Source organism: Falco cherrug, chromosome 4, assembly GCF_023634085.1.
Source record: "Falco cherrug isolate bFalChe1 chromosome 4, bFalChe1.pri, whole genome shotgun sequence".
Taxonomy (NCBI): domain Eukaryota; kingdom Metazoa; phylum Chordata; class Aves; order Falconiformes; family Falconidae; genus Falco; species Falco cherrug.
Window position 1 is genome coordinate 77,420,299 of NC_073700.1, and position 576,716 is coordinate 77,997,014.

The 576,716-nt window shown below is 41.2% G+C and overlaps 6 protein-coding genes and 2 long non-coding RNA genes across 27 annotated transcripts; 5 read left to right on the plus strand and 3 right to left on the minus strand.

Moving 5' to 3' along the window:
• The first annotated feature begins 200 nt into the window (after window positions 1-200).
• PPP1R9A (protein phosphatase 1 regulatory subunit 9A) lies at window positions 201-146,905 on the plus strand. Of its 7 annotated transcripts, none has more exons than XM_055706711.1 (20): window positions 201-354; window positions 2,012-3,699; window positions 80,450-80,582; window positions 81,076-81,196; window positions 85,964-86,068; window positions 101,356-101,491; window positions 108,729-108,884; window positions 114,286-114,339; window positions 116,712-116,941; window positions 118,381-118,477; window positions 118,601-118,772; window positions 125,903-126,060; window positions 126,625-126,925; window positions 131,103-131,190; window positions 131,289-131,366; window positions 134,011-134,206; window positions 136,801-136,920; window positions 138,797-138,820; window positions 140,003-140,185; window positions 141,159-146,905. In XM_055706711.1, exons 2-20 carry the CDS (start codon window positions 2,236-2,238, stop codon window positions 141,369-141,371), a joined length of 4,029 nt encoding a protein of 1,342 aa, XP_055562686.1. In that variant the 5' UTR covers window positions 201-354; window positions 2,012-2,235; the 3' UTR covers window positions 141,372-146,905. The 7 variants fall into 7 exon arrangements, with proteins under 7 accessions (XP_055562686.1, XP_055562685.1, XP_055562688.1 ...); XM_055706710.1 differs by lacking the exon at window positions 201-354 and adding an exon at window positions 481-746; XM_055706712.1 differs by lacking the exon at window positions 201-354 and adding an exon at window positions 957-979.
• On the minus strand, window positions 146,876-165,943 carry LOC102055053 (serum paraoxonase/arylesterase 2). 4 transcript variants are annotated; one of them, XM_055706718.1, is made up of 10 exons: window positions 165,802-165,943; window positions 161,737-161,807; window positions 157,098-157,153; window positions 156,003-156,168; window positions 154,757-154,883; window positions 153,758-153,958; window positions 153,303-153,384; window positions 152,653-152,781; window positions 151,541-151,709; window positions 146,876-147,143 (listed from the first exon to the last, which is right to left on the minus strand). In XM_055706718.1, the coding sequence occupies exons 1-9, from the start codon at window positions 165,873-165,875 to the stop codon at window positions 151,551-151,553; spliced, it is 1,065 nt and encodes a 354-aa protein (XP_055562693.1). In that variant the 5' UTR covers window positions 165,876-165,943; the 3' UTR covers window positions 146,876-147,143; window positions 151,541-151,550. The 4 variants fall into 4 exon arrangements, with proteins under 4 accessions (XP_055562693.1, XP_055562694.1, XP_055562696.1 ...); XM_055706719.1 differs by lacking the exon at window positions 146,876-147,143 and adding an exon at window positions 147,370-147,580; XM_055706721.1 differs by lacking the exon at window positions 146,876-147,143 and adding an exon at window positions 148,320-148,430.
• Window positions 165,944-183,191: 17,248 nt separating this feature from the next.
• On the plus strand, window positions 183,192-194,106 carry ASB4 (ankyrin repeat and SOCS box containing 4). Its single transcript, XM_055709749.1, has 5 exons — window positions 183,192-183,405; window positions 187,007-187,306; window positions 190,030-190,520; window positions 192,172-192,285; window positions 193,918-194,106. The coding sequence occupies exons 1-5, from the start codon at window positions 183,192-183,194 to the stop codon at window positions 194,104-194,106; spliced, it is 1,308 nt and encodes a 435-aa protein (XP_055565724.1).
• An 11,019-nt stretch (window positions 194,107-205,125) lies between these two features.
• On the plus strand, window positions 205,126-207,663 carry LOC114014839 (uncharacterized). Of its 2 annotated transcripts, none has more exons than XR_003558513.2 (3): window positions 205,126-205,950; window positions 206,588-206,678; window positions 206,803-207,663. It is a non-coding gene; the product is annotated as an uncharacterized LOC114014839 (long non-coding RNA). The 2 variants fall into 2 exon arrangements; XR_003558512.2 differs by having other exon boundaries at window positions 205,130-205,363; window positions 206,803-207,662.
• A 952-nt stretch (window positions 207,664-208,615) lies between these two features.
• On the minus strand, window positions 208,616-219,147 carry PDK4 (pyruvate dehydrogenase kinase 4). Its single transcript, XM_055708875.1, has 11 exons — window positions 218,723-219,147; window positions 217,802-217,943; window positions 216,767-216,838; window positions 216,003-216,187; window positions 215,493-215,582; window positions 214,903-214,980; window positions 214,172-214,248; window positions 213,367-213,465; window positions 212,982-213,092; window positions 212,176-212,289; window positions 208,616-211,181 (listed from the first exon to the last, which is right to left on the minus strand). The coding sequence occupies exons 1-11, from the start codon at window positions 218,874-218,876 to the stop codon at window positions 211,038-211,040; spliced, it is 1,266 nt and encodes a 421-aa protein (XP_055564850.1). The 5' UTR covers window positions 218,877-219,147; the 3' UTR covers window positions 208,616-211,037.
• A 4,371-nt stretch (window positions 219,148-223,518) lies between these two features.
• On the plus strand, window positions 223,519-241,170 carry LOC129735963 (uncharacterized). Its single transcript, XR_008731991.1, has 2 exons — window positions 223,519-226,219; window positions 239,191-241,170. It is a non-coding gene; the product is annotated as an uncharacterized LOC129735963 (long non-coding RNA).
• A 12,073-nt stretch (window positions 241,171-253,243) lies between these two features.
• DYNC1I1 (dynein cytoplasmic 1 intermediate chain 1) lies at window positions 253,244-447,138 on the plus strand. Of its 9 annotated transcripts, XM_055709572.1 has the most exons (18): window positions 253,244-253,437; window positions 253,951-254,047; window positions 269,329-269,446; window positions 271,919-272,033; window positions 275,141-275,282; window positions 293,000-293,059; window positions 297,094-297,209; window positions 358,871-358,960; window positions 367,814-367,976; window positions 369,145-369,244; window positions 374,206-374,331; window positions 396,110-396,256; window positions 400,433-400,546; window positions 403,373-403,506; window positions 406,152-406,296; window positions 421,457-421,597; window positions 427,888-428,013; window positions 446,148-447,138. In XM_055709572.1, the coding sequence occupies exons 3-18, from the start codon at window positions 269,339-269,341 to the stop codon at window positions 446,256-446,258; spliced, it is 1,938 nt and encodes a 645-aa protein (XP_055565547.1). In that variant the 5' UTR covers window positions 253,244-253,437; window positions 253,951-254,047; window positions 269,329-269,338; the 3' UTR covers window positions 446,259-447,138. The 9 variants fall into 9 exon arrangements, with proteins under 9 accessions (XP_055565547.1, XP_055565544.1, XP_055565549.1 ...); XM_055709569.1 differs by lacking the exon at window positions 253,951-254,047 and having other exon boundaries at window positions 253,245-253,437; XM_055709574.1 differs by lacking the exon at window positions 253,951-254,047 and having other exon boundaries at window positions 253,245-253,437; window positions 275,192-275,282.
• A 7,308-nt stretch (window positions 447,139-454,446) lies between these two features.
• Window positions 454,447-555,948, minus strand: SLC25A13 (solute carrier family 25 member 13). 2 transcript variants are annotated; one of them, XM_055708099.1, is made up of 19 exons: window positions 555,864-555,907; window positions 553,600-553,614; window positions 531,913-531,966; window positions 527,769-527,911; window positions 521,096-521,211; window positions 505,328-505,467; window positions 498,567-498,713; window positions 496,843-496,981; window positions 495,895-495,988; window positions 495,639-495,723; window positions 493,373-493,457; window positions 492,759-492,917; window positions 486,056-486,108; window positions 484,932-485,012; window positions 472,540-472,680; window positions 460,639-460,777; window positions 456,732-456,890; window positions 456,561-456,651; window positions 454,447-455,663 (listed from the first exon to the last, which is right to left on the minus strand). In XM_055708099.1, exons 1-19 carry the CDS (start codon window positions 555,873-555,875, stop codon window positions 455,474-455,476), a joined length of 2,043 nt encoding a protein of 680 aa, XP_055564074.1. In that variant the 5' UTR covers window positions 555,876-555,907; the 3' UTR covers window positions 454,447-455,473. The 2 variants fall into 2 exon arrangements, with proteins under 2 accessions (XP_055564074.1, XP_055564075.1); XM_055708100.1 differs by lacking the exon at window positions 553,600-553,614 and having other exon boundaries at window positions 555,864-555,948.
• Between the last annotated feature and the right edge of the window lie 20,768 nt (window positions 555,949-576,716).

Here is a 576,716-nt window from a genome sequence, read left to right on the forward strand (position 1 = left end):
GGGTTGCCCGCGGCGGGGAGAAGCGGGGCTGCCGGCGGCGGGCCCGGCCCCCTCCCGCGCGGGGGCGGGCGTGCTGCCCTCCTCGGAAACGGGCCGGCGCCGAACCGGCCCGGTCCTCGGGGGCCAGGCTGGCAACGAGCGTTCCCGCGGGGAGGGGCGTGAGGGAGGGGGCGGCCGGCGGGGCGCGGCGGCGGAACCGGCGCGGGCAGCCCGGGCGCGGAGGCGGCGTGGTCGCGGCTGGCCCCGGCCTCCGCCGCTCGGCGGTAACCGCCCGCGGCCGGACTGCAGCGGGAGCGCGGCACGCCGCTTCCCCCGCCCCTCCGGCGGAGCGAACCACTGCGGCTCGCCGAGGAGGTGAGGCACCTGTCACCCGCCGGTGGCGGCGGCGGGCGGCCCCGCAGCGGGTGGTGGCGGCGGCTGGGGGCGCGTCCCGCGGCGGGGGCGCGGCGGCCGCGCCGTGGCGGAGGGGCGGGCGGCGGGCGGGAGCACGGATGCGGCGGGGCGCGGCGGTTCTCCTCCCCCGCGCTGCCGCCGCGGGTGTGCGCGCGGAGCCGTGTCGGTGCCCCAGCCGCCGCCGCCGCCGCCTGCAATGGCGTTGAGGCGCCGCGGCGGTTGCTGCCTCCTGTCAGGCGGGCGGCGGCAGCGGCCGTTCTCCACAGAGGCGCCGAGCCGCCGCGGGCCGGAGGAGGAGCGCGGGCAGCGCTGAGGCGGGAGGCCGGGGGAAGCCCGCCGCGGCTCTCGGCTGGGTAAGGCGGCGTGCGCGCTCGGTGGGAGAGGCGCCGGGCTCCGCGGGGGAGCAGCAGCCCTGTCACCGGGCTTTTGTTTCCCGGGCCCGGCCGCGCGGGGGCGGCGGGCGCCTGCCCGGGCTTTGCCCCGCCGCAAGGTGCCGCCGCCCGGGGCCCCGCTTCTTCAGCCCGCCGGCGCTCGCGCGGCCGCCCGAGGAGCAGCCGCCGCAGGGGCTCCGGCGCTGCCCGTGCGGGTGAAGTTTATCGCCTTCTGCGGGAGCGGCGGGTCTCCCCGGGAGCCGCTGCCGCTGTGGCCTTTTCGGTGGCCCGTGGCGCTCGGCGCCCCCTGCGCGGGGGGGGGGGGCGGGCGGGCGGGCGGGCTTCCCCGCGCTGCTGCGGGCACCGCGTGTGGCGGCGGCCCCGGCGCGGCGGGGCGCGGGCTGGCGGAGCGGGGACGGGCGGGAAGGGAGGGGGCTCTGGCCCTCGGTGGACCCCGTGCTGCCCGCCGGGAGCGGCCGGGGGGCTCCGCCGCTCCGGCACGGCGGCCCCTGCGAGCCCCGCGGGCCGGGCGTGGGAGCGGATCCAGCTCCCGGCTCCGTTTCTGCAGCTCCTCCTTAGCACCTGGGAGAGCCTGGAGGTGTCTAAAACCGCTGCCCATGGCAAGGGGCAACTTTCTCTGTCTGGGTTTCACTTTCTTCACCGTGTCAGCTGAGGATGTTAACTTCGGGTGCAGTTCTTCTGATTCCCTCGAGCTGCTTTTTAATTTGGCTTTCTGAGTGCATTATGTTTGATGGTATTTCTGCCATTATGCCTCTCTGAGAGAGCAGGGGTTGGCTTGCAATGCTTCAGGGAAGCAGAACCATCATGTTTGTTTGCATGGGTTACTTTGTAGTTAGATGTAAGTAACTCGGAGGTTTGATTTTGGGGATTTTTTTTAAAATTATATTTTTTAGAAAAGCTCAATAGCGCAGAAGTAGTGTTATTTTTCATGTCCCATTGCCTTTCCTTTGCCTGCATGTTTGTGGCATGATACAGTACTTTGTGAGCAGTAAGATGCAATAATCCTTTCTTTCACGATGGAATGATATTAAAGATCTCAAATTATGCAATGATTGATTTGAAAAAGTTTGTAATGAAGCATTTGTATGTGTCTGTGCAATGTTAAGTTGTGGGTTTTAGGCTGTTTTTTGTTAACATATCAAATAATGGTAAATGCAAATTGTGGCTTAGATTTAAAGAACTACAAGTGCCTGACATGATTCAGAAAACCCTCCTTTCTATTGCAGGTTAAATCAGCCGTTGTTCTTGTGAGTCCTCGTTTGTGCTGCTTTGTCAGAATTGACCGCATGTGTCGAGGTATTTGCCTCCAGATCTTCTGTCAGGTATGGGCCTGCTGAAGGGCAGTGCCCCCTGAGAAAAACACTCCTCACGCAGAATCTCAGCTGTGACAGACTGCTGAGATCGGTACTGCAGAAACTATGTAAGCTGGTTTTGCGCTCCTGGAGTAAACATGATGAAAACGGAGTCTTCAGGTGAAAGATCAACCCTCCGAAGTGCCTCTCCTCACAGGAATGCTTACAGAACTGAGTTCCAGGCACTGAAAAGCACCTTTGACAAACCGAAATCAGATGGAGACCAAAAAGCAAAAGAGGAAGGAGAGGCCTCGCAGAGCAGGGGAAGGAAATATGGCTCAAATGTCAATAGGATTAAGAATTTATTTATGCAGATGGGCATGGAGCCCACTGAAAGTGCTGGAGTTACCCCTAAAACCAGGGGGAAGGGTGGCCCTCCATCACCTCAAAGACGTATCAGGCCCAAAGAATTTGTAGAAAAAGCAGATGGTTCAATTGTAAAACTGGAATCGTCAGTCTCAGAAAGGATTAGTAGATTTGATACTATTCATGATGGTCCTTCCTATTCCAAGTTTTCTGAAACTCGGAAGATGTTTGAGCGAAATGCTCATGAAACTGGATATTCCAATCGCTATTCCCCAAAGAAAGAGAAAGTCATTTCCAATGAGCTTCCGGATGAGTGGTGCAGCTCTAAGTCTCACAGAGGCAGTACCGATTCACTGGACAGTCTTAGCCCCAGGACAGAGACTGTCTCTCCAACTGTGAGTCAGCTCAGTGCAGTTTTTGAAAACACTGACTCACACAATGTAATTGTCGCAGAAAAGTCAGAAAACGCTGAAGAGTACTCTGTAACTGGTCACTATCCACTAAACCTCTCGTCTACTGTTGCAAATATCTCCTCCCCAGCTGCAAACCTTGAGGGTTTCAGTCCTTTAAAAGAGGCCAGCACCTGGTCTCCCCCGGCCAAACAGAGTACAGGCGTGATGTCTGTTGAGAACTCTCAGCAGAATAGCACGTCTTCAACACCAAGACACAAGGTGTCCACAGGCACTTCGGCAGGTTCAAAAACAACTGAAGAAAAGAAGAGTACAGAGGCGAGTGCTGATTCTCTTGAGGGCTCTGCAGCAAGTCAACAGGATTTGGTCAACGTGCTTGACAGTGAAAGATCTGTGGACAGCTGTGCTAGGAGTAAGTCAAAAACAGAGACAGAAGTTTTGTTGCAACAAAAGGAACAGTCGGAACATGCAGAGTGTATCTTTGATAGACCCGAAGCTGCAGAATTACCAAGAAATGTAGCTTCGGGTGGTGATTTTGCCACAGATGCTGTTTCAGATGCTACTGAGTCCCACTATGATGAGGCAGGTGAAAAAGAAGTGCATGAAGATGTGAATAGTTTTCAGAGTTCCCATGTGTACATGCAGTCTGACTACAATGTGTATCGTGTACGATCAAGATATAATTCTGACTGGGGAGAGACAGGTACAGAACAGGATGATCAGGATGACAGTGATGAAAATAACTGTTATGAACCTGATATGGAATATTCTGAAATTAATGGATTGCCAGATGAAGATGAAATCCCAGCCAACAGAAAAATACAGTTTAGCCGTGCTCCAATTAAGGTAAAGTTTCCTACATTCTTTTCCTGCAGTTTGGTTCATTTTCAAATACAACTTCATATTTGAAGTTGATTTTGACAGCTGATCTCAGCTCTGAAAAGATTGCAGAGGATCTTTGGATACACATTTTTATTACAGTCAACCGGTGAGTGTAATCTTAAACGAAGTAAGGAAGCTGAGCTCTGATGAGCTTGTGTCATTTTCTAGACTACTTGATGACTGACTAAACCAGCATAAATTGAGGATGACAGCTGGGTTTGTGAAATCTGAGAATTTTAATATACATATTTTGATATATATGACTGAACTGTAATCACACAGTGAAATGTGGAAGTGGGTATTTGGTGGCCTTGGTGCTGCTTGTTCTGGTGGGTTTTTTTCATTTGAAATCACAGCTTCTTTAGATTGAGTGGCTTTTCAGCTCTCATCAGATGTTCTTTAAAGTCCTTGTCTTTAAACACTGTGTCATGAAGTACAATGTGATTCTGTCTCACTAGTAGAGGACTGTTAATATTCTGCATCTGAATTACTATCATCTTTTCTGGTAACATTGTCACTTTTAAAAAACTTGAATACGTTAATATATGTATATCTAGTGTACCTCAGTGCTATGGAAAGGCAGAAGTTAGTTGATTGAAATATCTAATGAGGAGTGGGTTTCTTGCAGAATTTTTTTTGCTTTGTTTCTAAGTACCTTGAAATTACAACTAAGAATGTTGTTTCAAGTATTTTCAGTTCAGGAAGGAATAACTAGTTGTGTTTTGTTGTACCGGCTTTTCTCTGCTGAGTCTCAGGGTTAAATATATATGTATCTTACTTCCAAGTTGTTTTTAGTGCACGTGGTCGCAAATGGACAATTCAAAAACATCATCATTTTTCCAGAAATGGCTCTGGAAACAGCCATCTATCATGGAATACTTGAAATCTAAACATTTTAAAATTAAAAATATGTAATTGAAATAGACTGTATTTTCATTATGTGAGTTTAGCAATGAAAATTACTAAAACAACAGAAGTTTTACTATCAAATTTGAAGTCATGTGTTAGTCTGCATTTACACCACCTATGGTTCAAGTTAGGTTAAGATGTATACTTGTATTAGGTATTTTTCATATGAATGTAGTCGTCAGGTTTTCACATCTGTTTTGGGGGGTGGAGGGAGGAGAACAGCCTTGTGGTGTTTATGCTTTGAAAATACCATTTCTTTACGCTGAAACAAAATACTCCAAGCCAAGGTAATAGATTTCTTTGTTTTGTTTTGTTAGTATTTTATTCAGGCTTGCATCATGGACCAAAAATTCTAACAGTGTTTGTACTCCCTCTAAATTAGTCCTGTAATTAAACTCACTGGTTTTCTTCAATTTTTTTTGGAGATAAAGCAGAGAAAACTTTTATTACAAAGGTTTATGAAAGTTGTTTCCCCCACCACCTTCCTCCTCATGCTATACCAACAGGCAAGATGATGTTTTGTCTTCTGAAATATCTACCAATTACATGCAGGTTTGTTTTATCATATTTGCTATGGTCCCAACAGATAAGAATCCGGAAAGTAACTCCACTGATTTTATTCTTGAGATGGCTTGATTTTTCTGTTCTTTCTGTTTTGAAAGAGCGAACAGTGACATTCTTACTTCAGCATACTGCTGTTGTCTGATTCATGCTGTAATGCCAAGTGTATAAGAGTATTTTTTCAATTATTTAGTTTAAAAAAATTCTTTTCTTCTCAAGCTTTTCATGCTATGTTCATTTCAGATTACATACTATCAAGTAATAATAACAGTCCATCAGGAAAATGCTCTAAAAGTCATTTGTGTAAATAATAGAGTACATTTGTCATGGCTTTAAGCGTAAAGCACTCTTAACAAGCTTATCCAAAATAAAAGAACCTTTGCTTTAATTATTTTAGCATCTTTATTGTAGATAGGAAGAATACAGTAAAAGCTGCATTGTGAGAGAACAATGTAGGAGGGATTGGGAGGTTTGGGAGATCCCCTGATTATTGTCCCGGGTGCCTCCAGTGCATACAATCTCTTAGTCATGTGGGGAAACAGAAGTGAGACCACGTGGAAGGCTTCCACTAGGATGAAGAAGTGCAGCGAAAGTTGTGGAAAATTAAAAGCTGCTTCTCGAGCCTTCTTCCCTTTTCTCCGCAGTGCTCTGTAATTCCCCTCAGCAGTGTTAAGCAGCATAAGCCCGGGCAGGCTGCCAGTGGCATCAGGTCACTGCCCGGCCATGCTGCCACGGGCAGGAACCTGGGAGGAGCGGCTGGAGAATCCCCTGTGGGTCCTCAGTGGCTCGCGAATCTGGGCTCCTGCGCTGCCTCTCTGACAGTGCTGCCAATTCAGCATGCTGCTAGGAGGTTGTGAGCTGGCTCTGGCAAGTGGTTTCTGCCCAGCAGATAGGTATCCAGGAGCAGTGCAGAGGGCAAGGGGGACTTGGGTTCTGTCCCCTCACACAGTGCTAGCAGATGAACTTTGCTGATTGTTCCCTGTACCCGTCCATTACGTGGGAATGATGCTTGCTAGCTGAATGAACGACAACTATTTTAAGAATTTTTCTGTTCTGGGCGATCTTGTATGTTAGTGGGCATAACTGATTTCATTAATACTTTCCTGAATGTCATCTCATGCATAATGTCGCTGAGAGAGAGGAATATATAAAGCAATGTAGGTGTATTTTCTGAACCATTGGAAACTGATTTGTCTATTAAAATGAAGTAATTTGTACTTAACTATTCTGTTAGATAGTAGTGTGAAAAGTCCAACCCAAACTCCAGATGTTTATTGCTGATTTCACAGTACCATACCTCCACTCTCCTCTACAGGTGAGCTCTGAAATAATTACCAAAATTGGCATTTGAAAGTGTAACCTGTGAAATGGATGGGTAGTTACTGCCATGAAGTTGTTACTTGAAGGTCTCAACAGGTTTAGGTAAACATCTTGGAACTATTTTTCCAAGAGCTTTTTTCAGGTAGATGTGTAAGAAGTAAATGAGTGCAGAGACTGAATAACAAAGGTTATTTCACTTACCACCAAGGGGAATCCTTTCTGTCTCTTTAGGGGAAATGCAGTGGAGGATGTGAAGTAATGAAATATAGGCAGAAGGATGAATAAATAAAACTGTATTCATCAAACTGATAAAGATTGAATTCTGCTCATCTCCCAAGCAGGAAGAAGACCCAGTTAGTGAGAAACTTCCTATAAAGGGAAAGACCCAAGTCAATGGGTGCAGGAAATTCCACTCTGTTACAGTCTGTAATTTCGCTATCACAAATCCCATGTTCCATGGGCCATTTACTCTGCTCTAGGATTATGGGATATGTTTGCTGATCTCGTCTCTGTTGGAAGTCTTTTCAGGAATAGGTGACTGCCCAGGGGCCATTGCAGGCTTGGAGTGTTTCTAGGTATTTGGAGGGTGGCATCGCTGGCGTGAGCAGTTATGCATGTCTGTGGGAGCTTAAGTTAGCTTGGCATCATTCAATAAAAAATAGCCTAAAAGAGCCCGAGAGCTGGTGCAGTTAGTGACAGTGGGCACGGGTGCATTGCTAAATAAGGGATGTGCATGTTGATATAGCAGTTGATAGGAGTGTTTATATAGCGATACACAGGCCTTTATCAGCAACACGGGCCTGTTCTTGTGTTGAGTTATTGTGTTTCTGCTCGGGGATAGAACTGAAACTCTCCAAGGCAAGCATAAGAGGTGAAAATATTAAGTAAATATGATGAGGAAAAAAAATACCCTGGTTTTTCTAGGGGTACTTTTCTATTGAAAAAGCAGAAAATCTGTGATTTATTGGCTTTTTGTTGAGTTTTGCAGGTTTTTGTCAGAGTTGGGTTATATGCTGCTTTCTAAACGCTGTGGCCTAATTGGACAAAGTTAGCAGCAACTGGTGTCTCCTGGTGTGCTCAGCCTTCTGCTCCGCCGACTTGGCCCTAACTGGTGAAGGAGTTAGAGAAGGTTGGGTAGTAAGTGATCAGACTGTATGGTAGACAGCACATAACTTGTGGTGCAGTGAGGGGTGTTAGCCTAAGCTCCTGCTGCAGCTTTCAGGGTTCCATAAAGCTTCCGGGGATGCAGTGGTGGTAAAGGGATCTCTCTGTAGACCTTTCTGAGTTTTGGTGTGGGTGGGAGAAAGGGTAAGAAGAATGGAAGGGATATAGCAAATGGCCCTTCTATGCTTTAGCTAATTCCATATGAAGGGATTATGATCACTAGTGCCTGCGCCTCATATGTTCTTCCTCTCTTTTCATTGTGCAGCACAACTGAATCTTAGACCCACAATACTGCAGTTTCCCAGTTATTTTTCGTTCAAATGGTGTTCAGGAATTGGAATTTGTGCTTCTCCGCCCCGCCCCCCCCCCCCTTTTTTTAAAGTGAGCCTTTGAAGAGGTTTTACAAGTGCTGTGACTGTAGTTTTATGTAAAATATAAATACTGTTTGTATTTAATGGTTGTTTTGAGATTTCTTAGGAACTGTATGGTGATTTTTCTTACTAAAAATCAGTTCAAGGAGCAAATCTTTATTTTAGTTCAGTCACTAAAATGTTTTTGGGAATGTAAATAGTGAAGAGAGAATCTGAAACTGTCTGACACTAATTACTGTGGAAATTTCTACTCTAAAATATTATTCTTTGGTAAGCATCAAAATAAAGTATTTTGTAACTATAGTTTATAAAAATATGTAAGTTAATAAAGTATGCTGGAAACATTTTCAAGTTTTAGTGTTGAAAAAGGAACTTTTTCTTTGCCTGAATCAACATTTAGTAGGCATTTACCTGTTGTTGTTAAAATGTTGATGAACTATTTTGGATCATAGAAGTCATAAGTGAAGGTTTCCCATCCAGAAGCACTCTACAGTCCCTGGCTCCAGAATTGCCACCACTGCTATTCACGTTTTAGTTCAGAGAACACAGAGTTGGATTTAGATGACCTCCAGATCTCCCTTCCAACCTCATTGAGACTATGATTCTGTAAATAAAGTAGTCCCAGTGGGTGTTAGGATACTTGTTGAAGGTAGATGTGGAAGACAGGACTTGCAGAAAAATCCTCAGGCTATATTAGATTTAAAATGATTATAGAATCTGAGAAATTCATCTACTTTTGAATGGATTGATTAAGAAACCTTACAGGTAAAGAAAGATGTATAGCTTCCTTCTGAAATCACGGAAAAAATGTTTTCCTTTCCTTAAATTTGGTACTCTACTCTAGCTCCTGTGTCTGTGCTTTTTTTTTACAAAAGCTTAGTGGTTTTGACTAAAGCATGAAACTAGGTATTAAGTAGGCTTAGGCTTTGTCTTCTGCAGTGTAGAATAAATCACTGAAATTTTATGCTGGTGTTTGAATTCTGTAAAATGGGAAGCAAGTTGATAATTAATTCCATTAATCTTGACTTGTGAAGTATATACCAAGCTATAGCTTGGGTAGCTTGAAATGTGTGTATTCTGCTGCATAAAATGACCTTATACTTTTTTCCAGTATTGTGAAGTATGGGAAATTCTGCAGACTTAAGTAGTAATTAAATGTGTTGTACTACAAGGATTATGATGCTAACTTCGATTATTTGTGAAAGTTAATGATGTAAAACCAGTTCTTTGTTCTGCTGGTACGCTTCTGGGACCTGGTCTTTTATTTCAGTTACACTTGTTATTAAAGATCTTGTTATGAAAGACAGAACCTTTTATATACATTTGTCAGGGAAAGGAGTGAAAAGTAAATGTTAGGGATTCAAAGACTGGATACTCTCAGATAAAGAAAAATAGTGAAGGAATAAAGCATTCCATAACAAGTTGCTGTCTTGATAATTAAAAGGTCAGACTGTTCTACGTCGTTATCTTGTACCTGAAATGTATTACTGAGTTGGACTTGTATACTTTCATTTGATGAGTCTTTCATACACAGTAATTTTGGGTGCAGAAGGGTTTTCTTGTGTTAAGTTTACATGAAATTATTGGAATACAGTAAATGGAATAAAGTTATTTGCCTGCCACACTATGCTGTGGAGACTTAACTCTTGTATAGGTCATAATTTCACTACTAATTCTAGGGGCCAGTTATTCCTGGATGCAATGCTCACACACAATTATTGAACTGAGAAGAAATAATGTTGCTTTAAACTGGGTTCTGTAAGCACTGAGGACATTCTAGAAGAGCTAGTTGTGGAAACTGAGTTTGGATTTAATAATTGGCATCAGAGGTTTACGCAGTTTAAATTGAAAGAGGTTTCCAGTTAAAATTTTTGAATTTCAAAAATGCAGACTGAGAAACTGTAGGGAAATGGTTTGATATTAGTTGAACCAAAGAGCAAAGGAAGTTAACGGTGGGGTTCTTGGAACCTCTTTGATTCAGAATTACAAAAAATTGTGTAGGACTCGCGTCCCAGGAAGAAGCAGAATACACAAGTAGAATAATTGCTAATCAGAAGAAAAGCCAGCTGAAGAGAGTATCAGAAGCTAGCCAGGAACTTACAAGGAGTGGCAAAAGCGGTTGTTCAAAAAACAAAGACTGTCATAGAGTTCAGAAGTTTTAAGCATGAATAAGATGTTGCCAGAAGTCATGCTGAGTTTGACCTTGAAAAGGAAAATAATCCAAGTAGTAAAAAGCTGTTTAGCCGTTAAAAATGAAACAAGAAAGGAAGCTGGGCGTTATGCAGTGAGCATGGGATGATAGCTCTGCTCGTAACCTCCAGTTTAGATTAATATTTTTGCCTTCATTTTTGGTGCGGTTGGTCATGTTGAACATGGAATTAGGCTTTAGAATGAAATAAATGTATGTGGGTGGAAGCTCTTACAGTGGAATTTCTTACAGTGAAATGAAGATGAAACCTAGAAGATTCTAGTGGTCAGGTGAAAGAAGTTGTATTTTAGAAAGTCCTGTAGCAAACCTTTCAAAACAAACAGAACACTATCAAAATAGAGATGGTCTTTAACTGCAGAAGAGCAAATGCAGTAGCTGTTGTTCAGAAAGTAGAGAAGAGGTGATTCTGGCAGCTTGGAAATTATTAATATCTTTTTTTTTTTTTTCCTGTAGCAAAGCAATACAAAAAGACTTCAAAAAAGAATCAAAGGCAGAGAGACAAATGGAAAAGTGGAATACATGTAAATGGATTTATGAGAGGTAGCATATGTCAGATTAAATTAGTGTCTGCCTTTGATAAGATAGAAGACCTTGTTAAAAATTTCACAAGTTCTGCCTCAGAAAGTCAGAGCATGCTAGTTACACTTGCTTTTGATGGAAAGTGGAGAAGCCTTATCATTGCATAGGATTACAGTAAAATACAGTTGTCTGGGAGGACTTGCGTAGTGGGAATAGGTTTATGAGCTAAGAAGTTTCATGGTATACTAGTCACTTATTTGTAGGGGACACCAGCAACAGAGAGCGCCACTCTGACTTGCTCGTACAGAATGACAGCAGTAACACGTGGTGCAATGCAGCTGTGAGGAAGGGAAGTGGCATTCTAGATACACGAAGGAAAATATTTTGGTAGCAGTAGGGAATTGTGTGTGTCATTTTATAACTCTCTTAAGGAGACTTCATCTGGAACATGTCTGGTGCATTCTGCATTCTGCAGGAAGAGCTGCAGCAGCTTGCCACTGCTGTCGTTTTCTTGGTTAATTCTATCATAAAACAGGGGGCTGAAGAAATTTATCTTGCTCAGTGAGGGACAACAAAGCCCGAAAAAACATATTTGCATCTCAGGTATATTCATAAAGAAAAACCACCTGAAGGCTAAGGAGCAGTGTTTCACTTTTAAGGTGGAATTGAGCATTTTCCAACTAAGATAAAAGAAATCTAACAGCAGGCACTCTTTTCTTGTGTTCCTAGTAGACTGCTGTATTGTCTATCAATGTCTATTAATTCTGTTCAGGGTTGGAATTTCCTTCAGCACTGTTGAACTTGCAGGCCACAAATAAAATATTAAATAGTACCTGACATTTCTGTAATTAAGTGGTACAAAGCAATAGCCGTTATTCTGTGATGTCCTTTTTTATACAGAGAGTATACTGATGAGAGCAGAAGCTAATTTTACTCACTAGAGTTGGTTCAAGAGACCTGTCAGATCACTCAGATATTTCCATATGATAAACTCAGTGGAAGGTGTGAATGCAGAATTTATCTCTGAGACTCGTTTGCCTTGCATTATTACACATGCAGCTGCACTTCTTAGTCTATGCACATCTGTAACTTTTTATGTTCCTCTCTGCAGTTTCCATCTGCCTTAGTATTCAGTGTAATCTCAAGGGCATAAAATGCTGGTTCGTGTTGAAGGGGTGTCTTTTAATATTCAGACTACGCTGCATTTAGACCTAAGACCTTTTATTTGATAAAATACCCGTATTTCAAATTTACTATTCACATCATTTCTTTAAAAGAAATAAACTATAAAGGCTTTTAAAAGTCATGCTATCAACTGCTAATTCATCTACGTCATGGCCTTTATGATAAAAAAAATCTAAGGGTTTATCTAGCTTGTAATTGTCTTTACAACTTTCTAGAGCTTGCAGTCATCTTTAAGATGGACTCTGACATATTTAGATTCTGTAGATTTGTAGGCTCTGACATATTTAAATATTTACCTGTTAGCTCTGCCTTCTTAGAAGCCCAAAGATACCTGTTCATTAATGTCAGCTTGTGCGGTTGTCCAGTAGATTTTTATTGTGCCTGATCTGCTTGAACAGAATACTCAAAATATTTTAATACTGTAGTTTTTCACAAGGGCTAGTCACAGAGTACTCATGAATGTAGACATTTAGAGCTCTTTTACAAAGCTGGTAATTTAGAAGTGTGGCAAAGTGCACTAATGTAAATGAGACTGTTTCACTATGGTGTTTGGGAGCATGACACTACTGGCCCATGTCGGTCTTTATTCCTCTTTGCCCAGCCTCCTCCTTTGAAGTAGTTGGTCAGTTTTATCTCCCCTCTATGGATCTGATAGGCTGACTAAAAACTGTCACCCTGGTGTTTTGCACACTTTTTTTGTGTTGATACTTGGGATGGTGTGGTGGTGGTGGTGGTGTGGTGGTGTCTTTCCTTCCCTCTTTCCCCCCTTCTCTCTGTTTGGCCAGTAAAGCAATTTTAAACCTTAACAGCTGTCGATCCAGAATAACTGCTAAGACTTACTGTGGTTTACTACGAGTGCATGACATGGTCATTACCAGTAAGCTTTGACAATAAATAGGGGAAGTTATGCTTGACCAACCCCTTAACCTTCCACAGTGAAATGACTGGCTTGATATATGAGGGGAGACAATGGGTCTTGTCTACATTCACTTCAGTAAGGCTTTTGAAATTTTCATAGAGAAACTGATGAAATTGGGGCTGGATGAGCAGAGAGGGAGGTGGATTGAAAACTGGCTGAACAGACAAGTGAGCAGACAGGAATGTTGTGAAATTCAACATGAAGTGCAGAGTCCTGCACCTGGGGAGGAAAAGCCCTGTGCACCAGTATATGCTGGGAAGCAGCTTTGCAGAAGAGTACCCGGGGTCCTGAAGAACACCAAGCAGAACATGAGCCAGTGATGTGCCCTTGTAGCAAGGAATGCTAATGGTATCCTGGCCTGCATTAGGAGGCAGGAGTGTTGCCAAGCCGGTTGAGGGAGGTGATTCTTCTGCTCTGCTCAGTGCTGATGAGGGCCGCCCCTGGAGTTCTGGCTTCTGTTCTGGGCTCTCCAGTATAAGAGACTGGAGGGAGTCCAGTGAAGGCCCCTGAGGGTGATGACAGGTCTGCAGCATCTCTCCTATGAGGAAAGGCTGAGGGAGCTGGGACTGTTTAGTCTAGAGAAGAGAAGGCTCAGGCGTGATCTTGTTAATGTATAGAAATACCTGAAGGGAAGGTGCAAAGAAAATGGAGCCAGGCTCTCTCTGGTGGTGCCCAGTGACAGAACCAGAGTCAACGGGCACCAACTGAAATACAGGAGGTTCCCTCTGAACGTCAGGAAGCACTTTTTCCGTGTGAGAGTGACGGGGCAGGGGCATAGGTTGCCCAGAGGGATTTTGGAGACTGCATCCAAGGAGATATGCAAACGCCATCTGGACAAGGTCCTGAGCAACAAGTTCTACGTGGCCCTGCTTGAGCAGGGGTGTTAGACCAGATGACCTCTGGAGGTCCCTTCCCACCTCAGGCATCCTGTGGTTCTGTGGCTTCATTTAAATCAGAAAAAAAAAATATTTCCTGATAGTGAACATTGGCAAAGGAAGCAGCTAAATTGCATCCAAGGCAAATTATTTTAATTTTATTAATTTGTAAAATATACTAAGTGACCTCTCATTTATCACATTACAAGAGTGCATGGTTTTGCAAATTCAGAGGTGGTGCAGCAGCTCCAGTAGGTTCTCCCTGATTGTAATAGTTAATGTTGTTTAAATATATATGAGTATCTTAACAAGAGCTCATTGAATGCAGGTTGAATTTTTACCTGTAATTACAGATAGTTTAGTTTAAGGATTGATAGTAGCCTTCTAATCTTTCCTGTTAATGGGAACCTAAACCCACCACTGTCAATCAAAGTAGCTATCTAAGGATTTTAAGGGTTTTTCTGGACATAGTTTGTTGCATTATAGCATGAGCAGATTGACTTAATCATAAAGTAACACTAACAACGCAAAAAAATGTTTTGGGAAATATTAATAGTTAATTTCTCCTCTTAATCATAAATATTTAAAACCAGCCTGTAAAACAACAACAGAAAACAACTCTTGAGGAGTGGTGTTCATTTGCAGCAGAGGCAAAGCCCACTAACATTTTGCATAGTAGTAGCAGAAATTTGTATGAATCTTTGTGGTTGTTGCTATTTGGCAGCTGGGTAAGTCTTGGTCGGAATGAACGTGAGCTGAGCACTTGGTTGAGGCCGAATACTTTACAAAGTTATGGTCATACTAGTAAATAATTCCACACTGTGCTGTACACCTTCAATGCAATCTTAAAATTATTCCTTTTGTAAAAGGCACCAAGCTGCTAACATTGGCCAGTTTATCTATGAAATCCTTCTGATAATAATGGAGAGAGGCATTTTGCTGTTTTCATAAAGCTCAAGAACTCCCAGAAGACAGGGCAACGTATGGCTGAAAATGACCAACAGCGATTTATAAAACATGAGAGAGATTAGTGGGAAGTTTTCTTGAGTAGCACTTTGAATAAAGAGATTAAAACTGAAAGATAGTGAGTAGTATAAAGGAAATCATTCTCTCCTTCATCTTAGAAGTGGATCTGTTAAAGCAAGCCTCTTGTGTCCATATATGATTTACGTTACTTATTTTATTGTTCCTAGTCCAGAGGGTCACTAGTGTCTCTAAGGCCTGGAGAACCGCTGTAGTTAATCCACGCCATTAAGAACTGCACATTTGTGAGCTCCAGAATAGCTGCATTTAGCTTCCAGCAGCACAGCAATGAGAACCATGAGGGCTTGGCTGGGGTGGTCGCGCGGTGGGTGTCTCCTACCCCAGCTGGGTGATGAGGTGGGTGCACAGGCTGAGTTGGAGCCTCATCAGCACCCAGCACCCTGCCCAGACTGGATCCTGCCCCAGTTTTTGTAAGCCAATGCAGCTGGTAGACAGTAGCGCTGCACTTCCAGCATTTCGGACTCAGAGAAGCTGTAGGGCACGTTTGTGGCCTTCTATTTTTAAGCTAACTACTTACCACAGCATCAGTAGTCATGCAGTATAACATTATCCAACATATGCACTTGAACCCTTTCTTCACCATCTTGCCTTAATTGACTTCCTGATGTTATGTGAACATTGTAGTTCGCCTCATAGATTTTTAATGTAAAAAAAACCCCGTGGTTTGGGGTTGTTGTCTTCCCCCTCACCTCCCCCCCCACCCCCCAGTTGATTCTGGACACTTCCCAGGCTGCAGTTAGTTTTGTTGACGTCCTTGGACATAATTTCCTTTTATATGCTCAGTTTTCTTGTTTGCTAGGGCTACATAATTGACATTCTGCATTACCTTAAAAGAAAAGCTTCTCTTTTAATTGTCAGTTTATGAATTTTTGTCAGTTTCACATGGAGCATATTTATGACTCAAAGACTGAAGAATTTACTGTGATGCTTTTTTTCCCGCTGAGTTTATTTTGTTACACCATTATATGTGGATTTTGTTTATTGTGATTTATCATTTGTAGTAAGTAAATAATATGTGAAATGCAGAGCTTCATATCCACAGAGGCTCTGTAAATGCTGTTCATTCCCTGGTGGCTGTTGTTCTTGCCACAGGTCTTTCTATCTGTTACCACTCTTTGCTTTTGAGAGCTTGCTGCTTCATTGTGTGCAACAACAAAATTGATGTGTGCTGTGTGTTCCATCACAGTTTTCCTTAAAACTGTGGCTGATACCTCAGAGGAGAGGAAGCATCTTCTCTGAGCCATGTTGCATGGGGTATCTGCTTCACCTGGCAAATTTACAGGCAGATCTGCTGCCACCCTTTTTTAGAAGATACACTTGTACATGTAGAGAAGTAAGAATTGAAAGAACAAGCTAATTTGTTTATGCAGCTACTTGGCTAATAAAATATTGTAGTGGTAATTCATGAAAAGGCTTTGAAAGAGAAATTTTTGTCTTAAAACCTCTGTAATTTATTCTTATTTGGTAACGTAAAGCTCACAAGGGTGTGGGGCTTGCTTTAGCCGCAAGAATTTCTGCAGTGCAAGGTAAACCTGCCAGGAGGGTGTAGCAGAAATATCTGTTAAGGGTAAGAATGGCATGGCTTCTCTCTGGTATAAGGTTATTTTTTGTTCCTTTTAAACAAGAGTGGTACTATAGTCATGAAATACTAGATCAAATTCTTTGTCTTTTATTAGCACTGGAATTCCAAGATACAACATCATTTGGTGCCTTGCTGAATAATAGTTGTCTTTTAATGACCGGTTTGTATTACTTTGAAAATGAAGGTCAAAATTGTATCTTTTGTCTCACTACCTGAAAAAAAAACCACCAGCAGTAGAAGAAAAGGAGGACTGTCCCTCCACCCCCTTTTCAGACCTCAGATTTGGTTACGTTCCTACAGTGGAAAAAAAAAAGTAATTGTAGAATGAATTACATTTTAAATATCTCAGTTTGAATCAACTGCTTCTGCTAATATACTTATCCATATATTTTGTGCAGACATCACTGTTACCATCAGAAATAATGTATTTTTGGGACTCCCTGACATAGTGTGGCTCTTTGTCATGCTATTGTCATGAACTTGATCAGTAAATTAGCTTAGTAGTACTGATAGCAGATTTCCAGGAGTTGCATGACCGGCTCTGATGCAGTTCACTGAGCTTGCATGCAAGAATTCCTGATAGCACATGATGAGGTATCAAACTGAACTATACTCTAGTATAGTATGCAAACTATACTGTGCAAGATTGGCAGATGACAGTGCTGGAAACCGTCATTACAGCACCACTGAGTCACACGTCAGCTTCTGCACCATTTGGTTAGCACATAGGGAACAGAAAATAAGGTATCAGCATGCACTGATAATAGGGCAGCTGGACAGAAACGATGGTGGCAATGACCTGAAGAAGCACACAGATATTAATTTTTCTGCTCTTACGCCACATTTGGCAGTACTGAATAGAGTGGGCATCAGGAGAGCTGCAAAACTGACAGGCAGCACTTCCTTTTCTCATGGATGTGTGGCAGCAAGTAAACTCAAAAGAAACAAATGTGAATGGAGAATTTTGGAACATACAAAACTTGAGAGTGGTGTAATACAGCAAAATAAGGTGGCACTAAATGTTAACAATCTTGTCAAATTGAGATGACTTAGGGGAATTTTTCTTAAAGAAGCATAATTATGACCGTTAAAAGCTGAGGGGGAGCCTCTACTTGAATTGCCAGTACGCTCGCCACCTGTGCTAAAAGCCTAGCTGTGAGATTGTAGGGTATTTTTTAGCTATGATCATAACGATATCCATGTCATGGAATAGAGTGCTTTCAGCTGGGTTTTTCTTGGTATTACCGCAGCTCTGTTGAAGTTTAATGTGCGTCTGTCTGCGGAACTGCTTCAGTGACTTAACAGTGTTTTACCTATTTTACAGTCTCACCTTACTGATGCAGTAATTTGTACTGCAAAGACACTTAGTTTCACGTCATAGTTAAGGAAAAACATATAGCTTCGTCTACAGTCTGCTGTAAGGGAAAGGTTCAACAACTAATCAGCTAAAGACAGCAAAACAAACAAACAAACAAAAGGGACACTACAGCAAACTATCCCTGATGAAAAAACAAAATCTGAAAATTGTGGGGAGGACTGGCCTTTACTTTTCGCTCTGTTTTCCCAAAGCAACCAGCCCTGGGAATTGCAATCTGTTGTGCAAGGAGCGTAAAACAGCATGCTGAACATGTAGTCCGCTGTCTAATTATAGTAAGTACTGGTGGGATGTTCCCTTCATCCAGTTACAAGCATTTTGTCAGATAATGTCTACTTCAGGTAGATCTTGTAATGAAACCATGAACTGATGCTTTGCTGGAAACAGTTTCAATATCTGGTAGTATTCAAAGAAATGCAAAGCTACTTTGATAAGAAAGCAAAGTGCCTAGTATAACTAAAAAAAATTATATATCCTGCATTTTTGGGTGACTTGATAACAAATGGCATCAGTTTCATGAAAGGTAGTATAGTGCCTTCAGTTGAAAGCAGTTCTTGAGTTTAATTACTAGTTGATGAGTCTCCTTTGTGTGATCCCATCACAACTCTGTAAGCTAATCAAGGAGATGCTCAGAAAACCTTTGCTACTGCTTAATGGGATTTCTTACTTACTGATCTTTGAGTGCATGTACATCATCTTATGAAGGCTGGCAGCTTTTTCAAGTGTGTTGTGAATCTGCAATCAAATTTTATAAAAAAACGTTGCCTTGTCCATGCAGTTAATAAAAGCTTGGAGAAAGGATAACCGTCTTTGGAACAGGTGCTTAGGAAGGGGGCTTGGAACTCCGGTCATTTTCTAGGAGAGCATCTACTTAACATTACGCTGTAGCTTACAGTGTGTGTTCTTTCACTCTTTCTGTTGAAATGGGACCAAAAGAATGGTCTATACGGAAAGAATTTGCAAGTCCTAGCACTGGAAAGAACACCAGGGCAAATATGATTGTGTAGCTTAATATTTAGACCGTTCCCCTTCGGTACAGAGGGCGGCTTTGGGATCTGAGATGTGCTGAAAAACTCATTAAAATGAAATAGATAAGGAGCTATTAGAATTAAAAAGAGGTTCTTTGACTTAAAGGGAATTGAATGTTAACTCCCACATAGTGGGCAAGTGTTATAACCACTTGGCCTTTTATATCCAGTGCACTACTGTCATCTCATCCTCTCCTGGACAGGCCTTCATGAAGAGAGTTAAATTTTTGCTGGTTTTTTTGATCAAATGTGACAGTCCCTGCCTTCAGGAGGCAGTTGTAAACTTTGATCCCTGAGTAAAGGGAGGCATCTGTTTGCACCTCTTACTAGGGTTGTAGGCTGGAAGAAGTAGTCAGATAGACTGCAGTACTTAATAGATCAATTCTTGACTCTAGACAGGGCCTTGGTCGATGATTGTGCTTGCTTTGTGGAGTACTACCCAAAACACAGCTTCATTTCCCTTTGGGTTTTGTGGGAGTACTCAGCTCCAGACTTTTAATTTAGTCAGCACATAAATGTTGTGTTTTTCTTTGACTAACCAATTAGACCATAAATACTTTACTGGATTGTAGTCCCCAGTTAGTGATAATAAATGGTATTTGTTTCTCAAACTAGACTCCTCTTCTGGATGCTTTTTGATCCTGTTTTCTTCAGTCACATTATCAGTTAAAACCTGAATTTGTTTTTAGGTTCTCTCTCCCATTACGCTATTTGAAAGTGATGGCTGGGAGGTGACAAAGCCTAACATTTGGCTTCACTACTCTGAAGTAATTTGAATGTGGATCATTCCCCAAGGGGGAAAAAAAAGATAAATAAAACATCTATGAATAAAGAAGCTAGAATAATTTTAAAACCAGGGTATGCTTTCTTATGTCTTGAAGCTGCCCTGGTTTTGATACACAGTCAGGGCCTTATCGAGGTATTCACTTAGTGGCTAGAATGTCTCTTTGTCTGCATAATGAATATAAAAAAGCCCAACAGATAATGTAGTAGGGAGAGAAACAGATGATGAAATAATGCTCAGTTATGCAGCTGGGATTAGTGGAAGAGAGAGGAGTAGAACTGAGACCTTCAAATTTTAATAGAAAATAAAAATTGTAAAATTTTAATAACTGCTTTTGGGGTATCTTGTGATAATGATGAATCGGTGTCATAATATTACAGTTCAGAAGGAAAACATTTGTTGTTTATGATGTGTGCTCACTGACCTACAGGTAAATAATGAACAGGTGAAATCTGGGGAAAGAGCCAGGAGCTGCAGTGTTGGAGTGCTTGTCTCTTGCCTGCACTGCTACTCAAATTTTGGTTTGAGAGAACTTCTGCACTGTCTTCAACATCTCCAAAACATACCTCATGCATTGTCATAGCTCTTTACTAACTGTGAAACCAGTTCTCAGAAATTATAAAAAGATGGGTAATGTACTGTGGACAGAATCGTACCTCATATGGAACTCTGGCTGACAAGAGTGGGTTGGTTGTCAATGGTATCTTCAGCAGAACTGAAACTGAAATTAATATAGAGGAAGTAAAAGAAATGGCTTCAGCCAGTGCTTTGAGTTCCTAGTGTTTTTATGATAGTCCTGACTTTCTTCTCTGTAACAGTCCAATGTGACTTGATACTTGTTTGAAAATATTATCTGTCATGGATGTAATTATATGCTTGGCCAATAGAAGTTGGTAACAATTTACAATTCCCAGAATCTGTACTCCTTTCCTTTGTATAATGGTATACAATGGCTATGTTTAGGAACCAAAAGAGATTTACTGGGGGGACGGGACATGGGACTGTCATGGGGAATATGTGTATATATTGCTGCAGGCAGCAATATAAATTAGGTGTACCTGAATTTAGATTAAACAAGATGGGTTGGTACAAAAAGCAGTCTACTTGTAGCTGTTTCATTCTCAATAAAAGACTAATTTACTTTGCAGTATAGTCATATACTTTGTCTTATTTTATGTGTTAGATGAAATAAGCCAAGCAAGTTCTCCTTACTGAGCCTGCCTGTCCAAACACTAATAGCTGATGGATGGATATTGAATTTTCTAACAATTATATGGTCCTCCCAGCATGACTGTGAACTCATTTGATGCTTTCACAGAATTCTATTTATGGTAAGTCAAGGATGTAGTTTAGAAAGCTTCCAATTAGAAGACAAAATTCCTTTCATGATCGAATTGAGTATCTAGGATCCTGTAGGCAACTAAATAAACGTCTGTTCTCCATGTACCAGAAGATGCAGGCGCAGACTTCTGGTAAGCTTTTTTTCAGGACACAGCATTTGAAGAATGAGAGGTTTTTCTTTTGTAGTTGAAGGGGATGGCTGATTCATCTTTATGTCATTCCTAAGAGGCAGCTGTAGGTTGTTTTATGTCTTTTACAGATGTGGCCTTTTTTTCTTTTTCCTGTGGTGGTTTAAAACATGTTTACACAGCAAGTACAGTGACTTTTCCTGTGTCAACCTGCGGCTGAAAAGTGCTGGGAAGCTTGATGCAGAGATGTTAAGCTAGCAAAACTATTGCAGCCCATGGAACTGCTCTCTAGACTCCCAATTTTTTAAGTACCTTACAGGGTAATAAGACCTAGGGGGGAGGTTGTGCTACAATGCCACAGACTTTGATTTGGGGTTTTTGTTTCTATTTTGCTAAATTGTGGGCAGATGTAGAAGGACAGTACAGCTTCCTGTTGTGAGACACCTCCCCCCAGTGCAATAAATTCTCCTTAGCCAAGCTAAAAGTTTGTGGTTTCGTGGTGGTTGGCGGTTGTTTTTTTTTCTCTCTGTGGATATCTTAAGGAAATATATTCCTTATTGTGTTCTTTGAGTAATTTTTGGAGTCATTATATAACGTGGAGGACTTTGTGTTTAAATCTGCACAAGATATTTTTGCCGTTATGTGGGGTTATCTTGCTGCTGTATCAAACTTTTCTCTGGTACTGCAAATTAAGAAATTAGTACATAAGAAGCATGCAACAGCATATGAGAATTTTGTGTGATTTAGGACTATTTGCATGGAGCGCAAAGCTGTGTAAAGGTATTTCAGTTTATATTCTTACAGAAGTTCCCTGAATTTTTGCAGTAGGTGATGGTGTTTCTAGTCGAGAAGCAGCTTACAGGATTGAGCTCTGAGAAGTATTTCAGATATTAAGAGCTGGTCTTTTCAAAAGCTTTCAGAAATGCTATTTGGAGCACTGAAAAAGAGAACTAACATAGTTTCCCACAGTATAGAGTAACAAAAGCGAATCCATTGCATATAATATGCCATGGTGATGTACTTAAAATAAATAAAATGAGCTACCCAATTTAGGCCCTGGTACAAAGACAGACTTTGACCCTCACGTGCCCGCAGTGTTGTGGCCCTGGGCCCTGGTTGCATGTCAGAGGTTCTGCCCCATCTGGGAAGCAGCAGATGCTTGGCCACAACTCATCACATTTTCCAGAATCCCCTCTCCCAGCACCGTGGAAGAATAGTCTCTCCTCCCTCCGCTACCAGTGGCAGCAGACTGGGAGGAACTTTCCTGTTTTGCATACAAAACCATCTTTTTTTTCAGACTGCCTGTGTGTGTGTCTTCAGTTAAAAACCTAATCAACAAACTTACATTGTGTTTTGCCGTGATTTCAAATTGTAGTCTGGATTGATATTGCAAATTGATATATATTGTGCAATTTGTGCAGGAGGAAAAAGCAAACAACACCTAGAAGGCACTGTCTAAGGGCCAGCTATTTTTATTTCTCTGTTAAGTTTTAATTTGCTCTAAATGGTGGGTTTTCTTTGTGGCTTGAGCACTCGCACCTTCTATTTCGCACAATTTATTTGCTGAATCATGGCATCCAAATAAAAAATTGCAAATGTCAAGTACTGTATTTAGTGGTACTTAAGTCTGCACATATGAATTATATATGAATAAGCAGAATGTTTTGATGGATTGTTATCTAACTGTATTTCTAGAGATTGCGCCACTTAAAGCTCTAAAACCTGGACAAAACCTCATCAGGCTTCAGAAGTTCAGTTTTGTTGAGCTCACCTATTTTCAGCAGCATTTGTAGTGGAACTTAACTGGAGACCTGTGAAGGCCTAAAACTCGTACTTCAGCCTCTTCAATCTGTTGTTTCAAACACTTTTCTGATTTCCTGTTGCTGCCAGGATCTGTGTCCCTATTTACTGGACCCGATAGCCATGCAGCAGTAACTTGCGGGAGGTAGTTTGGGTTGTGTGAGCGCTGAAGGGCTTGGTCTCCTGCCGGTGCTTGTGGTGTTCGGTAAGAAGTACCATCTCTGGCTCCACGTCAGGTTTTCAGGCACCGTTCACGAATTTGCAGTTTAAACACTAGAAACACTGTTCTAAATAATCCTATTATACTTTGTGTAAAAAAAGTAAATCTTTGGCTTATCTGAACAGCTACAGTTCAGCAACTTATCTTGTATTTCCGCATAGTACCTTCTAAATTTTTTGTTACTTATCACCCTGATGACTTCCCCATGGTTAGTCCAGTTACCTTGGAAACCAGTTTACCCACACATACAATCTCTGAATTGGTGAGATAATATATACTGCTTGAAAATCAATTTGAAGAAAGCCTTTTCCTGTCTTAATTGAAGAATGTTAATCTCTTTGGTCCAGAAGTATCAGAATTTCGGAGGGTTTTTTTTTTTAGGTGCAAGTAAAATGTTGTGCTCATTTTTCATTTTATTCTTTGAAAGCACGGCAAAGAGGATTAACCTTATCATATATTTTTGAAAAAAATCTAAATATCCCTTACAACCAACTGGTTGCAAATAAAAAATATGGAGAAGCACAAAGCTGTTTACTAATGGTTGAGGCTGCCTTATGCAATTGTTGAATAAGTGTAGCAGCAGAATTTAACCGACTAATGATAGTTCAGAAATGTCTGCTTGTACAGTTGGGGCACAGCTGCTGCACAGAGTTTGCACACTGCTGCGAATGGGAGTTTGGTTCTGCCCCAACGCTGGTGAGGAGCCCTGCCTGTCACTCTTGCTTTGATAGCCACATCAGATCAGGCTGCCTTGGAACAGCCTATCTTGAGAGTGGTATTTTTCTTGTCTACAGTGAGAAAGGAAACAAAACCAACAAAAAGATACTACTTTTTTTTTCCCTTTAGCTTTTCCTTTAGTTTTCACTCTATACTTACTGGTCTTGTGTTCATCTCCACACTATTACGATTTCATTTTTTAACTTGCATAACAAACGAACACTGGAAGTTGTCTCCAGTTTTGTGGGCACAACATAGAAACATGGATGTTTCTCACTATCTTGTGGCAGTTTATTTTAATGATATCAAGATCTATTAGACTATTTTTTCAGATTTTATCTGAGACATGGAAGTTGAATAACATTATTCTGAAAATCAGAATAATATTTTATTTTCAATGTAAACTTATTTGTCTGTTATTTCTGGGGGCCTTTAGTGAAAATTAAACTATTGGTAGGAGGAAGCTCTGTCTCCCACCAGACTTCATTTTGGTGTCAGGCTTTCTAAATAGAACTATCTATGCTTTTATCTTCCAGTGTATTTGAAATGATGCTTTTTGACAGCTTATGTGTGTGGAAAAATCATACATTGTGTGACACGAATTGTTTTTTAAAAGTAATTAGCCAATTTTAAGCATATGCTGAATTGTGGTAAAAACTATCTTATTTGCAGTGGTACAACAAATAGTTGATCTGCTGTTTTCTCATTCATGTTTTTTTCAGTATGGTCATCTGCTTCTCACTCTTTTTGACACATTCAGGTCATCAAAGCATTTCCTGAGGGTGATCAGGACTTTCATACATTGTTAGATATGTTTATTCCAGAATTCAAGTAACTAAGTTTCATGATGAAAATTTATCTAGAATCAGAGTTTCGAGAATATTTAATAGGATTTTTTTTTCCCCATAAGCTTTATCAAGTTTACAAACTGCTTAATTGGGAGGAAAAACATCCTTATAAAAAGGATTTATACACTTAGCTGGAAAGAAATGTGGTTTTTCTTGTTTGATTAGTCTACTTATGGTTACCCTCTAAGATTCTAATAATTAGAGACCAAAGATTTGGGGATAGGATTTAAGAGAGAATTTTGTTATGGTTCACAGAAAATCTCTTGAAAAATTAAAATGTTGATGGAAAGCGTGTGTAGAATCTCTTGTGAGGAATCACTTCTTATTTTTTCCCTATTTCTGTGGGAGAAAATGTGTGTGAATTGCATGATTTGTACTACTTTGTTACTTGGAAAAAACCCAGGATGCCTGAAATCAGGAGGAAACATGCTATAGACTGAAATGATAGATTCTCAGTTGGTGCAAATTTACGCTAAGGCAGATTAAACTGTGTTAATTTTTATCTGCTAAAGTCCTGATTACAGATGTGATACTTTCCAGTGTTTTAAAAGGATTTAAAATAAACATGAAGGTCGTCAGGAGTGGTCAGCATGGATTCACCAGGGGGAAGTCATGCTTTACCAACCTGATACCACCTATGATTAAATGACTGGCCTGGTGCATGAGGGGAGAGCAGTCTATCTTGTCTCCCTTTATTTCATTAAGGTTTTCGAGTGATATAAACTGGCTTCTATAGTATCTTTACAGAGAAGCGGATGAGGTGTAGGCTGGATGAGCAGAGAGTGGGCTGAAAATTGGCTGAACGGCTGAGCTCAGAGGCATGCAGTCTAATTGGAAGATGGTAACTAGCGTTGTACCCCAGGGGTCAATACTGGCCCCAGTCCCATTAGATCCTATCCAGATTTATTAATGATCTGGATGATGGGACAGAGTGTACTCTCAAGCAAGTTTGCTGATGGCACAAATCTGGGAGGAGTGGCTGATCTGCCAGAGTGTTGTGCTGACATCCAGAGGGACCTCTACAGTGGAAATGGGTGGGCAGGAACCTCAGGAAACTCAACAAGAAGTGCAGAGTCCTGCACCCAGAGATGAACAGCCCTGTAAAGCAGTATGTGCTGGGGGCTGCTTGGCTGGAAAGCAGCTTTGCAGAAGAGGACCTGTGGGTCTGGGAGAACACCAAGTTGAATGTGAACCAGCAATGTGCCATTTGTCTGTATATAAGTAGAACCTGTTTTACCGTGGGGGTCACTGAGCACTGGTACAGGTTGCCCAGAGAGACTGTGAAATCTTTGTCCTCGGAGATACTCAAAAGCCATCAGGACATGGTCCTGGGCAACTGGCTCAAAGTGGCCCTTCTTGAAAGCAGGGGGCCAGAGGTCCCTCCAAACATCAGCCATTCTGTGAGTCTGTGACGCTTGTTTGGAATATTTCTGTAACTTCAGTGTAAATAGCAGCAGTTTTTATCCTGCCCACGCTGTAGAATTTTAAGTTAGATAGCAAATTGGGCAAACAGGTCACGTCAGTGAGTAGGTTGAAAGCAGAGCAGTCATGCCAGTGAGAAATTACTAGATACACACTCTTAAGAGTTGAAGGATGTTTTCATTAGTGATGCTGAACAATAAAGCAACTGTGGAGATAGATTGTGTAAAATTTGGAGATGTAAACAATATAGAAAAAGAAGAACCAGTTGGCCTTGAATATGGGTGTAACAGATGTGAGATTGCAGTCAGAAGGGCAATGAAGTCATGCACTTTTTGTATTTATGACAGGTTTATGAATGACACGTCCTGGAAATTCAGGAGAAAGGAGGAAATACCTGGATTTGCTGTTGATCATAGGACTAGTACGATTAGTCTATTGAGGCTATGTACCATGTACAAAGCAAGTGTATGTTTAGAGAGATACAGTGGGATATTTCTAGCGCAGGTAGTGAAGCACTGGGAAAACCTACCCTGAGTAATTGTTTGTGGTTCCAATGCCTTGCATTTAAGAAACCTGACTTTACAGTGGAATGAATGGCTGGACAGACCTGACAATTACAGGATCCAAGACAGCCATGAGTGAATTTAGATGGAAAGCATAGGACAGTTGTTAATACCAGACCAGCTTACCTTGAATCCTCATATTGGGGTAGAAGGCATAGAAATGGTGAATTTCAGTAAATTTATGAAAGGGATTGTAAAGCACCCCACAGGAGCAGGGTTTGGTCTAAGAATTAGAAGGGACCTCCTGGTTTCTGTTTATGATAGTGTCTGAAATGAAGTGTCCTGTATGTTGGACCAAGCCAGTAACAGAACAAATTAATGCTTGCAGAAGCATGCTTCATTTTGGCAAGTTTATCACACAAGAGCTATGGATTTTTCTAACGTGTTAGAACTGACAAACTTGTCAGCTGTAAATGCCACTGATATCGAGTATAGTTTTGTTTGCTTAGCGAAGCTCATTCTCTATGAAAAAAAAATAGAGCTATCTTGCTTTCTGTCAGAGGAATTAATTGAATCGAACTGAGAAACCTGGAACCTGAGGTTTCTGACGTGATTGCAACAGTGAATGCTGCCTCAAAGTACAAAGCTAAATACTTCACTGGACAGCTGGGCACCTTGCCTTCTTTTGCTGCATTCTTCCCCGTATGCGTTTCTGGGTAAATATATCATGAGCCAGCTTTCCATTGTGAACAGCTGGATTCACAGTGTCTCCAGGTCACAGGCAAGCCTGAATAATGACAAAAAGAAACCCTGTTAGTAAAGAAGGAAGGAAATATTTCTTTTCCATTGATATTTCAGTTTTCATATGTTTATGGGTAGAGATCAGTAAAGCATCTGTGAAGTTTACCTTCATTTTTGATTGAGATGGTTCTAAGCCACCTAGTTTTGTACTCTGGATTGAAGTACAGAAAAAAACCCTGTAGATTAAGCAGTCTATATGAGTGTTACTTCATTAAGAGCAGATATAGTAGAAAAGTAGATAAAAGCTGATGTGAGGTAGTCACCTTAAGGTTTATGGTTGATGACAATCTAGTCAGTCTCGTCTGAATACTGAAAATTAAAGAAACTGAACTGCAATGTGACAGGCCACCTGAAATAGACTCTTCCATTACTTGACAGTTCGTACTATTTGGTAAGCCAAACTTCAGATGCATTAGGACTCTGGTTTTAATAGCATTTATAACTAAAATAAAATTGCAGACTGTAGAAACACCTTCTTTCTCCAGATTATTATTATATTAGATACTTACTAGACTCAGTATCTGAATACCTAAGAACTCAAAATTAGCATGGATTTTTTCACATTATGTAATTAACAACTCCGAGCCTTGATTTTGGGTCCTATATAACAGTTGTGTTGAAAAGATAGTTTATCTTTTCTCATTCTTGGACCCTATCTATTAAATTCCTAGGTTCTTGTTGGAAAAGTATTTTTTAGTATATAACCATCTCATTAATTATCTCAGATACACACAAAGAAATGGAAGTCATGTTCTACTGGACTTTTCTAAATGCTGACTGCTTGTCAGAGCAATCACAACAGTGGGATTATTACTGATAGTATTTGATGGTGTATTTTGGCACAACTTCAGAACTTCGGGGTAATTGGAACCATTAATTATTTTTATTTCAATAAACACCAGAGTAGTTGAACAGGTAGTAAATAGATGTACATTCTAAAAATTAGAAGCAGCATTTGAGAATATGTAACACAAAAAAACCCCTCTAGTCTTAGATTAGTGCTAATAATTTGGGAGGAGTTTTCTCTCAAGTATTTCACAAGACACTTAAGTCTTCAGTAAGTTAAAATGATTGTAGTGTGCTTCTAGAGTGGGAGAGTGGTTTTTTTTTCTCTTATTAGTATGGTCTATTACATTACCACATACTTAAATTTACTTAACTTCTCTTGCAAAGTGCTGTATGTCTGAATAAATTCTGTACTGAATTATCATAGAATCAATTCCAGGTTGGAAGGGACCTGAAGGATCATTTGCTCCAACCTTTCTTGGCAAAAGCATGGTCTAGACATGATGTCCCAACACCCTGTCCAGCCTCATTGTAGAACTGTTCAATGTTGGGGAATCTACCTCTTCCCTGGGGAGGTTATTTCAATGGCTGATTGTTCTCATTGTGAAAAATTTGCCTCTTGTGTCCAATTGGAATCTCCCCAGGAGTAACATGAACTTCATCTTTTCCATGGGACTCTTTGGAAAAAGGGAGTTTTCATCTTCTTTGTACCCACTCTTTAAATACTGGAACATGGTGGTAAGGTCTCCCCTGTCCTTCTTTTCTCAAGGCTGAACAAACCCAGTTCTCTCAGCCTTTCCTCAAATGGCAGGCTTCCCAGGCCTTTGATCGTATTTGTGGCCCTTCTCTGGGCCCTCTTCAGCCTGTCCCCGTCTTTTTTGTATAATGGGAACCAAAATAGAACACAGTATTCCAGGTGTGGCCTAGTGAGGACTGAGAAGAGTAGGATAATGACTTCTTTAATTATAGGTGGCTCTGAGGTCAAGCACAGGTAGCACAGGCCTTGGAGGAAAATGGAAAAATAAGATACAGAAAAATACAAAGCAGATTCAATATAAATCCTTTTCATGCGTGCGTGTGTGTGTGCTCCAACAGCTACAAATTCTGAATATTGAACAGTAAGAGCTGTAACGCTTCCTGTGGTGTTGTGGTTTAACCCTAGCCAGCAACCAAGCACTGTGCAGCCACTTGCTCACTCCCCCTCACCCAGAGGGATGGGGAGGAGAATCGGAAAGGAATGTAGAACTCGAGGGTTGAGATAAGAACAATTCAACAGGTAAAGCAAAAGCTGTCCACGCAAGCAAAGCAAAACAGGGAATTCATTCCCCACTTCCCATGGGCAGGCAGGGGTTCAGCCATCCCCAGGAAAGCCGGGCTCCATCATGCGTAACGGTGACTCGAGAAGACAAATGCCATAATGCCAGATGTCCCCCTTTCCTCCTTCTTCCCCCAGTTTATATACTCAGTGTGACGTCATATGGTATGGAATACCTCTTTGGCTAGTTTGGGTCACCTGTCCTGGCTGTGTCCCCTCCCAGTTTGCCGTGCCCCTCCAGCCCTCTGGCTGGCAGGACCCGAGGAACTGAAAAGTCCTTGATTTGGTGTAAATGTTACCCAGCAACAACCAAACCCATCAGTGTGCTGTCAACATTGTTCTCACACCAAATCCAGAACACAGCACTGCACCAGCTGCTAAGAAGAAAACTAACTCTGTCCTGTCTGAAACCAGGATACGTGGTAGACTGTTCACGCCAGCTAATAATATGATCAGTCTAGAGGCAGTCTGGAAGAGTCTGTAAATTGCTGGTAAAGTGTCCAGATTGTGTTTCTTCAACCATATATTCTGGTGGATGACAGATTTCTTCTGACAGTTTACCTTTGCTTATTTACAGCCTTAATCAGTGCTAGTTTTAAAATGATGGAGCATTAATCTTAGAAGGGTGTAACATTTTGGAGGCTCATTTTTTGAAGTATGCTAATCTACTTTTAGATGGAGATAAACAAAACTATTTATTGTGTGTCAAAGAATTCATAGTTTTGCATTGTGAACTGGGACTGATTGTATTTTTTAATAAAATGATCAATTTTTTGGCCAATAGTATTTCCTTTCTTTGGAAAATGGAAACTACTTCTCCCCCACAAAAAAGAATCTGCAGTTACTTAGTTTTGGTGAAAGCAGTGTGTAGCTGCAAAGAACTGTCCAGGAGACACTGAAACATTGTCTTGATTTAAAATATTAGAATGTTGTATTAGTTCCAGTCAAAAATGTTTTGAATCAGTTTGGCATTAAATCAGCCTTTTTACTGTCCCAGGGGAGCTGCAGTTAGATGCTACATATATTCCTCTTCCCTTATGGCTTAGGCTACGCAGCTGGACTATATGGGTAATAATTCACCACTGTCTCAAGTGATGTCTAGTCTGTTTGTGGCCAGTCAGGAAGTGGGAAGACCAAGTGTCGTAGGAGATCTGCCAAGGGACATTAAATTGCACATTTATTTTTTTGAATTTTTCATTTGAATTATTAAATGTAGGTGAAAATCAATAGTTTTGAGCTAGGTTTTGCATAATATTCACTAAGGAAATTTTGATATACATTCTTTTTCCCAATGCTCAAAATCCAAACACTGTCTTAACAGTTTAAAATGTTGTTGTTGATCTCTGTTGCTGTATTAGGGTTAATCTGAGCTTACACTGGACATGCTACTTTGATTTTAGGAATGGAGAGTGGGAAGTCAAAATGTCTAGCACAAACGTAGATCTTCTGGGAGACCTTCTCAGCGGTGCATCCTTGACTGTAGTTTTGAATGTAACTTCTGAAACTCTTGCCTTGCAGCATACATGAACATGCCCTATATTGGTGTTTGGTGCCACTAATGCCTTTCAATTTAAGGAGGTCTTCCTCAGATCACCTTCTTGACTCCTGCTCTTCTGTCTTCAGCATGTCTATGGATGAAGAGATTAGTGTCTCCCACCATCTAGATTTCTTTCCTGTTCTAGTGCCTGTTTTGTAAGGTTCAAGAGTTTTTAAAACATTAGTTTAGGTTGTATTCTTTCTTTATTTTGGCAGGTACTGTACATTGCACTGGTGACATAAAGGGATCAACAGAGCTGGCAGAAATGACCCAGCTCTAGAAACTGAGTGTATCATGTTCTTGCTGATGTAACTGTAGTTGCAGCAACTCAAATATAAACTTTTCATTTTGATAAGTGAGGGGTTTTTTCAGTCTCTGGGGTCTTTAGCAGTGGACCCAAGTCTCAAATTCAGGTGCAGTCCCCCGTTCATCTAGTTAATACTGTCTGTCTGAGCTGAACATAACCTGGGTTTTTCCCACTTTAGCTTTAGTTCATTCTTCATTCAGGCATTTCACAGTAATTTTTCCTAACAAATTTTCTCATTAACTTCAGTAAATAAGACCTGTTCCACTTGGCTGCATTCACCATTGGTTGCATGAAATAACTAATTAGATGCACAAGCCATTTAATAATAATAAAAAAAAGTACGCTCTCCCAATTCCATAACCCGCACAATCTGACAGTTTCTGTAGCAGCAGTGAAGTGAAAGTAGCTTGAATCACCAAGAAGACAGTATATTTGCTATACAGTAGGTTCTTTTGGCTTTGTCAGTAAAATATTTTGAAGCAAGGAATTCATCATTGTGATGTCTGCGTATCATTTTACGTCCTTGCAGTTATTTGAAAGGCATGCTTTCCTTTTCAGTGAATGAAAATTCTAGCTTCAACATTTGAATTGTCATTTTGCTTGTTTAAGCTTTTGTTTGGATCCTGTTCCTCATGGATTAAGCGAGCAGCTGCTCTTTGATTGTAGCATCTGTGCCCCTTATTTTGACTTGAAGTTTCAAAATGTGTAGTTCATGAAAGGTCTAAGCAAATGGATTTCTTTGTCTTGTTCAAAAGAAAGCAGTTTGAAGACTATTAAGGGTATTACTGTGCTATTGTTAATGCTGTTATAGTCTAGGATGTATTGCTGTTTTCCCCTATCAGTACACAGATGCAGGGTTCTTGGGAAATGACAGGTATTACTACCTGAGAGAAATCATGCTTTAGTTGTCCGTTAATGAAAGGACTTTTGGAGTAATTTTGCTAACTGAAATGCCAGTATAAATTGGTCTGATAGTTAGCTGAGAGTAAAAGAAAATACAGATGGATTGTGAACATGCCATTGTTTTAACACTGCCAGAAGAAACAGAAGAAAAATAGCAGCCATGTACACACCATCAAGTCCAGAGGGTACTGAAAATGAAGACTTTGTAGGCCAACTGTTATAACTGTGTATGCCATTGCTTCTTTTATGTTTTATTTGTTGTTCTAGACTTGTGTCCTACATGGATACAGTTTGTGTACAGTTTAATTCACATTAAATTGTACCCCAAAAAAGCAGACACAAGCAAATTCAGTTGCTTATACGCAATTCACTAGCTTTTAGAATAAATATAGTTCTAACTGCGTGCTGATATCTAGGGGTTTAAATTTGCAAACTCCTGGATTTGGTTATATTTGCTATTATTGCCAAAAGATTGCAAAAGATGCTGAACATTGGAGCCCTCCCCTCTCTCCTAAAACTCTCAGTACCTCTTAAGTGCTCACACCACAGGGGTAAATAAAGATAGATTAATTATTCCTAGTCCATCCAGCAATGACTGAACGCTGCTCATCTTGAAATCAGCATGAAGAGGGTGCTGTCAGTGATCTCTTCATCCTTTGTTTCCCCAGGTCTGAAGGAAGTGGCAGTTAGATGTTTTTATTCCTTTTGCATACTTATGTTGCTTCATAATTCACTGTGTAGTATTCATTAAATAGGTATTTTCATCAACAAGTAGAAATTTCTTTACATGTTTTTTTTCTTTTCATCTGTCAAGAGATAATCCAGGAAGCATGGTGAGAAGGGGAAGGAAGCACAGCTAACGATCCACAAAACAGGGCATTTACTTTCACAATGAAGATTCACGTTCACCCTCTCCATTTCTAACCTCAATGCCAGTTCAAGTCAAATCAAGCCTGTGTTTATTGACTTGCCAGTTTACTGACGGAAAACATTACTCTTGGCAAATTGCAAAATGGCTAGGAGTATCAGACAAAATAACTGACGCTTCACTGCAGTAATACCAATGACCTAAATACCCAGTTCTAGCGGAGTCTTTTGGTGTGTTAAAATAGATGTTTTGTAGAGGACAAATTGCACACAATGTAGAAATGTCAACATAACAAAATATCTAATAATCTTTTAAGGACCTCTGTTAATCGAAAATGTTCTCAAATATACATAAAGCCGTTGTAATTCCTATTTTGTTGATGGGTAGTAGCATGTCGTCTGTGTGACCCCTTTGGGGGAATGTTATCTTTCATCTTCTCAACATGCTGGCACATCCCCAAGGCTATGAAAAGTCGAGAGTCTGGGGATGCATTTCCAAATGCTGCTTTTTCCCCCTAAATTTTCTTTTGAGTTAATTTATCTTTTTTTTTTTAATTCCACATCTTTTTTTTTTTTTTTTACATGGTTTCTAAAATTGGATAGCACATCCTAATTGTAAGTGATTCTTAACATTTTTCCTTTGCAAAAGCACTGCTGTGGCTTGCTGAGATGTTGAGCACCCACCTCACTTGCTAATTTCCGCAGGAGCTGAAAATGTTCAGCTTTCATGGAAATAGAATTTAAGATGTCTCAAGCAGAGGACTTAAAAGCTGTTGCTCCAAAATTGGCAGGCTGCTTTTGAAAATACGTTATTTGTCCTATATTTTAAGTGGTTTTTTTCTGCATTAATTTCCTCCATTTTAGTTTGATTCTGAATCAGTTTCACTGAGAGAATTGGAGTTGGGATGGGGGTTTGGTTCCAGGCGCACATGCACCAAGGGGAACACGGAGGATGGGGGGAAGATGAAAGCCCAGGGCCAGCACCAGGGGCCACTGTTTGCTTTGATGTCCCCCCACCGTGACTGTGTGCTGTCACAGTGCTCTGGGGCTGTGGGTGCTCAGACTGATTCAGCACAGAGGGGCTTTAACATTGGTCTTACATCCAGCAGAGATGAGTATAAAGAATCTCTGTTTAAAATGCCATATTTAATATGGTGATGTGTAGAGGGGAGAGAAGTGCAAACTGGAGGCAGCCCTGGATTTGTTGGTGTATTGTACTGATCAGAGGCCCTGTGTATATTAGCACTCTTTGAACCAGGTAACTGCGTAAGAGCAATTACAGGGATGGGCTCCTTGGGCAGATTGACCCTGTCAATGCAAAGCAATGTTTATTGAGCACTGCAGTATGGTAACGTGCAAGGGAATGGCACTGCTTTAAAATCCCGTCTGCTGCTGTTGTAGCATGCCTGAGTGAGATGGCCTTTCAAGGTAGGTAGTTGAGTTATCAAAAGGAGAGCTATGGTAATAGAGGCAGGGCTGCGCCTGTCTCTAGGGAAGGTAGGTAAGCAGCTCACACCCAGGTTGTTTTGCTTTTACTTACTACATTTTTCAATAATTGTACAGAAGAGCTACTGAGCAAGAGCATAGGTCTGCAAGTGTTGTTACTTTGGTACTTAAAGAATACATTTCAATGTCATTTGAAATAAAAAAAAATAATGAAGTGCTGAAAAGAGAAGGAACAAAAGGAGAATACTGAACGTAGAATTGAGAAACATGAGGTTAGGGGTCAAGCTGGTGCCAGGACAGTTGGTCCAACATAGTAGCCTACCTTCCTGCTTTATGGTACAGTGGAAAGGAGGTAATATGACTAGCAGAGCATCACCCTCAGAGCACTTCTAAGTCATAGACTGAAGTGCTAAACATCTGTCTGTTTTGAAATAGTGGGACAAGAATTTTTGCCAGAAAGTTTTCACATGGATATCTTTTTTCAGTCTTACTTCAAATTTCAGGGTTTTTTTTAATTCAAATTTTCTATTCTGTTTCTAGGATTAATGTATACCGTTTAATTCACAATTTTAACCTCTCTTGATGCTTGTTTAGCCATACATCTTCTGGAAATCCCTATATCTCATTACTTGTATGGAGTTGTATGTATGCCACTGTAATGGGATTTTAAATTCGTGTTTACTCCTGCTCTGCTCAGCCAACCATAATCCAATGCAGAAATGTTCTGAGGGCAGGAATAAAATTTATGGAAATAAAATTGGTATCTGAGATCTGTTCTTGAAGGTTGTCTGTGTTTACTACAGTGATGGGGATGCGTATGCATGAGAAGGAGGGTGAACTGCGATAGCATCCTTTTCTGGTGAATATTGTTTAACAGCCTGTGACTGACCATTTTGAAGGCCTGCTGAGCTGCATTACTGAAACTACAGGTCGCAACTAACAATTGTGCAAGTTGATTACTCTTTCCTCAGTTGTGAAAGGCTTATATAAGGGTTTCTTTTTAAAACATGTATAATTGCCTTGAAGAAAAAACTGCTAGCATTATCTGCAGGAGAACATATTGTGTAAATAGAAGTAAAAGCAAGCATCTACCCTGAAGCTTGCTCTCACAGAGGTGGTTTAGCCCACATTGCCTAAAAATAAAGTCCTGAGGAGCAGGTTCATGTGTACCTTGAACTCACCTGCATGACTAGGAATTTGTGCATTTTGAAACGTGCATTTTATTTCAGGGACCTATGGTATTTGATGTAAAACAACAACAAAAAGAGTTCTTTAGAGATCTGTAAGCACTAATCTTCAACCAAAAATAATATTACATTTGTAGATCAGTTTGGAGTATTCAGAATCCAGAGTAACTGGGAAAATTCAAAACCTGGCTGCTGTGAAACATCTATTTTAATATAGCACAAATAGTTTAACATACAGTTGTTTCCGGGTTCGGTTTTGGAAATGTAAAGTGGTTAAAAAAAAAGCCACTAAATTTGGTACAAAAGCAGTAATTACATTCTCTCTGGAGCCAATCTGGTGTGTAACACCGCTCCTTTTGACTTTTACTATCTGTGGGTTTTAGTGTAGGTGGAAAACTTGCCACAAAATAATAATCGGATAGTACTCGACATTTCTCAAAAAATGTTTTTTTTCTCCACCAGATTTGCAGCCTACACAGTGAAGTTATGCACTTGTATCATGAGAAAATGTAATTTAGGAAAGCAGGAATTCACTGACTGTAAAGTCTCAAATGGCAGAGGGGAATTAGGTTTCAGTATTAGGCTTTCGTAGAAGGAAAAATGTTAGTAATGTCTTGCCCATGCAGTTACGTCTTGAATATTTACACAATCATATAAAACAGAATATACTTGCAGATGTATTTCTCAGTACAAAGGAGTAGGTACCAGACTCGTAAGATGAAGCAGAATAGAAGTAAAAGCTTTTCTGATCTACATCAAGAAAAGTCCTTTTTATGACCATTGGTAATAAATGGGATGCAAAATAGGCAGCAGTATAAAATTGGCATACTACCACTGGCATGAAGGAAAGGGTTTTCACTTCCCTCCCTTTAACTGTAATGACTGCAGCGCTAAAGATAGTTTTTAATCTAAAACAAAAGAGAAGAATACAATTTAGAAAAATCCATGTGTATTTAAATGTAAGGTCTTAAAATAGAACAGAATTTTGAGGCAGTTTTTTTTTAACAAACAGCATTATTTTAGAAAGTGTCTTATAAAGACTTCTTATTTTGGCATATTCATCTGGTTTTAGTTTGGTTTGGCAGGTTTTTTAGATCACACTCTGTTCTTCACTGTATATGTCAAAACTGTAATTGTTTTATTAAACTTTAGACTGGCTCTTCTGTTGATAGGGAGATGCGGATAACCTTAGGCTTGTGCAAAATACATGCATCTACTGTGGTCATTATAACCATTTTATTAGGCATTATAGATTAGGAGTGTGTGATGATAGTTGCTGAACCTGTGTGCTTCTACAGACCTAGTTTAATGGTACCTTTGTCTCATTAGGCCAGCGTGCTTGCAAGCTGTCTCCATAGAATAACACAATTTTTGAATTAGGAGTATACAGAAATAAAAGAATGGCTCTAAAATGTATTGTGATTTGCTTGTTTCAAGGAATTCAAAACAACTGCTCTGTTACAGTGACTTTGAGGAGTGGAGTATGTAACTGCAGCTTGTGCTGTCTCAGCTGTATCTCAAGGGAAAAATGGAGCAAAAGTTCATTAAATTCATGATTGCTATAAAAGAACTGAAGTTTAATTCACGTCTTGCTGGAGGACATACTATAAGAAGCAACTATATAGCCTCAGGTTGTGTGTGCCTACAATTGTTTAGTGTCTATCATATACCATGTGAAATGCCTGCTGTAATAGCTCCAGAGTGCAGTGGCAGCAGCATTTTTTTCCAGTCACGGGACAGGTAGCATGGATTATGTTAGCAGAAAGTGGCTGCATCTTCCACTACTGTCAGTGGTGTATTCTGGCCAAGTTGCATGAATTCAGCTCCCAGATATTGCCAGAAAGAGCAGAATAGAAGTAAACTTCTACAGTGTTCTTGAGTTTGTTTTGAGAACTTAATTTAAAATGTTTCATTAAGACTCCTGTTAACATACCTGTTTTGATATCTTCAGCTTTATTTGCAGTTCAGAGCCATTCCAATAGAATGAGTCCATTTGACAGTAATGTTTCTGTTCTATTGGGGATGTTTTGTTCTTTCTGGACATTTTTCTAATTGGAATATTTTTAAAAAATATTATCTTAGAATGCTTTGCTTTTTGCTTTATATTTGAACTGCCATGTATGCCTAGCAGCTTTTTCAATTCTTTTGATTTATTTGGGACTGCGCTGTTACCAGAATCTTGATAAAAGTTGCATGCAGAAGCTGCAAGGCCATGTTTTCTGTCTTGAACTCCACACACCCACCCACACACCCCATGCCCCCATTTGAGATATGACAGGTTGGTGACAACCCTTGATGTTAACAGTATAGCTGTCATTTGCAAGAAATAATGGTAGATGAGCTACTTGTGCTTGCTCTTTTGCTCCTAGAGGTGTTAAAGCAAGCAGGCCTCCAAGAGAGAACTTCCTGGAAAAAGTGGAAAGAGTAACTAAAGAAGTATATCCAGTATGTCCAGCTCCAAAGTTACTGTCTCTTTCTTGCAGTTTAGTGGGGGCAAGTAACTGGCGGTGCTAAAACCAGCTCAGCATCCTAAACTGCAGTAGATCAGGACCTTCAAAGAGAACTGGCTGCTTGTCAAGCACTGTAATATATCCCCTTGTAAAGTACTGTAATTTATCCCTTTGTAAAGTCGTACTTCTTTCTGAATTGTTGATACCTGATCACACAATTGTATAGTTGCCAGTTTGAATGCAGAGGAAACAGTGAGAAATACACCTCTATGGGAGAAAGAATGGAATCCCCTTGGCAGCAACCTGCAAGTTTCAGCAGATCTTCATCAAGGTTGTCTGGAAGCATCACGCAAGCGTCACCTTCATTCATGGGCAGAAGGAATTTGGGACGTTGTTGCATTTTTTTGTGTCTGTGGAATGTGCCCTAAGTTCTGAAGAGAGATTATATCTAACAGAGTAGATAATTTTGGAGAGATGGCAGAATTTGCTGTTAGAAGTTCCCCATGGAGTTTATTGAAAAGAAATAGCAAAAACACAACAAAGTTTTATTACATTTTTTTCTCTTCAATACTGCGTTCTACTATCTGTAGAGATATTAATGTATATGGTTTTTAAAGAAAGAAGGTGGCTGTAAATCAAACTTTCAATTAAAAAAAAAAGGCACTTGCAAACTGTGACCAGAAAATTTTGGCTAGCTTGATGTCACCATGGCTTTCTGGAGATGAAAAAAAGACGACAAATGCTATGTAGAATTCAAAACTAATCTCAAAGAGTGCAGCTATTCATCATTTTTTAGGTTTTACAGTTGCTTTTGTAAGTGATACTTCAGAAAATTACATGAGGTCTGCAGTGTTCTTTAACCATTTGGGAAATGTGTCCTTTTCTTTTAGAATATTTCTTCTTCCGATATTTGAAAGAGTAAAACCAGATCTGGCTACCTATTTTTGTCCAAAGTAGCTCTTTTATTTAAAAATGAAATGTTGACATCTTTTGCTTTTTCTCTGGGAAAATTTTGGGTGAATTATTCAAAATGTATATCAAAAGAAGGAAAAACCCTGAACTTTTAAATTTCCTGAGAAGTACACCCAGCCTATTTAGATTACTAGAGTGACTCTTGATACGAATCAGATGTATTTCCCTGGGTTTTGCTATTTGACTTGTTCTTAATAGCTTCTGGTAGACACTCTAATGGCGTACTATTATCTTGATCTTGATATCTTAATTGTTTTAAAAGGAAAAATACTTTGAATGCTGTGGATGGCACAGCGGGAGGCAGAAGAAACTCCTGCACTGACATTTTTCCAAATAAGGACTATCATAGTACCAGTTATTCTGCATACTCTGTTGAAAAGTATGCAACGCTCTTCTGAACCTTCTGGGAGATCTTCTGTGTCGTGAGGCAGCGGTGGGCCCCCTCAGCACCCGTGGGTGCGCTGAGAGCTGGGGGGAGGCTGATGGGCAGCGTGCTCCTGGCCAGCCTGGCAAGCAGTGCCAGGGTGGGCCGGCATCTGAGAGCCGTGGCCATGCTCTCCAGTGACCTGGGTGGCTGTGCTCAGCCGGTGAGGTGCTGGGATCAGGCAAGTGTACATGTGAAATATTCTCTCCAAGAAGATTTTAGATTTTTTCTATTCCCTGATAGATATTATTTGAAGATGGAGAAATGAACACAAAGAACCCTGTATTAGAGAAGCTAGTATCAAAGGAAAGTAATAATGCAGTCCTTGAAACGTGAGGTAAGAGAAGTTTTTTGCTGGAAAACTTCCAGGAATTTGGGAGAATAGTAAATGTCAAGAAATAGTTATTATGTGTTTAGAAAAGTAAGCTAAATAACTCTTTGAGACCATTTGAAATAATATTGCATGAGACAACGGAAGTTTTCCTGTTTAATGCTGGAAGACCTTAACTGGAACACTAAGAGTTGCATTGAGAAGTTAAGCATCGGAAGTATGTACATGCTCATGAACACACAGAGTTGTGTATTATACATAAATACTTGGAAAGCACTGTAGAATAAGTGTATATACATAAACTTCTGAAGCATTAGGTGCAATTTAAATAACAGTTTCTGATGGCATCCTTTGGACAAATATACCTGCAATTAGAGAAATATATGCAGCTTATGCTTTAAAACAGGTGGAAAAAATGGTAATGGAACCTTTCTAGGATCTCTGTATAGCTCTTGTGGGATTCTCTGCATTAGACTCAAGCCTGAATATTTACTGCTTTTTACGGTATTCAACCATGATGAATACCATATAAAAAGCTCTTGACTATTCTGTCCTTAATGACTTTGCCTGGGAGTGCGTGGAGAGAAAATGTCTTCGGGCAAGCCCAACAGCTATTAATACTTAAATAATGTGACCTTGCTTAAATTAAATGTTTTCTGTATACTACACAGAAATAATTATATTTACCATAAGGTAATTCTTTCATCACTTTTTTTTTGGGGGGGAGGATGAGCAGGGATGTTGTTCCTTTTCCATCTTTCTCTACTAATTTTCATATTGTTTAGTACAGGAGAAAAGCTGATCATATGTAGGAAAATACTGTACATTGTTATTTAAGATATTTGTTTTTTGAAATGTAAATCTCATGTTTTGCATTGCAAAAAACTTGTCTTTGTCAATGAAGACAAAAAAAGCTGTAAGAAACAATGTGCTTTCTCTGTCTCATTTGTAATTCCAAGCACATTTGCTTTTAAAAGTATCAGAAGCATATTACTGGTGGTAAAAGGAATGATGATGACAGTATAAGAACTGCTTTCATATGATGATAACTGTCTAAAATTAGCACATGCAGACCAAACATTTGGAAATCACTGGACGTTTAGAATATGGTCAAACCACTCATGGGCAAAATCCTTGCTGAAAGACTCAGATGCTGTTAGAACTTAACCTTGATATTTATGCTGTAGTTCATGTCAATTTTTTCCATTTTAAGCTCTGTCCAGGAGCTATTAATTCAGCTGTAAGAACTTGCTTCAAGCTGCAATTTTTAATGCAGTATGTCAAGGTGGAAAACCAACAGAAATTGGTTCAGCAGGTTTTGAGTTCCAGGAATCTTAAAAAAGCTGCTGAGATCAGGAGATCTATAAAAACCTGGTTGAAACTCAGTAGAATCAGACATTTAAATGGATTTCAGTTCAGACCTGTTATAAATGAACAGATGAAAATTATCTTTAACTAAAGATAGGTAATATATTTTTCTCAAGATTTCAGCTAATTTTTTTGGAACAAATGCCACGCTACAAAAAAAAATTATTCTAAGGTCAAAGTGTGAGGTGCCTCACTGCTTGCTCAGCATGTTCTGACAGGGAGCAAGTAGGAAAGAGTAATTGGGTTTCAATTAGTAGTCCGAGTCCAGGTAAACTCTTCTAGTATGCTTTGACAATGGTTTAGAAGGGTCTCTGTGGCTTGTTATGGGCTTGGCTGAGTATGAGCTCTTCTTTCCTACGATTGCTTTAGAATTAAGACTTTGAAGCAGCTTTTTAACTTGTTCTAAGTAAATTTCTGACAGATCACTTACCATGCAGACTGGTGCATCTTAGAGAAGCATATGTGTTGATCAGGACCTTTTTTTCTCCTAAAAAAAGAATGCTTTGTTTGAACTCATATTCTATGTCTATGTCTTTCATTCTGAGCAGAAAATTCCTATTCTTTAGCTATGCTTGTAAGCAGTGATGCTTTATCCTGCCTTGAATTATTGACTGAGTAGTTGTATTTCATCCTCGTGCTTTGTGGGAGGACTAGGAACATGTTCAACACACAGTGTCTGTGTCGGCCTGGAAATCCCACACCTTGGTTGCAACTCTTGCCTGCAGTCCAGCTGCCTGCAGTCCTGTACAGCCCTTGCCCCCTGCTAGTCCCACAGCTCTCCTGTGCTGTTGCATCAGGATGATTTTCGCCTGTAAACTTCAGTGTACCTGGTGGAGAACTGGAATAATATTCTCCCCGTGTTAATCCGTATACAGTTCTCATGCTGTAAGGAAAGCAAGCGCTTGTTCAGCCAGCCCCTACTTCTGGGCAGTAGGGGAGGTGGTGAGATGGTTGAGTAAGTCTTTTGTTTGAAGGGTTATATGGTAGTTAATAAAATTTATGTTTTGACAGTAGTTCCCTTTTTAGGTTTTATTTGTTCAAGAAGATTTAAATAGTGCTCAAAGAGTAGGCTTGGGATGTGGGAGTTGCCTGCCTGCCTTCGGGTATCAGAAAGCGGGCTCGTCTGCCTGCCGGGCTGGGGCTGCGTGACAGCCTCCTCTGGGGCGTGGGTTTCCACTGCTGCTCCTGATGAGGTTTCTCTTCTCAACTGTGGGGTGGAGATGCTACAGCCATTGTTTAAATAGGAAAGCTAGCTTCCTAACCTGAAAGTATGTGTGAACGCTTTTCCCCTCTAATGTCGTATAAGGGGAACAGAAAAACGTAGGGCAAAAGAGACGAGGTGTGAGAACATCAATGGGGTGACTGGTGGCGGATTGCAGGGTCAGTACAAGTAATGCAGATGAAAGCAAATGAGGGATGATGGTAGCAGAAGGGAAGGAAAGTTTTCACAAAGATCTCTTTCTGGTTCTGCCACAATAACATCCAAAAACATCTCAGCAATCTTAGGTGCAACTTCATCTGTCAAAAATCATCCGTTGTAACACTGGTTCACAACTGGGATTTTTGAAGGACCAGCTGAGTTGGATACTCAGTTCTTTTTAAACACCATGCTTAACAGCCAAATAAATGAATACCTTCCAAAGGGAGGTATTTTGACTGAAGGTGAAGGAATAACCTATGTGTGAACTCAGTGATTTGGATGGTGTTTATTGTATCAAGTTACATAAGTCGATTTAACATTGTTCCTCTAAATCCTGTTTACGCAAAGCTTTGGATAAATCCATCATCTCCTCCACATTATCGTTGTCACTATTTTTCAGAAATCGGGCACTGTGTTGACTCGTGAATGTAGTCCCTGACACAGGATGGCCTCTAAGGTTTAGTCTGTGCTGTAAAAGCATTTTTCCATGGTTCTCCAAGTATGCTGTGGCACACTCTGCTACAGTCTCAAAAGCAGATAACACAAATGATAGTGTTGTGTAAGACTTTGGTAAGTATTCCAGAAATAGCAATCCTTTTAATGCAAATAGTTCTTCCCAGTGGGAGCCCAGAGCTCTGGAGGGACTGCTTGGGTTCCTCCTGTGGATGATGTGCAGCTGATGTGGTAAGAAAGAACGTCTCCTTACTCTCCCTTCACTCTGGCAGGTGCTTCAGTCCACTTTTGTTGGGCTGCAGTGTGTGCTGTTACCTCCCAGCATGGACCTGAGCCACAGGACTAATTGGATAAAGAGTAACCTAGCAAAAAAAGGAGTTAGTTATTGCAGACACTTAGAAATTGCTTTACCTGGCACAAAGAAGCAAATTCCTGATCTTTCAGGCCTTTGGATGGTTCTTAACATCCAGAGCACGACTGCAGAAATCAGGTGGTGTTTCTGCTCTATCTGCCGGAAACATACAGGATCAGATGCTGCCGATATTAAAATCACAGTCCCTTTTCAGGAAATCTGACTCTGTGTCTTTCCAAACCACCAAATGCTATTTAAAGCACAAGCAGGCAGGAAAGAAAAAAACCCAAAATACTACAGAGATGAACAAAAATATCCTGAGTTAAAAGCAAAGCGAGCAAGCTTCAAGCTTGTTCCCATGAAAGTAAAACTGATTTTGAGAGCTGTGCTAGAACTCATTCTCTACGATGTTTCTGTGGATTTCTTTCTGTAGATGCTTTCTTCCTAATAAGATATTTCTGCAGCTTTACATTTTTGTGTTAAGTCCTCAAAAGGTAGAAGAGATTTTACTGTAACTGAAGATGTTAAGGTAATTCCTCTGTAGAATTTCCTTCTAACCAAGCCCCTTCTGTCTCGGGAGATAGATGTGGCTTTAATTGTTGTCTTTATAGCCTTTCCTATGGAATCTATATGGAGAGTCCTGTTTTTGTTTTCCTTTTCTGCAGTGGCTTCCACTTTTCTCAAACATCAGAGCAGAAGCCAAATACAAGATGTACAGGAAGCATTAAAAAAATAGTTTCTTTTTGCTAGAGATGTGGTTGCCATTAGTAAATTGCCACAAGAAATTTTCCTAGTTGCTTTTGCAGTGAAGCTTGACTTATCAGTAAGACACTTAAGCTTCAGAATGTGAAATTTCAATGTATTGTATGACAATTAGCTTGTAAAAAATGCCTTTCAAGAGCAGCAGCAGAGGTCATGGCACATTCCTCTTCTGTGTGTGTTAAGGAAGAACAATCAAGTATGTGTGAAATTAATCTTTTCAAATTAGGAAAAAAGAACCCTGTCTCCTTGGGAGAATACAGAGCTCATGCGCATAGCCAAAGCCAGATATTGTAAGATCTTGAAGGTACACTGTATGGGAAGTAAACTCCCCAAAATGGTTAAACCTGTTTTATACTGGAAATTGATTTTCTAAATTGGCTTTCAAGTGTGCCATTGTTTTTTTGTTGATACGATGAGTGGTGTGAGATTTGCCTGCAACTGAAGTACACATAGCTCAGAATTGTAATTAATTTAGGAATGGACTTAAACAGCACCCAAAACTGGTATGTTAATTAAAACATTTGGAAAATAAAGACCATTTTGGTGGCTGTTTTTGTAGTTCTGCTTCTGAGTATCTACAGTGCTAATGTGATTGCTATAATCTAGCGACAGCTGTCACAAAGAATTAATTATTATTTGTCTTTGTTCAGTATTTCTAGTGTGTAAGTTGCTTGTTAGTATAATTACTCTTGTTTATAGATTCCACTTGCCTCCCTGCCAAAGATTTAGTGGCATATTTTGTTTCAGCAATAATATCTCAGTCTTTCACTTTCAGCATCTAATGTTATACCTGATGGCTTTGTTGTCATAGCGTCTCCTTAAATAAAAGTATAGTTCATTGTTAAAGATTTTGAGGTGTCTTTGCTGCTTTGCTTCCTTCAGTTGTGTGTTATACTTCCTTGTTCTTTTTTTATCTACCCTAAAAGACCAGTTACATCCCTTATCCTTCTCTGGCATGTATTTCTGGTTTTGTGATATTTTTAATGGCTGACAATAGAAGGAAAGAAAATGTGGGGCGTGTAGCCTCAGCCAGCTGACCCTTCAGCAGTTTTGCAGCACTTATAGTAATACAAACGTGGGCTGCTTCTAGACATGTCTGTCAGCCTAGTTAGTGGGATGTTTGCTGCGTGACTATACTGGCTTTAAACAAAAAGATTTTGGAAGAGGGGTAGATAGGGGAAATGGTGACTGGAGCTTGGGCTTTTCTCAGCTACTTGAGGTTTATTATGTGCATGTTATCTGACTTTAATAAACTGGAACACTCTGCTGAGATACTGAACTGCTGATGGAAGATTAGAGCCAGTAAAGCAACTTTGATGGAAAAAAATAGCCCTTTTCCTGAATTAAGGTATTACTGATTGTGGAAAGCCCTTTGTGGCCGCATCCCTGGCTTGCTGGAGTGTAGAGGGTGGTCAGGGTTACCACCTTGGTGTACAGGCTTTTGTAAGACAGAGACCTACAAAATCTTTTTGTTTCAACCTGATACTTGGTTGCTGCTGCTAAGATCGAACAACACATTTATGCAGACCTCTGATTTAAAACCGATTGCTACCCGTTGGAATATGGGTAAGTCTGGCCAGTATTTGAGAAACTGTAGCGCAGGTCCATCCCTAGGATGGCAGTTGGCAGCATGGCATCCAGGTGGGCTCTCCAGCAGCAGCTGTGTGGGGGAGCCGCTCTCCCTGGTCATCTTACGTTGCACCAAGTGTCATTATTAGAGGTTTGCTAAAAACCAGCAATTAGTCTGTTGATTCAGGGTGGAGAAGAGTGTTAAAAGAGAAGAAGGGGTGATGAGAAACCAGACTCTGGGAAAGGCATGAGGAGAGGATGGAGCGTAAGGTGAGAGAACGGGAAAACTGCAGTTGTCTTGCTAAAATTGTTGTTATTCTAACTGTGGTCCTTCTTAACTATGCCGAGAGACTGACAGGATCTCCCAGTCTGTGACATGATTTCTAGTTTGTTGGATACCACTTCAGTTCTTTTTATATTAAGTGAAATTCTCAATGAAGTGCAGTTAATGTATATGGCAAGAAAATACCGTTTGAAGGGTTTAGTGGGTCAATACATAAGAGAGGATTCCTTTTATCTGTATTTTTTTTAATAGCAGACTGGCTTTCATTGGATCTCTGAGATGTAGTGTCTATTACTAGACTTGAAGAATCAATGGACTTCCTTCTCCATGCTCAAGGGAGAAAAACATTCTAAAGTTGGGATCTAATTTAGTATAAACAGATTAAAAACAAAAAGCAGAAATTAAGCAACCTTTCCGTTACTGGGAAGTCTCCTGTTGACTTGGAACGGAAGCTGAATTTGAATTCTTTGGGGGGTGGGGAGGATGGGAGGAATGTACTTTACAGGTGTGTTGTCTGTCTTCCCAAATTCTCTTTCAAAAGGAGTTTTTCTGCCTCCTGTGGCCAGCAGCCCGTCTCCTTCCACAGTCTCCCTGTCCAGGAGCGGTCCTACATGAAAGGACCAGTAACACATACAGGAAATCTTCAGTAAAGTTTTGCTGTCATTTTATGTACGTGTATGAAGTAAAAGCCATGCCCTGATTTTTGTTGCTCCTTGCTCTAATTCTGGAAGTCATAACTGGCTATTGTCCTGGATGTGATTGTGATGTGATTTGGCCGCTTAAAATACCTTGACTGCTGTTTACTTCCGGACTTTGAGTGTTAATTCCTATGTGCAGAGCTCGCTATTGTCCCTTCAGAAGAGGAAATGAGACCATGCAGGCTCTTCTTTGCATTCCAGATGTTCAAATGATCATAGAAGAGCTTGCGGTCAGCCTGACACTGCAGCACAGCACCTCAAACTCTCTCCCTTTGCTCGGACAGGAAGGATCCTTGCATTTGGACAAAACATCTTAGAAGTCTGTATTAATTTTTTTCCACTTTTTCTTGCAAATGCCAACTACTTTTTCCTTGTTTGGCACAAACTGTGTAACTGGGTCTAGCAAGATTATCACAGAGATGATGAAGAAATACAGACCTCTAATACAAGTTTTACCATGTTAGGCTTGCAGTTTTGCGTTCACAATCATTTACATATTCGTTGGCGCTGTGATAGCTGGTTTTATTTTGTCATATATGGTTCAGTTGCAAATCAGCTAGCTGTTTTATTTCTGTCCATAGTTAACTATTGACTGCATTCATTTTAGATGAATTCATCATTTAGATGGTAGCTCCTGTTGTAAGTATTGAGCCAAGTCTTTAGTGTGGTTGTGTTTATGTCAGCCAGTGATGTTCTGCCAGGGTGATGTACATGGTATCAGTTTCATTGTCTTTAATGGGAACGATAGGAAAGATTAATTGAATAAACCCCCAGATGGCATTCCCAGATGGCATTCGATTAAATTGGAAGCCACCCGTTTTCAATAATGGGTATTTTTGGTGGTGTTACCTTTTGATCTTTCAAGACTGGAAACTGTGCTGTTTAATTTAAAATGAGTCCCAGGCTTCCCTAAACGTTATTTCTTGCAGAATCAGAGTAACAATACCACAGATACAGGAAGGAGGGGAAAAATTAATCCTGCAGTGAGCTACCATTTTCAGTTCTTAAAGCACCCCTGGGAAAATACGGCCTTAGGATGACATTTTTCATGCTTGTTCTAATAGTAGTGATATTTATTTGGGTTTGAAGTCAGAATAAATGAATTTAACAGCTTAAGAACATTAAGGAAATTCCAAATACTGTCATTTTCTTGAATTAATTTAATATGCATATAACAATTCAGATTTCAAAGAGTGTAGGCACTTTAGTCTGCTTGTGATGAGAGATAGTTATTTACAGCCTCTACATTCTGTTTCAAACTCTTTTTTTCATAACAATACGGACATAAAAATGCATATAAAATTATATACTGGAATAAATGAAAATTTATTATATTTGGTTCTTCCAGTAGGTTTTAAATGTGATTTTAAAATGCCATTTAAGAAGATTTGCAAATAAAACATTTATAAACATGAAGTATAAAACCAACAAAGCATTTCTGTGTTATTTTTAATAATAGCTATCTCACATCTATACAAGGTACCTCCATTTAACAACCCTTTCCAAAAAGCAATATGATGAACAAGTGTCAATACAGTACAAGTAGGCACGTGCTTGCTTTCTTGCAGATAACCTTTGGTTAGTTTATATTCATGTAATGCAACAAGATATTTATGTACTTTTCTGTGGCAGAGACTTCTGTAATGTTTTTCTCATGTTACCTAAGAATTTGCTAAATGTAGACTTGAGAACCAGAATGATCTGATTCTGAAGTGGGGGAAATGCAGAAGGCATAAGATCATCATCAGATTCTTCTTGTAGTATTACTGGGAATTTGTTTTTATATTTTGTCTACTTTAATAATTAAGGGCATCATGTTAGCTTGAGAATTTATTTTCAGTTACGATTCCCAGTAAAATTTTTCGTGTAAGCTTGCTTTTATTCTCACAGACAAGTTTCTGAAGCCCTTCTCCACTGTCCTCCAGTCAGCACTGGACTGGCACTCAGCACGGACTTCTGTGAAGGAGAGTGAATTCAGAGAACAGCTATTAATCTGTCTAATGAATAAAATCCTTTGTAAGCGCCATAACATTTTGAAAGAGAGTGAGTTCCTGCATACTCAACAGATCTGATTACCATGTGACAATTACAGTAGACTATTGTAGAGGGTGAAAAGGCCTTTAGAGACATCGAAGCATATAATAATGTACTGGAAGTCAGCTTTAGTTTATTGGTAATATTCAGTTCAAGGTTAGGTTTTATGGCACCTCTTCTTTTGTATGTGTTCAGCTCTTGTTTTATCTTATAGAGCTAGCTTTTATGAAAGTTAATCATATTTGATTTGACTTTGTTTCACACCCATCTCTTTTTATCAAGTCTTGAGTAGACTTCTGGTGTTCCTTTTTTCCTTTAAATGACTATAGCCTATTTGATGTGTGCAGGAACATTTCCCTGCAGAGCTGTATCTACCCTATGAAACCGAGCAGTGCTGGCACGTAGGTGGGAGCAGTGGCATGCAGTCATCCATACGTTAAAACTGCTAGATTAGTTATATACAAATACAGATAGAGCTTGAAATCTCAGCCCTTTTGTGCGTACCAGCTCTTGCATGAGTGTAGCAACCAACAGTGGCATCTCAGGTCAGTGGTTTTGGAGAGCTGAGAGGTGGGGAAAGGTGAATGGCCTCTGTGTGCCTGGCCCAGAAAGGGGTATGATAGAGAAGGATACAAAGAAAGCGTTTTGGGAGTTGTCTTAAGGAAGGGGAGTTGATCTATCGTTAGGTGAAAATGAACTGATGCTGTTCTTTACCCAAAGGTTCTTTGTCCTGTCACTGGGTGTCTCCATTCTTTCCTGGCAGTCTTGGTTTAGGTAGGAAAGGGGCCTCACAAATCTCTTCCCTGCTCCATCTTCCACCTCCCAGCCTTGCCTTGAGCTGGTGGTGTAGGAACACAGCACTGGCCATGCTGGCTGCAACTTCAGCATTGCTTTAAACAGCAGACCTGCGCTACGCTGCAAGTCAGGTAGGCATGAATACATCCAGATTTTGGAGTAGCCAGGAATTTGTGAAAACAGAGGTAGTCTGATGTACTGCTTTCTGACCCTTTTGTTAGAGGGTGGAGTGCTGAGGTGGTTCTTCAGGATTTGGCACTTGCAGTCAGCATTCGAACTGTCAGGGTGCCTATTGATGACACCACTCATAACCATGGTGCAGTGAGAAGCTTACTACGGTGTTGTAAATCTGCTTCTATTCTTCTGTTGCTTCTTCGACAAGAAGAGAATATCATCATAAGTATAGAGAATTTTGAATAAAATATGAAACTTCCACTAACTGCATTCTGGTTTAGTGATGTGTCTGGCGCGGGTGGTCACAAGCTCCAGAGCAGCAGCTGTGATTAACTGCAATCTAGGTTATTTATGTTGCTTAGTATCTGCATAGGATGGTAGATACTTCTTTCCAAAATGAAAGAGGTTCAGTTTATTGTTCTGAAATTAACTTCAGGCAGACCATAAACTTTGACTTGCTCCTTCTTTAAACGAGTATTTATTTGAAATAGATGCTTTTTATAGCTTCGCAAAAATAACTAGGCACACTGTAAAATGGGGGAATTGACAGCTACAGTGTGTAGACCTGGGTTTTTTTGAGAGCCTAATGCTTTGTGCTCTCCCCATGCATCTCAAGAGGAATCACTTCTGCGTAAGAGGAGGTTTTTCTCTGAGAAGTAGCAGGTGAAAAAGCTGTAATGATGCAAGGAGCGGAAACACCATGCCAAGGGGAAGGTGTGTAAGCCCTTAACTAGAGTGTGTGCTGCAAAGAGTGTTTTATGCTGAAATATTTGCAAATGTTGGAAAGTTTGGAAAAGCTGCCTTTGCTCTTTTCTGGATTTTTAAACAGGAAGCTCTGTCTGTAAGATAAAGTATCTTTCTGGGGCAATCTTCACATTACCAATACAAGATTTAAGTATTCTTCAGCTATTTTAAAAAATGCTGTACAGTTTTTATTCTGTCTCTTGATCCAATGTCCAAATTTTTTTTTTTATAGTTTTCACTTCCCTTTCTACTTCCCCTCACTGTTTATCCCACTATGCTCTGTGAATATCTTACCCACTCTGGGTAGGTTTATTGCTAACAGTTTGCTTTGCTTCTGAACCATTTCCTGAATAAACCAGTGAAACAGATTAAAGTTTACATTTTTCTTCTGTGGTTTTTGGAGAAAGTGCATCAATGATGGTGCAAAATAAATGCTTTTGGAAGCAGCTTGAAATTTTATGACATTTGCCCCCCCTGTGTCTGACATCAAGCTGGGATGGTAGTAGCCAGCCATGATGACATTTGAAAAGGCACATTGTTTCTGTGAGCAGCGATAATGTAAAATGCAGATTAGGAGACTGCAGAAGGGTAAGAAAGAATACTGCCATCACCCACAACCTCACATAGCCTCCCTGCCATTCCAAACAGGCAAGGGGAAGAGAGGATTGAGGGAATGCTTGCACTGGGTAATTAACCATAAGTGTCCTTTTTCTGTGTGTATAAAGACCAAAGAACAAATGCAAGAAACTCCTTCTTTCCATTTGTGAGCAAAACTTGATCTATAGCTTGGATAACTTCTTACTTGAAATCATCATGAGGAAATAACGCTAATTAATTATATGCAATGTAATACTGCCCTGTGTTTAAGAAAGGAAGGCAAAACAGACAATACCTTTAGTTACTTGCTGTCATTGAGCTTTTGATCTTAATGTTCTTGCAATCTAGTCATCTGCTAACGTTTAGTAGAGTAACTTCCAAAGAGATTATCCACTTTCTGTTTATAGCTGGATTACAGATAATTAGCAATCTTCAGATTCCTGTGTTTAAGGAAGTGCAATAAGAACTGCACACAGACATGTTATTTAATGCTGCACTTGTGGGAAAAACTAAGTTGCTAAGCCACTTAGGTACTCAACAGGTCGGGGGAGACTAGGTTAAGCCTTTCCTGATATATCGTAGCCTTTCACTGAACACATAGGGTTCACTTTGGACTAAACATCAGCTTCTGTTTATTATGTGTCTGATTAGATCACAGTAACTTACGGGACACAAATACAAATTTTTCTAGTGCTAACCTAGTCAGTCTTCTGATTTGAACAATATGCTGTCTGTAATGTTGAATGCTCTTTGCATGAAGCCCTGATGTTCTTTAAAATACAAGATTCTCCCCCACCCCCCCCCCGTGATTGTAATTTTTAGGTGAATTTAAATAATTATACCGCTCTCTAAAATTAGTATATTTTCATTCCAGCAATATCTATGCAAAAATTAAAAATGTAGTTCAAATACTGCTTTCTTAAATAGAATTTCCAGCAAAAAAAGAACAATATGAAAGCAAAGTCTATGGAAGATTGTCTTTTTGTCAGCAGCCCTATTTCTGTAACCTTGAACTTAGAGATCAGGTGCTGGATTTTTATACAAGCTTCAGATGTTTAAGAAATATATCTAAGATATTTTCTAAGACAGAGTTCAGGTTTCCTGATGCATGATGTTGAAGAGTTGTGCTTGACTTGTGTTTCAGGAACTACTTGTATCTTACAGAATGCTATTTAAAAACAGCTAAGGTATAGCATTTCTGCGATTAGGAATCCCTCATTATATTACATTAAAAATACAGTATCACAATAAAGGATTGTCTGAGAGAGTTCACAGGTGGAAAAGTGGGTTGAACAGGAAAACCGTACACTAGTTGATGAGTTCTGCTCATGACAGCTTTAAATGCTGTGGATAGATATGCATTTCTAATGGCTTTAGGACATACCTTTTACTGTTGAATATAACGCAAGAACTATGTATGATGGTTGGTGCAGCGCAATGGGAAGAGAAAATAACATACATAAGTAAGTGTGAAGTTTCTTAAATGAGAAGTAATAATGACATTTATGAGAAGTTGTCAGAGAGGATTATGCTGTACTATGCAGAGAATGCCACTTTTCCCTTCCTTGTAGTCTTTCACAAATACTTAAACTTTCAACTTAAAAAGGACTTCCAGTGCTGAAGGTACAAAATGTTTTTTCCAGTTGCAGCGGTGTCATATGTACAGCCTGGTTGCCTCATTCCCCTCACAGTCAAGGTACTTGTATATCTGGTTGCTAGCAAGTCTGTAAGAGAGAAGGCCAGCATTAGGGGTTTAGAAATAACCAAGTTCAGGAGAAACCACCGTTGCAGAGCAGGGGCCAAAATGCGCATGTGTTTTGAGGAAGCAGGGCAGAGAGTTGAGCTCTGTCAGCCTGATTTCAGAAGCGGGAAGGAAGTTGTAGGGACAGCGCTGCGGAGAGACATTACAAGAGGTAGTGACTAGGTAATGAAAAATTCCAAAATATGGCACTTTACTCTTAGGAAACACTCAGAACAAGGTTTTAAAAGTCTCATTTGGGGATTTATCTCAGTCTTGACCAGCAGTGTGCGACTAAATGCTGATTACCTGGTGCATTGATTCAGGGTTTTCCTGTGCCCATCCACATAAGTACTGAGTAGAATCACAGCAGTTGAGTTTTGAGGACATCCTCTTATCCAGCCCCCAGCTCAGAGCAAGTGGAGGTAGGCTCGTTTGCTCAGGGCTCTGCCCATTCTCTCCAAAGCCAGCGAGACACCAGCCTTCCTGGACACCCTCTTGCCATGTTTAAGCATCCTCATGGGGAGAAATCTTTCCTTACTTCTAACAAAAATGTCCCACTCCCACATGCAGGCTTGTGTCTGTGGCCTCTCATCCTTTCTCTTGGGAGCTCTGATCCCTCTTTAATCCCTTCTGTATGGCAACTGAAGATGATGGTGAGGTCTGCCCTTGCCTACTGCCAGCTATCATGCGGTTCAGATGTAATCCCACGTGTAGGAGGGACAGGGCACTGGGTGACACCAGCCAAGGTCATTTTAGCATGGCTGTTGGTCTCTGACCTGCTGGGAGTGCACCTTGCTGGTGAGGGGAGATAATTCTTTTCCATCCTGTAATCTCTATGGACATTCTGGGAAGCTCTTCAGATGATCACTAAGTAAAAAAAACACCACAAACCAACGCCAAACCAAAAGGAAAATCCACAGAGGAGGAGTATAGCATCTTTTAATTTAGATACATTACTTATGTATTAGTGCTTTGTCCAAATTTTCCTTCACTTTGAAAGTTAGTTGTATTTTATATATGACATAATTAAATATTTATTAACAGAACACCTATTATATTAATAGTAAATGTTAATATACAAATGTTAAATAATTATACATAATACATAAATATATAAAATTAAATAAAAGCACAAAAAATAAACATACATATAAAATACTGAACTATTCTAGAGATCAATAACGTAAACCTATATTACATTTATATAGACTTTGTATGGATTTTATTACAAAATTTCATTTATAATGAAATGAGGGGGAAGTTTTTTTAAAAAAATAACATGTTGAATGTAATTTTCCTTCTTCCACTTAGTAAATACGCTATCTCATGGATTATAATGTAGGAGAGCTAACTGCTGAACATAAAATCACAGCCAAAAATTAGTTAATGCCATGAACTAGTTACACAGTTTACCATAGGATCCTCCCTGGTAGGTAAAGGTGATCTGGCATTTTTAACATACCAAAGAAGTTGATCAGTGCATTAGGAAATAATAGGATTAGCTAATGTCCAAGGCCTTAGAAAAGGATACAGGCAGTGCAACTTCAACTTGATCCTGTAGCCCTCTTTTCTTCAATGAAAATATGTTGGGGGAGGTTTATCCAATGTGTTACTCCAAAGAAGCATGTTGAGGGATGGGTGCTAGAGCTCTCAATTGTATTCCCACATGAAGGCTAAATAAATCTCCTATCCATAACAGGAAATGATGAGGTTATTTTTCTAAAATGTATAAATGTGTAATGATGTCTGGAAAAAATGTTTCCCTTAAAAGTTAGCAGAGAAAAAAGTGGAGTGGTATGATACTGGAGATAGATCTTAAAGAATGCTTGGGAGATCACCTCAGTGTTCAGTTTGCTGTGCAGATACATGATGCTTTTTAACTAAAGGATTGCCTCACCCACTAGATTTTTCTAGAAGTTCTTGAATAAGAAGTGGGAATGCAGGGCTCAGAATATGAGGGCTGTTTGCTGGTCAGCATTTAAGCTTTTGCTGCCTGAGTGACATTTGGGAATTAGTTTCTGCTTACGACTGAGAATATTATTGTTTATTTAGGAAATTAAGTTTGTTTCACCTGTAGTATATAAATATGTATACAATATATATAAAAATACAAGCACAGTGATTTAAATTACGATCTTGCAAAACAGCTTTGCATTTTGTTGTTTTTGAGAACCACCGCTCTTCATACGTAAATTATTCTTTGGTTGGTTTCAAAAGTCTGCATTACAGAATGTAGCCATGCAGGTTTTTTTTACAGCCATGTGCCGTATTCCCACACACCAGAGTAAGTAAAAGCAAAATAACAAAATAGAGGAATATGTGACTAAAATATAAATCCTAATCTCAAGGTGCTGTATGCAGATATTTAATTACTAGTTTATCTGGATAACTGAAGAACAGAAATGGCATCTGTTCTAAATTGCATCAAATTAATATTAACTTGTGCTTCTTTAATGTTGAAGAGGGAAGAGTTAAGAAAAGGAAAAATAGAAGAGGCAAGGAAATGTTTGTGTGTCAGACTGTAGATGAGGAAATCACATGGTTCTTTATAAGAGAGTAACTTTTCCCCTATATTTATTGACAAAGAGAATGAGCAGCAGCTTAGCCTAGCTTAATTGCTCTTTGCTTTAAAAATACAGAAAATAATTCTGAATTAGAAATTGCTGATAGTTTCAGGAGTATGCTGTCTGTCATGGTTCCTTTGCATGTTTGGGTCGGGTAGCAAGACAGAGTGAAAAGTCAAAATCTTTTTACCACTCATGTTTGTGTATCAACTTTCTTGCCTTCTCTGAGTATCAATTGCCTATTACCTTTTCTTTTCATTTTGTGTATTAGCACTTGGGAAGTTCATGAGCCAGCAAAGCCTGATTATGTTTCAGGGGAGCCATTCCCTAAAAAAGAGGTACAGCTGTGCCTTATCTGGGAACCTTTGGGGTAGTTTCGATGTCTTAGAAGGTGATGAACCTTTGGAAGAGCCTCAGAGTTTTCCAATTCAGTGTATACAGGTAATTCCTGAATAGGAACAATTTTTTATGCTAGGGTAGTAGGTGTTTCCAGCTGCTGGATATTGGCCTGATACTGATTGTGTTGAAATGAATTGGAGATGTCTTGTGACTTGTTTGGAAAGCAGATCTGGGTGCCTTTAAACTTGCTGTGGTGTTAATGGGGTTTCAGGGGATTGAGCTTGTTTCAGTGTGCTTGCGTTAGTTCAGGAGTAGTTTGGATGGGGAATAAAGTAATAGTCTGAATCTTACTTTACATTCTCATTACTATATCGGGACTAGGTTCTATATTTTAGTCAGCTATGGAGAGCCCCAAGGGCTGTAAGTAGTGATGAAGCAATATTCAGTCAAATACCTGATTGTCATTTAGATTTCATATGTACAAAGAAGAGGTGGGCCTGAGATTGCCCCAGTCGAAAATCCATATGGACTGAATGGGATTTTATTAAACTAGTTGCTTGGTGGTATCACATCTCCCTCATCTATTGTTTCTTCTCCATTAATTTTTTTTCCTTGTAAGATCTGCTTAGGTTGGCTAGTGAAGCCTCATTCATTTTGTTTCAGTTTTTTGTATACTTTTTGCATGGTAAACAAAATGAATTGAGAAGCAACAGAAAGGCAACAAATGCAGATTTCAGATAGATGAATTGTTGCCTATTTTATCCATTTCTACTAACCTGTGTTTGTCTGTCTCTGTACCAGTCAGGACTCTGATAAGACCTTCTGGAGATTGCTCTGGTCCCCTCCAGCTAAGCCTGGATCACTTTGATCTCTTTGATCACTGCCAGTTTGTCAGCTTTCTGTCAGCAGAGGTATATCAATTTCAGATACCAGTACATTTTTTTAAGTTAAATATGCACAACTGACAATTTGCTTATAGTTTCAATTTGGATTTTGGCTGTTTCTGCTAATGAATTCTTTTACCTTGTATTTCTAATGGTGTCTCCTTCCTGGACATCTCACCTACACCTTGCATTTTCAGGCTGCCTACATTTCTTTAGAGGGATTTGGAGAAATGCACGGAGAAGTATTCACCTTGCAGTCTTTTTTATGTTTGGGAGGGCCCGTAGACTAAAGTGGGGTATTAGGTGACTTGTGTGTGTGCTTGTATGTGTTTAAGCAGTAGTGCAGTTCATGCTGCAACGTAGTGGATGAGTATCTTCTAACCAAGTATCTCAGTGTGCCTTTGTGGCTTCTAAAATCCCTTTTCTCTACAGCCTATTTTTCTTCACTTGTCTTTCTGTTGAAAGAACTCTATAGACAGTTGTAGTTCACACCAAAACTTCTATAGCAGGGGAGTCTGGCACTTTTAATTTTGTTTCTATCAAAGATGAACTTAGATCAACTATATTCTTATATGTATGTATAATGACTATATTACATTCTTTCTAAGGCTTTGTGATGTCAGTTTACCTAATTCAGTACTTACCATCATGAACTTGCAGGGAAAAGGAGATTGCCAAGCTCTTGCTATCTCAAAATGAATAAGGTTTGAAATAATGTTTTTTTCTTTTTTTCTGAAAATAATTTGTTTGTCAAAAGAAAGGAGTCTTTTACAACAGTGGTGTTTAGTATGCTGAAGATGTATCCTGAGTTTACAGACTCACAGATGTAATTGCTTTTTCTACTAGACTGTGTTTGACCGGCAGTCACATCATAGACTTGAAAAAGTCATGTTCTCATGAAAGAATAGTGGTGTATTTTTCCTTCTTAGGAAAATTCACTAAGACATGTCATCTGCTCTCATTTAAATTCACAGTAGAACTAGCGAGCGGGTATGACAGAGAAAAATCAAGTTGTCTTGATACGCATGTCCACCAGCCTGCCTGCCTGGTTAACTTACTGCACGGCACAGGGGCCATTGAGCCCATCGTGTTCTTCATGGGATGATGGCACGCTTCTCTACAGAAGGGAAAGATATTTGGTATTAACATGTGATACAAACAAGCATCTGAAGTGTCACAGCAAGGTTAGATTCCAGATTTGTTTTGTCACCACAGGGCTGGGAGGAGGAAAGGCTGAGCCTCAGCAGTAGGACTGGTTGGCCAGTGCAGCTCGGTGGAGAGCTTGGTTAGCCAGAGACAGTACTCTCAACAGGTAGGATAGCAGTTGGGTCACTTACTGATGCTTAAAAAAAATTTAAACAAACTGCCCGGTCTACCCGCACAAGTCAGTTTTTAGCAGAATTAAGTAGTCTTAATTAGGAATCGAAGCATCATGTTGGTTTGTTAAGTACTTGTGCGTGGATAGAGCTGGAAGAGTGCCTGTCTGTTCTGCAGCTGTCTGGGCCCTGCCACCAGGCAGCATTGCCCTTCCACCAGAAGCTCTCTCCTCCCCTTGGACAGCAGCAGCCGATACTCAGAGGCACCAGAAATAACCTCCCCCCTTTTTTTTGCATCATAGAAATCCCAAGTAATTACATACTTAAATCTGCCCTACATGACAGGAGCTTGTATGTTTTTTTCCTGAAATTCTACTTTCATTCGCTCCATAGCTTTCAAACTCATAATAGCACAGAACGGTTTGGGTTGGAAGCAACCTAAAAGCTCACCTAGTTTCAGCCCCCTGCCATGGGCAGGGAAACCTTCCACTAGATCAGGTTGCTCAAAGCCCCATCCAGCCTGGCCTTGAACACTGCCAGGGATGGGGCATCCACAGCTTCTCGGGGCAGCCTGCTCCAGTGTGTCCCACCACGCTCACTGTAAAAAGTTTCTTCCTTGTGTCCAGTCTAAATCTACCCTCTTTCAACTTAAAGCCACTGCCCCTTGTCTTTTCATTTACAGGCCCCAGTTAGAAGTCAGTCCTCGTCTTTCTTGTTGGCCCCTTTAGGTACCAGAAGGCTGCAGTAAGGTCTCCCTGGAGCCTTCTCTTCTCCAGGCTTAACAACCCCAAGACCTTACAGGATCAAGAAGATATGCCAATGATGCTTACTGTTTGTTAGGTTGACTGGTGATTTAATTTGGCTCATCCCTTACTGGGTGGAGGAGTAGGGTGAGGAAGCAGTAATAAAAAGAAATATGATGGGACCACCTTTCTTTCAGTAGAAGAAATTTAATGAATATATATTCATGTGTGTATTTTTTCCTTTTTGGAAATGAGAAAAAACAACATGATTGCAATGTTTTTCACAATGTCTGCTTACTGATGATATAATGAGAACATAGACACTAATAACATATGTATAATAATTACTATTACAATAGTAATTAAGTCATAATAATAGAAAAAAACCAATAAACCTCTTTATTAAAAAAAAATCAGTAGAGGTGCACATTGTCAAATACACAGACTTGAAGACTTACTCTGTCATACATTTATACTTGTGTCATTTTACTGCAGTTTTATAGAACTGGTGAGCATCTACTTTTTGAGTTTACTGGCTGTATCAGGATTCAGTGGTGAAAATCCAATGTTTGGTCTGTTTTCAATCGTTTCGCAAATTTGGCTTAAAATATGTCTGTTGAAATGTGAATTTTGGCCACCTAAACTACCTTTTAATATTCTGGTGTTAACAGTAAGTTTAATACATTTGCATTAGGCTGTATCCTTTCTGACAGCCATCGTGTCCCCATATGGAGATGCTTCTAAATACATATCAGCTAAATCGGGCAGAGTTTGAAGAAAAAATGTGTTCTATGGTCAATTTTCTGGTTTTTTAATATTTGGAAGATATTTATGTAATGAGGAGACAATACAGGCATTGCAATAAATTGCTGAATATCTCATGAGATAATTGTAGATGTAGAAAGTGCTGTCTTATATTAGAAAAAAAATTGTGTTTTGGGAAAACAATTTTTTTTAATATGTTCTTTTTAATGGATGGCTAAAGGAAACAATAAGTATGTTAATATAGAATTATTATCATATATAATAGCTATTTGGACAATTATAAATGCTTCTTTTGAAATGCTGCTCCACTAGCATGTTATTGGATACGTTTTCTTATGCATCAGCTGATAGAGAGTATCTACAAAGATGTTTTAAATTAGGTTCATTTGACTTTTCTAGAGGCAAAAAGAAATCAAAATCAGTTCTGACTCATCCATGATATGAACATGTATTGAGATACAGTAAACTTCTGGCTTGTACAGTTTGGTTTGAGACAGAGGACCAGAAGAGGTATGACCAATTTTTCATCTGCATTTCTTTCATCCTGTAGGAAAATAATATATGTAACTTTTAAGTTAGCAATTGTTACTGATCATTTTATTACAGATGCACATGATTATGATGTAAGGTGCAGCTGTTTTAGCACTGAAACTGTTCTTCATAGGTCACGCAGCCAAAAGGATGGTTAAAGTAGGATGAACCCTTATGCCCACCTGCCTTTTGAGATGTAGCTCTCCAAGTAGTCTCATTCACTCACCTGATCTAAGCACAAACAAAATTTGTTTCAGACCTGGTAAGTGTAATGGATTACTTGTATTGCACTGCATGCCAAACATTGCTTCTGAAATACTTTTATTTCACAATGTAAAACTATGACAGTCGTAAAATGGGATAATATTTCAGGTTAACAGAGCTCCTTAGAAAACAGGACACTTTTGACACTTATCTGAAGAAATACAATGGAATTGTTTACCTTCTGTTTAAAGTTGCGGGGAAGCGTAAGGTTGATTTTGTTCCTTAGATGTTAGGGAGGCGATGTGTTCCCTCCTGCTCCTGTGGCGCCGGGGTTTGTCTCCTGCCTGCAGGAGAGGTGGGCAGCCGGTGGCTGAGACAAGCTTTCTGGGCAGCATTGCTTTCCTCTCCCAGCTATTGGCCTGCCAACCCTGGCTGTCAGCAAGGGGTGCTGTGGGTCCTCAGGTGAGAAGAGTGTCCTTGGGCTTTGTATGTACTTGAGCTGTGCCTTCGTTAAACCAGGGCTGTTCCTTGCACCTTCTGTAACCAGTGGATACCTTTTAGTGGGTAAGACAGCATGTAGCACCTTGACTGGATTTTCAAGTAGTGGAGAATATAATTAACAAAATATTTATTTCAGAAATAATATTTATATATTACTTTTCTAAAACTACTTTTATTTGAGCTATACAATTTTGACCTAGAATACAAAATACAGTTGATAACTTTGCAGCTTTGTATCAAGACACTTCTGTACCTTTCAGTCATTTTGCTCTTGGGTAATACTCAGCATTTCCATCTGCCAGATTTATGTACTACTTTTCTCCTAGAAGTATTTAAATCTTACAATAAAAAAAAACCCCAAAACCCACTGCTGGTTTTGAAGTTGTGATTTTGGCTTTTGTATTGTAAGCTTCGTGCTTACAAGTAAATTGAGCTGCTACATCCCCTCTGGCCACAACTTGGCTTTGCGGCTGCGATCTTTACTTTTCTCTGGTACTGAGCAATCATGCAAGGTTACCCTGTAGTCAACCTTCAGTCTTGCTGTTAGCTGGTAATCCAGATGCTTATTTGATAGACATACTGGATCTCTTCTCACTGTAATTTGTGGTGTGGTCAGGCAGAGTTTGGATGGCTTACTGGGTGACTTTCCTAATATTTTAAGTCTTCATCCTCTAAGATGTCCTACTGGAATACTTGAAGCAAATAAGACTCCAGAAAGATATCATTTACATAAGAAAGTTCCATAAAGTGAAGTATATTCTAATAGTTCTCAAATTTGAAAACTTTTGGATTCCATCCATCATTTGCAGATGTAAACAAATATGTATCAAACTTCACCAGAGATACAGACTTTTGTATGGCAAATTTGAACTTCCCATTAGGTTTTGTTTGAGATTTTTTGGGGGGTTGGTTGGTTTGTTTGTTTCTGATGTTTTCTTTTGTTTGCTTTTTGTTGGTTGGGGTTTTTTTTTTTCTTTATCTTTCATGGACCTGTTTCACAAAAGCACATCACTGAACTGTTGTGACACCTTATCCCACCTGAATACCCAAACTGTAGTCAAAAAAGATGTTAAAAATGCAAAGTCACTCTGTAGGTTTTCAGCACTTAGGAGACAATTGCAAGAAAACATTTTGCTCTGGAGCAGATGAAATTTTCTTTCTTTTATAAGTGTAATTTAAGACCTTATTGAAGACAGACGAATGGGAGTGAGTCCACAGAGAATGCTGGTGTTTCTTTTGCTTTACCTGCAAGCTGCCAGATTTAAGGCTTCTATCTCTTTCACCATAACTTGGTGTGTATATTATTTTACCTTTTTATTAGTAATAGATTAGAAGGTAGTGAAAACAACAATTTACTGTAAAACTATTGTTTGCTTTTACTACCTAGTATCACACTGTGTTTTTTTTCATAGCCATTATTTGAGAAGAGCTTTTTCCAGTCTTCCACATTGTTTCTAGCACTTAGGACAGTACACAGTGACTGTCCTGCTTCAGAGGGCTTTGTTAATAGATATGAGCTCTTGGTTTTGTATTGTGGGATCGTCAAGGTTTAATGAACTTCATGGGGGGCTTCAGCGGTAGAAGAGGTGTGGTATTTCCATCTCTCAGTTACAGGTGGTCTGTTTGGCAGCCTGCATTAAGGATCTTACACACTAATGACATGCCATGCAGATAGTAGGCAGAAGATTCATTTTATTATAGCTGGCGGAGGCAAGCTCTTACAGGAGTAGGAAAGCAGATTGAGGTAGCTTCCATGAAGGAGGATTAACCTGGATTCAATTATCTTGCATTGCACACAGAAGGGTTTTCATCTAGGTGATTATCATGTAGCAGTAGCCTCTTGCTGACTAGTTTCTAGTTCCCTACATAAGTTCCTAGTTAATCAGGCATTTTTTGAAAGGCAAAGTGACAGCCTTTGAATTGTTCTTATAACTCAGTGGAAGGATTTTTGTCCTGATCTGTTATGGCATTAATCAGTACAAGCTGTAAGACAGTTAAGTTTTGGTAGAACAAAGAAAAAGCTTGAGTATGAAGAACCACTGTTGTATCTAAAATTAATTTTGTGTACACATGATAGAACCCAATTTGAGCATCTGTTTTTCAAGCCACCTATCCTGGAAGAAGCTCGGAAAAGTCTGCTGTATTAATAAAATATAAGTTCTTTCCTAAACAAGAGACATGATGGCGTTTTCATAAATCTGCCTCTTGTAAACTGGAAGTCATAGCATGAAGACGTAACAATTACAGTTTGTATTTCTGTTGTGCCTTCTTTACTGAGTTATGCTATGACATTTATCAGAAATAAAATTAAGCTGAGAGCATGTGAGACTGTAAATTCACCATTTGAAATCTTGAATTTAAGGCAGATTATGGAAGTCGACCTTTTGGCAAGACAGTCAGGCTTTTAGCGTAAAGGTAGGTCGAGTAAGATTACTTTGATACTGCTTTTATGAGGCCTGCTTGATGAGATAAAATAATTTTTAAAACTTGGGTTGAAGCAATGTCTCATATCTTTCAGGATAAATAGGCAAATACATGTGTGATTTATTCAAGTTGCTTTTAATTCGAAGTACTGTCAGACAGTTTTTAGTTTACTGTCATTGTAAGATTACCAGTTCTCTGCATCATTTTCTGTGACAACCACCTACTGTTGGTGTTCTGTGTGGTACCAAACCCATTTAGCCACTTGGGTTAAAATGTCAATTGGAAAATTAAGTAAAATGATAAATGCCCTACACTGCCGGTGTTGCAGCTGCAATTTAAAACTTTAGACTGCCTTTTTCTTCTCCAGTATTTTGTGCACTGCTCTCCTTTTTTATGGTAACTGTGCTTTTTGCAGTGGGGGTGCTCATGGTTCTGGAGATTTTTGAATTCTAAAGAGACAAGATGTTCCTTTTTCTTTGAAAAAAAGTGGAGGGAATCCATTTTATATTTGCAGGATCCTTCTGTTAAAACTGTACACTCTTTGGTGCAGACCCAGGAGGGGTACCTGTGTGGCCTGTGTGTGGCTCTTCTGCTCAGCTTTCTCACTGGAGGGTGGAGGGACTCCTGTGCTCAAGCAGCAAGAACACGTTCGTGCAGCCGCTTTATAGCTGCAACAGGCTAATCCTGTTGGTCTTGAGTAATAAATATGTTTGGATTAATTTTTACCTTCTGGCATGCACTTTTATTGGGTTTACTCTTGAACAATCTGTGAAAACATTTCTTTCCTTCAAGACTGAAATGGTTGATAGCATTCTGTTAAGCACTGTGGCTCCTGTTCTTACTTTACTGCAGAGAATTGAAAGCTAAAACTTGAGCTGACTTATAGACAGAACGGTGTTTGTGGTTATTCACTTTACTAGTACAATAGAAAAGGCTTTTTAAAATTGTCGTTTCTGTTTTCCAAATATCTGCTTTGCAAGCAAAAGGTGCCCTTTTGTTAATGTTTTTTTTTTTTTTTTAGAAGGTCAGAATATTTAATCAATAACAGTAAAGTTAAAGTTTTGAAGGTTAAAGTTTTACGAGCTTGACTGTTTTGATGTCCAATTACATATTTATTTTCCCACACTACCTGTATCTTAACTGACTTCCTCATTCAAGACAGTGGTTTTATTCACTATTGGCTTTTTTAGGGGTGAAAAGCAGCCAGGAGATACATACATACCAATTGTCTGTCTTGTGGTTTCCCAGTGAAACGTGGTTTTCTTGAGCTAATTAATACTAACTTTTATTAGTAACTAAAGAAGGACTTGCAAAGATTGCTTCAAATTGTTTTCTATTTTTCCTTATGTTTGAACTCTGGGGGGTTGACTAAGAATGATAGTAATACCCCCAAAAAGAAGCCTTAGGATTGCTAGGTATTCTTGAAACCATAACTATAAAATAGTGTTTTAGAACATGTGCTTCTAAAAAACCTGGAGTGTACTTTTTTTTTTTTTTTTTTTTTTTTGCTTAGGGATTCTTAAAAATAGAAATTCTGTATTCTAGCAAAGTTTTAGAAGATTAGTTTGCTGTCTTCCTCTGGCTGTTCATTCACAGCTCTCTGTGAGCTCTTAGGCAAGAGTCACAGACTTGCTGATTTCTTTAGACAATGAACTTAGCTGACTTAAAAATACTTAAATGTTAGGAGTTTTTAGATGTTTGGGCATGTTCTCTTTATTCATTATATTAGGCTGGGGCAACCGTTAAAATCATGCTAAGATTATTGAAAGGCTTACTGTATTGGGTTTATAGCCTGTCATACGCAGATTATACCCATTTTAATTTGTTATCTGGAGTATGTCCAGCTTCCGCTAAATGGCGTCTGTTTTAAAAGAAATGTGCAGCTGTTTGTAACCAGAATACAGTTACTGTGAGTGACAGCGATACCAGCTGTGTGCTACACACTTCAACTGGTGGAATAACTGAACAGCATTCTCATAGATGCCCCTGCTCTGTTCACTACATTGACACAACATATAGAGAGCTTCTTCTGTAGCTTTTACACTTCTGTCTGCTCATGATAAGCAGCACTTTCTCCTCCTCTGCCTGGGCAGTTCTGGACAGAAAACTGTCATATTTTAGTTTCCCCCCAGTGATGGAATATTTGTCTTGAGGTCTAGCTATTTCTGTCTGAAGCAGGTCAAGAAGTTGTGTCTGGAAGACAGAAAGCCCAGAGGACTCAAGTCACCTATAAAGGTCTGGGAGTTTGTTGGCCATACACATGCGCATGCACAAGTGCATCCTCCCCATTTGCCATAGCAGCCAGGCTGAAACCATTTGCTTTCTAGCAGAGAGAGCAAGCAAAAAGGTTGTATTTTCCCACTCTGTATTGATTTCGCTCCTGTAACTTCCCTGAGTTGTATTCCTGCATGTTGAATGACAGGAGCATGACAGGAGTCAGGACTGTCCTCTTCCATCAGGTGTCAGGGGAGAAGGTTCATGTTCTCTCTTCAACATAAGGTGATGGTTTCAATGAGGCCAACAAAGGTCTTCTGCTTTGCTTTTTTGAGGCATGGCAATAACAGCCCTGGAAGCAGCCTGGCTGAGCCTTATCTCAGTGTCTCTGGAACCGTGTGCCACAGGCACAGGAAGCCTGGTAAAGAATGGGGAGTTGTACTGGTATCTGTGGTGCCCACAGCCTGGGCTCCATGGAGCTCCACAAACACCTTCTCAGGAGGGACAGCACTGGGTGCTACACTTTGCATTTGGATCTCTAGAATTTCAAATCCATCACAGATTGGTATGTCGGAAATGTCTCTAAAATCTGAAATTATGCGGTAAATTTGGGCACAAAGAGTAGAACTGTGTAACGACTTAATGCAAGCAAAACTCATTCTAGTTTTTATACTAATTCAGTTTTACCATAAAATACAAGGGTTAGAGTGAAAAAAAAATATAATATAGATCCCCACCTCCTCTCTTGGGAATGATGAAGTTAATTTTCATAGAATCATAGGATCATTTAGGTTGGAAAAGACCTTTAAGGTCATTAAGTCCAACCATTAACTCAAGACTGCCAAGTCCACCACTGAACCATTATGTCCCAAAGTGCCACACCTACACGTCTTTTACACAGCTCCAGGGATGGTGACTCAACCACTTCCCTGGGCAGCCTGTTCCAATGCTTGGCCACCCTTTCAGTGAAGAAATTTTTACTAATATCCAAACTATATCTCCCCTGGTGCAACTTGAGGCCATTTCCTCTCGTCCTGTCACTTGTTATCTGAGAGAAGAGACCCCCACCTGCCTACGGCCTCCTTTCAGGTAGTTGTAGAGAGCAGTAAGGTCCCCCCTGAGCTTCAATGAGCAAAATAAGTTTTGCTATTGATCTCAAGGGAGTAATACCAGACTTTGTGCCTGATGTCACAGCAAACAGTAAAGTTGAAAAATGTCCAAAAATAGTGTTGAATTGAGTCACTTTAAATGTATTTATCTTGAATCCCCACTTTGCAGCATTATTGCTGTAGTTCATCGTGAGCTAGCATTATTCATTAATACCGGCTTATTCCCATGATCCTTCTTTCTCTTTGTCTGTTCGTTTGGATATACTGTGTATACACATTTGTAACCTTCTGTTTCTTGCTCTGTTAATACCATATTTTAAATTGCACTTAGAGCTGGTGCATTTGAACCAGTCATGCAGGCAGACCAGGGAACCCCTGTTCCTGGCTTGTGTTAAAGAGTCTGTTACCCTGCTTACCATATTAGGAGGTATTAAGGAGACTAAATTCTTCTGGAAATACAGACTGTCTGATTTTTGAAGCATTGGCGTGATTAACTGTAATGTAATATACTCGGTATGAATGCTTAATGGATAAACATTCTTTCGCTTACCTTAGGCAGTTTTACATCTTACTAAGATGCAATTCACTGTGCTAAACAGTGCGAATGGGAAACTATCATTAGAAAAAATGCAGTCAGCCAAAATGAATTCTGCCTGCAGGTGCAATTAAGGGATTGGTAAGTCTACAATATGAAGTAATTGGGTAGTGATCTGGCACTGAGAATGCTGCATTGCACTTTCCGTTTGAAAGATGTTTACAAAATACAGCAAACCTTTTGCTGTATTACAGAAGCTTTTCCGTTAATCCTCTTAAGCCTCTGGCTGTTTGTCCATTTTTATATACAAGCAATGACATTAGCAGGCTGAACGGCTGGGTTTTGGTGGGAGTGGATGCAACACTCCTACTGAATTAATGCAACACCCCATTAATTGGTCTCTTTTATATCACTGCATGGTGATGTTATGTGAACCTAACAATAGGCTATCAAAGGCTTTAGATTCCTTAGAATCAGAAGCATTTCAGTCAATGTAGAAAAATACCTGCTTGTACTAGAAACTACCCCATATAACATGTGCCATCTTAAATTGGGGGATTATGTTTACCCTGCACAGAAGGCTGGTTGAAGACCTGTTTAATATCTAGTGTCATATTTAAGCTATGCTTCAACTCATAAGCTGTGTACTTAAGTAATGAATAATCTGTGCGCTGGCACTATACAAAGGAAGAGTTTAACACATCTCTTAGTGGTTCTTAATAGAATATTTCAATAGAATTTCCCACAGTCATCTTAGACCACAGGACTGCCTTTATTTAGTAATGTAATCTCAGTTAAAGAATTCATTAAGGAAGAATTTCTTACTAAAAAAAAAAAATTCAAGCATTTCTTCATTTAAGGTTTTTATATGAACTTAGTTACTGTGAAAAGTGATGGTAGGACAGCTTTAGAGATTCAGAAAGGCTCCTGCTACGGTCTGGCAGGGAAGTGCATTTGCTTATTATGCCTTGGTCTGAGGCCAGGCTCTAAAGTCTTCTGGTTTCTGGCACTGGAGATCCTTCCCCCTGGTTTACTCAGTCTTTGATTCATCTGCAGCAGTATTGGTAAGATTGCCAATTAGTACCAAATGCGGTAGGTGCTAGGAATGAGACAAAGTATATGAGAGAGTCATAAAAAACCTTCAGGGAAGTTGCAACTTTACACCTCAAAAAAGCAGAATAGAAATTGTATTGATGATGTAGTATTGAGAAAACTGGACATCAAGTCAGACTATTTCCACCTCTTTTCTTCCACCTCTGCTTTGTTCTCTGCCTTAAGTAATGGGATAGATAGCAATTTGTACTACTTACAATACAATTTTATATATATATATATATATATAAATATATATATAAGCATTGCATTCACTTTTTTCAGTTTATAAAATATAAGTTCACAATAAAACTAGAGTTGGATGAATTATCTCTGCATAATTTATTCAGCAAATCTATTTAATGCCTGTGATCATTTTTGTGTCCTTTTTTCCCTTTGAATTACTTTCTTAACAGTTCTGACATCTGTAAGTGAATAAAAGGAATTACTTGTGAAATTTTGGTTTTGTAGATTCATTTTTAATGAATATGCAAGTTACATAATTTGTCTCTGCTGACATTTATTTTAACTAGAAATAAGAATGTTTTGTGAAAGGTCCATATTTTGTTTCAGGTTTGCCTCTGAGAACATTTGTGGCATTTTTACTTTGTTTGGACATCTTGGCTTGTAGGCTGAGGGAGAGTGAGATGGCAGGGAGAAGAAACACTGACATGTTGATTCATGGTGACGTAGCTACTGTACGGCAGTCTGTACTAATTGGTACCAGAAGCAGCATTTACTCTTGGATAGCTCATGTGTCACACTCTTGAAGGCAGAAGAAAAATAGCGCCTTCAGTTACGATGTAAATTGGCAGCAATGCAAAGATCTGGAAGAAATACTGCAGCAGATTCAGGAATACATGTCTAGGTGCAGACATTGCAACTTTGCTTTGTTCTCTTGTATGTATTTAAACTTGTTTAGACACCAAAGGTCCAAACTCGAGACTGTACTGTAGTATAATTAATTTGTCAAACTCAGCTTACTATAAACATTGCTATTTGCATGCTTATTTCCATGTTCAAAGATACAATGCGTTCTTGAGCATGCTAGTTTGTTACCTTGGCAATAGAGGGGCTTGCCAAAGGAGTGATAAAATATATCTGCTGTCACGTTGGAAACAAATGTTCTGCTGAAATATTCTTGTTGATATTTTTATAATTTTTTGTATAGCATAGCTATCAATGTGGTCTTTTTGCAGCTGCTTCTTCATTCTGCTGGATAGAGACACTTTCAAGGGTAGGCAAAATGTTTTTGCTTTGCCCTGAAACAGGAGTGCAGTTGCAGTGAGCCAAAGTAATTCAGGTTTAAAGGTCAGTACTGCACTGCTGCAGGCAGTAACGTGTTAAATTGATGTACCTAGATCTCTGATCTGTCTGGGATCTGTGCAAGAAGTCTAGCAGGAGAGACTTTCTGAGGAACCCTGAGTTTTATGGGAATGCAATACAGTGGAGTTTGTCTCGTGGCTCTTTTCCCTGCAATTGTCAAGCTACTGTCATGAAAAATACAAGCGTTTTTTTCCCCCGATTTTTATTCTCAATTTCTCTATTATTCTCTATTTCTATTTATTCTCTATTCCTATTTCAGGGTTACTGACCAAAAGTAGACAGTAAAAGATTTAAACAATTGAGAAGTAAATTTTTGTCACTAACTTTCGGTGATAGAAAACAGAGTTAAAAGGAGGCAAGGTGAGGGCAAAGGAATGAATTACATATGAAGTGTACCCATGAAGTACACAAAACTTAAAAAGTCTCTATGGGATTCATATGTGATCAGTAAGACTCGGGCGAGTCACCACACTAGTCATTTATTTGTCCCATTATACTGTTGCTTCCAAGCTACTGCATTACAAAAGCCAACCCACTGCCCAAGAAGATTTAGACCCAAGTCTGTAAAACTCATCAAACAGAATTCAGTGAAAATCATTTAGTGTGTACCATTAATGTAAGAGAAAAACAGGACAGTGTCAGAATTTCCCACTTGTAATAGTGGTTATGGAAAAAAAATAGTGAAAAGGATGGAAAGACAAAAATGTCATGGAATTGTGATTGGTCATTACCTGCAAAACAGGAATATTCAGATAAGACTATTCAGATATTCCATGTGAGCTGTGTTTTCAATACCAATGAATCTTTTTAAGTCTGACCAGGGTGACCCTTTCGGGATAAACAAGTTGAGTTACTTAGTTTGCCTTCCAGCAAAAGGTATGTCTTATGTTCAGATATATTACAAAGGGTTGCATGCTGAAAGCATGGAAAATGAGTTTAATAAAAAAAGAGCAGAGAAATATTCTCAATTTTTTTGTGTTGAAGTAATTTGATATTTGCCAATGAGTGAACTGTTTGGGGTTTTAGGGTTGCTATGGGACGATGGCTGAAATTTTTCCAGGATTGGTTTAGAGACATATTTGCCTTCAACAACCTAGAGGCTATAATTTGTTGCCTGTGTAGAAAAGAAAGAAATTATTCATGCCATCTGTGTTTCTCATGACACGATGTTCCTGAAGTTTCACATGAGGAGGATTGCTGCTCCAAAGGGCAAGCCAGGTCTGCAGGGACTCATGCCCATGGGAGACAGTTCAGTCTTCACTTTTCATTTTTCACTGGGCACTAGATCAGGATTGTCAACAAGGACACTAGGTGTTGTATAATGACTCAGTGTCTGTGAGACCACCATATTTTTTTTTATAGCTTCTTAAGTATATAAGTTTTAGGTTTTTTTCAGAGGAGCTTATCTTGTACTCAAGACCCTTAAAAAGTGGAAAGAGATGGTGTTGCCACTTGTTTCCAACAGGTTTTGGAACCTAAATCCACCCTAAATGGATGCAGCATGGGAAAATTCACATTCTGCCACTGCAAAATTTATTTTAGTCAAAGTTACAGCCTACAAGAAATTCCCTTTCAGCGGAAGTTTGCTGTACTGAAAGCACTTGGAGTAACTCATTCTTGAACTGCAGGACACCCTCTCTCTCTCCCTGGTTTTGAGCTGCTGTTGGCAGTAGTGGTGGGGCAGGCTGCATCTCGGATGGTTTTGTTTTGTTGAATGCTTTATTGAATTATTATCCCAGCGCTTGTTGCTTTGCAGAGGTCTCATGTTCCAAAGTCTCTGAAAGAGGTGTGTTGCTTGGCAATGGCTTTGAGTGTAATTAGCAGATGACCAGAGATTATCTGTGTTGGGGTAGCCTTAGACTGGATCAGTGATACATGTCGTTTGTGGAGGGAGGAGGCAGGGGCTTTGAAAAATACACTGCATTAAGAAAGCACAGGTAAAGTCAGAGGGGCATCTATTGCTCTCCATGAAGGAGGCAGCAGCTCTCTTGGCTCATTGATGGAGTCAAAATAAGAGCCAGTATCCAAAGAACAAGAGTTTCTCAGAACTCATCTGGTTTTTCTAAAACTTGAACTGCTGATGTATTTTTTTTTTTCCCAGGATTGGACATTGTCACATATATATGTGACAGAGAGAGTCCCTTTATAGAGTGAGGAAAACTCACCCAATGAAAAGAGCACCTTCTGTCTCCTCATCAATCCTTCTTAGAGAAGCACATACAATACAGGGTGTTTTCAGCTAAGAGAATGTTACTTATGACTGTAAACATTTTTACTTATCCTCTACTTAGCTAAGTAAAAAATTAACTTCAAGGAGCAAGGTTTCAGAGAGCACTAATATGAAAACTTAGTATTTTCAGGAGATCTTAATCTCCTTTGTCAAATAGCACTCATCTGTATTGACACAATATTAGCCAAATAATGATCAGGATTTTTTTCTGTGTTCTTAGAAATTACTCTGTAAGAGCACATCTGTATTAGCTTTCATTTTACTCTCCAGCACCAGGGCTTATTTTCACTTGCTAATTACTCTGACCTATCTTAATGAAGAGTAACAGCTTGAAGTTTTCACATGGGGCACACATCTCATTTCCAGCAACAGTGATTTTGTGTTTTTCTGCTATGTAGACAAGTAGTGACATAAATTGTAACAAAACCAGTACATCAGCAATAAAACGAGTACAAACTGAATAAATAATAAATGCATATAAATAATAAACTGTGTTGATTCTAGGAACTACTTAAAACAGGTGTTTTAAAGGAGTCACACCTGAAACTGAGCCAAGTAGCAGAAAGGCAGGGTAACACTTGTGTTTGTCCACAGAATATTTTAGATGTCAGAGAGAAGGAGAAATCTGAAAATTTGGCATTCTCTTTGCTTTAAGATGCCAAGAAGGCCACATTTTCATACCAATATGTCAACTCTGAGCTACACAGAATTTAAAATCCTTTGGTAAGGGATTTGTAGTGGAGGAGCAGTTCAATGCACTCCTCTACTTTCATGCATCCCTCTTGGAAGGACCTGAGCATTTTAGCTGGGTCACTTTCAATCCCTGCAGCCCCTCTGAGCTGAAGGAGTAGGACCTCCTGATTTGACAGTAGTGAACGCAGTGGAGAGGTCAGAGCGAGTGAGCAAGTATGTCATGTCATGGTTGATACCAGGGCATGATCCATCAGTACCACGAAAGCAATTTCAGTTCCGTGTTTGTGCCTGAAACTGCACCGCATAAAATTTAAGATAATAGTTTTGGTGAAATGAGCTTAAAAGTGAAGTCTGCCTTGCTGCTAAACTGCTTGTACTGGGCAGCAAAACCACATTCATGGCACAGACCTAATGACTGCGTGTGGTTAGTCCGTGCATTTTAATGTCTCTCAGGCAGTGAGACTGTGGCACAGTTCGGGGTTAGCATCAGTTGGGTGCTTCTCCCTGTAAACAGGCCAGGTGCAGGACATGCTGTAGGGGATGGAGCTGTGTGGATGCAAGCTGAGATGTGTTGACGCTACTGTGGTACAGTGACACTGTTTTTTCACTAGACATGGTCTTCAATGCTGTTCTAACAGACAGAAGGCTGATAGGTGGGCCAGTTCCCTAAAATGAGAATATCTAGAGATAATGTTTTCCAGCTTGTATCAACAAATTGAACAGTTTGGTTGTGCATGGCAGGAGTTGCTCCTGGCTCTCCATCTTATGTCAGAAGAGGTCTCTCTGGGATGGAGAAGTCTAGGGCCCAGATACTTGCAGGATTTCAGAAACAAAAATCTGCTGAGCAGTTTTTTCGCCAGAGTTTCAGGACACTTAAAACAGATCTTTCTTCTTCAGAGCTTTCTGAGGGAAAACCCCAGGCTTGGTTTTGGTGTTAGACGATCAGCTTCTTTCAATATTGCAACTGTCTACTCCCCATTTGTGTCTTATCCGTGCAGTTGCTTCTTGGGAAGGTTTGTCTCCTTGGTGCTTCTGTGCTGAAGCATTAGTGACAGCTGATGCCCACGCAGGCTTTAGAGGAGCATGAAGCCAGGAAAGCTGGAGAAGCCTGTGGTGGCTTCTCCTTACCAATTCACTCCCTTTGACCGTGACAAAGTGACCACATTGCAAAGACTCTTTAAAAAAGAAGTCACCTGTTTCAGGTGTTGTCAGAGATTCCTCTCCTCCCTGAAGCTATGCTGTAGAGAGACTTTCAAGCAGAAGATAATGCATGATTAAGGTTATCCTCAGTGCTGTGGTTGCCTCCTGCCCTTGTGGGGTGCAGCACAGGAGTAGTTCGCACAACTGTTTGTGCTTCAAGTACAACATGGTAGGTCAGTGTCACATCCATGAACGTCTGTTTTTTCCTGCGGCACTCTTATGACTCTTCCTCACTTCTCAGCCCACAAGAGAATTTTTCATCCTTGGTGGAGGGAGCCCAGCAGTTCAGTTTAGTATATTTGAAACAAGACGTGATTGTAAAACTGCTCTGAAGAAATAGGCAGCTACCCTGCAAATGTACCTGTTCCTCCTCCCAGAAGATAGGGAGCTGCTATTGTGTGCTGTTCTAGACTTAAAGACATCTCTAGACTAGACTAGACTAGACATCTAGAAGGTATCATCCAGAACTTGTGATGTTTTCTGAATGACCTATGCCCAAACAACTTACTTGACCACTATGTTTCCTTATTTGGATTCTTGCTAACAATCTCAACAAAGCTTGTCTGAAATTCCGGCTGTTACTGTAATTAACGATAATGCTTCCGATACAAAATATTTATGATTTCCATCCATGTCTGCATTAAAGACAACCTTTGGGTTTTCATCTTTCCCAAAGTCAACAGGGTGTATGGGGCAGAACCAGCCAAAGGAAATTGTTATTACTGTCTTTATAATTAAGGCTGCCGAAAAATGCATCTGTGGTGTCAGGTTCATTAGTTCCCTTTAGTGTTTGCACATTTCTGTTTTCTCTCAATTTCAGTGCAGGAAAACCAAGTTTATTCACTTGGAGAAGAAAACGGGTGATTGGAAAGATTAGAGTTTGTGCTCCAAGGTCCATGCTCTCCAAATGCAGACACTTGTCTGTGCCAAGTTTTGTTCCCTCCGCATGAGAGAGTTCTCTGTGACTCTCTCTCAGCAAATACACTGCACACCCTGGAGATGAGTCATAAAAGGATAAAACTATAAGGTAGTTCTGTAACTATTCACCTTCCTGCATTGGAAGTAGGCACAGTAATGATATATGGCCAGAAGAATTCCTGATCATTCTCGGGGCTTCTCACCAGAATATACAGAGAGGTGACCCATTTGGTTGCTTCTGCTGTCTGCAAAGGAGGTGTGGAACAAAGATGTTCCAAATTATTAGAGTTTTGAAAATGGCATGCAAGAAGGCTAATAATGCCAATTATCACTCTGGCGGAGCTTGTTGTATGTACTAAAGCAAACATCATGCACTCAAGCAGTGAGCATCGGGTGTTCTTCTGGGAAGCCACATTCAGTCCCTTTACAGTAAATTGTGGATGCTGTTTCTGGAACCATGGCTCCATACCAAGACCCAGGAAACCCAAATTCTGGCCTTGGTCTTGCCTTGAGTTGTGAAAAAAGGAAAGGATTTTGCATCATCCATCCCAAAACTGATAGTATTGCTTTTTATGCCTGCAATTGTGCCTGAAAATCTTGGTTTTCCGTAATGGGTCAGGAGGTGCCTCTGATAGATAGATATCTTTGGTTGTTCTTGCCCAAGGACGGTGATGAAAGGGAAAGGGTTGTGCAGGTTTGAGGAGAGGTTTCAGCAATGTTTAGTGTTCACACAAGCAATCCCAGTCTCTTTTGCTGGCAAGTACTATCCTCTGCTTAGTGACAGTTGACAATCAGCTAGAGAGTACTTCTCAGGATTAACCAACAATGTCAAGCTCAGCTTGTTGGTGGCCACCAGCAGCACGTATAGTATTGGCACCCACTGATCAGGAGCACAGGTTGTAATAACCACTCTGTGGCCTAGCATCACTTCCAGGGTGGCCTCTAGCATACCAGTGTTACAAAACCTTGACCATGAATTTTCAGAAATAAGAAAATGTTGGCGAAAAGTAATAGTTTATTGGTCTTACATGGCATCATTATGGTGAGGTAGTGGCTGTGATGCCTACTCCCCTCCCTGGAGTGGATGCCAGAGACATGACTTGCTGGCAAACGTTCACTGTTGGAAACGTTTGCTTTCTGAACAGAGACATGAGAGGCAGGCATTACGCCAGTGTAGCAATAGCGCGTGGAAAGCATGGTTTTATAATTGGTATTGCTCAGTGATCACCAGCATGCATTGGCTGTGGCCCCTGACATGGAATGGCCCAATATAATCAAGAATTGCACGTAAGTGAGGCTATTTGTGCATGTGTTAAGCTTGAGTAACCGAAGGTGTGGTAGAACAGCCGCAGCCACTGCAACAAAGTGCTGTCCGCCAGTGTGCAGTTCTTGCGCAGTTCTTTCTCTTTGGTGGCCACCAGTCATTGGAGAGGTAAAAAGCGTGGATGGCAAGGCAGTCAGCAGCAGCTGAACCTGAGATCAGATCAGGTCTTGTTCCTTAGCACAGCTTGCAGACAGTATAGGTATATCCAGCGTATACTCAGTATGTTTGGCACTTTCTTAAACACATGAGATGAGACAGTCTTTATGTTGCAGAGTTTATAGCCTGCAAAACTAGTAACATGGTTAATGTAGCACCAGACTGGCTAGCCCACGGGAAGGATAGCCCATGTGATTCTGCATAATTCATCTGCATTCTGAATTCCTTACAGAAGTAAAAAAGAGTTGTCACTACCAACTGCTTCTGCTTACCAGCAAAATTCTGTAAAGATTCATGTTAGTTGAGAGCCATGAAAAAATGCCCCAAACTTATAAAGCTTTTCCTTTTTCTGAGAATAATCAGTTTCCATCTTTCTGGTCCTACTCGTAAAATTAAGTATTAGAACCAAAATGTGGGTTTTTTTCTGAATTAGAGCCTGCAACATATTTTTATAGTTAGTGACATGTCTTTTCTAGCTTGTGCTCTGTCACTGCTCTCTGAAGGAGAAGAAAGTAGTCAAGCATGTGTATGTATGGCTTCCCTGGGGTGCCACCCAGGGTGCCTAACAATACCTGCTTCTTTGATCATACAGTTTGTCATTATTTTGATGCTGGATGAATTGCTGATGACCCTTTGTTCCTTCACTTTAAAGAAGACAGAAGTATGTTCTGTTAACAGCAGCGTTGGAGTGAGCCTGTCAGTTCTTCGGGTTTTGTTTGTTTTGACATACACATTGAGTACTGGTATCCACTGGGTTGTCATCATGCTTGGTGGCTTTTTATTACAAGTGCTGTTGTAAATCCTAGTAAATGTCACAGGAGAGGTAATACTAAATACTTATACTAAATACTTGGAGAGGTACAAGCAGAGATTAAGATGATGTGTTGGATTTTCCTGGAAAAGAGCTTTCTTTAAGTAATGGCTCAGTGGGCTTTGTTGCCGTGGGTACTTGGCTAGTGTGACAGCGAAACCAAATCTGTTAAATCACAGGGAATGGGAGAATTCCCATGACTGAAATCACACACACACATTCCAGGAAGTACAACAGCAACAGATATGGTGAAGTAGATCTACTTAATTTAAGTTGACCATACTTTGAGGAAAAAGTTATAACTGTTTATTTCGGTTTTAGCAAAGTAAAGTCTTGAGTGGCCGTTCTCATGACTGTACTGAACAAGCAGTTCATTATTATGGTGGATAGACTGTTTCACAGAGAAAGAAAATTTCAAAGCACAAATTTTCTTTACTTCATTTTAACACCCAGAGATTAATTTTGTAGAATCAGTCAGCCATGACGTGTTGTGCAAAATGAGGTAAATGACATAAAAGCATATCCTCCTTCTTCCCGTAGTGAAAATATACGTTGAAGGCGTGCACAGGATCATATGACCAGCATACAAAAGATGTGTGTTGATGCCAGGTAGGAAACAGAGCCTGTTTTCCCTTGACGCTGTCAGTGATCCTACAATTTCAGATTGAATGCTTAGGTAAGATACTGGATAAGAGTGCCATGATTTATTTGGAGACATAATGATAACTATTCACCACCAACAGTACCTCTAGTTCCCTTCACATGTGCAAATCTAAGTGTTCTGAAACAGTGAGGGAGATTTCTGTCTAATCTGCTTCAGGAAAAATCATCCCAAACAAGAACTCAATATATGATTTGATGCTTTGAAAGAAAATTATCCTGAAGCATATCCACTGACTTTGCAACAAATTTGGAACCGCCGCCACAATATACTAATGCCAGTCATTGAACGAAAGGAAAAGAATGGGGCTAGTTAACATGATGACAAGGAATCAAAAAATAAATATACTTAATTTGTGACATAATTTTTTCTTATACCTCACCCTCATCTATTCTTTGTCTCCAGCAAGCAATATTTATCTACCTGTCTCACTGTCCTTCAACAGCTAGTGACTGTATCTCCATTTTTCTTGAAAACATCCATCTCTGTTCCACATTTCAAACACAGGTCTCTCTTGTCATGTTGATAAATGAGACAATCTGAGCTGAACTCACATGAACTTGCTTGCATGTTTGCTGCATTTCAGACCTAAAGGTTTGTGGTCAGGCCTTAGCTCAGTAATGTTTTAGTTGGGCCTAGCTCTACTGATTGATATTTATTTTGGTTGATGTTGGCATGAACAAGGTTGGGTTTGGATATGGAACCCTTAGTGGGCATAGTTGCCTTTGAAAGCGGAGCACAGAGGAGGGAGGCTGCCAGGGGAGGTTATCCACCAGCCTGCAGCATGGCTTTTCATTGCTGTTGACTGGGCTCTTCTGGACTGGTTTGACCTATTCTTGTGTCAGGGTAGAGATGACTGCCATGAGTTGTACATCTCAATCAAAAGATAAATGGGATGACCTTCTGTCCCATACCTGCTTCTTTTTCATTACATACAGGCTAGCACCATTAGATCTGCGGGGTTTTTTCAGGCTTCATATGGCTTACATAGAAAAACCATGTTCCTGATTCTTCCTGTCTTCAAGTGTTTTAAGAAGCAGCAGACAGGGGTACGTAACATGAAGAAGTCTTTTATCTTGTGTAAAAGATGTCTGTGAAAGACATGGAGTAACGAAACACTTTTCAGAACTCTTCTATCAGGCTGTTAAGCATGTATGGACACCTTCCATTTTGTTTTCAGTTTTAGCTGGGAGTTCGACCCAATGGTGTTGACAATAGGAGCAGAATTTAATATATTGTTCAAGGCCTCTACAAAACAATAGATGCAGATGCAGTTATTGCATCCACAAACAGAAGCTTAGGGAAGCAGTGGAGGGTTTCTCCATTTTTTTGTTGTGTGGCCAGAACCTGCACATAGATTTTGCAGGTTATTTTAAACCAAGTAAATAATTACATTTCCTTATACTTCTTTTTGCATCAGTGTCTCTTCTCCAATCTTACACATACTAAAGCAGCATAAAATGTTCAGTAGCACTGGGCAGCGTGTGATTGACTTTACTTAGCTTTTGGATATATTTATGAAGACTTCTTAGGAACATGATTTAGTTAAAACAGTCTTTTTCTTGCATCAATATCACTAAAAGTCGATGTGAGATAGGTTTGTGGATTCTTATAAAATATTTATCATATCAGTCTTCTTGGAATAGGCAATTTCTTAAGTGTTTCACATTGATATAAAATACGGGAGTTAAAATTTCCATAGAGTGACTAATGCCTTTTCTGTTTTGACCGCTACTTTATATAAAGCTAGAGGTTTTTTTGCAGTAGCTTTGTGGTAGCCATAACACAGTTGCTATACTTATGACAGTATGTAATAGTATTTTTGTATTGCAACTTTAATGTATTTACTATTTAAAAGAAATTGATGTGCATGAGCAGCTTTTTGGGCGGGTGAAACCTCAGTGGAAATGAGCCCAGCTTCTGGCATTGCACTGGGCAGCAAGCTGGCATGCTTGCTCGAGGGGCAGCCCTTACGGAGCCTCCTAGCAAGGCTGTACGAGAGCGGGCTTCTTGACACCCTCTGAATATACATGTAGCTACATAGCATGGTGCAGTGTTTCATGTTGTAAGAGAAACAGTGATACAGTACAACATGGCTACATAATTGTATCTTCTGTAGGGTGCCTGTAAAAGAGGAAGAGGAGATACGAGAAATTGTTTTATTTGAAGTAATGAATATGACATATGTGTGGAACTGAAGTTCAGTGGAATTATTACCACTAATAATGCATATTCTGTCATTGCTGCCAAATATGGACAGTTAAGTGAATTAAGCTGGCAAACTCTGACATCTAAAATATGAAAATATGCTTTTCCTGACTGTTTAAAGTTCCCAGAGGTCTGAATAATCTCTGATTGAAGGCCATGTTTATGTTGAAAGTATGATAGAAGGTAACGTAAAGAATATGATCAGGTTAATGCAGTCAATGTTAAATTACTGCTTTAGAGCTGAAACAAACCCATAAACCTGGTTAGTTTAAAAAATACCCATGGCTGTGTACATTACTCTCCTGAAAAATTAATACCTAATATGGAGTGTAATGGGTATCTAATGATATCCATAGGAGGCATAAATGCAGATTAGTAATCTTCAAGTCTAGCTTTGGTTAGATGAATGCAAACTGGAACTTTATTAGGAAAACAGAAACCAAGACTATATACTGATCATCATTTCAATGTATTTTGCTTTTTCATGTCTGTGAATCGTTACTAATAGTGCATTCTTAATGAGTTAAGTATTTTAAATATCGACATGTATAGACCATCTTAGTCATTCAAGATCATCTTCTGTATTTATAGTTGCGAACAATAAAAATCAATCATTTATACTCCACTGATTTTTGTAACCATACTTGTGCTTTACTTGAATGAAAAAGCACTAATTCAAAAACTTGAAATATGAATAAACAGGAGAAAGTTGTATTTTAAAAGCCTTTTCAAACTCTGCAACATTACAGGACAAAAGCAGTAGGTATTTTCATAAGTTGGAAGTCTTTTTGGAGTAGGTAGAGTGATTTTTGGTCTGTTTCCACAGGTTTTCAACACATATTCCAATGAAGACTATGACAGGAGAAATGATGAAGTTGACCCAGTGGCAGCATCAGCTGAATATGAACTTGAGAAGCGTGTGGAAAAGCTGGAGCTCTTCCCAGTTGAACTAGAAAAAGGTATGGGGTCTGTGTGCCATTTCCCGTTCCTGTGACACTGATCTACAAGTCTGAGGAAGTCCACACATGCCTACAGAGCCTATCTTGAATTTCCATGAATCTGTTGTAGTCACCTTGGCTTTTTGGATTTCAGGAATTGTTCAATAAGGAATTAAAGAAGCAGCTCACAGACATGCAGTGCTTCCCCAAGAGAATTGTTTTGCGACAGTCCATTAACACATGATTTTACACAGTGTTTGATTCTATATGTTCATTCTGCACTGGGAGAGTAAAAATCCTCATTGTTGTTCTGAGCTCCTTAAAAGGGTGAAGGTGACATTTTTTATGTGTAATTAAAATGGTAGTAGAACAGATTTTTTAAAAGGAAAACAAAAGAGTATTAATGTTATTGACATAGAAAACCTAGAAGAAACAAAGTGTAAATGTTTACCTAACAAATAATGGTACAAATCAAATGTTAAGAAGTTTCTGCTTTCACTTACCTTTTTCACAGATGAAGATGGACTTGGCATAAGCATTATTGGAATGGGAGTTGGAGCAGATGCAGGCCTTGAAAAACTGGGAATATTTGTCAAAACGGTAACAGAAGGTGGAGCAGCAGAAAGAGATGGCAGGTAAACTAGACTCAGTGTTTAGACATTTTCGCAGTGAATAGTAACTATGAATTATGATTTTCATAGGAAGGAGTTGTTTGCTTAATGTATGTCATGATAATTCAAAGCTGTAAAATTCAGAGACTTCATTGGTAAGGTCCAGATACCTGATGCGGTTATGAGAATACACCAGTTTGGTGCACAGAGTTTGAACTGTTTAAGGAGAACAGGTTTGCTGAGGATGTGTTTCTGACCACTGAAAACCCAGGTGCTTTAGCATGAGTAAAGCTGGAGATTCCAAATTGTGTATCACTTTTGAAGGTAGTTTAGATTTTAAAGGTGTTGAGCTCCTACATGTTCTTTGGGCTTCAGTCCAGCTTTAAAAAGTCAATACTTACGAAAAAGAGTTCTGCTCAACATTTGATTAGAAAAATAAATTACCATATCTGAATGCTTAAACTCCTACTAAATGTACCTCCTTTCAAGTTGACTAACACAGGCGGTTACTTGGTATTTCTTACTATGCATAGTCTTCTGTTCCAGAGTTCAGTTTCCACTCCTACAACACTGGAATTACGTTAATCAGTTGGCATAGGAAGCTGTACCATAAATCTCGCCCCCTAAAGAAATGTATTGGTGTTTGTAGTCTTATACAATGCTCACATAAAACCTGGTTGCTTCTATAAGTGAGATATTTATATATATACTTGGTATGTGCAGCTTAAAGAATTCCTTTTGAACATACAATATTTCCTATCATATGGGACGGTTACCTGTGTGTTACACAATTCCTGCCACAATCAGGCCACTGCTTCTCATTAGAAGTTAGAAAAACAGTACTGTGTAATCATTTGATAATGAAAAGTGTTCTTAAACATCTTCCAACCCATATAATTTGTTGTTTTGTCCCAGTGCATACCCTTTGTAAATTTGCATGCGAATAAAATATGACCCGTCTGGTACATTAGCAATTAAGTCTACTTATATGCATTCTCTACTTCTATTTTTAACCATTAGTAATTTGTTGTATTAGTTATAAATAACACCAAACACAAACACAGGCAAATAGAATAAGAATAAACTTGAAAAAGCTGATGCTGTCTTCCAAAAAATGTATTGCAGTAACGTGTTCTTTACTGATGAACACCTGTACCTTTTCAGCCAGGCAAAAGTTTGTTCTGTTGTGGAAACCCCACACAAATTAAGTCAGAAGGCTCTACGTGGTAGGGGATTGCGAAGTTTAATAACATTGCTCTGAAACTATTGAAGTATACTGTCTTCCAGATTGGGCTTGCAAGGTATCTTTACAGATCTTGGCAATAAGTTAGCAGGTTGAAGGCCAAATACTGATTTACCACAGGCTTAAAAATTATGAAGGAAAGCAAAGAAGCTGATACCTCAAGGTATGCTTGAGCTCAGCCAGAAGGCATTAAGCTCACGACTGGCATTCTCTGTGAAATTCTCTGGTTGCTCTATGATGATCTGTAATTTCTGTTCCTCTCATTATCCACATGTTTGAGTGGGCTACAGAAGAAGTTTATGTTCAGTCACAAGTCTCTTCTTTCATTTCCCTAGATGGCATCTGAAAGCAGCTTGTCAGCTGAGAAAATATAGTATCTTTCTTTGACCCTTCTAATATTTGTGTTGGTTTTCAACTGGCTGAATGTTCAGTCAGCTAAGAAATAGCCCTTTGATTTTCTCTTTGAGAGCCTGACTGATCATTCACTTGGGAAAGGGGTATGTAATCCTCTCAGTCAGGAGCAGCCGGTTCTGTAATAAAGTGCATCAACTGTAAAAGATCCTGTTAACTTCATCTTTGTGAAAAGCCTAGTTAGTCATTAACACTGATAGCAAAACAAAGTCTCCTAACAGAAAATAAACCCTATATTTCAGCAGTTGCATCAGATATTCTGAATAACTGCATAGCGATCTTCAATGGGGCTCTTCTGAAACTACAGTTTAAAACATTATAATATCTGTAGGGTAATTCCCATCTTTTATTGAAAGACCCATCGAGTCGTGATACAAAGTACTCACCTCCCATGGAAACCCAAAATCTGTACAAAAGGGTTTCTCAGTGATTGAGCACCACGGGATTGATTCATGGTGCTGCAAACAAACAGGTAGTGTTTAGTTGTCATGTGAAAAGGCGTTGTGTGGCAGTATTTAACCAAGGATGCTTCAAGATGAATCCAAAGGCAAGCATGTTGGTAAGTAGTAAAAGAGATTATTAATAGTGTGTAACATATGAAATCAATCATTAGACCGAATATGAAAAATAAAATCTTTTCCTGCATGAATTCATAGCTGCTTCTTTCAAATTGTTGTGGTGATGAGTCATTCACTTTTTAAAGTATTTTGGTAACGTTGAGAACAACAGTTTTGAAACATTACATAGTTCTTAACTTGAAAAATACTCTAAACATTGTCTCTACATAGGTTAATTTTTTTCTGTTCATCATACAGAGCAGTAATTATACAAGTAATTGGTTCATTTCTGTGGTTGCTACTTCATTGAAGTGCTACTCCACCTAGACAAAGATTTAAGTCTTGCACATTAGAAAATAATTGTCAGAATTACCAATTTCATTAGTGATAAAAGCAGCTAAACGTCTATAATTCAGGCTTTGCCAACCTGAGCCTATATTCTCATTGATGTTTGAAATTAGATTTGAGAGACAGGAAGCCTAGAGCTCCTGATGGCAGGGGCTCTAAAGGGAAGGCTGCCCAGAGAACATGGCTGTCAGAATATTTTGGTATAGATGGTGCTTGGAGTTGGTTTGTCTGGGTGGTTATGGCGAGGCTACAGGTACAGAGCTGCGGTGGGAGTGTTGCTTGAGAGACGATGCCCAAGAAGAGGAAGGTGGTCAGGAGAATATGGCTCTGAGAGGTTTTTAGTCTGGGAAATATAGAGCATACACAGCAACAGACAGCGAACTTCTTTTCTCATTACATGTAATTATATAATTTGAATAACAGTTATGTTAATAGTATGTTGTTTGATATGTATGTATGTTTATATATAATTAAAATATATGTATAGAAAGAGAGGAGGTTTGGAGAAGTGGCCATAAAAATAAGAGTTGGAAATTAATTTAGGAGCTGTACCGACAAGAGAAGATCAGAAATGTGCCTGAAGGACAAATGGAATCAGACTGAGTTGCAGTAGATCAAGATAGAGCCACTTACGAAGTTGCAGGCAACATTTCTCTAACATGACGTTTCATCACCTGAAATACTATAATTACGTATCTGTATGAACACTGCTAGTCCACTGCGTAGTGCAGCATATAAACTGCCATCAAAAAGGAATCTGTTCTTCCGTCATTTAGTTTTCAGCCAGGAGGGTGACAGCTTCCCACTCAGTGGGCACCAACAACTTAAACTTCTTTTCTTGGAAATCCTGCAACCATCTGACTGCACCTCATGTTTGCTAAAGTAAAAAAAAAAGAATTTTTACAGTATCAAAATACAATAAATAACAATGTGATTGGTGTATTTATTAAATGCTTCAGTGAAAAGTGAAATAAAACTCTGAGATTAAAATGCCTGATATGATTTTTAAGGTAACAGTTTATAGGCTGTCGTGAAGACCATTTTTTCAAGATTTCCTATATACAGAAGGGAGATCCTGACCAGATCACAGTGACATTCTGTGGTGTGAGGTTGCCAAAGAATAAATCTTGTATTTCTTACTCATCACTGGGGTTCAAAGAATGAATACATGTAGAATGCAAAGCATTGCCTCAGACTTGACATGGAAATTAGTGCTCCAAGTCAAAATGTTTCACCTCTCTTGAAGCCTCTGTTGTTCTTTGCAAAGAAGTCTTTATCACTAAGATATCCCTAAGATATTAAATATCTTAATTTAGATATTTTCATGTAATTTAAATGGGATTTTTTCATAGCTGTTTCTTGGTTCCTTTGTAAACTGTATCATTTGGATCAGTGGCATCTGTGTAAGTACTTGAAAATTTCTCCTTTTCACTAGTTCTGAATCTACAAAAAATTCATGCATTTCTAGAGGATGTTTTAGTATAGCAGTCCTCCTTCCAAGCATTTGTAATCCAGATGAGTCCAATGCCTGCTCTAGGGATTTCAGAGCAATGCTTACTTCTGATAAAAGCAGCATGGTTTTTATTCCACCTAAATTCTCTTGTATCAAACAGTGTATCGACTGTAAATAGGTGTTTGGTTTCAAAAAGAGAGTCCTCATTAAAGCAGTCCAAGGTCTTCTGATCGTGTGCAGCAAGATCACACACTGGGAATTCATCTTTTTGGAGCATGTTAGATGAAATATTTTAAGAGAGTATGTCACAATTAAGTCTGATACACAAGCTCTTTTCTGCACAGATGAGCAGGTTGTTTTAGTTAAATATCACATTTTTTTTCCATTAGCATGAAATACCAGAGCTATGTCTTATGCTGTTTTTCAAGATTAACTTAGGAAAGAATGATACAAGAACTGTTCAAGTATCTAATTTAATTTAAGTCATATGACAAATTCAAGAGTTTGTGTTACTGTATTTATATACAAGGAAGGTGAATGGATGACTGATGCGATTAATTGTAATGGTAACTTTGAAGCTGGATTTATGAGATGTCTGCATGCAAGGAATGATGCATTTTTCATATTTACCTCAACCACTGAAAAAATCAAAACCATGAGTTTTTGTTTAAAGTCTTTGTTTAAAATCAAACTAAACAGACCTCTCTATGCTAAGTTTTGCTGAAAATTCACCAAGAATTCACACAATTATTTGTATATTTGTGTTTTTTCCCTGAAAGGATCCAAGTGAATGACCAAATTGTGGAAGTTGATGGCATCAGTCTTGTTGGTGTTACGCAAAATTTTGCTGCAACTGTTCTTAGAAACACCAAAGGGAAAGTCAGGTGAGTATTTTAGAAGAAAAAAAATGTCATTGAATATTTAAGATTACCTGGCTTCTTTCACAGGAGTGTCAGTATGCCCAGATGGAATCAGGTTTTTTGGCCTTTTTCTGTCTTCTCTGCTTTTATCCTAAGACGGGGATAGCTATGGTATTACAGTTTTTTGTTTTGGCTTGCATTTTTACAATATGGCCACTGAAATAAACTGAAATTGCACATAAAAGAAAGCTTTTCACTGATCTAGATCTCCATGGTCCTCAAGCTGTTTGTATTAGCTAGAATAACGAAGGTCATGGGTGTTGGTCAGATGGACACTGTGCTGCCACTGATCTTCTTGCTGTTCCTTCCACTGGGGAGACTGGTGACATTATTGCCCCAGGGTTGTAGGGGTAAGGTAGTGAGCACTCTGGTGCTTGCAGATGCCCCATCAGCACAGAGGAGAAGAGAGTACTGGATGCAGTGGTGTTAGCAGCTACCAAATTGAGGAGCGTAACATCCCAGTATTAATTCATTGAGCTACCTGAGTCCCTGCACCATCTCTGGGTTTCTCTCTGTTTGTATGCCATGGTGCATCCCTGTATACATCCATCAAATAATGAATAGGCTAAAAAATGTAACATACACTGGAAATAAAATTCTGAACTAACGTAAATACAAGGTTGTGAAATGTTTGTAATTAATAAGAACAGTGTTTCCCTAGAAATGAACTGTTTTGCCATTTAAAAACCTATGCAGTCATATAGATTTTCTATTTAATAGCATATTAATTTCATTAAAGATTTAACTCTACAAAATAAATAAAAAAATATCTTTGGCATACTGTGGAGTAACAGCCATTCTTTAGTCACCCTTTGGTTCTCTTTCAAAATCCTCTCTAGGGAATACGGCTGAATTCTTTAATTAATGAGTTCAGGGCTGACTTCTTTAGAACCATGACTAAACTATTGGTGGTAATATATGCAGGCCCCCTCAGACGGTGGTGCTATGTGCTGGCGTGCACATTTCCACTATACTTCCATATCTGTTCCTGCACTACATGAAGGAATAATGTTGGGATGTGGAATCTGCAAAGAATCTTGGGGGTGGTTGATCAAGGTTTTATTTGAAGGAGGTTATTTAGGAAAAAGGTATTAGAAATTGTAGTGTAATTACATGCGAACAGATTTTTGTGTAACATTTACAGTTTTAGTTACATCAGTACTATTTTTGCAGACTCACACATGCTGTAAGTATTCCTGCTGAGTTAACTATAAAAATCAGTATGCTTCATATACATTTTCTGTACAGTTGGGACCTTCAAACCTAAAATCCTTATGACAGAGAATAATGTCTTCCGTACACAAAGCAAATGCTATGTATATTTTGTGGCTAGTTGTTTTAGTAAAAAAAAAAAAAAAGAAAAAAAGAAAAAAAGAGCATTCAAGTAAAAGGTATGTATTATATACATGCATAATCGGCTTAGTTCGTTTAATTATTATTGCATAAGATACAGAATAGAATACTTGCTTTCATGGAAAAGTAACGAATATGGAGGAAGGAAGAAAACATGAAACAATTTTCACACAGGGTGTTTCCAGAATCTTCTCTTGGGATATAAATTACAGTCAGACTGGTTGCAATCTTGACCCTTTTGTCACAAAACGGTGGACTGTAAAAAGCATTGCTTCATTGTTGTTGAGCTCACATTGTCAAGTGTACTATGTATCCTGTGCGCTGGGATCATAGGCTTCTGACACGTCTCATTTATCAAGGAGAGATGTGTGAGCTTCTACATTTTTCCTTGTAAGTAAGCTTAAGATACTGAGCTTTCACGGGAAAAATGACCCAGTGCATTAGTGTAACAACTTGATAAAACCCCCTCATAAAATAATAGTAATTTAAAAATAAAATTTAAAATATATTATTATATAAGTTATAATATAAATAAAATTACATTAATATTAAACAGATACATTAGAATTTATATGCATATCAGCATACTGTGCAATTAATAGTGTCTTACTAATGTATATGTCTAATTAGAGGAAAGGAATGGGTAGAATTTGGTGCAACTTCCCCTTCTTAAAACTTCATGGGAAAACACTCAAACTACTCTTTGGCTTCACACAGGCCAGATGAGAAATGCATTTGTGGTGGGCTGGGCGTGAGACTTGATGAGATGCCTTAGCATTGTGTGGCCCAGGCTCCTGGCCTGGCTTCTGGTCAGGTCCTGGACCATTGAGTTGTCTTGATGCTCTGCTGGCACCGATGAACTGTATTGGGTTTAGCCACTCAAAATCAGAAACGGTTCCAGAAAGCTGTTTTTTTGGAGACAGAGATTTCAGGATGCTTCATGTTTTGGCTTTACGGTAGGTTTAAAGTTTGCTTGTAAAGCAAGTGAGAGCTAATATTGATGAATTTACATGGAAAGAAAATCAAATATTTTTATCTCGCTGACTGTTTTTCTTCTGCTGTATAACAAAGGAGCCCTGCCTGCTGCTTGTTTTCTGGAGAGAACAATTGTTTTCTGACAGGTCCTCTTTCCCACTTACATCTGCGTTAGAGCCAGGATGGAGAAATCCGTCGTCTCCACCCTCTTTGGTAAACAGTGCTCACCTCTGCACCTGACCTGCTTCAGAACCTTGGGGACAACATAAGAGGATCTTCTGGGGAAAAATCCCTCACCTGCCCTAGCCATCAGCTCCTGCCTGTTGGCAGTGCAGGGAGCGGCGCTGCTGACCTTTGAGTGCATGGTTCCCGTGGCAGCTGCCATTAATGATCCATGTCACTGCGGGAGCAGGAGTGGTGGAAAAGGTTATTGTGATATAAATATCTCCTGCCATTCCTGCAGTGCGTATCCCAGCTGAACTACAAGTGTGTTGGCAATGTACAGTCACACGCCCTGCCTAATTCAAGGCAAGGTGACTTCATGAATCCTTCTTTCACTGGAGAAAACACATCCGTATTTACTCGCATGTCTGCTATTTAATAGTGTCAGTTTAATGGATTTCATAGGACTGCTTTAATAAGCATAGTTATCCTTGTGATCATAGCATAAACTACGTGTACCTTTCTGCTGCCTGATGTCTTGTACACACAGACATTTGTGTGTTTCACTGGCACTATTTTCATGGTTTTTAACCCACAGCATTACATATACGCAGTTGTTTTGTCCTTCATCTAGTCAAAGTGCATGCTAGTTTTTGTAACAGGGTTTATTATGTGAGATCAGTTGCAAAGAGAGGACATTCATGAACAGAATGACATGAAAGCTACTGCTTAGTTCTTTGCAATACAGTCAATTTCTCTTCAGGGAGCTTGCATAATACCAATACTTAGTGATTTATTTCCCTCCTTTGAGCCTTCTGAACACTTTGAATGATCCTGACAGTGGAAGTCGTTGACCTAGAATAGATTTTTTGCAGTGTTTCTGCCAGAAAAATGTATCCAGAATGTCTGTAGCTGACACAGTAAAGAACTCATGAAATTGAAGACATGGATTTTACCTTTTGAACTGTTGCAGGCGAGAGTGAGAGGAGGGGGAAGAAGAGCAAGTGTAAGTGTCCATGATTATTTTATCCATTGTTTGAAGTCCATTGGACTACTCACCAGAGTTGTTGAATGGAAGATCATTGACCCAACCAATGTGGCTTCTCCAATGATAATGAATTCAATTATTCTTCCCTATAACATTTTATAGAAGGATAATCACCCACCAGATGTACTCTGGTAGCCTATGAGATAAAGGAAAGAGAGGGAATTCTTTCATAATCCCAGCTAGCAATCAGCTTCTGGTTTTATGGATGAGAATTACTGTCCTTGTGACTAATCTGGCAAATACAACTATGAATGCTATTTCAATTGATGTAAATACTGTCATCTTTACAATTTTGCTTAACTATTTAGTTTACTGATATCTCATATTAGTGGATTTCAGAATTTGATTATATCCAAGAGGGATTTTCCTTTGACATGTATGTTTTTTTCAATATTGGTGAGTGTCGCCCCTGCTCTAAGATTAATGGATCGGTCAGAAGGCACCGCCAGACTAATATCACTAATTGTTCTGTGCTTCTTCTGACCCCATTTAGGATGTAATCCATCAGCTTGGTAGTTTGTGAGGGGTGCCTACAATCATAAAAGACAGGATAAGGAGGCAGCTTGACAGTGGGAATCCTATCCTGTCACAAAGCTTCTCCTGTTATTTTGTTTGCAGTCTCCTCATGGACTGTGGTACTGAGCAGCAGACCTGAAGTTCTTTGCAGTTGGATGATGTTGAGCCTCTGTGACCCCACTCTTTCCCTCCTTTCTTTGTCATAACGAAAGGATGCTAGGGGACCCCAATGTCTTCACCAGAGAAAGCTCGCTTGGAGAGTTGTATGCTTCCGGAAAATTTTATTTTTTTCTTGAACAGACCCACAAGAGAGAAAATTAATTATTTTTCAGAGAAAACTTTATCCTTTTACCATACTTTTAACCGTACTTTTTACCATGTCTCCCTCCCTCCTAGGACCAATATGTGGGCTTTCAGTGGGGACTGCACTTCTCTCCCTCACTGGATGCAAAGATTCATGCCCTTGTAGTTCTGGGAAAGGCAGGGCCCCAGGAAAGGAGAACCTGGTCCTGGGAAGACTTACTTCATTGATAAGTAGAAAGGAACTTGCATGAGTGAGAGTCACCGGAAAATCCCAGTCCTTCGTATGGTGCTTGCATGCTTTTGTTATTACTGCTTTCCTCTGAAAGGTTTCTCTTAAGGAGGTTAACCAAATTCAGTGTTTTACTGGAGAGGTGGATTTTATATTCAGTGTCCTCCTACCGGATGCTGCTGTATGAATGTGACTAAGCATTTTCTCAGCTTTCTAACTGTTGCTAGGCACTGAGCGGATGCTCTCATGGGGCTTTCTGAGGCAGTTCTTGAGTTTTCAGGGAGCCACACAGAACCTGTGCAAAATCTGTTTGGTTCCTCATGATTTGCTCCACCTTGAAAGTAATTAATTGTATAAATTCTAACCTACCACTGAGTTTACCAGTGGGTTTTTTAAATTGAATTTGCTCAAATGCATCAAAGTCTTCCCATCTTAATATAGAATCAAAATAATTAGTTAGCAGATTTTGCCATGTTTAATTAATCTTCTAGATCACTGAGGAGTAGGTTCTAACAATAGCAGTGTAACTGTCAAACCCTGGGGCTTTTCACTATTAGCTATTCTCTGTTATAATAAAGAATCATTTGTTACTTTTGGGGTTTTTTTCCTTATCTGGATGGTTCTAATTCAGAGCAGGGTTTTGTCTCAACTCCCACTCCTAGTTCACAGCCTAATTTCTTTATCTCTTACTGTAGTACAAATGAAATCCTTCAGACAAAAGTGAAGTTTTTACTTTTTGTTAGATAGCTCTTACACAAGGAGCAGTTAAAGGGCAAAAAGTGAAAATATTCTCTTCTTAGTTAACATCAACTTGATATGTCATTTATTCCTTCTTCAGCTAATTTCTCATCCCATCTTGAGTTGATTTTTTTCTGGAAAATATACTTTCTCAGAAAATAGTATTTGTATGCCTGCTGTTAGTTTTGTTTAACTTGACAACATCTGGAAAGGTAGTTTACACAGTTATGTCTTTGCAAGCACTAAGGCAGTGTAGAGGACAGCTGAAGTCAAATGCAGGATCTAGCCAGCAGCAGTATGCCCCGGTGGGAATGGTGTTTGCTCAGAGTAACGGTGACCAGCATCGCTTTATTTTTGTGACTCCTTCCCCTAGATAATCATCTTTTCCTCTGGTGTGCATGCCTGTGCAGATTTTCTCCTGCTGCTTCTTACTTTCCCTGCCTGTGCTCTTATCCCATGAAACAGCTGTGTCCTTTAAACATTTGCAGGCATTCTCCATACTGCAGATCCACATTTGGAAGAGGCAGGAGAGATTGTACTGTTTCTCAGTCCTGGGTAATGAGGCAGGACCCAAAAGCAAAAGATAACACACTCCATGCCTGATTAAGAGAGCTGGATTATGTTGTCTTTTTTCTGGCTGGGGGTGATCGTTTTGTTCTTCCTTTCTTTGTCTGTTTCTTTTTCCTTGAATCCAAATGCTGGAGCTGAGGACAGAAGAAGAAGAGGAAAGAAAAGCCCTTTGCTCTGTGATGCTGGTTGCTGAGCTGGGACTTCATGAAGGGCTGCTTAAGAAGCCATGTGTGCTTGCTGCTTCTTTGATAAACCTGAATCATGGACCCAGCAGAAACTAAATCAGTCATGCCATGCACCAAAATAGTGTGAATTTCTCCCGTTTATTCCACTATGGTTATACTGAAGAATCTGTAATATGAGCTGTTTTCTTTCTGGTCTCTGCAAAGAACTCCTGCAAGCACAAGTTCTGTACGACTACCAAGGGTAGCATGCTGAACAGTGTGAAAATTTACTCATGAGTACTGTGACCCCTTAGCACCGGTGAGGTGAGACTGCATTCATCACGACTTTGCTGGTTTATATTCCTTGGCTGTGCCTGTTGTAGTAGATGAACTGTGCCTCGGACTGTTCCTTGGCACCTGAGGCCAGCTGGCACCAGAGTGGTCAGTGCTCGTACCTTAAAACTTTCTTGCCTTTCAGAGCAGGGTGGCTGTATCCAAATTGTCCATTGGAAACATCCAGGCTAACTCTTAGGCTTTGCTAACTCCTGGACTGTGTCTTGAGTATAATTTGTTAGAATTAATATTAGTCAGCTTGGGCCAAACCGTTCCAGAGACTGTTTCCGTGGTTTAGTAGTGTGGATCATCAATTATGAATGGTTGGGAGCATTCCCTGGCACTGTTTAATTTACTGGCATAAACATAGCACCGATGTCCTGAGATCTTGCTAATTTGAATTTTATGGCAAGTTATTTCTCAAAATACTTGCAGATTTGGACAGGAAATTAAATGTTTGAATGTGAATTATATAGAGAAATAATTAAAAGATTTTAATGAATTAATAAGATTCAGCGGGGCTGGATTTCATCAGGAGTGGCTTTTCTTTTCCTTTCCTGGAAAAAGGAAGAACTTGACAGGTTTTGGATCACTTTATCCTCAAGTTGGTTGGATCTAAACATCAAACTCCTACCCTGTGACTGAAATATCTTCATAAATGCTTTTTTAGCTGATTTTTTTACTCTTTCAAAGCCCAAAAGGTTCTGTGTTGTGGAGGCTTCCATCCAGTTTTGGTGCAATGTGATTCATGCAGTGTTGTATCACATAATGTGGGCAGCTGGGCAGAAATACCCACCATTCATCCTTGCAGGATAGCTTGCCAAGCCACAGGGATGGTGCTGTAGGAGCATTTAGCTACCCCTGAACTGTGCTATGAGGGTGGTCCAGCTTCCCTAGAACCTGGATCACCTAGTCATCCAGATTAAGGACATGGCCTTAACTCAGCAGCTTACTTGTGACCCATCTGTATTTTCTTCCTGGATTTGCTTCCCATGGATGCCAGCAAGGATGAGGGTGAGGGAGGGCAAATCTCACCTCAAAATGCAGCCAGGTTTTAGAAGCATTCCAGGGTAGCACTTGTACCTTTTGAACAGAGCTGATGTATGCACTTCACTTGCATTCAGCTATGTTAAAGCACGGGTTTACAAGTGTGTTTCTTTGAGCTGGCCATTCCCATAATAATTGTGTGGTGCTATAGCAAATGCTGATTAAATGTTCGTCATGAATTCAGGGAAACCTTTTATGCAAGTGTTGTGTTTGGATTCAGTTGGGCTGTCTGGAAGAGATGGAAGAGGTTCTCTACCTGTGCTCTCAGAAGAGCAGAGCAGTGTAAGGACAAGAACTTGGAGACTTGCCAAAACATTGAATCCCTTGGCTAATTTTGAAGTACTCTTGAATAAAGGTAATGTGTCAGTGAGGCCCTAGACTAGAATTTATTTCCGTGGGAATAATTAATCTAAGTGCATTAATATTGGTGAGTGGGTTTTTTACATGACTTCCTAATCATCTGACTCGATATCCACTTAGTGTTGATAGTAGTGGAGCTTATCAGAGGCTTGTATCCAGGATGCTGCGGAAAGGCTGCTGAGCCTCTTGTGGTGCTTAAGCTATTACTTTGCTGCTCGTCCACCAGCACCATCGATGCTGCTGTGGAAGACCTTCAGTATGTCTCTGAAGAATAGCCACGAGCAGGTTGAAAGCTTACTGGTAAGAATTAAGAGACCGAGGCAACAAAGGGAACCTTGTGGCTGGTGTCTACTACAGGCTGCTCAATCAAGGGGAACCTATAAATTTTGATTTCCCCTCTGCTCTGGTGAGACCCCACCTGCAATACTGCATCCAGCTCTGGGGCCCTCAGCACAGAAAGACATGGACCTGTTGGAGTGGGTCCAGAGGAGGCTTCAAGTACTTAAAGGGGGCTTATAAGAAAGATGGGGACAAACATTTTGGCAGAGGCAGTTGCAATAGGACAAGGGGTAATGGTTTTAAGCTAAAAGAGGGTAGATTCAGACTAGATAGGAAGAATTTTTTTTATGATGAGGGTGGTGAAACACTGGAACAGGTTGCCCAAAGAGGTGGTAGATGGCCCATTCCTGGAGACTTTTCAAGGTCAGGTTGGACGGGGCTCTGAGCATCCTCATCTAGTTGAAGATGTCCCTGATCATTGCGGGGGGGTTGGACTAGGTGACCTTTAAAGGTCCCTTCTGCCCCAACCTGTTCCATGATTCTGTGATTCTGTGATTTTTATGTCACAGGGCTCTGGGGGCTAGGGTGAAAGGGCATAAGAGGTATTCTTGATCATGCCAGTCACATAGGATTGGATGCAGAACAGTCCCTGGTTGTGCAGCCAATGGTGCAGGAGAGGTACTGCTTTTTATGGGCATTTTTGGAGGAATGAAAAATGCTAGGGAGTGAAAGGATCCACCTGACAAAGTTGGGCAAGAGAATGTTTGCCCACAGGTCCCATAATTTAACCGGGAGGGAGGGTGACCTAGCCCTTGCTTTGGAACAAGTGACAAGTGGGTTCAGAGGTTGTGGTTAGGGACTTACAGAGGACTTAGACTGCTCCAGCATTACTGCAAGGGTGACATGGTTTGGTGCAAGTAATCTAGGAGATTTTTGAAATGTGTAAAAAATAACTTCTTGACACAAGTGTTCAGTGAGCCAACAAAGGGAGGCAGTCTGCTAAATCTGTTACAAACATGTTTATGAGCAGTTTGGAACTGGTCAGTTCTTCAGTGAAGATTGCAGTTTTAGGAGCATTCACCATGAAACAGTGGAGCTTAAGAACTGGAGAGAAATTAACATTAGAATTACACCCTGAACTTCAGGAGAGCAAATTTTGGCTTGTTCAGGGGTCTGCTTAGTATGAGACCACTGCTCTGAAGGATAGAAGAGCCCACGAGAGCCTTGTGAAAGTCAGTTTACGCAACATCTACTGCTCTCCCCTCCTCTATGCAGGCAGGCCTACTACTCAGTGGTGCAGAAGACCCTTGTTGCAAAGTATACAGAAAAATCGGAGATGTTGGTGACTGCTTTGCCTTTTTTTTTCCACACATCAGCTAATGACCTGGGTATTGTTGCAGGGACATCTCCATGTTTCCTGCGGTTTCCAACAATTAGCCTCAGGGCAGCAATGGCACTGGAGGGCGAGGGTTCATGTATGGTTAGTGATACCTTTAGTGTCTGCTGCCTGTGTACCGTATGCCAGACTTCGTCATCGTGTGCTGTCACAGTTCAATCAGTATGAGTATGTCTATGCAAGTAAAAATAGATGAGCCCTTGTTTAATTCAAATACATAGTCATTAAAATAGTTTTTTAAAATAATAATAAATAAAATTAGTAAAAAATTAATACTGACCAAACCACTACTTCAACAACAGCAAGTCATGTAATACACACTATATACACATCTCATTCGTGGCACGTTACTGTTGCATGTTACCTACTTGCTCATGCCGCAGCCACACCAAGGAAGTCATGTTCCTGTGCATCTATCCTGACTGCTGACTGGGCAAAAGGACACCCATGTTGGCTCAAATCACTGACAAGTTGGGGTCCTGCTGTCCGTGGTCAAATTCAGGGTACAACACATAGCTTACTTCATCCTGGGCCTGGGGACAAGGATGGAGGCTACAGAACTTTTGCACATTAGTTCAGCTTACTGGCAGTTGTCTCCAGGGTCTTGGGAGGCTTTTCCTCAAAGTTCGCTTTTCTGTGCTGGCTTTACATAGCCAACATCCTGCACTAGGCATTACATAGGTTACCGTGTCAAATGTTTCTTATGTGGCTTTAGATAACTTCATTCAGTCATTGCCCCTTTCATCCTTCCTAATGTTACTTTGGGTGCTCCAAGCAGAACTCTTTGCTTGTTCGTGTTAGTTTTGGGTCACCACCATCACTAATCTCCAGCCAAACCTTGTTTACTTCCTTCTACCAATCTCCCTCAGTTCCTCTTGGTTACAGCTAACAGCTTTAAAGATTGCTGTGCACACACTTGCTTCTGGTGCAGGGCAGGGCTGTGTGGATTTGCAGACTTAAGACAGAAGGCACCATTAGCAAGTTTGCAGATGAGGTTAGATAGGCTAACAGGCAGGGCTGCTCTTCAGAGGGACCTCAACAGGGGGGAGAAATGAGCTGGCAGAAACCTTATGAAGCAAGGACAAATGTGAGCCCTATATCTGGAGCCACATAGCCCTGTGCGGCATGGTGAGCTAGAGAGCAGCTGTGCAGGCAACATGCTGGGAAGAAGTGGAAAGAACATCTTCAGTCTGAAGAAAAGAACGGGATGGTAGGCATATTGCTGCTGTCTCAGCTACCTTCCAGGAGGCAGAAAGGAAGAACCCAGATTCTTTGTACTCTCTATACAGGAACAAGGTAACGGGCAATGAACAGAATTTGCAGCAAGGGGAATTCTGACTAGGTATTTTCACACATAAAATCTCCCCACATACTATGAGGTTTCTCAAACTTTGGAACAGGTTATATCCCATCATTAGATAAAAAAACTAATCAAAGGCCATGAAAAAGTTGGCCCTCCTTTGAAGTGGGGGGCTTGTGGTGGACCAGAGGTCCCTCCCAACCTAAATTATTCATTGATTCGAAGAGTCTTTATGCCTTCTAAGTTTCAGATCATTTTATCTGAAAAAGTGTAGTGGAAGCTTATAGGTTGTGAATTCCTTATGTCCGGTCAGCGACCTCTGAATTTGGGGCTGCTGTCTTTTAGAAGAGCTTGATCTTGTTCATGGAAACCTGACAAGTTGCAGCTTGTGCTGCTGTAACTAAATAAAACTGCCTTCTTAGAGGGTTCGCACCACTTTTAGCACTTTGGATTAATTATATGGCTATTATCCTAATGGAAGCAGCCAGAGTAGGTAATTGAAGACATCTTGAAATAAATTAGATAAATGGTAGCAGAAGCAGCTTTGTGCTTTAAAGCTCAGAGGAAAACCATTTTAAAAATCCAACTGTAAAACTCCCCCAAATGCAATGAAATTTACTGTACATTTTTATTGATCAAATTATATTTCAGGAAAGGTTAGAAGAAAAAAATATTAATCCTGTTGCAGGAACCTCCCCAGTCTTTATTTCTTAGAATGAGTCTGCTGTATTCTTAATTGCTTTTTGTGGAATTTAAGGAATCCATGCTAAATTATTTTTAGCTGAGTACTTAATGCCTGAAACATTTTCAGGAGAAATCATCAGCTCTTGTCACTAAGAATTTATGCTTTCACATTCTTCTAGTAGAAAAGTTCTTTTCAAAATGGAAATATTTTTTAATTTCATCAGTTCTTATAATAATATTTCTAGATCCTATTGTAAAAAAATATTTTTTGTTACTTGAAGAAGCACAGATATGCAGATTCTCATTTAGTAAAAGCTGGAAATACGCAGAAAGCCATATATCAGGTGTGCTTTCAAATCCTTAAATCATGATTGGATTGCAGGAGATGTGGGAGTTGCTACCAGTTTCAGTAGAATGCTTTTCTTAATCACTGTTGCTGTGGTCTAATTTTCAATTTTTCCAGATACAGTATTATTTTAGATCTTAAATCTGAGATAGAGTCAAATACTAATTATGTTCCTAGTTCTGTCCCTCAACCAAAGAGAATATTTCAGAGCTGTTAATTCAGCTAGATTGGGTGTAACCCTGAATATCAAGGTCAGTTCATGCTCAGCTTTTCTGTGATGTTCTCTCTTCTCTCATTCCTTTTTTTGTGGACATCAGAAATAATCAGTAATGGCCTGAGATTTAGTATGGTGATGGCTTGTAGTGGAGTGTCACAGATTCACTGGGTTTTATTTTGCAGTTGCTTGCTCTGATAATTAAGGGGAATATTACCGTGATGAGGTTTAAAGGCTTTAAACCCCTCATTTGTCTCATATCCAGAAACATAACCAGCTTCTTAAATATATTATTGCTGATAGAGTTTGTAGTTCTTTATTGTAATACTTCTGGCCCTTGAGACTAATTAATCAGGTCTGAAATGCATGTGCTTAATTTAGGTGAGCCAGAATGATGTGAAATACATAATTAGCCACTTCGTTGAAGTGTGCATATTATGGTTCAGTGACTAATTTTCTGGTCAGTGAATCACAACCTTATGTCTCTTTTTTGTATTTAAACACTTGAGATTATGATAGTTCTTGTATTTAAAGCCATTCTAGGCATAAAGATGTAATTCATGCTCAGCATTTTAATAACTACCTCTGCTTTATGGATTTCTGAGAGAGAAATATTTATTCATCTCTCTTTAAATTATAAATTTATAATTTATGGCTTATTTTAGTTACAAGTTAAACATAATTATATGCAGTATGGTATTCCTAAGGTCATGGAATGTACCATGACAAAAGGCTTGGTTTAGTTTGCAAAAACTGTAATTGTTGGCAATGTAGTATTCCATTTTGCAAATTTACAATTCTTTATCTAGAACTGACATGAATCGTGGGTTGAATGCTTCTAAATATTTATTTTCAGACACTTTGGAAATCTCTCACTTTAGAGCAGTTAATTGTAGGAAAATAAAACTTTCCTTGCGTATTTCTATTTAGGAAAACATTTGCTATAAACTTCATCATTGCTTTGAGGCTCTTATTCATGTATCATCTAACAGCTTCAAGTATTATTGAGGAACTTCATTTTGACATATGATTCAAGCCTTGAAAATCCCATCACTATAAACTGTAAGTGACTTTGACGTGAGAAGAAAAGTTCAATTAATGACCTTTTACATTTTTATGTCCTACCTAAACTTGTTTGCCTGTATGAAAATATTACTGCATTACAGTCTAATGTGTCAAAACCAATCCTTGAATAATCGGGAGTTACCAGACTTCAGATGCATTACATATTGTCTTCTTGATGTTTTCAGTGTACAGAAATTATGGCATGAACTATTTAGAGCCTCTGATTTTCCAAGGGAGGTGAACTATCAGGCAGAGGGTAGGTGGGAATGCAATGTTTGCATCTGGTGATGTCCCTCATGTATTTACAAACATGAAGATTTCTCTACTGTGTATATACAGTCATGTATAATGTTGCTTAAAATGTTTGTTTAAAATACAACTTACTTTTTCTGTATTTTCTTTTAATTTGTTTTTGCATTGGAGGAGACAAATATTTAGCAACTGTGTATTGAATGCTTTTTTACTTCATGTGGTAATATCAAAAGTTCATTCTTCCTTCTGATTGAGACTGAAAACATGGCTTGTTTAGTCTTTGTAATACTTGGCTCTAAAATTAAAATCCAGAGGACACAAGATTCGACTGTGAGTCAGTATGCAGAACAGATGAAGTCTAGGGGCCGTGAAGAAACATTCTTTTTCTTTCGGCCCAAGGTCCCTATCATTACTGAGACCCAATGTCATATTTTGTAATAGTAGGATATGAGTGCCAGACTGTGATCTGTTTTGAACAGGATTAAAATGCTGATGTTATTTCCTTGATTTAGTTCTAGTTTCTGCAGTATTTTCTGTAAATGTTTTTAAGCTAAGACACTTTCTTGCAAATTATTTTCAGAGCACATTGTGTCATTATTTCAAATGGAGTCACTCATTCTCACTTTCCTTATCCTTTTGGAATTAATTAATGACTTGGATTTTTTTACGATGTTGAAATAATCTCCAAATTATATTCCTTTCTGTAGTGCCTGTCTTCATGAAGTCTGACAAATTGTTTGGCTTAGGAAATGGGCTCAGGGTCATCCACTCATGGGAAGCTGGCTTACCCATGGATGCCAAATCCCAAATGACTTTAACAGTGATAGGCAGTACTAATGAAAATTATTTTCTTACGTGGGATATAATACACATTTCTAACTCTCATTTCAATAATAAATTATATCCATCATCTGAGCCAAATGTTATGAAAACAAGTAGTTTACCATATGCAGTATCTCAGTGTCACCTGGTAGTGCTTTTCAGCTCTTCATAATATTTTTTTCACATCTAATTACCTAATTGTCTTTCTAGCCTGCTAAGAAAATGTTCCTTCAGCTTGACATCTTTAAATTGTGCTTTTCTTCGGTAGTTTACAGTGTGTTGGTACTATATAATGGGTGTTTATCGTTATTACTATAGATAGCAAAATATCTAATTATGGTTATGCCACTGTGCTGGAAAAAAGTGTTAAAATCTAAGCCAATTCTAAATATCGGTTGCTGAAAGCAAGACTGGGAAGTGGTCTTGTAAGTCTCAACCAAGAAAGAGGCACTTCCTTGCCTTTTGTTAAGCCAAAGAAATGTGCTCCCAGTGTTCAGCAATAGCGAACAGTGGAGAAAAATGCTCCTTAGCAACAGAAGTTCACGAAATAAAAGAGGGATTTAAATACAGCTTAAAATTAGGGAAATGGTGTCTGTCAGATTTAAAAATGTGGAAATAGATTCTTTGTTATAGAAAGGAGGAAGGCAGATACAAAAGCTCAGAAATCTCGTCTAAGTCAAAATGGAGAAAGAAGTTACTCTGCTGCGTGTTCCTTTCACTACAAGCTGCCAGAAGTGTGTCTGTGCTGTTACTGTGCATCTGGTCTTCCGTAGGCTTTCAGGAAATATGTTGCTTTAAAGGTAACGGAAGTGATGATACATTTCTTTAAAATTGCCCACTCTAGGTCTGTGTCTGTAAAGTTCTAACTCAGAGAACCTTTTTAAATGAAATCGGAGGGAAGGCTGTAGCAGTCACTTCTTTTTTCCCACTCCTGTGAATACTGTCGTGGTCAGATCACTCCTCGTCTTGCGCGCAGCGCCCTTCTGGCAAATGTCATCCACAGAACACATTTAAAATGATCACAGCCATGTATCTGTGGAGATAAAGAACTTTGGTAAAACATTAGGAATAATATTTTTTCACTGTTTTGTATAGGTTTGTGATTGGACGAGAGAAACCGGGACAAGTGAGTGAGGTTGCACAGCTGATCAGCCAAACTCTAGAACAAGAACGCCGCCAGAGAGAGCTGCTGGAGCAGCATTATGCACAGTATGATGCAGATGATGATGAGGTAACAGAATGTCTAGTGTCTCACTATGAATTTTTTTTTAACGTTCTGTTTTCTATTCCTAATTCTTCTTTTTAACTGTCACTCAAGAGGTCAGCTTCTGGCCCTCTCCATTACCATGGTTGCTGATTTTTACAGATTTTGAAGATGAATCTTATCTGAAGACCAAAGTTACTGGAAAGCTTTTCAGCATGGATTTGAAATATTTGGGTTGTTCCAGAAGAGCAAATATCAAACTGGTTGATGCTTCTGTCACCGTTGCTTTTCCTCTGAAGGCATTTGCTTTTCTGAAATAAGGGAATAAAGTTGGTATGCTTCTGCACTGAAACATTAGCTTTTTGTGAAAGCTGGTAAAAGTCCCCTACTAACTTGTTACAAGTAGCTTTTATTGGGAACCTGCAGCAATCCTGAATAGGGTTTTTTTGGTTGCCTGACTATGCCATCCAAGTAAACTCACATAATTTGCACCATTCCCAGCCAATTGACAAGATAGAAGCTGTGATATAACACACATTAGACACAGTTCAAAGACATTTTTTGTGACCACAAGCCCTTCTGGCCCATTTACTGTCAAATACAAGCATTACTACTTTGAGCTCACCTTGCTCTGTGAGGGCAAATGTGGCTGGATTTATGTTGCTGTATGCCAGAAACCGCTGCCAGTGTTGCATTCTTCGGCTCTGTTAAGTAGGGCATCCTTTGGGCAAGAAAATCTCAGTTTACACTGTCTGAATGAATATCCACAAATGTACAAAAAAACCCTACCCTTTTGTGGTTGTTTGACCCTGGCTGAATGACAGGTGCCCACCAAAGCTGCTCTATCGCCGCCCTCCTCAGCCAGACAGGGGAGAGAAAATACGGCGAACAGCTCGTGGGTCGAGGTAAGGGCAGGGAGATCACTCAGCAGTGACCGTCACAGGCAAAACAAACTCGACTTGGGGAAAATTAGTTTAATTTATTACCATTCAAATCAGAAAAAACACCTTCCCTCCACCCCTTCCTTCTTCCCAGGCTTAACTTAATTCCCGATTTCTCTCTGTCCTCCCCTGAGTGGCACAGGGGGACGGGGAATGGGGGTTGTGGTCAGTTCATCACACGTTGTCTCTGCTGCTCCTTTCTCCTCACACTCTTCCCCTGCTCCAGTGTGAGTCCCCCACAGGGTCACAAATCCTGCCAGCAAACCTGCTCCAGCCTGGGCTTCCCACAGGTCACAGCCTCCTTGGGGCACCCACCTGCTCCGGTGTGGGGTCCTCCCCGGGCTGCAGGTGGAGATCTGCTCCACCATGGACCTCCCTGGGCTGCAGGGGCACGGCCTGCCTCACTGCGAGGGGCTGCAGGGGCATCTCTGGCCCGGTGCCTTGGGCACCTCCTGCCCCTGCTTCTCCTCTGGCCTAGGTGTCTGCAGTTGTTGCTCTTACACAGTCTCACTCTTCTCTCTCACTGGTGCTGATCCCCACCCCGCCACCCCCCCTTCTTAAACACGCTGTCCCAGAGGTGCAAACACTGTTGCTGATTAGCTCAGCCTCAACCAGCGGTGGGTCCATCTTGGAGCCAGCTGGCATTGGCTCCATTGGGCATGGGGGAAGCTTCTGGCATCTTCTCACAGAAGCCACCCTGTAGATCCCTGCTACCAAAACCTTGCCATGCAGACCCACCACACCTTTTGAGGCCATTTCCTCAAAGTGACAGTGATTGTGACTGCATGAAGTTCAGAAATAATGGGGATTGTCAGTGTAAAGAGGTTTTGGGCTGAGGTGGCACAGAATTATACAGGAGTTGTTCAGTCTCAGAGCTATCAAACTGTCTTCTTCATGTTCATACAGTTCTTAAAATATGGTAACGTGGATCTCCAGCTACAATGCTGCATAAATAAACAAACAAAAAATAAATCTTTATTTAACCTTCCGTTGAGGCTGTCAAATTCTGAGCCTCAGAGACTTTACCACAAAGACAGCAATAACATATCAGGTTTCCGGAGCAGGAAATTGGTGATCTGTGTTTGAGTCCTGGAGTCACTGCACATGACTGTGTTTTGTAGAGCTGGTCAAATCACAGGAAGAGAATGTGTGCCAGGCATGTGCAAGTCCTGCTGGTTTATCTTGCTGTGCCACCAGCTGGCTGGATTTCCTCTGTTTTGAAACTTAGCACAGTCTTCATCACAGCCCAAGCAGCATCTAGCTACTTCAGAAGGATCCAAGTTCTTTAAAATAGCAGCAGCGTTCTTGAGACAATTCTGACTTCTGCCAGCCAGCATGCACTGGGCTGGAGTCAGATGCTAGGTGAGAGATACTTGTTAGCCTGCTGTAGCGTTTCATTCCATTGCCTTGCAGGAATGTTACATGACAGTTATTTCTTGGGGAAGATTCACACTAATACACATAGTGTTTCCAAAAGATACATAATTTAGTATATAAGTAATCCTGAAAGAATCATAATTTACTGTATAAATGCCCTGCGTCCCTGCGGTTCAGAATCTGCTGTTATCATGGGCTGCAGGTTGTCACAGGATTGCAGGTTGCTTTCAGATGCTTCTTAATTTTAAGTCTTAATGAAAACACAAAAACTTTGTGCAGAACTGACAAACACTAAGAGAAAGGAGATGCCCACAGTGGGGTCCACGCAAAGACAAGCAGGATAAACATAAAACAGCTGACAGTCTGTGTTAAGCTCCCACAAGCTGAGCAGAGCCAGTAGTATCAATTATTTCTCAAGTACTACTTATGATAGACAGTGTTGGCATTTCCCAATGAGCCTGTGCTAACTACAGTAAAGCTGGGAGAGTATATTGTTTCGGGTGCTACCTCTTGATAGCCTGCTGCAGAGTTTACTCATCACCAGTTTGTCTAGCTTCCTAGAATCCCACATCCTTTCAGTTTGTTGTATCCTGTCAGAAAACAAAACTCAAAGACTTTGAAGTTGGCACTGTCTTTGTATTTCCTACTTAGTGTGTTAAGTATGACCTGAATCTGTATCTTTGACTGAAACTTTTTGACTTCCCTGTGTTAATAGTGTTCTGTGCACATTTTAGTCAAATTCTGTCATTTCTTAGAGTTTTTGTTTGAACATGGTACTATCTTCTTTATGTTCTACAGGGAATGGTAAAAGTCACATAAAGCAGATGACCTGCTCCCCTGAAGGCTGCATATGGTGATGCAGGATGTGAAATTAATAAAATACTGCAGAATTCTATTCACTCTGTGGCCACAGACAAGTCCTTGTTATGCAAGTGACATTTTAATGTATTTTAATATCACTAATAGTCATTAGAATATTTTTTCACTTAAAATTCTCATTTATCAGAACATTCTGAGAGCAAAGCAACTTCAAAACCATTGAAGAAAATCTAGACACGCACAAAAAGATAAATGTAATGTGCTTGAATGTCTGACACCCAAAGAATATATTTGTTAAACGAATCTTTCAGAGAGTACGTTTTTTCCAACATCATTAATATGGAGCATTCCTGTAAAAGCGGTGATTGATACTATACCATTATATTTTCCTTTGCTCTTTTGAAAGAATTAAGTATAAACCATAAAAAAAAAAATCAAATTAAGAGTTGGACTTGAGTTATTCTTACAGTTCTTCAAATGGTGTTCCCTGATTGTGGGAGACTTTCAGCACAAACAAAAGATTTAGCTTGATGCAGGCTTTCTTATGGTGATTTGGGGAACTTCTGTCTGCATTATCCTGGTGGCGGCTGCTGCTCCTTCTTTCTGCTTGGGAGCCTTAGGCCCATTTCAAGAATTTACAAGGCAGTTAAACAATGTCAGTAACATGTCTTCCCTTTTAAATTAGGAAATTGCAGTTCATGTTTATAAAGACAATTTCATGCTATTAACAGTGATAGCATACAGCAAAATTGAATGGCTAATATTAGAAGCTATTGCTGTGAATGGGATAAGCTGAAGCCCTAGGTGCTACTAAAATGAGAAATGGGTCTTTTGCATGCATTAATTTTGCTCACTAATACAGACTGAAGAATCCGAGTTTCTTCTTGAAAAGCATGTAAATTTTCCTTGACTATTGAGGTAAAAAATATTATTGTTGTTGTCAACTAAGAGTACAAAATGTATTGCAAGGAACCTCAGGCAGCTGCAATAACAACTATTACCTTACAAGGCTTTGCTAATTTGAACTAAAGTAACTTCTGTCTGTGCCTTGCTGCTTCTTGTAAAACACTGAGTTTCCCATTCTAGCTTACTGATTCAGGATCTGAACAACCTTTTAGTAGTTTCATGTGAAACAAAAGTCAGCAGAGGTAATTTTTTCAGGGAAAGTATGTTTCGTGTAGTTTATGACATACATTTCATTTAAGCACACATCGGTTCTTTTGAACCTTTAATTTGTGTTTGATGTGATTGTAAGATTGGATCCCTTTCTTATGAAGACGAAAGCAAAAGTCCTGTTTATTTCTGTGCTCTGTAATGTGTTTGTGTCATCCTGCTGTCTTGTTTAGCAGAGCAACTGCAGTGCTTTGCTTTGATGACTAGTTTTTGCATTAATTGAAGCAAAACTGACTGTGCCTATTGACACTCACAATGTAAGATTTGAAGCAAGATTTTTCGTTTGTGTTTGTTGTCAGCTGGCTGATGTCCCTCTTCAAATATGCAGAATCCTGAGGCCAGCAGAATATTGCCTGATGTTGAAATTTTCCCCAGTATAACTTAGTCCTTCATATGAGTTCGTTTTTCTTTCTGTAAGAAATACTTCTTTTTAGTTTTAAGTCTTTGGAGGAGTCTGTTTTAACTAAACTTATCTGGTTTATTCTTTTACCAAAATTGATAAATATAATTAGGATTGTACCTTAAATTATTTCCTTAAAATGCACATGTAGCTGAGCCAGATCTGTTTTTTTACGCAAACTGGGCATGAGTTAACAATCCTATTTCTGCCTTTGTTTTGCATGCTTCAGAAATTTCCTTGCCACTGCTGATGGACCCGCCAAGATGTTTTTTTCATGTAGAAATTATAATTGTGTATCACCGTATAGATTTTTTAGGGATAATGACTGCAAAATTGACAGTACATGGATTGTGTTAGTATTTTGTCCCCACAATAATTCATTTCATTGAAATCTCTTTGGTATTTTCGAGTTAAGTTGTTTGCTTCTTACCACCCTGATAGTGTGTAGGTGGTACATGCTCCTGGAAAAAGCCAGAAGAGTTAGCAGCCTAGTTGTTTTTTTTTTTAGCCCGTAACTGCACATAGCTGTGGGGAATAAAATAGAAACAGAAGTTACTACAAGTGTAGCGTGGCAGAAGATTATGTGTATGCATATGAGATCTAGACATACAGAATGATAAATTTAATTTTAGGCGTTGTCTTGCTTAGCTGAAATGCTAACATGCCTGAAAACTCCAGTGACATGAATTGTGTGTTCTTTGCTTCTGTTTTAAATATGGAAAAAAAAGAAGCAAAACCAGCTGTTAACTCTTTTTTTTGTTGAAGACTGCTGAGATTCTTAGTGCATATAAAGTATGTAAAATAAATGGTTCATGTTTATTTCATTTGAGAATATGTAACTATTTATAGAGACACAGATAGCTCTCCAAAGAAGTGGCTTGCATTAGCAGTGATGTTGAAAGTATGGATGGGTTATGCATGTTAGTGACTTACTTTCTTTTGAATAGTTCTTTTAACATCAGATTTTACCAAATCGTTCTATGCTTTCTGTGTGTTTTGGCTTGCTTTGTTTTTTAAAACTTTAGTGCTTTTAAAAAAGGACAATATAGATTTTTCATGATCTTTTAAGTTCCCTTCCAACCCAAAGCATTCATGATCATTCTATGTGCTATTTATTCAAGAAACAGTAATGTTTTATTGCAAGTATATCACCCTGTTGGAGACATACATACATCTTTTCTGTCTGTGTGTACTTGTATACCTAGACTTAATGTGCTTTCATGCACTGCTTTTTAGTTCAGAGAGATTCACATAGGCCTAAACAAGAGCAGGGAAATTAAATTAAGGTGGGAAGTTGAGATTCAAACTGTTGTTCAGACATCTGAGTTCTTACCTGTTGTTTTGAAAAGTTCGTTCAAGAAAAAATGACACTAATAGATAATCCTGGCACTACTGGGAATATACTTCTGATAATGATACTATGTGCCTTCATCTCAGGACCTGAAAGCTAATGAACAAAAACTTGAGTAGTTCTGTCAAAATTTTGGTGCTAGTACTGTATAAACATGAGAAGGACTGCACCCCTTCCCCCCACCCTTCCTTTTCCGTGTATTTATTGAGTCCCAAGCTTTATAAATCCAGATGTGGCCCTGAGGGAGCTGTTTGCTTTATAATATGTTTGCATAGCTATTTGCATAGCCAGCAGGCTATTTGTGGTCCGTTTGCAATGTACTCCAGCTTCCAGAGGGAGCCCTGCTGAAGCGACGCAGTACCCAGCCACCTTAGGCATGGGGAGAGATGAGCACAGGTGTATGTGCAAAAGATTGTCTAGACAACTTGGGGTTTAATATTGCTAGCCTTTTCTTTTCAGTATTATTGTTGTATTTTGTTTAATCTTGGGATACTGATTGTAGCTTATGATTTTTAAAAATTCTGTTTTGTCAGCAAATGGCTCACATCTCATGGTTTATCAGCCAAAGAAACACCCACATTTTATGTTTAAAACTAGCTAGAATCAGCTTCTTATTCAGGGTGAAAATTAAGTAAACTCTGACTTCAGTCTCTGAGCTTGTCTCTGACACTCGGTTTCTTTTTCCTGCTGTTGTCTTTCTGTGTGGGTATGACTTTTCTATCGTTAATTTGTTTATAAAGAACAAACCAGTAGATTTTCAAATTCAGCATGGAATATCATTGGAGAATTAACTTCCTCCAGATGGCTTATAAAAGACTAATGGAGGTCCTGTTGGTTCTATTCTTCTTTTAATTCTGTTTGGAAAAGAGTCCTTGTTAAATCTGAGATAAATCTGGAGAGGTCTTCCTACAGAAAAGAGACCTCACTTGGAAAATTATGAAAACCATTGAAATACAGAGCCAGTAATACTTAAGCACTAAATTCTTAGTGCTTAAGACACTGTTTTCTCATCTCTCTTAATGTTCTGAAATACTACTGTGGAGTTCTGTTGTGTAGAAGTCATAAATACTGGGACTATAGCTGAAGAAAAGATAAAACTGTTTTTTGTATGCAGTATGCTGTGTTTGCACAGTAGCTTAATTACTGTTTGAATTCTCTGCCTAATAAGGATAACTGGAGTTTCTTAAATGCTGTAAAATTAAGACAGGGGAATATGCTACAGATGAAGAAGATGAAGACATGGGACCTGTTCTTCCAGGAGGTGACATGGCTATTGAAGTATTCGATCTCCCTGAAAATGATGACATGTTTTCCCCCAGTGATGTGGACACCAGCAAGCTTACTCACAAATTCAAAGAAGTAAGTTACAGATAGAAAATATTCCTGAAATCTCTCACTGGAATTAAATTTCTAGTTACCTCATTGCTCAGTACTTGTCTTTTCTCTTGAAAACTAGAGTTGATGTCTAGCTGTTTGTGTACTTGGTACTTTTGAATGACTCAAAAAGTTCTGATTTAAAGAAGCAGAACTGTTCGGAGTTGTTTCAGCATCAGCTTTCAGGTGACTGTTGCATTGATAGAGGGTAATTTACAATTTTAAGTTTTCAGTACAGAAGTTATTCTGCCTCAGCACTTAGTTTGCATTTTTTGACCAGGAGGACAAGGTGCAAGTTAATTCATTACTTTAATTCATTACTGGCAGACTGCTGCTGCTTTTTGTTATTGTTGTTGTTTGTTAAGATTCTAATCAAAAGTGGTCGGGAGAACAAACAGCAAATGCTAAATTTCAGTGAAAAGGGACATGTGGAGCTCATCATTTCACAGCAACTCATCAATATACAGCAGTATTATATGTTTGGGCATGTGTTTAGAAAGATGCTGTATTGGGGAAGCAGGCATATTTCAGGCTGGTGTTTTACCAAACTCTGTGGTTACAGAGTTTGAGTAGCATCTGCTGGTGCTAACTGGGGCTTGAATCAGTGGTGTTTCTTGTGGTCATTGAATTAATATAACTTAATATACCAAAGAGCTGAGAAACATTTCTTCTGTATTTTAGGCTGTGCTTTTGATGTGGTTTATTGCTGAGCTTTCCTGAATTCTGATGCAAATGAAGACACGAGACAGTTTGGTTTATCTAAGCCCACAGTAATGGGCTGAGTGATGACAATAAAGAACACTTTTTAAATGATTTGGGCAACGGGACCTGTTGCACCCTTTTTGTCCTCCTTCCCCATCCCTTCACTCAAACCAAATATTTTATCTTCTATAAATATGTTGTTAATACTCTCTAGTTAGAGTAACGTATTGGAAGTATTCAGTCAATGAGCAACCACTCCCTTTTCTGCTGATAACCCTTTTCAATTTTTGGATGCCCACTTTTTTTCATAATTTTTTCTTGATAGTTTTTTACTTCACTTAAATGATAATTTTCTCACCGCATATTTCAAGTTCCAGGGTACTATGCAAATTAGCAGGACAGTCTACTTCATTTTCTAATGCTTTGCATCATACATACTGACAACTTTCTCAAAGTGGTGGGAAGATGTTACCATTCGGGTTGTGCCAGTGTACCAAGACTACGGAAACCACAGATGGGCAAGATAGTCACTTTTGAATAAATTACCCGTAAAACTATGTTTGAATACGGTTTCCCTCAGCTCGGGCTATTGCCATACTTGAGTGTGTCCAATGTGATTTGAAGGTATTTGCAAACCTGTCTGGTGCAGTGGCCTCAAAACGCTGGTGTAGGGGAGATCAGATGAAGGGACTGTGGGATCCTCCAGTTTAAGTGCAGATGAGAGCCTGAGCAGAAAGCATTAAATGCTCCTGCTAAGAGTGGACTCTTTTTCACTAACCCACACAGTTACTGCTGTTAGAAGCATGCCACTTTTGTTTCGCTGTTTGCATTTAATAGTACACAGCTGCATTTTGTTGGCTGCTACAGAGTGAGTACATGTATTTTTCTTGGTATTTGCCCTGAATTCTTTCAACACTAGAGGACTTGTTCATGATCACGCTGCACAAGCCCACACAGTGTTTTCTGGAATTGTATTTAAAGAATAACTGTTCTTTCTTGATCTTGCTCCAGAGATTAATGAAAGTATTAAACAAGTGGGTTGGACATAATCTTTAAGCATAATAGTTTGACCTAATTAATTGAGTTCAGGCTTTGCAATGAAAAATGTGATCACATACTCTGAGAGCACTCTTATTTGAAATGCCTTGCTTTTGGAAGGAAGGTCAGAAGAGAGATAGCATTCCTGGGTGAATCACTGTACTTCTGCAAATGTTGTTTTCCTGGATGTAAAACAGGAAAAATGGGAGTGATGTTCCTTAACTGCTTTGAAAGAGCTAGACGGTTTATTTTAACTGTGATGATTGAAGAGAGACAAGATAGGGAGAAGGGACACCTTATGGAAGTATTAGGTATTATATGTCATGTCTTAATGAAATATATGAAAAATTATTATTATATGCAAAAAATACAATTATTATATAAATATTGTCATGGAGATTATTACATTCCATTGGGTACTTTCTTTTCCACTGTACTCTGGATATTTTAACATTTGCTGGCTTTTAATCCCATTCTACCTTTTGTGGTCTTAGATGAATTAGATCCATTTTCTCTGTATATCTTGTTTTTTGTAAAAAGTTGTATTGTCTTGAAGAAGCTTAATTGGCTTTACAAGATATCTTTGAAAAGGAAATGTGCTAAAAAATATGCAAAATGTCTTTGTTAAAAAGAAACTTTCACAGTTTTACATTGACTTAGAAAACATAAAGATACAAAACAGTATCTGCCAAGAATTTTTCTGACATGATATGGGACATAGATAGAATAAGGTATTTCTGCTCCCCTATTAGTAAACTTGCTTAAAATATTTTAAGTATGGAATCCAGATTTGCTTGCCAAACAGTTGACCTTGCCTGTTGTTCAATCTAACTTACAAATGTGTTAGTATTTCACATCTATTCTGCAAGCATAATTAGTTCTTCAAAAAGAAGTAAACAAAGAAAAAGGTAGATGTCCAGCTACCCGTTTCTCTGTTCAGCAGGAAAGTGTCTTTTTTCTTCTGCCTCAGTGGGATCTGCTGTACCATGTACTGATTCAATGATCTGACTGGGTGCTCAGTATTCATTTTTTTAACTTAATAACAGAGGGTATAAAAATAACTGTTAAAACCATCTGTACCTGAGCAGATTGTCATTTATGCAACAATTTGGAGTTTATTTGTATGTAATAATAAGCTGTTTAAGTGCTGCTTTTGGGTTTGTGGGGTTTTAGAAGAGATGGGAATGGACTGTAAGCAGGTAGCCTAAGGCTTTGAGTCTTGGCCATTTGATTTCATTATTAACTCTGCAAAGGGCAAAGTCTAGCTCATCTGTCCTTCCCCTGATTTTATCACAGTCCCAAACAATGAGGTAGCATAAATAAGCAAATGTCTGGGCACTTTATGAACACCATAACATTTTGAGATGTTTTTTTCGTAATTTTTCACTACTAACAGAAATGGAATGATAAGAAAAAACAGTTTTCAGTCTCTGAAAATTGCAAATCAGAGGTTGGATTGCATGAGCTCAAAAATTGCAAGTAACATCTTGCAAATGCTAATTAAAGTATCTCCTTAGTTTTCTCTATATTTATAGTTACAGAAAGGTGAATATCCTTCTTGGCTTCCTGGCCTACTGGGTGGAGTAGCACCACTGGCCACTTCTTGTCGTTAACACCAGCTCCAGGGCTGCCAAGTGCCCTGTTCCTAGCTGCACTGGCATCACTCTGTCCTGGACCAGTACCTCTGCTCTCACGTGGCACTTCCTCAGGAACCCCATGTGGTCCCCGGGTTAGCTGCGTGCTTGGGGCAGCTTTGGTCTGACCCCATGTATGTTCACCTGCCAGTGCCTCCACGTTCTACACGTTTCTGCAGGCTGTTATAGTCAATGACTGGTTTCATATGAAATGAAATCGTACATCTGCTCTTACTGAGCACTTGCAGATTCGTAACACTTTGCAGGGCTAAGTCAGAAAATGAGTGGAAGTAGTAGATGGTCCTGGGGACTAGAAGTGCTTACAGTCTCCTCTAAAGACAGTGACCAAGAAATGAAAGAAGATTCCTAAACTGTTCCTCAGGTGATACTGGTTGCATCAGCGTCTCCTTTATTACTTTCAGCATGAATTCAGTAATTCTCTGCTAGAAATTACTAGCAGTAATTACTAGACTAGTTTATTCACTAGATCAGTTAAGGCTGATTTGCAAATCAAACTGCATCAGAGAGTGTGTATTTCCTATGCCACAAGAACTGCATTCAAGAGGCCCTGAGAAAAGGGAATTTCAAAAGTAGCCTTTCTCAAAGGTACTTGCACCAGTCAACTCTGTGATGGCACTTGTTATTTTGAAAATTACTCCTGTCCTCCAGAAGAGCATGTATTTTCTAACAGCCTGGTCTTCAAGAATATAGCCATTGCTTCACCACAGATTCTGGTTCAGTACTCCATTAGCTTAACCTAAACTGTTCCCAAAGGCTCCTGTTAGTCTTGTAAGAGGAGTAACGCCCATGTAAAACATGCTTTTCTGTAACTATTCCTGGTATTCATAAATAATGGACAAAGCCTTTGCCTCCATGACAGTGCCAGCTCGAGCTGTAATTCAGGTTTTGCTCTTGCCTTCAACTACTTACCCAACACACGCAAGTCACTGATCCAGATTAAATAGTGCTTTAGATTTAAGGTTTTGTGGCCTGTCAGAAGCTTGTCCATGTGGCCTGCTTTAAATCGTAAAGCAGCAGGGATTTGGGTGCAGACCAGTACTGGGTGCATGTGCATGATCATTTCCATTTGGATTAGGGTTATATTGTTGAAACTGTAGTTTGATTCATACTTCAGAGTATTCTTGGAGCTTGTGAATAGCAGACCTTCGGGGTGAAACTAAAGGTGTTTCAGGACATTGACTAATACATTCAAAGAGCTAATGAGTACTCACTCCAGAGGATCAGACTAATGTAGGTTAGTCCAAAGGCAATCCTCCTGAAGAGTGTGCAGGTGGATGCCAGGTCCTCAGCACCGACCCTTTCGCTGTACAGATGCACTGTTATTGTGACATGCTGCTTGGTAACGTAACTACAACCTTTAGTACACCGCCTGGGCTGTTAATCTACTTGCAATCATTTTGTGTGCTTGAATGCCGTTGGCTGTTTTTTAGTTTCTGCGTGTAACTGCTCTCACTTGAAATCACCAGCTTGAACAAAATAACTCCAGCTAATGGTGGAGAAGGATAACATCAGTTTACCTTTTTTCTTGCATGAAATAAATGTGTGGAATCTTCCCTCAAGCTTTTCCTGACTTCTTGAGTTGTTAAATCACTTACTTCCATATTTGCTTTTTTGTAACATGCTTGCTTTAATCAATGCAGTGGGACTTTCTGACAGCACTGGGACGTATTTCACGTTCACATCAGAGAGCAAAGCCCAGCAGGATAACATCATTTTTTGCTTTTTTTTTAAGCATAAGACATTTGGTTTTGCTAAACAGATTGGATGTTCTGATTTGAAATTATGAGTGGTTAGACGGCATCCTATCTTTAATTAGGTTGCACAGACTGAGTCATTTTGCAAGCTAGACATTTTAATTTACAATCTACTGCACTGCAGCACTCTTCAAGGCCTTCTGCTATGTAATAAGGTATTCAACTTGCAGTATAGGCTTTAAAATACTGGAGTACTCTCTGTGACTTCACTTGTTTATTTTATATTTTCAATTTTAGTTGCAAATCAAACATGCAGTTACAGAAGCTGAAATTCAGAAGCTGAAGACAAAGGTAAGAATCAATATATGGTTAATACATGCTGGTTTTTTCCTCTCGTGCAAAATCAGATCTAAAGACATGTATCTTTATGTGGGTGGAGAAGTCAACATCCTTATTAAAGGCTGATTAAGAATCACAGTGGCTCAGCTAAATCTTGTCTTGATGTGTGTTCTCTAGTCAAAGTTTCAAGTAAAATCTTAAGTGCTGCTATTAAGACAAACTGCCAACTTGTGTAGCTTCAATTAAACTTACATTTTAAGGGGTACCTTAATGATTAAATGGCAGATTTCTAGTTCTACAATTCTAATGCATTTTCTCATGTATTTAAATTATATTTTAAAATTATATTGAATAATCAAGTCTAAGTTCATAGCTTTTTTAAAAAATTTACCAGTGCTGTTAAAGTATCCTGTTTATGCTAGTTTCCTTTTTTGACAATTTTAAACCCCCTGTAATTTATTCAAAGGTATTTACTAGAAATTGCTTTTTATATACAGAAGAAAAAGTGCTGTTTCATGTTGTTGCAGTTCTCTTTAAAAGAATGAAATGAAAAAGCATACCAATTTAAGAGAAAACAGTACCTCACAATCAGTAGCTAGTTACTAGATTGCATTTGCTGTAGCAGTAGAAAGGAATTGTATTTTTTTGTACTAGGGTAACCTTTATGGGAAGTCAACTGATCATTCGGTTGTTGAGTAATGTTAGGTTTTATAATGACATCCTTCTACTAGAGTTTGACTACATTATAAAGGAAATAAAAAGAAGAGAAAGAGAAAATTGTACTTAAGAAAAGATTTTAAATTATTATTTCTTTCCAGCAACATTTGCATTCACCGTGTATTTTGCAGTGTCTATCAAACCTGTACAAATTATTGCTAAAACCAAATCCGAAGTGCAACTGTTTTCTGTAAGGGCAATTTCTGTTGTACTGTTTCAGTTCAGAAAGTCAGAAATCTTTTCTTCCTCTGCTTTCCAGTTCCAATCTAGCAATCAGAGCGACAGGGTCAATCCCTTGGGATTGTGCCAGTCCCCATTGACTTGCTGGCAGTGATGCGTGGGTGTAAACATTCATCTGTGCAAATCCATTTGCAAGATCAGGGTTAATGTGCCTTTTTGTGTTGGACCTTTTTACCTAGTGTTTTCAATAGAGCCAAAGAAAATGTGGCTAGTTTAGGTGTATTACTAATAAAACTGCAAACAAGTTATTTTCTTTGTGTGTGTGTCATCCATGATGCTAGCGGAACTGCCTAGAGCAAATTAAAGTCTTGATAAGTAAGCAGGCATGTTAAGGCATTTTTTGTTTTCTGTAAATTCTGGTGGCTAAAATATACAAACTGCTGAACAACCCTACCCTTATTCAGCACCAAACAAACCTGCAGCTAGCTTCTTCAGTTGGGAAGTGAGAAGCCTAACACAAAAAAAATCTTAAGAAAAAAAAACAGCAAAGGAGCTAACATAATAAACTTGGCAGTAAAATTCAGTCATCTTTGAGGTCATGTGGAAAAGGTCATGGGATTCACTGGTGCCAAATAGTGGAACTGCACTGGTCATAGAGTTAAGTGGTCCTGATGTGTTTGGCAGAATTAGCACCTGAAATCTTCCAACAGCGAGGGCATATTTTCCGTTTCATATTAGCTCCTTACAATGCAGTAAGTGAGTTTAAAGAAAACAAGAGTAATATAACAGGTTCTTTTTGTCCTCATAGTAGTTATAGCTTCAGTATTGGATGCCAAACTCTGTGCTGGCTTAAATGAAAAATGATTCTAGGTTACAACCCAGTGTTAAATTTTGAATTATGGTCTAGCTCTTTTGTTTGGCTTTCTAGATTAGAGCAAGATTATGATATGAAAACACACATTGTAAGAATTCAATAGAATTTCTAACGTGGGTAAAAAAAGCAGATAGTTAGATTAGATGCAATTGGCTTTTTTCCTGTTGTTTTCTAAATTGTTCTTAAATCAAATATAGAACCTGGAAATCTGATTTCCCCCCCCCCCCCCCCCCCAAATAAGAAATGTCATCACTTTATGAAAGTGTATGAATGCTTTATAAAACCTGAGCCACGTGCATAGTGCTGACTGATTAACCCTGCACTTTGCCCGAATATTCCACTATTGACATTTTTAAAGTGTGTTAGTATAGCCCAGAGAAGCGTAGAGGCTGTGCTGAAACACATGGAAAAGGCTCTACTTTGTTTTATGAGGAAGTATAATGTATACATGGGCCTGGGTTTTTGTCCTGGAATGCTCTTTTCGCTGCTAGCATATTACTGTTACAGTTACTAATTCACTGATTTTCACTATTCATGTTGCCTGAATCGATCCTAAACTGTTGGGCTGCACTTTGCAGCTTTTTACTGACTGCATCTCCACTCTTTTGTTCAGCTGCAGGCTGCTGAGAATGAGAAGGTGAGGTGGGAATTGGAGAAGAACCAACTCCAGCAGAACATTGAGGAGAATAAAGAAAGGATGATGAAATTAGAGAGTTACTGGATTGAGGCACAAACCCTGTGTCACACAGTGAATGAGCACCTCAAGGAGACACAAAGCCAGTATCAGGCTCTGGAGAAGAAATATAACAAGGCAAAGAAATTAATCAAGGATTTTCAGCAAAAGTAAGCAGCTACACCAGGCTCAGCAAATGACTTAGTGGCCAGATAGGAAACACGTATGAGATATGGTTTACAATATGAAACCCGCTATTAAACTCCTGTAAAACCTCTGTAAAACTCCCGTAATGTAAACATTGTTTTTCAGATTTTTTCCCCTGAAAAACATGGGCTCTTTATTATTGAAAAATGTTAGTAGTGTTCAAGTATTAGTTTAGTATTGCTGAAAAATAGTAATATAACTAAATAAAGACTTAGTCTGTAGTATTCCAGGTTGTCATGTTTCAGAATTACTAGATAATGTGTTTGCAAACAACCAAGAGTAATGATAGTTAAGCATTTCATTATCAAGGTTTGCAGTAATTTGTATTAGTATTGTGTCAGCTGGATTCACTCCTGCTGTGTACTAATGTAACATCAAAAAGAAAATTGTTTTGTTACATTTTACATTTCATTTTTCTTCTTCTCGTAGATGCCAAGAATGTTTGAGCTGAGTTGAGCTAACTGATGGTTACCTGGCCCCCTCTGTTTCATGTGGTCCCCTCTCCCTGATGGCTAGCAAGAATAGTAACATCTTACATTTCCATAACAGCTTCCATTCCCCCAAATATTTTTTTTTTTTTTGCAGAAGCAGCAGCTTTTTCATTTTCTGCTGAAATATACTCATTTAAAGAAGAAAATTCAAAAACATACAGCATGTCAAGTGACAACTGGGATTGCAGAAGTGAATATCCTGTCCCATTAAAAAGGGGGTTAGATAGTCAAAATGTCATTACCCATCTTGGAATTTTGTGATTGTTCCACAGCTAGCTGGCATCTTACGTGCTTTCTATCACAAATGTCTTAGATTTTCAAAGTAAAAAGAAATAGAGAAAATAGCTAGAGTGAGCTTGGATAGCCTTTTTGTTGTTATTCTGCTTTATGTTAGTTAAAGATCTAGTCAGTTGTTTTTAACTGTCTCAGATTCCTAAAATCACCTAACAGATTTCCTTATAGCTTACTAGAAAACTAGATTTGGAAACTTACGGATGTCCTTTCTGTGAAGGAGTGCAGTCATACTCTAATAAAAACAGAGATTTTGTTCCATTTCCTGTAACAGAACACAGGATTAACTAAGCTAACATTTTTGTTGTAAATATGGATTATGAAAAAAAAAAAGTTGAACTGGTTTGATTATAAGTTAGAACAACTGAGATACTATTCTTTCCCAGATAAATTCCTCTTACCATTTTTATATCTTCAGCTAGCATATTCACTTAGACTAAGTAATAGTTTAGGGTTTTGTCCTAATTGCAGTTTCACACTTTTTACTGGGTTAGTAATAAATGACTTGTCAAAGACAGATTTTTGTGATGCATAGCTTAAGATATTTCAGAACATTTTATTTCCTGTTTGAAGCTTATTGCTTTGATGACAGCAAATACATCTTTTTTTTTTCCCCTAAGAGAACTTGACTTCATCAAACGCCAGGAAGCTGAACGAAAGAAAATAGAAGATTTGGAGAAAGCACACCTTGCAGAAGTTCAAGGTTTACAAGCTCGTGTGAGTAGTATTTACTCTCATATTTGAAGAATGAGACAATTCTGTCTTATATGCTGGAAAAAAACCTGCATCTCATAGATATGTGTGTGTGTTACGGGTAACACCGCATTGTATTTCTTTCAGATACGAGACTTGGAAGCAGAAGTTTTCAGACTAATGAAGCAAAATGGGAGCCAGGTTAACAATAACAACAACATTTTTGAAAGGCAGACATCTTTTGGAGAAGTTTCTAGAGGAGACCCACTGGAAAATCTAGATACTAAGCAAATGTCCTGCCTGGATGGCTTAAGTCAAGGTTTGTTTGAACCAAACCATAACTCCTATTAATATGTATGTAAATAGCATGGTTATCATTTAGGATTTAAAAGAAACAGTTAATAATGCAAGGATGTTGTTATTTTTCTGAAATTCAGTATCTAATGGCAGCTGTATCAGAGTTATATCAAATAACGCCAATGTAGAGTCCAGAGTCCCAGAATAGCTGTACAATGCATATTCTTAAAGAAAAGGAAGTGACTAAGTGCTAATAAAGCGAAGATCATTACTGGTTTCTTAAAACTTCCAGTGGGATGCCATAATGTTTAGTTTTAATTTGATGCTTCTGGTACATTAATAAAGTAGGAGAAAATTGTGTTTTCTCCTGTGTTCCTAAATCTGTCATTAATTACCCAACCAATGAAGATCAAACAAGAAAAAAGTTACCAGAATGAAAAAAAATACGTTAAATCTACCATTTTGAATGGATCTCTACAGTTACTGATTTCACCTTGGTGCAGACATTGGAAGGAACCATGTAGGTTGCACTCACCATTTCTCAGGATGGAGCTTTTTGTGAATAAAATGCAGATTTTTCACTAGCACATTAATTACAAATCTTATTCAGCTATAACATGGCCTGATTTACAACATAAGGCTTGTAAGACACTGTTCTGGATTACCAAAGAGCCAAAACAATTTGTGGCAACACTGAGCTCTGGACAGAGATGCTGTCAGCAAGGTGACTGTGACCTTTACTTGTTTTGCTTAGGAAAGATAGTTCCCATTTTTCAGGCTGTGCCAGTGAAAACATACAGGTAACTTCCACAGCTTTGAAGTTCCATAATTGTGAGTGGCTCCTCACTGTTGAAGTATATGCAGAATTAAAGCCAATTTTAGGTCCACAGCCTCGGAACAAAATTGTTTGGCACAGGAGCAGTACTTACTGTGTATTTAGTAACATCTGTGAAATCAGGTATTGGAGGTGATGAGATTCTGACAAGGGAGCACCAGAGTCTATTCCTATATAGGTTTTAATTTTGAATAAACTATAATATTTATTTCTCTGGTGAAAAAAAATGCACTACATTACCAAATAATTTCTAGCAAGCACAGAGGTGTTTTATTAAAATTGATATTTTAGCTGTTATTTCATGTGTGGACCTGAACAATATTGCTCTGCAAACAGATCGATGTGAACTATGCTTTTAACAAACTATGCGTATAAAAAAGAGCTAGTCTTGCTGAAATGGTATCTAGATGTTATGAACACCTTGTGGAATTGGTTTCCACAAGTCTTCACAGAACTGTCTCTTTCCAGCCAGTGTTTGTTGTATTGAAATCTCTGAAGTTCAGAAGAGCACTCAGCTTGACAGGAAAGGCTGTATTTCTGCCGTAGGGACTCAGTAAGTGTTACAGAGTATTTCATACTTGGCAACACTGTTAAGAGAAAACCTTCTAGTAGTTTGCATCAGGAGAGGAGAGTGTGGTTTTTTTACCCAACTCACAAAAACCATGTTTTTACTTGCTGTTGTAACAATGGCAACACACGTCTGTGGCCCAAGAGCTGAAATCCAGGAATTTCCACATGTAAAAAAAAAATCTTTGTAAAATTATTTCTAAGAATTTGAAATACTTTGGATAGCATTAAAACTCTCTGTGTCAGTACTGTCAAATAATATATTTCAATTTATCTATTTGTATGAAATTTTTCATTTTTCAAGAACTGCCAATTTTCATTGCAAAAATGTTCCCCTGGGGAAATGTTACCAGTGTTCAGGACTTCTGAGAGTTAGAATAGATGATCTGTGAACTCAAATGCCCAAGCTTAACCACCTGAATACAAACACAGATTATTTGCTAGGAAAAACAGGCAATCAGCAGTGATTTTCTGAAAGCAGAAGCATAGTTAGACCTTAGATTCCAGTCTGGGTTTGTGTTTTTAACAAGAGAAAAGAAAAGCCCTTTTTTAAAATAAGAGGTCTCTAAACATACTGTAGCACTCTTTGACTTCCATATACCTTTTCCAGTAAATTTTGTATCAGAGTCTCTGAGGTCTGTATCAGATAGCAGTGTAGTGAAACTTGCTCTGCAAAGAGCCTGTGTCTCCATATCACCCTTGGGTAAACCTTTTAAGAAAAGGACTTGCCATTGTCTAGTAATACTAGTCACTAATAATTAGTGTATTTACTAATCAACTCATGGATGTTTGCAGAGGAGCTATAAAGGGCAGGGGAGACATCCATGATGTCTTCGGAGGGCGGGCAGAGTTCCTCCGGGTGCAGCGTGTTGTGCACACCGTCTTTGTGATGTTCACATAAGCGCTCCAGTCTCTTTTCTGGCTTTTGTTTGGCAAGTAGAACACACGCTTCCTTATCAAGCCTCAGTGTTAAGTTTGTGGGGTGGGACTGCATGTGCACAGGCACAACCCATAATTTTTTTTGTGAAGTTTGCAGACCTGTCTTCCCTCTAAAACTCAGGTTATGTAAAAATATGTGTTTTAATGAAAATGATACCAAGTATATTTTTTGCTTCAGTGTGGTCTGAGGTGTTTATTACATTCTTGCATGGTAGTAGATTTGGGAAGAAGTAATGGATGCAACTTGATGGTCACATAGATACGAGCATAGCTGTTCCTGCCACTGCAGGTGCTCCAGACGTGTTAGCATCATGCCAGACAGTATGACTCCTCAGGCTGGATCATAACCTCATACTGGGTTTGAGGGGCTGCCAGTAACTTCAGTGGAAGTTAGAAAATCAAAGCTGTTGTGGCCCACAGAGTTCTTCCTTCGCTTTGCTGAGGAATATTAGAAGCCTGAGGATTATGTTTCTTTTACAAATACATTATTTATTCTGAGAGTCCAGAAAAACAGATAAAGTGCATTGTAGCTTTCTGGTTTAGTGGTCACGAGCCGTGTAGAGAATCGAGCTATTCACTGGAAGGCAGGCAGTGGTTTGAAATCTAAACAGCTCAGTGCCGGTGCCAACTTTGACAGTATTTGCTAGTCTCTGAGCAAATGCCTGTTCAAGCCACATTAATGGCTATATTTTCTGGGTGCCTTGGGATCTCCAGGAGTGCATCAGTTTAAAGAAGGAGATTTTGCAATCTATCAGCTTATATAATGGAAAAACAGTGGGAGGACAGGCGAGCTCTTCCCCACTCTACAGTGGTACCGAAATAATTCACATGGTCAATAATTCACTGGAGTCAAGTGGTTGAACGCCTGCTGAAAGAAAGTCTAATTACATTGTCTCCGAGAGCAAAATAAAACCTGTTGTGACTTTTACATGAGAGATTTATCAGGCTCCCCAGTGCGTTGGGAGGTTCCTAGAGAAACGCGTGGGGTGCGTGTTTGTGCCGAGGAGCAGCAAGGGCCAGCAGCTCTCTGAAGGAGAGGCAGCTGGGACCGAGGACGACAGCACATGTGGCTGGAGCAGAGACCGCCTGACAGAGCCCACTCCCACTGCACCCAAGTGTGTTGAACAGGGAAGGTCCAGTGATGGAACCCAGGGTCAGCTGGGATCCTGGGCAAGTTCGTAGTGGTGAGGCAGGCCTGAGAGCAAGCTGAGAAATCTGTCCCTGGGTTGTGGCTCAGGTCCAGACCCACATGGCCTGAGAAGAAATCCCAGTGTAAATGCAGCTTTGACATAGGATGGAACCCCCTGCCGATGCTGTAAGAGCTCGCTTTTTGCAGCAGGCTGAACTGTGGTAGGTACCTGCAGCGCGAGAGCAACAGTGGGTGTGAGCAGCCCAGCTGTGGGGTGCAGGGAGCAGTAAGCTCCAGGCCCAGGTAGTATTGCTTTAACGAGGCCAATATGAGCACTTCCGTGGTGATCTGTTTGCAGTGCTGTGTTGATAGTTTGCATAATTTCAGCAGTGAAAGGAATGGATGTATGGAAGTATGCACACCTGAAAGAACAAATGTAAGCAGTTCAGGTGATGACAACGTGCAGTTATCCTATCGCGTACTTACGACGGAAACATAATTACAAGTCAGACAATGCTAATGATTCTGTAGTGTCATCTGAATCTGGAATTTAACTCTTACATAAGGAAGAAAAGCAAAACATGGTACCGGAAGTCTTTGCAGTGCTTTAAGACAGCATAAATGTGCAAAAATAAAAACAAGTTTGAATGAGTCTTACCCCTCGGTGTACCTACTGACATACTCACTCGCCTGTGGCTCTGATTTCAGAAGACAGTTTGAGCTAAACTAACAGATCATTACTGTTGAGATGGGAGACCCCACGCCATCCCTGCCTTTCTCCAGCCACCTGGTTCTACCTCTTCCATTGCCCTGTTCCAGCATTTACACACTTGTGTACACACACTGTTTCAATGAAAGAACAGAAAACTGACCAAGAGGGGAAGAGATTGGAATGTCAGACTAAAATTGGATAGTTTCTGCTTTGTCAGTCATTTGAATCAGCAAGCTGCAGTCTGGATCCTGGGGGACTCAGAGCCCAGGGGTTTGTGACAGCAGGAGGAAGAGCCAGAGCTCTCCGTTTTGGAGTGGGGTAAGTCACCGAGTCAATTCCACTTGGTGAAATCACATTCTCCGAGACTGAAAGTCAGGATGCCATGGAAAGCAATGAGAAGAATTTCAGCTTTGTTGAATTCAGTCAATTTCTGCATTGGATTCAGTGAAGCTAAGATGTCTCCGTTTATATTTGTTTAAAGCAAAAATGTCTGTAAGATCAGCTTCTAATTAATTAGTGTGTTACGAATGCAGTACTTAGACAAGTAAATCTAACAGATTGTGGTTTGATTTGTACTATGAGGGTTGCAAAAAAAAAAAAGTTACAACCATAGAGAATTTCCTCATCTGGTGTAATATGTGAAAACACCTTTTAAAATGTGTTTTGTCTTACTGCAGCTTTGTAAAATGTTAAATTTGCTGAAATACTCAGATTTCATTTGGCTGGATGATTGGTAGCCAAGAAAAGTGCAGTCATGTTAGGTCTATTTGTAGAGGCAAGGCATATGTGAAGTGTTTAGTATACTGGGCTCACAAAGCATTCAGGAATAGGGTGACTTTGAACCTAGGCAGATAAGATGGTTTCATTGTTTGATTTTTTTTAAGCGAATATTTCCCCACTTTTCATGTATCGCATTATGGTGTTTGGGCAGTAGATCAAAGGGGTAAGATCTGAAACTGCTTTGCCTTCAATACCAAAGGAATAGGTTTTCATAATTTTTCCAGCAGAAGGTTATATGTACAAAGACAGCAGTGAATATGTCTGAGAGTGACAGTGTCCAGCTTTTTTCTGATGGTTATATAAAAACGCAGCAGTGGGGTTTGGTTTTTTTTTTCCATTTTGTTATTTTAAAGTACATATGGTAAAAGACAATATCTGCACAAACCCTAGACCTTCAGAAAATACAGCGGTTTTGTAGAGTTAAGAAGTGGGAGAGTAGAGTACATCTCCTGGCTTTCACCCGGATCTTCTGGTTGGGTTTTGTTAGGGTAATTACTACTGCCTTACAGCACACCTCTTGGAGAGTTTTTGAGCTGTTAGATCAAGATAACAGAGCCTGTGTCCGGCTCTGCACAATATAACGTTTTTTCCAATCAGGGCGAGCCAGAGTCCCTTAGCTCTTATGCAGACGATGGCCTTCCCATTCCTGCCTTGAACAGCTGTGATTCAGGGCGCCTTTCACGGACCTTCTGCGTAGATTAATTTCATTTTATTTTCACTGTCATGATAAACTTTGTGCGACATCTCTGACAGCTGCTTGCAGTGAAAATTTATTTCAGCAGTCACGGGTTCTTCCTGCAAAGCTGTGACACTGCCTTGCTAATGATTTGCCATAATGTGTTGCTGTTGGAAAGTTGAAACCAGACAACTGCAGTAGACGGTGACAATCGCAGTAATGACTCTGTGCTCCAGACTCCCACCTGGGGAAGGGGGCCTGGGGAGTGGCTTCTGATGTGCTCCAAGTAGAAGTGAGGCAGGGCTGTGTTTCTGTTAGGCCAGTCATATCTATCTGTTCGTATGAGGGACCGAGACTGGTGCTGACAGGGATGTCTTACTTCAGTTTACCAGAGATTATGTAAATTTTAAAGAGTTTGAAGGAATAAAAGAGAGAAGAGTCCGTAAGAGGAGGCAGTGGTTCTGAGGGCGGCACAGCAAGGGAGGAAGTAACAGATGAGACTGCCAGGTGCTAATAAGAAGGTGCTTTTAATTGCAGAAGTATTGGGGTGAACAAGTGGGGCACCTTATTTGAATTGTCACATAGAACTTTGAACAACAGATGACCTTAGAATCCAGAGGAGGATTGGGATTCCTCTCTGCTGTACCCTCCTGAGACAGGGTGATAGACTAAGCAACCTGGTTCACTGTAGCTCCAAAGGAATGAGTTTAACGCTTGGTTCATAATCCCGTAAAAGGCTGCCTATAAAGCAACCCAGTCACCTACTGACTGCAGACATTTTGCACATATTGTACAAGGTTATTTGGGGGGTCATTCAGTACAGGAGAAAACAAGTCATATTCTTTAAATGTGTAAGCCATTCTGATTATGATGAAATGTAGAGCAGCCTGAGGACTGTTCTAGATATTTCCTCTGTAATTTGATAAGCAGCCTGCAAAACTGGTGGAGTTACAAGAGAAATGCTTAGTGGGGCAGCTGTGGGGAAAAATGGCAGTCCAGTCCCTCCTCCTCAAGTTGTTTAAAAGGCTGGGTTTGGAGATAAATGAATTGGTCCCCTGGGTCTAAATTGGCGTATTCATCCAGACACTAGGAACTGTCTGTCAAACAGCAGTGAGATGAGGATTCCTTTGCTTTACACCTTGGTGGAGGAGAAGCCATTGCAGGCCAAGCACATGCAAGTCCATCTGAGGGTGTCCAAGTGGACCTGCTTTCTGGGCTAGTACAGCTGGTTTTGTGTGATCCTTAACGTAACAGTGGGAATAATTTGTTGAATTTTTAAATATTTGCAGTCGATTCTTTGCTATGTACCTACTGGATCTGTATAGATAAATTTGTTAATGGTTTATGCAAATAACCTTTTTTTTTTTTTTTTGCATTCATACTTTAATAGTTATGAAGATACAGGTACAGGTAAAATATGCAAAGTACATGTACTCACAATTGCAGCTCTTGTCTTACAAAAAAGTAATGAAAGATTCTTCTGTTAAATAGTTTCAAATCATGCTTCCATACAGATTTCAGTGAAGCAGTGCCAGAAACTGAGAGACTGGACTCCAAAGCTCTGAAGACTCGAGCTCAGCTTTCAGTGAAGAACAAGCGGCAGAGGCCTTCTAGAACAAGGCTGTATGATAGCATCAGCTCAACTGATGGAGAGGACAGCCTTGAACGAAAGGTGAGAAGGACTCTACCCTCTCTTTCAGGCTTCCTGCGGAGTGCTAGGTTGCCCCTCTAAGTCATTTCATCCTCTGTCTTTGTCCTTTCGTTGTAGCACAGGCAGTATTTATTCCTGTGTGGGCAGTATGCTATGAATGTCCTTGAGTGATGTGCAAGTCCGGTCTCCTCCGAGTCAGCACACTTCTTGGTTTTGTTGCAGATTTTTTTTTAACAGGCATCCTTGGCTTTCTGATTTATGTGTGCTTTATAATGCAGAGTGGGTCCTTTCATTTATGCAGGAGGTGAAAGGAACTTGAATTGTGCATTTCTCTATTTGTTAATTTGTTGACACAATTGATACGATACTCACTCGTTGTTTTGTCCTATTCTGACTTCCATCTGAAAGCAAATACCAATAAACAGCACCCTGTGTGGTATCAAAAGGTAATGGCATGAATTGCTAAAGCGTTTCAGACAAATAGAAGGCTAAATAAAAAATAAAAGAATTGCATGTTCAAAGTAAACCTTGCTCTGATTGGTTACTAAATGGTATAACCTGCTTTATAATCTCTTATACCAACAGCCGTCAAACAGTTACAGTAGTCCCATGCACATTTCAAAATCACCACTGCCCTTATGCATGAGAGCATCCTCACCAGCATCAGATTCTGGTGCTTCCTCCCTCTCCCCCGTGGCTAGCAGTGCAGCAATCTCACTTGACAACCTAACTGAAAACCAAGAAGAAGGACAGCACCACAAAGGAGGTGTCCTTTCCCCGCATGCTCGGGGAGACACTCCACTTTCCTCTCCTTCAAAATCTGGGCACAGCTCTGAAGCATCTCCTTTGCATCACCCAGCTGGCAGGAATATTTTACAGGATAAAGGTATTACTATTTTTTACAATAAATTGATGCATCATTTTGCTCACATCTACTTTATGAACTTCTGTCTGTAGTAGGGCCTTATCAACTAGAAGGCAATCATCTCGTAACTTCTTTTGTCTACATGGAAGTAAAAAAATGACAAATGATCTTGTATGGTAATATAAGAAAAGGACAAAGTTTAAAATGAGATTGGGAACTGCTTCCTTTTTTTTTCTTTCTTTCTTAGAACTCACTGAAAAAGCTATTGGGAAGTTGCCTTTAAGAAAATCTTGTGTTTCGTTTTTAAAAAAACAAAATTATTGGACTTTGGGACATTTCTCTATTAGAAACATGCTTACCACAGTGTACTTAGTCGAATTACATGATTTTGGCACTGCTAGATGATATTTTTGGAGGGTGGGGAAAGGAGTGTAAAGCAAGAATAACAGATTGTAGCTTTTAATTGCTGAGAGGCGGCACAGTCTAGATTAGACAAGAGGTTAGTGCCTGGAGACTCTTCATTTACAGAAAAAAGAAATCAACTAATTTGTTGGGGAGGTTGGCCACATTGTTATTTATTTAATTTAGATTCTTTACATGTAAGCTGGATAAAACATGAAGCAATGATACCTACCTCAGGTATATGTCTCATATACAAGTTTATTAAATGCATCAACAATATGATATGCCACAGAATACTGAACCCTCCTTTTCAGATGCCTTATGAAGTCAAAATTAGCATTTTACACAACTTCAGCATTCTTAGCTATGCAGCTTGCGTTCTCTAACTGTCATATAGGCTAAAATACATGATAAACATTCTAAGTGAATAGGTCTGGGTAGGTTCGTAACAGACTTTTGCTTACTTAGCGGAAAAGAACAACTTGTTGAGGGTTTTTGTTTGTGTGTCTGATAAGATTTGCCACTGATTTGCAACATATATTTTCTTCATCTTCATACTGGGCTTTCACAGAGATTCTTAAAAGACAGATTAATGAAGTTTTGTTGAATTTAGGATAGGTTAATATATGCTAACATTTTTACATGGGTTCTGAAATCGCTAGTCTAACTGCATAGTCTGTAATTGTATAACTGTTAAAGAATCCAAGTTAAATGCAGTATTTGAGTTTTGCAAGTAAAAATAAGGGTGTGAACATAAGAATGTGACTTCTCAAACTCGTACTCCAGCTTGAGTGTATGATTGATTTATCAGTTAAGTTATAAATGCTGCATTTCCAACCGATGTAAGAAAAATATCTCAATAAAAATTTAGTGGAGACTAGCCTTGTAGCATAAGGAATAGTGTATTCCACCCAGTGTCGCTCTTTCCAGTTTAGGTTTGAAAAATAGTCTCTGTCTGAGTATTGGTGTCATGTCTTCCCCAGCGTGACTGTTAAGTAAACCACCAGTGCTTTTGTGCATATCCAGATTTTGATGAAAATTAACCAGAGCAATTTAGTTTCAAATGGAAAATTTGCATTTGATAAGGCCTACAAAAAGAGATATCCTAAAGTGATGTTTGGCAACAAGTGTTGTAGCAATACTTGTTGCCAAACATTGCTTTAGGATATTTCCTAAATCTCAAACTTTAATTCATTTTTAATTTGGCTGTCAGACTCTTACAGGTCAGAGAATAAAAAGGGCTGTTGTATTTGTTCTGTGTGTTCAGGTAGTGTTTTTTTAGGGATGGAAGGAGAGCACATCTGTGGACACATGTGTGTCAATTAATCTCTCATTAGCAAAAGTCCATGTTAGCAAGCTCACACCTGTCTCTTTTCTTATGAGATTCTGCAGTGTTGTGGGAAGAGCTGAAGTGGCATGAGATCAGTTTCATTGCAAAATGATGAGGAGTTTTGCTTGTTCGTCTTTTAAGTGCAACTTTTTCATGTATGTGTATGATTAATTTATTTTCTTCAGTTCTGCCTGTTTTGTGAAACAGCATCCTTTGACAAGGCAGCCAGGTTGACGCCTGCAGGCACTGCTCAGCTGACGTGAGGCAGGCTGCAGCTGTTTTGTGACCTTGGGGAGGAACGTTACTGTTTTGTGACCTTGGGGAGGAACGTTAGGTCTAGTCTCCATTCACATCTGTCAGCCACAGGTTACTTTCACCACCTCCTTGAGGCTGAAAGCAATGGATTAAACAGCTTTGTGTGATTTATTCTGAGGGACTGGCTCTCCCTCACTGAAAAGCTACAAGGAGTCGGGGAAGATGCATCCATCCAGGGTGGTCAGAGTCCCCCCCTGCTCATGCCAGGCACCTGCGGCCCTGGTCATGGCCTGCCATGTGCCAAGCACCGCGTACTTCCAGGGGTGCGAGGCCCTGTAGAGTCAGATCAACTCTGCTGCTGAAGCTGGTTTTGGGACCTGGCCCATCCATCTTCTCTGTGTATCCCATAGCCACCACCAGTGTTTTCCCCAGCCAGTGGTCATTATTCAGAGGGCCTGGACTGGGCCAAGCTGCGTGTGAGCGGGAGCATAGTGGTACAGGAGCCCGAACAGAAATCTGCCGTACCAGGTAGCTGCTGCATGTCCCTGCTGAGCTCTCCAGCTTACTACTTCTACTACAGCAGCTAAACCTCCAGCTACTAAATGCTTTCATTATTTGCCCACCACAAAAGCAGTGCACCTTATAGTTTCATTCACTAATTCAAAATTTTCTCAAAAAAGCCCACTGCCCCCTTGCCCCCAAGCCTCACTTGCCTGTGAGTAGCTAGTGTGAAAATAAACATTACAACTTATTCTTGAAAGTGGCAGTTGTGACAGTGGTTAAATGAGAAATGTGCGTTAAAGGTCAGAGAGGAACCATGAGAGGAGACAGGAGAGGAGTGTGCCCGGTGTAGAGCTGATGCAAAGTGTGCATTGCCTGAAGTTTGCCTTGGCCTCCCTGGGAACAGATTTCTCCTCAGGAGCCTTTGCCTTGCTTTCATCATTCTTCATATTACTTTTTGGGTTGGTTTTTTGGCAGTGAGGTTACTTGTCAGTTGTTCTTGAATGTTGGTTTTTTCACATAAGGATTTGCGTTGGTAGAACTAGTAGGGCTTTTGTAGAGTGTGGGCATCACAAGGATTATTTTCCTGCTTTTCCCAGGATTTATGAACCAGTTGCACACTGAAATTTTTACTTGAATGAAAATTTGGCTAAATAATATCCACAAAGCAATGTGCAACGTTCAGTACACATGGGTGACTGTCCTGTGATAGTGCTGTGGTATTTTTGATTAATTTTGAGGGCTTAATTTGTGTCAGCTACAATAGGAGACATCCACAAACCCAGCAGTGCTTTCAGTTAAAAGTCATTGTACATCTGAGATCACACTGTGAAAGTCACCAGACTGCAAGTGACATGAATGACTGACCTTCATTTGCTTCCTTTAGAGTGTTTGGGGACACTCTCTTTGTTTAAGAATCACAGAAACTGTGCCTGAATTTTTCAGCTGCTGCATGTTTTATTTTAGCTTCCATAAAGATTTCACAGGATGTTTTGCAGACTCAGATTCATTGTTTTGACTTTATAGGTACTGCAGGCTGTTTCCTCTTTAGACTTTACCAGTGTTTGTAAGAGAGATCAAAAATTGGTAGAAGTCTCAGGGCAAATTTATTGACTAAGCTGCTTTTATTTCTTTTTTTTTTTTTTTTTTAATTCAGAATGGTTGGATTTTAAGATGTTTATTTTAACATTTAAATGTTTATTTTAACAAAGATGTTCAAGATAAACAGGTAACTATTACCTAGGGTGTCCATCACAAAATGTACCATTGGCTCCAAATTTCAAGAAAGTGTTTCAGGAGTCACTTTGGAAGTAAAGCATACATACCAAATGAATTCTGTAAAAGGAAACTTAAGCAGCTACTGCTGAGTTTAAACATGGATCCACTGTGATGTTTACTTGTAAATCTTTTGTGTTGTTCAACTTACTACATATTCATTAGAACTCAACCAAAATTAACTTCTCATATTCTTCAATTAAAATAAGATTTCCTGATGTATACTTTAAAATTCTGAATTTATTTATTTTTATTCCTGTTCACACCATGTTCTTAAAAATGAGAATTCACCTAATTAAGTTGTGTACTCACACATGTGTACATGTATGCATATCTAATTATGAAAAGATACACAAACTTTTCTGGATGGAAGGTGGCTATCAGTAGCAATTAAAAATAATAATGTACATTCTTCTGTGTACAAATGTGTCCTAGATGGTGCCACATGTGCTCAGGCAGCAAGAGCAACTAGCCCTACTATAGGGCATACAGAAAAACTAAAGCGAAAACTTGCAGATCTTGGGTAAGCATTTTGTTATTTAAAATACTTATTCTTTTAATTAAAAGGATTGCAAGTAAAATTTTGAAGATGTTTCCTGATGTTTTCTAATATTCTTGTAGGGCTCCCTTGAGAAGGAGTTCAAACAAGGGCAAGAAGAGGAAAGAAAAAGAAGCTGTTAGGGTCACCTATGGCAGTAGGTATGGGTAAAAGATTGAGGATGCAAGAAATGATATGCCAGAAACATTGGAGAAATCTAATTGTCCTAGCAGACAGGAACATTAACAGTCCCACTGACTTCATATATAAAAAGTGTTAAGCTTTGAGATAACCTTCTGAGTTTACACACCTAGATTTCTTAACTAATGAAGGACTAACACATAATCTAAAAGTACTTGGAGACTTATAATATCATGTTGTCACTGCTACTGTTGCATCCACTAATGGGATTTGCAGAAATAGTTTATCAGAGCTGGCCTACAAGACACACACGTAGTCAGTTAATAATACCCATGAACCAGAAATCTTGACACAATTCCACATCTTTTTTTGAAAAAGCTCCCAGAGCAAGCTGTTCACTGCAGCTTCACAGCACCCGTATCAGAAATGCTTTTGGAGGGGTTTGCTTCTGAAGATGTATATCATAAGTTGAATATAGATAGGAAAAATGCTGACTGCATTTGTCACATCATCAACTCTTAGGGAAGGAATTGTGAATTCCTTTTGATATCTGATGTGACCACATCACCAGCATCTGGACTTTGAATAATAAATGAATGTTCAAAATGGCAAGAAGCAATCTTCTCTGCAAAAGCTAGTGTAGATTTTTACTGAAGGTCTCACCTCTTATGCTGATGAGTCTGACAGGATCACAGCTGCAGAGGGTAATGCCTGGTTCCAGGTGTGAAAGAGAAGTTAATGGCAAGAGTGCTCAGCAAACTTAGTATGTTCCAAAAGTCTGGAAAGGACATAGCAAGTCAAAAAATCTCTGCGTATAAAACAATGCAGAAGAAAACCTACATGATAAAAGACCTATGGGAAGAAAGCAAACTTTGAATGCTACTCAGAAAATCATTGTGGTGGAAAACGAGTGTGTAGCCATTTGTGGAGTTTTGCTGACAGTCTAGTATGTGGAGAGCCATTGACAAGTATAGTGTGTAGCTCCCTAAAATCAGAAAAGCAAAAGAAACCTTAGACTTCTGGCTTAATCCCTCAGGCACACTGTACTGAAGTGCAGTGTTCTGTCGCAGCATACATTTGCACATCAGTATCCTGCAGATAGCTGGCAGGATCTTCAGTGATCTTAGGCAGCAGTCGTCGCCTCTGCACTCGTGTTGGAAAACCTGTTCGAGTTGGTTACGCTGCTATGTCTGCTTGCAGTGTGACCTGGAGTTAGTGATGCTCACTGCGGGATTTCCCTAGTGACAGGGAGAGATTTGTTAAAGCAAATTCTCTGCACCTCTGTGCAGCTGTAAGGCAGCTCAGAGGAAATGTGACGATGTTTTGTCTACAGTCCAAAGCTGTATAAGCTCTTTGAAAGAAGGAAGGTGGTGATCAAAAGACAGCATCCTGTTATAATTATGTCCATTACAGCAACTGATGGATGTAGAATTAATCATGCTGTCAGATGGACATTGCATGATTTTGCCATTGTGAAAATACAGCACTCAGGATGTGCCAATGAAATCCTGAATGATTTCCTAAGACTACCACTAATGTTACATACATAAAAACCTCCTCATTTAAGTAAGAAGCATATATTCCCCTGCCTGAAACTAGGTGATGCAGGCAACATAATTTGGGTTTTCTTTCTACTTTCAAGCAAGATAAGAGGATGAAGGGGGAGTACAGGACCGATCAGATACATCTGCCTTTCTTTATGTAGCTAAAGGGAGGGAGGGTTCTTCTGCTTCCAAGGTGGGGGCCCTTTGACAACCTCAGTTTCATCCATACAGAAAAGAGGCTTTACAATACACAAAGCTCTAGTGATTTTCTTAATAATGATTTGAAAGCTGTCCAGAAGATAGAAGTTGCGTAGGAGTGTCATGCTCTGAAACAGTAATATATATGTTGATATAAGTAGTATGAGAATATGGCATATGCATAAGTTCTTTGGGGCAGACACTTTGCATAGTTATTTTTAATTTACATACTGTGCTGTTGATGTATTTAGCCAATAATTCAGGTATTTTATTTTATAACTGTTACCCTTGCCTTGATCACATTATCCACTGCAATCTTTGTTACCACAAAGAGAGAAGCTGGTAGTATCACATGGGTGTTCATTTCATTTTTCTCTATTAGTATTTTTAATATTTAATAACTATAAAATCAAGATAATAATACTCTGTTGGCATTTGGCTGTTAAAACAAAGGTACCTTTCCATACATAGCTACAGACACACCTGATTCATTCTGCCTGTGCTCGAAATCCAAGCCAGACCTTCTCTGGGAACCACAGCCCGCTTGGGTCAGTGCTGAGTCTGGTCATGCTGAGATACCTCTAGGGCTCAGAAACACACGAACACAACATGGGGCTTCTTGACTGGAGCTGGTTCACATCCAAACGGCAGAAGCACAGTTTTTTTCAGCTGGCACCTGTGTCTGCTTGCTGTATGTATGCAGTCTAAGGGAGCTTGAGTTAGAAAAAGAATCAAAAGAGCCCACTTTTTTCTTCTGCTGCTGAAAGACATTTCAGGCATACCCCTACCAGCTGCATGCCACTCAGTTCTTCAGTCACAGTTACAGGGGATGTCACTCTTTTTACAATTAACTGCCTCTGTAGCATTTTGGTTTCTCTTATTTATCATCTAACACATATTCCTGCTCCTTTCTCTTAAACAGGACCGCCAGAGAGATGCTGCAGAAATCAGCAAACACTAAATCTTTAGCAGAGCGATCCTCCTCTCTCCCACACTGTGTACCATTCACATGGTATGGAGAGAGTGGCAAGGGATCCAACTCTAGCAACCTGCCATCGCCTACCAGCTCAACTGAACCTTCCTCTGAAAATATAAGTCCAGCTAAAAAAGGGACAAAGGTAGAAAATAAAAACTACCTTATTCCCACTGTGTTGAGTGGCATAATTGGCTTCATGTTTCTGGAAAAAGAACAGGCCAATATGTGACTACTACAATAAACAGTGCATGGTGTTCATTGTACGGTAAAAGCTCATCCAAACAGAACATCTCTGTCATTGTACCATTCTACATTCTACCTTTTTATGCTGTCTTAATGTACATTAATTCAGTAAACTAACTGTGGTGTGCTGTACCATAACACAAGCAAGTGGTGCCAGTGGAAATTAGCATTTGGATCCACTGAACAAATGCTATATTTGTGTGTTCAATTATAGCTGTTTTCTGCATTCTTCAGGACTGATTGTGGGAATACCTACCCATGTTCAAATGAGGTGTTTGCAAGTGAAGAAATGCTGTATGCTGTCAGTCATCTGCCTTTTTTCCCCAGTAACGAAATCTGTTTGTCATGCATGCTCGATGTTGGATTTAATTATCTGAAGATGCCTGAACTGTAGATAGGAACTATTGCAATTTAATACATCTGTGTGATTCCTTTCTATGTGCATGAATGTTTCAGCATGATAACGCCGTTAATAACCCTTAGTTATAGTAATATACTTAGCTTTTTCATGTTTATTTTTACTTCTGGAAAATAGTTCTCTGCCTGTATCTTCTTATAACTTGTAGCAGTTGAATTTTTATGTTGGTCTGGTAAGAAGAAGCAGATATGGTTCTCAACTTTATGTACAGGAATATGAATCGGGAATCTAATTTCTCTGTCTTCTGCAAACACATGCTGTACAGTTTCCACAGGCATTTCTTACTCTTTTGGTGCCAAAAGCTGGTGATACCTTACTTCTGCTGTGCACCAACCTATGCAGGGTCATAGCTGCACTCATGTTACTTGGTAGGAAGAACAACACAGGGCTGACCAGTCCCAGTCAGAGTGGTAGAGAAGACCACAGGTGAAATGTCTGAAAATTAAAGAGAAACTACTTGGGTACCCTATTTCTTTTGAAAAAGAAAGATGAGGATTAGACATGTAAATCTTGTGCCTTTAAACAAACATTGTATAAAAATCATCTTCAAGTGGGGAAAAAAGCACCCCCTTTTACAGTTAGTATTAGCTTGAGGTTGTGGGTGGGGCATTGTCCTGCTATCATAATTATTAGCAGGCCTTGGCCGTCTTGTGTTTTTCGTATAGAAAATTAAATTTTAAACACTTAAATTCATCGTCAGGCTGAAGGTTGCACAAAATAGAGGTGAAAGAAAAATCAGAGTACTTAAAAAAGAAAAAGACGTTCTTCACACAACAGGAGGTAGAGCTGTTGAACTCCTGGTCTTAAGAACACTGTGGGGGCTAAAACTTTGCATATTAAGGAAGCTGCTCCAATTTTCTTCTCTGTAAAGAGTTGGGAAAAACAGAACAGGAATTCTAAACGTAGGTGTGAGAAAACAGATCACAAAAACATTTTGATGTTCTCTGTAAAGTTTAAAAGCTCTTAAATTAACAGTTCCTATACTGCTAGTTGGGTTTTTAAAGCACAGCATGATACCAATGTTTAGTTGGACTTCCAGAAAAACTAAGTGGACCAACACTTGATATTTTTGGAAGACTTCTTGTTTTCAGGACAGATAGGTCAAATATCTTTGGGGCACATCAAAGGACGACTGTTTCAGTGTTGGTTTTGGTTTTGATATTTGGATCAGGTTTTTTTAATTGAATGTCAAAGGTGAATTGAATTTGATATTCATTTAGATGTTAGAGTAGAGATTAGAGGTCTCCATATCATCAACTGTATATTCAAGTTAAATATAATATCATGGTGTCCTTAGTTTTTTATAGATTTTGTTTTTTATGGTTCTCACTTTAATGTGAAATACTTGTTAATTTTTGTCTTCTTCTGATGGTAATTCCTGTGCTGTATTCCTGGAAAATATGTGCACGCTTTTGCTGTCCTTTGCTGTAAGGTGTGATGTCTCTCATTGCATTGTTAAGAAAAAACAGGGTTTGTTTTATGGTTATTAGTTCAGTCAATAACATTCAATATCCGAAGATCTCTTTTGCTTTCAGTTTCAGTTTTTTCGAAAGGTATAGGCAAAGAGGGAGGATCCCTTCACTTTTCTAGGAGTTTATTTGGGACTCGGAAATGGATTCACAGGATATTCTCTTTGCTCTTTCAATAGCAGTTTTCACTTCTTTCTGCCAATTAATCCTCTGTCCTATTTGTGCTACTGCCTGTGCTACGCTTGTCCTAAATGTTTGTAGGACAAAAACCGCTAGGGATTAACCCATGGAAGCAGTAATTTAGCTCCAAGATGAGAGCCAGCATCTTAAGAGGGAGTCTGGAAATTGCTTTCAGACCCCTTTGCTATTCATTGAGGCATTAAGCTGGCAAAGGTGTCTCTTGAAGTACACAGTGGTAAAAATACTGTGTATTCTATAAATATTAATGAAGCCATAAATTAGGTTCCTCATGTGTATGCTAACTGGTTTGGTAAATGATTGAAATCACTCCTGAACTATGCCAACCTGGAAGAGAGAAAGCAAATTTCCCTTTTAGATGCACGTATGAGATTGATTGTTCATTCTAATTCATCGTTTTCTCCACAGAATTTCACGTTCAATGACGATTTCAGTCCTAGCAGCACAAGTTCAGCTGATTTGAGTGGTTTAGGAGCAGAACCTAAAACCCCAGGTTTCTCGCACTCCTTAGCACTGTCGTCAGATGAGGTATGCTGATGAAATTGTTTAAGGTGGGAAATAGTTGTTTTCTTTCTCCCATGGCATTTTGCTTGATCCTTACTCAAATAGTAAAGGGCTATTTTTTAGCCAATAGAATGGGAAAAGAAAATTAATCTTGGTTTCTAGATAATGCTTTTTCTTGTTCATATAATAACGACTTGAAATGAAGGTCCTATCCTATTATCATAGGAGAGTAGAATGCAGTTGGTTTCCTAAGAGATGCTCTATTCTCACACATTTCAGTACATTTTCCCTGCATTCTAATTAGTACATGTGAACCTATAGGTATGTATATATAATATACATACACTAAACGAGACATAATTAGACAATTTTGAGATAATAAACTTACAGTATTTTTTGGTAGATATAGCTGAGATATAAGGCATCTTCACCTAGACTAATCTTTACCCTTACAGATTAAAATAATAATGATCTGTACATGCAGTAACTGTATTGCTGTAACTAAATGTATGCATATTGATTAGAACATACATGTGTTAATCCACTTTGCATTCTTTGTGCTTGCTTTGCACAGTGGATTTGAATTCAGTTACTTCAAATCAGAGTTTTTTTGAACAATGATAATGTGAAAAAGCATTCCTAACCCCTGTAAATTGCTGACATAATTGAGCTGAATATAATATATTGAAAATACTTTTCTTAAAATACCAGTTTTGTACCTCAATGAAGTGTCACAATTTGACAGTAGCCAACAACATGTTCTGTGGACTCAGGAAACCCAAGCCTTTGTTCTTTTACAAACACTCTGTAAGAACATCAAGTTTTTCATGTAAGGTTTGAGCCAGCGTTTTATTTTAGAGAGTAAGAACTTGAAGTGTCAATGTCTTATTTTTTTTTAATGACAGTTAGATCTGTTCTATTACTGCCTGCATGCTTTGCACGGGTTTAAAGAATGAGAGCTGTTCTGTGCAACCCCATTTGCCAAAAGGCAAGCCTACAACCATTCTTTAGAGGTTACTTACTGCAGGTAATAAAAAGCAAAAATGTATAACAATCATAGGAGGGGGCAGACAGGTCTCTATATTCTATGAACGACTGAAAACAACAAAGTCATCATTTACACTTTATTTAGTATTAATACTATCTTGATAATGCATTTCATTTTCTTACTGTGTTTCATTCTCCTTATATTATGTATTTTATCGTGGCTATGCCCTGTTCCCAGCGGTACTGAATTAAAAGCTTGAAAATGCTTTCATTTTGCTTGTTCAGCTCTTACTTTATCACTTCTAAAATACCAAGCCTGAACAGGCCTATAAAAGTGAATTTTTTCTCCATCCTCTGCTGTGTGCCAAATTGCAGCCTCCAAATCAGGCGGCACGTTCAGCAGGAGCCGCGGTGGAGGCCGCCACAACCGCCATGGCAAGGGATTAGGCTGGTGTTGCCCTTCAGTCGCTGTTGCTGCAAGCACTCCTTTGCTCAGGCTTCTCTGACAGATCCGACGTGATCATTTGAAGGAGATTAAAAAAATGAAGGGGTGGAGAGGGAACCCAGTTCTTGCAGGTTGTTCTCCTCTAATTAAGGAGCTTTTGCTCTTGGAATTGGAGCCATTAGGAAGGTTCCCACCAATTCCAGGGTGTCAAGACCAGGAACTCCAAGGGGGTTTCATTGACACAGTCTCAGGTTTAGCTGCCAAATCATGTGTGTGCTGAGCTTTCAACATAACCTCTCTGCTTCTGGAACTAATTTTTTTTAAAGAAACCTCTTTGGTTTTGAGTAGCCATATCTGTTTGCAAATCTTGGTGCTGCCCTTGCCTGAATTTTTACATGCTGTTACATGTTCTGTATTTTGTTTCTATAATGCTTTTCTTTCCCATTTCTTTGTTGCTCCGTCACTCAGAGCCTGGATATGATTGATGATGAGGTGAGATACTAGTGTGCTGTTGTGGTGAATCGTGTGACCATCGCGTGGCAACGTATTGTCTCATTTGCAGATTCACGTTTCTTGTTTTATGGTGTTGTGTGGCAAACCCCCTTGTTCGAGCAGAATATGCAGATGTCACTGGCTCCTCTCTCCTTGTCTTGAGTTCCCCTCTCCTTTCTGCTGAGAGTGTTCAAGGCCATAACTAATTGCAGTTTTTGCGGTATGCTGGAAGGGGGAGGAGGGTCAGTGTCAGAGCAAATCCACCAGGCCAAGCATCAGCTGCACCGAGCTCCTGCTGGCAGCAGGAGAAGGAAAAGAGAGTGCTTAAACCATCTTTTTCCCAGCCCTGAGAACTGGGCAGTCAGAAGCCGGCAGAGCTCCCCGCATCATCTAACGCACTGTGAAAGCTGCTCTAACAGCAGACAGCTGCTGCAGCCTGTAGCAGCTGCTTTGCTGACCGCGGCTGGGACAGAGGAGCTTTTGTTTCTGGCCCCACCGGCATACCCCTGGGTGGAATAAAGTGGCAGAGCAGGGACACGGGGCTGTGGCAGCAGCTGACGCCCCACCTGCCCCTCCTGGTGCTGCGGTTGTGCTCTCCGCAGCAGCGGTGATGAGAGCAGGGTCAGGGCTGTGGGATCGCTGTGTGTTTCTTACCACTCCTCTGTGTCATCTCATAGTCTTCCATAGATAGTATCAGTCTCACTGGCTGTTTGATGTCATCACTTTGAACTTTAGAGTGGTTTTCTGAGGGTTTTTTTTTCCCCCTGGATTTCTTCTTTTATAGCTTAAGCACATCATAAAGATCTGTGAAGGACCCAGGAAGTGGAATGCAGAATTCATTGCACCCTTTAGAAACGTTCAGATTTGAAGGCTAAAAAATCTTGTGAGGGAATGGGAGCATACCTGTTTGCAATTGCACCACCTGGCCATCTCGGTCCCTGTTTGGGTTAGAAGGAATGTCAGTTCCTTTTTGTTCTTCTATTTTTAGATAGAAGACTTTTGGGGTACCTTGTACCAGTTCTTAGACATCTGGTTAGATACAGATCTAATTTAGCGGTGTGAAATTGCTGTATTGTAGTGTAAGGATAGTACAGATACCTCTGCTCTGATGCTGGCACTTTGTACAGAAAAAAATTGTTTGTGTTGCCCTTTTAATAATAACGCAGCGTATTTTTGTCACAGATCCTTGATGATGGACAGTCTCCTAAGCACAGTCAGTATCAGAGTCGTGCTGTTCAGGAGTGGAGCGTGCAGCAGGTTTCCCACTGGTTAATGAGCCTGAACCTTGAACAGTACGTTTCCGAATTCAGTGCCCAAAACATTAATGGGGAGCATCTCCTTCAGCTGGATGGTAGTAAGCTCAAGGTAATTGACTGACTGGACTTCAAAACTAACTGTAGTATTTGTTGTCACTTTAAGTAGTCTTAAAGGAAGTAAGAACCCAGCCAGAAAGCAGTGAATCCCTGTGTGTCGAGTGGTGATAGGCTAGAATAATAAACACAGAGTATAAAGCTACAGCAACACTGTAAGAAATTCCCATATGCACTTGGATTCAGAAGCTTCAGAAATAGAGAGCATTTGATTTGTGAAGACTCTGGGTATATGTAATATACCCATATTTGCATGCCTAAATCATATAGCAGCATGTATAAGTGGTATTTGCATGCACATATTTCACATCCAGCTCTGTTTTGCGAAAGGGTGATTCAGAGGGTATAGTAAATAGACATACATCAGAAGTAGCAACTGAAAAATGAATTAATGGGATACTGAAGGCATAAGCTCATGCCAGTCGTATTATGTTAGAACTAAATAGTTTAGATGTATAAAGTATTCATTGTTTCTTGTGTGAAAATATGAGCTTACTTTTGTCAAAAATAATTACAGGAAGGAGCTGTGGGAAGCTCAGCAGATCTGCAAGTCCAAGTTTGGTGTTTCCTCTCTGAATTTTTTTGCTGACATTTCACTAACTAGGGGTTTTAGAAGAGAGTAAGTGAACTTTTCACCAAGGCATAGCAATGGGAAGTCTTGTTCTATGTAGACTTAGATGACTTCAGGCAAATAGTTTAATCTTTATTTGCCTCATTTGATCAATGATGTCAACAGTGGTAGTGGCAATGAAATCTAATTCTTCAATATTCTAGAAGTGGAAGGCATGGAAGGTAGCACAGAAGTGTATTAATTACATGTTAGTAGTGTAACTGAGCCTGTCTCAAGTTTGTTTAGTCGTTATAGTCTTCTACCTAAGAAGAATTATTACTAGAATATGAAAAATTTTGTGATAGATCAAACTGTATGAAATTCTTTTTCTTTTAAAATGTTGTTATCTCTACCTCAGGCTCTTGGTATGACATCTTCCCAGGACAGAGCAATCATTAAAAAAAAGCTAAAGGAAATGAAAGCATCCTTGGAGAAAGCTCGCAAAGCTCAAGAGAAAATGGAAAAGCAAAGGGAAAAGCTTCGGAGGAAGGAACAAGAGCAACTGCAGAGGAAATCGAAGAAAACAGAGAAGTCTTCATCAGATGCAACAGAGGGCACTAATGAGCAGTGATAAGCAGAAGTGCTGCTGCGTGAGGAAAGTGGAGGCACTTCAAGGGAAGAGAAACTCATACCCACTCTGGTGCCCCTTCAGCTTTCTTCTATTCGTTACGCAAGAGTGTGTACAGAGAAATGGGGCTATACATAGAATGACTAGGGGAATTTATATTGTGTAGTTTTATTTTCCCTCATACCCAGTTCACGCTCGTTGCTGTTGCCATGTGAAACGACCCAGCCCCTCGGTTTGTTTTGTTGTTGTTGACGGCTAACAGATTTCATATTTTTGTGGCGGTGTTTCCTTTCAAACTACTCTTCTCTATTGAGCGCTGTGTGTTTGGTCACTTCAGTAACCAGCATGATGTTGAGGAGCATGGTCCACTGCTTCACCTCTTCTGAACAGGATGGCCAGTCAAATCGATTGGTGAATGTTTCTTCAGCTGGGTCAAAGGAGTTGTGCTCTGTCTGATAAGGAGTTGACAACTTTCTAACTGGAAGTTCAGCTTGTTTATGGTGTTTGGATACTCAGTTCCATCACTGGAGTAAGTTTCATCTTGCATCAGTACCTTGAAGCGATACTGCTCTGGAAACACAACTGTTCAGTGACTTCTTAGTATACACTGGAGATAAAGACAGGAGAGTCGATATTCCCCCTGGTTAAAAGACAGGAGGTGAAACTCTTTCTGTTAACTGTACAATAGTTAATCCAGGAAGGAGGCAAAGCCTTAAATGATTATGTGGGTTTACACAGAAATCTGAGGATAACATTTATCCTTTAGATATCTGAGCAAGGATGAATTTCTAACTAGAGCACAGCGTATATATCTGTATAAATTTCATTGTGCTCCCAGTGTGTAGGCAACTTTCTTATAGCACACTCTGCTTTCTTTTTCATGTGTTTTGAACAGGAAACTGGGCTTATTTTGTTTGGGTTTATTGTTTGTTGTTTTTTTTTTTCCCCAGGAAAAACACAACTTTTTCAGATTCATTCTCCCATAAGCATTGGGAGAATAAGCTTTGTGCCGTGCTGTTATGAAGCTATTGTTGGAAAAGATTATCAAACTTGAGTCTGCTGAAGATTTTCAGTTTTTACAGAAGTGCACTTTAAGAGAGGAAGACGAGGGATTCTGGTTAAAATTTAATTCAGTACATTGCTGTTAAGATCAATGCTGCCATGGAGGTGACAGTTACTAAGTCCAAAGCTGCCATATATTAACTGGTTTGATTGATGTGTTTAAAGAATATCCTCACATAAACCTGAATTTTTGGGCGTAGGCTGTAGAATGTTTTGATGGCTTAGCAGTGGTCACATTACATCCTTCAGAGATTTGTTTTCTTGGTACATGAGGCCATCAGTGAAGGCTGCTGTGTAGTTTTGACTATGAAGAAAGCAGTGTATAGCTCACACTGCACGGTGTTACTGCCTCTTAAGAGTAATATTAAAATATTCAGTATTTCTTCAAAAGAATGGACAGACAACAAGTGAATATCCACAATGAGAAGCTAGAGGTATTTGCTTACTGCTTTATAGTAAAAGCTAACTACACAGCAGCATTTATATTTGAAAAACATCACTTCCTTTGTGTGCATCCTGGAAGTTGCAGTCTTCATCTAGTCCTGTCAACCCATAAATTGTTTAAGATGTTGATGCGAAGTTAGAATCTTGAACTTGAAAATTTGCCAGCCTAAAAAATGCAAGTATTGAATTCTTTTGAAGAAGATGCTTGGTTTCATTTGTCTCGGCTTCTCTTCTGCTCTGTACTTTATGGCATTCAGATTTGTGTCTGTAAAGTTCTCTGAAGCTCAGATTTGAAACAGTTGGGGTGCAATGTTTATAGTTAAATTTCTTTTGATCCTAATAATTTCTTTGACATGTAAAATGTTCCTGTAAACTGAGAGAGCCTAGGTCATGCAAAATTAATACACAACAGATCTACTTAGCATTAGCTTTCTTTTTCTTTCTAAATCCAATTTCTACAAGGTTTTGATGTATAATTTATTAAAATCTAAAAATGAAATTGCCATGAATGATACATCCTGGTATTTCTAAAGGTTTGTGATATTTTTCTTGAGGTAGACCACTGGCAAAAAAACCCCACCTGCGAACAAGTATTCCACATTGCAGTGAATCTTCCTGTGCTTTTTGTAGGAGAAAAGTTATACAAATGTTTAACAGCCTCGTAAAACTAGCATTCTGTTATTTTAGGAGGTTATCCATTTATATTTGAGTAAGAGAAGTTATCTGGAAGAAACTGGAAATTTAATATTTTAAATACAATGTTGATAAATGCATTTTGTGATCATTTTCTTTTTAAATAATGTTTACATTGTAGTAATGTTTAAATGGTTGTACACAGTAATCTAAGGTGGTGTCCCTGTTTTATGTTGTTTTCTTAGAAACCTGAGCAGACTGCTTGGCATTATACACAGAGTTTTCATTCTTGCTGCTTAGAACAGTGCCTAGTTAATCTCTTTGTAAATCAGATTCTTATTCTGCAGAACAACTAATTCAGCTTGAGTCCTTTAAGTACTCAGAGGGGGTTTATTGCTTTGTGGTAATATTGTTTTGTTATTCTCAGACTTTAAAAAAAAAAAAAAACCAACCCAAAACTTACCTTAAAAAACCCTAGTAGCTTAAATTTACAATAAAACCATAAAATGCATTTTTGATCAACACATAAAAAGTAGGCAAACCAAGCAGTGTCAAGAGTTTTGCTCTTCCTTCTGTGATAAAAGAGATTCTTGTGGATCCTTTTATTAAATATGATAACTCATTGTTGGGACATGCAGAAATGACACTGGATAATAGATGTGAAGCAGTTTGAAACTTTTGGTTTTGTTGTACAGGACCTTTAAAGTTGTGTTGCAATTTTTTTCCTGTTGTATTCTGTAATGACACCGAAGGTAAGAGATAATCTCATCATCTTTGTATCTCAGTGTATGCAAATACTTTTGCGTTTTTTCAACTTCTTAAATTTTTTTGCCTATTGTGCCATGAGCAGTCTGCTGCAGGGATACCGCAGGAATCGAGCTGTTACTAGAATTACTGGGCAGCTTTCCTCTGAAGCTTGCCAGTCCTTAGCTTTCCTTAACATTCAGAAGTGCTTGACACCGAGCATCGGGGTTCCTTGTACTTCATTGCTTCCATCAAAGCCCCCAGTCCTCCTGAGCTGCTCCACCTTCACCTCCTGACTCACGTGCTGGTGATTAAGAGTTGGGCAATGTTGTGTGATTTTTTGAGAAGGAATTGTGTTCCGCTTTCGAGTCAGAGAAAGAAATGCCACTCTTGCAAGTAGTGCAGAATCCAGTTCTACAGTAGGAAGGAAGAGGATCATCGTGTAGCTAGGTACAGCCAAGAAGTACCATTCCAGGTACCAACACAACACTGAAAATCAGAAGGAAAGGTTTGTGCAGATCCAGCTGTAGTTCTTTGCAGCATCTGCGCTGTAATCTGTACTGTTTCTCAGTGCTGAAATTTAGGGGAAGTTTTCAAGAACTGTGTCTTCTGTTGATTTCTTAGCTGTGTGTTTACGGAGAGAAAATACTGTCAAGGCAAAAGAAAACTGATCTTGCTCTTTTTAGGTGTGGCCACATCCCCCACACCATCATCAGACTAAGTGATAGAGGGGCTGGACCCTTTTAATCCCTCATTCCGTGTTCTCCCTCACTTGAAAACCTCAGGAAACCTATGTCGTGGTCCAAAACACTGAAAAAAACAGATCCTTAATAGCAGCACATGTTTAATTAAGTTGTAAGTCTTTAACAGTCCAAATGGGCAGAGTGCACAGAGCAGTTTTGATGATTTTGGTTTAGTTTTGTTAAATGATTGAATGTGATGAAATCAGTCTTTCTAGAAATGTTTCAAGTGATCTGTGGCTTGATTCCCTCTTTAAATAACTATGTATGGCTTTGTGTGTGTACATACATATGGGCATACACAGATAGTCATACAGATTCACGCAGCACTAGTAGCAGTTAGCACGTAGGTAGCGGGTGCTGCAGGGTTGTAGGCACACATGGGGTAGGCAGAGGACCCAGGGCTGTCTGCAAGCTCAGAGGAGCTGCCCCTTGGTCTCGCCAGCAAGCGTGCGTACCCCTGTCTTTGCTGGTAGCTTTACTCATGCTTTTCTTGTGGGGTTTTATGTATTCTGCAGATCAGATTTTAAAAGTTTTGTTAAAACCGTATACAGAATGGTCCTCTGCAGATCCTTCTGCCTTTTGTCCTCAGGTGGTTTTTTGGGGGGTGGGAGACTGGCAGGATTGATTTGTTGGAGTGTTGGTACTCTAGGAAGGGGACCCTTCTTATTATTTTTAACCCTAACTTTGATTTCTATGGGAGCGCTTTTAGCAGCTCGTTTTTGAGCAGGGTGACGAGTGACATCCAAGGGGATGTACCCACTCAGCACAGTGGGGCGTGGGCCACCTGCAGGTGGCACGGTCCCTTTTGTTAGCCTCTCGTGTGGATTTTACTGTACTTTTTCCACCTGTGAAACTGGTTTTTAAAGCTGTGACACCTTAGTCATGACATTGAGCCCTCCAATCCCTCATTATATAATGAGCTTTCTGTTACTAACCGGGGTTACTAAGCGGTACTTTTGCTGTCGGCATTAAGTAATGATGTAAAAAATGTGCGGGAGTTTTGGCAGTGGTGCCTTGAGCTGCATGTTCCTTTGGGAAGTTTGGACTGTGTCAGGAATGAGCCGCAGGGTTTGTGGAACCTGGCCAGCTGAGTGGGGCAGGTTTTTTCCTCCAGAGCAGGGAGAGGGGAGGAGGAATCACAGCTCCCGAGGTCAGGTCCACCCCGGGAGCCTGAGCCGCCTGTCAGGCTTTCTGTGGGAGCTTTGTCACCGACACCGCTGGGAGCAGGAGTGTCTGGAGGGAAGGGGGACCCCAGGGCACCAGACATAAGGAACAGCCAGCCCGTTTGGAAGTGGGGAGTGCACAGTGAACCTTTTCTGACTGTTTGCTCTCCCATACACATTTGCTGTCTGAAAAACGTATTTTCCAGTCACACTGCAACGGTAGCTCACTGGTCACTGACGAGTGTTAGATATTGCTAGAAGACCAGGCAGCTAAAAGACTAAAATGCACTGTGGTCACTGTAAAAATTGGCTTCTTACAGTGTTTCTTTTTATATGGTTGAAGAGGTGGTTGCGCTTCAGATTTTTTCCTTTTTCTTTTCTTTTTTTAAAGAGGTCAAATGTATATGAAGTGCATGTTATCCTGAACTTTTTGTTTGTACATCTTGGTGTCTGATCATCTGCATGAAAGACACAGTAGTGCCATGTCTGAGCTTGTTCTCTTGTGCTTGGTTGGTATGAATTTCTCTAGATTGTTGAGTTTTCCCCAAAATAACTTTGGTTAATATTTAGTTATTGGGAGACATCAAAACAAAACATCATGGTGGCCCTTTGTTTTCTTACAGTTTAAATACAAAAAACAAAGCCTTGTGGTTTAAAGTTAATTTGTTAGTGTAAATAAATTTCTTGCCAATGAGTATTATTGTTGTTAGACAACGAATGCAATAAAATGAGAAATCCTGAATCTTTATTAGAATTTGTATCGAGTCCTCACTTTCCTGTTCATTTCTTGGTCATTCCAGAAGGAATGAATGGGGAGCACGACTGGAGAGCTGCTGCTGCATGGGTCGGACTGGGGGCCGGGGGGACATGGACCTTGCCCTGCTTGTTCTTTCCTTCCTTCTGCTCAGTGCCAAAGATTATTTTAATCCCAGCTCTTGGCTAAATTGGCATGATTCACAGGCCTCTGAGTGGATCTCATTTACAATCTGTAATTATGTAAAAAGAAGTATAAAAAAAAAACAGTAAGGAAGGATAACGGCCATTTCACATGTGGATGAAATGTAGCGTGCGGTCTTTTACTGCAGGTCAGTGTAAAAGTAGGCTGCCTTCACACTGATGCTGGCCAGTGTTTGCCCGTGTAAAAGACCTGGCTGAAGTGTCAGGTAGTTATAATGGGCTTTTTATACATTCAGAGTAGAGCAGTTCTTCTGCTGAACGTGTTTAGTATGTCTTTATTTGTTTGATTTTAGTAAAGCATTAAATTAGGGAAGAGCAGAGGGCACAGACTGTCCAATTTGTGTAGTCGTTTCAGGGGATTTACATCTGGCAGAATCTAGGCCAAATACTCTGCTCTTAAGCTAACTCAGTCTGTGTTCCCAGTGGCTGAATCATCTTTCTTACTTTCTGCTAATATCTCCACCACCTGCAAGAAGATAAAAGAATTCTCAATCCATAAAATGATCTTAATTAAAATAGGTATATTAAGAAGCTGTAAATACACAACTGACATGTAAAAACCCGTCTGCTCAGCAGCTTCTTAAGCCTGGAGCCATCCATACGTATGTCCTTGTTTGTGCAAGTTGTCTCAAGATACCTGCAGTTTGGTTTATGAAACGCTCAGAACTGCTCCAGACTCTACAGCTTGTAAAAGATGATGGGTTATGCTCCCCTCAGGTTGCAAGCCCGGATTTTCCCTGTGCAGGTTACCTCGTAATCGGGAGGCCAGGCTCGAGATGCAGCTTCCTCCGCGGCTGTTTCTGCCACTGAGGCTGCCAGTGAGTTTTATCAGGCGGTGATGCCATGCCGAGGGGTAGGACCTGTACCCCAGCCTTGCTTTTGCTGCAAAACATGCGCTTGCTGTCTCTGTCCTGCCCAGTGCCACTTTAATGCACGCTGGTCCAGCTTCAGTTCTCACCTCCGCGCTGCGAGGCTGGGACGCCCCGAGAGGAGGTTGGCAACAGGCTTCGATCCGCCTTGCCCCAGGTTAAAATTCAAAATGTTACTGTTAGTAATAGCAGGTACTAAGTCCTACCCATGACCTCTCTCCAGCGCTTTAGGAAAAGATAAGGCCTATCACCTGCATGTGCTTCTGTCTGAGGGCAGACCACCGGGAAAGCCTTCAGTACAGGAATAGTTTTTTTAAAAAGGGGAAAAAAGCCAGACACGAGAAAATACATTCTTTATTTTCTGAAAGGCCAAAACCAGCAAAAACATGGAAGGTTGACAAGATCCAACAACATGTAGATTTGCTCATTTGAAGATGTTCTAAGCTACTGGAAAAAATGAAATTAATGTTTTGATGGGTTACTTCTACCACTGCGGGGGGAAATGCTGGCTGTTACGCTTCTAGAACCAGTGGGTAAATCGGGACCAGCAGCGTGACTGGTTGGTGTTTCAGCTGTGTTACTGCCACTGCAGCAAAATGCTGTAACTCTTCAGAAGATGACACTTGAGAACAAATAGTGGCACAAGCCTAAATTAATTATTTTTAAATGCTACTGCAGGATGTTGATGGCTAATCACAAACAGGTTAATAACCCAAACTCTACTTATTGTGAGAACTTCCTTCAGAGCATATTGTTTTCTGCTGGGGCTCTGGGAACAATGTCTGTTCCTAAAGGCTGGACGTGGGTTACAGTAGGAGAGCATGCCACTTCCCAGGGAAGCTGAAAATGCCCTGCAGGGAGCGAAGTTGCTGAGGGAGGTGTGGCGAAGCCAGAGTCACTGTAAATTATGTTCTCCAGTGCTTGGTGCAGTCAGCTGATGCCACAGGCAAGTCAGCAAAGGGACGAGACAAAAGATGCCCTGGTTCAGGGCTGGCTCTGCTCTGTGGAAGGGCTGTCCGCACGCTGTGGTCAGCAGAAGACTTCAAACCATCATCCGAACAGATGAGTCCCTGTCACCAACGCCTGCATAAACTGACGGTAAATCCTGGGCAGTGCTCAAGTCCCCAGATCCACTGTGGGTATTTTGGGGAGGAGCTAGGAACACGGTTTGTGCACAGACCCGCTAATGTAAGGCCAAGGCCGTGCGTGCCCAAGAGGTGAGGTCAGTTAGCTCCATGGCTAACCCTAAAGCTCAGGTCTCCCTCTCTAGCCATCGCTGGACCCCGGCAGCATGTGCTAGCTGTATACAAAACATCACAGATACCAGCAACAGCTATGGCTACATGGGGTGAAAGAATTCTCTGGCATGGCAGCAGTGGGAAGCTGCCAGCATCGGCAGGGCGCAGCGACGGAGCCAACATGTCGCTAGCTCAGTTCTTAAACCTCCCACAACTTCTTGCACCCAGGGATGTGCCTTACACCGCAGCATCTATGCCAGCAAGTGGTGGCAGCACAGGGGCTCGGAGCGGAGCAGACGCTCTCTGGGAACAGGAGGTGATGCGACAAGACCCACAGCCCACGGCAGCTGTGCAGAGGAAGGGGGATGGCACCGTCCCTCCCGTACAGCAACACAGCCCCAGCCATGAGCCCTGGCACCACCTCCTTGCTCCGGTTAGAGCTGTTCCTTTCCCTCAGAGAAGGAGCAGTAACTCCTTTATACCAGTGGATGAAAGCTATTAGGCTTGTCTGTGTTAGAAAGGCCAGGCACAGGAGCCAAGAGGCCAGCACACACATTTGCTGTTCAGGACCACTGCTCGCCCACAGCCGTGCCTCGTCTCAGCCAGGGCAGCAAAACCCAAAGACAAACAAAGGTTTGCACAGTGTTCAGGCGGCTGCAGCGTGGGCTGTCTGCCCTATCTTGTAGGCAGAAGCGCTCCTGTGTTTTCAAAGTACTGGACTTGCCATGTACTCTCCAGATTAGAGGGGGCCGTGGCTGGTGGTGAAGCAGGTTGCAGGAGGGAACAGCAAAGCCAGAAGAGCTTTAGCACCCAGAGAACGGCTCTTTCTCCTCCCGCGCTCGGGCCTCACAAGCAGCCTGCCTTTTTTCTCCACACAACGGCGGAAGAACAGCGAGGAAACACTACCACATCAGCTGAAGGCTGCAGAGGGGTGGTGGCCCTGGGCAGGTCTGCCAGGTGACGCCATTTGGAGGGGCAGCCAACTTGCTGAGATGTGCCAGAGCAAGCAGACACAGGGCACAACGGCAACCCCAGCAGGGGAGCCGCCACTGCTAACGTGGAGCCTTTAGCTGGATGTCAGCATCAATCACAAAACCAGAGTGGTGATCAGAGGTGGAAACTCAGAGGGCAAAAAGAACAGCAGGAGCTGCTCTGTGGGTAAGGACATCTATACTAATGAAAGAAGAGCTCACTCCACAGGCCAGGAACCAAGTGGTGGCTCAAAGAGGGGCTTCAACCACGCTGGCACCTTGCTGTGCACACTGGAAAGCACAAAACTGATTTCTAGCTTCAGAGGACACTCCATTCAGTTTCTTGCAAGTGATTGCTTACTGACACCATTCTAAAACCACCAACTGATGGAAACCTGGATAGGTCTTCCCACAGCGCACGTTATGGCCAACTGCCGCTGGGTAACGTGAAGTCAGTGCCTGCTGCACAGGAGCACAGCAGGAATCGGCTCCACACGGGCTGGGAGTTAAACACAGAACATGCTGATCAACGCTCAGGGGTAGTCATGGTGGCAAAGCGCCCAGAAATCCTCCCTTTGCTGTGACACAACAGTAACTGCTAATGCACTTTTCACTGAAGGTGCTCAGGAGCCATTTCCCACTCTTTAAGAAAAAAAAGCCTTTTTTAAACTCCCTTTGGAAGACTCAGTAAGAAACCACTCCAAAGTGATGCCCTCCTCTTTTCTCAGTAGGATTAAAAGAAATTTATGAAACTGAAGTAACGTTAGGAAATGGCTTAAAGGAGGAAAAGGGAAAAAATGACACTGAAATAACATTTCTTCTCCTTCCAGTTATTTCAGAAGCATGAGGGAAAGCCAACAGGAAGGTTTGGAAGAAGAACCCTCAGCACAGTCCCTGGGAAAGCCGAGGGGTCAGTGACAAGAAAGCACACCACACTGGTAGTTAGTGATTCTCATTTACAAAATCAGTTTTCTCCAGGGAAATTTAAAAAAAAAACAAACAACAACACACACCCAAACCAAAAACAAAACCAAAACCACCACCAACCAGAAATCCAGTCACAATAGACAACAACGTCTGACGGTTTAGTCACTTCTAATCTGAATTTGAACTTCAAGGTTACCCTTTGTTACTGACATGGGATCCTCCCCCTTACACAAATAAACTAATTTCTCACCTTTTATTTCCTTTTACTATTGCATAGAACTCTGAGTGTGGAGAGGAAGGCTAAAATACATTTCCGTGACTCTAGTTAACTTTTATTGGAACAGTCCTGTTGTTAGCGAATCTGGCAGAAACTAAGTGAGTTCCCAAAGCATTTAATCCTTTCCACTGCAGCAGATCTTACCCGCAATGAGCTATAGCTCACAGTAGAGCGCTCTGTGGAAGACTGTGCCGATGAGCAGTTTTCCCTCGTAGACAGATGCCACCGAGCTTCCCTGCAGCACGGAGCCGTTGTCTGTGTAGACACGCGTCACTGTAGGCTCCTCCGAGAGGATGTTCTGGACGCGCAGGACCTGCCGGAGGAGGGGGATACATCTGCTGAAACGCCGTGGGCGAAAATCCTCCAGAGATGGAGGGAACATCAGTATGTTAACTTAAGTTAGGTTGATCAGCTGCTGCTAACTGCAACCAAGTGATCCTGTGATAGGGCCACAAATTCTGCTTCAGTGACGCATAGTCCATGAAGACTCATGATTTTTTTTTAAGTGGTTGTGCAACAGAGGCTCCACCTCAGTAAGGCAGGCGGTCATCCCCAGCACTAGGAACGTGCGGTTTTTTCCAGCCTAAGAGTTACTTAATATCTTCTTATTTTCATGCTTTTTTTCAGACCAAGTGCCAAGTACCATAAATCTACTGCTATTGAACATGATCATTTTGAAAAGTGACTTACAGGGAGCTTCAGACAAGACCAAAAAAATCAAACAGACACCCACCAGCCCCCCGCACTCAAGCTGCTGGCACGCTGGTGCCAGTACCTCATTGATTTCAGAAGGAAAAAAGAATTACAGTGTCACCTACTGATGAACCACACTTGCACAGATAAATGACTCCAGTGCGAACGTTTCTGGTTGGGCTTTGCACTCAGTCAATTATTTTTTGTTTGGCAAAGAGGTGCTGGCTGGGTAATTAACGCAGTTCATCAAAATCTGATTGTGCGGCCACAGCTGCACAGAAAGCAGCCTGATGAGTCCAGCATGACTGAGCTACTGGGTGGAAATTGTTCTGTTGCCTCCTAAGGAACTGAATAGGTGTTTGTTAGCGAGCATACGCTGTTCAGGCTTTCCACTTGAGAGCAGAAGCTAGAAGCTGCAAGTCAGCTCGGTCTTTGCTTTCGTAAAGGCTGGCCAGGCATTTCTCTTACGTAATGCAGAGTTAAGTTATACCAGGGGAATCTGAACAGAGCAACTTTCTGGCACAGACATAGCCAAGAGACCAGTGACATCTCCCAAAAGGCACCTCAGAGGCAGGCAGATTTTCAGGATCACTGTAGAACAGCTTCATCCCATTGGGATGACATCCTATCCAGATGTCACCAGTGTGAGGGTCAATAGACAAGTTATCGACCAGAGTGTCCAACTGCAGCGTCTATTCAACACAGAGGAAAAACAAGAAAGAGAGGAGTTAAAGCTATCAGAAGTCCTGGAAGCACAACGTAACATAACCAATAGACTTGTGCAAAGACTCTCATCTCACATAACTTAGACTGATTTTTTAAGAAATATTTTCTCCACCAGTGCTATTTTTCTTCTTGCGCAGTATGCTTCACCCCTCCTCTATGCCAGGAGATACCTGCTTGCTGCTCCAAGCTTCCCCCATTGGCTCTCTCACACCCACGCCTGCGCTGATTACTGCAGTGCTCTGTGGTCTAACGCACACCGACCAAGGAAGACTTCCACTGCAGCTCTACCGCACGCCCAAGGATCCCTCTCTGGTTGCTGGCGAGACGGTACAAGACATGAAGCTCTGTAACAGGGTGCACAGCACCTCTGCCAACCCATCCAGACCAGAACTTCCCACACGATCAGGCTCAAGTCTCAAGCGTTCATGGGGACTAACCTGTCCAAAATTCACATATGACTCTTCTTTATGGAACAGCAGCACCTTACCTTCACATGGGTTAAATTCCAATTAGCATGTTTTTCCATAACATGGACATTATGATCAAATGCATCTGCAACATAGATGTACCTTCAAAAGAAAGCACCTCTTAGCAATCTGTATGGGTAAGCAGACAGACTTTAAGACTGTGGAGCGCTCCCCACTTGCAGAACTCCTGCCCCATTAACCCTTGCAAGCAATAGACGCAAATTTCTGTATCAGTTGGTTAAAATGCAGCAAACTTTGATCTTACTGCATATAAAGTACCACGCACAGCAGCAAACACTGCCACTAGTTAAAGACCAAGACCATGACTTCAGTTCTACAAACACTCCGCATACAAAACGCCTTGCTTTGTATGAACCAGTTTAGACACTTGACCACAGAGGTACCACGTGTACAAAACAGCATTTCAGGATTCTTTTGTGAGAAAAAACAAAATCTAAGGCAAGGAGAAACTTACCTTCTGTCGGGTGAAATGTTAATTCCATTGGCTGAATAAAACCCAGCTGCTACTTCTTTAACTTCTTTTGGACTGTAGTAAACAACATTTGACCAATTTAAACCCAAGAACATCTCTAAGAACATCAAGATGAAGTCGCAGAAGTAGTGGTCATTGGTAGCATAGAAGCTGTCTGGTCCCATAGCTACTACATCATTCACGCTAGGGGGGAAAAAAAAAAAAAAAGAAAAAAAAAGAGAGGGAGAAAAGTAAATAAAAGAATGAAATGAGAGGTATGAAGGAGTATTGTAGGAGTGTCCAGAATCCAGCCAGGATAGGGTCATCCCATAGACATAAAGGGGTTGCAATTACAGGTGGTACTTCAGATAGACACCAAGTTATTTAGATCCCTTTTAATTCTATTTCCTTTTACATGAGCAAGGACTGTGCAGTGCTGAGATCTGAACAGGACTGTAGGGCACCAGCTAGAGATCTGGCTACCTGTCCATAACTCCACGCAAATTCTTCTCTCTTTTGGTTACATGCAAGTGGAAACCAGAAATCAGGTAGGAGTTGTGACAACTTTATCTATCAGGCTCTGTTTATCTTACAGTCATTTTGCAGTAGGACAGACCATGAAAATTTTGTATGCAACAAAAAAACCTCAGAAAGCTAAAACTGTGTTTATTTTTACAGTGTAGCCAATTCAGAACAGAATATCTGAAGATTCAGATCTGCAATGACCCAAGAGTGGATTACATGAGAGAAGGAGAAATAGATGCCGAACTAATTCACTGGCATCAATCACAGTGGCGCTTAAGACTGATTCAGTGGTACAACTATTAAAAATCTCATTTACAGAAGAGATTTGAGAAACACAGTTTTTGATGACACAGATAATAAGTAATCAATGAGAGAAGCAGGAAAGCTGGTTAATACCCTAAAACTAAAACCATCCAACTTTGGATTTTACCAAAGCAGCCTCTTCTGCTGGGGGAAGACAGTATTTGGCTCCAATACCTTGTCAGAAGGTCATGTCGAATGGTTTTCAGGTGTACAAGAGAATTGTCATCTTCTACGAATTTAAATAATTCTACTGTGCTCTTCTGATGGGGATGGTTCACAACAAAGAGGTACACGTTGTCATCTTAAAAAAAGAAACGGAAACAGCTGAATGTGGCTGAGCACCCCCAGCTCTGACACAGCCTCTAGTACAGTGCAAACATTGGCTTTGGTGCATTTGTCTCATGGCTTTTCAGGGGCAGAACAGCAAGTACCAGAGTAACACAGGATGCCACTGCAACTGGATCCAGCCCTCCAGCTACTCTTCTCCCAGGCTTGCCCTACAGGGCACTGCCGTGTAAATACAGTTTTGCTATTTCTACCAAGGAAGAAAGAAATCACATCTTCATCCTTGTGCCCAAGCCACTGGGTTTTGCAATCCGACACACTATAGTGACTGGTTGCATGAAACAGCCACCGTCAGCTGGGAAGAGCCAGTTTGGGCTCTGGTTTCTTTGCTGCATACTCTGAGAGAGCTGAAGGGGCATCCTTCTCTTGTACTCTGTGTAAGGTTGCAGTCCTTCTGCTCAGCCCTCCTGGTGAGACCCTAAATCAGCCCCCACCAATTTTTCCAACACCTTCCCTTAAAGGGTGATTGCATGGGAAGGCAGGTCAAGCTGTAGCAATGTTCTCTTTTAATATTTGCAGACTTCCAATTGCCTCGATAACATCCACAGTGAAAGGACAGGGAAAAAGAGAGAAAGGAGAGCACAAAGGTTATTTTATTAGTAGTCAGAGCCTGCCATAGAACATGTCTTGGAGAGGGGAACATGGCTTGGCCACAGAGTACCTAAGATTCTGGTAATTTACAGAGTTCTAAAAATTTACTTTGTAGCCACAAAAGGCTCCATTCTGATCACTACTAGTTGGTGAAGCATGTGTCTCTTCAAAAGCCTTGCCCCCAGGGTGGGACAGAGGTAAATTGTGAAATAAACTTTGTGTAATTTTCAACTCCTCAAACTTTTCCCATGTTCTCTTTTCTTCCGATGTATAGGACATCTTTCTGTCTCAGATAGCCTGAGATTTTGTTTGCTTTAGCAGCTGACATTTAGAGAAGAGCCCAGTGAAGGCAGAAAGCCCAAAAACCTTTTTCCCTCCTGGCCAGTGCAGGCTATTGTGGGTGCAATGCAAGGCTGCAAAGGGATCTCTGTTTCTGCTCTTTACGCTGAGATTTGCCACCACCTCAAATTAAAGATTTCTTTACCTTTGTCTACATAGGTGCTGATTCCATGAGGGTTAAACGATGCCAGATCAAACCCTCGGCTGATTCTCAGTTCCACTGCTCTGGGATTGTCTTCATTCAAATCCATCAAAAATATTTCACCTGGCTTGTCTGGTGCAGGGCTTTTTATTCCCGGATATTTCAAGCCCTGTAAAATCAAAACTTAAGAAAATCATTCTTGGATAACAAAAATAAAGTGAAGCAGCACCAGGCTGAAAAGGCTGGAGCCTTGTTCAGGCTGGCAGGGAGACATCAGGATGTCCCTCTGCCTTAGCCTACTGTGACACGATGGAGGCTGAGGGGCTGGCTCTGCTCCCTCTGGCCAGCCCTGAGTCCCAGCGCAGAGGGAGCAAGCTGCGTGGGGCACGAGGAGCCATGCCCAAGGCAGCAGCCATCACCCGGCTGGGTGCTCCCGCTGTGTCAAACCACTCTGCAAGCAGATACGCTGTGGGGACGAACTGGATGTACGGCACCACCGACTGCGTCCAATGTGGTAAAGCCACGGGGAACAGCAGCACTGCAACAGCTTACAATTTCTGGCATGAATTTTGTAATGTTATCATTCCCTATGTGTCCATGTGTGTCCCTGGAGCATGAGATGAAAACATCAGGTTTTGCTTTAGAAATTAATCGCTAGCCATCCTGATTGCAAAGAAAAGCTTGAAAATGTATGTCCTAAAGGCTAAAAAACCAGGAACAACAGAATCACCAAACAAAATTATTTTTTTTTAATAGTAGTGAATTAACACACTTTAACAAGGGAGAGGTTTGACATTTCAACTCTTCAAGCAAGCAGCATGAAAGAAATTCCAGGTTACGTGAGCAGCTAAGCCAGTGCAATAGAATACCTGTGTCAGTGCCACCACCACCACTTCTGTGTCAAGAAGTGCACTTGCGCAAGCGGAAGGAAACACTGGCTAAGCTGACACAGGCCTGGGCTGCTCCTGCGGAGCCAGCCAGCCTTGTAGAAAAAAAAAAAAAAAAAAAAAAAAAAAAAGAGTCCATCCTGCAATTTTCACCTATGGCTCTGTAGGAAGCAGGCAAGCCCCTGCACAGGGAGGGAGTGTGGGCACTTACGGAGCTGATGAAAGCAAGTCCATTGGGAAGTATGTCAATGTCTTCTGAACCAGTTTCTGCAAGACAGAGATAAACAGGGGTTTTCAGACAACATTAAACATTTCCCATCAAAAAAACTCCTTTTTAGTACAATTCCAGCTCTCGTGACTGTCCCTTTCTGATAGGACTGCACAAGCAATGAAGTTCATGTTGCATTAAAAGTAGTAGCAGAAGGCAGCAGTATGCCAGGTTAGGGAATAGCACCGGGGTTCACCTCTTTTGGGGGACTTAAGGGTGTCCCCACAGTGGCTGGACAATCTCCCACCCAGCTCCGTGTGCCCCAGGGTGTCACAACATGAATCATCCGTTTTGACAATAGTGTTCTGCAGCAATTAGCACAGATGCTGAGATTCTCAGGGCAGGACTGTATCCATCATTCAGCCCACACGCTTCCATAAGGCAGCTCTGGGAATTGTGCACACTCACTCTCCTGGCTGAGCTGGGGCACTTCACTAAGATGGATTGCCAAATATTTACCTAAAGCTCTCAAGTGATAGAGAGCCTGCTACAACTTTAAAAGCCAAGGGCTTTAATAGCTAGACCGCACTTCTAACTGTGGGTAATCATTTCCAATATTGGCAGTTACTGTAATATTTTTCCCTGCTAGGAAAATAAAATAAATAAAAGCCATTTAGTAAGAGCACTAGAGCAATTTTAGGCTTTGATCAAGCACTCTCCACAGACCTTTTAGTCCAATGCTGAAGCACATCTGCCATCCCACATTTTCACCGCTCGCCTGTGAAGCCTCCCCTCTTTTCTCCCAATCACCAGCACAAACAGCATGCCCCACAAGCCACTTTCCAGGTGACGGCTGGATTAAACCCACCTGGGAGTGTTTGCTTCAAGGAGGAAATTGTTCTGCCAGTTTTCTTTAACAGAGCCATCAACATAAAGGTTTTCCACTCAGCTTGTCCCATCTCTCCACACCCCCTCCTTCCTGGCCATGGACCACTCACATCCCTTATGTGGGTCACACCATCCCTGGCACCTCCTCCTGAAGAAGGATCTGCAAATTTGAGCTAAGTTTATTGTTTGCTTTTAAGTAACTCCCAGCAAATTTATCCCAGCCCTAATTTCACCTGGCTGTAATTTATCCTGGGGCTGCCCAACAGCCCTTCTGGGGAGGAACCAGATCCCCAGATTACTCACCCAGGTGAGCTCCTTCCCAGCTCAGCCCTGGGGAAACGTGGTGGCACTTCTCCTGGAGGGACAGGGGACAAGAATAGTGCCAGCTTTCCTTCAGCCTCAGCAAGCCCCTGCTCCACACCATTACACTAACGAGCAGAGCATCCCTGCTTTCTGGAAAGCAAAAGATCTGAAGATGCATTTGCGGGGGAGCCAGCACATTATCTCACCTCCTGGGTTTTGGTTCTGAATTTCAGCTGGGCTCAAGCAGGAGGCAGACCTCTGCACTGATGTGCCCAGAGACATTTAGAGCCTGTGTGAAATTTTTTTTTTTTTTTTTTTTTAAGCTCAGGTTTAAACATCAAGCTCCTTTTCTTTGCCCCAGCTCTTGGTCTCTCCAGGTTTGGATTCATTTAAAAGACAGGGTTAGCGGCAATTCCCCACTTCCCAGGATTGCTGCAAAGATAACGAAGACATGCTGAGCAGCTCAATGACCATAGTGATGTGAGCCGGATAGACAGCTTTTACTGACACTAGAGCACACTGATGAGTGAATAAACAGAGATACAATAATTTATCACTACTGAAACAGTGAGGCTGCCAAGTAGAAAGATGAGCGGGCTAATTGGGAGCAGATAATTAAAAAGCACAAGTTTCTGGTGGAAGGCATGTGATGACACCCCTGCACCCAACTAATTTGAAAGAAACTGCCCAGCGAAGCACATTTTGGCCACTTCTCAGCCAGGTCCTGGTATGTGTAGAAGAGAGCGAGTGCCATCAAAAGAGCAGCAAAATGCCGATTCAGCACAATCCTGCTGAGCCAGCACTGCCGAGGCAGCGAGCGGGGATGGAAGCACACCGCTGGCTGCAGGGAAGCTCCCAGGCTCTGTTTTGGGAGGGCTCTGGGCTGCTGTCACAGGCGCTGTACGGGACAGGAGAGCTAGGGGCTGATTTATTAGGTATCAGTTGCCTGCACTGCATTGCTTAATTGTATCACCAAGCCCATAGGATCATGTGAAGATTTTATTGGTTCTTTATTTTATCTTAGTAAGATGTGTTCCCCAGGTGCATCTAACAAAAACCCCACCTGGATTTCATGTCCAAACCCAAGTGACTATTTCGCCTATATCCCACGAATTGTTCCAAGATGCAAGTATTTCCAGCAATCTCTTTAATAGCTCCTTGAACTTTAGGAATTAGTACAGGACATGTGGTTAGTTTATTATAAACCACTAACATGATTAGACAGTAATAAAATTCAGAAGATACTCTTTATTCTACAACTATAGTCTTTCCTACACATTTGTGAATGAGGTTTAGGACAAGCTGCAATTTTTTACGGGTTTGTTCAATATTTACATCCATCCCTACACTGCACAATATTCAAAAAGAAGAATAGATCAAAGTCTTAAAAAAAAGAGACACACAGAAGGGATGAAATCATGCAGAAAGAAAAGGGTCTACTAGAGAGTTTTTCCATTTACTCTGGGTTTGTTTCCATTACTATGGATGCATCGCTTTTAACATAATTACAATAGACTGTACCAGATGCCTGTTCTTCTACATACAGGATGGATTGTTTAAGATTATTTTGTTCGGAGCCGATCATTACCTACGTCCCACTTACAAGTTCAGAAGAACTGTTTCAAACATTAAAATAAAGAGAGATTGTTTATTCAACTTTATCATCAAATTTTAAAGGAAAAATGCCCAGGAGGCCGAGATGTCCATGTAGAAAGATATCCTTGTACAAAGTCACCCACAGGAACAACCTTACAGATCGGAGTACAGCAAGACCCCTGGTCTGAATAGTGCTACCTAGGCAGAACCTAGATGTTAGGCCTCCTCAGACTCCCTGAATAATATAACCCCCTCCAGTCATAGTAAGTCAGTTTTGGAAGACATTTGCACGAACATGCCAACTTTTAAGTTTGCACAAAGCCTTTGTTATTTCTCTTTCTGCCACATTGGACCTGCTGAATTAATTTTTGGCATTTTAATTTTTCTAAGGCCGGCAGACAGAGTGAAGGCAAGGCAACGTGCAGAGCTCCATGTGAAGGGACAGTGTTACAGGAGCACAGCGAGAAGCAGCAACAAAGCTCTGTAAATTGATCCACTGCCACCTCTGAGCAGAGCCAGGTTCTCAGAATTCACTCAATCTCCATGTAAATGTCAGGCACCAAAATGAGATATTGTTTGGAAATTAAACACAACTGTATTTGCGATTTCCAGCTTTCTTTCTTTCCTCAACAGAGCAGTCGTGTTGCAAACAGTCTTTAAAGATTGCAGTGGTGATATGCTTAAAAGAATGACTCAAAAATTATTTTTATATTCATTACCATCAAACCTGAATTATTCAGATTCTTGCATGAGTAAATTACACCTCAATCTAGAAGACCTGGAAAGTTTTTTCAAGTGCAATTTCTTCTGCACATAACCTCAGGCAAAGGAACTCTGCACATGCTCATTCATGGCAGTAATTTGACTTTACGAAGATGTTTGGTGGCTGACACAAGGAAGAAGCAAGATTTATGAAATGAACACAGTGACCCAGCAAGCTCAAAGGCAAGGCTCTTAAAGCTCATCCAGTGACTTTTTGCACGTGCAAAATCCAGACAAATTTCAACAGAATTCAAGACATTTCTGAAAATACTAAAGAGGAGAAAAGCCCCAGGCACTAAGATTGTATTAAGTTTAAAAATCTGGGGGGTGGAGGGAGACACAAAAAAAGTGATCAATTTTTAAAGTATCCATTTTATGCTCTGATTATCCTAAAGGGATAGAAAAAACAAGGCAGAAACATTCCTGTGTGCTAAACACATGACCCGAAGGACAAAGTCAACTTTTTAGCCACTCTGTTAAACCCCTTTGCAAACCAGACTAAGGTGCCAAACACGAACCCTTGCCCTTCGCCCCTGTGCAACCACACAGCCAAATTGCACAACCGCACCGAGCTCCTGCCGGCTGCGTGCATGGTGCAGCACCAGCCCGCTCCTAAATCGCCGCCAAATGAGGTGCTAAGGCAGGAGATCCTGGCTGGCATTTAGCAGCTGCTCCTTTGCCACATGCCTGTGGCCTCCTCTGAAAGCTTCCACCCTTGCAGCACATCCCGTCTTCAAGATGTCACCAGCTGACAGCCACCTGTAGGCGCCTGCCTGAAAAGCCAACACGCCCTCATTTAAAAGCCAAATAATTTCCTAAGTGGCTTAGCAAAGGAGAAGTGCTTGCAAGGCACTCATTTGCAAGAAAAGGAACAGAAACTTTTAATACTGAAGGCAAAAAGTGTTACAGCAACCTAGCTAGTTTTTCAGGAGAATTTTCTTCCTGCAGTTTCTCCCTACCTCAAAGTCCAAGCACCAAGCGAAAGCCAAATTAGCACTTTGTTTTCAGGATCAGTCTTGAGAGTTGGCTTTAAGAAGCAGTTACAAAATAAGGCTGGACAAAAGCAAAGCACTCAGTTATTGTGAGCACGTACCGATCCCTTTAATGAGCCGGCAGTTAGGGAGGGTTACCGGGGCTACTTCCCGCGAAGCATTGAGCCTGTTCCTGCAAGAGGAAAGAGCAGGGTTAACATCACACAGGTAACATTCCTAGCGTCGCTTTAACTAAGTTTTATTTTCTGCCATATTGCAGCAACAAATCATCCATAAACCAGTGAATAAGCAAAACCCAGAACTGACAACAGCAATCGCTCTAAATCACTGCGATGGTTACACGTGTCCAGGGATTAAGTGATTCTCCTAAACTGAATAATTTCAGGAACATTACTTTGCTCCTGAGCTTCAGGAACAAGTGTCCATGACCCACCACAGCTCAAATGATGGACTAACAGACATGCTTTCTTCATGTTTCAGCCACCTAAATACAATAGCACCCCACAGTTAGGACCAGCATTTCAGTGAGGAGAGGGCAACGTTCTACCCCAGCCCACTGGCTATTTCTGGTGACCAAGCCACCAGACGCAGCAATAGCCTTGTTGCAAGGCAGGCTACCCATTTCCTATCAGGTAGAACTTGGTAGTACTATTTTCAGCAGTTACCCCCTCCCTTTCTCTTCCCTCTGGTACCCACCAGAGCATTATCCTTCAGCAGTGCTTATTTTATTCCTTAGTGCCCACCAAACTGGATCTCTGGTTCGTGTTTTACTGGACAAGCAGGCACAGACAGGTAACCACCCACGCATAAGTTCCATCTCCTGCATTCCAAGTTGTCTACAAATCCGTATGAAGGGCACCTCACTACCAGAACTGCTGTGTTTGACCATGCTGGTCTGCAGTGCCATAGAAAATATGTTGTGTTTCTATGCCAAAATGTCAACTAGCGTACCAGAATATGTCTTCCTTTTTTTTTTTTTTTTCCCAAAAGAAAGTATTTAACTAACGTTTCTCCTTTGCATGCCTATCATACACAAGCGTTGAGGCTGTACGTGCTCCAGCCACAGAAAATCCTGAATGTAAAGATTCCATACCAAAACCTAGTCCTGTTTATGTTATAGTTTTAGGCATAAACATAAACAGCAGTATCAGTCTGTGATATGGGAAATATGCGATACAGCTGAGCACCATGCGGTATGTCAGTCCTGCATCTTTTCAACCACTTAATTATGAATTGTAAATTGCTTGAATGCTGTATCATTGACACAGGTTGTTAACATAACACCAGAAAATAAGAAGAAAAAGGTGAAAAGGGCAGAGGACAGCAAGGGAAAGGAGCCAAGTTAAACTCTCCCAAGCCCTCTCCCCCAGCTCAGGAGTCCTGACAGAACTGCACTGGCTCTCAGCCCACAAGCAGCACCCGAGGGCTGCCAGGTCCCCTCTCACCCCCCCACCCCCAGCATCCCGTCACAGCCAAACCCACCAGACCCCGAGGGTGGCTTGGGGCGATCATGCCCCAGATTTGCACTGCTGCCTCCTTAGGGTTTTTCCCTTTCCTATTTGCATCAGCTTTTCCTGGGCAGACTGCAAGCCACCCAGCACCAACGGCACTGCAGGAACTCAGCCAGCAGCCAATGAGGGATGATAATATCCCGACAGCATTCCCAGGGAAACACTTCATGGGCTGGAATGAGAGTAATTCAAAAGGACACTGGTCACAAGCCTGCAGCACATACAGAGGCTTTTCCAAAATGTGTCAGTTTATCTAGCTCAGGCAGCCTTAGCTAGTAAGCCAGATGGCCTAGATAACTAACTGGCCACACTAAAAACACAGCAGACATGCAAACTGTGCAGGATGCAACTTCAAAAAAAGCAGGAATTGTGCTAGTTGGTGCAACCCCAGTGCATGACAATTTTTTTGGCACTTTTTCCCACCCAGTTCCTTTTTGCAGTTTCAGCCCTCCACCCACTATCCCACTTTGGGGACACAAACCACAGGCGTTCCCTTTCCTTCAGCAGTGACCTGCTGCATACTCAAAGGCATCTCTCTCTCCTTCAGTTTTCCTCTTCTCTAGACTAACCAGTCCCAGATCTTTGGGGTTCTTTTTCCTGACAGAACTGAAAATCACCTCTTATTTTTGGTTTTGCCTACAATTCTTTTCAAACTGTCAGCATTTTTCTGGAAGCACGCTGCTGTTTTGAACAGAGTATAAAAGCTGAGAGCCGCATCAGTACAGAGTGTTAGGAAATGATAACATTGTACGTGTATATATAAATACATATATATGAACAACAGTATCAAAGGCATATTGTTCTGAGGAAAACTGTAACATGGTATAATTCACATTCAAGTTTTACAAATTAGCTCAGAACTTTCTTCAGAGAAGAACTGACAATGTGAGTTGGTAACACAACTTCTTCACCTGTTTTCTGCTGCACAAGTCCTACTCAGGTCCGTCTGGTACCTATCAGCAGTGTAATAGATGCATAAACCAACCTGATTAAAGAAGAATTAAGTTTTTAATAATTCTTCAAGCCTTAGCTTTTAAGCATTTCATGGATTCTTGTGTCGTACTATCTAGACACAATACACCAAACTCAGAAGGAACAGCAGTCTCTTTGCTGGACTCCTGCCTTCTTGGGGGGGAACGGATAACGGAAGGGCCTGGGAAGGGTTAACACTACCCACAGTTTCTCCTCTCAAGGCTGTGTTAAATTATTTCAGAGTACTTTGTTATCCAGCATTGTGTGTTTACAAACTCTGCAACTGTCTTCAGACCTCCATTACACTGCAGTTTGTTGAAAACACAGCACACAGGAAAAACCCACCGAAAGCCACAGAGGCAGGGGAATCCTGTTGCTGTTGGGAGATTTTGCTTTATCAGATTCCCATTATTGCATTTGTTTGTTCCATTTGGAGGGGACATGGGGTCCCCTGTGACTCACAGCAGTTTGAAATGGCTCACCCCACTAAAGCCCAGGAGCATTTCCCAGCTCCACCATCCCAACCTGTGCAACTCCAGGGCAGGAGGATCCTGTAACCACTATGGTTATCACTAATGCTTGCAGCGGATTCAGTGCAAGACGCCAACACACCTATGTGGCATAGGCTGGGTCTAGGAAGTATAGTCCTCCTGTAATTAGCTACCCAAAGATCCATTAGTTGGATGTCATTGTTTTGGAGTCAGGGACTGGGAGTCTGTGTGGGCATGAGCAAAATCATAATGAAGCTGCTTTGCAACACTAATTGACCATTGCTTTTCTGGCCTGAAACAATCAGTTACACGTTTAGTAGCTTTCAAGGAGAGAAGGTACTGTAACACCAGTGTTCACATTCACACCTCACGGTATGAGGTATATGATACGGAGCATGCTATGGCTGGGTGTTTTCACTCACAGCAAGTGAGATCCCAACTTATGATCACAGAAGTCCATGCTCCTTCAGAGGAAACCTCATGTACACGGGGGCTGTTGCTACCTGGAGGTCAGCTTCAGCAGAAAATAACTTGAGTTTCTGGCAACCTGATTTGCACTTGCTGTTTGGCCCATCTGCAGGAGATGAGGTAACTTCGCAGATGCTGGTTTTGCCACATCCCTGTTAAGTGCAGCCTCTGCAAAAACAGAGGTACCAGCCGCCCCCCGCCACAGGGCACCCTCTTCCTCTGGCCTCTTTGACCCCAGCATCTTCCTGGGGAGTATCTCACACCCCCCTTACGGCAAAGGGCGCTGCCGCTGGACCAACGCTCCTGGAGTTAGTTTATGGCTGGCGGAGCATGCGGAGGGCACGGCAGAGCAATCCAGCGCCCGCTCTTTCCCGGGGGAAACCGGTTCCCTCGATAGTGGTGATGATAGGGATGATGGTGATGCTGATGATTAGCCCTTCCCCGCCGGCCGCCACCGTGCTCGTGCGGGGGCAGCTCTTCGCCGCAGTCCGGCCCCAGACAAGGAGCTGAAGCGCCCCCCGCCCGGAGCCCGGCGGGGGCACCCACCACCCCCTGTCCGGCTCGGCCCCGCCGCCGCCCCCCTCCCCCAGCACGGTGGGCTCAGCCCCGGCCCGCGGCCGCGGTACCCCTCCCGCTCGGCCTCCCCGCACCCCCGGCTGCCCGCACCCCTGTTATCCCCCGGGGCGCCCCCTCCCCGCACGGCCCGCGGTGCCGGGCGCCTCACCGAAAGGCCAGCAGCCGCTCCGCCGCCAGGGCTGCCGCTATCCCGACGAGAGCCACCGCCAGCAGCTTCCCCATCGCCGCTCCCCGCGCTGCCCGCTCCCGGCTCCCGGCTCCGCCGCGGCCCGCCCCGCCGCGCCGCCCCGGCCCGCCCCCGGGCCCCGCACGGCGCACACGGCCGGCGGCACGGCCCCCGCCCCCGAGCGGAGCCGCCCGCGCCGACGGCGGCAGCGCGTTACCCCGGCAGGCACGGCCCCGCCGGCCCCCGCCGCCGAGCTGCGCGTCCGGGCTCCGGGGGCAGGAGCAGGCAGCGGCGGTGCCGCGCTGCAGGCTCCGCGGTGCAGCACCGTGGCAAAGGCCAGCGGACCGAGTTCCAGATTCTGTCATTAAAAAAACCAAAACCAAGTTATCTAAAACCGCGTGTGTTGTTAGACAAAGATTGCCTGATGCAGGATGTAGAGGTACTCGGGGTACACCCCTATACTGAGACATACAAGCTAATATGTGTGCACTAACACCAAAGTTTCCCTCCCCAGATTTTGCTGGAGAAGCCCTGGTTTCTATGTGACCGTTCTCAGATGCTTCCATGGTTTCTAACACACCAACAACCCTTGTGCCTTTGCTGCTGCATGGCTCTCTGTCCCCTGCCTCCACTGCGATGGCGCACCGAAGGCTCCCACTAGCACACTGTCCCTCAAACATCGGCGGGCCGCCCCCAGGCTTATCTCTAGCAAGCCCAGTTTTATCCCTTTCCCCCTTCAAATCTAGTTTAAGGCTCTTTCAGTGAGCCCTGCTACCTCCAGCGCAAAGATCCTTTTCCCCCCTGAGACAGCCGTGCCCTGCCTGCTGCTGGAGGGCCCCATGTCCTATAGACTGACCCGTGATCAAAAAACCTGAAATTCTGCCGGCTTATGCAAGAGCGATTTCTCATCTCAACTTGCTGCAGCACCGCTTTGCTGGCATAGTATTTTTAATTTATTTATTTACACCACAGTTTAATTTGCAAGAGCACATACTGCTTGGTGTCTGGGTCTCAGTTTTGGACCAAGATGGGTGTAATTCCTCTAATAAAATGTAAATGTCTACAGGGGAGATGGAGACATCAGAGCCGGTGGTAAGACTGCAAGAGTGGCCACACTGTGTCAGACCAAGGGTTCATCTAGCTCAACGGCCAACAGAGGTGGTAGGCAGGGGCTTAGGCAAGAGTAAGGAAATGGGAGGCAAGTTGGATAAATCCCCCAAGCTTCTTTCCCAGCTGCTAGTTATTTTCAGCTCAGTATCATGAGCTTTACCTATTTAGTAACTCTTAGCAGATGTATCTTTTAAGTACTTTCCCGTCTTCCCTTGAAGTGAGTTGTGCTTTTGCCATATTTTTCACTGATGTCAAGCCACCCAGGCACCCTGTACAGTCAGGGCAGGAGAAGTTACTTTGAGGTAGCAATTCATATGAAAGGTGCCTAAAACAGAAATCTTCCCTAAGAAGTAGCAATTTCTCTGCATTCGCTGGAAAGGAGCCTGCAATGACTAATTCAAGTGAAGAAATCTGCCCTGCAGATGTCTGAAGGTAGAGGTAGTGAATCTCCCTTGAAGTCTCTGCTCGTCAAGTCGCCCTCGACTGAAGAAAGAGCCTGGCTTTCTCAGCAGCTTGCCTCCTCAACGCGATCCCAGCCAGCCTGGGGTCTGCCCGTTGGCACTGTCAGCACCTGCTGCCGCTTTGTCCCCCATCACCCCACCGGCTGGCCAAGTGGCTGCAGCAATGTCAGAAAACACAGGGCTGCTCTTCAGTCTATTACAAATTCCCCTGAGCTCTTTGCCTTTGGGGCACTCAGGAGAGAGCTGGGAGTGATGTCCTGCCACACCGTGTAATGAGTAAAAGCAGGTGTGAGTTGTGAGCATGTAATTGGCTGTAGAGGGGTATGTACCAAGCCTGGGAGAGGAGGAAGTGAGCAGGACGGGGAGACGGGATAAGTCTTATTCTAGTGTAGTCACTGAGACAAGGAAAGAAAAGAAGCTCTCTGTAAACAAGTCCAAGGGTGTATTTATTCCATTATAGGAAGCATGGGTGAAGTAGGACGCTTGCTTAGCCTCCTTCCTTCTCCCTCTCTCCTGGCTCATAATAGAGGGAGGTGGGACAACTTGCTGAGAGAATATAAAAGGTAGTATTTAAGTGGCTGAAGGTAATTTTTCTGCTAAAAGCTTTGGAAGCCTAAAATCTTTCACTTGTGAAAGACAGGCCCTTTGCATGTGCTCCTCTATCACATATCATCATCTTTTTTAAGAGATAAGATACAGAAGCATGTACACACAGGTTTGGATTTCACAGCAAACTATTTCAAAATGCGTTATGCTTGAGTCATTAAGGAAACACGTTTCACCAAACTTTCAAAGAGCCAAAGCTCTCTTTTTATCCAGACTTTGCTCTCTTTTATACTGACGTCAATCTGAAGTAAATTTAGCAATATCTGCATTGCCAAAGTATTTACAATGGATTTACACTAAAGATTAAGGGTCAAAACATTATTCTAGAGCACTTCTGTGGGGCTGATCTGACTAAATAGCGAAACCTACAATGCAGACATGAGAGTATCAACTAGAACCTTCAGACTATGGAGGGTATTGAGGGACCTAGACTGTGGAGGGCATTGAGGGCAAACCTGATCGACAGCTCGTGAGGAGTCAGACAGTGCTCATTGACCCAGAGCTGCTTCACAAACACTAAGTCAAAATCAGAAGAGGACATGTGGACATGAAGATGAGGCAGGCACGGGGAAGCAACTAGAGACCAACCTCAATGTTGCTGTAGTTTCACTGTAGAAACAAGCAGAAGATGTCAACGCAGTGTGGAAAGTTTCAAAGAGGTTCTAATGAGATCTTAAACCAAACTCATCAGTTTTTCAGAATGCAGATCTTAGGATTAATTAACCCAATTAGGACAGGGTTAATGAAAAGGGCACATCCACCAAATTGCTGCAGACATGCAGGTGCTGCACCAGCTTCAGGTGGAAATAAAAACTGGTGGGCAAGAAAGCTGCTCACCACAAAACCAGGCAGAAATCACAGGCAGTCTGCGGTTTGCATGCTGGAAGATCAGCGAAAAAGCTTCAGAAGCTGCCAATCATAGAAATTACAAGATTCTTTGCAAAGGCTGTGGCCTAAAACCACTTTAACCCTGGTAGCTGATCAAAGGGAAATTGAAGATGGCTTGCTCAAAGTCCTCAGCAGTTTCTTAAACCCTGTGTTCTTCAGCTCTGCTAGAGTTAAAACCCACTTCTCAGCTCCCCATTCAAAAGCAGGGAGCAGAGATTCCTACAGCTGCTTCGCATATGGCAAGGCGAAGTCCCTGCTCGCACCCTACCACTATACATAAATACAGTGTCACTAACTAGTTAGAAAACTGGAGTTCACCACAATTATCTAATAAAGAGATGGCACTTCAAGGGGTTAAGAATACGGATGCATAGCACCTTTTACAAAGAAAAGGGTAAAAACATTCCTGCAGTGACACCAAGGTACATTGATTTTCTCACCTGCTGAGAAAAATCTGTGTCAAAATTACATCAATGGATTTGTTGGTGAGGGTTTTGAGAAGTCTCTTGCAGAAAGAATCTGGCTTTCAGCCTTGTCCTACTTCAAAGCAAGCAAAGGTCTCTGCCTGGCTTTTGTGGAGCTAGCTAAAGACTCCAGCACTGTCAGCCACAAGCAGCCCAGAGGCATCGGCATAAATTTGGATGTCCAAGTAGGTTTGTGAGCATATTTTAGTTATTTCATGACGGTGTGAGGTAACGCAAAGGTTCTCAGTGATGGCAAGATGTCAGAACATGTCACTGTCAAAAACAGCCCCAAGCAAGGTTATGTCCTCGTCCAGCTCTCGCTTACTGTGTTTTATGCAGCAGTGCTTCTTGCTGCGTTGGGAAGCAGCAGTGAAGGGAGCTGCTTTAATTATTTTATAGGTGGCAGAACTGCTAAACTGGAGAGATGCCAGGCTAAATCGAAGGTCAGAGAGGTCCTCCCAGGCAATCTGCCCTTTGCTACTGACAGTGTGCCGGATGTGCAGAATATTACTGATGGCTTTGATTGTGCTGCCACGGCTCAGCCCTGTCACATGCATAAATACTGCCGTCTTTTTCCAGGCAGAAGCATGCTGATCCAATAGCGGGCCTTGGCAATACAGTGCTTAAGTCTTGCAGGTGAAATTCTGCTGTCTTGGCAGCAAGGTCCCCAAACGTCATGACCAATAATAGTTGTTCAAAGGAGAGTGAGAGCCTTGTGGCTTTTGAAAGATTAAAGCTGCGTATGAAGGAGATTCCTGACTTCAAACACAAATAGAACAGCACCACGTTCCTGTCAGCATCACTCTTCTGTACAGTGGGGCTCTCAGGCAATACACAACTGCTCCGAGTCTCAGCCCAGTCTATGCACACTACTTTCATGCCCTTGCAGATAAAAAAAAAGTCAGGACAACATCCTGAAAGCTGAGATCTGAACCGCTGTCAAATATTAACCACTGCCAAAGATGCCTGCGAGCTTGGCTACGCTGGTGTGAGCGTTGGTGCCTGTATCAGGCAAAGCGTTGCACACAGTTGGGTGGAAGGTGAGGTACAGTCCAGCACAGCCTTACAAGCAGGCACCCAGCACTGATCTTCAATTGCGGCATAAGTTTCCCAACACAAGAGGCTCCCCGCTGGCTGCTGTGGTAGGGATGATATACTGATGCCATTGCAGCCTCTCACCAAATTGGAACAACCCAATGACACAAAAAAGGACTAAGAGGGAAATGCCTAATTAAGCATTACTCAGTGCTACCCCTATTTATTTATTAATTGCAAGTATCAGGGAAATTTCTCAGAAAAAAAAACAACAAAAGCTGAATCGTCAGTATAAAATAAGAGTTAGAAATTCAACGGCTTTCAAAACACTTTAAGGGAGGAAATAGCCTCGACTTACAAATGCAGTGACAAATGAGAAAAGCTATTATACACACTACACTATGATGTTTTGTGCTATAGCAAAATACAAGTGTGATTAAGAGTTTTAATATACAAAGTTTATTCATAAAATGTGGGCTTCTTAAATTGTATTGGCACCATGAAACATAAAGAAAACAAGAGGAAATTGAAGCACAGAACGACCACAGAAGTGCACATTTCTTCGTGAACTGTTTCTTACACTTGGTTTCTCACTTTCTGGACTATCCCACATGTACACCCCAGCCTTCTTTCAGATTTTCATCACTGTAAATCCAACACCACCAAGATTACTTTACCCTTATCACACAGCTCCAAGTCTGGTACTGGTGTTACTGGAGTTGCTTCAAATACAGGAGTGCAGATATTGGCTGTGGAGGCTCTTAAATGACACAAAGATAAGGAGAACTTCAAAGCAGACTGTTCTAGTGGAGTAATCATCAATTCTAATGCTGTGGAAAGGACTTCATACTTCTTCATTGGAGAGATGGTGGCCACAGCCTGAAACTGTGTAAGCGGATTGGCACCATACGCAATGTGTGGCTAGAATATTTTGGGTTTCGGACAACCAGGAGCAGCAGAGAGACAGAAATTAACATCCTCACCTCCAGGTGAGATGATATCAGGGGTTCAGTAGTTCTCTTTGGCCTGATCACCCTGTGTTCACTGAGCGACAGAGCCACACTCTTACCATGTAGGTTGTTTCGTGTTCAGCTGTGGTCATGTAGGAAGCAGCAAGAGATATTGTGAGGGGGCTGAAGGAGGTCAAACTGAGGTCTCTCTCCCTTACCAACTAGGGAGCTGCAGATGCAGAGAGAAGTCACAGCTGCTGTGCTGGGGAAATCATATATACAGATAAAACCACACACATCCACACCATTCATTTTATTACTGGTGTACAGATGTTTACAAATCTGAGAGCAGCCATTTCCTTTAGCATGGGAAGTATCCCTAGCAGGAGAAGTAGTCTGGAGGCCAAGACAGCAGAGTCAGTGCATGAGAAGTAATAGAATCCACTTCACTCATATTTTTTGGCAACTTTGAGACATTGCAGTCTTAAAAGATAGTTGGCAGTTAGACTGGGTTATCACAAACCCAGCCTACAAGCCTGCCTAAGCACAAGCAGGAGGAATGACATATCTTTATCATTGTTTTCACTGGGAAGAACTTTACACGGCTATTGTTTGATTGTTTTGTCTGTTTCTGGATTTGTTTTCCAAATTTTCAAACCCTTCTGGTGAAACTGGTGTGAAAAGTAAATAATCTTTCATAAAGATACAATTTCAAAAACGCTCTTACCTAAGCCTTTGGGTATATGGGGGGGAGAGACAACTAAATAATATAGAGTATGCACCTAAGATCTGCTACCTACACAGAGTATGATTCCCAACCCTCCACTGGAATTAAGATGAAAAATTGTAAAATATTTTAGCTAAAATTTACTTAAGCTCTAAAAGCAAACTGAAAACAATACTATCCCTATAGAAGAGACTGTATAAGTTATACTTGCAGTAAGTCTGAAAAAGCCAAGAGATTCCTGAAGTTATACAGCTAAATAGATAGTTTACCTGTTTGCAGTTCTGTTCTTAACATTTAAAAATACTTTCATTCGGGTACAACAGTACATGGGTATGTATGGATGCACGCTGTTATAACAGTATGTAACCATATAAAAGTATAATTTCACGTGGATTCATAAGCTATTTTACTTTTCTTTTAAGCATAAACGCTGAAGAGGTATTTTGAAAAAGACTCTAGGACCTAATCCAACACTTGCTGAAATCACTGAGAGTTGCTACATCATAGCCTCTCCTCTGCAAACGTGTGCCAAAGAGCTAGGAATGTGGCCTCGGTGCAGCCAGAGCCCTCGCGGTGTCCAAAAACACCCACCCTTTCTGCACTCTGCTCTTGTGGAGGAGTCAGCATGTGAGTGGCAGATAGAGAAGGTACCCATGGGACGCTGTAGAGTACTGCCAGATGTAGACATCCACGTCGCTCTCAACTTAATTCAGCTCAAAAGCAGGCTGTACACAAATCCCATTAGGCTGTGATGGGCCTTCTAGAAAAGAAGCTAGACTTTGTCTTTTCTGCCTAATATCACCACAAGGAAAACACAAAGAGGAGCTAAAAGGTGCACAGAGTGGAGTGTTGGACACCTGACACCCAGAAACACTGATATTTCTCTTTGTCTCCTTGGAGTACCCCGAGTGGCAGGTCCCAGCAGCCCTCCAGCAGGAACACAGCTTGAGCTATGTGGTACCAAAACTATTAGAATTTGGCTGAAAGCAGTTTTTTTGGAGACGTTGCATGATTTTTTTTTTCTGTGGTTCATCTTTTGTTCTAACATGAGTTTAAATCTGAACTCCAAAAGCAAAAGGCAGATTTCTATTTTAGAATAGGAAAGCACAATGATTATATTTTAAACCTTTGATTAGCTTCTTTGAGGGAAGCTTAAACTTTCTGATCACAGTATGGAAGTATGTACAGTGCAAAACCTGTTGTATCCTGAATTTTGACCACATTAGTTTGACATAAATATCAGCACAATGAACAAGAAATTGGTGAATTTACCTTCAACTTTTAGAAATCTTGCATACAGTGATCAGAAGGCTGTAGAGTACTCCAGTATCACCTGATAAAATGTTCTTGTTACGTGCTAGTAAGGTCTTCTCCCAATATGTACATTCCAATTCTTTTAATTCTGCTATCCATATAAGTGGGTTTGGTATTTTTGTCATATTAGTAGCTTCAAAAGTTGTTGATTTAATGTTTTCTTATAACCTGGCGTCACGGGTTTGTAATTCAATAAAATTGCACATGGTTGAAACTTTCAACACTCTTCCTCAAGGCCTGGGTGGGGCTTCAAGGGTTGTGCAATGTGTCTTCACTGATGCAACTAAGTGCTTTACAAAGCTCAAAAGAGAATATGGACAGATGAGCCCACTGGCAGTGGGCTGGCCTGGGGGCTTCTCTGCACAAGGCAGTCAGATGCAACCATGGGCACTTCAGCTGTCCCAGCCAGAGCACAGAAAAGGAGACCTATCACCCCTGGTGGCATCTGGGGTTGGAGACTCACACAACCGGCTCTTGCTTGCTGCTTCCTTGAAGTTTTGTGTTGAGAGTCCAGTTTTGCTCTGAGTCCTAAAGCCCCTTAAAGTCCCATGTGTTTTATGGAGATGGTTCGGGATTTGTCTCAGGAAAAGCACACTGCGTTCCTACCAATCTCCTTCCCCTAGGAGTAAACCAGGCACTTCTAGGTGCAGGTGCCACTAGACTGCCACCACGGTACCACATATGTCCCTCAGGATGCTGGTCTCAGGTAGGCTTTGGGTGCTGGGAGGGAAAGGTTTGGGCAGGGGGTTCACTGCTCTGTGTCAGAAGCCGCCTTCGATCCCTTGTCTGCCCCAGGGATCACCTGCACTCAGCCCCATAGGTGTCAGCGGCCAGACTGGGGCAAAACCACACAGCTGGCCCCTCCATTCCAGTCGAGCTTTTGCTCATTGAACCACCCTGCTGTGGTTACAAACCAGCACTCACAGAACGCACATTATCACAGAAACCTTCCTCAAAATATTTCCTCTGGAATTCATTAGATTGCAAGCACTTTGGCTATTTACCTCCACTTTTTGCAGTACCAACTTTCTCAGAGTTTTTAACGTATGAATAATGAACAGTTGCAAGAAAATAATTCATAATTTTGCAATTAGGGTTTGGGGAAATTTGCCACTTACTGGGTCATTTTAAATAAAATAAAAAATGAATGTCCTTAGAAGGAAAGGCAAGAAATCTTTTTTCAAAAAGGAATTACCTGATTTCTTTTGCAGACATCTCCTCCAGGAACCAGGCATATTTGTATGATGACTAGTTCTTTCAGTACACTTTCCATTGACTCCATAACGACAAGTTATGGATTAAGAAAAAAATGTAATCTGCTGAACAGCACAATAGATTTTGTATCACGAGTTTGATTTGAGTGTTACATAAGTAATAAATGTAAGTGATAAAAGAAAAAAATAATGTTCTATTTCTTCATACTATTAGAAAGTAGTTTCTAATATCACTTATCTTATTTACTAATTAACTTTTGTTTCTGCATAATTTTACTAAACATGTTCTAAAAATCAACTGGTTAAACTAAATATTGATTAAATACTGCCTCTGACAAACATATGTAAGCTACTTTTAAAAGGAGCATCCTACAGAGGGTTATAAGTAACGCAGATTATATTTGGCTTACTTTATATTTAATGAAGGAAAACAAATGTTTCTAGAGTATGCCTAATCTGTTTTTTACTTCCATCTTTGGACAACTAAAATTGTACCCCACAAGTGTCTCCACAGACTTTCCCAGGAGACAATGTGACAAACTCAAGAGCCAGATGTCTGTGCTGTAGGTATTGATGTTTGGAAAAAGGAGAAAAAAAATGTTTTCTTGTCTGATCTGAGCATTGTTGTGCTGCAAGAGTCACATAACCTTCCAAACTATCTCACTCTGGCTTGTGTCTGTCTTTGCATGGTCTTTTTATACTTCTCTATGTCTACCAGGGAAACAAAAGTCTGGTTTTGAGAAAGGTGATGGCAAAAGTGAGTAACAACATCTCCCCTGTCTATTTACCCTTGTTTCAGCAAAGTTCTTGTGCCTCTCCCCATGCAAACATCTTCCACCTGCCTCGGGAGGAGAGGATGCAATGGTGTGCAGGCTTTCTGGCCCGTTCTTCTCTTGAAGAAGATACAGCTTTCAAGCCGGAATAAAAGGACTACCTTAAGTTACCTTTTCTCAGAAGGATGTACATTATTGACAAGATTTGGCCTGCAAGAGGAGTGGTAAGTGGGTTGATTTTTTAAAGGTTCGGTTATAAAGAAGCTTCTTCAAATGTCAAGGCTTTCCTCCAAGTGCTTTTCAGTTTCAGATGCAATTCACCATATCTTCGCTATGACAATTGTATTGATACTAAAAGGTACCAGACTCCCAAGGGTTTTGATACTTCGGGACTCCTTATATTAGGTCTGGGTGACTTGTTGATGCCAAAGAAAGTGCACAGTGTGCGGCATTGTATTTTCCTGTTTCTTACATAATTATTTAAAAGGAAGAGCCCAAGTCATGATCTTTATTTTAAACTCAGTCAGAACGATTAGTGACATTAAGAATATGGTTGGGAAAGGACAGACTATGAAAAGAATAAAAATGAGTTAAATGAGGACTTGGCCCAGAGAATGCAGGAGAAAAAATAAAACAAAGTAAAAATAAAGCCTACATCCAATTCCTAGACAAAGCTACTTGATAAAGTTGTGATCGGTCACTATGGCAACAGATTTTTAAATGGAAATACAATGCTTTTAATGCTGCAAGCACATTTTTCTATACAGATCTAGTAAATGAACTCACCTTATTACAGTGAACATAATTTTACAATAGGTATTCTATATAATGTTAGAAACAGAGAGAATAAAAATATAAATAGTTGTAAGATGTTGATGTTTTTACTGTATTACTGGTTCGGTTGTTCAGAGGCTCAGGAGGTAAATGGTAACATTAGCTATTTTCTTTCCTCAGGGAATCTTTTAATAACTGGTGTAAATCAAGGCAACTCTAAGTTTAAATGAGAAATATTTGCTTCTGTTTTCTTGGCTTTCATACTAACAGAGTTGGGATGGTGAATCAACATATTAAGCTCTATTCTGTGATGTAAGAATTTGTCCATTCAGCTTCCACTCTGATGGAGGCGATTCACTTCTCACCCCTTTTGCTCTGCACCCCTCACAACAGCATCGAGGCCAAGCCAGCCTCGCATCATTCATGCAAATTTTGGATGTCTGTCAATAAGAGCTGACATTTCTGCAGCTGGAGCAAGACTTATCCGGTACCATACCAATGAAACCAACATCCAATACGCACATTCTGATTTGACTAACATAGCTATATTGTCACTTCTGCACCTAAGAACTTGGTCTATCATGTTCAGGGAAGGTAGATGGCAATACTCTGAAGGAGCAAGCTTAACAGCTTATGTTGCTTAGATATGTAACAAACAGCTGCTGTGTATCAGCGGCTGATTTATCAGGAACGGGTGGGGAGCACAGGCAACAGTGGAGATTGAAAACATTCATCAAAACCACTGGCACAACCATACGGGCTCAGGATGATTACGGAGGCATCACAGACCTGCACTGTCCCTGCCTGCCTCACCACCATGCCCAGCCGTGTTAGTGATGTGCTGCTTATTTTGTGGTATCTCCTCTTCCCTCTCCACATGTTCCACCCTTTTGGCAGATTCTTCCGTATGCTTTATCGTGACATTGCTTGAAATTTAGCCCTTCAGAGCAGGCACGGTTTATTCCTAGGCCAGCAAACAGCTGGCTGCTTGGTGGCTGTCCAAAGAATACCGCTACAGCTTCTGCTGAATGTGCTCATATTCCTTCATACGTCAGTATTTTGATCCCAAAAGACTGGCATTTTAGAGCTGTTGCAAAACTGGAGATCCTTTCACACTTTTGGCAGTTTGCCTACTCTAAACCCCCTGACATTTTATTTGATACATATTTAATCCCTAGGAAATAATTGAGTATGTAGGAGCCGTCTCACATACACCATCTCAGCCCTGCACAGATTTCAGTTTGGGAGGCAAGGCAGAAGTTGCTGGGAAGAGCCCGATGCACGTGTCTCATCTTTGGCCAGCCTCTGTGGGAGCGCAGCCCCTGCCAGCCCTGCCGGGGAGCACAGCCAAGCACGGGCATGGAAGGGGGTAGGAGAGACACAGCCACCTGCGGGGCTCTTTCTATGGGCAATGAATTATTTTTGTCTCGCTGCTGTGAAGGAACACTTGTCTTTAAAGAACTGCTTTCCACAGGCTTCATTTAAGCATCTAGTCCATGCCTCACTTCATCAGGAGGAAAGAAGTGGAAGGGACTCACATTTTAAGTTTGGCTGCAAAATCCCAGTTTCAAATGCTGTCAGATACTATGACATCAAGCTGCAAAAAACACAAGGAGAATTTTCCAGTAAGCATAGGTAGGCAAGGTTTGGGTTTTTTCCACACCCTGAAAATACTGTCCACCTGATTTTAATTTCTGTCTGTGTAGGTGCATCCTGTTCACAACACCCATGCTCTTTGGATCAAAGAGAGCCTACAAGCCTTGCGTCTCCGTAAATATGGTATTTATTTTAACTGGTTTGCAGAATAAGTGTATTTTGTGCATAATGTTTATAGGATGACAATAATAACTATCTTAGTAGTAATTTTTGAGGGATCGTTCCTCATTTTAAAACATCCTCAATTCAACAGCTAACACCCTGAGATCAACAGGTAATCTAGCCTGGAGCTTCTGGACCTCCTAATATACACTCTGATAGCAGGAGTTAGAACAACCTGCAGGAATGAAGGAAACATCCCTGGGGCTGAAGATGGAAATAGCAGGCATAAAAGCCAAAACAAAACCCGTGGAAGGATGGGCGAAGGTTTTGCCATGAAGTTCCATGAGAATAAAGTTCCAGATTGTTTGCACCAACCTTTTGTTTTGTAACAAACCCCTTAGAGTTTAAGCACTTCACTTGACCAGTATTTCTAAATAAAGAATACTGACACCAAAAGCAGAAGGCACCAACTCTCACAGACACATAGGTACCCAGTTCCTAGGAATTTGACTTCCAGTGACTTAGGGATTTATGTCTAAATGCCTTTGAGGCTCTGGGACCTTTTTTCCCTAGCAAATGAGAACAAAAGTGAGATAACACAGCAAAGAACAAGAGCAGGATTCCAAACTAATAATACTGAGAAGGTTTCAGGTTAACCAGCCACAGGGGTGAATTTACAGAGAGGACTTTTCTTAAAATATTATTTACAGCTGAGCACCTGGAGAAAATAGTTTGCACCTGGCCCAGCTAAAGAGCTTTTTTCCTAACAAGAAATAAAGGAAGAAGCATGGGGAAGATTTACGTAATCTTCACACTCAGAGTCAGCATCCTGGAAGAAGAAAATTAGATAAAATATAGTGGTGGGTAAAACAGGCAGAAGGATGTACAGCAGTGAAAAAAACAGTCAATATTAATGTTAGCAAAAAGATGTGTGATACGAATAAGTAAGAGGACTGTGCTTAATCCAGCTTGGGAACAGAGAGCTGTCAAGAAGAAACAAGGGATACACTTAGCAACACAAGGAATATACAGGGCAATATTGCCCACAGAGCGGGCAGCGGCGTGGCAGACGGCCTGATGCTGCAGATGCAGTAAGTGCCACAGCAAAGCGAGGGGATGGTGATAACTACTGCAACAGGATTTTTGCAAGCATGCGCCGTTCAGAGGAGATGAAAGTGTGGGATTAACTCAAGGATCTGTTTTTGCTTCAGGCCCACAGATCTGACGTTCAGTATATTTGCCTCCTTAAGCCACGTAAGGCTTCAGAGCAGGACACACTGCTTCACACGGAGCCTGTGTTACTATCGCTGAAGCAACCCGCCGAGGGAGGGGAAGGGCAGATCGAACCCTCGCTAGCCAGGCGTGCCGATACACTGCTGCAGGGCTCTGAGCTGGGGGCTGCAGGCAGTGTTTGAAGGCCCCCTCTGTAAGCTGCAGCGAAGTGACCCTGCATCTATTATTGCTCTCCGTACCCACTCCCAGCGGTGCTGCCTTTGGGACAGGGTTGCTGCAGAATAGGCTGGCTGGCGGGGAGCTGCCAGGCTTTTCTGTATTGCAGCTAGGAACAGCTCCCCTGCCCCAGTTGCATCACCACCATTCTTCTGGAGCATTTCTCCTTTTGCTGGCTTTCTGTCTGACCCAGCATAGAGTTGTGGATGGTGGGTTTCACCTCCAAAATTCTGCTCAAGCTGTTCCCAGCACTGCTCTGAGTTATATAGGTACCAATAGATTTTTGCTCTGCATGAGCAAGTGCCAATGGAGGGGCCTCAGCTCCTCAGGAGACGTACTCTGCACAGCCTGCCAGTACATCTTTTCTCATTTTCCCTTCAAGACTGTCTTTGTCTTCTGTGAGCAGTCAGGAGACTGATTTTCATACATACTCCTGTGCCAACAATCATCCTCTCATAACAGCATCCCGATGGCATTCATGCACTTACCTCCAGGCAGCTTTCCCTGGCTCAGTGCTGCTGCTGGGTGCCCAGCCTGTGAAGGACGCGGCCCTCTGAAATCAGTGGAAATACTTCCCTTGACTTCAGTGGGCTTTGGAAGAAGCCTGCGATAGCCCTGATGGAGAGGGTCCTCAGCAGCCTGTCGGAAGCCCGTGACAACAGTCCCATTGCCTGAAGCGGAAAGCAGCGTGCACCCCACGAGCGCTCTGTGCTCCTCTCTTGCTTGCCATGCCCCTTCACACCTGGTTCTTCTGACCTGCTGTAACCACCTATAAGGGGAAGGTCCAGCCTGTCCCCAAGAGGTTCAGGTGTTTGTGTGCCTCCAGTTTGTCCTCCAACAGGAGGCTATCGTATGGCACTGTGGGAAGCCGAAGGAAAGCCTGGGGGCAGGAGCTGTCTCCCCAGTAAAAATGTGCCTTTGTGCTGGCTGTGTAATTTAGACAACTGATCCTAAACATGGACAGGTTTTCTTAGTGGATATGGTGTGTGAGTGCACAGTGCCCATCACAGTGGCCTCAAGTCTAACCTATAAATACCATAAATACTAGTACTGTTATTTATATTAAACAGGGGATGAGCTATTGTTTCGCAGTGAGATGTTCAGAATATTTGGCAGCCTCGGGGCTTGGATGACATCAGTTTTGACTTTCAAAATCAAACTGCCACCTTGTGGTACGGCGGGGGAGAAGTCTATAGAAATTCCATGGATAGCAAAAATACAGATACATAGTAAAAAACGGTCCCTTTGCCTCACCAATGACCCACAGTATTTCTGTATTCTTAAATATGTCATACTTTAAAAAGTCAGCCTAAATTTTTGTGATTTTTTGTCAATGTAAAACATAAAACCATTTCTTCATTCTTGTATGTAATTGTACTGAAACCACCAGTGCACTCATATGGGTGCAGTTTTCAAGATTAGACCCCAATGCCACTTACAGAGAAACACTAACTGTAAAGGCTATAGGTACCTATAATTGTTTCCTTTCTCTCTTTAAACTCATTAATGTTAAGAAAAATTTCTGTGAGAGTTAGAGCAGGGCCACACAAATTGCTGAAGGTGAGCAAGTTGTAGTGCATCACCTGGTCTGAGGTGCTGTTCCTGTGCATGCTCTTGGACCATGACCGGTGTAAGGTAATTTTAATCAGGTTTATTTTTCACTGTGGGCTAAGCCATCACTAATTACTTCACCTTGCTTCTCAACCAACAGCAAACACGATGGATCAGCAGACGTGCAGTAATCTGTTACAGCAATGTCCTTGTGCATCTCAACCTTCAAGCAGCAGACCAGCATGGAGATGTACTGGCACAATCCTTTCAGCTAGATTGAACGTCCTTGTGTAACCTAATACTATTTATGAAAGATGACAGATGAAAAGCTAGTCTGTTTCAAATCAAAAAAGTGTAGCTGAGGTGAGCAATTGATTGCAGCCACATATCAGTGCTTTGTGCATCCATGACTTTTCAGGAATATAGTGGGTTTTTAAAAAAGGTGCAGGTAAAAAGCAGCCTGTAAGACCTGGAGTTCACATCTTGTCCCTCTGCTCATGCCAGACAAGCATTAATACCTTTTTTTAAGTGAACTGAAGTCACCCACTACTGAAAGTAACAAAGGAAGAAGGCAGTTGTGCCGGAGGAAATGTAAAGGTATGGAGAGCATGATGCTGACCCTTCTCTTAAGTAAGCCTAGAAAGACCCAGATGAGCTGCCTGCAACCTAGAGCACCAGGGCAAGCTATCTTTCTTCCCACTGTGTCTATTACAAAGTGCAGTACCTCCTCAGGGAAGCTTTGTTGGTTTTTTTTTTTTTTTTTGGGGGGGGGGGGGGGGGCGTGTTGGTTGGTTTGTTTGGGGGGGGGGGGGTGTGTGGTGTGTTTTGTTTTGGTTTTCCCCAAAGTATTCTTCACCCAAAAGTGCATAGGTAGAAGGAACTCACAAATTTCAGAAGTTTCCATGAACTGCTGTCCTCTAACACCTTCATGCAGTACTGGCTCTAGGAGAGAGCTGGTGAGCACTCCAGTGGGTGGGGGTCCTGCAGGCCCTTACAGAGCTGCCTGAGGAGCCTGGCCCCTTTTGAGCACAGAGGCTGCTCCAACTCGCAGTATCACCTGGCTCACATTTTCCCATCAGCTCACTTGGCAGCCAAACTCCTAGGAAGAATAAACTTGAAAGTTTCTTCTTAGTGGCTGCTCTGGTGTTGGCTTTGCTGGGTGATTTAAATCAATGGTGGATAATCTCCTTCTAGCTATGGTCTCATCCAGCAGCCCAAGTGGGTGCAGGTGTGAACCATTTGTACGTCATGCATGGCAGTGGCTCGTGCTAGCCATGTGTGGGTTTGCATCTTCACAAACTGCTGTCAACACAGGGACAGGGCTGGCAAAGACAGCAAGAGAAGGGAGGGAGGGGGAAGTGTTCAGTGTGTGGTGGGGTTGTGAGGGAGAAGGTCTGAATTTAGATGAAGAGTGGGCAGGGGAAGGAGAAGCACCTATGGAGCCATGCAGCCTCCTGTGCTTGCACCTGAGTTAATTCACATGTAAACCCTGTGTGGTATGTGAGATCCTCCCCCCCCTGCCCCAGCATGGCTGTACAGCTCTGCAGCCCCCTCATCCCAGCATTTATCCTGGGATGCACTGCTTCCTGGGAGCACTGCTTGTGGCCTCTGAGCAAACTACGAAAATCCTGCTGTCAGGAGACCAGGCTAGATCAACGCAGTGATCTCCTGGGGGCCTTACAGATCAGGGTACCTGAGACCTGCATGGTGGGGGGCTCTTGTGAAGGCTGGCTGATGGCTGGAAGAATGAAACCAGGACCAACATGCCCAATGCTCTCCTGGGGAAGAGTGAGCTACCTCCCACAGGAAGAGTGCCTTGGGGGATGTTATCGGGGTCCCCCCCCCCGCCCCGAGATGCACTAGCTAAAAGGCATCTGCAGGCAGAGCACCACGGTCCTTTGTTTTCAATAGATCAGTTATGGAAACTGTGAAAGAAAATGTTGAGTGATTCTCCAGCTGAGAAACAACACCCAGGACTAGTGTCTTTTAATGTAATTATATGGCAGAACCAGAGGGTAACCGTGTGGTTAATGAAGCTTAATGTGTATAAAGCCCATAGAGATAAATTTTATTTTGGTGTTATTGCTAGCTTGTCTGTCCTTGCTTTCATAAAAAGAGTGTGGTGATATCTAAGAGTGACATTTCAATGCCTGAAATGCCCCTCATATAAATAGAACAAGCGGATCAGCATGACTGAGTGATAAAATTACCTTCTGGTCTTCAGGAACTTCAGCATGCAACCGTGCTATAGGCACCTCAGCGTACACCTCTTCGCAGCACAAACAAATACATTTGGAAATGGATCTGGAGGAGACATACAAAGAGGGAGAGAATACAAAGGGGAAAATTACTCGAGCTGCAGCTGCAAAGATGGTGAAAAAGGCTTTTTTTGAAGCCCTGAAGTCCAATGACTTTGAAACACTGGAAGAGCTCTTGAGCCAAAAGAAAATAGACGTGGACACCGTGTTTGAAGTGGAAGATGAAAACCTGATTCTGGCATCCTACAAACAAGGTAAACGTGGCAGCATTCACCAGCCAGGAAGTAGATGGGTTTGAATGATTTTCAAGATACTGTGGCCTTTTATCTCCTCTGACGCTGCAGAGGAGGCTGATTCATAGGCAGTAACATCTCAGTAGGTTCATACGGCTGTGGTCACGGCAGTAGGGGAGCTTGGTGGAGGGCAGGCCAGAGACCAGCCTGAGCCTCCATACTGCTGAGGAACTACTGCAGCTTCAGGGGTGTCCAGAAAGAAGAGTCTTTTGCCATTTCCTCACAGAGAACTCAGGTGCAAAGCCCAGAATAGACACATGCAGGCTCAGTGTGGTATAAACATTTCTTGCGTGTAACCAGTCACATATACAGGCCATTTAGAAACATAATATACAATGTCTTCCATTTTCAGTTTACGGTAGTAGTAGAGTGAATGCTCCCTAGCTCAGCAGAGCTAAGGAAATCCTGTGGACCTTGGATGTCGCTGGATGGGAGGAGATTTATTTTTCAAACTGACAGAAAGTGAGGATGTGCTAGTGTATCAAAACAGAAAAGTCATCTGGAAAAACACAACCAGAAAAGACATCTATTTTGGAGTGTAGAAAACCAGTTCTCACCCAGACACCGCTTGAGTTTCCCAAAACTTACAATTTAAAGCAATAAACCAAGTTTGCTCCCTGCTAAAATCAGCATACTTCATGACCTACTTGCTAACAGACTCTGTGTGTGTATCTGGAAAACAGTAATGATCAGCCTCTGCCAGAAGTAATCCTACGTGGAGATAAACACCTCCGGTGCCAGCAGCACAGCAAATGCACTTTCTTTTCTGTGGCATAAGGAAGGGACAAAGTCCCACCTCTTCTCCCTCTCTGTGTTTGCTGGTTTAATGATTGGCTCCTGTTCTTCTCATTAGGGTGATGTCCTGATGCAGTCATGACATACTTCCCTTGAGGACAGTGTCTGAACTAAGGCATGCAGTGACGAATGTGTCTTGAAATACCTTTTATTCTGTCCTCAGCAGGTTGAGATGCATTCTGGCTGTGGTTTGAGATTACAGGATTAATGCATAGATTTTTAATTGTAGATCATTTGACTGCAAGAATTAACCTGTCTTTTCTGGAGAAATCTTTTCCTTTCTCCAAAGAGAAGAGAGGTAAATGCACCCTATGGCCTAAGTCACAGCAGTGCATTCACTTTGAAAGGCAGGAGGCACTCTATCAACTCTTGTGCAAATTTTACTTTTATTCTGATTTGGGGTAACTGTGATATGAAAGACGGATATCCTCGAGGAGGGAGAGGGGAGAAAAATGAAGCCCCACCATCCCACCATTCAGACAGCCTGAGCTTTGCCATAGCCCTAAGTGATGAAGGGGAAAAGAGGTGCCATGGGTGACAGCAGCTTTGCTTCCTCTCTGCCAGTGAGGCTGAGAACTCCCAAGGACACTGACCTCGCATGAGCCATGTCTTTTTCATGTTTCTAACTAAAGAAACAGGCAAGCTGAGCAAGGCCTCCCACAGAGCCCATCTGTTCCCTGCTCAGTGCCTGGTCCCCAGCCCTCTGGGCTCAGTGGTGTCTGTGGGTTTGAGCAGAGGGCATCAAGATGTTCCCTCAGGATGTCTGAGTACAGCTTACCTGCAGCAGCACAGGCAAAGGACATAAACGGTGGTCTCCAGCAGGAAAACTGTGGCTATATAAAGTGAAAACTTGGCTTTTATGGATCACTTTCCTGCTGTTACGTATCTTTTATGGCCCACATCTGGCCATAAATGTGAGGCTCAGCTCCATGTGGGATAAGCTAGCAGTGCTCCACAGCTCACCAGTAACAAGGGGGACACTGCATGTGAATTTGGATAGGGAGGTGATTTAAGAAACTTGCTTTGCTGTATGCATAGACTCTGGGATATAGCTCATCTACTTTGTGCTCAGTTTTCATGTAATGAAAAGGTTGTCTTACCAGAGCTGCCAGTGTAACCTGCATAGTCAGGAGGTTGAGAGAGGGTGGAGAGGCTGCAGAGGAGCCTGCGCCCCGCTTGGGCACTCAGGTGCCTCAGGGGTGCCTGCTGTTGCCATTCGCAGCATGAGTTCCTTGGGGACTGGGATTGGTAGTCCCCAAAATTTAGTCCTAGAATGGATGCCATGGTCCTCCGTGGATGGACAGTTTCTCACCCCTGACATCTCACACGCCGGCAATAATAAATGCTTGTACTGGCCAGGAACAAGTCAGTGCAGCTGTGCCAGAACAGGAGGTGCAGCTGCTGTCATGACTGTCCATTTTATATCTGTAACCTTTCAGTGGAAATCTAGCATTTTTCAGACGTTTATGAGAACTTCATTACTGCATCTATCTCAGAATATACTTGCAATTTAACGAGGAGGAAAGAAAAACTTTATTTCAAGTTTCTCCCTTCCACCAGCATTTTGTTTCTATCTACCTCTTTCCTTCCATCTTCTGTCTAATACAACACACTTGGATACTGTAAAAACTTTATCTATGTAACTTTAAGGTTGAAAAAACATATATAACTAGAGATTAAAAAATGAAAGTCTGAATTAATTTGACTTTATTATACACATTTAGTATTTTTTTCTTTGTCTTATACATAATAACAGTATTCAACCAGGCATTTGTCCAAAGAGAAATAGATAAATCAAAACCAGAAAATTTTATAGACATTCTAGCTAAGATGCGGCTGCTGTACCTCAAAAAAAAAAAAAAAGAGAAAAGTTTCAGATTTCTCCTGCCCTTCTTCACGTTATTATTGTGGTTTACTCTTTTTAAACAAATGATTATAGTAATCACTTCTGAGACTGTCTCTGTGCAGTCATTAAGCACGTAGTTCTATTTTGGGAACAAATATTTAAGTGTTACTTGGTCTTACACCTGATGTAAGTTTAAAAAAAAAAGAAAAACATCATTGTGAAATTTTCACAGAAAAATCCAAACATTTTGAAGGCAATTTTCATGCTAATGTCACTGCTTCTGTTTGGCTCTTCAACCTAATTTACATCAGCATCCAAACCACCACCCCATGCTCCTCAAGGGCAGTAGCTGGCAGGTCTGTGATACAGCTGCAGCCACATTGCCAGGGGTCATCTATGTGCAATGCATCACTGGAAGGCTGAATCCAGCTCCCAACATGCAAGATCCTGCCATCTCCCACGCAGAAACAGTAGGATGAGCTATCTTTTGAGTCACTAGCCTAAGTAAATGCTGCCTTCTTATTCCAATGGCACTTTTGTTCGGCTATTGGCAGGCTGAAGGTCCCATTTCCCCCATATTTTTTAGCTAGTGGCATTTCAAATGCTCTAAACTTTTTTTTTTTTTTTTAATTTAGTCTACACAGGTCACAAGAAAAACAAAAGCTGCCTTCAGAGTACATCTACGTGGGAATTATCTCTCCAGAAGGCAGAGTATTCAGCACACACAGTAACAGTGCTGAACGAAAGTGAAGCTGAGAGAACTTTGTGTGCACTAAGCTGTAGCTGGTGAAATTACAGTAAATTAAAGCAAAACTCGAACCTTCCTTCAAAAGCTTCCTTCCCCTTCAATTATTCTCAGTAGGTGGATAGTTCAAAGAAAAGTCTTTGCCAAGGATGGTAACACATTTTCACTTTGTACAGGGTACTGGCTGCCTAGCTACAAATTAAAAATATCCTGGGCAACTGGACTTCATCTTGCTGTTATGTATGGACATCTGGAAAGTCTTTCGGTCCTCCTCAATCACAAAGCTACCATCAACTGCCGGCCAAATGGAAAAGCTGCAATCCACATCGCGTGTGAAATGGCAAATGTTGAATGTCTCAAGATCCTTTGCAACCACGGAGCTAAGTTGAACTGCTTTTCAATGAGTGGGCAGGCACCCTTGCACTTCTGTACGACACGAACCTCTGTGCCTTGCGCCCAGCAGCTGGTTTGGAGAGGTAAGGTAACGCTCTGGAGCATCTCTTGCAGCGTGCCCAGAAATGGTGGGCACAGTCTTTGGTTTCTCTTAGGAGGAAGTTTGTACATATGTACAATAAGTACATGTGTATCTGTCCCCTCCATCCACAGGTGACCCATGTCTTCATGTCAGACTCCTTTTCCCCATCTGTTTGATCAGAGGAAGTTTCTCCCATTCTGATTCCTCATCCCATCTGTTCTTCCCTCTCCCTGGCCACTGGCCCTTACTCTAGAATCCTTTCCTACTTCAGTGCCTCCAGCCCACTGCCCAGTGTGTCCCTCAGCAGAAGAGCTCCTTGGAACCAAGGAGTATCTGTTTCTGTATTTTTTTCTTCTGTCTTCTTCATCTAGATTTACTATTGATATATTTTCACATGATAGTGCACCCTTCTCCTCTTCTTTCTTGTTCAGATTTCCTTGATCTCAGAAAAAATTCTTCCAAACACTTGGTTTTTGAGACCTGGCCTTGAAAAACTGGATGCAGTTTTTCATACTGTCTCTTCATTCGTCAGCAGCCAAACTCCTGCATCTGTGTAGGGATTGGGGTGGGGGGGGTGGGAAATGCTGTTGTATAAGATTTTTGTTTTCCCAAAGTAAAGATACATTATACTGCTGGTCATCTGGAACAAATGAAGCTATGACTAGGCATAATTCCTTGATAAATATACTGGTGCCACACACTATTTCCTTAACACAAGGATGCTGACTCAGGACACGGTAAAAGGTACACAAAGTCAGGCAGCTCAAGTGTTCAGTTACAGACAGAGATATCCCCCTATTTATTACGCCACACTATGGCAAACACAAATGCTTTTGGGTTTTTGTGTGCTACATGGGTTGTTACTGAAGGCTTTTCCTGAGATGCAGAGCCCAAGTATACTTTGTGGGCAAGGCAATCTATGGTCCCAAGTGAATAACGGCCTTGCTTTTCTTCTGCTGGGAAGATACATATTATTTTGTTTGGTAGAAAGGAAAATAAATGCTGCCAGTTCTAGCCTGTCCAAAGCAAACAGTGCTGACAGCAGGAATTGAATTTGCTACCATGGAAAAATCTTAAAATTCAAATGTACTCTTATAACATAGGACAGGATGAATGCAAATGAAAGGGTCTGTTCTTTAGGCTTTCTCCATCCACCATCAGCAACAGAATAACAGTACTTTACAAGCCACCCTTCATCCCAAAGCACTCACTAAACAAAAATCTCCATATGAACTAAAAGTCGAGACTCCAGACAAACTGGGAAAGGTCTGGAGCACAATGTGACAGGTGTGCACATTCAGGTAGCAGCGCCACTCAACAGCTGAAGCCAGGGTTTTGGTTAGTATCTGCACCAAAGCTTCCAGGAGGCATCTCCCACCCTGCCACCTCCAGTCGCTGGTGTCTCACTGGGCCAGTTCAGGTAAATGCAGCGTAACCACTTCTGGTTTGGGCGAGTCGCCAGCCGAGCAAAACCGATCCGGCGTTCTTGTGCCAGCCGCGGGCTCGGGCTGCTGGTGCTCACACGGACATGTAACGCCACTAACGCTCCGCCTGGCTTAACAGCATCAGCGCCCGGTTTCCCAGCCCGCAGGTAAGCTCCCCATCTCCCAACCGCTCCGGCTCGGCCCGGTGTACCTTCGGGGATGTAAGGACTCTCTGGAGCCCGGAGAGGCAAGGGCTGGCGGCACAGTGGGGGCTTGCCCTCGCACCGGTGCGTTACTGACATTTGCTCAGAGCCCAGGTTCAAGGTTCAAGCTGGCAGCTGCCCCCGGCTGCTGCCACCCTGCGCCTCTGCCCCAGCCCCTCTGCCCCCGGCTGCTGCCACCCTGCGCCTCTGCCCCAGCCCCTCTGCCCCCGGCTGCTGCCACCCTGCGCCTCTGCCCCAGCCCCTCTGCCCCCGGCTGCTGCCACCCTGCGCCTCTGCCCCAGCCCCCGGGCCCCAGGCGGCGGCCCCGCGGCGGCTCGCCTTTGCCCTGCGGAGGGGGCTTGCCGGCCTGTCCCCTTCCCTGACGGGCAGCGCTGGGCACTCCCCCCGCAGCCACCGGCGTTTCGGCAGAGCGGTCCGCGGGAGGGCAGCCGGCGGGCCCGGGCCTGGGGACCCCCGAGGCCGGGCGGGTGGCCCAGGCCGCTCGGCAGATGGCGCTGTTGCTTCACCTGCGACGGCGCCGGGCGCTGAGGGAGCCGGCGCGCCGCCCCCGTAACGGCTTGGGAACGGGCTCCAGACCCTCCGCTGGGGACTCCGGCAGGGTTTTTTCTTTTATATCATCTATAGGTATATCAGAAAATGTCCGTTCTCGCAAGCTGGCAGTTAACCAGATGCCGCCAGAAGCCTTCTCACGGCGCCAGAGCTGAGCAGAGCTGTTCTCCCGAGCAGGAGCAAAGCTCCCCTTTTTCCTCCAGTTCTTAATTTATAGGCAAAAGCAATTTGCACGGAGGTTTGGACCCACACGCTGCTCCAAAATAGAGTGTTCAGATAAGGTTCTCTGCCAGCTCAGGGCCACGCTATCGCATCTGAAGCCGGATCCAAGAACCTGAAGTTTCAAAGGGTTTCCTGGAGCCTTAAGAAGTGCAGGGTCCCTGTCCCCAGCTACTTGCATTTCCATGTGTGTCTTCCATGCCAGTTGCTCACCCTCACCTTCTCCCTGGGTAGCAGGGCTCAAGCAGAGGCACGGCCAAACCGGGGTTTCGCTGCCTTCATTTTTTCCCACCATCTTTCTTTGGCAGGAGCGAATGTGAACCTAAAAACAAACAACCAAGATGAGGAGACCCCTCTGCACATCGTTGCGCGTTTGGGTATCCCGGAGCTCGTGGCCTTTTACGTGGAACAAGGGGCACACATCGATGCTCTCAATGCCTACATGGAGACTCCCCTGGCCTGCGCAGTCTATTGGGCTCTTCACTATAAGGATCAGATATATAGCCCGGATCACCACCTCATCTGTCGGATGCTCTTAGACTACAAAGCTGAAGTGAACACTCGTGATGAGGATTTCAAATCCCCACTTCACAAAGCTGCCTGGAACTGTGATCACATCCTGCTGCATATGCTGCTGGAGGCAGGAGCAGAAGCAAACATCATGGATGTCAATGGCTGTGCACCCCTGCAGTATATCATAAAAGTGACATCTGTGCGGCCAGCTGCCCAGCCTGACATCTGCTACCAGCTGCTGCTGAATCATGGAGCAGCTAGGATATATCCTCTGCAATTCCACAAGGTTAAGGATGGCTTTGTACAGTAGGGATGTGGAAAGAGGTGGTGTCTTGAGCAGGAATGGGATGAGAGAGCCAAACTTCGGGGTTTGGTGGTATCTGGATTTGCTGGAGTCCTGTAAACTGTGGGCCCAGAATGCCCAAAATTTTGTAAGCCGAACTGCTGTAAGAGCAGTATCACTTAACTGAAGTGAAATTGCAGTTGCTAATGCCAGAAATCAGGCTCAGATCCCATTTTTGTTCTTAATCAGCCTGAAACCCCAAACTCTGAATGCTGGTTCAAGCCTAACTTTTCAGAGCTGATTCACTTTCTCATTTCAGAAAACCTACATGCCTTTATCAAACCTGGCTCCATACAGGCTTAACTGGGTTATACAAAACGCAGATTTCATGGCCTCTACCAAAGTCTGGAGATCAGACCACTTGATTCAGTTTGTCACTTCTGACCTGTAAAAATCTAATCTATTCAAAATGAAATGGTTCTCAATAAAGCCTCAGCTCATTCCCAGGAAACGTGAGAAATTAAGGGGAAATGATGGACCTGGGCTCATAGTTGATGAAAAAAAAGAAGAAAAATGATTGCAGGATCCCTCCCAAAGAAATTCTAAACTTCTGCAAAGCCCAAAGCACTCACAGAAGTCTCTGACAGTCTTATATCAAACGGCTAAGTAAGGTTGCTGTAGTCAGGACTTATTCTCTCTCATCCAGTGCCTCAAGCAACATTTTGCATCTCGTCCACTCTATATGTAAAGTTTTAACAAGCCAAACAACCAGGAGCCTTTGAAAAAAATGCCAAACCTTTGGTTGTGCCCTCTTGAGCCCAGAGTGAGGTGGCTCTGCCTGCAACAGAAAAACCCTTAGTTTCCTAGAGCATGTCTGAGGTCCAGGTCAGGGGTCTCCTCTTCCTGCCTTTGCCTTTCTCCAGTTGTGTGGAGTGGGTCTCCCTTCCAAATGATCGTTTGCCCAACTGTAAGATATATAGGTGATTTATCCCAGAGGGATGTTCTGCAGTTTTATTTCTGAAAGTCTGGCAACTGTGGGACACAATTGTGCATCATATGGTGTGAATGCAATGTGTTATTCTCTGAGTGTGAGTGACAACAGACTTGGGTTTTTTCCTCCTGCACTAAAGTTACTGCGCAGAGCAGTTGTTTCAGGGGCCTCGGGTGGCTTGGAAGCTTACTTCTGAGCTCTGTTATCTTCCAGCCATCTTTTAAATTTTCCTGTAATGATATATTTTTTATTCATACAAAGGGGATTTTTTCTGTTCCTGTACTGCCCGACCTGGAGCAAAAACTTTGTGCATGGCTTTGCCTGGTGTGGAGTCAATCAACCCAACTATAAACAAGTTATCTCCAGATCTGGGTGATGGAACCCAACCCGTCAGCGAGCTACACTGCTCTGGAGATCTAAGCCAGTACTTCTGTGTGGTGTTAAACTGGGGTTTGCACAGCTCCACTGGTGGCTGGCCTGGGGCTTATTGCTGTACTTGCAGTGAGTAGTGTAGACAAGGCTTGTGTCTTTTGCACCTCCAGCCTTAGCCTGTCGTAATTCTTTGGCTGTGTCTGTCTCAGTATTCCGTTGCATAGTGCCAAGCATCCAGGCTAATCCCAGCTTCCTGGTGGTACTCATGGTCTCTATGCATCCTGCCTGCAGGTGCTACAAGCCTGCCATTCCCACCCCAGAGCTGTCGAAGTTGTCGTCAATACCTACGAACATATCAAATCAACATCTAAGTGGAAAGCAGCCATACCTGATGATGCCTTTGAGGTAAGCTCTTAATGAGTTGTAAGTAAAATCCAAGCTCATTTGCATTCTCCGTATCTGGCCACAGAAAAGTGAGAATGCTTTTGAAAGAGAATACCATCTCAGAGGAGTTGGGACTTCTGCATTTAGTATCACTCACTTGACAAAAGCAGATCAATCACTGTCAAAAGACATATTTTTGAGGAATTTTCATTGCAACATTATCCTTTGGAGCACTCCCTGTCAGGGGCGCTGCAGGAGCTCAGCTGTCCCTGCACTCACCAAGTGCAAGGATTCTGGCTGTGACTAGTGTTTCCTCAGATCTGTCAACGCTTATATATTTATATTTTTTTTAAGTCAGCAAATATTTTGAAAGTACATGTTACATGGGTATGACTGTGAGCAGGACTGGTTAGCTGCAAATACAGGGGAGAATGAAAGTGACAAATGAGACATCAAAGAGGAAAAGATGTTGTCAAAAAGCAAAATTATGGGGCAATCTACATGCTTTCACATAATTATCCCTTTAATTCAAAAATCCTCGTAGTCTAAATATTCCAGTTTAAATCTAGTTTTTTATTAAAGCTGGGCTTTTTCAAAATTTTCAAATCACCATTGAAGTGCACCAATATCTGCTATGCATTATCAGTGATGTTTAGGGAACTCTGTCCATATTATAATGCAGAGTTATATAGCCAGAGGAACTGTGAGACTCCTTTTGTGTCAGATCTGTTCAGAAAAAATTAGAAGAAATCATTCTGGGTGAACACAAAATCAAAAGGTAAAGGTCTATTTCACCTTAACAACAACAACAATAATAATAATAATAATAATAGTTGTTGTTGTTACTATTATTCTTCAAACAAAGCTTTTAATCTGAAATATTGGAACTTCTTATTTGGAAAAGTCTACAGTTGCTCTATTTCTTTGTTGAGATTTTCATTTTTGTTGTCAAAGCTATTTGCTGAATTTGATATTAAAATGAAGAAATTTTTTTGTTGACACAAATCCATACTTTTCCATATATAAAGGGCATCTGAATACATATATAACCAGATCTGTCCAGTAGCAAGATTATAAAATAAGGTCAGCTCACACTAGTTGCGTGTATTTACCATTTGCTTCTTTTATTTCAGAATCATTTGTAAGCATCTGCACTTTTCTTCTTGTGGGGATGCAATTTTATTTATTCTAAAAGGCCACTGGGGAGATGAGTGAGACCAAAGGTAGTTTGCCATTCACAGCCCCAGCTAACTCACCGGTAACGCCAGCGTTACGCTACCTCGCTGTCCCGCAGTGAGGTTTAGAGGATTAACTTGTCCACGTGCTTTGACCCTGAGCTGGCTGCAGTGTCTGTTCAGATCAGGACTAACACCACCACAGAGGAATCTCCACCTCAAACTGATGGATATAAGACATACCAAACCTAAAGATTTCATCATGGTCTTTAACTTAACACTAAATATTTGAGGTTAACATGAGAATTTTGTGCAGGCATTTGGCTAAACCAAGTCCCTGGTGCTTGATGTGCCTCCAAGGGACAGGATGGCTGGCTGTGCTTGTTACCTCGTTCTGCCAAGGGCTGCATGTGGGTAGGGGAAAGGGAGGGAAGGAAAACAGTCTTACTGCCCTAAACTGCACTTGCCTTTTTTGCAGCGGCACCAGGATTTCTATGACTCGTTGTTCACTGTGTGCAGCAATTCACCACGGTCACTCATGCATTTATGCAGATGTGCTATTCGGGCAATACTGTCAGAAAGGTGCCACAGAGGAGTCCCCTTGCTCTCCATCCCCCTGTCCATGAAGAAGTACTTGCTGCTGGAACCAGAAGGAATCATCTACTGAGCCGCAGCAGAGCAGGCACTGGTGCCTCCCCTCCTGGCTACACGTGCCTCTGCAAGGTGCTGGAGATCTGAGCACAACCCTGGCACAGCCCTTTGCTTTTGTACAGTCGCAGGCCAGCCTGAAGCTGGGCTGGGATCTGTCTCTCCCTGCACTGAGGCACCGCAGCTGCAGGCTGCGGGTTGCACCGAGGCAGGCAGCGCTGGAAGGGCCCCTGCTCCAAAGGCACCCAGGGGCACGTATGTCCATGCTTTGTTCAGCCTAGTTTAAATGCTGCTGCGGCTTCCTTTGGTATTTATTCCACTGCCTGCTAGATAGCATTAGATTGAGTCTGAGCAACCTTTGATACTGTTTCACTGTAATTTTCTTCAGCTGTTGCTTTGGGAGTAAAAGAAAGGATATTGTCAAAAAATAGGACATTTATTAAGAGTCACAGAAATACTTTCCCAGAAAGAAATGGGCAAACTGCTTTGAATCGTGACCACAGACAGGATTTCAGTAGTTTCCATGTTTTCCTGTGGATTGACTCTCAATTCAATGTTCGTTCACTGTTCGCTACACCTGTCTGTATCTTATAAAGCTTTCTCATAACAATGTCCGTTTTAATTGTAAGAATTTTTTTCCATTATGAATCACAGTATGTGGACAGGATTGAAATCTGAAGCACTAAAATTTCTGTACACTGATACTCATGCCTGGTAGCTTTTAGCAGATCCTGTCTCTGTTTCCACTCTCACTGTGACCGAGTGTAAAGTCATTGCTTGAACTGAACTGAGCATTTGAAATGCAGGTAGAATGGACTTGCCCTGACAACTTGCACAGCTGTACTTATACCTGTCCATATAGCCCTCAGGATGGTGTTGTGTGGGATCTGGGAAGAATATGAACCCTTTTCTTCATTAACTATAAAAGAAACTTAGGCTGCTAACACGGACTATACACTTCATTTTTCGGCAGCTAAGCGCAGGTGAGAGGAATCCCACCTCAACTGAAAGGTGTTTCCAAGATGAAGGTGTGTTGGCTGTGCTGTTGCAGATCTGCCAGTCCTGCGGATCTGCATGCCCTGTGCTTCTGGACCTGCCAGCGCTGGTTTCCCTGCTCAGCAGGAAACCTTTACTCCTGCCCGAGCTACTGTCTCCGGTCCAGGAGGATGAAATGTGGGGCAGTGGCAGTGCACACACCGAGCATGCTGCAGCAAGGGCAAGTGTGTGATCTGACCTACAGATAAAACCCATTTTTCTTCCCTCTTCTAGTCTGATGCAATCCATCTGGGTGGTTCCACTATTTTTAGACCCTAACAATTCTGGGTTCTGTTAAAAGGGAGGTGAGCCATGCCCACCATTGGCAGCCAGTTTGCATCTCTGACTGTGAAGCTGTTGGTCCTTCTCATTATTATTATTATTATCTCTTTGCAAAAGAGCCCACGGCACGTTAGGCTTTTCCCAGCTGGACAAGAGCAGCCAAGCTGTTCAGTGTGTCTGTGTCTTGCAAAGTGGTAGTAACAGCACTTGAAGAAATGTGCAGGCTATTTAGTGTTATAAATCACTTCTCTTTTTAGCTCAGTTTTCATTAATCAAGGCTTGTACGCTCTATTAGGAGATAATCCAGTTCCTGGGTCTATGTTTAGCTAGACAGCAATGTAGGTTGCGATTTAACAGGTTCCAGTTCTGATGGAGAATTTGACAGACAACACAGACCATGAGAAAATGCTTTCTCATATGAACGAAGTTGTAAAATAGGTCCCTGTACTTTACTAAACTGATGAAAAATTTCTATAGAGTCGTAGAGATCTCTCTGTTAGAGATACTACAGTACTTTGCAGGGGAGAACAATCAGGTTCTAGGGCAGGTTGTCTATAGAAAAATTTGCTTGAGGCAGTTGCAGGTCAATGGCATCCACTGAATTCTCCACTGAGGAAAACCAGTGAATTTGGAAGGAGAAAAGGCGGTAATCTAAACCCACTGCTTTTCTAGGTGAGGTACCTATGTAAGTCAGGTATGAGGAGGAGGATTTGCAAACTGATCAAGGCAAGAAAACATTAGTTGCTTTCTGACTAGTCTGGCAGTGGGGCAAGCTGGGTAGCCCAGAAGAGACAGATGGAGGTAGCTGATTTTATTTGGAACACATCCCTGTGCTGGCTGCTTCTGGAAGTGAAATTCTGCATCTGGAAGAGGGAGGTTTAAGGCAGAACAATAGCAGCGTTTTCTGACCTGTCGTAGTCAGGACTCTCTTGCTGAGAGAAAAGAAAACAGGCTGTCACCAGTGTTCCTAAATTCCCTCTGATCCTCCCCCTCTGCAGTGAACACACTTAATTTTTATTCTGTGGGCACCCAGCCTCACTTCCAAGCTTTGTACCAAGCAGGTGCCAGATTATAGCCATTGTGATATCTGACAGGGAGCACAGTGGGATCAAGCTGATTATAGTCATAGGAATTTGCAAGCTGTTAAAAACACTGGAGAACATCCCTATCACAGAAAAAAGACCTGATTGATGCACTTTAATTGCTTCTCTTGTTGGACTTAGAAAGACCAACAGTAAGTAAAGCTTATTATTTGTTAGCTTTTAGCATTTCTTTTATTCTCTTACTGTACTCTATTCCCACGCACTGGGTAGAGTTGCTCATGTGAAGTATGGGGCTACCTTATAATAAGCTCATCATTCATTAAATTTGTGGGATGCACAGTCATATTATTCTGCCTTAGTGCAGATGCCTTGACATTTCATACTGTCATATAACTCCTGATCGTGCTTTTATATTTTCAAAGCTGCAACAGATTGCATGGCTGCAAGTGGAAATAACTAGATACTGTTTTCACCCCTACACTTCGAGCATGAACCTAGTCATGACCTAAAATGACAGAAAATTGTTTTCAGGTTGTTGGGTGTCTCCTGTGAAATGAGTTGCTTTTTGCCATTTGGCTTCTTAGAGGTGTAGCCATGTTTGAGACATTTCCACCATATTTCGCAGCCTATTAGAATATCTAAAGCACAGATGGACAAAGAATGACTATCCTTCCCCACAGCTCCCCTAATGACTTCTGAATGGATAGCAATGAGATTACATGTTTTGGTCCTTGTGCATTTTAAGAGGTGTATATGAAGACATTTCTTAAGCCACATGCATTGTTGACAGAAGAAGTTATCCCATCTGTGACCATAGGGACATTCTGCATGTATTTCTGGACCAGCACAGAGCCCTAATTCAGCTGTTCATGGAAATTCAGACATCCTCTTTGTAAAGTGCTCTTGCAATAATTTTAAACTTAGCCCCTGATGTCTGATTGAATCCAGCTTGACTCAAAACTCCAGTAATTTATCCATGGAGAGTATGTAGGTGAAACTGAAGTCTAACTGTTCAGGACTGTATTTTCCTACAAAGCCTTTAAACATCTATTCATATTTGGTCAGCCTTTAGACACTAAACAACGAGCTCAAAAGAGCATGGCTGGTTCAGCTCTCCAACACTTCTGCTTGTCCTGTCAGCCTAATGCCAAGAAGAGGAGACAGAGACTGCAAAGCAACAGCTCAGGACCTTGGAAAAGGAAGCAGTATATGTTGATCAGTTCCAGCTCAGCCACCAGCAAATGTTTTTGAAACCTTCACCACTCATCCTTGAGACAGGCTAGTTTCCCAGTGCTGCTGATGGCAGGAAGGGAAGGATATATTCTCATCTGCTTCCCACTTTGCGCAGCAGTATCAAGAGCGTAAGGGTTGCACAAGGCTTGGAGAGGTGATAAACAGGTCTTCCCTCCACAAAGGTGGCCTTAGGTAAGTATCAACAGCTGTCCACATGCAGACTGGTCCTAGAGCATGATAGATGTTTTGTTAATGTGCTCGTTACTGGTACTTTAAGGTCACAACCAACAGTCAATGTCACCCAACTCTGCTCCAAAATCAAGCTCCTTGATGAGAGTCTATTGTTTGGCGGAATAGCTGCAATACTCACCCTTGGGACCTTCAGTGCCAGGGGGTGCTGGTTCCACATCTCCTGATGCTCTCATAATGAACTGTATTAGGATCAGTTTGCATTATGAAGAGGAAAAGGTTCAAAGACCAGACCAAAATACAGGGCCCTGGGGCCACCTGGCGCAGGCAGCCAGGATCTCCATGTCTTTCTGCCCTTAGCATTTGAAAATGCAGCAGAGGAAGGGGATGGGTTGCCTGCACCCCTTTCATGCTGGTACATGGCATTGTCACTAAGGGTGCATGGAGGATGACGAGGCTGGATGATCTTGTAAGGTTTTGGACCAAAACTCCTGACTACAGGAAAGCAGCATGGTGTTGAAATGCCCATTCTGATTCTGGCAGCTCTGTGTGGGTCTGTGTGCACATCGGCATGTGTACGCATCAACACCCATATTCATGTGTGAGGAGACTTGCAGAGACATCCCAGTCAAAATCTTTTATCTGGTTTCAATCAGAGTTTTTCAACCCAAATCAGGGCATCACAGCTGAAACCAATAAATTCCTATAAGTGTTTTGGCATTAACAAAATTTTACTTACTCAAAACCACTTACCATCTTGAAAAACTCTTTCTCTTCTTTCCATGGGGCCAGTATCTTACAGGCTACACACCAGTTTTGACAGAATCAAGTTAACTGCTGTGATCATGAATTTATATAAAACTCTCAGACTGAGCAAGTCTGACAACTATTTTCATAAAATGTCAGGAACACAACTGTTAGGGCGTTGGGGAAAAGGTTTGGTCTGCCATGAAAGGTGGCAGCTTAACTTCTAGCTGCAAGCAGTGTTGGATCAATTAAAATGATCACAGGGGTTTGGCTCATTCATATTTGAGGAATGTTATTTGAAAACATGCTAATGCTTTTGACAGCAGATTTTGCTCATGGGGCAAGTACCTTTAAATTAAACATACAAGAGTTCTTCAGTCTTTAAGATTGGAAGAAAGATTGAAAGGGTCTGGGGTGGCCTATGCTATTATATACCTTTATTAAACTCTGAGAAGCTAAAGAGACACGCCAGCTTTTCAGTGTGCTGGGAGGTTTGCAGGGCTCTTGAAGGGCTGCTTTGCTTTTCTGAAATGCTACAAGACATAGATGGGTCGGACACAGCAATATTTCCATTTGCTTTCAGGATATGGCAGTAGAATTTCCCTGTACTCCCTAGAGTTTGCTCTTCTACTAAATGACAGTGCAGAACATGGTATTAGCAGAGATGCCAAAGCTAGCTAGCATCTGACACCTTAACCTCCCCAAGAATTACATTAAAGCAGTGGAAAGATCTACCACAGCCTCTATTTGTAGAACGGCAGGGACCTCTGGTGCAGCAGACGAGTGGGTCAGAAAAGATTGCTATATACAGCAACTGTCAGACGAAATTGGTTGGCTGTTCAGAAATTTGTTTCTGAGTATTTCTCCAAATGCATCTTAAGCTTCGTAAGACACAAAGTGGAAAGGTGACGATGGATATTATGCATTTCAATGACCTATTTGATTTTAATACACAGTTAACGGTTTCTTAGCACATGGCAGCCGCACGTTGCCCTTTAGCTTGCAAAGGCACCCTATGGAGTACTGCTAAATTACAATCAAGGCATTTGAAACAAGGACCGCAGGGCACGTGATGATTTTTACACCCCTGATGAACCGTTTAGTTCTGTTCTTTCAAGCTGGGGCTGACTAGGGATGCTGCTGTCAGCCTTTTGCCTAGTGCCAGAACCACACCACATTTTACTCTTGTGACTGTGGAACTGATATGGCTGCTTAGGCTATTGGTGCTGCAGTTAGCACTGGGTAAGATTGTGTCAATAGTAACTGTCAGTGAGGAGCTGTACTGGCTCAGTATGGCCATAAGCTTGCTGGCTATATGTGGGAGGAAAAGGGGTTCAGTCCAGACAATTCTGGTCAAGAACAGGGATTTTTACTTAGGCCTGATAACCCTGCAAAATGCACTAGTTGGTCAGGGACTAAGGATAAACAACTGCTGTGGTCTGAGGAAAAAGGTGCAGAAACAAAAGAGCAGCAATACTCACTGAAAGTCTACTTTATAATAACACACTATAAAGGAGGGGACAGAATTTTGTGCCCTATAACTATATGGGCATTTGTTCACGCAGTACGAAAATGCAGGCATTGCTGAAGGGCAGTGCGGTGCCTGCGCTGACTACAAGCACACAGCATGCTGGAAAGCACCGGCAAAGAGACATCACTGAGGTCAGGGCAAAGCCATTTCATGACAAAGAGGAATATAGGTATTTTAACATCCATGCAAAGTAAAATTGACCCTAAAGACCCAGTTGCAGCAAAGTCCGTTGGATTACGTCTACCTCCCAAAGTTGAGCCAACCTTTGGTGAGTCCATCCTGCTGTTTCCAAGTTCACTGCTGGGGAAAAGGTGTGTGGCTGCCCTGAACTCAAGGGCACGCTGTCTGCCTATGTCCGTGGTGGACCCACTTCTTGGTGCCAGCAGCTCTGAACTATACCTTGCTGGAAATCTGCACCCCAGCCAGTCATCTGGGTCCATTTCTCCCCCAGCCCTGCCCTTCCCTCCACTGTAAATCCACAGAATTTCAGTGATTTTTTTTTCTTTTTCCACCTTATAGCAGTTTTTGGTAGCTTTTCTTTGGGATATTTTTTTTTTGATAGTGAACAGAATTTGTTCCTGTAAAAATGCACAGGCACCTGCACACACACAGAACTACAAGACAAGAAGAAAGTCAAACTCTTCTCAACTAAAGGAGCTTCTACCAGCTGGGAAGGATTTATACTTTTTCATATGTATTATTTGTTTTCTATATGTCAATACACTGACAGTGTAATTTGCATCTGTTGGGTAGATGGAGTACAGTATGTACCACAGCATTGCCCCAGTCTTAAAGGTCTCTAATGCAACCAAGCCTGGCATGACCTGCAGAACATGCACCATTCCAGTCTAAAACTGAGACCCAATTGCCTTACTATTTTTGCTGGAGTAATTTAGAAATAATTTGGAGGGTTTAACACAGGAATTTTTAGTTCTTCCCAGTCCTGTTGTTTAGAATCATATTTGCACATTATTTCAATACTTTTCTGGATGTGTGGTCCGGCACTCAGGTGCCCGGCTTGGGAGGGTGGGTGGAATACCCAGCAAAGGTGGCAAGTGCCAGCTGCAGTGTTTGGAGCCGTGCCACGCTGGGTGGCTGGATTATCCTGAGGATACAGATGGGAGAGAACAGTGCATCCCTGGCTGCGTAGCCTCTGGCAGGTGACATGATGCCTGATCCCCACTGCTACTCTGCCACTGCACCCTTTTAGCAAGGGGAGCAGAGCCGCTACCCCTCCCTGCTTTCCTGCAGTTCCACAGGTTTGTGCTGCCCTCCGCCGCGTCTGGATTTCCTAACCCACAGCCAGCCACTGACCCAGCCTGCTGAAACAAAGTCTTCAGTCAAATTCCCCTTGTTCTTATGGCAGGGGGATGAAACCCAAATGCTGGATGGATCCGGGGTGGGGGGGGAAGCAGGCAGTGTGCCTTGCCTTGCTCAGCACCAGCTGAGGCAAGCTGTGCTCACACATTTCAGCTGCCAGTGTGGTGGGAAGTTTCTACCCTGTAATCAGATGCCCACCCCCATCCCAGGCAGACACTGACATTAGCAAACTTGGGATGGAGGCATCTGAGATGTCCTGATGAGGCTGCAGGGAGCTGGATGCCGGAGGCCTCTGTAACCCAGCTCCCCTACCCTTCTTTCCAGCTGGCTGAACCTCCCCCGGCACCTGGCACACTGCACTATGGACGTCATGGTCCCCTCTCACAGGGCACCACATGCAGCACCCATGCACCTCTGTGCTTCAGGGGCATACCTGAGCTAAGCACTCAGTGTCCCCTTAACGTCCTTGTCCCTTTTCCATCCTCTCACAGGCTTTGACGTGGGGTGCCTCCTGCCTGGCAAATATCAAAAAGGAGGGCTCTTTTTTCAGCTGACTGGACACACTATTGCCTGGCCGTGCTGGAGTGTGGGAGGGCTTGCTGTTAAATGGCACCGAGTCATGCCCGGCTGCTGGCAGCCACTCGAGCACAGGGAGACCTGCCCTTTCCGACACAGGGCAGCGAGAGGGGCAGGGGCAGCCCTGGCTCCCCTTCATTTTCAGGTGACCGGGGTGCACTGGTGAGATGGCTCTGGGCAGGCAGGAGCGAACTGCGGGCAGTGCCTGGAACAGACTGGAACGTGGGCTTGAACTTTGGCGCTGCTCCCTCCAGCAGCCTTGAAAAGGAAGGAGAGCAGTGGTGTGATCAGCCCGGGCAGCTCACGCTGACTCGACATAAATGATATAACCATGTTTATAAGCTCCCCATGCAGCCAGCAGGGAACACGCTGTCCCCATGGGTTCCCTGCCCTGGCTCAGGAGGCTGCCACAACAATGCCAGGAGCCACTGGTGCTTCCCACCCCAGCCCCGGCTGTGGGAGGCCAGTGTTCGTCCTTAAAAAAACAGAAAAGAGAGAAAAGAAAAGAAAAAAAAAAGGTGGAAAGCTGTAAGCAGAACAAAAGAGCTAGTAGCTAGCAACTGAACAGCAGTTGCATGTTGTCTGAAGGGTATTTTTAAGGTTTATAAATGTTCACTCCTTATTTACAGCACTGTTTTGTGTCCTTTCATCTAGCACTAGCTGCCAGTCTGCCCTCTGCTTAAACCAAGCTATTCACATCCAAATGTCTGGAGTTCCACTGACTATAGGAGGCAAGCTTCTCTTTCTTAGGCTCCCAGCCCCAAACAGCTGGAATAATCTTCCAGCTGTATTGAAGCAGGCCCTCATGTTGCTCGGGGTTTGGACATTCTTAATCCTTTTTTTTAAAAAGGCCTCAGCCTGTGAAATGTGCACAAGCTGCAGCTGGTCACTGTTGTGTGCTGTTAAAGAGCTCTGTCCTTCTGTCTCTAGGCGTGGGCAAAGCCCCTTTCTCCCAGCTGGGCCCTTGGTGGCTGGGAACACAAGGACAACCTGCCTGCTTTGCTGAACAGGGACATGCTTAACACCTCAGAGGCAACAGCAACTCTGCACGCAGGCTTCCCCAGTGTGGACCTGGGCTTTTGGTCTCACCTGGCTTGAGCAGAAAGGCTGAGAGCTGATCCCCTCTTGTCTCAGGTGTTTGGAGCTCAAGGTTTTCCAGTATAAGGGTTGCACTGTGTTGGATAAGGGGAACGGGGCTGAAGCAAGGGCTGTTGGCCAGTTCAGTACCTTTAAATTTGCCATATGTGCATATATGTGTTTCTGTTCAATATATCTTGAATGTCTAAATGCATGTCACCTAGTCCTCTTCCTCCCCTAGGTGTGTCACTTGATCATAAATTTCTCCAGCACAACAGGTGCTGTCTTGCAGACCGCATGGCAGGCAACACACTGCAGCCAGCCTCCTGTTTGGGCTTGCACTCCGAAGGCGTTACAAATTCGACAGCATGTCTTCTAGAGACCTTCAGGAGTGTGTGTCTCCTCTACCCATCCGCAGCTCAAACCATTTTGGCTTTGTCCACAGTTGGCTGGTGTCAACAGGAAACTTGTCACAGTTTTCAGTGGACATGGTGTGAGGTCTAAATATGAATTATTATTACTCTAATATTTATTGTTTATGCTAGTTAATATATTTATACCACATTATATCACACTTTTTTATTGCTTGAAAAAGAAAATAGTTACCATATGTTAGAAGCACGTTACAGAAAAGAGCAGTGAATTACATCAGCAGTTCTGACATGCTCATAGGCAACCTATTGATCCATTACCTGCATTCTGTATTCCATACCCATACTCTATAAACATGAGAACAATTGAGCAACTGCTTCTGAATCTATTATTTGGGGGGAAAAACCCCAAACTTTCGTAAGTGAAAGCTTAACATAATGTACACCAATATACCGATATTCTGCTAAAAATGTTTACATTTTTAAAAAGGCCAAACCTTCCAGTGTTAATATACTTCAAAGAAATTGTGAAGAGCATTTATTTCGGCCTTTGTCAACAGCTTTGCTGGAATCTTCTTTCTGTTCTTACGAAATGGAACAGCTTCCCTCTGAAAAGTGTGCTGTTGGGGATAGACCCTCTCCCCCAAGACTCTCATTTCCTATAGCAGTGAGTGTGTTCATTCCTGGGAAGAAGTGGGAAGATCTGCAGTTCTCCTCTGCTCTGTTTGACTGTGGTAGTGCAGATTTAAAGTCAAGACACATCCTCTCCCTTAATGTCAATACTCACAGGTGGAGAACATCATTCTGCTGCAGAGCAAAGGAGAAGGCAAGGACAACTCTCTGGAGAAGGATGAAAACCTTTTTTGGTCAGCTCTGAATACTAATCTCTGTAATATCATTTCCAAGGTCTGCCTGCATCAATTTATGGCACTCCAGTGAATAGTTTTGACATTTTTCCAGCTGTTCTGACATGGATGTTGTCATTTGAAAGACAGAAGCTTGGGAACAGGCAGAAGGTGCTATGATTTTTTTTGTTTGTTTAGGTGTTTTGGGTTTTTTTCCCCCTCAAGTGAATTGATTATCCAATGGCCTTAAAAAAATCATCAAAAGCTTTTTGAAGTGTGACATGCCTCCAAAGCACTGTTCCTATCCTTCAGCTACAGAAGATATGCTCAGAGCACGCACAGCCTGGCACCAGCAGCAGGAGTGGGAAGAACAGAGGAACAGGAGGGCAAAGCCACAGAGGCAAAGCACATGGAGGGACTGGGGCCAGCAGAAGGCTTCTGGGCATCTCCACAAGTAACATGAATAATATAAACTTAAGAGTGTCCCTGGTCAGATCTTGAAAATGAAGCTTTCTTCACTGTGGACTTATGTAAAACCTGAGGCAAAGCTGATCAGAAGCCAGGGAAAGTTGTCCAGGGAGTTCAGAGGGTTTTATAACAGGCCCTAACTAAGCACAAACAAGTGCTTCTGTGTCAACACAAATGAAGTTTTACACCTGAGCAAACAGCATCCTGCAGTCTGTGAAGCAACAACACATATCTGTTAATACCTAGAGTGGTAGAAACCATCTGCTCCACCCCTGCGTGAAGGTTGAATTCCTCCAGTAATACCCTTTGTAAGCAGGGAGTGACTCCAGGTCACCAATACCCTTTGAGATGCACGTTGCTAACCCTGCTGCATGCCACAGCGACTGGAGGAACGGACAAATAACCCTGCCAGGTATTCCACCCTATTTCTCAGTTAATTTGTTAAAAATCAACCAGGAGTGTTGTGGATGGTAAAGCTGCTGGGAAGAGAAAACCACTGTAAAGAACAAACACTCAGAAAAGAGCTTTCAATGCATCTGCTTTCTTGGCATGCCTCATGGTATGTAACAAGCGGCATCGGTTACAGTTAGCTCATCATTTTCTGTAGCAGTTCTGCCCAGTGACTGGTATTTGGGTGTCCCAGGCGGAGCAAGCACGGCTCAGAGCTCTCAGGCAGCACAGCCACCGTGAGGGGTGCAGAGCCCCAAGCCAAGAGCCTCGTGCTGTCCCCTGCAGCCATGTGGCACCACGGCCAGCCCAAACCCAGAGAGACCCGCAATGCTGGGGGGTGCAGCCAGTGGTGACAAGCTGTGCAGCAGCAGCTCCAGGCTGACACAGTTTGTGCCAGCAGCCAGCGGCATTCATCTGGAATGATCCCCACTGGCATTTGCTGCAGGATAAATATTGTCTGGGATTTTTCATTATCTTCCCTGGGCAGCAATGACACAGCAGTGACGTTGTTTTGAGCTCTGTATTTCCAGCCTCCCACCACCAGCCAGAACTAGTAAGGGGATTTGAGTCATTTTTCTGAACATAAGCATTTGCTGATACTTGCGAAAGCCAAGAACATCCACACAAGGGATTTGCATGGGACTGGCAGACATGACAAAGGACCTGTGGAAGATCTCTGGTCTTCTGGAGTGCCAGGTGAGAGACAGACAGAGCACTCCAAGGTTCCTCAGATAGCACTGGGTGTCTATTTTGAGGTAACTGAATTAGCTGGGAGCCAGCTCACAGCTGAAGCTATCTAAATGCAGGTGCCTACGTGTGCCCCAGGTGTCTGGGGCCCATGACAGTCGGTTGCACTCTGCCATTGAAGACAGAAGAGCTATTCAGCTGGACAGAAGTAGGTGTCTGCTTCATGAGGAGCTGATAGCTTTCTGGGGGCCTGTGGATATATCAGCTCTGATCACGAAAGAGGGAGCTTAGTTATCCAACCTATACCTTGGCACATACATACAGAGACAGATGTAGTGTCATGATAAGGTGTTGTACTTGGTGTGCCAAATCCTATGCCAAGGCTCTTGGATTTCGGGTCCAGTCCCTTAATGTGACATAGTACAGGAAGCCCAGCATGTGAACAACAGTGAAATTACCTTTTTTTCACTTGATTTTCTTATTTGAGCCTTTCAGACAGGTCATATCTGGATACATCATAGTAGAGCAACTTAAAGTATGGCTGTCCTAAACTAGAAAGTCTCTGTCACCTTCCAGGAGGATGCTCTGCAGCCCCAAATGGTGGGAACGGTGGTTCACTCCTCTTGCTGTGTTTCCCACATTGCAGGTCTGTCCAGGTTTTCGACTGGACATGGCTCCAGCAAGGCAGCATGAGGCTCGTTCCTCGAGGCTGTCCCTCTCACACCGCAGGAAGTCAGGTAGGTCCTTTCCTCTCTTCCCTCTTCCTGCTAGGAACTGCAAAGGAAAGGAGTGACACAGGAAAATCTGTGCTAATTCTATGTGGGACAATTCACTGCACTCTGTTTTGGTTTTCTTTCATAGCTGCAGAAGGAATATTGAGGAGAGCTGATGGAGAGCAGCTCCTGGTACCCCATAGATATTTTTCTACTTCAATATTACTTTACTAAGAGGCCTCAGAATAGTCTGAGGACCAGGGACTGTGTTCCAGCCTTTTGGTGTGCCACCCAAGACTCGAGATTGCAGGGAAGAATTCAGACTGTCCGTGGGGATCTTCTGCCCTTTCCTGCCTACAAAGTGAGTGGAGAGAAGCAAGACCAACTGAGAAACGGACTGGCATGTCCTGCTTTCTCATTGCTGACTGCAAGGAGGAGCAGCATCTGGCCCAGTACTGAGTCAGTCATTCTATCTTGAATGCGCATGCCAGCGTGGACATGCAAAACCACCTTAGGGCCTGTGAGACGGGACTGCGATATAAGCATCTAGAATTACATTGTCAGCTTTGGGGGAATGCAAACCCAATGATGTTAACCCAGCAGTGTGCCCCTTCCTCTTCACTGTTCCCACCCCCGCAAATTTGCTGAGCTAAAGGATCATAAACTGCTGAGTTCTGCCTTCTGTTTGCCAAAACCGCTCAAGAATCGAAGGGCAGACAATTCTTGGGGGTTATGACCTGATCCTGTCATCGTCATCACTACCATAAGGGGGGAAAAAAAAATATCTATTTTTCCAGTCCAGTAGTGTTTCTTATCAAAGGTAGCAAAGCTTGTTTTGTAATAATGCTCTAGGAAGGACATTATTGCACACTAAGGGCAAAGTCTGGTGGATTTGAAAGCTTGGTTAAGTGATAGGAAGAAGATGATAATGAACAACCGCTTATCAAGGTTCCAGGGAGATTAATCTGCACAAGGCACCAGTAACAAAATCAGCGTATGGGTTTTTAGTTAACGATCTGGAAGAGAAAACATAGGGTGCTTTGGTGTGGTTTCTGTTGACATCAGGAACCTGGCTTTGTAAAGGTCCTGACTGGGGGGGGGCAAAGGGGGGGGAAGTGCAACATCTGCTTATCTCCTGTGAAACCAGAATGCCTTTTAGCCATGAGTAAACTTGCTGATTTCAGTGAACCTCTGACGCACTAGGAGCAAGCTAGTCCTGTACCTCAGGAGCTTTGCTGAATCAGGAGCTGGATGCATGGCCTCTGTCACTCACTGGGTTTGTGTGGGGAGAAGGGAAAAAAAGTAATTTCAACTTCTGGCACCTTCTGGACTGCCAGAGCTTGGCTGGAACTGGTGGCCTGTGAGCAGCACGCTGCAGAGAGACCATGCATTGCCTGCCACAGACATGTGCTCAACACAGGCCGCTCAGCAGGGCAGGTACCTCCCTGCCACATCCATGGCACGCCTGGCTCCCACGTGCAGCGTGTACATCTGCCGAGCCTGCTGTGGGCGACAGAATGCATGTCTATGTATTTCATCTTGGAAAAACCCTGTCTCTAGGGACTGCGAGACAGTAAGGGTGGATGGGGAAAAAGAACGGATGTCTTCTTTTATGTAGAACTAAAACTGGTGGTGAATTTTTACATTTTTCACTGCAGAACAAAAAAAAAAAAGAATAGTTGAAAGGGTAGAATGTACATGGTTCTCAATTCTCATCTCTGAAGATGGATGAGTAAAGTGCAAGGAGAGCAAGAGGAAGGTGATGTACTGATTTTAGGTACTATAAACTCAGCATATACAACACTTCAGCATAAGCCAACCCTTGTTGCAGGGTTTCTTTCCCCTGCTACACCTACTTGACACAGTATGAAAGTTGCTTTGCTCAACTCCATTTGACAACACTTACAATAAAAGGCCCTTGCTTGCACTAGACTTCTTAGAAGAAAATAAAGATACCAGACAACCATATAGAAGATTTTATTACAAAATTATTTTAACATCTACATCCAAGTACAAGGCTTAAAACTACAGCTCTACTTTCAGGAATAAAAATTCAGTAAATGCTGAAAAAGATACTGTATTATCTATATCGATAGCCCTTAAGTGATTACTATTACAGATTCCACATGGGTTCCTTAAGTGCTATACATTCCTCTGTCTGCATCATGAATATCTTCTGCAGCTTCTCTCTGCAAGCAGCATTGCAGATGTAGTTTACAGCACCCATGTGCTTCAGCTGCTTCGAGAAGTTACAGCTCCTACCTGAAGTAGCTGCAGCTATGCTACAGATGTACAGTACACCATGAGATCACAACTCATGTTCAAGCATTAGCAGGTGCAGAGGTCTTATTTATGTTTACTTCACAACAATGACTACCTAGGTATGTTTTTGTGACCATGTATTCAACACAAAAAAAATAAATCAACAAATACTGAAATATATTATGGCAGCAAAGACAGCTTTTTCACACCTGTATATTCTAGACAAAGATACTTCATTTTTATTACCCATTTCATTCACTGAGCTGAGCTCAGATACATGATCTCGTGACCTTTGGTGATTGCAGCTTATTCACTGGGATAAAAACAGCCTTGATGTACTACTGAAGTCATTATGCTCAGTAGTTACCACCAACAAATCTAAATTTGGTTTTTGAAGTTCAGTATATCAGAGTACTATTTTTGATTGAGAAATCTGTCCTAATAGGACTTCTAAAACAAAGGTAGGTCCAGATTTCTCTCATTCCTATTAAAACAATATTTAATATGTAGAGTATGGAGTAGCTTTCTGTCCAACAAATACACATCTGTTTTAGAGAACTGTCATATATGACAGAGCAGGATGCTTTAAACACTGTACTTGACTTACTGCAGAGGACCACATCACTTAAAATAATCCTCCAATTAGTAAAAAAAGTAATATTATACAGTCCTGATGAACTTTGACTGGCCAGTTTTGCAGTGTCCGTTAGTTTAATTTCTATTCTGTTCCTTAGTTTTCCTTGCTTACAAGGGGGAAAATGCACAGAGATGATGTGAAAGGAAGCAGCTTATTGAAAATGGAGTATTTTCAGTATTTTCCCAACAGCACTCCCCTACTGGCACTGTTCCTGTGGCACTTCCCCACTATTTTGATATTCCTAAGTTTTCAGCACTGTTCCTATTTTGAAATTTCTCATTTCTTAAGTCCTTTCCATTGCAATGGACAGTTAGAATAAAAATCCTCATTCCAACACCACTCTTCCTGAAAACCTTTCCAAACAGACCTTCAGTGCTCACCACAGCTTTCAGGGTATAGAATGCCCATGTACCATTTTGAGCTAGTGTGGTCCAATGCAGATGTGACAAAGATAGGCAGATTTTGGTTTAGTGTACTGAGCCACTAACCTTCTAACAGCACAACAAAAAGGAAGCATAAGATCATGTTTTAAACATGCCGTTTCTCACATCATGTTTACATAATGCAGATCACCAAAACCTTTCTGTTCAACTTGCATATCTGACTCCAGTTCTTAGAAAATCCTGACTGACTGACCTGGCACATGCTTTCTGGAGCGCAGGGATGTAGGCTTGTTGTGGCCTAACCTTACAGCTGCTATAACCAACTAGCTTTCCATCTCTTTCCAGTAGCTGTCTAAATTATCCCAATTCTACTTAGTTACCTTATGCATAGGAGCCTTACTTGACTAGTTCTCCATGAACAGCATAAGATTAATATAATCTAGCAATGCAACTCAGAGCAAGGCATCACATAAGAATTATTACTGGAATACAGGGTTTTTTTGAAACAGGACTTCCTTACACATGGAAAACACTTCCTCCTTACCTCCTAGGGCTCTCTCTCTTTCGGTCAGGCTGTTATTTGAATGCTGTTTGTATCTTGCTACAAGACTGCCATGTTAAGAGGATCTTTTTCAAATGTTGTAATACTTTAGATAAAGCTTTAAAGTACAGGTGTTATCTATCTACCTGAGAAGTTCTGTAATACAATAAACTGCTGACAACTACTCTAGGAGAAAAATATACAGCAGAATAACTGACATTTATCAGCATTCAGAATTCAAGCATTAAACAGGACTCAAAAATTGCACACCTTTACCACATCAAGTCCTTGATCATAAGGAAAAAAATGGTCATCTGATTTTCCTCTATACACATCTTTTCTTTAAAGACGTATGTGCTCCTATTTTCCTGATACTGAAGTCCACAGCAAGGTTCCACATGCAGTGCATACAGCCTAGGCTGTAACACTCATTGTTTTCTCTTCTGCCAGTCCCAAAATGGAAGAATTTGCTTGTTTGGAGGCAGATGAATACTTCCAAACACTAGCCTTTTTTGATGAGGCAGCTTGATCCCCTTGGGTGTGTGGATACCAACTTCTCTTCAGATTGCTGCATTCTGCTTTGATACGTTCTTGGGGCCTTTACTTGGGACACACCAGTCATCTGCCTCTGAGGTAGCCTGGTAATGCTTGGAAGCAGATTTGTTAAAAACTGGGAGTTTTTCCACAGATTCTGTTGACAGCGCCTAAAAATCAAGGAGGAAAAAAGTTTAACTCTCAATAACGCCACTTTGTAAAAATTCACAATGTATTTCAAGTGTTAAGGCAGTGACACCCCAAAACAGTTATTTACACAAGTGTTTCTATAGTAGATGCAGTAGTTTAAGTCCTTCAGTTTGCTTTGGATAATTTGGCAGGACAAATGCAGTAACAATGAATGATATTATGCATTTATAGGCCTTAAGCATTACCCTGTAACCCCTTTTTTTCAAGGTAGTGCTGGAAGACATGAACTTTCATTTACAAAGTTCCACAGAAACTTTAAAATATGCTCCTTCCCAACTTCCATATTTTGCAGCTTAAATTCACATTCTATCGGGAAATTAAATAAAAATGTAATATGTATATAGCTGAACCATCTCTTCCTTCTGTACTGCTTCTCTGGTTGTGCTTCAGTGTGCTTGGACTATATTGTTGGCTTACTAGTAGAAGTTCAAAGCCAGTTTTTCCCCCCCATGAGTAAGCACAGAAAGTAGAAAAGAACAGGTATTCCTATTTACTTATAAAAGCAGCAGTCTATGTTATAGACCAGGTATTCAAGATTACTGATACCTGAATCCCATATATGACAGATGTTGAATAACAGCAGGTACCAGACTTTTACGGATTAGCTTATACAGACCTTATGGCTGTCAAGAGTAAAGAAACCAGATCTGTTGTTCACACCTATTACCTACTGGTTCATGGAATACAAAGTACTGGGAGCAAGTGAGATAACACATCTTAATACAATCTGAAAACTAACAGGGCTCTCAGTAGTAGTTTTTCAAGTAAACTTGTTAAAGCCAAGTAACCTTTTTAATTCTAGATACCAGTTACAAATCTTCCTAGCCTTTCTTAATAAAGATGAAGGGTTTTCTACCCATGAGCAGAGAATGTTCACCTTACAATGACACTCACTAGGTACCCCATTGCATTAATGCTAGTTTATCTTTTATTTAACCAAATCAAAATACATACCTTCAAGTAGATAATAGCATCTGTTCCATAACCACATATGGAGTAGAGATTTAGATCTCCCTGAAAGTATTTAGCATACAGGCGAGAAATTGGCAAGCCATACCCAAAGCCAGCCTAAAAATAAAAGTACAAAAAAGATTTTAAGTTGCAAGAGCTAATAAAAAAATAAGTAGCTGGAAAGTCTTCAGGGATTTTAAACTGTTTCAAAGTCCTTTGCATACAGAATATTGAAACTGACCATTAAGAAAAAAACCAGAACCACAGGGAAAAAAAAATATCTCAGATCTCCATGGAAGAGGGAAGGCTTTATATACGTGTCCTACTTTTACCATTACATTTCTGTATTTTCCCTCCCTTTTTTCTGCTAGTACAGCTTCATTAGTAAAAGGAGTTTACTACTGGTGAACAACAACAACAAAAAAAAAAATCAATAGTCTAAGCCTACTCCAGCTGTGCTTGCATGCCTCCATAAAGACAGCATAAATCATACTATGTTTGAGGACTGAGTAGGAGTGAAGACCAAGTAAATTACTATCACTGGAGTATAAGAAAAAAAACACCACCAAGATTAGATTCAAGTTGGAGTGTTGTTCTTTGTTTACACCTTTAAAAGCACGTTTTTTTCCACCGAGCTAGATATTAAAAATCTGTTTCAGAAAATGTTAATTCATATTTATGAGGCTCAATAATCTTCACATGCTCCCACAAAGCATAACACAGACAGTGTTTCATTATTTATTAACCTACCAATCTGTCCACCACTTACAGAAACCTTATTAGCAACATGAGTATTGAAAATATCTTACAAGAGGGGCATTTCGTCCATCATCCATCCTCGGCCTTGGTGCTGTGGAATACATGTAGCTAAACAACTGCTCAATTTTCCTTACTGGAACACCACCTCCTCTGTCTGAAACCTGATTTAATAGACAATAAAGTTAACACTCTCAGTATACGATTGTTGTTATTTAAGACACTTATTTGAACAAACCTTTCCAATAGTAATAAATGCAAACATTTGTTTTGCAGCATATCATTTTTCAGTTAGATAATGGAGGCTATCAACAGATTGTTCATGCATAGTATCTGATCTGTTGTCAGAGGCTGGAATTTCCTTTAATAGAATTTGCTGCAGCATATGCAATCATAAAGATTACAGTAAGCCCATATTGTAGTAGCCCAACAAGATACCTTAATTGCCAGGTCTTCTTGTCCCAGAACAACCGTCACTTCAATTGGAGAAAGGGAAGGACTGTTTTCTTGGAATTCAACAGTTGCCCTCATTGAATTCTACAGAAAAAGAAGGTCATCATTATCAGACTGTTAGATCTGTGCACTTAAAATCATACCATGCCCCTGGTTATGCAGAGGCTGAGCACACTACCCTCTGTACCTATCAGTGCCTTGTTACCAAGGGACACACTTGGCAGTTTAGCTTAACAGGCGCAGAGGAGGTCTTGCACCTAGAAGTGACTAAGCATAGCCAAGTCTCTTCTACACGTGAAAGATAATACTATTCTTGCCCGACAGTGTAATTTAAACATTTAACTCCCTTGAAAGTCACCAGGTTTCTCAAGAAGAGCAGAATTCAGCAGTTGCTAAAGGCTGCCAGAATTCTGCATCTCATGTTGACAGCACAGTAGTTCAGCCTCATTCACTAGTTTAGGATGCACCACCCACTCCACAAAAGGCACCAGGGCAAGTCTGCACTGCAGATGTAATCTCTGAAAGCAAGAGACTAGTGGTGGCCACAACCTCATGTCCCACTTGTACACTCCCTCCCTTACCGTGTCCCATTCACTACCACATATAAGCACCCAAATACTCTCCTACAAACTGCAATCATCCCTTTCCCAACTGCCAAAGCTATTTATCAAATAAGAAAAATTTTAGAAACCTCACTGTCCTGCGCAAAACTTTACTTAATTTAGCTAGAGATTTCAAGTATCAGCGCTTCTGCTCATACTAAGGGAAGAAACAGTTTATACTGACGTACCTTGAAGAGCTCAAAAAGCATGTGAAACAGATGAGATGGGACATATACGATATTAATTGGCTTTCCTGGAGACTTTCCTAGAGGAAGGGAAAAATAAAAGCAAGTTTTAGAAAAGGGCAGTGGAATTTCTGTATTGCATCCAAGTTTTACAATAAGCAAGCAGTATGCCAAAACAAACAAGAAAATCAAGTTTCAGTTTTGTCCCCCTGCTCCAAATGAGCCAACAACTTTATGTACTTATACCAGTGTTTAGACTGTAATTGCCACTTGCTTAGTAAGTTTCTTTTCAAATAAACTGAATAAAAGCAAGTATTAATTCCCTTCTATAAAGTAAAGAATTTCAGAGGTTAAGCAAACTGCCCAAGAACAGACACATGCAGGCAGCTTGGACCAGAAGCAGCATTTCAGTCAGAAGTCCCACTTCCTCACCCTAGATACAGAGCTCCCCTCTAGGAACTTCTCATGTTACTTCTAAGTACAGGTTAGTCCTAACTTCTCTCAAACTCTAAATAGTACCTCAGGAAATCTAGCGTTTAAGATACAATGACATCTAGTTCTCACACAGGAGACTAAATGAGCTGCCTAGAACGAACAGAAAGTGAAGAGGAACTAGCCCAAGACAGACCAACTGGTATATACCATTATGGCTATAGAAATGGGAGCCTTTTGATTCAGTGAAAGCAGCAGTTCAGTGACTGATAGGAAGACAGATGTAAAAGCTCTTGTCTTACCATTCACTTGGGTAAGTTTCAGTTCCGGAGCTGTTAAGTAATACTGGTCACACAACATCTTGGAACTTTCAAAAGCATCTGAAATATTTAAATAAAATATGTGAAGCGTAATATCAAACACGGTAGAAATTCTTGCTAACGCATGGCAAAATATGGTTAACTGCATTAGCTGCTAAGGTGTTACCAACCATAAGCCTGCATCTCAAATGAGTAGTAACATTGCCTATTTATTCTCAGTTTTTAATGCACACAGTGGGTGCAATTACAGCAGCATGGGCAAATCCTCTGTAAAACTTGATAATTCTGTAAGACAAACATCTTATCAGGAGGTAAGGCCGATCTCAATACCACAGACAACTTTAATTCCTACCTCATCTGCCACTTTCTAGGTCTTACTACAAAAGATTTTTTACTGTTACTTCATTTTAAATTCTGTCCTATACAAGCTTTTGTTTTGTTATGACTGCTTTACAGCAATTTTAATAAAAGCCAGCCAGCATCATATACATCATATTGGTTACCCAAATTGCTTGCAATCAGATATAAACACTGATCATGAAGAGTTACGTTAAGGATCTGAGAACACATACCATTCACTACTTCAGCAACATCGCAGCAAGGATCAATGCTTCCAATGTGCCTTGGATGCCCCGAGCTGGACTTATCATCAAAAAGAAGGGCTGTTTGAGATGAAAACAATACTGTATTTAATCCCAAATACTGTACTACTAAAAAGCCCTAAATTTAGAGTTACACACTGATCACAACAGATAATCACATAAAATACAGAGTGTTTTAACTCACAAAAGGCATAAACAATGTTATCTACTGCTAAACTATGTTGGGTTTTCTGTAGTTCAACATCTAAAGGCTTTTCAGATGTAAATAATGAGATCCCTACATATTCTGCACAAGACTTACAAAAGTAATGGGAAAACTTGTTTTCTAGACTAGACTAATTACAGAAAGTCATAGATGGAGTTTCTAACCTTTCAGTGTCACAAAGTCATCAGAGACAGATCAAAAGTTTTAAGAAATAGTTACATTAACATGTCTCTCACTAGGTTGAAGTTTTTCCTCAGATAAATATTTCTACTTACTGTGTTGGTTCATTAGCATCCGGGTGGAAATACGGCTCATGTAGAAACGATCCAAAAAATACTGTATGTTTTGATTGGTGACAGGATCTACTTTAAAAGTGTCTTTGTATTCAATTACTCCTTGTGCCATTGTAGGAACCACATCATGATGTCTGTTTCGGACTCTAATTAATGTATCTATAAAGCTGGGTAAAAAAGAACTTTTTAGAACATTATTCTAGGACTACATTGAGGCAAGCTTTGTACAATGTCATTATCTAATCCCACAGCAGCACAGATGAGTGCATAACAACCTTAACATTAAAATACAGCCTATTTTTTCATTCTTGTAAAATTCCTCACTGACCTAAAGCATAAGATTTTGATATTTTTAATACAGAAGGTGCAATCATTAGCCATGTCAGATTCACTGCTGAAGAGAAGGCAAGGAAGGGAAATAGATCCCCAGCTGACATCTTGGAAAGCAGGGATTTGACATCACAGATATTTTGTTGTTATTTCTCTGCCAGGACTGAGGGCAGTATGCCATTGAAACTGAGCTGCAACAGGTCATATTTATCTGCAGTATTTCTAAACATAATGAGAGATTTAAATCAGGTTGCTTTATGCACAACACTTCATGCTATCTATTATCAAATATTGCTATCTATATCAAATATGACTATTATCAAAGTCGGCTTATTACAGCTGTCATTCTAAGTGGACTGTATTGCAAAGGATAGAATGTGAGGGAGAAAGTTCAAAGAAACAAATGACAAGCTTACTCAGATAAGACTTTTTGGTCATCTGGGCTTTTCTCATGGAACTCAACCAGCTCCATCAGGCTTTGGATGTACCTATTACAAAAAGAACACAAGAAATATGCTATTACTTTGATTTTTATTAGCCTAGGAACAGGAAAAATACTTTTGTCTTGTCCAAATCATTACTCTTCACAAGTCAGCTAGAAGACTGAATTATCTTTTAAGTATTCAAGTTCAATCCAAGATGGATACTTCTTGACTGCCTAAACCCCCAGGAAATTTTAAGTCTTTTCTTGTGCCCGCCACCCTGAAAGGAATCTAAACCCTCACTTTAGGTACATCGGATCCCATTACAATTCTTGAGAAGACAGGCATTTCAAAAGAGGATGCAAATGACAATATTGATCAGGAAGCCATCCAAGCATAATTACTCTAAATCGGATCCGCTTTGGCACAAGCTAATTACTTGAGCCTCCTGTGGTAACATCTGACAGCCTTGATGCATATTGCAAAGGCACACCTGTTTGCTAGATTAAGAACAGTTGCTACAGTAACTCTAATACTTTTGCCCTTTATGTCAGACATCCTTGCAAATGCTGCAACTGTGCCAGTAAAGTGAAGTTAAATCAGATTCAACACTGTCAACCACAAGATTTTGTTAACTGAACTCCAAAAGCTTGCTGTGCAGGCCAAGGCAAGATGCTATGGAACAGAAGCTCTGTAGCAATTCCATCAGTGAAAGACCCAAACATATAGCCTGCTTTCCCATTTTTGTGTAGCTGAGGGCTATGTAAAAACATAGTAAAGTCTTTACTTACTTCAAGAGTAAGAAGTGAGATTTGCTCTATCAGTTATTTAAAATAATAATTTAACAGTGTTGGTTTTCCATTTAATTTTTAGAAAAGGCCAGCATTGTAACAGTTTGCAGTCCAGCTTTGATGAAGCAACTGCATTTCTAGTTTATTTTGTTACTGTCTTCTACTGTTCAAAACGTCTACAATGAAGTTGTCAAAGCTATGCTATTTTACAGGCTGAATTCAAGTAGTTCTTACTTACCAGCTTTTTACTAATTGTACTGATGGAGTGCCTAGTAATTTATCAGGAAGAAGATCTATTTCTTTCAGTATGTTTGCAAACCTCACAGGAAGTTCTTGTCGCAAAAATGCAAAAGAGGTTCTCTCACATCCATTAGTTGATCCTATGAATAAATGCAAAATAAAAACTTTGTTTGAGAAGTGTCAAAATACAGCTACAAATCACTGTCTTTCCACAGATTTCAGGACTATTCCTTCGTAACCATCATGCCATTACTGGCCAGTTCTCCTAAGCGTATGTACATGTTTGTGCAGAATATTGTTTACATGACAGCAAGACACAGCATGTTCCTGGGAGGAACAGTTGTACTTTTCCCATTTAGACACGGGATTTATTTGTAATCCTCTCGAAGAAGCACTCCAGCCTTTGTAAACACGGGCTGCGTCGGGGTGACGTCCAGAAGCGTCATGTGAGCACGGGCCTCACAGCCGCCAGCCGGTAATCGGATCTGGGAACAGCCCGTCCGCCCCGGCGGGGCAGGGCTAGCGACTCCCCCCGATAGCGGGCAGCGCCGCGGAAAAACACCGCCGGCTGACCGAGCCCTCGGCCCCCCGTCCCATCGCCACCCCGAGACCGGGCTGTAGCGGATCCTCAGCTGTCATCGAGGCCTCACCATCGCCTGGCACCCGGCCGACGGGTGCCCGAGGCCAAGGGTGGTCGCCCGAGGCGACCTCCCCGCCGCCGGCAGGTCCCCGAGGGGGCTCGCCCCGGCGCAGTCAGATCCCGGAGCCCTGCGGGGGCAGGGTCGCCGCCCCCGCCCCCCCCTCCCGCCGCAGCCCCCGGGCGCGCCCCTCAGCGGGGAAGCGACCCTCGGGGCGACGGCGTCGCGGCCGCCCCCCGCGGCGCCGGGCCCGACCCTCCCCTGCCCGTCCCGCCTCTCACCGAAGTCCAACAACTGCTTGATGGAGAGCGGGGAGGGGGAGAAGCGGGAAAACTCCTCCACTTCCCGCGGCAACTGGCTGCGGCTGCTCTTGGTGCCGCCGCTGGCCCCTGCCAGGGGGGCGGCGGTGCGCAGGGCGATCCGGGCGGCCTTCATCGCTCCCGGGGCGTCGGTCGGTCGGTCTGTCGGGGGGTGTACAGGTGTGCGTATATGTGTGGGTAGCTGGCAGTCGAGCGGGCGGGCGGCAGGTAACCCGGCAGGTCGGTCGGTCTGTCTGTCGGGGGGTATATAGGTGTGTGTATATGTGTGGGTAGGTGGCAGGCGGGCGGGCGGCAGGTAACCCGGCAGGTCGGTCGGTCGGTCGGTCGGTCGGCAGGTGCCGTAAAGACTCGCGCTGTCCCCTCACCTGTGGCAGGCGACGTCCCGCGCCGCCTGTATTTACAGTCCCCGGGGGGCGTGGCTCCGGCGGCCCCGCCCCCCCGCCCCTAACGGAACGTTCCCCGCGCCAAGCGGCTCGTGACAGCCGCTGGCAGGGCTCCCCCCTGCCCCCCCCGTGCCGTCCCCCGTCCCCCGCCCGGGGAGGCCGCGGGGAGCCTCGGGGGGGGGCTGGCCTGGTCCGGCCCTGCACCGCTTCCCGTGACCTTGTTTACCGGGCGGGGGTGGCCAATGTCAGCGGCGGGGCGGCCTTGCCAAGATCCGAGGGCGCCGCGCTCCCGCCCCCCTCCCGCGGCTGCTCGGTGGGCGGCGGCGGGGCCCCCGCGGCTGTGGGGAGCGGGCCCGGCCCTCCCGGCCCGGCCCGCCGCGGGCGGTGGGCGCTGGCAGCCGTGTGGGCCGCCCCGAGGGGTGCGCTGGTGTCTGGGGGATGAACCCGGGGGAAGCGGTCCCTGAGGGAGCGCAGGGCATGCAGCGCTGCGACTGGTGGCAGGCCAGGGTCGGGGTGCGAAGGGAGCAAGCCCGGGTCCGAGCCACAGGGTTCGGGGTGCCTGCCATGTATGTCGTCACTGTGACCTGGATTAATAGCGACTGAAGACGGCTGCCTCGGTGGCACACTGGTCCCAAATTGCCGTGTGACCCTTTATTTACCCTCTCTGGAGCTGACCTAAGAGGTGCTGAGCAGCTCGCACGCAGTCGGCTCATCTTCCAGGGTCACGGATGAGCTGGGAAAAGCCTGCGCACCTTTCCTCCTCCCTGGAGAGGGAACTTTGATCTCGGGTGCTGCCTGGCTGTTCCCCAGGCTGCCCGGTCCCCATCACAACAGGCAGGCTTTGCGTAATGTGTTGAAGAATGGAGCTAATGTCGGCACAGGACTTAGTGATTTCCTAAATCTTCGTCAATAACAGCAGGAGCATGTGGCAATAAAACAATACAAAAAATATAGACTTAATATTTACATATAGTCACTCTAGTCTGGTTTTGATACACATGTTTCTACGCACACACAAATAGGTATACTTTTGTTTTCATAGGAAGGTAGATAGGTTCCTAACAAGAAACTGGTATACTTAGTTTAATAGGCAGAGGAGAACGCTTTAGTTTAGCATTAGATTTTTTTTTTTGTACTTTATCTCATTTTTGTCTTCCTGGTCATTACATGTTACCCCTGCTTGCTGTTCTACTCTCACTCTACTTTCTGTTTTGTTATTTTATTGGGAGAGTTACTCCTTTATTGTTCCATTGGATATGTTATGTTTTACCACAGTGATTGAATGTTGGCCTATGAAATGTGAAATGAAGCAAAATGAAGACATAATAATATATAATTATTATATATTTTATATATATACACAAATAATAAAATAACAAACATAACCATTTTGATTTTTCTTGTCCTTGCCAGAAGTTGAAAATTTGAGAACAGATGTTGGAGTTTGCTTTTGATTGTTTTCACTTTGCTTGCCTGCAAGTTGCAGATGACTCACAGAAGTAAAAATATAATTAAACAGAAAAAAAAATGTTTAAATTATGGAGCATGTGTAGGACAGTTTTTGTTTTCTTTCATGTTCTTCCTGAAGCCGCTAATCAATGGCAAGCAAGAATCTCAAGATTAGCACTTTGCAATGAAATATCAGTCAAGAAAGTCCTCCATACCAGGCAGTTATTCTAGTTTATAATGTCTCTATTTCTGTTCTTGTTGAGACTCTTTCTTTTAATCTGTTGGTGTGCTCACCCTGCTTAATATAAGTAACTTCAATAGTGTTTGTGAGTAGTCATATCACACACTTTGTTCTGAATAGAGGAAAAGTCTACTAGGAATAATTCCTGTTGTTTACATTCCTCTTCTTTACAGCAACTTGTTTTCTTATAGTTTTCCTCGTAGTTATGCAGTAAGAAATGAACAAAAATCTTACGTATTCAGTTCAGCTCTGAACAAACAATACAATTGTAGCTGGAGGAAATACAGGAAGTGTGTTGCCTTCCCCAATTATTTAAAGGACAAGGCTCCTGTAACTGAAAACCTGGATGCTTTTCAAATCAGAACAAACTTCTACAACAATTTTACACATCAGCAGCAGTGCAACAATTAACAGTTTTATTACTCCGCTGAGCTTCTGGAAGAAATGTGTCATCTCCATAATGGCAATTTGCTTCTCACTCTTTGTATTGATGGGTTATATATTACAGTAGTTCTGAACAATATAACTTTCTGTTCCTGTAAATATAAGTGATATGTCTGAGAAATAATTGATAAGGATGTTCTGTATATTGGATAAGACAGCTAAGTGTTCGGCACAAAAGTAACACTGTGTCAGGATTCATGGTACTGCAAGCTGCACCTGAAGAAGACCAGGCTGTGAAAACTGTAACCGCTTCAAGTAACTCCACAATCCTGACTGCAGTACTGTTTGTTCTCACTTTACTTCCTCTCCGAACCACCATTTCCCCCCTCCTCCCAAAGCCCCAGTACACTTGACAGTTACAAGTGCATGCGTCAGAGAACAGCATTTTGATGGTGAAGGACAGTACCGGATTCTGAACTGCAGTATTCATCAGATGGAGCCTCATTTCTGCTGCTCTAGTATTTTAACTTTCCTCTTCTGAACTGCCCTGGGCAAATTTTGAAAGGCAGTAACACCACTTCCAGTTGCTCAGTCACAGTAATGTTTTTCTGACTATCCTTGAGAAAATGGAACTGAGTTAACATTCTGCTTTTTTGCACAACAGCTGGGTCCAGAGGAGTGGAACAAATGAAGCCTGGATTCCTGTCCACTTGTCTCTTAGTTGCTATCCATCTCAATCAGCTGTCTCCCTCCTCAATGTTCCTTATATCCTCCCGACTGCCAGAGACACACTGTGCTGCACTTAGGTCAGAGCCATGTTCCTGGCTAGTCAGAATACATGAAAACTGGCCGTGTTGCTCATGCCTAATAGAAGGGGTCTTGGCTGATTCTGCCCTACCATTTTCTTTGAGGGGACACAAATTTAAGGCTCTTCTTCCTAAACCACAAGTGCTAGAGACACAGTATGCTGTGCTGGGGTCTGTGCCCTCTCCTGATCAGCCAGAATAGGTGTGACAACTGGTGGAGTTGGTCCCCTCTGGTAAAGTGAGTCTTGGCTGAGTTTCCCCTGCCTTTTCCTCAGTGTGGACCAAAATTTGAATCTCTCCTCCCCAAACCATCTGTCAGTTCATGCAGAGTTTGTGGGAAGTTGATATCTATTCCAATTTGCTTGAAATGGTTAGGAGGAATGGTTTGGCAAACAGGTGAACAGGCAAGATTATTGACATTTTTTCCCCTGGGAAACCAGACTAACATTTTCTAATAGGGGCAAAGGCAACTTCTAATTCAACTTCTGTAAGGAAGGGTAAATGGTGACCCAGGAGGAGCAGTAAGTCAGGGTGGAAATGAACAGTAGCACTAGAAAGTTTTCAATGAAAGTGGAAGGAATAGTCTGATGACTGAAGGGCATGACCTGTATTCGCAACCCTTCATGAAATTTCCAGCAGTATTGTGGGCAAAGCACTTGCCCTCTGCCTGTAGATGGGTCTGCATTTATGCAATTGGATTGATACTTTAATATACTAACACATTTGTTTTCTAAATATTTATGCAGCCCTTTGCATGGAAAAAAAAAAGACAGAAATAGCAGTACAAACAAGGGTCACATCTTCCCGTTCTCATCTTTCTATCATCCAACACTGCAGCCGCAGGAGCTGTCGAGCTGCCAAGGGCTACCCGCACGGCCAAAATAGCCAAAGTAGGTGAAAGGTTGTGGAACAGCACATAAACAGGCTGGCGTGCCCAGCCCTGCCTCCAGTTCAGTGAGGGAAAGGTCCTGCAGCTGCTCCAGCACTTGCGCAATCTCCCCCGCCCGCTCACAGGCTGCAAAAGTCAAGAGTACAGTAGCTGGATCGTTTTACTGCCGGAGCGGTGGCCAGTAGCCAGCTTGGAGCTGTAAACACCGGGATGTGCATGGCAACCCAGCAGCACTGACCAGCAGACACCCTTTTTCCTCATTCCCTGTCTTGGTTATCCATGGCTGAGACTGTGTGTTAACTGCTTTAAAATTGGGGAAAAGGACAATGGATCGCTGGTTTCAAAATTGCTTTTCAAAAAACAGCGAGAGGCTTGCATGAGATTAGCTGTGGGTGTTTCAAACTGGGAGTGTAGACATAGCAGTGAGGGAGAAAACTGTTTTGGAGTATGGCTGTACCCTTCAGCAAAGAAGCTTGGACTCAAATGATGATAAAGTATCACTCAAAAATGTTTATCTTGTATTATTGGTTTTATTATTATTTTTTATGGTTTAATTTTTATTTTTTATTTTATTATTTTATTATTGTTTATTTTATTATTAGTGATGCATATTGAATTCAGGAGGCCGCTTACTATGTAGGAAAATAGTAATCTTTGGCCAAGTACACCATTGCAAAGGATGTAGAGGTGAACTCTCAGCATGAGCTGGCACTGATCTGAAGCACACAGCTAGACAAAAAAAAGTTCTTCTCCAGCCTCAGCTGGCTACTGTAGCAGTTCTTGAGGAAGAGCATGTGGCATCTTCTATGAAAGCTGCTAACGCAGAGGGGAAAAGAAAGAGGAAAGGTATCATCAAGGCAGCTGCCACTCATGGCCGTGGCTGCCTTTGCTGTGAGCAGCCCTGCCCTGGAGAAGAGCATCTGGGAAAAGGCAGACAGCTTGGGAGAAGTCAGAAAGAAGTGAATGTTACTAAAAGAATACAACTTCTAAAGCCTAAATGTATTTCAGAAGAACTGGACAACAGATATTCTGTAGGAATATGGGAAGGGAGTTAGTGGAATTAGATGGATCAGTTGAAAAGTTTTAGATTAGACATCTTAAGAAACACCTTACCCTGAGAAGAAAGAGCTGTAGCTTCACCTGTAACTGTTATACAAGTCATGGGCTTTGAACTGGTACACGTACTGCTTTTCTTTTTCAATGTGGACCACTCTGGGTGAAGATGAGATGTTTTTGCTAATATCAGAATATTTGGCTTTTATATCAGCTGCACTTGATACTGTTGAGTATAGCAGGACGCTTGATAAGGTGGATGTCGTGCCCTGAGTTTCTGCTCAGAGCAATAGCCTTAACATGTTACTCCAGGTTATTTTGTCAGAGGCTGATCTTAGAAAGCATTCTGTTGCCCCAGTTTTTCTCTGACAGCATTTCTTTCTTCAGATCTGGAAGCATTTATTTTCTTCTAGTGCCTGATATCATAGGAACTTGAATGAGAAACTTAGCCTAGGAAATACTAAGCCGAGACAAGAGGCATCGTCTAGAAGAGGACTCACTATAGTGTTAATCTGGCCACCCTTTCAAAAGAGATGCAGACTTCCTGGTATCACTGGAAAGCCACTTCCCCCGCTGTTTGGGATTGCCCAAGGGAAGTTTGTTTCCTGTTTGCAACGTTGTGACTGCTACTACTGAACTGTGAACTCACAGAGAAGTTGATCTGGTAAAGGCTGAGTTTCCATAAGGTACTCCACAGAAGATACTGACACAGTAAGCCTATGGGAGTTTTCTACTGTGATGAAATGTGTAACCACATGGTAAGCTGTAACAGCTGCAGTTAAATGTGAAAATGAAGCTTGTGTATTAAAATAGTCCTGATAAAGATCCAGTACGATAAAAGATGTTGCACTGCACAATTAATTGTTTGACATGGGGTCTGAACAAGAACAACATCTTTAGTCATATGACTAACAGGTAGCAGCTAATTACGGGTAAATCATCAATGCAACATTGCTACAACAATAAGGACAGCCTAAACAAAGGAAGTTCTCCCTTAATGTGGAACTGTTTTAATCTCGTGGTATGCTAGACTCTAGCAAAATACAGAGTTTCACTATGCAGTATTAGCATGTTTTCTTTTTACTGTAATTCTTCTAATATTCTTTATATTACTCTGCCCACATTGGCATTTTGAAATTAATTTTTCAATGTAGTGCTCATTTAATAGTCACTGAAGAATAAAATCATCAGAGCTATAGTAGCACTTGTTTTCTAAAATGTCAGTCTACCTAAAGTGGCATAGAAACTCACACTAGTTTAATATTTCTTTATTTCACTTGTTGAAATTACACCAGTATTCTAAATGGACTGTGGTGGTTATATTTATATGCAGGCATTCATGAACATCTATTTTATTTAATTTCTACATGGGAAAAGACCCTTAAACATTCAAAAATACTGAATGAAGAAAGAAGTGTTTTAACTCATGGTTTTACCTATGTTTAAAATATTCAAAATGTGTGCTAGTACAAATCTTGATTCCCTACTCTCTGGGGCATAATAGCTGGGTACAAATAATCAGCAACATGTTTGCAGGCATTGGTTTCACAAAGCTACCTTTCAAAAAAAGTATTTTAACATACTAACAGTGGGATACAGTCTGTGAAACAGAGATTAAAAATGTCTTTGTTGTGAGACCAATTGAATTATAAATTTAGATGGGAAAAGTTACGTTATCAACAAGATAGATTTTCACTGCACAAAAATAGATTCAATGAAATATGTAAAAGATCTCCATTTATACCTGATAGGAAACGTAATTTCCTCTTACACACCCACACAGCTACTGTTGAAGTGTGAATTGCCAGGTCTTCCATTTCATGGCTAGTCATTATTAGTACATATTTAAGTAGGGTTGAAATATAAGAAAACAAATGTAAGCTTACTGTCTGGTTCCTTCAGTACTGGAGAAATGTTACAGAATTTTAGTATTCAGATCAAGCAGTAAATCTGCTATAAACCACCAGAAGATACTCCAGCCAAGAAAAAACTTGGTAGCTACCACAAGAGACTTTGCTGGCTTTCAGCAAGTGCTGAGAGGGAGGGCAGTACTTTCCCAGTGGTAGCTGCTAGAGCACCAGTTTTCCTTCTGCTTTCCATTCCAGATGTGCTATATGGAAGCCTGAAAATCTGTTCCTTAATTTGCAGCTCCCAATATGCTGAAGCCTGTGAAACAGTGATAAGGAAGTTATCAAAGAAGAAACCTGGAATTCAGAAATGCATATGTAGTTCCAACAAGAACAGGATAATAATGTAAGATACTTAAACTGATATTGCACGGGTGTTGCCATGCTGAAGTGAACAAGTATATCTGTATTTATTTTATGGGTATTTTGGGCTGTCTTACAGCATGCACATCAAGTGATGTAATGCTAATCTCCTCTCATATATGGAAACACAGAGTCTTTAAATTGTAAGCATTTAAGTTAAAGAGTCGAATCAAATCAATGCCAAGAATCCTAGCTGGGATGTAATTTTTACTGAAAATGACCTCTTAGACCTTGGGAAAAGCCGAAGATTTTGTAGAAGTGAACTAATAAAGACATTTCTATCACATTTCCCATTAAAAAATCTTAGTCAAACCTTCATTGTACTTTTGACTCTTCTTGTGAAATACAGTAAATGGATATAGTATCTGCCCTTTCCATGAGAAAGACTCAAAGGAGTGGTGGACCGTATTTTGAGAAGCAGTCTGTAGTTTTGTGTGAGCGGTTCTGGCTGCTTAATAAAGGCCATGAGATCCTGCAGCTCTGAGGGACTTCTGTTGGAGTTGTGAACTCATATCACTTTGAAAAATTAGGTGCTAGGTCTGACCAACATCCTGAATTTAACTGTACTGCTGAAAATGTAGGATAAATTTCCACCCCAAGTCACTCAAAGAGACCAATTACAGCATTTTGACTTCCAGAATTTTCTTTCAAATAAAAAGGGTGTGTGCCCCCTGTTTAACCATTCCTGCAGAAATGTATCTAAAATTGTACTTTTGAAACATCCAGATAATTCTAGCCCTTTACAGTCAGTTCGTGTTTCAAATCTTGTGCCAAATGCTTGAATGCCTTGGAGTAGAGAAGACCCTGAAGGAACACATAAAATTATATAGGAAAGGCACCAATTCACTCTTGCTGAGCAGTAATTTGGTTTGGTTTAGTAACCTGTGAAGTGGTTGACTAAAATGATGAACTTTAAGGAAACTGTAAAGAGTGTGATTATTGATATCTGCTGTAGGTGACCTTTACGTGCTGAAAAGATCACGAGGTAGTCAAGACAAACAAATTACAACCTCCTTTTCTTCTTCTCTCTAATGGTCTGAAATTGAAAAATTGGATCTATTGAACCCCAGTTAAAGTTACGACAGCCAAATAAAACAAGGCTACAACTTGCAGTTCTCCAAGTGTGTTATTTATATACCTTGGAGACTAAATGCTCCTGCTGGAGGGAGTCATGACTCACCACCTCCACCTGAACACAAATCACTTCAGGTTATTTCCATCCATTCACTACATCTTCCATTAGCTTTCCCCTCTATAGCAAAGAAACACATTCCAACTTTTCAAGCACAGGTGCAGATCATCCAAACTTCTGCTCCTGATTCTTTTTCCAGTGCTGTGATAAGGACTGTGTGCCTTGCTATCTTCCCTACTTCTGAGTATCTTTCTGGCTGCTCTGCTTGCTGTTTGTGTTAATGTAACCTAAACTCCTGTCAGTATTATCAAATTTATAGTGGATTTGATCAGCTTGCAGGATATGGTTAATGCTTTAGCATCATAGTTCCTGGCAGTACATCAGTATATAGCAGGTAACATTTCAAATGCATTAGCTATACAGGCAACCTTATAACTCTCCTTAGGAGCATCTCTCACAGTTGTACAGTGTCAGCGTGCACAGCATTCTGAGGGTGGCATTTTAAGTGACACTCATCATCTTGATAAGAGACCAAAAATGCAGCAGAATGCCATTGGGTATGTCCCATGACACAGACGTTGCCTGACTGTGCTAGATGCTGGGAAATGCTGAAGGGAGCCCAGGTCAGAGCAAGAAAAGCATTGCTTTCCTTGGTGTAAATAGCCTCTAACAATTGCCCCATAATCACACCAGTTAATTCTTTTTTCCACAACTCCCCTTGGAAAGGGACCCTGTATGGTTCTGTGCTGTCCTAGTCCTAGAATTTTGATAAACATGTTTTTTAGGAGTACACTGAGCAACATGACCAGTGTTTGAAATATGTGATTCCCTTATTCTTCCAATTTTTTTCATTAGGAAAGTTAGTAATTTTAAAAGTTTTATTTAATTAATTTTATGTCTGATACACTGTTTACAGCATGGTCAAAATGAAGTCTTTCCAAGTTCTAGTACAAGTGTATGAACTGTCTGATCCCAACTACTGCATGTATTTGCTACATAGCCTTGATTTTACCTAAGAGAAAGGTTTTATGCTTGCAAGACAGATTTATTCCATGTTATGACTGGGAAACTGAGCTGTCACCAGCAGTGTTAACCCAGACTTTCAGATGCTTTTTCAAGTATTTGGAGATCTGTCAGCTGTGTGTCTGAAAATAAGTTAAGGAGAGGTTGTTTACAGGAAAGGACAGGCTTGGTGTGCTCACTAACTACTGCATTGCTGAAAAGCTTGCTGTAATGTTCTGTTCTTGTCAGAGTTCAGATAACAACTGATGAGCTCACACATGAGAAAGTGTACGATTTTCAGCAGGATGGTATGAAATCTTCTTGCCAGCTGCAAATAGTATTAAGTATTATGCATAGATATTGCGATGTGAGATATTAGAGGGGATCACTGGGACATCCTTGAAATGATGTGTTAACTTCTCAGCAAGAGGGAAGTTGTATATGTGTTATTTCCAGTTATTGGATAGTGTGTGAATGACTGTGAATGAAGTCCTAATCTGATGTCCACTGCATTCAGTTAAACGTTTCCAGTCATTTCAGCTGTAGTCTTCAGTGGGAACTGGATCAAACCTCTGTAAGACAGGAGAGGGCAAAATGCCAGCTGAAAGGAAAAAAATCAGCTTTATGCTTCATATTTTACAATTTTAAATAATTTTTAAATCTTCTAGAAAAGTGTTTTGGAGTCTGATTTTCCTCTTGCTCAGCTTTCCACATTACATGTAGAGTAATTCGATGAGTTGAAAATAATTTTCTTATCACTGTCTAAATTGAGGAAGACAGTAACCTAGGCCACCTTTACAGCAAAGAAAAATAAACCAGACATTCATATTCTTGTTTTGAAGTCCTTTTCTGTGTGTGCTTTGTTCTTTCTGGCTAAAATAAGCAATACCTTGGTTTTAAAAATGCTGTGATGATGTCATGCCTGTCATTGGTCATGGACTGTCAGAGGAAAGAGGCATAGGATGTCTGAATTGGGAGATCAGCAGGGAGATCTGGCGCCAGGAGCCAGGGGGCAGGAGAGGAGGAAGAACTGGTGATTCCCCACTGTAAGCACCAACATCTGAGTGCACTCTTGAGATCAGGAGGGAAGCGGGGGACACCGAACCCTGGAGCTGCTGAATGACACAGCAGTGTTACCTGTTCCTTCCCCGGATGTCCTGTCCTAAGTAGTAAGAAAATACTAGAAAGGTAGGATGGAGCTCTGCATGGAAATCTATAACACATTGAATGTTGGTTTATGCAGGATCTCAGTGAAATGAGCCTCCTTCTTATTTTCAGTCAGCTGTTGGGGCCATAGCCAGCATGTCTTGTTAGATAGCTCTTGTGAACCTCCCAGACTAGACATGCATGACATATTAGATAACTTCACTAAGCCATCTCAGACATGTCCATACAGTACAGACTACTTCCAGGATATCCCATATGGTGGTCCTGTCAAGGCCTTTTTAGGATTCATACCACTATGATATAAAGGTTTCTGATTAGTTGTTGCTATTATGCTTCAGTACCTCATAGCTAAGGGATAAAAAGGGATGGTCTTGCTGGTTTTTTTAGTATTGGGGAGGGAGAGGAACTGGAAGAGAAAGTGGACTTAAAAACCATACTTAAAACAAGACTAGTCAGAAGATGAGACATGGATTTATTCCTAGCAAGGCACACAAGCCTTCTGCATTCTTCAAGTCAAAACATCTTTACTTTCGTTACTCCCTCAGACTTTGGATAGATGCTTTTGCTATCAGCATGAACAATATTTTTTTCCATGACTCAGTGATGTATGGAAGTTTAGAAAACTCCCTACACATTTTACAGGTGTAACTGTTGCCTGCATTACTTCAGATTCTGAAATGGGGTACTCAGCAGGGAATCAGATGCAGGCCACCTCAATCCAGACAGTAAGACTTAATGAAACAGGGGCAAAAGTCCCTGGCCCTTCAAAGAATTGTGTAAATTATGTGTCCTATAGCAACACAGTCTCTAGCACTAAGCTAAACGAAATTCTCTGAAAGCTTTCCACAACCCACTCTGGTCTTTGGTATTGGCTCCTAAATCAAGACTGTGACCTTTGTGCCCTGTTAATCAGCATCTGGAGAGCAACACAAAGCTACCATTTGCTGCTGCCTGCAGACATCCAGTCTGAAGATCCAAGCCAGTGAAGGTGTCTCTCATTGTAGAATAGTATCCAAAATGATCAGAAGGTTCAGAAGCTGAAGGTTTTTCAGAAGAAAAAGGAGTCTGAGCAGTCGCAAAAATTTACTCTGGAAGATGGCTTGACTGCCTCTTTAAGATTAGAGGAGAGGACACAATAGCTCACCCCTGTCTTTGTGTTGACTTAGGAATGGTCGCTGGATATTATGAGAGTTGGTGTCTGCAAAGGCCAGTGCCCACACCTTGAGTTTTGCTTGAGGCTTGGCACCTCTGTGCACCTCTGCGTAGGGTAGGGAATAGGGCTAATTTGGGGAAGAGGAGAGGATGCCTGAATGGAAGACCTGGTGCCTTATCCTTTAGGGAAGTTGTTTTTCAGTCAACTACCCAGAAATGCTTACTATTTGGCACAGGGGATGTCGAAGGATGGGAGAGCTCTGCTCTGCAGTGGAGAGAGAACAGCAGGCATGGCTGAAGCACGGGCTGGGCTTGGAAGGCACTGGAGGCATGTATTTGTATGAACCCCTGTGTCAGGGGCTTTGCAGGTTGGGATGGGGTTGGACTGAGTGTGCAAGGCTGGTGGGTCTTAGGTGGACACTAAATCCTCAGTCCCAGCTCTCACTGCCCATCGGCAGTGTTCAGCACTGTATTCAGAGCCAGTATCCCATGCTTTGTGTTGGGACAGATAGTGGTGTCAGAATTAGGGTAGAGTTACAGTTAGGGAAAGGAAGACTGAAAGGAAAACTGAAAGAACTGAGATACCGTCGTCTCCTGGGTGATGTGCATGGACACGGACAGGTCTAGTGTTGGCAGTGCACTCGGACAACATTTTCATTTAGTTGCTCATGTCATATATTTTCTTGTGGGCACTAGTCACTTTGCTATTTTTACTTTAATGATTATTTCGGAAATATGTTTAGGGAATAAAAGACATCCAGAGTGATTTTCTACTGCCTATATAAGTTAGAGTTCAGATGAGGGTTGGTATTCATACAGGACAGTGGTTTAGGATTGATTTCAGTGAAAACTTCAGTCACAAAGTATGTTGAAGGCAGTGGTTTGGATTTGGAATGGGATTATGAATGGCAGCCATTATGGAAGCCAAAGGGCTTCTCTCTCTAATTCCTACCTTCGTAAAATTACCAGTGAGGTGGCATCTTCTTTATGATGGCTTGAGTATGAAGCAACATGGAACACTTTGGTTCCATTTCTCCAACTTTTTTGAATTCAGAAACTGTCAAAAATTTTTAATATATTGAGACTTTTGAGGGTGACATTGCTAAAAAAAATATTTGAAACTGATTTTTGCCATAGGCCTGTATCAAACTGACTGTATTAATGGTATTTTATAGTCCTGAAAAATCAGTCCATGGAGTGGGCTGTTTTGGCAAGGCTCTGATGATATTAAAGAGTCTTCTGGGAGGGTAACCTTCTGTGAAAGAACTCTGATCCAATAGCCCTGGAAGTCATGCCAAATGGTGGAGGCTGGCAAGATAATTGCAAAGTACATCATTTGCACACTTGAAGTCATTGCATCTTCCTCCAAAACACACTTCTCTCTCCATGTCTGTGGTCTGTTATTACAACTTTCCAGAGCCAGCAGCACATGATCTGCATTTAATTGATGAAGTGCAGCAAGTTCTGTTCTGAGGAGCATCTCATAATGCTTCCAGGCCCAACATTAGCACTGATACCTGTTGTGTGGTCCCACAGTGTTGCCTAGCTTTTTGAGTCAAGTCTTTCATTGAATCACAACTTGCATTTCCAAGGTGGAAGGGAGGGAGAGAACTTCCATGTCAAGGACTGACTGACATAAAAGCCATTTTACTACTCATGTTGCTGAGAGGATTAAATATAGTTTGTTTCCTAATGTTAAAGGACAAAGTAAAGAACTTTGGTTCTTAGCAGTGAATTAGTCAGCTCCATCATCTCTTCCAGAGCTTGCTACTACAATATATCTGTTGGAGATGTTGTCTGCTTATTCTATTTACTTTCACTGATTGCTTGAGTGCATACTGCCCATCTTTTTCTTTTCATAATGATCATCCGGTTCATTATTACAGAGACACTTGTATAAATATTATTACAAAGAAGCTTCTAACCACTTTGAAAGTGGTGGAATTGTCTTAGAAAATAACACATCTATGAAACAAGTTCTCTGTTAAACCCATACTGACAATATATGAACTGCACATTAACTTGTGCCTTAGTTTCTGGTAGCAAACAGGGTGATGAAAGGAGTCTACCTGTGGGCTCCATTTCCATTTAAATTTTGCAGACATAGAAGGAAGAATGCCTGAGGGAAAAAAAAAAAAAAAAAAAAAAAGGAAGTGATGGCAAAGAGGAAATAACTGAGTGGAAGGAAGAAGTGGAATTAGATTCCTTAATGTGTTCTTCCTTACGTATTTTTTTTTAACTTCCATTATACTTCTACCTTATTCCATCTTTTTCTTTTCTTTGTTGTCCTTCACTATCAATGACCTCAATGTTCTCTTGGTACAATCATTTTTGTAAAGTGAAAAATTCAGATCCAGTGACCAAGGTCTTTTTGAATACTATGAATCCTAAATTCAGAACTTTCTAGAACTTTGAAAACATTTCATTTGTTCTGATTTTGTTTCTATTGCTAGAAAAGATGCAGCTTTAAAAAAAAAAGGTGAAAGAGTGAATTTTACTTTTGTTCATATCCCTCTCTACTTACAAAAATATCTCTAGAACATCAGGGAAACTTACTTTAAAATGCTTTTTTATAAAGTTTGTTTCACTTCATTCCACAACGAATACTTGATTTTCTCATGGTGAAGAATATTTACAGTCTCCCCTGTCTGTAGCTTTAGAACAGAAAGTATCTATGTGACATGTTGCCTGTATAGATGCCACTGGGGGTGAGCAGTAACGTAATCTCTAGGGTGAAACAGTGCTGCCACTTACATTCATTCACTCTCCAGAAATTCCAGACCTTTTCTGAACTTTGACTTGCAGGGAAAATTTGCTGTCACCAGTCAGCAAAATGGAAAAAAGAAGTTCTGCTTTGGAAGCAAAAGAAAAGTCTCTGTATGCAACCTGTCTGTCCGTCTAGTAACACAAAGAGAGGGCTAATTTACCAGCCTCATGTTTCCAAGAAGCACTAGTATTTCATATCATGGCTACCAGCTTGCATGATCATGACTTCACAGAAAGGTACACATTCCACTCTGAAAATGTTTTAGTCCTTTTTTTCAAACATTGTCTATTTTATTGAGTACTTAGTAATGTTTCACTATACTTCACCTCTACGAAAACCCAAGACCAGTCAACTCCAAACCATCAAGCCCAGTAAATCAGCCCAAAAAACCTCTGCGTTGCTTGTGGGTGGTTTTTCTGGTGTTTCATATTCTTTTGATGGACAGGGAAGCAAACTCTAACCTTCTGATCTAGGAACGTTTGTGATTAAATGTTGTTGTGGAGGGAAAGGAAGATAACTAGCTAGAAGTGACTTATCTTCATAAATGATGTCAGAGTTGAACTACCTGGGCAAAGATTACATTTCTGATAATTTTTACAAAACAAAATTGTATACTCCATGATATGAATCATCATGTAGCATAACAGGCAGAACCTAGAAGAATAACATCAAAACCAAATCTATACAGTTTGAGCTACTATGGGTTGTGAGCAAGCTTTGATGTAACAGTAGGGTTTCTCCAGTTCAGGTTCTGTTCTGCAAATAGGTAAAGATGTACCATTGCCCATTCTGGGAACAATAAGATTTTTGAGGATATCAATTTTCCATAAATATAAACTCACATAACTTCTTTTGCTTGACAGAATATTGGTGAGAACTGACCCTAGTTCTGCAAGGACCTTCAGTGCAATTCTGCACTAAAGTTATAATGTGGGTAGGACAATGAACAAGGTAGTATATTACTGTAATCTAATTTCCAAGCAAATAGGCTGTGAGCATTTGAACTAAGTCTAGAATTGATTAGAGCCTGAATTACATCTGCTGCATGACATAAAAACAAAGCTACTAGCTTACGTAAATGGAATTTATTTAGTTTAAGCAAGGCATGAAAGAGGTGTAAACATAGCTCAGACAAATCTGTTTCTGTCAGAAGCATGGCAGTTATACGTGTCAGTTCTTTAGAAATAGCCTATTTATGAAAACTAGGCAGCAATACAATGGCATGGCATTCCTTTTTTATTCTGGGTGACAGTATTTAAATATCAACTTGCAACTGAACTCAATAAAATTATAAATATTATTTGTTAGTCCATGGACCTCTCCCCCTCCTTAGGTCTGAATTCCTTGAAGATGCTTTGTTTTTCTCATTTCCAAAGTGTCAGTGTTTTCAGAACGTGTAAATCTTTCCCCGCCTTGGAAAGACGTCGTTCCTGATTCATCTGCGTTCGTCTGAGAGCTTGGTATGCCTACATGTGACCAAGTATCCACATGCAGCCTGATTTGTGTTTTGGCTCTGAGCAGAGATGGTAAGGGAAAACATGATATAACTGTACAGAAATAGATTAGTTATTTAGGATTCAAAACAAGTCATCAGATCTAATCTAGACCTTTGGTCAAGCTATACCTGTTTCCTCTTTTAACACGTACAAATTCTGTAATATCTTGGGGGACAATACTGCAGAGCTGAAAATGAAAACTTCCATAAGAAGTCAAGATTATTCTTCTGAAATACATTCAAGTTTTCCATCTAGAATTTTCAAAGCTGTGCCAGTTTACACTAACTGGAAGTCTGTGCCTTTGTTTAGATCAATACCAGCTATGAAATTAGTGGGGCATAGTTTTGCCACTAAAACTCCGTGTATGCTCCTTGTGCAAAAATGGAAGGAGCTGACAAATACCTGTTATGTGCCCAAGTTTCAGGGAGTGCAGCTCAAAACATCAAAACATGGATGACTAATCCTTCTTTCAGAAAGTTGTCTTCCACACTTAACACTGAGCACCCAGACAGCACTGTATCCCCAGTCTTTGGCATAGTGAAAATATCTGCTAGGGAAGCTGCTGCAGAACATAAAGGCTTGTTCTTCCTGGCTCAGAAAAAGTAAGTTTCTGCTAAGTGCTATTAACTGGAGTTTTCTCTTGAAATGTGGAAAATCTCAGTATACAGTGTGCATGCATTATTTCTGTAACTGTTAGAAGAAATGTATGTTGTAGCCATTCTGGGTAAATAATCAGAGACAAAACCTGGAACTGAGCAAACTCCCTAAGTTATTTGTATTCTAATAAATGAAGAAGAAGTGAAGTTTTGTAAAAACAGTGTTATTTTGTCTAGACATGAAAAGGTTTTGAAATTAACAGTACACATTATTACAATGGATGAACTGTGGCTATGTTCTTCAAGACATCCCACTCCAGCAATTTCTGTGGCAGTGCAGGATGTCATGACAGTTAACCCAGCCTAGGTTAGATATGCCTGTGTGGAACTGTCTGCCTGCTGGCATCCTGAAATGTTTTTTTCTTGTAACGCTGATTCTTTATTTTGCCTGATTGCTTTCAGTCATACTTAAGACTCCTGTTTAGTTTTCATTTATATTTGTTTTCAATGTTTGTAGTTGGTCATTTGAGTGTTTTTTAGTGTACACTACAGAATCACTTTTTTAAAGTTTCTTTGAAACATAATTGCAGATTTCTGAGCAGAAATAACAAAATTTCAAGAAAAGTCTTCAGGCTGCTTTAACAGTCCCTTTTTTTTGTTTTTTACATTCCTGCACTGCATCACCAGGTAAAACCAAACCTATCATAGCATTATTATATATGACCAACAGTCATCCGTACAGGGTGTGGAAAGTCTGGGATTACTTTGGAGGTGACTATATTGCAAATTCTAGAATCTTTCTTTTTCCTGATAATTTTTCCACTGTTTTCCTTATTAGTTGCAGGCCAGCTCATGCTTCTGATGGTGGCAGTGATGACTTAAAATGAAACAGGACTCTTAGCTACAGCACACATAATATTAAAAATATATTAGAAAGGGTCTAGACCCCATGCACAAAGAGGTGATCCTCAGGTGACTTGGCAAAAGGTAATTCTGTGGATCTTGCACAAAGGACTGCCAAACCCACAGAAGTCAGCTGATGTCAACAGAGTAAAATACATTTAATAATAGGTTCGATACACTGCACAATATACAACAAATTTAGGTTGTAATAGCTGCAAAATAATAATGATAACAACACAGTAGGACATAAGCAAGCCAGGAGGTTCCTGGAGTGCATTGGTGATAAATCCCTCCTCCAGGTGATAGAGGAGCCAAGGAGGAGAGGTGCTCTGCTGGACCTCGTACTCACCAACAAGGAGGGGCGTGTTTGGGATGTGAAGATCAAAGGAAGCCTTTGCTGCAGTGACCATGAGATGGTAGAGTTCAGGGTCCCGAGGGCAGGGAGGCTGGTGAAAAGCAAGCTCACAATCCTGTGCTTCAGGAGAGCAGACTTTGGCCTCTTCAAAGATCTGCTTGTGAGATAAGGCCCTGGAAGAAAGGTGGTAGTGGTGGTGGTGGTAAGCTAAGAAAGCTGGTTAAGATTCAATGATTACCTCCTATAAGCTCAGGAGAGTTCCATCCCAATGAATAGGAAGTCAGGCAAAAGTGCCAGTAGGGCCATGTAGATAAACAAGGAGCTCCTGGCCAAACGCAGACACAGAAAGGAAGTGTGCAGAAGGTGGAAGCAAGGATGGGTAACCTGGGAGGAATACAGAAACACTGTCCAAGCATATAGGGATGAAGCTGGGAAAGCTAACACCCAAATGGAATTGCATCTGGCCAGGGATGCCAAAGGCAACAAGAAGGGCTTGCATAAGTACCTAGGTGACAAAAGGAGGACAAGGGAAAATGTGGGCCCATTGATCAATGATACAGGGGACCTGGTTACACAGGACATGGAAAAGGCTGAAGTACTGAATGTCTTCTTTGCTTCCATCTTTACTAGCCAGACCAGCCTTGAGAAACCCCAGGTGCCAGAGACCAGGAGGAAGGCTAGAGCAAGGAGGATGTGCCTTTGGTGGAAGAGGATCAGGTCAGGGAATAGTTAAGCAAACTGAACATCCATAAGTCCATAGGCCCTGATGGGATGCACCTACAAGTGCTGAAGGAGCTGGCAGGTGTCATTGCGAGGCCACTCTCAACAATCTTTGATTGATCATGGTAACTGGGAGAAGTGACTGAAGACTAGAGGAAAGCAAATGCCATTCCTGTCTTCCAGAAAGACAAAAAGGAGGACCCAGGGATTTACAGGCCAGTCAGCCCCACTTTGACCCCTGGGAAAGTGATGGAGCAGCTCATCCTGGAAACCATTTCCAGGCACACGAACAAAAAAGTCACCAGGAGCAGTCAGCATTGGTTCACTAAGGGGAAGCCATGCCTGACCAAACTGATGAACTTCTATGATGAAATGACTGGCCTGGTGGTTGAGGGGAGAGCAGTAGCTATTGTTTACCTGCACTTCAGTAAGGCCTTTGGTACTGTCTCCCATAAGATCCTTACAGACAAGCTGTTGATATATGAACTGGATAAGCAGACAGTGAGGTGGGCTGAAAACTGGCTGAATGGCTGGGCCCAGAGGGTGGTGACAAGCAGCATGAAGTCTTTCCGGGATTCTCTCCAGTATGTGCAGGTCTCTTTTCTACTGGGGAGCCTAGAACTGGACACAGTGCTCCAGGTGTGGCTTCACCAGTGCTGAGTAGAAGGGAATAATCACCTTCCTCGACCTGCTGGCAACACTCCTCCTAACACAGCCCAGGATACCATCAGGCTTCCTTGCTGCAAGGGCACACTGCTGGCTCATGTTCAACTTTGCATCCACCAGGACCCCAGATCCCCTTCTGCAGAGCTGCTTCCCAGCTGGGTGCCCGCCAGCCTACACTGACGCATGGAGTTGTTCCTCCCCACGCTCAGGACTTTGCACTCTCCCTTATTGAACTTCAGAAGGTTCCTGTCCACCGACTCCTGTCAAGGTCCCTCTGGATGGCAGCACTGCCCTCTGGTACATCAGCCACTGCTCCCAGCTCCCAGATTTGTCATCTGCAAACTTGCTAAGGTTACATTCTGCCCCATCATCCAGATCATTAATGAAGATGTTGAACAAGATTCGAGCAGCATTGACCCCTGAGGTACACTGCTAGTTCCTGGTGTCCAACTGGACTTTGTGCCCCAGATCACCACACTCTGGGCCCAGCTGTTCAGCCAGATGTCAGTGTACCTCGCTGGCTGCCCATCCAGGCCATACTTCATCAGGTTCTGTATGAGGAACTTATAAGTGACAGTGTTAAAGACTACTGACGTCCAAGTACACAATATCTGCTGCTCTCCCCTTGCCTTTATACTTTGCCTCTAATTTCTCTTCTAAACTCCCTCACTATGGTTGCAAGAGTGGCAGAGCTAGGTGCACCAGTATACAGAGTTTTCAAAAAAAGTGACCTTGTCAAAAAGAGGATCAATTCCACTACAGTTTTACAGCCTTTAACTGATAAATATAAGACAGTGGACAACATCACCACTAAATCCTTAAGAGGACGTGAATAGGAATGAAGTCCGCTAACCTGTTGCCCTGATGGAGTGAATTGTTGCCCTGCCACCTAGTGGCAATATGCCACTGTATAGCAGTAATTAAGTCTATTTATGTTATAAAGCTTTATTATAATTCTCACACTTTTATGAGGCATTTTATTTTTCTTTTCTATGTAGGAAACGCCTTTGTACTAATGGAAGATCAAGCGTCAATCAATGTTAATAGTCTTAATGAAAGTTCTTACATGAATTGAGAAGCCTGAATAAAAATAGGAGGATCAAGAGTAGTTGAGTAATTGTATTTTACTAGCAGCGTATCAAACACATCAAAACATCAAGATTTGAACAAATTCAAAATACAGAGGTGAGCAAGGAAACAGAAGTAGCATTTTTGTAATACATCATTTAGGGCTGTTTTTCTTATCTCCTAAATCAGACATAAAACTTAGTGCTTAAACAAAAATGTGGGGGGGGACAGGACAGAGAGAAAAATGAATGGTGTCTGTTGTAATCACTCTGTTACACCATGTATATGCCCTACCCTGGAATATACCCCTGCCTTCTCATCCACCCCTCGTATCTTCCTGGAAAGTGTGATGGTTAATGATACAATGTGTAGTGAAACAATTTCTCCCATACGAATTAAAAGGACAGGTTCATGGACTAAAGAATTATTCATAATCATGAGTAATGATCCAATAAATCATCCAATTGGATGATGGAGAGCAGGATCATCAACTGGATGAGATTCTGGCTTTTCAGGGGCTAGCGAGGAGCAACTTACTCTTCTGAAAGATCCCAGCAACTTCGTCTGGAGACTGAACATCCAAGCACATCCCATTGACTGATTGATCCTGACATATCTGAAGATCACGATTATGAAAATGTATAGAACACAGGACTGACACCAGTGGCATAAGCCTGATGATCCATTTATGGTTTCCAAATGCAGTCCTCCCTCTTGCTGTGTGAATGGCCATGCCAGACTGGTCCCACAGCTCAAGAGTCACTTAGTACATAATTCAGCTTATTTTGAAGGAAGGTGGTCATCTGAAATAAATGCTGAGGCACGGCAGGGGTATGTAATGCAATAGTTTCTCCTTCAACATGACACCTAGATGGTGATGCTGTATGCCTGTTTCATGTGAAGCTTTTCACGATGCATGTTATATGCACTCTGAGCAAGGGGGATTTATTTTTTTTGGCAGTGACTTCAGCGTAATCAGCATTGGCTCCTGTACACAGACATGGCCCCTGGGCTTGTCACTGCGGTGTTGCATGCTGACATGTCCCATGGAGCTCACTGAAACTTTTTCAACAGTCTCTTTCACGGCCTACCTGTATGTCAGAGGTTTTGGGACAAGGATCAGATACTTCCCAAATATGAAGGAAACCCATAAAAATCAAAAGATATACTATAACAGAATAAAACTATTACATCGTGCATTGAAATTAATTGAAATTAAGTTTCCTGTTTATACATAGAGAAACATTCTTCAGGTAAACAGGGGAAATACTATAATAAAGTCTTTTTAAAAAAGTAGAACATTAGCTGTCTTTCATTAGGATAGTAATAAAAAAAGGTACATATATAGGGTGAACCAGTGGAAAGCAGAGTATCTGGCCATGCCCCAGAAGATATATTTACTGGAGAGAGTTGTATGTATTTTGTCTAGACACATACACAGAAATATTTTTATTTTTATCATAGCCATGGTGAGAAACCCATACTGATGTGGGGATAGATTCATCTTCCTAGTGTGGAGTGTGACACATAGGTAATGGTTGCTCTTGCACAGTTTGGCGTTTTTGACAGATACTTCCTTTTCTATTAACTCTATATCTCCTCTCCTTTATAGTAATACCACAAGTAGTTTTTTTAAGGGGTGGGGGGAAAAGCAGCATGCCATTATAAATCCATCTACTCTAATTAGTGGTTACAAACACAAAACTCCTTCATCATAATAATGTAGTTATAGTGTAAAATCACTAGCACCTTTCTAGTTCTTTATATGATTTGTTTGGGGTTTTTTTCCTGTAACCCTAGAACAGGATTTCTTGAATCTGTAATAGATGGGGGGACAATTACAGCACCTTTGTAAACTTTTTACTACTAAGTTGTTTACAATAATTTCAAATAATTCCATGTTATCATCATTTTGCCTTGGTATAGTTGTATTAATAGGATATTAATAAAAGCTGCTGGTGGTGAGTAGGGCTTTAAAACTGTACTGCAAAGCCTGACAGTTGATTTCCAAACACTAACATCTGCTAAAAAATTACTACTCCTGGATGCTTTTGGAGAGGCATTAACAATATGTGCCAGACCTGCCAGCTGCACTGTTGGGAAGTCATGAGACCCAGAAAGCACACAGGGACTGCAGGCAGCTGACAGGCAATTATGTAAAAGAATGTATTATAGAAAACACTGCACAGCAGGTGCAACCCAAGGAAGAAGAGGCAACACTAGCCACTGACACAGAAATGGGAAGGGTTGCTGAGATATAAACGGGTGGCACATCATGGCTGCACTATGAAATACATGGTCCCAAGGCTGAAGTAAAACCTCTACCTTGCCGTTAGCTACGACTGTGCAGGAGCAGGCTGCGAGAACTGAAGTGGCTAAAAGTGAATCTCTCACAATGTGCATTTACATGATATTTCACAATGGATGGGTACAACTGATGTGCAGCTTATCTGACTAGAAGATGTCATCCACATTTAGGCTACAGCCATCTCCCAAAGCCAAGGCCTGCATTCAGTCATGCAGCAGGTATCTGGCTCTCCTGTTCGTTAACGGGAAGCCTAGAGGCATCAAAGGCTGCAGGTGGAGCTGTGCAGTGCTCCAGCATCCTTGAGCTGTTTGCAAGGCGGCTGCAAGGCAGCTACTGAGAGAACCCTCACCTGCTCTCCCATAGAATCGTAGAATCATTTAGGTTGGAAAAGTCTTTAAGATCTTCGTTTCCTACTGTGGCACCTAACTGATGTGCCACTCTGCAGCTGCCTGCATACAGACAGGGGTCCAGGATGTGATTGCATTGCAGCAGTTAGGGAGTAGGTTCACAGGACAAGGAACGAGTAATATAATACAACTGATTGCTCCCAGCATTACCAGCAGTAAGGTATCAATGCAGATACAAAGTGTCTACTAATGACACCTTACTACTGACATTTCATCACTCAGACACCACCAAGCCAAGGCACAAGAATTCTCTTCTGACCAGATTGTACATTTTTCTTTTCTCTGTACAGACCATTCCCAGCTACATGGGAATATGTTCTGTGGATGGGCACTTACATGATTTGGCCATCACAGAGTCTTGCCACTTTTACCAGTCCAAGATGTAAGAGAGACTTACATGCACAGACCTTGACCTCCCTAACACTCCCCTCCCCTCCCTAGTCTTCATTGTAGCCCATTACTCTCAGCACACAGCTTTCCAGCAGAAAAAACTCTTCTTCAAAGATGACCTTGGTCTCATCTTCTCAATCAGCATCTCAGATTTTGGGCTGCCTTCTGAAGATGTCCAATGTGCTCCAGAAAACAGAGGCCAGCAAGTATTGCACATTAAAATGTGCTAAGGCACTTTGGCACTACAGAGTAGTATTGAAATAGTATGATCCCTCATGGATATATTTCCCACTGTCAGCTACTGTCCCCACACCTTCTTAATAGTTAACTCTGTCAAGCTGGTCTGCAGAAGGAAAGCCACCACTTGAGTGAGCCCCTGCCATACTTGATGATCATAGTCCCAGAGGTAAGACAAGTTGCCACTGCCTGGAGCCATGAATTTCAGGCAGCTATCTCCTTTTCTTGGCTGGAGACACAGACATAGCATCCTTCCTCCTTCCATCACAGTCTCACCATCACCTGGGCTGTGCTAGAGGTACACCTAACCTTGACATCACAGTGGCAACATCTTTGACAGTCACCACCTCTCCTTTCACTGCTCAGAGAATGATTGTGCTGTCATATATTCACAGAGCACTACCCCTGGAGCTGCTGCGGCCTCAGCCTCTGCGGCTCCTGCCAGACCCTCCCTCCTCAAAAGCCTTAGGGGTGAGTTCCTCCACCACAATGCCAGGAGGCAAGGGAAGTGCAGCAATCTCTTTCAGACCCTCCTGACTCCTTAGCATTATTGCTCTTGGACCCTCACTTGTATCTTGCAGAGCTGCTTGTTCTGACCCTGTCCAAACCTAAAGTTCATCCCAGGCCTTAACTCTCCCTAATCCCTATTTACTCTAATTGACACTGGCTTTGTACCCATCTAGTGTACAATCGGTCTCCGCTAAACTCTAGGCTGAGCGGAGTGCGGTGGGAGCTTTTATTATGTGTTAAGATTCACTCTTGCCCTTGGCACCTCATTCTAGAGAGAGTTCTGTCATGCCTGGAGAGAGCAGGCACACATACCTTGAGAATGGCACTGAGCATGAAATGCCTACATCACAGGGGATGGATTAGTGGAGATGTGTCAGTTGTATATACGTGAGAGTGACATAGGCAACCCTCAAAGCAAAAATGTCAGAACTGAGCTGCCTTCCAAGCACAGACATCTCAATGCAGGAGATGATTGTGTTAGAAAAACGTGGGGAAGTAATCAAGATGAATCATTGTCATGTACCACAACATCTAAAATGGCACTAGATGTCTGCCTACTTTCAGTCCCAAGTCATAATCTCAGTGTCCTGTGGGTTGAGGGATCCCAAATCACCTTATCTTCTTTATGCCACAGACATGCAGCTCTCTGTTCAGGCATGAAGTGAGGACAGATAGCCCTGTTCAAGTCATGCTAAGCAGTCCTGTTCATTTTGGATATATGCAGGCAGCCTCCTAATTCTGGACTGAAATGCATAAATGATTTGGTTTTCCAAAAGTCTAGGTATGAGGGCCACTTGTCTGCTGAATTTTAATTTGCATTGTCTTGGTGGAACAGTCTGTGCTGCCATAGCTTTTCCTTTAGGCTTCCTTACTAAGATGGTTGCTGTGTCTGAAAGCTCGTCGCGTTCGGTAGCAATTTTCCACACTCCTCCACCATTTATTTTTAGATTTCAATAAGAAAAAACATACCCTTCTACAACTCTAGCCACTGATAGCTATTTGGGATCAGAAGCAATGCCAAAATAATCACGCTCATACACTGCAACACTGAATTCCCTTAACCAAGCAGCAAACCAAAGCAGAGGAACAAGCCCCACCTCAGAACTGTTTTATCAGCTATCCCCTTTTAAGAAGATTAATCTGTTATATTTCTCTGCTGCTGCTTTCATCTTCCCTTTGTGAGTCTCATCCAGACCTCCAGGCAAGCACAGCTGCTTATCCTCATCTGGAGACTTTGAGTCAGGAAAAACGAGGGAGAGAGTATAAATTACAGGCCTATTTGTCAACAAGCAGTGGGTACGTATGAGAAAAGCATGGATAAAGAATGGAAGCCATGGCCAGGGCTGGGTGTCTCAGGCCCCAGCTAAGTGGTTTTCTAAGACTACAGCATAAACTCAGAGCTAGGACACTGCTAGGAAACTTTTGCTGTGCACTGACACATCAATAGCCATTTCTGAAGAGATATATATACTACTATAATTAGTACCTATAATTGTCTCTGTAGATGGGACATTAAGGCCACAATTTCCTATTAATTTACATTAATTAGTCCATCCAATTCATGGTTAAGGCATAATGGAGAGGCCAGCAAAGATGACTGTCATAGGCAGAACTAAGTATGAAAAATAAGGGACATTTCAAAGAGACATTTTAGAGAAATATTTTCTTTTAGGATCTCTCCATAATGCATTTCTACTTCCAATCTTATGAATAATTTGCCATAAGGTTCAATTTGTTGTCAAGAATAGCACTTAGCTGGCTTCATACATTTTAATACATCTTCACAACATACTAAATTCATGGATCACCTTGCACATACTGCTGATTTTAACTTTGAGTGGTAAAGCTAAGCTTCAAGTTAATATTTGGGAGGTCTCAGGATTCCTATAAAGAAATGTAGCATCCTTTGGTGTTTGTAAAAATGCAAACTGTTGTTTTAAACCAGACATGGAGGATTGGATTTCAAACCAAAGGTGGTGTGGGGAAATGAGACACTGTTTTGTAAAAAGCACCCCATAACTGTAAAGATCTCTGAATGCTGCCAGTAATTCTGTAAACTCAGTGATTTCTTTTGCTCCCTTCAACAAAGTTCTTGAGTCATCAGGAAGTTGAAACAGAGCTGAATAGAGACACCTATTTATATTGGTCTTTAAGAGAGAATTTCAGTCTGTGTTCCCCAAGCCACTCATCCAGTCCTGCCCCAAGCCTGTTTCTCTTCCAGGCCCTACTGCACAAGCTGTGGAGCTCTCCTTTTGCAGCTTCCTCGGTAATTACGAACAGGAGCACTAAATGATTCCATGATTCTGTGTGCACAGCAGCAAAGCACAGTAAAACCCTTCAAGCCTGAAGTCCTCTGCAGGCTGCTGAGTCCACACAACCATTGCCAGGAAGCCTGGGGAAGTGTCTCGCAGAACTTTCCAGTTCCTTCCCAAGTTAGCTGCTTTACTGCTGTGTTTCCAAGCTCTTCCCAGTACACAGAACATTTTTAGATAAAAGGAACCAGTTGCATTATGTAGCAAGCACCTGCTCTTTATAAAGGCAGTAACAACATTTCCAGAGGCTTTCTTTCTTGCATGCCATTTTCATACCTCAGTTACAAGTACAAAACCAGCAGCCTGGGTAATGACGTGTTTTAATGGGCAGAGTCTCAAATGTGAAGTCATGTTCATGATTCCTATTTCAGATGTACTGTTGAGTATTAGGACAACACAAAAAAGACAGCTTCTCGGAGAACGATGGTTATCTTTTATGGAAGGACTAGGATTTCTTAAGATGAATTCTACCTCAAGAACCAGGTTGTATCCACAGTCATCCTGCTTCGTGTTGCTCTGCTGAAGTTTGATCAATTTGTAGAAATGTAGCTCTAGCTTCCAGCTAATTGCTGGTTTAGTTGGTGCTTATTATTATCACTTAACATTTATACTACAGCTCACCAATTTTTTTGAATCACAGTTGACACATTAATCTACTAACTACTGTATAGGTAGATTAGACTGAAGAATTTATAGGCTCATATAAATAGCAAATATAGAGTGTACATCAGTCACAATGTACAGTTAACATTGTGAATGCAGTTAGCTTTTTTATTTTCTGAAAGTAGGATGGAAAGGAGGGCACGCTGCTCTTCTTCTTTCTCTTGACCTGGACTAGGGTTCCTGTATAGGGTAATAGGCCATACACTATCCTCCCTTCAACTTTGTATCTCCACAAGCCAAAAAAGCTGGGAAAGCTTTCCAGGTGAAGTGAACTTGTCAGAGGAGACAGCTCACAGGGCTACAGAATGCTAGTTGTGTGAGCAGCAGGGATGGGGCTGAGACTTTCTGGGGGCGGGGGGGAAACAAACCCCACCACTAGATCCAAATGGTTGTGTCAAATGCTGTTCTGTTTGGACATGGACACATTTTCCTGTTTTGAAAGTACCCATGTTTTCTTACCATCCCTTATTTTTCTTTGTTGCCTGAATAGCAGCAAAAATAAAATAGACTGCTGCAGCCTTGCTACTCCTTCCCTGGACACTCCAGGCATTGTGTGGGCCGCTGTAATCAGGCTGATTTGAAAATCCTGAAACTACTATCTTGTATATTCTAAGTCCCCGAGTTACCTACTCATGATCCCACAGAACTTTGTCAAAACTATTATTTCCTGGCCTTCTAAATAATCCCTTTGGTGCCAATATTGTAGGAAAGAGAGAAAAAAACCCAAGAACAGAAGCTTAGGAAAGAGCCCGTCACTAAAATAATTGTTTCTAAGAGCACACTGTTGCAATATCTTTGAAGAGTAATCCAAATCCAGAACATGGAACTCACTCATCTGCCACAGAGCTCCCTTTACCTTCTACTTGTATAATGCAACTCTTATTTTTGCCCTTTCTTTCTGAGAAATTGCCCTCTTTAAGGTATGTGCTTTTCTGGCTTTGTACACGTGTTTGTGCAAAGATCTTTGAACTGGCAATCTACAAATAGCAAATCAATTGTCAGAGAAAATATTAGTGACTGTATACCAGATACATTTAAACGCTTCATTTATATTCTTGCACCTATTGTGGATATTCAGGCTTGCAGAAATTTCAACTCAGTTTTCTGCCTGGCAGACTAGCTGTTTTTAGCAAACAATAAGAAAGGATCTCCAATACTTTCTGCTTAACTTTTTCATAACCAAGTAACCACCCATGTATTTTTGCCAAGACTAACTAGTTCATTTGGGAAGAAAAGATATCTAAAGCCATGTGAAATAATGCCCTATGGTGACTTTATTGCCATAATAATAAGCCTGCCTTCAGAAGTCATATTCCACACTTTTTCTAAAGTTTACTTTCATTTTTCATTCTGCCTTTTGATACTTTATTTAAATCATTGCCTTTGAACAGCTGGAAGGCATTTAGTGATATCCTCTGTCGTTTGCAGAGCCCAGGTGAAGCCTCTCATGCAAAGTGTCTAAAAAGTGCTGCCATTTCCATTAAGCCTTAGAAATGTCTGCTTTGAAATTCATTTTTAATCTTCAAGTGGCACCAACTTTCAAGAGGATTTGCTTATTTGTTAGTGCCCTTTGTGAAGCAGGAGTTGCTAGTGCCTAAGGCAGGGAAATGAAATGTACTACTAATTATTTGTCTCCTGTTGCATCATAAATGGTTATTGGTTTGTCAGAGCAACTTATGCCAATCTTCATTAATAACTTACATGTGAACAACGCTATATAAAGTAACTTCAAAAAGAAATTAGAAACCTCTAAATTTTACATGTGTCTGTGAGACTGAAGAGGGGAGACAAGCAAACACTGAATTATTGTGATTTTATCAATAGGGTTTTTTTCCACACAATCCATGGGCTGTGTTGAGCCCCAGACTTCCCCATCATCTTTGATTTCTGTTTAGAGGGCTGTATGTGTGTCCGTGCACAACTGGCCTCTGCAGGAGAGAAGGCAGCTTGTCACGTGTGTGTCATCACAGAATCACAGAACGGTTGGCGTTGGAAGGGACCTCTGGACATCATCTAGCCCAACCCCCTGCTAACGCAGGTGCACCCAGAGCAGGTTGCACAGGTTCGCATCCAGCTGGGTTCTGAGTGTCTCCAGAGAAGGAGACTCCACAGCCTCTCCGGGCAGCCTCTCCCAGTGCTCTGACACCCTCAAAGTAAAGAAGTTTTTCTTCATATTCAGATGGAACTTCTTGTGTTTAAGTTTGTGCCCCTTGCCCCTTGTCCTGTCACTGGGCACCACTGAACAGAGCCCAGCCCCAGCCTCTTGACACCCACCCTTAAGATATTTGTAGACACTGATAAGATCCCCTCTCAGTCTTCTCCAGGCTAAGCAGGCCCAGCTCTCTCAGGCTTCCCTCATAAGGGAGATGCTGCAGTTCCTTCATCATCTTTGTAGCCCTTCACTGGACCCTCTCCAGTAGTTCCCTGTCTCTCTTGAACTGGGGAGCCCAGCACTCCAGATGCAGCCTCACTGGGGCAGAGTAGAGGGGGAGGATAAAGCCCCTCAACCTGCCGGCCACGCTCCTCCTAATGCACCCCAGGATCCCACTGGCCTTCCTGGCCACCAGGGCTCACTGCTGGCTCATGGGCACCTTGCTGTCCACCAGAACTGCCAGGTCCTTCTCCACAGAGCTGCTTTCCAGCAGGCCACCCCCCAGCCTTTACTGGTGCATGGGGTTATTCCTTCCCAGGTGAAGGACCTTACACTTGCCTTTGTTCATTAGGTTCCTCACCGTCCAACTCTCCAGCCTGTCCAGATCTTGCTGAACAGCAGCGCAGCCTTCTGGTGTATCAGCCACTCCTCCCTGTTTTGTATCATCTGCAAACTTGCTGAGGGTACACTCAGTCCCTTCATCAGGTCATTGATGAATAAGTTGAACAGGACTGGACCCAGTACTGACTCTGAGGGAGCACCGGGAGCTACAGGCCTCCAGCTAGACCCTGCACTGATGATCACAACCCTCTGAGCTCTGCCATTCAGCCAGTTCTCAATCCACCTCACTGTCCACTCATCTAACCCACACTGCCTGCACTTGCCTATGAGCATGCTATGGGGGACAGTGTCAAAAGCCTTGCTGAGGTCCAAGTAGACAACATCCACCACGTTAAACCATGACACCCTCACAACAGCACCAGTCACAAAGCCAGAAGTTGATTTGCATTATAGATCTATTTCTGGCTGCACCCTTCTTTCTTACTGGTAAAATGGAAGAAAAAATAACTTGGGCACCAACATTTTTCATTTGTACCCCCAGGGCTTTATAGTCTTCCTTAATTCTGCCCAAGTGCTGGCTTGTGGTGTCGTTTGTGCCCATGTGAAAGAGCAGTGGTGGAGAGCGGTCTGTGCTACTGACAAGTTGTGGCACCCTCTTGGCAGTATCTTGGACCTTGGCTCCCAGAAGGCAGCAACCCTCCCGTGACTCCCTATCAGGCCGGCAGATGGGTGCCTCAGTGCCTCTTAATGGAGAATCACCCACTACAAGCACTTGATGTTTCTTTTTGCAGTAACCATGGTGTGCTGCTAGTGTAGTTTCTCCTTGCAGACCTTGCAACAAGACACCTTGTGGGTGTTTATAGCTGTTAAAGCTTCATATCTCTTTCTGGTTGTGATGCAGGAGGCTGGGGACTGAAGCAAAGTCCTGTTTTTGTGGGTCACTAGGGTCTGAGATGCCTCATTCTCTGTGGTGTCTGCTACAGGAGCATGCTTATGAAACCACCACCTATCTCTCCCTCTCAGCCCCTCTAATACTGCAGAGCCTTTTAACTGTTCCCTGCAGCTCGGCTACCTGACAGAACAGATCTGTGTGCACCTGAGGCAGGTACTTGCCTTTTCTCCAAGAGAGGGATCTGGGCACTCATTGTAATGTACTGTACATTGTAATGTACATTGTAATGTAAGTCTCCTTCCTTACCAGTTCCATCTGGGTGGAAGCATAAGACATCACAAAGGCTTTCCTCGTGGAAACACTGGCTTTAACTCTGATGCAAGTGCCCACCATCCTGGCATAGACCTAGGGCACTTCCCTGAGCTGTGGGTCTACAAGCAGGGTGCAGGGTCCTCCCTGTGCGTCCTCCTGCGCCAACTGCCCTGCCATGACCTGGTCGCAGCGCTCCCCAGGGCTGCTCACATCTCACAGGGTTTCTCCTGGCATTGCCCAAGCTGTGCCAGCCTCGCTCACAAGAGCTACCATCTCCTGGAGGGGGTCTTCGCTCTTCCTCGGGTTTTTGTGGCTCCAGGAACACCCCGGTATGCCTCGATCGAGTGCCCAGCCACCATTGCTGCCACTGCGTGCCTCGCCAACCCAGCTGCTGACCAGTTTGCCCTCTGCTGATCTAATAAAACAATCTGAGGCTACAACAGCTATCTTCTATATTCACAGAGTGAAGAAATTCAAAGTTTTGAAAACAATCTTCACTTTGCCCTACTGCACATTCACCTGGTAATTAAGACATACATAATCAGATAATGCCTACTGGCAGAATATAACAAATCGGATAATATTATGGATTTGTGTTTAATAGGAAAATGTAAAATTAGTACACATCCTGGAGTATACTAAAATGATTGGATGTTTTAAATGAATTACTGTTAAAAAGACATTATTGATCATAATGACATTTCTTGTGAAAATGAATATAATCGTATCTTCTTGGACTATAAAGGTGTTATCCCTGTCTTATAAAATCAGTGATAACACAATTTGCATTGCTAGAACAAGAAATCCACAAAAATTGTGAGAGCTTTTATTGTGGAAGATTAGGGAAGACAATGGTGAGAATGAGGTCAAAGAGAACAGAGCATCACTTGTAGGGAAATCAGCTATTCCTTCAGAGAACTCCTTAACTGGGCTAGTTGTGAATTTTTCTTGTGTGCCCTAAGCTTGTCGGTCCTAGGATCATTTATTAGGAATATAGAATAAGTCTAGCTTCTCTCACAGTTTCCTTACAATAGTTGATTCTGAGGAGAAATTGTGCATTTTATACTACCCTGGCTACTGGAGTGCTTTCCAAACTCTTCTGTATAGGATTCTTCATTATTCAATAATAATTTTTACCAGATATGTCATTGTCTTTCATGAGTGTTTTTTTTACATTTTTTCCTTGATGTTTCCATTTTTGTGCTTCATTTTTAGACTTTAAAAAGAGCAGATTGCCTCTGGCAAATGTGAGTCTAACAAATATCAAAATTTTGACCCATTGAACTAAGGTTTATTGTGGTTTTTTTTAAAAAAACCTCCTATGGGAGTTATTGGCTGAACATAGAATACCATTACTTTGTAACAAAAAATGTAGGAACTAAACAAGCGTTGAAGAGTTACTATGACATATATCAGTGTGCTTGATATCATCATACAATGTGATGGCATGATATAGTCTATGATACCATGTTGCATGTATATGATACCACAGCATCATGGTTATATGTATATGATAGAATGTTAATGATAGGAGAACCTCATCAGGCACCATGGACAACCAGCCTGATCTGTCTATTCAGGAACACTAAATGACCCCAAGGCCGTCTTAGGTCAGGAACAATTTAAAGGAATCCACTGAGTTTTCAGGGAATTTGCAAATGATGCACAATCCAAAGAAACCTAAACAAACCCTGTGGGATTTATGCTAAAGATGAGACTCAGGCCAACACTTCCAAAAGCAAAGAGCAGTTTCTGAAGCTCAGTTTTGAGTGTCTGATTTTGAAAGGGCCTTACTTTAATAAAGATTGCGAACTGAGTGCCCTAAACTCAAAACATTCCAAATTGTGCATTTATAACCACAGGCTCGTTTTCCACATGGTCCAGCCTGCACAAGCAGAAGACGTTGCTCTTTAAGGAATCCTACAGGAGAGCAAGATATGAATCTTTTCTGCTTCAGCTCCAATTAAATTGAGAAACAGTTAGTTCATCACTGTGTCCTCACCTGCAATGGATCCCCTTGTTCCCCTTCGGGGTTCTTTGTCTCCTATCCAGGTGCAATCCAGCTGGGTCTGCCAAGAACTGGAGGTGATGTGAATCCTTGGTGACTTTTCAGTGGTCCGGGTATACCTTACTCTTCCCAGGGCAGGCTCTGGACCTGGAATGACAGCGGCTGGAGTTGGCACTTCCCACCAAAACAAACCAAACATGGCTCCAGGGACAGGCTTCATAAGGGTATGTTTCCTGCAGCCTTGGACCAGAGGGCTGGAGAACAGAGTCGTATGTCCAGGACATCACATTTTTAAAAAACAAACCATGGTACCAAAGGGCACATGTTTTCCTGCTGTGTGGGGCAACACACCTGTGTGCAATAAGAAGGCGAGGGAAGCTGGGTTATCTGCAGGAGCATGGACTACCTCCAGCAGCATTGCTTGGCTGCTGTCCCCAAGGAGATGGACATGTTGGTGTGGGGAGAGGAGCAGCCGTGCTGCTAGGAGGAGTCTGGCTCTCCTCTCTGGTGCCTGTTCCCACAGGAGTGGTGTGAGGCAACAGGGACAAAACCAAACCTCTGCCTTGGGGCAGCCTTGCCCTCTACTAACTGTGAGAGCTGGGAATCATTTACCTGCTCTGGAACCCTCCTTGTTCATCCCCAAAAGGACAGGGCCTCAAGGGACCAGGCTGCTCAGGGGACCAGGCTGCTCAGGGGCTGATGGCCAGGCCATGGCCATGGCGTGGAGGTGATGGTGAGCCTGCAGCGAGGGTGGCAGTGAGGCTGGCATAGGGTGATATCTAGGCAGCTCTGAGGGTGACGGATAAGCCTTTGTGGGGCTGATGGCTGCTGCCATGGGGATGGTGGCAGGGATGCCGTGGGGGTGGGTGACAGCCAGGCTGCTGTGGGGCCGATGGTGAAGCCGTTGTTGGGCTGATAGCCAGGCTGCGGTGTGGCTGCTGGCTGGGCTGCCGCAGCGGTTAGCCTGTGCCCGTGTTGGGGGGACACCCAGGGGTGACAACGAGGGGTCCTCGGAGAACCCGGGGGAGCCCACTTCAGACCGGCGTTGCTTCGGGGGGCAGGCGCAGGGGTCCAGGCCCTCCTCCCCCCCAGGAGGCCCCGCCACCGCCCCCGCCCCACGGGGCGCTGCCGGGCGGCGGCGGTGGGTGTCGCCGCCGGGGGCGCGGGCGGAGGAGGAGGAGGAGGAGGCGGGCGGAGGAAGGCGGCAGCAGCGGCAGCGCTCGGGAGGAGCCTGTCCAGCGTGAGACAGCACATTCAGCCGGCGGCGGCTGTCCTGCTGCAGCGGCGGGCGGCACGGCACGGTGCAGCGCCGCCGGTAGCAGCCGTTCGGGCAGCGGGGCGTCCCTCTGCTCCCCCGGCCGCGGGGGCTCGGTGAGAGCTGCGCAGCGCCGGGAGCCTCTCCGCATCTCCTGGGCGCCGGCGGAGGTAAAGCACCCGCGGGGGGGCTGCGGGGCCGGGCCGGGGCCGCGCCGCGGCGGAGGGGGCGAGCGGGGGGTCCCCCTGGGGGTGCCGGCGTTGGCGGCGGAGGAGCCGGGCGGGGGACACGCTTCTCGGGATGCGCATCGGCCGCGGAGCCTCGGCGCGGCCGCCGGAGGCGCTCCCCGGCAGCCAGCCCGGGCTGGGCTGTAGCGAGCATCCCGCGGCTGCCGCGCAGGAGCCGGCCGGCCCTCTCCGGGGAGCGGGGCTTTTCCACCCCGGCAGCTCGGCTCCGGGGAGGGAGCGGGCAGGGAGGGCTGCGGTGAGCCCCGCTGGCCTCAGCGGCACCTGCTGCAGTCCCTGGGGCTCCTCCGGCCCCGGCCCCTTGGCCGCCCCGTCCCGCCGCGCCGCGAGGGGCTGCCGCAGGCTCCCGGTGCCTCGGCGCCGAGCGGCTTAAAGCAAAGGAGGGGGCTGAGGGAAAAAGTTTCCTGTCTTTATTTCTTTGCACGGCGTGAGCAACAGTGGATTTGCCGAGTCCACGGCGACGGCAGACAAGAGAATTAGATCCGTTCCCGTTCCTAAGATTATTCCCTAAAGCAGTGCGAGAAGGAGTGAATCGGTGAGAGGCCTTTTTCGCTGGTAGTTCATTGAAATACATTTTCAGAAGGATGTTACTACGGTTACATTGCCCCATCCCCCGGGGTCAGCAGAGAGCCTAAGACCCCTAGGTATTTCGTAGACAAAGCCCCTGTTTCACTGGCCGGAACGATGTGCGGTTTTCTGGTAATATTGGCATGGACAGAAAGTACAAATTTCAACTATAAATATAAAATAAGGATCCTCAGCAGACCAAGCAATCTAACCTGCGATTGTGTGTGTGTGTGTGTGTGTGAGATGGAAATACCTGACATGAAGTTGGCATGTGATTTTGGCACTTGCACCTGGTAATTTATCCAGACATACAGGGTTTTGTCAGCTCTTCACTTTTGGATGAGGACATTAAATTACCCTGAAATGGCTCTAAATATCATGAAGCACAGTGCTGCAAAACCTGTTTCAGGATGGAAATCCAAATGCCGGGACCATCTACCTCCTTACTGGATGCCAGAGACACCAAGGAATTTCATTTGTTACTACCAAATGTGCTTTGTTGAAGTTCTTACCAAGTTAAAGGGAAGAAGTTATGTTTTCTTTGCTGATTCATTTAGGTTCCTCTTTATACTTTCTTTCCATTTGAGAGGACATCTCTAGTAACAGTCTCCACATTTAGTGAAGGTGGATAAAATTCCTTCTATAATTTCTGTGAAGCATTTCTCAGCAAAAATGGGTTTCCTCAACACAAGCCTTGGGGCTGCACCCAGGTCTTTGCCCCACAGAGTGCTCACTCTGATAACCATCATCTGCCTCACTTGTTTTCCCCAAACCATCCATTTATAGCCCATGAAAATACAAAATGTGTTGCCCTTTCTGCACCTTGCCTGTGCATAGACTTTTCCGAGGATTGGGACTTTCTATCTTCTTCCTTGGTATGTGAAGAGACAGATTTCTGAGAGCCAGGTATGTGGCAGTCCAAGAGATTATTTAGAGCTGGATTAGCTGGATTTCTCCTAGCTCTAAACACCTCTGCTCTAAACACCTCAAATTAGCGTACCTTAAAAATGAATTGACTTCAGTGCTGCCTAATCCACTCTTCAAGAGAGGAATCTTTGGAGGAGCAGCAATAAACCACACGCTATTCAAGCAGTGATTATTGAAAATAAAAAGAAAAAATAGTGAGGCAAACACTCTTTCGTACACCGCAGATCTTAAATTAAGAAGCTGACCTTCCAGCTCTTTCTATAGTAGGAAGGGCAGTGAGCTGCCCTCCTTTGTGATGCCTTTCAGTGGCTATTTTTTTCATTATTGAAATGCATTTGTTTGTTTTCCAGCTTCAGGTTCCTGGTTCCTGTTATGTCTCTCACAGATAAAAGCCTTGCTTTGGGAGCTGTCTTCAGTGTAGGTACTCTTAAATGATGTGGCAAGAACTTACCTGCTGTGTTCTAAAATAAATTAGCAGATTGAGTCTATTGGTCTCCTTTTCTTTTGTAAGACAGGTTTCAAAAATCATTCCTTGCTGCCGTCAGTTTTCCAATCTGCAGGAAGAGACAGAGGGTAGGTAGAGCTGGACGCAATGGGTTGCGGTAGAGGTCTCACCATTGCAGGATACTGGACAATGTGGTGAAATGGGCTGGGAAGGAAAAAGATAAGGGAGTGAAACAGAAAAACATAAGGGTATAGAAAGGCATTGCTGTTTTTCAAAGCTTCACCAACTCCTGCTAATGATTCAGGTGATCATGTGGTATCTTTCAGCTCCTCAAACTTAATGTCCTCTCACAGAGGTTTAAAATATGTTCATAGGCTCTCTCTAAGACCACTCAGGCTTATTAACTAGTGCTATGCCTCAAGTTGGTCAACAACAGTAGTAATTAGGAATCTTTCAGAGTCACTGATGCCTAGTGCCAAAACAAGCAGCTACTTGGAGGCAGTGGTGCAATGTTAACAGAAAGATCTTCCCTATCCTGCCCATAGGCTTTAATTTTCAGGGAGCTACCACTGAAATCCTCACTGAGGTGCATGGGGAAATTGATATCTGCGGAGGTATGGTCTCAGGTTTTCAGCAACCATAGCCAGACATCATGACCTCAGTGCAATACTTATCTGATATTTTCATATTTTTATTTCAAAAACCTTAAATGAAACACATCATAATGACTGTAGACGTCGTCTGTGTGTAAAAGGAACATTTTTCTGGCAGGAATACTAATGGAGTATATTGGCAAAGTGCTCTAGTACAGATGCATCAGTGTTAGTAAAACTGTTCTTTTGCCAGTGTAGCTTATTTCAGTTCATCTGAGCAACACAAGTTACACAGGTGAATACACATTTACATGTCCATAAGGGGGCTTGCTTTCCCCATGAGGGTTTGTATGGTGTGCTTAGCTGACCTATATAAGCAGGCAGAAATGGTAGTGCAGGTATAATACTGCTTAAAGAACAGAAAATGTGAAAAATCTGAGAAAAAAAGTGTATAAAAAGCTGAGACCCTGGCTCAGTCTAAATCTCAGATAGACAAAATATGTCCCTTTAGTACTTGGTAATTATCCATCTAAAACCATGCTAGCTCTTTTTAAGTCAGACATGACATTGGGAGCTGTTGTTCACTTGGCCATCTGCAAGCACTCAAAATAAGGCAGTATGCAGTATACATGAGCTAGCTCTCCCAGTACTGTTCATTTTAGGTGGCATCATCTTGCCAACTTTTCTGGGAAATGGCTACTTCCAGGCAGATGGCAGGAGCTGCAGGAAGCTGTGAAGCAGAGTGATGTGGGAGCCACTAGATCTCATAGATACAAGACACATCTGATGATCTGTGAGAGCTATGACGTCCTGACTCCTCCTGAGCTTAAAACTGTACTCCCTCTTTTCTTTTTACTGTACTACTTCAGCACTTTTTGCTTTCCCTTTTGAGGCAAAAGCATTCTAGTGAGTGTCTGGGAGTGCACTGCAGCAGCAGAAGGCATGGGGCAGGAATGACAGTTCTGGAAGTGTTTTGTGGGCAGCACACTGTAACTCCGTGCTGAAGTTTTAAGGGCAGACAACTCTGTCCTGTTACAGCTGATAGTAATAGAAGTTTCTCTGTGAAGTCACTGGTGGTGAATCTAGCCACCAGAGTGATGGCAGAAGTCATTGTCTGATAGCCATGAGACACCCCCAAACTCTTTTGAAGACAATGAGAGTCTTTGCATTGACTTACCCTTTGGATGAGGTCCTGTGCAGCTGCTGCTTTGACCTGGGTGCACATACCTGTGTTAGCCAATGAATAATCGCTGCTCAGATGACTCTTGTGACTCTTGGCTGTTAATCTTAGACTAAAAGTACGTGTTACCCTATTTTCATGTTTAACACTGCTTCCATGCATGTGGATCTGACCTGGAGAAACAGGTTACATCAATCTGAGGAGGAAACCTCCCAGGAGCCCTTCTGGACCAGTGGAGTTCGACCCTGTGTATTCCACAGGTGCTGCTGACTGTCCCTGCTTGTCCCTACAATAATTAGTGAGTAATTTGGCAGAGGAAGAGGGCTCATTTATTGCCACTCAGTGGAAGGCAATTATAGAGGGAATCTTTTAAGGACATAGCTTTTTTGTTTCCAATGGTATCTTCTCTTCCCATTTCTTTTCCTTCTTGCTGTTGTTCTCTGAGGCTTATCCTTTTCTCTCTTCCTCAGTACTAGTCTTAATGCCATGTTCTCTCCTCACCGGTCTTCCCTTCTCTTTTGTCTTCTGTCCCTGGGATAGAACTGGTTTTAGTTGCTTGTTCTTTTCTCCCTCTGTCTGCGGTGTGGTACAAGTAATTCCAAATTCTGCTTCTTGGTTATTCATTTTTTGCTTCAGTCAAGCAGAAAGATGCGGTATATTTTGTGTTGAAACAATGGGGAGTTATAATAAGGTGAAGATACAAGACTTCTTAGTATGATCAAATATAAGTATAATGGAGGATGTATTGTTTACGTATTTCTATCAATGTCTCTAAGCCTTTTCTAATGCTTGATTCTAGTATTTTCAGGCTGAATTTGACAGGAAAAGCTATCCCTCAAAGTATGCTATGTTAGTATTGAAAGTTAATCACTGGAGGTCCTAGACCACATTCAGGGAAAATATGGATCTCTCTTGCTTTAAACTGTTTAGCCCTTCCATTCGGTATTCATTAACACAGATCTTAGCTCTTAAAGTGCATAGACAGGGGTATTAAATCCATACTATTCAAGGCATGCCCTTGTTTCTTGTTTTGCACATTAGACCACCGCTGTTAGGATCAGAGTGGTTACCAGGTCACTTGGTAATTGGGGCAAAGGCATTTCAAATGATTGCTATTGTGTATTTTCAGAAATTAAAATATTTAGCAAAACAGGGTCACAGAAAAAAAAAAGCCACCCAGACTGCTGTCTATACTATTCCTTGTATTGAATCTGTCGTGGTTTCAGGACTGTTCCACTGACTGAGCATTTAAAAGAATTTCTTCTTTGATTCTCACAGCACAAACAAAGTTGAGGGACTGTCTATACTCATGTGACTTGCTTCATAATACATGTTTGTCTTCTCTGTAAGTAATATAAAAGAATCACAATTTTCCTTAATCACACTATTCAGAGTTGTATGACTTTTTTTTTTCCCATCGGTTTGTTTCTAGTTACATTTTGAGCAGTTGCTGAACCAGAATGTGGTTTGTGTCATAATCCTGAAGGTTTTCAGATCTCAGTTTTCCCCTAAATGAGTTCTTTTCTTTGCCCTTTTTTAGCTTTGACTGCTGCTAGAGCTTTGTTACGCACTCATAGCAGTTTGTTACAGACTATCAACTTCTGCCAGTCTTCATTGCCTAGGAACCCAAATTACTTCTGAAAAAAACAGAGAAAAGATAGTTTGTGTTACATATATGTATGTGTTTAAGTTGTGTGGTGCATTAAACAATGAATGGCTTAAAAATCTATAACCTTTTTGAAGGAAACAAGAAATTTGACCTAAATCATACCCCCTAGTGTGCAGTTAGCTATTCATGTACATAATCTGCTGCACTTGGCAAAGCGTGTGAATGTTGTATTCCTGCCTTTCACTATCTCCATAGTAGTAATAATAATACAAAAAAATTGTGCTGATGGGATAGGAGGGTATTGTACTGGGAACAAAAAAAAAAAAACCAGTGATGCCATTCTCTGTTTGTACTGCAAGAGCCCGTGGGAAAACTGTCCCATTATTTCCCACAATATTTTCTTTTTCACAGAAAGTTGAATAGAAGGAAAACACAGGAAAGCCTAGTTTCTCAGCCTTTATGAGTCTCTTCAAATATATTAAAAACACGCTGTGAAAATTCAGTATTATTTTTATCTGGTTATAAATTATAGAGCTTTCGTCTTTTTCTTATATGTTCAAAGCACAGAACTCAAAAGATGACAGTAAATTATATTCTCTGGAAGGGGCTAAGGTGAAAAAAAAGATGTTACAATCTTACTGCTAATGTTCTCCACACCTTTTACAGCCCTTCCTTTATGCAGATAGCACTTATTGGGTTTTACTGTTTACTTATCAATGAATCAGAGGACAGGGAAGTAAAAAACTAGATAGCCCCATTGACATACAGACATATGCGTCTTTTCATATTGATATTGAAGTCTTTAAGATCATGCCTCCTCAGTGTTGATTCAGTAAACTTTTAATTAAGTTCTTAAAGTTTAATTACAAACTCTTCCCAAGAAAGTTTCTGATCTCACTAAACTAAGTAATTAGGCATAAGTATAATGAAAGTCAGTGGCCTCCAATTTTTTGTGTTACTTTTCTTGATATATGGATATAATATATAAAGCAATAAGACTGCTATGCTTTCTCATAACACATAATGTCCGTTTTTGCTAAAGGGCTACCTGTATTACCCCCTTAAACCTGCATTCTTCTCTGTTCTCTCTTGTGATATTGCAATGATTTGTAGACTTTTTAAGCTATGTTCCCCTCTTCATCCTCAAGACTTTCTGTTGGAGCCAATAAGCCCCTACATTTTACATTTCACGTTTAATGTGGCTGGAAAGCAGACACGGACCATTTCTGATTGCGTTGTGGACCACCAGTGGTCCCATATTTAGAGAACCACTAGTAAAAGTTGATTTATTTTCCAAAAAATATCTATAGCATTAGGTTCCTCATTTGAAGAGAGCCAATGGTATCTAACTGCTGCAGTGAGTGTACCTGAATTCCTCAGACTTGAAGTTCTTATGGTGCCTGGGAAGCACAGGTAAATCTAGACTTACAGAATGGTGTAGAAACAGAAACCCAAATTGCAGGCCTCAAAAATCTCTGCTTGGCTGTCACCTAGCTCTCAAAGCACAGGCAGTCTCTGATCCCTGTTTCATATTAGAGTTCTGCTTCTGAACGTGTTCTTCCCCTTGAACCCCCAGACTCAACAGCCTGGGTGTCTGCTGTCTGTCTCTCCTAGGCTGCTTCATCTGGTTTGCATTTCTTGAGCCCACCTGTCAGACTGTGTGCTCCATGTCAAGCTGCAGGTGATAGCATGTGCTCCCTCTTTTAGTGCACCCTGGTTTGAACGGGGCTTACCTCAGGTAAGGAGTCTCAGGTAATTTTAGCCTTTGCTTAAAGAGATATTTGCCTTCACCTGTGCTCTAATCAGCAAGCTGTGTGTTTCTGCAGTAGGCACCTTCCCAGTCTTTCCCACTGAAGCTGCTCCACGTAAGTCTGAACTATTAAAGATTCTTTGGGTGCAACAGAGCATGTGGGGAAAAAACAAAGGGCTCTTCAGCACCTTGCTCCAAGTACTCAGTGAGAAAGGAGAGTCTTTGGTTCCAGATACTAAACACAGCATTGTATTTTAGACTTAACAGTCATTGCATATAATATAAACTAACCCTGAAACAAAGACCAGAACCAGAGGCCTCAGTTAGGGACTGATGTCCACTCTCTTGTATCTGCTGCTTCTGGTCCAGCGAATCTTTGCAGAAAAGAAATTGGTAGAAAATAGCTTCAGTGGTTAAGAACGCAATCTCTGTTTTTCTGGTCTTTCTCACCCATTAGGCAAGTCACCTTAGGGAGGTGGGTTTCAGTCCTCTCAAGACAAAAACCCTCCAGCCGCTCCCCGCCCCACCCCCCCCCCAACCCACAAACAAACCCTAAAACATGTTTCTCCCATTTGAGTGGAATACCACAGAGAAGATAAATGGAAGACTTCTGTCCTCTGTCATATTCAGGTTTTTTGCAGTTCTTGATATGTCCTTGAAATTATGCTGTTAGACACCTGTATTTATCATCTTGCCTTTTTTTCTTGGCATATCTTTACTGGATTAACAGGGATGATTGGCTAAGGCTAGCTCTGATAGTTCATGTTGCTTTGTTAGTACAGCCAAAGAAGCCCTGGGAAGTATGAAGGGCACGGTAGAGTTGTTGCTTTCATTTTGCTTCCTTAAAAATTATGAGAACTCACATGAGAGACTCTGCATATTTCTTACAGCCAGGGCTCTTCCCTGCTTTCTAATTCTTTAGGTGTATTTACTTCAGAGATTAAATCAATGTGCAATGTTTTTAGCCTAATTACATCCTTACAAACATCAGCCACAAAGCAAAGCATGTTTTTGTTTTAAGAAATGATATCTGGGTGAGTCTTCCAGCAAAACCTGCATGTTGGCAGCATAGCTTGTACTTTGATGTGTGCCTGGCAGTTGTCATAACTGGGTTAAGCAGCAGACACTAGAGCATGCATTTTTCATGTTTGGGTATAAGGCTTTAAGTATCAGTTTGCTGGCTAGATATCACTCAGGTTATTTCGGAAGGGGGGTAGAAAAGTCAGAGGGGTGAGTTTTACCCCCACAGAAGGAATGGAAGTACATGTTTTAATGTCTGAAATGTTTGCAGGGTGGAGAAAATGAGTCTTTGTTCCACTTCAGGAGAGAGAGACTAGCAGACGTCTTGAGGTGGAATTCTACATCAGGTCTCAGTAAGGCATTAAATATAGTCCTGGGAGGCGCTTTGGTACTGTTAGGATGAACCAGATATTTTATATAGGTTTTGAAGAAGTGGTGATATCAATGATAACAGCAGCTGTCATTGAAATCTGAGCATTATATAGGAAGTACATACAAAAGAAATTGAAATCAGAAACATGAAACGTAGAGCTCTTTTTTCTAGATAAATGACCTGTGGCTTGAGGGTTAGATTCTGTCATCTCTCACATTATTCACCTCTAAAATCTTATGAATTTATAGCTTGCATTTGGTTCTCTTTGAATGTCAGAACACTTTTTTAAGCTGTCCTGCTAGGTCCTGCACTTCCTTTCTGAAGCAACTGGGAAATTCACAGAAGATAATATGAAGTGACTAGTAAGACCAGTTAATGTGTGGGGAATGCAGAGTCAGAAAGACTCGGAATTGTCTGCTGTTCCCAGGCATATGCAGAGCCACACATGGAGCCCTGAGTTTTACTGCAGCCAAACAGTACAAGATAACAGAAACAGAAGCCAATAGAGAGGACTGACCAAGGATACCTAGAAATCTCGTATTCTACAAGATCAAAATGTTGTCAGGCGTGCAATTGGTTGTTTTGTTAAAAACATCCACTCGCAACTGGGGCACGATTTCTCAGTCAGGTCTTGAGGGAATACAAATCGGTATTGGTTGCGTCGTTAAGGATCATCTCCCAGCACCACATCTGCGATCATTGTAACTGTGCTCATTAATGCTTGTCGAGGGAAAGTCCAAGACACTTGAAAAGACCTATTTAAAGTCTTATTTTCTTTGAGGTGATACGTGCAGCCAGTTCTGTGGAACTCAATATAAAGGGAGCATAGTTGGTGTGAGATGTGCAGCAGCTTTTCTAGTGACCTATTAGTATGTAGTATTTAGAGTCATTTTAATCCTAGATGCAATGTCATGTGTTTCTCACTTATCTCCAGTGAGTTGTTGCCAGCAGCTTGTTCTCTTCACCCCTGATGGCTCTTCCATGGAACTATGCTTGTTGGAATTGAAAAGATCGTGGTCAATGTAAGAGGCTAAGGGGACACGAGAGAATGGGATGGTGAGAAGGTGATGCTTCATTGACACTGCCTGGTGCCGGAAGAATGGGCAGGAGCAGAGCTTTGCTCATACACTGCTTTGTGGGGGCCCTATAATTCTGCTGTAGCTGAGTTCATTTTGTAGAAGGGTCATTATGAAAGAAAAAGTGAAAAGATTAAATGGTAATAGTTTGTAAGGGATGTACAACTGAGTAGTTGTGGGTATGTATCTTACACCCTGTCAGCCTCAAAATAAATAGGCTAGAGATGCACTGACCTGTTGCATAGCAACCAGGAGGAAGCACAGAACCAAATCTCTGAACGATGTGATTTGTAAACCTTTACAGAACAAAGTACAAGACCTTTGCCCATCTGCTAGAAGTGTTCAGAGACTGAAGGATAAAAATGGTACATTCCCTGAAATCTGACTTAACAACCATTTTTATTTATAGATAAATACGCAGATGCAGTGTAAAAAGTCTGACTGTTCTGCCTCAAGGTTATGTAGAAAAAAATACTTAGTCTCTCCAATTTTATTTAGTGTTTCCTAGGATTCATCACACAGGAGATTCCTTAAAATATTGCAGATCCTAAGTTTTTGCATCTGCAAATATTTGCCCATTGTTGCAATCTTGTAAACATTGATAAGCCAATTTAGCAAAAGTATTTACAATATTCAACTGAAGTAAAGTACAAATTCTGATGCATGATGGAAAGAAGTACTCATGTTTACTTAAAAATTGCTGTCAAGGAGATGATTCTATCCCCTCTTGCCCATTTGAAGTGTGTTTCAAACATTATTTTCAAATTAATACCATGAATTAGAATGCATTTATGCTAGGGTAACAGCTCCCTCTGCTTTCTTGCAGACCAAAGATATTTATCTGCTTTGTACAATTTCATACTTTGTATGGACACTTTACACTTGTAAAAGTCATAGGTATATCCCATGGGAATTTTTTCTGTTGTAAGAATGCATATTACTAGCTGTCGGAAATGGGTTAGTTTGTACAACATAGAGACAAATGTGGTACATAATAGAAATAAATTGGTTTTTTTCCAGTATAAAACCCCATATGTAATAGTTTCAATAGTAATAGTACTCTCACTCTGTAAGCCTATTCTTTAAAACAAAAAAATCACTGAGTAATGTATTTTATTGTATAGCATCATTTGCCTTTCAAACTAAAGATGTTTTGCAAGTTTGGACTCAAGAGTAACTGGCTTTTTGTGAAGGCATATGAATAATACATGTACAGCATCTACAAGTATTAGATGCTGCCTATTTATTTTATAAAAGTGTATTAATGAATCAATTTTTTCTAATTAGTTATATAAGATGACTAATGCCATATGTAACAGTATTTAATGAACCCCTTTGGTGATTGCAATGGGGATAATAGAAAGTACAACATAGGAAGTCACAAAACAGGAAAGACTTTGAGGCTTATGAAGTGATGAATACAGTTCTACTCCAGTGCAGCCTACTGAATGAACAGCATGCAAAAATCCCTCAAACAGCAAAAAGCAATATAATTTGTAGGTTTTTTTATCTCCTACCAGATTTGGAAACTCAGATTTTCTTTTAGGTGGGCTCAGTGATAACATACAGACAAGATGCTATTCAAGCTTAAAGAGGAGAGAGAGATCTTATTTTCTTTTTCTACTTATAAAAATATGCCCTGTTACAATTTTATTTGTCTTTGGGTTTGGTTTATTCATTATACATTGGGCACTCTGTGCTTTTTTCCTACAGTCCAAGAGACATACATGTGTTGTCACTCTTTGCATCTCTAACTCTGTGGTTTTATTACCCTGGCAAGTATCAATTTATTAGTTCTGCAGCTGTAATAAACCTTTTTAGGTGCCTGTGACTATTTCTGCTGTTAAATGCTCATATAAATGGTTTGAAAAAATACCTGCTCAAATATTGCGATACTGATCATTGATAAAGACCTTATAGCTTATTATAAAACTGTAGTAAGTCTAACTGGCTTGTACCTACAAAAGTACTTGCATGGCTTTTAAACCATTTGAGGGTAAAATGCTGTTTGCATCTCCCATGCTTTTGTGCTTACTGCTGCCATTAATGAAATGGTTGTGGGATGTTGCTGCCGGTGTGATAAGCTTAGTGGATTAGTTCCGTGTAAGTTCTGTACGGCAGAGAAGTTTGTGCAAACACCATTATTATTTTAAGATTAATGTAAATGGGCTTTCAGAGGTCTTGTTTCATACACTGACAAGCTAAAAGGAACTGCTGGGAGCAGATTAAGGGCAGGATTCTTCTCACCCAGTCCGAGACATTTACAGTGGAGATTTCTAGAACTTAACTGATGACCCAGGGCACTTCAGCATCATTGGAGAGGAACAGGTGGCTTTGGGGCAAACTTAATTTTAACTGCTTTTAGTTGTCTGCTTTAAGAAAAGTGGAATCACATCCTAGGATACCCAGACTCATTTGATTTTACCTGCATCGATGGTAAGGATAGCTTTGTATCTACATTGTGGGCATGCAGACCGAGCGAGACAGGCCCAGTAGGTGGTGAAGCCCCAGCAAGCAGTCCCTCAGAAGCCTTGCTGCTGCGTTTGCATGTGCCCAGGTGGCTGCATCCTGGTGGGTCTGGTGTGCAACCTTTGATGTGCAAGTGGAATGGGCTGTATTTCCAAGCCTAAGAAGAGACTCTGAGGCATATTTAATTGCGTATGGGGAAACCTGACATCTTGAAGTCAAACAGGCCATTTCATTAAAAGTCTTGCCAAGAGGAGCAGGCTCCTTTCTCCAGTAGGTCAAAGAAAGGAGAATTTCCTCAGAGTATTAGTAGTGCAGGCAAGTGCTCTCTGTGCAAGGTGGTTCACATCCATGTTTCCTGCTACATCTCAAGAACTTGTGCTAGCACATGAGTGGTAAGCTCTTCTGGAGTGGGAGGTCTCTCTCCTTTTAAAACTGTGTCACTTGACAGTAAAACTGGGCCAAGCAAAATAAAAATTGGTCTAAGATTATGCAGCCTTGAAGAGGGGAGCCATACACTGCTGCCCTGCTATGAGAACTACTTCTACATTTAACGCAGTGTTCAGTGTGTTTGTTCCTATGTGTTCCTCTCCTAGATAGATGATTTAATTGCTTCGCTACGAAATGTGCTCCTTACCATTTCCCTCTGACCACTGCCTTCTCCCAGGGTGGAGAAGATTAGGTTGCACATAAGCCTCAGGCTGTTATCTGCACCACAGTGGATGTTAGAAGTAAATCTTTTTTACTGTTTACCTTTATCTCTCTTGGTGTGGCGTGCCCTTTGGCACTCAGAATAGCAATTTTTAGAAACGTGTTCCTAGTAATGAGTACAGAGTGTTAACTCCATGGTTAATGCCAAGCAGAGTGACGAGTACGCTCGCCTCCTTGCTCACTCCTGAGCTGCTGCCATCTGAGAAAGGTGGTTACACACCTTTGGTGTTCAATTTGTGCTAAAACTGTAAATAGCCAGTTTGAAAGTTGGAAAGCTGTTTGGGGGGCTAAGGCATGACTATAATATATGCAGGATGAAAGTAACTTGAGATTAATTTCTTTCTGTAGCAGCTCTGGCAACATTCTTTGAAGGAAATTTAATCATCATCTTTGTTGTATATAAGATCTGTTTTGTTAAAAATAGGGCAAAGTTATAATAGGATTTGATTACCCTGACTAGGGCATTGTAAAGAAGGGGCCAGGCGCTAAACCGTTGGTGCTCAAATCGGGGAAAGCTAATTAGCTTCCCTGACATGAAGGGAACGAATTTTTAGAAAGCCGTTCATTGATATCCGACGAACAGCTTGAAAGGGATGCCAAACCCTCAGGGCTTCTGTCGTGAGCCTTAAAACACATTTGCATATTTTTTGCCCAGAAACAGGAGCTCGTTCTCTGTTGCCAAACTGCAGAACTAAAAGGATGCAAAACCTCTATCTAGTCTGGAGGGCTCTGAGGGGGAACTTCACAATGAGAATTCAAATGTGTGCAACAGATTAGGAAAATGACTTCAAATGGGATTTCAGCCATATCTGAGAGAGACTGACAAATCCTGAGCAGATTGGTAGGCAAAATACTACCTGCACTGCCATTAGAAAGCTTGTTTTCTTCTCCGGGCATTTCTCATGTACAAAATAGCTCACTGACGTCAACTGATCACACAGATTAATGTTGTTTAAGGTGCTAGTGTTTAGTTTGCTTGGTATCAAATGCAATTTTTCTGCCAGTTTTGATTTCTCTTTCTCAAATTGAAAATGTTATCATCATGAACAGGACCAGAGTGATGGAGGAATAAAGGAATGATGGTCCTTCGCATACAGCCAGAGCACCCAGTTTGTCAGCAGTTTAATGTCCTTCCCAGCCATACCATTTACTGGGGGTTATGGGTTGAACTGGGAGTTCCCAGGCCCTGGAAGGACTGCAACGTACCTTGCCAGGACAGGCAGCTCTGCTGAAGTGCAGAGTCTGTGACAGTGTGAGCTGGACTGGTTTAACTGCTGCTGGTGGGCCTGAGCTGGACGTTTGACTGGGAAATGTTAGCATCCATGGTATGGTGCACACACAGATACAGCTACACTGGCGCCTCTGGCATCCCTCACGCTGCTTTTATGCCTGCCATTTTCACTGATCTGTTTCCTCTTCTGATTCTGAATATTGTTCTTTTATTTAATTAAAGTACTTGTGAAGACAACAAAGCATTTAGGGCCAAGATTGCATTTAATGTGCAGGTGATGTTTGGTTGACAATATGCTCGATATCATAGGCTAATTATGCTTTTATCATTTTTAAGAGGAAGCCGCTGATTGCAGAGGAATTAATGATGGGTGAAACTGCCATATAATTTTTAGCATATAAATTTACTCTCTGGTCATCCACCCACCCAGGCAGTGTTGTGGGTGGAGTTCTCATTATATTAATGGAGAGCTGCCATTTAGATTTCCCCTGCATCAAGCAAACAATAAACTTCCATTGCGTATACATGGCAGTGCCATTGATCTGATCGATTTTGGGTTGCAGTGGTGGAAGTTATCAGTGATGTGTGAATAAATAGAAAAGGGACAGTTAATTCTTTCCGTGAATGTCTATATTAGTCAGGACTGTCTGAAATAAAGTGCTAATAAGAAAATCAGTATTGATACAGTTAGATGACAGCTCATAATGATTATGGTGTTACAAAATAAATAAATTATCTGTGACTTAATTTATGGATTTGGGCAACACCGGCAGGGTTTTAAAACTGTGGGAAAAGTTTGGTATCCTATGTTCTTGAGAGATCTGGCTCTATTTCTGTATGATGTGACTTTGCATCTCTTTACCCTTCATTTTCAAGACTCGTGTAACAGCAGCATAGGTTGAAAGTGAGATTTAAAGTGCCAGCAGTGTACATGTCTTCATATCACTGTCCTCCAGAGAACTGACTTTAAGACTAAGTGGTGAAGGAGGTCTTTCAGTAGCTGAGAAGAAATGCTTTTGCCAAGTTTGTGTGATTGGAGTCAAACCAGGAACATTAGACATGTCTCCTGCCTCTTGGAAAGGTGATCTGAGCACGAGACTGTTGGCAGGGCAATGTGCTGCTTTGTTAAAGAGAAGCTCAGCTTTGCTGGGTTGCCTGGTTGTGTGTACAGCTTTTGGGGGGAATAGCCCAGCTTTCCCTGCAAAAGGTGGAGGAGATTCTCATGCAGGATAGCCTGTAGCTTGGTGAGAGTTCTCCCTGGAGGGGTGAATGTGTGAAGGATATTGAGACTGAGCTGGGGGTCTGCATGGGGCTATACCAGTACGACAGTGGGGACCCTGGGATGGCAGCCATTCGAGGCACCTGCCAAAGTAAAAGCTATCATATTTCCAATTTTTGGGAGTAAAATTATTACTTGTCTAAGATGGGTGGGGCTGTTTGGGACAGATTTTGTTCTCGTACTTAAAATTGAAATCCATTCGTGGATCTGGGACTCAGTCCGGCAGAGCTGCCGAAGCTGCTGAAAATGAAAAGGACATTAGTTTCAGTGTGTAAAACCATTAGAGCATTATTTTGAACAGCAGGCTAAAATGTGTTTGCTTCGTGAAGGTAGTTTTCTAAGGAAGGTCCTTTGAAAATATATTCCATATTCAGTGATTTTTCTGGTCTAATTTCAAGAAATAAAAATTGTGAAACAAACGTCCTGCTGTCTACAATGTCAGTATAATCCAAGGGCCAGCATTTATATAGAAATATATTTGTAGAAATATTAGAAGCACTGTTTTTGATATAATTCAGTATCTTTTTTCAGTAAATAGGGAAAACATTTAATTCTGGTTTCAACTTGGTTTCCATAAATCTTTTTCCAGCAGAGTCAAGATGTCAGACAAAAGTGATTTAAAAGCAGAACTTGAGCGCAAAAAGCAGCGTTTGGCTCAGATAAGAGAAGAAAAGAAACGGAAGGAGGAAGAAAGGAAGAAGAAAGAGGTAAATATGCAAAAATGCCTTTTAGATAGCTCATACTTGCAGAAAGGGCTTGCTGAGGTTTTGACATCTCAGTATTGTATACCCCTAGGTATCTGTCATGTGGAATGAGATTCTCAAACTCACATCAATCTGACCTTAAAATCAAAATGCTTATTTTTAGTCAAGAAAGTTGGGGTGAAGGAATTGCTTTTCAAACCAACGCACTGTCAGATGACAACAGTTTAGACAACATGATGTGTATGTGTGCGTAGAAAGAAAAATTGGTTTGCCACAATGCTTTTTCCTGGGCTCTCCTTCAATGGAAAGGGAGTGGAGAGCGGGGGAAACACAGAAAGAGGGCTCACATTTTTTTCAAGCCATTACAATCTAAATATGTATTTTTGTACTCCGAAGACTAGTTTGATTACTAGCTAAGGTAACAGATTTACAATTATTATTCTCCAGTAAAGTAAAACATAATTGCAATTGCATTTTCATCTGCTGGCATGGGTGCATCTTTCAGTTCTGTTAAAATTTGATTGACATATTAGTTTATTTGTCCTTGACAATATGCATTAGGTTTTTCATTAAGGGGTTTGTACTTCATTTTATTCAGTCACTTAGCGGAATAGAGGTGAGAATTGACAGGGAGTGGATATTCATTTTCATGCAAAGTCAGAGAAGCATTAAGTGATTATGTTTCCTTTCCTTCAAATGTCAACACTTACTATAGTTTAAAGCACCTGTTATCCTTTACTAATAACTGGTTTCCTTTTAAACTGACACTTTAATATTGTACATGAATTTCATGGAATTACTGTGGAAATGTGATGTGATCCAAGAAATCAGCATTCCAATGTTCTCTGTTTTAATCTTGTTTCATTTGAGCCATTTTTGTGCAATTACCAGCATGCACTACCCACCCACACACACCCCACCCCCCAAGTGAGGCTCCTGGAGTCACTAGGGGAGTCCTCTGTAAGCAGAACTTTAAATGTTGACATTTTCAGTGTTCATTACTAGCCTGTTAATGAATTAGAGGGAAGGGAGCCAAGCTAATGACTTGAGGAAGCTATTAAGTCCTTTCCTTTGTCCCCTGGCTCTGATTTTATGCCTCGTGGAGATCTTGTGGTGTTTGGAACTTTCCATTGGCCCCGATAACCAGATCCAGCTCGGGACACCCAGCTCTGCAGATTATGCTGCGGTGCCTAACTGTGGTGCCGTAAATGGGGAGCACTGGGATGCCTGATGGCCTCCGGGAGTGAGATCTAACATTCACGTAGGTGCTTAGCCACACACACTGGTGTAAAGAGTTGTCTACAACCCTACGTACTGTGAGATACTTCAGGCTAGCTCATGAGAAGAGCTGAGCACAGGGATATGCCTGAACTTTGGCTGTAAAAGCAATGTTCTTCTGCATCCTGCCTGGGTCCAAACTGGCGAACATGGAGATACTTCCGAACTTCAAGGTTTTCTGTTGTGCCAGCACCAACATCAACACCAGGCTGAGGTGCTGTGGCAGTCTTCTTTGATGCACTGTCTGGTTTCAGCAGAAGGGGAAACCTCTCTGTGTGAAGGCTAGATAGGGTCAGCTGATTTAGTTTCAGCCTTAGGTCCGAAATATAGAGGTAGATGGCTCCAGACATTCTCTATAAGAACTGTGCTGGCATTGCTGTGTTTAAGACATGACAAAATGATAGACATGACCACTTACATTTTGTTTTACTTGCATTACTGATTACTGCAATGGACTACAAAGTGGGACATGGGTTCAGTTCCCTCATCTGCTTGGGAGAAGGGCTGCAAGCTGGTTTTTTTCAGTGGAGTGCTCTAACCACTAGGCTGGGGTATTGATGTTTTCCTTTCACCCTACTAAACTGGGGAATGATGAGCCAAATATAAGGGATTTGGGATAATGCAGATGTTGATGCTCCTCCTCTTTCTAGGTCTCAGTAGACCAGAGGAGGAGGAGGCTGATGTGTAGAAGCTCCAAGGAGCTATAGATACCTAAGCAAAGAAGGAACAGTCTTGTGGACCATTAGTTTTGGCTGTTGGTGCCCAGTGCTGCCAAAATCCTAGACACATTAGTCCTTTCCTTTGTTCCTGTTAGATGCTGAAGTTTACGAGAAAGGATTTTTATTGCCAACAAGTGCTTGGGACGAAATGTATAGGTCCTTAAGCCACATCACTGAAGTCCAATGGAGTTTCATTCCTTGATCCTGGAGGAAGTAGGAAGGGACCGTTTTTATTCAGGGTAATGTTACCTATTATTTTATGGATAGCTTTTGAATTAGCTAAATAAGTTGCATCTGATGAGAGGCAGAAGATATCCATCAGTGTGCTGTAAGACCTCCTTGCAAAGTTCAGTTTTCCCATGTATCTAAGTAAATTTCAAAGTGTACCTAAGCGGTGGTGCATATAAATACTTTCCATACATGTAATTGCTAGAGCTGATTATATGTGGATGAAACTTCTCTGTTTGTTTTAAATCAGGCTGATCTACAGCAAAAAAAGGAGCCAGCTCAGGAAGATTCTGACCTAGACCGCAAAAGAAGAGAGACAGAAGCTTTGTTACAGAGCATTGGTATATCCCCAGAACCACCTCTAGGTATTTGAGAGAAGCACACTGTAAAGCATTCAGCTCTGCCACAAATGTGTTCTTTCTATTAAAGCATGCTTGGCTTTTTTGATTTTTGGCTGTATTAGTGAAGTGAACTCTTCTGTTTGAATGCCTGCCATACCATTCACATATACCAGCTCATGGCATTTTGAGTACCCGTCATTGCCAAAAACATCTGTTTCATTTCTCCAGGAAATTCTTGTGAACATAATGCAGGTTGGGTTTGCATAGCAGCAGTGATTTCTTTTCTGATGGACTGTTTTATCTTTTCTCACATCTCTCTGATGACCCACAAAATATTATTACAAATGCTGTACTTCATTAGCCCCAAGTTTTGTTTCAAAAATTCAGATTAAGCATTTGCTAAGGAAGGAGGAGCGAGGAGTGGGTTCTCCTATTGATTTTCTTTTAAAATCAAGCAAAACTGGAGAGGGAAAATAAAAAGACAAATCACAATTAGCAAAAAGCTTATCATCGGATCATTATTTTAGATTTTAGCTCTGGTTTCATGAGCTCAGCCTCTGTTTTGGTTTTGATGTTTCAGTTCTAGAATCTGAAGTCCTCGATTTAAAAATACATGTGGCAAAGTTTATGGTATCTGAATATTGGTTACCTTGCTTAAGTTCTGTCTCACTTATTGGGTGGCCCTAAAATTTCCTTTCCTTCCCTTCCTTCCCTTCCTTCCCTTCCTTCCCTTCCTTCCCTTCCTTCCCTTCCTTCCCTTCCTTCCCTTCCTTCCCTTCCTTCCCTTCCTTCCCTTCCTTCCCTTCCTTCCCTTCCTTCCCTTCCTTCCCTTCCTTCCCTTCCTTCCCTTCCTTCCCTTCCTTCCCTTCCTTCCCTTCCTTCCCTTCCTTCCCTTCCTTCCCTTCCTTCCCTTCCTTCCCTTCCTTCCCTTCCTTCCCTTCCTTCCCTTCCTTCCCTTCCTTCCCTTCCTTCCCTTCCTTCCCTTCCTTCCCTTCCTTCCCTTCCTTCCCTTCCTTCCCTTCCTTCCCTTCCTTCCCTTCCTTCCCTTCCTTCCCTTCCTTCCCTTCCTTCCCTTCCTTCCCTTCCTTCCCTTCCTTCCCTTCCTTCCCTTCCTTCCCTTCCTTCCCTTCCTTCCCTTCCTTCCCTTCCTTCCCTTCCTTCCCTTCCTTCCCTTCCTTCCCTTCCTTCCCTTCCTTCCCTTCCTTCCCTTCCTTCCCTTCCTTCCCTTCCTTCCCTTCCTCTCACTGTTGTAGCTGAAATATTGGCCCCTCTGGAGATATCAAGCCCTGTCATTGAATTCATTGGGGCTGAATCTAGATTTTACCCCTAGATATTCTTGCTCTGTGATATTTAGGGAAAACTCCAAATTTGACAAAATGCTGAAACGTTGATTTAGGAAAGCACCCTATACACATGCTTGGGTGCATATGCAAGTAGATTGTGCCATTCTGAATTGGGATTTCAATTCATAACTTACATCAAGCAACATTTATTAAGAAAACTTAACTATTTTTATAATTTATGATATAGTGACTGAAGCTTTTAAATACAACTTCAGAAGAACTGTCTGAAAAGTAGCAGTTAGGTTATTTTTATTTATCATAAAATATGCTTTGTAAATTGTATTGTGGTACTATAAAATCACATACATTTTTAATGTTCTGGCATTTTAAATACTAATTTTTAATCTAAAAATGAGGATATATTTCCTTATTATATTAGCTAAACACATATATTCATGTAGCAAATTATCATATCTTAGCTCTTTTGTATTTGATACTGTCAAAACAGAGTGAAAATATTTACATATAAGATGATTCATTTTGGCTAAACAATGGTATTTCGTCCTCTCTCATTCCCCATATATACACTCACAATTAATATACAAAGGAGGGTTTAATTCTGCCTTCACATACATGATACCCAGATCCCACTGTGAATGTGGAATATATAAACAACTGTGACATACCTGTAACCTGCCAAAGGGCTGTCATGAAGATGAATTCACTTTTCATGCTGCAGTCATTTCTGTGATGGTCTGTAGAGACAGTCTGCATGAAATGTTTGACCACATGGAAAATCCAAATCTCTTGACAGGTCTGTCATTATACATTATGGAGCATAACAAAATAGTTTAAAGTTTTATTCTGTTAAAACTACAAAAGGAAATGCACATGATTTAAACCAAATGGGAAACTTCACTCTTGCATTAAAACCCCTTTTTGTGTTTTATTCAATGTGGCTGCTTTGAAGAATATTTGCATTAAATCTTCACTGGAGCCATCTCTGCATTTTAAATGTTTTTGAGAAACCATTTTAAAAGAAATCAGGATATTTTTCCTTTTTTATTTATTATTTTCCTTGCTGAAGAGCTTTAACTCGGGCTGACCTTGAGCTATGAACTTCCTTTCCTGTTTCAGGAAAAAAAACTGCCTTTGCATGAAATATGCTTCAAAAGCCCTGGCAAGCCAAAAAGAAAATCATTTCTAGAGCTTGGGCAAATGGTATCATAAACCAAGGGAAACTTCGCCTTGCATGTTGAAATCATGTCCCACCCAAAACGGAAATTTTATATGACCTAAATTACTTAAGAAAACATGGTCACTAAGCAAACTAATGTGTATTCTCACCATCTTTGGGAAATGATTTTAACTTAGCTGGATTTTCTTATTTAGCTTTTATTTTTGATGTCATTTCCACACTGCAGCCTTAGACCATATCTAGTGGACACTGGCTTTTGATTTAAATTCAGAATTTTGAAAGTATGCTTGTTCTATTGCCTACATGAATTTACCAGAAGAGTTCACTTAGTTTTTGATGAGGTGAGCCCCTGATACTTCTTCATACCTTTAAAATCTTCTGCAAGTCAACTTGAAACTATACTGAAGAAAACACATCTATTTTATTTCCACAGATGTCTCCTTTAGCTTTAGATTCCCATTGGGCTTTCAGTCCTGTCTAAGTTCATGTCAGTTTTAACACTTCCAAAAGACTTAAAATTCACTTGACTCTCTTCCTTTTCTTTTTCTGTCCTTCCTTATTTGCTTTCACCATTTCAAACTCTCCTACTCATTCATCCACTATCATTTTGGTCCATTGGTTTTGATTTGTCTGACACTGCTCTTCATCAGTGCAGTCGCTGCATGTGTTAACATGGGATACCTGTTATTTTCATTATTTAGTCCCAACCCCTATGTCTCCCTCTTCGAAATCAGTGAGCACACCCAGTGATGCAGGCAGCCAGGACTCAGGAGATCTGGGACCCATAGGAAGGTAAGACACAGAGTCAATAGTGTTGAATAAATGTTGGGGTTTTTTCCACTTTGCTCTAACTTCTACATTTTTACCTTTGCTTCTGTAAATGAGAATGTGCTGTATCTAATGTGGACTTTTGTTCCTGCATTTTCCACTATGCGTTACCATCCAGTAAGACTGGTCTCAGATGTGGGATAAATAAAGGTATGCAGCAAGCAGATCTTAAGCTATGAGCCCCAAACCTCATATTGGAAGCAAGAGCTGAATTTACACTTCTAAAATGGTCCACTGAAAGCTGTCATTCTGTGTGGAAATACACTAAAAACAGGGGGAAGTGCCCAGTGGTAGAAGCTTTTACTCATGTGAGTTATATTTTCTCACCTGACTAGTCCCCTTTGAAGTCCTCCCAGGTGTAATGCCAGGCTGCTTCAGGTTCTTGCATGGCTGCTCATCACAGTGCAGGGAAAAGCTTGTACCAAAACAGGCTGAAACACCCTGGGACCCACTGGCAATTCCGCATTGGAAACTGGATATCGGAGAGTTTCATGCAGAATGGGAGGGCAGCAGCTCTTTTCCTGTTGGAAAGCGGTGGTGGGGCGTGTGTAAGGGGTGAGCACAAGAACAATCTTCTTATCTTTTTTTATACGGCTGAAATAGGAAATGAAGTGGCAAACACAATTCCTACTCTGGAGTAGAAAAGAAAGGAGGAGGATGCTGGTAAAGGAGCATATTTTCAAGAGGTGAAGCAACTATACTGTATATTTTGAGAAATGTAAAACACGGGTCTTAATGGCTCTTTTTGTATCACAATAATACAACATAAAGCTGAGCTGCCAACTCACCCAAATCTGTGAGCCAAGACTCTGCTAATGGCTTGAAAACACAGTGACTGCTCTTTGCAGTTAGCAGTGCTCAGGAGCAGACACTGTATCTCTACAGACATAAACAGTAATGTGACAGAGCTTTGGGTCACCAGATTTCATACCACACCATCCTTCTGCTTAGAAAAATCACACTTCTGTAAGCTGAAAGCGTGTTGTGTCCCTCTTCAGCCGGGTGCAGACACTGCCCGTTGTGATAGGTTGCACAGCTGCTGCTGAAATCTCCTCAGCCCTTCTCCCAGGTCTGCCCTCGTGACAAAATGGAGATTGTCAAGCAGAAAAGCCTTAGTCTGTATGATAGCAGTTCAAAACACAGAAAATAGTGTAATGGTACATTCATAAATAAATGCAGTAAACTTCAGCAAATTGAAGTATTGTATAAAAAAAATAAAATGAATTATAGACTGCTGTTCAGGATAAAGTTTTTTTCTGCAGTCCTACATGAAGCTATGACAATGCTGGCTAGAGACTTCTGAGTTCCTGGCTTTCTTCTAAACCTTAATGGTGGAACTTTTTTACTGTTAAGGTAGTGAAAAGCCCTTGGAAGAATTTATTTGCTGTGACCTATGCTAGCACTTCGGCTCCTTGTCAGCAACAAGCAATGAAAGCACACGATCACATGTCCTTACAGAGGAGAATGGAGTTTGTTGTCTTCAAAGCTCACGACATACTGCAGTGTGGGGTTTCATTTTGGATCTATTTGCTGGCTTTTTGTGGCCATGCCACGAATTCAGTGGGAATCCCAAGACCTTGTTTGTAGTCCACCAGTTTGCTTGCCATCCTCTCTGGTATTGAAAGGGCTGTGTTGCGTGCCAGGAAGGTCACTTGCAGATGTTTGCCTGGAATGACTGGTTTGCTGTAATGGAAGTTCAATAGTGTCTGATCCAGGCCCTGGGGAATCTCTGTAACCTGTGGATAGTATTGGGTGGCAATTTGTTAAATTAGTTTATCTCAGGGTGTAGTGTGTGTTTGTGTGAACCAGCGCACTCAAGCTTGAATGTGTGATGATAGAGCAGTCGAACTTGGAGAGATGTTGGTAGACCTGTCATCACAGTGACTAAACAAGATGAAACCACCTCAGCTGTCTGCAGTCTAAGAGATGCCTAGACCATATTTCTGACTTATTTTGACTTGCATATATGAATGCCTGTTTATCTGTATAAGCAAGGTTATTCTAGTTCATTTTAATGTATCCTTCCATTTTGCTTTCTATGATAGAACACTTTTGCTGAATCCCCTGTCATGCCATTGTGTTTATAAGATCTTCCCCTTTTCCTCATTCTGCTACAAATTTGCTGTACAACACTAGACTGTACACAGGTGTAAGAAGAGAGCAGATTAGTTCCCAAGTTGCTAATGCCCCAGTCTCAGAGATCACAGCTTGTCTGTTGCTGCTGCTAACACTGCTGCAGAAATAATGAGCTCGCCCAAGCTGGCAGAAATCCTGCCAATTGCCAAAAAATCAATTATTGAAGTGTTCTCCAGAGGAAGGTCAGGATATTTTTAAAAAAGCAAAAAGCTGTGAAGTCATAGGTTTTGGTTCACCATAGGAGAGAGGCCCTGCTGAAAGCTTTGGAGAAAGCAAGAGATCTTTGTACGTTTCCATTTGAAGCAGCAGTTTCTGGTGCAGAACTAGATTGGATCCATACTTCTGTGAGGTGTTGGCACTTCTTGTCATTGTCAGACTTTATCTATTGGTCCCAATATCACCAAGTGTATCTGAGGTATGTTTTGATTGGGAAGCACTTGTGAGTTGTTCCAGAAAAGTGAATGTAGTTTAGCCAGAAATCCAGGTTTCTGACAACCAGTTTTCAGGAAGGACAATTGATACATTGCAGTGTTTGAACAATGTTAGGAAGTTGTTATCCTGGAATCACAGACCTCATTCAATCTTTGCAAGATGAAAACTAACTGGTAACTTGCTCACCCAGTGTGATAGTTATATGGGGAGCAAAAGGGCTCCAGCAGGCAATGTGTAAGAGCAGCGAAGTGTTTGGCATTGAAGCCGGACAAATATAAAATCAGAAAAACTTTGTAAAAATTTAATGATGAGACAAATTAATCACTGAAGCGATTTACCTAAAGACTCTACTGGATATTCTATCACTGGAAATTGCTTATTCAGGATAATGTGCCTGCCCAACAGGCAGATAATAGGTCAAACAATAATTCTTTCAGAAAGTCATACAGCTTTATTGTTGCACAGGAAGAAAAGCTGCATGGTCACAATGGTCCCTTCTGCCATACGATTGATCTATAGACTAGTAGTGCTGCTATCCTGCAGGACCATTGTCCATTATCTTCAGCACAATAGCTAGAGCTATGCTGTCTTTTTCCAGATGCCATTAAGCTCATTAGGAGAAGGAGCAGACTATGTAATAACACCAAATTATGGAACAATTTCTGCCCTGTGCAGTGCAGATTTCTATGGGGTTTTTGCTGCTTGATCTTTAGTACCGCACTGCTATTTGTCATAGCCTTTTCACTAGGGATAACACTAAGTTTCAGGAGCATTCCAGCTTCCCCCTGAGCCATGACAGCAACTATAAGAATGCACAGCTGTTAGATGAGTAACAGAAATTGCTGTCAGTTTTCTTTGAATGCTTTCAGTTGGATAGGTGGACAGGAGAACCAAGGTGTTTTTTTTGGTGGTCTTGGGGGTCAATTCTGGGTAGGCCAGAGGCATGTTGTACTTTGATCCTGGAAGATTTTACCATAACTGTGGGCTTAATAGGTTCGTTTATGCTGCTGTTAGTTTGGCTGGTCTGAACAATTCATTAGAGCCCTGTTGTTGCATGGTGAGAAACTTGCGTATCTCCACATTGCTTTGCACATCCTGCTTCACTTTTCTGATGGCTGTGTTGCTTGTGCTACACAGGCAGGACAGGAAAATTACATCACAGCCTGAGCAGGTACCTGTCTCTTGATAGCTAGGTTATTAGGTCACAGGGCTTTCTGTTACGATTGTTCAGACAGGACTCGTTTTCCACAAGACAGTGTTGCAGGATCCCATGAAGATTCTCCTTGGAACGGAGTATGCTTGGCTCTTTCAGGATAAGCATTTTCTTTTGTTTAGTATTTTGTAAGCATTTTGTTGATACCCAGTGTCCTATTTCTGACGGTCAGCTTATACAGACGCGCACAACTGAAATGTAGATTTCAGCTAACTAGGTTTGAGTAAATGTTGTGAAGAAAGGGGCTAAGGTAAAGGTATTTGCCAAGACCTCCTGTGCTGTAGCATGGTGTGAAACACAAATTTGAGTCTTTGGGGCTATTAATATGAAGCTTCTTCATAATAACTATATGCATTTCAGCCTTCCCTAGCAGATACCCTGAACTTTTGCTACCTTAGTTTGCCAGAGAGGATGCTAGCTATTATAGTACCACTGTCATGAAACAGTGCCCACTGAGAAGCATATTTTACTGCTCAACATGCCTTAGACTTTCATAAATCTCACCTTCTCAGCACTCACAGCCATGCACTGCACGATTGTGTCATCTGTGGGAGTACAAAAAGACAAACCCTGCAGAGTGCTTCAGAACCAGGCAGTGTAACACCGGGTCATGTGGGCTGAGGAGAAAAGTGCTGGAAAAGAGAGCTTTTCCATTAGAGCACTGGAAAAGCCCCAGTACCCTGTCACAGGCAGAGCCAGTGCACTAGGGTCAGCCTGTGCTTTGCATGCCAGCTCAACATAAGATAGCAGTAATCTGTCTGTGCTGGAAGGATGCGCTCCTTCCAGCTGAGTAGCTTTCATGTGCTAATACTAGCCTGCATTGGTATGTATTCTTTTATTACCCACAGGCTGCCCGTGTGTTCACCCTGGTGAATTGCACGCTTGGAGGAGTTCCATTTGTGGACCAAGGTGTGATTTTTGTGTGTGGCCCATTTTTTCCCTGTATCCTTCACTGCCCCTATATATTCCCGGCTAGCTTCATTGCCCTACAGTGGTAGGTCACACAGTAGCATCCCATTTATTGTTGTGCGGGGTTGTGTGTGTGTGTGTGCGGTGAAGTCCCATGCATGCAGCACTTCCCTCTGTGCATTTTGGAACAAGAGAATCCCATTAGGCTGCATATAAGGTTTCCCACCTCCCATCTGCTCAGTAAAGTGCATAAGGCTCAGCTGTTTTGGACTTGTAAAGATTAATGGTTGCCTTTCCTTCTGCAACAGCTTCATCTGTGCTCTTTTACTTTCTAACTTGCATATTTTGCTGCCCATACATTTAGATACCTGATTATTTTGTGGGCTTCCTTAAAGGCAAAGGTGGTAGGAAGCATTCTTCACCTTCTGGTAGCTTCTTTCAGAAGATGGTTATTTCAATGTGGTGTTTTATCTGCTGTAAAATAATGCAGGGTGGATTATTTTGTACTATTTCTCTCACAGTCCATTGGTTTGGATGTGTTTGTCTGGCTGCAGATCCTCATTCTGCAATTGTTGTCCTTAGTTGGATTAGAGCACTGCTAATACTTAGTTTAGATGGTTCTTCCCTGAATTATGTTGTCATTCCATTCATGTCACAGTGTTTGTATTTGATGCACTGAAATTGGTTAGCTTCCTGCAGTGTATGAAGTTTACTTGCAGTAAAGCAGGGTTAGTCCTTATTTAGATGAACCTGTAAATATTTAATGAAATTTCCAGGGAGAATGAGTTTGAGTGTAGCATCAGGTAGCAAAGAAAAGAAAAAATAAAGGGAAATTGGATTTCTCAAAGAGGCTTTGTAGCAGTAATATGCCATTTTTGTAGCAGTAATATGCCACAGAAGTTAGACCACTCTGGAATCCTGATTGCCTCATCATCGCTGTGGGTTTTTTTATTTGTAGATAAAATACAGTACATGAGCAATCCTAGAAATAGAACAGCTGCCTGTAATGCTGAAGGACTTTTCTCTGAGGACAATGTCACCTTTGGCTTTGGCTGTTGATGTAATTTTTTGCCCACTATGTCAGTTCATCTTGCGGTTACTGGGACCTCTGAATGTGTTCCCTGTTGTATCCCAGAGAACATAGTAGCAGCTGTCACATTAAGTTGGGAGTCCTTACTGATAGAGTCAAGAGCATGTCTTCTTCTCTCTTATTCTATTTTGAAGTTTGCTGACAATATTAGTCTGTATTCATGTATGTTTTCATCAGACATGATTCTGAGTTGCTTCCATCTACCATGGCCACTTTGAGCCATTTAGGTATAAAAAGAAATACACTAGGATATGTTTTCTTTTGTTCTGTTGATGTCCACCCTCAGTTTGTATTGGCCCAGTGCAGGGAGAAAGAGACATAAGTCTAGTCTTTTTTCTCTGCAGCATAATATTTACTCATTTTTGTATAGTTATTAGGTGTTCTCCTTTATAATGCAATATCTAAACACACACACATGACATGTGTTAATCCTGCGTTGCTTCATGTCTGACTCAAACACAAACATTTCTTGCTTCTCAGATATACAATCAGAAGGAAAGAGGTAGCTCTGGAGCACCTGAGCACCGAGTGAGTCAGAGCATGTCATTATTGTCTTTACTGTTTTACAGTTTTTTATTTAATAGTGTATCTAAATGTCACCAAAGTCTTCAGGTTCAATGCTTTTTAGGCTTTTTTCCTGAAAAATCAGACTCGGCAACTCAGCTTTTATTTTCACTGTTAGATTTTTAAACAGCTCCTTACCTAGTCCAGTAATATAACACATCGACAAGCTGAAGAAAGGGTATCAGAATGCCGTTCTCCCTTTTAAATGTCTGCTTTGCTGTTTAATTAGATGGGTAAAGAAAGCAAAAGAAGAAGGTGGATCCTGGTCTCTATTTCATTTATACGGGAAGGTTGAATTGTTGTAGTAGATGTGAAACATCTCTCATAGATATTAACAAAGCCATGTTTCTGTAAGATCTGCTAAACCCACTGATAACACAACCATATCGCCTAGGGCTTAGCTGCTTTATCATTAAGTAAATGCATTTGACAGGTTCTGTGCAATGACGCTGGTTTGTCATTGCCACTCAGCTTTGCATTACCAGCATTTCGTTGTGTTGCCGCATTCACAAATGATAGGGATCTTTCTTGAACTGCAACCAGCACAAGTGGGCCTGTGTTGCATTGCCTCGGGAGTAGCAGCCATAACTGTTATTAGTAGCAGATTTATTTTTTTATGGTGGTTTTTTTTTTTAAAGGTCAGTTTATATGTACAAAATGGCTTTTAAATGGCTGTTTTAGTGGCATATGTATTTCATAAATGGGCTGAGCCAAAGGGAAGCGCAGAACAATGTAAAGACTTTGAGGGAGCTACGGGAAAGATTGAAGGAAAATAACTACTTTATGGCGACCTTCGCTTGAATGGTGTTTTATTTAGAAAAAGATAGGTTGTAAATCCGGGGACTGTTGTGTAGTACAGACATGAGTCTTTCACAGTGGAGAGTCAAGAGAAACAATTTAATTAAATTGTGTGAGATCACATCCTATGTTAAACTGTGTAACATAGCTAAACTGGTACAGTTTTTGCATGTAGAGGTTTTCTCCTTCACTAGCCAATTAAAAAGCCCCTTAGAAAATCCCCCTTCATAGTTTTGTGTTTAATCTGGAAAAGTAAAAAAAGACTCTGAGTAGCTCTTTCAATAACCCATTTTTTAGGAATTTTCTTGGTGGTTAGAGGCAAATGGGATAACCCATAGGATGCTGGCATTGCCACTCTGTTTTGGTGGCTTTGGGCTTGGTATGGGATGCTTGCCATTACATGGTAAGGCAGAAATACTCACCCTAGCTGTTAAATTTTTCCCGTATAATTTACCATGACACCATCATCAGGATCTCTTGGCACATGTTTCTTATCTTACAGTTTCCAATAGTGTTAAAGGCCAAATTGTGCCTTAAGCCTTCATGACCTGAATGGTGCTGGCATCTGTGAAGGACTGACAGTGTCAGCCTCCTCCCCTTACCTGGGGGGACCCTGGCTTCCTCAGGTATCTTTGCCCTAGGAACTCTGCTGCTTTTTAAAGTGGTGCTGCAAATCTCTGACACTTTTTGCTCCCAGCCCATCTGTAGGACAGTGACAGGGCTGGCCAGTCCTTCTTCCATGAGTGTGGGCTGCTCAGTATGAGAGGCTGTGCTGAGCTGCTTGCACACATCATGGCTTGCCCTGCATAGGTTAGTATATGAGGCTGGAGGAAGGCAAGTTTCTTGCAGTCTCTTCCCCCCTTTTGTCCCTGGAAAAGGAGAACCACAGTACTTCTCCTTTATATTAAATGTGTATTTAGCTCTACATATCTGAAGCCTCTCTCTGCCGGGTTTTTTTTTAGCCTATAAACATAAGCAGACACCTTAGGGACTGATATTTGGCAGTTGCTTTCAAGTGTCTGTATATCTGACCTAGAAAGTAGGGAGTGTTTTTCAGTATGTGCCAGTTACAAAGTCAGAATGGTCCATATTAATTAGAATCATCTGCAATCCTTTTAGCATGTGAGCCTGTGGCATCATTAAGGATTTTCATGCTTTCATTCCTAAAGGATGGATGGAGTTCAGTCCTCCAGATCTTTGATTATTTTTCTCATTAGCAAGCATCTCCATGCTATAAATTGAAGGAGAAGGAAAGATTGCTGTTCCCAGGGTGCTTCATAAAATGCCTTGGAAACCTGAGCCCCAGCTGCATCAAGGAGAAAATAATATTAATGTATAAAGCCCTGCTTAACCATTTAGGTTATCAGCCCAGCTGTAGTTACTACTCTGTAGTTATTTCCAGGCGTATCATGCATATATTTAGTCAGACAATCAGATGATTTTAGGGACTAAAACACTAATCCTCTTAAAACAAAACAACTTACTTGCTACAGCCAGTTCAGCTTAAACAGTTCTCTAGCACAGAATTTCATCTTGATTTAATTAAATTGTGTGAGATCACCTCCTATGTTAAACTGTGTAACATAGCTAAATGGGTATAGTTTTTGCATGTAGAGGTTTTCTCCTTCACTAGCCTATTAAAAAGCCCCTTAGAAAATCCCCCTTCACAGTTTTATGTTTAATCTGAAAAAGTAAAAAAAGCTCAGAGTAGCTGTTTCAGTAACTCATTTTTTTTTAGGAATTATCTTCAAATTTGTAAAATGGGAATTGCTGCAACTGGAAAGATATGGGTAAATTTTTTTTTTTCTTTTTTGAAGGAGTTTTGAAATAATATAAGCATCCCATATTTATTTTTTCATAAGCAGAACATTTTGGTTATCCATCTAAATCTAGTTTTGAATCAGATATTTTGGTCGTACATATTTACTTTAATAATTCAAAATCAGAATATAATTTCTGAGCTGGTCTATTGAAAGTCGGTTAATTGGGTCATGAAAACTTGTCACATTTTGACTGTTGATGTGAAAAATTTTTGATAACTTCATACAGTGAGCTCTTTTTTTAACCTAGTTATAACAAAAATTTCATCCCCTTCTAGAATGATTTTGCTGTTTCTAGCACAAAATAAATTGTATAAAGGAAGGGAAACACCAGCTCTTTTTTTCAGCTAGTAATTACTGGATTTTAGCACTGAAGCAAAAATGAAAATTTGCTGAAATCTTTCACCTTCTTCTTCAGCTGAGTAATGCTATTCCTAAAAAATTGTAGGTTCCAGCGTTTGTGCTACCTCTTTGACTCCTTTGAAAGACTATGGATTGTCTTCCCCAGGTTTGACTAATAAACATGATTTTGTCTTATATGCGATTGTATCCAAAGTCCCTTGAAGTTTATGGGGAAACTTCCCTTTATATGCATATCCATGAACTGTGGATCCGTGTCCTAATGTGAGCACTGCAGTTCCTTTAAAGCATCTGCTGGAGCTGATAACATATAAAACTTCTGCCAAGTTCTTGCTTTACGTTTGTGATCATTTCAATTCTATTTTGTCACATGGACTTACTCTTGGTATAAAAATCAAGATTAAAATATTGTTTTAAAAAGAATTTTCAGAGTTTGCAACAAGAACAAAGCAACTTGTGCCTTCCCCATCTTGAACCTGTTTTTTATTGCTGCACTTCCAAAATGACCATTGGTGCTTTCCAGCACTTACGGTAAATCTGTGTCAGTTCGTAGGCTCAGCAGAAGCTTCTAACTATTTGAACTTCTGGCCTCGCAGATCCAGCCTGCTGCTCACAGTGACCCTTCTGGTAAACCAGCATAAATTTGCAGACTAAGATTTGAATAGCTAAAGCATATAAATTGGAGAATGACAAGATTCATTACATTAGAGAATGACAAGGTTCATTACATTGCCAGGAGATGATATTCTGTAATGTAGACCTGAATCGAAGGAAAGACTTTAAATATATCAAATAAGTTTAGCAGTTAATTTAATTTAATGGCTGATTTAGTTAGTGGAGTTCTGTGAAGTGGGAATCAACAAGGTGTTGGTCCAGTGATATGTCCCCACAATTAAAGGCATGCCAGAATTGTTCACACTGATTAAAAGTCAAGTGGATTTTGAAAATCATTGAATACATTCAGCAGCATGGCCTTGATTTAAAAGGAATTTTGAAATACACCTGTTTTAAATATTATTGGTCCTTGATTTTTTATGAATATACCTTAAAAAAAAGAGTAGTTTAAATTCCTGCCCTTCTGAGAAGGGCTGCTGTGGTTGCCAGGCAGCTGAAAGCGCTTTGCTCTCAGGGAGGTCATAGTTGCTCTTTTTGTTGGTGAAGACTGGAAGTCAGAGGTGTCAGCCTGCTTGGAAGTGTAAATGCAAACCCAAGTGTCTGGCTGTGCTGCAAGAGTGGGGCCAAACTCTTTTTTCCCTGAGTGTATTAGGGCATTTTATTTTATGATTAGCAGCCCAGCTCCAAACACAGGAATGCACGGTGGAGTCAGAGCATGCTGCTCTACAAGCATAAGTGAGCGTCTTGTTGAGAGGTACAAATTCTCCCTAACCGCTGATAGCCATCAAGCTTATAATGTGCTTCAGAAAACAAGTAGCACAAGGAAGGTATTTTCTTTTTGCCAATCCTTTCAAAGTGGAACAGATCCACAAAACAGAGCACAGATGGCAGCAGAATAGTGGCTTAAATGCAAAGCATCAATTGAGGCAAGTAGTACTTTTCCATCTCTGAGTAGTAGCTTTAAATCTTCTTTTCTTGATGTATTTTGGAGGCACACTTTAAATGTATGACAAATATCAGAAAGTGAAAATTATAGTGGAGAAAACTAAGATTATAAAAATATAGAATGAAAGGAACAAAACCAAACAGCTTATCTAGACATATATATTTTGAAACAACTGCAGCAGTTTCTCACCAACAGTTTCTTAGTTCAGATTTTCTATTCAACTGCAAAGTAGGAGCTTTGGAGAAACTGACACAACAAAGTACGCAGAACTCTAAAATTATGTAGCTAAATAATTATGCAGCTTTAAATTCATTCTGGCAATATTCAGACAAAAAAAGCCTAGATACATGTTGGATTATATATTGAAATTACAAATAATATTGGATTGTAATTTGGTGACAATATTTGTATAGTATTGAAAAAATGCATTCAAACACATCTTAAGATTTGTATTCTATTGGTGATTTCAAAACAGGTCTCCTGTCTCACAGTTGTTGCATCCAATATTTTTAAGACTACGTGAGTTGGGTGGAACATTTTTTTCAGTATATCATCCACGTGCAGGTGCACAGTTCTTAATGTAAGAAATTCTGAATCTTCTGGAAACTGTAATCCAAGCCTGTATTTTAAGCATGGGGCTCCTCATTGCATCCAAGTAAAAAACCAAGAATACTATTATTCTTTGCAATCCTGAACTTTCTGGTTAGCTCTTTTTTTCTATTTTGCTGCTTTTGCTAGTTGCATTGCAAGGTAGAAGAAAAGAAAGCAAGAAGCAGTCTGAAGTTTGCAGACTCTCAAGTAGCTTTCCTGTCAATGCAGATAGCCCCTTGGCTTTCCATCGGGTGCTAGCAGGGGGGTGTAAGGGAGAGCACAGAATCACACAACCAAGAGTGGCTGAGGTGGAAAAGCATCTCTGGAGATCATCTAGTTGATTCCCTCTGCTCAGAGCAGGGTCATCTAGAGTGGGTTACTCAGACTGTGTCCAGCTGGGTTTTAGGTCTCTGAAAGGATGGAGACTCCACAAACTCCCAGGTTAACCTTTTCCAGTGTTTGACTAGCTGCACAGTGAAGAACTTTTTTCTTATGTTTAAGTGGAGTTTCCTTTTCTCAGTTTGTGTCCATTGCCTCTTGTCCTGTCACTGGGCACCACCAAGAAGAGTCTGGCTCTTTACTCACCCTCCCAAGTCAGCCACCCAAGTTAGTTGGGCTGTCCCTCCCACATTCTTTGTGGACAACCACCTCTAAAACCATCCTCACAGATGGGGTCTAAGCTGGGTGCTCAGAACTGCTGCATGAAGCAATCTCTGGTCTTTCTGTTTCTATGCAGAGAGCCCATGGTTTCACTGCTGGAGCACTTCATTTAGGTGCCTGAAGGCAGTATAGATACCCACTGCAGTGTCAAGACCCCCTGCTACCAGCCATGGGGAATGTGAGACTAGTCACATTCACATAATTTTAGAAGCATTACTTTTGTAAGGAAAGGTGCTTTGAGACTTCATATGCTGTGCGTGACTATATGGTGTGGGTGAGTCCCTCCTTCATTTCTGATCTGTTTCAGTTCAGTAACAATCTATGCTCTGCTTAATGGGATTGGCCTTTGGTCTCTGAAAACCTCAGCACAGCTTAATCTGTGGAGTCATGGCACACTCCTTCACTGTTTTTTAGGGTTAGGAGGGCATAGCTATTTCCCACACAAAGGGTCATTTTAGGACATTGCTGTTGCTGCAAGGGAAGTTGCTGGTATTGGGACCTGTCAGGTCTAATGGTGTTTCATTAGGGACACACATGGATACCTCAGTTCAGCAGATACCTCGGGACTCAGTACACTGTCAGTGCGGTTTTCTCCCAGTCTGGAAATCACAACAGCTCTTGGTGACAGGAAATGCCAGAATATGCTGTTTGCTTTTCTCCAGTTCTGCTTGGAGGTGTGATTTGCAATGCTGCAAAGAGATTTCTAGCCCGCAAGAGGCCCCTTGGGAAAGCAGGGTTTGCTGTTATTTCTGTGAGTAGCCTTTTTCAAAGCATGGATTTTCAGGCCTGGTTGCTCTTGACCTGGGACGGAGAGTGGGGAGAGGAAGTCATGCAGAATACGATCTGCAGCATCAGCAATAGATAAGGGTGGATTTGATTTTTAGCTTCAAGGAAGCAGTCACGGCTAAGCTGCCAGTGTGTTGCACACTGGTTGAATCAAAAGTGTTGGATTTGGGTACTTACTAAAGCCAAGTTGTACTGCAATCTGACCATGATTCCAAATATTAAATAGAATTTCATGATGGTGATTTAATAAGTATATGTATTGGCATCGATGTCTTATGTGTTTCATATACTATCAAGGAGGCCAGACCCGAAGTTGCTTAAACCAGCTGAGAAGTTCTTATGGATTCCAAGCAGTTTTACATGACAGACTCCATGCCTCATTAATGCATTCCGAGGTTAGGAACTTTCCAGAAGAGTTCAAATATTTTATTTTATTTTTAGTTTATTTGTTTTCATTCTTTCCACATTTTTAATCTACATAATTGACATTATGCAATCACAATAAAATCTTCTGGAAGTAAGGTTCCACAGGGCATCCTAACAGATGGCAGAGTGCCTGGTTTTCTATGGTAATAATAATACAGAAAAGGGAATGCTTCTGTTCAAATTGCTTTCACCTCCCACCTTAAATTTTGCAATGGTCTCAGTCCTCTTAAAACTGTGCTCTGAATATCTCCCTAATACTTTGACATGAATTCAGCACAGAAAAATGTAACAAGCTGCTTTACCATCCAGTCCTTTAATAAATGTATGACATTTGGGTTACTTCCTCCTGTTGGTTTCTCTCTGCAGGTTATTCCTCTACTGACTGAGGAAAAAGAAGATGCATTGTATCAAAATTATCTGGTACCTTTTCAGTACTATGAGCTGAAACAGCACCAACATTAATACTGTCCCACATTCAAGAAAAAAATTATGGAGATAATAATACAGAGCAAATAGAGAATACTAAAATATGCCTATCTAAAGGAAGAGAGTGAAAGCAGATCAGTTTCAAGAGGGGTAATAACACCTGTACCTTTTCTACTTAGTGCAAGATCTAAAAGCCCTCATTCCCTTCATGCTACTTTAGAACAATCTGTTATTTGATAATTGTTACAGATTTTATCCTGCAATTAGTCAAGGGCAGCTGCTGTGCACTGAACACGTAAGAGGAAGATTGATAGCAGCACTATTGTTTGTTACTGTGTGGGAGACTGATACAGCAACCAGCCTTGAAACAATGTTGGGAAGTCTTGATTAAAGTAGCGTCTGTGCTGTCTGGGTGGTGGGAACGGGCAGATCTGGCTTAGTCCCGACCGTGCTGCTCACGCTCAGTGAGTTTCCACTGTCCCTTCCCATGCCACGTGCATGCTTCACCCATGGGAGGAGGCTCAGCTCAGGTGGTCGTAGCAGATTTGTGGAAGGATGGGAAAGAAGTGCAAGGGAGCACTGCTTTTCACTGCTTGGTCTAATGCTTGTCTCTTTTCCCCATAGAAGTATTAAGCTAAATGTTTTGTATCTCTTCTACATAGCTCTGTGCAAAAATCTATTGAATCCAGGGACTTTCACCAACTTGTGTTCTCTGAAAGGGTCCACAGTGGGAGCACCTCTGCCTGTCTGCTGACCTACTGGTCAAGCAGTTCTCCTAGACCATGCACTTGTCTTCAGTAACATTACTCCCTCTGCCCCTGTCTTTGGGTGACTGGAAGTCCCAAAGCTAATTTCAGTTTTCTTTTATCAAGAAGAAAGAGGAACAGCACCTAATCATTTTCTTCATGAAGAAATCTCTGGAGAAGGAACTCGTGCGCTAGATTTGAAGAAGACTGGCACCGCTTTTTCACTGAAATCCAAGGGCATTTCACAATCCCCACAGAGAACTGTCCACAGAACAGCAAGCATAACAGTGATGTTCATCCAAATGATCAAGGAATGTCATACGCTATGTCTGCTCATCACAAACAGATTAGCTTTAATTTCCCGGTCTGGATGACAGCACAGGCTATTCAACATTGTCTTCGGGTTGCTAATCCTCAAAGAATCTGTTTCTTTTTCAATGTTATTGCCATGGAAACTGGCTAAATTGCAGGTCCGGATTACATCTTTACTGTTCACTCACTTCCATTTCGATCTGCAGACATTCTTCAGGTGCCAGGAAGAGGCAAAGGACAAATCAATGTAATTCCTTGAAACATGTAGTTACTCCCTGTGCTCTCCAGTCTCCACTATGTGAGCGTAGCCACTTGCATTCTGTGTCTCCTAGGGCAAGAGACTTGAAACCTGAAGATCTGCTATCTGCAGCCTCATTTTCTGCAATAACATTGCTCAGCCAAGCTTGAGAGGACAACATAGCAGATTGCTTCCTTATCTATTTTTCAAGCCTTTGCAAGTGGTAACACAATGATGCAGAAAGAACAATTACCGTTTGGAGCACAAATCTAGGAAATGTTTTGCAGATGCACTGAAACTGTTGAAAACAGGTATAATCAGGAGTCAAGGAGAATTGCTATTAAAAGTATGTATCAATGTCAAGAATGGTGAACTCTCTATGTCAGAATCCAGAGAATGAAGTACTTCAGGGAAGAACCTGTCTCCACTACATGTATGGTCTGCATGTAACAAATGATGGCCAAACCATAGGTGTTGCTATTCTCATATCTTGGGGATTTGAGTGCTGCCCTGAGTATGAGACCTCTAAATTTATTTTGTTTAGGCATTCAGCTGTGTAGCAGGTAAATGTGCCCTCTCTTGTAACCTGGTCTGGATTCTTAGAGGTGGAATGTAGGGGCTGTACCTCTTCAGAGACCTGTTGCAAGCTCTTGTTTTAATCAGATGACAATGGAGTTCTTTCTGATGTAATAGTCTTTATTCCTTGGGAAATTTTGTAGGTGTGAAAGTGGATGGGGCAGGGGAACTGATACGAGTTATGTATGTTTTCTTTTAAGTGTTTGGAAAACCTGGATATGCATGTATAAGTAGCCTCTAGGGGCAGCCATAAGATTAGAAACTGGCATTTACATTGCAATTCCTAATACATGCTACTGACCTTGGTGACATTACAAGAGTAATTTTCACTCAGATAGCATTTTTAATGGAGTATCTCTAATGCATTAGTCACTGTTGCCTTTGCCTTGCATCAAGCATTCAGATCTTTCCACTGTACTTGAGCTACAGTCAAGTTACAAGGAAAAAAATCTGTTCTTTATTACTGTATTGTTTTGTCTCCAACCCTTTTTTAATACAGTTCTGTTCTGGAGAAGTCTTTCTGTATCGCCCTTACATTGCATGGGAAAGCACCTTTGCATTACAATTCTTCATTCTTTTTGTATGTGCAGGGTGTTGAGATTGATTCTCTTTCACTCTGACAAGACTAAGTGCAACACATGCCCTTGTCTGTCTCTCCAGAGAGTGAGTTAACATTGGTAATAGAATGGGTGAATTTACTAAGTACAGGAGGTAGCATAATTATATGGCTTTAAGAGATCTATTTCTAGCCTAATTCAATAACTTGTTAGTTTATGTGAGTGATTCATTGGCAGAGGTTGCTACTGTTGCAGAAAGCCTTGTGTAAACTGAGCATGGCTGGTTATGTGGCTGGTTTTGGCTGAACCTGGTTATATTGTGTTTTCTGTTTCCTCAAAGTTTGTATTCAGAAGAAATGAGGGGAGTTTTTAATTTTGAGGACTATCAGTATCCAGCGTGTCTGCATGACTTGCTTGCCTTAGTGAAGGAGCGCTTTCCTTTGCTTTAGCCTCTGCTAGTGACAGCAATGCATAATCTAGTGTTCATACTACAGGAAAAGGTGCTCAGGAGCTAAACTTGTATTCCTGATTCTGCCATGGGTTCTGACAGTTTTCTTGCATATGAGATGTGGCTTCCCAAGGGTAGAAAAAATAAAGTAAAATCAAGAGCCAGGGAATGAGTGGGCACTTTTAAAAATGTTGGCCTCAATATGTCAATTTTTGTATTTCTAAATTGGGGGATTATAAGTATTTCACAGGACTCCAGAACGGCTCTGTGAGTGGTTTAGAGAGAGTAGCATGACAAGTTGCACTGCAATGCAAGGAACAATGTCTTCACTTCAGTCTATACCTCTGGAGCATTCGTACATCTGGTGACAGTCCCATATGACAGCAGTCCATTAAGAGTCTGTCATAGATCTGATTTCCTCGGATGTATCATTCCCCTCTTCCCCAGAAATTTTATCTGAAGGAAAACGATAATTTGTTTATTTGCCTCAGATGCCCCCAGAATATGTCAGAGCTGATGTCAGTGTGCCATTTGTTGGTGTGTGCACTACGTGATGTTTGTGCCCAGAGCACTGTTTTACCGTCAGTCTCAGGAGTGTGCAAAGGGCTAGACTCTTCTTCCATGGAGTCTGTGGCAAGTGCTCAGTTCACCTTATCACAAAACCATGTTTACAATAAATTGTGCCTGAATATTTCACAGATTATTGTGAATACATCAACCATAGTGAAAGAGTTAGAAATCTTTCAAGAAAAGGAAAAAACCCCAAACGTTTCATTAGCCAATATCTGAAAGGAAGCCCAGCTTCTTCCCTTTGTTTACCAATAATATGTAATTTGAATAAGTTGCCTGCCCTGTCACAGTTTGACATACAATCCTTGTTGACATACCGTGGCTGTCCCTTGCACTTGGAGGTTGAATGTACCTACATAGAGCATGTAACTAATGAGATGGGGTTTTGTTCATCCTTTCAGTTAATTCTGTGTATTCTTTTTTTTTTCCCCCTTTGTGCTGCACGGCTGATTACCACCCTAGGACCTTGCAATGGGACACAGACCCCTCAGTGCTGCAGCTCCAGTCTGACTCTGAACTTGGGTATATGTCAGCTCTTTTTGTTATTCATTTATCATTTCTTTGCAAGGATTATCTTGAAAATGCTTCCCAGTTGAGCTGGTTTTATGTGATTTTCATTTGCTTTGTTGACTCAAAAAGACCATAATTTAAGTTTCCTTTTTTTTTACTTTCATCAATAAGAAGCTTCAGCAAAGCCATCTTTAGTGGAAAAAATCAACTATTTAAAGAAGCTTGTTAAAAGCTGCTATTTCTGTTGCTTGAACCACAATACAAATAACTATTTCATTACAGATGAAATGTTATTGTTGTGGCACATAAATGTGCATGTACAGTTACATTGGCCTTGTTTGTACCTGTTGATTCAGATTTTTCTCTCTGAATCATTTGCAAGGTACTTATTCCCCTCCTTCCTCTCTGCCATAGTTATGCTGTTTCCACATGCAGTAACGATTTCCCCTTTTTCCTTAGGAGCGGTATATGTGCTTATAATTGTACACTTAACTATGATGACAGTTCAAGAGTAATTGGCATCTTAGTTGAGTTCAGGCCAATCAAGATTTTTTAAATTGTACAAGAGCTATAATTATTATTTTCTAGTTTGGGATGGAACATTTCTACTCCAAGCATCTGAAACAAATTAGTTAATTGAAATAATTTAGAAACGCCTATCTGCAGATATATTCTCTATCCTCTAAAAAGGATAGGTGACAGTCCCTCAAGTTCTTCAGAACCTGAGTCACGGGCAAAACCAAATCACTATGTTGAAGAAATTACCCTACCTATGAACTTACAGACTTGCCTGTCTGAGTGGCCAGGCAAGTGTCTTATGCTTTTACTAGTTCCTGTAAAATTCATTCACCATTCTATAAGAAAAAGAACAGTTTCCCTTTAACTACTGATTGACCGTGTTCCCAGCTGCAGTTACGGATGTTAAAGCTATTCACCAGGATAGATCAGAAAGAGTGGAATGTATCCAGAGAGCTTTCTGAGCAGAGAAAACAGAGGGTTTCTGCACATCCGGAACTGCTAGGAATGTTTGTAATTTTCACCTGGCTTCAAATACATCCAGCTTCTACAACTTTACCCAAACTCTACCAGAAAGGTAGAGTTTTTTGAGCTGTATTAATCTACAGAAACCTTTTAGAAATCTCAGCTGTCCTTTCTCAGAAGTTTGGATTAAAAGATGAGCACTATCAGGAGCAAGGTTCCTCAAATGGCTGTGCAATGCAAGTTCCTTTATTTGACTCACAAAAAGATAACACTGTGTGTAGCCACAAGACTTCAATCTTTTATAAGCAGTCAGTGCAATGACAGAAAATAAGCACACCAAAAAGTAAATCCACAGGTATAACAAGTATACTCTGTAGTGGAAGTCCTGCCCCTTTTGAAAGAAAACTGTCTTTGAAATCAAGGTGGTTAGACACAGGACCAGACTTCCCTCTGGTGTCATGAGACTAGATTTTAAAAAAAATACCGATGCAAAAGAATCCTGCAGTCAGCAATTAAATCATGTGTGTAGCAAAACACTTCTAGCAGATACATCTTTCTTCTGCCACCTACAGACAGAAGAATCAATTTTAATGCATGGACTTTTGTTACTGTCCTCCTACTGACATCCCATAGGCTGTTCTGAAAGGAATCCTTCAAAGCTTATGTGCTCTCTTAAGATGAATATTCAGCAAACTGTAAGTGATAAGAACTGTGAGCACCTCAGGTGAAAAGCAGGGATGGGAAAGAAATACACAGTTTAGTGCTGCCCTAAAAAGAACCAGAGTAGAACATTACAGTCCATATTTGAAAGAGTCCAGATCTGAAAGGATGCTCCAGTTGTCCCTAAGTGCTTGGGGCCAAGGGCTAGGCCAACTTAAAGTTACACAAGAACCATTACAGGTTGCTACATGGTACAAAAAGGATATAAGAGGCCAAATTCCTTCAGATGAAGAGATGCCTCCCTGTTTTCATCATTAATTACTGGTATATGGACTACACTAGACATTTGTACAGGTACCAGAAATTCCTGAATTGGAAACATTTTAGATGAAAAATTCCATGCATTCTTACAGCACAGTGTTGTAGCTCAATTCTTGGTTAGCAGCCTACAAAGAGGTTAACCCAACTAGCAGTTAAATGCTGCTCTCCATTAAGATTGGTGTTGCCCATCCTTGGACAGTTGAGAAGATACGGAGTGACCTCATGTGAAACTTGTTAGAATTAAGTGAGGTTCTAGTCAGGCCCAGATTACACACATGATTATTTAAAGACTATACTTAATCAAGACCACTGTCAAGAAGCTCTTTCAATGCATAAGGCTTAAAAATCTCAGTAGATGGAACCAGGGGCAGCAGGGGACTGGTTACATAGGAAAGTCTAACTGACCAAGTAGGTGAGAGAGATTGTGTGTCTGGTGCTGCAGGACAGAAAAGCACATGGGATTTTGGCAGGTTGAGGTATTTAATTAAAGCTTGAATTCACACAAACACTCATTTAAAGCAGCTACAAAAACATACTGCTACTATAGCTTTCGTTAGCTGAAGTGTACCATAAGCTGTAGAAGTTTTTCTGCCCCCAGCAATGGTGTAGAAGTTTTTCTGTAGGATTTTTTGACAATCCTTGCTTTTGTTCATGTTGGCAAAGTGACAGATGGTTGTAAGAAGGGAGACTTGTTAATTTTCCCTCTTTGAAAGAAGAAAGACTCAGAGCTATAACAACTATTTCTGCTCTAGTGGTTTGTTACATGGTACAGCTGATTCATACTGATTACCTGCTGAATCTAATTGCATTCAGCTTAATAACAACTCAGCCAGTAAGATAGATTAGAAAAATATATAGCTGATGTAGCATTAACTACCTGAAGAGTTCAGTAGGTGTCATCTAATGATGACAGTTTCCTTTGGAGATTCCCATTTCCTTTCAGACATCAATCTTAATTGAATATCTAAACCATTGTAAATTAATTAGATCAAAACCCCTTTGACCTCTGTTATTCTGACAATCTGGAAAATGGAGAGGATATGGATAATGCATATGAATTTTCTGCTTTTCCAGACTGCTCTCTCTAATCACATGGCCATTCAGAAACACCATGGCCATGAATTTATTTCCCATAAATGTATAAGCATGTTTGCACTTCTTGATCTAGGCAACTGGACCTGTTTAGTAGATTTGCTTATTATGTGCATATTCTTTTCTCTGCTGAAAGTTGGCATTTTTTCCAGTAAAAAACTTGCAAGTAACCTTTCATTTATTCTTCCCTCCCTACAGACAGTCAAACAATATTCAGGAAATAAATTGATCCACACACACGCTGTTGAGTGAACTGTGTATGACTAAAAGTGTTCATAACCATGCTCAGCTGTCTTTCTTCTTTTTCCCTTACCCACTTAGAGTTGCCTTTATTGATTCATTTCATATGGCTTATTCAAAGTAAAGGAAGTAGTAAAAAAAAAAAACAAAACAAAACTATACTTGCCCTGTTCCAGCTGTGTCTCAGAGCTCCCCTCCAACCCTTGTATTAGGGCTCTACTAATCGTAAACCTCCATCAATTCCACTACTAATGATTCCTGTGGAAGGGAGAATCTCCTGCTTTATGGAAATTACCCACCTTGCCAATTAAAGGATCTGTTACTGCTCTCAGGTGAACATCTGACAGTCCTAATGCAGCCAGGTTAACACCCTCTGGGCCCCTTCCACCATTGTGTTTCTCAGGCTGAGGATTAACCCTTTTGAGAAGGCAGAACTTAACAATGATGGTATGTAAGAGAATTTTGTTGTGTGTTGCAAGGGGTACAAGCAGGTCTTTCTCTCTCCCATTTACAGTCCCTCTGAGCAGCATGATCTAGAAGTTCAGTAACTTGTACTTTCTTGTTGCAAATGGTTCCCAGGTTAATTTTCTTCATTGCAGTTAGTTGCCTCTCATGCATAGTGTATTGTGTGTCATCTTAGCGAACACCGAAGTATTTTTTTTTATCCTGTTCATAAAAGTAAACACTCTTGTTCCTGCTGCTGATTTACATTTAACACGGCTAACCTTTTGATGTCATGTATTCTATCTTAGACGCAGACTGCACAAACTAGGGGTGTCAAAGATTACCCAGGTTGATTTCTTACCTCGAGAGGTGGTATCATACTCCAAGGAGACGCAGACGCCTCTTGCCACGCATCAGTCTGAAGGTAAGATTTCAAAAAACATTTTCATAGAAAGTAAGTAGTTGAATAAGAATTAAAGATTGTGAGAAAAATTGTAGTAAATCATAATGTAGCTAATTGTTACATATTTTCTACAAGCTGGGTATTGTTTATGTGATTAATGGCTGTTCTGGTGAGAATAATTATAATAATGACTTTAAATTCAGGTAGAACAGAGCTACTTCTGTCTTACAATGCGTTGTGCTTAGATAGCAGTTTAATGAGAAAACATTTTCAAATAAATCATTATGAATGTAATTAAAATAGTGGTTTGTTCCATTTTTCTTGCTTTCTCAAGGAAGTTGTGCTTTGTAATGGTGTGATGGAAAGTTGTCATTGGATATTTGGTCAGTGTAATAGTGTCTCCCTCCAGTAGATGAATCTTAGGAGAAGTTATAGTTTAGCTCCACATGCTGAAAAAGGAGGCTTACCTACTCTGATGTGGACAGTCCTGCTTTCTCTCTGCTGATGAATCTGTTATCTGTACTCATGGAGCTGTTTGTTAGCTTTTGGCTTTCCTGTTGATAAGTAAATATGTGGCGTGGTTAGTAGGGGAGTGCTGATCTACCTGTTTCTCAGACTGCACACTTGCCAGTGTTGTACTGCAGAACACTGGTTGCAGGTCAGTTGAAACCATTTAAACTGAATGTAAAACTGTATTAGACTGATGTAATTTACATACTACTGCAGAGCAGGTAGAAGAAGAAAAACTGAAGACAGTCTTGACTGTAATTTCTGCCATTAGCAATGAAGGATTAAGGGAATTTCAGCAATTGGGTGCTTTCCTGAAGCAAATAGTGTAGGACTCCATCAGGCTCCATACAGAAGAAGGTTTGAGTAGGTTGCAAAAGGTGTGTGGGCACATCTGTGTAAATATAAGTTACTGTCAGGGAAGATACAGTGATAAACATAGCCATCTTTTTTTTCTGCAACTGGGTTACGAGGTCTGCCTTTAAGAAACCAGGAATGAAAACTGCTGAGCTAGATACTCAGATTCTACTTTCCCAGACCACAAGTTTACTCTGGTCATCTGTTGTCTGAAATAGTGCCTTCAAGCGTCCACAACCCTGTTGCTTGGATGCTGCTTCATAAGCAAGCATGTCCTGACAGCCATGCCACTTTAGAAGGAGAGGTTGCCTCAGGAGCTGCCCTTGTTTGATCCAGCTTGTCTCCCCTCATCTCTCTGGGGCTGCTGAAGCCTCGAGAAGGTGGGGTTTGCCCCTGTGGTGTTGCCTTCCTGGCTTGAGACCAGTAGGTGCTCAACCCTGGGGCATCGTCATGGACACAGTTAGATCTGACGGAGAGGATGTCCTTCCTCCCTGGCGCAGGGCCTTTGTCCAGTGCAGGCTATGGATATGGGGAGGTGAAGACATGGCTTGGATGTGTTCACCTCTCTCAGGCCTGCAACTCCCACGCTCATTAGCTGACATGACTCTGAACAGGCCAACCTCTCCTGAGGAAGCAACTTCTTCCAGTAAGTTGTTCTTGGTTTTTTCCAAGGAGCTCTTCAACTATTACAAAATCATTTTCTTGTGTAGACAAGAGGACAATCTCCTACCCTTCAAAAAGCCAAAAGGGTGTGCTGCTGTGGAGCCTGGCAGTCAGGGCAGCAGGCACAGAGGGCAGTGTGGCTTGTCTGGGTCTTCTGACAGAGGAAGCTCTTTTTCCTCACTTGTATGAGAGAAGATCAGTGCAGAGCCATGAACTTCAAACTGCCCAGGGCAATCCTGTGAGGGGAAGGTCAAAGGGTGTAAGTGCGTTTGGTGACTGGATTTATTACCTTTCATGTTCTCTGTGTCGTCACGGTTAAGGAAAAACCATCGACGGAAGTAAAGTTTTAAAATGAAACACTGAGAAAATATCACACGATCATTTCCCTCAGATGTGTGTGGGAGAGAAAGTTTAACTTGTATTTCCTTTCCAACCTGCTGCTAGGGAATCCTCTGCACACAACTTGGATGTGAACATGGCCCTGCACCCATCACGGAGAGTCGGGAAAGTCTGGTTATTCCATTGGAATGTTATTTAATTGGAAACCGTAGGGGATAAATAAGCTCTGTGATTTTGGTCTCCCAGGTCTAATGGAAATGAATTCTCGGGTTTTGAATTCCCCAGGCCTCTTTATGAATGCTGGGCCCTTCCTACTGTCACTCTAAACATGAACAGCAAACAGAGGGGAATTCCTCAGGAGAGCAGTTCCGAGGAGCAGTCTCCACACTGTTCCTATGCATTCATGTGATAAAATACAGCCATTATCTTTTCAAGGTAAATTGTTCAGCCATTACTATGGTTATGTGCTCAGTTATTCAGTTTCTGAAGCCTTAGAGTTTGAGAAAAGAAAAAAGAAACCCCTTATTGACTTAGATGAGTCTGACACCAGCTTTCGGAATTGAGTCTTTCGCTACCTGCCTTGGTCACTGGAAATGTCAAAATGCAGAATTTTAGGATGAGATTGTGATACGCTTGCATGTTTTTTGGAAGACAGCTAATAAACTGTACAGCTGGTTGGAAAGATCTTTCCTATGATTAAGCCACTGAAAGAGGACTTTGAGTCCTTTCAAAGTTCTGCAACTTTTCTGAAATGTTTGTATCAGTTTTTCTGCACATTGCTTCTCTAGAAAGGAAAAAAGAAACTCTGAGGTACCTTAGACCTATGGCTGTTGTGCAGCTCAGTGGATGTAGGTCTTTGGTAATGGTAGTTCCCCACCAAACCTTATACAACTGGCAAAGGAAAGCTTCATTGTGACAAGTACGGTGTAGTGCCAGAGAGCCAGATGCTATAAGCAATGAAGTCTCAGTATGTCAGCTGCTAATTTTAGAAGAAATAATGTGGCATTATTCCTCACTGTATAAAAACAGATCAACTCCTCTTTTTCAGAACAGGTAATTCACTTTATTTCAGAGGAATAATGACATGTCATTTCCCCCACCCACTCTATTATTTAGGGAGATGTGTATATGCATCATTCAACCCTTTGATCACAAATACCTAATTCTTTTGCTTTTTTTAGGTCACAGTAAGCTTCAGCCTTTTCTTCCTTGTAGGATGGCTTCAAAAACACCCAAAGCCAGATCTTGGCTCTGGAGCCTGAGAAAAAAAGTGTTCTTTTCTCTTCCTCCTTCTATAATTGAACTTGGATTTAGGTAGTTGTAGGCACTGAGAACATTTCACTTGTGCTGTCTTTTGCATTCTGGAGTTAAGACCTAGACTATGCCAAATGTTTTCTGAGAGGTCTCTGGGACACATTCCTTCACTGTATAGAGACACTGACATCGCCCCAGAATAGCAGCCCCACGTAGCCTTCGATGGTTGGACCCTCCAGAGCACTTCAGAACTGCCCTTTGCTGAAGGTACACCTGGGAGAAAGCAGCAACAGAAAAGCCATGGCCTGACCTCTGCCCAGGATGAATCCATCACTGCCATACAGCAGTGGAAGGAGATCTGTGTATCTGCCTGCAAGCTTCCTTTACAGATAGGAAAACAGCCTGCACATTCAAGCTCTGCTGGGTACCTGCCTCTGTTTCAGCTTGCTGTTGTCCTGCTCTCTAATGGGCCAGGAGGTAAAGTCTCAGGGAGGAAAATGTCACACTGTCCCCACACTGAGAAGGGAGATACTCCTCTGATCTGGTTCCCCTCAAAAACAGTGGGGCAGGAAGAAGGTGAAGGCCTGTGACCTCTCTGGCTTTGCTGGCCAGTGTCAGGAATGTTGTTATTTCTCTTCGGAGAAGTAGAAGCTCTTTCTTTATCAATAAAATGAGATGTTCTTACTTCTCTAGCCTTTCAGACTGTCACTGCAAATGGGTTAGTCTGAAGTGCATTTTTGAAAAATTAGATCCCGTATACAGGGGAAGATCTGACTTTATAGAACAACAGGGGTCCTATGTACTTCACCTGTTTATCATCTTCAACAGATGGTTGTTCATGTGAGGAAAACAAACGTGTTACCATACTCACTTCCCAAGCAGGATACATCACAAATCTTCGCCCAGTTCTGGCAAAGAATGCAGTTTAGGCCCATGCTCCATCTGTTTATCTGCTGTATTCATACACTGAGGATATTTTGGCTATTGGGGAAAGAGGGAAAATAAGCTCTCTATTTCATTTGGAAGTAGTCTGGAACAAAGTGGCAAAACGGAGGGGAAACTCCAGAGGCTGAGCTGGCTTCTGCATCTCTCTGACGCTGTAACTCTCTGAACTAATGTTTCTGAAAGTTACCCTTTTTAAAGCATTGAGGGGGGAGAGGGCATTTCTGCTCACAGTCTGAGGCTCATGAGACCAAGTCACATGAGTTGAGGTGTCTGTGTGTGATATCAAATGTGACTATTGTAGTGTGAACCAAAACTCTCTAGGTGCCGCTGACTGCATTGACTAATTCTTCACTGACTAGCTTGATAGAGCGCTTCATGTCAGCATATTAATGCAGGTTTCTCATTACTGAGTAAACAGGGTGTGACAAAGTGTCATACGCTGACACTGTGTGAGGGCTGTGTCCTACTTTGAGTTTTGGTAACTGAATGAGGAGTTAGTTACCTGTGACTAGGACTGACAAGCCCCAATACTATGAAAAGAAGTCAGGCGCCTGGGTGTTCCAGGATAACATCCATAAACAAATTTATTTTTAGTTTGATTGTTAGGGGCTGAGATTTCCAGGTTTAATCACTGTGGAGCTCTGGCTCTGCCTGTCCCATAGGATAATGTGCAGCAGACCTTTAGCACAGCAAATTCTGTACCAGGCCTGCTGTGCTTTCTTGTGTCTGACTGTAGCTCAGCTCTAGCTTTGTGAATGCATGCTGTACTTAAGAAAAGCCAGTCCCAGAGCTAAGCAAGATCATACTTCAGCTTTCCCATGCCCCATCTGTCTAAACCTCATGGATCAGAAGCTGGGGGTTAAGTTAAAGAGCTTACTTTGGCTTTTCCCTTGCCGAGAATCTTAGAGCTCAGCTCCAGTCTGAAGAGGACAAAACAAGTCTGGACCCAAGAATAGCTTTGAGCCCCTCATTTAATGGAAAATGCAGATGCACATTTGTGCATCACCATGCATGCAACGTGTGCCAGGATACATGAAAATGTGTGTGATAGATAACTGGGGGGAAAGCAGAGACCCTCTGTTGTAAACAAAAGCTAGTGTTGGAAAGCAGAGCAGAACTGGGATAGAAATCACTACTAAAAAGAGGACATAACCTAAAGATGAATCAGTGTTCAAGCAGAAGTGCTGTTTTTAAAGATACAAAGCCTCCGTATTAGTACTAATGGACACTAATTTTCTAAATATTATGGTCTACCCTAGGCAGTATCACGTATCACTGAGTTGTTTTAGTTAGCTATAAAAATCTAGTTTGCCTTTTCCTCTCAAACCTCAGTCCATCCGGGTCGTCCTGTGGATCTCAATAGTTGGCATAAACACCCTAATTCAAGACAGCATTGTTTGATTAAATCAACAAAGCTTATTTTGTGCTGTTGTACCAGACTGTACAAGATTGGATGAGACTAGAAGAAAGCGGAGCAAAGATTTGAGGCATTGAACTGTATAACAGTCTCTCAATAACTGCCTTTTATGCCTGTCACAACTGTATCCCCTTTTCTAAATAACAGGATTTCAAAGGTGAAGTATTTGCTTTATTTATTTATTTATTTACTTTATTTAAATTGGGCAGAATCTTTCAAAACATTTCAAAGTTATTCCGGCAGTGCCCTCTGGTGGTGAAGCGATGAACCGACATGTCGTGCCTGAGGGGTGCTGGAGGGGAGGGAGGGATGCTGGTGTGACCTGCAGAATAATACTTAGCAGAAGATGCTTGAGTTGTATGACTGAAAAGCTGTGCGAATGTCAGTGCTGATGAAAGAAGTGTGAGAAGAGACAAAATTGTTACATAAAAAAGTGTGTGTGTGGGAATATTATCTAGAAATGAAAAAAAAAAAAAAGCCTTAAAAAATCAGTTGTAGGTATTATGACAAACGTTCAGGTTATCATACAGTAGTGAAATCGGCTACAGTCCCTTGTTCTGGCCAATCCTTTCTTGAAGTACAATTAGTAAAGTACAGTTTGTTAAAATACATATTCTCCAGGCCAGCCACATCAGGCAGGTACCAGATGTGGTGGATCTGTGTTCTGGTTCTACCAAGCTACAGATGTCAGGTGTATACCGCTAAAGGCTTTTTTCACCGGCTGGCTCATGATAATTCTATGTAGTACATAATTAGGTTAAGGTCTTGGCTTTTAAAAATGTGTTTCTTCGGGTTTTGTTGTGCAGAATAATGTATTTGACACTGACAAGGGTTTCTTCTGGGAGGAAGAATGAAGAGGCTGTAATATATGGTCATACACAGTTTGGTGTTTGAGGGCAGGAGGAGACATCAAATATCCTGAAATATATTGCATACATGGGCAAAACCAGGATTTCTGTAAGACAGTCCCACTCCATTTCTAAAAGATGTCTTGTTACATCCATGATCTACCAGTACATTTATCAGTGATCATTGCTGCAGTATTTGCTTCCATTCTCTTTCCTCCCAGGTCCCCTCTAAAGACTTCTGGAGGAGAGTTTTTCATATAATTAGGATGGTCTTCAGGTATTTTTCAGCAGAGAGCCCTCTTAATGCAAAACTGTTTTGAACAGACAGATCTGAGAATTTATTAAGCATTATCAATTTTCTGGGAATTATCTACTGAAAACTGATTTAGCACAGAGAAGATTGGCTCTGGTCATACACAGCATGAGGTCTGAGGAAGGAAAACTCTAGGAATCTTAGACTTTGTTCCTTATCATTTCATTACACAGGGACAGTGTTTTGACTCTGCAGCTCCTTCACAATCTTAAAATCTTGGGAAGGTCTTCTGAAAATCAAGCCCACATGCATGGGAGTTTCCTTCTCCAAAGTGGCAGCTTTCTGCAAACCCTAGTGTCTCTTGCATGAGGTACCTCTGCATTAAATGCAAGCCCAGGAAACATATCTAATAATTCTTTACAAGGTTAGAAGGAAAGCAACAGACTTAGTCACAACTGTGCCTACACCTTCTCTAAATTATTCAGGCTCTAGAAGATGAGGGTCAAACCAGAAAGCTTAACTGCCTTCTCAATGAATGAGGAACTAGTTTTTAGGCTGTGGCTGCCTCAGAGGGGACTGTTGTGCAACTGTCATTCTGTGTGTGGAAGGAGTACTACTTCATAGCCTCTGCAGACAGCATGGAGAAGGTCTGTGCTCTACCACCCCTCCTTGCAGATCCTGCTTGATCCTAATGGATTATCCTTGCTCTGTGCTTTTGAGCAAGTGGATCTCATCCTCCACCCAAGAGATGGGAGGCTAATAAAAAAAATATTATAGTCAGCCCGCTTGTGCAGAACCTAACCTGCTCCTTCAGTTGGGAAATATGTAATTGAATGGGATCCTAGTACATCTGGTGTCACTTGGTGGAAAACAAGAGTTCTGATGTTAGCAGCCTTGACCTCAAACTCCTTTAACTAGCTGCAAGTCATCTCATAGTGTCTTTGACCCATCTTTCTGTCCTGACATCTGAAACTAACAGCAATCCATGAATTCAGAGAGAAGCCCTGTAACACCTGTATGCAAAATGGTTCCTTTGTTGGCTGGAAATTAAAACCTTCCTCTAAGTCTGTCCTCTCTCAAAAAGATCCTGGCCATGCTTCACACATGAACAACTGTCATAAATTAGCTGATTTGTTATGTGCTCCCCTCAAGCAACCAAACAGTTCTAAACTTATTTGCAAATATATGACTATCAGTATAGTATATTATATATATATATATATATAAAAAAACGTCAGGAAACTGAGCTTTAATGTAAGAACAGAAGGCAACTATCCCACTAATTAACAGCACCATTTCCCAGTCAACAGTCAGTGAAAAAAGTGGCCAATTTTTCTCTTATTTGCCATTTTAACATTCCTAGTTCTCACTGTACCGTATGTATCATTTCAGTAGTATTTGAACATACTTTGAATTAACAATGCGTTGTACATATTACAGTGCTCAAATTAGAACTTATGGATATGAAAATGTAAAAAGGGGGAAATTTGGGTTAACATTGCTTCCAACAGAACAACGAAGACGCATTTCTTTGTTTCCAAAGCATGCTTTTTCCTACCATCCCTGTACTTCCTTCTTTAACCTAATGGATGAAACCTATTCACTATATACAAGAAAAATAATACCCAGCACCTTCTATTCCATGTTTAGTAACCTTTGGCAAACTCTGGCTTTGTAACACGGACCAATCTCCACCGGACTTAAAGACAAGATTAAGAAAAATGTGCATTGCAGAAGTAGCAGTTACTAATCCTCAGTGCTCTAATTAGCACTTAATCTTTCTAATCCTGTAAGTAGATACAAAATCTGGGATGAAATAGGCACAGGCCATACGTGGAAACCCCTTTATTAGTAGTGTTAAAAAGATGTACAGAAAAAAAACCACTGCTGTGTTACTTCACACTTCTCTATTTGTTTCTTGGCACTTGCAACTCAAAGAAAGGAAAAAGATTCACATGCCAAAACCCCTTCCTCTGTTTCAACTCATGCTGCGAATGTACTGGGTCAAAAATTATGCAGCTGAAAATTCTTCTGTTCATCACCTCTCTATCTTCTATTCTATAGCTGAGCCACAGCTTAAGAAGCTGGCCAATTGTGCCCCTCTATAGCCTCCTTTAATTGGCTCATTTCCATAGGAGAGGCCACCTGCCTTGGATGGAGTGTCAGCTGCTTGCCCTCAGACCGACTGGAGAGGGAGCCAAGTGGCTGGGTTAGGCGGAGTGAAGAGGCTTCGCCACACCCCACGTTATTACCGCCGTAAAGACGAGTGGGGATGCACCCCAAGCTGGGCTGTAAAGACGAATGGGGATGCACCCCAAGCTGGGTCTTTGCTCGGCGAGTGTTATCTTCACAGCCTGACCCAAGCATCTGGGCAGAGCCCTCCAACGGCAACCCTACCCCCCCCCCTTCTCCTTCCCAAGAGCTGCTCCCAAGGCTGTGTAAAGCCATGCTGTATTTATTATGATGATGAATTGTAGATCTCATCTGAAGTACTTGAGAATCCCTCCTTCAAAATCAGTAGTAGCTGGATCCTTTCCAGAGGTTCCTTTTTCTCGCTCACACACACTAAGAGTTACTATGAAAACTGAAGAAAAGATCTGGATTAAGAAACTTTTAATGAAATGGATATGTCACTGAAGTAAAAGTCTCAGCGTGAATTCCCACTGGCTGCTATTAATAGAAGATGGAATTCTCTTTTGCTGCAATACAATAGACTGTCTCCACAAATAATGTCACTTTTTAACCAGACCCTGGCTGCCGCTTGCCCATCTATCTTATTTTAAATAAACTTAGCATAAATTCACTCTGAGCCACAATTAATTTAGAATTATGTCCTAGCTATAAACCTCCAAAAGAGTCCTTGCTCTTCCTTCAAGTTAATGCCCTACTTAAGGCCCACAGGAAGTGAGAATATAATAATTATTTTTCTAAAATGTGTTGCACTCAAGCCTTGAAGCTTCTAAGTCTATAATTGCATGTTGTTGCTGTGGATGCTCTTTTCTTTTTTTTTTTTTTTTTTTTTTTTTTTTTCTTTCCCCTCACCTCATTTGCCTTGTAAAGTTTGCCACATCAGAGCTCAAAATGCATCCAGCTCCTCTAAGTTTGGCACAAGCAGATCCCTGCACTTATGAATAGCCTCACTGGTCTCGTAGCAGCTGCTGGGTTTTGAGGACTCTTTCAGATCTCACTACTTGGTTTGGAGCTGAACATTTTTTGAAAGTCTGGCCCTAACTGCAGAGCTGGAGAATTTTTGAGATTTTAGCCCTTAATCATGGTTGTTTCATATTTTGTTCCTCATCATCTCCAGCTAGACATTCAGGTCTTACTGTCCCTATCCTAGGCTGCAGCATTTACTTATCTACAAGAGGCTCAAAACAACCACTCACCTGCTGTGAAACACAGAGAGCACTGAAGATTTTGCCTGTGACTGTGTGAAAAACTCTATACACTGATGCTGCATCACAGATAATGTGCAGGTTGAAAACACAGCTCCAGCCGACCTTCCAGAGTGGAGTCTCAAAGTTGTCTTCCCAAATGGAAGCTGAGGGACCTATACGTTGTGGTATGTTCATTTGCCCACTCAGCCACTCTCTTACTCCCCCTTTCTGAAACAAGATAGGGGGGAAAATAAGATGATAAAGCTCATGGGTTGAAATAAGGATGGGGGATCACTTACCAGTTACCATCATGGGCAAAACAGGCATGGCTTAGGGAAAATTAATTCAGTTTATTGCCAATTAATATAGATTTGAATGGTGAGAAACAGAGACAAAATTGAAGGAAAAACTTTCCTGCTCTTCTTTTTCCCAGGATCAGCTTCACTTCTTCATTCCCAGCTCCTCTACCTCCTCTCCACCTTGAGAGGCTCAGGGGGGATGAGTATAGGGGGTTGTGATCAGTCCATAGCAGTTCCTCTCTGCCACTTCTTTCTCCTCACACTTTTCCCCTGCTCCAGTGTGGGTTTTCCCTATGGGCTGCAGTCCTTTTAGACAAACCTGCTTCACCATGGGCTTTCCATGGACCACAGTTCCTTCAGGAAATATCCACGTACTCCAGTGTGGCATCCTCCATGGGCTACAGTGTGGGTATCCACTCTGCCATCATTCTCTCCACGGGCTGCAGGGAAATAACTGCTCCACCATGGCGTCTCCATAGTCTGCAGGGGAATATCTGCTCCGGCCCCTGGAGCACCTCATTCCTCCCTTTCTTCTATATGGTGCTCACAGGGCTCGCTCTCACACTTTTTTTCCCCCTCATTCCTTTCTCTGCCCTGTGGTGTTTTGTCTTTTCTTTTCTATGTTTTCCAAGAGGCACCAGCATCATGGCTGATGGTCTCAATTGTTGCTGTGGTGGGCCTGCTATGGAAACATCTGTGTCTGTCCCAGGGCAGCCCCTGGTCTATTCTCATAGAGGCCACCCCTGCAGCCCCCCCACTACCAAAACCTTGTCACCTACATCCAATACCTACTGCACTTAGAAAAATTGGTAGCTTAGTAGCCAAAATTTGGATGTGTCTTGTATGACATGCCTGATATCAAGCCTTTGCTTTGCCGAATAGGCAAATGCTTTACTTTAATCAGTAAAGTGCTAGGTGAGGTGGGATAAGTTTTTTGTTGGACCAGACACCAGAAGCGTAGTGTTCAATATTTTAGCTGAGTGTTCGTTATCATAATGAGGTAGGGCTGATTTGTTTCTGGATATCTAGAGCAGGCATCCTTTGTTACCTTGGCGTTTATGGATCTGAGACAACGTTTTAAAGTTATTGCCTAGTTTCGGTCCCTCTTGTGTTTTTTGGTGATAGAAAATCTGGTGATAGATTCCTTACCTTGGAGGAGATCCATTGCTGAGGGTGCTGAGAAGTGGTAGATGCTTGCCTAGACCAGAGGTAGAAGCTTGGTTCCTGTCAGGTCAGCTACACAGGCTATGTATTTTTGATGGTGATCTCAGAGAATGGTCCATGACAACTGTGCCAAATGGTATGGACTGGGTCATATCACCTCCCATGTTAAAACATCAGAATCTCTTGGAGCAGTCAGTTGTACCCATATTGTTTCTTATCAGGCTCACACTTCACTGCAGTAGTTACCCCATCATCTTACACAATGAGATGCCATGAACTCTTCTTGCAAGCATTTCACAGACTTCTTACCTGTGAGTGTGAGACATGATGGGATTCACTTGGAGGGATAACTGAGGCCAAGAAAACCGAACACAACACAGCCTTATGAGGCAGGATCTGGACCCTAGCCAGACTGTCTTTCAGTCTGTGCCCAAGCTTCCAGGCCAATGGAACTACTTCATTTGGTCCAGCTGTGAGCTGGATGTGATATAACAGGTTTACAGTTTGGACTGGTCAGGAATAAGAATCTCTCCTTGTCTGCATTTTAGTCTTTGCTGCATTGGGTAATGTGGAAAGCTTGGATTCAGGGTTGTGGATTTCCAAACAGGAAGGTTTCCTAGGAGGTCAGCACTGAAGTGTTTGCATACCTTTTAAGGGTATAAGAGTTGTTGTTTAAGCTAAGATACAGTAAATTTACATCTCAGTCTCAGTTGTGCAGTCATGAAAAGGTGTCCAGTGAACTGAGCTTCCATTTTCAAAAAGGCCTTGGACAGAGTTAAGGTTGGGTGTGCAAGAACAAGTGCACTGCTGATACTCTATGCTTGGGAGACATCTGTCCCGTGATTCCCAAGATATAGCATTACAGAGTCAAGGAGTGAACAGGAGGTGAATCTGGTCTCCCTTTTCTACTTTTGTCTCTCTAATCTATGGGCTGAACTGTGTTAAAAATTTGTAGATACATTTATATAGTTACTTAAGTATTTACCTAGAGGTATAGCTATAGAGGCAACATTTAGATAATATATTATCTACCTATATTACATCTATAGATGTGCAGATACATGTAGATGCTTACATAAAGCTGACCACCACAAGCTCTCACCACCTAGCAAACGATACCTTGGGGACAGAGCAATGGAGTGAATGTCAGGAGTCTTATCTCTGTTACAATCTGTATGTGTACTTGAGAGTAAATCACAAAGTGAGTTACAGTCACCACAGAGATGTAGGTGTATGTCTTCATTTACCCATAGCGGAGACCACTAACAGTTTAAAGATGAAGTGGTCTCACAGCCGCCAAATTGACTGGGTTTTTTAGCTGTTACAAAGCTACCTGATCTGGCAGCATGACTGATGCTAGTACCCAAGTTAACTAGTTGCATCCTTGTTGAGATATCTCAATATTTCAGTGTAAACACATGCAATAGCTCTACCTTGAGGGGCCTAGCCTATTTGTGTGGACTTCCTATGGCCCAAAGAGTGAGACAGACCCTTCCAGAAGGTCATTTACCCTACCTATTGTATTTATCATAACACTGGCAGAATTACCTTCTATCTGTGCCTTTTTCCATTGCCTACAGGACTTAGGCAATGCATTTAAATTATAAGCTTCATTTTTAGATGATTGAGATTAGATGAGATAATTCCCAACATTTTGTGATGTGAATATGGGCAAATGTGTTGCGCAGTGTTCTTCTGTCAACCCTTGAAACAGTTTTGGGACTATTGTTATTGCTCTTTCTTTTCTTCAGCTCCTTCATCTCTTTGCTATTCTCTTTTGAAGTTGATTGTTGTGTGTGTGAAGCCTGTGTGAAAGCAAAGTGAAAAAGCAGGCATCTTATTTTCCTCTGAAACCTGTGTAATTGAGGACAGAACTTCTACAGCTGATATTTAAAGGCAGTAGAACAGAGAAAAAATAGAAAATTGCTTTTTTGTTTCTTCAATTAAATAGTGTTTTTGTACTAGTCAATACTTCATTGTGTAGACTCAATGCTATGCTTCATGTGCTAACATTGATTTTAACCCACCAAGCTAATTTTTCTATTGTATAGTTGCTCAGATGGATGTTGCTGTCATGTTTTGCTCAAGGCATATGCCTTGAGATAAAGGTAGGACTACAGCCCATCAAATTCCTTGCCCCAAAGAGCACTGAGCATCAAGTGGATACAGATCTAAATCTAAAATTTGTAGCACCGTGACTATGAAATGGACAAAGCCACAAGTCTGTTTAGTGAGGTGTAAAATGGGGAATATATACTTTTGTCTGCTTTTTCCCCACTTTCAACTGTATCACAGAGGTTGTGATTTGACCTGTGATATTTCTTGTATCAGAGCGTCTTGATGAAGTATGAAAAATGAATACCCAACCCTTAGGTATTAACTATGCAGTGAATATGTTTTCAGACCTAATTACTGAATTAGTACTAGTTTACAATTATCCCTTAAGAAGTCTGGATTAGGAATGGTTAGTAAAAGTAACTTTTCTGTTTCACAGTTCATCAGCTTGAGATAATTTAGTAACAAAGGCTCATGTTGCAATCGGAGAAAGGACTCCCACTGACTAAAATGGGACCTGGACTGGGACCAAAATTAAGTGCTTGCCATGAGTCTAAATAGCTGACATTGTCACTGATTCACCATGTGAAGCCCTTCAGTAAACTGTAGAATCATTTTATTTGGATTTGATTAAACATAAAAGTATTTTGCAAGGCTTTCCAGCTTTGAAAAACAAAGTCATTTACATAAGAGCTAAGCAACCACATAGCTATCCTCTTTTACCCTGGTTAGTAGGCTTAATCCTGCAAATATTTATGCATGCTCTGTGCTCATGATTAGTCCCCCTGGTATATCTGATTGTCTCACATCAGGCATGTATGTGTTTGCAGGAGGAGGTCTGGTGCTGTAACATTCATTTGTTGTATCCTGCTTTGGTGACAGACTGCAAGCTCTGAAGGGCGGAAATATAATTGGGTATCATACTTAACAGTATGGGGTATAGAAGACATGCTGTAAAGAAATACTGATCATGAAAAATTGTTTTATTTATCATAGAATCATAGGATTGTTTGGGTCAGAAGGGACCTTTTTAAAGGTTATCTAGTCCAACCTCCCTGCAATGAGCAGGGACATCTTCAACTAGACCCCCATCCAACCTGACTGAATGTTCCCAGGGATGGGGCACCTACCACCTCTGGGCAACCTGTTCCAGTGTTTCACCATCCTCATTGTAAAAAAATTCTTCTGTATTTCTGATCTAAATCTACTTTCTTGTCGTCTAAAACCATTACCCCTTGTCCTATGAGAACAGGCCCTACCAAGTGTGTGTGTATATATATATAAAATCATAGAATTGTATTCTGTAGTTTGGTTTAGAATGGTTTGGGTTGGAAGGGACCTCTAAAAATCATCTAGTCCAACCCACAAGAAGAGCGAGATTACCTGGATTTTCCTATCGTGATTCTTAAAACAAAGATAAGAAAGGTGGGCAGATGAACATAACACACACACACATATATATATATATGTTTTTGGTTTTGTTTTTTTTTAAGGGGGAGGAAGATGTATATATCTGTTTTAAGGGGAAAATATGCTTCTTTCCTATATTTCAGGTTGATTCACTTTGTCAACTGCTAAAAATGTGCCTTTTATTATTAACACCTTTTATCAATCCAATGAACAATAGAAACAGCAACTCTGCTCCACAACTGGCCACATCTTGCAATAATTTATAAATGCCCCATATTAAAAATAATACACTTACTCAGACTTTTTCAAAATGTCCCAGGGTAAGCAAATGCTTTTGTATTATTATTAGTTTTGACAAACCTGATTGTGTGCTGGCCATTGTTAAAGGGTTCTATCTGCCTCCAAACACAGTGAGAGACAAAGACTTTTTAATGAATTTAATTAAAACTTTATGTGGTTTATGGTGTTCACCTCCAGCTGGTGTGCCATTCTTCTCTGGTGAATGAAGTTTCCTCTAATGCATAATGATGTGTTTTATATGAGGGATGTTTGAACCCCCTTCCTAGTAGCCCTGAGGTAGTTTCCATGGTATGACACAGTGGTGAAGTATTTAAAAGCAGGACTCTTAAACTTAAGTGAATTATGTATATGGTTAAATGCACATGCATGAATGCATAGATATGAATCTTAAAATAAGTTTAAGAATCTTTTCTTTTTTTCCCCCCAGAAACAGTCCTTGTGGGCTAGCTTTTATGACCCATGCTGCTGAGCGTTTGTCTGTACAAATGGCACATCGACATGAAAGGGTCTTGCTATTTGACTGCTTATATTGGGAGTAGGAAGTTGAATAATCTGGACTCTGGTTTACACACTGAAAGCTGACATCTGTACCAGGCACAAGATCCTGATATTGATGGACACTCCTAGGGCTGCTGTAATAAAAATGAACAATAGCATGCAGATAGTCCTGTTAGCAAATGTTTCAGTGCATTTTATGAGACATGCTGAGACACTGCAACAAGCTGGGTCATTCGCAGCACTGGTTAGAGTTAGTGGAATTCTAGTCCTCTGAATCTCTGGTGCTGGTGGGGCTTTCATGCAGTGTCCCTTAAAAGGGCAATGACCTGTCTTCCTTTCCTGCAATCTGTGTTCAGTCAGTATTTCTTCTGTCAAGAAACAAGGTCTTGCTAAAAGAGGTAAGCTGCTGATTTGTTTTAAGCACTTGCTTTTCAAAATCTTGAGTCTGGGTGTGGTCAAACTGAAATACAGAGCTGTCTTTTTGCGGTTCTTTGGATGCTGAGATCTAAGTTGTGCAAGAATCTTCAACAAGTTCCTTAGGGAAGGAATGAATGAAGCAAGATGCCTTGGACCAAAGGAACAGGACTTTGGAGGAATCGCATCTCTGTAAGAAGAGGTCTCAGTAATGGAGTCTACAAACTTTCAGTGGTTTTGCAGAGACTGAAAAAACTTCGATGAATGTTGAAAGGCATCATTATAAATGATTCCTTTTGTTTTAATGGTGTGAGGAATTGGATAGGACACTGGTTGCAAAATTACCATGTGCGAGCATCACCCTTTTATGTCACTGACCAGCTCATTGAGGTGATGAGAGTTCTTTATATGGCCTCACTTGAAGGTGACTAAGAGGAGAGACTTTCCAGGTTCTGAACCTTCAGTGTATTAGTTGGAAAACCAATACCCAGTGGTTGCCTGGAGATGAGACTTTTTTCTTGGAGGGAGGGATTTCAGGTTTTGAATCCACCTGTAATCTTTTAACACAGTTTTCCAAGGATTAGCCAATAGTAGTAACAGCAGTAAATCACCATATGTGTTGTTCCCCAACTGATGAAGAAACAAAATGCCACAGGAGAGGACCAGTCATATGCTAAATCAGAAGTCTTTGAAGAGAATACTGAAAAAGGTTACATTTGGTGCTTCATGGAATAACAAGGAGCTGAAGAGGCACAGGAGCATCATAAGCTAAAGAATACTCCTGGTGATAGTGATGGATGAGAAATCAAAATGAACAGAAAAAGCAGGTGGATGAATAACAGATTGTAAAGAATAAAGAAATAATGGAGGGGAAGTCCTGAAAACCAGAAAGACATACCTGTATTTTCCTAAGAAGTTAAGAGGATGCTTCTGGAGGTGGTGGAGGAAACGGATGCGAGGAGATGACATCCTGTGCTGGAAGAAGTCTGACCACAGACTGAGTCATCTTGTTGCATTGCTTCTGATTCCAGATGCTCTGATTGCAGTCTCAGCTGCAGTTTTGCTCTTTAGAGTAAATAAGAAATAAACCTGGTCTGATCAGCTGCAGTGTGCCTTTCGGTGAAGATAAAGCTTCTGTCAGTCAACACAGAGAGCTCTTGGACTAAATGTACCAGCAGCTGAGTGCCTGGTCACATTGTGTTTTGTTTGTTGTCGGCTGGCGGACTAGATATTGTGCAGTGTAAATCAGAACAACCTTGATTTATGCTGGGAGTGAAGGTGGCAGTCTCAGAACTGCCACGCTGTGCATCCAGGCATGGGAAGTCTGTCTGTGGAGGTGGGCAGAGCTGTAGATGAAAGGAAGATCACACAGCTCTAAGGTCATAATTTCATCATGCAACATGGGGATGTGCACTTCACTAAGCAGTATCAGTCAAGACATCAAAGGCTTTATAACTCACCCTCTAGTAAACTGGTGCTGCTCGTTGCCTTTGGTTAGTGTTGTCAAGTGGTCAGGCTTTGAGGCTCCTGTCTGTATTCCTCCGGTCTCCAGCTCTAAAACAACATTATGTTTAACTAGTAGCCTTTGTTCCTGGAGCTCCTTTTGGCAAGCAGTGTTGGGAACAAAGTAAAAGAAACCTGAGAAGGACAAAGGCTTGGGACTACAAGGGTTGAGTTTCAGCTGCATATGCCCATGACGCACTTAGTGTTTCACCAGCCTGTGAACACTGACAGTCTTGACAGTGGACCAGTGGGTCTTTTGAGGGCATAAGCAGAAAGTCAGGGCCATAAGAAAGTGTTGAAGTCCAGGTGCTGGTTATAGTCTTGCTGTTAAAAGCAGAGAGAAGAAATCAAACAGGAAAGAATTAAAACCACTGAAACCAGAGATTTATTTCCATGGTTTGTAGATACTTTGCACAAAGTGGCTAATTAACAAAGGAGGAAGATGCAAGAGGGTCTGATTTATAACAGGTTTTATTGGCACATGAAACTGCCACACCAACACTGAGGACTGAAGAATGAGCTTAGCTTGAAAAAGGGGAAGCTTTCTCAGTTCAGCTGAAGGATGAAGCGCAACCCAGCCTGCCACAGTCCTTACTGTGAACAAGGCTATTGCATAAAATGGTGCTGCTGAGAACGTTCTGGTAGGTAGTTAAGGTGCAGCCAAGGTACACATCTAAGGATGTGCCACAGGAGGCACCTGTCCTTCGAGGTGCACTTCTAGGTGACCTGAGTGGGAAACTTCTAGGTGATTTGGGCAATGCTGGATTTGCTGGAAGCAAATCTGTGCACATATCTTCATAGTAACTGTTGGTGGGACAACACTGGGAAAAAGAAACAGGAAATCTGTGTTGCTCACCCTTTCATCCATTTTTAGAGACTTATTGAAGTACAAAGTGATTTAGTGCTAGAGTAGTCATTAGGAGGTATTTTGCATACCTGTCTGTATATACAAACGTCCATTTCCTTTTCTTTGCTTACTTTAAAAGTGTGTTAGGACTCAGCCCGACTCTTTAAAGATGAGTTTCTCACACTCTTCTAAGCTTACTGTCACTGTGGTGTGTATTGTTGCAGGGCAGCAGCATGCAGTGAGAGTGAAGTGATTTTTAGTAGATTATTTCATAGCTTTGTACTTGAAATATTGCACAATCATTGGAAAAGATATATCTGCATATACATAGACTGACATGGCATTTTAGGGTGAAATAGGGTAATTTTGATGAAAAATATGGACAATTAGTAAGATATACTATAGCTGTCCTTTAAGTGTTCTTGGGTTGGAAACACTGATGCTATCAGAATATAAAGAGAATCTTACAAAGATAAAAAATAATAGAAACAGTCTCACAAAAATAATAGACATTTAAGAAGTCTGCCTGTATTTTTCTTTTTCTCTGGCTTCAGGCCAGACTGTCCGTGTGCGGAATGTCTTTAAAAGCATAAGGACCATATTTTCTTCAGAAGAAATATGAGATTTGGCTCCTGTATCCTCCTTAAATGCTTGAAAATCCCTGGATCAAAGCCCACAGAATCTCTCCTGAGGAGAGATTTGAATGCGGATAATTATGCAGGAAACTGAGCACTTTTATGTTTTAGCTTCATTTACTATTTAAGTAGAAGTTAAAATGAAATAAAAAGATGTATCATGTCTTATCTTGACAGGGTTTTTTTCTTTGTTTTGGAATCCAATATTCACACTGCCTCCAAAGACATGATGAAGAATTTTATGTAGAATTTGTTTAAATCTTTCCTTCAGTAGTCTTTTAATTGAAAAATATTCTCTTTGAAAAGCAGAACTTTATACAAAGCTTGCCAGTATTTTCAAAATGGCACGCGTTTTGGTGATGTTTGCTAAATCTGCATAAGTATTTCTGTCAATTTTGTTAGAGTATTCTTTTCTGCAGTTTGGAAAATACTGTGCTATCTGTGTCCTTGTGGTTAGCCAAACTCACGAGCATCTCCTTTTCTGAGGGCAAATTTTTCTGTCCTATACTTATCTGTCCATCTGAAAAGCAAAGTCTCCAGCTCTGAGCCCTTTGACACTCACTCTTGGTCATTTCAGTGAAGGGACAGTAGGAGTTACTCAGGCCAGGAAGCTCTGTAGCAGAGAATTTAATTCACTTGTGGAGGATGTAAATCAATTATCTGTGTAGGATATGAGTCAAGCACTATTTGGCAATTCAACACACTTTTTTGGTCACTTTGGATTGAGTGGCACTTGCCACATCCAACTATTCTTCTGTAGGCATGTGTCAGGTAGCTAGTGATAGCTGTTCTCTTCTCGGAGTCTGGTGGGTTGACCCTGGCAGGACACCACGTCCCCACCACAGCCACCCTGTCACTCCCCTCCTCAACTGGACAGGGGAGAGAAAAATATAACGAAAGGCTCGTGGGTCAGGATAAGGACGGGGAGAGATCATTCACCAATTACTGTCACGGGCAAAACAGACTTGATTCAGGAAAATTAATTAATAAATTGGTAATAACCAATCAAATCAGAGTAGGATAATGAGAAATAACACCAAATCTTAAAAACACTTCCCCTCACCCCTCCCTTCTTCCCAGGCTTCACTTTACCCCCAATTTTCTCCACCTCCTCCGCACAAGCGCATGGGGTTGCCGTTCATCACATGTTGTCTCTGCTGCTCCATCCTCCTCAGGGGGAGGCTCCTCGCACTCTGCCCCTGCTCCAGCGTGGGGTCCCTCCCACAGGAGACGGTCTTCCATTAACTTCTCCAACATGAGTGCTTCCCACAGACTGCTGTTCTTTACAAACTGCTTCAGCATGGGTCCCTTCCACGGGGTGCAGTCCTTCAGGAATGGACTGCTCCAGCGTGGGTCCCCTGTGAGGCCACAAGTCCTGGCAGCAAACCTGCTCCAGTGTGGGCTCTTCTCTCAATGCATCCACAGGTCCTGCCAGCAAACCTGCTCCAGCGCGGGCTTCCCATGGGGTCACAGCCTCCTTTGGGCACCCACCTGCTCCAGTGTGGGGTCTTCCACAGGCTGCAGGTGGAGTTCTGCTCCACTGTAGACCTCCATGGGCTGCAGGGTTACAGCCTCCCTCACTGGGGCTGCAGAGGAATCTCTGCTCTGGTGTCTGGAGCACCTCTTCCCCCTCCTTCTTCACTGACCTTGGTGTTCTGCAGAGTTGTTGCTCTCACGTATTCTCACTCTTTTCCTCCGGCTGCTGTTGCACAGCAGCAATTTCCCTGTAAAATATGTTATCCTAGAGTCATTACCACTGTTGCTGATGGGCTCAGCCTTGGCCAACAGCAGGTCCATCTTGGAGCCAGCTGCTTCTAGCAGCTTCTCACCGAAGCCACCCCTGTAGCCCTCCCGCTACCAAAACCTTGCCATGCAAACGCAATACAGACTGTAGGGCAGAAATACTCACTGAAACCAATTACAAAATCTCCATTGACAAAGATGTGATCAAGCTTTTACTCTAGGGATCTAAATCCCATTGATAGCTGGGCTGCTTTACGGCATTGTGTCAGACTATAAATCACATTTACATTAGCATTAGTGCCCTTCTCCAGTGCCAGTACTGTATAAACCAGCTTCAGTGTACCTGAAACTGAGGCCAGAACAATTTGCATCCACTTGAATGATTTGCCCTGAAGTTACAGCCATTTGAACCATAATGCCATAGGAGGAAAATCCACAACTTAGCCTGAGACGTCCTCCGCCTGCCCATCCCAGCCCCACCGTACCATACCCAGGCCAGCTTAATTAGGTTCTGTCATAAGAAATCTAGTCTGGAATTCATTCATTAATTTCATTCATTCATTCAGGCAGACCTGGTGTACTGCACAGGGAACATGGAAAAGCACCTAACCCTATAGCTAAAGGAAGCTGTTTGGTAGATACTAAGTCTGCGCCATGTAATAAGTACTTGGTATCAAACAGTTCTTTAGGCTTCTTCTTGGTGCACCACTGATTTATCTCAGTGGTGACATCTACAATATTGATTAATGAAAAAAGGCAATGTATGTAAAATGATTAAAGTGCTGAGCATTCTGCAGCCTAAGGCTGATTCAGGAAATGGTCTCTTTGCCTTGCTGCTGGGATCTCCTGCTTTATCGAGGTAGACGTGCACGGGCTTCGTATCATTAGTTGGTGGTGTGTTCTGAAGTTGTTATAAATATGCTCGTTTTGGGTCAGGATTTAAAAAAAAAAAAGCGGTCTCTGATTTGTTGTAATGACGGTGTGCTGTCTGCACTGTGTCATTTTCTTTACCCTTGTAGCGCGATAACATACAATTAGGGACTGATGTCAGCCTGTAAAATTTTGGTGTAAAATTTTGGTCACACCAAAATACCATACTGCTTAACAAAGCTGGCAGATGTGTCCCTTGGCAGCAGCTGCTTGCCATGTGATTTAAAACTTCCTGTCACTATAATTGATGTGTTTTTATTCTTTCCACTTCCTGAAGCCTGATCAGAATTAAAATTGCTGTTGGAATTTCCTGTCAAAGCAACTCATTTATTCGCTGAGCACTGCACTGACAGTACTTTGATTGGACATTGCCTTCAGCTATTCTTGGGCAGAGAGATTGCTGTGAATTATGCTCCTTGCCCAGGTTTGACTTCCCTGCATGCCACATCTGCAAATATATACAGATTGTCCATCATGTGGTAACCTTGTCCTAATGAAAACTCCACATGTAAAATGTTAATGATTTGAATATCAAACTTGGCCACCTGCTGGGGCCCTGGCTTTTGTGTTTATTTAGGGAACCCCACAGAGTTTTTCAACTGATTGTCTCACCATAACTTTCATGTCACCTACCAAAAAGAGCTCTGCTAGATTTCTACACTAAGGAGAATTTATGCCCTTTTCCAGCTTTCCTTTAAAGAAGCTAATGTTTGTGTGGTTTTTTTCTTTAATTTTCTGCTTCAATATGCTATCTACATTCCTTCCCAGAGGTGGCTGCCTTATGCTGCCATGTGGCAGTCCTTAGCTGTTACCGCAGAGAGTTTGTCCGGTGCTTTGCAATCGTTCAGGTTAAAAGATGCTGCAAAGGTGCAAGTTGTTACTATTTGCAGCAGGAGTGCAATGTAGTGGTAATTCTGCCCATTAGGAGAATAAGCTGTTAAATTCACTGTTGGATGAATCATTCAGTTGCCCTATTTGTAACTTCATTTTCCTGTTAGAGTTGCTTAGAGAATTAGAGGTTATTTTGGGAGGCTGAATAATGGATAAGTATTGGATTGTTCTGCAGTTATAACTGACACAAAGTCATTGTCACCTCAGAGTAGAATAGACATAATGATACTTACTTAACTGCCTTGGTAAAGTTATTTGATAACCTAGGTTGAAAGGTACTTGCAATGCTGTGAATTATTATTATTATTATTAGGGGCAATATATTATTTTTAAAGTTCTAACCTACATTTTTTGAGGGTGTAGCGGGAGTCTAAATATTCATATGCAGTCTTCTTTCCTTGGCCAAATTGTGTGCCAAATAATCTTCCAATATTTTAAGGAAATGACCATGGCTGTTTTGGCTGGTAGTTGTGGTACAAGGTAGTAAGTGTCTGTGATTGCACTCTACCTGCAGCTAGTGGAAACAATGGAAACCAAACTTTAGTTGGTGGTGTAAGCTACTGTTGGGTATTTATAAAATGTACCATTTCTCCTAGATTTAAAAAAAAAAAAAATAATAATAAAAAATCCCCTCCAGATAGTTGCCCTAAGAATATACTTGCCTTATATTCACTGTGGTTTTTTTGTGGTCAGGAGCTTGGACTTTTTACGTAACAGAGAGGCAAGTAAACAGCATGCTCCCTTCAAGCCTCTGCAGTACCTGCAGGAACAGAGGAGTGTTCCTGGGCTTTCCAGCTGAGGAAGTGAGAATGGGAATGCAGGTGTTTCATGGTGATGGGAGGGTACAGTTACAAAGTAGGAGCTGAGGAAGGGAGCGGGCTTACAGAGGAACAGAGCCTCAGGGATGGACAGTGGGGAAGCAAAAGAATGGCCTTGCCTTAGAGGTCAGCACCTATCCACCCTGCAGACAAAATCTCAGGTCTCCTTTGTATTCAGGGTCGCTCTGCATTTCGATAAACTTGGTATGTAGGAGAAAATACTGAACAATGGGTTTGAAGGAAGATGCCAAAAAGAAAGGTACAGTCAGTAAGAGAAATGTCCAACTGTGGGAAGCATTAAAAGAACCATGAAGTTTCACTGACCAAGTGATACAGTCGGAAAACTGGAAAATTTGTATTTTACTGAAGGAAAAAAAAAGTAAAATCCTACTTGGGAAAGAAAAACTGGCTTCTACTCTGAGGGTCAGGACAAGGCTAACGACTGCTAATGACTCATTTTAGTGTTTAGATTTAAGGAAGACTGAAAGCTATTCAAAGGTTGGTTGGGCAGGGCTGGATAGATGAAACCTCTCACTAAAGGGGGATTACAGAGGTCTACCTACATGCATCCTGAGACACAGCAGCAGGAGCTCCACCAGCCAATCCCTAACAGCGGAGATAAAGCCAGACATCTGATCAAGGCAGAGGGAAACATCACATTTAAATCGTTTCAATAGGTCACTCACCCCAAGTAGACACCAATTTCTGTTTGGGAAGCTGTTGAGAGGAGGCTGCGTATTGCAACATGTTTGGCAAAAGAGGCTCCAAGCGAGTCCCTGGCTCTGGGCTGGACTTTTGCCTGTGATGCATGGTGAGGGGGGAGCTCCTGAAAAGGAGGGGAAAGGATAGTCAAAGTGAGTTCAGTTCTCCTGATGTGGGTTGTGTTTTTGTTTTTTTTTCAGGAGGGAGGCCAGGATAAAGAGTGAAGTATAATAAAAAACACAAACAAATACACTTGGTGTGCTGCTGCTTCAGCTGCCACGTCAGCCCAGCTGTAAATGCCCAGTGTAGGAACAAGCCAAACCAACAGTGCCGAAGGCTCCAGGAAAGACATAATGCTGACACAACAGTAACTGAGTTCCCAACTGATTTCAATCACTAGATAAATATCAGTTTCAGCCCTAAATGATATTCTCAAGTAATTGTCCAATGCCCAGTTGGGCTGGATCAGTGTTCCTCTGGAACCAGCTCAGGCCAACTTTAACTGCTTGGGAGTGCGTGGCCAAGAGCAGACTTACGTGCTGGAGCCTGAAATGCCATTAAACAGGCTGTAGTCAAGAGGACAAAATGCCTTGTGTGTTTAGTCTAATACACCATGGGACTTGTTTGCTACAGTTACAGTATTAAAGCTGTAATTATAGCCAGTGAACCACAGATGTACTGTAGCCATAGGGTTTAAACAGGGTGTTATTGCAGTAGAAACCACCCCCAGTAGGTTATAAGTTCAAAGGGTCATTTTCCCCGCTCTGCTTAATCAGATACTCAAGCCTACAGACTTCTTAGTAATCATCATCAAGTATTTAACATCTCAACCTTTTATGCAGTCCCCTTGTTTCATTTTAGGTTTTTGTTTCTGTTTCAGAAGAAAGAGTATAGCTTAATGCTTGCATATGACTTTGTAGTCAGTGTTTAGTGTGAAGTGCAAATGGAATACCATCTTTATGATGTGGTGGTTAGACAGAGGTTTGCCACCCTGCTACAACACTGAGCCACCGTTCTCAGTAAAAAATGATGTAGATGCTTTGTACTTGAGTGGAGACTGAAAATCATAGCAGAAAACATGGACTATGGTGCAGGAAAGAACAAAAATAATCTCTTTGAAACAGTGAAAGTAAACCCTGTCTGGAGATGGATTTTTTAAAACGTTAAAAGAAAGAGTTTTGGGGTTTCTGACACTGTCGGTGCCATTGCATGGTGGTAGTCTGTATGGAAATGGTCTGAACATGAACATGCACCTTTTGCTAGCAGGTATAGGTGTCAAGTCTCAATTTGAAGTGACTGAGGAAAAAATGCCAAAATCCATATTCTTTTTGCTCTCTGTGCTTGACAGACAAAATTTCATATTGAACCTATAAGAGATGATAGCTGAATATTGACTTTCCATTTTAGCAGTGAGCATAACCATTTTTTTTTTCTGATTAAGCAGGACTGAAATGGTTACCATGTAGGAAAATATTGGTAATATTAAACTAAAATATGTCTGTCTAGGGATCCATTCATTTCCCCAAAATAGCCAGTTTCTATTTATGTATGAATGTCTGTATGTTTATATATATTTAAATGCCCCATTTGCTACACTGGTTTTAGCTTCTTGTTAGCATCACTTCTTGTTAGCATGATGTTCTACAGCACAAGGCAGCTGGAAAAGTGAAACATGTGTTCAAGAATTTATGCAGTGTCTTTCTTTCATTAAGAGAACTAACAATAATAGGTGCATATTATAAGTTAGCAGTGTTAAGCAGTATGTTATAGCCACGTCTGACAGACATGTTGTTTACATTCATATTTTATATTGGTGAAACTGTAGCTTTTTTATCAACATGGCATTTTTCAAATGCAATATTTATACCTCTTCTTCCATACAGAGGAAACTTAGTCATCTAAAAACATGATATGTTTTAAATCCACTTGTCTCCTTTTCAATAAGAAAGTATTTCCAATTATTTCGCCAGCAAAATACATAAGTCAGCATGTTCTGTATTCCAGCCCTTCTATTAATTGATGAGGGGAAAATTTCTCACCTCATACTAACAATAACCCATCTTATTTTAAAATGTCTGAAACCTTCTCTGTGGGTATGTACAACCCTCCCTTGTTGCCCTTAGCATTTTCTTTTGGGCTGCGTGTACCCTCATTTTGTATGTGCTGCCTCTGCCAGTGTCAGTGGGAGTTGTTCACATCCTGCCGTTCTCCCAGAGGAATATCCTTGCCTAAACTGTCTGAACTGTGATCCCTGTGGTCCTCAGAGACAGCTAGAAATGCAAAATCTTTTCTTACATACATATACCCCAGGGAGATCATTGATAATGAGCTCCAAAGTCTAATTACACTTTATGTGAACTGAATATATAGGTGGCTTGAAAAGACATCTTTGACACTAAAGTAAACAAATAAACAAATAGTTAATTAATCCATCTGAGTGTCCTGCCCTTAAAGAAAAACACCTCACATACAGTACCATCTTATATTGTACTGTTGACTGTTTACTACAATATAGGAGATATTTGGTATCTTAAATGCGGGCCTGGATCAAGTCTGAGATCCATCCAGTGTAGTACTCTTATTTTCAATATCCAGAACGACGTATTTCAGAGAAAGGTTTCAGTGACACAGAGCAGGCAGAGGTGGATAATTTCTCCCTCTTTTCATCACACTCAGAAAAGATCTCTCTTAGTAAATTGAGATTGCTTTAAATCCTGAAGCATAAGGTTTCATTTTTGTTCCCATACTCTTCCTTTTAGCGTTAACTATTACAACCCTGGATATTACTACTGTTTCGGTACATGCCTACCCTCTCATAAGACCATAACCCCAGCAACATCCTGCCATAATGAGCTCCAAGGTCCAATTACACCTTATTTGAAAAAAGTATTTCCTCCTTTCAAGTTTGAATTTGCTGCTGTTCAGTTGCACAGATTATTCTCTTGTTCTTGTATAGTGCAATAGCAATTTCAAGCTGCAGCTTAGCAGCTCAGTGTTGAGGACACACCAGTACCTGAAATGTGCCCTCATCATCAGCTGGCCCTCCAAATGTAAGCCTTTCTTATATTCACCAGTGGATCAAGTCCACATAGATAAAAGTAGCAGGAGACCAAAACTGCCACTCATAAGAAGTGGGTAAGAATGATGATGCCCAGCAGGTTCGGTGATTAGTTCGGAGAAGGTGCTCTCCTAATGTTTTGCTGGGTGCTCATGGTGAAGACTTTAAGGGATGCTGTGTTTGTTGTTCTTTGAGCCAGCCCCTTCAAAGACCCCAGCTGCGACTGATCACTGAACACAGCGTCTGTCTTACCCAGCTTGCTGTGAAGTGCCTTGTTTATGTTAGTTGCTGGGGTTGCCTGTATAGTCAGGGACATCTCTAGACAGCAACAACATAAGAATCTATGGTGGGATGATCTGCCTTCAGGAGATGCCTATTTCAGCCTGTTGACCACACAGAAAGCCCAGATACCTTGCTGAAACTGGACTGAATTTAGGTAGGAGTAGCCACCCTATAGCAGCAGGCAGCAACTGTGGAGAACACGGCCAGTGGCTGCTGGCCTGCCAGCACAATCACGTATCACACATTGTCTGGCAGGCTCTGCAGCAGGCAAAGTATTTGAAGGATGCTTTGGGAAAGAGAAGGAACATATCCATGCAGCTGACTATTTGCTTAGTAATGAATTTCCAGTGGTCAAGGTTTCCTTCCACATTTAGTCAATGAAAGTAATGCTAGACAGCCCCCCGATAACTTCTTATTTCATACAATTGCAGGTTGTAGTAACATTTCTCTTTTCCTGGGCTTATGTTTCATCAAGCTTTCAAAAAATACTATGTCATAAGACAGAAATAACTCCATGCATTTTAGACAGCTATTAACACGTAATTCTGAATCTATTTCAGAAGAATATGTTTGTGTGTGTTTGATGATGAGCTGATGTGATAATTAGATTTATTCTTTACAGTGGCATGTTTTTTTAAGTCCTAAAGGGGAATTTTGTGACTGTGTGTATTCCAGAATTTCACTCAGTGATTACACAAAATGTTATTTGAATAAATTTGGTAAAGCAACAGTAAAAAGTACAAGCAATGCAGAGTGCACGTAGCTTTCTCATTTTTGTGTGGTTCCAGCAATCCATTAATTAGAACGGAAAAGGTATAAACATGCAGACAGGTTTGTAGGCTGTCACATTATCCTAAAGGAGGTAAGTAAATAAAATGGACCCACACAATACTATTATTACACTTAGAAGAAAAGAAGGAAATTAGTGAGCAGGAATTGCGAAAAAAAAAAAAAGACAGTGGCTTTGGTGGTTGTATAGCTTTATAGATTGATTGTCTGTGTGCCTTTTGGTTCTGCTTTGGAAAGGGGTATTTTTGCGCATGGTATTCTCTGCAGTACTGAATTAAATGCAAAATCTTCCTTTTAACTGCTATGCACTTATTTTACAGTTACACACTTCTGGATACGAAAAATCAATAAATTAATGAAGCTAATCTTTCTCTAGATGTACAAAGTGAAACATTTGATCCTTATCACATTATCTGTATTCTTTGTAAGCTTTCTGTACTATATTACTCTGTTTTTTCTGTTGCTAGACCCTCAATCATAATAACATTGACTGCATTGTTACAGAGTTCAGCAGTCAGCTCCTCTGTGTTGCTCATTTAGACCTGTGGGATGTATCTTAATTTCAGTAACAGTGAGCTGCAGTGTGATTTTAGGAAATGCTTATATGGTCAAATGGCTTTGACACACATACTTGACATGGGAGAGCTGTTTCTGGCAAGTGGCTTTGCCAATGGTCCGTACCATCTGACCATTACATTGGGCCTGATAACAATGAGATATAATGCTTTCTGGTGAGAATATGAAGGGGAAAAGGACCCACAGATGTCACTCACACTACTCAATGCTCTGCTGAATAATGCATGGCTGCTAGCGTACCGTGGAGATGCAGATTGTAGAAGAAAAAAGAGAAAGGCAGCACCTCTCTGAGAGGAACCCGGGGTTCTGGATGGCATCCTGCTAGGACTCGGCCAGATTTAGAGACACTTAAAACACATGTAATGGGCATTGTGAATTCTACCTTTATAAATTTAGACTGATTGTAATCGCCATCTAAAAGGAGAGTTCTTATGCGTCTGACCCTTACTATTATATTTATAAGTGTCTGTTCGGTTAATTGGTACCATTGGGATGTGGAGAGCCTTATGCCATGCACACTCCCCTGCAGTGAAGGGCTCCATGAGCCCTGCTCCGAGTAGGTCCCCTTTGCTGGGAAGGAATGCAGGGCTGGGAGAAAGTTGTTTTCTGAGATGAATTGTAGTTGTTTCTAGCCAGAACCTGGCCTTATTTTCTGCCAGTAAAATAAAAGCAGCTGAATTAGTTTCTGGATATGAATCCATCTGGCACACTAAGAATCTTAGCTGTCTCAAGCCAACCATTCTTCTGAGCCCATTCTGGAGATGCACCAGAGGAGAAGGTACAATAGATTGATAAATTGTATTCCCCCCCAAGTTAGTTCTTCGGGAGATAATATTAGCTAAAGTACTTTAGAGCAGCCCTGAGGCTCCTCGAAGCCATGAAACGTACACTGGTTCCAAGGTTTGGGAAGGAGGGAAGGCATAAGGATGAGTGAAAGGTATAGGAGCATGGTTTGGGATCTGAGCCAAAGTTACAGCAGTTAGGGGAAGCCTTTCTGTTGACTTCAAAAGGTTTTGAATCAAGCCCTAAGGACGAAGGAACTGAAATCTGACTGGTTGAATTATAATACCAGAAGGATTTAGCTTCTCTTACAGGGTTAAATTTCATCCCTCCTTAGCTGTGAGACAGAAAGAAGTGTGTGAAATGTGCCAGCTGCCCCAAAGATGCCATTCTCCGAAAACTATCTTACCTATCTTCCTGTGATACTGTATATGATCATATATTCTTTTGTACACAGTGAAGTAGTTTCATGAAACAAGCTCTTGTCCAGTTTTCTGGATAAAAGAGCTGGGTACTCTATTCATAGGTGTGATTGGTTGAATGTAATCTCTTGTAAACATAGAAAAATAAACTTGAAATTCTGTTGAAAACTCGATAAAGAGGAGTTCAGTTTAGTGCCATTATGAAGAGTCAAAGTTATGTGGAGACGGTATTGATTTGTTTTTGTATAAACTAAAACCTACAGCTGCACATAAAAGCCAGTTTGACTTTCAGTGACCCCAGGGAATTGTCTCTTTCTCTGTAGAATAAAAGCCTGGAAGTCTCTTGCAATCATGTTGTCTCTTTTGTACTCTTGTAAGAGTTTGGTTATATTTCTTTACCTGCAAGCAAAAAAGGCAAAATCATGTTACGTGAATTTATACTAAAGAAATAGGTTATTCGTAAAAATGTTTCTGTGTAAATATGAACAAAGGATTTGTAGTATCTGGGGTTTTGTTACTTTTTTTTTTTCCTTCTCACTTAATTTTGTGTCTCTGGTTAGGAAGTTTCTTTTAATAGTGTTATAAGTAGTCTTTACATATGCAAGTCTGTACTTTGGGAGCGAAGGTACTTTTTTCTGAATGATCGTAAAGTTACTGTAGAGCTGTGATAAGGAAACAAAGATTTCTATGTGAAATACTACCAATAGTTGCATAAAAAGAAAGTTACGGATTTGTTTCAAACTATTGCAGTACACTAATGACCACTGATAGTTGTTTGTGAAACCAATATTTTTGCTTTAGGAGCTCAGATTATTTCTTTTTTTTTAATAGGTTAATTTATTTTAACCTGAAAGAAGAGTTCCCTGTATATGGCATTCATGGATGTTTAAGTATGCAAGTTGGTTTTTTAACATTTTTTGAATGTACTGAATCGGTGTATTTTGAAAGAAGAAACACGTTAAACCAATCAGTTACATGAAACTGGGTTCTCTCTACTGGGTGCTAACAGGAGAAACCTCACATAACACTGGAGCACCAGTTTAGTTGTTTCTTGTGGTCTAACACACAACTTGGCATGTAGGGCATATGCCTTTGAGATGGACTTTTCATGAGGGTGAATGACATCTCTTTGTAATGTACTCCATGCAAAATCAGTAAAATAGCAGTCTTCAGTTTCATCAGTTATATACTTCCCAGGCAAAATCGTGTATTTGCACAGACACACAAAACTAAAGAACAGAAAAAGTTTAACCACAAACATCTTGATAAGTATACAGACAAGCATTCTCCCGAGACTGCTGTGCTTAAACGTGGAAGAATCTTGAACGACTGAGCTGGTATGAAAGATGAAATTTAATCTTCTACCATTGTGTTTTCATTGTTAACATAGTAACAACAGTACTATTACTCGCTGCACCTTTAAACTATGATCTCCATGTGCTTTGCAATTGTTGGTGTCATTCTCCTCACTCTTTTAATGTGGAAACTGCAGTGCTGTAAGTCATGTCATTTACCTTGAGTAACACGAGCTGGTGGCAGAAGCAGGACTTGCTGTTCATATCCTTGAGTTTTCTTTTTCTCTTGCTAGACTATATTGTCACTGACTGTAGCAGTGGAACAGTAAAAGATACTAATTTACAGTAATGCATAGTGGTTTATCTAGAAAACTGCAAGAAAACAGCCAGTAGAGTGTGCTGCTCTCTTATGATGAAACGGAAAAAAAAATTATACTAGTTGTTGGCTTGCTTAAAACCTCCTGATTGTCTTTTTTTATTATTATTCCTTAATGTAAAATTATTCTTGCAGGGTTCGAATTTATATCCCTTTACCATTGCCTTTTCTGGAGTGGCTGGCACAAAATCAGCAGGTAGAATGACTTTCAGTCATGTAGAAAACACTGTGAACCCCAAACCAGAAGTATAATACAGGAGAGCAATGGAGTCAGATTATCTTATTTTTCTTTCAGCCTTAAGTTCCTATTCTGAGAGTACCATTCGTGAAGGTCAAAAAAAAGTGCTTACATTCCCCCTTTTCCAGATGACCGTAGCAAGTTATCCTCTGACCCTGTGTTGTGATCTCAAAACATCTGTGAAACCCTGACAACTTGAGTATTTGGGGGAGGGATAGGGAGGGGGAACTGAGGTCGTACATCATCTTTCATCGCCTTTTGCTTCAGTTATACAGACTTTGCAGTATTTTCGTGCCATAGCTTGCATAAGAATATTTAAAGTAATTTAATGAATTGTTTCTGAAAGACTCTGTGACACTGCTATATTATCTTTTACAATGTTGTCATAAGGGTTTGGGGTTTGTTTGCTTTTTTACAAATAACTTATTAGAAGCAGCATTTCTCCATGTGTCCGAACTTCTCCATGCATGGCACTTTCCCATCAACTGGGAATGGAGGTGATGAGCATCCTTTGCAGCTGGTGGGTGCCACTCTTGGCTGGCTGATTAGCTGGCACAAGATGTATTGTGACAGCATGAGAAATGTCGTGCGTTGGCAAATGAACCCATGCCTTCTACCACGCATGCTGCTTTTGGGCTGGGAGTTCAAAAGAAAAAAAACATGAGTCATGCCTCAGAGTGGATGGGTTTTGCTGTTCACTATAATTTGAATAAGCCTCTATCTTTAATGTAAAGGCTAGGAGAAAACATTGGAATTGTTCTTAATCTTTATTTCTGGTAAAAATCAATAAACAACAAGACAGCCCTTATCTTCCTAGATTCCACAGTATCCACTTTACAATTTGGCTTGATCTCAGACTTTTGTGTAATGAGAGGGGATCTCTCCACATTATTATTTTGACTTTGTATCAAGAAATATTGTCTGTCATTAAAACAAGCCTGTGCCACTAATATAATCTTAATTATTTAACTAGAAACATGATTTTTTTCTGTATTCATTGGCACACACGCACGAAAAACAGTCTATCAGAAGAAATTTTATTTTAATGCTAATGCATTAATATTTCTGGAAATGATAGGAAAAGTGGCCATAGTTTAAAAGATGGACTCAATAGGTAAAACTGTAGGTGTGTGTGAGATCAAAAGAGAACAGTACTCAAATGTAGACAGATCTTTGTGGCTTGTATAAACAAGCGCTCCTGTTGTTACTACCTCTGTTGGAGCTGCAGGCATCATCATGATCACAGAAAACACCATGGAAAAGGGCAGATTTAGCAAATGCCTGAGATGACTGAGGGAAGATCACAGCTTTCTTAATGAAATTTGTTAAACTTTTGCAACCATATATTTAGCTGGATAGGAGTGGACTGACTTAAGTCATAATGAGCCTTTAAGGACCTAAACGCATCAGTGGCAGAGGATATAGCAAAATCAGTGTGAGGGTCTGTACTTCCTAGTAGGGTGCCATCTCTATTAACATATAGGGGAATTATTTCTGGTGTGTTTTCCTAAAAATACTCTTGCTATGGCACATGGGGCAGGGGCTGAGTTATAAAACACAGCGCTCTCCCTGACCTGTGCTCCCACTATCCATATTGCACACCATGGGACATATCTAGGACAGCTGTGTTACAGGGTTATGGGAGCTCAGGCTTCACCTTTTCCATGTTCTGGGTCGTACAGAAGCACATGTTGCAACATGGGTCATGCATGGTCATGTGGATGCACAAGGAATTTGGACAGACACAGGAACTCTTGTCCTACACTTATCTCCCGCCTACCCTCAGTAACATGTCATATAGACATACCATGATCAATTCCTTGCCAGAGACAGGGTTTACATGCCTCTGTTTTGACGCCGGTCTTGCTCTTAGTCTTTGTGACAGCACCTCCTTCAGATTTCTGGGCTAGAAAACGAGTCAAATTCTTTCTGCACCCCTTTAATACAACATGTTTTCCTTTGTCACCCATCCTAAAAAAAACCCGCAAAACAACCAAAAAACCCCAAACAAAAAAACCCTAGATGCATACATGCACACGTCACTTTTACTGTAATCTGTGAGAGGTACACAACTAACAAGACATTGGGTTTTCATACTGCTTTCATTTGGGGTACTATAATCTTTTGCAATATTACTGTATCTATGTATGACAAGAGTTCATTAGACTAGAACAAAGTGTACAGTGCTCAGGAGGCATAATCAACTGTGCTGACTTAAAATATTCAAGTTAATTAAAATTTTGACTGTGCAAAATAGACTAGATTGCTAAATTAATGTAGAATTAGTACTGTAAGAATCAGTCAGAGAGATCATCTCAAATCCTGGCATTTTCTGCAGGGAGGAAGAAAATGGAAAGAGTGTGCTTTGTGTGCTTGTCCTTTGCCTGCGTGCCTTTGTAATATAATTACTAGGTAAAAATGTAATAGCATAAGGAAAAAAATGGCGTGTCTGAATTAAGTACAGCCTACTGCATACATGCATAGGAGCAGAGGCTTCTGTTAAACTCCTGGTGTCCCTGTGCAGCTTGTGAAGTAGATGCACAATTTTTATTTAGCAGCGAAGTCCAGTACTTGTGCAGTTACATGAAGGCAGATTCTGCAATAAATATCAGCATGCTATAGTTATTGCTGTGTTTCTTAAAAAGTTTGTGAGAACAAATGGTGCTGCGGTACATGCTTCTAATAACACCCACTGTATTTTTAACTTGGCACTTCAGCTTTCCCTTTCATATGGCTTGCTCTTGTTTAAAGAACAATGTATATTTAGTTTGTTGCCAGAGCTATGCTTGGGTAATGCTGTCTGGGGTGAAAGACTTGAGTTTCCAGAGGATAATCTGAACATCAGCCTCATCATCCCTGATGCTGACACAACAGTCACCTATCTCAGATAGAGGAAATATGCCAGATGAAGTGCATGGCCCTTACGGCAGCTTTACAGTAAGCAATCTGGAGCACTCCAAAATCTGGAGAGAGAAGGGCCATGGCATGCATTTTTTTACAGGGAAAAAGTGGTTGAATAGATTGTACGTTGAGGGCACTGATGTTCTAAGGTGGGTAAGGTGGAAACTCTGCCCTCTCCCCAGCAGGCCATTGCGTTGACATGGTCAAGGTACAACACACAAAAGAACATGTGGTTAATTGTGGGTGGCTTTTGGCATCAGTCCAGAAGAGCTCAAAACCTGTGTCTCTGTATGTGTTGCAAAACACTTCAACCCCTAAGCTCTGTGTGCTTTTGTAAACATCCCTCTTGTATTTGTATTTGCACGCTCCCAGTGTACAGGTTTTGTCCATGTGAACCCCAGTGTTTGCATGCCTGAGGGACAGTGCATAAAAGCTGCACCCACAAAATTATGTGTATCTAAACCAGACTATCTTGAGTCTTTGAGAATGTGACATTTGCTGTTACAGGGACGTATTTTATCCTCAGAAATAAGTGCAAAGGTTATGTGACTGCAGCGGGATTTAGGTTTTCTAGTAAGATAAGACCTTTTTTGACCCTTAGGAGACTACAGAATGATACATTTTTGAGAAGTTTATCAAGCCTAGGTATAACCAGATCTGTGACAACTGTCTGAAAAGATTTACCTAGGTTTCCCAGCACAGACAATTTACATTTTAACTAGCATGTGGTTACTTTTTTTTTTTCCCCAGGTTTAATCATTAAACACTGAAAATCGTAATTTCATCAAATGCAATCAAAGAATTTTGTATAGTAGCAATTAAAAATATAAAACTAGCATTCAAGCTACATCAAATTAAACAGCTGCATTGGAGTATTTTTAGCAGTCATCCCAATCAAAATGCACAAAAGGCTTTTATTTTTTTTAAGGAATATCTGCCGGGTGTAGCTCTGGTTTCTGTAATTCAACAGCCTGACTAAATATATGCACATACTTTTAAAAATTCAGTTACTGAGAAGCAAGGAATAGTATTTTTTCTGTAAGGCAACTTGAGTGAAGAAGTTCATGGGGCTTGTGCTGACTGGGTTGCTTTTGCAGAAGGGGAGCTTCCAGCTGTAGTTGAAGTGTTTAAATAGGGAAACCAAGAGCTACTTCGTTGTTTCTTTACTTTTACTGTACTTCATGTGTGGCATTGGGTTTTCCATATTGTAAATGCCACACATGAAGCCAGAGGACTTTTTTTCTCATCATTCCTAGCTCCTGCCACATTGTGGCAGTAGGTCTTTCTATTTATTTTACTTTTTTTTTTTACTGAAATGCCCAAGCTTTTGTGTGTAAGTCAGCCAACAGAGTCCTACATAATCAGCTATATAATTAACTAAGCGGTAGTTCTAAACTTCAAGTATTGACTTGCTCCACATCCCTGCTCTGTTTGGAGACTGAATGAAGAAATTTGGAGGTATTTTAGAAGCCTGTGCAATTCTGAGTTGCCCATCTGTGGGAATTTCCCTGCATCCCCCTACTCCAGGAGATTTAAGAGTCTTGTTATGTGATGATACCTAGAAGTGTAGAGAGGGTCACAAGTTTCGTTTCTGTCCTGACCTCCCTGGAATCTTTTGACCGAGTGTTTGAGTGCAGGATGGAGACAATACGCTCACAAAGGGACGAAGTGAGTCCAAGGCATGCAGAGACAAAGAAATTTTGGAGTAGAAAGGAGAAGGGGCTGGGTGGGAAAGGGAGAGTAGCTCTATCAGTGTATGTGCTCATGAAGAAACCTCTGGCCTGCCTCCAACACAGCCATGGAGTTTGGTGTAGCTGTGAGGTGGGTTCACAGCTTCTCTGCAATGTAAGCAGAAACTTGATCACTCAAGTTACCTTGAAACTGCTGTTGACCAACAAAGATCGTTTGAGTCACAGTACATGAAATAGTCATAAACTGACATGGTTTCATATCCAGGTCTCCCCTCAGCTTCTCTGTATATTTTTTTTCTGAAAAATAATAAAATAAACAAACACCCTAGACATCCATTGGGGCAGAGATCCTACTTCGTCTAATAAACACTTAAGGAACCTACATCCTGGGGGTTTTTGTGTTGCCAGTCATATGCTCAGAGACAGTATTCTTTTCCATTCTTCTTCTAGCTTCCTTCATCTTCCTCTGTTTCACCCTTTGCTCCATCTGACTTTTGGCCATTCCTGGTGTTTTACAGATCATGTCCTGTTAATCAGAGCTGTTCTCCCTGGTGTTTTACAGATCATGTCCTGTTAATCAAAGTTGTTCTCCCTCCTGTAGTGATTCAGCTGGTTGTTTACCATGAAATGTGTTAGCTTGAAGTTAATGAACTTCACTAAAGCTCTTTCCTGTTAGTCGCTGCCATGAAGCATTGACAATCAGTATCATAACAGTAAGTGCTAGTTTAGTGTGGATGACATCTTTAGGAGGGATGCAGCTGAGGAGGTGAAGGGAAGTGGCTATTTAGAGTGCAAGTCACCAATTAAATTACTCAGTGATAAAGTCACTGTCTTGTTCTTTAGTGATGTTCATGTCATGATGTTGTGTGGGGAGGTGGTGATGCGTCACTGCACTCTGGTGCTTTGTGATGTATCAGCACTGGTGATATTTTGGGATAGTGCCAATATTCTGCGAGCTTTGCAGGCACGAGATGCTATAATGAACAAGAGAAATAATTACTAAATCACCCCTCCCCTGGGAGCTGGGACTGGAGCTTAGCTTTTATGTAAGTGCGTTTCCCAGAGTGACAGAGGCAGCCTCCTCGCTGCTACCAAAACCGCATTCTCTGGCTGCCTGCAGAACATGTTTTCATACATCTTTATGCCTGCTTCAGGAAGTGACATTATGTTTTTCACTGTGCTTTTGAAACCTTTCAGCCAATGCTATAAATAAACAAAATTAGCGTTGCGTCTTCTTGTGGGCTACTACTAGCAAGCTGAGAGCCCTCCAGACCTTGGCATAGCTGTTTTAATCTGTGGCCTCTGCCTAAAAATTTACTCTGACTTGAAAGGAAGGGATGAGATGCCATTGACAGTTCCCCTGAGAAGGTTCTGCAGAGGAAGTGTTTTCTCAAAAGGTGTTTGGAGGCAATAGTGAATAGGTATTACACTAGGAAAAGAAAGATGTTCAAAATGAGGAGTAACCATCTGAAGAAGGGAGGGACTCAGGAGCCCCCAAATTACTTCATCAAGTGACTTGCTCCATCAACACTGTCTGGCATGGTAAGCCTAGAAATGTTAGTGAGGCTGCTTTTAGACACCTAGCTAGGACAAAATGTCTGTGCACTGTCAGCCAGTCCTGGCCATAATGATGTACAATGTGTAATGTTCACCTCAATTCCCATGATTGAACATTCCTCTTGCCCAAAACCGCTGCTTCTGCATTTTGTAGACCCATGCTTTGGGGAACTGTAGCATGCACTGAAAGCCATTTTGCTGTTAACTGTTGGCATCAAAATACCATCCTGGAACACATGATTACAGTGGCATTAATTAAAAATACTTATCAGACTACCCTGTTGCCAGTGCCTGGAGAGGTTTCTAAGGGATTTCATCAGCAGAACTGTAAATTATTTGTCAATGAATGGTGAAAACATTGGGTTGTTTATACTTGAGGGATATGCTCTTAATAAGTGACTGCCAGCCTGCCACCCTCCTTAATTTTTTTTGCCCTCCTTTGGAAAGGTGTCTAAGGTGGGGATCCACTGTGGGAATTAAGATATCATGTTTATATTTCAAAAAGCAAGCCGAAACACTTAGATTTCATCCCCAGCTGAGAGAAACACACATTTAGAAATTACAACATTGGTATTGGCTATCTGGAGCTTTAGGAAGTGGCTGAGAGCTGGCAGTCAATTAAAACTGGGCTGGAGTTCAATATCACAGTTATGCTGCCTGTTTTTCTAGGATGTGTTTGAATCCCAGGCTATGCTGCAATATGGTTTTGATGTAGAAGTATGTAAAAAGGAAATGTAACCCTTAAGAAGCTGTCTGCATTTTCTGGTATAGACAGGTTGTTCTACATAACTCCAGTTCAGGACCATATTTGGGCTGGAAAGTTGCACCTCATGTACTGCGGTGCAGATTCTGATCCCATTTTTTTGTGGTGTAAACACAGGGTAAAGCTGTTAACTTTGCTCCTTTAAGCAAGGAACTGTTACAATGGAGTGTGACCAAGGTCTGTCTTTCTGTCTCTAGCACAATGCTGGCTTTGGAGTGAGTGCTGCACAGTGGCAGAAGTAAGAGATTGTGCTTCTGTTTCACAGGGAAAGATTTAATCGGTGTATTCTGGAAGTGAATGCGGATGCGTGGTTGTTTGGTCCCCAAACTTCCTGGCTGTGCTATGGAAGATCTAATGGATCATAGCAAATCTCTGTGCCCAGCATTTGTAAGCAGCTGGTTTATACAGCTGAATTTACAACAGCTTTTATGTAAAGACCCTGACTTTTTCTTTTTTTTCTTTCTTTCTTCTTTTTCTTAACTGTGGTTAGTGTGTTATCCTTCACTCACACAGAGTGGAACCCTAAAAGTAATTTGCCCTGTCTGCTCACAGCGAGTGAGATGCCCAGATCTATTAGCAGTATCGCATTCGGTGTTCACAGGAATATTGTTGCTTTTATCAGAGAAAGCAAATCAGATTCATAATCCAAAGACCTGGGTTTTGTTGGGTTGTGTGGGTTTTTTTTCTCTTTTTTTTTTTTTTTTCTTTTTTTTTCTTTTTTTCCCAGTACGGTAATAAGAACACTTGGGAGCATTTGCAGCACTGTTGTGTATGCATGAAAAATACCACCTCCCGGCCCCATGAGTTGGAGAACAAGTTTCAAAAAGGAATATTTGCCCTAAGGGCCTTCCCCAAAGACACTGAAACTAATTAAAAGCCTCCCATTAACTTCAAGAAGTTTGGGATCTGATCCCTGGTGTTTTTGTTTTCAGAGAGCTGACTGTAACCGCGGTTTTCAAGCCGTGGTGCAAGGCAGCTTAGCTCTGATGGCGTTCCCAGCAACCGATGCCCCTTGGAACAGGCCGCAAATGTGTAAAACAGATTTGCCTGTTTACAAAACCATTCTCAGATGAAACCATTTAAACTCACTTTAAAAAGAAAGGAAATAATTTTTCCTTTTTCTTTAAGGGTTAATTACACTGGCTAACTAGACTATGCAATAAGGAAAGGATCCAGGCATCTTCGGCCTAGGAGTGAAGTCATGCCCCTTACCAGTAGAGAAAAGAATGGTAATTGCCTGCTATGAGTACGAACATATTTTGCTGGCTAGCAAAGAAATGGCATTGACAACTGGCAAATCCACTCTGCTGAGGAAAAAATGTATTTTTGAGGCAGGCACACAGCCAGCATTTTCATTTGGGAACTCTCATAAGTGGAATCAAAACTCTTGCGGAGGTAACATGAAACGATGCGTTAGAAGGTTGGTTTTTTTAATCCCACATTTAATTCTGTCAACATTTCATGCTGGAATAAGAAAAATATTCCTTAGGTTGGTTTTGGTCAATTCCCCTCATCTTTTCTTTCTTTTCCCCCTCTGTTCCTTTCTCCACCCCTCTCCTCAAGATTCCTTTCAGCGACATATCTGTTTAGAAAGCAGCGGTCCTTAGGAAAATGGTGATATGGTCTCTTTCTGAGATGTGCTGTGCGAGTAGCCCTGCATGTTTGCATCTGGGCCCTGATCCAGGGATGTGCTGAAGACCATGGATTCACACAGAACGGGTGGTCTGGTGGACAAGTGGCAGGTCTGGGGAACAGCAACCCATCCACGTCACCTTTAATGCACCCGTGTCTTCTGCAGCCCTTCCCACCTTCACGTAGCGATGGCAGTTTTGCAGTGAAATACAAATTATAAAAACACTGTGTGCTAGTGAAATTCACTGGGATGAAGGGGCAGATCCAAGGCCTCAGAGATGGGGCAAGTCTTACACAGTGCATCTAATAGTAGTAGGCACAGAAATTAACTGGTTTAGTGTATTTATGGGTAGAGTCCTAGGGTCGTGTCTGTAAATACATTTAGGCTTTATTTAGGTCTAAGATAAGGGGACTTCATTAATTGATTCTCTGCAAGCTCAAGGTGACCATACTGGGAGTTTTTTGATATTGAGGTCTTCCGAACATCTTCTCTGCAATGTAGATTTGCACCTAATCTTATTTAATATAATTAAGAACTGAGCACTTCTGAAATATTAACCTTCTGCCTTTGTGCTTAAGGATTTATAAAGAGCTGGAATTTTTGGCTCATAAATCTGTATACAGGCACTTAAACAAATAGCCTGGTTACCCAAAGTGCTGAGCACTCAGCCTTTCTGGTTGATTTTCTAGGGTTTGGCCTAGGAAAGAGTTATAAAGCTGAGCTCCCATTCTTTCCTTCCCTCCCACAGTTTTTAGTGGTTTAAACTGTGTTCCTCTCTCTCTAGGGCTTCACTTTGCAGTTATGTCTGCTGCATTTCCTGTATATCACTTGCAAAGTGAATCGCTAAAATATGTTGCACGCAGAGTTTGAAATCACAGGTATCCTGCAACTGCTGGAACATGATGCCCTTTTTGTACCAAAAGCTTCATTTCAGCAAAATTCTTTGACAACCCCATTTTTAGCTAAACCCCTGCCACTCTTTTGCTGTGCTGGTCTCATCATGCTTTGATACATAGCTTGTAATTGGTGTATGCTTTGGTATTTATCTATTAGGAATTCGACTAAGGTCAGCTTCATACTTTGTATATTCTGGTGAACAGCTTTCAGTTAGCAATTCTTTCTTGCCATCGGACAGAATTTGATCCATTAAAGTGAAAGTTCCTCAAGACTATTTATTTCTGTCATTTGCTTCCCCAATCATTACTCTTCCTTATAACTTGAATGCTGCAATAAATGCTCTGTTTAAGATTTACCTTAGGAAGTCCGTTAGGTTCAGTCTTCTGATCTTTGTTGATGCTGTTTGGTGTGGTTCTTTATTATAAAGAACCTTAACTTAGGGGAAATACAATAAGTATCTGATGCTGTAAATTATTTACAGAGCATCCTTCCCCCCCCCCCCCCCCCCCCCCCCCCGTTTTTAAAAGACTTTATAAATGAGCAAACATGTTGCTGTAAAATTATTTTTTTCAGGCTTTTCTATTTGTTATAGAACAAGTAGCATAATGAAGTACAAATGTGCAACAGAAAGTTGCGCAAGAGTGGAAGAGCTTTTGGAACAGGAGCTACAGAAGGCATTAACGTGGTCTTATTTATGGGTGAACTTTAAAAAAACTATTTGGAGGCAGGAAATAAATGTTTTCTTTTCTCTAGAAATGATTTGCTGTTGTGTTAGTTTTCTGTCCTGGCAATTTTGTGACGGCACTGCAGTGGCAAAACAAAGAACAAAATAAAAATTCCTGAAATTCTTACAAGAGTAAAAAAATCTCAGATGATTGTTAGTGCCAGGATGAAAAAAAAAAAGAAGATATTTCAATAGTCTGTCTGGATTTCCTCTAAACAAAGATGAAGGTAATTTTGGAGAGAATTCTGCTTAGAATGAATCGTGATTTTTTTGCCCTGCATTGTTGTATAGTACTGCCAAAATAAAATGTAATTGATGGAGGTAAATCCTACAGATAAAATATATTTGTCGTTAACTCTGGGAGATATTTTTTGTCTTTTTACAAAAGCATGTATAATAACTTTAATGGGATTGAAAAGTGAGGGGCAGACAGAAGTCCTCTATACAGTCAGTGATACAGTGCACCTGCCTACCATTTTATTTGGCCTGGGTATAAATAGAGGGCTTGGGACCAGGTTGCCATTAATCTCTCATCTTCCATTATTATTCAGTAACTTAATCCACAAAATACTTTAAGTGGTATATTATGACCCTTTGATTTCTAAATTATTTTCCTCACAGATCTTTTTCTCTGTGTGTGTTTATTGCATTCCTGTGCACATGGAAAGTCTGGGTCTGCTAGCAATGCCAGAGCAAAGTTTTCCGAACAGAAAACAGTTCACCCTCACTTTTGAATTGTGAAGTACTTCTAAAGGGAGGCTGGACGTTTTTAAACATCAGAGGAGAACTGAGCGTGAACAGACTTTGCAGGGCTGAGTCTTTAAGAGGCAGGGCTGGCTTTGTGCCTGAACTTGCACTCACTGAAACTGTGAGAGGTGTGAAATAGAGCCGTGCTTGTGGTGTGTAAAACAGGCCTCTGAACGGAAGTGAAATGTAGGAGAAGGCTCTAGATGTGTTTCATTATTGTAGGCTCTGGAATAATTACAGAAGTAAAAGAACAGCCCTTTCCACTCTCCTCCTACAAGATATAGAAACAGCAACCCCAGTGAGAGGATGTTAGTCTAAGGCTATCAAAAAGGGTGAGGCAGAGACCTCAGCTACAAACATTGTGAGGGTAGTTGTTTGTTCAGAAGTGCATTTAGCATTTTATTAGTAAGTGCTGGGAATAGGAATGTTTAAATAAAAAGTCCCAGAGATTCATCTCCTGTCCAAAATTCAAACAATTTCTATTTTTGAAGACCCAGTGAACGTCACTTTTAGTCAGTTTTCATGGAATCACAGAATGGTTGAGGCTGGAAGGGACCTCTGGAGGTCATCTTCTCATCATTTTCCTCTATTACCTTTCGGGCTTGAGCAAACCCATGAAACAAAAATGTGAGCAAGCTGCAAAATACTGTCTCCGACCTGAATGAAGCCTGAATGACGTGGAGATTTGAGAGCAAAAAGATTTTCTTGTGAAATTTCCAGTGTACTGGAAATTTTTATTTTTTTCTGAAGAAAAATAATAGATGTAGGAATGAAGTCCTCTAAGCTCTGGAGAAACACCTGAACTCTGGGATAGTCATTGAAACAAGACTTAAAAAAATAAAAGTGTGTTGAAATGCAATGAATGTTAATGAAAGAGGCAAGACTGACATCTGTGGAGATTAAACATCACTGCTTAAGCATGGGGATGTTCGCAGCACGGGTTCATTCAGAGCTGGGCTGAGGCAGTGCTCTTCCTGAAGTGAACTGTGTGCCCTATGTCCACAGCCTTTTAATTCTTCTTTTCTGCTGAAGGATCACTCCAAAAAAGTCTCGATATTCTCTGGTTAGGGTGTTAGAAATGTCTAGCTGGTTAATTTTACCACTTACATCAATGGAAATTGTGATTTTGTTATCAATTTCCATTACCTTTACTCATGTCTTTTCCAAAATAGATGATCGAGTATTGCTTTGCTGTCATTCCTCCCAGAAGTCAACTGGTTCAACACATGTGATGACTGGGTAGTTTCACATCTCAGCCTGACCTCCTGTGATCTACACCCATGGCTGCTTCTCACATGTGTGGGTGGCTCTCAGAGCCACCTACCCCAAAAATCGCAGTTCCTACCACCCAAAGCACTTCACAGAAACACCGTAACTTTTGTAGAGAAAGCTTGCTTCCAAAGATAAAAAGCTAATTCAAGATCTTTTCCTTTTTCTGAGACAACCAACCCATGTGTCAGCTACTGGAAACACCTGTCCCTAAGGCTCGGAGAGAGAGAGACTCAGCTCTTCACCCCATTTCATTGCGTTCCTCTACTGGAAAGAAATTAAGGACTACTTTAATAATTGCTTTATTTTGTTTGTTTGTTTTTAGTTATTAGGAAAAAACAGAAACATTCTAAACCAAGTTCAAAGGGAACTTGGTCATCTCTATTTCCCTATCCAGGAGAAAAGGGGTAAAATCTGTTTTGAGTTTAGCTATCAATCTAGAAGTAAATTGAATTAAATAGGAAAATGTTTGAAAGTCGAGTTGTATTTCATTCCAACTGCACTGCTGATTTAAATGGGGTGGTGGAAGGGGGAAAGGGCTTAAATATTCAGCATTTTTATGATTAAGTATCCCTTGTGCCCCCACCACACCTCCTCTGAAAACAAAACACAAAGCATGTTTGGAACAGCTCGTTACTGCTACACTTCAAGGCCCCAAATGCCTGTTCTATTAAAGCATAGCCCAAAGCAAGGTGAAGTGCTGGGCTGCACCAGTGCATGTTAGCACTGTCTGTTTGAATGTGCATGTGTATGCTTGCACATGCACATTAGACCTTGTACAAACTTATCACAAAAGCCAGAGCCCGTGCTTTGTATGTATTACAGTGGATTTCCAAGACAAATGAAGGAAAAGAAAAAAAATGTTTCCTTAATGAAAAAGCTTGCTACTGGAAGAAAATGCCATTTGAAAGACCAGTGGGCAGAAGGAGAGTAATACTGTTTAGAGTTTTCCAAGGGCAGCGAAAGAAAGCAAGCCTTTAATTCTGAATTTGATGAGCAGGACAGCAAGGGAAGTCTATCTCTGGTACCTATTTCATGTAAGGATTTTGTACTCTACAAGCAGTCTGTGTCACTAATTTGTATAGAATATTCTTTGGTCCTTACAGTGTGAAGCAGGCTCAGCAGCGTGACTGATAATACCAGTAGAAATGAGGAAAATTACATGCGTAGAGTTGAAGGCTGCTGTTCACCAACATGTCACAAGAGGAAATGGTATGGATAAGCATGTTCATATTCAGCATATCCAGGAAGTCTGACATTAAAAGCAAAGCTGCCATCATCCTGGTGTGGTCTTCAGGCAATGCTACTGGTTCAAAACCCAGCAGATCTTACTCACATTCCTGGCGCTAAAGACTTTGATTCAGTCACTTACACAGCCTTTTGTGTAAGGTATCAGATCAAAATAGAGAGCTCTGGTTTCAGATGTCTTTCTGTTGTCATGAAGGTTGATAGTTTGAGCCTCTGCTCAAAGCTAAATGCCTTGATGCTCCATGTTTCCTGACCATTGACTTGCAGTCTGGCACAACTGTGAGCCAGCTGTGATCTCCAGGTGGAGAAACTCAGTTGGGCGGGAACCCAGCAAGACACTGATCTGAGTTCAGATCTCACCTCCACAAGCAGGATCGATGTAACTCGTTGAAGCCACATGGCACAGGGAACGTGAGCAGACATCCAGATGTGGCTAAATAGGAAAGGGTCAACACGTTGTGAACTGGGGGTTTGTGAAGTGGGAAATGATGAACAGAGAGGACAGACAAAGCATTAGGCAAAACACTGAGGCATCGACTGACTTGTATCAAGGTCCAGGCAGAAGGTACACAGCAGGTCTGTGAGTACTGCTGCAGCAAACACTACAGGAAGAAGCTGGTGTGGTAGTAATATTTATGTGCTGTTGATGAAGCATATCTCCATAATATTTGTAAGGAACTCTGGAGCATGCTGTCTGCTAGATTAACCTGCACTGATTTTGCATCCGTTTATATGGGAAGGCATGTATTTTTAACATTAATACTGCTGCATGTTTAAATGAGACATGCTTTACAATGTAATTAAGAAACTCTTCTTTTCGCACAATTGTCAGCTCGCACTTTTCCCACTTTGCTAATGCCTTCAATGCACAAAAGCCATGAAGAAAATCTTTCCGTGACATGATGGCATTACCAGCTCTTTTCAAGTGGGAGGACTGTACTCCTACACAGCAGATTTTCCCTGTGTTGTGGTATTCATGCAGCAAAGAGCTGTACTTCTGAAGGGTTTCTTGTTTAAGCTCTTTCATGCTTCTTGCCTTGGAGACTTCTTTTAGACTTGTAGCCAAGAGGTCGTCAGGAAGTGCTCTGTGCTGCAGCTTCTTTTTCTGTATATGTTTCTATGTGGTTCTCCACAGATCCATGGAACACATTCCCTTCCATCTCTCTCCCTTTCAGAGCAGTTTATGTTTCATTATTTGCAGATGGAAAAATGACAACTTGACAAACAGGGGAGGATCTTTTTATTTAAATTGTCATCTTCTTTTAGGCTCCTATGTAATGTAATGGGGTAATACTGAGAATGCAAAAACTGATTGGATTTTATTTGCCTAGTGCGTGAAAAATGAACTTCCATGCACATTTCCATTTGAGGTTATTTTTAGCTGTCATTCTGCTGATGGAATTTGCTCATCTTCGTGACTTTCTGATTTGGCCAAACTACTGATGCATTTACTGATGCCTTTCTGCCTTTGATTTTAGGGGGCTGAGTTTAGCTTTATAAAGTCTGTATTTTCATTTCTTTTGTACGTCTTTTTTCATTGCTAAGCACACAGAGTAACAACCAGGGATAAATTAAATCTTGAAAAAGCCACTAGGAATTCAGCAGCCTGAATCATCCCATCTAACCCAAGACACACAAGCTCCATTCCCCAGTTCTGTTTATTCTTTCCCTACCGTGATTTACAGCCAAAAAGCACTAGCTGTGCTCACTTCTTATACCCCAATCACAAAACCAGGAAAGACTTTCTTAAGCTGAGCAGCACTGTTAAGCCCTTGTCTTACAGTTTTAGATGCGTTTAACTGTGAGGACAAAGTTAATCAAGTTTCACAAAGACCTGTGTGTGATCTCGGTCATGTTAGTAGGAGCTCTGAAAAGTGGTGGAGCTTGAGGGCAACATGCTGCCTGCTGTTTGTGCCAAGCTTCTCTTGCACTTCTTTCCCTGCTATTAGATTTCAGTGCTGTAGGAGAAAGCACTGAGAGCATGAGGCCTTCAGCCAGAATTGATTCAAAATCTTTCAGCAGGAAAAACAAATGGGGCGTAAGGATCGGACAGGCTCCAATTAGAGGAGCTGAAGATGGGCACCAGCTGGCATTGCCTGACCATCCATCACTCCTCTGTCTTCCATCCTTACTGGGCTGCCCACATGAGAGGGCAGTGCTTCCACTTTCCTCCCCATCAGTGCAGGGCCACTGACTGGAGTGCTTTCCTACCCAGCTAGTTGATATTTTTGTGCCTAAAGCCAGCCTATTCTGTAATGGTTATAAAGAGCAGCAAGGCTATAGGTGCATCACAGCAGTGGGGTTGGCAGACCCAAGCTCAGGGGATATTAATTGAAGAGGACATCCCTCTGCCTCTCTGCACTACTGGCCCTTGAGCACGGTGGACGGTCTGACCACTGCATTCACTATTGCATTTTGCAGTTGTGTCCACAGTAAGAGAGGTCTCTTCCAGCATCCCAGTTTTCTAGCGTAGCAACAGAGCTTTGAAGTGAATTGTGTTCATGAAAGCAAGTGGTTACTTCATAGCAGCGTATACTGTTCTGAGCCTGTACTAAGAGCCAGAAGAAAACCCCTAAACTTTCTGTATCCTATGTTACTGGAATAGGTGTTTTTACAGAAACTGATGTCATGGGAGCAAGACAAAATGCTTCTTTTTTGTCTGTGTTTTGCTCTGAATCACGGTTGTTACTGCAGTATAACAGAGTTCTGCTGTTATCTTCTACCTTCTCCCCCCAAAAATCAACCCATAAAAAACCTGTTTGGATTTTAGCCACCTGGTTGTAGTTAGTTTCTTATTTTAAAATAGCTTTCAAAATAGATCAGACATTACACCATTAAAAACAGTTTTCCCTGTAGGTATTGAATATCAGACAGGGCTTGTAGTAATAACTGATAGGTATCTAGAATAATCTTCAGTATGGACTGAGACTACAAAGATCTGTCAATCACTGCATTTAGCTTTAAACACAGATGATTTGAATTCATGTTAGCAGCATGAGGAAGTCAAAAAGATGGAATGGTGCTGTCAGAGAAAAGATGATAGGATTACCTCTGCTGTTAGCCTTTCCTGCTACTTGTTTGAGATACTAAATCAAGGTGAAGTTTATGAAAAAGGCTACAATAGGGGTTTCTAACTAGTCATTCCTGCTGGGATTTTCCTATTATAAATCTGCTGTCAGAAATAAGTGCTTTACTTGTGGCTTAATTTTATGCAGGCACAAACACCTTGGTTCAACACATTTTGCCAGAGACAATCTTGACTGTCTTAATGCAACAGAGTCCTCATTAACAGGGACCTGTGAAAAAGAAAAATGCACACATGCTCTTTTGTCGTTGGTCATTCATGAGCAGTCCGATGAAAACTGAAATAAAACATAAATCCCGAGGTGGTGTGGAGGCGATGTGGAGACGTGAGTGTTTGAATCACACAGCTTATGTGAATTATCCATCTTGAACATTACACTCCACCTTTTGAATGAAGTTTCATTAATGTGGTGGAAAGCTCACAGTTTCTATTTGTTCTCCTGTGGCTGCTGAATTTAGCACTACCCCCAGTGCTCACCCCCAGAGCAAAGACCTCTGTTGTGGTGATTTTTCCTCTTTTATAGTTATATCTTATATAAATCCTAAATTTTCCTCTTTTATAGTTATATCCAACTGTATAACAGTACAGGCGACTAAGACAATGGTTTTCTCCGAGAAGCTCAGACTTGCTTGGGCAGTTCTTTCTCCATACGAGGGCCATCAAGACAGATTGGTAGTACTTTGCTAGCTTCATAATGCATTTGTCCCATTCATTTGGAGTTCTGCGTGCAAAAAAAAAAAAAAAGTCAGGATCAGGCCTCAAAAGCGATAAATGTCCATTAGCATATTTCCTCTGAATATTGCCCCTGTCTGGTGTGCTTGGCTGTGTTTCAAATGTGTACCAAGTAGATTTGCCACCAGTGTCTGTTACCTCGTTCTCAGGACATGAATGTGAAATTTGCCTTCAGGCACTTGGTACTGGCAGCATGACTTTACATTTATACCATCTAAAATAAATTATTAACCCGAGGTTGTAGGAGAGGGAATCACAGATCACAGGAAGAACAGAGAGATCTTGTTTGCTGTGATAAAAGACATCTTTACCCCCAGTCCAGTGCATGCTTCTGTGTTGCTTTACTATCAGATTTTAAAAACCCCACTCAACTAAGACTGCATCCCTTAGGCAGTGACGGCACTGAAGTTAGGCTCAGAAGGAGTCTCTTTTTTATGCAGTGCTGTGAAATTTCAAATTTCAAAATATAATTTTGTTCCAGGTTGAAAGAAGACTCCAATGTACTGAAACACCACCTTAAGTAAAATCTTGCCTTATTTTCCAGTCTGGTCACTCAACACATTATGTTTTAACAAAACCAAAATCTTTTCATTTTGATGTACATCACCTCATATTTTAGAATAGTCCAGAAGTAAAAATAAAAAAGTACTTTTAATGAAAAGCCTCAAAAAATCCATTCAGAAATCATGAAAACAAGCCGTTCTGATGTTGTCAGAACTGTATCTTCATCTTGCTTTTTTTAATCTCTCCAGCTTCCAACAAAGAAAGTGGCACTGTTTTGCAAAAGACTGATTTTACAGAGCTGCACCATTTTGACAGAGTATGGCTGCAGTGTTGCTGGCTTTTGTGATCGGCTGTAGATGGAATAGTCAACTGATGAAATATAATGTGCTTTGAATTATCTCAGCAAAACGCTTTGCTTGCGGTAAATTCATTGGCATGTATGCACATTGTGTTTCCTCAGATCAGGATGACAACCTCATTGCTGGCTGCTTGTGGCATCCCAAGTTAACACATGTAAACTTCGCAGCTGTGAGCCATGTTACAACCGAAAGGATGCAGGGGTTGAAGCCAGCAACTTCTTTCTTTTGTTTTCCTCTAAAAAAAAGTCTATGCAAAGATGCTTCTTCAAGTGAAGGACTGTGAGGTAGCATAACCCAGCTTATTTTATCTCTGGTTTCATGTGGTTCTCTTGATTTAACACTTCTGTCTGTAGCTGAGAGCTCCCAACAGCTGGCTGAGGAGAGGGTCTTTACAGTGTTTCAGCAGAAAAGGGAGGATTTTGATTTACAGGCAGACTGTTGTACAGCACTTCAAAGCATCCATTTTCCAAAGTGTGACAGATATAACATAGCCACAGAAATGATTTTCCTGATGAGTCTGAACTGTGAAGTGGGAAAAGGGAAGCATATTCTGCGAGCAGTTGCGGTGCAGTTTAATCTTTCCAAGTACCCCGACTGCAGATGCCGTCTGCCTGTTTAGACATCTGAAGCTACTGAAGTCTGTTGAGCTTAAGCACAGAGAAACACACCTGATCCTCTGAGCTGCTGCAGATAAGATGGGTTTTAACCATAGCAGTTGGGATCCTGGGGGGCAGGGGCTGGTTTTTGTGGTTTGTTTTTTTTTTAATTAGCGTCTTACAACCCAAGTTCTCAGAAAAACCTTGAAGTGTTCATCTGAGAATCCAAATCAGAGGGCATTTCTGTGCCAGACAGGTACCTACAAGTGGGCATGGCTCTCGGCGTGCACGAACCCCTAAATTCCAAGTAGGGGATTTTTGATACCTGCTTCAGGAAGACTGATGCCAGGGAGGCTGGAGAGGGGCCAGGAGGAAGGAAGAGGCCTTCCTGAGGGGGTGGGAGATTTTGAAGCGTGACCCTGAGCAGAACCGGGGTGGGAGTAGAGGCAAGGGGCAGCCAGGGCAGGCAGTGGGCTGCAGAGGCAAGGGAGGTGAAGGCAAGGGTCAGGTACGAGGGTGTGCAGCCAGGGAGGCTCCTAGCAGTGGGGACAGCAGCACCAAGAGCTGGGTGCTCTCCAGACAGGTTGCAACAAGCAGCTGGGGGAAACCAGCTGTGTTTTTTAACAGCTGGTTTGACATAATGAAGGCTGAGCGGCTTCCAAAGCAGCCCCAATCACATGCCCCAGGGGAAGCAGTGACTGAAGCATTAGCCTAGGAATCAGGAGACCAGGATTTTATTACATCATCTGCAGCTATTTCGGGCAGGACTTTGAGCAAACAGCTTTGCACCTTGGTTTCCCCACCACCAAAAAGTGTTGCTCACCTTGACACCCCTGAAATGGAGACGTTAGAAGCAGAAGCCTCTCCTCTCCCAGTGCAGTAGGATGAAAACAGTGAAATTAAAATATGGCAAGTTCAAAACTGTCAGAGGGAATTCCTTTTTCACATATGCTGATGCAAATCAGGAGTAACACCAGTGACTAAGGTAAAGTGGCGTCAGTGGGAAACAGTTAAGTGGGGTCTGTTCGGTGCCTATATAAGTAATAAACACACACTCATCGAGTCCTGACCTAGCTATTCTTCTGTAGTTTAAGTTTTTAATAAAACAATATTTTGCCTGCCTTTTTTAAGACAAATGTTGACATGAACCTTTGCTCATGTAAAATGCTTTTCCCATATGACTAATGGTTATTTTTAAAGTGCTGAGCGAAGTGTATGTATGCATGTGTGTGTCAGGGAGACAATGAAGGAGTCTTTGTGTATTTGCTGTGGTAATTGTTTATGAATATAGTTGTTTTTTCCAATTATCCTTTCAGCAGCAGTCTTGTTTCCATTTCTTTCTGTTGAGGTTTCTGTATAAATGTAGAGATTTATGCTCTCAGATATTTCAGTTGTGAAAGTATATGCTACATCTTAAGCACTGATTTATATTCATAAAGTGCCATAGAACAGAGAGAAAGAATTTGTGGAAAAGATGGAGTTAAAAGTTAAATCATGGTCATGCAAACAACTGTGTGGCCATACAGCTAATTTCAGGGCCTTGGAGTGAAATGTTATTTCATGTCCAAAAAATAAAGGATAAACTCTAAAAGGCCAGAACTCATGCTAACGCCTGCAGGAGAAGTTAAGCCCAGAGTCAAGGCTGGAGAATTTGAGCTAAAGCATATTAGTGTGGCTTCATGGACGGAGACACAGTATGAAAGTGGAGAATTAATTTCTTCCACAATAGCAAGATTTTGTAATCTTGCTCAGCAAAAGCATGGTAGAAAATAGGAGAGGTGGCCTGTGGAGTATAAAGTCTTTTTCACTTGGAATAAATGAGTCTACAGGTGAAGGTCTAGCCCCTATATGTATGTCAGCAGTAAAAATCCCACAGAATTTACTTGGTCTATATTTTACTTAAGGTTTTAAGTACCTAGTGCCCAGCTGAAGCAACTGTCTTCAGTGACTGACCTGCAAATCAGGCACTGTGTAAAGGCTAGATACATCATCTGTGTGCGTGTGTGTTTAATATGAAAGCAGCTTTTGTTTTACAATTGCTGCTAGTGCCATAGGTTGTGGGGACTGGTTTTCATTAACATACTTGGGCTTTTGTGATTTAACACTATTACATGATCTGAGTGTTTGACAATTACTTGAGCAGGCCCAATCCACAAAGTCTGCCACGTGTCTCAGTGCCCTTTCCCAGAGCAGGAGTCATTTCATGCTGCTGGCATGATGTGATTTCTTCCAGCAGCACAGCAGGAAGAACTCCTTGCAGGTTTCAGAGGCTGTGAAAACCTGCATGGTTTAGCCACCCCTTCCTCATTCACAGAAACAAAGGGCCTCCGTCGCTTTCTTCCTCGAGGATAACACTGCCACAGTTATACTGTAGGAGGATATTTTAAATTTATGCTATTTGGTTTCAGAACTAGAGGTCTGTAAATGCTGCTGTAAGGCTTCTGTTGTTTAACTATTATTTCATGTTGGCATTTTTATTTGAAGGCCCAGCCGTGGCCAAGAAAAGGAAACTTCTGTATTTTTCTTTTTGTGTTACATCTTCCAACTGGAATATTTTCAAGCACAATAGAATTGAACATGAGGAGCTTTGGGGAGGGAGGAAGAGGAGAAAATGAAATCAGCTAGAAGAGATGATAACTCCAGTGGGGTACTCTACAGTTTAGTTCTCTGGGAACCGAAAAATGCGTTCAACCAGTGTGATGTTGCAACAGTCCAAAAGAGGAGAAAAAAACCCATGTCTGGTCTAGACCGACCAGAAACGAAAAACAAGGGACACTTTGAATTCTGAGACTCTCACCACAACTGAAAACTGTGCTCAGGCCAAGTAACTGGAAAATCAGTTTCTTGGGTTAGAAAAATGCTTCCCTGAAGAACGAGAGGCAGGTTTCCATTTTAATTGGTAAAGAAATGATTATATTCTGAAGCATTTATTCTAATACTTGAACCAGTGCAAAGGTTTGCTATCAGGACTCTGAAGATATTTGGACAGTTTCATATAGAGCTTAGTGAAACGCTACAGTAAACCAAATTTTTCTGCGACATTTTCTTGCCATTTGGCTGTGGTAGTCTATCATTTGTCACAAAATGGAAGAATAAGATCTGTCTTCATAATTTCCAAAAAGAAGTCTGACTGCAAGCGCAAGTCAGGGGGAGGCATAGGGACTAGAGCTGAGTGGTGAAACCTTAGATCAGGAGATGGTTATGAGAAATCATATACCAGGAGAGCTGAGAATCCCCCGACCAGGAGTAATTGAATGTGGTAATTGTTAGCTTAGGTAAGGAGCGCTTTAAAAAGAAATGTTGAATAAAGATTACTTATGGGGTGCTTGTTTTAAGAGGGAAGTGTAGTAAATTTCAGGACAAATTTTTAAGTGGCAATAGTACAGGCACAGCCTATGCTGTAGGCAAAATAAATTTTCTGAACTAAATGATTCCTCTCAGTCAGCTAGTACAGTGTGTGTTTTTAGGGTGAAATATGTATTTCTTTCATTGAACTGATAAGAACAGCTGAAGCCTGAAAGCAGGACTCTGGTGACCTGGTTGTAATGCCTGGCAATGCCACCTGCTCCTCACGGGATGAGGGGTGAAGCTTTGCAGAACAAGGGGTGGCATCAGAAAACCCTTCTTGGATGTGGCAGAGATGTGTGAGTAGTACTTCATTTTGCAAGAAACAAGAAAACTTAGGGTTTTTTCTCTTATTCCTGCACTTTTAAAACTGGTGTATTGTTACTGTTCTACTCGGTGTGGAAGATGTTAGGCTAGATATGTTAATTCCAGGGAAAAGTGCCCTGCACTCCTCTGGGTTAAAGTGATATATGTGTCAAGCATTATATATTTTATGATTGAATTTTAAAACAATATTTTCTTCAAAAAGATTCAGTCAATATACATGACTCTGGTAAAAGTAATATGACTCACACAGCCTGTATTTTATCGATATGTGAAGCCTGTCTTTTACAAAAGAGCACCACAGCACTTTAAGATAACAAAAAATCAAATGGGTTTGAAGATGCTAGGCAGCGTGTTCTTGTAGTGCTGTGATTTATTCTTGCTCTTGCAGAACTGCAGTCAAAGAATATACAGGCAGACTTTTCTTTAGATGATTAAAAAACGTATAGGTAGAATGTGAAGGAAGAATGTTACATGCTTCTATTCAAGCTTTTTAGGTGCTGTGGCCATAGGATAGTTCCAGACATTAATTCATCTAATTTTACCCTTTATTTTCCTGGTGTTCTCTTTTCATCTGATGGACATAGAAGGCATGATTTTCTGTACTAGTTCATAAGGACAAGGATGTGTTGGGACTGTGCTGTGTAAGGGATGAGGAACTCTAGAAGGATGACCTGGAACTTTTTAATGTTCCTGCAATGCATATTTGAGTATCTTTCTGGGTAAGGGGCAGAGATACCTTGCATGCAAATATGCTTGCAAGCTCAGGCTCACGTGAAATTCTCATCTGAAATTTGTTGCTTGTTGTATGGAGCTTAGGCCAAGATCTGTTCACCTCTGGTTTTTTCCAGTGTTCAGCACTGAGTAGCCTTCCCTGCTTTGGCTAACTGAAATACATTTTAGGAAGCAGCTGCCTATTGCCAAGAAGAGCCAGCATGCAAGAATATTTCCATCTGGGATGACTAACATGTGCCCAATGTACATCCAGTCTCACATCCCACTCGGCAAACAAAATCCACTGATGAATTAATTCTCTTCTTGCTTCAAAGACCAGTCAAAAGATGAAAGTGAAAAACTGGACATATTTCAAAAAATTACATTATATGAAAAATAGGTCATTCAGCCAGTTTGCAAATCATAGATTTTCAAAAATGTGAAATGTCAAGCAGTCCAGTTTGAAAAAGTGTATGTTCCCTTGCTTGTTGCATATTTTGCTAGTGATGAAAAGAACGTATTCAGAAAGGAAAGACAGTGTTTTAACTCCTTCTCAGGATAATGCCAACAGTATTCAACTTGTTTGACCCAGGCCTATGTCAATATAGACACGATGCGTTTGTCCGTGCTTAGTTTGTAATTCTTTCATAACAGAAAGAGCAAAATTAATTTGAACAGTTGTAAATATAAGAGATACAACAGTTTCTGGTATTTCACAGTTGCAAATACTCAAGTCTGCTTCTTGTGAAGACACTTGGTTTTATTGAATGTGTTATAAGCATGGCTGATCCTTCTCATGCACTGAAGGGATGTCGATGCTGAAATAAAACTCCATATAAAAGTCCACTGGTTTCTCATATATCAGTGGGTCAGGCAATAAAATATATAACTGTGATGCTAATTAAATTGCTATTTTAAAGATATGTCTTTAATAAATGGATTGTTTGTACCTACCCAGAATTAAAAACAGGGCTGTCAGTCTACTTCAGTACAGCTGTAAATACTAAAAACAATACACAGAAGCTGCAACTTCTTAGCTAGTCTCAGAGGTGCTGGTCTGGGGAGGTGTAAATCCTCCACCCAAGAAGAATGCACAAAATGCAGCTGGCTGCTTAACTGGTGGTACATATATTAGCAGAGCAGAGGCTTATAATTACATAAATCCTTAAAAAAATTAGCTATTTAGTAAACTTTTTGAGCAGTACCAGTGCTAACTGCCTAAAACTCAGGCAATCCAAAACTCAGACAACCAACAAAGAAAATGTTGACCCGAGAAAAACAGTATTCGTCTCAAGAATTAAATCCTAAACTGATGTCATGTGCAATCCTCTCTGATGTGAGTATTCTATTCTAGTTTGTCCTGAATGTGCCTGGTATGTTTTTATATGTTGTAAAAACAAATGCAGTGATTTAACACCCTGGAAAGTCCAAGTAGGTAATAAATAGTCCAGTTCTGTAGAAATGCAGGGTCTGACTTTCTGAGATCATCTGTGCTCTCTGTGAACATTTGATCCCATTAGCACATCTCGGCATGTCTTCTGCAGGTGCCAGGGAGTGAGCCACGTGTTCACAGGGCTTCCCTCTCAATTTATTGTGATCGCAAATGGTGATCCATCCTTGTGGAGGCAAAGGTGAAGACCAGGCATAGAGCAGGCTCACTGGAGCTAGTAGTTGGGCAACATTTGAAAATCAGTAGTTTACATGCAAATTAAATAAAACCAGCTTTGTAGGGAGAGGTAATACTTTTTTATTAGAGCAACTTCAATAGTTGGAAAAAACAGGGAAGCTTTTAGACAGACAAGACCACTTCTGGTCTGGAACAGAAGCAGGAGTGTTCAAGCTAAGACCAAGCTGAGAACAATTGCTCTACTGTTACTTCATCATGTTAAACAAAGCACTGTTAGGATTGATTGACCACCTCCTAGAGCCTGAAGAGTCACCAAGCTCTGAGTTAAGAAGAAACAGTATTTGGTCCAGCTACGTCAGTCTATATTCATCCCACATATGGCTCCACCAGCTTCAGCAGACAAACGTCTTTAACTAAGCATTTAATGATAATTTCCATTGAGGAATTGTTTGTTTGCTGTAAAAGGCAGGGTGGCCTTAGTGGGCAGGACTCTAGGCTGAAACTGTAAAGCCAACCCTCTGCTCTTCACTCAGCTGCTGATCTGCCGAGTGATCTACAGTGAGTGGGTCCATCCATCAGCTTCTGCATGGTAAACGGGCATAATAAAACTGGCCTCCTTGCAAAGTCCTTTGAGATCTACAAAGAAGTGTTACACAGCAGCTATACACTTCTTCATTAGCAGCTCTTTTTCATGTGGTTCTTTTAATAGACATATGGGTTCTGATTTAGATCTTCTGAGCAGGGTGTAACGCTACTAGTGCTAGTAGAAACTTTGCCAAATGTGACTAGAAGACTCTACTACTGTGGTGTAAGCAGTTAAAAAAGTTGTTTCTCTGAACTTCCCAATGTCTTTTAAATAGGGAAAGGCTATTTGTGTTCAGGAACGACAGAAGTGTCTTCATCTCCATGTACAAACTGCAATGGTACATCCAATCCAAGCAGGCACCAGTGGAAACAAAGAGCCATGTAGGCACTCACAGATTCTCCAATAAATGTACAATTAATGTTATCTAATTCACATTTAAGTAAAACACAGGAAAAATAATGCGGAAGCATTTCCTATTTTTCTGTAATTTGTGTGTGTGTGCACAGTCAAACATACAAATACATAACCATCGGTGCAGCAGCAAATGTATGTACTATGAATATGTGTAAGTATGCATACATTGGCATTAAATAGTGTGAAATATTTTAAAAAAATATGGCAAATAAACATTCAAGTTGCATAGCCAAGCAACACTGGATATTCCAGAATGCAGGTTTCCTGGGCATCCTTAATTAGCCCTTCTGAATATGTATGATGATACCATTTTAATTACATGACAACGTGTAGGGTTTTTTCCAGTAACAGATTCTTGTTTCAGCCAGTCAATGAAAAGGCAGTTGTTTAACCCTTCTGAGTTTTATTTTCTTTCATTTGGTGCTGTGCCCTCAGATCTCACATTAATGCACATGGTCTAAGTGCTACAGTGAACACAGAAAACGTTAGTCCCCTTCCAAGCTTTTATTTCCCTGTCACTCCCATGGCAGCATCTTAATATGCCCCGAATCCTGATTAACTGTTTCTGCAACACATCTGTGCAGGGTGAGAATACTATTATCATCACAATATTATTGCTGTCATGCAAAAGCACTGAAGCATAGAGGGAGAAAGGACAAAAATGTCAGAATGACAACTTCCAGTGAAAGCTGGAAGAGAGATGTGGAAGCTTTCACATACGTAGCATTTCCCTAGCACTTTCTCCACTCGAAGCACAGGGCCAGTTGACTTCAGCTCTCAGCACTTCTGCATTTCAAGCCCCAGGTGTCTCTTGTTGAGCACCCAGAAAATGAGGCCAAGAACTCAAGAGGGAGGAAATTCCAGAATGATGTCATTATGCCTACACATGGGGAGGGGGAAGGAGCTAATCGTGCCCAGGCAATCCAAATTCTGGCATTTGCTAACATTTTAGCATTTGGCTTACAACCCTATCATTCTTTTAGCTGAGTTTCTCTGTGTATGTGTATACATTTCTCTAATCTGCTAAAAATTCTTGTACTGCCTTCTCAGTAAAACTAATTTATTGAGGTGTGTGCCCTTGGGAAAAAGCATGGCATGTGTTATAATAACCTTTACTTATTTTTCCTGCTGCAATTAAAACTAGAGAAATCTAGGGAAACTTAGTTTTGATTGTTCCCAGAAGAGGAAGGAAGGGAAGTAAAGAAGATCTACCTCAATAGGTGCTGAAGTTATCAATACAACCCCTGCTCCAGCTGTGCCTCAGCCATTCTTTCCCACTCTGCTTTAGAAGCAGGAAATAGCTATAGGTAGGCAAATAATTCAACACCCAAAATCAGGGGGATCGAGGACTTTTAGGGGACAGGGATAACTTTGCTTTTCTTCAGTCTGAAAACCCGCCACTAAATCTCAAGTTTTACATTAGCTACATCATCCCTATCCTTTACCAAATTACAGGTGAGGCACTGAAAAGCATAGCATGCTGCCTTAAAAATCCCAAGATTTTCAATTAAATATTGGTTTATTTTTTGTTTGCTGCCTGCAAGTTTTCTCAAGCCCTTCCCATGCTGAAACTTCCCTGCACAAGCTGACAGGTTGGAAACAGGTTAAAAATGGAAGCTGAAATCCATATGTAAACAGCTGGCTCCAAGAGCTGGTGCTCTAGGGAATGAAAACTTGTAATGCAAGACTCACAAAACTCTTGTGGGAGTTGGCTTCATTAGGTATCTACCATAAGCGTGTCTGTGTGCATATATCTGTACACCATTGCGATCCTATCTGTATATGCATATGTACCTGAGGTTAGCAGAGTATTCATTCCCTGCTGTGTTGGTCACTACTCTCTCTTCTCACACTTCTCATCTGTTCTTTGAAACTGGGAGTGCCTCTCTCATACATCCCCATCTCCGCTAGCACCACCGACTGACAGCAGAAGGACCTTTTTTTACCCCTCCTGTGCACGTACAGCAGGAGAGCTTTTCTCACTGACTCTCTGCTGACTGCGTCAGATGCTATCTGTCTTTCAGCCAGTGGACAGAGCAGTGTGTTTACCCTGCTGAACTGAGATGCCCTGGCTTGCTCTCTAAAAGCTCTTCTCTATAACCTTTCTGTATAGGGTACCTAGGGAGACATAATTGTCAAGTGAGGCACCAAAGGGAGGCATCGTTCCATGGTCTGAAAAATCCCTGATAAAGGGGTGGCATTTGTTAGTAGCGCTTTTAATTCTGGAAATGCCTCCCCATCCATGCCAGGTTCCTCCTCCTCTCCCAGCCTGTGGAGTGCATGGTTCTACCTTCTCCCTGACACCAAGCTTTCCCTTTCTCCTCACTGCAGTCGCTAGCAGTAAGGGGAGTGATGGCAGATCTTATGCCAAGATTTCCTCATTTTCCCAAGAGGGAAAATCACATCTGTCCATGCTGAGACACTTCCTTACAGTATGTGGCTAAGCCATGCTCTCCAGCCAACATGTCAGCTAGCAACATGTGCTCTGTGGCCTTCTGGGAGGAGAAGTCCTAGGGTAGGCAATGTGGTGGGAATAGTATGGTGCTTATTACATTATTGAAAACAAAATACAGCTGCATGTTACTGTTGGCTGAATGCAACCTGTCAGCACCAACATCTCCCCAAGACACCAGGACTGATTGCAGCCAGCCTTCGCAGGAGAAGGTGCCAGTAGCCAAGCAGTTGGAGAAGCATGACGTGTCACCCCTGCCTGCTTCCAGGCCGTGTTAAGGCGGCAGTGTTAGAGCAGAGAGCGTGCCTGAGGAAGCACCATGTCATGAGGAGCTGTGTGGTGACAGGCAGGTTGCTCCAAAAGCCCCGAAGGAACTGCAGCAGTTTTGCTGACGGCTGAATGCCCTGGGGCCAGGACAACATGTGTTCTTTTGTATGATGGACTGACCCAGGGCACCAGTGGTGCTTGCTATGCCCTGATGGTCCATCAGGCTCCAGGATCACTCCAAAATAATTCCTCCATAGCCCACAGATTTGCTCATCCTAATTGGTAATTACTGCAATTCACTTTTTTAGGACCAGCTCTATTTTCAGTCCTCATAGTTCACTGAGCCTAGAAGGCTGAGCCTCCCCACCCTCTCAACAGTGTGAGCGGGTTGGGTGCCGGCCCTGGGCACTGGAGAATGAATCACATTGCTGTAGCTGGGAACAAGTAATGAGGATTAGGTAGGCTTTGAGCCATTTTGGTGCATCACTCTCTTTCCAGCTCTGTTTGTATTATGTTTTGGTCTGGACAATCAGAACCTTTGTGACTTCAGACAGACATCAAGGAATGAGTAGTCTGCCCTCCTGAATAAAATGAGAACATGTGACTGTGGGGAGAGAGGGGGAAGGAGAGAGGCATTTGCATAGGTCAGGAAAGGTCATTCAAACATCTGGCAGTAGTAAGTGACATGTGTCAAATTTTAGTGTTCATTAAATTTTGTATTAATGCAAGAATGGTTCTTAAGCTCCAAATGCCACTATTGGTTGCTGTGTTCCCCCAGTTGATGGTGATGACTTTTCAGAACTGTACCATGCTTGTTTGCTTGCTAGTGGCATCTGACCTGAGGTCAGATTTCTATTTAACCCCGTCCTGTAGGTCAAAAGACAAATTAATCTGGTGAGAATTGAATTGGAAATGAGGTGTCTGGATAGCAGGTGTCCCAACCCTGAATAGCTGCCAGGCTGAAACATGTTTGCATCTGTCTTATGCCATCCAAGAAGTCATCTCTGAGGTCAGGGAGATATTCAGCTGACATCTGAGATGGGAAGTTGCTACAGGGAGCAGAAGTGGCAGGTGCCCTGTGTTAGCAGATTGTCTTGCAGTCAGGGGGAAAATGTCTGAGAGTGTCACTCCAAGTATGTTTCCATTTATTGTGCACTTTGCTTTACCTGTGTTTGTTACCAGTTTATAATCGTACAGGAGATATACAATTTCCATCCCCTTTAAGGAGGAGAATCTCACAGATCTTTTTCTTCCTTTTTTAGAGGATGAAGATGATGAAGAGATGGTGGAGCCAAAATCACAGGATGACTTGGAGACAGAAAATCAAGACCAGAAGCAGGAAGTGAAAGAAGGTACTTTAAAAAATGAAAAGGATTTTGTTACAGCTTTAAAGGACTGAATCCTGCAAGTAGTTATTCTCATAGGTAATTTCCATTATTGAGAACACTGTGAAATTGAAACAGTCACTGGTTTTATTGATTCAAAACCATATGATTGGCATAAAAGCAGAAAACTGTACCCCAGCGACCCAGGTGGTAAGTCCGAGAAGCTTGTGAAAGGCACAAGACCTCAGCTGTTTAGAAGAATCTACATGTTCTCATAATTTGGGAACAAAGTAGAGATTCTTGGATTCCAGAACTGGAATCTGCTTACATGAGAGACTTAAAATGCGGATGGCAGGCATTCCAGCTGCTCCATAAAGTTGGTTGATTTTCAGAGGTACTTAGAGCTCATAATTGTCTGCCTGCTTGAGAGGGGCGAACTTAAACCTAGTGCTGGTCAGGAATCTTCCAGCAGAAAACCATTTCACTGGAAAATGTTGATTGTCAAAACTTTTTGTGGGAGCTGCCCCAAGGAAACTTAAGGTCAAAACTGAAGCGAGGCAGGTCCAGCCCTTCTGTCCATTCCTCTGGATTGAGACACTCTCCAGGATTACAAGAAACAAAAATTCAGGTTACTACTTCTTTCTGGTGCAGACAAGAGACACACCAAAGTCATGCATGTCAGCACGGGACACAGTAGATATGCTGGGTGTGTCTCATTTGCTTCTCTTGGACCTGTTCTAGCTATTGTAACTAGAAGAGGGATGTGAAATTTGGTCTTCCTCATCTGGAATTTACTAGAGTATTGGCTATTCTGGTGTGTTGCTTTGAATAGTCAGTGCTCACCTCTGTGTGGAGTCGGGGAAAAGAGCTGAAATAGCACGTCCAGTGCAAGAGGAAATTAGTTTCTTCTCCAGCATTTCTTAGCTGTGTATTGCCAGGACTGCTCATAACACTGTTTGCCCTCTTGAAAGGTAACTTACTTCATCAGGTAGGGCCTAAGTCACTTCTTGCTATGGTGATCATTATCAGCCTGATTCTGTGACCTTGGCTTTGTTTTTCACAAGATAATCTCACTAGGGGAAAAATATGGGGTAGTTTTACAGAGAAACCCATGAAATTGTTAACTATGAATACAGCAGTGGATGCTCCTTTCTCATCTAGGGGAGCCTGGCATGGTTTATATCAGTGTCCAAAAAAACTGAGTCTGGTGTATAGTGCCCACATCCTCACACACTGAAGTGAGTTGCAGTACCAGCCATGCTGTTTTGATTAGAAATTGGTCTTTGTTCCCTCTTAAAAGCATCACAGAAATTATTCATGCCATAAATACTGCAGTGTCCATTGCTCATTAGGTCGTTGTAAAAACGTGGAGTGAGGAGCTCACTCCTCACACTCCTTGTCCTTCTGCTTCTCCCACTGCCCCCAGCCACTGCTGCTGTGGGTGGAAAGGAGCAGCAGGAGCAGTGGTGACAGCAGGAACAAGAGTCACACAACAGTCTGCAATGGCAGAACTGAAGACATGAGCAAGGAAATGACAACACAGAAAATTTTACTTTTTCCTGAAAATTACCCTTCCTCCCAGAACTGGGGGTCAACTCACATATGGGAGGCTCCAGCAGTCACTGGACCCAATACTATCTCTTTTACTGATGACAATAGGACCCCATAAAAAATGGTATCACTGCAGCCAGTGCAAAAGCAGTGTCCTGAGTTGCTGAACGTTCCTCTAGCATTCAGCTTACAGCTGATCTCATCCCCATTTGTTTCCACAAAAAACCTAATGCCAGCACTTATACCTGAGGAGAAAGCACTCCTGCATGAAAAGAAGAAAAAATCTAAATACATTCCTGAACTGATTTATTTCACCTTTTCATGGGCTTTCAAGTTAGCCTTTTATGTACTTTGCTGACCAAGCACCACTGCCAACATCTTTTATTTCTTTGTTATGTTTTAGTCTCAGGGCAGCACTCCCCTTCCCAGCCTAGCAGACCCCCCAGGAACAGCAGGTCACTGGGCTAATTTAGCATTACTCTCAGACACACAAACTGAAGGGTGTAAAAGCAAGGCACAGCTTGTTTTAGCAGAACCAGCTTTGTGAGGTGCTAACACTTGACTGGGTTCAAGGAAGAAGAAAACATGCTCATTGCCTGATAGAACGTGAACTCGACCTGCAGTATGTGTTGTGACGGATATAATAGTGGCATGCTGATAACTGGCATTAAATGCTGTGAATCAAATGAAGCAGTCGTTCCCAAATTGACAGGGAAGGGAGTCCCATTTTTTAGCATTCGGTGTTGCTCTCTCCCTGTTGGCTTTAGCCCTTTCGCCAACAAAATCCCATTTTCCTCTCTGTTGTAATCACCCTTCTCATGTTCTGAGCAACATTCAGAGTTTGAAGCCATCGTTTGTGTTTCATGGAAGTGATTAAAACCATGTTACAAGTCAAACAGGGGTTTAGAAGAACATTTCCTGTCGGTGCTGCACTCTGTGTGCCTACTCAGAATTAATAGCTTTTCTGCAAATTAGCACATAATGGGTTAAAAGCATGTTTATGTTGGCATTAAGTACTCTGGCTTCTTTTTCTCTGTAAGGCAAGACAATATTTTGCAAACTTTTTAAAGAATCTCTAATAGATATTATAGTGGCGCCATTCACACTGCTATATAGTAGTTAAGGCTGTGTCAGCACTTCCATTATGAATCCTGTTTTTCAGGGATTTATAACCCAGCCGTAAAAATTTGCTCTGGGCTGAAATTTGGTTTCAGCTCAGGGAGCACATTTTTTAACAGATTAAAAAAAAATCAGCATGGCCTTTTTTGAGTTATGGGAGTGTAAGAAAAAAAAAAAAAACATGGGAGAGAGAAGTGCAGGGAGAGAAAGGCAGACAATTTTTTCATGAATATAACTGAAAAATAGGTCAGGATGAAAAATAAAGCTTGGATCCAGTCTGTTCAGTCTCTCTCTCCCCAAGCCAGCAGGACAGGAGTGCTCTATTTTTATAATGGTATTTTAAGAGGAAATGTGACTTATTTTTTTTTTCTCTGTGGTTTGTAGTTAGTCCAATTTAATTCTACAGGCATCTATCGCATGCTTAATTTCCTTGTCTTCCCCCCCACACACCCCAGAGTCGCTCTGTGGGGTTTGGTGGGATTATTCAGCAGTCATGGCTGTCTGCAGGATCTGACCCTAGTTCTGGACCCGTCTCAGCATCACTGTAAGGTACACAGTGCACCTGCAATAGGGCAGCCTGTCCGGCACAATGCCTCTTGTGGCACTTCAATGCCACGGAGGTGCTAAGGGCACAGGCACAGCTCAAGCCCCCAAAGTGTTTCTGGAATAGGAGGTGAAGACCTGGCTTGTTGACCATTTGAAGCATACGAAGCCTTGGGACCCCCTTGTGTTTCTGCCATGGGGCTGCCTGTTGTCACCTGTGTCTCAGGTACATGATCTCCCCATTGTTCCTGGAAGAGCCAAAGTGTGGGATACCTGCTGGTGAACTGGGCTGGGCTCTGCCTGTTCCCAGCCTCTCCTGACCACATAAACAAGAGACTGGTCCCAAACTGTGGCATCAAGTGGGCTGGGGCTTTCCACAGCCAGAGAGCTCTGGAGCTCCACCTAAGGCGCCTCTTTGTGTCAGTAGAAACCACATGAACAGCGGGACGGGCTGGGTCTTGAAAGTGGGCTTCAACCTGTGTTTATCTGAAGCCATGGATATATCCACAAAAACTTGCATGAAAGGCAGTGATGGGGGAGGCTGGGATCTGCAGCTTCAAAGACCTGCTGTGCTCCCCTGTTACCCTGGCCCTGTGCTCCGGGCTGGGTGTCCACACAGCAGGCTGCGCTGGCGGAGATGGTTTAGCTCTTGAAAGCTCAAGCATCAGTATCGGAGGAGCAGGAGCAGGATGGGTTGTAGTGGGGTTTGTAACAGCCTGTAACACCATGGTTTCACTGCCACCGACATCACAGTGAGCTCAAGATGTGCTGACCCATCCTGATACCCTGGCACAGGTGTGCCCAGGGTGGTGCTCAGCACAGCCCCAGGAGAAGCACAGTTACTGGGAACAGCCCTGCCTGGCACGGATTCTAATTTAAGGCTCTAGACCCTGCTGCTCCAGAACCAAAAAGTCCCTAAATGCACCTCAGAATCTCCCTTTATATGTTCAGCAATTAGGCCATGCAGGGGCTTGCATTTTAAACCCAACACAACCAAGATAATGACATATATCAAACCATGCTATGGCACATATCAAACCAGAATATGGCATATATCAAGCCTGACATGAAAGTGAGAAGCACAAGAAAAACAAGAGGATCACAGGCTATTGGCAGGCAAGGACTAAAGGCTGCTGAGAGCTGCTTAGCACCTTGCAGTTCTCACGCTGTATGTTTCTGCTGTCCTCAGTCGTCAGCACATCTAAAGTTTACATGGGTTTAAATCTATGCTGAAAGAAATAATACAGCTCTTAAAAGGGTTTTCACTAATCTCCTTCTGTCTCTCGTTATATCTCTGGGCTCATAACAAGGCTGCTTCCTGCTTTACTGTTTTTATTAGTGCGCACTTTCTTTCATTCACTTACTCCTTTTGTTCTTTTTTTCTCTTTTTGCCTCTAATGGACTTCATTACTCTTGTCAGGTTTTTACAATTGCTGAGGTTCCAGGAGAATATATTTATATTCTATTATACGTATTTAAATGTGGGTCTTTTTTCTGGTTTGGTTTGGGGTTTTTTTGGTTGGTTTTGTTTAAGTATCTTTTTGGCTCCCCTGAGAGAAGATCAGATCCTGGTACTTATATGTTTGTAAATTTGATCCTCACTGTTATCACAACTATTTATATTTACTACAAACCTGCTTCTGCCAGAAAAGAACAAGTCTGTAGCATTTTTTATCTTAGTTACAAAAGATCCAAGTAAATGTTTAATATCTTCTTTTTTTTCTGTTTTGTCCAAAGAAATCTGTGGATAAAGGACCTGATGTGAAACATGGTATTTCTGAGGACCATGTTAAATCACTTGAAATAATAAAATGTTTTTATTTTTCATAAATAAATGTTGAATAAATTGGTTGGTTTCATGTTATGTTCAGGTTTTGTTACATATTCTAGACCTTTTAGTTCATGCACAAGGGTACAATGCCTTTCATTACAGATATACCTTGTATCATCTTCCTCTGCAGTGTCCTCCATGCGTATTTAACTGCATGTTTCAATTTTAAATGTACATTCCATTTTATTTTATACAGTGTTATACATAGAAGGTTTCTCTGATACATGTTGTTGACCTCATAACCCCAGAGCCACCCAGACAGCACCCTGCCTGTGGGTCTGCGATCCCACTGGTGTTTCAGTGGGTCCGTGGACAGACACGGTGCCCGGTGGCCCTGTTGGGTAGAACTTCGTGGCTGCACCATGGGTCCCTCTGCTGTGAGCTGTGCAGGGCTGCAGATGGGTTCAGCTACTCTGGGTGGGAAGCAGAACACACGCACAATGGTTCATTACGAAGCTACAGTATAGAAACAAGACCGAAGTATGAACCTTCCTTTGCAGGAGCTTCCATTGCACTCCAGGCAATAAGCACATAACTTTTAACACTGGTAAGCTAAGCATTGCACTAGGCTTTGTTAGACATGGAAGGTTAGATGTGGTTTGTTTGGTTTTTACGCCAGGGAGAGCAGATACTTGAAGGCAAATGCTGTATTCTTACATGGAATTTCTGAAGCTATTGTCACATCACATACGTCTCTGTGGCAAAACAAAACAAAAAATACTTTGATCAGCTACTTATGTTTCTCAGAGTTTTGCTTGAAGAAAGCCTGTGTCTCTTGAAAGCTGAGATCAAAGTAACTGTAAGCTCCCAGATAGGAAGAAAAATTGCAGAAAATTACATACATTCTTTTTATTTTATTTGAGGTAATGGACAGACAGGGAGAAGGAACAAGGGGAAAATGGAATTGGCTCTGAAAGATAAATGGTTAGAAAATCTTCATATTTGAAAGAACAAGCCTGTCTGTTTGGGGTTTTTTGCTTATACTTCATGTATTTGTAGTAGTTACAGCAATGTTTTACACTGGAAAAAGTAATGATGTTAACATTCTTGTAAGAAGAGATTGCCTCAAATAAAACTTCAGAGGCAGCCCAATGAAAGAAGAAAATAAGGTTAAAATATGAAGCTTAATATCGCCAGGGGGCATCTGGTGTGTCAGTCAGATGAATGAGGTAAGCTGATTTATGCCCTACAAACTTTAGCCAAGGTGTTTCTGATGGTTTAATAGACTGCTGGCCTCCCACAGATCATTGCTAACTGCAAGGGAGATTTTGCTGAGGTAGAACTGCAATCATGTGTGTCTCCATTGCTTGGGAACACTCCACAGCTCCCAGGCTGTTTATTTTTTGCTTTTTCCCTTTCTATTGATTTTTGCTTGTATTTTCTTTGCCAGCTGTAGTCGGCAAATGGCCGAGTAAAAATTTATATTTCCAAGCTATAGAGAGGATTTGATTTAGCACATAATTTTTACCATTTGGAGCAGTGTAAAATGAGTTTTCCAGTTGCCTTTGCAGTTATTTTCTCCCCTTTTATGCCGTTTTGCTGCATTGTCATGCTTGTTGTCTTTGATTCTCGGAAAGCAATGCTTTAGTGGTGACAGTGGGATATTGCCTCATTACAGGCTTCCTTGCCAGATGAGTTCCCCTAGTGCCAATTACTATTCAGCAGTGAATGCTGCAATAGGTCAACCTGTACTTTTTGCTAGTCATTTCTTTTTTTTTCACATGCATTGCTTCTGTCTAAAGCACTTAGGGCAAATTGTGCTCCTGCCTTGGTAATTGGCGCTCTGCTACTCAGGGGGACCATGCAGGGGGACACAGATATTCTCTAGATGTGTGGAGCTCCACAGGGACCACTAACCTGGTGGCTGGAGGCATAGGGCCAAGGCCATAGAAGATCATCAAAGGCTGAAGTTTCTAACTTCTTAGCTGCTTTGTCTCCTGAGGGCCAAATTGCTCCTCCACCTTTTTCATTTTTCCTACCTTCTATATTTAGCCCAGGTGTAGTGCAGAGATTTTGTCTTTCAGAGCTAACGCTTTGGCCAGTTGAGGCAAACCTGAACATGGTGATAACAGCTTCTCCCAACCACAGGGACTGCTCTGAAAGCAAGTACACTGAAAACTAGGGGAGCTGAGTACTACAATAATGCCGACCATGTCACTACTCCTACCTGCTGTTGTGCCTTTCAGTCTGTCCTTGCCCTTGGGGCTGATGGTGGTGTCATACTTGGGCACCAGAGCTCACAAATCTAGTGTGAACCACAGGAAAATCAGATGGTGAGCGAGGGCTACATCTCCCTCATAGATGAAAGAAGCTGTGTGGCATGGGACAGCAACTGGAAAGTAATTTTGAACTGCAACTTTAAACTATGTCACTTGTTTAATTAAACATCAAGATAGGTATGACAGGGCTGGGAGTTAAACTTTGATGTATACTGGGTGTTCTCTGAGGCATCATGCTGAATTATCTTTTTTGGCTGCTGATGTTTTAACCCATTATGGCCTAGGGAGACTGCAAGGTCATTTTCACAAGTAAACACCTCAAATCTGTAGTGTAAAGCCAAATGCAGGAGACCTTTGATCGCCAGTTAAACTCTTAAGTATGACCCTCTGTAATCTTGCAATAAATCTGTTTATGATCTGCTGTTTGTGTACCCAATTATAAATCTGGAACAAAATTCTGTGTTAGCATGATTCCTATGATGTCGATAGAGTTCTCCATGCTGGGAATTTAGGGTAGTTGCAAGGTTGATTGGGTGTAACTGTGAAGATACTAATGGCATTTTTTGAAATATAGGTAATTCTAAATATAACTGAAATGATGGTTTAAAAGCATATATGGGCAAAGGCATAATTGATACACAGCAATGCTATAATATCAGTATGACCCTACTAGTCTAATTGAGAATAGAGTTTTGCACTGTAGCAATAGCAGCATCCCAATTTGCTTTCCCTCTGATGCTTACATTTGAGTTGGAATTTACCAGCAGGTCATTAAACTGATGGAGATGTAGCATTGGTGCATCCTGCAAAGACAGTATTTTTCAAGTGAAGGGTCATGCTGGAAATACTAGTTTGGAAGTAAACATTTAGCATCTCTGCGTACATGTAAAGAAGGAATTTCATCTCGTAGGAGCCAGGCTACCCTGCTTGGTGCCCAAGGTGGTTCCTACCTCCTCCTAGAGCAGCTTTGGCTACAGCTCAGTGGCATTTGTTGCTCGGCTCTTAGGACTGCTCTGCAAGGAATAAAATTGCCTTAAAGAAACTGGTGTTTAGCCCGTTGCTTTCGATTTTGTTGCCTCAGAGAATATCTTTGGTTATTTCATTGCTTCACAAAAGCTCTAAAGCAAAGACAGAAGTTATCAGTGACACCAGGATAAATGGGAAGAAGTGAAGGGAGAGATTATGTGAGCCCTTTTAATACAAAGAACTGTACTATGAGAAGATTATTTTATCTTGGGCTCCTCTGACAGGTCCCTTGTTACATAAGTGTTCTGCTTTTTCGAGTTAGGTATTGCCTAAATGCCAGTCACAGCCATTTCCTGAAGTAGGAACGTGGAGTTTATTTAATTTGTGGGGGTTAAGTATTTTCCATTTCAGAATAATAAACATATAAGATATAGGATCCCTTCTATGTAAATGCTACTTTCTGAGAATATACAGCAGTATGTTTAGATATACTAAAAAATTCTTAGTCATGATTTTAAGAGCAAAGCTTTGATTTTTGTCCTGACATTGCTACAGCGAGCTTTCATGTCAAAAGAAACCTACTGAAGATGTTGATTAATTGGGAAAGGGGTGAAATGTCATACTCTTAACTACATTTTTTCATTTTCCAAGCTCCTCCTAGAGAACTGACAGAAGAAGAAAAACAGCAAGTTCTCCATTCAGAAGAATTCCTGATATTTTTTGACCGGACGATACGTGTAATTGAGCGAGCCTTGGCTGAAGATTCAGACATCTTCTTTGACTACAGTGGCAGAGATGTAGAAGAGAAAGATGGGTCAGTTTGGGGGAGGGTTGCTTTTGTAAAATAAGCTTTATAAAAATAATTCCAATGCCAGGAAGCCTTAATTTTAAAACTAAATGAAACATTTTTATAGCTAAGAAAAAGTTAAAATCTGTCTGTGAAGGCCTGCGTCACTTTGTTAGCCAAAATTATTTTGTAAAATAGCTTCATGCTTTATTGGTCTGGGATTTTTTCTTTGTTGTATTATTCAGGTTGTTTAATTATTTTGTTTCATTTTGGGGATGCAATTTCAAATTCTGAAGAAATAATTGAAATAGATAAATGTGTGTATACACATGTAGATATGGGTGTGCATGTGTACATTCTAGTAGTGTACATCTGTGTGCTTATATCATCGTATTTTTACAAATTCAAATTACTGTTGTTTATATTCTACTACTGCCTCAGGTCTGTAATGGATCCCACTGTACTATGCATTGTGTGGATCAAAATTATGATCTCCCAAAGTGTTTGCAATCTAAATAAGACAAGAGGTGACAGGTTGTGTATTCAGCAATTGATAGGGGAGTAGAAGCAGCAAAACTTGTTAGTAGCAGAGAAAGCATTTACGTTTTAACAGCTGCATATCCATTGAAGCCTCATAGCAAATCAGTAGCTGTATTGCACTGAAGTTACTAACTGGAGGTTACTTTAGAGCATCGCCCTTGTGGACCAGCTAAATGCATCAGTGTGGCAGTGTTGGACCAGCACTGATCTTCAGCCCATCCTAACGGAGCCAAAAGGCATCTGCCCTCTCCATCGCTGGGAGGAGGTGCTGTATCTTTAAGATTTCAGGAGTCAAGAATAAGGGAGATTTTCATATAGCTTGGAGGTGAAGATTCAGAAAGGGGGAACGGAATGCCAGGGCCAGGTTCGGTCCTGAGAGGCAGAGGTGGCAGAGGTGGCCCCGGGGTGACCCAGAAGGGTCAGGAAAGCAGTGGGAAATTAAGAACGGTGGTTTTGAGAAACGAATGTAAAATTTGTTCCTTGGTGCAGATTCGTTATCAGCAAGACAGTCAGCAAGAGCAATTAAATCAAGGTGGCAGACTTGCCTAGGCTGGGCAGAGATGTAAGAAGAAGTAGTCAGGACCTTTTGCATTGCTTTTCACAGCATTTGAACCCTGGTACTTCAAAAACTGTCACTTTGTTTGAATTCACACAGAGATGTTCAAGCAGGAGCCAACCTTTCCTTTAACCGTCAGTTTTATGATGAGCACTGGTCAAAGCATCGTGTTGTCACCTGTATGGATTGGTCTCTTCAGGTAAGATGTGAAGCCAGGAGATATGTTTCCATATCCCTTCCAGCTTCTCCCTAAAAAAAATATGGCCAGCCTCAGTTTGCCCTTTGTTCTGTGGAGTATGATATTATATTTAGCTAACAGCAGGACCCTGAAGGAGTGAATACATGTTGCTCAGTAAAGAAGAGTAGTGGACAATAATGAAACTGAAATTTTTTGGTCTTCAAAACCAGGATGTTGTAATAGAACTATAGGTTAACAAACATACTAAGATGGAGTCTTTATTTTAGCTCCCTGTTCCACACCTTCAGCACATAGAAGTTTTTTAGGATAAAAGGTTTAAAATTAAACCAATTAAAAATAATTTTAAGTATGTAGCAATTGATTTAGTAAATAGTTTTACGTAATAATATCTAAAATAAAAAGAATAATGAGAAATAAATATTTTTTCTAATATACTAAAATTGAAGATGTGAAAGTATGAACAACTTGAAAAGACTGAAAAGCGGTCTTCTGAAAAATGCTTGGTCCTCTCTTCAAGCAATAGAAGAGGAGACTGCAGCTGGCCAGGGAGCACACTAGAGCAGCGTGCCTGGAATGTATCCAGTATCTGTGCACTGCAAAATATTGTCATATTGCAAAATAAAACTGACAATAGAGCTGCTTAAGCTTCCCAAAACCAATGCAACCACATCAGCAAAGCACAAAAACCAGGTTAATTAATTGCTCCGTTAGAGAGCTGGTATTAGCACAGCACACATATCATCAGAGGTCCTGTCGAATTCGTTCGGTCCCAGTTTTGCTCCAGCCGTCCTCATCCCCTCTGCTTCATCCCTGTTAGCCTGTTCTTAGGTTCCAGCCTAGAACAAAGCAGCTGGTTTCCCTGGGCAGGAAACCAGGGAGGCTCTGCTCCAAGGTCCACGGTACAGGTATTACTGAAACTGTTCCAGGAGGGCATAGACTTAGAAAATACTAATGCAAGCCAGTCTGCCTAGTTGGCCCCAAACCCAGCCTAAGGTGTGCCCTGGTGTGTCCAGAGCCATGTGATGCAGGCTGGTGTGGGTGGCAAAGATGCTATAGATGTAGCTGAGCCCAGTGCAAAGAACAAGGTTTGCTTAACCTAACCTTAGAAGTAGCTGCTCTTTCTGCACCATGTTAGATGTGCATGTGGATGTAGCCTGTGTTTAAGGTCAAGTACGTAAATGGTGTGTGCAGGTTGGAGAGAGGCAGTGGATAAGGAGCACAGTGACTCTCACATCCATCCTTCTCTCCTTCCCCTCGAAATAACAGCAGGGCTGCTTCCATCTCTCCAGGTACTTCTCAGGTAAGGTGGCAGCTTACATGGCAGGCAGCAGGGACAAAAGGAGTTGGAGGGTCCCACTGAGCATCCCTGGTAGGCTGTGCAGGTCTGGCTGTCTGACCAGGTGTGGTGCACAACAGCCAGCTGCAGAGAGGCTTCTTGTAATACCCAGATCATGCCCTGTGTGTGAAATGAAGGATTTATCCCTTTGCTTTCATACAAAATATCAGCTTAACTACAGGTATGCACTGGTGTGATGTGGGTGGCCTTTGAGCACATATGGATTTCCACAGAAATCAAATATAAGCCTGAGGAAACACTTATCTTAGGTTGTTCACTTGTTCAGGGGCTGGAAATTACATGGAATTCTTATCTGATATTTTCCTAACAGGCAGTTCTTACTGTATTCCCAAGGCAGCAAGAAAAAAAGCCGCCTCAGAAGAGCACTGCCAAATGTAATTGCTCAGCCCCTGGGGCTCGAAGGCATGTTCTGCTTCCCACCTCTTTGTTCCAGGGTGGCCCCTCCTGCCTTCCTCCTCCGTTAACTCCTCATGCGCAGCTCCCTGGCACCCCAGCCAGGCTTGTCCATGCCGGGGAGCTTCTGTGTGCTGCTCTACCTTCTGTGTGCTGCTCTACACTAGCTTGGGAGGAGGGATTTGCCTCCTCTCTTGCTTGCTTTGAGGTGTATCATGTAGCAGGAGCTGGAGCCGGACAGAGGTATTTCACCAAACCACTAGCTCCGCTTCTCACCCATGCTCCAGGACATGGCAGTGTCCAGTATGCCAAAGTACTTGAATAATCATGGGAACTGCAGAACACATTGCTCAATTTTCTGCGATAAAACTGTTGCTGCAAAACAGCCTGGAGGCAAATTGAAGCTTAATCAAACAAAGGACCTTGATGCATTGATTAAACAAGTTATTCTGTTCCCAGTCACATGTAAAATACTGTCCCAAACATGTGGGATCATTCATACCATTAAAGCTAAACCACTAGACCCTTGATTCTTTTGCAGAGGAAGGGGAAAACAGCTTAGATGCTTCATCAAGGATCTAAGGGAAAGGCCCAACAGACTGAGTGTAAACACAGAGAGACAGTGGAATCACCTTGCTCTGTCCATGAGGTAGCATAGCTGATCCAAAGCCAAGAAAACCAAAGTCTTATGGATACTGCCGTGTCTCACTTGACTTTCAGGCAGCAGCCTAGAATGCTGTTTCCCACAGCACCATTTCCACATCGTTTTCAGTTGCAGTCACAGGACAGCTGGGCACCTGGTGAGGACTGAAATTCTGTAAAACGCAAGTAGGTTGAGTGAAGCAGTGAGTGGGCAATGCCAGCATGGATTTTAGGGTGCTGCACTTAGCTCTGTTTTTTCCAGAGTCAAATAGCCTCACAATGGTGTTGCCCAGCTAGGTATGACCCCAGCATCTGTGTAAACTTGAAACTGTATTTCCAGTCAGATGCATAAAACGTGATTGCAAAACCTACGTATAGACCAGCAAGATTTGAGTCAGTGTTTGTTTATGGCCAGACATGCTGCCAACCAGAACATGCTTGCTAAACTTTCCAGGAACATGAACCAACCCCAAAGCACCTCTAAATTGATGCTTCAGACCTGGTCACATGCCCTAGCTGGCTGCAGTCATGCCAGTGGAAGGGCTTGTTACTCCTGCCTGCCAGGGTATCATCTGGCCCCTCACAACTGCAGGCTCAGCTGCTCGTGTGAATGGTACCTCATGTGTTCAGCCAAAATGAGATGCCCTGACAAGAGTCTACTGCATATGCTGTTTACTTGGACCTGGGCCAATGTGGGATGAGAAGGTTCAAAGAAGCTGAGCACACTGTTCAGAAACGGTTGTAATCTGTCATGGGAGAGAGAAGAGGGGGGTGAGATGGATGAGACCAGTGGAGGGCAGGCTGATGTAGCTGTCCAGAGAAGTGTCTCAGGTGTGGGGTTAAACCACCCTCAGGTCTCCCTCAGTTCTTGGGGGGGGAGGAGAGGTGTTTGGTCTGCTGCATGCTCTAAATCCCATGCAAGTGATCTGGGTGCTAAACTGCCCTTACAAGCTGGGCCAGCAGCCAAGGTCTGTCAGGATGTAGGTACAACCCCGTCAGAGCTGCCCCCAAATGGGAAAGAGGCGGCTGTGGGGACCATGTGTTGTTGCTGGTTTTCCCACACATGGGTCCAGGCTCATTTGGAACTATGAGCTTGAATATAAAAATCATCAGCTCCATGATGTCTTATCCATGGAAGTGTACACAAAGTGGGAAGGAACAGCTGCTGAAGGCAGAAGTTAAAGCTGTGTGCATTATTTCTTCCAAATGGATTTTGAAAGCAGAGAGGCTCAAATCCCAATAATAATGATATAAAGGTGGTGGGGTTATTTTTATTGTTAAAATATCTGGTGTGGACCAAATTCACAGCTCCCAATAGCACTATTGGCAGTTTCTTTGTCCCACTTCCTTTACATCTACCAGCTGCACTGTTCCCCTGTAAAGTGGTGAATGGTTTGGCAGGAATTTACCTGGGAAAGACAAAAAATGACAATGATTTGCAGAGGTCATTGAGAAATTCTCAGGGAAAGCATTCCTAGTTTACAAGAGCAGTGTGTGGGTTCTACAAACCTTGGGCTGCTGTTTTGCCGGTCTGCAGAAGCCATGTGCTTTTCTCTGGATGTGCCGTAAGGGCTACTGCCTTACTTTGACTGTTTAGAGGGAAGGACAGAGGCTACCAGAGGTGCCTAATGTCAAATGTGTGAGAGTGGAGAACTGCTAATGTATAGGCAAAAAGTACTTGATGTTTTGTGGGCAAATTGTTACTTCTTATGGTGTTTTAAAATGATACAAGGACATCAACAGAATGTGAAAATCTGATTTTTCATATATGATCTTATTTGGTTGTGGATATATGTGTATATATATATAAACAGAGCAAATCCATGTGTGTATTGCATATCTACTTCTATAAAACAGTGTATAATGGGCGTACAAGAAAAAATGAATCTGATTTTAGAGTGCTCATTACATCAATCTTACTGAGTCAGTGGAATTCAAGGTCACCCTGTGCTTTACAAGATGACTTCAGCATCTTGCAAAATTCAGCTTCTGTGAAGAAAATGTTTTGTTTGCTATTTGAATCATCAAGAAGAGCTTTCGAGTTGATTCTACGCATAAGTGAATAGGAAAAGTGCATAATGAAATAAGAAAGAATAGTTTTCAGGGAAAGCTGAAAAACCTGTGAATTTCAGAATAAAAGCAAGTCAACACTATGGTCATAGTGCTTTTATTATCAAAATCAATTAAGACAACAGTTTGTCCCTGAAGAAATGGTTAAACAATTACGTTAGAATGACTCAAGCTTTCAGATTTTTCCTCTTCCTTGCTTTGCATTCCCTTTATGAATATGCTGCTGGTTGTCTTTTCTGAGGATTGCCTGCAGAAATTAATGTTGCCTTAGTGGTATCTGAGAATAACTGATAGAGAGCAAGGAGCAGGGGCTTTAAGGATGTCAGGGACAAGTAAAATATAAAACTAAACTGAAGCTGAATGCTATGATTGGACTAGTGTATATTATAATTAAAAGCAGATATTGTGCATTTAGTGTAGATTATTTCTGTCTCATCTGATTTTGCATAGATTCATCATCATCCATCTTATTTAATTTTCTTTTTCTTTTTCTTTCTAGTACCCTGAGTTGATGGTTGCATCTTATAACAATAATGAAGATGCTCCACATGAGCCTGATGGGGTAGCATTGGTATGGAACATGAAGTTCAAGAAAACCACACCAGAATATGTTTTCCATTGTCAGGTAAGACTGAGGAAGCCATTAATTTCATGCTAGACAAAACAAAGTTTACTACATGGGGCATCTTCCCACTGTTTATATAAAGAGGCTGAGGTTAAAAATAGGCATTTTTGGAAAAGGTGCATGTGGCAGTGCAATGTTTTTAGAAGGCAGCCAGCCTTCTCAAACAATACCGAAAGCCTGTCAGGGCTGGATGTCATTCTTTGTCTGTTTGAAACAGTCCCTAGGAGATTTAGTTTATAAAGCCCTTGCACTTATGAAGTAACTGTGGTGTACCACTTCCTCTTCCAAGCAGCAACATATGCTTTCCCACCCACGTTAGCTTCCTCACATCCTCTGCACTCCAAGCTGCCTACCCTTGCCTTGGTTCTGCTCAATATCATGTCTTGCCTTTAAAATTGGGAAGTACACTTTGCGTTTCTGGACATGCATCTTACTTACAGACTGATAAAAACAATCTTGATTACAAAGACTACTCCACCAATTTCTGGTTGACTGTCCTTCAGGTTAGCACAACAGTGCTTCGCTTCACTCAGTGCTACTTTGTGACCATGCTATTTTAGAAGTTTATGGACAGTTACAAAATAGTTGTGTGTTTATTTCCATAGGTCTGTTTACTCTTCTTTTGTCACCGCTTTGATGTGTGAAATGGCATAGCCTCATATTGACAGAAATGTTCTGCTCGTTGGCTCTGTCTCCATCAAACTGTCCAAACTGTGGAACAGGGCTTGGGCCAAATTCCCAACCTATTCATTAATGGCCTTCTGTGGTAATTAAATACAGGATAGTGGTATTCAAAAAGCCATATGGAAAAGTTTCAGCAAGTAAAGCTTAACAATCAGAGATTAGTAAAATGCAGATTATTCTGCGGTAAAAATTGCTTCTCTTGGAAGGATATGTATTACCTGGCTAATTGTGTAAGCTAAGTGTCATTTTACATTCAAGGACCAAACATCTTTTTGAACTAAGTCTATGTTTGGACTTGGGTACATTATCAGATATAACATAGTGGGAGGGAGTTGCTGGAATTGAAGTTACTGCTTCAACCCGATTAAGTAACCTTTAATTCTGGGCATGTTTTTCTAATTTGCTATACTGAAAAACAACTTCACAAGGAGGCTAGGCCTGCACAACAGATATGCCATACAGATTTATATACATGTATATGTATGTGTGTGTGTATTACCTTTGAAATGAGAACTTTTATTTTTCTGGATATCATATTCTGCAGACTGGTGTGTTCTTTCAGACTGCTTAAGATCTTATTTCAGACCCCATGTTCAAATACTTCTAGAATGTACATGCAGCTTAATATTTTAAACAAAATATTCAAGCGAAGAAGTTGCTCATTGCATTTTCAGGAAGAATAATCCTTAAACTAGATAGATTTTGCAATCTCATAACCAGATTCAGGGTAGCCCTTCTGAGTACACAGAGGGCAAGTTGCCTACAGACATAACAATCTGCTCCATTCATTAAAAATTCTATCTAGTTTTAAAAGTAGTACACTTAAACGGGGGAGGTATGACTTGTTAAATTGAAAGCACTGAGACAGGCTGTACACCCACCCTATTAGAAAAACACACATGGGACAGAGTGGTGGCCAGAGATTTGGCCTGGCTGAGCTTTTGTCTAATTCGCTCATTTGTTTAGATGTCCCCCTTTTTAGAACTGGAACCTTGAAACCTGTAAATTGAGAGACACATGGCACTGCGCTTTCATGTGCATGCTGGATTCATCATCTTCCAGTTAGATGAAAGAAATCCTTCTATCCATGGGAAATACTTATATTCTTGGTCAAACTGTCCACAGATAAATTGCATTACAAGTCTGTTATGAGTTGCAACCACGTTTGAACCACCAATGTAGGACTTCTGACATGCAGAATATCTTCTGCATCGCAAATCGAATGGGGATACCCACGTGAGATTAAATGGGGAAGCAAAAAGGATAAGACTTGGTCTCCTGAACACAGGTTTTGTTCTAACTTTGGAAAATAAGGAAAAAAAAATATCTTAGCTCAGAGTCTGGAATTCAGTTCTGTAGATCATAATGTTATTCTGTTAGTGGAAACCAACTGTATTACTAGTCAGCCCCCCCATCATTTACATTACCATTTTGCAAAAGAAACATTCCTGTGTTTAGTCCTGATTTAGTCATTTCTTTAGGTCTTCTGTGAGACAGGCCCAATTTTCTTCTGCAATGCATGGTGTTATAACAGTCCAGCCCAGCAGCTAGAGATGAGCACCCACCTTATCATTACAGCTAGGTTGCCCAGATATGACACACACAGTACTTTGAGTGTGTTTTCCCAATAGACCCCTATTTTCCTATCCAAAGACTTTCCATAAAAATGTGATCTTAATAAATACTGTGTGGTGCTGACTAATATACCTTTTGCCTTTCAATTTTGGGGCTGACAAAGTGAGATACAAGCAAGTAGAAACTCATTTCCGATGTGACTGTCAAGGAACTCATGCAAGCCACTTTTGAAAAGTCAAATCAGTGAATAGGTTTATGAAGCCATTTCTGAGGAACTTCTAAGAAATTCCACCTCAGGAGTTCTGATAACATCAATAGAAATAGGTATATGAAGCACCTCTGGACAGCTAAAATGCCGGCTGAACTTCAGCAGGTAAAACCTCAGATACCTCTTGTGCACATTTGGCAAATCCTTGAAGCTAGGACCCATAATGTTTTTCCCTTTCCTGGTATATTATACAGATCTAAGTGAGATGATTACCAAGGAAGTTCTGAATTTTCTTTACCTCTTTTTATGACTTTTTGTAATCTTACATAGGATTATTGAAATTGTCATAATCAGAACAGGCTTTCCCAACACCTTTGCTGAAAGTTGCTAGAACCCAGGGGCTTCAACTAAAGTTGTCTACCAGTCACGGCAGACAATGATGCAAAAATCTATCAGCAATTATGTTTTTTCCTAACTCCAACCAGCAAAACATTTAAGTCCCCAAATGTGAGGGATGATGTATTCTGTAAATATTAAATTCTTGCCCAATTTTAAGTCATATTAGGTTGTTAGCTCATTAATACAGTGTAGGTGGTAGTACATTTCATAGCTTTACAATATGTAGTGCTGCAAATACTGGGTTCAATTTTAGTTAATATGCATTAAGGGAAAAATTACTATCAGCCAAGTGGGCTTGTTTACTCATTAATTCATGTGAAGTGCCATGTGATCTGTCAAATCCTTTCTAAACAAAACAGTCCTACTGGCTTCTACTCTCTCCTCCTGTGGAATATTTCTTTTCTTCTGCTTGTTATATTTTTGCCCTTCTTTGGCTTTTTATAATTCTACTTTACCCAGTGATGTGCTGACAGGATTTTAGCTGGGACTCCCACAGATTTTTTCCTCTATAGCTCATCATACATCTCTTTTACCACAAGGTTAGAAATGGGAAAACAAGGAAAAGTCCAAGAAGGATTGGGCAATTTGTTCATTTGTTTTCCTATGCAAGCAAAAAAATGTTGTCTCAGAATCAAAATCAAACTGGACGGGTGATAAAATTTGCCAAAGAAATGAACATTCAATGTTTTCCTTAGGTAGTGAGGAATAAACTGAGCTGCAGTTAATACTACAGAGTGCAGACTGGGAATGTCTTTATAGGAAAGAGTCAGGGATGTTCTCTTTCCCCACGCTGGAGCATCACAAACTCTTGGTGCAATCCAGTGCATTCCAAAGGCAAAACACGAGCCTTTCAGAAGTTCTTTATGAGGCCCTGCAGATGAGTCATCCCTGGTTGGGTTGGGTTGGCAGTGTCCAGAGAAGGAATGAATTCCAGCAATGACATGGAAATCATATTGACTCTCCCCTGGTTTGGTGGAAGAATTTTAAGCGGTGGTTCACACTGCTTCTCTCAGCTACTGTTGTTGGTCTGCATTTAGGTGAGGGTGGCAAAAATGAAAATAGTATGGCACAGTTAATGATATAACTCAACATGAGCTCAATCCTATATCAGTTTATGCAATGCATGGGGCTGGCCTTGTATGTGAACATTCCTGTGCTGTTGATTGATAGAGTAGTGTCAATGGTACTTCTCAGTCTTTAGAAAGTGCTTATATGTCCATAATGTGTTTTTTCACTGAATAAATAAAATCTACATTATCCATTGATTATGAGGATTATTTGTAATGCAATGCCCACTGTTTATGTGCTGCTGGTCATGTCTGCCCATGAAGTTGTTTCTGTTTCCTGGTGGTCTGATCTAAGCTTTCTAAGCCAAAATGACCTGAAGGATTACCTGAAACTTTGCATCAACATATCTGGTTGAGTGAGGTAAATGAGAACTCAGACTGTGTTTGTATTAAATTGGCTAGTTGAAGTCTAAACTATTGTATCCTTGCTTTCAGCAGAGCCTGTTATGGGTACAGCACTGCTCTTACACCAGATCTTATAGCTTTTGGGTTAGAACTGAGCTGCAGAGACAGAATTCACAAGGGAAAGAAATAATCAGTGCATCTAAGGGACTTCAGGATATTACAAACCATTTCCTTTCTTCTGGAACTAAGAGGGCTTATTAAAGTTGGTTGAGGTATCTGGATCGTAGCTTCAAACATCCATCATTTCAGGAGAGAAGGAGTGGGGCAAGACAGCTAAAGATACTAGTTTCATGCAAATAAACCGATCTGAATGTTACTTTCTGATTTGGAGGACTCTGCATTGTGTTTGGAAAGTCTGACAAATTCTGCTTTACTACACCCAATCTAATGATAGCAACAACAAAAAGATGACTACATTGGCTGCATTTTGATTTATTATAGATTATTTCCTGATCTATTCATTTCCTCTTTCTCAGCTATGTTATTTCCAAATGTCTCAAAAGGGCAGTGAGAAGTACAAATCTGACACTTAGAAGTAACTCCATTCAGCATATTTTTAAGGAAGGAGAGCACATGTGAAGTAGCTTTCATTTGAGGAAGCAATAACCCTTTAAGAGTTCTTTCAAGGAGTCAGATCAACTTCTGGCATAATCACAAAAAGATTTTAGCAGTATATCACTTTTAATAGCTGCAGCTATTTTTGTCCTTTTCCTAAAATGCCATGCAGTCAGATTTACTTCGTTCATTCCATCTCTTTGCTAAACTGTCAGTTTTTTGTGGGATATGGGACTTGTGTTTTCTATTTTAATTTCAAGAAAAGCTGTCCATGCTTGGAAAATATTGGTGGATTGGGTACAGAAATCAGCCACTCAGCCACACCACAAAATGTTTCATTCTCCCCTAGCTTTTTTGTAGTGGCTTCTATACACTGCCATTAAGTTATGTGTTTGACCACTCTTCATTGCTTATCCTGGTGTGGTCTTTCCCTTTTCAGCTAAATAGATGGAGTCAGAAATACATATCTTAGAATTAGATGCACTGAGGTAAGTGAAGGGCTATATTTAGTGGCTGATGTTGGCCAGAGTTGCCTTTTTTTTTTTTTTTTCCTGATTTGGTCCCTTTGTTGTTGTCTGCTCTTTCAAAATCAACATAAATTCCTTCAGATGTGCTTTTTGCTCCAGCAGCCTGTCTTCTAAAGGTGCTGAGCGCCCAAATCCACGAGACTGGTGTGCAGAGCCAGCTGAGGTAACAGCATGAATGACTAATATCCTCCTTTTCCTCCAGTCCTTGAGTTTTCTTCTCTGTGGAAGCCAGACCAGAGCTTAGTCCTTCCAGAACTTTAAGAGAAAAGAAATACTACAACAAGTTCAATTGTTAAGAAAGTATGGTTGGAATGCTTAAAAAATAAAGAAAACTCTCTCTGATAATTATATTGGCACTTTTCAACAAAGACTTGCTCACTTTGTTGCTGCTATCTAAGTTTCAAGTAAGGATTCAGCCCTTCAGAGCTGTAAAAGAAATGACAGACCCTAAACTCCCGCCAAGCTTCCCAGAATTTCCTAAGTAAAATCAATCTTAACAACCAGCAGCATGTCCAGTCCCAGAGCTGACTTGTCTGGTTCCTCAGTTTCTAGTGAGAGCAAGCACCTGTGGTCAGTCTTTAAAGTGCTGCAAATCTCAGAGAAGACATGTGGCTCTGAGCTGACTGCAAATTTTCCAAAAAAAAAAAAACCAAAACCCTCCTTTGGAAGAGAAAGTCTTTTCCAACCTCAATTATCCTGTGACCCTATGATCCTAAACGTGAATCAGATTCTGCCCGTTTTCATAATAGTTTTCTGGTAAGGAGCCTCTGCATGTCTGCCTGTGAAGGTGCTGAGGCAGCTGCCATGCTGGGAATGCCCCAGTACCCAGGGACCCCAATTTGCTGCAGAATTTGTGTAACACATACACATGTTGTAAAATTGAGTAAAGTAGCACTCTTCAGAGAGGAAGAGGTTGTTTTACTTTCATTTCTATTTTGTTTCCTCCTACGCATCTTTGGGAGGATGGTCTCTGTGGAGCTGCGCGGAGCTCTGCTGTGCCTGTTCACTTGGACACTTTGTGGCTATTACCATTTGCACCCTGCAATAATTCATGCAGATGCATAGGTGTGCCATTTTTTAATTAAAATTTGGGGGAATTTCTAACTATGCTACTGGGGGAGGAGAACAGTTTCAGCTACAGCTTGTGATAGAAGGACATATTCATTCTGGTTTTATTTTAAAGCTTTTTTCTTCTGTTGTGCTTGTTCAGACTGTAACGTAAAAACACACAGCGAAACACAGAGCAGTTTGCGCTGTGGGGATTTCAGTAAACAGGAGCCTATGTCTTGTCTCTCAGGCTTTTGGTTTAGGTTCTTCTTCCTTTTCTCAGCTGATACTACTAGCTGTCTTTTTTTGCTCCTTATATTGGAGTCCACACCATTTCTAGCCTTGGGTGATTAAAAATAACTTTCATTTGCCTAAAATTAGTGCTCCAGTACTTGTGGAGAGATTGTGAGTCAGTGGAAGTTACACCCACCCATCCCAAGGCTGAATGTAGTATCTGGAAAATGGTTGTTGATGTCTTAGGCAAGAGGAGGGACCTGCATCCACCAGATTTGTGGAAGGAACCAAAGAGGACCAAATATACAAAAGGCAGAATCTCCTGTCTCCCAGATACTACTGAACTCAGAAGCATCAGGGGGGGATGAGAGAAAAGGCACTGAAAATGAGAAAATGTATAGTCCATCTTGGGTTCCACAATGTCCTAGCCAGTCCTGAGATCCCCAGATTGAAATGCCCCAAATCTTGCTTTACTGCTGAAATGCCACAGCAGTTAACGTGGAATCTGCTAATATCTGCTGCTCAAGAAGTATGCCATGTTTTTCCACATAGCCTTCCAGTCCTAAAATCTCTTAAAACTGACTTTATTTCTACACAAAATCAGATCATGGTATTTTTCATACCGAGAGTGGGAGAAGGAAACCTTCTTCCAGGCAAGGTCGGAGAGAAACTATGCATTTTTATTTAGACTATTCAATGTCAATTGGATTCACAAAGTTGTATGCCTTCCCTTGGGTTTACCTGTACCTTTCCCAACCCTTGGCAAAGCTGCTTTTTGCGTGTTGACTTGGATCTATTGTTATCTTGTGCAGAACCCTGACAAGCAACACACCCACCAAAGCCAATGTATACATTATAATAGCACAACTGTATGCCATGTCCCATCAGTCTGCGAAATGACTGCTGATACAAAAGGTGGGTGCAGTTTCCCTATTAGTAATAAAGTTCTGAATTACTTGAGGACTGTGTTTATACATAAAAGTCTGCTAGCAATGGAATATTCGTTTGCTTAGAGCATTGCTTAACATAGATTATCTTCCTCATTTGAAACTGTGATTTTGAATCAAAGAATTAGGAAGTGACAAATTTGCTTGTCTTGGATAGAAAATTTTAGGCGGTTCCTGCTTCCAGTCTGTTTTTGGAGGGTGTAGATTATCACGTCCTTAAATGATATGCTGTCACTACTAGTAATAGCATTGTGCTTTTTGTAGGTGTTAAAATAGTGATTCGTAATGAATCTGTGCTTAAAGATGGTGTTTGTCTTCTAAAAGTTCACATACTCTTCCTTTCAAACCAAATATAAAGAATATGTTGAGCATTTGATAAGGCAGGCATTCTCTTTTTTCTTTTTTATTAAGCTTTTTTGTTTCACTTACAGCTTGCAATATACCTTTCTAAGTTACTGGCATCTAATATGCAATATGCAAATAATGCAATTTGGAGAAAACCTAACCTTTGAATCTGCAGAGTTACACATGCAGTATTTTTAAACTTTAGCTAGCTAAGGAAAAAAAGAAAAGATCTCAGTCAAAAACTATATTTCATAAGAGAAAATTATAGTGATATTGATGGTTTGCCAAAACCTCAAGCAGTGACAAAATCCACAGTGTTCTGAAAGAGATGCCTTTGCAAAACCATTCCTTTGCAGATGGCTTAGATTATTGATACTTATAAACACATGACATTATTCATTCAACTCAGAATTTTTAAAAACTCTGTTGATAAAAAATGCAAATTTGCCACACTATCTGAAAATGGCAGAGAAAAAAATCACCAAATCCTGCAATTGCTCCTGAGGGGGTTTTATAGTTTAGTAGTTGTTGATTTGGTTACATTTCAACATGACCCAGTATAAAATATTTTAACAAAAAGGGAGGAAGGAAGGGAAAAAAGAACATAACTTTCTTTTGTTGATGTGAACTTTACGTTTTATAGTTCTCCTTGTACATCTGAAACTCCCAGTGCTGAAAGGTTTTGGGGTGAACAAGAAATGCAGGATCAGATGTGAAATCAATAAGTCACTGGGATCCTTCCATAGAATTTATTTCCATAAAGGATATAAAATACCATGGAATTCCCTAGCTACACTGCAAATGATGGATAAACAGCCATAGGCATGACTTTTCTGTTTGGGTTATGTAACTGTTCTCTGTGCAAGCTACTCGCAATGGAGAGTGCATTTGGTCCAAATTCGAGAAAATTGTTTCACCTCATGATTTTTGTCTCTGTGGGAGCTCTATGTGAGGAGTGAAGCCTCTTTCTGTATTACCTGGCACAAAATATAAAACAGTTACTCTTCTAAAGTGCTGTAAAAAGCCCCAGAAACCGAGGAATCCATCATTACAGCCTGGGATACAACTGTCCTCTGCCTAAGGTCTAAAATCAACAGTTTTCCGCCCTCTGCCCCCACGGCTGGATGACTGACAAGTACTTCCCTGAAAAGAACTTTTGTATACCAGCAACATTGATTTAACGATGATTAACGCTCCCTGCTTCCCACAACGGGAAAGCAGAAGCATGTGCTGACTGGCTGAGATACCGATATTATCCTTGGAAGATGCTTCATGTGGGGCAGAGTCTTCTGGAAAGCTGCAAAAAGGGGAGTCTCTATCAGTGCCCTCAGAGACTGCCCAGTGATTCTTATTGTACAAGCTCTACTCCACATAATGGTATCGTATCTGCTGTCACTATAATGCTGATTATAAGAAGAGAGCCTTTGTTAGTAATAAGTGTCCATATGAAGTAATTTCTAGTGGTTTGCAAAAATTTCGCAATCCATTATATAGCCATAATAACAGAATACGAATTGTGACAAATCACATAGGTTTAACTTTCACAAAGCAGATCTGTCTGGTGAACTTTTATTAAAACAGGATTGCCTTTATCATTAAAAGTATCAGAGAAGAAAAGCTGAAGTACATTTATTTTAGCATGAGTTGACAAGCAAATGTCCTATGTGCAGGAAGCAACATGCTTTTAAAAACTTATACATCTCATATCAGAGAGATCAGCGTGTTTTCATTATCTCTACAACAAAATGTGCCAGGGTGCATTAGGATCTACGATTAATTCATTCCGATTGCTCTTATAACAACGTTCAGTATTTTTGTGGCTAAGATAAATATTGATTGCACTCCACCTCCATACTGCTCATGAACATACACTGAATCACCAGTCATTTCATGGGGTGCAGAACATGCTCAACATTTGCTGTCTCATGTTTACATCTGTAAGTAGATAGACTAAGCCCAGTTTGGACTGAGTTAACAATGTATAGGAGTTGTGCATAATTGTTGTTTGCCAGGAGTTGTCTGGGGTAAATCCATTCTTCCTGGCAGGATAGCAATGCATGATAGAATGTCCCATCACTGGTGAGATGGATGACCCAGGCAAGCTGGTTTTTGACCAAGATGTAGTCCTCTGTTACTCCAGGAGTTGGTAAATGTAAGCTGGCATAACTATGCTGCTTTATTGTAACTAAGACTTTGATCCTGAGAATGGGAAAACGCTTATCTCCCTCCTTCCTCCTCTACAAGACTATTCATGAAAAAAATAGCAGAACCTTGCAGGTGAGGAAAGCAGGATGTGGAATTTCAGGAAACCAAGGTTTGTTTGGAGAAAGTGGGTTTAAAAATTGGGTCTGTAATGGGACATAGCCATCTATTCCTGCATGGCCTTAGCTGCTCCTTCATGCTCTGTGAGTGCAGAGCCAGGCTACGCATGTCAGAATTTGCACAGTAATTTACTGTAGGAGACGTGAACAGTGCAAAGCTAACTAGTGTTTCTGCCCTTATTCTTAAATACAGACTTGCCTGTGGTATCTTCTGCATTTCCACTAGATAGCTGTTTATCTGTGCCACTCAGTCTCTCAATCCTCGTATCTATGTGCAATGTTTAATTAATTTTCAATTATTTCCAATTATGTAGTGACACTACTTATAAATGATACAACAGTGAAGGTGATGGATTTGGGCAAATATAATAGCCTGTCAGTCTTCACTAGAAGCTACAATTAAATCAAAAAGATAAGAAAATATTACTGTAATTATTTTGACAGTGAACTGATAGAAGTTTACCCAAGTGACACAGACTACAGAGTACAAAATGCCAATTGCTCAGAAACAAGTAAAATAAGATATACTGTTGTCCCTTTGCTCCCTATCCTTAACTTGGAAAACCAAGTGACCTATCTCCTGGAGCAGGCAGAGCTCCATTCAAAGACTTGTAGGGTCTGATACCTAAAGAGGGGTCCAGTACATAGAGATTCATTAAGTTCTGGGCTCCCCAGTCTAAGAGAGCATACTGGACATGCTGGAGCAAGTCCAGCAAAGAGCCTCTTAAGATCATTTAGGAACCAGATCATCTCTGATACAAGGCTGAGAGAGCTGGGAGCCTGGAGAAGGCTCAGGGGGATCTTATCAATGTGTATAAATATCTGATGGGGAGTAAAGAGGATGGAGCCAGGCTCTTCTCAGTGGCACCCAGTGACAGAACAAGAGGCAATGAGCATAAACTAAAATACAGGAAATTACAGTTAATAAACATAAGAAAAAACTCTCTTACTGTGAGGGTGACTGACTACTGGCACAAGTTGCCCAGAGAGGTCATGGGGTCTCCATCCATGGAGATACTCAAAACCCAACTACACACAGTCATGAGCAATCTGCTCCAGCTGACCCTGCTCCGAGCAAGGGTTTGGACTAGACAATCTCTAGATGTGCCTCCCAAACTTGGCAATTTTGTGAGTCTATCTGACATTTCATAGTCCTTTTCCCTCCCCTGTCTCTGAGGTTATGCAGAAGTCGGCTGGGCTGTGACTGCTTTTAATTCCCAGGACCAGCTGAACGTCAGGGCATCCTTCTTTCCTTCCTGAAAGGAGGTCACTGGCTCTCAGAAGTCCTGAATCAAGAAATCGACTGTTTAGGAAAGCACTTACCAATTTGCTTGGCTATGAGGAGGCTTTTCAGTCACTGAAGCTGAAGTCATGGAGAACTTAGAAGAATTAACTACAATTAAGATCATGGACTTTTGAGAAAAGATAGAGTTAAGTACACAAATAAGTTCTTTCTGCAGCTGGGGCTTTAAAGTGGTCTTGGTCTGATCTTCTGACCGTGCCTGGGTTCTCATGGCCTGTGCATTTACTGAGGGGTTTGGACTGAGTGCTACACTTGAGATTTAGCTGCAGCTCTCTTATAAGCCGCTGTGACTACTATGTGAAATTTCACAGGCTGAGTTGTAGATAATTGTTCCTGCAGCATCTGTACTGGCTTCTAATTCATTTGTGGCTTCACATAGTTTGATTGATCAAATGTGTGGTTTGGGAAACTGCTGCCATAGAAACCACCAAGCTACCATCACAGCTCAAGAACAACTCGTGTCTCTATTCCTGTTCTCCAAGTCTGGAATTTGCTATCTCTGTGTGCTCAAATATTTCCATAACTTGCCGTCAAGTGATCATCTCTTGTGCTTTCTCTGTGAGGAGAAGAGTCCAGGACACCAAGATACCAGGCAAGCCCAGACTGTGTGTCAATCTCTGGGGGATCTCTTCTGCTTTTGCATGGTGCTAGATAAGAACCACCCTGGACAGGGGTGCTTGAGCCTTGCTCTAGTCCAGGTTGTGGTTCCAGCAGAAAGCAGACTGCCTGGAGAAGAGGTGTGCAGCAACAAGAAGCTTAAGTCCTTAGACCAGTGGCTGGGGCACTTTGTGAGTGTGGGGCTGAGCTGCGAAGACTATATCTGTATTTAATATTAGATAATATTAGAGAAGATGCAGAAGTAATTCAGGCAAAGTGACCAGAACTCATGGACTTGTCACTCCCAGCCACATTCCCCAGGCGTTTGCTAGATAGAAGAAGTGGCTTTACCTTCGTAGATGCTTTTGCCTGGAGTTGTCTAACTGCAACGCTTAGAGACGGCTTTATTTTGTGTGGTGTTTTGAGTATGTGCTTCTCAAGATCTATATTTCATTTTGCAGTGCTTGAACTATTCTCCCCCCTAAAAAAACCTGTAGGAATGCAGAGAGATATAGTGATGACTATATTGACCAAAACAGTATAAATTGAACTTTTCCTCTTTTGTTTCACTATGGACTCTCTATTCTGCCATCCACGTGCATGGATAATAATGCATGGAAATGTAATCAGTGCTTTAAGGCTATGCAGATGAAGATGACTTTTGAAAACTTGTCCTACACTAAATACTCTATATTTTTCAGGACATTCTGGCACTGAATGCTGCAATCTCTGCCCTGCTCACCAAAATGAGTGCTAAAGAGAAAGAAAAGGATTAGGGAAGCATCATTTTTCATTCTTTATTAGATTATCAGCGTGTAGTTACTGTAGATTTAATATATACACAGCTGATCATACATAGGGTATAGTTTTCAAGACTTAGTGCATAACATTAGCGGTATTTGCTACAGCAATTTTTGGTGTCTTAATTAAACTGTCCCTAAAATTGTCTAAAGACTGTGTCCTTAAGCATACTTCTTTAGTCTCTGTAGGGAATGGAGAATGAAGCATCTCAATGGAGCTGAAAAGTTGAATGTAAAATCTTTTGGTTTTCTTCGGTTATTGTCCCTTCAGGAATTACTGTAGACTGATCATTGCAACTTATCGTACTGATTTTCTGAGCCCAGATGAAACCCAAACACAACTAAGCTAACATGCAGATTGCATGACCACTTCCACGAGAGGGTGGTCACAATACAGCCAGACGGAGGTTGTGGTTTAGTTAAGGTGCTTTATTTGGGGTAGCTATCTGTGTTAAAGAGCCCTTTAATATTAGAAATCCAGTTCACTAAACCCTTCTCTGACAAAAAAAAAAAAAAAAAAAAAAAAAAAAAAGAGGAGTGACAATTGCAACCTGATACTATTTGCTGTTGAAAGGAAAACTATATACATTCCCCACAGCAAACAGTGTGCAAGCTCAAAATAGAAGACTCCCATCTTGCCCTGAATTAGCAATGAAATACAGGTGGGAATTTATTGTTGCTGAATCTGAATTTTGGCTGCTGGCAGACCCAAACTGTTAAAACATTAACTTATGTTCCAATGATTTTGAGCTAGATTTACAAATGTGGTTAGGTGTCTGAAGATGAAGAGAAAGGCAGGCAATGGGATTTGCCAGTGCCCTTAGCAACACCTAAATACCTTTGTCTCACCAGCCAGCTGGTGTGTGGATAGACACCTTTTGTGTCTGAAATGCTTTTTAAAACAGAAGTTAGTGACTAAATATAAATGTGTGCAGAACTTTAAGGAGGTTTCATTGCTAGAATTATTCAGCTGCAATTCACCAAAGATTTTAACTTCCAAAATCTCCTTGGCATTTCTGTGTATGAAAACAGCAACCACTAGTTAACAGAATCAAAAGCATCAGTAGAAACACACCAGTCAACTTCTGTTTTGTCATGTACCATGTAGGTGATGACTGACTTCTAGAGGATTTGTGGTAGTTGATAAGGACATTCTGCCACCAGCCTCGTATTTTTAGAAAGCCACTGAACACTCTTCAGTTTAAGAACTGCTTCTTACCTATTGGCATTTCTGACCACTACACCAAGCAAGTTTTTCATGTAATGTTATTATTTGATCAGTTCTAGAGGCCTTCACCAGACTGGGATGCCTTTGAAAGGAATTTGTTAACAAACCCATTGTAACAAAGCAATTTCTGTCCCAAAGAACTTGCAGCTATAGCTATAGGGGGTGGTGGGCAGGGACACCATTACCCATGCCCTGAGCTGGCTGCATGTATAGCAGCTCTGGTCCAGAAGCCTTTGGCTCATGCTGTGCTGAAACTACTGAGCTGCATGCAAGTGGAGTGGCAGAATGCCATGCTCAAGCTGACACTTACCATGTGCTCCAAGTTCTGGCAAGCCTGTGGCATGAGTGGGGATGGCAGAGGTCTCTGTGTCCCATCCGCAGGCATATGCCCTAAGGCTCCAGGTCTGCAGCGGCAGTGCAGACCCATCACTTCAGGCTTGTGAATAATTTATTCAAAACTATTAAGAGTGCTCTTGTATAACTGTTAGAGTATCATGATCTAAATAAAACAGACAAACCAAGGAAGTGTTTGCTTTTCCAACATGCAGGCATGCAGACATTAAGGATTTGATGGATTTGACCCAGCAATTTGACAAGCAGCCAGGTTCTAATCAGAGAAAACAGGCCAATTCAGGTACTTAGCACATAAGCAGTTAGGTGGAAAGAAAACTTGATGTGCTGTTGTTATGAAATTTCTCCTTATTTCTCCAGGCTTTAATTCTCTCATCATCAGTCTAACAAAGAAAGTATGATGTCCAGCAAAGGCTGTATTCTTAGGCTTGAATGTATGTGTAGTAATTCAAGGTTACCAAATTGATCGGTTGTTGCATCATGGATAAAGGCAGGCAGGATCTCCCCGTATGGCACTTGAGAAGTATCATGTTTATCTGCTTTTGCAATACAGCAAGCAGTTTTGTTGCTTTTCTGAGTCATCACACCACCACTGAATAAATAATATCACCAAATGCACTTTTCAAAAGGGCTGAAGTGCAGATTCCCTTTTGGCAAGGCAGCTTGCGGACTTTGTTCCAATTATTTAGGTCTTGTAGTTACACAGGCTGAACCTGCAGTTACAGAGTTACAGAGATGAAAGCAGAGAGCTTCAGCTTTCTTACCTGCTTAAAACAAAGGCATGAGGCTGGATATTGCCTTTCTGATTCTGCTGCAATGCTTGGTTGTTAACACTGAGGTTGTATGTCAGTTACCTACCCTCTAAACTTGGCTAAGAAAGAGCTGCATTTCCTGACATACTCTTTTCCTTCTTTTTAAGGACTTAGTACTTTTTCAATAAAATTAAATTTAATTTGTGGCTGCATTTTAGCTCCATTGGTTTGATGGTATAAGTGGAGCAATACCAGCTTTGGATTTAGAGCAGTCGTGTGGCTGAGTCTCTCTGTGCAGCTTTCATGTGGTCGGGTGAGACATTCTTAAAATCCCCAAACATTTTTGAAGATCCTAAACTGGAGACATTCACAATTCTTCCCTCCCTTTCTACCATTAATCCTTCATGTTTTAACAAGCACTGAAGTTAATAGAGCCTACACTCTTTCCTGTCACACTGAGCCCCCCTCCCTCCTTTCTTTCTCTTGAATAAAGCAATCTGTTCTTTCCAGGCCATACTATTGGAAATCAAAGAGGTAGATGTCAACACACACCATAACCAAGTATAAACTTCCTTTTTTTAATTAAACAGGATTCTGACATTTGGTTTGAAGAAGTGTTTGTTTGGTTTTATTTATTTTTTTAAATATGTGAAGGATGTCAACTGCTTTTATTTTATTTTTAGTAGAAGATGAATTTTTTATGGTGCCACAAATAATCTCTAGCACAAAATCTTTCAGATGTTATTTTGTTATTTTGTAGTTGAATAGGAAGAGAGTTGGGGGGAGCAATACAGAAGTCCTGGCATTTAAAGCTTTTAGAATTAAGAGTTAACCTCTTAGGTAAAGGTTTCCATACACATAAATCATGTTTTAGGTACCTTTTCAAATGTAGTTGGGAAAAACAGTTGTAAGTCTGTTGCTATCCTGTTTGCTTATTACTATTAATTCTACTTAGACATTTATGTGAAACACAAATATCCAGATTTCATAATAGCTGGTACTCAAAAAAACCAAGACTCTTAGAAGGAACATAGTCTCTATTTCAGTGTACAAATCCAGGTATCTCACTAGCCAGGGCAAAGTCACCCTAGAATTGCCTCTTCCAAGGTATCTATCTCACGCTTTCTTTTGTATTGCAAAAAGGATGTAATAGAGCACTAAACCAGACAAACCAGTGTTCAGATCTGATACCACTACTTTCCATGCTGATGCTCCGTCGGACTGGCAGGAAAAAAAGGGCTTTATTTAGTAACTCAGTTGCTGTTTTGTTTCTAGATTATGATTTTAATCCAATCTTTGCAGTTGAGGTATATCATCCATATCTGTTCTGGGGTCACGTGTAAGTGTGTGTAGCAAGGCAAGCATGAGGAGACGGTCTTCTGACTGGGAGTGCTTAGACTCTCTAGATACTGTTCTTGATGAGCAGGAGTGAGAGCAAAAGGCTATGAGTAAATTGCACATGTACTTTTGGCCTCTGTCTTTATTTATTTATTCCTCAGGACTGCAAGCATAGGCAATCAGAGGTCTGGTCCCTAGACTTTAGTTCCTATGGATAAAGTTTGGCGCCTTTTCATGGTTGTAGCTAAGTGGCAGAACCACAGCATTGTCCCTCTGGTCTCAGTCCCTCTAAGCCAATTCGCTCAAATAAGGAATAGGATCTGCCTCTTCAACTCAGCTGCAGTTAATTTTATTGCCCACTGCTGTCTGTGTTAGCTGACCTATAGTAGCATGGCACACTGACTGCAGTGCTTTTTCCACATGTTTGCTCAGCTAGAAAATCTACCCAGGAGTTTCCTGAGTGCCTGCTGCAATATATCCCAGTATTCTGGAGTCTAGAAACGCCTGTGAACTCCTCAGATCGCTTATTCCCACTGACAAAGTATTGTTTTGAGATCCATCTGGTGTCAAGTGTAGGCATATGGCACCAGTATGGCAGCACTGCCTACGGGGGTGGTTTCCTGCAGAAGAGGTCTCGCTGAATGCAGTAGTCGTTGCCTATTGAAAGTCATCATTGTTTAGCACCCAGGTCTTTGTGAACTTGTTCAACTGGTGGCTGGGCAGAGTGCCATCCGAATCTACAGACATGAGCACAGACAGCTGAGGCTCTGGGGCCTTACACACATCAGATGTGGGTACTGAGGTTAGGCTTCTCAGCAAGGAGAATCTAAATGACTTTCTGTCCCGAGCATGTGTATCTGTGGTTGAAGGGGTACGCCATCATTAACCCAAATCTGGGCTGGATTAAGTTTCTAAAATAAAAACCAGTGCTGCCAGCCACTTGAAGAGGGTCTGGGGCTTGTTTGAATCAAGCGCATCAGCAGGGAGGGCGGGAGGAGGCAGAGGCAGCCAAGCAAAGGCCCCCCCATCGCCCTTGTAGCCCCCCACTCCGTGCAGGCCGAGGCAGCCTGACAGCTGCCAGAGCAGGGGCCGGGCACGCTGCCTCCGTCCCGCCGGCTGCGGGCCTCTCTGGGCACTGGGCAGCACCTGCACTCCTGGCCGGCCCTCTTCTCACCATGCAAGAGCACAGGCGCTTCATGCTTTGTTTCTTAATTATGTTTTCAGTGCAGTGCTCGTAACAGCCAGGCATGGAAGCTTTAGCATTCGGGGCGCGGGATTGCCCACTTGCCAGGCAAAAGTCTCAGGTTTGCCAGCCTGGGCCTGGCTCTCCCTTTTGCCTGGGCAGTGCTCCCGCCTGGATCTAATTCAGACTGGCTCGTCTGGCCCTTTGAAGGTTGCTCACCTCTGCGGACAAGGCAGAGCACACGTGGGGGATGAGGCAGCAGAACCAGTGTGGTGGCACCCACCAGGAGTAGGAAATCTAGGTGGAAGATCGCAAAGCCAGAAGTACCAGAAATACTTTGGTAGCGTTGCTGAGGAAGCTAAGGAGAGACAGAGAAGGCTAAATCCAGTAAACTGTATTTGCATAGAGGGAGAAAACACCAGAGCATTAAGCTGCAGTGAATAATGAAATGATTCACTGCACAGAGCAATCCAGAGAAATGACGGTGACCAAACACTGGGGTTTGCCTGTCTCCTGTGGGTCCCAGCAACTTGCAGACATGGATGCTCTGTGACACCCATAAAAAGATAACACTGGAAACCTCCTGTTCTAAACACTGCTTTTATACTGTGGATACTAAAGTCCACGTGGAATTGCCTCCTGACATGATCCCTCTTACATTTCTTTATGCAGTGTTGCCATATACTATGAAACTAGCTGCTGCTGTCCTCTGCAATGGGTAACTAAGCACTTACATAGGCATATAAAACATGCCTAGCTGAAAAACTGGGAAGCTTTACCATCATTATTGGAAAGTGCCATAAGATTTCCCTAGAAAGGTGTGGTAGAGGTACAAAGAGTGGTACGTCGTTACTTTAAAACCTGACCATGGGCTGGTTCCTCCCCCTTTGAAGTCCGTGGCAAAACTCTGTTTTAGAGGAGCAAGACTGCTTCAGCTGGCAAACAAGAGGCAGCCTGGAGGCAGAAGAGGTTTACAGGGAATGGTTTCTGCTGCTTTCCGTGAGCACAGAGCTGTTCAGACAGACTGGAGACCTGTCTGCTGGTGTCTCCCATTACAGCTAAGAAATGAATGCTTTTAAAGTTGTTAAATGAATGGGCTAGATCTTACAGTCCTTACTCATCTGAGTACTGCCATTAACTTTAAGAAAGTAATCATTATATTAAGTGCCATGGAGCGGAGTCCTTAAATTGTTAAATTCTAATATTTGACAGAAGTTTTTCCTCAGTAGAAAAATAATATAGACATAATTAAAAGGATGTGGACATTTCATCAGTGGAAGAATGCAAGTTACTTCGGAGCAATACGTAAAACTAGGAGCAGTACAGAGGGCTTAAGTCCATGTCATGTCTGTAGGTTATTTTTGAACTTTATGAAAAACACACTTTAGCAGTTTATATCCTGACCATTCAACTGTATTCTGGCATTCTGAATTCACAAACACGCTAACCATGAAAACACAACATTTAAAAATACGCTGTCCACTTGGCTTCTTTGGCCTGCTTCAGAGTCTCCCAAGCTTGTTTCAGACAAACTGAGAACTTTGTTGTGGAATGACTGTTTGAATTGGGGTTTCTTAAAATACATGTGGAGCCTTGTAGCTGCTGTGGGGTGTACACAGTGGTGGAGCTGTACTATTTTTAAATCATCTGGCTATTTCACTTCATGTAAGAATATCTGTCATCTTAGTTATAAGGAATGAAAGGGGTTGATTAAAACAACTCACGAAGCCATTAAACAAAGAGATAAAATGTAGAACATGTGCTGTAGGGTCGATTTAATTATAACGCATGGGGGATCTGTGGAAACCGGATGGCAGCTGCATTGTAGCTGAGTTTTAAGCCCCTCTTAGCAGTACCAAAGTCCTGTTGCTCAGAGGTGGGGTTTCTTACCTGTAAAGCTAATAGGTCCTTTGGATATGTTTTTTGGAATCTACTTGTTATTTCAACTGACCGTAGAGTAATTACTATGCTCAAGCACTTAGATATGAACTAGAATGGCAGTTACGTATACTAATCATCTAGTCATTAGATACTAGACTATGTATCATCGGAAAAATGTATGCAAAAGCTTTAGTCAAGAAGGGATCAAAGATGTCAAGTGAACAGCCATGAGGATTCAGAGAGAATGAGGAATTAAAAAAGGCAGTGGCAGTTTATTTCATTGTCTTGGCAATCTCATTAGATCAAAAAACAGTATTGAATATACTGCTGTATGCTATGTCTACTAAGATAATTTAGCATATAATCTCACTTTAAACAATAGATATCGGGCAGCCACATGAATTCAGTAAAAAATATTTAAACTTCACATTTCACTTTATTCTTATTAACCTCATTATAGACATCAAGAGTTATCGTAATTCATTCTAGCCCTATCAGAAAGGGGTTTATATCTCTGGTGTGTGAGTTTAAACCAGTCTCTAGCCACTAGAATTCAGGATGAGGAGCAGTAAGGAGAGAAGGCAATGCATCTGCCCTCGTCAAAGTTTTTACAAGTCCATCCACTCCTGCCAGAGACAGGCTCGTCAGCTAGGTAGACATCAAGTCTAGTTCAGCTTGGCAGCTCCTGTGTTCCCATTTCAACAAAGTTCACTTAAATGTCTGCAATGCTTTTCATGCAACTGAAATACAGTAATTTAGTTAACCCTTTGTCATTGAGTAGAATGGGTTCACACATAGGAACATCACCAGTTCAAAATATCCAGTCATTAAACTATAACAAAGATGTTACCAAAATTCATTGGGAACAGCCAGAAAATGAATTAAGAATGCGACCACTGACAGCGAATTTAAGTTTCTGACTGTAACTGCTGCAGGAATTCAAGTCTTGCTCTGTGGCTTGTAAGCATCACTGAAACTGCCCATGAAGAAATGTCATTTGCTTCTGTTTGCAAATTGTCTTTATTAGTATGTGAATTTTCAGGAAATTATATGAATGCTGTAGCTTTTGCTTTCCAATTTGCATAAAACAAGACATAACATCCAGGACCAATTATATTAAAAATGGGAAATGATTCCTTAGAAAGAGGATGGAGGACTTGAAGGAGTTACAGCTTGTTGCTCTTGGCTGTAGCTTGTTGGCACATGAAGGTTCTGGGGACTGTTCCCTTGAGGACTTCAGATGTATGTTATTTTAAAGAGACTGGAAGGCAGTAGTTGGGTTAGATACCCTTCTCCATACTGGCTTCTGGGGCACTCTATCAGATAGCCCGGGTAACCGTTAACCCAGTCTGGCTCCTCAGTTTCCCCAGCTGAAGAAAACGTACAAAGGCAATGCAGCTGTCATTAAAATAAGGAAAAACTTTTCTGCTCAAACAGTGTAAGGGAAAGTGTGATTCCCTCTGCTGTTAGAAGAGGACCTCTCTGTAGCAGAGAAATCAGTCATTGACCCAGCAATGAGACATGGCTTGTCAGCTGATGCTGTCAAGCCAGCACACCCTGAAGTGAACTACGGAGGGTCTCTCACAAACTCACCTCAAATTGTTTGAGAGTTAAAAGCTAGTGGAGCAGTAGGGGAAAAGCTCTCCCTGATGGGAAATCATGGCCCAGGATACCAACCTCTGTTGGGTTGGCATCTGTTTATTTGAAGTTCTCACTTTTGGAAATGATATTAAGCATTCTCCCATCACTGTCACGGAGAGGCTATCTTCAGGTTTTTAGCATCATGCTAAGACTCATCCTATGGTGCATATTTTCCCTAGGACCAATGGAACTACATATCTTAGGGTCAAAATTAGCTCTTTGCATGTGTCCTATTGACTTTATCAGAATTACTGGTGTGCAAGGAATATGAATAGAGCTCATACAGTGAATTCTAAAAATACAAAATGCTAATTACAATATGCTTCCTTAAAAAGAAACTTGAAGATTACTTACCATGTAACGCCTCTCTTCTTCTCTGTTTTAATCCAGTCCTCCGTGATGTCTGTCTGTTTTGCCCGCTTTCACCCAAACCTGGTTGTTGGTGGAACATACTCTGGCCAAATTGTCTTGTGGGATAATCGCAGTCACAGGCGCACTCCAGTTCAGAGAACTCCCTTATCTGCTGCTGCTCACACGGTAAGGATAAAAAACACCTCCTCCTTTCCTTAGAGGAAATGGTCATCAGGGAAATGAAGCTGGCTAATTGTGTCTACAATGCTGGTTGCCACACAGATGAAAGCAAGTGTGGCCCTTGAAGGGAAAAAAATAGGTAAGAGAGATATACAACTATCTCCTGTAAGTGCTTAACTACCGCATTTCGTATGATCAGGTCAAGAGATTATCTTCTTTTCCAAGGAAGAGGGCAGGATCAGTTATGACACTGGAGTGAGGCACCTTTCTGCCCGCACAGTGGCACTGTGGCTTTTGCTGTCCATTGTCTGTAAAGAGAGCCAGGTCACCTATAAGGACTGTGTGTTTGTCAGTCCAGCACAGCAAGAAATTTGAGTCATTTATTGTTGTCTTGTTGCACAGGAGTTTCTCTTTTGAACCAGCTTAGGCGCCTATGGTGGTCTCACTGGCATCCTGTAAGTAGACACTGGTGCCCTCGAAGACAGTGGGCAGTTTACTTCTGTTTCCCAACAGAGCAATACATAAATGCCTGTCATGGTCTCCTACTCCAGACAGAGCCATAGGGCAGAGCTTGCAAAGTGAGGGTGATTTTGTTTCAATATAATGATCTGGAAGAGCATTTTGCTGACACACACAGATACCTGCAGATATAGTGATGGTGGCACAGCGCTCTGGTGGTGTCTGGGAGGTACACATGCAGAGCAGTAGCACAAAATGCTTGAGAAGGAATATAATTTCTCTGTGATACAAAGATGATGTCTGTGGTAGAAGACTCCTCTACATTGCAAAGTACTCATATCGTGCTGGAGGAAGAGGCAAGCCTGGATTTCCTAAAGTGTCATCGCTCTGCTATGGCACTGACCTCCAGTCCATCCTGCACTATGCTGTGCATTCTTGAGTTCTCCTCTTCCAGAGTCTGGGCTCAGGCAGCCTCTTCATAAGAGCTGGAAGGTGTACTCTGTGCATGGGAAACACATCTCATCTCGGGAGTGAGCTTGGGACCATTCCTTAGTGGGAAGCAGAAAAGAAAATACAGGCTGAAAGAAGAGAAAAATGTAATGGTTTGGTATACATATGCAGAAAAATGCAGATTTCCTGAAACATAGGAAACTGAACTACACAAAACACTCTGAGAGATAAGATAATAATCTTGTTCTAGCAGATCGAAGGATCAGACAAAATGATAGGTCTTTTGCACCTCCAGCTTTTACAGCTCTGTGATTCTTATCTTTGGAATTTGCAGATCATGGTTCAGCTTTTAGTTACCTGTGACAACATAATCTCCGGAGTTAAAAGGGAAGCCATGCCACGTCAATTAATGCAAAAGATTCAGCACGGGGCCAGTGTTATGATGGCAAGTCTCTTATATTAAAAAATGACAGGTGTGCGCAGACATACTTAGTGGGCCAGGCAGTACAAATATTGTTCCCTAAATTTCCACTATCATGAATGTTGATATAATAATGCAATGATCTGTGCCATGGGTTGCAACTTCAATATTCCTTTTCATTTCCCTCATTTTGTCGCCAGTAATGTTGTTGAATCTGCATGAAAAAAACCAGTCTCTCCTGGAAGTGCAATTCAGAGATGTAGCAGACCAGAAAACTAGTGGCAAGAAGCTGGCTGTCACTGAAAACTGAACAACTGGGACTCAAAATCTAGTGGAAAAGAAAAGATTAATGGGACGTAATGTGTTTACACTCAAAAAACATTTAAGACAAAATTGTACCTCCTGGAATTATATATTAAACTAGTTTTATTACTGCAATATGATGTTTTGCTTTTGACAGATGTAAATAAATGACTTTCAGTTGTGGATGGGCACTTTATGTGCTGTCATGGATTGGTGTAAATAACTGTTTACACAGCCTAACATGAGGAGGCACGATATTTTATGGAGTAATCAGATTTTACAATAAAAGAGCGCTTACTTCATGTTCATATATAGGAATCACATAAACTGTAAACAAAGTCTTGGTTGCAAAAAGTTGGCTTGAATCCTAGCTGCCAAGAAGAAAAAAAAAAAATTAAGACAACTGCTGCAGCAATGTTACTTTATGTACTGCTAGATACATGAGCTGAATAGTAATTTTTTTAATTTGAACTTCTACCATATGTGAAAAAAGGATTTTTCTCTTTTCTTTCTGTCACTTTGTTTATTTGAAACAGATAGAATATGTTGTTATCACAGACTTAAACCTTCCTGAAGTTTAGTATCACTGATTGTCGCCTGGATTCACCAGGAAAGAGAATTCTACCCACAGCTTATTCACTAATTTCCTTTCACACCCACCACACATCTGCACTTGGGACAACAGGAAATTTTAATTAAGACAAAACCCTTTTGCATGATGATTTCATTTCCAAAATAAATAAAAGCAAGCTGGCAGCGACCCTTTGAAAGGAAGGAGCCTGTTTAGATTTTCTGTTACATACGGTTGGTTGTCTTTTTCATCCATTTTCCTTATGTCTTTTCATTTCTGCCGTGAGTTTTATTGTGCATGAAATTGATGGCTGGTAGCCCTGATTAAAGCCAGACCTGGCATGCTGAGGTGCTGCTGGAAGGACACAGCTCGCTCTCTCCCTCCCCTCTAAATACTCTAGATACTCCGCTGCTTGCTTTAGCTTCCTCCCACCCACTCTGTCCCTGTCTGTTTGGGCTACTGGAGGTCAAACACCCATGAAAAAACAGGTCTATGCTAATTTCACACATCAGTACCTGCTAATTGTGTTTAGCACTGGCGTCATCTCATCACTAGGCAGCAAGAAGGTCCATCATAGGAGGGTAATAGCACAAGACACATGAGGGACAGATTGGGGTCCACTTGATGATCTGGGCAAAACCAGGTGCTTGACAATCTTGAGAGAAAGAGAAAAATTAGCATCATAATGGACCTTGCAACTTACTGGTATGTACAGGTGGCCTTCAAGCACAAGGTACCCTTTCAGCAGCAATTGTTAAGTCCATCTTTGGTGTGCACACGCACACACACTGTGCATTCAGATGCTGCCAAGTAAATGCTGCGGGCATTTACTGGGCCCACACAGGTATTGAACGTGAGAGCCAGGCAGTGCTCTGAAGATTTCTGCCTTTCCCTACTGACTGGGTAGGTGACCAACAGCTGGATCTTAAAGCAGTCTAAAATAAGTGGTAGTTCTGCCATTCCTTTCAGCAGGAGCAAATGCCATGTTTCTAACCGTACATGGAGCTGACTTAGAAGCTCTATAGGGATCTCTTGTAAGTTGGACCTAATTTTCTTTAAATAAAGAAAGGATCAGTAAAAAGTATTTTTTCATCCTGGAGATGCAGGTCTTCTATTCATCGGCAAAAGAGGCAGAGAAATACAATTTTTCTTTGCTTGGCCTGTCTTACCCTTAATTCAGCAATATCACTTGTACTGGTCAAAGGAAACAAAATCTTATTGTTCAGTCTGACTGATTTTTCACTCTGGAGGTTACTGAATTTGAATCATCCCTCATATGTCACCATCAGATATCAGATGACGCTTTAGGCTCAAAATGTTACCAGGTTCCTTGGAAAAGAAATAGGCCAAGTTTCATTATTGCACACCAAGCAGAATTCAGCCTCCATGGAATGACTCTGCTATGGTGAACCAGGTGTAACACCCTAAATTTAGTCAGTCCACATTTATAATCATGGATTTAAAAAGGTATATTGGCCAATGCTGGAGAAAGCTGATGGTCTTGTTCAGGTATTTCAACTGGAGTACATTTGCAAATATTTAACATGCAAGCCAAATTCTGGAAAAGTTCAAGTTTTATGCAGCTGTTTTCTTGAATAAAGTTTTCATTTTAATTCCATTTGGACAATTTGCCTCTTTCCGATGGTTATTTTCAGTGTCAAAAGCCATCAGTAGAATGATACATGTCCCTGTGGGTGAAATCTCATCCACATAATTCAGTATTTTCACAGCATTACTCAGCTGGGTTGTTTTATTATGAGGAAAATGAAACTCTGAAAACAATTCCACCTCCATAACATACCTCTTAAAATTTAAATCAAAAAAACCCCCAAACAATTCCTATCTGGCAAAAGCGGAGTATTTTCCAGGCATTATGTAACTACTTAATCATTCTTTAAAATAACATATGAGACATTGGAAGTTTGTTCATGAAGATGTGAGAATGGCTCTCTGATTTCCGGTGTTAATGTGTTTTCAGCATCCTGTGTATTGTGTGAATGTAGTTGGAACACAGAATGCACACAATCTCATTACCGTCTCTACGGATGGCAAAATGTGCTCCTGGAGCCTGGACATGCTCTCGACTCCACAGGTGGGTTTGTTTTCACCTACACAGGGGGAAATGGGTTTGTTTTCGCCTATACAGGGGGGAAAAAGCACCTTCAGTAAAGCAGGATACCTGCTTAATGGAACATAGCCCCTAAAAGCCAAAACCTCACGTCCTATACAAACAAAAACCAATGGATGCACTTGAAAGAGTACAGCTTGCTTCCAGCAGTCTCTGCTAAGAGCCAAAACCCATTTCCTTTACCACAAATCATGTAATTATTGTAATACGTTAATACATAGGTCAGTTTCAAGTGAAAATGAAATAATCCATTTTAAAGCACGGTAATTACAGAAGTCGCCTGTGGTATAAATTGTACTTACTGTACAGCATTGTTTAACAAATATGGACTAGATTGCACTGCTGCTGAACGCACCCTAGGCACCTACGGGTTTGCAAGGCACACAGTCAGAAAGCTTACTTTGCTGCCTGCCTTTTGTAGCCAACGGAACAAACAATGCCAGTCAAAAGTTTTAGAACTAATTTCCCCCTTCTGGAATGTTTGCTGCTATTGTCTTTCCCCTCACTCCTCTCCTTTTTATCAAAAATGAAAGGAAACCCAGGAAAATTGTCCAAACCACTAGTGATTATAATAATGGAAACTAAACAAAGAATCTGGTGCTGGAAAAGGTCTATGGAAAAACATCTTTTAAGTGTTATCTTCTGGAGTAATACATTTTCTATTCCAATACATCACTCATTTTTTATACATAATTTCTTAGAAAAAAAAAAAAATTAATATCATTTTTACTGAGCATCATGGGATCTGATCTTGTTTCAAAATGCTGCGTAGAAACTCCTCTTAATGATTCCATTAATCATGCATTAATGAGCAATTACTATTAAATTATTTGCTTTGCAGTGTTGACACAAGAAGTGGGATTCCTCTATCCTAACCTTAGCCACCTAAAAGCTAGGTCCATGTCAAATCTAAGCTAGTAATTTGAGTTCCCTTTATAGTTAACGTAGAGAAAGACTGGGCACTTGTGAAGGACAAGTCATCCAATCACAGTGTGAAATACCATTTCAAATATCCACCCTGGGGTACAGAACTATGAAATCTTAGGATGGAAGGGCTTCTGGAAGTCATCCCATCTATTCTCCTACTCAAAGTGAGGCCAACTTCAAAGTCAGATCACGTTGCTCATGCTCATCTAAGGCAATAGTCTGGTAGTTGTGTCCTGGGATTATGAAAAGCCAATACTCTTCTGGGATAGAAGTGGAGGCAGCTAAAATGGCCCAGACATCTATGTTTAGGCACCTGAATCCCTTCCTCAGTTTCTCACTTAAACATCAAGAAGATAAATCCCACCCTTATATATTCACTTACTGGAATGCTAAATTCTGAAGCAGAAATTTCTCAACATCTCAGTTCCAGTACTTCATCTCCCAGATGGAATTTCCCTGCTCCAAAACTGGCTTTTAACAATGATGGGAACAGACCCCACAGTATGCTGAAGTTTGGCGCATGGCTCATGCTGACCTGGAAAAGAAAGGCACAGGACTTGATGTCAAGTTACGTACCATAGCTTCAAATTCGGAGGAGCAGAGTGTTCCTGATGTGTCAGCCTGAAACTTTCTGAAAGCATGGATCCAGAGCACTCATGTACAGCCGTGGTGTAGGCGCTGGGAGGAGAGAGTCCACCACAGTATCTGGCTGTGTCTCTGCAGAGACAATAACTTATGATCTCACCCCAGCAAATTTTCACAGAAATATATGGTCCACAGGTGCTCTGCCAGTGCATTTTCCAGGTCTTGTTTTGCCTTTTTAGTAGAACCAAAAGAAAAGTTTAAACCAAGCAAAAGTATTTCTATGAATTTGCAGACCTCTCCTCTCACAGGGATGCCCACTTTCTTCAGCTACAGCAAAAAGCCCTTCTAAGTAAAGCACTACAGGCTTTGGCCCTAGAAGAATAGCAGCTTAGACATTTTAAACATAGAAAACATACCCACTTAAATAGCCAAAAATGAAAATTGCTAAATCGTTCAGCCCCTGTGTGGGTTCTTGGGTTACCCCATTTAGACTGAACAGCCAAAAAATTGTGCACAATCTGCTCAAAGCGTACACATCTTGCAACGGCCACAGAGTGTTCATGCTGGTGGTACTTGCAATAGCAAAAATGGACATGCTGATTTACTTTGAAATACATCTACCAAATGAAAAACAAAAATATGCTTGCTGGTTTGTAGCTTGATGGTAGAGTCTAGAGGGAGTGTTTATGGTTACCTCAAAAAATCCCTGAAAAGCAATGCTTAGAATGGTAGTAGTGACAGGACCACAGCTTTTTAATTCTGCTCTGCAAAGGGACAAATGGCACAGTCTGATAAATGTGTCAGGTGCACACAATGTTACATGTGTTTTCTGACAAACAATTGATTTTAAAAATGTGCGTAAATAGAAGGGTATTGCATGTTTTATTAGAGCCTGGGGCTGGCAAGTGTATCCATTAAGGTATTATCTTTAGTTTCTGCACCATTAGGTTTTAAATTCTCACCTGTCATCTCTGCCTGATTTAAAATGATATAGCAAAGACCAGTGTCTTCCAGCTGCTCTCAAACATGTGACAGACAGCAGCATGGATGGCAGGAGCAGTGCTATCCTAGTTTGTGACATTGCATCTTCTCACAACATCCTATTTAGAAATCAAAGTCCTGTGGCTGGACCAAATTATTTCTTCTTCCCCTCCTGCTACCCTGTGTAATTATTCATTTAGAAATGAATTATTAAAAACAAAAACAAAAACAAAAACAAAAAACAAACATCCAAACAAAAGGATGATCTCAGAATAATAACAAAGACCTCTTTTGTAGGAGAGCATGGAGCTGGTGTACAATAAGTCCAAACCAGTGGCAGTTACAGGAATGGCTTTCCCAACCGGAGATGTGAATAACTTTGTTGTTGGCAGTGAAGAGGGGACAGTCTACACAGCCTGTCGTCATGGAAGGTGATGTACTTAAATAACGTCATGTACCTGTGCTGGCGTGAGGTAGCCGAGTGTGTGTGGATAGTGTTTCATGTTTTTTCTTTTGGATCAATGGTGTCTGTACTGTTCTCATGACTAGGACAGGAGTTGCCCGATTTTGAACATCTGTGCTACAGCCTGTTATACTGGGGTAGTTGCCCCACGCTCCCTGTTTAGTTGGTGGGGAGCTATGACTGCTCTTAGGTTTCATTTCCTTTACCTTCTTCAGCCATCTGACTGAAGAATAGATGACTGGGACCTCGGAAAAGCCTCTTTCTTACCCATGAAGTGAGACGGAGGTCTAGACAGCTAGCTGAGATGTAGGTATCTAAGTCTGGCCAGGTTGAATGAGGCCCTCGAAGACGGTTTTGTTGTAGGGTAATCAGGCCTAAACCACTCACAGATGGTTGATCCACTTTATTTTTTTCCATCCTCAGCTCCAGCTTCAGTCTCCACAGGCATATATCAGAGAAAAGCCACCATGGGCACACATGCATGTGAGAAACAGAGCATGCATGTGATAAATAGAGCATGCATGTCCCAACGCACAGCCATACAGTGCCACTGCAGGCTGTGTCTGCACAGCCAGTCTAGAGACTGAGCACTGCTGGCCCCCACTCTCAGCGGGCAGTTTGGACATGCCCACCCTCTCCAGGAAGGTGAGAGGGGCTGTTTGTAGAGCCAGGAGCCATGCTGCACAGCTTGCTCTCAGTCTGGGCTGCTGCCTGGTTTATTTGCTAACATGAGCATAGCTGCAGTGTGCCATGGAGGTATGCAAGCTCTGGCTGACCCGCTTCCAGGACTGGTACCCTGTGCTCTCTCATACATGGTGGCTATATCCCTTCCTTGGATAACCCAGGCTGTAGCTTAATACTGCAAGTTCCTTATTTTGTACCCTGTAAATCTGCAGGATGCTAGCTTGCTGTTAGCTTCTGGTAGTAGTTTCATCCTCTGGGATGCTTGAAAGGCTTTTGTAAAGAACAAACCTTTTTTCACTGATAGAGTCAAAGCTCACCCTCACACTTCAATAGTTTGCAATATTCTCTGAATTCATATTTTATCACATTCTGCGTTTCTGTTGACCAGACATCGATACACTGGTTTAAGATTGTAAGGCTTCTATTACACATTCCTAATGTTGTTTAAATAGTTTTACATTTTTTTTTCAATATAATTTTTATTTTAGCCTGACCACTGACAGTATTGCAAAATTGTGTCTGTTTAGGCATTATACTGATAGGCTATGCAGTGGCTGATGGTTTGAATTAGTCTTAGGCTGCTAGGATAAATGAAGCATGCCCAAACGCATTTCTCACTTCTGATCTTTCAGACATGCCTGGCTTGTTCCTCACAAGAGGAAGAAAGTGCCAGACCCTCTTGTTAGCTCACCTTTTTAGCAGTCTTTCTGCTGACCATTGAACACACACACTCTTCTTCTGGTCCTGCCTGTCTTTCTATAGAGTTTTTTGCTATCATCCCTGCTTTACTTCCAGAGGCTCCTGTGTCCTTCAGCCCAGCACAGTGGAGAGCTATACATTATTCTGGAAAAAGGTGTATCAAAGCACAGCGGATACACAAGGTGTTCTCAGTGCTGCAGAACTCCCCTTATTCATCTAACTATGTGGCAGACAGATGGGGATAAAATAAGTGGTGTGCTTTGCATCCAGCACTGCAGAGGCACTGCAGAGCACAGCTCCAGCTCCAGCACATGCTGTGAGCGCTGGCAGGGGACCCTAAGTGAGCATGGGCAACAGGAGAGGTGAGGGGACACCACACTAGCAATATGAGGGACCAATTTCCTCCAGTGCAGCTCCTCATCTCCTTGGGTACACTGTATTCACCCTGCAAAGGCCTGGCAGCCTTGTCAGAGCTGTGGCTATTTTTAATGTGTTTTCTTCCATTGGCAATTTTTCTATGATGCAACTAAAAGGGTAATCTCATGATTCCCCTTTCTGTATACACTGTGAGACGGCACTGACAACTGATCTGGCATCATTTGCTTCCAGGAAGAAGAAAACTGTGCATATTCTCTCTTACACAGTGTTTTATTTTTCCTTCCTAATAGCTATTCTAGCCTCAGGCTGATGAAATGCACATCTCCCCTTGTTCAAAGTAATGACTCTGTGATACCTGATCACAGGAACAGTTCCTTCACTTTTTGTGAAAAAGGATTTGCTTCCTAGTGATTTGCTTCACTGCTGTGGAAGGTCATTTCAAATATTTAAGAGCAAAGGAATTGCACATGATAAGTCATTAACATACTTGCATTTTTTATTTTAATGGTTATTCCTTGTGACAGTGGCTTACTCAGAGGCATAAGCTATGGTATAATTATAATTTAGAATTATACATAAATTTTATTTCAAGCTACAGTAGTAGACAGTGTATGTAAAAACAAGTAAGGAAAGTCCTCAGAAGTAAGAGAAAGTATCCATGTGCTGGTTTCTGAGCATTAATTGTGCCCACAGGAATAAACCTCTGCAGGCAAAGGCCTTACTGAAAGGCGAGATATTTACAGGTTAAATGGAATTTTAAAAGGAAACGGAAACCTAAAAGTAAAGAAAAATTACGTTAAATCACCAGATGTTAAATCACTCTCTGAATGTAAATGTCTCTTCTTCCTGCAGTAAAGCTGGCATTGGTGAAATTTTTGAAGGCCACCAAGGACCCGTCACAGGAATCAATTGTCACATGGCAGTGGGTCCAATTGACTTTTCCCATCTCTTTGTGACATCATCATTTGACTGGACAGTCAAGTTGTGGACCACTAAGGTGAGAAATCCAAGCTGGGATGGGATGGGTAATGCTACTTGTGAAAATGCTATTATCAGAAATATTTCAATATTGTCTACATCAAGTCCTAAGAATTAATTAATTGAAAGGCTGTGCTTAGAATATGTGTAGTGATAAAATTTTAAATAAAATATAAACCTAATGTAACTGTATCAACCATATGTGCCCTGGAGCATACCCTGCCTTTTAAAGGTAGCTTCAGCTGGTCTGCACTTCAGTATTAACCCTAGTACTGAAGCAGTTTTGCTGGGCAGGGAGATTAGGATGTCTTGTACTGCAAGTCATCAAACAATCCATCCAGGACTCCCTGGGCAGGCTAAATTGCAAGGCTAATACTAGGCACTGTGGTGGTGCAGTAGCAGCAACACTTTCTTCTGATGAAGCAACAGGGGAAGCACACGTACAACTTAATGCAGTCAATATCACTTGTGAAATTCATTGCTGTAGGAAGCTGTGATAGCAAAAAAAGTATAAATTGTCCCAAAGACATTACATGCTGATGGCTGAAAGCAGGGAGGAAATACATGCTGGAACTTACATTCCATGTTGCTGACTACTCTATGGACGTGTCCCTGTGACCTCTGACAGGGAAAGTACTATGAACAGCAGAAATGAATACCCAGTCCTGTGAAACTTTGAAACCCCAACACCCCATAGAACTGTATGAATATAGGGTAATGACAGCATGACTGAAAACTGTGGGACAGACTAAAGAGACCAACCTATTTCGTTGTAAAGGCTGAGGAAAACAGGAGATTGAGAGGTTAAAATCCTAATTATATAAGTCATCTAAGCAGTTATTTTTGTCATACACCAGAGTAAAAAACTGCCTTCCAAATGCCAGGCTTTTGTCTTAATCATGGTTTTATGTCTTGCATTTGGTTCACATCTTAGGCTGCACCGGGCAGAGTTCCAGTATTGGAAGCTGACCCCAGTCAGGAAGTGTCTCAGCATGTGTTCCTCCAAGACATCAGGGCTTAGAGATGGGCTAGGACAGATGCATAGCAAATGTAAATACAAAAGTGATCAGACGGGCTCATGTGACAGCCTTGTGCTGGAAACAGAAGCACCTAGATAATAACTTGAATCAGCTTCCATGGTAGCTTCACAATGCATTTCTTAATGGCCTGATCCAGTGTGCATGCTAATTAACAGGGATCTTTTCCTGGTGAACAGTGACCACAGCTGATGGCTTTGTCTTGAGCATTACATTTTAGGAAACTCATTATAAGGAAGGTGCATGATTTATCTAATTAGCATGTAACACTAATTACATCAGTGGGCTCAGCCTTAACCAATGCAGAAGTGGTCCAGGGGAGTGGCCATGGGCAGGCTGGAATGAGTCTGGAATGGTTCCTAGGCGGTAAACATCAGAAAGGGCTGCAGGGTAACCAGGTGATGGAGAGCTCAGGTGTTAGCTGGTTGGAGCTGGCTAGGCTGTTTCGTGTCTGAGACAAGGGAGTCCTGGGCAGTGGTGACTCGTGGCAAGGGAACATTGGAGGGTTGAAGATGAAGCTGAGTAAGGGGCAAAGAGTATGTGGAGACTGGGGGAAGGTGAAAGGCAGGTGCTGAATTTCAACCTTACATGTCCAGAGAAGTCTAGGGTGAGTGTCTGACCCTCAGTTTGAGGTTGAATATGGCAATAAGGGTCTCATCCATCTGCAGCTTAAATGAAATTATATTAAGGGATAATAAGGTCTGGCTTTTATTTTAAACTCCTGGGATTTCAGAAGTTAGCAGTAACACTAACACAGCATATTTCGGGCACAAAGACACTGCAGTTAGTGGTACACAGTTATCCTTGTGGAAGAATTCAGTGCCAAAATGGTTAGGTCAGATTCTGTTCAATAGTGTCAGTTGTCAAAGAACCAAACCATTTAAATTTCTAATATCTATCAAGCTGTGGCTCATCTGGCAAGAGGGGCTTCCTGAGAAAGCTGTTTGACCTAGCTGATGTGAGCTGTGACGTGCATGTGACACACCACAGCACCACTCAGAGTTGGAAGCCGTGTTGCTGTGTTGGATCGCTTGCTTTCTTCTGGAGCAGTTTTGAGCAGCAGCAGCCCCAGGCTGCTGCACTGCCAGCCACTGCCCTGTGAGGACATCCTCTGAGACATTAGACAAGTCCTTGAACTGTGATGAATGTTTTCTTTTTCTTCCAATTTGACTCCTGCAGAAGTTTATTTCCATACTGTCTGGGTAATGCTCTTGGCTGGAGCTATTACATATTTAGGGCTCTCTTTGTTCAGTTCTCATAGTCAGAGCCTGGTTGTTCAAGCTTTGAATAAACCAATCAGAATATTTGATTCTCTGAAAATATAGTGAATTGGTATGAAACACTGAGTGCTGCTGCTGGTGTATGAGAGTTTACTCATAATTTTTTTATTCTTTTGGTTTCTTACTTGTAAATTTAATCTCTCTATCAGCATCCAATGCTGTATTGCTTTCCTTCTTCTACTTAATCCTGTGCACATTATCCTTTTTGGTCATGAAATTCAATTCCTTTCTGTTTCACAGGTTCAGAGTCCATGTCCAAGTGTAAAGTGAACCATAAAAGCTCTCTGTTTATATTGTCTATTGATGTTGTATTGCACCCTGGGGTGCTTACAAGAAAGGCACTTTCATAGCAGGCATTTGACTGATGGATTGAAAGCGCCATCTCCTTTAAAAACTCTGGCTTGACATTTTATAATCTGTTTTTGTGGTTAACACATTTTCTATCCAAATGCAGTTCAACAAGGTGACCGAGAATAAGGTTTTCACTAACAGAAGAATGAAGGTTTTGTAGACAACACTAATACAAGATTCACATTATCACCCATCACATTAGGCAATAATTAGATCCCTGGGTGAATAGTAAGCAACCAGAAGCAACAGGAAAAGGGAAGGAATTTGCAAGGGTAGTCACTTGATAGGGCACTACCTGGTTCCTGATGAAGTCAATAGGGCTTTCAACTTGAATCCATGCTACACCATATGAGCAAGTCTTGGATGCAGAGCTGTCAAAGGGAAGTCCTGATGTGAAGTGTCTGGAGCTCTGCCCCTTAATTAGGTATTGTCTGTAAGATGCTTTGAAGAGGTAAAGTGCTAAGTGGAAATGCTAAGTGTTGTTAATTAATTAAGCACTAATCCTCATGAATAGCATGAGGTTAAATAATGAAATATAAGTATTGTTATTATTACAGCAATTGCTGTTTGGAGTGCAAATTTTTAGATACTGTGTCAAGGGACAGTAGCTAGCTTGGAATTGTTAAAGCATAGCAAAACATAAGCTAGTTTCAGCATAGAAGATGGCTTGTTTGCTGCTGAGGGAGTTAATAAAGGTCTGGGTAGAGAGCTGAATCTTGTTAACTCATTCATCCTTGTATGTCTCCTTTATCTCTTATCCTTCCATTGAGAGGAGCTAATTGCTTTTTTCCTCTTACATCTGTGCCTAACTGCTCAGATGTGCAGTTGGCTAGAAGAGAGATTGGAGTAACTGTAACATTGCTGTATCCCCATTCATGCTTATCTCCCTCTTTGTCTAAGTAATAATAATAGTGATATTATTATATAATAATATGTAATAATATATAATAGCAATAAGTAATAGTGAGTGCTGTAATCAGGAGGGACAGAGGTGAGCAGCCTGGTAGTAGGACTGCCGCATTAGCAAGAGCTAATTAGCAAGAACGGACCTATGTACCGTCAGTGACAACAGTACCTAATTTTGTGTCTGTGCTCAGTTTTGCCTTACCAGTATGTGCATCAACCGTAGCTCTTTCCTCATCCCTCTTCTTTGTCTTCTCTTTCTTATGTTCTTCACATGCTGCTTTTCTCTTTTGGTGCCCTGTGTTATCCCAGTCTGCGGTCTGTTGTGCTTTTTGAGAAGCCACTTTTTAAACAGCAAAACTTCACATTTCTATGCTATGTGCCTTCATGTACATTTCTGTACCCTCAATATCTTATGCACATCTGGTTGCTGAATACCTTGTTATGACCCAGTCCTTCCAACTCTTGGAGTAAATTATTTTTACCTTGCATTTTAATACCCTCCTATCAGCATATAACTTCAAGCTCTACTGGTTTTAATTTGGACTAGTGGTTGAGCCCCATCTCCTCAGAGGTCAAGCTGAAGCCTATCACAAGAACAATACAAAGAAGCACGTGGTGGTGCGCTAAAGAAAGGTACCTCTGCCCGCTCAATCCCCTTCCCCAAAAGCCTGGCTGATAGGATCTGATAGGATCAACCTGATATATCAAACTTACTGTGATGGAAAATGCTGTAGCAGAATGAATCAAAGCATTACATAATTGTGGACTTTAGTCACCAAGAAAACAATGCACTCACAAATGGGCAACTTTTAAATTTTACTAAAACAGAGTCAGGTTGTCACTTTTATCAAGATTAAGAACTTAGTATTTTTTACATTACAGATACCATGTATCTAGATAGCTGATTACTGGCTCATATTTTTTTCTAGTATAATTTCAATCACATTAAGCGGGTGAGTGACAGCCCCTTGTGTTATAGATAGCATTGCTGGAAGTTAAAGATCCAAACAGAAATGTAGTCAAACAAGTAGTCGTGATAAAAGGAGAGTAAAGGTAGTGAACTACTGCAAGAACTTGGTGAATTCTCATGAAAATTGTTTTAACTGTTGTTGGAAATGCTGGAGTCAATTACTTGATTTGGTGAAGTCCCATGGCAGGTGATTAGAGTGGATCACAGATGAGAGACACTGATGTTAGTGATGGTACACAGCATTCCCCTGCCTTATGGAAGATGTTCCTGTTCCACTGAATACGCAGTTATTTATGAAGAGCTCCACAAGACTATCCTGTAAGCCAGTGGTTTGGGAACCAAGCCACGCTGCAAAGGTTTGCCTGACTAGGACTAGAACATGTGTCTTCCCTAAGGGGAGGAAGTGCTGCGGTGATCTTGCCGTTTTGCCCTGAGCTGTATCTTGTGCCTACTGAAAGTAGGACTTTCTCAGAGTAAAGCTTTGATTTTAATGTGCTGACGCTTCCTGATGAAAACCAGTTTTGTCCACCTGGGGCCAGCCCTACTTCTCCAGTTTGAAACAGTATCAGACAGGTCTCCAACAGTGAAATGGATTGGTGAAATTTTGAGGTTACTCATATATCTTGCATACACTTCAGGGTAGATGAGAGCTGAAGTTAGTGAAATTTAGAAGATATCACTACTTTCAGTCTTGAACCTGTTCATTCTTAATATTATTTTCTAAGCTTTCCTAAATCTTTTGGGCCATATTCAGTCTTCTCACATGAGCCCATGCAGCATTTTAGATTACTTATACTGCACATGAAGTTGGAACCTCCTGGATCCTATATTATTTAGAACTTCCATACTCCGGTTTCTTACACAGCTACTGGGAAGAAGTAATTGCAATGCATACTTTAGACATCACTTGAGGATACCATTATTACTTCCCACCACTGACTATACAGGAGTCTGACAGTTGTAGCTTTTGACGGCTTTCTTGCATCTGGACAGCCTCAGGTCATATCTAAACTGGCAGATGTGGCAGCACTTCTGAGCTCCTGGATCTGTCATCTTCTGGCTTCTCCAAAACCACTACCACGAAGGAATCAGCCACTTTATCTCATGCCATACACACAGAGCTATAGCTTGATTCTGCAGCCATAAAAGCTAAGATACAAGCAGAAGAAAGCCTGGGTATGCTCTGACCAGATGCTAAATCAAACTGCAGGGGCATCAGGACCTCTGGCTTTCTGCACTTACCACCCCACTGGATCTGGATGCAATCTGCATCTGGCTGTAGTGCCGTGGTGGGTGATTCAAAAGGGCCCAGGGAATTTAGGGAGGCACAAGAAATAACATCAAGGAGAAAAAGAGGAAAAGAAACAATGTACCGTGAGGGAGACCAAAACTTTAGTCCATTTTGGGAGTAGGTGGACTGAATATAGACAGTTGTCCCCATTTTCTGCTGTGTGGAATCCTTTACTCTTCCTCCCTCCCATTGATTTTGGTGGGGGTCAAATATCTTTCTCAGGGGCTGATTTTATTCCTCTTATTTTGGATGCCTGGCTAGAATGGTCCCCCTCACTGCTGCATCACTACATGGAGCTCCTTGACTCTGCTCATAAGGCAATCACTTTCTTTTGACAACAATACCTTTCCAGTGCAGGCTTTGCTCTTTGATAGAAGCAATTAAAATGATTAATCTGATTAATCACTGTTCAAATGCTAATTTTATCTGATTATAGGGAAAGACAAAGGCTGATAAAACAGCATGCTGAATTTCATGGAAATGGTCTCTCTGTGGTGTGAGTTCAGAATTTTGAATTTTGTCCAAAAACAAGGCAATGAATGAATTTGCTTCAGAGCTCACTTTCTGTCAAAAGGCCAAGCTGACTTGGGGAAGAGGGTGGAGTTGCCTGTTCAGACAGGATTTTTTTAGGTTTTGCCCTTTACCTCTGGAGCCAGAGGTCTGGCTCTCATCCAGCTGTACAAAAAAGAAGATTATGGTATTTTCTAGGTAATTTTAAAGAGCAAAACCAAAGTGAAGTCAGGTGGCTTGAAATCAGCCCCAAGTTCTTCACATGAAATGTTTCTCATGATTTTGGTTTTCAGTGTAGCCGTATTTGAAAAGTGATAGGAAAATATTCCTCAGCTGGCCAACATACTTCATTTACTCACACAAACCATGCTGCTGCTTTGTGAAATGTTTTGTGAAGAATGGCGCGCACACACACACAAAAAAAACCCAAAAAACACCAGTAATCTAAAATACCAAGGCTGTTCTGAAAAACTCAGTGGGCTAAACTTTATTTCAGAAAACCCTAACATAAATCCAGCTGTAGCAGTGAAAGCTTTATTTGCACATGGAAAGCAGAATTGGATTTCAGGAGCTCATATAATCTGTACAAAACAAAGTCGTCATTCCTTTTTCCCCTGAAATCAAAATGCAAACCTCCCACTGACTGTTCTGTTGCAGAATTATGCTGGAGGATCAGGCTCACATGTAATAGTGAAAAATTTCAGGAAAATTATCAATATATAAAGCCCAAGACTTCTTCCCTAATGGCAATTTTCTCCCACCTGCTTCATGCAGCGGTCCTTTCTCAGCTATGTGTGAGACTTTTATTATCAGTAAGAAAAAGGCACTGTATTCAAAATCCTACGAGATGGAGTTCTCTTCAATAATAATTAGCCTCAAAATCATTGCTTGCTGACCCATGAGAGCTCTGCAGGCATCCTGGGGGCAGCAGCTACAAATAGTAATCTCGACTGTTCAGCAGACGGTGCTGTAACATCAGGCTGTGTCAGCCATCCTGCAATGTTCCCCATGCTCCTGCCTGCACTTCCTGGCAGCTGGAACTGCAGCAGCAGAGTCGCTTGAAAGCCTGGTAATTCACCGAGTCCACATGCAAAGCCAGGCTGGGTACCCTGTGATGAAGCAGCATTTTCCATTAAAAAGAAAAAATTGAATTTTCAGGGGCCTCATACTGAATGCTTTCATCAGATTCACAGGGGTGGGAAACAACCCCCCTGAAACCACAGCAACATTATCCCACTCCCCTCCTTGCCTCACAATTTGAGCTAAACTATCTCTCTTTAACAACTTGAGGCCCAAAGCAGGGAGACCAGTCCCACTGACTTCAACAGGAACAGGCTCAGGACCTAAGTGCATGCTGCTGTCTTTCACGCATGACGGGAGAGCACTAGCACAGTGATCCAGCTTCTTCTAAAGCATCCCACTCCCTCTCCAGCTCTGCTTCCCAATCCCACCCATGTGGGATATAAACAGGGAGTGACAACTGGAGGTTAGAAGACCAAATCCACCCTTCTTCAGTCTTTCACTTTGTGTTCAATGATTCCTCTGATCAGGGTTTGGTGATTCTTCCATCAATGTAGGAAAACCATACCTTGCTTGTATTTCCCAGCAAGTCCCCCAGCTGCTTCTCTGAAAAAAATCCAGGAAAGTAGTAATATAAAGGCAGGAGTATGAGCTACAGAAACTGTGAATCAGTTTGCTAGGTAGGGACAAGAAGACCTTCTATAGTGTTTTGAGCTTCTTAAACGAGGAAATTGAGCCATCTTTAGAAGTAGGTAGAAATTTCAAAAGAAAATTATAGTATTTCTGAAGAAGTCTCATGACTGAAATGCATAGTTAGTAGCATAGGAAGAAGTGCTGGCTTGCTTAAAGCATGTTTTAAATAAAAGGTGGAAAACTTGATTAACATTTAGCGATGAAGTCAGCAGTCTGAGGAAATACAGAACAAATGGCAAATACCTGTACAGGCTTCTCCACTGTTGCATCTACACTGCATCCAGCTTGAAGTGGGTGAGTAGAGCAGGAGGCATTAACCTCAAGCAGTGGAAACCTGTAGGCACAACCCTTGCAAGTGTGAGGTAAGAGGGGCTCCAGACTGGGAATGAAACTGGATGATCTCAAACACAGAAGCCAGCGTACACGAGCTTGGCCAGTAGGAACCAGGGAGAAAAGTGAGCTGGGGAACACTGTCCTCCCTAGTGACTCACTATAACCCAGTCTGCATATTAGCTTCTTCATTAAATTTTTCTTAAGTCTGTTTTGTAGAGTTTCAAGGCCTTCCATACCTTCTGATGTTTGTAAAGTTCATCTTTGCAAGCAGATATCTTGTTATTAATTCATTTAAATTTACATTAGAAATGAGGTAATACACATTTATATCAAATTCACTGAAAATAGTTCCTCAGCTAATATGCAGTGGCAAAGAGGAATGCCATGCTTTCTGCTTTTTTTCTTCAGAAAATGAAAAGGTCTTTTTCCATTGAGTAAGTGGAAAGGCTGGGTAGAAGAGAACAACTGAAGTCTAGCAGCACAGCCTGAATGTGTCACACCTCTGCAAAGGACTTAAAACAGTTAAGGAGGATTAACCAAATAAGCAGTTTATCCATCAGTGTATGTTCCAGGCTATCTTCACAGACCCTGAAACCTCTGCTGTCTGACTTTCTAATGCTCCTAACAGTCAGGTGATGTCTGACTTCCCAAGTTCTTTTACTTTTTTTTCTTCATGCCACACCGTTAGACATTAAGATTGGTTCTTATTAAAACCACTTATGCCAGCCATAGAGCCTTTTTTCCTTTGCTTTTGTCTTGTATGCTCATCCGTGATGCTTTGACTTGGAAGGAAACCACAAAAATGTAATCATCATGTTATCTCAAGACTTGGTCTGCTCTCATAGCCCCTTTCCTTTCAGTCTTACCCTTGTCCCCTCCTCTATCTATAATAATTCCCACATGTATATGCAAAAATATTGGACTTTCTTTTATTATTGGCAATTAAGAGAGGCAACATTTTCAGCATCTCTGCAAGAACAATTATTTCTAGAAGTGAACAGTTTTCTGCCTTGACTGTCTGCAACTTTTAAGATGCCAAAAAACAATCAGCGTAGTAATACTACAGTACTTAAATAAAACGGGGCTGTGAAGAGTGTAGGAATCATTTCCATACTCATTTCTTTCCTCCTGTCGCTACTGAATCTAAAACTAAAGTCTGTTCCCTTGCCCAAAAATGCAGTTTAGACTTGATTCAGTGACCTAATAATCATGTGACAGTGAGATGACACAACATGTACATAGGTCATAGCCCAGCAAAATGTCCATTGAGCCCCAGAGGCTCATCTGTGATTCAGCACTGAACCTGACTGCCAGAAGGAATTTAAAGACAGGTAAAGGAGCTGTTAGTCACGTAACTCACTTTAGGGCACCTCAGTTAGCCAGTAACACTGGGGGCTAAAGCTGAAGAGCATAAACATCGTCCTTTTGCTTTCCCATTGTCATCCTTGAAGGTCTGGCTAGTCCTGGAAAAGGTGGAGCAGACTACAAGTTGTGAGAGGTCTATATAGTATCAGGGTCTGTGGGATAATAACACCCTTCAGGGAGAGTGCAGACAGGCTTTGTTGAGCCATCAGGGATGTACCTGTAACTAGCCCCTCTGATTTATGACATCTTGTAACAGTTCCCGGGCTGGGATTGCTGTAGGTTTTCAAAGCTAGCGTAATTTGAACTAAGTCAAATCCCATAAGTATAGCATTATAGTAGGAACTATTGGATTATCCTAAATTATCATAACTATTAGAAAACAGATTTGGGAGAAGCGTGGTAGTCCAGAACTGGCAAAATTCCCATGGAGATCAATCAGTTTGAATAAAATCCAGGGCCTCTTTGACTCCATACAAATGTAGAACATGAAGGCTTACAAGAGTAGTGGAGTCTTCTACACAGTGGAGAACTTACTCGCCACTGCAAGAGGTATGCACAAGTAACCTGAAACAGCTAACAGCTGGTGTCCCAGGAAGGAGACCATTGAAGGAGGAAAGGTCAAGACAAGAATAAAGCTGATTTGAGAAGTATTTGCCTCAAAATTCCCAGAAGCTTTTAGTTTTTGCTTAAACTGTCTGCATCTTTTGGGTTGGCCTGCCTAACTAGCAGCGTTAGAAAGGGAAAGATGAGTCTAGATTCAGCAAAGTAGTAAAATGTCTCTCTCAAGGTGGAGAAGACTAGGGACTATAAAACAGTGAAAGAGCTCAGATCCTAACCTGAGTGGAAGTCTCATAAGCTATGTATGCCCTGTCCCAGTTTCTTCTGCAACCGTCTGGTCAGTGTGATGCTAACACTTGCTTTAAATAAAAACAGCAGTTATGCTTCCTTACATGTTACCTATGGCAGAAGAGATGTCTTTCTCTGACACCATTTTGCAGGATTTTTGCTTTTTTAATGAATAAATGCTATTTATACAATATTTGGTCCCATAAGGGGCCAAATTCATAGAATCATAGAATCGTTTGGGTTGGAAGGGACCTTAAAGATCATCTAGTTCCAAGCCCCTATTCCCTGTTTTGTTCAAGGGCCAGACACACGAGCAGCCACTCTGCTCAAGACTGCTCTGGCTCTGCTCTTTCCACATGCCCAAAAGTCAGAGCTTGAGCCTAAACAAACACATCAGCTTGTTCGGAAAGTTTCTATGCCAAGGACTAATGAATCTGTCATATTTGCTGCACACCTAGAAAAATCAAATTAGCTTAAATCAACTTCTAATACTGCACAACACTCATGGCTGTTGTTAATACAGTGTGAGCCAGAAGTACAGGTTGACAATGGAGCGGAAAGAAAGAAGAGGAGACAACAGAGCGTGTGGTGTCACCATACATCTGTACTGCTGAAGGTACGTCTAGGGAAGTACCTTTAGGTGGAGCTGACACGCACAGAAATTGTGCCAGCATGTATAACGCTCCTTTCACGAAACAGGCAAAGCCAATAGCTTTTTCTATGGCTTTTCAGAAGTCAGATGCTAGTTAAAACCTGTGGATATGTATACATTCCTTTATATGGATAATTAGCTACTTTATGTGTGGCGCCTCCTGGATTAAAGAAAATTCTTCTATGCAAATAAGAAATGGAATAGACTGGTCAAATTTATATGTGGAAAAAAAAAGATCTCTTTTATATAAATACATAGTATTTATTTAGGTGAGATTCTTATTTTATAGACAAGTGCTAATTCCTAGACAGCTCCCATGTATTTAAAATGTATGCTCTTCATTGTCCTTTTAAACAATGCCCGTATACAAACACTGAGGATGAACAATAGATTTTGACAACATGCTTAAATAAATGAGACAAAACCACGTGTCTTGGAATTGGCTTTTTCACTTTTCCCACTAAATGCTCAAATCCTGTCCTATTGAAATCAATGGCAAAACTCCATCGATTCAGTAGGGCCACATTTTCACCCCAAACTCTCTTTTTCAGTAATAAGTAGATTTGGCCCATAGTTTAACTGCTTTAAGCTATTTTTTCTGTTCTATTGAATAACAGAGTGAGTTGATATTTAAGAATGAAAGCTCATCAAGTTTAAATTTCAGTTGTTTTATAATAATAGCCACATGTTAGTTATAGATTGTGTAAGTCTGAAGTTTTGGTAATTTAAAACTGCTTTAAAGTGACCTTTACATGGCTCCACATTTCAACATTCCTAAAAGCGGTTGGTATTGGTCCTTACTCATAAATCCTTACATTAAAAGAATCTGCAGACCTGGGCCCTTAGTTAACAGGCTCACAGTAAGGAAGTCCTGCAAACATTTATATACACACTTAACCTTACAAATCGAGTCTTCACAATGAAATCAACATAACTGCTCTCAGTGGGCAAAATCAGACCAGGATGAAATGTCGGCTTTTACGAAAGGCCAATCGTTCTTAGTACTGAAGACAAGATGCTAAGCAAGGGGGACTTCCAGCCCGACTCAATGCAGTTCTTACATTCTTCTCTAGTTGAGACAACAAGACATACTATAGGAAATGCTTCTTTTTTATTTCCCACTGGAGGCTAGTCAAGCTGGGAGGGCAGAGATACTGGGGGCACTATGAAGGCTGTAGCTCAGCTCCGCTACCACTGCCGCGTGGTGCCATATGATTGCTGCCCGTTTTCCCAACCACACTGCAGCTGATCTTGCCTTTTGGTAGGGCTGCTCACATGGCTGCCGTTTCTCATTTCCTTCCAGTGCTCCACTGCCTATTAATCTCCATTCCTTTGTGTGTCATTCCCTGAATGTCTGAGATCTGTCTCAAAAGCCATATTATTCCCGTTGTCCAGATTTTCCCTCTGACTTTCTATTTGACTGACTATTTCCACTGCTATGGTGAAGGCAATACACACTGCCTATCTGCTATGCTTTTTCACCTCAAATACCAGCACTCCAAAAGTGTTTTTATTTTACTAACAGGGAAACTGAGGCACATCAGCTAAAGCTATTTTGCCAGAGACTATACAACATGTGAACAGCAGGATACAGACTAGAACCAAATCTCCTGACCCTTCCTTCTAATGCCTTGCTCTTTAGGCATGAATTGGAAAATAAACTGACAGAACTAAAAAGAGCATTAAAAAAGTGTCACACTCAAAATAAGATCAAAACAAGTTTTGATACATTGACAAAAAGGAAATGCTGATTGAAATCAGCCCTGGACTGATGATATCTTAATAGTCCTCTTGCTTCTGTGGAATTTTGTTACTTCTTCCATGATATCAAAGTGCTGTAGGTGCAGAACATTTCCCATGAATAAGAAGAATATCAGCCATCTAGCAGTTGACCAGATTTCCTTTCTCTTTGGTATACTATGCTATTCAACGCCCATTGTTCTAGCACTTAGACGGTTGATGTGTTTAAACCTAAATTAGAAGTTTTCGGTGAAAAGACACAATATAGCAGATAGACATTGTGGATCCATATGGCCCACTCTAAATAATACTTACCCCAGCTCACAGCTGTAAAGATTCAGTTTGAATTTTCCTGTGAAATACCTCTGCCTCTTCAAAAGCTTAATCTTAATTCTGCCCTCAACCCTGCAAATGTTTTAGCACAGGCATTTAAGTAATTCCATTAACACGTGTAAGTAACTCCACTGGTACTGATAATATACTAAGCAGATGCATATGTGTTTGGATAACAAGACCTTGTTTAGGTAAGAAAATATTCTTGTAATTTTTTTCCTTTTCTTTTGCAAAACTCCAGCTTTGGAGAAGGAATAAAAATGTTGCATAAATTTGAGGTAATAATCTCAAGATCTAATTTCATTTTATAGTCACACAAACCAAAATGCTTGCTATTCTTAGGACATGCACAAAAAAAAACCCCAAAACACTAGGCCAGTTACGACAATACGGGACCTGATCCTGCGATCATTCAAAATCATTCAGTACTTCAAGCAGGGGAAAAACTATCCTACGGAATCAAGCCCTTTGTGTTTTCGGTATTTTTTCAAAAGACGAAGTGGCGTAAATGAATATGTCCTAGAATGTTTTGCAATACCCGTGATGAGCAGAAATATTTCAGCGTTATTTCCAACGCAGAACCGCAGCAACAACACGCCATGGATACGCACGGCGGCACAGGGACCCGCGCGCGCTGCGGCCCCCGCACCCAGCGGAGCTCCGCGCAGCGCAGCGGGGGCAGAGCGGACCTGGCAAGGGCCCAGCTGGAAGCCCAGAGATCAAGCCGACTGCTTTATTGCTCTACATTAATAACACACAAAAGCAAAGCGGTGTGAGAATTGCAGTCGCTCGCTCCGCTTCCTGGAAGAATAATGCGCGGCTGGGTAACGCATTGCGGCGTTCCCGGTACCGTGTCCTGGGTGAAGGGAGCGGGGGTTGCGCGCTGGAGGGACCGGCCGCCATACCCCGGGTACCGCCGCCGGCGGCTGCCGTTCCCCGCCGAGGGCTCCGGGCGCGGCGGGGGGGGGCTGCGGGCGCCCGTCCCCGCCGTGCCCCGCTGGCCCGGGGGCGGTGGGCCCGCCGCAGGCAGCTGGCGGGTGCGGGAGGGAGACCCTCGGCGAAGCCCCATTGTTTAGATCTCTGTCACCAGTCGTGAGAATACTTAATTTCTTTCATCTCTGGAGTTTTCATTATCATTCAAATTTCATTTTCCATTAATTGATCGGGGATTAGCGAAGCCATTATGCAAAAATTAGACAAGCCAGACGCGATGAATAATTCATGACGGACAATTACACGTTATTCCTGGTGCGCTTCCTAACTTCCCTCCGACTTCCCGCCCGCTGCAGGACGGCCTTCCCTGCCGGCCGGGCCGGGCACGGCTGCGGGCGCTGCGGCAGCGCCGCGGGGCGAGGGGCGGCGGCGGGGCCCCGGGGCGGCGCGGGGCCGGGGGTGCTGGGGCCCGCCCGCCGCTAGGTGGCAGGCGCCGCCCGCGGTGCGCGGAGGGGCGCGGAGGGCGAAACGCGGCTCCCCGCCGATCTCACGATCCTTATCGGTGCGACCGCAAGCGCGGTTGGCTCGGGCGGGCGCGGCGGTGCCTGCCTGCCTGCCTGCCCGCCCGCCCGGCGCACCCCCCGCCCGCCGCCGGGGTGCCGGCCGGGAGCGGGAGAGGCCGCGGGCGCTACCCCCGCCCCAGCACCCGCGCGTCCCACACCCCTCACGCCGGGCATCTCATTTATCCCACCGGACAGTTGTTGCCCCATTAAAGCGCAGTCCCACCCTTCGCGAGGACCTTTCATCTGGGGAAGTTTTATGACACTTTGTAAATGTGCAAAGTTTTTAATTAGACTCGCCAGACAGCCCCAGGCAGCACTAGCGCCACGAAGTCTTCATGCTTCTCTCTGCTTTACAGCACAACAAGCCGCTCTACTCCTTTGAAGACAATGCCGACTATGTCTACGATGTCATGTGGTCGCCAGTGCATCCCGCGCTCTTCGCCTGCGTGGACGGGATGGGGCGCCTGGATCTGTGGAACCTGAATAACGACACCGAGGTGAGGCGGCGCGGCGGCTCGACGGCGGCCGGCGGTGGGAAGGCGAGGGCGGGCGGCCGGCGGGACCTTAACCCTGTGAGGGCCGGCGGCGCGGCGCTGCCCAGCACCCCTCGGCCCGCCCGTCCCCGCCCCGCCGGGGGTCTGCGGGGGTGCCGGGCCGCCCCAGGGCGCGGGGAGCCCGGCGTCGGCCGCCGCCCGCGCCCCGGGACGCGGCGGGGCGGGCAGGTCCCGCTGCCGGAGGCGCCTGACCGCCCCCTCCCCCGCCCGCCGTCCCGCCCGCCCTCCTTCCCCCGCGGCGGCGCTCGGCTGCGGGTACCTGTCAGGGGCGGGGAGGGCCGGCTCCGGCACCCCCGGCAGAAAGCCAACGCAAACAAATACCGCGGTGCCGACTCGGGAAGGAGCCTCCTTCCCCTCTCTGTTATTTTAAGGTGCACTTTTAAACCGCGCCCGTTTCGTAGTTTTTTATTCACACCCCTCCCCCGCCTCTGGCACGCAGTGCCTGGGCCAGGCGCTTCACAGGCCGCGGGTTCGATGCCTCCCCCCGCCCGGTGGGCGCACCTTGGCGGCCGGGCCCAGCTGGGCAGCCCACCGCCCCGCTCCGCAGGTGCTGCGCCCTTCACTGCGAGACCTCTTCTTCCTTCGTGTTCACCCTCAGCTCCAGATCCTCCGGACACCGTCGTCCGCAAGCCCTGTGCCAGCGCCAGCAGCGTGCCCAAAACCCAGCGTGCCCCTGCGGCTTCCCTCGCCTCCCACCTCTCTGAACTGCTAGCTGCTCCGCTTCAGATTTTTAAGCACAGGGCATCTCTCTCACGTGTTATTCGTGATCTTATACCCCCACTTTTTTTCCTCTTCAAAATTTGCCGCGAAGCTTAAAGGCACAAACACAAATGAAAAATAACAAGTTGGTTTTCCATCGCTATTGAACTAAATAGCGGGGACCACTGGGGAGGGAACATTGCACCTTTGAATGTAACTGGTGAGCAAGGATTAATCGGAGAGCTTATTGCAAAGACTGAGAGTGGTGGGTACCGTATTTTTTAAAAAGTCATTTTCTACGTGTGCGGAACACCCCTTTTTTTCTCCTTCTATTTCAGATTTTTAAAATGCCACAAACTTCTATTTATACTATTTTTTCTGGACTTGAGTTTCCCCAAAAAATGGTTTTGAGAAAACATGTCATGTCGCTTGAGGTCAGTCTTAGACAGCCAGCAATCAGTATTAAGCACGAGAATTGAAATGTTTTTCCACAGTGAAGCCTTGTGTATTTTTACTTAATGACATGTGAAATTAAGAACAAACAGGCTGTAAAAATTTTTTTTTAAAAAAATCACATATTAACTGACAGTTTTCTTTTTTGGAAATAAAAAGTAATACCGAAGAGCAAGCGGCAGTATTTTCCCCCATAATACACCCTATTTTTTTTATCTTTTTTTTTAAGATTAGTTAATATGGCTTTCACATAAACATGCTATAGATTTCAGACAGACTAAAGTACAGGCACAGTTTATGACTTCCAGTGAGTGGTGCTTGCCATAAATAAGCATGGACAGGTAAGAGGAACCAGCACCGGGCAGTGCATTGTCAAGGGGAGCAGTGAGGCCTTTTGAAGTGTTCTGAGCAGGAAGCAGCGCAGCCTTTTTAATTAGAGCACATACAGCTGGAGGATATACAGGAGGAGTCTCCTCAGAATTTATTTTGGGAAGGGAGGGACATATCCTTCAGGTGTTCTCATTAATGCAGGCTTAAACACAGAGCATAAAACCCAGCATTTTAAGAAGAAGAAAAAAAATAACCCTTTCCCCCCAAATACCAGGGCTGAATCCTGCTCTGCTGGAAATCAACTGATGTTTTGCCATTTAAGTCAACGAGACCATAATGTCTTTCCAAAAAATTAGTCTGGACCGCTTGATCCCATTCCCATCAATAACAAGGCTGTATGTAGAAAACTGCTGATATATTTTCAGTGTGTTTACATATAAATACATAGGAACATCAGAAAAAAAAATAATTTCAAGCTCGATCCTGCTTTTCTTCTGCATGCAAGGCCACCCCTGATTTCACAAATTATTTCCATTCTGAGAGGTCAAAATCAGCTCTCATGTAAGAATCAGACTGGAATTATTTCCATGGTATCCGAGCTTTGTATTTTTATGGGAATCGAATTTGCGTCTCTGGAGGCAGAAATACCATTTGGTTTCCTTACTGAGCACGGTGAAACAAATTTTAAAATCTCTATACATGATAAAGTGGCAGATTCTGAGTAGATGTGAGGTTTTGTTATGTGGGAGAAGCAGCAAATGTACCACTGAAAGAGAGAACTGTAAGCAGTTCTTTTAACAACGTAACTGAAAGTGATCGTTGTTTGCTTTTACCCTCTATCTGGTAGGTCATAATTAGCTTATAATTTTCAAGATTTCTGTAATTGATTATGCTGTTGAAGTCTGCACTGCTATTTGCTAAGAAAAAGTCCTTGTCAGCACTTTTGACTTTATAATAAGAAACCTTGAAACACCTATTTTTTGGATCATTATTACTTTTAGATGTCAGATAAGCGATGTCAAAGTATTTGTGAAGACAGAAGAAAATGACAGGTATATTGTGTTTAACTGCTAGCTATTGATAAAAATCTCTGTGTAAGAACTAGATATGATCGTTATTAATGAGACCTTGTTTTGTTTAATTTGGGAAATCAGCCACATTATTATTTAGGTATTGTTTTGTAAACCAACTAAGAAAATACCTGGGTTTAGTTAGATTATGCTACCTTCACATTTTTGAACTGTAACACAGTTTCCACTAGTGTTACTCACCGTGTTTATTAAAAACATTTCTCCGGAGAGCTAAATGCTTTCTGATCAAAATAACTAAATTCATTTGACTGTACCACGGATTTAATCAGTCTAATTATTCTCAAAACCTCACTGTCAAGTAACAAGGGTATTTGTGTGCTTCATGTTGATCTGTGGATACTAGAAATTGTTTTTGTAATAGCAAAGAAATTAATCACGTTTTAATTTATATTTGAGAAATTAATATAAAAAACCCTTAGAAGGCAAAAAATGTTTACCCACTCCTTCATCCTTTTGCAAATAAGAGTATTATGTTTATGGATCAGTATAGTGAGGTTTGCAGATAGTTTCAGGATACCAAATGCCAGTTTCTTACCTACGTGTCTGTAACATTTCTTTTGTGATCAAGATTGGAGGTCTCTACGTTATTGACAAGTCTTATTTACCTATGAACTGATGTTAAACTGACTTACAAAACTGCTATTTTCTGCTGTGTTATGTCCCATTCGAATATTTGTTGGGGTTTTTTACGTGGCATACCTTAGCTTTGAGAGTGTGAAGATGGTGTCTATTTCAAGAAACAGAAAGCAGCTGTATTTGCGAGCAGTTTTTGACACTACATAAGCAATAAAAGTAAAAAAATAAAAATGTATTCTTATCATGCAGGTTTTTCTGACTGCATCTTTCTTAATCTGTTACCTGTTAAAATCCATTTCAAAATTGTTAAAAATATGACAAGCACCAACTTCAGAAAATTTATAAAGTATTTCAAATGTGATTTTTAAAACATAATGCTACCATTATAAAATAAACCTCTTATCTTTGAAATCTAAAATAGGCATGTGTAATTTAACCTATCACTACTGAGAGCAGACAAATCTATTTTAAGTTACTATGGTTTGACTGTATTTCTGTCCGTATCACTGGAGAAAAGGCTTTTTATTTAGATTTTTAAAGACTGTTTCATTATTGCTTTTGATTTTGTTAGATAGCTTTGTGGAATAGTAACAGGATTTTACAAAACCATCAGGTTTTGAAAAAAAGCATGGGTTGTGTCTTCTGTCTGCAGCATGCATGCTGCTTATTTTTATGTGGAACACTGAAAGAATGCTGTATTAACAGAAAAATCCCCGAAACACCAGCTCTAGAATTACATATTTCAGCCTTCTGAAAGATTTTGTGAAAATTCAGTGCCTTAAATATATGCTGTGTATATTTTTATATGAAACAAGTATCTTTGATTTACAGTTTTCTGAGAAACATAGCTTGGTTAGTGGATTAGTCCTCTGAAATGAACCATTTACTTGTTGTTTGAAGAAAGCCATTTCCAAATGTCACGAAATTAATTTTGGCTGGAATTAAAATATCCTTTCTTCTTTTTCTTTTTTTTTTTTCTTTTTTTAGAAATCAGTGATCACAGGAGTTAAACTTGCTTGTTTTCTAATGTGATTTTTATCATGGATCAAAGACCCCATGTCAGATTTAGGCCATTGACTCTCACCCACTATGCAGTAACAGACTTGGGATGAGGAGTTAGAGCATGGTGCCAGCTCTTTTGGGTAATACTGGCCTTGCACAATGGGGAGATGAGTCCGGTAGCTTATTTGCATTTGAATGACTTCTTAAAGGAGAGGGGAGGATGGTATGTGCTTTCTGATTGCTCTCCAGCATTATTTCTGCATCACTCTGCAAACAAAATCCTCGCGTATTTCACATGTGTGGCTCAGAACATGACCACGAAGCCCTTTGTGGAGGTGACACTTTAGCTTGGCAGGCTTGTGCTTGAAGTGCACTTCAGTTTTGCAGCCTTGTGCCAGGGTCGAGGAGGAGGAGGAGGAGGAGGAGCAGGGATGGTCCAGGGGGAGAGGAGCAAGGCAAGCAGCCTTGCTTCCCAGTCCTTGGCCTGCTGCTGGAGGCTGTGTACGCACTGCTACTGTAATAAGAGTCTTGGGAAGTCTGCAAAGGTTCGCCTTCATACTGTCACTCATCTTGTGTGACACAATGAAGGCGTTAGAGCTGAGAAGGAGGAGACTGGCATGGGAGCTATACGATGTTTGTTTTAAAATTATTTTTCTCCTGGATCTTTGGACCTATCTCACAACTAGAATATAAAGCTACAGCCAGAGAACCAAGACCAAGTCAGCAAAATACTGTTTTTGTTAATCTTGTCGGTTTGTTGATGTTCAGACCGGGCTTTAATACCACCTTCAAGCTGCTTTCTTCCTGCTTCTGCTGCATTGTGCTGACAACGAGAACAGCAGGAGTACTTGTCACTCATCCAGAGGTAACCCAGACTCTGGTTCCTGTCCAACTACCTCTGCTTGCCTGGACTGCCGTCCAGTTCCATGTCCATTTATAGATCCTGGGACACCCCCTTGTCCCCATCTCACCATGTGACTGAGGCCTGTTCCCCCAGGTGGATCTGGTGGAAGAGCTGCTTTTGCAGCTATCGTATCTTGTTTGCCCTGACCTAAAAAGCATTAAAGCTAAAAAGCCTTGTTTGGAAGGCTTTCGTGCCAAGCTACAGGCTCCTTGCTCAGGCAGGTTCTCCTATTAAAGGCAGTTGGGTGGAGCATTAGCAGACTTGCAGTTTACTGTCATTGGTCTTATGAGGTGACCTAAATCAACTGAGTGATCTACCTATCTGGGACAAACACCCATATGGTTCCTTCCTCCTCCAGCATCTTTTGATGCCCTCATTCCAGCGTAGATTACAAATACTTCTCCTAAGATCATGATCATTGCTTTATTCATCCCACGCATTAGCCAGATTCTTTATGTATTCTTGTGGATCACCTGTTAAGTTGGTTGACTTGGGGCAGGGAGGGGGGTTGGAAATTGGACAGGATCCAGGTGTATTTAAAGCAAAAGTCGTCTCCTGGGGATGTAAAAGAGAATTGTGGGAATACACTACAGGAGTTCCTAAATGTCAGCTCAGCTGATCTCATTTCTGCCATGTCCTCACTCTGAAGTGATTAGCTCAGGACTTTTCTGACATAGTACTTAAGTTTTGCCCTCTGCATCTAGCCGCAGAGGTGAATATGGATTTAAAGGATGTGTCAGCATGAATACAGGGATGTGTCTGCCAACTGTTACGTTATCTGGGCCCAAGTCAGAGGCCAGAAGAGAGAGCAGGACTGATTCCAAGTCCTACCCTCATTTGGTTCTTGGTCATAAGTCAGTAACTTTTGAGGAAGAAGCAGATGTGGTTTCACATGTCTCCGAGGTTAAGGAGAAAAAACTTTCTTTTACTGCACTTTACTGTCAAAAAGTCTTCCCTGCTCATTCCAAGCAGTCTCTCACTCTTTCCTCTTTTTAGCACATGTGATCGAAGAAACAATGAACACTTTTTTTTTTCCTACCCCCAACGAGGGTTGTATGTTAACTTCCAGCAATGCTAAGGGACTTGTGACTCACCCAGCTAAGCAGGACATTCAAAACTGACCCCTGGGTTTGCAGCCAGCGTGATTTTATTCTTTCCTGTTCCTATTGTTTCGACAGGTTCCCACAGCCAGCGTCACCATAGAAGGAGCTTCTGCCCTCAACCGTGTCCGCTGGGCCCAGGCTGGCAAGGAGGTAGCAGTTGGTGATTCAGAAGGCCGCATATGGATCTATGATGTTGGAGAGGTATTATTATTGTGTTTGGGGTGGGGTTTTTTGTTTTTTGGGGGTTTGTTGGGGTTTTTTTAAGCTTGGCGTCTGGAGAATGCCACATCCAAGTTTGAGAAGAAATCATGTATCGTAACACATGAATAGGACACCTTCAAAGAATAAGCCAGTTTTCTTTCAGTGGAGTCCCCTTTGATTTTGGGTTGCCAGCAGTGTGTTAGTTGTAAAGCTACCTTGCAAAAGAGTTAACTAGTATGTCTTATGAGAGAAATATTTCTTGAAACCTTTCACTGGTTTTAAAACTTTTTTTTTAGTGGTTCTATGGGTAAAAATTACAAAGAAACTTAAAGAGGAAAATAGAGGTGCAAAAAGAAGCTGTGTTGTTCTGACGCTGGTCCTGAAGGGTTCACTTTTTATATTCCAGTATCTCTTATTTCATGACTGGCTTAATGCTGTAAATTTTTCTCAGCATGACACGTACAGAATATATCTGTTCTTTTAATACCAAATAATGCTGAATATGTCTGAATATGTGCAAAAGGACTAACCGGAGGAAATGAGAGGTGTCAGAGGATGGTTGGTGCATGTGTGATAAAGAGTACGTAGATGCTGAAAATAGCAGGATGTGTATTCTGTGTCTAAGGCTGCTCTCAATTCACCCGGCTACATCTTATAAAAAACAGCTAAACTGCAGTGTGTTTGGCACTGATGGAATCTACCTCTTTGTTGATGAATACGGTATAAAGCGTTTTGTCGGCATTACAATCCCTTGGAACAGTTATGAGTGAATCTCTGAGCAATCAGCTTTTATGTAGAGAATTTGTTTTCCATCATTATCTGTGATAGGATACCGAGATATCCATCTCTACACAGTAGGGAAACATTATAGAATACATACAGAATTATCTGTAACTCTCATAAAGTGATTTTATGGCCCATAGCAAAATTGCTTGTGCATGACTCATATTTTTGGATCGCATTCACTTGTGCAGGAGTTGCCTTTCCTCACAAATGCTTGCTGAAACTTCTTGCCATATTGTTAACATAATTTCAAAATTGTCTAAGGTTACTGCATTCAGATTTCCACCATGACACTGGCAGGTCAGGCTGTTTTTGTTTATCTATCATTTTTGCATGACTGTTCCAAAAAGGTGGTTTTTCTGTCTTCCAAGTGATACGACAAGCTATGGAAATGTCTTTGATGACAGCACAGTCTGATCTTGTCTGGGAGTCTAAATGGGCTGTAGAAATGTCTCTTTTTTTGCATATCATACACCAAATCATTCATAGGATTGTTTATCCCTGCAAGCTCGTTCAGGAGAAAATAGATTTAGTGTTCTATGCAGAAGTAGTAATATTTAGGTTTTTGGCCTTTCCTCTGTATCATCAGACTTCAGCTTGCAAAATGAGTCACAGTGATACACTCAGATCAGAAAGAAAGACAGGCTTCTAGTACTCAAAAATAAAAAAGAAGAGCGAGTCATTCAACATTATTTATTATTTGTGTGAGTTGTGTTACATAAAGTGTTCTGCTCTACCCATGCAGAGCCCGAGCGTCTCCAGCTCAGCTCCTTACATGCAAACAGATGGATGTCCATCCACATGGCTGCTGACAGATCATGGGCCATTGCCACCCCTCCTCCTCTTCTGTCGTGAATGAAGGAGCTCATTAATTTGTTACCTGGTTCATTTTGGCAGTATCAGTCTCTGCAGTACTTACTGTACCAAATTTAGGAAAAGTAGTCTGGGCTGCAACAGCTTCAGGAACTACCAGAGCTGCTGTGTTGTTAGTGGCTTTTTCTGGTTTAAAAAAGAAGGGTGCTCATATATTCTCCAGCATAACTCTTCTCACTACGAAGCCTTAAGTGAGATGCCAAAATACTTCACAGCTCAAGAGCCTGGAACCGAGGGCTTGTACAGTAACAGCCTCTTCAGCCATTAACCCTCTGTGCCAGTCCAAAAAGACTTCTTGAATTATTCCATACTTAGCTGTCCTCAGGCATGGCGCATGGAGGATTCACAGTGTGCATATGTACTTTTGGAAGTGTCTGGCAGAGATATGGCAGCTTTTAAAGGCTCTCTTTTCAGTGTGCAGACACTGGCCAGTTCCTTGGCTCAGCTGGGGTCCTCCTTTGACCATCTTTTGTGCATGAGTTTGATTCTGGGATATGATGGGACTGGTCGACAGTTTAAAAGGGACAGTCCTCCTCTGCCTGCCAGCCAGCCAGCCCTAGCCATATCCCTCGCTGCCCAGTTTTTGTGCCCGGAGCAGTGCTCCTGTCACCACCCACGTTGTGGGGAGGGAGATAGATCAGCAGAGCGGTATTGATTTATTGTTTTGTTTTGTTTTCCTTGAGGAATTTTTCTCCATGAGCTGACTCTCTGAGAGTAGATGAGTGAGCATGTGGCTGGGGGCAAAGGGCTGGAGGCTGGGCCGTCCAGCACCTGGCAGCACCTAGCTTGCTTATTTGAACCAGCAGTATTGCAAAGCCTGACACTAAGCTGCGACAGCTGACCTTTCAGCAATAGCACTACTATTCTACCCATCTCCTACAGCATCAACTTCTGCAAAGACCTCATCACTGGAAAAACTCATCCCTGCCTGCCTGATAACTCAGTAGCATCCACTTACTTGAAGGTGCAACTCCGTGATTTAGGAAAATGGGTGTGATTAGTCACATTAGAAAGTCAGCAGGCCACTTTACAAAGACTCTACACACGCTCACCAAAAACATTAATACTCCACTTACACTGCATCCTTTTCAAAACCTTTCTTTTGTCAAGACTGTTCCAACTATGACGTTAAATCAGCTGTAAATTCATAAAACATGGTTCTACCAGGAAAAAAGTATTGATTTTATTTGTATTATAATAAGGCACAATGTCTTTGAATATCGCATTATCACAAGCAATATTACAAGCAATTCTTTTTTACCTGTTCAAACAAAAAAACTGACTCCTTGAATTCTGATCAGACCAGAAAACTTCAGGATATCAAATCATTAAGAAAAGTGTGTAAGTGACAGGAATTTTTACTTTGGTAGATTCATCGCAGTTTTAAGGAGCTATTCTAGAGAACATTAAAGTTACTGCTACTATTAACCCATATGGTGTAAAGTGAAAACATTATATGGCCTAAGTGAAAATGTAAGACACGAGGCCTAACCTTGCATATTTTGTGAAGGCAAGGAGTATGAGATCAGGGCTGATTTTGCTTGTCGAAGAATTTAGGATTTGGCCCTTTTTGGTATGTTATCCAGTCATAGTCTTTATGACACAAGAAATGGCAGAAACATGGAGAACGTGGCAGGCACCATGACCAGGGAGTTAAAAATAATGGTGACATTTTCAGTTAGGCTATATAATGTTATCTCCTTAGAGTATGTACTTTCAGTTGTTTGATTTCAGCATCGTGTCTGAAAATAACTGAACACATTTATTTTCACAGTGAGAGGTCTATTTTCTCCTCAATGCGTGTGCTTTATGCCCATTAGCATTAATGGGTGTTATACACACACTTCCAGGGGAGAGGAGACTTAAATAGTCCATATAGATGTGCTCTTGTGGATCAGTAACCACTGATTTAAAAGAATGTGAATTATAAAATGAAATAAAACCCCAAACACATAAAAATCAGATTGTTTCAGTGTGATGGGATCTTAAACCTATATAACTTAACCAGAGGACATTACGAGGCATTGTAAATATGCATTAGTCTCTGTAAGATCTAAATATTCAAACCTTTGCTGGTCTAGTAGTTGAAGTATTATTATTGTGATAATATGTATAACTTATTTTAGCCTCTGTGGTCTTATGGCTTATTTACTGGGCAGCAAGTTTTCTGTATGGCAGAAACTGATTTTAACAGAACATGGACCACTGACTATAGATTTATTCACATGTCCAGATGATTGATAGTTAGACCTAACTGCACGTCTCTCTTGTAGATATATTTTCTAGAAAGCTTGCTCCCATTGGGCATGCTTCAGTGATGTTACACAGTTGCCGCTGTCATAAATACTCCCTAACAACCCTGTTTGTTGCTTACCTGGCTTATTGAGAATGCTCTTTGCACCCTTGGCTGTGAACGAAGCAGCTTCTGATCCACCTTTCCCCACCCCCCACCCCCACCCCGTGGTTAATCTCCTCCCGGTCATATTCTGGTAGCAGTGTGAATAAATAGATAGAAACTGTAAATCAATGATTTATCATTTGATTGTAATAAAATATAAAGTAAGTTTGCAGCACAGGACTGGAGAGTTTGAAATTGTAATCACAAGAAGCTTATTACTGCACATTATTTTGTCAAAGTAGTTACAGGACAAACTGTTGCATCTGTTTGGCGGTCTTTCAGACAGTTGATTCTAGTCATGCTTTTAAAGGGTGACTAGTATGACAAGTGGAACTGAAGAAAAGTAAGAAAAGGTCTTTCCCTAGACCATCCAGAAAAGCTGGCTCTGCCAAAGAAAGCAGTTACCTGGGATTCTTTACACAGTTGTTACCTCTGTCCTCATTTCCTTGCAGTGAAATCAGAATCATATTGATGTTTATGTGATTTTGTTAGGTTTCAGAGTTAGTATCTCCTTCTGCTGTGTTAGGTTCTTTGTGGGCTTCCCCATTTGCTCCATGGTGGGTGTTAATCCTGTATCTCATTTTCAACTACATGACCATTGAGGGAGGACCTAACAACTGCATGAAATATACAGATGAAGTGGTACAGTAAGGAATAGCCCACTTGTGCCTATAAAATAATTTCCTTTGATTTCAGCAGCCTGCAACAGCTGCTCTGAGATTCTTAGGATTCTAGACAGAGAGAAATGCATGTTTGTGACCAGCTCTCACATTTCAGCATGGCTATTGAGTCACTTGTTTTTCTGGGTAGAGTGGGGAAGTGTTGATACTTTGTACTCCTATCTTGAGATCCCTGTGTTTCACTATAGGTTTTATAAAGAAAACATACCCAGCATCTCTTTCATGCCGTTAAAAATTGCTGTAGCCCAGCGAGAGAAATACAAAACTCGATTTTGTGTCATGTAGTTATCCAGGTGGATTTTCCAGTAGGTTTACTTTCACCATCATAAAGCTCCTGTAGAGCATATATTGAGTTAGGAAATGTTTTTGCCACAAAAGCAGAGTTGAGACTCACCATAAAAAACTTGATTTTAAAATCTGTGCTGAGCTTCAAGTTCTTGGAACACAGAAAAATGGCTCACACATATCATGAAGACAAATTTGAACAATAGAAGGGGTTGTGCTTACAACCAAGTTTTATTCAAAAGCATTCAAAGATCAAGTAAGATACAGTAGTTACAGCAACATGCATAATCCAGGCATAAAAAATAATTAAATGGATTGTGAGGCAGTGCCTGAGTTTCACCATTGATATTTTTGCTAGGGAGGCTGGAACACTGGCCTCAGAGAATTTTAAAAGCATGTTTTAACAAAGCAGAATCTCTTAAGAGCTGTTGGAAAATGTAAAGAGCTAAGGTTTTGATTTGCTTCCCCTCCACCCCCAGTTATAATGTTCAGTCTTGAGAGACTTTTAAAACTGGAAGCTCTTAGAGATGACCAAAAAAAAAAAAAAAAAAGAAAGAAAAAAAATAATAGAGAATGACAGCATATTAGCAACTCCAGCTTTTTACTTGAATAGTATCTGAAATATTGAACAGAACAAGCTCTTCATCCCTTGTCATTTGAATTTTGACTGATACAGCCAGTATTCACAAAGGGATTTTTGAAGTAGGTTAAATAAGAACTCCCTAATGAAAAAAACGCACTAGTTTGAAATCAGTCAATTTAATTACTGTGGTTTATGAAGGCCATTACCCATTGCTGATTACTAGGGTGATAAAATCTTTAAGCTTTGGTAGCCTCCATAGGGGGTGAGCCGATCTAAGTAGAGCAAAGTCCAGTCATTATCACCCTAAATACTTGTGTTTCTCATTACAATATTCATTACTTTAGGTTACTGTGAATGCTTTGAGGTCTTTATGTAAGCACTGGTTTATCCTCCCGTAGAAAAACAATGTTGTTATGTTGATAAGTTAAAACCAAGCATGTATATACTTTTACAATTTAAAATGAGGCTTGGCTACATCCAGACATAGAAACGCATGCGTTTACGCCTGTGAGTACCCCTGTACACTACTATTCATGGCTGTGTGCTTGTCAATACGGTCTTACTAGTCTGGTAAGAAATGGAAAAGGATATGAGTTACCTCATTTTTCCAGTCTGTTTTGGTAGTTAAATAAATTGGAATGGAGGCTTGTGATCCTAGTAACAGTCTTTTTTAGGGAAGTACTTTTCAAGAGGGAAAAGTGAGCCGTGATCTAACTAACCTGACTTACGCAAGGCTGGGTGCTGAGGGTTGGAGCTGTTTATCTCCAGTGCCAGCTCAGGGCCCTGCACTTCCCTTTCCCTGCCACCTCTTGCACATCATGTGGCATCACTGCCTCTGCCCTTCCCAGTCACCTTCATCACGGCCTTCTGACCTACAAAGCAGCTTCATGAAACTGGTGTTACTTAAAAGGTGACCTCAACATCATTTCCCCTCTTGTTGAAAAATGTGTATTTTTAAAAAAGACACTTGAAACGTAGCAGGGAGAGGTGTGGATCTGGGCCTGTAGAAAGAGGCTGAAGTACTTGGCGTGACTAGCCGAGGAAGTCTGAGCCTGGTGGCAATATAGATGGTGCATGTACTCACAGAGACAGGAGTGCTTGGGGACAGAGAGAGCGCGAAGCTGAGCGTGCTGCAACCAGCGCATGTGGCTGCAAGCTGGCCACGTATTCGAGTCAAAAATAAGAAGAATATTTTTAACTGTCGGAAGGCTGAAGTTCCAGAGCGTGTAGGGACAGTGGGACAAACAGCCTTTCAGAGTGGAGCCTGTCAACAGGACTTCGTGATGTGCTGGTGTGTGATACAGCAGTGGGTTGCACCTGGTGTGCAGGGTCACTCTCCTGCCTATGCCACGACCTATGCTTGTTCTTGGTAATGACAGAGTTTCTTTTGTTTCAATATATGTATAAATGAACATGAAATTCCACTTTTCATTTTACTACTGGAATATTACTTGTTAAAACTGAAGGAGGAAGTGCCAGACTTTTAACAAAGATACTCTTCCTCTCATTTGTTGGTTAGACAGTGGAATAAAATGGGCATTAGTGAATACAGACAGAAAGAGGAGGTGGGAGGGTTAAGTAGTCATCCTAAAAACTCAATTGATTCTTTATCCTTACCTTCCAGTTGCTTGTGATGGAATACATCAGTAGTTCTCCAGAGACAGCTTACTGTCTCCCCAGAGAATTTCATGGGGTAAAAAGACATGAGTTTCCAATATGATAGAAATATCTTTTATAAGAATTCCTCAACTCCTCATCATATGAAATAACAAGCTTAAGAAAACCAGTCGACCAACCAACAAAAATCTGGCTCCAGTCCTTTTTATTCATTTGCACACTACTTTTAAAGCCAACGTATGTTTCCTTTTCCCTTGCAAAGGCCCAGATCCTCCCCCTGCAGAGAGGATCAGAGAGAACAAGCCACATGTGACAGGAGTTAATCATGTAGCTTAATGCACTATTAGAAGGCACTCAGATAACGAAGTGATGAGAGCAGCAGAAGAGAAGCTGTAAGAGATCATTCCCTTTCTGCACAGTAAAGTCTGCAGGAGGGGCAGAAGGGAGAGCTATATGTGACAAATTTTCCTGCTGGGATTTTCCTCCTGAGCTGGAAAACGCTGTAAAGGGTAAGAGAGAAAGAAGAAAGGCAGGCTTCAGGTTAGACATACTGATCCATCTACTGTATGTTTAGCTCACCGGCACTACCAGTGGCTTCACTACCAGCTCCTTAGTTACTGCTGCTCCTGAAAACCTTTCAAGAGGGTCAGTGGAAAGAATAATCTGGGTCCAGGCTTTCCATGGTAGTTGTAGGTGAGGCAGTGGAAGCTAAGTGAGTGCTTAGCTGGTCTGCCCCATCCTGACCCTGCATCCTGGGACACTGGTGGGTGACAGCACTGAAGGCAATGCATGTTAATAGTTTCATGGAATATGCATTTTAAATATCTAGTTAGTCTGTTGGGTGATCTTTTCTCTGAAAGTTTTTACCCTCTTTCTAATGTAAAAAGAAGCGTTACTTAAAAAAAGTTCATAACTTTTAAGTAACAGAGACTATGGAAGGGGCAAAGTACCAAATGCAAAATTTATTTTAAGCTTAGTTTGTGTGCAGCAACCTGCAAATTTCGTTGAAATTCATATGTTATCATTGTGCTGAAACAAGAGCTGCTTTGTATAATTAATTTTCTTCATGATGCTTCTGTGGTCAGTAGCAATTTTCATTTTGGGAATCCTTAACTCCATTTTCAATCTTCCTTTATGGTTTACAAAATGGTCTGTATTTTGAACATGAAAAAATATTTAATTCTTGACTTGAAAAGTAATGGTTAAACTAAAATATCAGCTGAGGGTAACTGAGCCTTAATACATCCTATTTGGCAGCTAAAATTCTATGTTCAGTGTTTAATTTAAAAGTGAAAGATATCCTCCACTGCCTAGAGTGATGAAAAAGTCTATGTCTGAAATGAAAAAAAAAACCCCACCACCAAACAACAAAACAAACCCCACTGCTATTTCATGTGAGCTTTTGTAGGTAATGAGATGCGTGCAAGATCTCAGGGAAGACAGCAGCTCTCCTGCAAACCAAAATCTTTGAGTAGTTTACAAGGCACTTTGGTGAGAGCCAGTTTGCCAACAGGGAGCCAGAAAGCCATGGCAGAAGTCATCTACAGTTCCTGTTCTGACAGATTTCCTGGCCTGAATCATGTCATGGACATGGTTGACTTAGCTCGGGAAGGAAGCAAGGTGAGCTCAAGACACCATGATTTATTTCTTCCCTGAGGCAATAGTCCTTCACTCAGCTGAACTTCCAGGGAGCCACCTTTGCCAGCGCAGCTACCCCACAGGCTGAAGCTGTAGTATTTCAAGTAAAAGTGATGGGACAGTTCTTCCAATCGATGTAGTTGCAGTTAAAAAAAAAAAAAAAAAAAAAAAAAAGGTAGATATTGGAGAGACCAGTATGTGGAAGGCTCCTTTACCTTCTGGTTTTGATCCATATGGTATTTTTTTGCTTTCTAGTACGACGATGAGAACTGATAACATAATTTGGTAGAGGAGGAATCTCCTGATCCCTTAGCTCTGAGCATTAAATGTCCTGAAACTCACGCAAAAAAAAAAAATTACGGTAGTTTTCAATGACTTTTGAGAAATGGCAGTCAAAGCAGGACTGAGACCCCCATTGGAGATGAATGACAGCGTCCCTGACTGGTTTTCTTAATCAACCTGTAAACTGATGGCATTACTAAAGCATTGGAAAGGTAGGAACTGCAAGAACTTTGCTGCTTAGGGCACTGCCTCTTTTGAAGCAAAATTGTTAGTTTTTCTGAAGCATGGTAGATGCCCTTTCTGCTCCCACAGCTGATCAATTATATTAAGTGTCTCTTTGTTTCCAAGGACTTGAACAGGCCAATATATCTGCCTTTGAAAATATCACTTAAGGAGATCCGTAGGGGAGGATCCCCACAATGTGACTGGTGAAAGCAGTCTGGTGTGCTTAACAACAGGCTGAGCTTATAGCTTAACATTTGTGTTTTTAAAACAAATCCAAGGAAACAAAAGTAATCTGAATTTCACCTTTCAGTCATCGCTTTCAAAATGACTGGTGATTATTCACTATTTTATCCTCTGTATTCAATATCAAGTGCAGCATTTTGATACATTAATTAAGGGAAGCATAATCTGATAACTTTGACATCATTCTTTCTGGTTAACTCGGGAGAGCCTGAGCCAACTCTGATATTTAGGTGGAACTGAAGCATTGTCTACAATTAAAGATACTTTCCAATTCCTTGTTTTCTTTCCCATACACACTATCAAGTTTTAATCCTTCAGGCTGAAGTTTTCCATAATTGGTATTTGCTTCCAGCACAGGTTTTGTTGTTTCTTGCTTTTTTTTTACTTTTTTTTTTTTTAAGATTAAAGACATATCATTACACAAAATTAATAACATGCTCAAATTGAGGGAGTTAGCCTTAACTCTGACATTTCCTATCTTTGAAGTGTTACAGTCTGCAGTCTTAATGTTCTGTTAACATGCATTTGTATGTCATGTATGTATAATTTATGGACTACATTTTAGTCTGTTCTCCTGTTAGGCTGGCATCAAGATGACTGCTGCAGACAGGGCTAAGTTTAGAAAAGAATTAATGGGCATTCAAATGCTTGAGTTCCTATGTAGGCCCTTTATACAGTGTATCTTTGCACATTACATATAAATTATTAAAATAACACCATTGTTTGCTTGGTATTCAAAACATAATTTACCATCAACTATGTAATAATTCAGCAGCTACTGTTCTCCTTGGGAGAAAAAGTTGAAGTGTGCTGAAAATGGATTCAGTTTCTGTTTGAGATTAAGGGTTTTTTGTCATATAAGCTAATATTTTGTCTTCTTTTTACTATGGCAGCGCTACTTAAATCAGGCCCTGCTGGTGAATTGCAAAGAAATAAATCACAACAGACATTAATCTAGATGAGGGCTAAGTAATTAACTTCATAGAAGGGTGGTGTATACTGTGTCTGTGACACTAGATTGACTGCTGCGCATAGAATAAATGCAATATTTAGGCTGCCTATGGTATTCCACCCCTTCAATTAAGTAAACAAATATATATAGAGCTACTCTGGAGTGTATCCTTTGTGGTCTAAACACTGTATCTTATTAAAATCATCTGCATGCAGTATGTGGGGTTTGAGTTCCTGCCAGTGGTTTCATCCATTGTTAACAGCGATGATCAGCTCTCCCAAGAGTTAAATACAGTGGTACTATAGTTATGTGAAAAGGGTGCTCTTGGTTACTTTGGTGGCCATTTCGTTGCGTATTACCTCCCACTTTGTTTCCATCCATGTGTGTGGCATAGGGTGTTGCCTGGAAAAATATAGGCTTTTTCAGGGAAAAAAAATCCATATAGGTTGAGAGAAAAATTAAAGGCAGTCTGTAATTGATTCTGGGGGGCAAGACCAGGGCCAGAATAGGTGCATGCTTGCCTGCTGTATGTGTGCTTGTCAAGATACTTAATATTTACATTTACATATCTATTTTCCTATCAGTGGTAGTGATAAAACATCTGTTGAACTCCAGAAGATAGGATCAGTTGCTTAAAGCGGAACTGTAATTCTTGGGTTTCATTTGTAAATATTACAGTCCTCATTCTGGAAGTGCTCTTTTACCCAGAAAATTAGACCAATTGTCTGTTCTACTTTTTAGAAGACATCAAACTGAAGTAGTTATGTTGTGTCATCATTAAAAATATTTTTACCTGTGTTGTCATAGCTGCATTCAGATGTTAATTCATCACACAAAGTATTTGCAGCACATTTATTTTCTATACAGCACTTAATTTTAGAGGGTGATACAGACAATATAGGTTGACAAAAATTCTTCTTAGGGAAAATAGTTAAAATTATATTTGCCTGAAGCTACATTTATTTGATGATGCTATTAAATTGAAAGAATATAAAAATAGTGATAAACCACATACACAAATAACTTGGTGTGAAGTCTGAGATTTTAGTCATTAAAGTTAGTTTACCAGACTTGCTATTTTCCAGAAACTCAAATTAATCTGAATATTTTCTAAGCTTTAATTAGCTATCTCTTCAAAGAGTGTTTAGATTGCCCTTCTCAAAAGTTATAATAGCAACAGAGTATTTTAGAGATGAGAGGAGCATTAATTTTCATATTTTGTTTTCCCTGCTGGGTATGAGATTTTTTTGCAAATATGGTTGTGTTGAAGCGGAGACAAGTAAACAGGGTTGTCTAAAATAAGGTCAGCCTTTACCTCCAAACAGCAGCAAACCCAAATGCAGCTAATAAAAGATGCGTGTTAATCAGAACATCTCTTATCTTCAGGAGCACAGTGACTAGCTATAGAAACCCAGCAACCTATATCAGAACAAGGTTTTCTATATACAAAACTAAGAATGCATTGTACTTCTACGAAATGTGTTTGAATGGGTCACAGGTTTTTGAATCGGGAACCGCTGTCACCCTTAGAGTGTATCTTGGACCACCATGCAGGCTCGTCTGCAAATGTCTAATTGAAAACAGTGTGTGGCAATACAGTTGTGCAGGCCGGCTGCAGACCACATACTTTGGCAGGTCATTCCAAGTCGTGGTGTAACGGTTCATTTTCAGATTCTCCTTTTACACCTGTGTCCACGGGATGTGTGTGTTAGAAGCGCTTATAAACTGTTCTGGTTGGAAAAATTTGCCCCTTCAGAATAACCCCACAGTCGGAGACAATGCTGAGGAAGTTCTTCCCATGGCTGTTTTTGCTTTGAGGCATCTAAACTCCAGGGAAAACAAGCGAACAAATTATTATTAACCTAGTGATTGGGATTGCATGATACTTTCACCAGTGATCAGCGCTGCAGGTTATGAACCAGTGTCTCAGTGACAGGCAGAGTGACCCGTGACGTACAGTCATTAAAAGGAAATGCCATAGGATGAACATTGATGACTGGGCTCCCTTTGAGTCTATGGGACAGTGGTTTTTCCAAAGTGGAAGTGGCTGCTGCTGCTGCTGCTGCTGCAATTGCATTTTATCTCCTTGGGAGAGTCCCCAGCCCTCAGAGGAGAGCTGTGCTGGACAAGAGTGTTGGAGGGATGAAGGCAGGAAGAGTTAGTCTGCTCCCATCCCAAAGATTTACAGGCTCCAGGGAAGGCAAGAAGCCAGGAATAAAGTGAAATATCCTCAATGAATAATTCATTTGCTGGAAAGTGGTTTTTCAGGGAAACTGAAGCTATACAGAGATTTGGACAAATTGAGCTGAAACACTCTCAGCCATAAAAAAGATGGATAGGAGAGGAATATATGAAAATCTTGAAATATGTTGTAATATCTTATTTCAGCCTTCTGGATAGATTCCTTTAAAAGGCACATTCAAAGCTGTGGTTTGGTTTTTTTTTTTCTTTGTCTCAAAATAATCCCTTTTTCTTTTTCTTAATAGACATAACTTAAAAGAGCAAATGTTACTTGAAGGTGTTAAATGATCTGAAAATGAAATTTATGTTGATTTTTGTCTTCAGGCATTGGGGTTTTTTGTTGCATTTCTGTTTGCTGGGGGAGCCCAGCACTAGCTGACACAAATGGCAGCATTGAGAGTTGTCTGGTCAGAGCATCTCCTTGTCCTGAGTTCTCTCTTGCGGTTTTAAGAGTAGTAGTGTTCAGTAAAGTTGCTAATAGTACAGTTTCTGGGAGAATGCGGGAAATACAGTTTGTGTTTGTAGGATCCCTGGTATATGGATTGGAAGCTCTGTACACAGAGGAAGTATCTGCCTTGACAAGAAGATGGAGGAGGCGGTTTGTGGTGAAGCTCACATTCATGCTGCTACCTGCAACTGCGACCTGGCGAGCCCTGGGGGGCAGGGGGCTCTGTCACTGTCATACCAGGGTGCATAAACCATCTCCTTGGTCAGTACTAGCGCTGAGGGGGGCGTCTGTTGGTGCTTCAGGGCTAGAAAGGTAACAGGTAAGTGAAGTGCCTGGCTAGGGTGATCAACCCAGGAAACACAGAGAAGCTTCTTCAAAAATCTAAGTGCTCTATGGTGGCACCATGAGATACAGTTTTGCTGTGCCCTGCATAAATCACATAGAATTGTGACACACGGGCAAGGCAAAGCCAGGTGCTCGTCAGGAAGATCCTGGCAGTCATTTCCCTTGGGTCTGCTCATTTTATCCTTTACCTACAGTGGAGAATAGGCACAAGTTGAACAATATTACCTTTAAGCTTTACAAGCCTCATTGCTTCAAAATCTGCTGTAACCCCATGACTCTGAAAAATGAACAGGGGGGGCCTACTGTGGCTGACCTATGTGGCCCAGCCAGGCAGATCCCTGCCTTCCAAATCTGGATGTTGTTCAGCTCCTCTCCAGTCTTGAAAGCACAGCTCAACACATGGTCACCCAAAAAAGAAGAGAGTGAGGAATGATACTAGAGACGAGGGGCTTCTACCTGGCCAGGAACCAGCCACCTCTAGTAGGTGGGAAGAAGAAAAATACAGGGAGATCTCTGCTCCTACTTTACAATCCTTTCACTGTTGCATCCCATCATCTCACTTTCTATTTGTATTTGTATTTCTGTTCTGTCCAGTCAAGAGTTGCCTTCCCTTGGTGTATGTACGTATGGTGGATGGCAGGAGCGCAGACCGAGAGATTCACATAGCTATAATGTTGTTAACCTATAATAAGATAAACTGATAACTGTAATGCCTCACCGGAATAGGCCGGAATGTGTTTAGTGTTACTATCTGGAGACTGGCGCTGGGACAGCTGACATTACCGATCCACCTCTGCGGTGCATAGCATGAACGGTGGCTGCGGCGTATCAGCCCTTGCGTGCAGCACAGCCAGGCTCAGTGCGGGGGCTCAGCTGAGCTCACTTGGCGTGGGGGTCCGAAGGCTGCTGGCTGGGAGGGCTGCCCAGGGAGGCGCCCCTTTGCCAGCTGTGCTAGCTGGCTGCGCCGTTTAGCCAGGAGGAGCGTGCTGCAGGGTTATCTTTTCTTACCCAATTTCATAGTAGTGAAGATGGCGGAAGAATCAGTGCTGAGGGTTTGCATCACGTAAATCAATTTTTTAATATCGGCAAGAAAAACAGGTTGTGAACTAGTTTAAATGACAAAATCTTAAATGTGCCTAGTATTTAGTATGTTGCATTTCTTTGTTATTTATTATACATTATTGATCATGCACTTTCAGACGCTCACAGGTATTGAGTGCTTTTGGAAGAATGTTTTATGAAAGCGAATGGGGGGGAGACTAAAAAGTTGATAGTGATATAAAGAAAACATTTATTTTTTTTTTTAAATGAGAGACACCAATTGTCCTGAGTTAAAGCTTTACCCAATTACAAATGGGTCACCATCCTAACATCTTGAGAAGATGTTTTCCTGTGCTAAATTCTCACTCCTGTAACCAGATGAGCATGTGTAACTTCACAAGCAGAAGCAGGTTTATGTGGATGCATGAACTTGTAGTCACACTTGCAGGTTGGTAGGCTTGCAGCCTGAGCTCTTTTGATATTTTAAAAGCCAAAGAGAAGATAAAAGTACCCCTCTTCCAACAGCTTAACAAAGTTTGGCTAAAGTCACCACCTTGCTTCGATAATACTGGTTTTCCTCATTAGAATTGCTATCTGACGCAACCTTTATTAAGTTTATTTAAGTTAACTTTATTTAAGTTAAAGCAGCGTAATTAAGTCAATTAATTAGATGTGCATGGCACTTACCTTCCATTGTGAAGGGATCAAAGGAGAACACCTAAGAGCATTTATTTTCTTGTTCTGCTCCATACCTTAGTGTCAGTTCATTCAAATAACCTTCTAACCCAAAGGTTAACATATTAAGTTATTATGCTTTGGTGAACATCTCTACCCTACGTCGACACCATGACTGCTGGTACTCAACGTGTGCTGCTTTGTAGTAACTGGAAGTGGACAGAAAAATGGTAAAAACGCCGGACCAGTGAGGAACACCCAGATTGCTCTAAACCTCTGCCCTTCCTCTGTGAAGTACCTCCTCATTTCTTCCACCCCTGCCCTGGTATTTATAGAGAAAACTTACGCAGAGAAGCTGAAACGGAGATTCCACAGATAGACCCAGACCTCCAACGTTTGTGGGTGTCAGTGTGCCTGGCTGAAGGAACTTGAATGGAAAATGACTGGAAGGAGAGCATGAATTCAGACGAGAATTTGAGTTGGAATTTGTGGATGCTTTTGTTTTTATTTGTGGTCTTTTGCTGTACAACTATAGTGGTTCAGTACTAGGGCTTTGACAGAAGGAAGTAGGAGGGTGGGAATAAAAGTCAGTTTTTCCTTTTGACTTCATTATTACCAAGGTTTCCCTCTGCATCCCTGGGGAATTTATATTAAGAGAGGTTTATTCTACTAACAGTCTGTTAGCAGGATTGGCCCCTCGTTGAAAGCATGATGCCGTGCTTGAGGTTAAATAAGGTGAAATAAGAAGTTCTAAGGAATCAGATTGTGTATGGCCACTGAATGTTTTCATCTCTCTGCTAAAGGTATTCACTTCCATCATTAATTGTTTTGTGAACTGAGTCATTAAAACCAGCCCAGGTCTTGCTGACACTGTCAACTAACAGTAGTGCATGTAATACATACGTTTGTGGGGAGACTCTTAAGTTTGAGATACCGATTTGTTTTAACAGGTTGGACTTCAGTTTTATTTGTCTGTAGCTGTGCTGTGGAGTAAAGGAAATTAAGTTATCTCAATATGTAATGTTTTTCTTTAGAGTGACATATTGTCTTCTTCAGCCATAATACAATATAATGTTGTTTAGGACTTTAAAAGACAAGGAGAAACCAGGCTTTATTAAACTCAGTAAGTCCTTTGCCTAGGATATTGTCACACTTCAATGATTTTACTACTTGAAAGAAGTGAGACACCTTTCATGTTTTCATTCAAGCGTCTGATAAATGATAGTGCTGTACGCATCGCAAGAAATAAAATCTTTCAGGACACAAGCGATAGTAACAGGGAAATTGCTATCCAGCTGGTTTTGGTTGCACCTCTGATAGAAGGATGTCCGCACTGTCCCTTGACTTACTATACAGCAGCTTGTATAGGTGTGTGGCTGTGACCAAACCCATGCTGTGGGTACTTGTGTGCTGGTGCGCTGCCCTCCCTTCTGGTGTTACATTTCCTTCTGCTGTCTTTGAAAGAACAGGGCTGTCTTTCAAATGAAGACCACAGCAAACCCACATCTGTGTGTGTAAGCGTGAGACAGCTGTCTCATATGATTTACTCCTGCAACGCTGGTCTCCATTCCTGGCATACTTAGCCGGCCATCTGCATGGCATTTTTGGTGGTGTTGCAAAAGAGATCGATCAGTACAGACTGAATATTGAGTACCACAGACTGGATTAGCTAAGGTCATACTTGTTCTTTGGTCTAAAGGCATCCATTTGCTGAGGCAGACAGCAGTTTGGTATATGCCCTGTTGTTTCCAAACAGTCACCTTCTTCAGTACCAAGCACTGCATAGTATCTTGAAACAGTTATTTTTTTCATATTATATTCAGGACGTGATGACAGGGCTTCAAGAGGGCAGTAAAAATGTGCGTGGTTCATCTGGATGCTTGTTGCTGTTTTTCTGGAATTTGAGTTAGTGAAAACAAAGTTAGAGAAAACTGCTTGCTTGTTTTTTGTTTTTTTTTTTTAATTATCTCAATCCCAGCTTGCATTATCTTCCAGAAATTGTAGTATTGGATCCAGCTGGAAATGACTGCAGTATTATTTTGCCATAGCAGTAAAGGGTTTTGTCTGGAAGTTTAGCTATTTAGATTACATGTCCCTCTTGAAGCCTAATGTTCAAGATCTCTTCATTAGAAACATCAATGGTATTAAATGGAAATGGGTCTTGCACAATGATATAAAAAATCAGACCAGTAACATAGTACCCAGTTGGTATAACATTTCCATTATAATGCATTTCTTGTAATTATGAATTCCTTAACATAGAGGAGGGTAAATAACACAATATATTTATTTTACTCTTCAGAGCTTTAATGAACTTCAGGAAAACAGTTTCAGTGCAGTGTTGTAAAAGCTCTGTTACCTTGTGCACATCGACCTCGGTCCTGCAAACAATTACACTCAGGCGTGGCCTCACCAACCTCAAATGGCCAGCCCACGTGTGTGAAGTTAAACGTACGTGTATATTCTTGTAGAGATGGAAAATCTGAAATACTTTAAGCCAGGGGTAGATTTTGCAGCAGCACTCTGGCAAGAAACGTTTCCTTAAAATCACGCAGATAAAGCTGTTTTCTCTGGCAGTGACTGTAAAAGCTCCTTCTAGCTGGTACTGAATGGGAAGCTCCCAGTTGCGTCCTGGGAACTGGGCAGCACATCACAGTGTAACCGGCGCAGGGTGGGCTGGAGAGGCCCATGCCTTGGTGCTCCACCGGCACAGCCATGCTGATGGCAACAGGAGCTCTCCGCAAAGAAAGTGCCTCGATTGTGGGCCAGCGGGAGAGCCCATCTCCCCACGCCGTCTTTTAATTCCCTGTCGGTTTCTCCCCCAGCTGGCTGTTCCACACAACGACGAATGGACCCGCTTTGCTCGGACCCTGGTGGAAATCCGTGCCAACCGGGCAGACAGCGAAGAGGACGGGGCAGTGGAGCTCTCAGCCTAGAGGAGGGGAAGAGGCAGGGGCAGCGCCTGCCGTCGCCAGAACAGCAGCTTTCCCCCGCAGGGTATGCCGGTGTTCAGTGTCAGAGTCAGTCTTGCCGTGGCTTTTGATGCCAGTGTACGTGCCAGTATTGCTCAAAGTATTCCGTATTAATCACGCTGCTTTACACAAGGCTGAAAATATCCAGAGCATTTTCATACTTTATATTTCTGTCTGAAAAGTAAGAAAGAAAAGACAAATCAACCCTTTATGGGTTTAGTTGTTGCCTTTTAACTACTTAGTAGCTGTATTTAATAGCTAGGAACCCCTGGTTAAACTTGTGCTCACATTGCCCTTCTGGCATAGTCCTATTAAATCCATATGAAGCCAGATATGATTATGTGCAGATGTGGTGTGCTTCACTGTATGGGACTGGGCCAAAGACTTTAGATGTGGTGTTTCACATGGTGACTTACATTATGAATGGATGTACTATACGAAAGTTGCTGCTCCTTATTTATTGCGGTGTGCTGCATGGAACATATTTATTTGAAAGCATTAAAATAAACGATCCTAAAGCATGTGCATAATGAGCGAACTGCATTGTCTGTGTGCTGCTGTAGAGGTTACAGTCAAGTCCACGTAACAATTACAGTACATCAGTTGTGCTTCAGATGTAAGATCTATAAAGGTTGGCTTGAGTGGATGGAATGAGTTTCCTTTCTTTTTTTTGTTGTTTTTTTTTTTTTTTTAAGATGCCTATTATTTCTAGGCACTTTAACTATATTTCAAATACAGTTGGTCACTGATACTTGTCATGCAAGTTAACACTAACAGTCTGACAAAGGGTTGTGGTTCCCGAGTATGACACTAGCATTGCCAATAAAATCTATCAAGCCCGTTCTGTCGCCGTGTGGTTAATCTTTCCTTGCCAGCAGTGCTCAGCATGTTCATTACCGGTCACTGGCGAGGCACTGGGAAAATGTGACTGCCCTGACTCGCAGAATGCTCATGCAGCTGCTATGTAAATAGATACCTTCAGCTATGGGGACTGGCCAGTAATGGACTTGCATGCATCAGATCCTGCTACAGATTTTACATGAGCAGACACTAATCCATGTCAGCTTCTAGGTTTGATTTATTTATTTTCCCTCCATCCCTAGCACTGCATGCTTACTTGCACACACATGCAGAGCGGCACCATGCTGCCATATGCACTAGAAGAAAAGGAATAGGAACGACAAGGCCTTCTCAAACTGTCTTGAGACACAGGTTGGGATAGGGGACAAGGGAACGGAATATTCTCCTTTACACCAAACTCCTGTGGCTTGAGCAAAGAAATAGGGTGCAGACTGATCTCATTGAGTGCTGTGGCCCCGAGGGACATTGGTGCATGCTGACCTTGGTGGTGAGGCTGCTAGTTATGTTTGCATCACAGCATTATGTTGAGCCAGAGCATGGCTCGGACACTGGGGTTTAACGGTGGTTCACGCTTGAGCAGGCAGGTGAACTATTACAGCAAGAAACACTGAAGGTCAGACAGTAACAAAGATATTGTGTGCAAGTTTGCGGGGAATGTCTCTGGGCAGTCACATTAAGGCATGTATCACCTAATGCTCTTCAGAGCTATGGTCAAACCCAGAATGACTGGGAAGTCTCTGCACTGCTGAACGCCAGAGCAGGCTAGGAAAAGCAGCTGGATTTCCCTTACCTGTAGAGGAATGAAGGCAGCGGGTTGATTAACATTGATATTATGTGGCCTTGCTTCAAAGGCAGGGGGTTGATTGACATGGGCGATGTGCAGCTGTAGCTCCTTCACATGAAGTGGTTAAATAGCCCTGAGGAGTGTGGGAAAGGGCATGGGATGGAGGAGGAGCCTGGAGACAAGGAACAGGGTGGTCTGGCCCCTGGAGGATGGAGAAACAGCACAGACAGTAGAATCTGACCTTTACCACAACCAGTAAAGCCTTGCTGCAGCCTGCTAGGTTGTTTGTGCTGTGACAACTGGTGCCCCGTGTGAGGCTTGAACTGATTTGGACCCAAATTGCAACACTTACTCTCTTGGTGGCTAGAAGTAACTCTTGATGAGAGTGCACGGGCTAGTTCCTTCTTCGTGCTGGAACCTGAAGGTATGTCCCAGTGCCTGTTGACACGTGACCTGAAGCTATTCCCAGTGCCCGCGGAAGTGTCTTGCCCACTGGGCTGTGTAAGCGGGGTTGTCCCCCAGATGAACTGGTTCACACAGCACAAATATGGCTGTTGTTGGTCTGGTGGCTCCCTGGGACTGGAGCCATGTGGGGGGGAGCCTTGTGTTCCTGCTGCTCCCCAGTACTTTGGGATCTGTCCTGAAGGACCAGTGTAGCATGCTGTATTGGGTCTGGCTGGGCTCCACAGCAGCCCTCATAGTGGTGTGCTTGTATTGGTAGCTAGGAAGGTGTCGATAACACGCCAGTGGTTTGGCTACTGCTGAGCAGCGCTGGCGCAGCATCAGGGCTGTCCCCCCAACCTCCGCCCCCACCTCCCACCAGCAGGCTGGGGTGGGCAAGATCTTGGGAGGGGACACAGCCAGGACAGCCGACCCAAACTGACCGAAGGGATATTCCATACCATATGACATCTGTTCAGATACAAAAGCTAAGAGAAAGGAGGAGGAAGGGGGGCATTCGTTATTTATGTTTGTCTTCCAGAGCAATCGCTATGTGTACTGGAATGGCCGATCATCACCTGCTGATGGGAAGTAGAGAATAACATCTTTTGTTTTCCTTTGCGTCCACAGCTTTTGCTATTGCTTCATTAAACTGCCTTCCTCTTGACCCGTGAGTTTTTTCCTTTCCATCTTCTTTTCTCCCCTCCCTGTTCTGCCGAGGAGGGGAGTGACAGAGCAGCTTGGTGGGCACCTGGTGTCCAGCCAGGGTCAAACCACCATGTACTCCCAGCACTTGTGTAGCTTCAAGGTGACTGCTCATAAACAGCCAGGCAAGGCACCTGTAAAGCAGTGGTTTAGACATCACTTCTGGGTGGTGGTTTTTTTGTTGGTTTGTTTTTTGGTTTTGGTTTTTTTTCCCTCCAGTTTCTCCGTGTTTTCCTTTCAAAAAGCTTATGTAAGTGTTGTCTATGCACACGGGCAAAGCAACTGTGTGCGCAGTGGCATGGGGCACGCTTTGGCCATCAGCAGGACACAAGATTAGGGGCACATGCAGGTACACAGCAGATTAGTGCTGTCACTGGGGAGAAGAGATGGGTGTGTCACTGCCCGTCAGCCCCCTACAGTAAATGCACATCTGAAAGCATGGGGACACCATGGGGTACACTGGGGCGTAAAGGGAAAGGTGTCTCCTGTTCATCGTAACCAGTGCAGTGGAAATGGTTGGCAAATTCACGTCCACTTTTTCCGTATTACCATTCAGTTTTTGGAACCTAAGAGGGGAGCTGCACATCCACCTTCCAAGCTCTCCCTACTTTATGGCGTTAATAGCTTGTAAAATGGTTTTAAGAACAGCCTCAGAAGACCTTCAGCATCTGCTGCTGTGTGCAAATGAATATGACCAAAGTCCCTCCTTTTTTTTTTTATTTTTCTCTCCTCCTTTGTTTGAGTGGGGCTCAGCAGCATGCAAAGGGAACAAGGAAAAGATCTGGATTTCCACGGAAGTGACCAGGTTTGTTCATAGAGAGCAACAACATGCATCTGAAACAGACAGACGAGAACCCAACAAGACCAAGAGGCATTTACTCCTCCTCTGCTGGTTGTGACAGCCACGTGGTGGAGTTTGACAGCCCTCGTTGCTGCCCTTCCTGTAATCTCCCAATAGTTTCTGTCTGATTGATTTTCCTGCTGCTAAAAAAATGGCCCCACCATAATGGCTTTCCAAAAGAGCTCATACAACGAGATGTTCTTTGGAACCTGCCTGGTAGGGAAAGAAATACAGTATTACCCTTTATTTTCAGGAAAGAGAAAGCATTTTCTCCAGGTTTTTTTGCCTGCAAACATCCAAAGAAAAAGAAGAACACGAGGAGTGCGCCCCGTGCTCTAGTGCTGTCGGGACACTGCCGTGCCCGCTGTGGGCATGCGGTGAGTTAGAAAACAGCCCGGCTCTGCCCTGGGGCCATTGCAGTGAGCCTTCTGTGAAGGACAAAAACTGTGTGCTCGGACTGCACCGGCATCATAACCAGGGTAAGAAAGAGCAAACCCAACCAGGGACAAACCGGGCAAGTGGCACGTGAAGATGAGCCATGTGGGCTAAGAAGGGAAAGGCTGAACTGGGTTTAGGATGGATGAGAGGACTGCGAGGTGGATGTGGAAGAGACAACTGTCCCCTGCTTGATGAGGGGAAGACCAGAGCTTTCCTCTATTTCAGCCAAGGATCAAAGCCACACAAACACAAGTGAGAGGTGGAGGAATGGCATGGCCAGGGACTTGGGATTTGTTCTGAAAGAAGCTGTGAAGGGACATGAGCACACATGGCAGGTGGCACTGGGGGTGGGAGCAGAAGGCATCAGCTGAAAGGGGAAACTTCATGACATGCGCCCTGTTCAGGAGACCCCATGGTCCACGGTAACAAGACGACGATGGCCAGGGCACACTGAAGGAGCATGCGCACAGCACTGGCCAGCCTGGCACCTGGCCAGGACACAAATACCAAGCGTGGGGCTGGAATGCCAGGCCTGTCATGTAAACAACAGCACTCGGACCAAGTGGATGTTTGAAAGGTGGCAATGAAAAGAGCTACCTCCTGAGTCTGAAAGCACCACAGCCATCACCATGGCCAGGCCATCGAAGCATGTGCTTGCTGCCCAAGATTTGGCTCAGCAGGGTTGCCTCTAGCTTGTTACTTCAAAGAGAAAAGGCATGTGAGACAAATGGTGCTGGCCCAGAAGGGTTCAGGAGCTGCAACATGTCCCACATGGTACTCAGCAAGCGCTCCATGGTGAATCTTCCAAGATGAAAGGTAGTTCCCTCTAGGTCTCAAAACCAATGCCCCAAGCATTTGCTGCTTCTGAAAGCACAGGAACCCCTTACCACATCCTGGAACATCACGAGCGCTTACTGCAAATGACAGCCTGCATCTCTAATGCTACGGAAAGAACTGGGAATAAGTTCTTTCATGCAAGACACACAGGAAAAACTCTCAAAGAGTTCTGGCAACTTTAGATACAAAGCAAACACAGCAGAAGACTGGAAACCCTCACAGAGCCAGACAGCACCCCACGCAGAATGGGATGGTCCCCACTGACCAGTGCCAGACAAAGGAGATTCTGCTATCACCAGGGAAGCATCAGTCCTAAGGAAGGACTCGGCACCTGATGGTGCTTCAGGAGTAGCAGCCTGTCCTCAGGAAGCCTACAGGACTGGCTCTCCTTCAAAGCCATAAGCAGCAGCACCATCGTGCCCCGTGTGCACTGCCTGCACAGCCTGGGGTGTGAGTGGGCACGCAGGGAGGCCAGGCAGCCCTTCGCAGTGGAACTTGAACAGCTGGAATGAATCTTGCAAGCAGTGGTGCTGCTTCCTGGCGCAATAAGGAATAGTGCGAGGAGCCATTATAAAGATGAATACGCTTCTCAAAACGCCATCTCTGTCTGAAGGGCAAGACACCTCGATGACATCCTCACATTCAGCACGGGGAGAGGCTGCCCGTGCTCGCAGCCTGACCTCTCCACTGCCCACCGTGCAGACAGCAGAACCACCCTACAGCACATGGCGTTACAGAAACCCCTTCATCCCAGGGTGCTTCTGTGTTGCTGTTTGAAGCTCTTTGGAGACACTCAAAATACAAATGTCTTGAGAATTCTACATTCTCAACCATTACGTAACTTACAGATTATCAGAGTCTCTGGAAATTGTCTTCTAGCTTCTGTAAAAATGGCACATACTTCAACTGCAAACAGTCTGAATTTCACAGTGGTGTTTAAACAGCAGGGCTGGAGGATTCCTGCTCACCCCTCTGCCATGTGTGCGCTGGAGACCCGAGGAGCTCAGCAGTAAGCAGCGTGACATTCACGCACATCATGGAGTGTGTGGTAGGGACATTCCTGAGCAGGCTGTCCTCTCCTAAGGAAGATGCAGAGCAGTTTGTTGGGTTTTGTATTTTTAGCAGGTTTAGAAAAACCTGCCCGAGTTATTTTTGAAGCCTGTGGTATGTTTGCTCACAAAAGCATCCTGCAAACTGTTAACGGAAGTGATCTTAAATCCAACCCACTCCCTGGGGACCAGGCAGAAAAGCATCCCTCAGTTTCTGCTGGGCTGAGAGACACAAACACATGGTAAGTGCTCCAGAGACCCCCACTCTACTCTCATGCCAACAGGTAATGTCACCAGTACTTGATCGTTTCTTCTTTCTGGAGATGCTGTGACAGCAGGACTGCAGGAGGCAGGCGAGGTTACATTTTATTCCGTTCCTCCCACACTTTACACAACTAACCCAGAAACCCGAAAAGGACAAACATCTAAACATTGTCCTCAGGACTTTTGTTTGTTTGTTTGTAAGGCAATCTGACAACTTCTTGGTCTGTGAGTTTTTTCAGAGCAGGAATGCGTCCTTTTGTGTCTGGAGGAAGCTGGCTGTGGGCACAGCTCTTCCCCAAGAATCTCCAGGCAGAGCTGTAGCGTGCTTTGAAATGTTCTGAACCGGGCTGTGCGTTAATGAAGCACTCACTGGCTCCACTCTTCTGCCCCTGCCCTGAAAAGGGCAGAAGGACAGACCCCCCCAGAAGACAACTTAATGGGGAAGGGCCTCCGTGGGTGGTGGTGGGGGGTGTCAGTCCAGCCGTGCTCATCTCCGCCACTGAGAAGATGAAGGCTCTGGCCTTCTGAGATGGACTTGCCAGAGGAGAGCTATGCCTGAGCTTTGTCCCTTGGCTGGGAGCTTTGTCCCTTCATCCCTGGAATAAAGGGCAAGTCATAAACACGCTGCCGGGCCTGGGAGATGGCATCAGCAGGCAGGGGAATCGGTCCGAGTTATGATTTGCTTTGTAAAACAGAAGCAACGGTCTTTATCGCACCAGCCAAGAAGTTGTGCAAGTCTTAAAATAACTCTGCTTTAATTCCTCTTCTGTTCCTGGCTGTGCTGTGCCTCAGCGTTGGGCAGCAGAGGGATGTGCTCCGGCCGGGGCAGCCTGGCTGTCCCTCTCCGGCCACTGGCTGAACCCACGCGCGTGGCCAGGCGCTTCCTCTCCCGGCCCGGGGGAAGGTGCAGCTCCGTGCTCCTACATCTCCCCTGTGCTGCTGACTTTCCACAGAAACCCTTGACAAGGTATGTCAGGCAACAGTGAGGGAAGAGATGTAAAACCAGCCCATAAATAGTCTAAAATCTCAAGTGTCAAGCACAGGCAGCTCCCAGTGAGAAAGTTTAACTTTTATGACAAGCCTTAACCAACAATCCTGATGGTTAATTTTGGAGTAATACAAGGGGCAGCTATTCTTCCCCACTTCTAAAACGAAAGAGCTGTCATTTGGGGAGACCTGGATCCACAGGGGTGAGAGGTAGCAGCCGGCAGCTGTCAGAGCCTCCCACAGAGTCACCGCACACTGGTTTAGCCAGACTCCAAGATGCGGCTGCAGGTAGATGTCATCTCCTCGCCTCGCTTTCACATGCATGAGTACTGCAGATGCTACTCCTGCCATGACTCCATTTTACCGGTAACTTCAAAAGGCAAATTAGTCCAAGAGAATAATTTTCATGATGATCCGAACACAAACACAATGATAGAATGATTTGCATTTCGGTATTTCCACAACTTACAGTACAACAATGTGACACTGTGTACCTAACTTGTGCTTCTGCAAAGATACTGGGTCTATGCATTCCCTCAGTTTACAGTCACCGCTGAAGGCACCCATCCCACCCACCCGCCCCCAAGCAGACAATGCTTCCTGGTCTTAAGATGCATCACAGAAGACACCCAACAGTACCTTCAGCTGACTAGGTAGTCAGACTCTTCAAAACCCATTAACCTCCCCCACAAAGCAGAGGTCAAAATATCAAAGCTTACGTCAATCCTGTTTTCACCTGAGGAAAAATGTCTTTTTTCAGTAACATTTACACCAACAGATGTCTTTTCTACACAGGGGTATTCAGGTAATTTGTTCTTAAGCTGCAGGTGTTTTTATAGCCTACACATCAAAGTATTAACTTTATCTTAAACTAAGTTTATAACTGGAGTTGAACAGGACATTTGATGTACTATGCTGTTTCTGTAACAGAATACCATGTGTGCATCTGTTTGAAACATTTATTTCTATCTTCATAAATACATAATCTTCTAAACACTGTGCAAGGCACCAAAAAATTAAGTAAAATCTTTTCTTTTAGAGTATTTTAATCTCTTTTGACTCAATGAAGTAAATAAGAATCTGAAACCACCTATTTGCCAATTACAAGCCAGCAGTTAAGGCAGGTACCATTGATACAGTGCATGAATTTTCTATTGCAGATATTTAAACAAGCAGCGTTTTACTATAGAGTGCATATACAAACTGAATTCCAAACACCAGCAACCCAAGATAGGCACCTAGTTATGAAACTTCCTTGTATGTGTAGTAGAATGCCAAAAGTTCTGCCGTAAAGTGCAAAGACCATGGACAATAACACTTTCTTCTGAGCATTTTGATACCAGTAACATAATACAATGGCTAAACATTTACAAATGTGGTTTCCATTACAAAAACATGTTCCACATAAAAGCTTCATAATACAATCCAGAAACTGAACTTGTGCGTGTACATATTTAAAAAGTTGAAGCTGTACTGGCATACATAGGTACCGGGTATGTATTTGCTGACCTCTACAGATACACACTAAGTTCATAACCAATTTACACGTACAGTCAAGATAATTCCACTTTGAGCACCGTGACATCCACTGAGTTCTTCCATTTGAATGACGATGTGTAGCATCCGCCCTGCTCATCTGCAGCTGAGCATTGCCTGTAAAATGATCTGGTTCGCAGCTCTCACCCAGCCCTCCCCAATAAACGGAACCTAAAATTAGTGTCTTCCCAACACAAGCACATGTCAGATGTGGACAAATACATTCATGGTCCCAAACTTAAAACAACTGGTAAGAATTTCACAGTGATCTGGTTAAGGAAGCACAAAGACAAATGATTACATTTAAGATGAAAACTGCCCTAAAACTCAAATGAAGCTAAACTGTTACATGATGAGAAGCTAAAGGAACAAAGTATTAACCAATTAGAAAAGTGGCTCTGTCCCAACTAATAGCAAAAAAACTACAGCAATAAACTTAGGGTCCTACTGCTGCAGCAGCCTTTGAGGTAGGTGGCGATGGCTTAAATCGAGGTAGGTAAAGTCCAAACTTGTTTTCGATCCCTGCAAAAGTGGCAACTGCCAGTTTGTAACCACCAACATGGTCAGGGTTAGGAGCAGGGAGCGTGATCCTAGATTTAGGAACTGGCTCTGATCCAGCTGGTTTTCTGCAAAATAATAAAAATGAGAAATTAATTTCCACAGAGTAAAAGTAGTATTCACAAAAATCTCCTCCATAAAGTAAAGTGAAGGAGACATCTGAGCGTATCTCTCAGTAACTAACTAAATTAAATGCTGCAACGTCATGAGAAATGCCCTGTTTTAAAACCTTCCAGAACAGTTAGGAGCCTCCGTGTTGATTTAACTATGGTCAAATCCAAATAAGATTTGTAATGCGTTAATCTAAACTGCATTGTGGGGGAGGAGGGGTTCCTAAGTCTCTGCTACAGTGCACAACCACTCCAGGAGCCTAGCAAAGTCTAAGTAATTTTTGTGATGGCTTTCGAACTACTGTCCCCAAAGACTCATGAACAGTCTGCACCTGCTCCTGGGATCACATTCAACAGCAATATACACATCCATCTGTATCATCAGCAAAGGCAGGAGGCAGAGCTGAAGCTCCAACAAATAGGTTTTGGACTTGGTGACACACCTATAGACTGTTTTGGATGTCAAATGTCCTGCCTAATCAGGCACTCAGATCCTCTACCAAACTAATGAGGACTAATGCAGAGCATAGTCTAACCTGGCAGGCATGACATTTCCCCTGCAGTTATATCCCCAGCCAATTATTTAGCCTCTCACCGTCTCTGTTGACACTAACACAGGTCCCCAGCTTGAAATTGTGATACAAAATGCGGTAATGTCTTGCTGTGAAACAGGTACTGGAATATCATCCTAACTTCCACCAGCGTAGCGTGGCATAAATAAAATTTACAAAGCCTTTGCAACGTGTCCTCTGTAATAGCAAGACCCTGACTCTGACGTGTCAAGGAGCACCAAGAGCCACACAGAACCAAGTGCAGCTTCAAGGTCCCAAGCAGGTTCAGCGAGAACATACTTACACTCCCCCGAAGTCCACGTAAAACCATCTCTGCAGCAGCTCGTAAGTCACCAGAGTAACGCCAAACTGAGGAGAAGATCGAAACACACGAGCTTGAAAGAAAAGAAAAGAGTTCCTAAGTGACAAAAAACACGATTAGAAATTGCTTACTAATCCAAGCTCTTTTACACACCTCCTGCTCCTTTCCACAGAGCTTTTGGACCTTCCTCTCGAAGGATTTTCGCAAAGCAGTCTACAACACCGCTGTAGGTGGTCTGTCCTGCCCGGGCTGCCACCTGTAGCCTTGTTTTGATTACATCTGCAGGGGTCACCAGAGAGGCTGCAGGCATACCTACACAACACAAAAATCATCAGGTGGGTACCACTGACTTGCCACATACGCTACACACCTCATTTACCCAGGGACAGCTGTGCTTTGTGTCCTCACATCAGGAGAATCCAACAACATCTCATTTAAGCAGAAGCTGCAAAGGAAAACAAGCCACAAGAGGCAGCCGCTGTGGCTGTGGCTTCACCCGGAGAGAGCTTCTCCTAGAGGAACAACCGTATCACGTGCTTCCTGCCGAGCTGGGAGGCATGGGCTGGATTTTTCAGCACTAACCAGAAGCTTGCATAGTTAATAAAGCAGAAAGTTTTTGGAGGTGAGGTCGATCTTTCCCTTTCCTTTTCATGCCTCTCTGTGGTTCCTGGCATTCTGGTTGCACACTGTGCTAGAATAGCCTGTACACGTGCACACACACCCCCCCACCCTGCAGTAATGTCATCGAGAACTAGATAATGCTGTGCATGCTCAGCAAGGCATGAGAGCTAAGGTTTAGAAAAAAGGGTCATTCTTCTCATTAGGGATGGCAGACTGCTCAGCTGCAAAGCCACAGCTGACATCCTCAGCAGAACACTTGGAGAAAGATTTAAATTTACCCTGGCAGATAATCTTCTGAAAGCAAAAAAATCCAAATTACCAATGGGTGGTATTTCTAAAATCATTCCTATCCAAACTGGGGCTGCCCATGTTTAGAATTGAGAAAAAAAAAAAAAAAAAAAAAAAAAAGCTGCCGCTCCCCCTCCCCCTCCCCCCCCGCAAAAAAAGCACTAAGACTGTACCCAGAAGACACTGTCTCTTACGGTTTTATTACTTTTCCATTCTGCATCTGTTCCAAACCAACTTGGTCAGACATAGATGCATAAATCTCCTTTGCTTTCTTTTTTTTAGGCTTCATAATTCTGTAACAACTTTTGTCCAAACCAGCGTGGTCTGGCTGCAAGCACCAGAGCACTCTTCCTGCAGACTGCTCTGAGAGACGTAAGTGTGTGCGTATCACCAAAATAAGAACCCCTCCGCCTCTCCCAGACCCCCCAAAATAACGCACACGCTGAACTTGCACAGTTGTCAGTCTGGCAGGCAAGTGCTAAAACCCAGTAAAGGTTTCTGAACTCCAGAAATGTTGAAATTCCTCTTTGCTCAGCCTTACCCACACCAGGATATTGGTTGAGTCTCCAATTTAAAGCCGTACTTTTGCCCTTCAGAAGCCAACCAGTGTTTTCAAGGAAAACCAAAGGACGTACTTAGAAACAGTTCTGCTTACTACACATTGACTTCCATCTCCTTATTACTGAGGATATTTTGCAGTTAAAGATGTTTTTAATCCTGCTTTTAGGAGCTATGTGTACAGGACAAAAGACTTTACAGACAAAAGTTTACAGGTCTCTGCTGTGAGGAACTTACAATCAAACAGAGACAAATGGCACAGCAGGAGCTTACAATAAAAAAAGGAGGAGTGAGGGGAGGAGAAGGAAGTTCACGGAGGCAATAAGCAGATGGAGCAAATCAAGGAGAGATCCTGTAGCTGATATTAGGATTATCTCAGAAAACACCATGGCACAGCAGGTTGAGACATCTGGTGAACAGTGAAAACCAGAAGCAGATCAAGCTAGATAACATGCATGTTGCGTATGTCCCTAACAGCAATGAAAAGGAAGAAAACAGACCCAGCAAAAGCAACACCCACTGGCAAAAGACGCAGGTGCGTATCTGAGCACGGCCAGCGTGAATGTGCCATTACCACAGGCTGTGGAAAGGCCGTGTTTCCCACACCCAGGCGGAGCTCATGCACACATCTGAAGTCTGACGACCAGGTGAGATTGCCGGCCAGAGCAGAGACATCAGCCCAGAGACCAAGCCAGCGTTTCAGAGATCGCGGGTTTCGTTTTGTCTTCCCCTTGACTTTCCTGTGGCAATACTGCGGACACATACAACCCCACCACGCTTTACTTGTACCCAATAAAACAAATTCCTTGGTTTTGTAAACAGTACGATGAGTGCTGTATCTTTAACAGTGTAATTTGCTCATGAGAGTTAACCTAGGATGGGATTCACAGGAAGCACTGGATAAAATTCACGTTATAGCTAGTTTGGTAAGCCGTATCAGCAACAATAAAGACTGCTTCTGTGCCTGAACTTCAAAGGGATGGTTATCTCAGTCTGCAATCACCTGACAATAGCTAGAAAGAGAAAAATAGGAAAATCTAAGAAATTACTTGGCTTAAAAATGCCAGCTTATGTTTCAAGTCTGTAAATATGATCTAAAGTTCAAAAATTGTTTTGTTCCATTAAAATGGGTGAGAAATAAGCTGGCTGTAAGCTCCTGTTGGGGGGCTTGGGGGCTGGCTCTGGTTTGGGGTGGGGGAGGGGAGAAGACAAGGGGGTTTTAAGCACCAGTCATTTGAACACAGCTGGTTCTCCTGGTGCCAGGTCAATTCCTTTGGACTACGAGCTACTGAATACACAGCTATGTGCTTCAACACGACAAACTACTTCTTAAGGCCAGATACTGGCGATAAAAGGTCCCTGTTCCTCAACAGACATAGCCCCATGTACAATCCTGATAAAGAACAGTTTCCCCAGGGAGAAGAAAGCTTAAAACCAAATGAGAAAACATAGCCAGACCACCTATCTGCAATGGATTCATGCCACTCCATCATTTTTCTCACCTGGCAGTTGCAGCAGCCTGTCAGAGGCCATGCTGGAGGAAGAACTTGGCTGCAGCTTGGTGAGACCAAGCAGACCTCGATGAACACGATGGAAATACCCCCTGATGTGAGCCCTCTGGCTTGCTACACACTCCCCCAAAGGTCCTGTTGCACAAATTTTCAAGCCCATTTGTTTCCTAAGGGGAAAACCCTGGACACAGCAGGACTCTCAAGCTGCCCTCTCTAGGAAGCAGCTACTAAACGGTGCTCCCCTTTGGGTGTAGAAGCTGGGCGCCGTGCCAGGGACCAGCTACACATAGACACAGAAGCAAGCTGAGGCTAAAAAGTGTGTCTCTGACTTTTCCCTTAGGCTTTGGTGCACTCCAGTTAAATCTGTGACAAGTTAAGCATGGTTTGGGTCTCTTTATCTGCTCTGCAGAAGACTAAACTAAGAAAGTGCTCAAGATGACACTCAGCACCTCTGTCAGATCTAGGTACACTAGGAATCGGCAACCTGTGGCACAGCAGAAATGTTTTTGAACTTTTCTGTTTTGTTTCATATTTTAAAAAAGCGGTAAGGGTAAAATCCTCATGAAACCAAGTAACTGCACAGGATACCGTGGGTAGCAAGTAATTGTTGTCGTTTTGTCACACTTTATGTCACCGTGTTTGGACAGCTATACTGCCAGCATGGCTTTTGGACTCTATATACCAAAATTCAAGAGTCTTCTGATCCTAAAGAAGTTCACAAATGACATGATTTTATTTATAAACCTCTTCAACAAAACTTTACCAGTCAGTCAGACACAAACCAAAACCAGCACAGTAACTTCAACAGGAATGATGATACGTGTTAACAAAACATCAGCACTTAAATCTTTCCCGTTCTTTTGCCTCCTGAACATTATGGTTATACCAAGAACTTAACAGTGTCTTTATTTTTAACCCCAATTCACTCTACAGCATGGTAGATGTCTGTTATTTAGGCACAATATTGAAAAATACAGTATAATTGCATATAGTTCGTCAGAGCTTTTCTAAGTTCTCACTGCCATAACTATTGCACTGCAGATGCAATATAGTGCCATGCAACAAGAAATTTGGGCACTTACCAGCTATTGATCCAGCTAAGAGCAGGTTTCCAGGGCTAACCCTCCCATCTTCATTTGCAAATGAAGCTTTCAAATGAGCATAACAGGGGAAGTAAATAGCAGAGAAGGGGATGTCACGCAAAAAACATGCCTTAGCACCCTGTGTTGAAAAAGAGAACAAGTTTTGAGAATATGCAAATTTAACACTATGGATTACAAACAGCAGAGAGCAGAGCAACATTGTATTTTTTTTTGTTTTGTTTTGTTGCAAAGGGCTTATAGAAAAAGCAATTTCTTCTCTCAGAATTTTGAGATCCATGTTTTTCACCCTGCTGAGGAGACTCTGTGTATTGTTTCTTGGTTCAGTAATTTCTGTCATTGTATTTATCTTGTCTACTTGTTCTCCCTCACTCCCTAGTACTGTAGTTATTTGCTGATAATAGAGAAAATGTCATGTGTTGGAGTAAACTCTGATAACACCTTTGCAGAATTTTAAATAGTTCACACTGTAGCTGTGCACATGTAGTGGGAGTTCAAGACGTGTCTGAAGTAGACTGAGCCACAGGACAGGTCTGTCACCTCTCATTCCCACTTACAGTAAGTACTTTAAGGAAGATAGTGCTTAGTCCATGCATCTATGCAGACGCTGCAATTGCTAATGCAACATGTATCAAGGGAGAGAGGGAAAGAAAGAGCATAGGGACCTACCACAGAAAAGTGACAGGATTATTTACTTGTGATTTTTAAAGTACAAGCTATCTAGGGTACAGTTTGTTCCAAGTTTCAGTTCTTACTGTTGAATTTGCCCTGCTATCAAGTTGTGTAAGCAGTACAAACAGCCATCAAAGTTACCAGTAATGCATCTGGTTTCAAAACTTAAGAGGGTGGAAAATAGGTAAGGAAAGTTTTGGGGTAGTGGCAAGCAATCAACTCTGTTCCAAGCAGGGGGCAAAGCAAAAAAGCCACTAGGGGAGGTCAACCAAAATAAGATACCAAATAATACCCATGCTCTAACAGCAGAAGGGACTTGCACTCTGCCTTTCCTCAATATGGAGATTCAGAGGACGCCAGAGCCCGAACACACCAGGACTGAGACCAGCAGGAAGGCACATACAGGAGGTAGCTTCATAAAATGGGTAAAATCTTTCAAGCTCGATCAAGAAATGGTTCACGGATGAACCTAAGCCTCTTCTCTTTGAAGTAAGGGTGGAGTCACGGTGAAACTGCTCGAGGTACATCCGTAAGCCCTCCTGGGGTGCCCTTGTTACTGTACTTATCTTGTATACAGATCTACTGGGGCTGTGGCTGAGCACCAGACATTTCACAGGGGACATGCTAATATCCACAGAATTTAATTAAATATAATGATATGCCTGGACATATCTGTAAGCTTAGCTGGTACTATAACACCAGTTAAAATATAGTGCTTATTCAAGTCGGATGCTGGTTACCAAGCAAAGACACCAGAGCTGCAAGGTATCAGGACAACTGAAAAGCTGCCTTTCAGCAAGGCAAGGCAGGGGCGGGCGAGCGGGAGGTGTGGCAGGAAAACCAGGTCCTGCGAGCCAGTTCATGGGAGATGCTAGTAAGTGCAGCCTGCAGTCAGAGAATGCCTCTGAGAAAATAAAGATTTCTCTAAAAACAGCCATTAGATCTTCTAGTAAGACCTCCTGTGTCACTGACTCACTGAACGCAGTGAGCGCGTCGTGCTCTGCTCCAGCCCCAGCTGCTCTCCACCACGCTGCCTCAGGTTATTCCTTGACATTTTCAGACCAAGAAGGGACTGCCTCCCCTGACAATCCCTTCGTAGGTTGATGACCCTGCTGTTCAGACCCTTTGCCTTGTTGCTCAGCTGGATCTGTCTGATTTATGCTGCCAGTCACTGGTTCTCGTTATGCCTTCCCAGATACACTAAGGGAGATGCCGCAGAGGAACCTGATGCGCTGCTGTTGCAGCCGCTCCGCTGCTCGCCTGCATGGAATGGCATGATCAGCCGCGGAACAAAGTGATGCTGGGCTGGATTCTCCTCATAAAGTTACCTGCAAAGCCCACACACTTTACCTTGAGGGCACAGAGATGGTAAAACCTTTGTATTGTATTCACCAGAGACACAAGAGTTCTGGCCTCTCGGTGCACAACAGAAGCCCATTTTACAGTTTACTTTTAACCTTCACATAAAAAGAAAAGACCAGGGGTTTACCAAGCTCTGTATGAAAAAACAACGTTTTAACGACCAAATGTCTGCACTGTATTTTATCTCACAGAAAAAAATCGTGAAACTCACTAATGAAACATTCACAGACCAACACGGTTTCTTCAGAAATTTATTTTTAGAGCATGCCTTTCCTCAGAACAAATCTCCTTGCTGCCTTTGCCCTCAGGGCACGTTACTTTTATTTTCTTGGCAATGCTGTCATTAAACACTGCACGCATTTTTCCCTCTGCATTTTTTTCATACCCTGAGATACCTCGACAAAAGTTAAAATAACTTACGGAAATCAATAAACTCCAAACGTGAGCAACTCTTAACTCAACCCGAGCTGCTAATATTCCTCCCCCTTCATTAACAGGCTCTTTTTCATGGGGCAGAAACAGCATATTGTTAGTATTGCTAATAATGTATGTTCAGGTACACAGGGAGGGAGGGATGATCCATGAACTTGGTTGGCTCAGCATAAACAAAACCTGGATCAAAACTCGGGTCCACTTTAATAATAACGCAGCTTGGCTCCAGTCCAGCATCGCAACAGTCTAAAGTTTCCCCCCATCGTTCAGTTTAAAGTCTGGGAAAGCATGTTTAAAAGCAGGCCTCATTTAACTTCAAGTTATTCATCCGCAACCAGCCTAGGCCAATTAGGAAGGCTTAGGGAGATCGGCCACAGTATCTTGAAAAGCAAAAGAAACATTTATTTTACTTCCCGCACCTTTTTGATGTGGACAACATGCTGAAAGCCAAAAGGAGTTTTAATCAATCCCCAGAAAGCTGTAGGGATCATCTGCCGAGTTTATTCTGGCAGCCAAGGTGCAGACCTGCCAGGCATGAAATTGTTGGGAGATCCTACACACCACGACATGTGCCTCCCTCACACAACAGCCAGTTGGCTCCCATCTTCAATCTCTTTAATAACCTTAAAGCTCTTAATCTCGGCTAGTATCTCACTGAATAAACCAGCAGAGGAAAAAAAACCCCGATTGTCAAAGATTCGGCTAAATAAGCCCAAGTCAGTGCCGGGGCAGGTTCTTTAGCATGCTAATTCCTGCTTATACCAGCTCTACCTGCAAATAAGGCTCTAAACAAACTATTTCTATTACAAGGGGAGGGTAATTATACTGACAAAGGCACCTCTGTGTCGGGTTGGGCAGAAGGAGCCGGCAGGTCTGGGAGACGCAGGCTTAACCTAGTCTCCTGCAGTGAATGCACATTGTCTAGTGCAGGGGGGAAAATGCCAGACTGGGGGGACCTAGCAGCATTCAAGACAACAGTGGTGCACCTTGTCTGAGAGGGTTATTTAATGCTTCTGGCACCTGTACTTACAGCCACCCCCTCTTTTTCTCCTTTACAGGTTTAGAATTTATTTGGCATGTATAATTGTTATTTTGATCCTATAGCTACAAACAATAGGCAGCATGTCATTTCTTGATCATTTTGCATTCTTCTTGGGTTTTACTACAGACTTAACCCTTTGGAATCGGAGCCCTAACAGCACCTAACAGGTTTTGTAACAGTTAGTCAAATATTACTGGCATTTGCTTTCAAGGACTGTAATTTTTTCTACTGTAAAACGACATTACCTTAAAAGCTGCTTTAGTGTTTTATTCACATATATTTACACCAACCAAATATGAAACTGATTTAGCACAAAGTTAGAGGAATAAAATGCTGATTTGAAAAGTTGTGCCAGCAATTCAGATTCCATTTGCAGACAAAAATTATAGTCTTCTTACCTGGAAGGGCTTTTTTGTTTGTTTGTTTTCAAAGAAAAATTCTGAAGAGCACATTCCCATGTATGAGAACACAGTCATAAATAGGCATGGTGGATGCAAATTAACATAACTCAAAACTTCTACTACTCCGTTTCATATGTTCATCATCCTGCTGTAAACCCACAAATTCAAGAGGTGAAAAACCTCAGCTGTTATCAAAGCAACCACGTGGGAGCTTGGTACACATCCTGTCACCTGAGATTACACTTTCCAGCTCAACACACCAGAAGCTTTATGAAGTTGTCAAAAATAAAAGAGAGACTTCTGAAAGCTTTTCTGACTAGTTTTGGAAATGCAAACTGTGTTGGCCATATCAACCAAAGCACAAATCTGAGCTAAATACCTTCTAGTAATTGTAATCATAAACATTACCACAACCAATATATCCTTTCCTCAAGGATTCATTAACTACCGTATTATTTACCGTCATCTTGGGAGCACAGAACAACTTTGCTGTACAAAATTATGGAGTGGCGCTGTCTGTTAGGCTGTAAAGCACCATTCAGAATGATTACTTATAAAAAGAGTAATATTTTATTAAACTTTTTGTGGCAGATATTATATGGAGATGAGTTTCTATGATGTACAAAATTAGTAGGTGTACAATGTGTACTTACATGAGCACTTTAAAGAAGTCTTTCAAAACCAATACCATATAAATTCAACTGACTTTAATGGGACTTTATGCATATTACTGCGTAAGATAGGCAGAAGACAGAAACTGTATTAGCTAATCTTGTAAGATTATGTCAATATTTAACTGTGACCAGAAATTAAATAAAATCTATTAAAATACTGAAAACTAGAAATGCGTCCTTTCCCATTTCTGCCAACACAAATGACATTTTGCGTTAGGTTAAATGATATCTTCCCTGACTGGGATATGTTGTCTCTGTATTATTAGGAGTTGCTGTCATCTCCAGAACATTTGTAGCTAAAGAATTTACTAGTTGTAAGTTTTCATGCCCTGGTGCTTTCATAGCAGCAATTACTGGCAGAAAGAAGACAAACAGAGGAAACAAATTCCTTCTGCAAAAGTGCTGTTATGTGCCTCGCCAAAGGAGCAGCTGGGTTTTGAGAAGTATAATGCTTTAAAATACTTATTTACACAAGTAGTTCAGAAATTTAAACAAAGGCAGAAAAAAATATTTGCTTTCTAGCTTTAAAGAACTACAGGGGTTCAACCCAGCAGTTAGCCTAACGAGCTGTATGTGTCAAATCTTTTTATTGCTGGAATTAACACGCATTTTATTTCTAAGCTGCGTATCGTTACAGAATTGCTAGTATCTGAACACCCAGTGAAGGCGCAGTGAATCTGGGAGGAAGTTTTGACTTTAAATTGTTCTACTTACTATGATGGACAATTAGTTGAAGTGAAAAAATCTTTGTTTTTCCAGTCCCCCTGGTCTTTAGTTCTTTGGGAGGGAAGGAAGAGAAGGAGAGGAGATCTAAAACATCTGACCTGAAACTCTATGCATCATTATAGTAATTTTCCTTCAAATAAAAACTAATTTTAGAGTTACAAAGGTACACCAGGATAATACTGATCTTCCTGGACAGTCTCCTCTAAGCACTAGGATGGTCTATTCCACTGTGCAGAAGGTTGAGCAACCATGTCAGAAGGCCAGCATGGATGAACAGGGAACTCATGATTGAACTCAAATGCAGAAAGTAAAAAGAAAACAGAGGTGGGCATGGGCTGCCCGGGAGAAATACTGAACCACTGCTTGGGCATGCAGAAAATGAGTCAGAAAAGCCAAGGGTCAGCTGGAGTTCCATCTAGTAAGCAATGTGAAGGGGGAGTAAAATGGGTTTCTGTAAGCACACCAGCAGCAAAACGACAACTAAACAAATTGTGAGGCTGTTGCTCAATGGGGGTAGGAAACCTAGCTACAAAAGTACATGGAAAAGGCAGAGAAATTACTTTCAACCTGCTTTTTACTAGTAAAATCTGTCCTCAACCCTCTCAGCTCCACAAGCTTACCAGGAAAGTCGGCAGAAGCAAAGCACTACGTACAGACAGAGCACTTAAGCCATCTGCACATACACAATCCGTGAGACCAGAAGAGATACCTGTGGTGGTGCTGAGATAGCTGGCTGGTGTCACTGTGAGGCAGTCATTACCTTCAAAAGGTCAAGTCAGCCAAGAGGGTTCTGATGACTGGAACAAGGCAAACCACACCCGTCTTCAAGAAAAAGAGGAAGGAAGATCTGGGAAACTACAAGCTGTTTGGGCACACCTCTGTCCCCGGGAGGTTTATGGAGCAAATGCTCTTGGAAGCCATTTCCAAGCATATGGAGGGCAAGAGAGAGATTGGGAAAAACCAATATGGATTTACCAAATCACGGCTGACCAACCTGTTTGCCAGACCTGTGGATGAGGGGACAGCAGTGGATCTTGCACACCTTGACTATAAGCAAGACTTTTGGGATGGTCTGCCATAGTACCTTCACAGCTAAATCAGTGGAGCAGGAACTGCACTCTCGGTGGATTAGCGGATGAGACTGAATCAGGGCAGCAGCTAGTGTGCTACAGGGCAAGGCTGCTATCCAGAGACACCATCAGAGGATGGAGAAATAGGATGACAAGAACATCATGAAGTTGAAATTAGCAAATGCAAAGTCCTGCATCTGGACTGGAATAGTCCTATGCAGCAGTACAGGTTGAGGCTGAGTGGCCAGAAAGCCGCTTTGGAGAAAAGATCTGGAGGGTACTGGTGGGAAAATTGAGTATGGATCAGCAACGCCTCTCTGCAGTGAAGACAGACAGCTGCCCCCTGGGCTGTAGTAGCAAGGGTGCAAGGGAAGTGATTATTCCCCTCCACTCAGCACTGGTTAGACCACACCTGCAGTCCTGTGTCCAGTTCTGGTCTCTCCCTTACAAGAAAGATGTTGCCACACTGGAGTGAGTCCAGTGCAGGGCTGACAAGCCAGCTGGGTAGCCTACGGTGTTATGAGGAGAAGCCAAGGGAACTTGGTGTGCTCAACTCCAAGAAGAGCAAGCTGTGGGGAGACCTTATTGCTCTCTTCAGCTACTTAAAGGGAGGGTGCAGGGAAGACAACTCTTCTTGGAAGTGCACAGTGGAAGGACTAGAGGCAATGGACAGAAGCTGGAACATGGCCAGTTCTAATTAGCCATTAGAAAAAGGGTGAGGGGTTTTTGAGTTATTTTGTTTGTTTTAAACCGCGAAGGTGGTCAAATACTGAGTTGAGTTGCCCAGATGACCTCCAGACTGGCTTTCAACGCAAATTGTTCTGATTCTAACATCAAGTCTGCAAGTAGAGCGCAGCACAGGTGTCTGCACAGTACTACTGTGAATTGTTTTGTGTCACTGGCACAGCAGAGCATCACGCTAACATACCAATGAATGACCCAAAAGAATATTAATCTCACTAATAGAGAGGGGCACCAAAACTATGCAAAGCCAGCTTCTCAGTGATCCTCAAATGGCTATTAATTTGGACTACAATGCTGGGATAATTATGATCATAATCAATACAAGATTCACTCAGCTGAATGCAAAAAGGGTTTACATAGCATTTCCTTTGTGAATTTGTTGACATGAGACATAAGATTTATTTCTCCATGCCTTGGTTTTCCCTATTAATGCAAAATGGGAACATTGACATTACCTATATCGGGGTGTGTGGGCATTTTATTTTAAAATCCATACAAGGTGCTCCACAGGCAGAAATTAATACAAAATAGAAGAATTCAAACAACAAGCAGTAGATCTTATTAAGACACGCAGGAATTTGCCTTATGAAGCTAAGACCAATATAGGTAATTCTTCACATCTTCTGGCTGTAGTTACAATTAACGGAAGTACATTCCTCCTCGCCGACTACTATATGGAAGACTTACAGATTTTCACCCAAATTTCAGCATAAAAGATTCACAGGAACTAAGCAGAGCATGCTGCATTGATGTACGGTGGTAAGAACAGCTTTCAAGATGATTTATTTCTGGACTGGGGAAAGAGAATTTTCACTGCAGTCCTTGCAATGCAGTAAAGGAACAGCACCAAAGCAGAGCAAGAAACAGAAAAGCCAGCGTGCAGCAGACTGGATGGCTTGTTCTGATTTAAGAGGTTTGTAACAACACAGAAGTAAACTCACATTGATGAGCAATGGAAACACTTCAGCTCGGCTACGAGCATGCAGACTGGTCATCACAAAAAACCAACTGCTTAAAAATATCAGGGCTCCCATTTTGAAAAATTATCATTATGATACTATTAGTTACAAGTTAACATCATGCCTTCTGGGCTCCAACTTCCTCTTAAATATGTGATATCCCTCCATTTATTCCATCTTCATAAGAAGCCTACTTTCTCCGCTGCCGGCAGTACAGACAAATCATTGATCCTTGCTCTCTGTGGATTTCGCCAGCTCACCATCAGGTTGAGGGAATGCCTTTTCTTCCCATCTCAACACAAGAGCTTTAAGGAAATGCTGTAAGCAACAGAGGATCCTGTCCCTCTGCACAGCTTCTCATACTATCCTGCCCTACTTGGCTTCATCTACACAGTGGCCATCTTCACCTTTTCCAGGGACACATCACCTGATAATCATTAATCAAGATATCAGAAGTTTATTATTTGGGTGGTCGGTGGTGGAAACTGCTGTAGTAAACTGCAGCCAACCCTTCTTAGAGCAGTTTTACAAGAATTTCTAGTAAGTCAAGTAGAAAAGGAGGAACATTATGGTCTTGAACCAAAACTGATGCAATAATTCATTTTTGTTGGCTTTGCTTTCTTTTGGTCACAAAAGAAAGAAAAAAAAATCCAGAAAATATGTAATTCAGGCCATACCAAACAGAAAAACATGAAAACAAAAATAATTCGTTGTCAACAATGAAATGAAATATTACATTTAAATTTTGGGTTGTTAAACTTTTTTTTTTTAAGAAAACTTATGGGGGGGGCGGGGAGAAGACATCAATTTATTTCAAATTAAAATCCCTGAAATGAAAAGTCTACAGAATTTTGCTTTCAACACTTGCAAAAGTAATTTAATCAGTTGGTCTGAAATCATGGCTAAGATAGACCAGTGTTTAAATAGCTGGCATACTTACATGAAGGCCCATTAAGTCCACAAACAAACTTTCAAGATCTACAAATAAAACTGTTTTCTAAACCAAGTATCTATTCTGTTCTTCTGCAGCAGTATGCATCGAGTTTTACTTAGATTACTAAAATAAGTACATTCAGAGCTTGAGATACAAGCCGTGTGTCTTGAAAAACAAAAGACAAGGCTAAAACAAAGACTTAAGATGCAAATGAGAGTTGCTCACATTAGAGTGAACAGCATGAAAAGTACTGTTATACACAAAATCCTCATTCCTGTTTTAGTTTTAAAGCTAATTTGACTCATTAAGAGTAAGCATTCTAAATTTACTGAGACATTTCAGTTCTCATTAGTAGAACACTTATTATTTGATGGTCACTTGGTCATTATATTCATTAAATTAATCTACTAGAAGCAGCACCGAAGAAGGTAGCACCTATGAAATCTAGCCTCGTCTGAACTTCATTTTAAACCATTGATGTCTCTGGGTAGCATTTACTGGGGCTGGTGACTTTGATGAATGAGTTATCCCTGTCTGGCCTCACCAACGCTGCCAGCTTCAGCACAAGCATTCAGGAGGACTGGTTTTGCCTCTAACACCACTGTTCCACAAGCACCTCAAGGCAGTATAAAATTCCTCTGATACAGACTGATGGGTTCCCCATGCCGGGAAGCCACTCCTCCCTTTGCCTGGGTACAACCATCCTGAGGAGCTACAGAGCTGGTCTGGGTTCAAAATAAAGTAAGCCATAAGGAGGAAGAAGCTTTAGTTCTAACGCGTTAACTGTTCCAGATCATTGTGTGGCTACACCAAAACTGCTGCTGGCATATGGGAGAGGGGGCAGATAGGATTGCCATTGTTTTTTTGGCTGCAGTGCCAAAGTGTTTGGTGGACAACAGCACAAACCTGCCCAGTGACAGAGCTGGCCGTGACTAAGGGTGCACTTGGACGCACAAGCCTTCTGACATGGCCTGTGCTCTGCTGGGTGTATAACCGTGATTGCCAGGTTAAATTCTCTAGTTTTGTCAGATCACTCAAGTTTTTGTAGGCAATGGATCCAAACCGGATATACAAATGGACATAAACATAAGGAACAGGGTGGAGGGGAAGACAGACAGAGAGAGAGAGAGAGAGAGAGAGAACAAAAGAGTAAAACCAAAACCCTTCTGTGGCTTTTCTTGTGGAGGTAAATAGACTTAATGAATGAACCAACGAAATGCGTAGCTTGTGATTAAATAACTGCCTGTTTCGATGCAGCATAGTGCTGTAACCAGCTCCTGTTCAGGTGTATTCCTTACAAACATTCATCAATTATCTACTCTAGAAAACAGAAATAATTCATAATAAGACCCAAGACATTAATGCCATTTAAAAATGGAAAAATGGAGCAAATTCTGCTCAGCCATCAAAGCAGGTATTCAGAAAAAAACCCAATTAAAAATGCTAATTTTAGTAAGTCTTTCTCATCTTATGTTTCATTTTTACTAGTCCAAGTAAAAGTCAGTAGCTGCCCTCCATTCCTGCACAGTCTCAGGGATGCAGACTGTTTACCATAGCCATGTTTTCACTTGTAAATGTTGACCCAATCAACACCATAATGTCATTTACTAGGAGTTTACACAATAGCATCAGCTTCAGTAAAACACCTAAAAAAATTAGCAAGTCAATTTAAAGGCAAAACCAACTCCCCATTAAATCTTATTCAGACCTGCAACTTCTCTCCAGGCCAAAACATACATACATCTGCTCGAAGGCAGACTTTCTCTTTGTAATGTTAACAGAACAGTTTAAAAGAACGGGATGCCTAAAAATGGAGATAGAATTTATATATTTGGAGGAGGGGGACAGGGCTTATTTGGTGGTTTTCAAAGCATCTTCAATTTAGGTTACACTGCTGTAAATAAGAAACAGAGGAACACTGCCTGCTGCACTGGAAATACTGGGGACAAAAATGGTAGTGTGAAAGCTTTCTACCAAGACGTAAGCTGCAGAATCTGAAGAAAGATCACACGGTGCCCTGCAGTATATGGCATTCATTACAACTTTTTTTTCAATACTGTGTGTAATTGCTATCTCAAAGTACTCCAAGAACTTTCATACTCCCCCACATCTAGTCTCCTTCATCTAAAAGTAGAAGGCAGTATGTTAATCCTTTAAATGATTTGCAATATACATCCTATTAGATTCAACAGAAGATGTTTCTAATCCTGTTGCAGTTTAACGTTAAACCTAACTTTGTTTCAACATATTTACGCGTCTATGTGAGGACAGTAAAGTAGAAAGCAGAACTGTTGAGTTTGTAGTATACACTTGTAAAAGCAGCTTTTCCTGATATTATTTGTGGCAATGTTCTTCTAAAGTAGCAAGAAGAAACTTGCTTTAGGAGCTTATTTTTATGTTGGGCTCACTGTCTGTATTTCTTTGCTATTTTTGCGCTGCAATTAATTCCCCATCACCAAATTAACAATGACAGCTGGGAAAGTTGCTGATTCAGACACAAAAAAGCAAAAGCACAGCTCCAAAACTGTAAGCTCTATATCATGAAGCAGATGAAAATAGGTTTATTTTTGCACCAGGCAGAACATCAGGAATCACAAAATAATCATCAATAAACAATACTTACACCTCACAAAGTGAGAAAAGAAATCTTAGTCAGATCCACAGGAACCACAGGCTCAAAAACACAAGACAGTTTCTTCCATAAGTTAGAAATGAAAAATGAGGATATAGTATCACATAATAAGGAAGAATTTCTTAAAAAGTACAATTATGTCTACCTATGAAAGTCTGTGAGAACAATGAAATGATCCCATGATTTGAAACATTCATAATTTGTTTTAATTCATGTATATATTAAAAAAACATACCTTGTAGAGACCAAAAAAGCCTAAATCCCGTAATACAGTGAGGGCACTAACTCGTGGACCAGTAGTAATTTCTCCAGCCACCTGTAATCGAATCTTGACAATTTCCAGTGGATTGGTAAAGATCACTTGAGAACCTCCAGCCTGAAATTAGAAGTGGAAGACAATACATTAACTCGCTACATTATTTGCAGTGTACATCCATCCCATTAAATTCAAGAGAAGACATTTTTAATCCTGCTGCAGTCAGTCAAGCTATCAGCAGACAAGAGTTTTAGTATTAATTAATCAACTGCAGCTCACAAGGTAAGAAACCTACCCCCTCAAGAGATGAGTTGTCAGGAAAACCAGAGAGGAAGCAGGTCAGCCACTGCAGCACTCTGCAGTATTCAGACAGACACGAGTTCAATTCTTGTTGCAAGGATACATTCCCCAACACCAAGTTATGCAACACTGACAACCAAGAACATCGTAATGCAAGTAATGAAGTGAAAGGAAGAATTAGTAACTTAAGTAAAGAAACTGAGATGTGCATGCCAGTACACAGAAAGTGAAAACGTACCACTGAAGAGTAAAAGTCTGGCAGAAGCTTTTTCAGTTTTGGCGTGAGTTCACAAAACAAAGAACAAATGGATTCCAAAGACCAGAACTGCAGATATATTGTGCTTTTTTTTCAGACCTCACTGAACTACCGGTTTCAGTGTCGTTAAATGCTGTTTGATTCAAGAGTCTTGAGCTCCACATCATTTGTGCACCAAGTAATAAGGAAAAGAAAGTCTACAGACTGAAGGATTCTGTTAATCAAGAACCGCTAGATGCTTTTAACATGTCAGCCTTGGTTGTCAGGTTGAGAAGACATCACTCAAACAAGTTTGAAAATTAGATTTGAAACACAACAGTGGCCAGCATTTCAAACTCCCCACTAGTTCTTGTAAAGTTCATTTAATTCACAATATGTAATTGAGGGCATATCCTTTCTGTTATACTGACAGATCCCGTTAAAAATTTGAAATGAGAAAAAAAAGGTAACATGAAAGTTACCTAAGTGTGTGAAAAAAAAATACTCATTCAAACTCCATCTGGCCAAAATTCAACCGTGTCATTCTAACTTCTGTTAATGTCTTAATTATGTGGCCCAACAGCTATGCCCTTCTCTAGGTTCTGAAATCACAAAAACTATGCAAAGGGCAACCCTCACCCTCACCACAACAAAAAAAACTTTTTCTAGTTTTTTTCTAGAAGGTAATGACTAAAGTGAAATAGGCTGCATTTAAAAGCATTTGCATCTAGCCATGTCTACTATGTAAACACCATGTGCACATCTTTTTTAAATTATCCAAATGTTAAAAGAATTAATCATAGCTCAGATTAACTATCATTCAAAATAAAAAAATATGCGCAGTAATATGGTTTAAATAATGTGCTGAAGAAATGGCAAATCGCACGAACAACTATTCTTGTCTACCACTTAGACTGAGCGTACACGGTGTGGTTACAAATTAAAGTCTTTACATAACCCCCAAAATATCCCAAATGTTTCCTATTTCGACCAGAAGAAGTATGCTCTTGTGTAACTCAACGGGTTTTGACTTTCAAATTGGCATAATTTAATTTAACTGCTTTTACCAAACCAGAATCCTGGTACATATATAACTGCTATTCTTGTTGCCATCAGAAATTAGGCTGATAAACTATTTGGCACATACATGACTTCAGTTTTGCCCTTAAAATGAAATATATTAAGTAACTAAGTATTCAAAATAAAAAATGACCTTTTACTTGTCTACTCATCTAGCAAAGTCTCAAAATAATGAAAAAATCCTGGAAAGGTCCTTATGGTGAATTACAGATTCCTACATAATAAACATTTTAGTCTATGTATTATAAATATTAAGTGTTCCCACATGCCATCACACATATTTTCTTCTTAAAAGGATAAAATCCCAACTGCAGGTGATAAAAGTACATTTGCAAGTTTGCTATACCACAGCCCTCCTATACTACTTAAAAACTCATACCAACTGACCTATATTAGCACAAATAAACTACTTTCCCTCAGTATGATATTCTTGCAGTTCATTGTGCCATGATTCCATGGGAAGTGCTCCTTTAATTTTCACTACGGGAAAACCATATTAAGACGTAAAAGATGTAATAATAATAATAATAATAATAATAACAACAACAACAATAAACAATGCACCAAAACACTGAGCACTTTAAGAATCTATTAAAATGTTTATAAGTGTATGCTATAGTTAAAGACAGGAAATAGAAACATATCTGATTTTAATGGAGAAAAAGGGGAAATAATTTCTGACTTTAAACAAATGGCAAGTATTTCAGGTCCTAGCACATGTAATTGTTTATGGTTGCATCTCCAACCCAGCTGCATTGACACTTGCAGTATTAGATATTTGTGGCTTTGCGTAAGTGACACAAGACTTCCTCTGCTTCAGCTTTCTATTTGAAAAATGGGGATGCAATTATCTACCCACCTCACACAATCAAGTTTGCTGCATTCAAATTTCTATGAGACCTGCATGCACTACGCATTACTAAAAAGGCTACCAATTTTGCTGCCTGCAAAGCAGGTCTGAAGAAAGACAATGGAAATTTCCAATGAAGTCTCGCTACAAAACTGTCCAGGTGCTAGCCCAGAACTCCCTGAACAACCTTTGTCCTCCTCTGAATTTGATCAAACATACACTAAAAAAATCAAATGGTGAATAACTGAGGGTGATGAGCCAGACAACACCTGACAGAGGGTCTTGGTAGGAGGGTTTCTACCACCTGCCTGCTTTGGGATGGAGAGGAAGGCTGGTTTATCAGCCTGTGCTGAGGCTTTTTTAGCAGTAACAAGTACAGTCGCCTGGTGGGGAGCTTTTATCACTCTGTTATTCAACCATCAATGCTGGCAACTACAGCTCCTTACCCTCAAAATGGGGGAGAAGCAACTGGAGACGGCTACTGTACTCTTTAATGAAATGATTTCTTGCTTATCTAGTACTGGTAACTCCTATTGTGTCATTCATCACCACAGTGTGCAAGTGTCTCATAAATATTAATGGTATTTCCTCCCAGTGCTCCTGTGAGGAAAGTACAATGACTCTAGTTTTACAAGAAGGGGATTTGAGGTAAAGAGGTTAATTGTATGTGTGTGCATCCCCCTCGCTCAAACACACACAACTTGTAAGTCTCCAGATACCCTGATCTCCAAATCAGTAGCTTGAATCACAATAGCATGGCTTCTGTCTTCTGAGTTTTTGCATATGCAATGAAAGAAATCTCATCAATCTATTTTTTTTCCAGTCTCTTCAAGGTGCTGGTATAAACTGTTATGGAAAAAACAGACAAAACATCAGCTCATCATAGCACCCTGCTCATTCATTCTGTTTGGCCAAAGGTTGAAGAACATTGCCTTCTTGTTTGCTAACTTTTGCAGTTGAAAGTGTATCTCATTTTAAGATTTTTGACTATGTTCTCAAAGGTCAGGATTTGAAAACTATGAGGCCAGAATACACATAGTTTAAGCTCAGGTTGCTCAAGCTTAATAATTTCTACACTAAGTGTCACAAATACCAGCCTCATCAACAGTTTATATTAAGAGTTTCCAGTAGCAGCAGTTTTCTGTACTGAAGTTACAAACTTGAATAACCTCAACTCTGAATTCCTTATCACCTTTTACAATCATTTTTTAAAGAAACAAATGATCTGACTGTAAAAGCAAATCTATTACTTTTCAATTATTATCATGTGATTAAAATAAAAATGGCAATTCTGAGTTATTTATAGGAGTAGATACCTAGAGGTGTTGCACAGATAGTTATCTATAAGGGCCCACAAAGGGCCCATATGATTCTGAAAGAATTTAACATTTGACCTAATCTCAAGCACTTACAGTCTTGTTTAATATAACCAAGAAAATAAAAGGGAAATACCTCCGTCATTCAAGAACTTCTCATACACACATAGCTAGAAATCTGCATGCTTATAAAATGTTCAATGTGTTTTAACACACAGCTAGCTATGCATACACACACATGAATTTTTTAAAACAAGCTTTCTTCTTTTTTTTCTTTTATTTTTGCACTTCTTCAACTCTGTACTTGGTATGATATCACCCAACACCTCTCGATGGCAGTATAGTCTTGTACAGTAATACAGTACTGTCTATCACATGCCTCCTTCTACTTTCTTACTTTACTGAACAGAAAAGGGAAGTAGAAATAGTTGAGGTATTTTTTTTTGTCCATGGGGAAATAAAACTCACTCTGTAGTGAAAAACAAATAGTTTAATAACTACCACTTAACAACACTCCAGTTTAAGAAGTCAGAATGGTTTCTACTTCTTCACATGTTCAAATCACTTTGTAATAAACTTTACTGGAAAATAAACAGATTTTCACCCCCTTCATTACACTAAGACAAGAAATTCCTGTTCTTTTTAAGGTTACTGCATTTTGTGCCTTTACAAGATTAGATAAGAAATGAGCACACAGGACGACCCTCTTATGGCTTTCACATCTCCATTTGAAAGCTTTGGTGTAGGTTCTGAAGAGCTTGCAATTGCTTGCAATTGAGGAAGAAAATTCTGTTTTCCATCCCAGAAGTACTAGATTCTTCTCCTTTCATCACTACTGACCATCAACTGTTCTTGTGCCTCGGATTAACCTTATTACCTACTTCAAATCATAGCCTTTTTCCTGTTCATTCAGGGTCAGCCTAGATCTTTCTTCTGCATCCCATCCAACTTGTCATATGTCACATTTAAGGTTTCAGGGATGAATAAAGGATTACTACTGCTATTAGAGTGTTAATATTTCCCAACAATATCACCCAGGGATAGCAATTATGACAATTAATGGCAACCATTAAAATACATAAGCAACATATTATATAATTATCCAAACTCAACCTTTGCAAAAGAAATAGTCTACAATGTCTCGGTTACTCATTCAGCCTACAAAAAGACAAGCAGGTGCAAGTTCCAAAATTTTTAGACAACTCTTTATTACATTCAGTCATACTGAATATCACACATGGTCCCAGGCCCTTACTCCTTGCCAGTTGCCAGATGCAGCTTGTTTTCCTGTGCATTTGCTAGCATCCATTAATTCTAATTAAAGTCAAAGTTCCTAAAGTGCTGAGCATTGTAAGACACAAAATAAAGGTTGTTCCCTGTCATAAGAAAAGATCTAAATTAAAAATGCACTCGAAGGGATGCAAGAATGGAAGAATTACCATCCTCATTTTATAATAAAAGGCAACGAAGACATAGATTCAACAATTTACCACAAAATCACATATTAACTCTACAACAGAACACGGCTTAGAAGCCAGATTTACGGAGTGCCACTGCAGTGCTTTAAAAAAGTCTTGGTGTTTGCATGGCAAAAGATCCCAAGAGCATCAGATGAATTACGTTGAGCTGCTGCAGAAGTGATTTAGCTATGGACTTGCCTGTTACCAGAAAATCCACCGAGTAACAGACATCTGTCCAAAGTAGCTGTTTTTCTTACAGATTTCAAGGGTTTCAAAAAAACCTTAATTACATGGTGCTGTATGTCAAAGATAAAACACACTGGGTTCTCAAAAGCTTGGTTCTATGTTAACTTTTTTTTTTTTTTTTCAATAAAGCCAGGCTTCAAAAATCCAGACAAGCCATCTCATGCTATTTTGTGTCCTCTTCTCTGTGGTCCTATCTATACAGGATTCTGATTATGCTCTTTAGCAATGGGAGTTCATATAGTAAATACCTTTTCTTCAGATCACGAGGAGATTTCCTGAGCCCTCAGTCATCTACTTTTCACTACCTTGACCAGCCCAGCACAGAAACAGCTTTCATGCAGAACAGTGTTTCTCTCCAGCTAATCTTTCTTGCCTTCTGAGGACAGCCTTCTCTTGATCTGGCTAAGGTTTTACTTTGGGCAGCTCAAGCAGCAAATGCTGCTAGAATCGCAGAGTCTTGTTAACATCCAAGTGTACATAAAATGTAAAGCAAGCTCCTTCAAATGCTCACATAAAAGTGCTCATAAATAGAACTGCAATTAGTCTGAACAGAAGAACGTTTCTGCTACTGCTTCAGACAGATTTCCAAGACTCGGATACAAGTTGTGACGATTGTCCTATAATAGTATATTAATGACCTGGCTAAACAGAAACAAACAGGGCTATGGTTTGTTTATAAGCACTGATCAAGTCCGCAGTGGGAAAAAAATTAAAATTGTAGATTTGATATTTTTCACGTTATAGCTAATTCACCTCTCAGAAGCCTAGCCAAAAAATCAAAGTGGAGTCTACTTGATTGGCATTATAAAAGCAATTAAGTTACAGTCCTGTCAAATATGTTAACATTTGGCTCTGTCTGCTCTACTTGTCTATTTTGACTAGTTGTAGAATCATTTAATGATTTACAGACCTTTCAAGCCTTAAGACATGGTAGCTGTATTAAAACTGCGACCCATTATTTCTTGGTCACATCATAAATTACTGTGACACCATAAATATCTTCCTTTTTCTCATAGAAAGCTAGATTTTAATTCCTGATTTGAGTTTGAGGCTTTGTTTTTTGGTGGTTTTTTTGAACCTGCACTGGTAAACACTAAAATATTTTACTGCCAGTAAAAGAAGTAGTAATAGGAGAAAGGGATGTGTAATAAAATATAATTGTCAAAAAAAAACCCCAAAAACTTTTGAACTGTAATGTATGCTTATTTAAAATTCTGCAGTCATTATTTCTAATATAATAGGAAAAAAACCCCCACGTTTCAAATGGAAAGAATAGTAAATATGCCTGTTGGAAAAAAATAGGCTTTTTAAGAGTTCGGAATTGCTCAGTTCTGCAATCAGAAACATACCAACCTAAAAGCTATGCATTCCTCCTTGGTTTACAGTTTGAAAATTTTATTCTCTCTCTCTTTTTTTTTTTTTTTTTTTTTTAATGGAGAAGGGAAATGAAAAGGAAGAGGGGAGGGCAAGCAAAAGGGGAAAGCACCTCAATTTCTTATGGGAAAATACCCTTGGAAAAAAAATAAAATTAACTAATCCAAAAGCAAAATTCAAACCACAGGGAAATCATGTTCTGCATAACTCCTTACTCCTTTCAGGAAAGGCCAGTTTAAACAGGTATGACTGGGTGAAAATTTCAGCAAACTGTATTTTAAAATATTCAGACCTGCAAGGAAATATGGGCTGAGGTCAAAGAAAAGCAGGATCTCTACAACAGGAACTTCCCCACCCTTTGGTACAAGCTCTTGGAAGGGCTATCATATTACTGTATGATCCTTCCCAAACTTCACTGTAAGGCTTACATCTAAGATCAGCTGAAAATTAATCAGAGACAATTAAAACAGAGCAGTGTTGATATACAATGGATTTGCAAACATGAAGTTAAATTTAAGCCCATATCTAGCTGGCTTTTTTTTGTATCAAAGGTTTACAATTAGTTTACGTTCTTTTCAGTATGCTGAAAATAACTACAGTTACAGTGGTTCAGAGGAGAAAAAGACACTTAAAAAATACCTAATTAATTACAGTATATTTTGTTACAATATATTAATTATATTAAATACTTTAAATCTAATTAATTTAACAACATAAATTTTATGTAAAAAGAAAATTGCTTTAAATTTAACCCAGGAGGAAAAAAAAGTATTAGGAGCTGCTGAATCTTCCCTTAAACAAGAAACATGAATGTTAGGCTTTTACACATGCAGGTAGAAGTCCCCTTGAAAGTAAGGGAAGTTAGATACCCTGACTGCAGGGAGAATAGACCTCTGAGAATAAATCTGTTAAGAGTTCAAGGTATGTATGCCATTTGCTTTCAAAGCCAATATGAGCAATCATCAAGAAGACCATCACGACTTAACTACCTCAATAAATGATACCAAAACTTTTCTGTGTGATACCAGTTCTTTTCTTTTCTTTCAGATACACAAGGAGAGATTTTTTTTTCCCCTGGCATACATAAATGCTCAGTTTCATTTTACCCATAGCTCACCCTCCCTTGCCAAACAGAACAGAATTTTATCAGATTTATGTTTCTGAGTAATGAAAGCAAGAATGACACCTTCAGTCTCCTTTAGCCTACAACTCTGAAATGTCATTTTTTGCAAACAAGAAGTGTGGGAATTACAGTCCATGTACCCTCTGCCTCTACTGAGATGCCACAGAGAAAATGCAGCTCAGATGTGGACTTACCTTTATTACTCTCTGAAACATAAAATAAATGTTATAAGTAGCTTAATAAAACCATTTGCACTTGATCAGTTATTTGGCACGATTCATCTGGAATTTCACATAGTATTCCTTTATAAAAATTAATTCTAGGCAAGATTTTGCACCTTCTAAATGAACTCCATCTTAACTGTATCTGATTTTTACGTTCCATAGCAGAGCTGATGTTGTCCAAGCAGGTCCAATATGTTTTAACTTTATTACGATTACTATAAAGTCTCTAGAAACATGCCTAAAATTGTCTTGACAACTTAAATAGAAGCAGATCTGTACGGGGTCTGTAATTGTACTGTGCTACATGATTTAAACTGGCTAATAGTGAGCACACACTGAGCAGCTGGGAAGGAAAAGACTGTGTGTGCTCAAAAAGAGGAGGGAGAGCAGAAGGAAAGGTTAATAAAGCAAAATGTTTTTCTCTTTTCTTGCTGAAATTAAGCCTCCGATCTACCTATGTAATCGTATCACTGTATGCAGACAAGGCAACATATATTATATAGCTTTTTTCTTTTTAGTTACGCTATAATACTTCCAGTTTTCTTAATATTTTGTGTGTTTTATGATCACTCTTTATTTCGCATCTTTGCATCTCTTTCCCAGTTACTTCCACACAATGTAAATCTTTCAATTAAATGTGGAACTGCTTTATTTAAGGAACTAAGTAAAATGACTGTCTCATCTAAAAGCTTAAGTGTTAAAGGCAATACCTCAAAATCCCAAAAATATTATTTTACAAACTCAAGCTTTCAATTGGTTAATATAACTCAAAAAATAAGAATAATGAGCAGTGCCGTATCAAAAAATCAGGTGACTTTTAACAGAAGCTTTTAAGTGAATTAAGTTTAAAGGAAGCAAGCAGCTAATCTCGGTATGACTAGTTATTATTTTTTATTTAAAATATAAAATGAACTGAAAAACAATGTAAAAAAAGCTTACAGAAACTTCAGAATTACTGCCACTCTAAAAAAAAAGATTTCAAGTTTTATTTACAGCTTACTCAAGATCATCCTTTTATTAAAGAATCCCTGAAGGTAAGTTACAGCATTAGCAGAAATGAAACCTAGCATATTTGTGCACTTTTTCATTCAAGGAGACTAAGTCAGATTTGTGGTTCAGATGCTCAGCAGATCCTAGCTCTACAGTATCGTTACACTATGTCTTGGAACTGAAGCTTTTTACTAGTCTAATAACAATAAGGGCTATATAGGATCCACATGAGTGATGGAAGTGCTAAATGAACAGCAAAGACCAGAGTTCATGGTGGGTGTCGGGCATTGTTCTGGAACCTGGAAGTTACATGAATTTGTATGGGTAACAAATACCATAGTCAACAGGAAAATTTCTTACAAACAAAGGAGATGGAAATTCAGAGTTAACAATGTTCATAACAACCCTCCCTAAGATCCTGTATAAACATATAAAGGTTATAAATACTTTTAAGTATATTCTTGGGGGTCTCGCAAAAAATAACTTCAACCGACTTATCACTTTCATCTTCACACAATAAAAAGCTATGAAACAGGCTGTTAACTGAACTAAGTGCCACAAGGTCACGAAGCAAAAGATCTATTTTCTTCTTTCTTTTTTTTTGTTAGGGAGAGAAAACAGTTTACAAAACAGAAAAAGACTTGTTCAAATGAAACAATCAGCTTTAGTTACAAGTGCAAAAGTCAGTCATGGGTACTAATTCTCAGTAATTATGATGCAAAGTGAACTCCTTGGGGACTCAAAAGTCAATGCCTGGCAATGGTTGGGCAAACAGCAGAGTGGAGCTACTCGGGTGATACTGACCCCTTCAAAGCCCTTTGTGTTACTGAACAACCTAAGCCATCCAAGCATCTGCTCAGTTCCTCCCTTTCTTAGGTATTAATGCTATACTGTACTCACAGGGTTGGTATTTAAAACATCAAAATCTAAAATGCATCCCAGCACACAGCTATTGCATAGGCCATGAATACACTCCCAGGAAACAAAAGCACAGAAGAAGGACAATTTAACATGTGTTTGTAACACAATCACAGCTGAGAATTGGATGTGGAGAGCGGAAGGTAATAGGGCATGTGTCTTTTATAAAATTCATCTTAATTGGCTGCCCCTTTTTAGACTCTAACACATCACACACTCCTGTCTTCTTGCCTCTCACGTAAGCGATTACTACATCGTGAAATGAGGTAAAAATCGAAGGCTGAAAATTTTCAAAACCATTCAACGGTGTCCTTACTGTTCCCACAGTGAAATCACACGTTTCACGTTGGCCTAAATGGGGACAAAAAGTTAGCCCAATACAATGCTGAAAGCTACAGGAAAAAGCCTGTCTTTTCACCTTATATTTTATGCATATATTTACACCATGAGAGAAAAATTCACCCCAAAAAACTAGGCAACACTTGTAATGAGAGTCTCTGTTGCTAGTCTGAATTGGGTTTAAAATTACAAAAAAAGCCCAAAGACCACCTGCAGAAAAGGCAAGTTGCAACCCATCTACCTGGCACTGGACTATGCCCTTAAGTGGAGCGCTCCAGTTAAAAGAAAACTCAGGGCATTCTGCCACTGCACGTCTACTGCTACAACTTTATGCAGCATCTCATTGTTAATATGTATTTCAAATACCAAATAGGACAAGCCAACATTTACAGCACATTTAAAATATGTCTCAAACCACCTATCTCTTAAAGCAGATCCTTAGTTTACAATGAACTACTGGCAAAAAGCTTGCTGCAGCATTCTCATGAATGACAGGTCTCTGTAAAGAGTGCTTTTTGTACTGCATTAAAAAATTCACAGCAGTCTGTAAAAATAAAAACTCTAGATCAAATGACATTTTAAATGAAAATTTTGCTGAATTCTCTATGGCTGCTATGTTCATGAGACTTTTTATTAGTGTAAGGGGCAAATACTTTTTACTCTGCAAGCACTTTATTGCATTTTTCCTTCATTTACAGCATGCTTTTTATTTAGGGCTTTAGAGACCCACATTCTTCTCTCCCTCCCCTTCTTTTTTTTCCTCCCCTGAATGCTCCTAAAGTTACAGAACAAGGGGATCCTACCTGGCAGTCTACAACAGGTCAATGATCAAACAGAAGGAGCAGTGAGACAGCAGCCAAATCCTGCCCCATCTCCTGAGAATTACAGAAAGCCAGGGCTTCTCAGCCTGCAATGCAACTGAGCCGCTGCACCCTGAGGCTCAGATAATCATAGTATGCTCTCTGCAAGCACATACAGCACAAATCTCCGCACCCAGTGAGGTTAAGACACAAGCATTTGTTTTTAAGTTGCTGCTCTCTGTAGTTTTTGACACAGGTAGAAGCTGCTTGAAAATGTGACCTCATCTGTCTTATGACAGCAGAAACAAAGATAGATTGAAAATATACCAAAATTGCTGTGCCCCAGTGATCAAAGCTGGTTTAAATAAACAGTGTTCTTTATCTGTAAAGTGCACTGGTCTTTGAACAACTATTCATTTTACCTAAAGTATTTACATTTGCCTGAACAAAATCAATACACCAGATAAAGTAAGCTGTAATATGAACAGACAGAACTAGACCAAACCATGAAGTATTATCATTTACCCAGTAATATGCCAGTTGTTCATTAAGATACTACTTTGTGCAAGCAAAACACTCTTAAATACTTAGCGGGTTTTAAATACAGCCTACACTCAGGAATGCATTATGTACTGAGTTAACATTACACAGCCTACGTCTGCTATGAACTCAAAGAAGCATGAGTAGTTTTTGCCATTTCAAAAAGCCAGTATCACTGCAAAAAGTGAAAATTAGTGGGTGCAATAACACATCAGGAAAGAGGTGACGTGGCAGAGTGGGTGCCACAAAGTAGTAACTAATTATTAACTTCTGGAAAGGTTAGCATGAATCCTCTTCAGGCCGTAAGCTACAACCAACATGAATAAAGACACATTCTTTATTAAGGAAACAAACTCTAAGCTGTGAGAATTATACAGCGCAGTTAAAAGGCACGATGCACAGAAACATTTACCCTTTCATCAAGAACGGCTGGCCTATCTAGGAAAGAATTGAGATGCTCTAGTAGAGTCTGCTCTTGAACCGGATCTGTGGTTAAACAGAAGCCTTAGTCCGCACAGTTAATCTTACACAGTGCACTTTCATCAATCTCATATGAAGGAAATGAAAGATACTTACACAGCCACCAGCAAGAATTTCTGCAGCCAGTGGGACAGAGCCATCTTTAGTCATAAACTTATCTCTCACAAAATCATTAACCTTAAAAAACAAACATTTATGAAAGGAAAGATGATAAATTAAAGGGTCGGAGAAAACACTCATCAGCTGCAAATTGTGTGCAACTGATACATCCATGAAGATAACAAACTAACAGATATCAAACAAGTCTTAGATTTTATTTGAAATACTGTAAAGCTGACTACATTTTTCTAACAAAGATATGCAGCATAATTCAAACAATTATTATTGGAAAACAGTAACAATCGCTAATGAAAGAATAAAATTATCTGAAAATTAATGATAAAATAATTTCAGATTTTAGAAATGCTCATTACATTTACAAATGTAAATGTAATTTCAAATCAATATTAGAATGTTCAATAATAAATTTTAACACAATAGTAATTCAATTAATAGTATTAAGTACCTTTCTTTTTTTTAAATGCATCCTACTAGCTTTGGTGAACACTAGCTTATCAGTGAATAACCAATACATTAGGACTGGGTTATAATAAGAAATTCTTCAGTGCCTTAAAATCATTCAAGAAACAACAAAATTACAGAAGTAAAACACTTACAGGGAAAAAAAAAGCATGCAAGCAAGTTCCTTTCTTACCAAGACTTCACTACATGCTCATATTATCTCTTATTGCGCTAGATTTAAACATACAGGACCCACATGGAGATAAAAAAAAAAGCCCTGCAAGTCCCATAAATAATTACTCATTTTTGCTATGAAATGAAACCAAAGGCCTGTGCTATTTACAAACAAGCAGACGAGCTGAACAAGTTGAATAAGCTTGTTATATTTTGAAGCGAGTCCAAAACTAAGTTTTCAGTAAGATTCTTAAACTGTACAAGCATATATCTGCATGTGACTTGTATGCCACTGTTCACAAATCAGACACACACAGTTGCTTTGTGCTTTTTGTAATTAAGTTTGCATCAAGCAAAAAATGATAGAATACACTCTACCATGTTTCTGACACATTAAGGATAAAAAAAATCCTTAACACACTAATTGTACTTAGATGAACTTTACGATGTGGAGAAATGTGAAAACAATCCATTTGCAAACTTACAGTAAGTTTTATGGCCTTCTCCGGTGCTACTCCTAATAGCTGTGGTAACAGACCTGCAACATGGAAACAGAGAATTCAATTCTTTGAGTAACTTGGTTTTAACTAAACAAATCAACAAATACACGTAAAGATCACCACGCAGAAACAGCCAATTTTTACAGTAATTTTGTGTTACTATATTTAATGACAGTACTTAAACATTCAATTTTGAAAACAAACGTTGTGCCACCCCTTCAAGTGCTACCACTGCCTATATGTATTTGTTACTTTAGCTTTTTTAAATCTGTGATATTAGCTTACTTTACACTTAAACATTAATACAGATTTGCCAACTACGTTTCAGTACTCTGTCCTAAACCAACATCTATTTTCTGCATCTTCACACAAAAATTAAGAATTACTGATTAATTTTGTGAGACACACGATGCATTCAATGCAAATCGTGAGCGCAGTACCTTTTTCTGGCAAAACCAATGGCATTAGATGGCAGGACCCAAGAGGATAGGAATCAAAATAATGCAAAACATTCAAACATGTATGACGGCATTCTTGAGCTCTTTGCCCAGCAAACTCAACAGTTCTTAAAACAAAAAAAGTTTTTCCCCAGGTATGGAATTTCCTATTTTGTTGTGTTAGAAGTGATGCACTACAGAACTGGAAGCGGGAATCTCCATCAGCTTCACTTGCTTGAAGTGAACGGTTGATATTTTGTGAATTTTTGGAAAACACAACCTACAAATACGCAAAGCTTACCAACTAAGTCTGGGGCTAGAATGGTGTTGGCAAGCATTCATCAGCATGAAGAAACTAGGGCACTATTCAGAAACGCAAAAAAATCACCTTAGCTAGAGTTCCTGATGCAGACCCCCTTTGTTTTAATAACTCAGGCAGCACCTTTGGGTACCTTCTACAAAACCTGGCGTTTTCACCTCTCCATGGTTTTATTTTTGGGGAAAGCTGCCAATCAAGGTTTCAGCTCTTAAGAGCTAATGTGCCAAAAAGCCTTTTCCTGAAGAGCTAAATGTCAGACTAAGAAAGAGAAAAAACATATGTGCACTGGATTAGTGTATTATTCCATCCTGCTATGATCCATCAGCTTCACTGGTTACTACTGATGCTCTTAATAAGGAAATGAACTTGGAGAATATAACTATTTGGCTTGTGGCAACAGGAGGGCCAGTCATATTTATATACTAATGCCTTTAAAATTTTGCACCTGTATTAACATTTTTGTATTTCAAGTGTCAAAAAGAGTAATTAATTGCATATACAGCTGATACACATACACATCTAACATTTGCCCAAGACAGCTATGTTGATATGGCTGAATATTCAAACAAAAGAATACACTAACACCCAGTTCATACACAGTTGCTCAAAAAAAGAGATTCTGCAGAGTAAGTTAAATTCCAAGATTTGAATTTCTCAGTTTTAGTTGCACAGGTGACTTGAATTCAGACTTCAGTAAAAAACCATTAAGACAGTCAAAACTGTGTAATTAAATATTATGTTTTCTGTAGCACTATGAAGAAAACACAAGGACATACAATGAATAGCATTTTTTTTTTCCGTTTTAGCCTTATACAGACAAAATTATCTTTGTAACTGCTATGATACTTACACCTTACTATAGGACATGTATAGCTTTGTACAGACATTATGGATAATGAATCTGTATCTTCAGAGATTCCATTTACTTTACAAGCACACTATCTGATCCTAAACCTAATCCAGTAGAATTAGAGCAGGTCTGTAAGCAGACATGTCATTCCAAAAGAACCTGGAGATCATAAATTTTAAAATCACGTATGCATGTATTACTATACCTAAGCTGTATATAACATGACTTTGAAGTTACATCGTATCAAATAAATTACAGAAAAAGACATTCTAAAATATCAAGATACAAAATCATAAAAATAGTCCAGTTGGAGATCTGTATGAACCTCTAGTTTTGGAAGCAACATAAGCAAGAGAAATTTTCACTAGATTGATCTGAAGATGGCCTTTTTACTATTTCTCATTTTTCAGCTCCTAAGACTTTGCATTTCTAAAGGCATTTGTAAAATCACAGGAAAAACATGTTTATCTTGGCACAAGTTATTTTTTCCCCATATGCTCCATTCCTTTTGAACTCAAATCTGAATGAAACTGTTACAACTCAAACCTTTCCATAAAACTTTAATGTAGAAGAGAAAGATTAAACAGAAGTTACAACACCCCCAAGAAAAACCACCCCCAAAACCCCAACTGAACAATCAAAACTCCAGCGCATTTTCTCTTTTTTTTCTCCCTACTGCACACAGAATTTTGGTATATATTTTAGCATTATATATCCAGCAGCTTAGGAAGGTAGAGGGACTATTCATCTGCCCTCATACCTATGTAATAAAGCCATCTGTAAGTGGTACCTGTGCATTCTAGAGGTTATGACCATCCAAACTAAATTCTCTTTTCTTTACTGTTTTGATGGGAGCCCTGAAACACTGTTGAAAGATTTCTGAACATGATAAAGGTGGTAAGTTTTGGAAGGAAGAAAGCACATCAAGGTACACATATGAAAATGTCATTTTTCTGTTGGGGTTATTCTGACATGCTAGAAATTTTTCAGTGTTACTATTCATTAGGAGATCAGCAATATGACACATACACAGATGTAGGACAGGCTTAGAAACATCTGACAGTGTCTCAAAAATGTTATTCTCTGATGCTATAAGTGGCATACGTTTCATTTTGCAGATAGGCAGCCTGCTAGTACAGTACACAGTAAACATGTTATTCAACCCATTTTCATATATCCAAGGCTTTTTAGTAGCAATTACCATGCACCACTTCATATTTGACACACTGTGTAGCAGGACTCTATGGGAAGGTGAAGGTATATGGGAGAGAGAGCACTAAGAACTGTATTCCATTTACGACGTCATACAAGTTACTTTCTGAAACCAGTCTAAATACATTGTGAATATACATGCAACAGCTCATCCAGCCCAGCTGTAGTGCTTGCATCTAGTAAAAAAAAAAAAATAAATCTTATTTGGCTGAAGTATTTTTTTAGACATCTAACACTGAAACTTCAGTTTTACACTGTGCAACAGATGTGATTTCCCTTTCATATTAGAAAAAAATGACTGACTGAAGGAGTTGTTGCTCAGTGTAGATAAAATATTTGAAAAAATTTGGACATCTGATAGAAAGGTGGTAATGGAACATTGCCACATTTTTCTATTACAGGATTCACATGAGAAACTGGACAATTAATCACCAGTTGCCATTCAAGCACAGCTCCCTCAACTGGAAATGGAAATTTCCTGAATTTTGTGCTCTGACTTGGGTAGGAGTAGGCTTGTACTTCCTTTCTACAGAGACGGTACTTCACTGCATACTTCTGGAGGAAAGCTTCTGCCATGGTCTTGTATCATTAGCATGGGAATCCAGCAGTCATAATGAAGCTGGATGATGAATGAATGATTAAAATCTAAGATGAGATGGCATGTGGAGTCACTGCAGTGCTAGAAGCACCATCAGAAGAAATTAACAAGTTCCTTAACAGTTAATGATCACCGGTGACAGTGTCTTCCACAGCATTTCCTGTCTTTTTCGTCCTCTGGGAGAAGTGGCATTAACAGCATGGCTACTGAACATTTTCATGAACTACATTTTATCTCTGGTACTTAAATTTCTCATAAAATTTCTATCAAGTATAGGTGAAATTACTAGATGCATTGCCTAAGACTGTGAATTATTCTGTGACTCATCAGATGGACTTCTGATTAAAGTTATTATTAAGAAATGTAGGTGACCTCATCAGTTGGAAGAGATGTTGACAAATCACAGCTTCCAAAATGTTCATATATTTGCATATATATAAATATTGTGATTTTCTAAATACGTATTTCAGGTATAAATGTAGACACAACAGTAAATTATAGGTATATGAGATGTGTAGTCTTTTCAGCCACGCTGAGAAAGAGACAGATTAAAAATTTAGTTCAGATGTACACTCTTGAAAAAAAAAAGTATCTAAAAACACAGCATTCAAAAAAAGCATATTTTAAAGATTCTACAGAGGTTTATATCATGTTTGGGTTTGGTGGTTTGTTTTTTTTTTTTAATCAATGTATCTTCCCAGTGGAAAGACTGATTTCCTTAGAAACAAACTGATATTAAACAAAATTTAGTCGTCTCTTCATATCCACAAGATGGTGTAATTTATCCTTATCTGAAATGGTGGTTTAGAACATGGTGGGTTTGTCCTTTGAAAGTTTGGAATAAAATAACGATACAAAATAGAAAAACCAGTTCACAGGATGAAAATATGTGCCTTGTATCAAAAATATGTGAAATGGCTGAGTTCAGAGTAGGGCTTATAATTCCTGCTTGCTTTCTTGCAGTGCGTCGTGACAAAGGGACCACTGCTCCAAATGTTTCTACTGTATTTTTTAAAAGGCTTGTATCACTATTCAGCTAAGTGGCAGAACTCTACCAATGACTACTCCCTCCTCCAGTGGGGACAAACCCCCACATTTACTTAACTGTGAATACACCACAGTGTAAGAAAGAGCACCAGTTACCCATGAGCAGCATAAAGTAATGCGCTCTGTAGTTTGTCTTACCTAGTGTAGTATTTAAGCCCAGAGCAAGATGATTCTCACTGTAAGTTTACTGCATTAAATTGGGTCAAGATATAAAAAGTTCCTTTCAAATTTTCTTGTCCTTTCAAGCTTAACTGGAAACCTTTATTCTGCACTCTATTGCTCAGCCTTCTCCCACATTACCTCCTTAGAAAGCAAGCAACAGCCCGAATTTGTAGAACTGCACAGAGGAAGCTCCAGATTTTTAAGCAGCTTTCTCTATTTGACTCTTTAAAAAGAGAAGTTAAATAAGGGTGCCCTTCAAACAGAGAATCTGCAGAAACATAGGTCTCAATTTGCCTCTGAAATGATGGTGTTCTTTGCCATCACGCGATTTCTACTATATAATCCAGAAATGAGATTATTGCCCAGGGCTTAGAAATTCAGCTCCACCAAAGTGAGATTTCACTATTCCATACTCCTTGGAAGCCTGAAAAGTAGTAAAGGAGATGGGGAATGGGAGGATAAGCTATACTAACAAAGGTTCCTAGAGTTCCCCATATTTGCCAATGAAAAAATCGTTCCAAAACCAAGACAAGTAAATGGGAGTTAAGAATAAGCATTTATGACATTTCTGAAGGGTTTTTTTCCAGGTGGAAAAAAAATCACTGTGCTTCAGCATTTTGGTAAGACAGAAACACATAACAGTGGAATTATGCATATCTATTTTTTCAGGATCCTGGAAAAAGCAGTCATCCATTTGCAGGGAATACATTTTGTTCTTTAGCCAATAACTGGGACTTTTTATGATTCTGATTGCTCTAATTCTTACAAAATAGAAACCATGTCAATACTCTTCATTAAATTACTAGGCCTACTCAAAAAATTGCCTCAAACTCAGTCAATAATAACTGAGCGTTCCCATCTCCAATTGTGCTGAAATAATTACAAAGTCTGTATTTTGCAGAGGAGCTACTTAGCCAACCTCCAGTAACTTGGGTCATACGTTAGAGTGCACATGTATCACACCACTTACTTTTAATGTTGTTTCACATGTTGTCTTACAAACTGTTACTTTTTTTCAGGTGCATATAGCTTTGCCAGATCAGAACGATATTTTACTGAAATCCTCCATTCTTTATTTCTGACTCAACTGCTTTTAGCAATTAATTTCTGTCATTACAATATTCTTATTTTCAAAAGTTAAAAGAAGTTTCTAAGCAAGCGGGCTAACAATGAGGTCACTAACAGAAGTTTCAAATCCTCCCCAATGAATATGCCAGAGGAGAATAAGAGATCTCAATAACTGGGATACCAGAAATATAACTTGCTTTACCTCTGTGACAGAGAAGAACTGTAGTCTCATGCAGTAGTTCATAATTCCTTATGAATACTTCTGCATTATCTGAACTTACAACATTGATGCCATAACTGGGACAAGGACAAAATAAATCAAAAAAGCCACCATGTAACTGCAAGCACTTACCTAAGATACCCAAAGTGAGGATGATTTACATCCTGAATAGAGTAAATGAGCTTTTGGAGCTTTCCCCATTGACTACAAGGGGAGTTTGGAGCAGCTAACTTCATCATTGTGTGTATTGGTTACGTATATAAAGCTAAGTGGGTTGAAACCCAGTTAATCTCTCTGGCTGACTTAACAGTGACAAGCTAAGAAGAGGTATACATAAGACTTGACGACTGTTCGCAATGATTAGTGAAGCACATGCAACTGGTTCAGAGAGACGCTTTTGTCACAAAAGATATCACAAAAAGAGATCTGGTTAATAACAAGGTACCGTATTTTCTCTATATTTCGATGTTTTTAAATAGAAAGAAAATAGATAAGAAAGAACACTGAAACAAAAAACTAAAAATGGATGATCTAACTTCTTACCAAACGGGGCAAAACATTCTTGGTGGTACTAAGGACTACTAAAGAAATTAAAACTTGACTAGCAGTGTATTTTTTCTGTAGGATATTGCTATTGTTGCCCTATTGCTGACAAGGAAGGAAAGGACAGAGATGTCCTACAGAAATGTTCTCATTACAATGAGGTTTTAATTATCAAGAAGTTTGCATATATATTATCATTACTTATCATTACTACATACTAACTTAAACTTACCTCTATAGAGCCCAAAGAAACCTTCATAACGTAGCACTTTCTTGAAGCAATCAAAGCTGTTTTTATACATAAGTTCTCCCACGAAAGAGCCTGTAGAGCGCTGGTTTTGCATTCGAGTTTTTACCAAATCAATTGGGTAGACTGCAGTGGCTCCAACAGCTGCAAAATAAAAATCAAGCTATAAGAAAACAGGATTTTGCATTTGCAGTGTTTGACTGCCACTGTCATCTTCCACATTTACATCTCAAGCATCAGTTGACACCTTTTTCTCCAAGTTATATTCTGGATACTTTAAAGTACCTCCCACAGTTTTAACCAAAAGCACTTCCTGGCCCTACCTCGTTATTAATCTGATTCTTCTGAAACTGGTTTGGTGACAAATCAGATAGCAACACCACCTGCAAACTCCAATGGCTTGTAAATTCCAAAACTCTTGTAGACCAGATGACCCCTTCCTCTTCAATCTTATAGTCATCCCATCCCTTAGACACAGCTCCAAGGGAAAGACAGAGAAGCCTTCCACACTTAAATGAAAGGCAGAAGGGGAAAAAGGGCAGAAGAAGAAAAAACCCAAACAGAGAAGACGAATACTCTTTTGCTCTGCCATGACTAACCTCCAGCAACTGAACCAAGGGCAAACCTGTACGCTGATTCTGCAATCTGGATGAGTATAGGTCGAGACACATCGCCTGGAGCTTTCTGTCAAGGCAGGATTTAAAACAAAAGGAAAAAAAATAATCAGAATATCGTATTTGAAAAGAATGTCTCACAATCAGACAAATATAAGTATACAGATACCTGGAAAAAATCCCACAGTACACTGGAGATCTTGTTTTCCATTATTATTGCTTTTCCACTGATTTCTAAGTGCCATATAATGTAGCCTCTTCAGAGTGGAATAGCAAAGAAAAGACTGATACTACAACAAAATTATACAACTCCAAAATCAATGGTCTAAATGTGCGTATGAGGACACACATATTGCATCTTAAGTCACTCATTGTCTACAGCTAAAAGCAAGTCCAGTTTGGAATTTCTTTCTACTGTTGCCAAAACCAGGTATACATATTACTTCTCAGGCCATCAAAACAAGTATGCAATCATTGTTCATACATATTAGCTAAAGGAAAATAACGTTTCATAAAGGACCCCACAATTTCATTTTGCTCACCGTCTGTGACTGCTAGATTCAACCCAATAAAAAATAAATTTCAGAAGAGCTCCAGATGTCAAATTGCTATCTAATGAAAGAATTGGAAAAATAGAAGTTCTGCACGGGCGTTAAGCCTTCCATACTTACTATCGCTTTTTGTAATTTTTTTTAAGGATACTAAAAATAAAACAACAAAATAAAAACATGGATGTATTTTTTCCTGACATTGGGTTTAGGTTTTAGCTAATATTCCAAGGTAGGTAGAGCTGGCCTGAAAATAAATTGAAGGGATCAGTGTAGCTGAAAATCTTTTCAGTCTCAGCATCAAGCAGTTGACGTTAAAAAGGAACTGGATGGAAAAATAAAAAGGCAGGACACATATGCAGAAGAAATGGTAAGATTTAAACAGGTTCATATGTCCTAGCCTCATAAAATGGCATAAATCATACTAACAAAGACACTGGCCCCAAAGCTAAAATTGAAGAAGCTGCTACTTTCAGCACCACATCTTTGGCTTCATTTTACTGCCACCTATTGTAACTGATGTTACTTGATATTCAGTCCAATGCAAATGCTTTTAACTCCTTTAAGGAGTCTTCTAGGAATAGATGAGCTTTTGGGAGCCAACTCATTTGAATTCAACCCAAGATAGTCAACATTTAGTCACTGCTCAAACAAACAGAAAACCGCCACCCTAGGTACTGTCTTGGAGCAGTGGTGGGGGCGTTCACATGTAGGGGAGGGAGGAGAAGAAGAGAAGCAAAAGAGCCACATGGGTACACAGACACACAGGCCTGGCTTACGGCCTGGTAGTCCTAAAAATGTAGCCTGCATCAACTCATTGTGGTCAAACTGGCGTCTCCGCACAGACCCAGAGCAGGAAAAAAAAAACCCCAACAAAAAACCCCTTGGTCTCACAAGACACAAAGTTAAGACTGCCTTAAAATAGACACAGAAAGAAACAGAAACAGAGAGCTAGTTTTAAGTCTATCTGTATAGAAACTTGTGTCAATGAAAACATAAGCTATGCTAGAATAACATGAAAACTAAAAGATCAACAGCTTTGACATTTAAAAACCACTCCTCTTTCTTTTTGCTTCAAACACAACCAAACTTCATTCGCTGTTGTGCCATCGAAGTCAATATCCTTTAGTTTTTGGAAATGCAGAGAACATTAATGCTGTTACTGAAACTATGACGGTAGACTATCTATCATCTCTATTTCGAGACTCAGCAGAGCACAAGGCAAAGCAGAGAATATTCTGAAGCCAGGGACATGCATGTGTGTTCAGAACAAGGGCTGCCATTTTAATAGCCTATATGCTGAATTTGCCATCCATACTGGAAGCAGGAAGTCTTCTTTCCTCATTAAAAAGAACAGAGAGTAACAGAACCACAAAACATTAACACCTTAATTAGGTATACACCTAATATTTACTGGATGGCTGGATGACACTCACGTACATTTTATCTTTCTGAAGTAAATTACATTTAACCTGTCAAAATGCAGGCCAAGAGAAAGGGGCAAAGAGAAGAGAGGGAGAAGACATGACAAGTTTTTAAATTGATGTTTTAAATTAACAAAATTCTAACAAGAAGTTATTCCTCGCAGATTATTACAGAACACAAGAGAGAAGCAACTTGGCTGACAACACAGGAGAAGGTTGGCTATCAATTTACCTGGCACTGGAAACAGGTAATAGCATCATACTGGCTTCTGTTCTTACCTGCCTCTGAGCCTCAGCCAGGTTGTAGGGCAGTGTCCCTTCCTCCAGAGGAGCAATTCTTTCAATATCAGCTAACGTCATGCGCCTGAAGAAATTAATTCGGCTTAGTGTTTGCTTAGAGATGGGCTTTCAGATCACAAGAAGTTACCTGCATGCGGCTACTACACTACACTTCCCTGTTCCCCAACACCACCTCCCACTCCTTCCAAGGAGAGGAGAGGAGAGGAAAGGAGAGGACAGATAATTCTCCACTTACCCCCGTGGCTCATATAGATCTGCTAACTGAAACAAGATGTCAACTTCCATGGGTGTAACCTGACCAAATTTCTGAGCTGCCAGAACAAACTCCTCTGCAACAGAATAAGAATATAGAAAAAAAAAAAAACAAAAAAAAAACCCAAACAACAAATCGAACCAGAACAAATAATCCAGAGCACCCCAGAGTTGTTTTATATTTTAGTGTTAAGTAGAAGATGCTGGTGGGGGAGGGAGAAGGGAATAAAAGTGACCCACCACAAAAGTGCTCCTGCCACTACATAAATGTATGTTTTAAATGGTCTATACTTCATGCAAATAAGTACAACACTCTGGTCTGAAAGCTTAGCACTATCAGCAGGATTTAGGATATTTGACATACGGAATCAATCAGTTGCAGGTCAGAGGGAAAAAAAATTTAAAAAAAGCAAACAGAAAAAACAAACCAGGAGTCAAGAGATGTGGAACTTTTCAGGCACAGTCCCAGTAGGCCACATTAATGAAACTTTGGCATTGCACGGGGTATTATCTATAAAAGTGGTTAGATATAGCAGATAACATCTTGTTCCAAGCTTGTAGATCAGCTTACTGTGCCGCCAATACAAGTTTATGGAATTCTTCAACTACCCTTGAAGGTCACTTTAATAGGCTGCCAATTTGGCAGGAGTCCTAGGAAGTTTTTTAAACTTTTAAATATCTTTACATGCTTTCTTCACCCTGCCCCCACTGCCAGTTTACTAGGACCTTTTTCTGATTGAAACAAAATGAAAAACCTGGAGGGCGGACTCCAAAAGCAGTGTACAAAACCGAGTGGTGCACCAAGGAATGCTAACGAGGCTGGCTTTCTCCCCCTCCCATAGATTTAAAAGTATACAGATGAGGTCGTTCCTTCCACCCACCCCAACCAAATGCTCAAGGATACTTCCAGACTGCAATCATTTTTACCAACCCTTAGTGACTTCCACATCTTTTCTATTTCCAGCCAGAGTACTGTAGATCTTTCTAATGAGCTCCATGTTGTTAAGGAGAGAATTAAATCCATTAAAATAGGAAAAGCTGACCTGATGGGAAGTGGTACCTCCAGCAGCCTAGAGTAGAGACAGTAAAAGAAGAAAAGAGAAAGGAGACTGTTACAGACTAAGAAAAATCTTGAAATAAAGGTTTTCAAACAATGTTATTTTGCAAGAGCAACAGTAGCACTTGCTCTTTAAAAGGCTTGCTTTAAAAAAAAAAAAAAACCAACACCCTGCAAAATAAAGAAAACTATGAAAGATTCTTATGTTACTGAAACTAATCATAACCAGAATGTAAAACTCTCCCCACCCTACAAACCTAAACAAATACATATGCAGGATTATAACAACATAACCAGTAGTAATTTACAAAGTTCAAGTTTCAGTAGTGCTTCAGTTGGAAATGTTTCATAAGCTGGCTTATTTCTAGTAATGAGGAAATCTACTTCTACATGTAAAGTATATTACTATACAGAAAATTTTAACAAAATCAAAACGCATTCTGGAAAAGGTCAACTGAAATATGAAATTCACAGGCACTTCAAGTCATGGAAAACCAGCAGTAAGCTCTCAGGCTTCTATCAGGCAGTCAAACAAAATGGGAACAATGAGGTTCAAACAGTTACTCATACTCAAATGTGAACTGAGCCTGAAGTTTTATTTTAAAGTGGTGTTGGGGCTGCACATAGAAAAACTATTGGACCAATTCCCTATTTAAAGTACATGATTCTTGATGAAGCAAATTTCTGAAAACAATACATAAGCTTACCAAAATTTAATTGACCTTGAAGGAGAATCAAAAATCTTATGTTTTGTGAGAGTATATGACCCAAGAAAGCTGACAAGACTGGGGAGAAAATCAACAAAGAAAGTATCAGATCTCGTTGTCAGTCCCCAAGTCTTGTGGCTATGCTTTTTGCTCTATGCTTCTTCCAATATTCTGTCCAGGGTATGCAGTTCTCATCACTTCACGCATCTCCCTGGAATCCTCCCTTGCAAATCAAAGCACAACAGATTTCTTTAAACCTGGATACGGCCAGACTTTGGATTACTTGGAAAGTGCTGCTACAAGTTCCCAAGATTAGAAACTGTGGTGAAAACCAAATGTACCTTTGTTTTTTCTTCAGTGAAACTGCAGAATTGTAATATTTAATTTGGTTTAGGTACTTCAAGCTGAAAAAAAGCATACACTCAAGTGTAACAACTATCAGTTAATATATAGTGAATGTCCTTGGCTGATGTTCCAGTTCATACACTGTCCCATGTTCTTGGAGATGACACTTGGGAGCTTTGAATTGACATTACAAAGCAAGTCCTTTGAGGATGACTTCCTAAATGGGATGCAGAGGCATTCTAACATATTTGACACAAGTCTACTGTGATGGAGTGACTGGAAATAGTCAGGCAAACTCTACATTTGTAGGCCATTACTAAGGTCCACCTACCTGCTTAGTCTTTTATCTCATATGATGAGGAACACTGAGGGTACGTATTCTGCAATGAGGGTTAACTTTTATATGTGTAGATAATAACCACTAAACATAAAAACATGCATCCGTAAGCTGGACTACATGCCACGTATCATGGTCAAGGTACATAAAAAAGGAATCCCACATTTGTATCTCAGGTCTTTGCCAGTTAGGATACCAGAACTACTCACAGCTACTAGACATTCTTCTACAAATGGTGTCAGCATGTGGGGCCGGATAGTGACCATAATGTCCCTGAAGTCCATAGCGGTGACTCTTCCAGCCTGAGCATTGTCTCGCTGCACAAAAGCTTGTTTTGCATGTTCTAACTGTATCTCCTGAAAACATATGGGGGAAAAAACCCAAAAGTTAAGTTCAAAATCATCACCTTAATAGATTTTATATACAAGATACCTCACACTTAACAAAACACAATTATACGTAATCTAATTTTAACTGGATATTGTATGTGTAACTTTCAGCCTTTCTACCAGTGGCATAAATGGTCTCCATCATTGAGCCCAGTATCTATGACAACCATCATGATTTCTTTGCTGTCTGGACATTAGGTCACACAATTCATTTAATTGAAAAATGAGGACATGTATCAACACACCAGTGCAGGTAATCTCCCACTCGTGAACACTAAAATGTCCCATGATATGCATTAGCCATTTTGTTACGTGTGTCACAGCAGGTCAAAATACTTTCTGTAAAAGTATTCACGACTTCTTGAACAAGGACAATACAAGGATCAGAGATTTCCATGTAGACACCCACTAATCTTGAAAGCATCCCCTCAAAAAGCATCCTCATTTAAAACAAAGTTATTTATCTGCAAAAGACACCAGCAGTTTAACGTAGAATTTCTTGTATCATGACTGATGAAAGCTAGTTCTCAGTATTTCAGCACTAGTAACAGGCAGAGATCAATCACAAGTGTTATCTGATGCAACCACCTGATAATCTCATTTTGTGATTCAAATGTACCCCTGAGAGGAGAACAAAGGCATTTGATTTCCCAAAACTATCTTTTCCTACTGTGACCCACACCCTTTTTTCACAAATTACTGTTAGACTACTCTCTGATTTTTTAATTTTTCATTTAAAAGGAAAAATCCTGCACAGATAGTAACTTGATAATACATATGAATTTTTTGTTCAGTTCTACAGGTTTGCCAAAACCAGAAATATCTTTTGGTGATGCAGTTAAGACTTCCCAATCTGTATTTCTTTGCCGAATGGAGGAAAACAAGTCGTTGCCATGTCCTCCCTTTAAATTTTCATAAAAGGCTTATAAAAACTTCTTCACTGGAAATACAGTGCTTAGTCTGAATACATATTCAAACTCAGTTATTCAGAAAATGGAATCAGAGCAAAAGTATGTCAACAATACTAAGCAAGTCTTGCAGTGGACCATGATGCTATCCTACTATTTCTATTACATTTGCAAACATATGCTTTAAAAGTCATATTAAGCCAAGAATCACCAGCACAATGTATTCATGGTGATTATGATCTCCTGTAAGTTGGTATTTATCTCACAGCAGCATCCAAGGGAACAGAGAGTGAAGGGCGAAAGGCAAATTCAGCCACTGTGGGATCAGACCTGCTGGCAGCACAGCCGCCATCCCTCCTTCTGCTCATTCAGCTCACGCCGACCACCGATGCACGCTGCCACTCAAACCATGCTTGTCTTTTCATTTCAGCCTCCTGACCTCTACAATTTTAGCCCTAATTTCTAATTAAACCACTGTACCCTGACCCGAAAGGTATGATGTAAAGTTCCCAATATATTAGGCAGAAGGAGGAAAGGGGCAGGGGGGTAAAGGACTGATCGATCCATGTTTCAACATTGCATTTCACTCACAGAATTATTCAGAAATTTCTGCTTTTGATGAGAAATGTTTGTGGGGGTTATAATTTGAAGTATTACAATTTCAGTTCTGTCACGTTTCCCTTACATTACAGCCCCTTATGTGGAGGTGTTACCATTCAGCAATAATATTCACTCTGGCTGGATGCAGCCATGTAAGTCCTTGCTTCACCCCAATTGTGACTATAATTTCAACAGAAATTTGAAAGCAAGCAATTTTGGGAGGCTTATGGTGGGAGGTGCACAAAAACAAAAAAAACTTTGTCAGCTTGAGGCAGGCAGCTACTCAGGAGGCAGAGAGCTCTGAAGAGGAGTTAGGTATAGTAAGTCTTGTATGCCTAAATACTCACCACCTGGCAGGTGGAAACATATGAACAAACAAACAAAATGTTTGTCATTAAGTGGCAGTATCACCAAAGAAAAAAAAATCATTTAGCAGAAGGATTAAATGAGAATGTAATGTTGCTGAATGTGAATATTGCTGTTTTCTTCTCTCATTTGATTTGTTTTAACCACTGAAGCTGCTGGCAGAATCCGGCACTAAAATGCAGTAAAAAACCTGATCACCACCTGCAGAAGTCCAATGTGTCACCATCTGTGAACACCCATCAGCGAGTTTGGAGGTACGCACACCATCGGTGGGACCCTGGCTGACAGCGATGTCTCAGCCACAGAAACAAAGCAGGGTTCATGTTCCAAAAAGATTAAGTGCATGTTTCTTGTCATCACCCAGCTAATTGCAAAAAGTCTGTTAGTACTACAGTTGAGTTCAAGCCAAAACACCCCATCCTCTCCTTGCTCACGTGACTCGTTCAATCCTTTTGGTACGTGTGGAAACCACTACAGAGAATTTATCCCACTTGGTTAAACACGGTCAAGGACTCAGTGCTGTCATTTGCCTATGTTCTTGTGAGCTAGGAAAGAGCTGCTTAGCTGTTGGTAAGACAGCAAGACAAAGCTGAATAGGATGATGTCAGTCTTTGGGAGTTCCCCATTTGCACCTCCTCCTTAGTTCAGAAATGAAATGGTTGAAGTATACTGCAAATAGAGAAGATTCATCCCACCTTCTCAGAAAGGTAGGGTCTTTTCAGGCTATGGTTATTTTGAGCTGTGCTACACATTTTCCAGTTGCACCAAGCAGAAAAAGGCACAGAGACCTTCAGCCATGTGACGTTCTCAAAAACCTGACCACGGCAGCAACACAGCATGTAAGAACATGCAGACCATTACATGGTAACACAGTCTCAAAACTAAATTTTACCTATAAAACCTGTCACAAAAAAACCCAGACAGATGTGACTTCTCTAATCACTGTACCCTGCATAATAACATAATAAACTCAAAGTGTTTAACTCAAAAGAAAGGCTATCTATTCCCTCAGTCTCCAAGCCTTAAAGTTGAGACATCTCACAGCATGACTATGTTTCAAAATGAGGCTCAGTAGCTACTAACAATTTATCAGGGAAATCTTTATGAGATGTTCGTAACATCATCTATGCTGTGTATACACAGCTAGTATTAAAAATACCACCTTAAACTGAAAACCAATAAAGCAAAGTCATGGTGTTCAGAGATGCTATCTGATTTGCAGTAATTTTTATTGTTTCACCTATTTCAGTCCAGTATTGTTTACCTAGACAGACTGTTTAAAGAAATACAATCCCCACTGCTTTGCAATACAAATTACACATCCTAAAGTACCTTCTCTGACTAGACTTTCTGTAAACTTGGATATACTTCGAAAACAAGTTTCTCCCTTGATGCTGAAACTCTAGAATTGCCCCAGGTAGTGTAAGACTTTGTGAAAAATTAATTTGCACATCATGGCAGGCACACTGGCACCAGAATTTTCATTAAATTGTTTCCTATCTAGAGATTTTTCTCAGCTTTCACTTACAGCTCATTAAAAGCTTCTTTAGTTTCCACTTAGATAGAAATTTATGTTGGGGTTCCATCCCAATGGGTCTACAAGTCATCAGATACAGCACAATCCTTTCCACTGGAGTAGATCCCGAGGTTCAATTATGAAGAGTACTACTTCATCAACTAATATGCTGGGCACAAGTAAATTCCCAGACAGTGTGGAAATGGATTTACCAGGCCCACACATAAACATGTTAAAATTCATCCTGCAGAATAGGTTGTATGTGCTGAGAAAGGGGCCAATGTTGCTCTTCATGAAGCAGACTTGCCACTGAAAAGATGATGGAACATGACCATATCCAAACAGATACAGATGTGACAGGTATATAGTGGAGATACATGAGCTGCTTGTAAGCTAGCAAAATGAGAAGCAGGGTAAACCAAGACACCTTGAGCTCTGGGTTTATGCAAATAGATTGCTAACTGTATTCGAGCCAAGCAGTTTGGATGCTATACTTCTGGGTATCTCTGTCACTATAGATAAAAAAGTGTTGGCAGGATATAAATATTCAGACTCCCATCTAAACTCTTCTTATTTAAAGCCAGAAGAGATCCATCTTGCGCATGGATAAAATATACTAATGTTATTTTCCACATACCTTCAGCTTTGCCAGAAGTGATGATTAGCCCAAATGCTGTGACAGATAATGAATATGTAACAACTTTGTGTGGCATAATAGGACCCAACGTAAATGAATTTGAATCTAGCTGGATTATTTCATTAAAAGTTGCAAGTTGCATTGTACTTACAAAGCAGTACCTGAAGCAACTTAGAACACCATCTGGTCCATGTTAAGTACAATGTAAAGAGCATTCACACATCAGGAATGCAGAAAGGTAATTTGGTATCCACTGTGGTCTCCTGCTGTCTAAGGTCCAAGGTCTAGACATCCTACCAAGAAGACTGACTCACGCACAGGCAGAATGTCAGTTGTCAGAGTACCAAAGGTTTCGGAGCTTAAAGGAAGACTTCTATGCCTGTGAACATTAACTCTCCAATCTGTGTTAAGAGTCATTACTGTACCCAAACTTCAGTATCTGTAACACAATGCTGCAAGGCAAGAGTCAGCAGGGAAACTTACGTGTTGCAAAGATTTACAGCTCTAGACAGTGGGTAAACAGATGTACCCAATTATGGTGACTGACTGAGCGTCCTAACAGACTGTACCCGATAGCAGACAATTAATTTATTTGAAAGTTCTTGCTGCCTGCACCAATGCTGTAAGCATCTTTACTAGCAGCCTTAGAACTTTTCCTGAATGCTTCTCACCTCTTTAGAGGACACACAGAATTGTCATCCTTATTTCTCCAGGTTTATGCTCTTCCTCCCTCTTTCTGTCCTGTATGGATCATCACCAAAAGGGCTGTCTGCCTCATGAGGACCACTGACATGTTCCAACACAACCTTTTACTCTGCTACTTTTTCCTCTGTCAACCTTTACACTGCAACTAGCTAATACTCACTTTTGCAGTAGAGCCAGGTTAAAAAAAAAAAAATAGGAAGAAAGAAAAAGAGGCAGGGACAAGACACACCAAAACCAAATACAACTTTCCTGAGAATGTGATCACATCCAAGAAAAGTAATTTCAGACAAGAAAAAAGGAACACCCCTCCACAGGAGAAAGCTTAGCAGTTAGGACTCATCTCCAAAGTCAGAGAACTCCTGCCTCAGCTCTTGCTTTTCCTAATTCAAAGAAGAAACACAGAAGAACCCAAAGACACAAAGGAAGAACTCAAATTCTCCAAATACCCAGCCGTGAGGTTACAGGCTGGTTTAGCTCTGTGGCTTTAACCTCTCTCACCATCCCCACACTTTTGGTGTTTTTTTTAAATTGGCAAAAAAATGTCCTTTTTTCATTTTGGGGTTTTCTTCGGGTTTTCTTCAGACCTCTAAACAGATTCATGAGGCAAACGGGTCTAGTACTCTGTTATGACTGTGATTTTAATCCATACATCCTGGGATACATATACAGGGACTATTCTGTAGCTGTAAGGCGGTAACACCAGAATATGTAGCCAGAGGCACTTTCCTAATCAAGTAACATATTTGCTTTTTTATCTAAAAGAGGTTCTAGTACACTATTCTGTCACAAAACTGGTCTATGTCTCAGCTACTGAGGAGTTACAATAGTCAATACAAAACCTAAGGGAATATGTTTTAATCATGTGATACCTGACGTCCTCTTCATACAAAATTAATTAGACTCTGTTCTACAAAGTCAATTTGAAACATTTGTCTCAATAGCATTATCTTAATTATTCCTCATCAAAATGATACCACCTCCTACTGTGAACTAACATACTTGTGTAAACAAGAAAAAAAGAAACCTTGTAGTCTTGAAGCAGGTTCCCATTTTAAAACTCTCTAGTGTAAATACTAATACAGGCATTAAGTATTCAGAAGGAATACAAATAAGAAACTCACGTGTTTCACCACTTCAAGGATCATTTTTCCTACTGAAGACTATTTTTAACAGTACAGTTGAAATACAGGTAGGTCTTTTTTTATTTGCACAATATTTTACTTTCTGTAAGAAAGTACCCCAAAGTATGAATAGCCATATTCCTTGCAAAAGAAAGATGGTATTTTATTCTCTGTATACCACAAGCAAAGCTAAGTAGCATTACCCTATCTGAGATACTTTAATTCAAAAAAATCAAAAGTAAAGAAGTGCATGGAAAGGGCTTGCAGCAAAACATCTTTATTGGATACCAGCACTGAATTAAATACATGTTTGGTAAACATGCTGTTTACAGACAGAAGTACTTCTTAATACCAGTCTGGCAACTGGGTCCAAAATGTTCAATACTGTTATTTAACATTCTTTGACTCATGGATTTAAATATACAAGAGATTTTCAGGCTTAGAGGTCTACGTTTTTAATTTCATGTCTCTGTCTACCCAAGCGAAGAGATTACCTTCTGCACACAGCTGCCAAAAACAAAAGACTCCACCTAGCCTGAATCAGCACTTTTACGATAAGCATTTCCTATTTATCAACACACTATAGAAGTCCACAACTCTGACTGTAAAAGCCTGCACTTGGTCTACTTTCAACTTTCCTACCAGCATGGCATTGGGCAAGTTTGCAAATGCTTTGATTCTTGCATCATTCTTATTACTCTTGACAAACTGTACTCTATTAGACCCACCAGTAAAAACTGGGTGAATTCCGCATATGTTAGGTGTCTTTTTCTATCCTTTCCAAAATGCAGCTGTACGAACTCTGAATTCCAGTTAAAAGGAATGTGCTGATGAATCGTGGTCTGGCCAAAAACTTGTTTAGCATCCTCTGGGAAGAAAAGAAAAATGTTCATTTAATAATCAAATAAAATAAAATAAAACAAAACAACAATAGAGGCAAGCATATAAACAAATATGATATTTTCAAACAGGAAAGCAATACTGTTCATATAAATTAGCAACATATTGTAAAGCAAACCTGATTTTTTTGTTTACCAAAATCATCATAAAGTTTTGAACACGGTCACAAATTCTGTCTGAATAATCTTTTTATTTGTCAAGTTTTACATTCACAACAATTCATTAGAAGGGACTCAACTAGATATTTCAAGTTTCAAAGTCAAACAAGAAAAGATTAAAATTAAAACACAATTTATAAAAAGATGACTAAAGCCAACCAATTTTCAGCATAATCTTTTCAAGCTGCTAACAATGAAAGTTTTGTGCAACTATAATTCAGGCTTTTGTATTATTCCCAGAGTTCTCCAAATTCAAACAAATCAACTACAAAAATACCAGTATTTCAGGATCCACTTTTCTGTAGTTACCTTACAGAAGCATGCAAGACAGAGGTGGGAGGGACACGGCAGGCAGGAACACAAACTTACACCATTTCTAGCACTAAGCAGACTTTAACCCCAGTTCTCTGCTACAAGGAGAGGAGCAGCACAAGTCTGTTTGACCACATCTAAATGCAAGCCTCATAGTTTAGTTCAGTTTAGTAGTCATAACTGGGCAACAGTTTATTATGGGCTTGGCAGACGTTTTGGTAATACACAGCGTTTTTGGTGAAGAAACAACTGTTTGAAACACACCAAGTCTACAATCAGTAGAAAGGACCATACACTGCTGAAACAGGACAGTGCGTATTTTGACTAATAGAAACAGCAATAAGATCTGAGGAAGTACTTGTCTCGCACGACAGTGCCCTCACTTCGATGTGATAGTCTGTCTCGGCCAAAAATACAAGGCAAATATATCTTCTGAAGACAAGCTCAAGGCCAGAGCTTCCCAGCTGCTACACACCTTCCTAATTGCTGTGCGACTCCTCCAGCCACGCCAGGCAAGTGCCAGTTCTTGTCTCCTGTTAGTTCCTGTGAGCGCAGAGAGCTGGTTCCCAGAAGACACTCCCTGCCCACAGGCAGGGCCAGGAGCTGTCTCCTGCTCCCTTCATGCTTTGTGGAAGAAAGACTAGGAGCCCAAACCCTCAGCTCCTGTCTGTCTCTGTAAGCAGCAGAGCTGGAAGCCAGTTCCCAAGCGTGGCTGGTGCCTGTGGTCAAGGAAATCAGTACAGCTTTGTGCTTGCCTTTGTCCGGAATGAGCTGGGAGCCACCTCGCTGGAGCCAGACTCTGGCTACCAGGCAGGCCTGGGAGATGCCTTCCAGCTCACCCCAGCACCACAAGCTCCTTGGGGCCGTGAGGTCCTGTCTCCTGCACAAGCTGAATTCTGGCTTCTGGTTCAGCCCATGCCAGCCAGGCACCGTGGCTCTGCTGACCTGGGAAAACCCAGCCAGGGCGGAATTCCCACTTTCAGGCAAGGAAGCAGGAAAAAGTGACGGTGGGATGGCACAGCCAAGAGCCAGGACGATGTCAGGAAGCGCCCAAGTGAATGAAAGATAAAGACAAAGGAAAAAATGGTCCCAAGCAGGTGAAAAGGGCACATGCCCTGCTGCACTGACCCAAAAGCACTGCAGTTGGTGTTACCCGTAAGGACAGCTTGTTCTACAGTGAGGGGACTTCACAGAGAAACCAGAGATGATACTGCAGACCTCTTCCCATCCCTCGACAAAGTCAGTAGTTTCATCTTTAAAAACACAGCACCCACAGATCCCAGAGAATCAGTAGCAAAACAGCAAGTTGGATTTAACTTACAAACAGAAAGACTGACCCTAGTTAACCTCAAATTCATAACATTCAGAACTTCAAGTCCTATTGTACTGTGAGAATTTTCTCCAAGCAACATCAGCAGCCCCAGCACAGCATTGTTCATTCATGTCTTCAAGCTCCATCAAAGCCAGCTTGGATCTTGTCCGCCAGCATTCTTCAGGAGCAAAATTCTGCTCTCAAGGCAACCGGAGGGAAAGCCAACTGGTTCAGGGTGAGGTCCTGTCCCTCTGCCAAAAGTCTTTTATTTAGGATGCTTCCTACTGACACAGCTCAAGGCACCTTGCCACATGTCATTGGAAATCACCTTTATGAAGTTCCTGCTTTTTGCCAGACTTCCTTCAAAGAAGGCAACCAGCATGAAGACGACAACCTGTCCTGCCCACAAACAAGAGGAAATGAAGGCTGTCTCTTCCTGTTAGCGACCACTCTTGCTTTTCCAGAGGAATGATGATATTCCCAGAACAGCTCCGGTACCTCTCTCTCACACAGAAATCGGATGCTCGCCAGTTTCCTCCTTCCCTCTCATCCGACCTCCAGAATTTCGCCAGAGCAAGACACTGATACTGTTTGGATGAGATTAGGAACAAGTCACCATTACCAAAAACTATGTTTGGTTGGACTCCAGATTTGTCTTTGTCAGAGAAAAAAGGTGCTTTATTACTTGATGTGAGGTAAAAGATACGAAAGTCTTAGCTAGTATAAAGCAGTCTCAAATTCCTTCTGATTGGGCCAGGCTCCCCACAATCTTTACTTTAACTGTTAAAATATGAAAGTTACAGAATGTCCTCTGGGTATGCCGCTGTAATTTTATTTTAATTCATTATTATACATTAGCTATCTTGAAGGAACAATGCATCTTGCTCCCCAACTCTGTGCCTTGTAAACCTTCCTTAGCTGGGGCCCAAAATAAAAATTGCAGCTCAAGAGAACATCAGGAAGTGAAAAAGCTCAAACATCAAGAAGTGAAAAAATGGTAGTTTCAGACTAAACACAATGTTTAATTATGGGCATTATAAATGGCAAAGGAAGCCACAGCAATGGCACTTAAAACATCATCAAGCCAGCTAGGAACACAGCAAGGTCTACATCCAGGGCATCTGTATTTGCCTTGTCTATTTTAGAGATCAAAGGCTACACGTCTGCTTCAGAGGTTCACATAAGTACAAATATTCCTCCAAACAGTCCAAGCAGGAGAGGTACGCTTAATATTTCCTACGACTTGGAAAACACAGACTACCACATTAGTGTTGGTATTTAGTACAATAGTAAGAGAACTCCCTTACACTACTTGATCTTTTCAAAATCATACTGTATATTGATGTCAATATGACTTGGCAACTAATACCAGATGCTTTTCTGACAGACTGCATGTCGGACTGTAGTGCTGGCAGCTGACTGGAAGATTGTCTACTGTGCTTCTACTGATTCTTTGACAGCACAAGATGGGGTATCCTGCTTGCCACTACCTTTTTACACATACCCTGTACTTCCTTTTTGCAACTAGTTTTGGTTCACAAACTCTTCTATATACTCAGGGGACAGTGTTTTCCCTCTTTTCTTGCTAGGTGTCATCATCCATTCATCTACCACAATGTCACTGATGCAAGTCTCATCTTAGTAGTCAGATTGCCTGATTCAGACAATAAAGACCATTCATACTCCATTACAAACCTTAGGTGTTTTAACCTGTGATTTACTGATCAAAAGGTATCCGATTTGTAGAACTCACTCAAAGTTATTGATCAGTTCTAACAGTATCATCTCCTAATCATCTAAGTCTAGTATTAAAATAAAAAATGGATAATTTTAAAACGTACTTTTGCCTTAAACCTGCAGCTGAAGTTCCACAGCTACCCACAAGTCGCTGAACTAAACACAGTAAAACACAGAAGCAGCAATGTTCTTCAGTAGCCAAGAGTTACTTTGTGTGTATAGACCTTTTTTCAAAGGAACCTGTTTCACAGAGTTACAGAAGAACTCGTGACAGAAAGGGCATCTGGATATCAACTGGTCCACTCTCCTGCCAAAGAATGTCCAACCACGTCAGGTTGCTCAGGGCATGGACAGCTGAGATTTGAGCATCTCCAACGATGGACATTCAACAACCTCTCTGGGCAACTGTGGTTTGATGCTAAACTGATATTTTATCAATAGCTTTTAAATCCATAATAAAACAGTTCAATTGTTTTAGTTTCAGTTTTAAAAAGGCAAAATATTAATGCTCCTACACCTGGAGCCATAAGAGCACAAGACCTAAAGGTAGCAAAACATAAATTTCTGTGTTTGCTCTGTTCAAACCACAGCTGTTGGAAAGCAAAACGAACAACAGGTTGAAGAAATTTTTTAAATACTCACTTTTAGAAATCCATGCTGTCATTTTGTCCATATTTAAAAAAATTAACTTTGAAGCTCAATTTTAAAATAAATTGCAAAGTTCTAAAACAAATAGTTCTTTGTCCCTGCGCTGCCTCTAATTAAAAAATTGATACCTTGTCATTGGTTTCTGATCACTGTACAAAAAAGTTGTTCTTTTTCCTCCAGGTGAGTTGCCTACTGGTTTCCAGTGGGGGTTTTTGGTCCTTTGAGTCCTGGGGTCTTTCTTCTCTCCAACATACTAATGTCTATGTGCAAATGCTTACTGTATAAAGAAGTATACTGCATTCACATTTCCATACTGTGACTAAGAATTACAATAGAAATAAAGCAAGCTTTGGAATAACTACAGGCACTCTTGACGCAACACAGACCACTAATATTCCCCATGAGAATATTATCTATTTGGAAATGCGAAATTTTAAAAGGAAAAAACCTGAAAGTCATTATCACACCACATTTTATATTTAAGAAAGGTCACTTGACAGAATAAGCTACTAAAATCTTTACAGGGTACAGTCCATAAATACCTGATGTATTAAATCTGACTTCTTTTGAACTACTTATTTCCACAAGTACATAAATTTTTCAAGCAGCATCACTGTTAAGTCCAATATAGTTAATAATATCTCATTGTATAGCTAGAAAAAATCTCATGATCATCTACAACAATCTCACTGCCCTTACAAAATAGTTGCAACATTCTGTAGAAAAGCTGTCCTCATGGTCTCTATTTTATGTAAATTATAGGTTCTACACATTTTATATATGTTATACCTTTACACAATTAAGCTATTTGTGGTATAGAAAACCTGTACCAAAACCCTGGACCTTGAGAAAAGAAGATATTATCCTGATGATACTGGCAATGGCAACTACGAATAACACAGGCTACCTTCCGCAAAGAGGAAAACAAAAGACAAATTTGAAAGGACATGAATTATTCTAAGTTAACAAGAGTTCCCCATGCACCGATAACCTTTTCAAACCCTTCTAGCAGTAACTGCTTCTATATCCATCACACTTAAGGCCCTGAAGAGGAACATAAAAGCATCATAGCTACAACTTGGATTAATGAAGCAAAATTTATGCAAAAAGTGTGGAATAGATATTTTATATAAAGAGATAAGGTTTTTGAAACCTGAATGTGTAAATCCCTCTCACTCTGCTTAGACAAAAGGTGATACCTTTATAAAATCATGTCTTGTTAATGGTTAAGAACTTCTGTTCACGTGTTTGGCAACAGTTTTCCTTTAAATAGCTGTAATAAAAAGTGTATTTTTTCCCCAGTCATTTAAAATAAATCTTACACGAAAGAAAAGGCAAAGACGGAAGTCCAGTTGGTCAAATTAAACTACTGATGATAACAGCTGTTTCACCATCGTGACTAGAAAATCCCAGCACTCTGCCAACTGCCAAGCAAGACCTGACCTAAAGCTCAGCGAAGATGAGAACAGAATGATTTCCGCAGGCTTTGGTCTTCACTGACCATTCCAAACAACTCCACATTTTCCACAAGTTTCATGTCCCTGTGTGCACCACCAGGTTCTACAACCTCTTCTCCGTGACCCCCATCCATCAGCACAAGAGATCAGGGTCCAAAGAGCTGCAGGAGAAAGAGCTAGGAGAAGCCTCATCTCAGGTCCTTGATCCTCCTTTCCTGAGCCATACCATAAGGACACCTGCATCTCAGTGGCCCCAACCCCCTGACGTGACTTCCCAGCCCTACCCTGGACCTGCCTCATCCCTGTGGACTTCTCTAGCTGACCCTGGTCACTGTCACCAGACCTGCTCTTCTGCCCTTGCTCAGGTAGTGTGGGGTTGTGCCCCTCATCAGTGAGATCTGTGCCCATGCCCTGCTTGCTCGACTGCCAGCTCACCTGCCTGGCAGAGCAGCTAGCCATTGCTGTTCCTGGCCACCAAAAAAGTACAATAAACTTGTGCAAAACCACATGTGTACAGATATAAATATATACATGCCAAACACTCAAGTAATATTTTGTATCATCTTGTTTTACTGGAATTGTTAGGGTTTATCCAAGGTTTGAGTTGACTGGGTTTTTTTGTTCAGGTTTTTTGTTTTATTTTGTTGGGGTTTTATTTACTGATGTGAACTTCAAATACACAGCTAGTTAGGGGTCATTCCTATCCTTCTACAGTCTGGCACTAAGTGTTCTATAATGATTACTTTTTGTTTTGGAAAACAAATGTCGACATCACATCTGCTCAGCTAAGTTGTGGAATGATGGGTAGTCCAAGTACTTGACTGGGTTGTCTGTTTATCCCCATTCACCCAGAAGAGGTACAATGCTCTGGAAGTACAAGCACTAGTATCACCTTGATGTCCCTGCTACTCTGTCAAGGAAATGGGTTGAAATAGTTTTATAGCAGCCATGCTGTAAATGAAGTAACACATTGGAATAGCTTGATTACTAAGGATTGCAAAGGAAAGGTACTCATCCCTCCAACTCCCCTCGACAAAGCAGTAAGGTCTGTCACAGCCACCTTTTCCACAGGTTAGAAGCCCTGAAATAATACACTGATGCTGTATCTTCACTGCTTCTTAATTTTGTGCAAAACATGGACCACAACCTATTCTGCAATTCTGAATAATAATAAAAAAATATACTAGCTCCTTTCCTTCTTAAAATATTACAAGGAAAGTATCTGGCAGAACACTCAAACTGAAGCTGGCAGAGTAGAAGCAGAGCACATAATTTGAAGATAATGGGATTGTACCACACGACTTGAGGAGGGTGAGGGCACTGGTACGAAAAAAGACAGCAGCTCAGGTCAGTGCAATTTATCTGCACTCTATCATGCAGCGTCGTTATTGTTTTAAAACAGATTCATTCACAAGAGTGCAAAACCCTCCATTAGTGCACCTGATCCATTTAGACTAAGAGCAGTTTCACCTGCACCTGAAAAATGTGGCTGCACATATACACCTAGAAAAATTCACTTCATTTTATAATTTTGTGTGTGCACATGCATGTGTAAGTGGTAGGTTATTTTTTGATAGGACTAGTTACTCCAAATTAAAAAAAAAAAAAAAAAAAATCCCCAAAGATGAAATTAAGCTAAAATAATAAAAATGGTAATTTTAACCAATTTAACTATGTTGAGCTAGTCCAGCTGTGGACTAGTGCTGAATTTTAACAGACAAGCAGGAGTTTCCACTGCTTAACAGGAGGCAGCATTGCTTGTGTGCAACCAAAGCTGTCGTACCAAATTCAATGCCCCCGTTTCCATGTGGGTAAGTGAAATCATCATCTGGACTCATTTCTGTTATTCCCATCACAAGATGTTAAAAACACTGGACTTTCAGAATCCAGACTGACTCAACACCTTTTTCTATACTGGCAGAGGCTGACTTCACTGTAGCTGTCCAGGAAACACAAATTTACTTCAGAACTCATATGATTGTTTCCTACAGCAGTTTAATACACAACCAAAGCGATAAAAGCAAACTCCTGGCTTAAACAAATTATCCTAAACTTTACACTTTACTCTCCAGTACAGACTTGAGAGCTCTATTTCTTTAACAGCTATTTTGCTTAGATAGATGGTATAAAAAAAAAAAAAAATCACTTTCTTGCAAAGCATTAACATACATTTTCCCCCACTTAAATACTTGAATTTCAAATGCAGCATAAAATGTACTCCCACAACAGTACTGTATTAGTATAAAACTATTTTAGTTCAATTAAAATGTCTAACTATCTACCCCCAAACCTACCTAAACTGTAATTTTCACTTTGAGCACTTCCAATATGTTCTCAGTTTTGTTTTCTTTTATCAGCTTATCAAATCAGGTCCTGCATTCCAAATGTTGGAAAAAAATAGTCATTAACTGCTAGGTAACAGCAGATTTTCCAATTTAGAAAACTAAATTACACACACTGCAAAAGTACGTGTATTTTGCTCTCTGAAATTTCGTATTAAAATTTGTAATAACAAAACACTTTCTTCTAATCTGTAGTTCCAGGACAATTTGAAAAGGGGATAGGGGAAAAATTAAAATAAAAATCAAGATTAAAGTGGTATACTGCTGCTGCCGTAGTTTAAATATATTCTGGTGAGGAAGCTTCTGGTTCCTCCCCGAATGCTGCCTAGTAATCATGTTGGTATTTTGGGGTTTTTTTTCCAACAGGATATACAGCTATACGAAAGATGGCTAACCCTCAGCTTACTGTTAACCAAAGAGTGACCTCATACAGTGGAAACATACTCTCAAGTTGGCTTTTCCCCACCTTTTCCAGACTTTTTTTTTTCTTTTTTAAGTAGCATAAAGTAGCAGCAGAAAGCATAGTATTTTAGCCATCTAAGCATGCAGTATTATGAATTATCCCATCAACTGGAAGTGCTCTCTGTTTCCTCTGTATTTTAAAACTGGAGCCATTATAGTCAATTGTGCAAATCTACAGTTAGTCTTTCATAAAAACTGGATTTTTGACCCACTGAACTGGAACAGATTCTAAGCAGTTCTTCTGATCTCTGACAAGATACCATACAACACATACATGCCAATCTGGTATTGGTGTGTATCTACAGTCAGTCATTCAGAAAACACTGCTCCTAAGTCACTAAGAATGTTCCAAAAATCAAGGTCGTTCTTTTTGCAGTACAAACGGATTATTTAAAGAAGTGCAATAAATCTCCACATATATCAAAAAATGGCTGCCTTCACAATGGTTTTTCACCTCCAGGTAACATACTAACATCTGGAGCATGTCAATGGAAAGCAAAAGCATACGGTGTTTCTTGGGCCGCCCTCATAAAATGAACTGGTTAACTCGGCACATCTCCAGGCAGAAAATGTACTGTACTGTGTAAGGCCCAACGGAGTGCCAGCACCCTCAGAGACAGTCACAGCAGGGCAGAGAAGCAGGAGGCTGGAGTCTCTCACTAAAAGTGGCTTCCATTCAGATGTGAACCCCATCCATTAGAAGAAGCAACAAAGGCTGTATAGCACCTGTTATACACAGAGGTGAGATTAAGATCAGTATTCCTAACCAAATGTTTTTCAGATGTCATAAGCAGAGTTTAAAGATACCAACAACCAAAAAATCCCCCCAAAGCCCCCACCAAACCATGAAGTCAGTACGAATCCTAACAAAAAGTTCAGCATGCATCCCCCTTTAGGAGAGAGGCGCTAGCTACTGAACAAAATTCATCTGGTTATAACTTCCTTGCCCTATCTAAACTTTTCAACAAGGACAGAGCAGTCTTACAGGTTAATTTTATGTTTAATGAAAACATTATCACAGAGAACACATTTGTGCCTTCATGATTTCTGCCAATCAAAAGATCCACAATAAGCTTCTAGTTTCACCCCTCCACTGAAAATGTTCTTACTTTTTTATCTTCTTACCCTCCCCATGCTCTGGCTTTTGTGCTCTTGTCACTTCTAAGAACTGTGAATTCATTTCCTCGTGACGTAACCATACACTGTCCAGTTCAACCTGGCCCTGACTTTTGACTGAGATACGTGAGTGCTTCTGTTACCTCTGCTAAGCATTGCAAATATCCCCAAAAAAGCAGGCTCTTTCCAAGAGTACCATCACTCTCAGCGGTTAAGATTTTGGATCCAAGCTCGTCTGCTTCTTCTATCCTCCTTGGATGTAAGGGGAAGTAACACGAACTTATACACATACTATTGCATAATTGGCTTACAGAAATGTTTTTCAACATTCTTCCAAGATGCAGTCCCTTAAAAATATTTCTACTTGAGCTGCGGATATCCATAATTTCAGTTTACAGGCACCAGCCTTACACTTCTTTATTACCTTTCTTGGCCTCCTTAGAAGTAAGCAACAAAATACCAAAGACCACAGGTTTGGAAAGCACCAGATCCCATAAGAGCATAAAACCTAAATTTACCACTTTTGCCCTGAAAAAGAATAATAAAAAACCCAGATCACTTCCACCAAGGTAAACAGCATAACCTGGCTAACTAAAATAAAACACCACTTCTATGTTCTCAATATAAAATAGTCTGGGGTTGATGTCCATGACGTATAGAAAGGCTGGTGGTATGGGGTTTTCTCAGCCTGGAGAAAGGTGAGCTAAAGGAGGACATCATTGCTGTCGGCAACTACCCAACAGGGCAGTGAAGGTAAGATGGAGATGCACAGTGGAAGGACAAAAGGCAATGGATGCAAGCTGGAACATGGGAAATCACAACTTGGCACCAGGGAATTATTTTTCACTGTAACGGTGGTTGAAGACTGGAAGATGCTTGCTCAGAGGCCGCAGTCTCCATCCTCAGAGATACTGACTGGATGTTGCCCCCAGAGCAACCTAATCTTGATGGCCCTGCAAGGGTATGAACCTGCAAGGTGGCTACCACAGTCCCTTCCAGGCTAAACTGTTTGATAATTCTATGATCATTCCTTGGGTTTTGGTAATAAAGAAGAGAGATGCTCACCTTCAAGCTGATGTTTCTGAGTAGGTAACTTTGATTTTATTTAAAAAAAAAAAAAAAAAAAAAAAAGACAAAACAGAGCCAACAACAAAGAACAAATCAAAACACCACATTTCATTTCTGGATTATTATAGAAAATTCAACTGTATTTTCTAGACCAAATGAACACACTGCAATAAAAGGATGGAGCTTCTCCTAATATTTCAAACGACAGATTCTCTTTGTGACTAAACAGGCTTTGTTTTACTTATGATGCCTTCATGAAAGCCTGCCTGGTTACATAACATTTTAGTTAAAAGAAAAACCAAAACAAGAAAAACTTGCCAAGTTGACATATGTTTAGAAATTAAATTCTCCAAAAACAGTAACAAGAAGATTTCAAAAATGTTTTGAAGAAAATAAATATTCTAACAAGTCCTCCTTACATCCTCTTTTAATTAAAACTGGCCATTATTTTGGCAAAAACTAGTATAAACAACAAAAAATATCAGACTAAACAAATTTTGCTTTGTAATGTTGCTGTTGGGATCATCATGTCTAGGCAACTGTCATTTATATACCAACAGATGTTTCACTGTATAGGTGTAAGCTAACACATCACTGGCAACAAATGGTTTCTAACCAATTTGAACCAGCAATGGAAATTTCACAGAGAAACAGAGAAATTTATCAAGTGATCGATGTTTACAGCCTCAGCCATTTATTTTGGTAGTTTAGATTTAATTTTTTCTTGCTTTACATGATATCCAGTGTACTAGGCTGGGCATCACTAACCTAGGTGTTGTAAGAAAAAAATACAATTAGAGATCCCATAAGGAGAGTCAAGTCATACCAAGCAATTACAGGGCAAAGCATAAAATAAACAATCCTCTGTATCAAAAGTAAGAGCTAGCCTAGACAGTCTGAACCTAATCCTTTGGTCAGGAAAGCAATTGTGAGACTCCTGTAATAATTCTTTGCATATTGAAAAAGTATCAGAGCATTACAGAGGAAAAACTCTGAAGCTCGTCACAATAGCTGTAGAGCTATTTAAACCTCTGTTAAGAGCTATGTGCTTTTAGAGAGTTTACAAACAAGTATTCAGGCAATTCCAAGTATCTGGTAAGTAAACAGGAGTGCTTACTAAGATGTATCCTTAATTAATGTGTTTATCTAAGAACTGTACTGATATAATTAATAACAGAAGAGGAGACCCACAATAGCTGCTGTCTATATGTAAATAAAAGTTTTGTTTTGAGACAAAAGCAGAGTACATTGCTCAATTCTGCAGCAGTTATACTAAACAAACAACACTTTGGGGTTTGGGCTCCCTATTCCCTTCCCATTTTTGTTGGGGTTGGGGGGGGGGTGTGTTTTTAATTTTTTAATTTTTTTTTTAATTAAAGACTGACTTGCTTTACAGCATACTCATATTATCCAAGCAGCACAGCACAGCATCCATTTTGAAACAGCTTCAGGTTGAATTAGATGAACTTAGAAAAAAAAACCCAAAAACAAAACCAGGAAAACACACACTATACCACAGCTACATTTCATTAAGTACGAGAGCAAGAATTTCTGCCTGGTGGGAAATTCTACTTTAAAACAAATCAGAAAGAAAATCTTCAAAGCCAGGTTCAACACCAGTTGACAGCACAGATTCAGGCAATCGCATCCCTTTTTGTGCCTCTCCTTTCTCTGTGAGCAAAACCAACGTGGTCAATGCTTATTTTGCCCTTCATTAGTGCTGTGAGAATGGGTATAAGAAAAATTCCAGTCACTAGGTATCACCACTGCATTATTCACAGCTCAAAACTGTTAGCTCCCATCATTTCATTTATCCATCCAAAATTAGAGATGGAGGTTAAAATGACTTAGTTTTTAAACAGTGACATTTTTACCCAACAATCTCGCCTTTTTTTAAACACCATCTAGTAAAGAATTTCAAAGGGCTCTGCTTCTTTAATGAGGCATTAAAATACAGTCATATGACAAAAAAGCAACTCTACTAAGTCTCTTAAACCCCTGGACTTACATTATCAGCTTTTATGTGCCTGTCAACACTCAACAGTAAGAAGCAATGGTTTGCTCTTTGCCTCAAATTTAAAAGCCAGCTAAACTTCCTCTCACATTCCTGCTGAGAGCTTTAACTCCTCGCAAACTGTCAAAGCTTTGACACTTCAGCAGCAGGTAAATCTACGACATGATGCAACAGCCAGGTGTAGTCTCAATCAGCCACTGGTCACTAATTTACCAGTGGCCATTTCATTCACCTCGAAAAGCAATAAACTAGAAATACTTCTCTCTCTCACACACACACACACACACACACGTACCCATGCTGTTTTCCGATCAGCCCTTTTAAACAGATGCTAGCTCTGTTGAAGGACCAGGTACAGTTAACTTCCAACTTGAAAGAAACGAAACATTTAAAATTGTATTGATGTCAACATATGGCTAAAATGCAAAGGCATTTCCAACCCAGAAGCTAAAGTAAGTGCAGCATTTTTCAAGAAAAGTAAATGCAAAGTATTAAATACTGGAACTTCTTTACCCAGAACATTCTCTTAAATATCCACAGCCTGGATGTGGCATTCAGTGTAAAAGTTCACTGATGCAAAGCCCATTATTTGTTTTACAAAGGTGCCAAGCTAAGTGCACCTGTGGAAGAATAAGACTCAGATGATTTGCTTAGTAGAAAATGTGAAATTCACAGCTGGGAAGCCCTATATTCCATTTGGTGTAAGCTAAAATATTTATACCATTAACCTCAGTATACAGAAAAACAATGCCTGCACAGATAAGCCATACTGTTTCTTTACAACAATAAAATGAGATACAGACTTAAAATGGGATCCTTGAGATACTACACCTAACAGCAGTACAGTGAAAAACGATATTTTCCCTTTTCTTTCTTCTGTTCCTTTCATGCTGTAATTCCACAGTATACAAAACCCCTATTTAAGTCTCCTAACCTTGATAAGGACTTGATCCCACTCTCATTCAAGTAAATGGAAAAAGATCTCATAATTGACCTCTAAGATGCAGGACTGAGGCACTGAGTGTCCAAGTTACAGGATAGCATTGTAATAATTTATTTGTGAAAATATTAAGGGGGTGGGGTGGAAGTGTCAGAATTTGGGGAACAAAAGGTTTTTTTCTTACGATAGAAAGTAAAAACCAGCTTTGGCTAAAGGTCAACTGTTCCTGCTGAGAATGCGCAACACTGAGACAGTTCTCACATCCTCCTCACTCTAGACATTTGCTGGGTTGGTAGCCACAAGGTACTATATAGAAGTTACAAATGCATTTATGTTTTCAAAGTGGGAGAGGACAGAATTAAAAAAAACCTATCTGAGGTTCTGCCAATGTTGGCATGTCTCCTCTTTCAAATACCTTAAATACAGCCTGGCATAGGAGTTTCTCTCATCACTAGAAGGACTTCAATGGACTTCAAACGCCAAACAAATCCCTTGACTCACTACGTCAAACCCCAAGGGAAGCATGTGCCAGCAGGAAAAATAAGAACAAGAATGCCAAGAGTTAAAAAAGTTAAGTCAGACTGATTCAGCATTCAGATCAAACAACTACAGTTTCTCCTAGATTATTAACGAGTGCTCCAAGCAACCGGAGGCTCTGATGAAGACAAGAACCTGCACATCACAGGCATTCCAGGAACCCTGGTTTGTCTGCACTGGAACAAAACCTCTGCAGAATACGTGTGCACTGCTGATTTAAAAGCATGCCATCTCTCCTTGCCTCTGTTCATACACATGCACAAGACTGTTAGGCACAAGATACTTCCTTCATCGAGGTTATGATCAGCAGAACTTTTTCCTGAAATTCTTTCAAATCTTTTAGCATCCATAGTAATTTTTACAAAAATGTTCTAACAAGCAGTATCGCACAAAAAAAGCACATCTTTCACAAACTCAACAGACAACCAAAACAATGAAAAAACAAAACAGACACAAGAAGAGACAGCAAGTCTTCTCACCAGCCGCAACTTCAAATACAGATTTTTGGAGATAGTAAAAGGAATATAATGATGTGCTTCAAGCAACGATAACAGGATCTTGTCAGTTCAAATGGAAAGGGAAGGGCTTTTTTAACAGAGTATAAAACATGTGTGGGGAACACTAGCAAAAAACAAAAGACATGTGAACCATGCATTTTGGAAAGACAAAGTCAATGTCATCCAACTTTCCTTTTACTTAAAAGTGTTTAACAACCAATTAATAAAAATTGAGACATATGGATAATTGTGTCCAAATGTAGAAGATTAGAAATAGCAGTTTTATCCAGCATAGGTACTGAGGGCAAAAAAATCCCCCATGCTTTTTGAAGTGCAAGCTCCATGTCTCGAGTTACTCAAAACTGCTAATTTCTGAATCCTTCTTTTAGACAGAATGGCCCTTATCATTAGGCAGATGGCAGACAGTCCTGCACATATCAAAAGCTAAACACTCCCCGTAATCAAGTTTTAAACTGGCCTGAGCATTTCTCATGTTGTCAGTGTAAACATCACACCTCCAACGCAAAGCTGAATTTTTGGGGGGAGCCAGGTAATAATGGATTTATTACTGTAAAACCTCACAGAAGAAAGTTTTAAGCCTTAAAAGGAAGGCAGCTTGAAATATAGCCAATTTAAACAAAAAATAATTCACGGTAATTTCAGACTGAACATTCACCCAAGTCTTCTGGCAACTTTCTTGCGGTTTTACAATCATTTCCTATAGTCACCTTTCACTGCTGTTCTGAAGACCTGCACAAGCACACTGGGGAAGAGAAAAAGAGAAGTGACCAGTTTCCCTGAGAAAACCACCAAGATGACCACGACCTTGAATTCATATTGTACACGTGTAAATGAGTTAAACTCAGCCAGAAAGTTGCTTGGCACTAGTGTAGTTCCACTACCAATCACAGTGTTTCCTGCAGTAACAGAAGGTGAAATAGTTTGCCATAAGCAGGGGGGTTTACATTAACAGTGTACATTTAACAACAGTCTTACCAAAAGTAACTTCTCCTTTGCCAGTCTTGTCAAACAGCTGAAAGGCTACTATGAACAATGCATCTGGAGCACACAGGACTGATTCAAATGCCACAAACTCTTGAAACGATATCAACCTAAGGGATGAAGGAGAAAGCAGGAGCTATGAAACCACTTGCTTGCAGAAAACTGAAACACAATATAACATAGATTACATAAAAGAAATAAGATCACAACCAAAATGTGTATAAAATGTTATCTACAGGGATTAAAATTTATCCTGAAATGCCCTATCACCAGTGCTGTCAGGAGGCCTTTATATTGCAAGATGGAAATTACTTTGTTGAACAAGGAATTATTCCTCTCAGCAAGTCACAACAGAACACAAAACAAGCAAAGCACTCAGCGTGGCTACTCACCTCAGCTTTAATGTCTAACTGAACTGCCCTCTGGGGGAGCCTACCTCCCTCCTCTGGCAAGACAGAGAGCCAATAAAGATATGAGTAACTTCCTTCAAGACTCAGTACTTAAGGCTTCTGGAAAGCAAATCCACTCAAGGCCTGTATGCTGCCACTCACTTCTGAAGGAACCGATCAGAATGTGTTATCTGTTTGCTACCAACTTATTAGTCATCCATCGCAGCCCTCCAGTCCTGCGTGTTGAGTCACAAATTTCAAGCAGTAGTCTGCACGTTCTTCCTCAACCCAAGAGCAGTTTATTCAAATTCATCATTACAGCCAGGTTCCCAATACACCAGCGCAGTAGCAGAGCAAAGATAAAAGCAGAGGTGCCCTTCCTTAAGTTCATTAATAAGCAGAAATACGTAATTAGACAACTTGGCACTGTTTCCAGCTGCAGATTTGATACAGCAAACACCTTGAGCAGTTCTCATTTCTCTCGGTCACACCCAAGAGTTCAAATAGAGATCAAACTCATATTCATAAAGAGGCAAAGGCCAACCATTCTTCTGGTTCGCTACTTTAATGTCTAGGCAGTGTAGTTTAAAATCACCTTCAAATGTGTGGCTGCAGGGCCTACTTGCAGTCTGGGAGATTTAAGATTTGCCCTCTCTCCAGGCTGCTTTACGTCAGTGTAGCAAGAGTGTAGCTTTAATGGGTTCACATGGCAGTAGCTGAGAACAAAGATTTATTTCTGAGAAGCACAAAATTCAGCATAACAAATGTCAAGAAACACACACAAAACCATTTTTTTTTAATTAGAAACTAACTGTATCCTTAGAACTTTGACTTAAAATGGCACTGCAGCCAATTCAATGAAAACTTCCACTCTCTACGCAGCAACAGCAAAGCATAGTGTGTTTAAGTAGGTTGGAAAGGATGTTCATTCCATCAAGGTATGATGACCAATGACTATATATAGCAATTTCCAGTCACCCTGTCTTAAGGGAATGAATTTCAAGTCACAATGAAGTGCACTTGCTGCCCATCAGCAGCCAAACATCCACAGGACAACAGAAGCTGATTTCCATGAAGAACATGAAAACATGAGAAGATAAACTAAAGAGGACATTAAAAAAAAAAGCATGACAGAGAGGGCCAAAAAGCTCTTCTACTTTACCGCCTCAACATATATGCACTAAATAAAAGTAAAAGAACGCATAAGTAGAGTCAGAAATAGTCTAACAAATAATTAGCTCTGGGAACTTGCCACCATAGGTTATTATGTAGTGTGAGAAATAAATAAAAAGAAACCTCCTCAGGTATTCTTAATATTAAACTCACAATTGATGATGCCAGTAAACATATAAGCATGCCTCAAGCTTTACTGGCAGAGAAGCCAATGAATTGCTACATATGCACGTTAGCACATGGGGGCCATCGAGTCATTTATTTTAAACTCCTTGGGAGCTCTCAGTACTCCCTACTGTTAGATGCAGAATACAGAGATACCGAGTCTTTAAATGGAAGAAAACATTCCTCTCTCCTAAGCCAAAATATTTTTTTTAAATGCAGCATCTTCTTCAATTTCAAACCAATGTATCACAATAAATATGCATAAATGCAAAACCATGTGATTTACAGGTTAAAAATGCTCACTATTACGGCTTACATGCCTGACAACTTCCACAGCAGCAAACAGATACAATGCACTGGTTCTTATGTCCCAAAGATTCTAAACCCCACACACAGAAAGAATGAAACAGATAGCAGGCGACAAGACTCTAGAATAGGATTCTTTATAATTAAAGATGTAAAATATCTGCCAACACCATTTTGGTAAAACCACTTTTTGTCTGAAACAACAACCAGCATATCCCAACACAGCGCTGAGAGCACAGAAAAGAAATACATTACCTATCCCAGCACCACACTAAGAACATATTCTATGTTATTAGGACTAGATTTCATTAAAACTCCATGTATTAACACTGTTACAGGATTTTATACTGATAGAAGCATTCTTTGCCAGTATTTGCAAGTAATAACCCCCCCTAATAAGTCAGTAAGCGATGCTTAAAATAATCCCATACCCATTTTTAAAAACAATTATTCATAGTACTAGGAAGATTAAAAACGTACAAATTGTGTGGTTCTAGCCAGACTGGTAAAGAAGAGACATTAATATCTGCTGTGCCAGCTGAATTCAAATTAACCCAATTTTTACATGTTAATTAAACCAGCTATTTTCTTCTTATTGTATTTTTGCTCCCTAAGTAGACTAGCCTGCTAGTGATTCCCAACAGATCTATTCTAACAACGACGTATTCATTTACTCCTATTATGACCATACAATACAGTAACTGAGCAGTAATTTTTCACAGTCAATTACACGTGTGATTCTTAATGCTTAAAGATGCTGAAATAATGTGTACCACATAGCCATATGCTCACTTCTCTATACTGCACAAGGGTAGTTGCCTGGGTAACACATTTTCTCTCCAGTTTAGCATCACCCTTTTGGGTTTAGCATAACCCTTCACTGAATATCATTAGGTGTCATTAAACAGCACATACTAACATGGACTTCAATATACTACTTAAAGAGTTATTTCATCTACCTAAACAAGTGTTCATTTATGTTACAAAAGCAGAGAAAAGCCTAGTGATTTTAACAGTGCAAAGAGAAGAACCTGAAATGTTTACAGAATTTTACTTCAGTCTTGAAGATATCCTACCCAACCAGTCAAAGTCTTCCTTCACCTTCACATCAGCATTACCAGTGCCAATATTGCACAATTTATTTGGGAAGGCTGAAATTCTTGATATTTTCAAAACATCCACAGACAAGAGCTAGAGTCCAAATACAACAACTGGGTATGGTGCAGCAGAACCACTATTTACTGCTCTCCCCTTTCTTCCATGCTGCTTCTTTTGGTGCTCACACCCACGGTATCTGGGCATAGCATAGACACGATGCATTCTGAACCACAGAAAGTGCACATGTAGCCATGCAAAATAAAAAAGCCATTACCCACTGTAATAATACAAAAGCAATGATGAAGAGGCTTCCTCAGAAATCAATGCATATGTTTTTACTGTATCAGCAATTTAAACATGGTAACATAATGGGACACAAATTGAACCTACATCTATTATTTTTACGCTGCAACCTAGGTAAACTAAGTATAGTGTAAATTGGTGCATTAGAGGATAAATTTATATCCAATAATAATGGAAAATGCTGGCATTTCCAAGTGTTATTTTTGAATAGTTTGTCCTTTCTAAAAATAAAGCATACAGTATTTCTCAGTAAAGTGTTAGTTACAACAGTCCAAACAGAGATGTGCAGTAAATATTTATTTTGTTAGACAGATGTTTAAAAGTACAACAAAAGACTGAAACACAGTATGTTACAGTAGACAGGATGGAAAATGCCTGGCCTGTTGCTGATAGGTCTTGAGAAAGCCACTGTATTTTGGGGGAGTTTCTGATCCAGCTGACGCCAAAAGAAGCATTTTTTTGGAACTAAAATTAGCAATGAGAAGCTTAACGCCAGGAACCAGCTCTTAAGCCCATTTCATACAAAATACAGCCACACAATACAATTCTTCAAAAAAATCTGTGTTCTTACCAGTTGACCACTTTGAAAGGCTTCTCTGGCCACTGGCAAGAAAAGCATTTCCTTTTCTTAAAGGAAAACTTTAAAAGATGCCTCCGGAAGAGGACAGAAGGAAAGCCTACCTCCAAATAACCCTATGCCCTGACTTAACATGGAGGCAAAACTTGCTCCTATAGCAACAGATACTCACTGAAGGACAAAGTCACACCAACAGCAGGTTCGGTAAATACCTTCAAATTCTTAATCTCTGGCAATGCAGGAATTGTGCTAGACCTACACAAGAGATCTCATCCACAGCAACCACAGCGAGATTGTACGTAAGAGCTACTGTTCTTTATACTTCACACTCGGGGCTTCTTCAGCTCTGGGGTAAGCAACTCTTTGCCCATTTATTTGCTCTGCTCATGAATCAGAAGCTCTTCTGCTGTCTGTCTTTTGCTCACATGACTTACTTATTTTAGTATTTCTCACTGATTACACTTGGTACCTATACCTAACTTCTCACCAAAATCAGAAGGAATTAAAAAGCATTTTAAGAAGTGCTAGGAACAACCCTGGTGATTCTGGGCTCAGACCCTTTTAGTGAAGGGTGGTCATGCTCACCAGTTATGAAGAACAGATGCTTCTTCAGAGGAAAACGGGGATCCAAGGCAGTAGATAAATGCTTCTAGAGGTATCCTAGCAGTATTTTCAGAACTGCACTACTTCAAGCTACTAACACTATAACAAAATTAACTTGTCACTGCTCTTGCAAGCTACCTTCTATTTTATACCAGAAATAAAGCTGAATTACTGAACAGACTCTTATGACCTTAAATACGTTTGAGTGTCTAAACACTGACCAGACTATTAAAAAAGATCACTAACAAAAGCAGTTTTGTACTAGGAGCTCTGGACTGCCAAGTTGGAAATAATTCAATACGAGAAGAGCAGCTGGTCCTACTGCCGTCCCTAGGAGATGTCATTCCAGGAACCAAAAGTGATTGATCCTTGCTTCAGGTGATCACTTTGTGAATTACTTTATGCCCCATTAGAACAAGGTACAAATGCCTGGCCACATGGCAAAAAGTGCTACAATGCCAGGTTAGAGAGAGATGGATGCTAATCACTTTCTGAACCTTCTCCATTCTTTCACGTATTAGTATAGCAGCTAAACAAGAAGACAGCCTTAATACCAGAAGAGACTCTCCGAAGACACATTAGAAACATGCAGTCCTCTGTCACTGCACAGTCTGGACTGCAGAAACAGTCCTTACCCATGGCAGAAAGCAGCAATTAGAAGCCTCAATACTACACCGCAAAATTCCTACAAGATCATGCCAAGTTACGAAATCCCAACTTGTCAACAAGTTCACATAGGCTACAGTTTTACACTTTGCTCTTCCTGACACCAGCTTCTGCTTGTGAGGGAGAGATCCAAATCACAAGGTATGGATTATACTCTCAATCTTCTTATTACAAAATGGATTTGAAGCCATGTAATTTGGAAAATGCTGTTTTTACAGGCGTCAAACCAAGGCAAGTAATCTGAGAAATGTTTAACATTTTCAGTCCAATGCTAGCTGAAGCCACCACTTTCTTACTGCCATCATGCCAATGTGAGCAATGTAATCTTTTACAGAATTCTTTTACCAGGGGTAACAATCATCACATTAACTCATATGCAAGGTTTAAAGTGCCCAGCTGCCAGATACATAAGGATGGCTGAGCAGAAAAGACAGCACAGAAACTACTGCAAAAGTTCTCGCTTATGCATGTATCTGTTCCATAGGAAGCCTGCATTCTCTAGTCATGCCTTATTTATCTCACATTTTGCTCTCTCCAGCCACTGATATGAGTCATGCCTGAGGTTTTCTAGTTTCTAGAAATGCCACAACTACAGACCTTAAGTCCATAGCTAATTATTCTAAAGTTTCTCTAAAGATACTTTAAAGGCAGGGTTCCAAAAATGCATTCATATAGGTGAAGAGACAGCTTGCCTGGGCAAGTACCAAAAGCAAAAGCTAGGATTTCATTAAAGAAAGGGGGAGGAAGATGGAGGGGTAGCTAATCTTGCCTATTGGCAAAGTCAGCCTTTCAAATGCAAACCATGTGCAACCAACTTCACTGCTGTCTTCCCAAGCTTGCAAAGTGGCTCCCTAAATACCTTAGTTACTCCTCCTCCCTCTTAAGGGAAAATACAGTGGCAAAAACCTTTAACAGTGCTAAGACAAAATAAAGCAGGGGCACTTTTTCCTACAACCTCTTCCTACACCACCTAAACTTAATTTGGATTGCTATTTGAATGTGTTTTTGACAGATACTTAAAGTAAACAGAGACAGAAAGACTCATGGAAGTAAAGAAGAGCAGGAGTTAGGGGAGCCAGCCAACAAACATATAAAAGGTTCAATGAATTAAAAATACACAGTAGACAGAAAATGGTTTGCTCAGCTAAATGGTACATGCAGTCCAAAATATTGTTTCTACTCTTTCCACTTAAAAGATACAGTATTCCTTCATGTATCTGCAGGCAAAAAAAAAAAAACCAAAAACCAACAACAAAAAGCAAAACACCACAAAAACAAAACCCTACCACCCTTCAAGGGACCAGACTGTTTTAGAAGAATGGTTTTGTATTTTTTAAACAAACAGAAAAAGAAGAGAAAAAAAAAAACCAACACAAAAACCACTTACCCATCTTTTGTCTGATCCACCACACCTGCAAGGAGCTGTACAGTGCTTGCATTAGGCAAACCATCTCCAATTATCTTCAGGTACCGTGTGACAAAGTCATTAGGAGACATGAAGAATTCGCCATTCTTCTCCACACTTGCATACTGCCAAATGAATACAATATTCAGTGCCTCAGACACATCCTTCTCCGGGCATTTATTACCACCACCCATAGTTTCCTACCACGAGCAGGCTCCGAAGAATCTACAGCCTACAAGGCTACAACATAAACAGGGAAGAGTTAAGTAGGGGCTACTCAAGTAGCTGAAGGCTTTGCTTCCCAGCCAGAAAAGTGGCAGATACATGATTTTTTGTTTATCATGTCAACGTTTCTCCATGGTAGTCTAGAAATGCTCCAGTACCAAATGTTTTCTTGAAGTACACACATTTGCCAACATGGATGTGGCACCTCAGGCCCACTGAAATTCTGACAGCAACGGGATACTCCAGCATATCTTATTTAAATGAAATGACTCCTTTGTGTAGCCATTCTACTTCGGAATAATAAGGCAGATTTACACCCACAACATGACATTGCAGTACTAGTGGAGTAAATGATCCCGTAGGACTGTCCACCTGGGGGTGCTATTTTGGAGGAACTCCACACCACCTTCAGCCACTGCTGGTCCCTAAGTAAAGACCGTACAGATACTCCTTGGTTGAACTGCTGAAAGGAGGCCAAAGAACGGCATTTGCAGAAAAATGTAAGAGAGAACAAAAACTTCGACAATTCAGCACACTGAAGAAACAAGAAAAGAGGTCTGACACCTCACCAAACGCTGCTGGCATACATTACTCCCACTTAATACCATAGTTACTGGCATATTACTCCAGAAAACAGCTATTGACAGACCCAAGCTTATTCACTCCCAAGGGAAGCCTCCAGTAACATGTTGCATATCAAGGAAAACGAATATTAAAGTATTTTTAAGATAATACATAAACAAATAAAATTGCCTTTGTTTCCACCCTTACCCTGATTCCTCAGTCACCCCTCAAAATTTAAAGCCTTCATTTTCTGTAGAAGGGTAAAACTGAAATTGACCCTAAAAATGTTTTTTAAGGGAAGAACACAAGGACAATAATTAAGAAGAAAAGAAATCCCAGGCAACATTTGCAAAACCACGTGTTTGCTCTAAGGGAAACAGGTTTGTCTTGAGATAACAAATGTGCATGGAGAACAGGAAAGCAACTGTTAATTTCTCTTTTTTTTTAAAAGGCAAGGTAGAATGATAAACCATTGTTGCAGCTCCCCACAGAGCATTATCCACAGTAAAGTAATAAATAAATTAGATGCTTATTGCTATTTTGTAGTGTACTTCAAAGACACGTGTTTTGGTTTACATTGCTATGGCTCTGCTAAGGGAAGGAAACTGCCAGTTTTCATTTCATAGAGCCACACTGGTGCCTGCAGAGTACCGTTATACCTGCTGTAGGCATGTACCTCTCAGAGGGATGCCAAAGTCTAACACTAAGTAGATTATTTTCTTCTAGTGCTATATAAATACAGTCTTCAGATACAGCAATATCTTCAAGAAACAAGGCTTCAGAGAAGCAAGACCAAACAAAAAATAACTTGCTTTGGCATCTATATATTGGTTAGCATTTAAGGATTCCTGTTTCAATAGGCAACGTTCATAATGCAAGCTTTCTAGCTGATACACTGCAAGGAATTGTGAATTGTATACTTTTATAAGAACTAGCAGATCAATTGATTTCAATGTAATCATTTGCAGGGAGACAGAACCTTTCAGAATCCCAGCCTCAGAAACTTTTTAACACAGCTGCTATTGAGAAACAAATCAAATAAGTCAGACAGCCTATGCTCCTGTATTTCTTTTTTTTTCATTCAGGCTAACCCCCTGCTAGGGCACTCAATAACAGAAAACAGTACAAGGTTTCAGTGTCCCCCTGTTTCTTGTCATTGTGATTTACTCAAGTGTATTTGAAATCCAATCACGTACTCTATACTACATATAGAAAATGACCTTGGAAAATGTCAGCTTGATCACTTCGACTAAAATCTAATCTCTTAGGGGTTATGGTAGAAGACTTAGAAAAAGTAGAGTTACTCTTGGAAATTATCATAACAAAAAGAGAAAAACATCAATTCTATTGGTTTTGGAGGAGAGACATTTAAAAAAATGGTTCTTCACAATTGTATTTTTCCCCACTTTGGCAATTATACCCACAGAGAATTTGATATTATACAATAGTACTTAATGGCTTTTTGGTAACTTATTTACATACATTTTAGATAGTCAAGTATTAACCAGTTCAACCCCATTTTAAATAAGATTTGCAAACATTATATTGGGGGGTTGATGTATTAAATATACTAAAAGTTGACTGTAATCAACTACTTCAGCTGGTAGCTTCACATTTATTTCTACACAGTGGGTACCACTCCTACCAGGCAACCATATTTTTTAATTCTTAATTGAAGCAGAATGAATGGCTGTCAAGTAACTTTACAAGTGAAGATCCCACAACCTGCAAAAGCAACTGTATTGGCCTCATCACTTACAACTGTCTGAGGCAGCTTAATTAACACCCCGGCTATCATTTACCTGTAGGGCACAAAACAACATACCACATTCACTCATCCTTTCTCCTCCTCAGCACTAAGCAGCACAACAAATTCTGTATTGCACTGAATATTTACCTCATATTTCATTACTCCACTTTACTGAGAGCCCTTCTTTTCAGTGGAAGGGAAAGCAGAAAAGGGAAAAAAATAAACTGGAGGTGGTATTTCGTGTGCTTAACCACGACCCACTCAATCCACCAAAACTGAAAGCTGAGGGAGCTACCATCTTCAGAAACACAAAACAGGTGAATACTCACAGGCAGATAGGAAACAAATTTTGCCACTATTCTCAGCAAACCAACCAACTCCCCCCACACACACACAACTGAGCATCACCTCCTACTGCAGAAGGGACCAGGCTTCTCTCCGCTATGTTTATTCCCTTCCTCAATGCTACCACCTTCTTGGGTCAATGGTCTACTCCCCATCTGCCTTTTCTGCTACCTTGCTCCTGCTCTTATAGCATTTACCCCTGAAAATCACATTATCCCATCTTTTTTCAAGAGCCTTTTTGCTCTCCTGACAGATACATGTTCCAGGACTTAATAAGTTAAATTCTGGCTTTCTCAACTGAAAATCTGATTTCAGAGCTATAAATACTGACAGTATATGATAAAACTATAAATACTGGCAACATACATAGTGACACCTACACATGTTGTTAATAATAGCTCACTAGGGACAATGGAAAACATGCCAAGAAGTGCACAGAGCGCGAGGCATGATGCTGGAGAGAGGGAACTAGGAAAGGTATGAGCTCTCTTAGGCACTCAACACCTTCATAAAAATAATTTGGATACAACAGCTCCCTGTAGCACTGTGGCACCTACCTCGTATATATATTCTCCAGACCCACTAATTTCTGTACTCTTTTTTTCCACACCAGATTACCAAACTAATACAGAAACTGTACTAATAAATCTTAGGAAGGTTAGGAATAGTTATTTAAATTTATGAAATGGGTCAAAGAAAGCCAATTTCCAGCAAAACACTAAAGCACACTTCTCTCAAGTATAGAAGCAAGTACACAAGTCATTTCTTTATTTGCATACTTCTACAGCAGGCCAGCACAGAAGGAATTTTAGTTAAATAATAAATACAGCCACCCCTTCAGAAGGTGATCTTACCAACACTTCTGCAAATTAAAGAAGTAAAAAAGCAAGGAAGGAGGGAAGGAGAAAGTTTCCCAAATGGTCTAACAGCAAGGTGTCTACATGAACATTTTACCATGTGCAGGAGCAATACTGAAACTCCCACCGCATTCTCCGAACAATGCAGGTTTTTTTCTAAGATAGTAATACTTCTTTCTGAGTCAATACAATAATCACTCAGGAGTGTATCTGACTTCTTGTTGAGCATTGTTCAATTCTGATAATGGTATTTAAATCTAACATGGTAATAATACAGTGAATGATTAATGGTTGGAAAAACTATCAAGAGTTGTATGCTGCAATAAAGGAGCAAAAGATATGAAAAATTTAAGCAGAAAGAGTAAAATATTTACTTTATACATACCTTCAAAAATATTGTTTTTAACTCAGCTGGATCAGCTCTCTTGGTTAGAGCCACCTACAAGTAAATAAAATTACATTAATATGCGTAATTTATACAAAAGATGTCAAAGTGTCATTTAAAAGGAAGCATTCAAGCAACAGAATGAGTGATGAAAACAAATGTTCACCTTAGATAAATTAGGTACTGCTTTAGCTGGCCATGCTTATTTTACTCACACTAAGTTATTCAACATTGTTGTTGTAAATGCTTCCCTTATGCAACCCTGCAATTCTTAAACAAGCACACATTAACAAGTTATAAAGACGTTCAAGTATCAAATCTTTCCTACATACCTCTCTGCTGGGATTCAGCATTATACCATCTTTACCATATACATTTTTATACTTCCAGCATCTTTCCTCTACGAATTTCAGAGTACCATACGCAGCCCCCAACTGACAGATGGCAAGAATAAAACACTCAGACTTACAAACTTGTCCAAGAAAGCAACTCTGTAACAGACTGAATTCCAATGTAATTATTTGGTTTATTGGTACTTCTACTTCCAGCATTTTAAACTATTTAAACTTATAGCGTAGACCTTTTTGATGAGGAAAATTCAGAAAGCACAGTATCTAGATTTTTCTGCAGATCATAAAACTAGCCAGTTCCAACTAAATCCTGTTACATTTAGCACAAAAAACTCAAAATTAATTAAAATATTTTTTCCCAAAATACTGAATTAAAAAATATTCTATATCCACTACGGAGTAAGCCCATCAATATTTTCCTTGTTGACAGATTGTGCCATCCATTTGCTGCTTTTGGCAGTAATTGGATTCATCCGCTCAAGTCTGTGCCTGCTATATAGTTTCCCATTCCTTCTTCAGGATACTTTGTAAAATGTGCTTGCCAACATAATAACCATTATCTGAGAAGTCAATTAATCACATCAATCTATTTCTAATAAAATAAGAACATTACTTTGCCCGCAAACCTGGATTTTTAAAAAGCTTGCGAAAACGTCTCTGTAACGGGGAATAAACAGCCAAAGGGCAAGATGTAAAATCTCACCTAAGAATTGAACATCAGAAACATTATCAATAAAACATGACTACCTACTTTCTTGACTCTCCAGCGCAACGGCAGGCTGTAAAGGCAAATGTCACTGCTAGTACATTTCTAGTAGCACCCTAAACTACTGCAGAAAATGGTAGGAGTCTGTAAGTCTGTACCACAGTATTATAACCTCATGTACATTTAATGAAGAATCTTCAGTAAGTTTTTCCTTACCCTAAAATGGGTCATTTAAAAACTAAACAAAAAAAACCCAACCAAAAACCACAACAAAGAACACCCTCCCAAAAAAAATCTAGAGTATTTTAAGAAATCTGTAGGAATAAGGTTTCTTGTAAAATTTTAGAAGTTTTGTTTGTTTTTTATAAGGGAAAAACCACACCTGAAGTTATGCTAGGATTCAACTGACACAGTCCCACAGCTGGAGTCCCAATACTGTGTTTGCACAGAAATCTGTGTGGAGGCAGTTGCAAAAAAACGAAGTGTAATCGTGAAGCTGGGAATCTTCATAGAAAATGTGTATTTTTCTAAAGTACAAGCTATTCTAAACGTAAACATTGTGTAGTAAGCAGAGATTTAATCTAACCCCATTTGTAAAAATCTGGTTACCCTAGAGCAATTGGGAACTACTTTGTGAAAAGAAAAAAACCCAACATTTGTATATTGCTGCAATCCAGTATCTTGCCACTATACAGGCAAACAAAAGACACTTCAAACACCTATAGCCATTAAAAACAAATCACTGTCAAACTTCATCTGCATTGAAGTTTAAATTTTTCACTGTCCCAGAAATCTAAGCCTAAAGAAACCAGGGATGAAAGGGTACACGCTGATAGTTGAACTTACACTCACTTTCCTTTGGTTTCACTGACATTAACAATCTTGAGAAACTTGGGAGCTAAAACATGCTTTCAGCCCAGCTACCACTTTTCAGCCCCCTTTGATTAGAGGGGCAATTCTACTGGGTTTTTTACAGCAAGTTTCTTTCAAACGATATGCTGAAAGACAGGGCTGAAGTCGGTCAGGTCAATGAATGCAGAGGCACTGCAGACCAGCAACCCAAGCCATGGCTGCAGACCACAGCTTCCCTCCATTCCCCACAATCTACTTCCATATTCTTCCATTTCCTGGGAAACAGGAGAGGAAAGGGATGGTTAGCAGCACTGCATTATTTGGTTTGCCCACATCATTTACCAATCTCCATTTTGAAAGGTCTATTTGATCCCAGTTAAGGAACAGACCCTCTATTACTCTATGTTACAGCTTCAGGAGGACCGACACTAATGCAGCAATACCAGTGCGAAGAGCAGAAGTATTTAATGCAGCCTTTCATCCATCCCCAGCTGTGGGCAAAGCTGGAGCTGCACACCCAGAAGAACCGATCCCTATGACAGGCATTACTAGCAGATTCCCCTTCTGGAAAATGTCAAAATATCGCTCTCAATACCATTCTGAAAATTGCTGTCAGTTACATTAGCAGTTGAAGGTGGGCTAAGTACCCTGATGCCCACAAGACTGCAAGCCAACAGGTAACATGCCTCATGAAAAGTCACCCACAGACACAAGCTGCTTCTTCAGTCAACTCAGATGATACTTATTGACCTTCATATAAGTGGGCTTAGGTGATGTGTTTTGTTACTGGAAAGACTTCTCCATTTTACTTTACCTTCTCTCCATAAAGACAAAAAACAGCCTGAGATAAAACCAGCATGATATCTCTCTAGTTGCGTGACGAGGCATTTGATAAAGCAGATCCAAGGGAAATAATGTTTGTTACTGCTCTTTACAAAGAGGTGCTATGTAACAGATACTGACACTTGAAAAAAAACCCAGTAATTTTTATTAAGTAAGATTCAGTGAAGAAAGCTCTCCAACAAACAACATTTATTTTTAAAAAACAGGAGACAACAGGGAGTACAGAAACTAAGGTGCAGGATTATAACAAAGTCAGGACATACTACAGAAAAGACAGGGATAACATACAGAAAACATCAGCAGAGATTTTCATTCTTAAAGTGGATGTAAGTTTTAGCCAACATACTATGCGTACATGTGCGTTACAATGTATATGAAGAACCAGCCAGCACAGGCAATATAAGAATTGAATTTAAAAATGCCATATCCCTCCCATTAGCAATGACATTAAGCAAAGGGAGACAGACGGTGCACAGAAAAAGGGAAAGCTCTGTAAGTGACGGACAGTAACACACAGGTTGATTTGCACACTGAAGCTGTTCATATCCTTAGATTCCCTTGCTCTCTTGATGTTAATTTCAGCCCATTTTTCTCCAGTGGAGCTATTTTCTCCTTGTTGACCTATGCTCAATTTACAACGGCAGGCATTTTCAGTCTCACTTCCACCCTCAACAACACATGCAAACAGACTCTTCCCAGACAAATTTAACTGCACAACTGCAAGAAAATAGAATCCTGTGGGAACCAAAGAAAACTGTAGTACATTTCCAATCAACTCTATTAGTATTTTTGTCATACACAAGGCAGAACAAACAGGTTGCCAGATGGTATATAATATCAGAAGACACAAAAGGACTAATAAAGCAGTGAGTGTGCTCCACCCAATAAAGAGAAAAACAACATGGGTGGGCAAGAGAGAAGAGCAGTAGGAAAATCAGAATTAACGCCAAAATAGCATTATTCTAATGGCAAATATAAAACGTCTGACTTTCTCACCTTTATGGTTAAGATCGCTTTAGTAGTAGAAAGGTGATGGGGATCCAGGAATACTTAGGAATTGCTATAATATTCCAGAAGTCTAATGGGACAACAGTAAGTCCTAACTCAAGGTAAAGAGATAAACATCTCTTACCTTGTTTCTTCTTCTTTGTTTAACCTGAATAGTGCTCAAGTGCGAAGGAGAAAGTTGATGGAGGTAAAGATGTACCCCTCCACCTCATTATCTTTAAAAACTCTTGACACCGATCAGGTAAGGTGCTGGAGAGCAGCCCTTCTCCAAGCAGAGAACTGAAGCTGTGGCAGGGCTACCTCTCTGCTAGGCTCTGGTGAGCTCAGTCTGTTTAGTTCTAGAGGACACAATCTATAGGCATATACAGAGAGATATTTGATGTAAGGCCTAACAAGTGATCACAAGCTCTAGTAGCTTCACGTTGAAACTAATACTGTTTGTTCTTCCATTCCTAAACACAACTAAAGAATGCAATGTATTTGACACCACAAAAAGACCTCAAATCAAGATTGAAATCTCCTGTCTTCTAGAGGTATTCTTGAGTTTCATCACAAGTTATTGAGTCCACCTGTAAGACTCAAACACATGTGGCCCAGTTTATGTAAGCGGTCCATTGTAATATTTCCTTCTGGCTAAAAGTATGTGCAACTCAAAAGGAGATCACACCAGGGTCTGACCTTACATTCTTGTTTAAATGAGTGACTGGAGTATCAAAAAACAGTTAAAGTGCAGTTACTGGCCAAGTTTGAATCAGACCAGTAATTTATTAATACTGTGTAAGTATTTGCTAAAACAACACTCCAGTTTCTATTTTAATACAACTAACCTGCTTATTTAGGTGAGAATCACCCTTCTCACACATTTACATTAATACTACCACATACACATACCATTTTTCTAACCTAGCAACTCCCCTTGGTCACCTTCCATCATCACACACAGCATCCTAAGTTACAAGTGTTTTGCAGCAACATCTGTCCAGGGCACTGTCTCCTGTTTCAGCTGCCCCAATAACCATTTTTCATTAGCCCAACATGCTTCAGCATATTCTGACCTCAGTAAAAGCACTGCCATTCCTTCTGTGCGACAGAATCCAAGTAAAAGAACTTGACTGTGATCTGCAATGGATAGCAAACTACACAGACCTCAGCATCACAGGGAAGTTTGCAAGCAAGATGTGGACCAGCTCACCAAGAAGGGAAGCAGATAACTGCAAGGATTGCTGGCACAGAATGCAGATCAAAAAGATCTTCTCGCTAGACCTTCTTAATGGTAAGTTGAGTATTTCTCCTCGAAAAATATAATCAGATGGCATTTGCCATACCTACCTAAAGGCTTAGGGTAAGAAGCACTGTAACAGAAGCTGATAACTACTAAGCAGGTACATTCAGTCTGACCAGTCTGACTTGAGACAAAAACATTTATTTTCTAAAAACAGTTCTCATCCTCCAGGTTGAACATTACAATTACATTTTGCAAAAATGTAATCCTACACTAAGCAGCAGTTACTGCGTTCCTTTGTCCAGTAACACCTAGCTAAGCTAAGAAAAAGAAATGTTATTAACACTAATCAACAAAGTCTTCTCAGATCCTACAGGCTGATTCAGTGTGCAGAAATACAGAATAAACACTACCAAAACTGGACCCTTGTGCTGAGTCTACTCCACACAATAGTGAAGCAGAACAAAGTCTCCTAGCTAACAGAGGCAGAAAATCTCAAGCAGAACTATTCGCATCCATCTTCCCTCTGTCACAATTATAAATCTCCAGGCAATTCCAGTCCGTCTTCTGCATCATGGTAAGTGAAAGGTTCACTTCCCCCAAGTGCATCAAAGCTAGACCTACTTTATTGGGCAATTACCTGCTAGCTTTGATCCTACTTTCAAAGTCCCAAAGCAAATGCAGCTGGCTTATTCCTAAGATAGTTCTCACACACAATATTCCCAATAAACCATAGTATTTTTGCAAGCAAATTGATCGGAGACCAACACACAGTTATCAATTACATACATACAGGAAAACGCTTGTCCATTTTGTCCAATGCTTCGAAGTAGGTTACAGAAACCAAGGTAAAAGCAGTATATTTCTTAAGGAAAACCACTACAAGAATTTCCAAGAACGGCTAATTAATGCTATGTAAAAATACATTTAGACTGTGTACTTCTAAAATTTTCCTACTTAAAGACCTGGAAAACAGAAGGACCATAAAACTAGCCCAATACTCAGGTAAAAACAGCTAGGCATTGTCATTGCTCAGCAAAACTGTTTAACAAAAGGAAAAGCATCACACTGTGACCAATAATATCCATTCCAAACTTTAAGCACAAATCAGAAGATGCAGTTAGGAACTAACTGGACTATTAGTTTGTAGTCTGCCTCAGGATGAGGACAAGGATGCAATTGCTGTCACTCCTACAACAAAACATGATGCACTACACTACAGCAAGAAGCTGAACCTGAAAACCAACTCTTTGTGAAAACCAGAAACTTCTCTTCCACTTTTCTTTCATGTTGCTAACAGAAAAAGCTCAGCTCTCCCATCATTTTCTATACCTATCATAAAGTGCTACAGTCATCTGACTGCATCAGTCCATCTTCTTCCTCAAAAGTAGTATTCCCTGTTGTCTCACAGCTCCTCTACAACACATTTTTACTCAGATGATCTTCAGGACTGTGATTCAAAGATACACAAACAAGCTACTTTGCTATGGCCATTATGTAATATTAACATATCCCAATGTATCTCAGCAAACTAGAGCTCACCACTCACTTGAAGAAATGCAATAATTATACATAAGATATATTAGGGGGTTTTCAATAAAAAAGTTTATTTCCACATGAGCTACTAAAGAGAACAGTCAAATGACTTTTCCATCAACTCTTGGGTATTTTTCAAAAATACCCCCCTCTTGCTCACCATAGATGGTTGGGATGATAAGATGCTAACACTGTTACTCTGCTCTCCCTTTTGCTTCCTTACACTTTTCAGAACTGGAGGCATACCTAAGCATCACCAAGGTCAACCTGCTAAGACATACTTGTTTCCTACCTCAGCTCAGTTTACAGACTTCTTTTCATTGTCCTAGGGCTTGCTCTGTTACTACAGTGCTACTGTATAACCACTGCATTGATCATCAGCTCAAAACAACTGTCTCCAGTCCATCTTCCAAAAGCAGTCACCCCAGTGCTACTACTAGAGCTCAACTTCAGGCTTGCATCTGACAGGAAAACAGTCATCTCTCCCAAAAAAGCAAAGGATAGGAAAATTCTCCAGGGCAACTCCAAGATCAAAAGTAGCTCCTGGAGGAAGCTGAAGATTAGATACCTGTTACCATTTAAAAACTGTCAGGGAGAAGCGGCAGACTATCAGGGCAGCATGAATTTTATTTGGCATCCAATGTTATTAGCATAAAACATGTATTTGGACCAGAATTAAGCAATGCGTAAGCCACAATTAAGACAGAAGGCCATTTAACACCATGGTTTGCTTCAGGAAGCATCATTTCACAGCCGTGCAGAGCCCCAGTGAGCTCTGGGAGAGGCATCACTGAATGGAACACACAAGCCACCAACGTGCCTCTCCAAGGTTCCCACGCTCGTGGTGCTCAAGGTTCCAAACAGCTCACACAGCTCAATGGAGACAATCACTCCCAGTTTCACTTGGATCCCAGCTCCAGCCCCCAACACCCAAACACTCACTCTGCCTTTGGCATGGCACAAAGTAGCTTTTGCAGCCTGAATGATCAGGTGTTCTACCAACACGAGTCACAATCAAAAAATTCAAAACAATAGGTAGATAAAACAATATAAACAGATATAGCTGCACTACCAAGGAACTTCTTGAGAGTCCTGCACTGCACCTGCTGCCTTGCAGTGCACACAGCGATCTAGAAAGTGTCCCATGCTTTATCTGGCACCTTCACAATTTACAGAATGAAGACAGAAAACAATGGCAGGAATAGACAACCTGAACAGTGTTACAAAAGGTTTCTCTGTGATTTTCTCTCCTGGATGTCAATGCAATGGAAGTTACACTGTGAAACAGGTTCCAGCAGCAAGTGAGCAGGATCGTTTGCAGTGATAAATAAAAACCTGCTGCCCTTAGAAGAAAGCAAACCTGGAACACAGCCACACACAAGCATCATAACAGAATGGTCTGCTCTTAGAAAACTACTAATTCTGTGATAAGGGGAAAAAAATTATACGGATGTGCCATCAGTGCCCATAAACTTGTGGAAAGGTCTGTCTCAAGTTGTTGCTAGAGTAACTGTTGTTATTTGCAACTTCACGCTTGTGAATGAGCAAGTAAAAGAAACGTGCTGGAGAAAAGTTCCTATACATTGTATGTCTTGACTAATAATTGCGTGACAGGAATTATGTAGGAATAACTGACAGGTACATGTATTTTGTTTCAGTGTTGTGTTTTGTTCTTTGAACACAGAAGTTCACTTTTCAAGATCCTATTTATAATCAAATCCATCTATTCAACTCTATTCAAAATGCTACACCTCAGCAGCTCAGAGAACTGGGAAGGGTGTGGGAGTGGGCATGAATCCCTGTGTGTGCATGGATCCAATTCTACAACCTTAAAAAGAACAAAAGACAACTGCACAATGGAAACAGCATCTCACACACAAAGCAAACTTACTAAAGGCTACGTTATGATAAGACTCAAAGAAAAGCTTAAGTCCTGCAGTCAGGAGCCCTTCCTCATAGCTAACAAAAATAACAGCAGCATTCCAACACATACTTGGACAAATAATGACACTGTATTACTTGAAACAATAATAAGAAAAAAGGGTTCTTCCTTTCTTTTTTGTCTGTACAGCACTCAGCACTGCAGAATACTGGGACACGGGGAGCACGCCAATGCTCTGTGAAAGCTGAGTCACAGTAACTACCCACCTTTCCTCAGTAAACATGCTAGTCGACCTCTGACTACAGAAAACCTGGATTTTCAAATAACTTTGTCTCTCTCCCTTAAAGATTTTCATCTGTCATCTCAAAATACATATGCCAAAATATGAGTTTGCAAACATGCTCTCTTTTGCCTGCAAGCAACAGTATCACCATTTGTCCAATTCCCATCATACGGGTTTTAGTTCTAAATTATTAGAACATCTCCCTGAAGACAGGGCAATTACAAAGCAAAGGCACCTTCTTTTACAATTCTTATCTTCAGTATTAATAAACAAATGCTTGGTGCTTAAATATTAGCAGGTTACACAGTTGTCACAAGCTACTGTAGGCAGGTGACCTTCATTCTTGCTACAGACCTGAATGGGAAGTTGAAGCTATCAAAAAGGGAACTTGGAAATAATCTGCAGTTTCGCATGGGAATATAAAATAATCCAAAGACGACCTAAATCATTTACGTAAGGCAGTGACTCTAACACTAAAGGTTTACCTGCCAGTGACTAGCTGCAACTCAATCAAATTATTAAAGACTTCACAGTAACCCTCCATAATTTATGAAAGTTGTAAGATACCTGACAACAATAACTAAAAACTTCTCATCTCCTTAAGAAACTGCAGAAACATTTCCAGCATTTTAATACATTTTAATTATAAAGTATTCTGATTTTAGCTTGAATGATTTTGGCTTGTCATCTGTGAGTCTATTTTATCACATATATTTGCATAAAGCAACAACTGTTTCATTAAAACATTAAATTTACTTCTGCTGCACTGCCCTCAGAATATTTTTGTGAGATCATTTGGTTGCAGTGGAAATTATGATGTTGTCAAACTAAGCATTTTGATTTAAGGACAGGAATCTAAAAAAACAATCCTAAAATTACCTTCAGGCATGTATGTATGTACTTACATACAGAAATAGATTTTTTTATTGATTTTTTTTTTTTTTTTTTTTTTTTTTTTTCCAGAAAAGAGAGTTCCATTTTCTTTGGGAGCACTGCAGTTAAACTAAAATCTAAACATACCAGATTAACCAAACACAGAGCAGAGTTTAAGACACTAGAGAAATTTTAGCACTATTCTTTCAATGTCTCATTAACCAGGAGTTCTTTCATTTCATGCCTTGGACACTTGGGTTTATGTCAGAACCCTGACAGCACCAAATGAATTCAGAGCAATGTCTGCCATCCCATAGTAAGCTACTGGTTATCAGCAGACAACGCAGTTCACTTTTTGTCATCAACTGTCAAAAACACAGTTAAATTCCAAAACCTTCTTTCTGACCAGTTGATCCAGCCCTTTACATACAAAAAATTAATCCTTTGCCTCATGAAAATACTGGGTAATCAATCAGCAGTTACTCCTTGCAGCTTTCACAACCTGTCCAGACCAGGAAGTCTTCAAACAGTGAACAGAAAAGCCAGGAGACCTCACATTAGTTTTCATTACATATCCCTTTGTTGAATCAAACTGTGGGCCACACACAACATGAAGTACCCCCAGAGGCTTTCAAAGCCACAAATGAATTGTGGATACGTATTCTGTATAAAACTTTCTAAAAACACTGAAGGAAAACAGCGTATTTGACAGTCCTTTTGTGCATACTTTGCAAAGGTCTTTCCATCATTTTCAAAAGCTCAGTGCCCTCTTTCCCTCCTCCTCTCCCGGCTCATTCACAAGAAAAATGGGCAAAGTTGGTTTACTAGCCTTAACTTGTCAATGACACGAAGAATAAGGAACTATTAACTGATACTTTAATTATACAGTATTTGGGTTGAATGTTTACACACTTGAGAATTAAGTATTCTGGTTTGGGCTATTCTCGTAACTGACATACTGTATCTATAGGTTACATGGAACACCAAAAGTAAATTGCAAGATGTTTACAGTCACTATCATTTTCTTTACTGCGAGAAGAAAAGAGAAGCACAAAACTTTTGTAGTACAATGTTCACAATGCACAACACACTGAACCCACTGCTTCACACCAGTCGGTCTTGAAAGAAAAGATGCAGACCAAGTAACTAACTGATTTGGGCATGTGAACAGAGTAAAAGCAATTGTTGAAAGTTTGTTGTTGCCATGTTTTTCTTCCTTTTGAACAGCATCAACATGGGACTAATTCATGATCTTTACAAAGTAGTTTCCAGTTAGACTGACACACAATGGCAAGCAGCGCTAGACAGGTGAAATGACAGGAAGGAGGAAGGCTGACTTGATGTCAGTGACAAAAACTATTTTAATGGAAATGTGAAATTATTCAAAAATTTCTTCCCCGAAACACGTGAAGATTTCTCTAGTCAGATTCAGACTGCACAATGGGCTGAGAGTAGGCACCTGCCAGACACAGTATTTTTACATACCATGTTTTTTCTAATGGCTTTTCATATTCGGTGCCTCACTTAAAGTTGTTTCTTCTGCCAAAGATCTGTTAAATCAGTGATGTTCATCAAACAGTGGTTGTCAAACATGATAAAACCCTACAATAATAACATACGTGACCAAGAGGTTTTAGTAGCCAAGGATTCAGGGAAGAGCAGAAATAGGTCGTATTTCCAAGGAACAGAAAGATGACAACAGTAACGAACAGCCTGCTGTTCAGTCATACTAATTTTCAGACCTCTTCTATCCTAAAATCAGACCTGTGTTATCAGGTCACGTGATGGATGGATGTGACAGGGAAGTCACATAATAAAAGGATAGATAATAATGCTTGACTGCACTTGCAGAACATACCTTTCAACTAAGTCCTTTAAGTAGGGAGCCTCCCGCTCTGGTACTGATACAGGACAACATCCTAGTCTCTCCCCAGCACTGTAACATCACATATCAAACCAGAAACTCAACTAAGAAGCTGTAGTGGTCACGTGGTGTAAAAGAACTGCAGAAAAAATGCAAAGCAACACCACAAACACGTAAAAGTAGGAACCATCAAGGCAGGAGATCTCATTTCTCAATGTAGGAAACCATGTGTGCACACGTTTGAACGCAGACCTCTAAACCAGAGTTGCGTGCACAGACATAGAATCTTTGTGTCATGATCCTGCCGACAGCCTTTTATGTTTTGGAGATGTTACCTGCATTTTGATTAACACTTATCAGTCTTTGATGAAAGATGTAGTCAGATGCTGCTCAAGCTACTCCAACACTGAATAATTAGCTCTAATTTATTTCTTAAAAACTATTCTAATTTACTGCTTTACTTAGATGAAATGGTACCTTTGCTAACTTCCCAGAATGAAATGTCCATTGACTGAGACAAAACCCCAAAACCCTGAGTAAGTGATGGCTTTATTGGCTGAGAGAGTTCAGGGAAGTTGGGATAGGAAACAGCAACTTAAATATAAAGACAATTAGAATTTCTTCCTCCTACTGGCAGGATGGCTGGCATTTGGCTCGGGATCACCCTTGTGAAAGCATCTTACCCTGTTGACTAAGTGCACTTTTAGGCAGTATGCAAACTCTATCAAGAGTAAGGTAGAAAAATGTGTACCCTTCTATGACTCCATATTCTGAAATCTACAGAGACTTTTCCCATCACACAAGGTCAGAAAGAAAAACAAATAATAGAGAGTGCTAGTTGTTGTTCTCTCCCCATCTCCTTGCAAACCCAGCACTAAAAAAAGACTCCAACCTGCCAAGGAACTTTCTTTGAACCTTCCATTTCCTGATAAATTTAAACTTATCTGCTCAGACAGAAATGAAGGTCAGCTCCAGGAAAGAACATTTTTAAATCTTCAGTGAATAAAGAGCAGGTAGTATTCATCTACAGAAACTGAAATATGTGAAAAGATAAATACAAAATTGTGCATGAAGCTGAAAAAATCTGTGGTCAATTGCATTTTACAAAACAATCTGAATTCCGGTAAATCAATTCCAATTACAAAGGAAGTACCAACAAGATTACAGTGTCACAAATAGAGAGTGGGAAAGAATAAACTCCGTTGGGGAAATAATAAATGGAATTCAAATAAATCAAATCACTGGTTTCGCCCTTTTCCTAAAGTCTTCAGTTTTAGAAAAATTTGTTCAACTATATCAGAAATGTTCAGACTTCAATCCCCTATGCTTCCCCTCTCCCTGTGCAGTTCCACAACTAGTGGAATGTCACATTTTAAATTTGCTCAACTGCTGTTTAGCTCAACAGCCAAGGTTTTAATACTCCATAATACTAATTACGTAAAGGCATCTGAAGGAGTAGGGGGAAAAAAGTCTGCTTCTACCTATTTGTAACGTTGGCTAATAATTATGGTCATCTAGCTACACAACACCTCCTGTATTCTGTCTTTGGAATTAAGGTTGCTCTTTGCAATTCTTCAATTGCCCTAATCATCAAGGACACAAAAATCATAGTTGTAAAAAGCGCATCTATTATTCTCCTGGTAGGTCCCCATAATTGCAAAAAACAGCCTTTAAAAGCCTTGAAATTTTTATACTGATGAGAATTCTTTAAAAAACTAGACTTTAAGAGTTTGAGGGTACATTATCTTCACATGGGATTGAATTATGTTGGGACCTGAAGATTGGAAAAAAATTATAAAGACTACATGTTAATATCCTTCAAGTAAAACTATTCTCTTAATATTTGTTTTGAACGAAAGACATAATCAAGTTCCAGCTACATAATTTGTGTCTAATCCCCATATAACTTAATGACAGTTCTACAGGTAACTACAACTCTAAGATTATCATTGCCGGCTTATGAAAACTTAAGACCTTAGCAGGTAAATTTACTTCTATATTCTGGCAGCTTTTAGAAAGTAACGTACACTGGTCAAATGACACTTAATGGGCTTTAAAAAGGTCAGTTTCTAAAAGACTCTTCTTCAATTTACAACATATCATTAACCATCTGCCTCCCTGATCAGTCTGTTTTGTTGTCAGACACTCCTGTCCCAGATAACTGAGAGAGGTGCTGGAGCAGTATCTTCTTTATCTGCTTTCTGTGAAGCACTGCACTTCACAAAACAGGTTATCCTACATGTCTGAATAAAGACACATGTCCATGCATTTCTTTCCACATTACATCAGATTTATCTAGCAGTATGCGATAAGATGCAGTGTTAACATCTTTTTTCACTATTTGCACCTATTTTTAATCAAAGAGAGATAGTAATAATTCAAGCAGCACTAATATGGCTGAGAAGTCCTCACCTGTTACAAGGACAGTTTGTGGAGCAAGAATTCACATTTCAGGAGTGGTTATCTGTCCTATCCATTGCAATCACAGCCACCTAAAATATTAACAGTAAGAATGCCAAAATTCTTAAAGGAGACTAAGGAGACAAGACAGGCTCATATGACAATTTGCAACATCTACTGAGAAAAAGAGGCTATTTGGACACTAGCTTACAGACAGCTCAGGTGAGAACCAAAACTGTCACCTTCTCAGCTTCCACAGCAAACACTGTGTATTTCTATGCCCTACCTAAAATGAAATGATGCTCTTGCTGATCCTCAAAAAAACCTACATTTAAATTCAGTAAACTCAAGCGATGGTGCTTCAGAAGCAACACAAACTGTCAGGCATAAGAAAGCCTGCTGTGGGGACAAAAACACTCTCTATTGCATAGACAGGAGACATTAAAAGTAAGGAAAATGTATCACTTAATAATGGAAACATATTTTAGAATAACTAAAGCAATCACAAGTTGCAGTAGCACTATTTATTACAATAAGTTCAGATTGTGTAAGTTTTCCCAATATGATACCTGTGTTAAAAAAAACCACAAACCCACCACCACAATGATGACCCCCATAAAAGGTCCCAGGTGCCTGTTCCCAGAGGGATATCAACCTCCCTCCGGCTCTGGTCCAAAGCCTTTGAGATTGGGTCTCATGCTGAAGGGATGAACAAAGCACCAACATTATTTATGCTAACATGGGCTGGCTGGCAGGGAGCAAGACTGAGGCGATGTGGAGATCAGACTGATAAAGGCGAAAGTAACTTAAAACACAAAAGCATGAAATCTCTTGTGGCTAGCTTTTTAATTTTGTCCTTTATACATTTTAATATGGAGAACTCATAAATTGCCATAGTGCTTAACAATTCAAAAAACACTAGTTAAGAAAAAAACGTAAGGATTACTGCATCACATGCAAGGTTCCATCATCTTCACCACCAAGGTCGCTCCCCTTTACTCTCCCACATTTCTAAAGGGAGAAAAAAGCCTCAGAGCTAGGATTTCACCACCTGCCTGACTCCTACCAGCGCTGACTGCAGTCATCTTCTCTGTGTGGTGCTGAGCTAGAACTGATCAGCACTGTCAGAAAAACGTGTAAGTTCCAGCTAGGCTAATCAAGGCAAATACAACCATATACTTGCCTAAAACAAGAGGCAGTTATTCCTTCTACTGCAAAAATCAGTTCATGTTCAAATACATAAATAAGCCAATCAGAGACACAACTTTTAAAAAACAAAACCAAAACCAACAGAACAATAAACCATTTGCAAGGACAGTCCGATTTTTTTCCTCCTGCTTCCATGGGAAATTCACATCCAAGTTTTCCTTTTAAAAATGCTCCTATCAGTCCAGTTACTAGGCTATATACAGAAAATGGACAAAACAGTTTCAAAAATGGTGACAAAGTTCTCTTGGTGTTTCAGTACCATTTTTTACATTCCCTCTTCTGAATATTTAAACTGGCTGCTGCCCCACGGCATTTAAATAACCAGTGGGTACATTAGTTGATCAATTAGTTCTAGAACAATCTCACAGTTTTGCCTATGCAAAACTTGCAGTTACATCCCCATGGCTACGTTCTTGTACCATGCTTCTTACATTTAGGGAAAAAGCCCTAGCACCTCTATAGTTATCCCTTTGTGAGCCAAGCATGCAGGGTTGTCAATGAACAAACCACCTGATCCACACAAAACTGCATAGACCTAATTTTTGTGAAAAACAATTCCTTCTCATTTCTCTGCTGAGCAGTAGAAAACGCTAAAATATCTACAAATGCAAGGCAGTAAAGCCCTATGGTTGCCATATAAAACAACGCCTCGCAGGTTTCCAGCTTAAGGTATTTCTGTGCTGAATGCCACATTAGAGCATGCCGCCCGCATAATGCTTTATGCTGCTTTGCTGTGAAACGTATTAGGGAACTGATCTGATTTAAAGGAAAAGAAAACAATTTATATAGATTTATTTAAAAAGAAACCGTGCTACTTTTTGCCAAGTCCGTTACCCACTCTAATTCAGCCCAGCACCGTTACATTACCCTCCTAGTATTGCTACTGAAAGTTTAGTATTATCCAAGTTGAATCACAGCTTCATGGCTACCACTGGCTTTTAACCAGGTGGTTCAGGAAACAAACAGGTACCCCTCCATGCCAACCGAACCAACAGGACAGCTACTGTGAGTTCAACCCTATCATCAGAGCAGAGACACAGCCAGCCTGGTATCAGGAAGGCAGAACAGGCACAGAATCAGTCCCAGAGAGCTGGTTGGTCCAGCCTTGCCTATGACTCTAAAAAAGAACCAGTAACCTCCTAAAACTATAAAAGTAGTGATGACAGTAAGATTTTTAAACTGTTTTTAAAAGGTTTGGCTGTCTGGGCACAAGTCTGCCAATCTCAATGTGCTCTCTACAAATAAAACGTGTTTGTGCATTTGCAAACTCCACTTTGCTCGGCCTCTGAGGGTCAGACCCATTAGCACGCTCCACTACCTCAGTCACAGCATGATGCAAAAAACCAACCCGCCCATGAGCAGAAAGGCACATGCAATTTAAGATTTTCAGGATTCCAGAAGATCCATAAAGGTGCACATCTAGAACCACCACAGCCATGGCTGAGTATATACAGACATATCAGACATGCCGACCAGGTGTTCCCAGTCCAGCCCAGCAATCATGCATGCAACACATCTAATGTGCATTGGCTGAACAGGAGTAAGCATCAAGCACAGGAACCCTCCAAAACTGTAGCAGGTGAGGGTATGATTCATGCAAAATTTATAAGTGCTGCTGGCAACAGAGAATCCAAATCTCCCCTGTCCCAGCAGGGTGCCCTAGTTGCCAGCAACTGAACCCTGTTCTGGCCCACACCTCTGTCCCCACAGTCCTTGTGATGCTAATTACACAGCATCCCTGCCTGAAACAGAGATGCAAGCCTTGCTGTTTGAACATCCTCCTAGGACATCCCTATCCTTTCACTTCCCACTGGCTGACCTAGATGCTCCCTAGTCAGCAAGCTGGCTGTTGTGGTACCTGTTTCTGAACAGCTCAGACACGTTTCCTAATTCTACTTCCACAGCCAAGTGGATAAAAGTTAGGCATGGAGATCTTAATCAAGAGAAAACCAAAAAGTCAACTTAGCCTCAATTCCAGGCTCTGGTTTTCACATGGCCAAGAGTAAGCCAGGGAGTAAGACAGATCTTCAGGGAGACCCAAAGAGTGACCTTACTGGTCAGCACAGAAACAGTCCTTGCAGGCTGCCAAGGCGTGCAAGACATCAGAAGCATATGAATCCAGCAGCTGAGATTAGGGGCCTCACAAGTATCCAACAAGAGGAATTCGATCATGCTTGCAACTAGTTCTATTTCTTCTCTAAATGTATGTAGTTTGATGCACTTGCGTTTGCTTCTCCACTGTCTCTCAAGTGTTTCTTTTTTTCCCTCTTCAGAGAAAAAGAAAAATGCCAACAACCCACTCCTTCTAAGCAATTTCATCCTTTAACACACTGGATTTTCTGCAGGCCAAGTAACAGTTTTGGTTAAGAATACAATTGCAATTGCACGTTTCTAAGGTATTGTAAATAGCATGAAATTATTTTAAAATGTTATGAAAAATGCATTTGCAGTGTTCCTTTAAGTTTTAACAAAGCTTTGGTTAAAATTGCTTTATTCCAAAGCAATCAAATATAAGAGTATTTTTATAAGGACCTCTTTATCTCCCTGCAAATGACTGAGATACAGATACTTTCCAGAAAGGGAATGCACCAGAAAATATGTAACCTTTCGTTTTATTAGCCATAGTTATCTAGCACCATAAAACATCAGCTGCTGTTTCTGAAGACTGTATTGTAGCTAAAGCAAACCGGCATGATTAGCAGAGCCACAAGCAGTGCCCAGAGGCCTTATGCAAGTTTAGATTTGGTGCCATACAAATGTAACGTACAGGCTCTATTCAGTATGGTGAAGCCATTCTATAGCCAAAGCAGCAGCAATTCCACAGATGAAAAGCAAAAATTAAGCTAAAATTAAGCAGCATATTCATGCCATCTTCCAGGAAATACGGTATCACATACCTCCTTGTCATACTCCTTGGACAACATAGATAAATAAAATAGATATTGGCCTAAACAAGCTGGTCAGAAGACACATTGTTATCATTCAGGGCTATAAGCTTGTCTAGGTTACAGGATCAGGAGAAGCACCTTTAACATATTGTTTGAAACACACTTGGAAGAGCTTCTCTAACCTCCTGGGACACAAAGCTGCATAGAAAAAGGAATAAATTTCCTGATGTGGTAAGATAACTTCAAATACTTTTCAATGCATGTTACAACAACACAACAGACAAGACACACATAATGATGTACACATAACTGTTGGGTCGAGCAACACTCTCCAAGAGCTATCCATTAAGTGAGATCACCCTGCTATTCCTCTTACAGGGACACCATAATGGAAAAGAGCAAGTTCAAAAAACTTGTTAAAACCACTGGCAGTTGCAACATGCAATCCCATTAATACCTCTCCACTGTATTAAAGACATAAATCAACCTCTTTCACCACCTCCTCCCACTACCACCTTGCTCTGATAAAGAAAAGGGGCAGGGGGTGGGTAGAGAAACAGTAGTACAAAGGAACAGGTAAGTCAATTGAGACAAAAACCCCAGTGTAATAAAGCTCCTTTTCAGGGTAACTTGGCCTTCACTGCAGAAGAGAGCTGTGTGTAATTTTTCCACAAGAGAGTTGCTCCACAAGTGCTTTTCCTGGGATTTTTCTTGCCAGTGGGCCCCGTAACCTGCTGTGCACCTTGTGGAACTGAGACTCAAACAGTCCTCCTAAGAGTAAATGTTATAAGCAAAGACTTACGCAGTAAAAGAAACCAAATGAAAATAAACACACAAACAATAGCAGAGAGGACAGGGAAGGAGCATAAAGGATTTGCTTTCTCCTTCATTTCAGCTGCAGTCATCATACATGCTACTTTGTACTTAGAAACAGTTTGAAGTTCTCAGCACTCATACAAATTCAGCGTCCCTTCATCAGGCAAATTCTGGTCTCTTAAGTCAAGATGCAGCCATAAGTCATAAGCAGCATAAATACTTGGTTTTTTCTGAAGGGGGAAGCGGAAGGAAGAGTCTTATGATACATAAGGTGTTTTAAGAATTTACACACTTACACACAGTTCCAAAATGTGTACAGACTAGTAAAGGTCCTTCTACACAGATCTTACATTGTGTTATCACATCCAAAAAAAATCAGCATGGTGCCACTAAGTGTGATGACACTATAAAGTTTACAGTACACAAACTCTGTGATGCATCAGGGAAAGAGAGACTGCTTTCTCCTTACTCACCAACCACTTTACCCCCACAATGTTGGTCTCACCGAGTGGCTGGAGCCTGTCCGTAAGGGACTCCACTCCTTTCATGGACACAGTAGCCATCATGATGCTAGGATCCCTCACCTGTTCCCTTCTGAGGACTCAATGAACCCACATGCAACGCAATGCAATTCTTCTCTTCCATTTGGCTGGAGGAAGAATGGCATTGAGGGCAGGAAGAATGAATTCAGTCTGTTCCCAGGCACACCCCACCCTACTGCTACCGTAGGGGAGAAGAAGCTGAACAGAGAGGCATGACGGAGCTGTGTGATGCACAAAGGGACACAATGGTGTGCATGACAGCAAAATATTTGATGTGGCATGGTTGCACCAGCATCTAATAGTTGTGGTACTGTTTGGAATCAGTATTCCAAACTTAGAATTGCATTGCCATGGTGTTTGTATTTCAACCATTGCTTATCCAAACCTCATTAATTCACACTGCCCAGTGCAGGCACTGGACCATTTCTGCACTCAAAAAGGCCCATAGAGCCAGGGCAGCAGCATTAATCCTTCACAGAACTCCAATTAATTCAGTCAAGGTGATGCATCTTGCAGGACCAGGATGTTCAGTGGAAAATGTCTGACTATATTAACACCAAGACATACAAGGCGCCTGTGATGGGAACTGATTATTTTTGATATGACAAGGTTTAGGATTTTAAAGGTAAATACAGCAGTAACTGGAAAGAACATGTAACTCCACTGATACAGCTTCCATAGTAAACAGTTCCAGAAAAAGACAAGTGGAAAAAGAATTTTAAAATTGTTAAATATACAAAAACTGCACAACAAATTTTCTTTAGTTTGCATTACAAACATCTCAAATATTCTCTTGTAAGTAAAGTCAGCAACAAATCTCTGTGTTACCTTATTGCTATATTTCTGACAGGCACTTGCTCTTCAAAAGACTTACGCATGCACTTAAAATTAAGCATGCAGGTAGTCCTACCAGGTACTGATGTAAGGTTCATGCCTTCACTGGAACAGTCATTTCACAATGAGCCCTTTTAGCATGTGATATTTGTGTTCACTTCGTTTGTAAGACAATGATTTTAAAATAACTTACACATTCTGGGTAATAGAGGCAACCAGTATGTGCTCAATTGATTAAAGTTCACACATGTACAAAAAAAACAATTAGGATCAGAGAGATATTCCACAGTATTTAATAAACAACTCCTATATCAGTACTATGCAGTTCAATGCAAGTATCAAAATTTATTCACATGCTATCTATAGCAGAGGTGGAGTTTAATGGTGTACAAGTGCTTCCATGATAAGCCCACTGTTTTTACAGTTTTTAAGTTTTAAATTACCTATCAAAATTACTCAAGTTTAGAATTTTCATTAATGCAATTTTTAACTGTTTTGAATGTAGCTTAGTGGTCATGAAACACTAAGTTTAAAAATATTATATATATTAGCTCCTATTACAAATACCAGTTTCTGACCTTAAATTGAACAAAGTAGCAGAGTGGTGAAGGCAAAATCAGCTATGGAAATAGGTCTCATTGAGAAGTACTTTAGAACTTCCCACTGAAAATAAGTTTATATTTTACCAAGTAGTAGGACCTTAAGAAGATAGCAAGTCACACTTTGCACATGCATGAGACAACAGCTACGCCTAGAATTGCATAGCAGTATGAGGACCAAGGGTAGCTTACAGTCACTCAACAGGCCCAGTTAATTTTGCTGCAAAATACACACTGCATGAATGGCAAGGGGCATTAGCTAGACTAGGTAATTTCTCTTTAGAAGTATCTAGCTAAAGGGCAGAAAAAACATTCTGATTGCATTGTTAAACACTCAAAATGAAGAAATAAAGCATGACGCTATATAAAACATCATTATTGCTCTGTACATGCACTACCATAAAGACTTTCCACATAGCCAGTTTTCCACGCCATTCATAAAAAAAGCCAGTACCTATGATGGTAATTTAGTTACCAATGGGGTAAAAATCGACCGGAACATCTCACCTGCAGTTTTTACTGGCAATTTGTGCAAATACAATTTGCAATGCAGTTTTCACAAAACACTCTCAGAAAGTGTTTTCAAAGATTAAGAAAAGACAGTGATGTACAATATACATTGTTTAAAACATTGTATAAATTGCAAGACACTGAGTAACATACAAGAAGGAAAATTAAATGGCACTGTAATGGACATTAAAGATTCCATGCATAAAAGCTTTGCCTATTTCTTGATACCTGAGTGCTTAACTATGCAGCCTTAACAGTATTCTGTTTGGGTTTTCCTTTTGACAGACTGAATTCCTAGAGTCTGCTTAAAATGTCAACATTTGAAATCTTGCAAGCAAAGAACAATTACATTCAATCCCAAAGACTTGTATGCCTAAAAGGGTATAATTAAAAAATTAAAGGAAGCGGTCATGCAGGATACTGGCAAGGAAAAGGTACCAAAGGGATTTTAGAAAAATCATTTGACTCACCAGTCCATTGTTTGGCTGAGGTGAAAAAGGCAAACATTACTGAGATGCATCAGTGAGGAAGTCAGAACACAAGTCAAGGCCCATGCCTGTAAGCACATGTGAATAACTTCAGGCCCAGAAGCTCTTTTACGTGGCAAAGTTATTCATATGTGTGCTTGCAGAACATGAACTCAGACATTACTGTTAAAAAGTACAAAACGCTACTTACATTTTGTCACTGACTTCAATAAAAATAGAAATTCACCCATATTTAACAGCAATTATTTCACCTCAAGAAGATAAAAATCCTTTTAAGTCTCACAAGATAACTTAATAATTAACCTGTTCTAGCTGTTTCCAGTTCTACTTCTTGGGTTTTTTTTTAAACACAAATCTCTCAAAACACATTCAAGCCTGCAACCAGAAGCCTTCCTCAGAAGCTACAGGAGGGCTGTAAACCCTGCAGCACAAAGTGCTGTATCTGTCTTGCAATGCACCAAGGATGCTTATGACACTGGTGACAAGCCATTATTCTTTTTATCAGGTATCTCTCTGCCAAGCCTGACGTAATTGGAAACTTACGATATTCAATTCAGTTTGTCTTTAAGTGTTGAGTCTTTCCAACATATGCTTGTATAGATTTTGGTGACCTGAACTGTGCAATAAACCAAGCCACAAGAAAAAGCACACCACACAGATGTGTAGCATGGAGCACACAGGTCTACCTGAGTAGAGAAACATTAACTACATATACAACATTTTTAAAGTATATGGATTCAAATGGATTGCAGATTAAGAACTGCTGCTTGGAGAGGAAAAGATAAGTTCATAAATTCAGGGAATGAAAGACTTTTAAGTCTTTTAAGACCAACAGTTCAGTAAAATGAAGCTGATATGCTGGGTGTATGGACCAGTGGGCAATCAAAAAAAAAAAATAGAGCTAGACAGGACAGCTAAGATTTATAAATAAGAAACATTTGGGGATGAATGTTTCATATACCCTAGCAAATAAGAATCACACATTACCCAATCCATTAAAACAGCATGCAACACAGATAACCCAAGTTCTTTCTGAGGAAGGTGCTGACAGGCGCAGCTCTATCACGGCCTCACTGCAATAAAGGAGCGCACAACTCGGCCAGACCGAGCACGTGCTGCTTTGCGTTGCTTGGGGAAGTTTAGTTTTCTGATGTTTTCTTGATGTAACTTTCATCACTGACTTCAACAAAAGCTGGATGTGGTCCAATATTTTTTAAAAGTCTCAAAAAAGAAACCTAATGAAAGCCTAGGAGTAAGTTTTGAAACACCAACACTACATGTAATTTTATCTGCCACTGGAATTAGCATACCTACTTTTTATATCGCTTTGATCCAGCTAATGGGTAATACTATTTTTTTTCTGGGATGGAAGTGTGTTATGAAACAATTGATGAAAATATTTCAATTTAGTATCTTTCTGAAGCAGCAGCAAAGCCTCACTAACAGGTATCAATCTGACAGGAGAGCACCAAGAAGTGAAACCGGTTGGAAATTATAATCAAATATGAAAACAGAAGGTAAAAACAGGTATATGGAGAAAATGGGAAACAAAGCAAAAAGGGATTATCACGCCAAGGCCTGTAAGCGGGGCAGGGCCAGCACCAGCGCCCGCCCCGGGCACGGCGAGCCCCGCCAGGCCCTGACCCGCCAGCCCCGGGCACACACAGCGTGTACGTACTCTCTTCATACACCGGCGTGCCGTGTAAGCACGAGTGCGGCAGGGCGCTCTCCGGGTCACAGCTGGGCCTAACGGCGCCGTGCGGGTACCGGCGGGGCAGCAAGCGGGCCGGCCCGGTGAGGCCGCACCACCGCGGGCACGGCGGGACCCGCCGCCCCTGCCCTCCCCGGCGGCGGGAGGCGGCCGTGCAGATGGTGCATCACGAGCAGCGCGCAGGGCCGCTCCCCGCGGCTGGCAGGTTGGGAGCCCCGCCGCGCCGGCTCTGTACCCGCCGGCACCCAACCCTGACGGCCGGGGCCGGGGGGAGGCCGCCCCCGCCGCGGGCGCTCGCAGCCCAGCAGCCCAGCCCCCCTCCTCTCCCCTGGGGCCGGCGGCGAGGGGCCGCGGAGCCGCGAGGAGGAGGAGAAGACGCCACCCGCCGAGTTTCGCCAAGGACAGGCCCGAGGTCAAACCCGGCAGCCGCCCGCCTCCCGCCGCGGCCCCTTCCCCGCCGCCAACGGCCGCGCTAGTGCGCGTCGGGAGCCCGCCGCCCGCGCCGCCTCCCCGCCCGCCGCCGGCGGTGACTTACCTTGGCAGCCATGCTGTGCCCGGCGCGGCCACCCCCTTCCCGTCCCTTCCCTTCCTCCCCTCCCCTCCCCTCCCTTCCGACCGCGGCAGGCAGCTTCCCCGCCTGCGCACCAGCCCGCCAGCGCCGGCCGTCACCGCTCTCCCAGGCACGGACGGGGCGCTCGGCGCCGCCAGCCCATTGGCTGCACCCCGCCCGGCCCGGCTGCAGCGCGCCTGATCGCCCGGGCCGGCCGCGCCGAGGGTTGCGGGGTTCGCGCTGGCCGAGCCGGGCCGAGCCGAGCCGAGCCAAGCCGGCGGGCGATGCGTCCTCTGGCACCGGCCGGCCGCGGGCGTTTGGGGCGGCCACTGCCGCACCCCTGTGAGGGGAACCCCGTTTACCTCAGGTTTTCTCCGTTTACGGCTGCTGGCCTGGCAGCCTCCGAGCCGCCTCAACGGGGCTCCGAGCTCGGAGGGGCCCCATGGCCCCTCCAGCCGCTGGAGAGAGGCCTGAGTGACCGTGTCTCCAGCGAGTGTCTCGTACCATTAACCCGAGGAAATGCCTGCGGCGTGCTCGTAGGACGCCAGGGCAAGCTGTGGAGAGATGCCACACACCTTCACAGCAGCCATGCTGGTGTACCTCAGCAAACCCTGCTCTCCTGCCTAGAGCTGTTTTCTTCCCCATGAGTCATGCTGCTGTTTGAGGGATGCTTCATCCCGTTGCTGTATCCCAAGGCTTCGTTCTGGGATGTCCCAAGAACGAGCCATGCTTCCAACCAAATTTTTTAATGCCGTTTCAGTTTGTAAGTCGGCATGAACGTGACATGTCAGCAGCCCCGCTAGAGCGCACGGCTGTACCCGGGATGACCACAGGCATGGCACGCTGCGCCTCACAGACAGTTTGCAGACTGTCTACAGACAGCCTGTCTGGGCATGTTTGGCAGCAAACCATTTGGCATGCAGGCCTGCGGCTGTGACCAGGGCAAGCACCAGCCCTTCGATGCCTGTTCTGGCTGGCCTGGGGGCTTCTGGCTCCTGGTGGGATTCTAGGTGGGCCTGAGGCTGGTAGTGCAGGCAGGGAACTTGGCACATGCCTGTAACAAAAGGTTGCTTATCAGAGTAGCTCGGGGGTGAGGTTTTTGTGTTTATAATGGGCTATAAAGTTAGTCATAGCTTTGAGGAGGATCTTCCAGCACTTCCCCTAAAGTGAGTTTCATGAAGATACTGAAAAGGCAAAGGATTGCAAAGACAGATACATTACAATATAAACAGAACAATTAACTCTTTAATTGTTTTTAATTGTCTTAGAGGGAGACAGTAGAGAAATGGTAAGGACTGATAAATGCATCTGTGCCTGCCTGCTATGTATCTTTGCAGGATGGCTCTTTTTATGTTTGTTCTCAGTCCAATGAATTAATGACTGTTTTTCAGCAAATTGCAGTCTCCTCTATGTCCCTTGGAAGTTTCTTCCACCACCTGTGAGGCCCAGCAACATATCTGCCTCCTTCACTTCTCAGCAGTCTTCCAGCCTCTGCTTCATGTAAAACCCTACCACTTGCTGGATTCTCTTTCTTTCTCCCTGCCCAACATCCATGTGCCTGCTGCACGTGCTGAAGCTGTTCTGTGACACAGCACAGCCTTTCTCCCTGCATCTCTCTGACCTAGAAAACAGCAGTTATAGCAAAGCAGACTTCAAGCCTTCCTCCAACCACACCTTTTGAAATGAACACAAAAAACAGATTATGCCGTGCCTATCTGCAAACTAGATAAGTAAATACTGTCACCTTGTCATAAACGAATAGATAATAGCAGTCCATTTATAAACAATGGAAAACAATCTCAGATTATTTTAGTAATACCACTAAGAAGAGAAAAATTACAGAGAGAAAATAGCATAACAATTGTCTTAGAATACAAATACAACATTCTGTGAATATACAGAAGCCAGAATATTTAGATGTGAGGCTGCAAGTCTGTCCTATTGAGCTTAAATTTTGTGAAAGCAGGCTTCCATGGGATTTTTTTTTCCATATTAAGACTGCTAAGAAAACAACTACAGTTCCCACATTGTACTGACACATGGTCTTGAGCCAATTTCCAAGGAAAAACACAAGCAATAAACCTGCCTATGTTCCAAGTAGACTGGTGGTAAAATTCAGAGAGGTAAATAAAAAAGGATGACCCTGGAAAGCCTCATTCAGCTGCTCCCCAAATACGACGTCATGTGAGCTCTTCTAGCATTTAGAATCATGAAATCATAGAATGGTTTGGGTTGGAAGGGACCTGTAAAGGTCATCTAGTCCAACCCCCTGCAATAAGAAGGGACATGTCCTTATTCTATTCCTATATTTATTCTGAATCTACTTATTTCCCAATCTTCAACAGCTCCAGGTGCCTCAAGTCCTGAGCATGCCTTCAGGAGTGCCTTGGTCCTGACAAGGCTGGAAGGTCATTGCCTAGCTTACATGAAAACCTGAGTGTGATCAGCATTAAAGGTTTGGCCTGGCAGGTCTCTGACATTGTCCAACACGCACATACAGGCCTGAGTTCCTTATCTTTATAGAAAAGGCACGGAAGGCAAATGTTCACTTTCTAAATGGCACGCAGTATGACTGCAGTGGATATCGGCACTCTCTTTGGCTACATAAGCAAATTGTCTTCAAAGTCTGCTGTTGACTGAAGATTCAGAGCCATGTGTCATACTCCTTTCAGTATGTTTTAACCACAAAGCCCTATAGTCTGGGGAATAGATGAGGGACATTTTTCATTCTTTCTAGTGAAGCTGTGTCATTGTGCAAAGGAGAATCCAAGATCAGCTGGACTGGAAAGAAGCATGACTCTTTCCATCATATTTTATCATACAGTAAAATGCAATGGGGTGAGGGTAAAATTGTGAGTGTGTTTTCATTACAAAGCATATAAGCATTTCTTGGAAAGTTAGGAGATTGTTTCTTCTCAACCAACGTTTTTTTCTGTCTTACACATAACACTCAAGAAAGAGAGCGCACAGTCATTCCAGGGCTCCCCTCTGCAATGAGAAATGACCTAGTTTGCTCCTTCTTGTGCCCTTTTCTGATACAGGGTGTCTTGAGTTTGTTTGTACATATGGGGATGGGTTTTGCAGGAGGAGCTGTAGCTTGTTTCCAAAATAAGCCACAACCTAGTATCTGGACACTGTCCTTGAGGTGAAAAATTAGGCTTTGATTGCTTTCATGTAGAAGAGAGAATGAGAGCTGATGTACTACTTGGTGTTTTAACTATTAGGGTATTGTATAGCAGGGCAACTGTATCTCAGTAGGCACATATGATCTTTTCTGAGCTTAGTAAAAATTACCTTGGGAAGACTGACAGCGTGGGTCTCATGATTTTGTAGACTTGATAAAAGGCTGATAAAGAATCAACATTTCCTATTGACTAGTGTAACAAAATGCTCAGTGTGCTAGCTATTTTGGATCTTTTTCTGACATTCATTACTCTTTCTATGATTTCTCTTACAATGTTCTGGATTTTGCATTGGCAGACAGATGTCTAAAATGTAGGCATTGCACTATGTAGCTTAAAGGCAAGAAAAAATTTCTTGGATCTGGAAAGATCTGAGTGCATCTGGAGAGATCTGAAAAGGACTGGATCTGGAAAGACAAGATATGGAAAGATCCAAACACGCTGAGTACCTTGGTGAAAGGCTGAGGTAAAGCAAAGGTCCTCAAGACCTATGATACTATCCAAATTATTGAGCTGTTTTCCCCAATATTCTTTCTGACTGCCCCACAACATAGTAACAGTCTTCCAGGTGGCTTCTTTTGTGTTGTAATATACATACAGCAGCATGGCTAGCATGCTGTATGTTAACTTACCACAACCTTGCACCAAGTATGTCGTCCTAGAAGTATAGCTTGTAGTAAAAATAAAGAAGTGGCCTCATTCCTAGTTGGAAAGAGCTGAATGTTCAAAAGAAATGAGCACAAAGGCTTCCTGAGCAGATTTTGTTTAAATAGTTATTAAAATTTTTTATTGACTCCTCTACTTCAGTGAAGCCTCAAGGAAAGGCATGAAGCAGTATCCTCTTCCTTAGGTCAAAGGTTTGGTCGGTTGTTCTGTTGTTTCTCTAGTTTTGTGTTTTGTGGGGTTTTTTTTCAATGAAGGATGTCTGGCTGATGTGAGTTAGCACATCAGTTTTAGCCAATCTTGGCCAAGAATTTGTGCTCACACAGTAGGCCTAATCCTGAGTATTTCTCTAATAAAATAAAGTATGACTCAGTCTGAGTGAATCCATCACAATTCTTCTTTCCCTGTTGGAAAAATATTCACAGCAGATCTGTTTTCCTCAAATATATTTGCCGTTTTTCTGGTTATTTTATAACATTGTCTGACGATTATCAATGTTTCCTTAGTGGCTGTTGTTTTTACAACATATTCACACATATTTGCAATTTAAGCCCTGTTTGTTTATCTGTGATTGCTGAGGAGGTCAGCCAAACATGATCTTGTTTCCTGTTCCTTAGAACATAAGATTTACAAATATTTTCACACACATGTCTAAAATTCATTATCTATCAGTGGTTCCGCCAGTGAAAAACCAAACTGGTCATTTAAACAGTTCAAAGAAATGTGAACATTAAAGCAGCATGTAGAAGTACGAATTCATTTAAAGATCCATACAAATGGTAGTATATTTTCATGGCTTTCCCATCTCAAAATATGACACTATCCCCCACTGTGTGTATTACATCTACCAGGAGAGTAGAATTCACAGAGTTGGAAGGCGACAGCTATGATTCTGTCTTACAGCTGATAATGGCATTTACACAGACATTACTGTTAAAATGGAACAGTTGGCAACACTTTACCAGGGCTGTGTTTTAGAAATGCATGTGAATAACTCAGGAAATACTGATGCTGCTGATGATGAATAGAGGGTTAATCCTGTTGGTGTAAATCAGCATAGCTGGTAGATTTGTGCAGATTTACGTTGGTAAAACCCAGAAAGTAGAGAGGATATACGACAAACAAAAGATGCTATATTTATTTCATAAGTGAAAAGTACTTCATAACTAGGCACACCATTGGCATGAATAAGTTATGAAAAATCTTCACAGCCAAAAGAACATAATCATCCTTCATGTATAACAGATTTGTTTATTCTGTAAAGATTCATTTCAGTTGATTAATTATCAGTATCTGCTGATGGTGGAGGTAACAAGCCATCTCTGATGAGAGAATCATTTTAGGACATGCTCAGAATATTTTATCACCCAGCACAAGTTGTGTATGCTTAGAATATTCATCATACTGTGTACTAATAGTATCACGTTTTTAAAGCTAAGTAGTAAATGTGAATTATATTACAGATATTGGCATCATCTATATTTTTCTTGGATTTTTTTTAATAAAGGGATATAAAAAAATAAACACAATAACAGTTGTATTTGCATGTCAAGTGCCAAACTGTGCTGCTGCATTAAATCGTTGTTATTCTGAACCAGTAAAAAATTAGCATATGTGCAAATGCCAGCTCCTAACAATAACATCAGAATTGTTTCTGCTTACACCAAATCCAATCTGTACCAGCCACATTACATGCTCACTGGCCATTATTCACAGATGGAAGTTAACAAGATGGAGGTTTATCAAGGGGTAAATTACCTTCTTTTTAATGCAGTTTTATTTATTAAGTAAACAAAATTGCAACACCAAGTTAAAATGCCAAAAGAGGGGTTGGATCTTCTCAATTCTGAAGCATTTATGAAGAGGAAAAAATTATAAGACTGTCAATAAATGCAAAATATAGAGCAAAAGTAGATCAGATTTTCAACATGGTGTATTAATGTGCTATTTCTAAAGTTAACCTAGTTACCAAAATACTGAGAATGGAAAGCATTATCCATAACAAGATGGGGTGCAATCTGTTAATAAATACATTTGCCAAGATGTTGGCCATATTTGAATAGACACACTGCTTTAACCAGACTTTACTCACAGAAGAGACTAGGCATCGTTTAATAAAACACGTGTATGTCTATAAAGTGTATGTATGAATATCTGCACACACTGAACATACATTGTGTGAAAGAAGACAGCTGGATTTTAATTAGTCAAAACTTTGCGGAAAGTAATAGAACCTCTGCAAAGTTTTGTACAAAGCGCTGAGTTTCTCTTAGCTTCAACAAACTTAGGTGTTTGAAAATATAAACATTTGGTCATCTTGAAACTCAGTGTTTTCTTTCATTCTCCAGCCAAACCCCATCATTTTTTATTTTCCATGGAGATACAACATTTATTAATCATTAGTACACATTTCCAGAGGACCCACTATGAGCTAGTCTTTTTCCATAGCTGAAGAAAGATGGTCTATCTCAAAGTCCATTAAAGCCAGCTGGAGCTTTTCAATTAGTTTCAGTGCTTTGCTTAGACTCTACGAATATCACCCACCTAGGTATTTACAGCTCTCCATTATCAGTGTATGCCAGCTTTTGGTATTTGTTTTGTTAAAACAAGCTGCATAAAGACAAAAGTTCAAAAGGTTTTTAATGACTTACAAGACTGGAAGCATTGATAGCAAGCGTGTTTACCTAGGGAAGATTATAACTTCTAATTATTTTGAGCACTTGTATTTAATTTCATTACCAAGAAAAGCAGGTCACATCGCTTTTGTATGCATCTGGTCAAAAGTCAGCTGTCAGCCGGTTTCAACAAGGCCTGAGAGAAAAGTAGCAGTCTCAGAAGTATTACATTCCTCCAGATACTGTAAAAAAAACCAGCAGCCTGATAAAGAATAAAGGCTTACTGCTTCCACTGAAGAGCAGGCTACACTGTAAGTTTGTCTCTTAATAGACTCCAGAGAGAGTCTCTCCAAAGAGAGACTAGGAGAGCCTAACCACAGAGGAAGACGTCAGCCCAGCTACTGATCTCTTTAAACTCCAGAAGAATCCATAGGAAATCAGACTTTCTGGGTTGCTCGGCTCAAATAGCTGCTTGTTTGGTAGAATGTTTCTCTCCTCTTTTCTCTTTTCATTTTATTTGTTGTTGTTTTCAGTTTGGTTGGAGCCAGCCTTGGAAAGGTGGGAAGAAACCATCTGCATCTATGGTTTCATGCTTCAGAAGCAGGCGTGATATTTCAGGATGAGTTGTATGCATTGAGGTGACTCAGTCAAAATGTGTTGTGCAGCTTTTGTATTCAGTGGCTCAGAGCTTTTCCGGCCAGATATCACACTGTATTTCAAAAGGAGATTTTAGGGTCTTTCAGCTAAGTTCCTGAAAGTTGAACTGCAACAGATATTTTGATTGTTTAGTCCACTATTTCTGCGGGTAGCAAGATTTAAACAATAAATGCAGAAAATCCCCTGTTATGCTCTCTGAAATCAATAGGAAAATTCCCATCTGAGAATATGATTTATCCTCTGTTAGGTTTTGTGGGTGGATAGTGATGTGTGAGGCAGAAAAGAATCCAGCTCTCTACTCCTTTTCTACTGCTTCTACTACAGTGATGGCTAATAAGATGTGAGTCAGCAAAGCATCCTTTCCCAGGGAGAGGAAAACCTGCAAAAAAGAAAAAAAAAATTTATCTCTGCCATGGTTAAGAGAACCACTTTGTCATATACTGCTTTGCTTGTATATATTAATATAGAATGACTTAAAGTGCACATCATTTAAATGTTCATTTTCTGGTGAGGGAATCCATTAACTTTGCCTTTTGTAGGAGAACCAGGGAAGTAGTCATAAAATGCTCTTGAGTTCTGTGCACTTTCCTCTTCTTCTGGTATTTCCCTGTCAGTGCAGAGCATGTACAATCACTGTGAGGCTCATTACTAGATTCAGCCAGATAACACAAATAGGTAGGATATATTGAGAGCATACGTGCAACTTCTGCTACTGAGATTTGAAAGCAATACCTTTCTCAAATCTTCAGCCACAACTTGGATGCTAAGATGATAACCAGCGCTAGAGAGCTACAGGTCAGTTGTTTTTTCATAAGGGACTGGCATTTTCTTTGAGCGTCGATCCACTCACTTTTGTTTTGCCTCTGAGACTGGGCTTGGTGAGGTCCACATAGAAGTTGAACCTGAAGAACATTTGGAACTTCAGAAGAGTATTGGTGTCTACTTAATAGCATGGCTCTTGGAGGAATTGTATCTTTACGAGATTCCTGAAGGAGCCTGCTAGTATTGTTACATTTATCAGAAACTCATAAAGAATAGCAGTTAGCATCTGGAACTCTTGCAGTGTTGAATCTTTCAGACTTCTTGACTCTAGGCGATTGCAAAATGCAATGCTTATCTCCCACTCTGTCCGGCTTGTATTGGCTCCCAAACAGTTCCTAGGTACATAGTGGAGGTTCTGGTCTTGGTATATTTGCCCTTAAGAACTAAGCAAACTAACAGCCTTTGGTCTGTTCCCTTGTTGTACTTGATAGCAAGTATCAGACCCATATCCTGTGAAGGTTGAGCATGAGCAGAAACGACCTTCAGCTCCATGCTCTCCTCCCTACGCTGAAAGGCCTGAGTTTTCTGACCTGCAGTGCCTGTTGCAGAGCCTGTTGTTCAGTGCTTTTTTGGAAAAGAACCAAGGAGATGAGTTCTGACCAGTTTTTGTGGGATTGTCAATCTAACTTTGCATTGGCACATTTTAAGTGAAGCTTAATGAATCACATCTCTTGAGAGTCTTATTAGTACAAGTCAGAGCATAATCTCTGGAGAAAAGAAAGTATTCCACAAGTGGTTATGTAGACACAAGCTGAGCCTGGGCATCTAAGATACCACTCTGTATTTCAGGGAGGAACTTTAAATACTCAGGTCAAGTATCACAATAGCTGAGCTTTCAGTTTCCCTTCAGGTAGATCTATATCATTGTTGCTAAAACAAAAGATACTCATTTCAGTGCCGCTAAGTTTGAAGTGCTTATGTAAATCATTAACACAAACCATTTATTCTGACCACAGCTGCATGGTCTAAAGTTGATATCTGGAATCTGTTAATCATTACTCGTCAGCTACTTGCTGCATATCAGAAGGTGATTCCAAGTGGTCCTGCCAGATTTTCAGAGGTCAGTACCTCTGCCTCTCTTTGCAATATTAACCTCCACCCAGCTCCTGTTAGAGGACTGAAGTGCCTAGTCAGGTCTTTTTCATAACCTGTCTACTGCTACCTGAAAAGACACCCTCAATTCTCTGGGTCATATCCATGAAAGGATGGCAAAAGGGTTGGGAATGTGATCCCAAATCTGTGTTTTTAATAGAGTCTGGTGGTACCACGGTGCCACAGAAGCCTCCCTGTACAGCTTTGCAGGTGACCAAGGTGGTGTCTCCACTCGAGTCCTCACCTGGACCATTCATGTTAGAGCTGAGCAGCTTAGTTCATAGCTCAGCCAAGGTTTTACAGGCCAGGAACTGGCACTGCCTCAGAGAGCTTGGTCCAGCAGGGATCCAGCAGGGACACTGAACAGATTTTCACACAGTGTGATTTGTAGTGGGTACGTGACGGCCAGTGAAAGATTCAGAAATACCTGCAGAAGGAAATGGTGGTACCCCCCGGTTGCTTGGTGGCTGCAGATTTTAATTATTCCTAGCAAATTTTACTCTGGTGCAGAAAATATCTTTGTCTTTCCCCAACAGCTACGCCTCATGAAACTCTTTATCTGACCCATCAATTTTCTCTTCTTGGTCCCCATTTTATTCTTTCTGCCACTGAGCAGCCTTCTCTACTCTGACTCATTTCTATTCCTGGTATTTCCAACCTCATCCCTCTACAGTTGATCTGGTTTACTTCTTAGCCCAGTGCTTGAAGTCTTTGCCATTCCCTTTACATTTTTTTCAATGACTTCTCTTCCTCGGTCTCAGTTTTCTTACTTCAAACTCTGCTTCTGTTTCCGAACACATCAGTTCTGACTCATTTCTCTTGTGCCCTAATTGAGCCATTTTATCTTCTTTTGTGCACTGAAAGCAGAAAAGAAATTCCCTAATTTAAATTTGAATCTAAAGTGCTGCATTAGCCAACAATAGCAAAAAGTAGTCATCCCATGGAAATGCGGAGAGCCTACATCCTTCAGCTGCTGGCTCAGCTTAGAACAAATATTTAAAGAATTTAGGCAGCAACCCTGAGCAAACCATTACAGCAAATCTGCAGATTTCAAATTTTCCTAAGTTTTCATCTTGTCCAAATTAAATCATTTTACTGGCATGAGGTAATAAAAAAGTACGTCCCTAATACAAGCATTAGCTGTCTATTAGTTTTCATCCATCTGTTCCAAAGTACGGTGGATGCCATGGCTAACTCTGAAAATTTTCTAGCACTGAAAAAACATTCTTTTCATCTTGTTCCTCAAAAAGACTGCATTGGTTTTGTTAAAACTTTCAAAAAAAGGTCACTGTGAGCCAGCCAGCTACCGTGAAATGTTCCAGCCCAGAGTGATGGGTTAATATGTAAGCAATTGAAAATAAGATACTATGATGGAAAATGCTGAAGAAAGTTTATATTTTATTTCCAATTGTATGATGAATTAGTTATTTGTATAATCTCTTTTTTTCTTTACTGCATTCTTTTCTTTTTTGAGACATAGAATGTAAGTAGATACAATTAGAAACAGTACATCAGCAGAAAAATAAATGTGATAGCTTGTTGTATCAAAGTTCTAGATGAGAGAGTCCACTTGCTTTGAAGAAAAGGACAGGTTACAAAAAAATAATTCAGATAGAAAAAATGTTTTTTGTCAGAATTAAAGTGCTTTGTATTTTCAGTCTTGTAGAAACATAAATGACTGCACAGAATGGGCTGCATAGGCAGTCTTGACATCCTTGAAACAGTCATTGATCAGACATTAAAGCCTCAAATAAAGCCAGGTACGTTGGTGCTTAGAGAATGACAGAAAATTAGAACAGTGTAATATTTACTTTGGCAAGACAGAACCAAAGTTTCTGAAGCAAGATGTTTTTTCACACAGTTGAAGTATTCAAGTAACAGCAGAAAGCATTCCAACTAGAAATGGAATTTGTACAAATCACTGGGTTTTTTGTTGCCTTTTGCTTCAGCTGGTATCCAGTTTTAGTGCTGTAACTATTCTTTAATTTGGAACTAATTGTAGATATAGGGTATGAACGGATCACAGATTTGTGTCTGCAAATGCAAAAGAAATACCAATTCTACACTACTGGGAAAATAAAATCATTTACTTGAGTACAACTTTTGATGTAAAAGTTATGATCCCAGATTTAACAACAAAATCTTATCGATTACAGATATTATTTCAACACTCATGGTTTAGCAGTGTAGGGATACACTGTAGTGATACACTGTTTCTGAATGGTTGTGTCAGGAATTCATTCCTCAGATGAGCAGTACCCTAAAGCATAATTGGTTTCATGGGGGAGAGTGGTGCTCTCCTGAATTTAGGAGTTATTGTTCATAAGGGTCACAGATCCCACTTTTAGGTTTGCACAGTCCTTTTGGTGAATAACTAAAAAAAAAAAAATAAAAAAGAAAGTTTGCGTTGACAATATGTACCACTCATTTTTAATGGGAACTGAAGTTTAGTGTGCTACAGCATCCTCGTACAGTTCTCCTGAGTGGAAGTGACATATATATGACTGTTTTCATCTGATGCCTGGGAGAAATTCTGAGTTCAGGCTGCAGTAGTCCTGCTGGATTAGCTGGAAGTTGAGGGAAAAGATTTTGAATAGATGCACAGAAAATAATTGGCTAAAGGCTACTGCTGTCAAGAGCAGAGTTCGCCAAGAATAAACCAAAGGCTGAACTGAAAGATTTAATTTTTAATTATAGATCAATTATAAATTGTTAATGTTCACTACTCCTCAAGAAACACAAAACAGTGCTTTAATTTTAACCTGAAGGCGACATTAACTGTAAATCCTAGTTGTCATTAATACAAAGCAAATACAAAAAGTATTGTTCCACTTCAGAGATGTGTTGGTAATTCTGAGAAATTCTGTTATCTTCAATGTACCCTACTTTGTAAAGGACTGCTTTTCAAGCTGAAGGACATTCCTGAGAACTTTTCTTTTTCTTCGGAATGTTTTTTCTGCAATCCGTTCTGCACAGCTTTGACATTTTTAAGCTGCAGATCTCCAGTGTTGTTTTCCAAGAGAAGCTATTTCCGTGGCCTGAGCTGTGGACTGTGCAAAACAGGCCACAGAGCAGGGAAAGGAGAACGAGCGTCTGCAGGAAAACAACCACAACTATGAACAACAATTGCAACAAATGAACTGGAGGAGTCTGAGGTTTTATGACTCTCTCAAACTAGCCTTTAGAAAGCAAAAGTAGATTCAAGTCACAAACATGTTTACTCGCTGGGACAGTTTTGTGATGTGTATTTTCCTTAAGGTCCCAGTCAGGCAATTTCTGCCAAGGGGTGTATGGCAGCATAAACAATGGCTTAGAATTCAGATTTCAGTTAAGGATACCCACAGCAAGACCTCATTAAGGAAACTAATCACATTCTCCAGAGCAGATCCAGTAGCCTTGATTCATGCAAGTTAAAATCCTTCTGAAGTCAACAGAATTATTTGCTGGAGTGGAGAAGACTAAAGAAAAATGAGCCATCCTGTATTCAGTCTACAGCTTTAGATAAAGCTGGTATTTGCGTACACTGTGTGTTCTGGCATTTATAGCAGTCAACTGTTGACTATGAGCATGCAGACACAGGGGTATCCTCTTCTTCTTCACTCATGTCTCTTCTCCTTTGCTCATGTCATACCATAGTCATTACTGATTCAGGAAGCAATTTACAGAAACGTGTCTCCTCAGCTGAATAACCATGACCTCCAGCATCTCTCTGATTATTTGCTGTGAGCTTTGCTTAGACAAATCCCCATTCATATATAGGATCATGTCTGCTTGTCTGCAAATTGTCTGTTGTAAATCCTAGAAAGTGGAGATAACAAAGAGTATTCAAGCTCTTTTCATCCCGAGGATATCCTATTCATTTTCATTGTGGTTTGTCTAGTCCAGCTGGAATGGATTCAGGTGATACAGATGTCAACATTTTCCTTGGAAACTGGTAAGAAATTCTGCTAGTAGGAGAATATTCATAGTATTACACCTAAATTTTCTTTTTTTTATGTCTGCATTTCTTTTACTGTTTCCAGCTATGGCTACCTGAAACTTGGCATCCATAGGGGATCCTTTTTGAGGTAGAACAGCAAGTGGTAATAGGACACGTGCATGGAAGGAATGGTGAGGAGATCCCTTCAGAATTTTATGAACTCCACTCCTTAGGGTATATGGGACAAAGAAGTGATGGTAAGCAGGCGGAATGTATTTTAAATGCTGGTCTGTCTACTTTTTCTCTCTCCATACAGGCTGGTGTATAACACTTTGTGAGATTAAAAGAAAAGCAGAAAATTGTTGTGAAAGGGCACCTGCTCCTGTTAGCCCATTCCATCTCGCATAGAGTCCTTAGGCTGCTTTCAGCATCCTCCTATAAACATCAAAGTCCACCAGGGAGAAAACAGAAAGCAGGAGCAAACAACATGGTAGGTTATTAAGAGTGAAAGCAGCTAATGGTCCTTAGAATATAACTGGAATTATAGAAGTAAACAATTACGGCATTTCTGATACAGTTGCATTTGTGGATATCTGACTGTGGATATCACATCTGATTTCCATCACGTTAATCTCCAAACACTGAGCAAGCAAAAGCAAGCAAAAGACAAGATGTCAGAGGACCGGAAAGGGAAGAGTCTGAGGGGACACTGAAAACAACTAAAGGTCTTTGTTTCATGAAGGAGATGATAGTTACATTGTAAGAAAAGGATTGTTCCAGGAAAAAAAAATATGAGCTTGGTAGTCTCTGTTCTCTCAAAAATGCAGGAGCAGACTGACTTTACAAGAAATTGAAAGGCAATAAAGCTAAAACTACACAAAGAGATGCCCTTTTCACTACACATAATTACATTTTAGAACACACCACTACAAAATGCTGCTGCATTAAGGTACTCAGTAATAAGTCCAAAAGGATTATTATTTTTTGTTATGAATACTAAGGATCCCAGCCTGTTACATTTACTAGAATGAAACTGTGTTGAGCCCACAATTTATGTTTGAATTTTAGGAAATTCTGCTGAAGCCAAGAGAAGATAACTTCTCTCCAGTGATTTTTTCTTTCCGGGCTTTCTTTTTACTTAAAATTGTGTTCTGTGGGTAATTTTTATTATGATTTGAAACAATGACTACTTTTGAGTAATAAGAATGCTGTACTGCCTGAGATGGAAAGACTCTATTGCTGTGCATACATCCTGAAATAAGAAATAAGTTTTCTTTTTTATAATGCTTCATCATTTTTTCCCCTCTTTTAGGGAAACGCTCTGTTCATTAGACAGTTACCTCTTTAGATTCAGGTTTGATTACAAACATTTGCATTACTTCAAAAGAGGTTTCAACTTTATGATCTCTTTGGTTCCACTTTTTCCTAAAGCCCCTTGGTTTCTAGCATTTGAATACTCCAGTCTGGGTCTTCAGCTGTTCTTTGTTATTGGTGTTATCATTCATTCATTTTATATTAGTAGCAGTGACTCCAGCAGAAATCAGGTCTTCACTGTGTTAGGTGCAATATAACAAATCTGTAGGATTTTTTAAAATTTAATTATTTATTTGTACAGGAGGCACAATTTATAATCTATTCATAAATTGGTCTTTCTCTAAAAAATATTAGAGAACTGCTTGTCATTTTCTTTGTCTTTGAAAATCACTCTGAAATAACTTCTGTGGAGTGTTTGGCCCTTTGTTCACAGTTTTTGTTCCATCCAGGTTGGGTTTGAGCCATGCTGATGAGACAAGGGTGTTGTACTGCTAGCATCAGCATTGGAAAATATGCTTGTATTGCTTCTGACACGTGAGTTGGCTTGTTCGGAACAAGCAGGGGTCTCTCTGCCTCGTAGTATGTTACACTGTGCAAGAATCACCTTTATGCTGATGTAAAAGGGATTTCATTCTATGGAATTATCAATAGGTAATTATTAGCCACGTTCAGTAATGAGAAACTGTTGTGATAGGCCCATTTTAGGCACATATTGGTCCTTCTATCATCACATCACGAGACGCTTGTAGCGGTGTGGCTGTGCAGCCCAGATTTGGCTCATTGCCTCCCTGGCCCCAAGAAGCCTCAGCTTCTGCTTGTCTTCATTTACAAGGTGCACTCGGTTTTCAAAGGTGCTGAGCTGTATGAAATGTCAGACTGGTTTCACAGCACAGTCCAGCTAGCCTTTCGCACATAAGATCTTGAGGGTAATGACAAAATGGTCTCCAGTGTGGCCAGAACCCACATATGTAGTCCACTGAGGTCTGCCGAGGTCATTCAGGATCAGATCTCTATATAGGAGTGACAGAGCTTTTTATAAACTTCAGAAGAAAGAATGAAGCTTTCCACAAAAGCCCGGAAGCCACTTTCACTGTAAACTAACAAAAAGTAGATTATATAGCTGACATTTTAGCGGACTTGCTATTTTGGATACGAGGATGAAAATGATGCAGTTCTTCCATTTTCCCTTTTTCTAGACTTGCATTGGTTAGAGTGTGGTAGCCAGCAGACCAGAGCCTTTTCTGTGTAAAGTGAAGACCTACCACATGAAGTCCCAGTCCTGCAATCAGACACGTGGGGAGAGCTTCCCATGAGTCCAGAGGGCCATTACAGCCAACAGAAACATCAAAGATCACTTTTGAAGGTATAAGTTCAGAAACTGAGACTTAAATACTTTGCCATTTTTCTTCCATCAAAATGCATACAGATTTGATATTTCTTTTTTCATACATCTCTTCAATTGTTAGTATTGTTAATTATCTAAAAATGTACAAAATTTTCTAAAATATGACATGAGATGTGATATAAAAATGTGTTTTAATTCCTAATATAGAGGATTATAATTATGTGATTCTATGATATTTTTTTTTCTCCTTCCCTGATGTTTTCCAGAATGTGCTATAAAAATAAAAACTTACCACTGTCTCCTGGCATGTGGTAACATGGTACTGGCTTTCTTTATTTTTCTTTTCCGGCCAATTCAAAGTCACTATTTTGAAAAATCAAAGTCTTTTTATTTATCTTCCTCTGGATCACTTTGTCCAGAATAAGTGTCCAATATCAACAAAGAAGAGATGTAGTAACTTAGTGTGTCCCTTTGTTCCCTCTGTAAAAAACAACAGCACTATACATCTTTGCTCCCACTGGCTGCATGGCTGTCAGACATCAGCATACCAGCGTTTTTGGAGTCACTTTCTCAAATGCAGTTCGTATTTATACAGACTAATTTATGTGTAACAGAGGAGTCTTACAGTAAAGGAGGTAGAGCTCCTGAATAAACCAGCATCTCCTTTCCTACAGAAAGCTGGAAACAGGAGTTAACGGAGGCCTTTTTGATCAATGTTAGCTTATAGAAAACAGCACAAAACTAAATCTAACTGCTTGTTTTTATTGATATCTTCCTGCTGGCAAGGTGTGGAAAACCATGTCATTTCAGAATGAGGTCATTTCAGGCACTTAAGAAATGTATATATATTATGATAAATAACCTCAAAAAAGAAAGGAAAAATAATGCTATGGCCAATGAATGACAAGTTATATGGTATAAATGTCATACCTTGCGATATAAGGTACAGTAAGCTGTTACATACCACATGACCCTTTGGAAGATGAGACCTTCTTCATCTCAAGTGCCTGAGGGGTCTAGTCTTATTGACTGTCCATATTACTGAGATACCCTAAGCCCCGAGATTTCAGTGGGCTAGTGCAATGCAGTACACATACCCCTTCTCAAAAATAGGTGCCTGCCCCAGAGAACCTCCAATTTCAAAAGGCCTTAATTTGCTGTCAGGGAGAGGGCTTGAAATTCAAACACTTGATTAAGTCATTAGCAATTATACAGTAAGAGGCTTTGTAGTGATCGTAACATACAAATAAGCCTTTAGGCTTTAAGTATATGTTGGTTTTATTATACTGTAACTAGTTTACCATTATGTTTCCTTGTGACAGATGGTTTTCTTCCCTGAGGGACACAGCCATCACTAATATTTCCATTATGCTAATATTCTAAGGGCCAATTATTGATATTGACATCACAACCTTTTTGAAAAAAAGTACCATTCATGAGTCCATGCCATTCATTTTCCTAGAACGAGTTAATTTTTTTTTACCATTAGCATGTCAATTACTTGAGTCTCCATTGATTACCCAGTTCCTGTGGATACTGCTGTTTGTCATTGCTGCTGAACACTGATTACTATTCAAGAGCCTGTCATACCATAGAATATTTTTGTAAAACCAAACTGGTTCACTTCAGACACACAAGACCTAGGAATTCAAATGGCCAACCCCAGTCTCCAAGAACTAAACAAACCACACAGCTGAGCTCAGATATGGAAAATCCTGCAAACCAAGCAACCAACTTAGCATGCAGAGCAAGCCAAAAAGTCTCACAGATACAGAGCCAGGACAGCCAGCCGAGAGTGGCTATTGCTCAGCAGGAAAGCGTGCAGGCAGGAGCTGCTTAAGCTAGCAAAAAGTAGGCAAGAATGTTTGAGACAGAACAGGGCTTAGCACAGCAGTGATGTACTCTGAATGTCTTGCTTTGCAAAATATTGTGCGTTGTCAGGATGCTTCTTCTTTTGCCGTCAGTGCTTGTGGAGCAGGAATTCTGCAGAGAATATGCAAAGAAGTGAGTGTGAGGACAGCAAGAAGCCTCAGGTGGAGGTGTCCCCCTGGGCATACACCAGCGAGGTCAGGAAGAGCCCTACTTCTCTGGATTGCAGCACCAACAACTCACAGCAGCTGTTAGGTTTACCAGCTTCCTCACCTGCCTGGCCTGAAGCTGAGTGCCAGGATCATCTCACAGTATTTTCTGGTATTGGTGGTTACCTGGGGCTGGAAAGCCTGGGAAGCAAATGAGGAATAATATGGCTAGCATGTGTGAGGGACTGCAGAGGAGGCCAAAAAGCTGGATTAGGCACCGCCTGTTACCTTGAATAGCCTTGGAAGGGAATGGTTGCAAGGATTAAAAATTAATGTGATTATTCTAACAAGTTAGGTATTCGAGAAGAGTAAGAGGAGCAAGTTCCAAGCAAAAATGTCTATGAGACTGTGAAACAATTTCCAAAGAGAAATGGTTCCCAAAGATCCCTTGTTAAGAGTTATTTTAAACTGCTTTGGACCAGACACATAAACAAGGAGGAAATAATGCTTTAAATAATGAAAATAGTTTCTTAGCTAGTAAAACAAATGCCTAAAGAGCAAGATAAAGCCAACTTTGAGTATGTCAGATTGAAAAGAAATATTCCAGTTTTAAGATCTTGTTTGTGCCAGAGGTCAGTATCTCTCTACATCAGGAAGAAATTTGCAACATTTAGATTCCTATTCTTTGTGCAGATTCTGCAGACCAGCAGTGAGATATTTTGCAAAATAGAATAATGTCCTAAAAACTACAGTGCACATAATTTCTTGTGACCAGCACATAACTTTGCACAAATAACTGTCACGTTAGCACAACAAATATACTGCTCTCTCCGATGACGAAAGACTCTTGAGGAGCCATTCTTTTGTGATATGTGGCACCTGTTTGCTCTAATTTGTGGGGGTTTTTAAAAATATTTAATAGCTTAGGAGAAAAGGCAATACTCATGTCCAAATTCCTTGAAAATTTCAGAGAAGGACCAGTATATTAAGGTGGCCATTTCATGGCAGTTCCTTATCAGTGTGTAATTTTAATTCCTAACACTTCCTGGGGCTGTTCTGTACTTTAAATTATTTTTAAGGTAACATGGATTTAACTAGGTAGAATTCAACCAAAACTAATCTGGTATAGATTTCCATTAGTTCCTAGGAGCTACATGTATTTTAATGTACTTAGCTAGCATAACAATTTGGTTAGCAGGGAAGAACCTTCAAGCCCCTTTCACAGATGAGTAACTGTGTTCCAGAGATACTGCAAGTAACATCACCAAAAATATGTAAGTCACATCTTCAAAAGCAGGTTATGCATCCAAAGAACAAATCTCAGAATTGAACATGCTGTCAGCTCCTGCTAAAATAATTGGGAATTAGACCTGGGAAAATGTGAATACCTTGACCTTGTTAGTTGAAAGTCAATTATATTATCACTTACAAGCCCAGAATGAGAACAAAACAAGTGCCCAGTTCCTATAGTCAAACCATTGGGTCTTTCATTAGACATCTATTTTCCATATACACCTCTAAAGGACATTTGTGTGCTTCAGAATGGGTGGCTTCATGTCTTTTGCAATACCTTATGCTTCTAAAGCACTTTAAGAAAAAATAAGAATTCAGGCCCATATGTTCCTTAGGTGCCTCTGAGGTTAAGCTGTAGTTGAGCAGGAATTGGCAGGATTACAGTCTTGGTCACAGGTACTTAAAACCTCCCTAAGTTCCATTTTAATCACATAAGCCCTTTTCTAGATCTAGGCTTAATGTCCAAATCCCTCTTGGAAATTTTATCCTAAGAGAATGTCCTGAGGTCATGCAGAAAAACTATGAGAGAAGGAATTGAAATTAGGTAATGTCCTCAGATAATGCTTTGCCTCTCTGAATATCCAGCCCCAAAAAGTTGCTTTGTGTTGTAATATACTAACGGTGATTTTTGGTGTTCTAAAATGTATCAGAAAATCATTAGGAAGCTACCTATTTTCAGAGCAGATACAAGATGTCTTTAAAAAGGGGTAGATATTTACATCCAAAGGCTTTTTAAAAGCAGGAAAATGAACAGTTCCAGATTATTTAGGGCGTATTTACTTTGCATGAAAATCACAGATAGAAAGCCAGATGGCATCAGGAGTGGGTTTAGGATGTCTTAGTGTGAGATACTCACTGCGGCTGTCACAGAGCACGTTGGCAACTGTGAATGAAAGGGAAGGTGAGAGGACTATCTGGAGCTGGACAGCAGTGTTAAAATAGGTGATGACTTCCATGGTGTGCATAGCTAAGCGAGTATAGAGCAACATTGTTCCCGTTGCCCTAGATAGGAGGCATGGCTGAACACAGAGAATGAGCAAAGTCACTTGCTGTAATTACAAAATACATTAGAGGTGGTTTATGCCTCCTTTCAACTAAATTAGTGTAGCATTCTTAATGGTAGAAGGTAAGAATACATAAATTATGTAGTCCTTCACTGAGGACGATATAGAGATGGCACTTTACAGTTTTATGGGTAAGCAAGTTGGAAAGAAAACCCTGGGACTCTCCTGATGTAAATTGTTCTTACCTTATGAAGTCAATGAATGGTGACAGTTACAGTGCTTGAAGATTTTCCTTCTATTTCTAAGTAATCTGTGTTTATGAAAACAGACAGCACCATAAATCTGTCAGTAGAAACAGTTAGCTATTCCACTTAACACCAAGAAATTAAAATCAATTGATTGCAATGCTGTGTCTGCATGAAGTTAGTCTTCGAGTTACATGTGAAATTGTTTCTAAAATGTATTATTTGATGTTGTATGTTCAGTTAATGCAGAAAATGCCATTACCATATTTAGGTTTTGGCAAACTTTCATTAGGTTCAGATAAAAGCTGATGCCAAGTAATAAAATCATATAAATGCAAAAAAAACCCCAATAAGGCAAGTGAATTCATGCTCGTGTTCTTTATTGAATAAAGCTTCTTAAAGTTACTTGCAAATGTAGCCTGTGGATTTTATACCTTCAATCTTTCTTACTCACGTCCTTTTCTTTCCAGTCCTGTATATGAAGCCATAAACACTCTTTTTATTAGAGAGTGGGAAAAAAGTAAAATTTATACAGTTAAAGAAGCCTTTCCATGCTTATTTACTCCCAGATCTCTGAAAAGTAGCTTTTAAAATAAAGCCGAAAAGATGGCTGTCTGACATGCAGGGAAGACATAATTCTTCAAATACATTTTAATGAATGTGAAGGGT

Excerpts from the sequence above, each read along its gene's own strand:
- PPP1R9A (XM_055706711.1), top strand. The coding sequence starts at position 2,236 with ATGATGAAAACGGAGTCTTCAGGTGAAAGATCAACCCTCCGAAGTGCC. Across the intron at positions 118,773-125,902 it reads CCTGGATGGCTTAAGTCAAG|ATTTCAGTGAAGCAGTGCCA; the intron begins GTTTGTTTGAAC and ends GCTTCCATACAG. Across the intron at positions 138,821-140,002 it reads TGGATATGATTGATGATGAG|ATCCTTGATGATGGACAGTC; the intron begins GTGAGATACTAG and ends TTTTTGTCACAG.
- LOC102055053 (XM_055706718.1), bottom strand. The coding sequence starts at position 165,875 with ATGGGGAAGCTGCTGGCGGTGGCTCTCGTCGGGATAGCGGCAGCCCTG. Across the intron at positions 157,154-161,736 it reads CCGGCTCATTAAAGGGATCG|AAACTGGTTCAGAAGACATT; the intron begins GTACGTGCTCAC and ends TCTGTCTTGCAG. Across the intron at positions 153,959-154,756 it reads CGACATGACCTTCTGACAAG|CGTGAATGATGTAGTAGCTA; the intron begins GTATTGGAGCCA and ends TTTCCCCCCTAG.
- ASB4 (XM_055709749.1), top strand. The coding sequence starts at position 183,192 with ATGGATCTGGAGGAGACATACAAAGAGGGAGAGAATACAAAGGGGAAA. Across the intron at positions 183,406-187,006 it reads TCTGGCATCCTACAAACAAG|GGTACTGGCTGCCTAGCTAC; the intron begins GTAAACGTGGCA and ends CACTTTGTACAG. Across the intron at positions 192,286-193,917 it reads TACCTGATGATGCCTTTGAG|CGGCACCAGGATTTCTATGA; the intron begins GTAAGCTCTTAA and ends CCTTTTTTGCAG.
- PDK4 (XM_055708875.1), bottom strand. The coding sequence starts at position 218,876 with ATGAAGGCCGCCCGGATCGCCCTGCGCACCGCCGCCCCCCTGGCAGGG. Across the intron at positions 215,583-216,002 it reads GATGCTAATGAACCAACACA|CCCTTCTTTTTGATGATAAG; the intron begins GTAAGTAGAAAT and ends CATCTCAAACAG. Across the intron at positions 212,290-212,981 it reads ATGGACGAAATGCCCCTCTT|GCTGGCTTTGGGTATGGCTT; the intron begins GTAAGATATTTT and ends TTTTATTTTTAG.
- DYNC1I1 (XM_055709572.1), top strand. The coding sequence starts at position 269,339 with ATGTCAGACAAAAGTGATTTAAAAGCAGAACTTGAGCGCAAAAAGCAG. Across the intron at positions 269,447-271,918 it reads AAGAAAGGAAGAAGAAAGAG|GCTGATCTACAGCAAAAAAA; the intron begins GTAAATATGCAA and ends GTTTTAAATCAG. Across the intron at positions 403,507-406,151 it reads ACAGCCTGTCGTCATGGAAG|TAAAGCTGGCATTGGTGAAA; the intron begins GTGATGTACTTA and ends TTCTTCCTGCAG.
- SLC25A13 (XM_055708099.1), bottom strand. Across the intron at positions 527,912-531,912 it reads TAAAAACAATATTTTTGAAG|TATGCAAGTGTGGAGAAGAA; the intron begins GTATGTATAAAG and ends TTCATTTGGCAG. Across the intron at positions 521,212-527,768 it reads GTGGATCAGACAAAAGATGG|GTTGATATCGTTTCAAGAGT; the intron begins GTAAGTGGTTTT and ends TTCATCCCTTAG.